Source organism: Anopheles funestus, chromosome 2RL (assembly GCF_943734845.2).
Source record: "Anopheles funestus chromosome 2RL, idAnoFuneDA-416_04, whole genome shotgun sequence".
Classification (NCBI taxonomy): domain Eukaryota; kingdom Metazoa; phylum Arthropoda; class Insecta; order Diptera; family Culicidae; genus Anopheles; species Anopheles funestus.
The window spans coordinates 55,726,318-56,284,614 of NC_064598.1; the positions used below are offsets into that span (position 1 = coordinate 55,726,318).

At 39.7% G+C, this 558,297-nt stretch overlaps 46 protein-coding genes and 1 long non-coding RNA gene across 87 annotated transcripts; 25 read left to right on the forward strand and 22 right to left on the reverse strand.

The window, feature by feature from the left end:
• Positions 1-697: 697 nt before the first annotated feature.
• On the reverse strand, positions 698-67,126 carry LOC125774643 (dopamine receptor 1). 8 transcript variants are annotated; one of them, XM_049444770.1, is made up of 7 exons: positions 66,770-67,126; positions 64,037-64,460; positions 16,272-16,449; positions 15,984-16,163; positions 15,778-15,907; positions 3,786-4,040; positions 698-2,249 (listed from the first exon to the last, which is right to left on the reverse strand). In XM_049444770.1, exons 2-7 carry the CDS (start codon positions 64,091-64,093, stop codon positions 1,712-1,714), a joined length of 1,338 nt encoding a protein of 445 aa, XP_049300727.1. In that variant the 5' UTR covers positions 64,094-64,460; positions 66,770-67,126; the 3' UTR covers positions 698-1,711. The 8 variants fall into 8 exon arrangements, with proteins under 8 accessions (XP_049300727.1, XP_049300724.1, XP_049300726.1 ...); XM_049444767.1 differs by having other exon boundaries at positions 64,037-64,500; XM_049444769.1 differs by having other exon boundaries at positions 66,521-67,126.
• Positions 39,657-41,987, forward strand: LOC125774662 (uncharacterized). The gene is made up of 2 exons (XR_007421090.1): positions 39,657-41,203; positions 41,347-41,987. It is a non-coding gene; the product is annotated as an uncharacterized LOC125774662 (long non-coding RNA).
• Positions 67,127-69,020: 1,894 nt separating the features above from the next.
• On the forward strand, positions 69,021-73,873 carry LOC125774624 (mucin-2-like). The gene has a single exon (XM_049444726.1). It carries the CDS (start codon positions 69,297-69,299, stop codon positions 71,673-71,675), a length of 2,379 nt encoding a protein of 792 aa, XP_049300683.1. The 5' UTR covers positions 69,021-69,296; the 3' UTR covers positions 71,676-73,873.
• Positions 73,874-83,239: 9,366 nt separating this feature from the next.
• Positions 83,240-85,433, reverse strand: LOC125774632 (DNA polymerase epsilon subunit 2). Its single transcript, XM_049444741.1, has 3 exons — positions 84,971-85,433; positions 83,661-84,888; positions 83,240-83,574 (listed from the first exon to the last, which is right to left on the reverse strand). Exons 1-3 carry the CDS (start codon positions 85,174-85,176, stop codon positions 83,308-83,310), a joined length of 1,701 nt encoding a protein of 566 aa, XP_049300698.1. The 5' UTR covers positions 85,177-85,433; the 3' UTR covers positions 83,240-83,307.
• On the forward strand, positions 85,393-92,407 carry LOC125774619 (DNA polymerase epsilon catalytic subunit 1). The gene is made up of 3 exons (XM_049444707.1): positions 85,393-85,503; positions 85,574-85,697; positions 85,765-92,407. The coding sequence occupies exons 1-3, from the start codon at positions 85,457-85,459 to the stop codon at positions 92,269-92,271; spliced, it is 6,678 nt and encodes a 2,225-aa protein (XP_049300664.1). The 5' UTR covers positions 85,393-85,456; the 3' UTR covers positions 92,272-92,407.
• Positions 92,399-93,208, reverse strand: LOC125774660 (ATP synthase-coupling factor 6, mitochondrial). The gene is made up of 3 exons (XM_049444798.1): positions 93,074-93,208; positions 92,738-92,895; positions 92,399-92,633 (listed from the first exon to the last, which is right to left on the reverse strand). The coding sequence occupies exons 2-3, from the start codon at positions 92,893-92,895 to the stop codon at positions 92,468-92,470; spliced, it is 324 nt and encodes a 107-aa protein (XP_049300755.1). The 5' UTR covers positions 93,074-93,208; the 3' UTR covers positions 92,399-92,467.
• Positions 93,209-96,784: 3,576 nt separating this feature from the next.
• LOC125774622 (ETS-like protein pointed) lies at positions 96,785-183,436 on the forward strand. 6 transcript variants are annotated; one of them, XM_049444719.1, is made up of 11 exons: positions 96,785-97,129; positions 99,003-99,592; positions 106,084-106,594; positions 110,209-110,329; positions 151,906-152,022; positions 152,895-153,098; positions 155,363-155,644; positions 179,101-179,378; positions 179,468-180,397; positions 180,482-180,639; positions 180,717-183,436. In XM_049444719.1, the coding sequence occupies exons 3-11, from the start codon at positions 106,097-106,099 to the stop codon at positions 180,778-180,780; spliced, it is 2,652 nt and encodes an 883-aa protein (XP_049300676.1). In that variant the 5' UTR covers positions 96,785-97,129; positions 99,003-99,592; positions 106,084-106,096; the 3' UTR covers positions 180,781-183,436. The 6 variants fall into 6 exon arrangements, with proteins under 6 accessions (XP_049300676.1, XP_049300675.1, XP_049300678.1 ...); XM_049444718.1 differs by having other exon boundaries at positions 96,785-97,051; XM_049444721.1 differs by lacking the exon at positions 96,785-97,129 and adding an exon at positions 97,256-97,516.
• Positions 183,437-183,899: 463 nt separating this feature from the next.
• On the forward strand, positions 183,900-188,426 carry LOC125774647 (hatching enzyme 1.2). 2 transcript variants are annotated; one of them, XM_049444776.1, is made up of 3 exons: positions 183,900-186,412; positions 186,485-186,921; positions 187,408-187,947. In XM_049444776.1, the coding sequence occupies exons 1-3, from the start codon at positions 186,061-186,063 to the stop codon at positions 187,699-187,701; spliced, it is 1,083 nt and encodes a 360-aa protein (XP_049300733.1). In that variant the 5' UTR covers positions 183,900-186,060; the 3' UTR covers positions 187,702-187,947. The 2 variants fall into 2 exon arrangements, with proteins under 2 accessions (XP_049300733.1, XP_049300732.1); XM_049444775.1 differs by lacking the exon at positions 187,408-187,947 and adding an exon at positions 187,965-188,426 and having other exon boundaries at positions 183,901-186,412.
• Positions 188,409-190,239, reverse strand: LOC125774634 (golgin subfamily A member 1). The gene has a single exon (XM_049444743.1). The coding sequence runs from the start codon at positions 190,079-190,081 to the stop codon at positions 188,435-188,437; it is 1,647 nt and encodes a 548-aa protein (XP_049300700.1). The 5' UTR covers positions 190,082-190,239; the 3' UTR covers positions 188,409-188,434.
• A 20-nt stretch (positions 190,240-190,259) lies between these two features.
• On the forward strand, positions 190,260-192,153 carry LOC125774636 (glutamate dehydrogenase, mitochondrial). Its single transcript, XM_049444748.1, has one exon. It carries the CDS (start codon positions 190,364-190,366, stop codon positions 191,936-191,938), a length of 1,575 nt encoding a protein of 524 aa, XP_049300705.1. The 5' UTR covers positions 190,260-190,363; the 3' UTR covers positions 191,939-192,153.
• Positions 192,154-192,887: 734 nt separating this feature from the next.
• Positions 192,888-195,686, reverse strand: LOC125774623 (cell division cycle protein 16 homolog). The gene is made up of 3 exons (XM_049444725.1): positions 195,395-195,686; positions 194,658-195,299; positions 192,888-194,578 (listed from the first exon to the last, which is right to left on the reverse strand). The coding sequence occupies exons 1-3, from the start codon at positions 195,575-195,577 to the stop codon at positions 193,010-193,012; spliced, it is 2,394 nt and encodes a 797-aa protein (XP_049300682.1). The 5' UTR covers positions 195,578-195,686; the 3' UTR covers positions 192,888-193,009.
• Positions 195,687-195,826: 140 nt separating this feature from the next.
• On the forward strand, positions 195,827-198,030 carry LOC125774631 (protein lin-9 homolog). The gene has a single exon (XM_049444740.1). The coding sequence runs from the start codon at positions 195,974-195,976 to the stop codon at positions 197,711-197,713; it is 1,740 nt and encodes a 579-aa protein (XP_049300697.1). The 5' UTR covers positions 195,827-195,973; the 3' UTR covers positions 197,714-198,030.
• Positions 198,031-198,475: 445 nt separating this feature from the next.
• Positions 198,476-201,467, forward strand: LOC125774637 (src substrate cortactin). Of its 2 annotated transcripts, XM_049444749.1 has the most exons (7): positions 198,476-198,675; positions 198,752-199,392; positions 199,472-199,582; positions 199,858-200,115; positions 200,184-200,324; positions 200,380-200,778; positions 200,868-201,467. In XM_049444749.1, the coding sequence occupies exons 2-7, from the start codon at positions 198,814-198,816 to the stop codon at positions 200,946-200,948; spliced, it is 1,569 nt and encodes a 522-aa protein (XP_049300706.1). In that variant the 5' UTR covers positions 198,476-198,675; positions 198,752-198,813; the 3' UTR covers positions 200,949-201,467. The 2 variants fall into 2 exon arrangements, with proteins under 2 accessions (XP_049300706.1, XP_049300707.1); XM_049444750.1 differs by lacking the exon at positions 199,472-199,582.
• A 44-nt stretch (positions 201,468-201,511) lies between these two features.
• LOC125774655 (ER membrane protein complex subunit 7 homolog) lies at positions 201,512-202,689 on the reverse strand. Of its 2 annotated transcripts, XR_007421089.1 has the most exons (3): positions 202,041-202,689; positions 201,762-201,968; positions 201,512-201,673 (listed from the first exon to the last, which is right to left on the reverse strand). XR_007421089.1 is itself a non-coding variant. In XM_049444792.1 (2 exons), the coding sequence occupies exons 1-2, from the start codon at positions 202,611-202,613 to the stop codon at positions 201,828-201,830; spliced, it is 714 nt and encodes a 237-aa protein (XP_049300749.1). In that variant the 5' UTR covers positions 202,614-202,689; the 3' UTR covers positions 201,704-201,827. The 2 variants fall into 2 exon arrangements, 1 of the variants encoding a protein (XP_049300749.1); XM_049444792.1 differs by lacking the exon at positions 201,512-201,673 and having other exon boundaries at positions 201,704-201,968.
• Positions 202,690-202,714: 25 nt separating this feature from the next.
• Positions 202,715-203,234, forward strand: LOC125774658 (uncharacterized). Its single transcript, XM_049444796.1, has one exon. The coding sequence runs from the start codon at positions 202,715-202,717 to the stop codon at positions 203,159-203,161; it is 447 nt and encodes a 148-aa protein (XP_049300753.1). The 3' UTR covers positions 203,162-203,234.
• LOC125774626 (scaffold protein salvador) lies at positions 203,171-206,137 on the reverse strand. The gene is made up of 5 exons (XM_049444728.1): positions 205,897-206,137; positions 204,200-205,742; positions 203,809-203,987; positions 203,603-203,735; positions 203,171-203,538 (listed from the first exon to the last, which is right to left on the reverse strand). The coding sequence occupies exons 1-5, from the start codon at positions 205,982-205,984 to the stop codon at positions 203,496-203,498; spliced, it is 1,986 nt and encodes a 661-aa protein (XP_049300685.1). The 5' UTR covers positions 205,985-206,137; the 3' UTR covers positions 203,171-203,495.
• A 231-nt stretch (positions 206,138-206,368) lies between these two features.
• LOC125774657 (calmodulin) lies at positions 206,369-207,362 on the forward strand. The gene is made up of 4 exons (XM_049444795.1): positions 206,369-206,502; positions 206,580-206,610; positions 206,722-207,035; positions 207,145-207,362. The coding sequence occupies exons 1-4, from the start codon at positions 206,500-206,502 to the stop codon at positions 207,244-207,246; spliced, it is 450 nt and encodes a 149-aa protein (XP_049300752.1). The 5' UTR covers positions 206,369-206,499; the 3' UTR covers positions 207,247-207,362.
• Positions 207,363-207,581: 219 nt separating this feature from the next.
• Positions 207,582-215,575, reverse strand: LOC125774656 (uncharacterized). 2 transcript variants are annotated; one of them, XM_049444794.1, is made up of 5 exons: positions 214,586-215,575; positions 210,838-211,197; positions 210,670-210,760; positions 210,413-210,531; positions 207,582-210,166 (listed from the first exon to the last, which is right to left on the reverse strand). In XM_049444794.1, the coding sequence occupies exons 2-5, from the start codon at positions 210,971-210,973 to the stop codon at positions 210,015-210,017; spliced, it is 498 nt and encodes a 165-aa protein (XP_049300751.1). In that variant the 5' UTR covers positions 210,974-211,197; positions 214,586-215,575; the 3' UTR covers positions 207,582-210,014. The 2 variants fall into 2 exon arrangements, with proteins under 2 accessions (XP_049300751.1, XP_049300750.1); XM_049444793.1 differs by having other exon boundaries at positions 214,534-215,575.
• Positions 215,576-217,509: 1,934 nt separating this feature from the next.
• Positions 217,510-221,193, reverse strand: LOC125774654 (nuclear transcription factor Y subunit beta). 4 transcript variants are annotated; one of them, XM_049444788.1, is made up of 4 exons: positions 220,794-221,191; positions 220,467-220,720; positions 220,244-220,392; positions 217,510-217,807 (listed from the first exon to the last, which is right to left on the reverse strand). In XM_049444788.1, exons 1-4 carry the CDS (start codon positions 220,890-220,892, stop codon positions 217,605-217,607), a joined length of 705 nt encoding a protein of 234 aa, XP_049300745.1. In that variant the 5' UTR covers positions 220,893-221,191; the 3' UTR covers positions 217,510-217,604. The 4 variants fall into 4 exon arrangements, with proteins under 4 accessions (XP_049300745.1, XP_049300747.1, XP_049300746.1 ...); XM_049444790.1 differs by lacking the exon at positions 217,510-217,807 and adding an exon at positions 217,898-218,196 and having other exon boundaries at positions 220,794-221,192; XM_049444789.1 differs by lacking the exon at positions 217,510-217,807 and adding an exon at positions 218,203-218,584 and having other exon boundaries at positions 220,794-221,193.
• A 1,029-nt stretch (positions 221,194-222,222) lies between these two features.
• LOC125774627 (sodium-independent sulfate anion transporter-like) lies at positions 222,223-224,663 on the forward strand. The gene is made up of 3 exons (XM_049444730.1): positions 222,223-222,555; positions 222,644-223,305; positions 223,384-224,663. The coding sequence occupies exons 1-3, from the start codon at positions 222,480-222,482 to the stop codon at positions 224,515-224,517; spliced, it is 1,872 nt and encodes a 623-aa protein (XP_049300687.1). The 5' UTR covers positions 222,223-222,479; the 3' UTR covers positions 224,518-224,663.
• Positions 224,638-226,588, reverse strand: LOC125774645 (zinc finger protein 132-like). 2 transcript variants are annotated; one of them, XM_049444774.1, is made up of 2 exons: positions 226,122-226,588; positions 224,638-225,908 (listed from the first exon to the last, which is right to left on the reverse strand). In XM_049444774.1, the coding sequence occupies exon 2, from the start codon at positions 225,885-225,887 to the stop codon at positions 224,808-224,810; it is 1,080 nt and encodes a 359-aa protein (XP_049300731.1). In that variant the 5' UTR covers positions 225,888-225,908; positions 226,122-226,588; the 3' UTR covers positions 224,638-224,807. The 2 variants fall into 2 exon arrangements, with proteins under 2 accessions (XP_049300731.1, XP_049300730.1); XM_049444773.1 differs by having other exon boundaries at positions 224,638-225,981.
• Positions 226,589-226,705: 117 nt separating this feature from the next.
• Positions 226,706-311,111, reverse strand: LOC125774629 (sodium-independent sulfate anion transporter-like). 5 transcript variants are annotated; one of them, XM_049444736.1, is made up of 6 exons: positions 310,990-311,111; positions 310,843-310,905; positions 228,800-229,032; positions 228,077-228,729; positions 227,244-227,999; positions 226,706-227,173 (listed from the first exon to the last, which is right to left on the reverse strand). In XM_049444736.1, exons 3-6 carry the CDS (start codon positions 228,858-228,860, stop codon positions 226,805-226,807), a joined length of 1,839 nt encoding a protein of 612 aa, XP_049300693.1. In that variant the 5' UTR covers positions 228,861-229,032; positions 310,843-310,905; positions 310,990-311,111; the 3' UTR covers positions 226,706-226,804. The 5 variants fall into 5 exon arrangements, with proteins under 5 accessions (XP_049300693.1, XP_049300694.1, XP_049300692.1 ...); XM_049444737.1 differs by lacking the exons at positions 310,843-310,905; positions 310,990-311,111 and adding exons at positions 232,265-232,351; positions 232,420-232,659; XM_049444735.1 differs by lacking the exons at positions 310,843-310,905; positions 310,990-311,111 and adding exons at positions 232,140-232,351; positions 232,420-232,659.
• Positions 230,617-235,953, forward strand: LOC125774628 (sodium-independent sulfate anion transporter-like). 2 transcript variants are annotated; one of them, XM_049444732.1, is made up of 4 exons: positions 230,617-230,834; positions 233,945-234,382; positions 234,449-234,799; positions 234,879-235,953. In XM_049444732.1, exons 1-4 carry the CDS (start codon positions 230,783-230,785, stop codon positions 235,838-235,840), a joined length of 1,803 nt encoding a protein of 600 aa, XP_049300689.1. In that variant the 5' UTR covers positions 230,617-230,782; the 3' UTR covers positions 235,841-235,953. The 2 variants fall into 2 exon arrangements, with proteins under 2 accessions (XP_049300689.1, XP_049300688.1); XM_049444731.1 differs by lacking the exon at positions 230,617-230,834 and adding an exon at positions 232,879-233,750.
• Positions 236,726-240,173, forward strand: LOC125774630 (sodium-independent sulfate anion transporter-like). Its single transcript, XM_049444739.1, has 2 exons — positions 236,726-236,825; positions 236,896-240,173. Exons 1-2 carry the CDS (start codon positions 236,801-236,803, stop codon positions 238,665-238,667), a joined length of 1,797 nt encoding a protein of 598 aa, XP_049300696.1. The 5' UTR covers positions 236,726-236,800; the 3' UTR covers positions 238,668-240,173.
• Positions 267,510-307,522, forward strand: LOC125774620 (transcriptional activator cubitus interruptus). Of its 3 annotated transcripts, none has more exons than XM_049444709.1 (10): positions 267,510-268,864; positions 297,530-297,966; positions 300,632-301,104; positions 301,181-301,867; positions 301,953-302,117; positions 302,210-306,163; positions 306,342-306,474; positions 306,537-306,768; positions 306,834-307,024; positions 307,107-307,522. In XM_049444709.1, exons 1-6 carry the CDS (start codon positions 268,500-268,502, stop codon positions 305,237-305,239), a joined length of 5,157 nt encoding a protein of 1,718 aa, XP_049300666.1. In that variant the 5' UTR covers positions 267,510-268,499; the 3' UTR covers positions 305,240-306,163; positions 306,342-306,474; positions 306,537-306,768; positions 306,834-307,024; positions 307,107-307,522. The 3 variants fall into 3 exon arrangements, with proteins under 3 accessions (XP_049300666.1, XP_049300668.1, XP_049300665.1); XM_049444711.1 differs by having other exon boundaries at positions 302,210-306,022; XM_049444708.1 differs by having other exon boundaries at positions 302,210-306,474.
• On the reverse strand, positions 307,474-308,673 carry LOC125774649 (CLIP domain-containing serine protease HP8-like). The gene is made up of 2 exons (XM_049444780.1): positions 308,327-308,673; positions 307,474-308,257 (listed from the first exon to the last, which is right to left on the reverse strand). Exons 1-2 carry the CDS (start codon positions 308,638-308,640, stop codon positions 307,603-307,605), a joined length of 969 nt encoding a protein of 322 aa, XP_049300737.1. The 5' UTR covers positions 308,641-308,673; the 3' UTR covers positions 307,474-307,602.
• LOC125774651 (serine protease grass-like) lies at positions 308,982-310,772 on the forward strand. Of its 2 annotated transcripts, none has more exons than XM_049444785.1 (4): positions 308,982-309,385; positions 309,467-309,584; positions 309,763-309,974; positions 310,042-310,772. In XM_049444785.1, the coding sequence occupies exons 1-4, from the start codon at positions 309,304-309,306 to the stop codon at positions 310,431-310,433; spliced, it is 804 nt and encodes a 267-aa protein (XP_049300742.1). In that variant the 5' UTR covers positions 308,982-309,303; the 3' UTR covers positions 310,434-310,772. The 2 variants fall into 2 exon arrangements, with proteins under 2 accessions (XP_049300742.1, XP_049300741.1); XM_049444784.1 differs by having other exon boundaries at positions 308,993-309,385; positions 309,467-309,698.
• A 146-nt stretch (positions 311,112-311,257) lies between the features above and the next one.
• Positions 311,258-315,467, forward strand: LOC125774625 (E3 ubiquitin-protein ligase RNFT1). The gene is made up of 4 exons (XM_049444727.1): positions 311,258-311,617; positions 311,687-313,526; positions 313,608-313,823; positions 314,673-315,467. Exons 2-4 carry the CDS (start codon positions 311,892-311,894, stop codon positions 314,904-314,906), a joined length of 2,085 nt encoding a protein of 694 aa, XP_049300684.1. The 5' UTR covers positions 311,258-311,617; positions 311,687-311,891; the 3' UTR covers positions 314,907-315,467.
• A 178-nt stretch (positions 315,468-315,645) lies between these two features.
• LOC125774652 (ATP synthase mitochondrial F1 complex assembly factor 1) lies at positions 315,646-316,819 on the forward strand. The gene is made up of 3 exons (XM_049444786.1): positions 315,646-315,745; positions 315,822-316,354; positions 316,415-316,819. The coding sequence occupies exons 1-3, from the start codon at positions 315,661-315,663 to the stop codon at positions 316,673-316,675; spliced, it is 879 nt and encodes a 292-aa protein (XP_049300743.1). The 5' UTR covers positions 315,646-315,660; the 3' UTR covers positions 316,676-316,819.
• Positions 316,717-318,587, reverse strand: LOC125774642 (uncharacterized). Its single transcript, XM_049444763.1, has 2 exons — positions 317,134-318,587; positions 316,717-317,076 (listed from the first exon to the last, which is right to left on the reverse strand). The coding sequence occupies exons 1-2, from the start codon at positions 318,214-318,216 to the stop codon at positions 316,717-316,719; spliced, it is 1,443 nt and encodes a 480-aa protein (XP_049300720.1). The 5' UTR covers positions 318,217-318,587.
• Positions 318,588-322,572: 3,985 nt separating this feature from the next.
• On the reverse strand, positions 322,573-332,939 carry LOC125765635 (neuropeptide F-like). Of its 3 annotated transcripts, none has more exons than XM_049430978.1 (5): positions 332,639-332,939; positions 330,223-330,447; positions 323,756-323,875; positions 323,422-323,482; positions 322,573-323,356 (listed from the first exon to the last, which is right to left on the reverse strand). In XM_049430978.1, the coding sequence occupies exons 2-5, from the start codon at positions 330,399-330,401 to the stop codon at positions 323,348-323,350; spliced, it is 369 nt and encodes a 122-aa protein (XP_049286935.1). In that variant the 5' UTR covers positions 330,402-330,447; positions 332,639-332,939; the 3' UTR covers positions 322,573-323,347. The 3 variants fall into 3 exon arrangements, with proteins under 3 accessions (XP_049286935.1, XP_049286934.1, XP_049286933.1); XM_049430977.1 differs by having other exon boundaries at positions 322,573-323,323; positions 332,639-332,932; XM_049430976.1 differs by having other exon boundaries at positions 322,573-323,334; positions 332,639-332,931.
• Positions 324,694-328,686, forward strand: LOC125765634 (synaptic vesicle glycoprotein 2A). The gene is made up of 6 exons (XM_049430975.1): positions 324,694-325,035; positions 325,150-325,311; positions 326,319-326,481; positions 326,556-326,677; positions 326,844-327,267; positions 327,370-328,686. Exons 1-6 carry the CDS (start codon positions 324,912-324,914, stop codon positions 327,965-327,967), a joined length of 1,593 nt encoding a protein of 530 aa, XP_049286932.1. The 5' UTR covers positions 324,694-324,911; the 3' UTR covers positions 327,968-328,686.
• Positions 332,940-339,811: 6,872 nt separating the features above from the next.
• Positions 339,812-347,819, forward strand: LOC125765633 (scavenger receptor class B member 1). 5 transcript variants are annotated; one of them, XM_049430971.1, is made up of 9 exons: positions 339,812-340,249; positions 340,740-340,958; positions 344,986-345,077; positions 345,204-345,710; positions 345,883-346,157; positions 346,245-346,525; positions 346,605-346,723; positions 346,804-346,926; positions 347,008-347,819. In XM_049430971.1, the coding sequence occupies exons 2-9, from the start codon at positions 340,916-340,918 to the stop codon at positions 347,305-347,307; spliced, it is 1,740 nt and encodes a 579-aa protein (XP_049286928.1). In that variant the 5' UTR covers positions 339,812-340,249; positions 340,740-340,915; the 3' UTR covers positions 347,308-347,819. The 5 variants fall into 5 exon arrangements, with proteins under 5 accessions (XP_049286928.1, XP_049286926.1, XP_049286930.1 ...); XM_049430969.1 differs by having other exon boundaries at positions 340,756-340,958; XM_049430973.1 differs by having other exon boundaries at positions 339,812-340,235.
• Positions 347,820-349,558: 1,739 nt separating this feature from the next.
• Positions 349,559-366,239, reverse strand: LOC125762553 (uncharacterized). 3 transcript variants are annotated; one of them, XM_049424755.1, is made up of 7 exons: positions 364,010-366,239; positions 359,403-360,758; positions 353,201-353,462; positions 352,919-353,064; positions 351,891-352,839; positions 351,724-351,811; positions 349,559-351,451 (listed from the first exon to the last, which is right to left on the reverse strand). In XM_049424755.1, the coding sequence occupies exons 2-7, from the start codon at positions 359,482-359,484 to the stop codon at positions 351,284-351,286; spliced, it is 1,695 nt and encodes a 564-aa protein (XP_049280712.1). In that variant the 5' UTR covers positions 359,485-360,758; positions 364,010-366,239; the 3' UTR covers positions 349,559-351,283. The 3 variants fall into 3 exon arrangements, with proteins under 3 accessions (XP_049280712.1, XP_049280711.1, XP_049280710.1); XM_049424754.1 differs by having other exon boundaries at positions 363,913-366,239; XM_049424753.1 differs by having other exon boundaries at positions 363,636-366,239.
• Positions 366,240-367,651: 1,412 nt separating this feature from the next.
• Positions 367,652-383,736, reverse strand: LOC125762563 (calexcitin-1). 3 transcript variants are annotated; one of them, XM_049424773.1, is made up of 7 exons: positions 383,603-383,736; positions 377,711-377,812; positions 376,608-376,660; positions 376,373-376,492; positions 372,102-372,178; positions 370,679-370,814; positions 367,652-370,098 (listed from the first exon to the last, which is right to left on the reverse strand). In XM_049424773.1, the coding sequence occupies exons 2-7, from the start codon at positions 377,769-377,771 to the stop codon at positions 369,988-369,990; spliced, it is 558 nt and encodes a 185-aa protein (XP_049280730.1). In that variant the 5' UTR covers positions 377,772-377,812; positions 383,603-383,736; the 3' UTR covers positions 367,652-369,987. The 3 variants fall into 3 exon arrangements, with proteins under 3 accessions (XP_049280730.1, XP_049280731.1, XP_049280733.1); XM_049424774.1 differs by having other exon boundaries at positions 383,657-383,729; XM_049424776.1 differs by having other exon boundaries at positions 383,532-383,722.
• Positions 383,737-390,720: 6,984 nt separating this feature from the next.
• On the forward strand, positions 390,721-396,992 carry LOC125762555 (major royal jelly protein 1-like). The gene is made up of 4 exons (XM_049424758.1): positions 390,721-392,798; positions 393,901-394,801; positions 394,899-395,093; positions 395,431-396,992. Exons 2-4 carry the CDS (start codon positions 393,966-393,968, stop codon positions 396,044-396,046), a joined length of 1,647 nt encoding a protein of 548 aa, XP_049280715.1. The 5' UTR covers positions 390,721-392,798; positions 393,901-393,965; the 3' UTR covers positions 396,047-396,992.
• Positions 396,993-401,221: 4,229 nt separating this feature from the next.
• Positions 401,222-412,514, forward strand: LOC125762561 (uncharacterized). Its single transcript, XM_049424771.1, has 5 exons — positions 401,222-402,498; positions 410,427-410,462; positions 410,534-410,685; positions 410,776-410,939; positions 411,369-412,514. The coding sequence occupies exons 1-5, from the start codon at positions 402,411-402,413 to the stop codon at positions 411,718-411,720; spliced, it is 792 nt and encodes a 263-aa protein (XP_049280728.1). The 5' UTR covers positions 401,222-402,410; the 3' UTR covers positions 411,721-412,514.
• A 2,833-nt stretch (positions 412,515-415,347) lies between these two features.
• LOC125762564 (mitochondrial import inner membrane translocase subunit Tim17-A) lies at positions 415,348-417,392 on the reverse strand. The gene is made up of 3 exons (XM_049424777.1): positions 416,998-417,392; positions 416,544-416,713; positions 415,348-416,473 (listed from the first exon to the last, which is right to left on the reverse strand). The coding sequence occupies exons 2-3, from the start codon at positions 416,685-416,687 to the stop codon at positions 416,075-416,077; spliced, it is 543 nt and encodes a 180-aa protein (XP_049280734.1). The 5' UTR covers positions 416,688-416,713; positions 416,998-417,392; the 3' UTR covers positions 415,348-416,074.
• A 219-nt stretch (positions 417,393-417,611) lies between these two features.
• Positions 417,612-418,787, forward strand: LOC125762560 (uncharacterized). Its single transcript, XM_049424770.1, has 3 exons — positions 417,612-417,852; positions 417,923-418,040; positions 418,119-418,787. Exons 1-3 carry the CDS (start codon positions 417,757-417,759, stop codon positions 418,763-418,765), a joined length of 861 nt encoding a protein of 286 aa, XP_049280727.1. The 5' UTR covers positions 417,612-417,756; the 3' UTR covers positions 418,766-418,787.
• A 121-nt stretch (positions 418,788-418,908) lies between these two features.
• LOC125762550 (probable histone-lysine N-methyltransferase Mes-4) lies at positions 418,909-424,121 on the forward strand. The gene is made up of 4 exons (XM_049424747.1): positions 418,909-419,454; positions 419,761-419,867; positions 419,945-423,186; positions 423,265-424,121. Exons 1-4 carry the CDS (start codon positions 419,426-419,428, stop codon positions 423,655-423,657), a joined length of 3,771 nt encoding a protein of 1,256 aa, XP_049280704.1. The 5' UTR covers positions 418,909-419,425; the 3' UTR covers positions 423,658-424,121.
• An 880-nt stretch (positions 424,122-425,001) lies between these two features.
• LOC125762554 (uncharacterized) lies at positions 425,002-427,544 on the forward strand. The gene is made up of 3 exons (XM_049424756.1): positions 425,002-425,331; positions 425,403-425,613; positions 425,890-427,544. The coding sequence occupies exons 1-3, from the start codon at positions 425,197-425,199 to the stop codon at positions 427,188-427,190; spliced, it is 1,647 nt and encodes a 548-aa protein (XP_049280713.1). The 5' UTR covers positions 425,002-425,196; the 3' UTR covers positions 427,191-427,544.
• A 414-nt stretch (positions 427,545-427,958) lies between these two features.
• LOC125762559 (3'(2'),5'-bisphosphate nucleotidase 1) lies at positions 427,959-429,194 on the reverse strand. The gene is made up of 2 exons (XM_049424769.1): positions 428,722-429,194; positions 427,959-428,655 (listed from the first exon to the last, which is right to left on the reverse strand). The coding sequence occupies exons 1-2, from the start codon at positions 428,959-428,961 to the stop codon at positions 427,969-427,971; spliced, it is 927 nt and encodes a 308-aa protein (XP_049280726.1). The 5' UTR covers positions 428,962-429,194; the 3' UTR covers positions 427,959-427,968.
• A 987-nt stretch (positions 429,195-430,181) lies between these two features.
• LOC125762562 (electron transfer flavoprotein subunit beta) lies at positions 430,182-431,450 on the forward strand. The gene is made up of 2 exons (XM_049424772.1): positions 430,182-430,340; positions 430,587-431,450. Exons 1-2 carry the CDS (start codon positions 430,290-430,292, stop codon positions 431,298-431,300), a joined length of 765 nt encoding a protein of 254 aa, XP_049280729.1. The 5' UTR covers positions 430,182-430,289; the 3' UTR covers positions 431,301-431,450.
• A 68-nt stretch (positions 431,451-431,518) lies between these two features.
• Positions 431,519-449,839, reverse strand: LOC125774908 (uncharacterized). The gene is made up of 6 exons (XM_049445277.1): positions 448,018-449,839; positions 440,239-440,331; positions 439,909-440,087; positions 439,569-439,808; positions 434,776-434,901; positions 431,519-434,708 (listed from the first exon to the last, which is right to left on the reverse strand). The coding sequence occupies exons 1-6, from the start codon at positions 449,207-449,209 to the stop codon at positions 432,003-432,005; spliced, it is 4,536 nt and encodes a 1,511-aa protein (XP_049301234.1). The 5' UTR covers positions 449,210-449,839; the 3' UTR covers positions 431,519-432,002.
• A 15,197-nt stretch (positions 449,840-465,036) lies between these two features.
• Positions 465,037-485,699, reverse strand: LOC125762551 (homeotic protein proboscipedia). 2 transcript variants are annotated; one of them, XM_049424750.1, is made up of 6 exons: positions 483,299-485,699; positions 467,972-468,129; positions 467,617-467,710; positions 467,434-467,538; positions 467,186-467,346; positions 465,037-467,100 (listed from the first exon to the last, which is right to left on the reverse strand). In XM_049424750.1, the coding sequence occupies exons 1-6, from the start codon at positions 483,813-483,815 to the stop codon at positions 465,736-465,738; spliced, it is 2,400 nt and encodes a 799-aa protein (XP_049280707.1). In that variant the 5' UTR covers positions 483,816-485,699; the 3' UTR covers positions 465,037-465,735. The 2 variants fall into 2 exon arrangements, with proteins under 2 accessions (XP_049280707.1, XP_049280706.1); XM_049424749.1 differs by having other exon boundaries at positions 467,186-467,538.
• Positions 485,700-498,364: 12,665 nt separating this feature from the next.
• LOC125762556 (homeotic protein proboscipedia-like) lies at positions 498,365-501,476 on the reverse strand. The gene has a single exon (XM_049424759.1). The coding sequence runs from the start codon at positions 500,527-500,529 to the stop codon at positions 499,189-499,191; it is 1,341 nt and encodes a 446-aa protein (XP_049280716.1). The 5' UTR covers positions 500,530-501,476; the 3' UTR covers positions 498,365-499,188.
• A 24,692-nt stretch (positions 501,477-526,168) lies between these two features.
• LOC125762552 (homeotic protein deformed) lies at positions 526,169-543,915 on the reverse strand. 2 transcript variants are annotated; one of them, XM_049424752.1, is made up of 5 exons: positions 540,541-543,915; positions 537,090-537,190; positions 536,804-536,987; positions 528,677-529,059; positions 526,169-528,442 (listed from the first exon to the last, which is right to left on the reverse strand). In XM_049424752.1, exons 1-5 carry the CDS (start codon positions 541,193-541,195, stop codon positions 528,086-528,088), a joined length of 1,680 nt encoding a protein of 559 aa, XP_049280709.1. In that variant the 5' UTR covers positions 541,196-543,915; the 3' UTR covers positions 526,169-528,085. The 2 variants fall into 2 exon arrangements, with proteins under 2 accessions (XP_049280709.1, XP_049280708.1); XM_049424751.1 differs by having other exon boundaries at positions 536,804-537,190.
• Positions 543,916-558,297: the final 14,382 nt, after the last annotated feature.

The following is a 558,297-nucleotide window of genomic DNA, read 5'->3' on the forward strand; positions in this document are numbered from 1 at the left end:
ATTTCTTGAAACATTCACGTAGATAAATACTATCTGCCATCATACCCCACCAACTTACAGTGCCATTTTTAGAGTAGAAATAGAAAACTATGGTTTACGGCTATGAAGATGATGATAATGATGGGATTCAGTGTAGTATGCATAAAATTTATAGAGAGCAACAGTTTGTACGACAAAGAAACATGATTGTACGGGGTGTCAGTTTCGTACCGCAGGTTAGTTCACTTGATTGAGAATTGGTTGTTGGTTGTTTGCAGTGCTATAAAAGTTTTCTGTTTTGTTGTTACTAAATGGTAGCAGCAGCAACATTACTGCCTCAACCCTGCAGCCCTTGTGTTATGATCATAATCGCGTTTTGTACACTACAGCGTACCATGGTTAATGTTCTCTTTGTTTGCCTATTATTCTTCATCGTCTTATGTTTCAATAAATAATCAGTAATCAGTCTTATCATCAAGTAACTTTAATTTTTTTTTGTTTAGACGTATGGTATGTTTGTGTGAGTGTTTGTTGAGTGCGGATCTGTGTATAGAAGATATCCGTTCGGAAGAATGCAGGGGAAGCCTTGGGTGCGATGAGAAATGGAACAGTTTGTGAGCCAATAGCTCGATCCAATAACATAGTAATGCATTTTAAATCATATCATTTGTCTCGAATGTTCAACATAAAATATCAAGTAACTCAAGTTCTTTGTCACCGTTTGGTTCATTGCATTCCTGCAGTGGATGAATGAGTCCTGTACATACACACACACATACACCTGGCTTCACATTTGCGGATCCCTTCTAACACCAACATCAAAAGGGTACATCTAGGACGCTGTACGAGAATTTGCTACAAGTGGAACATGGTACATGCGCTGTACTGTAGTCACTACAGAGAGATTGATCCGATCGGAAAATAAAAACATCTTACATGCAATGCATAAAATATACAAAACAGTAACAGTATGGGAACATGGTTTCTATCACGGGGGTACTAATATTAGTTTATCTTTACAGTTATCTCTAAGTTACCTACACATTTGGTTTCGATCGCTTTCTTCCTTCTTCTCTGCTTATCGCACTAACTAATGTATCTAGCATCGAAAAGATTGGCAGATATGTGAGTTTATTATTAACGTTTTGGTTTTTCTTCTGTGGACTTCGGTGGACCGTTTGCAATTGGCTCGAAAAGGATTCCCCAGAAAACGGCACCACCACCACCAGCATACATGCATGCTTTTCGATTCATGCTTGTTCGGTTTGTTTGGTTTTTACGGTTTGGTAGGTTCATCTACAATTTCAACATCAACAACAGCGAGAACATAAATCCCTAAACCCTAGCTGACAAGGGGTGCAATCTGTGTATTTGTGCATTAGTTGGTGTCCGATGGATCTAAACCGATCGTGTTTTTTGTTTGTTTGTGTGTGCGTTGCAAAGTACAACCCGTGAGCGCCGCCTACTGGCAATCATCTGTATTGCGATCAGTACGATCGATCATAGGATCTTTCGTGTGCCGTTGGTTGCTGGCAGGTGTGCCGATATGCTTCAAAACATATTACTGCAGGCGTTACGAGTTTTGTTACAAATATTCTACACCACTGACACTACCGCAAAATGCGTTGAAATGGTACTGTTAAGCTCTTGAGAATGCAGCTGACTTTGATGCAGGTATGGGATTGGGAGGCTCTAGTGTTTTTACTAAGGTTGTTGATGTTGCTTAGTAAGGTCAAATTGCTGACACCTGCTCTAGATCCGCGGACGACCGTCCCGAGTTCATGACGACATTCTTCGCCGCATAGTCCGTTACATACCGATCGCTGCTTCGCGGATAGATGTTACCCATCTCTTGACCGCAGCACCACGAACTCCGGCTCGTCAGGATACGCTTGAAGGCCTCCCTGAACTCGGTGTTGAAGATTGAGTAGATGATGGGATTGAAGGCCGAGTTGGAATACCCGAGCCAGGACAGCACCTTGAACGTTTGCTGGCCGATGCACGTCTTGCAGAACGCAGCGATGATATTTACACAGAAGAACGGCACCCAGCAGATCAGGAACACACCCATTATCACACCGACGGTGATCGCCGCCTTGTGATCGGACACGTGGTACGGCGATGACGCGTGGTGGGCGAGCTGGCGAAGTTTGAGTTTGTTCTTGCTGCTCTTGGGCCTTCGTATACTGCGATAGCGTTTTTCGCTAATCTCGCCGGGACGTGTAACGGCACGTATAGATTTGACGTGCTTCTGAGCGTAGCAGTACAGCCTGCGGGGAAGAGAGAAAAAAAGACCGGAAACAAAAAAACCGTGAACCAACGACAGTCTGGGAAATTTATATCACAAACGATGACCGTCCGCCACGGTCCGCCACGGGATACGCATTGTTTTGGGATCGTTACAGGCGAATGACTTTCCCGAACCTTCTGGGAAGCAAATGTTTTGTTTGGCCGTCATTGCACAAGTTTTGTTGAATATTTTGAAAGGAAATAATAATGCTTCTTTATCAACTTCTTCACCATCGCGGAGGTTAATATTTATCCCGATCTTATTTCTTTATGCCATTTATCTACGTAGACACACGCACACATGTGTGTATTTATGTACATATATGAGAAATGTGATTATTTCTATTCGTCTATCCATTGCGGATAAAGCAATGATGGTTGAGTGTTGATAGATAGATCTTCCGGTCGGAAAATATTGTCGTCATCCTGTGCCATTCATGGTCGAGGAAGCATGCGGTTGATAATGGTGGTAGATTTTATCTTATTTTTTATTATTTTTTGTTGGTGTCGGTTATAAGCGGTTGATTTGGACTGATACTACACTGTTATATTTTTTTCCTTCCGGCCAGACTTATCAATCCAAACGCATTCATGTGCTAGTGCCCTTTTTGTTGTCTGAAATTTGTAATGCTTCCATTGAAAGTTTTAAACAATTTACGCATTTAATACTGAAATGATAAAAATGGCTAACGAAAGGAATATTTAACCTTATTTAAAATTGAGAAATTTATTTGAAATAAGCGAAAAAGCACAAAATTGGTTTAATGTTAAATTACAACCTTTCGCAACGAATTGTTTAAGACATTATTTTCCAGATAATAAAAGTAAGACAATTCGACAAAGTTAAAAAAACAGATTGAGATGGTGGATAAAATTTATTTTTAACTTTCTAAACTAAAATACTTGAGCTGTGTAAAAGCAGACCATTGGCAACACATAGAGACGTGTGGTGAATCCTTTCAATGGACGACACGAGCATATTGCTATGTAGCAGTAATCTACTGGGGTAAAATTGCACGGGCCATTCACAAAGCAACGACGAATTGTATAGGATTGGAATTAAACTGTTCTGCGAAACTGTATGCAGTACCACACACCTGGCCCAAAGCATTCGGTTACAGCGATATGACGTGAAGCAATGACCGGAAGCTTAAGCGAACGTTTAATTCAAGGGCAGGATTAATTCAACGCGTCGACTATCATACATAATACCATCATTCGGCTAAAGCTTAAAACTTGTGCTAGAACGTATGGTTTGGATTAAGGTATTGCATTTTGGAAAAGTATTTTTTTCATCCAACAGCTTTCCTTTCCAAGCACGAATTAAAAGATGCAGTAAAAAATAAATGGTTTTACAAGGAAAATTCTGAACAATGTGGCAAGAACTTAATAATTATTATAAATAAAAAAACAAGCAAATCGATTTTTCGTTAAACCAATGCGTTTGTTTAGCATATATTGTAACATTTCTAATGGTTTCTATCAAGAGAAAATATTTGATATTTGCTGCACCTTACCTGCAATAGATACCGATCATTACTATACAAGGTACGTAGAAACTTATACAACTAGATACAACAGCGTAGGTTGGTGTTAGATCAAGAGCGCAGGTCTCGTACTTGATGCCATTGATTTTGAGCGATGTGTCTGTTTTGTCCCTTTTGTCTCGATGCAGGTCGAGTGATATGGGTACAAAAGAAACAAGTGCCGCAAGTAGCCAAATGACGGCAATTGTTCCGATAGCTACTCGTCTCGTTACCCACCGGCCGTATCTGGAAGAAAAATGGAATAAAAGTAATGATTGACTAGTTCATACAATTTAGTACACCGTTTAAAATGTTGTAGATGCGTTCGTATAAACCAGCGTTAAAGACAAATACAATTTTTCCCATTGAAATTCGCCACAAAGTGTTCTTTTTATTTTTGCAATCAGGTAAAAGCATACATTTGGGATAATGGTTTTTCGTTACATTGCCTCCTGCTGTGTACGTGAATGATATCGCAAAAAAACACCGAATGATAAGGGTTAATTAAAATAAATTCCACGACAAAAAGGAATATTGGCAGCTAATGAGCTAGCCAATGACAATATCAATAATTAAACCATTTTGATTACGCACCATTTGAATGTTAATGGAAATGTGTATTAACTTGAAAGTGTTATGAGTAAGAGGGTAGGAAGTTCTGCATTGCATGATTCCATGGTGAAGTAAATCGTTTTTACAAAAAGTATATTACTGCTTGTTGGGCTTAAATATTCACATCTTTTGTTTTCATAACTTTCTTATTTTAGAACACTAAAATTTCAACAGGTCTGTTCTTGACTTTATTTACCCGTACCAAGATAGATAAAATAGTTTCCTTTTCTACGCTTGGTTTTAAAATTATTTATTTATTTTTTTTTTGGATTTTGGATTGGATTCCATTTTGCGTGTAATTTCAAAATTGCAAACCCTTTCCATGCATTGTAAATTCGTATGTAAAATGTTCTTTAAATTTTGCATAATGATGGTAGTATGCAATTTCCGTACGCACCGCCGTGTGAAAAAATATACCTGCACAATGGTAGAACATGTGTTGTAAAAACACCTGTCGTAAATACGACGATAAGCACCGATGCTGGTGAAGTCAGCAAATGCTTTCAAATGATTATATATTAACAGCGCAAACCAGGCTAGGTGTGTGAACACGCTTCTATATTTAATAATTTAACCGAGCTCCATCCTGACGAAAAAGATGGTTCGAAATGCAAATGGGGGCTTGCTTTAATCTGGCGTGAAATTGTTATTATCAAGTAAGAATAATGCATAAATTCCAACTTTACTCGTTCGTTAACATGCTCAACGTGACCAAATTACAAAACTGTTACTCAGGCTAAGTGTTATAAATTATTGCCTGCATAAGCAAGTAAATGAAGGATTCCCTGCTTGTAGGTAGGACGCATATTCTGCAACTATTCATATAAAAAGAGTAGGGTAAAATTTTGCTGCATATGCAAAGCTGTGGCAATCGACTGACAGTAAATTTATCAAGCTTATTGTTTAACGGGGCGGCCCGGTGGTGCATGTGATAAACGGCGCCAGTCCGCACGGCCGGACCGGGTTCAAATCCCATTCGGACCGTCCCCCCGTAGCAAGGACTGACTATCCGACTACGTGGTAAAAATAAGTCTAGTATGCCAGAAATGGCCGGCGTGACCTGTTAGGTCATTAAGCCAAGAAGAAGAAGAAGAAGAAGAAGATTAACGGATGCTGATATTTAAGTTTAAGTATAAAGGTTAAAAAATGTTATCAGTGTGCTGGCGTGAAGCTATAGCACCTGGGCGTTATTAAAAAAAATTATTATTTTATTTTTATTAAATTATAAAAATATTCCATATTGTTTAAATGCGGCAGATTGGGTGCAGTAGCTTAGCGGTACAAATATTTCCAACGACAGAACCGGTACAAGATTCGAACCGGACCATTCTACTGTACGATGGACGGATAAGTCAAGGAGAGCCAGAAATTACAATAGCAAACAAACTCCTCATATTGCTTTGCCAAAAAGAAAAATAAGATCAAATTCATTAAACCTTTGCAACAAGTAAGTAATTTGCTTCTTAGTGAAATAATTTATTTAGCTTGAAGTTTTGAATATAAAAGGACTATAAACAAATTTTTCCATTTGAATGGCAACAGTTAATGAACAGATAAATATTCTTTGTTTTAAAAACTAAAAAACCAATTGAAACATCGTGGTCGATTTATGTGAATTTTGTGGGGGCAACTTTTGTGGCTTTCGATTACGGGGTACAATGAAAAATTCATAAAAAATGTCTTGAAGACCCGAGTACAATATTTGCAAAAATCTATAATTTTGTATCAATGACTCTATTCAGTCCATCCAGAAAACCAATTCCGAAAACAAAGGAATGAATATTTTAAAAATTCAATTAAAGAAACAGAAAACTTTTTTGCATAGTGAAAAACTCGCCTCTAACTGATATCAAGCTATCAGCAGACAGCAAACTCAAAATTCAATAACGGAGCCATTTTCCGCGAGCAGGTGGCACGCTGAATGCTAAAACAGCGCGCATTAGAATTCATTTGTATCCAACACTTGAACATACGCTTTGCTTGAACTGTAAGCGTGGTTCAACGTTCAGCGTTGGGCCCCAGCATCGGAAGAGGGTTTGAAACAAATTGTCTGAAAAAAGGGTCACGGAATCGTATTCCGTTACGGTAACATTCGCTATGAATCCAATAAAAGCTGTTGTATGGCTGTTGTATTCCAATGTGGGAAAACATTCTACCTAAAACAACAACCAAAATGGGTGAAAATACGTATTACAGTACCAGTGAAGCGAGAGCAAGGCGTTTGCTCGTTGCTAATAAAAAGGAAAGAAAGAGGTAAAGAAAATTTAACTCATTCTTTGAGAATGCATTTTTTTTCGTTGCAAAATCGGCATACGGCGTTTGTATCGTAATAAATAAAAACTCTGTCCGGTGGCCATAGGTAGAAAATTTTCCCAACGCTCGAATAATGGTCGTAAGTTTCGTTAAAAATGTATCAAACAAGGCATGTTTGGGTGCAGCTTTAATATCATAAATGAATAGCCATCCATCCGTGGGAAGCAAAAGGCGAATTGGATTTTAAAAGGTTGCGGTTGTAGTGTGCACAATTTATAGGCTACGTGCGCGACCCCTACTTGCAGTTGTCTGATCATTTAGATGTGAAATTTGCTACGATGTAAGTGCTCCCACAACGGCCACCAAACGGGAGTAGCTGGAAAGAGTTTGCATCGTGGCGCCTGTAAACTTGCAGAAACTCTAGCCTTAAGCAACGTCTGCAGAGCTTAACCTGCGATGCTTTGGATCCACCGACTAGTCAGCTGGTACGCGAGTAGGTTTGTTGTTGAAGATTATTGTGGATAAAACGTATGTATGCACGGCAGTCGGATGAAGGATAACGGTAGGCGGTTAAGGATTTGCAGATGATAAACAAATGGAAGTTTTGAACATTGCGGCGAATGCTAAGCAGCTTCTAACGGGTAAAATGTGTGAGTTGAGTTGTGGTTTTTTGGTATGCAAATTGTACATAAATAACCATTTTCAAGCATAAAGAATGCAATTAATGCTCAACGAATTGCCATACTTAAAGAAATATGTTTTAAATTAAGTCAGACAATTTCTGCTGTATAATAAATCAACTTTAAATAAGTAATAACAGCCTAACTTTATTCGTACCATCGTAATAACATTAAAGGCTTTAAAATGACATTCAAATAAAATTGTTTCATTTTTCAAATTTTGTCTAAACTATGAAGTTTATAGTTGAAAAAATAAATTAAAGTACTAAAAATTATGAGCCAATTCCGCTGAAAACATGCATTGCAATAAATCCAACGGTACTTAGCTAACTTTGTGCTTCAATTTGAAGCACAAACTATGATATACTTCCCCCAAAAAATCGCATATAAATCGTACATGGTGAAAGCTAAGGGAGAAAAATAGAATATATGGCATATTTGCAGCACTTTGTTAAAGATTCATCTTCTTGCACACTGTATCCATAAAAGGATTCTCACTTAACTTGACAACAGACCGGTGGCGTGGCGGTGTTTGATGCAAAAAAGGATAATAAATTGAGATTTTGTAAATTATCATTGTTCATTGTGCCCCAGACGTTGGTTCGGTATATTCTTAAGCTTGACAAAGCGAGCATAATTCATTTTGTTCGCGAAGTTCGAATAAAGCAGATGAAGCCTTAACAGTAGCTCCCTGCAGCTATAGGGCAGAGCCTGGGTAGGAGATTTTTTCCTTTGCACGTCTTTCTTTACAATACCACGATAACAGTATTGTAACATACACAGGGTCGAAAGGCATGTTGAAAATTAATTTATATTTGATTTACATCCGTCGAGAATGACAGCATTCGCACCGGGAGTTTGTGGAATAGAAACCGTCCTCATTCCATCTCCAACTCCAACACCCTTCCCACTGTCTTTTTCTCACTCGGATGCTATCTATGATGTACCCCGGGGAGTTCCTGATACATATAAAAACACAATCGAGCGAAACCGCCAAGGGAGTAAGAAGGTAGATTTAACAAAACGAAAATTGCGAAAACGTGTCTTTTTATGGGGAGCAATGGCAGGTAGTTCTGTTTGAAGTTTGCAGTTTTGTTAGTTTCACTCAAATAAAAGACATTTGTATCTTGCTTCCTATTCTTCACGTTGAAACGTGTAGTGTGCAGTAACTTGATTGTGTGCCCTTGGTTGCGAAAAGAGGAAAATGCTTTTAGGTTCGCCGAAGCACCCAGGTAGCTAACATACGAATTCCCCAGAAAGGTAAAAAAAATACATCGCAACGAATAAAACTTTCTACAGGTAACGGTTTGCCATGGAGTTAAGCTTCTGTGATCCGGTAGTCGATATACAAAATCCCGTGACACGGGTCAACAGAATGAACCAGACCGTTACGATCGCTTCTGCCGGGAAGGAAGTCAATCAATTAGTCGAACAACTTAGCTGTATATTGCTAAAATTGTGACATTTGATCTGGTTTCTGCGCTATTATATTCCAAACATGATTATGAAACGATGCATTTCAGTTAGAACTTATGTGTAAATCATTCAAAAATTATTGTAAAGATACGAGTTTGAGGTATTCCGTTTTCCGTTAAAAAAATTAAAAAGCTTCTGTGTTATATGAAATGAGAATAACAAGGTAAAAAAAGATGCATAAAAACACCTAAAAAAGTCAAACATAAACATAAACAAACTTAGTTTGTAGTAAAATTTTTTTTTGTTTTTGTTTGTTTTTAACCAACTTTATCTACTGCAGTAGTACAGTTTTGTTTTTCACAATCACGTATTGTTTTGAATTTTATTCATTCCGCTTCGAATCACAGCGTATTTCTTATTAATGTACCCAGCAACGGCCAATACAACGGAGTGGCACGGTCTCAGATTAAGTTAATTTCGTCGAAGTTACTACTGTTTTGTAAAAGTTTTGCTCGCAGCAACTTTGCAATTTACGAGGTGACGAAACTTCTACCGCCCTAATTTGTACCGTCAACATTGGCTACCGCACACAGGTGACTCAAACTTGGCCTCAACTAATTTGGCAAGGAAAAATATATTGCTTTGCAGAAATTAACGGTACGAATCGACAAGTACACGTGACGAATACTGTCCCAGGTGCGGAAATTAAATAAAAATCTACAATTCAATAAAACTGCCGGCATAACTCAGCCCGTAAAGGTAAAGGCGTTGCTATTCGGTTTGTGTTCGGACGTTTCAAATGATTTGTTTAAAACATTCACGTTCGAGTGGTGTCCTTCGTTTGCAAAACACAACACAGTCCGTTCGCGGCTTTTGCATCGATCGATATTAATCATAATTACTACAAACGACTACAACAAAACTGTTGCAAACGTCGGCTAAACAATAACGTTTTCCTTGGTCACCGGCCCGGTATCGGTATGGTCCGATCATACGGCGGTGCACCATTGCGGTGGTGGTGCACAGTTGCATCCTTACGAGCACGATTGCGAGCGTTCGCTGAATGCGCTTAACTTGACACAAAACCTCAAAACCCCAGACGTACACCACGAAACGGAACGCGCAATGGGCTGCAACAAGGTGGTGATAACGATACAGTTGTTACCATAGAGTTGTTGGCTATGAACACCAGCACCTGCACGCGAGTGCATGATTGAATGAAGCGCTGGTCATCGGGTTGATGAATGCAATTTTATGCTTAAAAATTAACCATAGCTATAATTACACACACACACCCCTGCGACGCCACAAGTACGGTAGAGTTGCGGAAGTTGTTGTTCAAGGGTTTGCAATTTTTTTTTTCGAACAACACAAACATTGTAACCATTTGCACTGTGAGTGAGAACTGGTATGATGAATGTGGCATCATAAAATCAAATGAAAAACAAAAACTATTGCCATGCACGACACTACTTTAGCGTACCTCTCGAGCTCTGGCGCGAGAAAAGAGATTCAACGAAGCGAGTACAGTTCAATAGCGCATTTATAAATCAATTAAGAACTGTTTATCGATTGATGGTGCTCCTTATGTACCGCGTATACCATATGTGGCTCATAAATATGGTGGAAATTTCGTACTAGTGCTACCCTTTTTGCTCGCCATTAAATCAACTACAACGGTCTACACTGAGCGCTTCTGGCCTGTGGTATACATATACGTTAGTGTACGTGCTATACGAGGATGATTATTAAAAATAGAAAGTTTGAAAATATCTCTTGCTTCAGGGCAGCCGCAGTTTCCATCACCGAGCCGCCAGGACTGGTTGATACATAATGGTTGGTGCAAAAGGGCTACCCCACCGGTTCCGGTGTAGCACCTTTTCGCTGTCGTGATAGCAGGTTATTTGAGGGATATGTGGTGTTTATGTTTATGATCGCCCGCGCCCCATTCCGTCGTAGGTATGTAGCATCCCGGGAACGGTGTTCCCTTGTTCGCGCCGAGATGAAGTCTTGCCGCTGCCGAAGAAGAAGAAGGATTATCGTATCCTAGAACCACACGTCCGCTACTGTGCGGTGTACATGAAGCGAACTGGAGCATATCGGTCCATGGGACCGTTGGCCACATCAATACACATAGCACAGGATGGCTTGTGGAAACTTTACGAACAGCTCAATTGAAAATACATGCAGTATGTAGCGAGCAGCAGCTTCAATCGATCGACCTTAGGTTCGACTCTTTGTTACAACCCGCCCATGGCAGTAGGCAAGGCTCGGCTCGAAAAACTGGACCAAAGCAAGTATTGGTTGTGTTACGTACGATCGTAACCCACATCCCACAGCGAACTCAATGGTGGGCAGTTGTTTGGTTAAATTTTGACGAACGTGAACGCTAACCATAAGTAATGGGGAAAAATGAGGTACTTTAAATTGGTAATTTTATCGCACGGCATGCTCGCACATGCACGTACCATCATCATTGACGCTGGCAGTTCGTGTGAGGCAATGCTCTAAAATTGTGCTATAAATTGTTTCGCTCGTCAAACCTTACGAAGCGTACTAACGCAGTAGTACATTCAAGCAAAGAATGTTCAAAACCCATAGTGAAAAGAAACGTTCTCTGGGCGCATAATGAAAATGTATGACCTTTAGAAACTTTTGGTAAGATAGTGTTATATTCCTTTCATTATTGGATAGGGAAATTTCATTTGGTAGAATAAAATGACGAACCCCTGCCATTGACTGCAGGCAAAGGGAAGAATTGAGGTTGAAGTTGAGATTTAATCTACCTAATGGTACACGGAAATGCATCCCGTTAAAAAAGTGACATGATACATAAGAGGGGCGAACTTGAGCGCCTTGAACTTCTGCTTCAGATTCGGTGGATAAAGCCTACACCAGTGAAACACTATTTTCATGTATTGAACGTTCGTTGGAGTACGACTAGCTTACTGAGGATTTGAAAGCTGGAAAAGAATATAGTTATGGGATGTACTTCACGACCAGTTTGAGAAGTGCACCATTTTCAATCACATTTAGGCACTAGTTTAGTACAAGTTTAGCATGCACCTTTATGAGACATTTCATACGTAAAGCAAAACAAGCTTGAAGCAAAGTGTCAGCTAGGTATTCCTACCCCGGTAGATGCTCTGGGTAACAATGCCCACTGCCAAGAAGGGGATAATGCTCGATCATTCAGCGTAAAGTTGATAGAGGAAGTTATTTTCTAAAAGTCATCCTTCTGCAAAACATGGAATCCAACCAGTTGCCAGTGCTGTGATACGATGGCAGCAATCTTGACTGCGCACTAAAAGGAAAGTTCATCACCGAAGTTGGTTTCCGATATATTGAGGCATAATGCAGCTGAAGGAAAAATTTTCGCACACACTTTCCGTGTTGTTTGCCTGACGTTCGGACTTGGCCACGGTGCCACGGTGAAGGTGTAGGCAAAGTGATTTCTCCAAGAATACTTGAGCCTTACTTATGCCGTGGTCGCTTTGTCGTTCTCGTTCTCGACCTCTACCTGCTGGGGTTTCATTTTTTCTCCCCTCACCTACCATCGCATCCATCGAATGTAAAGGAAAAGTATTCAGTTTTGACAAGCTTGGGCAAAGAAGTTTGTCTGCTTTTGCTTGCGCTTTTTAGGAAAATAATGCTATCTTTTCATATTTTTCCATCCATCCACTCGAACAACGAGGCGGATTCCTAAATAGAAAGGGTGATAACGAAGCAGCAACAGACAGCGGCCGAAATGTTGTTTGCTGAAAAGGGTGCCCCGGATGGATGCACGTGAACGTGTCCGTCTCGTGGTGATAATCTTTTGAACAGCATGCTCAGTTTCAAAAGCGAGCCCAGGAAGTATCAGGCTGTCAACTGTCAGTGAAAGTAACGTGCACGATGAACGTTTTGCCGTTTGCCTAAAATCATACCGCCGTACTACGGGCTGGGCTTGACGTACGTGGTACGTGGAGCAAGATAAGCTTACCGACAACATTGCCCTGTGATTAATTGTGTTCGACATTCCGGAGCAGATGAGCTGTGCGTACGATGAAACGGACGAGATGTATGATGCATACATGAACAAAGTTTACGATCAATCTGTGGCAGTTCAAGCGTGTAGAGTCGTAAGCATTAGGCCAAACGATGTGGTGGGCAGTAACCGAGCTGCAAAACATGTTTTCTTTACGTCCTTTAAAGCTTGTTTGGCACTGGGCAGGAATGCTTAGTACGAGAAAATACTACAACTTATAAGTGGCACCAGACAATGAATGTAATGAATGATAGGAACTTTTAATTAATTTTATTCCTTTGCTACCGTACTTTACTGTACCGCTACCAGCTTGTGGTGGTTTCAAGAAGCAATTTTTTTTACTATTATAACTATACACAGTCTTAAGTTCCTGGTGAATCAACTCTGAAATCTTAAGCATTCTTGAGCTTATAAAAGAATAAAATGTAAATCATGCTTCAATAGAATGCAGCCAGAAGCTGTGAGGTTTCCGGTTAATCTAAGTTTGTTTGTTTGTTTTCGGTTTTTGATCGGACATAAAGTTGATGCGACTTAGCAGCACATTTTGTGTGGATACTAAAACGCTACCCTACTGGTACACTCGCAAGTCGATTGTTTTTGATTGGCCTGTCGGTTGGTTTCAACTGTGAAGTTGGAGGAGAAAGTTTTAATTAATTCAATTGTTTTACTCACACTTTTCCGAGTGCTCCTGAACATGTCATGGCCGTGAATAGTGCAGGACCGGCCATACTAAAGCTATCCTCTATTGTCCATTTTAAACTGGGTGTGTATTACCTTTCTCTTGACCTCCTGTAAACTCCCCGCACCCCCACTTTTCCCCTTTTGCGTCGAAGGCTTGTGTCAGGTCGTGTTGTCTTTTGTTAAAACGATCCGGGTGCGCTACCTTGGCTTTCCGACTGCCAACATTTGTGGGCATCAGTAGAATCTGAAAACCAGCACTATGTATTCGGCAAAGGAACGATCCTCCCGCAGGAATAGCAGTAGGACTTTGTTTGTGTAAAAATATTTCACGTAGAAAAGCTCTTCTTACTGCTTATCACAGCGCTTTTGGGAAAGATAGGGTCAAAAGTTGTCGTTGCTTTTGTTATGGTGTCACTTCAACGTTTAATAGTTGGCTAATGAAATAGAAATTCCGGGCAAATAACCAGCGATGTTTGGTGTGAGAGATAATGTAGATGGGGAATGGGAAACCATGTTTATGGCGTAGAGTCTGTGGCTTCCTTTGCAGTAATATTTGAAGAAGTGGCAAATAAAAAACAGGTGCGAATGTTTCGTACATGATATTGCTCAAGATGTGGATTGAATTTCTGACGGCAATCATACACTTTTTCTTTTAGAAATAATAATACCATTACATTCCAATTGTTGGATAGCGTGAGAAGAAAGAAATTTCAACCCATAACAAAGTGATTCATAAAAGCTTCAAAAATGTTGTAATGCAATTTAAATTAAAAACTCCCTTAAACATTCACAAAAGGGTATAAATAATAATAAAACATAAAAATAGTAAATTTTCAAAAACAACATTAAATTACAGGCAATAACTAGTTCCATGCAGATTCAAATTGACGCCTTTAAGTTTTTGTTGTTGTTTTTTTTTAATTTTCCATACTTTTAATTTAAAACTTTTCCCAGCCATGAAATATTCATTCGCAATATTTTCCAGCTACTGCCATTCTCTTGTATTTTGTGGAATTTTCATTTTGCGCCCCATCTGTGCCGTGATAGAACAATAGAAGTGATACGTTCTGGATGCACGGCGCATAAAGAGGGTCGTCCATCTTTGTGCTGTATCATTATTTATGCAAATTAAAATAATTTCACGAGAATGCAGACAGGTTATGAAAGGGTTGACGTGCAGACGATAAGGTTTGCAGGTACATGTAAATTACATCTTCCGGAAGCTACTGAGTACTGGCGTTTCATCGACCGAGAAGATACATTGCAAGCCGGCCACGGTCACGAATTGTGGCCCGATGCAAGAGATACTACTACCGTACGTGTCCTTTTGTTTTGTTATTGTTTTGGGGGGAGCATATGTAACGATTCTTTCATGTTTCATTCTTTGTGCATGGCATACATTTATTTTCCATCCCAACATGTTTTGGTGATGTCAAATGTGTATGAAGGGTGAAAAAAACAAGTGAAAAATAAAGTTAACTGTTAGGAAAAATGGCTGACAATCCCAATATTTGTTCCCACCGTAATCTACAGCATCAAACAAGAACTTGATCGTTAACATCGATGGGTGGGAAGCTCGGGAAGGCTTTGGGGGCATAAACACCCGACGACGACCTCTTGCCACAATCAAAACGACCTTGTGGTCAAGCAGGATAAACACTTTCGGGTGTAATCCAATCAATCCGGAAATGATTCCGGATTAACAAACCATCCGAAGGTTACAGGTGAAGCCTTCCGAGATGCTTTCGTACAAGAGACGATATGCAAATGAGAGTTTAACCCGGGACGGATGGCATAGGCGGCTATGGTGGCAAACCTATCGGAACGATGTTACATAAAATAGGAGGAAAAAATAACGACCAAAGAGAAAAGAGAATTGTTGTTATTGAAAGCTTTTACAAACACTCCACGTACCCGTTCATCAGCACTATTGCCCGACAAATGGTTAGTTGTGATGATACCATTCCCATGGGTCGCACAGAGCAGGTAATGGACATAATGGAAGCTGAAGCACTCTTGCAATGCGATTTGTTTGCATTAGATTGCTATTTTTCTGGCTGACCCAAGCGAGACATTCAGCAAATTGCTCAATCAACTCGCATGGATCAGTCTATTTTGCGGTTGACAGACGATTGTTTCGAATGAGCTAGGTTAATTAACCAACAGAGGCAAACGGTTTGCCATCTGCTGGCATCCCGAATTCTGTGCACTGCTGTGTCCGTCGGGAATATGTTGGGGAAATTACTTTAGCATTGGGCAAGTGTTGGTTCTTCGGTTTAGATCAACGTCGCAGCTGGTGGGAAAGTTTACATACCGTAACGGATCCTTGATGTGGATGTATCGATCGAGCGAGATTGCGCACAGGTTTAGTATGGAAGCGGTTGAACACATCACATCAAATGCTACCCAAGTGTCGCAAAACTGTGCCCCAAATATCCAGTAACCTGTTGGGTTGCAAAACAAAAGGATCTAATTGAGTATGTTATGTCCCCATTTGCTACAGTGGGGCATGCAGCGTACCTAGAAGGTCGTTGACACCGGCAAACGTCATCACAAGCGAGGCAACGAATAGATCCGCGATGGCTAGTGATGCTAGGAAGAGATTTCCGATGCGTCGCAAACTTCGCTCAGTGTAGATAGCAATACACACTAGAATATTGCCAGCTACTGACAGAAATATCACAATCGAAAGGAAAACACCTGCAATTGCATACGAAACGAATGGGTTTTGTTGGGTTTCTTCACGCCACAAAACTGGCATCCCTCCCGGGACTGAATGTCCGGAAGTTAACGTCTTGTCTTACTTACCGAGAAATGACATTGACAGAGGCGATAGCACATCAACATCGTCATCATCGCTGTCCTCTCCAGGTCCGCCCGGAATTCCTGTACCACTGCTAGCACCCGTACCTCTCCCACTACCATCCCCCGAACCATCGGTTTGATTCACCGACGTCAGATTGCCGATCGTCGTTGCGGACACAACCTGCGAATAAAAGCGAAAGCGAACGTCATAGCATAGTGTGAGTGGCACAGTAGTCGATAAGTAGAGCACCAAAGTACTTAAGGTACTCGAGCAAAACGTAAAACACTAACAACAGTAGCATCCAAACAAGGGAAAATCATCATTCGAGAAAGGGAAAAAGCTCAGGTGTAGAAGCTGGAACTTCATCAATATTTATAAGCGGTATGTGAGGAACGCTCTCGCCCCGGTCAGGGGAGTTATGATTATGTTTTTGTTGTTTTGTTGTTTTGGGGGTATAGTGAGACGGATAAACAATGCTGTACGGTGAGGTGCCAGCTTCTTTGCATTCTTGCTTCGGTCTGGAATGGAGCCTTTATCCCTGCGAACCATCTTTATGCGAAATTAATATCCTCGTTTTATATTCAAGATACGAATTTCAATTTAACGCTCGTATGTTTAATGTTAGGCTGTGATTTAAGAAAACGGGAATGCGTTACGCTAATCTGGAAGAACGAAAACAATGTGCTAATCTGCGCTGAAGGATCAAGAAGGCAAAGCACGGGCTGTGTGATGGCTACGTGTCGGCAGTATGTATAGTGCACCACGTTCAGATAATCCCTCTCCACATAAGTCAAATATTTACTTTGACAAGGGAGGAATTGAAGAAAGTTGAGCTGCTCATTTTTATTTAAAATTTTAACATTACTACACCACGATGCTTTAGACTGCTTCTCGTGACGAAGGCCCCCGGGCTAATGTGTTTCAATGTGACACGAAACGTAAATGCTTTTTCTTGGTGCAAAAATATGTTCACTGTCAAAATGTCACATTGATTTGAGCGGATTTTTGTTTAGATTGTTTGGTAGCATAAGGTGAAATGGTGTAAAATATTTTCCCTCAAACGTATGTATTGAAACATTGATAAGCTTTGCGCTAGACCATTAGGAAAGAACGTCAGTGCCAAACAATATAAACGCTACACGACATTCACTCGCGATGTAAGTGAACATTATTGAGGCATCGTTCATACGTATAGGCATCGTAAAAACAGTTACCATTTACACACAATCTGTGCACAGACTCTCCCACAGGGTTTGCAAACAACGCAAAGTGATGCATGGGTAACCGTTTGTGAAATGTTCGCGTTTACTTACGCTTTCGCTGTCAGCACTCAGTAAAACTGGTTCGTATTTCACGGCGAAGGGAATTTGTTGCTAAAATGGCTTTTGCTTTTGTCATGCAGGTTTTGTTTGTCACTTTTTTGTCAACCACAAAACGGTTTCGATGTTTTCGGTAAGCAAGACACTGAAACATATCGTAAACAAGTCTATGTTGTTGTGCATGGAATGGCATCGGGCTGATATGTGCCTTTACCATTTTAAACCACCTTTTCCAAACATGCTTTAAAGCAATTTTCATGGAATCCATATGCTTTCAACTGTGAAGGATTTAAATGTAGAAGAAAATTAACGTAACAGAAACAAGGGCGGGGAAAACAGACGACCCAACATCAAATATTTAGTTGCGGTGGTTGATAGAATGGTACAGGCAGGGTTGTTTGACCGAGCCTTTCATTGCCTCGAGGCATTACGGTGATGGTAAGATTTTTGTAGACATCCATTTTTAAATAGACTTTTGAAAATGGTACAGCACTGGTATGGAAAACATGGGAAATCTGTGCCTTGATATGTGTTCGTATATGTACAAACGAAATTCTATGCCTAAATTTTCAGTGTTGTTGAGGGTTCAGAGGGTTGAAGCAATTGGTTGATTTACCTATCAAATACTTTTATGTGTAGGACTGATTTATGATATTTCAAATGATAAATTTAGTTTCTTGTTGCCTCATTAAATCGAATTGTTGACAAAAGTATATACCTATCAGCTAGGTATTTATAGACAATCAGGAAAATAGACAGGTTTAAATGATCATATAAAACATATTTTTTCACATCTCGAGCATGATGGGCGTTCAGCGATGATCAGCGAACGATGATGTTGATGTATTAGCGAGGTTTAAATGATCATATAAAACATATTTTTTCACATCTCGAGCATGATGGGCGTTCAGCGATGATCAGCGAACGATGATGATGATGTATTAGCTTTAATGCACGGAAGATCGTACAGCAAACCTCCATTGGATTGATATGTGATGCCGATAAGTTTAGTAAACCTTTATACTGCATGACATAATCTGTTACCAAAAAGAGAACCTCTTTTTTAAGAAAAATGCCGAGAAAAAGAAAAAAATGTAAAATTAAGAGTACACGGATACAAAAAAAGATAAAAAAATATATTTTCCTAAAAGTATAAAATTCTGTATAGTGTTCAAATAAAGGAAGACGTAACACCATAAAAAGATATTATCATGTAAATGCTAAACTTGGTTAATTATTTTCATTTTTCACTTGTGTATGTGCTATAAATAGAATAAACTGTTCTGAAGTAAGAAAAAAATGGTTCCTTTTGTTATTCCAAAAAAACTGTTCTGTAAATCTTTGATCCTTCCCTGATGCTGACAGCAGAAACACAGCAAGCGGTTATAAGTTCCTCGCCTAATATAGATCTGATGGATACGCATTACCATCAAATGAAAATACAAAAAAAACATTCATTCTCAAACTGGTTAAAGAGGAAGTGTTTTTTAACCTGGCCTAAGGCAACAGCCTGAGCAACGGATTCTGTGAACTATGGAAATGAGGAAATGAGCTGTCTTTTACGCCCAACTGCGAAAGCAAGCTTCTGTAGTCCCTTTTAAGTAAGCGGGTGGTAGTGTCCAAACGGGTGATGTAATTTATAAAAGAATAGAAAAAAAACAGGAAGCGACTGTCGAAATGTGCTACTAAGTTGTGTCAACATCGCCCATTTTATTGGATTTGGATTGGATGCGATGTTGTTGGCCTTTTTGTCAGAGCGTTCGCAAATTCGGACGGATGCTGTTGTTTATTAAACAAATGTAACAACTGCAAGTATTAAAGATTTATTTGAAAATAATAGCTGCTGGGTTGTGCAACATTTATTTATTTTTTACGTAGTTATTTAACTTTACGAAACCAAATTCGAAGATATGTAAATAGTACGTCATTCGAGAATTTTTTAGCAATTGGTATGTATGTAAACACACTCAGTGATGCACGGAAACTCGTATTCCTTGCAACTATTATGTGAAAACATTTTTCCCATTGTTAGTTACACCGAGCTCGTATATCAAGGTTTTGCGTTATGCAGTTTGGAATTATAAAGCAACGAAATGTAGCTTTAACATTTTACGTGACATATTGTAAATGCCTTATCATAAACGGCAAAAAACACACACAATTTAACAATGCAACTTTAAGTTCATTAAAATCCGGAAGCCCTAAAACTGCAATACAAGTTTAATCAATCGCAAAAGCAGCATGTAGGTCCGGAACAGTTTGTTCATGATTATTTCATGCTATCTTGATTTTACATGGCATTGCGAACACCGGGCTCATTGTTCATTTTTATAACAGTGGCTTCGGGCTTTGACAAGCGCCCGGTACGATACATTCATTGTATATAATTGAATCAACTCTCACTGACCACCAAAGACTTGTGCAAAGCGGTGTGCACTGCACTGATAGTAGGTACAGTACAACACATTGTAGCATGCTGCAAGTAGCTAACAATGAGCATCAGTTCGTTGCATCACCAGCGTTCGGTCGATAGACAGCATCGATCCTTCAATAGATGATCGACATTGTTCTTTTGTGTGGATGTTTCCGTGCTACGAAAGCAAGTTCTCATGCCATCAATTACAGGACCTTCCATTTCCTGTTCGATGAGCTAAAGGTAATAGTTCTTCCAGTACGGTCACAGCATACTGACTTTTGATGGCAGTGGGCAACTAAACAATTTGCCACTAACGACACCATCGTTGCCATGTTTAGTGTCGAGTGTTGATGGTTTTAGTGAATGTTTAATGGTATTTTAACAAGCGTTAGTGATATTTTAATCATATTTTAATTATGCAAAGTGTTGGAAAATTGCTGCTGGAATTGAGCTGCTCATTATGCTACAAAATGCGTTCCTTACAGCACAACACCGTAAAAGCGGGCCTACCGTGTGCCAATACAAATCCATAAAACAGCTAAACGTTGCATCTGATTTGTATCACGTATATCACTTTATCGGACGCAAACGGCACTTATCTATCACCATCATTATCGCATGAAATAAACACCATCAATAGAACGCATTCTTTAGGTCATATTTTTAACATCACTCAGAATCGAAATCTTGCATATTTTTCACATTACTATTCGCACCAATCCTTGATAAAAGACGACACAATTCCGAACAAAAATTCACAGCCGAGCCGAAGGTACGAATGGAAAGAGTTAGCACGGATCAATCGCAAACGTGATACCGGTTGAAACTGATCTCGCTCTGAAGCCTGGTTTATGGATATTCGCACCATTATTGGGTTCGGAAGTGTACTGAAGATGACCATCAACTTGTTGGTCTTTTTCATCACGGAATCTGTTCGCCGGTGTGCATAGATTTGGGTAAACGAGCCAGAGTGGAACGGAGAACACGGATAAGCTGATTCTGATCTCCTTGCAGCACTGCAATAATGGTGGGGGTTTTAGGGATCGGGACCCGGTCACGAAAGATTCGTTTGTACGAATTCTCTTCAATTGGAAAAGTAGATTGCGTTTGAGCCTCTTGAGCTCAATTGAATAAGCGATGGGATATCATTTCGTTCCGGTACCGCGCCAACCCGAAATGCCTCTGCTGAAATGGCGGTGAAGGTGTTCCTTGAAGCTAAGTCTTCGCTACTTCTCGCATTTTGTTGGTTATTGCAACCGACATGGAATGGATCAGAACAACAACTGAAAGACAGCTTGGTTTCAAGGGAGGAGGGTTGAACATGCAGAACTAGTATTTTTTTCTCTCTCTTTCTCTCTCATTCTGACATGAAGTTGAACATTTGCCTCGATACGGAACCAATATCAACAAAGCACTAATGTGCCATCTGAGGTGTTGTAAATGGTGCCCATAACAGTGTGCAGTGTTGTTTTAGGAAAGACAACAATAATCCGATCTGGTGATGTTCTAGTCAATTAGCAGTTATCCGTGATGCCTTCAACGTTGTTCCATAACATTACCATAGTAAATGCATCAGACAGATGTAGGTAGTGTACATTAGGATTCTAGTGCTAGTGACATTAGTCATTTAAAATTCAAGTAACTTGAAGTGTATACAATTGCAATGTGTAATGGAATGGTACATTTGTATTCAAAAATATATTTTTTTTCTGCTAGAAATAATTTTGATACGGTTGAAACAGTGTTTCAAAATTTGCTTTGGTTTTGGCTTGTAAAATATTGATTGATGTACATTTTGTTTTTCCTTTTAAAATATTGATTGATACACATTTAATGACCTTGCCGAATAACAAAATGGAAATAGATCGTTTTCGAAGAACGCTGTGACAGTATTGATTTTGTCACTGTTCATCTTGCAAGTTCTGTAGCTCTGCTCCTAACACCAGAACCATTTGTTGACGTACGGGTTGACTTTCGATTTCCTATTCCGGTCTCGTAAATAATGACTTCTTTTCTTAGCAAATATTGCCATCAACTCCGTTCTCGTCGTCTCACGTGCTGCTAGAAGATAATGATTTCCGGTAAGTGATACCAGTGCTTCTGACGATGGTGGAATATTATTCCGTTGGTTGTCTTCTAATTCCGAAGCTTAACACGGCATGTGCGTTGCAACGATAGATACTACCAGCATGGATACACGAGAGAGAAAGAGCGAGGGATGTATATAGACGTGGCTAGAAAGAGACGAAACGCGGCTGCATGCGCCATGGTAGAAGATATGAATGCATTATCAATTGCAGCAAATTGAAATTGAATGTTGCAGCGGCTTCCCAGTGCAGGCACGTTCATTTAGTTGACGCTACCACGCAGGCCAGCCTGGCGTTGCGTTGTGAGACGTCCCATTTCAATTAAAATTGAATTATACTTGGCCCATGCCAGGAACATGGGCGGCCGTCGAACGTCGGTATGCAGCAGCAGAATTTGGGAATGCTGCACCATCTCACCTCATTTCAATAAGATATTGTTCTGAAATAATAATTACACATCAACAAAGCCGATTATGGTGCACAAAGCGAAATGTTAATGACGATTAAATGTGGAAAATAGATGGTACTGTGAATTTTGATTTATTCCTAATGTAATATCCAAATTTGTGTACATGGCATATTTGATAAAAGCTTGATTCGAACTACATTTCAATGGTTACATTTCATTGCAGAAATGAACCATTCTTGATATATTCAAGCTAGAGATGTAAGAAGAGATGTAAATGTACAAGCATGAGTTAAGGTTCGGCTCTCAATAATATTGTAGTTTCTAGCAACTGATAAGCTTTTACCTAACATTTTCTCAGTGTACCAAACCTGGTTGTGAGATTAGATTTTTGTGTTTTAGTTTAGGAAATCTCTTGGGATAGATATTCAGTATTCCAATACCAATATAAAAAATCAGTTCACAAACATCGGAGGACATTTTTACGATTTACATTATTTTGGTAAATCGGTTCAGCATGATGTCAAACTTAATGTCGCAATGTTGAATGATGGTGTAACATTAGGTAAATTTGCTTCAGATGGTTTAAATAGAATTATTTGACTTCGTTGTATTGTCACAGTCTATTAACAATGGATTATGTCTGCATTCCTCACTAAAATGATTATAAATTTGTTCAAATTAGCACAAGTTTTGGACCTTAGTACAAGTTATATGATAATACGTCAAAAACTGTGTCTCCCAACAAAAGTGAATTGTATCCTAGCTAAAGTCTTCGAATGAAAACGAAAAAAATAAAGAAAAAATGATTAACAAAATAAAAACAGACAGCAAACTACGTGTGTAGAGATCCAATAATTGTCACCAATTAAAGGGGAAAACAGAATACGAGACCTTTGAGTAATATAGCACACCACTGCAAGAAGACGTTATTGGATATAATATCAAAGAACTTTGATGATTATCTATGTATACAACTATTTCGTATACATAGATAATTTTTGTACCAACGGATGTACATAATATAGGCAATTAAGTGCGTACTTTGGGAAGAACGCAATAACTTAATCATTGTTTTCCCGGATATTTCACAACTGATTCAAACGATTCGAATTTTACAAATATCAAGCCGTATTAAAAGCATGTTTTTCACAGTAGACAATAGGTAAATTGTAAATTATCTCTCAAATCTTGCCGAGTTAAGTCGATTTTATTTTATTTTTTTTTAAATAATATTTGATATTTGTAAATATTTTTATTTATTTATTTTTTTATTTATTTATTTATTCGTCAAATTGTCTGCCGCATGGGTTTAACAATGGTTCTTAAAATCTAGGGGATTTGTATGGGTACAATGAAAAACGATTAGTTTTTGATTATTAGGTATTCACACATATAGTTGGTATTACAAGGATTACAAGAGAGAAAATATTATTATTATTAATTCTCATCAATGAAACATATGTCAGTTGGTTGTACCTGAGATAAATCCGCGCTTTATGGTGTCTCTAAGCACAAAACCAATACTTACAAACATCATGCTTTACTATTACCAGCAGGAACAAAGTTATCATTTGTTAGCCTACGGCCGTGAATTAAATAGGATATTTGCAAGAAAATTAATTGCTCGGATTATTAAGAATTATAATCTTTGCATTTCTTCAAGCACTTTTCCTACAAGAAAGGTTAAGATACCGGTTAGGTGATGGCAACCCAAGCAGCGAACCAGCCGATAAAATGAGTTGTTTAAATTCAACTGGAACGGTTAATTGAGAAAGTTTATGCGCCGAGCTATGCCCAGCAAAAATCAACGTCCATTGGATTGGCCTATCACTATTGGCCCTTAGCCACAGGACAGTCGAACGATAAGGTACTCCAAGCGTCAAGATGCTGTGTAAAACTCTCGAACGTGAATTTGTGATGAGTGTTGTTGTTTACATTTGTACATTAGCATTGCTGTCCCGGCAAAGGTTTTTGTAATTAAAAATCTGGCGGAAAGCAAACAATGTCGTTGAGGTCTTTGTGTAGCGTATACTTTTGAACAGTGAATTTTAATAACGAGCGGCTTACACAACAGAACTGGTACCAATTCTCGTTCAGTGCATTTTGCCGTATACATACTAAATTATAAACAAAAAAGGAAAGACTGGCCAACACCTGGAAGATTGTTTTGCCTCAAAAATCAAGCATTTTAGTTAAGAGATAACCATGTTTACAATCGTATCATCAGTTCAAACACTAAAAGTAATAATAATTTTAGCTAGGTTATATCTCTTTACAGACGAAAAAAATTGTTTTAAATAACTGCTTTTACAGTAAACATCTATCCATTATTTTAATATATTTGTACAGCACAATTACATGTTACATAAAACGCTTGTGGACTATTCAATTTTTTGTTATAATCCTAGAAACAGTACACCAGTCATTGTGATCCTGTGCACAATTAGTATAGGTTAACGTTTTAAAAGCATTGGGTTTTGATGTAACCACGCTCTAAACGTGTATTGGCTATTGAAGATAACAAAGAGGCTCTTGAATCACGTAATACCAACAATAGGTATCATTTATTGTACCATTTGCCGAGGTTGCTGGTACGGACGTCTAGCTTGTATCCAAGGAATAAAGCATCAAAAACATCCTTCCTATGTTGCCCTTCGCACAATGGCAAACAGATCACCAGATTGACCACTTCTCAAATTTTTGAGGACTACAAACAAAATCTGTTGCCATTTCATATGTTTTCCAAGGACCTGACATGCTTTTGGGACAGTATTTATATAAAAAACATGTACATTATTGTTTGGCTCTCTATACCATTCACAAAAAAAAGAAAAACAATAATTGGATAAATATGTTTCAACCTCAAATGGAATTCGGTCAACCGCATGAACACAGTTTTTTCTTCTAATAGCTCTTTTTAAATCGGGTCCTTCGCTATCAAGTGCTACCCGTTATATGTTTGCCGTCCCAGAGACAAGCTGTTCTCTTCATTTGTGAAGTAAAAATTTCGAATTGAATTGATTGATGTATTATGTTGTCATGTTAACCCGCACTTCTTGTATTGGTGTGAGTTAAAATTACCCTAACGCATCATCTTTAATTGGATTATTGTGAAAGCGTTCCCTTCAATGGCCAATTTAATCTTTTAGGAACCTTTTAAGGGGTATGATCAAGTGTATCCTTAGTATGACATTACTTTTTTTTATTTTAAACAACATGTTCGGCCTTCAATAAGTACCGTCTATGGGTCAGACCTTTTCACAAGAATTTGCTAAATTAATAGCTCCATCGATAATGTGCTAATATTTGTGCACAAAAATTGTTTTGCGTATATTAACCCATTTCGAAAAATCAATGATTCAAATGAATAAGCGCCCACTGAGCCTTAAGACACCCGAACCTACATAAACATATGTAAATAAACACAGAACTCGTTGGCAGACCCGAACCAATGATCTCAATCGATAATGTTTATTTTCGAGTTTAGTACAAATATTCGCTTAAAGTTAAATTGTGTTTGAGTTGTCGTTCACAGTGATTTACTATCATCATACTTGAAGTTTATTAAGTTGATAAGTAACAATTTCATCAAGTAATGCAAGAGTTCATGAAAATGACATCTAGTGATTTAATTTTATCTTGCGTTTCATATATTATCCATCGAATATGGGGATCGAACCTGATTCACAAGAAAAGGTTCTGCATTTAAAGATAAAATAAAGATAAAAGATACAATAAGAGTGAGATTAACTTCTAATAAACAAAAGTTGCTAGGTCGATGTCTGTAATATGAATATGAGCTTTATATTTAATCAGCATTAAGATACGTTCTGTAAGAAATCGATTGTGTGTGAGATAATACGGGTTTCTTCACTTCTGGGTCAACTTGTAATTCACGGTACATCTTTTGTGTTCGTGCTCGTAACACTGCGTTATCGACTTTTCGTTGAATTCCTGGGATAAGATAGAATCAATAAATCATCATAAAGGTTTCATCTGACAGACAATCACGACTCTGATACAGTGAATAGTGATAGCAAAAGAAGAGATGGCAGTTTCTATTTATAGTGAGCAGAATAGATGTTTATCTAGCGTTGTGATAACAAATTTCACAACAGACCGATGATTATAATGAGGAAAAATAAAACTGGGATTGGGAAAATAAAACAGGAAAATGGTAACTAGTCGTCATACTACAGATGTTGTAGAAATCATTAGATATTATTCCATTTTCTATTAACATACTTCTGTTAATACATCAAAATTTTTCAAAAACTAACCGGTGATTTATTCTTGTTTTCTTTGTGTGTTCCTCTTTTTAACAGGATGCTAAAAAACGCAAAATCCTATCCTAGAGAAACAACCAACAATGAACTCTTATTATTAACAGGACTCTCCTGCTGCAATAAATGATTTTCTAATCTTGTAACATTCTCAATTACATATCTCTGATACATTCATTCATTTAATTAGGAATCAGTAAAAACCATCTTTTGAATAAATAAGGTTTATTTATTTGATTGATAACGATTTTTTTGACAACTCTAGAACACAATTCGTTCAATTCGCCTTTCCGAAAAAGAATACAAAAGTGCTCGTCGGATAGTTTTCGGTGTACATGAGAAAAAAGAAAGAAACTCGTAAAAGTCTTTATTGACACTATTGCGAAAATTTGGTAAAGTTCGATAGATGCCTGCAGTACGATAATACGTCAACTTTGACATGTATGAGGAAAAACTATTTTGCTACACTTGCTAGGCGGATGTGTATCGGGTGTAAACGGGTGGCGTTGTGTGTGTGTGTGTGTGTGTGTGAAGCGGTAACCACATTAATTCTACTCAAGCTTAATTCGAACATCAAACGGTTCAAAATCGATGCTAATGAAATTTTCATCCTCATCCGGAAGTGGTTTCGAGTTGAAAGCTTACGTCAAGCAACGTTTTACGTCAGCTTTGTGTTACAACGTTATCGCTGATCATCTGATTGCACATGATGGGTCTCGTGAGAGCTAAAACTGTAGCAACTATTTCCATTGCACTTGATTGGGAAACATTCCTGCATTCCTTTTCACACAGTTTTTCGCTGAATGAATGGTGGAGGTGGTTTGTAATAAATTAAATTGCAACATGTTTGTGTGTTTTTGGTTTTTCCGAAATTTGTCAGTAACGTAAACAATCATTTAAAATCAATATCATAAATCAAAATGAATAGCAAATGGTTTGTGTGGTTTAAAGTACCTCTATACACCTGTACAAAGCCACACTGTAGTCAGAAATTCTACTTATAAAGCAAAACTATTTAATGCACGAAAGGTGGTTATATCGTGTGCAGCAAAAACCTTACATGCTTCACGTTGTCCTTATTCTTGTGTTGTAATTGAATTCTGTAGCGTAGAACACGTTTACCGACTCGATAGAGGAGGTTTCCTATTTCGTGTTGTAGTTGCAATTTTCTTTGTGCATCCTGTGTTGTGGAAAAAAATGGTACAATGAGAAGAATTTTCTTCTCTTTCATTTTTTCTTCCTTGTGTAGTATATTAAATAAAATATATGTATAACGTATAAAATTGTGCATTTTTAAAGAAAATGAAACATAAGCAACTTGTGTTGAATCCATTTATACATATATTGTTATGCTATGTCAGCCATGTCACGTTTAGCCATGGATATTTATTACAATTCGACACGGTTTGTACCATCCCACACATTACTTGTAGTATTGTGCGGGTAACGAAGAAACATCTTTCATGTTCTTCTAGGGCACCTAGTTTGCTACACCGGTTTTACAGGTACCAGAAAAATCAATGATCAATCTTAACCAGCAAAACGTAATACCGTAACAAATGGTACAAAGTGTATATAGGAACTGCATTCTACTTCTGGTTGCACCGGAGCAGAATCGTTAGACGCCATCTAACAAATTTCTTACGAGACCACCGCTCTTTATTCACACACACCGAATGGTTGGTGGAAAAAGAGAAAAAGCGTGGTAAAATATGGGACTTTGAGTGCTTTTCGTATTAGTAGAATCGAGCACATGCAAGCGGCAAAAGAAAACCGTTAAGCTGCACCGGATCGTAAACCGGCTCCAATGTCGTTAGTGTCAGCGTGGGTGAAAAGTTTCGACAACAAAGCAAATCATAATTAATTGATCGTTTGATGGGCCCCGCGGACTCACCTAATTTCCCAACGAGTCTTTCATACTGACAAACTCGCGCAATTTGCTGACAGATGAAACGGTTTGTCGCTTCACTCTGGAGTGATCGAAAAATGAAAATGTGTCCACCATTTTTCGGAACAACTTTTTATGTGCCACAATCTGGACATGATGTAATAATTAATGTAATCGATTGCCTTTCGATACCTTTGCAACCAGCAAACAGCTATTGCCGAGAGGACATTGCATGAAAAATGTTAAGTTATTCTTCTTTCCAGCTTAGCCAAAAATAATGATAAGTGATTCGATTCAGTAGTCAACGTTCAGGATTTCGATTTCGACCCACATTCGATACCATCGATATCAATTATCACTAATGACGAAATCAATAGCGCATAGCACCCGACGCGTTTGTGTACATTAGCAGAAAGTCAGAACCCACCTTGGCCGTTTGGCAATGCCGGGTTAAATTTACGACAGCCGTTTGCACAGCAGAGGCACCAGCCAGAAAGCTGGCATGCGAAAGAAAAGGCGCTTGGTTGAGTTATGGTGGAACGACGCATGAATTTATAAAGACAAATAGTCGGACATCTTTGATGCTGGGAACGATTAGTACCACACGTACGGGTTCACATGGCACCAATTACCTTCCTGTTTGATTTCCTACCGGCTGCAGGATATTACCGTGCTGTCGGCATATTTAATTTATGTTTGCTAATGGGCCACTAACGATACAGTAACGAAAACAAATATTTTCATCCCAAACTTTGTTTTCCACAGAACTGAACCATGGCTGTTCCTTTTTGGGCGAAATTGCTTATCACGATTCCAGGCTGAAGGAGTGTGCTTAAGTCACGTAATACATTTGAAAGAACACATGCATACTCACATGATTTTCAGATATATAATGAATTTGAAGTTTAAAAGAGGTATAATTACTATACAGGCGTCCCCCGAGTTACGACCCCCTCAAGATACGACGTTTCGCAGAGGCGACGATTTTGATCTTGACAGTTGACAGTTCTTATTTTGCACAAATTGTCAGTTTTTTTAAATTTTCACCGGCAACCGTTTAAAAATCATGGTCTTCACTGAATATAAAAATTAAATTGTTGGAATAAACTGATACATTCTCGATAAATATTTTAAGCGAATATTGAATAGATATTAGAAAGATTAATTAATATACAATTCAAAACGATTTCTAGATTATTTTTTCCTCTAGAATATTTGAATAAAGCTTTCGACTCTCTACGTATGGTTATAAACGATGTATTCTCGACTTACGACGATTTCGACCTACGCCTTGCTTCGGGCTCTTTTTTTGGTCCCAAATACAGTCGTATCTCGAGGGACGCCTGTATTTCCAAACTATATATCCCAATGAGTATTTTAGTAAAATTTTACTAGTTCATATCTAAGGAATGGATTCTGCTCAATATGACGATTGTCAATATTGCACCAACAAGCAAGAATCAGCGATGAATGCCAGCGATATCTGTCCAGTGTGAAAATTCCTACACTCCGTAGGTTGTGTTTAGTTTTTGCGCGTGGCAATAATGGTTCATCTTTTCACAGCAGCTCACCTCCGTTCTTCCGGTCGTGTGTGAGTGCTGTTGTGTGATAACACACAAGAAAAGCACATAAATGGGCTCGTTCACATTCGCAATCTGCCAACCTCGTTGACTGGGCCGTTCAGTGATCCATCACAACGTAAAGTGGAAGGCTGAGCTAAGGATTGGAACGATGAGAGTAACTTTTTTTGTGTGTTTGTGAAACTCTTTTTTCCTTTTCTTCGGTCGTTTCGTCTCTGTAGAATTATTGAGTTGTTGTGTTCTGTCAGTCAGCTTTTCCAGTCAACTGTCGGCCGCTTTTATGTGGGATGGATAGTAGCCTAAACGTGCCATACCCCTGTAGAGTTTCTTTGAATCGGACGTATTTATTTTTTGCTTCGTTTTTGTGCTTCGTCCAACCTGCGGTACAAATTTGCTTTCCTCTTTCCACTCGAAGCTTGGTTGACGAGCATATGTCGTAGCAGTTAAGTTTTCTGTCAGCAGCAAATAGGGGTCATCTTGTTTGAACCATGTGTTTCCTTACTAGCGCCATACTTGCACCACAGTCAATCCGTTTGCAGTGATGCTTTGTGTTTTACTGCTGAATGTGGTTTTCATCGTCCGGAGTCACGCAACAACCGGTGGCTAGGCTGGTGGTGAAGACGCATGAACATGAGTTTTATGACACAAACATAACGGCAGTCTCTGCCGGAATGGCATCCTAAACCTAATCTGTAACGGTGGCAGAGATGACTACACCGTTGTTTGCTGACTGCACGAAATAAGGAAATCAAAAGCAAAAGTTAATGTTTAAAGTATCAATGTTCCAAGGACAACTTTAATTATGGGTCTCCACTGTAATGGAGGCGCCTGGTGCTTTATGAACGGCACGTTGTTTTCACGAAAGGATTACGGTTAGAAAGCATTAAAAATGGTTTAAAGCATTTGCGTACAGGCAAAACTGGATGTGGCAGTGTAGCGAAGTGTGACACGAACTCAACCCACCCTCAGGCTGATGAATAGGTTTACCATATTGGACGTATGTTTCTGGCGTGTATGTGCCTGTGTTTATCCGTGGTCAACTAATGTATACGCCGCGGTTAAAGGGAGAAGAAAAAGCTAACAGTCAGCACAGCCTGTCTGCAAGCCGGTCCTGTGCTACTTTTAGCCACCTTGGTTGACGGTGAATTGTTTTGGAATCATAAATTATTGAGGATTTTATTCACTTTCGCATCCCGAGGGACAGAACCGATTCGGATGGCGCATTCAACAATGACAACGAGAAAGGAAGAAAAAAAAGCACAGTGTTAGGGAAATGAAACACGCCGTGATAAGTGGATTGTTTTCTAGCGTAAAACTGTTTCCGCCAAGGGCGGCCGACAAAAAAAAAGGTGCAAAGACGGTCAAAGGCATTTGCAAAGGTGTCCGTGCAAAGAATCATTGACGGCAGAGGTGGCCAAAAGGCCAATAAATCAGCTGGCAGCGGCAGTGGTGTGCCGGAAGGTGCACGCGTAGGATGAAGCCATCGGGCACGAAGTCTCCTTGGACTTGTTAGACGAAATTGATGGTTAGGGGCTCAGCCTGAACCACTCGGGGGACGTTACGCAGTGCTCAGTTGTCGGTTTTTCCCTCGAAATGGATGTGCAATGGATTTTGAGCTTAAAGGATTTTTCGTGCTTTCTTAAAAATCCTTTCTGGTGGTAAGTCGGCTTAGTAGAGGTTTTTAGCAGAGGGTTTGCACGTTTGCATTTTTTGTTTTCTGGTCGCGATGTAATTGAAAAAATACGACAATGGAACATTGGAAGAAACGGGGAAACAAACCGAAAAAGACAGGCAAAAGTGAAGGGCCACACAACAAAGCTGCTTTCATTTGTTCGTTTCTATTGGGGAACATCGTCTTGTGTGGGGAAAGAAAAAATATCTACAACAAATAACTTCTTGGTGTTGGGGTGAAAATGGCTTCTTCATACCTCAAAGTTCAACCGACTAGAAAAAAAAATTCGGAACATAATGAAAAGGGTGAGAAAGGATATTAAAAAGTTTTCCAATATTATTTAAGTGGTTAGAGTGTCGCCCTCGTTCAACCTTTCGATGATGCCTTTGGGGTGATAAATTAATACCAGTGAACAGGTTTCCCAAATACCAACGAACCGGTTGGCAGGAATCCGTTTAAAATGAAGGAAGCACCTCTTACCACCTATTTACCTCATTCCTTCCTTCGAGCCTTCCTGCATGCACAAGGCAACTGGTGGTCGGTAAGGGACAATCAATATCCGCTGAACATTTTTGGGGTCACCATAGCGTGACACAAACGAACTGTGAAGCTCGTGGCAACAACGTTGTCGGTTCATAATAATAAATAGGACAACATTAAACAGCCTGCTCGGAGACAAATCGCAACACAGTTGTTGCTTCTACCGTTATTCATGGGACGCGTCCGACAGCGTAAAATTTTATGCTTAGATTTGTTGGGAACGGAACTGGATGAGGGGCTTGCAGGGTGAGCGATAGAAAAGGGATGGAAAATAAGCTTATACTGAGACTATTTGTGGAATTAAAAATGTCTCATTCAGTCGAAAGCCCCAATAACTTTGTTCTATTAGTAGATCCTTCGGGTAGTACAGGGTGGCATTTAAACACTCCTGCCAGCAGTATTTGTCAATAACCGTAAATCACGGCGAATTCCTGCCATGGTTGGCTAACGGCAGTATTGTTCACGTGGGAAATGTTTATAATATTTTAACAACGTTGGACAGAGGTTTACGTTGCATTGTCAAGCGGTCATGTTTGTATATTGCATAATTTGTCAGGAGCTGCTATAAATTTATTGGATTTTTTTTGTACCTCGTTCCATAAATTTCCGTATAATGTATTTTTGCGCGGGAAACATAACATTGGCTAAAGAAAAAAACACAGATTTTGATTATTATTTCATTGAAAATTAATGAGCTATCCGTTTTCAGATTTTCTAGAAAGAAATTTACACCTCGAATTGATTGTTGTTTTGTGAATCTATTATAACGACGCAGATGATATTCAGTGAAACAGGCATCGATTTTAAATGTAATAATAAAAAAAGTTGCGTACAAGCAAGTACATACAAACATAAAGGAAAGCTTGTCTTTTCTCACGAAGCATATACATTGTTGCGAGCCTTCGCCCCATTCGCTCACTCTAAAGATAGAATAGCTTCCGTTCTAGATTCGCTTCCCACTGTTCGCTGCCCTGAATCTGGGCAGGTTCATTAAAAATACACCCGTTGTAACGGTGGGAAGTTTTGCGCGAGAGTGTGAAATGAATGGCTGACAATGAACTTCAGAATTCTGATTGTGGGTGCCTTTTGATTGTCTTATCCCCGGGTGAGGAAATGGATAAAATTTTTAGTCAATGCACCAACTAAAAGCGGAGAACGCTGTAAGCGCACGAGAGAGAGATAGAGAGAGAGGGAGAGATACCGGGAATGAAAGACGAGGACAGCAGAGTGTTTTGCAGGAAAGCTTGAATGGTTTGTGCACGGATGAGACCAAAAAAAGGAAAAAAGGCTAACACACCAGAGGATGGAGGTTTTCATTCTGCTCAGCACAGGAAGTTGAGCCAAACCGTTCAACCATTTGGCGTTAATTAATGTTGCAGTCATACCAGCTCGAGGATAATTATTTATCGTAACACCGACAGACTGGCAGACGACCTTTTTTGTTTTTGGTACAGCCCGCAGTCTTGGTGATGGATGGAACTGCATCCCTCAAGAAGGCAGAGACAAATTTTGAGGCGTTTGTAGGAGAACATAAAGCATCAACAGAATAGAATGCAATCATTGCCCAACTATCATGAAACCCACAGTGACAGCACCTCACTAATGGGTAACCGTGGTTGTGTTAGAAACGATTTGTCACTTGCAGAGAAGTTGTGTGATTGTGGCAATTAACCATGATATTAATGATTCATACTTCTTGGAGAGTCGTGACATGATAATGATAAAAGCATATGGAAAGACACTTGCAAACCATTTACTATTTAGGTTTTCTATTTACATTTACTGATTGTTTTTTTTTACTTTAGTGTATAGATGTGTGCTTAATGGCTATGACTCATCGATTGTGTGCTTATCATGTAAAGCCCACAAATCAAAACATCATTTTTTTATTTTTTTATTTATATTACATAATCACGGATTTAGCCGTATTGTCAACCACAGAGGGCTGAAGTAATTACAATTTTCATAAGGCATTTCCGCCTTGTCGTTGGCCTAAATCAAAACATCATAAGGAAGTTATTTCAAATATCAATAACTGTTTTTTTGACAAACGGGTATTTAGACAACCTTTTGTCTGTATACGTATGTATGAAACGCGATATGATAAAATTAAAAACATCTTTGTCACTAAACTGTAGTAACGTTATCGACTTCCTATCGTAATTCAAACAATTCAAATGACATGAAAAGATATGTGATGCCTTTCGAAACGCGCATATCGTAAAGCTAATCCGAAAATTGCTATGATATATGATAGCCATTATTATACATAAAAAATCCAATTGCATCCGAAAAAATCCGTCATCATTTGCGGTGGCCACATTTTTTTTCTCTATTTACTTTTCCACATTTTCATTCTCATACACCTTCCATGCGTATGTCATGTTCAATATGCGGCAAGGGAGCAATTTGATGGGCGATAAGAAATTCATCTTTTGTCTGTAATACTCCGGTTGTTCAGCCCATCGTCCCGCCTAAGTCATAAACGTATCTTATGTACTATTCAATATAGGCCAGTTGAGCGTTTGGTGGGGTATTGTTCGGTTGTCCTTTGTGAGTTTGTGCTCCTTTGTGGATAAACGTAGTACATGGTTTATTAGGCGATGTTACCTTGCAAATTTTCTATCGCAATTTTTATCGTATTATTTTGCTTTCATGCATCCATGAACTCAAACAAGAGGGCCTACCTCTAATTCGTTACGTGCAATAAGTGAGGAGTTCACGAAATATCGTAAACGAATCGAAGCGTTTTAGCTACGAAGTATATCAGTAATGTAGAAGTGGTGATAGTTCAGTTTTATTTATACTACACATTTTATTGATTCGTCACAGAATCGATCAGTAGTGTCTAGCCAATAGTGGTTTCTAAATAAAAGCGTTTATTTGTCATTGAAAATAAATATTGTGCATTGAAAGCGGCTTCACAAGCAGTCACTTAAAAAGAGGTTTATTTAAAAGAATTCAATTATCTTCTTACAATGAATGGAAGGATCCATAAAAATTGCATTTGATCAAAGGAAATATTAATCGAATATTTTGATTTCATCTCGCTCCGTTTATCTCCCAAAAAATCCTGGTCTATACACACGATTGCAAAAAGGTTGCTGATAAACGGACAGTGAAAACTGATCCTTTTTTTTAATAACCATAATTCGATGTGTCAGTCAATTTAGTTCAACGGTTACGGATGAAATGACGGTAGCACGGATATTTCGGTCTGTGAAAGAGAGATCTATTGCCGAATAGATGAACTCCTAGAAAGTTACGTAGTGGAAAGCTGATAGCAAAGAAAAACATCTTCCATTTGCAAAAAAAAATTTGTTTCACAACCCTTTCTACGACGCAACCGTCGACTTCCGGAAGGGAAGCGCAAAATATATTCCTATTTTCATTTGCCAAACTTTAGCCATCCCTTTCAGCACCAACAAAATGAGATAAAGGAAGACCTTTTCAACACTCCCTGTCAGCAACATTCGTAAGAGGGGTAATCAACGACGCCATCATCATTGGCATCATCAACTAATTTATGGGGATCAGTTTGGGGTTTTTCTCATTTTCATGTTAGTACACTATAGTGCAAACTTTCAGCCTGATTTAAAGGATCTTTACCCTGGATTATATCATCATGTATCCAACTGTTGTTAGATACCGCCTACAATTCATTCTTGAAATTTAAATTCCTTTTGGACGTTACGCTGCTTACGTAAACGAAGTTGACTGATGTTTGTTTGTTCGGTCTTTGTCCGACCGCCCGACGTTACAAATTTTTACAAAACATCATCGTATTTATTTACAACTCCAAATCAAACAGATCAGAAGTAACATTAACATTGTCAGCGCAGAGCACATTTTTGTTTAGAAGTTGGCTTGTAAAACTCTTTTCTTCTTTAAAGAAAAATCCTTTGTCTGGTTTTACGGTAGGTATACTCTTTTTCTTTAAAGTACCAAAATTTTTGCATTCAAATAAGGCACATCACAGCTTGGAACAGATTTTTGCTTTGATCGTGCCAGACAAGCCAATGTATGTATGTAAGGTGGTAACTTGAGATTTTTCCGTTCCGCATCAACAATGTCATCTGAGCGAGCATCGTTCCTTTTTTTTTCTTTAGCTCTCGACTCTTCTCGACCAACGGTCACGGTCGGTTTGCGGCAGTTAGAGAATATGGTTAGGGAATGGATGAGTATCACTTATCTCCGAGCTGCGTCTGAGGGTGTTGGTTCCACATTAACACTGTTGATGGTTCTTTCTTTCTTTAGTACACTTGGGCTTGCGTGTATCCGTTCGTGCCCAAAGGTATACATCCGTTTGGCCCTATTCCTATCTCCTAGCTACTGTTTCGCCGTTATATCAAACACGCTGAAGTATACCACGACAGCTTAAAGCACACAGGGAGCAACAACTACGCTCCGGCAGAACCCACGTGGAGGACTTAATTATTTCGAGATAATTATCTGTGTAAATTTCAGTCGGAATCGTTACACAGGTGCAAAAGTTAAAGTCACGAGCGTCGTTAAATACGCGGAGACTAACTCAGAGTGAGGTGTAGAAAAAGGAACCTTGTTAAAGAAAGCTGCAGCTTATCGTTACTTGCAATGTGTATCTAAGAACGGGTAGTAATACCTGTTGTGCTTGTTGATTGTTGATAAATTTAACTGTTACTGTATTGTGAGTTTTTACAGTACTTGTAGATAAAATGTGAGTGTAAAATGTGTTACAAGAAATGTTTAAAACTAAATGTTTGATTAAAAATTGGTTCTTTCTAAGAAATTCATGTCCATGTCCAGCTCAACGTTAATAAAATGTTACGGAATTTTCCGTTTGTACAACCTTAGCTAAACTTCTGTCGGGTTTTTTTTGTGAACGTTCGGTTTACCGCCCATTTCCGAGTCATGGCAATAAAGCGCCCATTACGATCCCATAGCTAGGGCAAGGAAAATGTCTTGAATAAAACATAACCCAAAGCTTCAGACGCCTGTCCAACGTATGCTGGCGATTAACACGTTCGTTGCACATTGCACAACCCAGCGGTCTTGCGGTAATGTTTAGATAGTTTTTCACATGTTTTCTCATGTTTTCTTGATTGTGTGGTAATTTATGCTAAATTTAAGGTTTTTTCTTCACTTTAATAAAAAATGTCACGACAAGACAATAAATTATAGATTTGCTACGAATAGGTACAAATAAACACTAAAGTGGATAGGGGAACGAAAAGGAGAAAAGGAAAAGGAGTAAAATCATAAAAGAGTCAGTAGGTAATGGTCCTAAGAAACGGAGAAAACCCCAAGAGAGAACATTTCCATATCATAAGAAACACATGGGGGTGGCGCCAGTCCACACGGCCGGACCGGGTTCAAATCCCATCCGGATCGTCCCCCCGTAGCAAGGACTGACTATCCGGCTACGTGGTAAAATAAGTCTAGTAAGCCAGAAATGGCCGGCGTGACCTTGTAAGGTCGTTAAGCCAAGAAGAAGAAGAAGAAGAAACACATGAAAAGCTTTAATGGAAAATCTCAAATGTGGTAACTATGTGGAACGAATGGCCAATAGAGATTGAATGCACCTGAGTGCGGTGTGCTTTTTTTGTTCTTTTTCCGGAAATGTCAAAGTTTTACAAGGACGAAGAAAAGTGAAAAAATAAACCACCAACAACAACATTGTCAGTAGAAGAACACACGAAACACAATAGCAAAAGGAACGACTTAGCCGAAATGCATTTGCATTGAATGGTTTTTACACATCCTTTGCTTCATATTTTCTGCTCTTCGGTCGTAAAAATAACACGTACCTTTCAACTCGTAACTCAAAAACGTACTGTGCAGATAGGACTTTGCCAAAAACATTTGCAAACATGAAAATGTAAATTGCTGACAAAAAAAAAGAAAACTAAAACCACAAAACAAAAGTATACTCGTGACAAAAGACTGCGAAACGGTCCGAGAAGCAGTGTAAAGAAATGTTTTGGTTTTGGTTGTGAGGATGGCACCACAAAGGAATAAAAAGTGGAGACGAATTTACAAGCAGTACAGAATGACTACTAAATTTTTAACATGAAACAGACAAATATGTTAGTTCAATTCCGCACAACGGGGTGCGAACCAGAACCATGAACACGCTGAAGGATGTTTCATGACTCCAAATGGTGGTCTCACAAGGGTGCTGAGCATGGATGGAGCGTACTTTTGCTTCCATTACCATATCCATGCGACTTGTTAAGACCTGTAAGTTTGTTTTATTATTTTCTCCGATTTACCTAGCTTTGATTGTCTGGTGCACAAGGCGTGAGTAGCAGAATAGCAAATGGGTTCTGACATTTCAGCGTACGGTGTGGCTTCGGAAGTGAATTAAAAAGTATGTCAAATGCGGTTAGCACTGAAAGCTTTTCCAGCGTTTCCCGTGCAAAGCTATTGCATTTGGTGCCAATCATCATGAACCGTCAACCTCAATACCCGTGCTGACAAAGACGACGATGAGTTTACAAAAAAATAAACCTCTCCCTTCTAAGTCGTAGTCGTACCGTAATTAGCTGGTACGGGCACGGTGATGATCTCATCCTGACCGTGGAATCTTACCAACTGTCGTATCTTTGGTAGCGAAATTCTTTTCCGGAACTATGTGTGTATGTGTAAGTGTGAAAGTGCCAAAGTGTTTTATTTATTTTAGCAGTACAATTTACATTTCAATCGTCACCTCAAATCCATTTTGTAGCAATGCAAACTACTTTTTTCTTCACAGCATCAACTCCACCGATCCCACGGATTTCTTGTCAGCGCGACTGGAACGAAATTCAAATTTGCATTCCCACTTAAGCAAGTGGATACGGGTACGGGAACGTACAAGAAGTGCATTTTGTGGTCTCGTGCGGCCGCACAAAATGACATGCAGCTCTCCGTGCGAATTTAAAAGCTGTTACAATATTTGCGATAGATTTTATTATTTTCCACCGTTGCGAGCATTCGCGTACATCAATGGAAAATCAATTTTACTCCATGCACTTCAAGGACACTCAATTCGCAACTTAGTCAATTTATATTGATGTTCTGCAATACCATGTCTATAAAAGCGGTTTTTTATTGGATTTTATTTTCGAATTCTTTAAAGTAGCATTTAAATTGCTTACCATGAATGAAATGATGAATTTTTAAAACGATTGAGCTACTTTTTATTTTCATCTATTCTTTATTTAAATTTAAAGGATATTTTTTGTATTTTTGGCTTGCATTACATGTTACTTTAAGTAAGGAATATTTCATTTTAACATAAAAACTGCATATTTTCAACTTATTACTTTGATCTTGATAATTTTCTAATCTCCCACATTAATGTGAATTTATTATCTAGAAACTACGGTGGAGAACTTGAACTGAAGTTGGTCATATTTCTATCAATTACCTGCTTTCGTTCCCAACCATCGAAAGTAAGCAATTTTAAGAATTTTCATGCACTGTATTATAGTATACGGAACACACAAGGTAACTCACTAACTAGTGCCAACAGTGTTAGGAAAGTTAGAAAAAAGAGTTGGTTCTACTTAAACCAAGCGATAGCAAGAAGGTGAAAACATAAAAGGGTGCCACATTCCATTACTCTATTGAGTTATAAATTGATCCCATTACGGAAACGTTTTAAATTCCTTTGCCGAGTACCCCGAAATTCCAGGGCAAATCTATCACTTCCCAATCGACCTTAAGATCGAAGCCCCGATTGAAAGCGGTCCTTGCGTACGCACCAAGGCTATGGCGCTTGTTCCAAGGTGTCCGGAGCGCTGTTCTTCCCGTTCTTGACATTGATTTTTACTATTTTTCAACGTCTTGAAACATCCATCCACTTCATCCAGGCGACCAACGACTTGGCTCTTGAGCAGGAAGCCAATGCAGCAAACTTGACGATCGAACAGCACCGCATGGTTGATCAAAGGAATTTATGTCTTCCGAACATTGGTGCGAATGTCGAATGGCAGGGTAATAATAATGGTACAATGTGAAGGTGAAGGTGAGAATGTAGGTAGAGAAAATAAAAAATGAAATGAAAAAACTCGCATATTTTTCCTCATCATGGCACGTTTCTTGGCTCGTTTCTTCACGAATACCAACCGTACGGACGGCTCCAACATGGCATGGCTCTATCCTCTATCAAGCCGAACTGAAACATTTCCCCCATTGGCATTCTCATTCGAAGGCTCACTGTCTCGTCCCATCTTTAATTCAATCGCTAGTCAGGTGTGAAAATTGGTCGGAAACCTTGTAAATTTTACTTCAGAACCAAACCCTGCATCATTTCCGCCACCAATGCGACCCGAGTGTCTATTTTATAGCCGCTTCTGGTTGGCCTATCGAACGAAAACGGGAAGGGAGTAATGTCTGTGGGCGGGAAGCGGAGGGTGAGGAGGAAGAGATGGCAATGTAGAGAGAGGAAGCACGGGTCTCAACCACTGAAGACTCACTTTTCACTGTGCGAAATACATTTCATCCAGGGAGGCTGTGGGTTTAGTCTGAGATTGAATTTATTTCACGCTTTCCTCATTTCCAATTTTCCTACAAACCTTGTCATTCGGCAGTGCGTTGACAGTCGTCTGCCTTGTTGAAAAGAAGAATGGTCGGTGACGAAAAAGTAGACTATACGGGAAATGAAATGAAAAAACCGAACGCTGCCAACTGATAAACGAACAAATGGCGTACAAGCGCTGTGCGACGAACCGCAATAAAGGAACGAAAAACGAACTGTCATAAATTCAGCACGCAGGTATGAAAATGAACACGACGCACGTTGTTTTCGCTGGCACCGCAGCCAAAAGATTTCCATGTAATTGTTGCTGATTTTTCCACGAAACCATTCTTTTTCGCATCCCCCTTTTCCTATTGTTTGCCACAATGCTCTGTGTGCAGTTGTGATTATTCCAACAGGTTCCCACTCTGACAAGTACTGCTTTGATATTGATCATTTGTGGTGCTAAAACCCCGTAATGTTCTTCCCCGCACGAGACGAACCGGTTCATGGAAATAGTACGAACAGGGTGATGATACCGGGACAAAAAAGAACATCGTCCTACAGTAACACTATACAGCATCATGTTAGCTTCGTTTGTTGGTTCCGGAAAAAGATTCAACATTTTCCGGTCGAAGGAGTTTTTCCGTGCTTGCTGGGCGGTAGTGATTCGATCAGAATCATCGTTCTCGTGTCTTTCGCTTACGCATGGGAACACTTCAGTGCGTTGAAGCACATTACAGCGCTGATAGACGAAAGATGTGTGGCAGCAAAATACGGGTGCGGTCTGGGGTGCAGAGAAGCGGCGGCACCAAAGAGACGGAAAGCCAAGAGTGCGTGAGAAGACTAGAGTAACGAGCGGACGCAAATGATTCGATGAACGAAGAACCCATTTTGAGCCAGGGAGGAGGGTCTTACCACCGCTGCAAAAAAAAACCCGTCCTACTCCGGAGCAACCCACAGTCCTACATAGTCCTTGGGATCGAACTTGTCGTCGTACTGCTCGTCAAAAGGAAGGGATAAATTTAGCTCATTAACTCAATGCCATCGTTTCGCCGTTATTTTGCGTCAGCCATTTAAGGGGGTTGGGTCCGTGGGGAACAAGAAATGAGGGTTAACTGCTGGGGGTTAAGATGTTTCGCCACAGTGAAGCTGCTTGATTGAAATCTCGTCCCGATAATCATGTTGTGGAGATTTAAAGAATTTATTTCCCCCCCCCCCCCCCCCCCCTTCTGCTCCACTTCCTGTTAAGGCACACGCGTAATCTAGGAAGAACACTGCTTTTTGGGGAGACCAGATACGAAACGTAATTAGATCCCGCCGTGACTAACAGATAAGCAGGTTGATGAAGAAGGTAAACCCGGCGAATTTTAAGTAAAAGCTAGTGAAAATAGAACGTGGGCCGATATGGCACCGGGTAAACATCAAAACCCTCAAGCACTCTCTACCATTAATGGGTCGATGGGGCTTGAATGTTGTAAGCAACAACTTCTTTGCTATTTCTTGCTATCCAGTTGAAGTACCGCAACTTATGGACATGTTGTTTATCTGTGTTTTTTTCCAGCGCATAGACAGTAGAGATAAAATGATAAATTTCGATATTCTTTCATTCATCGATCAAAGATAGTGCAAACTTATAAAATTGCGAGATATTGAAAAAAAGGAAACTGATCTTTATTTTAATTATCTATTTTTAAAGCCCTTCCTTGTGCAATTACGAATAATAAGAAATATCATTCATTTCGATTCGGTGCATAAAAAAATGACAATTTAATTTTGTTCTGAAACGCTCGTGGCGGAAAACAAAGGTGTTAGAATTGGGATTGTTGGTTCGTCACGATGACCTGCAATCATGCTTCAGCATCCAAAAAGCTCCTGCCAGGTATGAGATTAATTATGCATACCGTTTGCTTGTCACCTGGTCGTAAGCACTGAACAGTACACAAGGATACTCAACCAATCAGTTGCCAAACGAGGCGAGACGTATACTTCATGCAAAGGGTGTAAAGGAACTTAAACACACGAACCATACAGCAAAGCTTCCTGATATATCCCGCATGATGCTTCCTCTTTTGTAGTGCCGACGAGTACGGTTCATTGTATTCATGAGACAGTAATGTTAGCTGCTGTAGTTGCCGTGTTTGTGAGCGATCCAACTTCAAATAATTAGTAAAATGAATAAAATAGTTCTACACGACTTGGCAGTACCAGCAGCTTGATGCTTTTTTTTGGTGGCAGTTGGGATTACCGGGGCCACAACCGTTGTTCACCTAAATTTAATGAAATTTACTTTGCTCCGTCTGTGACATGCCGATTACTCTGAACTTTCCAGGACGACTTCACCTGGGGGCAATGTGATGCATCCTACTGTGCATCGAGTTCCCACACTGCCTCATACTACGGCTGCAATGCACTATGAAATTCTTATTTCAATATATTCCATCACCATGAACGAACGACGACAGGTATGATGGTGCAGTAAACTTTCGGCACCTAAATCCCGAAGCTCTCAAAAGCATTGGGAAATTTGCATCCTGCATCTAAAACCGGCCTTTTCACGGGGCCTTTTCAATCAACAGAAGAAGAGGGAAAGTTCACAGAAAACTTTACCACACTCTGTACCTGGGCTATGGTAACGAACGGGTTTTCGTTTTTGTACGCCTGTTGGAAACACTCGCAAAAAGGAATCAATAGTTTATTGTACAATCTCTGGGGCAATTTGTAGAACACTTGCATTACGTTCTAATTTCGATAAATCAACTTTGCATTTCAGAACTTCAGAAAACTACTTTTCCTTATTTATTAGTTTTTGCTACCATAAGAATAAAGAATATTTTATACGAAAGGATATATTTTCGATCATATTCGGGATTCCGATAGAACGTATGAGTAGTTCACCTTTAGCTAGAATATTGACGGGTAGCAAATGAAAACTTTAGGTTTACTGTTGTAATTATTTTTGAAAGCAATATAAAACATCACCATCGATTAGTGCTCGTTTTCATTATAATCATGAATGTTGAGTGTTTGATTATTACACCACTTCTTGGTAGCTCAGTTGGCATTTCAATATCATATCATTAATGTTTGTTGATTGTTTCTCCAGTCAAATTTTAAATTCAAATCGTGAGGGATTATATCCTCACCACCAGCATTTATTTCTTGTTCATGGCATCTAAATAATTGTTTAATTGGTGGCATGTTTTACGAAATCTCAATATGTATTCACGAGCAATTACTACACTGACTTTTTGCCCTGAAGCTTCACGGGACATCGAAAAAATTCTTATAAATTATTCATGCACCTGCACTCTAAACTGGTGACATGGTTTATCTGCCTATCATGTGTTGTAAGTTCGGGTCAGTTTACCTTAGGGCTTCAGCAGTTTGCCTTCTAATGCCAACCTGCACGCATTCTCGCATATTTTCAACCATTCTTTTTTCCAAGGTTAGGCTCCCATCACGTAACGGAACTTTCAGGGGAACCGATTCGTATCGAACTTCGCATACAACACTGCATTCCGGCATAAAACGTGGGCGTCTATTATACCACAGCGGCTATGTTGCTGCAGATTCATCAGGGTAACGTTTGCTGTTAGTGCTCTCTCGGTAGTAAACGCTAAAAACGTAGTATAAAGCACTCTAAGGACTTTAACACGCACCGTTCGATGAAAGGGGACGAGCGATGGGACGAAAGAATAGTTGGAATTCAGCGAAAGGTTTACGTAACGTGAAAAGAATTGCCCAAACCTTTCCGTGCATGGTATTACGGAATTCTAACCTATTCTGCTGGACTGCACAGCACATTCCCCATACCTGTTCGTGTTTCCCCGGTGCGTCCTGTTGCTGCTACCTCGCTTACACCTGCCCTAATGGGATCTATCAAAAATGAATTATGTATGAGCGAACGGATCGACGGCAGTGTGCAGAAACAGAAACTTCATTTATTTCAAACGGTTGGGTCCATTTTCCCCAAACAACACCGCGCTTCTATTGAAGTTAACCGACGCTTGCCAAGTAAAGTTTTGTGATGCCATAGGTGCAATCATAGGTACAGGAAAGCAGTAGCTGCACAATTCATGGTATCGTAAATTCTATTACGAGCTAAACGTGCTTGTGTTTTGGCAAAAAATTGATCCATTGAAAAAAGGTGTAAAAGCTAACAACATATAAATAAACTTGTAATAACAGAACATTTTGCATGCATTCATACATGCCGTGCAGTGCTTTAAATATTAAATACATCCAGAAAAAAAATTACTGTCATGAAGATGAATGCACGTGATTTATTCATTTAGAACATACTCGATACAATTATTTAATCAATTAGTAGGTACATAATTTATATCATACAGATTTTTAACTCTTATAGAATGTGCTTTCAATTTTAAGTGTGTTTGAATGATCCACAAATGTGAAGGTCATTTTAAATTATATGTGGAGCTGAAACATTATGTCTCTAATTGAAGTTGTATAGGACAAGAGCATTTAGGGGAAGTGTGTTTTCTAGTAACTCTCAATACGATTATAATTGATAAAATGATAAACGTAAAGAGTGTCTTTATTGTTTTCAGAAGTGTTATCACTTATGTGAAGCATCACGGTATTGGTGGGTGATAGTGTTAGTGGTATTTTTTATACTTTTCATTACAGCAGCAATTGCTGCTGCATAATTCTTGACCCAAGCAGAACTTAGCGTTAGAGTTTTAAAAGTTTCGAGAGTATAGAGAGAGAGAGAGAGCAATTAAAAAGTTTTTCCGTCCCATTTTGTGAAAACTTATACGTACACACAAAGCCAAATGCAAACTGTTGAAAGTACTTTTTGCTATATTTCATTTCGTTTAACGTACTAAAGAAATTGTAAAACTGGACTGGGGGGTTTTCACAAGTTTGCCATAAGATCGTAAAAGATCGACTGGAATGGGTTTGAAACGTGAGGATACCTTTAATGGAATTTGATCACAAGTTGCTTGTATGATTATTCTTTTTATTCTTATAGTTGCTTCAACAAAAAAAAAACAATTTTAGACCCTCTCCCTTCCCGTAATGAAACATATCGCTAGAAGTGTCCCACACTATTTTTATAAAATATTTATTTACATTCCCAAAATATTTGAAACATGGCCCTTCCGCGGTCAGACCTCCTAAAAAAGTGCTTTGCTTTGTTAATTTTTTCATCATTCGAAATTAGTGGATGGCATCTCACAAAGAGTTAACTGTCCTTCGCAACCTCAGTGCTTCATAGAGTGTTTTCTTTTCAGCCTGTTACCATTGATAGTAATTCGAGATCCTTTACTAATGGACGAAAGGATTGAAGAGATGAAGGATTCTTTTCTCTTCATGCAATAGTCATACTATCGATAAGTACAAGATCTCGAATCATGATCATTGATTCGAGTATGCAAGAAAAGAACAACTATACGATATAGTAGAATGGTGACTAGAGGATTAACCTGAGCGTTACTTTTTGAGTAAATTTTTGAGTTTTGAGTGTCAAACAAACGTTTGACCGGAGAGTCGGTCTACGATGGGATAATTTGCGAAAGAAAAGAGTCGAACTATCCTTTCCTTTTCATCCTACTTACGCAAATTATCGATTATCGATGTGTTCCATATGTTTCTTCCTAATGTGTTAACAACTGTATGAAGCTCTAAAATGAAGGAGTAAAGATGAGGGAAGTAGATGAATGTCACCCCTTCTTTGGATGATCTCTTAGAATCCGAAATGATGAAATGGACCGTGTCACTAGGTCGATTTGTTTAAACCGATAGGAGTTTCAACGCATGGAGAAGTGACGAAAACGATACGTTAAATTTCCTTCCATCGTTAAAAAATTTGATCAGTGTTTTTGCTATATACTAATTTTTAATTTTTATTGTAATCGCATCTTCTTGCATTGATTGTATATTGAAATATTTCAGAAATAATATCTCAGTATTACGTTGAATTAACATCTTTACCAATGACTAACATGTCTACACTATATACATGAGGCGTGTAATGACCTACAGTGTAGACATTTATCTACAATCATCTTCATCAATGCCTGATATTACGCTTATCTGTAATGTTAACGCGCTCTTCTGCGCTGTTCTAATCATGAAACTGAGCACAGACTATGACGGACCAGTTACATACATTGTTACGGAAATGGTAAGGGATGATTCAACAACTAATCAATTACAACAAAATTAACAAGCATTTTTTTAGTTTGCGTACCGCTGAATCCGTCCCTGACCAGATCCAATTCTGTTAGTGCTTGAGCTCGGGGTCCCATCCAGCCGGGGGCCTCACCTCGCCGTTTAGTCCGCTTATTGTAAAACTCTGCCTCTGGTTTTAGCCTTATAATTATTGATTTTTTTTCCAGAAATGGTTTTGAGAAGAGTGGGGACTAAACGATTATTTTTAACCAATTCCTCAAGGTAATTGGAATAATGAAACTAGGCTACGTTTATGATGACAAATCTTCAAGAATACTCTAACTTCCTGATGAAACGCTAAGGTTATCCTTCTGTCGTAAAGAATATGTTGTCACTTTTCGTTTAATGATAAAAGCTGCATTAAAACTAATTACTGAACCGTAAGCGACACCATTCTCATTTCTGTGTTTTTCTTTTGTACTTTAATGTAATTTGTGTTGTCTTTGCTGTATCATTTACGGTCATTCAACGTCTTATGATGGGTTAGGATGCTTGAAATATTCTTGATTGCTTTTACTAATTGCTCCTGCTCGCTTGCTTACCAGATGCATTTCAGAATTATCGATAGATTCATTTATCCCTTCCCTTAGAACCTTACGCGTAGAAATGTAAGAACTAGCATTACTAATCGTATTAAATGTGCCATTCTTGTGCTACAGTACGTCACTTAGCGCTTTCTGTGATAACCGTTAGCGACAAACGTTAGAAATGGTGCCTTCGTGTCACTACCCAACGTTTAGGGTTCTTCAAAGCTACTGTAAAGAATTTTAAATAAATTATTCATTGAAATAATGTAACTGCTTAACAAAGTCATCTTCTTTTTAATTATTTCTAATGATTGTGAAGTCGTGTAAAAAAAATCGTAAAAGCTTATTTTAAAAGTTTTGTTGGCTGGATGATTTCGAAAAACATAATGCGAAAAATAATAAGCTATATTGAAAAATTTGGTTGTTTTACTTGGAAATGGAGGAAATGAAGTTTGTGTTTTCTTGTCAATACTTAAATAATGATCGAGTTGTCGGTAAATAAAATTTCATCTTTTCCATCTCTCGTAGCTACCGTAACGCCTTAATGATGGTGACATACGGACGATTCCGTGAGATCAGCAGCGAAAGTTCGAGTTATTAAAATTTTATGGCACAACGCTTGAGTGCAATTTGCCTCGCGTACTTTCATGTTACGCATGATGGAGAAAATCTGTTACTGAACAAAATGAAGCGGTTGTCTATCATTTCACTTTCAGGTAATACTGTCGCTGGAAAAAAAAATCAAAAACGAAGCTGAAAACCGACAGTTATCCCTAAGGTAACGATAATAGCATTTCAAAATACAAGTGTAATGTATTATCTATTACAACAATTTAACAATCATTAAATAGTTAATGGTATTTATTCGTTATATTGCGTGAAATCAAATTGCAAACTAATCAGCAATTTATCTTTATTTTCTATAAAATTCCATAGCATAATGATAAAAATCGTGAAATAAGTATGATAAAATTTACAAATATTTAGCTTTTTGTGTAATGTTTTTTATGAAAGGTACACGCATTTGATAAGCAACTTATTTGAGGAAATTCTGGAAAACTGAATTGAAATGAGAATGCACTTTTCCAAACCACAACTGGAAATGCTTTCCATTCAGTTGGTTTGCTGCATTTAATATTGGTTGTCCTTGAAAGGCTAGACATTCCGTTGCAGATAGTTGCTGATGGACCATATGGAAATTGAAAGAGAAATAGAGCAGGTGGAAGGGAGTAAAAAGGGGGAAAGAAGTAAAGGTTTCGACACAGAACGAAGATAGATGTTGGCTACCAACAAAAACATTTCCAAACATTCAAATCCTAGGCCACCATGAAGTTATTCCTACAGGAAGTGTGGATTTCTGGAAGCATGGTATCGGAGGGAGATGGAATTAAAACCAGAGTCTAGTCACTTAAAGAGATACTTCAGGCCCGGTCAAGGACAGTACGAGAGGGTAGAAAGGAAAATTCTTTGAATTATGAATACCGTGCGGTTTCATTTTTAAGGCATCTCTGTTGGGCAATGTTCCAGATTATGCAAACTAAAAGGGATGTATCAGTAAAATAAATGTAGCAAACGATTTTCGTAGCCATCTCGTGTCGACCATGACCGCAAACAGCCTTGTGCATTCTACAAGGACAGTTTTGAAAAATATATCCTATGGCGTCAGCAACTTTCATATTTGACGGCACCGTTAACATTACGGTACTGTGGTTTTTAAAAGAAGAGTGCATCAAAGCATCAACAGCCATATGTAGCTAACAAAACTTGTTATTTCAAATCTAAACGTGGTTAACCTTAACTTCAGTCCATACAAAAATGATGGACTTTAGTAGTGTTCACAGATTAACACAGATTTAAACTTGAAAATCCGTTTGTTGCGAAGCATTATTTTTACTGCCGTTATGAATCTTAAAATCTTTTGTGCTCATGTCAGCAATCATATGAGAATGAAATTATAAAATCTACAGGCAAATTTTATATCCCATACAACAAAGCAACGCTATACATTTGGTGGGCCGGTCTAGGGATTGTTCATTATGAGTTACTAGAAATCGATCAGATGTTGAATGTAAGTCTTTATGAATCAGATCTGATACAATAATAAAAATATAATAATTTTATTCATCAACGGACCCAGTAAGCCCTATCGACAGCGTTTACAACATATACTAAAAGGAGTTTTTTGGCGATTGAGCGATTAAAAACTCGACAGGACATGCGAGCACTCTGGGAACACGTAGAATATATTTACTTTTGACCTACCACTAAGATGCAAACCCTTACTAGATAAGCAGCAACAACCTAATTTAGCGACCCAAGCCGAAAAATTTAACACAGACGTCTGTGAAAAGTTCGGAAAATGGCTAAAAAAACTCTCTAGAATTTGTTTATATACCTCATAATTGATCATTCGTCTTAAGGCCTGAGACGATCAATAATCAGTTTAATAAGTACAGTGCAATTCCGAACGGATCGGGACAAATCCCTATTTATTATATATGTCCTGCTTATACTGAACATCCGCCGCTCCGGGCATTATTTACCTTTTGTTAAAAGCAACGTCAAACACAACTAAACGACACAGAGGATTTCCGACTATAGCCAATTTAGTCTCCAATTCGTTCGCTTGCCGAGCGCTTCGAAGCACAATGAAACATCAGCAATCACTACAAACTTGGCACAACGGAGCCCTGCGGTTCGTGGTTTGAAAGAGCTCGTTAAAAGCTTTCGTGGTGTGTTGTGTTCGTTGATGGCTTCTTTAGTGCCTTGCAGCATATGACAACCTGTCAACAGATAAGGTGGATTGCTGGATTGCAAGAGTACAAACACACTCACGCCGCTATTTATGTCCGTTTCAATTGGCGATTCATATTTGATGCCACTTAAAGGACATTTTCTTAACGAGCTCCAGAACCAGAATGTTCCGATCGTCTTCTGATATTGAATGAGATATCGATTGTTTGAACCCCGGACCAGTCTGAGGCTGGGCGTTTCCCAACAGAGCAGCTGCTATAGATGGTAATGATGGATGACCACACGAAGAATGATGGTTAACAGAAGTGATGATGGTAAGCCGTACAACTTCAACTAACACTACAGCTTTCATGAAATCGAGGTTCCTTCTAAACGTAGTTTTGGTTCAGTTAGGGTGCTACTGGACAACACTGGTCAGCCTTTAGCAAACTGGCATCAAAATTCATTAAGACCGGTATGTTCACTTAAGTGCATGCTAGGTCTCCCATGACTCTGTTGGTTGCACTTAGGATGAAAGGGTTCTTCTTATCGACGCTTTCGTACACCGTTGCACGACTCGCACGTGGACGGAACGTTATTCCATTACTTTGCCACACCCTGGCTGTCAAATACCTTAATGTGGTTATGATTGAATGACGAGCAAAACTGGAAATGATTTCCGACACCAGAAAAACTGTGCTGCTACGTTCTGGGTCCTTGCCACCTACTATGACCACGTTAGGCTGACATGTGCATGTGAAGCGCTGCTGTCGTATCGCAGCGAGTGCATCTCCACGTCGCCTAGGTAATATTCTTCTGCTATGATCTCGACCAGACGTTCTACAGGCGTTATCTATCAACTGCTTGCCTGATGCTTGCTGCACCGTACGCTAGAATTCCAATTTGATTCGAGCCCACAGGCAACTAGATGTACCTCGTTCGTTAGATGAATGGATCTAAAAACGAAATAACGTCCAGATTGTCCTGACGGAACCAAGCTGGTTTCGCAATAAATTTTACACTCGCCATAGGTTAAAAAAGTTCCAATGAACAACAGTAGGTATATCTCGCGGATCTTGAATGTAAGCTGAGGTAGTTTGAGTTCAAATTTGTACTTGACATCCAACAAACGCCAGTACCTTGACAATATATCATGATGCATTTTTACCGTGCAAAAACTGTTATGAGTAAAAACAAGAGCCTCCAATGAATTTAATTTCGTAATGGTATTACACTTTCTTTTTGGTTTATTTTCCGGTTACCCACTATACCATACAATAAATTTAACAATGTGATAAGTTTCGATAACAAGCTATTCCAACAAAATTGCAGAACAAGTTTCGTTTGTATATGATGTAAATAATTCAGCTAACCATGTTTAAAAAGCTCATTAACCACACGTAAACCAATTAAATCTCGTTGCTCCCTTTAATACGAAACACTATATGATAAATTCATGCGAACGAAACAGTTTTATTATAATTCTTCCTAGAAAACATTACTCTAAAGCTCTTAGTAAGGTTTAATACTGGAAAATACTGGAAAGCGAAAAACAGCACACCGTACCGCACGGTTTGACGACCATCACGGTATTTTATTAATGTTGCAGCATATTGATTCAATGTTTTTTTAATTGAAACAGTGCTGCAAAGATTAATATGTAATTACTGTTTGAGTGACTTACCTACCGCATCATCGTTCGGTACGCTGCAAGCAGCATTATACCGTTTAATTGACCTGCTAATGGACCTGTTACGACTACAAACAACAAGCAGTGTAAACGCCCGAGACGCGAATGGTCGAGATTTGAAGCAAGATGAAGGATATACATAGAAGTGTAATATGTTTTCATGCATCGATCGAAAGAAGCTCGTAGAAGCGTAAGAAAAGTTCGTGTTCTGTTGATAGCAAATGCACAAAGCAAAAATTAACTAAACAACCTCAATGAACGCATGGAGTCGTCTATGTGCTACCGTAAAGGAGCTTACTACGTATAACAAAAGGCTTTTTTGTTTGTGTAGGGTTCTCATTTTTTTTTGTTTAGCCCGGTATCCTGTCCTGTCATGTTGGCTTTGGCTGTGTGGGAATGATTGATGAACGTTTTCATCTACCTAAAATCCAAAGCAAACTTCAAAAAACCAAATGCACATACACTCTGGCTCACACAGGAAAGAGCAAGAACAAAACCCATAGCGCACAGAAGTTTTTGCGTACGGTAGAAGCGAGAATACGAGTAAAAATCGTTTATTTTTCAGCACACGGCTTTTTACACCCTCTCACTGCCCTTGATGATAGTGATTTTTTCTTCTGAGTAAGCAGATTTCGACACGAAAGAATTTCCACGGTCATCTCGATCCAATACAGGACGTCTCCTTTCTGCAACGAAATATAGAGTGTGAACCAAATGCCGACTCAAAGAAGCGGCGGCCGCAGTGAGGCGTAGCTGATTGATGCTAATCGCCTGCGGATTTGTCTGAGGGGTTTGGTTTTTTTTGCTCTTTGAGGGCTTTTGTTTTTTGTGCTGGAACTCACTGTGCCCTTTTGTAAATATTACAGAAGCTTTCGGCCATATGGTAAATCCAACGGCAGTATCATAAGCCTATTTCACACGGTAGCGTATTGGAGTAGCAAAAGTCTCTGTTTTATGAAAATAAAAAAAAAAACCACTATGCACACGTTGCACATCTGGCTAGCTCTTTCTGCTATGGATTATTCATGGCACCAATTCCCATCAATAGTCATTGATAGTCGACTGAAGAACGCTGAAACTCGTTACCCAGGTTCAACGTTACAGCAAAATGGAATTCTTCTCGCGTATCATAAGATCCCCAAAGTACGGATATTTATTATTTGCTTTTTCTTAGCTATCAAGACGAGACTGGCACGTCGGACAGCGAATGGTTTCCTATTCGGTCATGTGTATCTGAAGCCCTCTCAACCACGGAATGTCGTAACCCCGGTCATCAGGGGATTTAACACTCGACCACAGTGTTACCATTGCCGGCTTTTAGCAGGTCACGCGGAATTATGGTTCGGGCGTTGAGATCGCGGTTAATAAATTATGATGATGAGCCGTAATTAATTTCATTAGACCGCAATAACAGCAACAGACGGGAGGAGCAGGACTAACGTAAGCCACGATCGTCATATCAGTGAAATTTCGCCACTGGGTCCAGCATTCGCGCGAAGCGTTTGCTGCGTGATTCTAGCTACTGAGATTTGCAACCATACTGGCCGTAGGGATGTGCGAAAAGCATTTCAGCAACACTGGCCACAAACATATTCGTACCTGTACGTGTTTGAATAAATTTATCATTGGCTAAAACACCGCAACAAGCTGCACCGCTGGTGTTGTGTTGCTGTTTTCGATTAAACATGCTTACATAGGTGTTGTAATATGCTGTGTGATAGGCGGCCACAAAGCGTCATGTGTGTGGAATTCCACCACCTAACGTTGACAACCTACATTAATGAAGATGGATTCCACGCAAACACACACATGCACAGCGGTCTGCACCTGAGCGACATTTGGGGTTGTGGACAAACATTACCGCTAACCTTTGCAGACCGTCAGTGAGTGATTTCCGGTGTGTACGTAATGTCAAAAGTGATGCAAAGAACCGAGATTCACCGCCAAGAACAGATTACCAGTGCAGTGAGGCAGCCTACGGAAAGCCTTACCAGAAAACGCATGTGTGTGAGTAGAATTAGTAGATTGTCATCTAATTGATTGCTAATTATGACAGGTACGAGCTCATAATGCTTGCCACGCACATAATGACGTTGTTGCGGTATGGTAGGAAATTGTTTCAGAATTGATCGATATTAGAAGTAGTACGCAAAACATGCAACAACCATATTATATTTTACGTGTTTAAGTTTGATCAGAAACGTGTTTAAGTTCCAGAAATGATCAGCATTTCGTACACTAATTGTTCATGCAAAAATCACGTTTGCGCATTCATAATTCACAATCAGTTTAACAAGTACACAAATAATGTAATTACCCATGGTACGGATTAGGAATGATTCTACTGCACTGTTTCTATTGTTCGCACAACATTACAAAGCATTATTTTATAACCAATATCCGATTTAGCACCGCATACCGCTTATGGGTGTAATAAAATTTTATTATGAACCTTTCCAAGTGTGAGCATCGGAAGAATGGTTTCTGATTTTACTTTTAGCTTTCAACAGCTATTTTTATTTATACCCTCAAGGGAATCACCGGAACTGTGCCGTATTGAATGTAAAGAGCAACTCGTAAAGCTCGTAGCCTGCGGGTTAGCCCCTAGTTGGTAGTATCGTTGCGATAAGATCTTCTTACGATATGTGTTACAACCAAATGCAAAGAAAGCAAAGAACTGGTCCAACAATCGACAATGGCGTAACGCCTTCACTTAATGGTTACGCAGAGTTTTATCATTTTGTTTCTCGCTTGGAAGGGGAACAAAAACGTCAAAACGGGAATATGGATCGGCTCTCGAGAGTCATTGCTGTAGGGCTCACGTGACAACGTTCCATATGACGCGGAAGAAGCATAAGAAACAAACGGAACGTCTTCTGAGACACTGATTGAACAATGAATCCGGACAGTAACGAGTTGTCGGGGACAGTCATCGACATTTACGTCCGCTCGGTGATTGATACGAGTCGGACCGGAAGCAGCGAACGGAACACGTTACGATTTTTCCCTGATTGATCCTCATCCTCAACCGCACAATGTTATTATGTTGAAGCATTATCGCTTCGTTCGACTAGACACCGTATGGAGTAAGCAAACAAAAATATCCTTGCAAGGGTTTACTTTTGCTGCAATGCTGCCCACTTGCACTGACACATAAAGGACATCGAACGGCGAATCATGAAATCATGCTCTTAAATGGTACCATTCGCACACGATTGAACATCAGAACTCATGCGGAAGAAATTATTTTCTGTCATGCTGTCAATGTCATCGTTGAAACAAGTCCTTCTCGACTTGCGATACAGTCGTTTCGAGCTGTACTAATCCATCGGTATTTTGAAAATCTCTTCGGCTAAACAGTATGCGAAATAATCGATTTCTTAATCCTTCCTTTTCTGACAGCAATTTGTCCTTTTGCATTGCAATATCTTGTTTGGATCCCTAGGCATCTTCTGGTTGTTATGAATGTCATGCTTTTCAAGTTGTTTACAAGCAGACACGTAAACACGTCAACTACTATGTTTATTAAGCGCCATGAATAGTTGGAGTGGGCCATGGAGTAGTTAGGCTTGTGCATGGGAGTTGTCAACGGAATTTTTGTTTACCACAGTTCCCAATAAAATAAAATTTTAAATAAGTTTAATGATAAAATCGGTTACACATTTTCTAACTAACACACACATTCTTGTATGGCTTTTAATGCATTTTAAAAGATGATCAATTAAGAAGGAAAGTAAAAATAAACTATTTAAACGACGGAATGGAAACTCGTGGAAGTACTAAGCAAAACTTTGCCTTTTTGAAAAAAAAAATTCCATACCAACAACGCCGATTATCCTTGCTCATCGGGACACTGCCCTTACCGGATAAGCGAATACCACGGATGATAGACACAAATCTTTTTATTAATAAATATTAGTGTTAAGTGTGTAATGGGTGACCTTTTTTTTATAAATCTAGATGCTAACTTTCTTATTTGCACTTTGCAAAGTGAATCTGTACTTTTTTTGGAATTTGAACAATTTTTATCATTCTCTATTGAAGCTTTTATTTCTTGCCATAATCGGTTTTGCATTTAAAATGTCAATTCACCTTCGGAACTGTCATTTCCGAGTTGCACGAGTGATGCGACAACCGGATAAAAGGTACCCGTATAATCGGCGCTCCACTGTACTTATTTTCATCACTATCAGTTCAAACTGATAGCCACAAAGAAGCTGCCCTTGATATGAGAATCATTTTTACATCATGCTGCAATAGATGCAAAACAGCTCAATAGACACTCATTGCTCTCTCCATTCAGCATAGATAAGTCTCCATCATGGTCATTGTTTATATCTGTACATACATTTTATTTTACTTATTTTTGTGCAACAATGACTATATAAACACATTGGATAAAAATAAACAAGTGTTAATCAAACTACAGCTAATATTTACAAGGGTCAATGTAGATGGTCATTCGAAATTGGTGTTATTTATTCTCCTTATATGTAACGAATACTATGTAAAGTTACAAACACTTATTACCTTCTTTCATATTGCGACTTACATTATATTGCTTTCTAGAGTCGATCGATGTGCGTAATATATGGTACAACGTACTTTTTCAAAAGCTTCGAAAGCTCGATCGAAATACTCTTGATTGGACTGGCAGAGTATACCGGGCATACCATCGCATAGAAACAATGGCATACCTTCGCATAGCTCATCAATGTGTGTATGTGTTTTAGATTGACATAGTTGCATGTGCCATATCTATTGGCGCATTCTCGCTTATTGACATCGCAAACTATCCGTAAAAGCGTATGGTAGCATGTTTCTGGCAAGCTTTCTTTGCACGTCACTTGTCAAGCCGTACTCGTATCCTTCTTTCAGTACGTGCACGTGCAGCATCACTTGCAACTGGTGCTGTGCTGTGTACCCGAGAGTGCCGATGGAAATGGGGAAATTCTTCACACAATCCCAACGTCCACCCGCGGTCAATCTTCCAAACTCTTTGTTTCCTAGAAAACATCCACTCTTTTGAACCGACTGTCTCATCCTACCGTCTGTCTGTAGCCAGGAAGGATTTTCGACAAATTTCCAATAAACCAAACCAAGAGTGGCTGCACAGCCAGAGTATCGGTACGGTGGTACATGCGAAGTGTTCGTTCCATTTCGGCACAATGAAGTGCAATCGTGGGAGAAACCAGAATTCGCCATCAGGGACCTCATTGAGAAGAGAGCTCAGGCAACACCAGCAACACACGTTCAGTGCGTGTACGGAATGTCCATCGTTCGAATCAATTCCTAAACCCCCGTCCGATGGGTGGATTTCGGACTGGATGGATTGTTTTGTGCATTCGTTATTTTAAGCATCGCTGACTTGGTTGGGCGTGAGGAAAAACATTCAGCCCAGGCATCGGACGTACTTGGCAAGCGCAATTCGCAAACGCTATTCTCTGCCCAACTACGGAATCATGACGTGTGGTATAACTTTTAGGTGACGTTTCGTGGCAGGTTACATCCACAACTCTTCCTCCGTGTGCAATACATAATTTGAAGGCTCCCCGTGCGGAAAACTATCTCCGCCCGGTCTCCACTCGTTCAGCTAACCAACACTTAAGTGCTAACCGTCGTCAACGGGCTAGTGCTGTTCACAACTGGCACTAGCACGGGCAAAGGTAGTTTCAGTTCAGTCTGGCTGACCGGTTAGTGATTTTAAATCTCACTCAATGGCGGAAACCATTCCCAGAAGGTAATCCGCTTTCGGAAATGGGGAAACATTTACCTAGATTTGTGCTCTACAGCCCCACTCCGAAATTTCGGTGTCTCCGTTCGATGGCTATCGGCATGTTTGGCGCGTGTGCGCGGGGTTGTGTGTTTTTCAGCTCGTTCAGCGCTAAAGTGAATTCGTTAACGAGCCAATCTTATGCTAAATTGCTTTCCCGAGTACTAATGCCAACCGTTTTCCGTGTGGCTCTTGACGTTGGATTTTTAATTAAAATCCTTTTTTAACCCGAATCCAATGAAAGGCTTTTGTGCATGTGTAGTGCGCTGTACGGTGTAGTGTGTTCAATGTGTTTGGAAATAAAAACTTAACAACTTTTTTTATCATGGGGAGAAAGTACAATGGCACATACAAAAATGCACGAGCATACTAATCAAACTGATCTTATAACACACTGAAGTTAATATGGTATAAACGCACAGACTTTTGTTGATTTAAGAGAACAAAAAACAAATATACAAAAAAAAACCCACCAGCTTTATATAATAAGTGTTGTGAAACAAACATATGTCGATAATTGTTAGTACACGGTAATCGATAAATTTATACATTTTAGCTTGAATGAGTCGAACCTTAACTAAACCAAACATAGCTTCTCGCCTTCGTACATTTTCGATTAGCGACGCAATAATTTTACTTCATCTAAATGGTAGGGCAAAAAACCTACAGCGAAACAGCATGATGAGAAAATTCTTATCGACACGCTTCTCGTTGGCATTATACTAATTACACAGACAACCGCCGCTGCTAAAGCCCCTGGCGAGTAGTGTTTGTTCACGCGGTTGCATTGTTTCCACCCTCCAAGCATCGTGGGAAGTGTGTGAACCAGAAGAGAAAAAAACACCAAAACTGGATGCTCTATATAGCCCCAGCGTATTCCCACCCATTCACAACGAAAGTCGATCGATCGATAGTTCAATCGAAATGAATTTTCATCTAATCTGATTGAAAAGTTCGCCACCCTTTAGTTTGGCAGCCCCACACTCATGGGGCTCTCGAATGTAACGTTACAGGAGAAAGAAAGTTAAACATGTACCATGGCACCAAGAAGAGAGAAAAAAAAACACTCAACTGGGCGCCCTAAAGCTCTCTTGTGCATAAAATCGTTACCTTCACCTGCTCCGGTTGCTGTGTCAGTTTCTAGTGCATTCATACTTACTACTAGCATCTGACAAGTGTGGTGTGGCAAACTTTCCCACCGTGTGCTTTGGAACCGTGTGTGAGAGTGGGAACCATTTTTTCGTCCTTTTGCGTGTACCGTGTTCAGTGCCTCACATCCTAACTTTAAAACGTTTGCTCACTTCTAGTGAGATTTGGATTGTACCGATAAGCGTGACGAACTTTACCACATGCTAAATATGGAACGCGCCCGCAAAGGATGCACAGTTTTGGGTTGTAAAAGATTACGCGATTAACATATGGAGCCGAAACGATGGGATTACTGTGCTTGCGGGTACTACTATACTATACTACCACTATCAATGCCACCAGCACTATAGGTACAGCAAAGTTTTCCAAAGAAGGTGGTATATCAGCAGTGTCAAAGCTGTAGCTAAAATCCGACGAAATGTGTCATCCCGATCGTATGATCGTAGGTAGAAAAAGTGCAATCCTTTTGTAACTCTGCATTGCTTCCTTTACATCCCAGTGCAGTGGTATCACGAACGTGCAACGTAGCGCATGCACGGTGCACGCTAATCTTATTGCAAAGGCATTCAATCATCTTCTCGCCCGACGTGCGCCATCATGTATGACACATACGGGGGTGCGGTATTCAAAAATCAGTTTAGAAACCAATTCGATTACGAATGAACGTGGTTCTAGCGAGCGAAATGTAATCACTACCGCTGAATAATGCTTTGGTTTGGTGATGTATTCGTGATAAGATTTATGTACTCGGTGAACACCCGGTCGGTGATCAACTGATTTGCTGCAAATTAGATAAATATTTTATTAATGTCAAACTTGAATATTGTACCAGGCTCTTGCTTACGGCAAACGAGTGGGAAACGACGAATGGCAACGTGCTGAAATGTGTAATTTATGTTTGATAGTATTCCCCCAACTCCTCGGTTTTATGTTGTGAAACGAATATTTTCTTTATGTTCTCGTCCGTTGCGCATGTTAATCAATCGTCAATCTATGCCAAAGCATCCATAACTGTAGGCCTCTCGTTTGTAGCGCTATCACTATTCACATACATTGTTTCTTCCGGTTTGGAGCGAAACATAAAAAAGAAAAAAAAAAGAAAAATACACACACACACACACACACTGATTGATGGTTCATTTATTCGCTACAGTGCGCAGCACATCGAGCCTGAAGAATATGATCGCGGATAGTGACGTGAAGCGGATACCTCGTAGCATGGCTCGTGTGGGTTCAAAGCCTTCCCCTTCGTAAAGTTCTTCGCCCTCCGTGAACACATATACCATTAGGCGAACCGGAAGCGAAAAGTCATTACTGTCCTTTTTTATTATTTATCAATAGATACTTTTTCCCAGATTCCAATGGACCTCCCGGCGGGGGGTTCTGACGGCCATTCTCGGCTGTCTTTCTTTTCGGTTGCGCGTACACTTTTTGGACGTTTGAACGTTTCAAATTTCTTTTTCCCATTTCGTGCGTGCTTCGAAGCCGACCTTCACAAATGGTGGACTGATTTTCAAACCACCAACGAACGACCCGTCGATGTCATGACACTGGCAGCAATTAGGAGGAAATTAAACGTCAATTCGTCTCCACCATTCGGTGGAGCTGCTGTCAGGATCATTTTAGATTGCTTCCATCCGTGTGTACTATATGTGAAGGTAACCGTTTACAACCAACCACCCAAAAAACGGATGCATGTTTGTTTGACCTACTTTTTGTTGACTGTTCTTCGAAACATTACATTCCGAGCCGTTTTCGCTTTAAAATAATATTAAAAGGTTTTCAACCAAAGAACGTGGAAGCGGTAGGAGAGACGGCAAATTACAGTCAGTTTTTGTTTCTACTGCGACTGCTTTCGGTTTTCGTCGTTCCTTTCCTTTTTTTATCGTGGTGGATGGAAGGGTGGAATGGCGTTTGATTGATTAAAATGCGGCAATGCGCTGCACGATCGCGACTCACTACACTTGCTGCTTATCCAAATGGCTCTTTAGAACGAATTGAACGAAACTCGTTACTTCAAGTATATCCTTCATCGTCTGTGAGTAGGAATGGCGCGAGAAAAACAATAACAGGCGAAGGTTGCAAATTTATTGCGTGACACATTCGGTTTTTGGGCTGTTTTGTAAAGAAAATCTCATTCAACATCATGGTAATGTTTACCGAAACCTTGTTAGGTGGGACCGGAGCGAATTTCGTTGTTTCATGCGATGAAAAGTGAAAATTTTACAGATCAAATAGATGAGTTTTTGATTGTGCCGTACATATCGTACAATCGTAACAGGTACTGTAGAGAATGTCATCTGTCCTTAAATCAAGACGTTTTGAACAAGGACCAATGCTTCGCTTAGTAATTTGATACTTTTCTACCTTACTTTAAATATAGAAGAAAAGAAATGTTTACCCGTTCGGTCCAAATGTGAACCTTTTGACCTTTTCATTTGTTATTCACTTTATCAACCAGCTTGCAACCATCTTTTACCGCACAAAGCCATCTTTTAGCGATAGAAACGACGAGAGTTCGACGTCTAAGCAAATGTGATCGGAATCAAATGACAAATGGATTCAAATTTCTCCCTTCCCCAACCAAATTGGCAGTATATCATTTTTGTACCGAGGGAAAATTTATATCCCTGCTGACGGCGTTATCGCCAATCGATGCCAATTGGACATATTCTCAAACCGATTACAAAATAAACATCAATAGACTGAAGGAAGATGGATGATGGCGGAACGTGGATGGAACCACGCGTAAAGCATGAGACAAAAAAGTTGTGAACTGAAAGTTTTGAGACCAATTTTTAATGGCCATAAAAAAAATCCAGCAACAGATCGACACTTTAGACACAGACAGACAGACAGACAGAAAGCAATTAAAAGTTCAATAAAACTAAGCTGCAGTCGGTAACAGTTTAACACCTGGCCACATCCGCCTGTTGTGTTTGTTTGGACAGTCAATTTGCCTTGGAATACAAAATGATAAAAATCTTCCTCCGACATGCCCGGTTTTGTTGGGCGGCTTTTTGAATGTTGCTCTTGGTTCGCGTATTTTTACACACCACGAGATGTTACGATGCCGAAAAATGAGGAGGTTGCCATAGATTACCATCTTCACCAGGATGTTTAGCATGAAGCATAGGAGGGCGCACCAGCACCATTAAAACTAGGACGTGCTTTTGCTTCAACTAATGGACCTCGGGGATGCAACGGAACCAATGGTTGTTGTGTCCAGACGAACGAAAGTCACAAAGCCGAAGGGAATCAAAATTATGACCCTCATTGATGTCAGAGATGATGATGATAAATATGCTACCAATAACACTCGGCACTTTTAATCTTACAAAACAGTGCTGTTTCTCTCTTTTGCATACGAAAAGATTCTTCGCCTTCCTTTTCGAATGTAGATAGTACGGAGGTACAATTTTCACGACACAAATTTTGGATGTTTGCTGTTCACCGAGCTATCATGCCGATGGCGCGTGTTTCATCACGTGCCGCAATGGTGAAGCAGCCGAGAAATTTGCGCGAAGAAAAATCTGACCACGATTTATGCGCTACCAGATAAACAAATTATCTTGTTCACCTTCCCTTTTTCGAGCCTCATCCATCTGTTGCTGTTATTTCGGTATCGCTCCATTCGCAAGTTAATTGATGATAATTCCTTTCATTCATTCTACTTTTCTACTACATTAGCGAGAGAATTTTCAGAAGACGCAGATCGAGAAGAACCCTCAAACATGGCGGGTTCGGTATTTGTTTAGCGTTCAGTACGCTAGTGGAATAGAGGGGCTTCTTTTTTTTTTTTTTGTTACTCAGTCAAGTTATCCCAAAGTCCAAAAGCAATGGCGGTATCGAATAAATAATGGTAATGAAGCACTGATTGCACCGAGCCACCGTGGAGGCGCCTGGTATAATTATTATGATTTCTACACGTTGTGTCGGTCTGTTGAGTAAAGTTCACGAAATAACTTTTCGCCCATCCGCTGAACAGTGGCGGAAGGAGCTATTTTTCCATACAAAACAATCATCAAATTGGACAAATAAGTGCCTGACAAAACTGTATCCTGACCATTACAAACTTTCCACACTAGCAAGCAGCTGGAAAATAAGATTAACGTTTATTTTTTGTTACTGTTGAGTTTCAAAGGTTTTGTATTTATGTATTTATGGAACTAAGTTTAAATTTATTTTAAAGGTATAAAAATCACAACATTTTGCATTCGATTGTACAAACACATCCCTTAAAGTTGGATCAACGAACATAAATGCAGATCGTACCCCAATTACATTACTTTTACGAGTGTATTAATTTGACTTCCATTTTATTTAATGTCGTTCTTATTCCCATTGATCGGTGAAGAATGGCTTTTCCACATTTATCCGTATCCTTCGCAGCAATTTCAATTCAATGAGATAGGTAGAATAAATTTAATTTCAGCAAATCATTTGATATTTTCAATATCTCTTCTCCTTGTCCAGGGTTCAGGATTTGCTAGGAAGCCGGAAAGAAAATCCGATATAAATAGGTACAATATTGTGCACTACGGTACAGTAATCGTGGTACATTTTTCTTCCTCGCTTTTTTTGTTTGTTTTGTTACAACATATTTTATCACAGCCGATAGGAATCCGAATCGCATCCCAATCGTGTCCATCAAGCATAAGCAGAGCGCAAGGATTATATGGAATTATAAAATCAAATTCATTCGGTTTTATGTCGGATTTTGGGTAGCTGCGGAATCGAACCAGTGCTTCATGATTCCACTGTACATACAAGCGAATGTGTGATTGATTGAATTGGTTCAGGTAGGTATACCCAACATGTCGAAAGTTTGCGGATTGTAGGAGAAAAGGTAAATATTATCCTTTCTGCCGTCGGTACAATTCGTTTTTTTTTCTTCTCTGTTGTAACCATCCTTTAACACTTTACGGGGAAATATGAATGCCAAAAATTGAAGCAAAAAGAAGAAAAAAATATGTACATAGACGCTGTCAAATCGAAAACCAAAAATCCAACTTTACCGTGCTTGTACTGGAAAGGTAGCCTAGTGTCCGGATGTCGATGATATCGATGTCCATCCTGGCGGGAATTGGCTTCGTATCGAATGATGATGGTTTTGTTTCTTGCTTTATGCGCTACTGCTGCTTCTGCTGCTTTTGCCGGCTATAGCTGGCTTCGCCTCCAGATATGCCTGAGGCTTCGATTACTTACACATATGCAACTACCACACGCGCGTTAATCGAAATAGTACACGATCACACTTAGTTTTGTTGGTGTACTAGCGCGACTTTCCACACCACATCAAATGGTGTGAAATGCAACGTAATTGAATGCATTTTTTTTCAATAATACATCACATTCTTTTAACCGTTGGTTTTTATTATTTAATGATTTAACAAAACACTTGCGTTGATTTCACTCACTATCATCAGCATCACGATACTGCTGCAAAATTTACCACAACAACAATTAAATACCAAACATCCTGCAATGTAGGATTTTCGCAAGACTTTTATTAATCTCAAATTCTTTGAACCAGTTTCATGTACTGACAAGAGTTTAAGCTTTCGCACAAAAAGTGAACAAAATGGAATTTTCGCTGTGTTCTATTCTTAATGACGTCATAACAAGTGCTTTGCAACAAAGCAAAAAAAAATAATAAGTATGGAACAAAGCTTAAGTTCTACTAAAGATTGTACTAAAAATAATGACTATGGAAATTAAAACTTCAAGCGTCCTGCTGGCTGCTTGCTTCCTCCCCCCTTGCATTCCACGTCGAACGATCGCTGAAAGTTTGTGTTTTTTTTTGTTCGTAATTTCGTTTTTCACACTTGTACAACACAACTTCGAACTTTGCCTTCCGGTGAAGCAATCTTTCCACCCGAATGGGTAAGCATTTTCCTTTCTTGTTAGTGCTGATGTTTCCATAAGTTTACACCAATGCCAAACCCTTTCTCGGGCATGGCAGAACACAACGCAACGTGATTGAAACGATTGTGATGACTACGCAAGCAGCAGTTGTTCCCTGTATGGCCGTGTCGATAATCGATGCGAGAAGCACGAAAAGTTTCATTCCTTTTTTCACACATACACACACACACATACACATTTGCAAAACTTTGCTTCACGAGTCTTTTTGTCGAATGGAAATCATTCAAACTTGCTTCCATGCACATCCATCGAGACCCTAAGGGTTCTACCGACGCCTGGAAACTGGATTGTGCGATTGAGGAAATCGCATTTTTGTCACATCGTCGTCAGAACCATATGCTGTTGATGAAAAAGTTGTGCCTTCTTTTGTCGATTTTCGATGGCCAAGAAATGATAGTTGTTTCAGATAGCTTGTGTTTTTTTTGTTTGGTTACCAGTGACGTTTTTTTTGCATCCACTGGTTCCATAGCTTACTTCCGGAACAGCATCACAACTCTTGCGAGTTGAGTGTAGCGTTTAGATGTGAAAGAAGTACTATATAGCAATAGTTGCCAAGTTTATTGAAAATCCTTTCGCAGCGTACTAGCGTGATATTGAGTTTTTTTTTGTGTCTCTCGTCACTTTACTTCTATCAAGAAGAGCAGAAAAAAGGAAATATATCGATGCTGGACATTCCTTTTCCGGAGCACTAACAAAGATAGATTAACAACACAAAAAAAGAAACCTATCGATTTCACTCGACATTCACTGTGGATAATAAATTGATATGAAACTTTTGTGTTTTTCTCTCCCGAATGCACTTTGCGTGTTGCTCTTCGAAAAACATCCGTTATACTATTTGTTCCATTTTCCAGGGCGGCGATTGTTGTTACTAGTTTCACCACCCGGTATTAGCCCGGGAGTTGCTCTCAGGGCAAAATTGGAAAAGTGCAAAATAGATGTAATTTTGCGATTCGTGTGAAGTAGTAGCTCCACTCCATTCCGCCTGCACCGGGTTCCGTCAAACAGACGAAACGCACATAATTTAGACGCACTGTTCAAATATGCACGTGAACACACGCATAGTTATGGAGTGTTAATACTGGCGGCTAGATAGAGCCATAATCTCACTGCATGCGATCAGTCCCTGCGCCCGGCCGCCGCCAATCTAACCGACACGTGGGCACGCAACAGCGTCTCATCTTTTATTCAAAAGCTGTCAAGATTACAATCGCAGCCCTTCCCGCCAAAGTTCGCACTGGTTCACTAGCAACATTCGACTAGCCCCATTCGACACTAGCCGCACCACTGACCCATCACCGTTACACATTTGCCAGTTCCGGGCTTATGACACCCGACGTCCGTTGAGACATTGCTACGTACATTGTTGGTATTGGTGTTTGCAGGACAACGGTACTGTTGGTTTGTTTTAATGCCACATTTGCTACATCACGCCGAAGGATTCTCTTGCGAATCGTGACATTTGTGTTTTATAGCTTAATCCAAGTTCTCATTCACCACGTGGCTTTCGCATCATCACTGAACCAAGAATGCTTACGACTAGCTGCAATGGGGAAGTAATACACGAAACTCACACAGCCAGTGTGCACACAGTTCGTGCAACAATGTGCAGAAAATGATCTTTAGCAGGATTCACAAACGACACTTTCCACTCCTCTATTTCCCTAACTTGTTCCGCGCGTTCGGACCATCCTGCTCTTCCGGTTGGCAAGGTTTTCGCGCGAAACGAAACTTGCTGCATGTCAGGATTAGTTAAGAGTCAGTTCTAAAACAGTCAGCTCTAACACCATACTCGACGCAGGATAATCGATCCTTGACGTTACCGTTACTGCCAGGAACATCGTCTACCGAAAGCTCGTTACTAACTGGCTCATTGTGCACGAAGGACATCCGATTGCTGGATGTGACATGTGCGACGGGGAATTTCCTTCACTAGCTTACTATATCTTCGGCATCCTGCATTCGGGTTGCCCACATCCCTTTACAGTCTCGTTGGGGAAAGTGAACCTACTACATAGATTGAATGAATCACGTAAAAAAGAAAAAGACCGGGGAAAAGTTGGGAAAAATCGGACGGCGAAACCATCAGCTGTGGATGGAATGTATAAAATCCCCAATCAACCCAATGATGTTCTTAACAAAGAACAGGCAATGAACACGCTGATGAACACACGGAAGGACTTAAAGGGGAAAATGAACTGACACTCGTGTGTAGTGTACCATTTTGGCGGCAAAAACTTTATATACCACTTTATATAGCGAGTCCATTGATGGTTGTCTTGTTCTCTAGGTTTATTTAAAGATTTAATTACTATTTTGATAATTTTCCATCATGCAAGCTTCCGACTACTTGGAGCGTAATAAACGGATGTTGATTATTACATTCTGTAGTGTTTGTTATAATAGATAAACATTTGCTTCCCTAACTTAATGTTTGAACTTTAACTGTCACGTTCCACCTTCATTAAATAACGTCTTCCTTACAGTTGTATTTCTAAATTTCGAGCACCTTCAATCAATGCTATCGCATCTTGCATATTAATTACATGTGTGTGTTGGTAGTGTACCATCAGGAATAATTTATCGTGCACCGTTTTGCTCTTCTGTGTTGTTACACGCTCAACCATCGAATTAATTCTTCGCTCTGGTTTGGGGCACGTTGCATACAATGCTCCACCTTGGTCGTACATATTCAACATTTCACTAGACATGTGCTGCGTTAACGCTCATGTGTGTTTCAGATATCATTTGTTAGGATCCTTCGAGCCGCTCGTACAGATGTTAATCGTTTCGTCGCACACGATGGTGTGATTATTTATTACACATCTCAGGACAAAGCCTTGTACGTAGTTTGTCAAGAGTTTCCTTCACATACGGAGGAAAATGTTTGACATGACGAAGGGGGAACATCTGGTGGGAAAGAAGCGCAAGAGAACCATGGTGATGTGCTTCATTTTCGAAGGAATTGTGTATGAACTAGTATGAATTTCTTCTCATTAAGCTGCACATCTACAATTTTGTGTACCACAGCAACTCAAAAAACATAAATCTTAAGTTGTACAGTGGGAAGTAATTCGAGCTGTACCATTCGAGCAGGAAAATTGAAAATCGCAGTAATTCTACAACTTTCAAAGCAAGCTTTTTTATTTATCTTCTTTTGTTATGACAGGTAACAGATTTTTACAAGCCTTTATATATCTGCTATCGTTTTTTGTTTTTAAGAGAAAATTAATCAGCTACCCACTTCGCAGTGAACATAGACATAGGAACGAAATAAAAATCATAATTTATCATGCTCGTAATGAGTTCCAAAATTTAAACATTTGTTTTTGAATGAATAATGCAACCAGTAAAAAGAGCAGTTTCTCAGCTACATATAAATCATTTTTGTTGATTGCGATGAATGAAAAAACCAATCAACGATACGATGAGAAACATTGTTAACATATTATTGGTTGATATTCTTGCTTGGTGTATTTAAGTTATAGACTACAAGTTACCACCATTATTAAAATTAAATGACGTAATTAAAATAATTTTTTATGTCGCTATAACTCCATCAATGTGTAAAATAATTACATCTCAAAAATTTTCAAACTGTGGACCACATTTCCGGATGCATCTACCATGTTGGCAAAAGACTTACATTTTGACATAACAATGAAATGCTTTGATTGGTAGAAAAATATGTTCAACATTTCGCAGATAGCGAAACAGAGATGTCAAACGTATTACGCTACGATCAGCTATTAATTGGAAAACGAACAGAAGTTATAATATAAAATATAATATATGCACATTATACAAACATTAACCCATACACTTTTTTTCTGGAACCAATGCGCTGGTTATTACTTAACCACTAACGATATACATTGTGCTGTACAACTAACGTTTTTCGGTTAATACTTGTAAACTAATATACAAAAATCACATACTATTGAAAACATTCAAATGATGTACTATGCCGTGATACATTAAAATATCGTTATGTTGTCCCAACTTACATTTTATAAAACACAATTTTTCATCTTCAAATATATTGAATTATTCGCACATCTTTCTCGTTTTTTTCATCTATTACTAGGTCACGCATTTGTTTGACACCGCTGCTAGTGTATTTCATGATGTTTATATTGTCAATTCTTCAATGAATGTGTTAGAAGGTACCATTTCTCTTGTCTGGTAACCTTTCAAGAATTTTATCACACCTTCAGCGGGAAACATAGTTCGAATTCGTTTTGACCGATTTTATCTGACATTGTCCATCTTCGATCGCACCTATCGCAACGTCCATGTTTTGGTGAGCAATGAGTAAATGAAGATAATTTTCTTTGCTGGCCGAGATCTATGAACCCCGACAGCAATTTAGTTCATGCGCGAACCGTCGAAACGACCCAACGTGAAAGAAAGATACGTTTGTTGCGCAAGCGCATCCAGTGCGACATGGGCGCCTATCCGACACAAACTCGTTGGGGTGGAACTATACTGATCGCGATAGTGCTTATTTTCATTATCATAGTACGTTCATCTAGTGCGGCCGACTCGATTTGTGAGCGAATTGACTTCAACGATATAAATACGTGGAAAGTGCAACAGTGTTCCGGGTCGAATCGCGAGATTTTTCGCCTGAGGGCGTACGGTTCGACAACATTGTTTCAACCATTTCGAGAGAGCGTTACCTACTTCCTCTCGAACGATGTGCGTGGCATCAGCTGTACGGAATCGATAAACAGCTTTTACATGAACGATTTCACGGAAATTCGTATGATTTATCAGCTAATGTTTAGAAGTCCTTCCTTACTAACGCTCATGGTGTACGATTTGGATATGATGGATCAGTACGGAGGGCCGCTATTAGCGCAAAATTGGACCACCCGGGCACAAACATCCACGTGGAGTTTATTTGTGGGAAAGGTGGAACGAGAAATACGACGTGCCAGAATACAGCTCCAGGCCGACATGAGTGCAGATGGAGAGCTGGCGATAGAGTATATAACAGTATACAATCCACTGGTGTTAGAAGAGTTCTGCATGGTATTAGATGAGTTTTATACAACTCCCGAACTAAGCACCACATCTACCACCAGACCTACCACAAGGACAACTTCGATTCCATACACAACTACAAGGCGAACCAGAAGCACTACTACAACATCTTCTACTACCACTACCTCAACGACACCGTCCACTACTACCACTACGACACCTACTACCACCACTACTACTACTACTACGACACCTATTACTACCACTACCACGACTCCCACTACTACTACTACAACTCCTACTACTACAACCACGACTCCTACTACTACTACTACTACTACTACCACTACTACTACAACTCCTTCTACTACTACCACTACTACGACGCCAACAACTACTACCACTACCACGACCCCTTCTACTACTACCACGACACCAACAACTACTTCCACCACTACAACCCCTTCTACTACTACTACGAGGCCTACTACCACAACATCTACTACTACTACCTTTACTCTCTCAACAACTACTGCCTCTACAACGGCTCCTTCAACTACAACCACCTCTACGACTCCTTCAACTACTACCACTACTACAACTCCCACCACTACCACTATACCTATCACCACAACTTCGTCTAACGTTATTACTAAACCGATTACAACTGAAACAATTACTACTTCAAGTACGTCCCCATCTAGCTTCCAAACTACGAATTCAACTTTGACAAGCACGACCGCTATCGTTACGTCAACAACACCAATTACATTTTTGACAACAACCCCCGCGGTTCCAAGCACTCCTAGCACGTACATTACCCCAACGATAATAAATACCACCCCATCGAGTACCAGCACCACTGTGATGGACACCACAACGAGAAGACGGCGAACTACAACGACTACAAGAAGGACTACAACTTCCACCTCTACTACTACTACTAATACTACTACTACTACAGACTATTCTGATGTAACGGAAATGCCTAGTTCTCCTGAGGTAACAACAACAATAACGACTACGAAAGCACCGGCAACAACAACAATACCATCAACACCAATAATACAAACAACGAACCCAACCACTAGCAGCACCACGATGGCATCCACCGTTCTTTCTACCGTTCTATCTACGACGTCCGCACTATTCACGACCCGGATAGCTACACCGCCTACGCCCTGGAATATGTCCACCACGACAGAAATACATTCGCCCGGCATTACGGATAATCCTACGCCAGACGCAACGACATTGCCGATAGTGAACCTGCCGAATGCAACGGTTGCACTATGGATAGCACTAAGTGGTGCGTTTATTGTTCTATTTATCCTCGCGTCTGCCGTGGCTTTGTACATCTACGTATCAGGGGTTGAAGTTCACCAAGCGCTCGGTAGCGTTGGACAGTTCTTCACCTGCAGTAAACGCGACCGACCAGAAACGAATGAGGAACCTTATGCCAACCAGCAACCGAACAATTTGGATCCGTTCGATCTAGTGTATGGGCAACAATTACAGCAACAGCTCAAGAACAGACTGCGCCCAAAGCACAGCATCAGCAGCATTAGCAACAACAGCAGCAAAGCAATCCGCCAAAAGTACCCCCAATTTAACATGGACCCGTACAAGCAAACCTCGATGGCGGGAACAGTAAATGCAGCATCGCTAGGCCAACCACGCTTCGATCTGATGGACGATATCGATGTCATCAAGTACAAAAACAGACTAAATAAACTGTAACAACCAATGGACACGTCTGTTCCACGATCTGACGAATCGAATTGCTGTATCGCACGCGCAAAAGAAAACGGAAGCATATGACGAGACTGTTTAAATGTGGCGGCCAGGCAGATACAGCTGATAAAATATCATTGGCGCATTGGGAATACAATTGGTAAACCATATCGCGTGTATGATGAGCCTTTATCTGTTACCATGAATCTTTACAGTGAGTTGCATTTCCTCATTTCAGGCTTGTTTTTTTTTTTGGTTTCTTCCACAAACGACAGGATGCGTTTAGTATCATCGATCCTTGCGAACTGTGTGCTTCTGATGCTGCTATCCAACGAAACACGAAACTCAAATACGAAGCGATTTTCCCAACGAATGATTTTACCATGTTGTACGCATGTCCGTCCGAACCATGGCCTACAACAAGCAAGCCTAGGGGAATGATATTCATTTCTGCTCCGATGTTAAGATTCATGCAGTAAAAGTAAAACAACCACAATTTCCGTTCAACCAGTTACTTCGCTGGGAAGACCATTTGGCGCAATTTCAGTGATGTGTACTAAAAGCCACCTACATCGCAAAATTAGCGTCGGCAAACTGTTTTGATTGTTTCTACTCTAGACGACACTATGCGAAAATGCGAATTTACACAAACACTGAATTAACCTCGTGCCGCCAACAACGTCGCATTCGTACAGTGAATGATGCCACACATGAGAGAAGTTTGTTTTGTCGACGAAAGTTTGTAAGTGGCACCGTTAAATAAACATAATCTTTTATACAATTTAAGCGCAATTTAATCAATTGTTGCATAATGTTACTTTTTTCGATAATATAATAATATATATATACCAAGTGCCGCTTTGATGATTGCTTATCATACAACATGAAAACATCCCTGTAAGCGTTCTTCGTTAAGCGTTAGACCATTGTCTATTCTGTACTTGAGAACTGTGATACAGTAACTTTGGTATATGTACTATTTAGCAATCGGATCCTCAACACAGACTCATTAATTAGTGGTCGCTAAAAGACAGTGGTTGGAAAAATGAAGTACCTTAAGCCACACAGTGTTCGACGTATTTCTTCCTCTCACAGATAGAACTGTGTAGCGATACGATTTTGTAAGATGGTTCCAATAGACGATATGAAGAGGTTTCCTGAAGCACACTCAAACCATCATCCGTTCAGTAGCCAAACTTTACAACGTCTCGCTTCATCATCCTCCTTGATACTTGACGTTGCCAGCAAATCAAACAAGCGAAACAAGTTTGTCACGTGCTTCGTTCCAAATGTTGAAACTATCGGTTTTGGGGCAAAACCACATCTTCAAAATTTGAAACCATAATTAAATAATACTCATTGTAGAAAGTTGTAATCATGGTAAAGAGTAAAGAACAAAATCACAATATTTATCCGTTGTTTTTTTTCGCGTTCAGCTGCGTGAATTTTGTGACATACGCATTGGGTATATCTTAAAAAAAAACAACAAATTATTCCTGAACGGGAGGACATTATTTTACCAATATGTATAATGTTTGTATAATGTCGAAATTGTTTCTCATATCTAGATAGTTCATATAAAAACTTATTTCCACGCTTCAAAGACAAACTCTGCAAACATTCCCGCCGAGATACCGTCAAACTAACACCCGTAAGCGAACCGTGTAAACTTTTAAAAGGTAAAAGTATTAAAGAAACTTTTCCGGTGCACAGGCACGCAACGGGGAGGCTGGATGGAAAGTGCTTAAATTATAAGCGATGAACATTTTTACCCCGGAGATACTCTAATTACGGTTGGTTATAGTTCGAATGACATTTCAGATAGACGGTAAAGATAACGGCTTCGCTCCCCTGGTGGAACGGTGTGCATACTTGCCGAAACTTTTCGCAAAGATTTTCGTCTACGCCATCATTATTATTGGCAGGATGCTAAATACGGACCGTAGAATTAATACACATCCTGCCGGCGTACTTGTGTGAAGAGGTTTTTCAAACGTTGGCAGAAGAAATAAGTTGATGAGTTATTTTTCACTTCCAGCCAACTAACTCGCTTGATTGAATTCCCGTAGCCGAAGACGTAGCAAACGCAAGCGAAACCCTTGAAATCTTTGTCCGCAGGCTTGATGAGGCTTTGGAATTAATGTTTTACTTGTTGCCGTTTACAACCGAAAGCTCGGTGTGGCTTGGAAAGGGATTCAAGGTGCGCAAAGGTGTAAAGTTGAGTATTTTTTTTAAACAAATACTTAATTTAATGCGACGCGATGAAACGATGCTGAGTATTTTTCTGCCATACCGTGTAATGGTTTAATTTATGTACTAAATGACATTTCAGCCCAGACTGTGCTACATTCCAGCTATAATTGCAATACCTTTGTTCAATTGTTCGCTAAGCTATATGGCCTGGCCATTCTTTATAAAGAAGAAAAAAAAACATAAATTCTAGGGCACACTTTGAAGCAATTCGAATGCGTTCGAAGACTGTGTTTTATTACTCATTACATTTCATTTTTTTTATATTTGTTCGTTCAGATACGCCTTTGCCATATTTCTATTTTCTCTAATTTCCGTAGACTTGATACGACCGGTATTTGAGCGATAAACTTTTGATATCATGAATAACATTTTAATAGTCTTTTTTTCGCTTTGGATTACTGCCCATTTACCCATTAATGTCAAGCAGTTATAAATATTATACAGCCTGGCGTTGTTTTACACGACTCGGCACGCCTTCTTAATAACCAAACACCTGTGACTTCCTGTGCTTGTTTGATTCATTGGTAAGTGTAACGATTGGAAATCTGAAAAGCTTGACCGGAATTTTAAAAAAAAGTCCTTTACATCGTTATATACCTACTCCTTCGAAGAAGAGCGAAAGAAACCATAGTAGAATGAAAAACACATATGATTTTGTTTTGTTTTGGAATACTCTCTGATATTTTCCAACTGGGGAGAAATTAGAGGATCTTATTAGATTTTGTAAATGGTGATCAACATTGCAATATCATTTAAAGGTAGCCAAGATGTCCATGTCTTAGAAAGGTTACCGCAACGCTCGAGCACTTCGACGGATTTTAGTTAAGACGCTTCCTGACTCCAAAATAGAGCAGGAATTCGCAAAAAAATAAGCTGGCGACTAGTTTGGGCCAACATCAGCTCTCGGCGGCATTCATCCGTACAGACATACGTTCTGTACCTGTTGGTCCACAACAAGATAGCACATGAAGAGCTAATGGCAAAAATGAACCGAGGATCATCAGCTTGCACAGAGTGCTCCCAGGTGGATAAACTGGAACACAAACTTCAGTTGCGTTCCAGAGTGTTATCGGCCTGGAGTACGCTACTGCAAGCATTCCACAACATCGATCCCTTACCCTTACTCCTTCATTCGTGTCCCTCCGTCTCCCTGTACTAACGAATATTAGTAAAAGTAAGCGGATCTAAATCCTACGTTTGTTTGCAAACTACATCATCCACATTGTTGGAAACAATAATGCTGTGATAGATGAAGAAATCCTTAAATGTTCATTGTAATCTGTGTTTTTGTTTTTTCCTTTTCTTTTTTGTTTGTTTGTTCTTTTTTGTTATTGCAAGCTAGTACATAAGTTTATTTCTCTTTATTTTATTTTAATAAAATATTTTATAAGAAAAATAGTAATAATTGCACCTCCAATTTCCATCAATTCGGCTACTATTACGTTGAAATCAAGTGGCTTATTATTTTTGTACCTAAAACACCTTATGTTGTACTATTCCAATTATTTAACAGCTTTACTCCTAACGTTATTCTTTCTATTATTTTCAACAAATTCATAACATTTTATTTTATGTAGCGTGTTTTGTTTACCTTTTCTCTCTTTTTTTTATGATGCGTTCTGAACGTTTTTTTTTTGTGAAAAACAACACATCAAAATATAATTCGTTAATCGATTGCTTCAGATCAATTACTTTCCGATGAAAGAGATTTCACATTCCAGCTGCTTGTTCGTTTTACTTTCAACCGAACGTGCATTCGAAAAATTATTATTTACTTTACAAATCCCGAAACTCTTCCATTCGGTTGGTTGTGTTACTTCAAGATCAGAAGGTCTATGTTCAACAGAACCATCACAAATTCAATCGATGTGTACCAATACCACTCGAAACTCGGAAACCTTTCAACCTCTCAATTTATCTCCATTTGTTTAAAACAACTCCCAGCCGCAAGGCGGCAGCAGCAACGCACGTTTAACACCCTTTGCGCGTAGTGCCGTGGAATGCAAAAATGATACGAAAAGCAATATCCTTGAGAGATAAGTAAACTCTTTTCTTCACTTGCCGCGATACGGTTGCGTCTGTTGCGAAATGGCGAGGTTGTGAACCGCTCAATTGCTATGCGTGTTTATGCTTCCTGTTCCATCCTTTGGCCAACAGAACCGTTACGGAAATGCCTTCGGAAGCAGTAATAACTTAAAAAGGAAGAGCATTCGACTTGCGGCGAATGTGAAAAGCACCCACCATGCTCATTTCCCCCCTGGTGATGGTGTCTACAAACAGTTTGCAATGAAATTTACATGTATTCGATTTCAGGCCCAAGAAAATGTTCCTCTACCAAGGGTTGTTCTGCTACACTTGCCACGCTCTGTCGCCAAAGCCAATGTTTTCCCATCCCCAACTCGTAGGTAACGTAACTGATGCAAAATGGGAAGAAAATCGAAAATATGATCAAATCATCAAATCATATTAGTTAAACCACAACTCAAATCTGCTGCCGCATTGCTGATTTTGTTCTGCGAGGGAAGTGTTACGTTTCTTCCCTCATGATAAGGAAAAAGATTTCAATGAACGTCAGGGATATTTTTATTTTTCAGGCAACAAATTTAAGTTTACGCTTTAATAAAAAAACACCCCGTCTTGTTTGAACCATTTGGAACGTGGCCTAATGTTGCACTGCATTAATAGAAGAAAGAATTTAATTAAATGTGCTTTCGCGTGCTTCCAACGTTTTGTGCTGCTGACCATCGGCTACACTTTTCCTGGTAGATGAAACAATGTCCGCTGATGTCATTCGTCCATGAGGTTTAAAATATAATTTATATCTGAGAGCAACTGATTGGAACTCGTGAAACCTTCACGGTGCCATTAAAGGACCGGTTGTTACTCGTTCAGTGATTAATAATTGCATTTTGAAGGGTTATAACGCTTAAGCATTTTAAAGCAAAATTTAGGTCAACTTTTCCGATTATTTGTATTACACCTCCGAAGGGAGCGTATAATTCAATGATTAAACTGCTTTATTATCATCAATTTCCAGGCCTAGGTATTCAAATAAAATTATGCGTCCCAACTTGACCTAATTACGTGGCTAGTGTTAAGTTTATCACAGGAACAGGTCTATGAGAGCCCTTAAATTTTTTACATCTAGTAATATTGTGATCTGTCAGCGCTCTCAATGTCAAATTATGAAATTGTCAATCTAAAAAGATGAGCTGCAAAAAGCGCATCATCTAAATACATCCTTGTAAATATACTTGCTTCCGGCTTCAGCATCGTCTAGATCAGCCTAGTTTCATAGTTTCAAGCCAATAGCGCCATTATGTCAAATGTTATTAAGAATTAAAAGTGCAAAATACCCGGATAGTACAACACTCAAAAATAAGAAAAAAGGGTTTTAAATCCTAATTCATTTTTCAAGTCAAGAATCCAGCATTGCGTCAAATCCGAAACAGAATGGATAAAAGCAGCTTTACTACATTTATTATTATATCAGTGCATCCTGCAATGTGGCCCGCCAAGCAGTTTTTGATTTTGAATATGACCCGAAGCTCTAATAGGTTGCTCATCCCTGGTCTAGATTAAAGCCGTTAGAATACCCGTTGGTGTGGAATCTGTATTCATTACACAGATGTTAAAACACACATTAATGACGAAACAAACAAACTATTTTTCGTTAAGGGTTTGTTCTCAACATAGCAACCTTTCAAACCGATCACCAATCAACCCTCTGTGTAGATCGAACGATCGAACATTTTAGTACAAAAGAGTGTATAAAAGAGTATGACACGTTGATCAACGGTGATTCAGATGAAAAACATTTCTAATGTCTTGGTGACGTGATCTCTTTGAAATTTTTCGCTCGGGCTTCAAATTTTCAGTTTCATGACTCATTGTTTACACTGTGGAGATGAGTTCGACCGGCTATAACGGGATTATTCAGCTAGGCATGTCCCAGATTGCCTTACAAGAAGCTTATTAATTTTGTGTTATTACAGATCGGTTTTGAGTTTTTTTTACAATCTCGGATTTCTTCTTTTTTTGACAATCCTATTCGAGCTGTAGCTGATGAAAGTGTTAGTAGCAATACGATCCATCATAATTTGCTTGGGGGGGTGGCGGCTAAACGACCGTCCTAAACTTAAAAAGTTCTTAAACAGTTCCAACTTACTCCCTATGCTGACACGATACTAATGAAAAACCAAAATGTTGTATTATATTTGCCGACTCAAAAGTAATGCATCTTCAGATTGTCGGTTTACTATATTCTCAAATTTATCGTACAAAATACAATGGAATGTAATTAACACAAATGTTTTTTATTTGTTGCCAGAGAAAATTGTTTATTGCTTTAGTGCATCGAGCCGACTGGTTCTATTGTTGTATATCCTTTTGTATGTTTACTTGCTTCCACCGGATTTGATGCATTCGCATTTGTTATTGACGCACTTTCCTTCATCGAAGTTCTTCGCACGGCACCGCATTGAGCAAGCCTGAGCAGCGGCCTTTGGATTTTTGCTCTCACATACATCAGCACTGATCGCACCGAACAGCGAGCACAAGACCGCAAGAACAAACAAGAAACCGAACGAGAATTTCATCTTGAAGCACTTTTGCTGGCTTTACTTCACTTGCAAATGGTGCAAGACTGCCAAGTGCTGCCGTTTATATGGCGTGTAGCAAGTGCCACGCATTCGCGTGCCTCAATTCGCGCCATTGGTACATGTGTCAACTTATTCGCCTAGACCCTGATATCCAATTGTGTAAACAAGTTAGCCGAAATGTAGACACCCAAAAAAGTGTGTCGTGCACGGAAAATCCCCATACTTTGTATCACTTTAAGCGACAGGTATTAGTCGTTCGGTAGTATAATTGTTACAATGCGTTAAAACAAAATGCAACATAAACATAACAGTTAACCTATACGCTATAGATGAACTTAAGCAAAGATTCAAGGTGTTTCACTACGAGTGTATGAATTGTGCCTAATAGGTACAGTGCGCTTATAGGAATTTCTTGGTTCCATTGTTATAACGTATGCCTTAAAAAAATCCTCCCACCTTCTAGTTGTTCAACCTAAAAGTGATCAATGTATACTGGTTGTCTATATGCTGTGAAAGTTTGATATCTATAACACTTTATTTGCAGCAGCTATGGCCAGAAGGAAGGAATGTTGATTTGAAGATTGTTAAAATCAATTGCCCGATTCGGGTCAACAACAAAATGGTCATGGTGGCACACTTTCGATCGCGATCGCGGAAACTTCAAAAAAAAATTTTGGCTCGTCCGGAGATTGGGGATTCCATCGTTTGCAGGTCTAGTTCCGGCCATCCAATCGTGTTAAGCGACCGGAAGAATCAACATAGGTTCAGACGGGGAGCTGATGTTAATATGGGCACCTATCTGGTCCAAAAAAGCCGGCCCAAAACGGTTGGAAAATCAAGTGGTGGTTCCCAAGTATATTTACCTTGACTATATACTTCTATATACTATATATATATACTATATATACTATATACTATCTAGTGACTGGAACTACAAAATATGGTTATAATTTTTTTTTCCCCTATGGATAAAGTTCCGTTTAACAGGCGCAAGGTGGGGTGGAAGGTTAGGTATTTTTAAAAAGTTTTACAAAAAGCTGCCTTTTAAGCAATATACAGTAGCGGTCCGCCCATAGATGGCCCATGTGGGCTTCGATAAAAATAAGTCGAACAAAATATGGTCCGCGGTACGAAAAAGGTTGACGAGCACTGATATATAGAATACGGCTAGGTCGTACTTTACGAAAAACACTCAGCTTATATGAAGAAGCTATACGAACAAGTTCTAAGTTAACAAATTGCACATTTTGGTAGTCTAACAACTTGCTGCTGGGAACGAATTGAACGAAACAAATTCTTTGTGTTTGTTACTACTCTTAGCTCCTAACAAGGGGACACATGCTCCCGTGCCTTAGCGTTCGATCGAATACGCCTAAGGTCGTGTATCAAATATCACCTAGAGACAAGCATTACATAGCAAAAACTTAAATTCCGAAGAACGAACTAGATAGTAGCCTCGCTCTGCCCAGGTATAAGGTAAATGAAAGTAAATATATAATGTATTGATTGTGCCACTTCCTTTGGGAGAAAATAATGTATTTTCTATCGTGTCCCGCATGTAGCTGGACAATCTATTATAATACATCCTGCCAGGTAGGAAAGGAGTAGCACTTTTCTAGAAAAGAAAAAAGAAGTAACACGATCCGCTATTAATTTTTTAATTATTAATTTTTATTGCTGTTTCCAGTGTAGTTTCTTAGCTTTTATCTTATGAGCAAACACATTCCCCATTCACACATTTGCCGCCTTTTAATTTTAAATCAGAACATCGCAAAGGACAGATGATTGCCCCAGCGGAAGGTAGAATTTCACCGCAAATCATATCCGCACGGGTTTCGGCTGCAAAAAGTACCATCGACACCAGGTACATTGCAGCAACGAAAATAGATAGAAATTTCATTTTCTGTTTCTGGTATTCGTTTCGTTACTACAATCTTCTCAAATGATGTTGCGTATCTACTATACTAGCGACACGTGCTATTGAACGGTTTGAAGGTGTTTTATACTTCGAACAGAATCTTGCCTTCACGGACAGCATACTATTGCTGACAAAAGAAGTTTTTCGACGAATTTCCTGTTATGTCAGCAACGTTACATCTGATTAAACGTTGCTATCTACAAACAAGCTGAATATACATTTTACACTAATTTTAAAAAAGAGTGACGAATGAAAACGTTCGTCTGAAGTTCCCCGAATCCGCTCAAACAAACAAACTGATTTCAAGTGTGGAAATCTTGATACATTATTCTTACTTTATTCCAAATTCCTCATGGGATGTTACGTTTTGCAGCCTAATTTATATGTAGATACTGGCGGCGTTTAAAAATGTTATAAAATCTATTTGCTACATTACATTTTCATTACATGAAAACGGATGACGCATATGGTTACTTTATACAACCACTGGCTAACACTTTACCTGGAAACGAAAATGTACTTAGTGCGATTGTTTGAACAGCTGCTAAACACCTGCAAAATGGCACAATATTGCATGATGCTGTTTGATGAAGACTTAACGAAACGCATTTTGTTTCTTATGTATTGTTCATAATTGAAAATAGCTTTGAATCAATCATTTGAATCATAAAATTTTATAATATCAAGAAAAAACGCTCTAACATTGTTAACTAAACCATCGGATTTAAAACAGAACTGGTAATACAATATACATAATAACATTGGAGAGTTGCAAAAAAATGTCCGGGCAAAGTTTAATGCGATTCTGAAATAAATCTCTACATGGCTTTTTCAGCTAGGACGGCAAGGCCATATATCTTTTTAAATTTCCACCAGTCATAATTTTAATCTTGAATCTCTTGCTCATTGAATGAAAAGCATAGATCAACGACCACGAAAACTAACTCAAAACACTGTGATGTTAAGATATTATCGTGTGCAAAATTGCTTAGGCGTTGTATATGATGTTGAGGACGGTCCGGTGTTGTATGTGATAAACGCCACCAATTCCACACGACAGAACCAGGTATCTAATGGCATCCGGATCATTCTATACGTTTGTATTTTTCTTTCAATAAATGGCTCCGCGACCAAAAGTGGCTCCGTTGAAGCGTTTGTTTCAACATTTTACGTTTACAATTAACATTTACAGTTATTTATTGAACAAGCTATGAGCCGCAATACACATATACAGTCATGGTTAAGGAATACAGTTGAAAACGATAACAAACGGCGTTGAATTCACGGTACATGACGAGGAACGGATCAGAGGCGCCAAAAGGAATCCCATGCGTCAAGTAGTGATCTACCACGTAGCGATCATGTCGTGACGTCAATGTCAATTGCAGAAATCAGCGCCGGCGAGCCGATACGGTTGTTAAGTAGCCCTGCGACGAAAAGTATTTGCGCGTTACAATTCCGCTGTTTCAGCGACTCCAGCCCAAATAACACAGTCCATTATAGTCAGCCTGCAAGCTTCAGCAACGCAGCGCAAACCTATGAACTCTAGGCGCGCCAGCGAACGTGCAGATGTGGGCGTATTCCACGCACTAAAGAACAGTACAGCATCTTAACGACCATCGGCTCAGTTACATCGCGCGCATGCCTTTTCAGGATGCCAACTAGCTGATTGCCTTTTGTGACGACGTGCTCAAGCTGCTAGTGGAAACTCAGATCCTTCTAGATCCCTGACAATGGCAGTGATGTTTACTAGCAAATGAGGAGAACGAACTACACACTTCTCGACGCATATCTACAAACCATTCGTACAGCACAAGGACTGGAACACGCTCAGGGCATTCTGAAGATGCAGCTGATCTTCCTGGCTGCGTATCGGAAGGTACAATTTCGCTTCATACGCGTATAGCACTTGTCTATCAGGTGGAAGCACATGTCTGACGTCGTTCAGGAAGATCACGAAGAGAAGCGGACAAAAGTTGCTCTCTAGCGGTACTCCTAAAGAGGCGTTCATGCGTGTGGAAGTGTGTTCACCTATCTTCACACGATACGAGCGGTTAGGTAGGAACGTATCTAGTTCAGTGTTTGACCCAGAAGACCAAGAACTCGAAGCTTGGCCCCCGTAGCAAGGACTAACTATCCGGCTACGTGGAAAAATAAGCCTAGTAATCCATAAATGGCCGGCATGACCTTAGAGATCGTTAAGCCAAAAGATTCAACAGAGCTTATTGTCGATCTTACAAGTCCGATAATCTTGATCAGAATTACAAAATGGTTTAGTGGAACACTTAACGTATGAGGCCTTAGAATATACAAAGCGGTACGTATGGTTCCTAAGGTCTTCCGTTTACTTTACGCGACATCGATTATGTTCGCGCCATGCAGAGAGCATTGTGCGTATATTCGGAACACGATAACCTAGCAATCGATCCGTCGATCCATGGTAGATCGATCCAATAGGAAAAGGAATAAAGCAGGCGCGTATTAACCACAAACAAGGGAACACGTGAACTATATCCGAAATCCATGAACTACGCACTATCGTTTCCAAGATTTGATTATTGGTTAATTTTTTGTTTGGGAAATCTGCAAGTTCCACTGAACTGTTCCTGGACATTGAATAAATGTTCACTTTTCTTTCGTCAGTGTTACACAACGGCTCGCTATATGGTTATTACGCATTTAAAATGTTCTACTTCTAATTATTGTTCTGCTTTATCAATTATCTGTCTGTTTGAAAAGAGTTTCAAAGTGTAATTTTAAATGCGTATGGTGTCTATTTCAAACACGAAACACAAATATCGAAGGTTCTAAAATGGTTTAAATATATTTTCATTAGACAACATTATTTAAGAAAACTACCCTACGCTTACTCTTCATCCGGTATTTGTGAGTCTTCAACCGTTTTACTGGAAGGATAGTACACTTTAAATGCAAACTTCGATTTTGGAAAGGAACCTACGTTCATCACCGTACAGTCTTGCTCGGTGGTGTGAAACCCTTGACATGGATCGCCGATAACGATTAGATCCGGCAACGGATAAAGAGACAGTGCTGCGTCGTAGTTCCAGTGAGTTGGGAATGCAATGGGAGTAAGCGGCGCTATGGTACTTTGATGTATAATCGTCCGAGCAAACTGCAACAAACAACAAAATGTTTATGCAAAACATGATCAAAAAGTTTTAGTGAAATATTTGTAACATTCATTTTCCATTTACTCACATGCTCCTCCAACAGCCCTTCTTTGGGAAAATGTATAGTATTGCGACACAGCTTGGTAACTAAATCGGCGCGACACACTACGATTTGTTGCGTACAGTATTGCAAGCGACAGGGATTTGTTGTTAAAATGGTTCTAGGGAATCGTTTTTTTAATTCCTCTGTTAATGCATATGGTATTGGCGGCCGGGGTAAAATATTCGCCGCAGCAGGATCATCGATGGATGGCACTATAACTAAATCCGTTTGTGAAATGAGCTTCTCACACTCCGACAACATTTCACCGAGCTTTAGGAAAAGGTTTTTCAACGAGTACACATTCTCGTTCGCTTTTGCGAACGGTCCCATTAAAACTATAGCGACGGGAGGAAATTCGTCGTACCCTCTGAACAAGTGATTCAGTTTGTCCATTACCACCGGATTGTCCAACCAACAATCCGATAAAAATACTATACTGTGCTCAACATTAGCCTTCTCCAGCTCAGCCAAATTTCGAGAGTGCTTCAAAAGCGTTTTCGAAGGTCCTCCCCAACTGTTAACGGATCCAAAAAAGGCTCTACTATTCACGCCAAGCTCAGGAAACGGGAATCCAACCTCATCCACCTTCAAAATACCGTCGCAATATTTGCCATGTGCAAGCAGAAAACTTCCCTCACAAAACAAACCGGACGAGAAGTTAGCCGTGTTGATATCAATCGGCACGGACCCTGTAGGATCTTCCAGATAATAGCGACCTTCCGTGAGCTGCGTCAACAGTCCCAAAAGCACGACGTCCTTCATCATAGACGTTGAAAGAATATTTTCCACTTTACGCAGTGTCAATCTATTCTTCTTCCCCATCTCATCCGTACCTGGTGCCATCCATCGGGAAAACGTTTCGTGGCGACATGTCTTTTGCCACAGCAGCCAATAGCGTTCGCGAATGTAGTGTGACTTTGCATCCGGAACCGCCAGTAAACTTTTCTTACACGTGTCTGGAAGAAATTTCTTTTTCTCCTCACAGTACACGAACGAAGGCACATCGAATGCACTGATGACCCTAAATATCGTCTCCGTATCTTCTAAGCCCGTATTGTTTGCTTCCTTAATAGCCAGTTCTATATGTTGCTTTTCAACTACAGGAAGGCCCAAACACTGGCCTTGCACATGATTTGCCACATTCGTAATCCATTTCTTACGTTCCGTCTCATCAAGCGGCTGTAGTTGTTGGGCTAGGAATGTGCTTGCTTCACTGAAAAACAAAACAATATGATCTATATTTTCAGCCGATTCTCAATGTGAAACGACACAAAATTAACTAACACGAAGCTTACCTTCTGATCTGGAACCCTCCGAGAGAGAAACGAGTAGTTATTTGCGATTTTAATCGAGATACTTCGCTCATGTTGTGTGTTGTTATTTTTAAGAAAATGTATTCCACTCCGCTGTCAAGCGAGAATTTGCGCGCCTTGATGTTCTGCTGGTTATACACAAGGTTTGACAACAATTTCTGATTTGCTGTCATAATGCTATCGAACATTGTCAAACAAGTATAATTTGTTCAATGTACGGGTTTTGTTTGAGATATCATACAGAAAAAATAAACTTATGGAATTGCTCATTTCAATTTCTTATACACAGTCAGTCGTAGATAACTCATAAAATTATCCGAATCTATTTTGGCAGTTCGTTGTGGATATTCTACAGAAAAGTCACATTGACACAACCATCTGCCGTTTGGCGCGCAAATGTGACTGTCATTTACGGCTTGGAACGGTGTTGTTTTGGAAATTGCACACAGCGATTTAACGTTTGTGAAAATGTTCTCTACAAACACCGGAAAATACAATGCCGAAAAGGCGGACGGGTAAGAAAATTAAAGTAAGAAACGTTCGAAATAACCGTGTTTGTGATATATTCCCGATGATATCCCTCAGCGATGATACCAACGAGATCGGTTATCGACAATCACGAGAGAACGATCAAATCGATCTCAAGTATGGGTTCGAACGGGTCAAAGACACACAAGAACGCACAGGCTACCTCATCAACATACACTCGGTAATCATGCAAAAGGTGTTTTATAAAGCCCCATTCTCATAAACCCTTTCACACATGTCCTTTGCAGACGGAAATTTTGAACGAGGACCGCCGACTGGTAGCCGCATTAGATATGTACTTCTTACAAATGGACGGAACTCGGTATAAAACGACCGTGATTTACGCTCCCTATCTTCTGCTGATTACGAACGATGGAACCTCGTTGGAAGTGGCCAAGTTTCTAGGTAAAAAGTATTCCGGTCAGTTGCTAGGCATTGAACACATTCAAAAGGAAGATCTTGATTTACCGAATCATCTCAGCGGTTTGAAGCAGAATTTGTTAAAATTGAGCTTTCCCAACACGACACAAATGAATAAGGTTAAGCGTGACCTGAACAGCGCGGTGCGCAAGAATCGTGAGCGTGCAAAGGCCAATACTTATTACATGCAAATGTTAAGCACGTCTTTATCGACGGCAATTCGCTTCGATGGTACTGATGAAGGCGAAGGGAGCACACCGAATCAGAATGTGGATTTCTACGACCATATTGTTGATATGCGTGAACATGACGTACCGTACCACGTTCGCGTATCCATTGATTTGAATATATTTTGTGGCACTTGGTATACAGTCCGGTGCCGTGGTGGAGATGAGCCACCGGTTATCACGCCTCGACCGGACATTCTTGATCGTCCGGAACCGGTCATATTAGCGTTCGATATCGAAACAACCAAGCTGCCGCTTAAGTTCCCCGATGCGCAAACAGATCAAGTCATGATGATTTCCTACATGATAGATGGACAAGGATACTTGATAACCAACCGCGAAATCATCAGTGGTGATGTAAACGATTTCGAATATACACCAAAGCCAGAGTTCGAAGGCAACTTTATTGTTTTCAACGAACCTAACGAGCTTGGACTGCTGCAGAAATTCTTCGATCATATTCTGGAGGTTAAACCGCACATTTTCGTAACGTATAATGGTGACTTTTTCGATTGGCCGTTCGTCGAAACGCGGGCAGCTGTGTACGACTTGGACATGCGACGAGAGATAGGATTTTCAAAGGTAAACGGCCGTGACGGTAATTATTTGTGTCGGCCTGCGATGCATCTGGATTGTTTATGCTGGGTGAAACGTGATTCATATCTACCCGTCGGATCGCAAGGACTGAAAGCGGTCGCTAAGAGTAAACTTCGCTACGATCCCGTCGAGTTGGATCCTGAAGAAATGTGTCGTATGGCGGTGGAACAACCGCAGGTATTGGCAAACTATTCTGTTTCAGATGCGGTGGCAACATACTATCTGTACATGAAATACGTTCATCCGTTCATCTTTGCGTTGGCAACGATTATTCCGATGGAACCTGATGAAATCCTGCGTAAAGGCTCCGGAACGCTGTGCGAATCGTTACTTATGAAAGAAGCATTCAAGGTGAACATCGTGTTCCCCAACAAGCAAATCTCTGAGTTGAACAAACTTTCAGATGATGGGCATGTACTGGACTCAGAAACGTATGTCGGAGGACACGTGGAAGCACTCGAATCGGGTGTGTTTCGAGCTGACATTAGCACTCGTTTTCGACTCGATCCTGATATGATCAAACAATTGCAAGGGAACGTTGAAAAGGTACTGGAGCACGCAATTGTCGTTGAAGAAGGCGTTCCAATAACGGACGTGATAAACTTTGAAGAAATTAAGTCAGAAATATTATCGGCGCTCCAACAGTTACACGATATCCCAACGCGCCTAGAGCAGCCAGTTATTTACCATCTCGATGTCGGAGCTATGTACCCGAACATTATCCTTACAAATCGTCTTCAACCGTCGTCCATGGTGAGCGACGCGGATTGTGCAGCATGCGATTATAATAAACCGGGTGCCCGATGCAAACGAGACATGGAATGGTTGTGGCGTGGTGAAATGCTACCAGCGAGCCGCAACGAATTCCAGCGCATTCAACAGCAGCTAGAGACGGAAAAATTTCCACCACTTTTCCCCGGCGGTCCACAGCGTGCATTTCACGAACTATCACGAGAGGATCAGGCAAATTACGAGAAAAAAAGGCTGTCAGATTACTGTCGAAAGGCGTACAAGAAAACAAAAGTGACGCGTTTGGAAACGCGAACCTCTACCATCTGCCAGAAGGAGAACAGTTTTTACGTCGATACAGTACGAGCGTTCCGCGATCGGCGTTATGAGTATAAAGCGTTAACGAAGGTTGCTAAAGCAGCCGTAACGGCAGCGGTGAAGAGTGGCGATGCAGGTGAAATAAAGGCCGCTAAAGGACGTGAAGTGCTGTACGACTCACTGCAACTTGCACACAAATGCATCCTTAATTCGTTCTATGGATATGTAATGCGCAAGGGCGCTCGATGGCATAGTATGCCAATGGCGGGAATTGTCTGTCTGACAGGCTCGAACATTATCACAAAAGCGAGAGAAATTATCGAACGCGTTGGAAGACCACTTGAGCTGGACACCGACGGTATATGGTGCATTTTGCCGGCATCATTTCCTCAAGAGTTTACGTTCCGAACAAACCACCAGAAAAAGAAAACTCTCAACGTTTCCTACCCAAACGCCGTTTTAAATACTATGGTAAAGGATCACTTTACCAATGAGCAGTATCATGTGCTGGACCGCCCAAATTCCGCCGATGGCAAAGGGGCCGAATATTCCGTTCGTTCAGAAAACTCGATCTTCTTCGAGGTTGATGGACCATACTTAGCAATGGTGCTACCAGCGGCCAAAGAGGAAGGTAAAAAGCTGAAGAAACGCTATGCAGTATTCAACTTCGATGGGTCGTTGGCGGAGTTGAAGGGCTTTGAGGTGAAGCGACGAGGAGAGCTACAGCTGATTAAAATATTTCAATCATCAGTTTTCGAAGCGTTTCTGCAAGGATCTACCCTGGAGCAATGTTACGCTTCTGTGGCGAAAATCGCTGACTACTGGCTGGATGTATTATACAGCAAAGGGCATAACATGCCGGACAGTGAACTCTTCGAACTGATTGCAGAGAATCGGTCAATGTCACGGAAGCTAGAAGACTATGGGGAACAGAAATCAACTTCCATCTCAACGGCGAAACGGTTGGCCGAGTTTTTGGGAGATCAGATGGTAAAGGATGCTGGTCTGGCGTGTAAGTTTATCATTTCTCGCAAACCAGAAGGAGCCCCCGTCACAGAGAGAGCCATACCGCTGGCAATATTTCAATCGGAAATAAGTGTACGGCGACACTATTTGCGACGCTGGTTAAAGGACAATACAATGGGCGATGCAGACATTCGGGATGTACTTGATTGGAACTATTACATCGAACGTTTGGGAGGAACGATTCAAAAAATCATTACCATTCCGGCTGCATTACAGGGTTTGAACAATCCAGTTCCACGTGTACAGCATCCAGAATGGTTGCATAAGAAAATGTTGGAAAAAAATGATACCTTAAAGCAACGGCGCATAAGTGAAATGTTTAGCGTAGCACCACCAAAACCAGCAGCGACCGGCAACAACGAGCTTACCGACGTGGAAGATTTAGTTAACAAACAAACCAAAGGAACCTTGCCGGGTGTTCCCGTAGCTCACAAACGTCGTCGCGAAGGTTCTGAAGATTCTGGAGAGCGTCCAGATAATGAAGCGGTACAAACGGTTCCGAAAACCTGGCGTGAAGCTTTGGGAGATCCTCCATCACCTGGTACGGACAGGGCAGCGTTGGTTGAATGGTTACAATTTCACAAGCGCAAATGGCGCTGGCAAATATCACAACGCGATTGTCACCATCGGGATGTTCGTAACAGTAAACGTATTCGCACTGCTGCTGATTCAGGTAGTGTCAGTATAGCGGCACCAACTCGAGCTGTAACTTTAGGCGGCTTCCTGCGCAAAACGCAACGCTCATTGATTGAACAAAGCTGGCAGATTATACAGATTTTACCGGTAGACGACCTGGGCAGCTTTACCGTTTGGGCTATGGTAGGCGAGGAGTTACACAAAATACGCCTCTCGGTTCCTCGAATCTTTTACGTCAACCAACGTACCCCGGCTCCTCCTGAGAACGATGGAACAGCGACCGGTTCCAAATCGATGTGGAAAAAGGTGCACCGTGTGTTGCCTCGTGCACGACCGGTTTATCATCTTTACCAGTATGTGGTTCCGGAGCAGATATTTCGCGATAATCGTCTCGGTTTGCTCGCTGATCTTGCCACACCTGATATTGAGGGTATTTACGAAACACAAATGACATTGGAGTTTCGTGCTCTCATGGAATTAGGCTGCGTATGCGCGGTTCAACGATCAGAAGCAAGAACATTGGCAGCATTGGCAACGAAAGATCTCGATTCGTTCAATATACAACAACTCGAAATGCGTCCCATTTCCTCTACTGCGTACTTAAAAAGTTCGACGAATAGTGGCGTGAATTTGCGAAAGATATTCATTTACCAGCATGTATCTCCGACAGGAAAACGGGAAATGTGGGGTCTATTCTCGCCAGCCAACAAGAAAGCGCTTGTAATTGTTCTGGATACGGTACGCACAAATCAATTGCCAACTGTAAAGAATCTTTACACCTCTGAACGGATTGCCCTGCTTACTGCCGGTGGTAAAAATAGAGAAGAAATGCTTCCACCGCCGGACATGACATACGAAGTATTTATGGAAATTGATGCTAAACAAGTATACCAGCGTATTACGCGCGCGCTGACCGCATATCGTGACGAAAAACGTGGCCCAACGTTATTATGTCTCCAGACAGCTCTTGGACTGCACAAGTTAAATCAACATTTGCCCATATGCTTAGAGTTTCCTGAGGTTTCTATTCACATTGCAGACGATGCGGCTCTTCTTTCGGGACTCGATTGGCAACGCCACGGTGCTCGTTCCATGATAAGACATTTCCTTAATCTAAACCGGGTGCTTCAAATGATGCTTGAGCAGTGCCTCTATTTCCAGCTGCCATTGGGTAACATGCCTCCAGACACGGTTCTCTTCGGGGCAGATTTGTTTTACGCGAGGCTTCTACAACGTCATAATTTTGTGCTTTGGTGCTCTTCTGGAGCACGTCCAGATCTTGGTGGACGCGAAGCGGATGACAGTCGCTTGCTGGCCGAGTTTGAAGATAGCATTTCGGTCGTACAAAATCGCATGGGTCTTTATCGTTCCGTTTGTGTTGAACTAACCGTTGAAAGCTTGGCCGTGTCCGCACTACTCCAGGCAAGCAAAGTGCAGGAGCTAGAGGGCACTTCGTCTGCAATCACCTTCGATGTTATGCCTCAGGCATCGTTAGAAGACATGATCACCAGTGGACCGAATGGCCAACAACTTTCTAACTACGACGAGACAGCCCTCTGCAGCCAAGCATTTCGCGTAATGCGAATGATGGTAAATGCATGGTTGCGTGAAGTATCCATCAATCGTAATGTGTTTTCCGACTTCCAAATCATTCATTTCTATCGCTGGGTACGTTCGAGCCGTGCCCTTCTGTACGATCCCGCATTAAGACGCGCACTCAACACACTTATGCGGAAGCTTTTTCTACAAATTGTGGCCGAATTTCGACGCATGAAAGCAGAGATAATATACGCGGATTTCAATCGCATCGTAATTGATACCGGCAAGCGCACCGTTGCCGATGCCGTTAGCTATACGGATTTTGTGGTGCAAAACATTCGCAATCGCGAGATGTTTCACAGCGTTTCGTTATCCTTCCATCAAGCGTGGGAATTTTTGCTGTGGATTGATCCCACGAACTACGGTGGAGTGAGAGGAAATCTACCGAAAGATGTGATTGCTTCGGAAGAAATGGGTACATTAACATCGCAAGAAGAATCAGAAGAGGAGGAGCTATCACTCGAAATGAATTGGAGCATCTCCGAGCAGCTTCCGGAGGAGAGACGATGCCGTGCCAATTTTGAAAGTTTTGTTGTGTCCTTCCTACAAACTATGGCCGAAGGAGTCTCCCCTGAAATGGCATTAAAAAAGTTGGCCTGCACTGCTTATGGAATGGTGCAGAAAATGCATGACGGGTATGCACGTGGCGCGAACGGACCAGCATTGGAGTTTATCAAGGCTATTACTAAAGCTTTAGCTGCTTGCAAGGATACGGAGGAGCAGCTGACGACGATGCGTCGGAATATGTTACTGCTTGTCGGAGTGGGAGACTTTAGTGACATGGCTTCATGGAAAGAGTCGATAAAATCATTCGTTCTCACCGAGGTCATCTGCCAAGCGTGCAACCATTGCCGGGATTTGGATCTCTGCAAAGACACTCATCGAGCATTGAAAGACGGGGACTTACCAGTATGGCTGTGTGCTCAGTGCAACGTGGACTACGATAACGTCGAAATTGAAATGCGGCTCCTCGACGTGGTTCAACGGAAGCTCATGTCCTACACCTTGCAAGATCTGCGGTGCATCAAGTGCAAACAAATCAAGCGCGAAAACCTCTCGCAGTACTGTACCTGTACTGGAAACTTTGAAAACCTGATTTCTACGGCTGAGATACGACGCTTGCTTCAGACGTTCCACACGCTTGCTAAGGACTATCGCATGCGTATACTTGAGGAAACCGTTCAGCATATACTGCAAACGTAAGCCGGTACTGTACTGAAGTGCACAAAACGTTCTTCGTGTTACGATGGATTTTTGCTTTCGATGTGCGAGGTTCGAGTTTTAGATACCATTTCTTTTCTTAGCCAAATAAATAGCTACACAATTTCAATACTTTTTACATCTGTTTCGGTAGTAGCAGCAGTTTTAGTTCCTATACTCTTAGATGACCCGACATAATTTAAGCACTAGCGTTAATTGGATCGATCTTAGGTTCCTCGAACTTGAACGCAGGGAACGTAGTCATATCTTCGCCTTGCGCACCGCCGTACTGCTTGGCCAGCTTCTCCATCTCTTGCTTCAATTCACGTTCGATTTCCGGCGTAGCATCAACAAGCTTGCCACCGCTGAAAGAGTGTTAAAAGTCGATAACATGAATACGTGCACTAATCGAAATTTGCGCGTTTAAAACAAAGTTATGACTAGCATATTTCGGAATTGTTCAACTTACGCGCTCTGGCTCTTCTGTGCATATTCACGCAACTTATTTACGAAGAGCTGCTGAATTGGATCGCTAGCCTTCGCCATCAGTACAGCAGAGATACCATAGTTACGGCGAGCCTGCAGTCCCATGACCCGGGCAGCGGACAGGATCTGGTTGGTCAGCATCTGTTGGTAGCAAAAAAAAACAAGTTCAGAACAACAGTAACCTCTAATCTCACGTTATGTAACTTGGAATCGGCCGGAACTGTTCATCCAGCGAATATTCGTACGTATGTTGCAGATCTAACGGCGCTTCGTGTATTATCTTACTGGAATGTGCATATAAATGCATACCAATACTTACTTTCGGGTAGTTTTTTCACGAAAACGTCGAAATCGTTCCGGCTACAGATGCGAGAAGATTTTGCGATGTCCAGAAATCCTTTAGCAAAATCCTGTTGACAGTCGGCCGATATTTGACAGTTGTTGTCATATTGAGTCTTCAAGTTTATACAGTACACTTTGACACTTTGCGAAATCACACAGGGTGTCTCGCAATGTTTTTTGTTTTTGATCGTCGAAATTTTACTCTTTTTCTATGGAAATGCATATGTTTTATTGTTTCTTCATTTGCTATTTCAATGAATGGCACAATAATTAATGATAGCAATTATACATGATTATGTGTTTCTTATATACAGCAGAGAGATTGACAAAAAAAAGTACAAAATATCCGTATCGTTGCGTGTATAACATCACCTTTTGTATTCGCGTTTTTGATAAAAAAAAATCGGTTGGTGTTATACATGGACATTTCGTTCTATTTCATTTTGTTTGCTTTCCAGATTTGAGCCAGAAAATCTGGGGTTGTCTTATGCAAGGGTTGTAATATACGTGAGAAAATATGGTAACCATGATTATATCATGAGATGAGCCACAAATGCATTTGTCTTTGTGTTTTGGGCTGTAATAAACAAAAGTTTCTAGGGTTTTCATAGTAATAATTCATAGTAAGGTTTTTTTTGTAACTAAACAACTGCTAGAACAAGCTTGGGACGTTCATTGAATAAGCGCCAATCTTCATCCGAAAGATTCAGTATCACTTCCCATCTCGACCGTTCCACAATGCGCAGGATGAACTATCCAGGACAAAACCAGATGATTAATACGGTTCCCTAATCTTGTGCCTCGGCGTACGGTCCAATACACCGAAGGTTGTGCATTGCTTCACATCTCAGCAGACAGAACAGCAAGGACTAGACACTCCGATAATGTAGCAAACATTAATCTAAAAAACTATTATTTGCCATGCATGATCTTATATAGCTTGGAGCGGTAGCACGGCGCCGCTTTCACACGACAGGATCAGGTATCGTATCCCTTCTGAACCCATCTGGTATCCCCGCAGCAAGGACTGACTATCCAGCTACGTGGTAAAATAAATCAGAAATGACCCGGCATGGCTTTAAGGGTCGTTAAGCCAACAAGGGATAGAGAGATCTAAAATGCCTATTATCCAATAGATTGATTGCACTGCTGTTTTGGACAGTGATGTAGATAAGCATTTTCCATACCCTTTGCCATGCGGACTATTTTTGGCGGTGTGTATAAACACAAATAAAACTTGAGCTATGTGAAGCATTTGTCGTCAAGAAATATGGATATATGATGGCCAATTGGCTGGGCACTTGCTGTTGGAATCACATCCTTTGAGCAAAGTGATCACAAGCGACAAGCACAACCCGTTGAATGATACCAGACATACGGTGTGAGAATTACCCTGCGCGAGCTAGTCTGATATTCGTCTTATTTTAATGGTTATCTTCAAACCATATACACCTGTTTGCAAACAATATCAAATGTATTGTACTCGTGTGTATTTCTCCCCTTAAAAAAACGAGTACTGTCTGCTACCATTCAACGGATGAGTTGGTATTGCAATAGCATAAATGTAAAGTACAGTAAACGAAAGTAGATGGCTTTTGGTTGCACTTGTCCCACTCAATCCCCATATCTATTTTTATTATGCTTCTGTTCATGCTTCAGCAGCAGCAGCAGAACAGCAAGAATATGGAAAGAAACACAGTGCCTGTTACCCATACTAACGAAACGAGAGTGTACAAAAGGCTTCAACGATTCGGTGGAAAGGCAAAGGAAAGAACAAAGCGAGGAAGAAAATAAATACAGACCAACCATTCTACAAGGAGACCAGATGGACGATGATGGGAGAAAACAGATAGGCAAAAGCCAGAAGACAAGAACGGGATACCAAAGTGAAGGGAAAGCAAAGTAAACGTAAACCCCAAAGAACAGATGACAACAAACATCGGCATCAAAATCTCCAGGCAAGTGAAAACAACCGATGGGAACCAGGACAGCATCCACAGCAAGCCAGAACTCGATCACCGAAGGCGTACATGTGTGTAGGTGTACATATATGCATGATCGTATACAGCGTTCTGTGTTTCATGTACCTATCCGTTGTGGAGAAGAGCGAAGCTGATAGGACGTTTAAAATGTGTGCAACGATCGCGAAGGGCCCCTGTCCGTTGTGTGTTATCGAAGGATTTCGAGAAAAACGCTACCAGCGGATATTTTTTCCCAGGAGTTCGTCCAAATGAGTGCAGTAATTGTTACTTCGGTAGGTGTAATTACGCTGATTACACTGTCAACTGACCTCGAATGTAGTATTGAAACATGATCGAAAGCGAGGTTCGGTCTAATAAATGGATAAATTAATACTAATAATGCAAATTTTTGAGGCAGGCTCTGGTGGTGTATGTGATAAATGGCACCGGTTGCACACGACCGGACCGGGTATAAAATCTCATCTGAACCCGTCCCTCCTGTAGTGAGGATGGACTACCCGTCTATGTGGAAAATATAAGTCTAGTAAACCAGAAATGGTCGGCTTTGACCTTACAGGTCGTTAAGCCAAGAGGAGAATGGCTACTGTTCAAGATGATATACACATATCGAATTGATCATATATTTTTTCTTAATATTCATAAACATGATCCTCCAAATAAAAAAACATTTCGATACAAAGTACGAATAAACCGTATGGTAAATTCGCTATACTTCTGCTATACAATACAAAATTAGTGCATCGTTTAGCAGCTCTATACCTGCATTCTACCCCAACGGTACTCGACCATTGCTCAAACCCCGATCCTCAATTCTACTTGCTTGATCATTGTTTACACTAATTTCGATGCAACGACTAGCTATATCGTCTTGAGTAAACTTCACGCGTTTTTATGTCATCTAGAGTGGGACGATACACCATCCCCCCCACTCCTAAACCTTCTTGCTGACGCGCGATCAGAGCGTTTACGCACCACAACCCTTGACTCTCCCAGACACTCCCAGGCCATCCCTCCCCCCTTGATCTAGCACAAACGAAACAGAATGAATATTGCTTATGCGGTTCGGAGAGGTGTGTGGGTTTTCATTCATAACTTTCCAACAACCGGTCCAGTGTGTTCGCTCTTCTATCCTTACCTGCTTATGCCCAGACAGGTTCCACACCCACAAAGGCACGATCGTTCGGCTGTTTGTTGGGGTGTGTGTGTGTGTAGGATGGTTCGATTGCATGTGGTTCCTTTTTTTCGCTCATTCATCTGTTCCTGTCTTTCCAACCCATACACTGGGCCGAAGAGCGAGGATCAGACAACAGTATATGTGAGATACGTTGGCACTGTCATATGCAATTACTGTCTTTGGAAACGTTTTTTTCTATCAGTGGGGGCTTGTTGCGTGTATGTAATCTGTCCTCTTCACATGCCTACACGCAGGACCAGCAGTGTGAGCAAAACGCCGAACACGGCATAAATGTGTAGTGTAATGCACACGTTCAACATCAATTTTGATGCTATGAAACCTTTTAAATTATGTACGATATTAGTAGCAAAATATCAATCCAACAACATACATTGTACGAAGCATCTGTTACAAAAGATAAACACCTGTACAATTTTGTCTATTTTAATTATATACAGTTACGGTCCAATGTTGGGTTCCATATCTACAAAACTCACAACTGCTCACAACGGTTCACAATTGAAGTGTATTTGGTTCGTCTGCGTGACGCCAATGCGCTACAAATAAGATCGTTTGCCGGTTTGCTGGTGTGCGTGTGGCCGACACGCTGCTGATGTTTATTGCGGCTGATCACAAGCTGAGCAACAAATTTTCCTTTCAAGTCTGTTTCAAGAGAACGTTCTCGCGCGTGGTGCTGAAGTGTGGTACAGTTTGAATATGCGCGGATGCGGAATATCGAAACGACCGTAAATCGGACGACCGTTTGACAAAACGATCAATGTGATTTGAATGCTGAGAAGTAAGTGGTTACGGAAAACTAATATTTTAATGCGGTACAGGCGATCTGTCGCTCGATCGTGACGCGGTGGGTGAAACAGTGAGTCGTATTTCGGCCAGAGCCCGTTTCGTGCCAAATAATTACGGTATCTTGGTGATTTTATGTACCATTGGTAACAAAGGAACGAATGTAAGCAAGAAATACATCCATCGCTCTTATCGCTCGTATGGACCCGATTTAGGTCCAGCCCAGGCGGGGCCCAGCGATAACAGCTCGGTCCGCCCCAACCGCTGGTTGGTTTCGAAGTTGAGCGTGTAGAGTCAAAAAGACATTCCCTATCCCTATCGACACCGCTAGTCGCCGATGTGAACGAGTTGATAAACTAGTGATAGTGCAGTGTTGTTGAAAGTAGCGTGTGTGACTCCAGCCAAGCAGTGATGAATGGCCAACCAGCGAGTGTTGCTAGGATAGAGTCCGGCTAGGCTAGTATGTGCTAGTCGAAAGACAGCGAAGGAGTTTGTTTGCGTGTGTGTGTTTGTGTTATTTTTTTGTTGTTATGGCTTTAGTAAATTCTTGGTTGAGTTTTTCAATGAAAATCGTAAATACATGAGTTTGCTTCTTGGAGCGTACGATCGCCAGTGTACGATTGTGTGATACGTACGAATGTGTTTGTGCGCTTACGTACGTATTCTCAGAGACAATCAAATTCATTCAAGCCAAACGTGTGAGTAGTGTAGTCGCAAGTTAACGATAATCTCTGATCGCGCTGACGACTGGGCTCTCTACGCAGCCCCACACTGCTCAATGGTGGCTCGCGAAGGCAAAGAAAATGACCAAACGATCGGGGAAGAACGTAGAAAGGCAATCGAAGATCCACGAATTAATATGCTAGTCAGTCGCCGGCGTAAGCAAGCAATGCTAAACCATTGCCGGTATTACGGCAGCAGTGTTACCAGGAATGATGTGGTAGACGCTCAACGGAGAACAAACCGTCGAGCCACCCGGTTGCTAGGTGGTGTGTTTATGTGCGCGGCAGGAGCAGAGGTTTCCCTTCATTCCTGCGTAGTGCTACTGTGGAGAAGAGATGTGAAACGAATTGAAACAAAGTTTGAAAAAAAGAGTAATGAAGAAAGGGAGGAAAAAAAACGATAGTGAACGGCATCGCGCATGCTAAACCGAACTGGAAGCGAAAGAAACGCGGAACGCGCGATGATGGAAAAAGTGATGAAGAGTAACAACAAAACCTACCACAGCTCGTAGGCAAACGCAAACACGTACGATCGCGAAAGAAGTGTCGAAAGGACAGTGTCGGGCAAGGGTATAGTTAGTGTAAGTTGGATAGAGAAGAAAACAGTACGGGGTAATCGAGCGACGCGCGACGATTCTCTTGATAGAAGCAACGCTCGGTTGATGGGTGAAGCCGCTTTACCCGCGACCGATCCGTTCATTCATAAAATCTTCACTCTCGAACGCAACGTCAAAGAAGGCGCGACGCGGCAATGAGAGCGACCATCACTCCGTTACGTGCCTCTCGTCCCTTACCGTGTGTGTGTTTACTCACTCATCAAATCGTAGGTGATTTTGCATCGTTATGTGCGACGTTGTTTTGGTACGAGTTGAAAAAAAGCAGCAAACACGAGACCAGCTAGCAGGCCAGCGTTCTGGCCACAGCACTCCCGACACGCTTCCGTAGGCGGAGAGAGTTGGCCAAAAAAGATCAAGTGAAGTGTGTTGCTAGGAGCGCAATGCTTGTGCTTAGATCTTTTCAAATAACATCTTTAGCAGCGTTTTTTTTGTTGTCGTGTCGTGAAATTATTCCAAGCAGGCGGTGACAACTGTCTGGCACATGTTGTGTAACTGAGCGTCACAGATTGTTTAGTTGAATCTCTAGTAAGGTTCTGTAGTATCGTCTTTTATGCATCCAGCATGGAAAAGTTGTTAAATTGTTTTTCAATAAATTTTCTTTCTCTAGGAAGTTCATTGTTTGTGGGTTCGTGTTGTGTAAAATTGCGTTCAGTGCATCGTTGATTGTATCCGATTGATTATTTGTTTGTAGTGTGCGCTTATTACAAATCTTAATCGATCGCATAGATTGTGCCTTTTACCATTCAAAAGTGTTTCGAACCATTAAACAATAACCTTGACGAGTGAGTGCGTTGTGAAATACAAATATTCGTTCGCACGTCAAAAGTGCAATACTGTGTGCTGTGCATTGTGCAATCGCGATTGTGTATTGTAGGTATTAAATGATTTATACTTTCGCCAGAGTGTGTGTTGTGTGGTTTTGTGTAAGTGTTCTCTTCCAAAAGAGTACAGTGTGCGACACAAGTCAAAGTGTACTTTTACACCAGTGGGAGTGTGTATGGTGCTTTTTACTGATAACTGATTTTATGCAGCTGCAGCACTTATCAACGGTTGCTTCTCGTGACAAAATTAAAAGTCAGCCCAGTTGAAACTTCCGTACGGGCGACTCTTCGAAAAGAAAAGCGAGAAAGAGCGAGAGAGAGAATTGCTATATTTGAGCGCTTCAACCAGCGAAGAAACAATCTTCTACTGGCGGGGGTAAGGTTTTGTTAAAAAGTTTATGTACCATGAATGCTGATAGTACAGTAGTAAAACATCCGATTCATACTACTAACAATTGAATATTTCACATTAAGCGGTAGACCCAAATTATCCGAAAAAATTGTCCAAAATTTGCGAATGGGTTCAACTTGATCGTAACGCCATTAAAGGGATATAGCTATGGAATCAAGAAATATTGTTTCTTATTTCTCTTTTCACACTCACTACACTGTGTTGGGAGCATCATACGTGTCCATCCATGCTTGCGCGTTGTGATAAGTACGAAGCATAATTTTTGTGAATGAATTCTTCGCTTAGCAGCAAGAAACGAAAGCGTGTGGTACGGTGTACAGGGGAGTAGTAGAGCACTGTCAGCTCCCTATCTGTACCCCGGTAAGCTTAAGGTTCTTCCGATGTTTCAACCATTTTTTTTGCATGTTTCTTCAGACGGGTAATTATTTTTGCTTTACCAGCACGATGGCATTACTCCGTTTGCGTTTTTATGGGTGGTTTCTGGTGGAGTTTCAAGGAGACATGGGGCAGTTTTTTTTCGCACCGTATTTACTGTTTTCACCCTGATAATCTAGCATGTCTATGTCGGCGAACTGTGTGTAGATCGCGCACTTGGACGAGACGCGGCGTTTTTTTTTTTGTTCCAATCTTGAAATGTGGTACAAAACAGCGTACAAAGTTTCTGCAAAAATCGTTGTAATCTGTTGCGCAACCCGGCACAATTCCAGTAGCCATTGCGCGAAACAATGGCTTCGTGTGCATGCGTCTTTAAGGGATAGCGCCGCATGATGGTTTAGTTTGTAATGTTGCTGGACTTTGTAGAAGTTAGATTTTCTAGTCAATTGCAAACAAATACACAATTACATCAAGCGTCTTTTGGCCAGAACGAATAACACATCCAAGTAAGCAGTACAGTACAGTACCGACCTACTGAAAACGTAATGAAAATTCCCCTCGACTGCTGTGATAAGATAAAACAATAATCGTAAACTTCTTCATGAGTTGGTGGGTTGTTTTGTTTCAACCATGTCACCCTGCGTCTCAGCACAGTTTTTGTTGTTGTTTTAGCATGGGAGGTGTACGCCTACAAGCAAGCCTACCACGCATTGAGCTTATCATTTTTACCGATAAATGTTGGAAATTTGGCCATGGCGAATTATTCATATTTTCAAAAGAAGCCAAAAGTCTAATCAAAAATGGCTCCACTGATAGTGTGGTAAAATTTGCGTCTTTTGAGCTGTGAAGTAAAAAAAAAGGGAAAAAGGAAAAATAAGGGAACACCGAACACAGTTTACCATCAATTGTATATTTTATCTTGCCTGACTTGCGCGTGATCGCCAAGCAAACGAATAACGGCGATAACATAATTATGCTTGTATTAGTAAGAGGGTCCAATGGTTGTACAAGTTTTTGGTAAATTCGTTATTGCAATAATGGCGTGACTCATGTTACACAGCACTGGAATGCAGCAGATAAACAAACGTGCTTTTTGTACTCGTAGGTTTTATCGAAAATTTCCAGCGAAAAAAAAGAAAAAAGTCAAATTCACACAAAATAGCAACGATATAATGCAGTGCTACTTATACGAGTTCATTATTCTATGTATAATAACTATGTTCTATGTTAGGGACTCGCGAATGGTAGTCGCAGTTCGATTATTAGTAATACTTAAGCATTCTCACGCATTAAAGTACTTCCCCGACACTGTATAATCGTTGTGATAGCAAATATTTGCTTTCGTAATTGTTGACTTCTCAGAGGTGGGTCTTTGACGGCATTTGGTCGGGTCTTTCGTCGGTGAAACTGACGGTCAAGATGAGTGAGTTAATTTTAGGAATCGGCTTAAAATTATCATGTCAATACAAAAAATGACGAAGACGTTCGGTAAATCTTGTCACACCACGCGCCGTCAAGCCGTGGTGTGGCGTTCGTTATCCCCCCCCCCCTTTGGAGGTAAATAAACAAACAAACAGCATCCTTCAACGCTTCGGTGACGTTGTGCCTCGTGTCTGAAATGGAACGTGCGAGCTATTGGTTGCGGTACAAAGAACAGAGTACTGTCGTCACCAACAAGGTCTCACGTAACGGAACGGATTCCTAATGATGATAAATTCTTTGGTAAAGAAGAAGTAAATCATGGTTCAAATGTTTCATCCATTTTACGATAGTGTTTGGGATCATTTTCTTCAGTGTTTCGGAACGTTCGGAACTTGTTGAATCAAGATTATTGAATAATGGCTCAACTCTTGCGATTGCATCGATCATGCTGACAGTTCATGGTGGCATGTAAAACGTATGGTCCATCGGACCAGATCGCACGACAGGGACTGTTAAATTCTTGACATAGTTGAAATAGCACCGGCATAATGCAACGTTCAGTTTAGTAGCTCCATTAGAATCACAATAAAATGCAAAACAACGAAAACAGCACAACGCACTTTGCCACAAACTGCGCGTGTTGAATGGGTTTAAATGATGCTGTTGACATATCCCTCTTTTTAAATCGAGGATTTATTTCTGGAACAGAGCTTCATTTTATGCACATGCATAAACTGGACGATTTAGGTGTGCCACCCTTTTGCGATGTTGCTCACTTATACATTCGTTGACGATTGGAAGCAATGAACGAGCGGGAAATTATTGTAGGACAGGAGCAAAATGCTGCGGATGCTCGGATGTGAACGATGAAATACGGTACGGTTGAATGGTTGATGTTTCTACTCTCCTTTCGATACTTTGTAGTGTTTGATGTAGAGGAAGAACTGTGGTTATCACTTGTAAGGCGTCTTTCCTGTACTCGATTTCGATTGAGCTTGTGGGTACACCCATAGGAAAAAAAGGAATTTTGTGAACTTGTTATTTCGTGATTTGTGATTTATCGTCGATCGAAATGTTGTGCTTCTTTCGTGTCTCGTGATTCCATTGTAATAATCTGGTTTGATGTATCCTTCCGTCATGGAAGAAAAACGAAAAGAGATAAATCTTTATACATTTTATGAAATATGAAACTGCAGGTTACATGGAATATAAGAGGAACAGAAACAAGCATAGATCGATCGTTGATGAGAGATGGTGGTTATAAGCTTCAGCATGATATTGGTTGAAAATCCTGCTGCACACAAACTTCAAACCTTATAACTCCAACCCGTATAACTACCGCATTAAAAGGGTTTGTGGAGAACTGGCTGGTACCGAAAATGGAGGTTCCGTACAATGCTTGGTAAGCTTTATAAGGAAAGATCCCTTCAGCACTACAGACAGGTTGTACGATGATGGCATAAAAGGATTGAGTTACAGTTTCGGCAAGGATGTAGCATCACATAACCCAAATTGCCAGACAGCTGCTATCTTGTTACCATTGGTTCTTGAACGTCGTACAAGTTGATCGTCGGCGGACGTTGAACTAACGCATTTTGCATCGCTTGATCCGCATTGAGTTAGTTTAGTTCAGCATAAGGATGATAGAAACGAAAAGGTGTTAGAAGCGTAAGAGCTGATGATTTGTAGGTGGATGTAGCTACAGGATTGTAAGCAAACAAACCTGTAATAATGCTCTAAGGTTTCACTTGTTTCCTCTGCTTTGAGTACTCAACAGATGCAACGTTTGCGAGGATGCATTTAGAAAATAATTTGGCTAATGTAAGGAGCTTTGTCTGCTCACTGCCTCGAAGTAAAGGCGAAGGTGTTGAGAACATTTTACAGTTTTTATGTTTTGTGAAAACTACGGCACTGCAGGGGCAAATCTAATGAAATGTGTTTTTTTTCTCTTCCTCTGCACTTTACGGATCGTTTTGTTGATCCGCCATATGGTTGATTTCGTTCTGGCTACATATCTATCATTCCGATAATGTTTGTCGAAGACGTTGGGTTGGATTTTTCTTAGGTTTTCCTTCATCGTATAAGTGTTCATTGCATTCCTTTTCGCATGCAATTAAATGCAACAAAAAAGTGTGTTCGAGATTCTGAATAATTGTAATTTTTTTTTTGCTCGGTTAGAACGGCCTGGCCGTATCAAGACTTATTTTACCACGTAGCAGGATAGTCAGTTCATGCTACGGGGGGACGGTCCGGATGGGATTTGAACCCGATCCCTGCCGTGTGGACGAGCGCCGTTTTTCACATGCACCACCGGGCCGCCCCAAATAATTGTAATTGTGAATAATTGAAACTTGTTTTGAGTAACATAAATCGATCCTAGAAGATCGTAGAGCAACATAATTCGACCGATCGTAGAGGGTAGAATATCGCGCATACAGTGTTATCGCATGTCTTACAACGCTTGTTTCGGGACAAAATGACTATTCTTACAAATATACAAATTTTGTAGCATAATACTTCGACCTAACCTAAACAAACTATGTCATATGGTGGTAACATTTCAAAATGCTTCCAACCGAAGATGGTAGCAGTATTAGAAAAGAATGCTGTAATGTGAATACTTCAACGTGTTTCGTTTCGCTAGACCTTTGCGCCATTCTACAACATGAAAGCTTTAAACGTACCCAAAATAGTTACCCAAACCCATAACGGTGGGAAACGAATGACGATGGAATGAGAAAGTGTCGAATAGCATCCTAAATCCCCGAACTGATTTTGGTTTAGGCTACCTGCTTTTGGGCGAAAGTCGAACAACATATGCTTGTAACTTTTGAAGGACCGCGGTCTCTACATCACACCACATAGCCAACATAGCCACTTGGCACTAATGTTTTGCACTGTATTGACAGGATCGAAAATGGTGCAATGGAACCAGAAAACCGAACGAAAATAATGTTGTTAGTATTTCGTTTTTTGAATGTAAAATAACAGTTTGAAAAAAGAAAGATTTTACTTGATCTTTACTTTTACTTTATTTTACTTTTTAGTTGACTAATAAATACTCGCAATAGCATCGATCGCGATAGTATGTGGGATATATTACACAAACAACCGACAAGAAAACTGCATCATTTACGGTTTAAAAACCCAATACAAATTACATTCGATTGGTGAGAAGCAACAGAGCGATGCACCTTATCTTAAAGCTGGCTCACTGCAATTTGGACGCGCATCTGACAAGCGTCTAGTAGAAATTTATTATTTTATTAGGTCTCAGCTGGATTCGTGCTGAAATGTCCCATCGTATTCTCGTTTTTAGGAAATTTTTACATTGAGAAATATTATCATTTGTAGCTGAATAGCAAAACAATGTAAAACGTTAATATTTTGACATTTTTCTTTTGAACAATTACTATAATAGTACTGTATAGAATCAATGTACAATTCAGACCGATTCATAATAGCGTAGCTTGGTTTTCGATCTATTTTTATATTTAATATTGATATTAATAGCAAATAAATATTTATTCTTTATATCTTTATTTTAAGGTATATGAAGCAAATTTGTAATAAAAACAAAAGTTCAAATCATAACGGCTTTAGCTCATAAATCAGAACACGTAAAACCAAAAACGGTTTTTTGTTTTTCATCATTTTTCTCCAAATGTAATTTTTTTTCTTGCGCCAATGGTTTAATTATTATTCAGAAAGATAATCTATTGCTGTTGCATTTTTTGTCCTGCTTTACGAAACAGGACGGCATTTACTGGCCCAAGATTCTTTACTTAATGACGGCGCCAGGCACTCGGAAGTGCTGTGAAAATTTCTGTTGGTACGAGGAGGTCGAGGAGGTGTCCCGTCAACCAACTATTGCCGATGGCGACAATGATGGCGACATCATTATTGACTTCCATACATTTGCGAACAAAATGTATGGAGATAATAGTAAACATAATCCGTATGGTGTACGTATTAGCATGCTGGCTATACCAATGTAGAAATAAATATTTTCATCGTTAGTTCCAGCGATTGGTTTACTTGAGTTTGTTTTTCTATTCTATGGTAGATTTTTGTTTTAACGATCATGAACTGCTCATGATCGCCATATAGTTCTTAAGGTTATTGGGGTCGCTCGGAAGCGTTGAATTGAGGAAAAAAATGTTTTTTTCGTTTTCGTTATTTTTCGTTATTTTAATGTTAACTTAATATGCAGACACATTATCCTAACTCACAAATATAACATTTTAAACGAAACACAAACACAACGAAACATTACCTCGTAATTTTCTTCTGCTATACATACATATCAGCCAAACAGGTAGCTCATTAAATACATTTCTGTGTTGTTGCTGGGCCGTACTTTTCTTAGGCTTGTAATAAAACAGTGTAGCTGGCTTTGTAAATTTGGATTGCAGTGAAACGACCAACATGAGCGTAATGTGGTATTTCCTGTTATGTGATATTTGAAAAGTAGAAGGCTAAAATTATTTGTTGTATTGTATTATTTTTAGTGTTATTTTGTCTTTTATTAATTCTTGTTGTTTGCGCTTGATGAATATTTTAAATTTTATTTCTTAGCCTCAAGCATTATGTAACTCCATACTAAAAGATTAAATATATTGTCTTTTTTTTTGCAAACTACCCCTACCATTTGACAGGCACATCCAAGCAATGGAAACGGACTTGGCGTATGAGGTATTGGCGGACTATTCGCTGCAAGAGATCCCTTTCTACGAGGCTCCGACACCAACGGCAGCTGTTAGTGTCAACCTCTACCCGCCGCCCAACAATACGCATTCGCAGACCAGCCAGCAACAAACACGCAATATCGGCAACATTAATCGCCGTTACGATTCGGCGTATGATCTTTCACTGACAACCTCCATGCTAACTGGCAAGATGCAACTCATGAATACCAGTAGTTCAGCGGGAACGTGTACTAATGTCGGTGCAACAACACCTCACGGCGGGATGCATCACACGGGCAGTCACCAAACAATCCAGCAAAATCAACACCAGGCCGGAATAGCGTTGGTTCCGATCGGTATGTCTAACCTCAGCTCAGGATCATCGCTAGCTTCGTCCATCAGCAGTGGAAGTAGCGGTGGGAGCCTGATCAGACCGAAGAAAATGAAAAAATCCGTCAGTTTTCTACCGACATTTGTACAGGTAAGTAACCGGAATACGTGTGTAGGGGAGAGGAGGTATCACCCAACAATGTGAGGTACTCGAATATTTATATTATGCCGCTTGAATATTCTCCACACAAAACGATTCTATAATAACGTGGAGTGCATAGTAATTCGAAGAACACTAACTATGCGATGGTTAAGTATGAAGGTGTGATCGATTCCAATAGCAGAAAAGCATTTTAATTTTACAACGAACGCTTTCGGATGAATGCAACGATCGACAGCGGAAACAAAACGCACATTGGCTTTCGATGGACACTTTATGAAATATTCATCATCCTTGAAGAAGGAGCATTCATAAGGCATCTTCTGGATGTACAATAGAATAGAGATGTTAAAAATACAGGCTTTTGGGACTCAGTTTTCCATCGAAGTTTTGTTGTTTTGGGTACCACGCCAAACGCTTCTATCATGTTATCGACACACACATCGTCCAAACAGCTGAGATAGCATTGGTATCGCCATAGACGAAGCGATAACTACGTTAGATAGTGTCGATGGCATGGAGCATTCGATGAATGTGCGTCCCGAGGGGGCTGTAAACACATAAATTCTGTTTGCCTAACAATGCACTACTTACCCATTTCATGCGATTGATTCATGCCGATTGCCAACACCTTTCGAGTGGTAGATATAACGATGACCAAATGGAATGAAATAAATACATTGCCAACGATGATGATGAAGATGATGTCAACGCGCTCGTTCTTGCCGTCTTCGTTACGATCGTTGTCGTTGAAACGAAGATTCAAATCGCCATGTTCGGTGTTTACGCAAACTGTCATGATTTTCTGATGCTTCTGCAAAACGAATGGGTTGTATATTTGGAATTATAATCGCATATTTAAAATTTCATTATGACATGCAGCATCATATTTTTGCTGTGCGTGTATAGTAGCTGTGGCACACTCGGTTAGAGAATTTCGGCAGAGTTACGAATTTGCCTGCCTACCATCGCCTTGTCGATGACTTCCAACGTGACTGGCGATGCACGATGCAAGAAAGAGTTAATCTGTTGTGCTATTTGAGCTAATTATTTACAACGGACCGTGAACAACTTGAGCGTCATCGGTCTCGTTTACCATTCGACTTGATCAATGGATGTGTCGGCAATGTTTGTAAGTTTTTGTGAACCCGCTGCCACAGCACGCTGCCCGGCTGCATGTTACGAGTACCAGGTGACGGTAGATCGAAGACGTTCCCGAGGTAAAGGCATGAAGAACCTGCTTATGGATCTGGAAAACAAATGAGATGCCGCGATTAAGCACCCGCCAGGTTTTGTCTTTATCTAGCCGAATGCTGTCAAAATATTGCAGTTAATTTATGGCCGCCGCCGCTGTGGCCGGATGTAACTCTTTTACAGTATTTCTTTCGCTCAAGCATTTTTTTCTGGGTGTCTTCCCTGTTTTGGTGGCAACTGTATTGGATTGGAAAAAGATTGTCTTCCAGAATCGAAATAAATAGAAGAGTTTGTCAGCTGCGTACGACAGCTTGTCCCAAGCTGTTATACTTTTCATCCTCGTAGTTAATTACATACAGCTTGCTTCGACGCGATCGGCATGTACAATTTCTGTAGTGTCGTAGCTGATCGCGAACTAGACGGGTGCAGTTTTAAGCAAACTCTTCCCAAGCGTTCGATGCATTCGATGTGCACCGAAGATAATTGTTGTTTTTGTGCGTTTGCCAACAAGGTCGTCACTACCATCGAACAGTATATCGTGAGATATGGTAATGTGCCTAAGTACGATGTTGGATCATCTAAGCAACAACTTGCTGATGGCATCCGATGCCGAAGTGAAGCAGAGGTGTTTCCTCCATACGAATGTGGTGGGTGCTTTTTGGTATTATCCAGCTGTCGATCCTACTGATGCTTTCGATCAATTCATGGAGGCGAACGGCTTTGCGCAGAGCGTGTGGGATGCTTACTTGTCGGCCGGCTTGGCGCGTGTGTGTTTACAAGTTTTGTTTATGGTTTGGCAGACCAGACTCCCGAGGCCAAGACCTGGCTGAGGCACTGGGAGTGCACGAGCGGATATCTAAACGTGACTTCAACTGCTCAGTCGACCACGCGTGTATCCCTTCCCCTTTACGTTTGCTGGACGTGCAGTTAGTTTTATGAATGAAATCGACTGTTATTCCATCGAAATTAGAGTGTTCTGGGTCGTTTTGTTCCGCATGTTGTGGTTTTGGAGTACATTTTACGAAGCCGCGTTTTGTGTGCGCGTGCGTTGGACGAAGTTGTAGATGTAGCGAGGTGTGGCAAGTGGCAAGGTTCAATGCTATTTAAAATCCCAAAAGGTATCAATTTCCATGTTTCCTATTGTTCCGGTCCGTTAAAGGGATCGAGTGTGTTACATATTTCGATCACGAACAGTATCGAAGGTTTTGTTACTGGTTGAAATTTCGTACAAATTGCTTGTGTCGCATTTGAAAACAATTCCAAACAAAATAATCATTCCAATATAATAAAATGCATATAACAAATATTAAAAAAAATCCAAATACTACACTTTTCCTGATACCTGATACAGTTTCCCTACAATAGTGTCTATTTTAATGATCATTTAGTGACCCTTTTCGCTCATCAACCACACAACAACGTCTCTCTCAACGAATATGCTTAGCATCTAAAGTCCCTACACTAATCTTTCGCCACTTCTTGATTTGAGCTTCCTGTATGAAAACGCGACACATGAGTAATTGAGTGCATACGATCCCGTTGACAAGTTAATTCAGTTGACCCATCGTTTGACTGAACGGTGTTTCCCCTCAAGTATGAAGCTGGAAATTTACCAGCATTTTCATATAATCTCGCTTATAGCATAAAAATGACAGCCATAAAGATAATATTTCTATCCCCCGTGTCTATTCAGTCGCCGCTTTTTAATCGTTTCCAAACTGCACCCAATATTTCGATTTGCTTCCGCTGCACGGAGTTGAAAGTAAGCGCGTTAGGACATGGGATCTTTCAATCATTATCGTGTTAACATATTTATGGTGGTTCGTATCGCATAATGTGTTCTCCCTCTCTATGCTACAGTAAAAATTTCACGACACCCGATTAGATGCCCTAACGCTCCCTTTAGAACGATCGTTTCCGGTTGCTTGAGTGTAGATTGCGGGTGGCATGTCACGACCGTGAACGATGTACGGAGAAAAATAATATGTCTCTATTTAGTGCCCGCTAACAAGCGAGAAAAACGGGTGCCTAAAAACGTTACCATTCAGCTGTGAACATATTTTATAAAGGGCGATTGATTATGTGTTTCACAAGTACGGTCATCTTGGGGTAGGTGTTGGCTGGGCCAAATTATGTTGGATCATAGCAAATGGGAAAGAATGCTTTTGGATACAGATAGAGAAGAATTGATGTTCGGTGCGACTCGAACGACAGGTAATTTAAGCTTGCGGTTAAAATAGTAGCACTCCATCACCGGAAGCTGATGAAATCGGAGTATTGGTTACGAAAATATTATGCCAATAAGAACAGAAAAAGTGTGTAAAAACAAAAACCACAACCGCATGCAACAAAGCCGGATTGAATAAGGATTGTATTTTATTTTCTTTATGCTTAAAAACTTTCCTTCACAGGGCTGCGATGGGGATTCGGGTCCAATACAACTCAAGCAGGAACCGTTGGATGATGGACCTATACGAAACATACAGAAAGTGCCGAGTCTATCCGATCTGTCCGACCCTGAAGCATCACTTGGTAAGTGTATATGTGCATTTCGAATACCATATCCCTATCCTGTCCCGGCTACTGTTACAATGCAAATGATTAGCTTCAATTGAATAGGTGTGTATGTGTGAAAGCGAAATACTAAAGTATGCCGGCTATGGTTCCTATTGTTTTGCTGCTGTTACGGGTATAGCTGTGATCCCTTGTTTAAAACATAGTGGCCAATTGAGCTTAAACTGTGGGTAATTTTCGAATCCACCGAGTGCATGCGACATGATTACGAAACGCGTGTATCAAATCGAGCCGGAGGAGGTTTTGATCAAAAACTATGGCTGGTTTTATTCTACGCAGTTATTGTCCAAGTAGCTTAGAATGTACTCCTGGTCCTGCAATTGCAGATCCAGAGCCGTTTCACTGCACTCAACCAGATCAAGATACACACGATCTGCTACATCAGCATGAGCAAGGATCTCATCGAACAGGAAATCCCCAAATGAAACTGCCAGCGTCTGGTAGTACTCCCATTCGCCATCCAACTCTACCACGAGCGTATCCAGATCGGAGACTGCGTTGTTGCGTCCGAACGATTCCACCACTTGCGAAATGGAGCGTGTGTTTTCGGACAGGAACGTGATGGCGTATGGCAGGAACCGGTTAACACTGTCATCTGCTAATTCCTCATGGGCGTAGTATGCACAATCCTGAATATCCCAGTTCTGGAACAACAGGAACAGCTCACGTAGCTCTTCAACGTACTCGCGGCACTCAGCGTCTATTCCATCGGCGGCCTCGATCTCTGCTTGGAAGGAGGTATCTGCTTCACGCATAGCCGGAACCATGCGGGCCAATTCCAACAGCAGCTCCCTGTTGAACTCACGCACAATTTCACCGTTGAATTGGTACAGCTCGGCAATTTCGTTCTGCGTTTCGATTGCAAGCGTGCTGAAGTTGGTTCCGAACTCTACCAGCACATCAAACTGTTGCTGGGCACAGGTAAACTGCACCAGCGCGATCAGCAGGAAAAACTTGGCAAACATTTTCACTTCAGCTTTCAACGTAAAACTGACTGTACGCATTGATCGAACGTAGGCTTGTAAACTTTTTGCTGGCCAATGTTAAGAATGGTCTGCTAGTGGAAATGTATTGATTAGATTGAAACACGATATCCTCAATGTCACAGAGCAACGCCTTCGGATTGAGCCAATCCAATGAACCTTAACACGGGTACCATAAAGCTGTAAAATGTGTGACCATTACGCTCCACAATAACCAACATCATGTACAGCAGCTTAACGCGGTTGGGTAAAAGGGATTAACTAACGGAAATCATTCTTCAGCACAGCTACCTTGTAGATATGGCTGGATGTGATATGGACACAAACGATCAGAGATTGGGAAGTATATGGGAGATTTATTCGTTGAAATTAGGAAGACAAATTTGATTGAGCTGCTATAAAGATATCGTTTACGCAGGTGATGACTTGGTAAGAATGGTTTTACCGTGGTAATCTAGCATCCTGGCCCTTGAATATTTATTTCGACTGATGATGCAACTTTTTGTAGGTGGTAGCAAATACGCGTGCATGGTGGCTACGTTCCACTATTTTTTGCTATTTTTTTCGCAGAGACACATATGCATAGCGGATTCAATTTCGAGCGTCTTCGTCGTTACAGTTGTTTTTGAAACGCACAACCCGAACTCCCTCAAACAAAAATTCCACGACAATGTCGATAGCAAAATGCGTACGTAACGGCCATCATCGCGTGACGATTTCAAAAATTTAAATCTTTTGTTATGGTTGCATCCACGAAAAGTTTCAATTTTTACCGGCCTCACAACTTGCGGGCTCAACTTGTGCCCTTGCTTTGTGCGAGCGCCATCTAGGGGAATATGGCGAAAGCACTTTCTGGCGTTGCAACCGTCGTTTTTCCAACAACAACGACAAAATTTGAAATTTTTGCTAAAATTTGAATTTTTTGCGTCGTGGCCGTTATTTTTTTTCTCGGCTTGCGAATCGGGTCCCACTGTGGGGCGCTTTTCACAGTTTCTGTGAGTTTCGATTGAATAAAATTATTGATCTGCGGCGTAGTGGGACTGGAAAAGGAGTTTTGTAAATGTAATTACAATTTGTTGCATCGCTTGTATGACTGCCATGGGCCGCCCTGTTCCACACGACAGGACGGGATATCAAATCCCATCCAGATCGTCCCCCAGTAGCAACGACTGACTATCGGCTACGTGAGCCTAGGCCAAGAAGCAGAAGAACAAAATGATCTGTTCAACGACCACAGCACCGACATCATGTACCGAACCTTGCCACTCGCACAAACTGCTCAATATTTAACAAATATTCTTTGCTCAGGCTTTGCTCACAAGCAGACTTATCCCGGTTTCTTTAAATAGTGTAATAGACTAATATTAATCCGTAAATACGCTATTGCTTACCGACCATTAACTTTTTGAACAATTAGACAATTGCATGAAGCGTTACACTTGCACTAGATTAACATAAGCTAACAGCAGGAACGTCACGTTGAAACGTCATTTCCTCTCCACACTTAATCCAATCCTGATTCGTTATCTCCACCGTCAACCGTCCGCCGCGCTGTTATTCTTATCTCGTAGCACCATGCCATTACCAGTGTATCCTCCAAATGAGTATTCCCCAAGCAAGCCAGTAGCAGCTACGGTTGATTGATGTTTATGAATGGAAACATCAGCCACAGCATCAACGCCGCTGCAACAGTGCACACAACCACAGTACGTGCTTCATTCATGCGTTTCTATTCTGCGCTCCGACCAAGTGTTTGGTACTCGAGCGGCTAAGTGAGTTGAAAAGCTTCACGCCGCTGCCCAGGGAAAAATCGCTAGATCCATCAGCATCTTCTACATCTTTCCGTCAGTGCAAGATAACTTACTCGAGGTTTATTATCGTTGGCCTCCACGAGCCAGTCATTCAGTTTCTTCCCTTACTCAATGGGCCTTAACCTTCGTTGAATCATTTCAGGCCGCGATTCGCTAACGTATCTGATGATGTCGTCTCTTGCGTATTTTTTGTTGCCCCTTTTTTGGTTTCATTTTATGTTTTTATCTTGCCCTATCGTCAGACGCTTCCTTTCCAACCACTTTTCCGATGCTCGGCTTGTTGGATCATTCATTCAAGCTTTGCAGTCGTGCACACCAAAGCAGTTGGAGGTACTTGCCACGGCAACCGACCACGCATAGCGTGCTCAATGCTTTGTGACGTTGGGTAGCATAATGGTATTTAATCGTTCTACTCATTTCATGTTTTGCATGGTATTTTTTGTTTTCAATATCAGTATTGAAATTATATCATCAATCATTGTATGTGTAATCTTATATATATTTGAAATCATTATTAGGCTCTTCTTGTACTTCTAGCGATCCTTAAAGTCCTTTTTCATATGATGATCATATTCTTAACTTCGTTACTCTCGATACTGATGTCCATCTTACTGATGAACTCATTTGCAGGGGAATGCTACTTTAGTTCCCAATTGGGAATAATTTACGGTTCAAATGAGTACCCGGACTTCAAGAGACAAGTGAAGGAATATAGACAACATAATTAAAATATTCCATTTCTCTATACGCGATAGTTGATCCCGGAATGTGATATGAAGCTGTCAGCAGCAATAATCATTAGAGACCATCAAAATGATTTGAAACTAAGAAGTTATCTTCATAAATACAGCAAGATTTCCATCTCTCTTGTATGGCATCGTTTTAAGATCGAATTCGATCATTCTCAAAAGGCAAAGGAAATATCAATTATAGTTTGAATTCGCAACGCTGAAAGCACATGAGTATTCGTAGACAGCTCGATGAACGATCGACATCATTTACGTTATCTAACATGCTTGATCTTGGCTTCCCAGGTCCAATGGTAGTAGTACGACCATGATCACCGCTAATTGTTCATTCGCTTCATTTCACTGTTCACGAAATGGTTTCGCTGCTGTATGCATATTAGGTTTGGGTCTGGATAGCACGAAGCTATAAATGACATACGCACCTCCCGTTACAGTCGTACACATAAACAAAGAACACTTTTATGAAAATCAATCCATATCCACCATGGTGATTGGTTTGTACTGCAAACTGACTTGGATATTTGGTTTATGATGAACGAGGTGTGCTTGTATGGTCGTGTTTGAGTGAAGTTTGCCGTGAAAAAAAACCCCTTGTCGGGTGGTCCAGTGAAGGCCAATCTCAGTGGTAGCTGTCGATCGTAGGTTATGTCCCGCCGTTTTCAACGGCCGAATCGGTCCATGCCGTTCGTTCCTGAATCTCGTGGAAAACCTAGACTTGTGGCGCCTGCAAGCCTGGTGGCCTTTCGTGGTTGTAGCTAATTAGCTCGGAATCAACGGATTTGAAATCAAGCTTTTGGTTGGTCTTGGGGAACCTTATCGCAAACGAACTAAGATGCTAATGAGCTGGCGATCATAGCGAGTGACTAATATTCGGTAGCTCCTTTCGTAATGGGTGGTTATTGTTTGTCAGATTGTTGTTTTCGCAGAATATCGAATGTTACACGTCGAAAGTTAAAAATGTCCATTTTTATATTCATGTTTGCATAGTCCGATTAATAACTTGTTGGCTTGTCAGGTGCATTAGAGATGTGCCGCCGTCTAGCTGATATGCATCACACAAGTTATCGGTCTACTGAATCTCGTATGATGATGGTTCTAGCTAATTTAACATATCTATAAACATGACAAACATGAGGCGGTCTGGTAAACCAAACACGAGAGGATCGGGATCACATTCGATCCGAACCGTTCCCACGTACGCATAATGCCCGTCATGCATAAAAGTTAGTCAGAATAAAGGGAATTAAGAAACGACAAAAACCGGGTTGCAGTGCCACAAGAAAGAATGAGCACGTTTGATAAAAGTAACACTGTATTTTTTACTTTTCTTTTTTTTTATTTGAAAGTTTGATGCCACACGACCGGACCTGACTAAATTAAAAGAAAAGCAATATACATTTTAAATTGATATGTACGTACTTTTACACAGATTTGCATCCGTCGCAGCTTTCGTTTCGAATAATCAGCATGGGTTATGATATAAACGTATATGAAAGATTCGTTGAATCTTCGAATGACGATTGATTTATGAGCCTTGTGTCGAAAAACCTCGAAAAACCTGTAGTAATAAGAGATTTTTATGTAGGAAGTACAGCCTTTCTCAAAACACTAGACTATTATATTGAAAGGGAACTGAAACATCATTTGTTTAAGAATTCCACATACTTAGCTCACATTGATGTTCGTGTTAAAAAAGGCGCCACTATGCTTACCATCACATTATTGAAAACGAAAAAAACCATTCTGGAAAAGAACACACACCGTAATTGTTATGCTCCACACATTACACTCGAAAACATTGACGGATCATGTCCGGTTCCTTCTGATAGATCCGTTTTGCGGGTGTGTCTCGCTTTTATGGCCCCTGGCGACAAGTAACACTGAATTATTACACACTTTCGTCGCTTCCGGAAACGAGGATACGATCGCTGATGATTCTTTTTTTGTCTCACTTGTTAAGAACAAAGAGAAACCCGATTTGCACGTGTCTTCAGCTACCACCAACTGGTAATAAAAGTTGTTCAAATCATTACGTAAAAACGTCGCGACAATTTTTACAATGTAACAAACTGGCGTCTATCTTATTTTTGCTGAAATACCTTCTACAAGTTTGCTGGAAAGTTACGAAATGGTGCTCAAGTGACTTCGTAATCAATGAACGTTATCAGAATAACAGTTGAAGAAAAGCTAAACTATTTCATTCTTGTTTGGTCGCTTCACAGTTAGTATGATTACCTTTTGCATTTTCTTTCTAGCTTCTCACACTCACAGATTCTTTTCACAATCAAAGCAAAAGGAACGAGATTAAATATTCATGATGTTTGAATGAGTCTCAATTAGATTTTCCACCTTTTCTGCTGTTGCCGCCTAAGATGAGCAAACATAGCTTTCCTCAATATGCTAATTTGATATTTAAGAAAATATACGTAAAAAACTACACATTAAAAGAAATCGAACCGGTTAGCTGATAGATATAGGAATTAAATTTGGGTTGCACGATCAGCAATAAACTTTGGATACCACATCTATAAAATTTCGAGCGAAGTCGTCTTACAGCAGTGCCGGTCCTCCCCAATGTATGTTGTTCATCTCATTTTATCTTAATTTTTTTAACCACGAGGTGGAATATGAGGAAGCACGAGCCAAACACGCAACATCAATTTAGGTTGCTGTTTTTGTGTATGTGTGATCTATTTCTTATGAACAATGAAATAGTTTTATTTGTAAACAATTTTCAAATTTCGTTTCGCGAAAATGATATTTTTCCAGATATGGCCTAAATGATGAAGCTCGTAGTAGAAGAAGTTTTGGAAGCGGAATAATATAAGCGGAAGCCCTCATATCTCTTTGCCTAACTTTGCAACTAGTTGTAAAGTGTTAGACGAAGCAAACACGATGAGAAAACGGATGAATGAATGTGTGTTAACGTATGAATGAATGGAGCCAGCTTTTTCAATGAGCCACCTTTACGCCAAATGTGCTTTTAGCCCCACACCTTGCAATCCTCCACCACCCGGTTTCGATGAAGGCTTTAGTAGCTTTATGGTCACAAACGTCGATACAGGCGATCGTACCAAATGTATGCATATACATGGATGGAGCTTTCATGTCGTTTTGTAGTGTTGGCTGCTGTTTTAGCTACCGAACGTATGCTAGTACCGAGATCAGTAGCGGCCCGGGAGGGTCAAACCGTCGACCCAGAATGATATGCTTTTGGTGGCTGGCGGAGGCAAGTAATGAGGGGTGTTGTCGTCCGGTCGTAAACCCTTCACAAACCGTAGAACCCACCAATACACAGCTTGGTGGCCGTCAGCATGGCGCGATGGTCGGAAGAGATATGTAAATAGAGTCACAAAATTTATGATACATCTTCCAGCTTTTCCTTTCTTTCTCTTCTTCATTATTTCATTCATATTACCATATTATGTTAGCCGGTGTCGGTGGTGCTGAGCGGATTTCATTTGTATTAGTTATGAAGAGTACAAATACTGCGAAAGACAAAAAAATTGAAACGAGTTCACGATTACTTGTTAGAAATGAAGCATACACTTCACTGTCAAACTATTCGCAATTAGTTTTAGGTTGTATTCTCAAAAAAATAAAACTAACTTTGAGTCACACTATACCAAGCTATTTATGAAAAATGTCATGATGGCGTAAATAAGTTGAAAAAAATATAACAGGTTTATTCTCACTTGCTACAATGGCTCTTGGGTGGATCAATGTACTGTTCTTTGTATTGGTTTGCACGGGTAAAGTGAATTTTTAATTACGTGCATCTTTTATGCCTTAGTTGTCCCAACTCGTTTTCAGACTATAATAGTTTCAACCATGTGTGTTTCCAGTTACCCCTGCCCCGATCTCTTTCTCGTCCACAATTTACTTTCGTTGTTTTACCAGCCTCCCATTGATTAGAATAAATTATAAGCTTATTATTGACTCGACGTACAATCGTGCAAGAGCTATCATGAATGAAGGGTGGCTCTAACCCATACGTTGCATACGTCTTGTTTACCCGCGCAATCCAGTTATTCAATCGTCGAGTAAAGGAGAAATCCAACCATACCTATAGCCTCCATCTCTCCAGCACAACGATTCAACTTTATGAATGAAATCTACAATACGTAACGAAGAGAAAAAGTTGAACCGTTTTCGATCTATCGACGTCTTTTGGAGCCACAATATTTAGGCCCTCGGTGGCGTCACCACCTGTGGCGAAAACCTGTCGTTTCAGTTTAAATAGTTCATTTGTGAAGATCTCGTTCTCTTCAATACGGCCTCCCGGTCGGTTGGGAACCGTTTTTTTTTAAGTTAAGTTTAGGGCTGCGTGAAAGCTAAGAACAGGACCGTAAAGCACGCTACATAAATAAAAAAAAGCTTCGGAATAGCCTCATGTTGGGATTGTGGGGAAGCAGCCTGCAGGGAGGTAACCTTCAATATTAGCATAAAATTTAATGAGTCGCTGGCCGTGTTTGTCGTGATAGTTGGGTTTCTGGATTCCGCTTTTCTTCCTTTGTCTGCTGATTGCAGTGCAAGTTGACAGCGAAGCTTTGATTACGGATTGAACACGAAAGTGGAAAGAAGGCTGTAAACGAAACAGGCACGAACTCCGTGGAGATGAGAGACGCATTTTGCGTTCTTTAAAACCTTCGATCGATCCTTACTATTCGCACCAATCTAGAGAAACGCGATCGTCGTGAAAGGAAAGAGCGATCGACTCGCTGTATCAGGTTCAAAACAGGTTAGCATAAGCGAGGGTTTCTCCCTTGGTGTGGCGTTGTTATTCTTTACCCGCACGCACGATCTGAACTCCGAATCGATGGCAGATCTTTTAATGAATGGGACCGATGAAGACTTTATCTTCATTAGAAGGGGTTGGGTAAAAGGAAGAAATTTGTTTGTATCGGCTAAAATCAACGAAATAAAAAAAATAATAATAAGCGCATGAAACGGAGACGTGTATCGCGACGCACAAAGTCAATAAACTTTCTGCATCGTAATATCGTTTTACAAAGTGATAACTATCGACTGAATATTCCAATGATACCCAATGTTTTGTGATGTACAGCAAATAAACAAACGGGTCCAATTTTACTACTGAAGTAATTTTGTGCAGATATATTTGACCATATATTCAATAATACGCTACATTTACTGATTGAATTGAACGTTCGCGACACTTCTTAAAATAATCTTTTTCATTATCCAACATTGTGATAAGAAACGCACGAACTATCGTTCACCCTTTGCACGATCGGAAAGATCAAGCACTGTGGGATCGGAACGGGGAGAAACCAGTTTCCGTTTTATCATTTTCTGAGCCTGGTACTCTGTCCGATCCGAGGACATTATCATACGACCAGCTGTGTCCTGCACTTTAACTCTCAGGCTTGCTCAAGGGTCGTTGCTCGATATAAATCAACCAAACCGGAGAACTGGAGGACGCCGAACGGAATAGATGAATCACCTTGACCATCAATCAGTCCGACTGTCGGTTGGTGCACGAATGTATCGCGGGTCAGCTTCACACCTTTCAATCATTGTACGAATGCATGACACGAGAGGTCTATGACAGCAATGGAGAGTTTGTGACGATGACAGCACTGCTGACTACTAACGATTGTAGCCTACAGTGCTAGATAGAGCCTGGTAGAAACATTAATGCTCGGTCTGCAGCACTTTTCTCGAACACCAGCCTGGGGTGGTGTTTTCGCTTCTAGTATTTGTACCAGTGAGGAGCCACACATTCGAATGCGTTCAATGATGCCCTGTAAAGTTTTGTTGATTTTTAAATACGACCAAGACGCAACCATTGGCAAGGGAAGCAGATTGTGACGAGATTTACGATGCCTTGAAGATGGCAATAAATTTTAAAATTTTAGATAACATTCGTCGTCGTGCCTGTGGACGTTTTGGTGTTGTAATTTATGACTTTCGGTCGGGCAGCGTAGAACTGTAAGAAATCCGTCGAGCACGGATCCCGCGAGACGGAAGGAGCAGTGACATAGGCCAGAAAGTGAGCCATCCTTCGTGTAAGGTGGCTCATTTGCAAACGATGATTGCTCAGCATAACTAATCCGATTAGTCCAGGAAGTAGCATCGAAGCAGAAAAGTAGTCTGTGTGAACTGCTCTTGAATGACTAGACCTGTTGGATGGCAAATCGACCAAACGCGGGGAACAGCGGGAATGGACGAAAGATCGATACCAACCTGTCTTCGATTGCTAAACCGGTTTGGGCTTAAGCTCCAGCGAATATTGTTCTCTTGCTTTTGCGTTATAATTTCGCCGTGCTCGCTATCCTGCTCATGTTTATCCTGTTGAATTCGCCTTCCTTTCATGCAATTACTGGATGCTGTTGTTAGCCATCGGAAGTCTATCTTTCTTTCTTCAGCAATGGAACAGGATGCGTATGCTGAAGCTGGCCCCTCGCTGCCGATCGATGATAAATGGTACGGATGAAAAAAAAGACCAGAGGTCTACATCGAGTAGCTCTACTCTATCGTTAACTGGACAAACTGGATCTCTGCAACAAAAAAAAGCAACATACATAAGCGAAGATCGTTCTCCCAAGGCACAAGAGAGCCACGCGACCGTTTTCTCATGCTGATAAAAATAAAACGTAAAAAGTCAAGCTCCAGCATATGGGCATAATCGCCATGCAGCATGCAAACTGCCGGACATCAGGTGTGCAGAAGCAAGCTTATCCAACACAGATACACTCGTACTCGATCAGGGTGTGTATTGGTCGTTTTTTCTCCCAGTTCTTTACCAAGGGTGGGCAGCATGCCAGCATACGTACGTGCGTACACTCGTGTAACTTGATCAACCGTGAGACAGATCACCGCAGAAACGGTTTAGTTTAAAATAATAAAACAAGCCGGAGAAGCCACGGTAGGAGGAGACGCTCGTTTTAACTTGATCCCAGAACAAGTGCAACAAATGTGCCGAAAGGAATGTGGCGGAAGGGAACGGATGGTTACACTTGCACTTACTCTGCACGTGTAATCCCCCGAAACCCTTTACGTCCGTTCTGCATCCATATGCCTACATGGAACTCGATCGCTTGAACGTTCGCGTGGCTCCTCATCCGGTGCATTCAACGTGGAGCAGGCAGAAAAGGCCAGAAGCGACAAAGAAACATCGTCAGCCTCGCGGTCCTTTTGCTCTCCGACACCAACCAAGCCACGCTTGATTGCAATAGCCCTAGGGGAGGTGGAGTTCATATTCCGGTTGGTGCTTAATTTATTGTTATTGTTATGACTTTTACTTCCATCTCTGACCGACGCCAGTGGCTTGCATTCGCATTTACGATGGGAATTTATTTTGTTCTTTTTACTCCTTCTTATTTTCAACGTGGATAATCCTTCGAAGGATGTAGCGATTGCTTACCGCTAAACTTGCAGCACACAAGACTTTCTCGTGAATGAACAGAAACATCGTGTGTAAAGCGTAAAGACAATGAAGAGCCCAAATGTGGTGATCGCGATACATCGTACTATTGCCGACGGACACATTCTGTGGATGGAAGGTGTTTCGTTGAGTAGAGTTGGTCGGATTGCGTAGTACAGCAAATACATTGATGGTGCACATCTCTTGATCTCGTTGATCACACTTGTCATTGATGTAGTTGATGATGATATCAAATATAGAATATTCTATTTTTAATCAACTCGTCTACCGTTTGTCAGAAAACAAAACTTGTCTGGGTTTTTTGTGCAGCCGACAAGCGTATTGGTTACGCTATTTTAAATCGATAGTGCAAGCATTATGCACGATATAGCAGCTATTTGTATCGACCCTGCTGTGATATCAATATATTTTGTAGGAATTAAGTAAAAGTAGCTTTTTCTTCTTCTTGGTGCAACGACCTAAGAGGTAATGATAGAAATTTCTCGCTTATTAAATTTATATTTGCCACACAGCCAGTCCGTGCTTTGAGGAAACGATCGGGATGGGATTTTGTACCGATATTGTCGTGTGAAATAATGGTCCTACTATTAAATTTACCATCTGGTCACCTTCAGATGTAGGGGATCCTAGTTATCAGTAATTTCATATCCTCAATTTTTTATCCTCCAATAACCAATTCTTACTCCACACCTGAAAAACCGAAGATACAGTTAGTTTTTTAAACCTAGTTAAAATAAATTTCTCAAGCGCTGGTGTTCGATTATTTCCTGTATATCGTGTAACAAATGTTATTTTGCGGTAATCTCTATTTCGTTGGAGTATGTTCCTTTTTAAGGCGCTGAGTTGAACCGGAAGGTATTCAGCAAATATATTTAAAAGTCATTCATATTAAACCGATCCATCCCATGATGGGTAATTTAATTAAATATTACGATTAATTAAATGATGATAATCTTGCTTACACTATAGAGAATTTACAACATTTCCATATGGATGCTCGCATTGTTTACAGTCCCACACGCCGGTACAAGTGGCACACTTGTGCGTGCTTTGCGTGGTGGCTTACGCATCGGAGGACGCTTTTTTAGGCGATGATTTTCGGACCCTAACGATTGGTGTCATATTCCGACTTGCTATGAAGAAACGTCCGTTACTACGTGTCTATATGACATCGCATGGAGACACATAATCATGGGTGGCACAAGCATCCAAGTGTCTGTGCATTGTTGCGATGGGATGCGTCTGCGGTGGTTCGGTGCTGTGGTTGCGATATGCGGCGAAGCACACATCCGGTCATTTGAAATTTTCAACGCCACCAAACGTACCGAGAGTCCGTTCGGCTGTTTCATGTATACACAATTTGTCATGCAAAACGAAATGAAACTGTGGAATTGGCCGGTCTTGCAAGAGGGTGACCCTTACAATTTAAGCATCAGCTTTTTCGTGGTTCTTTTCGATTACCACCATCAACCGCTATTAAACAATGTTGATAGTTTTTTTACCGATGTACAGATACAGATTGGTCTGATATCGCATGGTGAATGAGAGGTGTCCGTCTTTAATCAATACACCATTTCATTCTCCTTCGGCCAGGATAGCTTAGTGCTTAGCAAACAATCGTACAGGGTCGCGTTTTAGTGGTTACGATATTGCTTGTTGAATTTATGAAATACGCTAAGAGCGCTACAAGAGCGATTACAACATCAAAGAAAAAGATTTTCACCGGTGTTTTGTTGATATCTTTCTTGAAGAATACTTCCCCACCTTTCTAAAGGCCCGGGGTGCGTTTGTGTGTGTATGTGTGTGCGGTTTGGAAGAGAATTGTAATGAGCCAGCCAATTAAATATTGACATTTTACTCTTGGCGGTTGTGGCACAGTGCCGACGGTCGTCGTAATTTTCGCTGGGATGGATCCTCTATCTCCCAGAACCAACCAGGTATTGAAGTCGACATTACGATGGTGTCGATTAGGATACGGTCGCAAATCTTTTAATTACACTTGCCCCGAAGCAATCGTAATTCAATTTTGAATTTTATTATTTTCTTCACTGTAGCAGCTTTGGCGCCATTACAATGGCAAACAGAATGAAACTAACTGTACCGCAATTTGTGCCATGTTTACTTTCATTTCCATATTTATGTGGTATTTTTCTGTGTATCTTCATACTATCTCCTTGAAGAGAGCATTGATTTTTCATCGAAATAATGATTAACCGTTGGTTAGCTTGTTTCACCGGTTTTACTCATCTTTTTGAAACATCGTCAGCGCAAAGACGGTTTTTCTACGGCCCAAGACATGACTCGCCCTTTAATTATCCGGAAGGTCTGCTAATGTTAATTGAATTTTCCGTAAAAACCAAGAACACATTCGCTTGTCCACAGAACTGTTTACAAATAACTAAACAATGAACGGTCTATTTTCCAACATGCGCTGTAATTAAATTTTGCGCACCCATATCGTACGCGAGAGATGGTTGAAAAAGAAATTATTTCTCATTTGACCACGGGACAGTGCGATGCAGTCACGTTGAGAATGTGGTTGGTGATCGGTTTCAAGTATGGGATGCTGGAAAATGGAAGGGAACGAATCCTAGCATCACTTGCCGTGCTCGGGTGAAGTTGTTACATTCTTTTTCTCGTGCACCTTTTAGTGTTGCCTTCACCTAACTTGATTAGCGATCGCCTGATGGCCGCACTAATTAGTTTAAATAGATACTCAAATGTGCCTGCACCAGAAACACCAGAAGTGTAGAGATTTTTTGTTCTCCTTGTCAAGCACAAAACCGACCCAGAACGGTCACACTTGCTGGTGCTGCGATACGTCCCGAAGCCTCTTTGCCAGTTAAAACTCAATTAATTATCAATATTGTTTTCTTTCTATCACTTTTAACGTGATGTGTGCTGGTGGTTCAGCAATAGGACCAACACACGAAGCACAGCCGGGCTGCTGTACTGCATCTTTTGATGCAATGCTCTCTAATGCACAGACAGTACGAGGCAGACCGATAGAACATAACAGGCACGCTTCCCGTGCATCTCGTATGACAACATGAGGCTGTGCAGCAACGAATGCACTTGCAGACAGCTAGCCGCCTCTCTCGTCTCTGGTGGTAAATGGCCGGAAGAAGCCCAGCGGTGGCATGTACACAACGGTAGCACCAGAAGATAGATGGCGCTACCATGGGCACCCCCGTGCACACACCGATCGCACTGCTTGGCCGATGCGCTAGCTAGCTACCGAGACTGCTGTCGATATTTTGACAGTTGTGAATGTTTACGAACCAACCGGTCCAGGACCATCATCCTGCATTATGGCCGTAACACGGTTGCGCACACCGGATGAGTGCATTATTGGTGGGGCGAGGAGACTTCTACGCACCATGCAGAGCAAGTCAGTACTGCAACGACGGCATGCAGGCAAGCGGTTTAAATAATGCACTTGTTTGAAATAAAACATTGGCGCCTGTGCGCACAGTGTAAAGGGAACCCCACCTGGTTAACTGGCTGGTTGTGGCCACGGGTTGTCATATCTCACACATTCCCTCTTTTCCGGCTCACCTTGCCGCGCGCGAAGCACCTTGACCATAGCTTTAGTTCGCTACACTTCCAACAAACGCGGGGTGTGATAAAATAATTAATGTTTTATTTGATTTCCGAGCACTGATTTGTTTGTTTTGAAGTTTCACGTTCCAGCGTACCACCGGCACTACCCCTCTGTTTTCTGCTTGAGTAGGACGGAGCATTATTTTTCACTCACCCGTTTCAAATCCAACGGACCTAGGGACGCACTGCACGTTTCGATGCATCCCGCGTGGTAACGATAGGGTATCGCACGTGTCTTGTGCGTTTAATTTCATCTTTTTTTTTACTGAAAGTGTAGTTTCGTATGTATGTGTGTTGTAAAATATGTTTACACTCAATCATAAACCAGAGCATTTAATTTGATGTTGTCTTTAGATGGTATTTTGGTATGGAAATTATTGACGCTAGATAGTTTAAAAGTAGCTTAATGCTCTTCTATTGCACACACGCAGACAAAATGCTCTTAGACGATTCGACGAAAACATCAACTAATCGTTCGTTCCTTTAAATTATTTTTTCCCACTCAAACAAGTTATTACGTGGGGGAGATTGCATTGTACAAAAAACGAGACGAGAATACGTTATCAGGCAGATTTGTTTTTTATAGTTATTCATTATGACAGCTTTCAATTACCACCAACGATCGGGGTAAATAATGTATTTCAGTTTCCAGCTAGTTTAACGATTGAGAGCTGTCAGCAAAATTCCTTTGCAAATGTGTAAATGGATTAGATATTTATTATTTCTTGCCGCTTAGGACGGATGAGCATACTCTGACGGATTGGGCCGGAAATGTTTCACCAGGCTACCGGTGTTACATCGAACCTTTGATTGCCGCTCTCAGAGTCAGAGGAGTAGTGTCGCGGGATAAGTCTGGCGAAATGAACGAAAGAGCATTAACGCAGGGATACGTAGAACAACGGCAAACAGGGAGACGGAAGGAGACTGAGCAATGATGCTTAAAGAACATCCAACACCAGGGAAAGAAGAGTCCCATTAAAAAGCCCTTCAGAAATGACGGCATCGTATAACCGCTGACGATGATCGGACCCACGGAGACGGTAGAAGGCAAATCTTAAATTATATTACAAAAATAATTACCTCCGAACGGGGCGGCATCGTCATCCCTGTATTTATGATGCTTTTTAGAGTGAACGCCAAGAGGCTTTGGTTTGGTTTCGGCACAAGATTCGGAGAACCGAAGCAAGGAAAGGGAGTGGAGGTACTTTATAATATTCGATCGGAAAAAGCTCTACACCTGGAGTAGTTTTCGAACACATTTCCTTAGTTTGTCTGTGGCCATGGATGGATGACTGATAGTCATTCATTCTCAACTAACGTAGCCGGCTAACGTCAAGCTACGTTGTTTACGGCCACGCGACCCAGAGGATCCAACATTTCTGGGGCAGCTGTGGATCACACAGTAGCACTTCAGTGGCACGCCATAAAAACACACACACACACTATAGAAAAGATAGCTTTCATATCCTTCCCGTCTTCTGGCGGTGCTTTGCTTGGTCACGTATCAAAACTCCCGGATGATGCGATGATGAATGGATCGCTGGAGTGATCAGTAAATGGATGGATGGATGGATGGATGGTTCTCATTTTCAACAGTTAAGCAGCACCATCGTGCGAAAATCGTTTGGCTAGACGTTACTAGTTGATTTTGTGGTCGCTGTTTCCTTTCGTAATGGTACTCTTGTGAAGTGTATGAGGCCGTGGAAATGGTACACAGATTCTAAACTGCTGTATAAAAGTTCAAAATATAGTTCGATCATGTTGAGCTATACTCAATTGTAGAAGATGTTATTAAACTTAACTATCGATCCTGTTACAATAAAATAAATTATTTTGTCGACTACGCGAAACATTTACTTCCTAAACTCAACTTCTTCTTAATGGCTAGCTTTCAAAAGTAATTAATGCTTTTGATGAGAATTGTATGGCTTCGTAATTCGGTAGCAAGTTTCTACCGCTAACCGATTCCTTACGTTGATCGTGCGGAAGATTAAAACATGGTAATCCACACTAGTTCAGCTTTAGGAGATATAAATCAAGTTGAAGGATTGCAAGGCTGTAAATAAAAAAAGCTGATCCGGCATGACCGATAGTGCCCGCTACTATTAATAGGCCAATCGATTGAAACGTATGAGAAAAGGGGTGGGTTAGCTTTTATTGCGGCGTCGAAACATAGACGATCTTCAGTGACCATGAACGGATCAAATAAAAGGTCGGGAAGTTGAATCGTCTCTCCAGCATCGTTGTGTCCGGCTATCAGAGGAATAGGAGTGGAATGATTCGACAGAATTATGCTACCGGATTTTATTAGCTCTACAAAATACGATAACCACTGTGCTTGATGCATACATTATGCAGGAGAGTATTTTAAGGCATAAGGTTTTTTCTTTTCTGTTATAGAAAATTTTTAATTCATTTTGTTCAACCATTTGACTTGACACATCCGTGAGGCATTATAACTGAATGTGATTTGCTGTAATCAATATTGATATAATTTTAGCGTATGAAGCTTAATTTTTTTACGTTCCCACTAACATCAGTATCTATCGATTATTTAAAGTTTCAATCACGTGGCGAGACATGTTTTGTTTTTGCATTGCGAAATTTCTTGTTAATACTCCCAATTTCTGTCGTATCTTTGTTCGAACTTCGGTCAGATTTATTGCACATGCATTAAACGCACCACAACCGTGTAGTTGACATTGAAAGCACATTCTGGCGTGATTTAAATTGTTGTTACTGTCGATTTCAATTGCACCCAAGCGCACAACCATATTCAAAAAAGAATCCGCGTATTATAAGGATAACTGGACGACTTGGCATAGATATTCAGTTCGGCTTCTCAGACAGAATTCCATTAGCCATTTCAAGGGGCACGCGACGCGTCGTGTAATGCATACAGAAGCAATGTTATGTTGCCAATTGATATTCGCAATACCGAGTGATCATTGTAAGTAGTCGGATGGTCCAGAGACCACACGTCAATCGATGTGTTTATTGAAACGGAAAAAAACTCGCTCAAGTTGAACACACGATGGGTACATTTAATGATAATGTCCTGAACAAGGACGTGCCCAACGTGATGGTTCGACAATGTTGACGAACGAGTAAATGGACATGTAAATGCACGCACGAATATACGTTTCTTGCAACGTAGGTACTTGATTATCAATGCATCACACAAAATTGGAGGAATCGATCTTAAGCGCTTCATCTACCATGTTTGGAAAGCATCAGCAAAAAACTGATTCGCGATGAGTGCTCAACGGTACTACGGATCAACTGAAGATCACGTACGTTTTTCTCAACTTTGCAGAAACCTGAGGGACTGCTCGTTTTAGAGAGTTTGCAATGTCTAGCTATTTACTAAACTATGTTTCATTAAATGAAAATAAAATCCTTGAAAAAAATGAGTCTTATTTTGCCTGTTTTATTGATAAACAAACTAGTGGACACTAATGTTACGGATTTAGTATAACTTTTTATTGCAGAAGTTAAACATCACTGGTAAAGTGTGGCCCCTCACTATTTGATTCATCCAAATTATATAACCCAAGGAACAGTGGGATATGCAGTTTTTCAAACTCATCATGAATCTCCACGGACCTCCACTTAGATATTCTTAACAATCCTTGCCCAGTCTTTTGTTGATGTTCAATTTTGGCTTTCCAAACCATCGAAAAACAGAAGCGATTAAAGGTACTTTTCTTCTTCAAGCAAAATGAACGCACGCGCACTTAACCGCTTACTGATCGCGGCTGCGCGCGCTAAGCAGTCAAACTAAGATGCGAAGCAGAAGCCACAGAGAATTGTGTAAAAGGGCATTTGCGCGTGTGAGAACGCAATGGAGCGCTTGGTCAATTGAAGTGAGAGAAACGTAAAACGGAAGTCGAAGGCCTTTAGGGCAGGGGCAAGCGAGGCACACACACACGCACACGCAGAAAAAGAAAAGTACAAAAAAGTACAAAACGGCAAAAGCCCCCGTCAACAGCGCCCCTGGAGAAAAATGTACGCAAACATGCCCCAAACCAGACCAAACCGCAGGGCTTGAACCGGAGATAAGTCATTATGTTTTTATTATTTTCAATTTTCATTAATTTGACCAAAGATGAGAGCTCCAGAACGAGCACTCTACCATGCGAAAGAAGCTGCAAGTAAGCTTTCAAGTCGGATGGTAAACGGAGTGCGCCAGAATCCAAGGAGTAATCATCCCTGGGAGTGCCCACGAGCACGAGAAGGATAGGACGACAAACAAACTGAATGGATGGCTCATATTCCAACGAAACAAAGCCAAATATGAAGCTCAACTTCTTGTACCTTCGTCTTTACGTTTCTCGCTCTTGCGTACACTTCAGCAGATCTTTGCGTAACTGTCGAAACGCGGAGGCGGCCGCATAATCGCTAATGAACGAGAAGATCGTTCTGCCAATTAGCCTCCAAGTGCCGGATCGAACATAAATTCGAAATGGTTCCTCTTGGCCTTCCTCGTACATTTTGTTCAACGTTTCACATCGTCTTCGCGATGTTGAAGTTCGGTCAGGTTAGAAGGATTTTTTTTATTTCCATTGCAAAAGTCATTTCTTAAACTCTAGTGTCCTTTTGGAAAGCAGAAGTTACGTGCGTGGGTCTGGTCAATCGATTAAAATAAAAAAAATGGATATTGTCTATAAAACACGCTCGTTTGATTTGATAGCAAGGAAGTGCATTTTAAACATCACACCAAGCTGTCTAGCACATTCGGCAGAACTAACACTAGCACGTCTGCTGCTAGTGCGTAAACAAAATATAAATTTTCCTAAACTCCCTGCTTTCGACTTCTGCTCGAGGACTCACCCCGTTTTGATTACTTTCTAACACGCAGCATGGCTCTTTTCAAACTTCTCACTTCCCAGAAACGTTCCTAAAGACATGTTTGGCGCGTTAGTATTTTTTGGAGTTGCGACTCAATCCGCCGGTAGTATCCGATCAGCACATCATACGACCACAATAGACATGATGGCGCGAATAGAGATGAAATGTGCCGGTACGGTCGGCTGGGAAAATTAAGAAGCTTAAAAAAAGATGCTTTAAATGTGTGTTTTCCTCTCGTGGCTAAGCAGCTAGTACTGATGCAACAACTCGTGCGCATTCCAGAAAAAAAGAGTAAAAATAAAACAGATAGCAGATGTGCCTGCATTTGGATGATAATTATTTCCATTTGTTTATTTACCTTTTCTCGATAGGAACAGTCAGTCTTCCTTCAGTTTGTTGAGATAAAAAAATATTTATATATACATATATAGGTACCGTACCAGATGCGCAATGCCTAACTTACAAAGACAATAGTTGAGACTTTTAAATAGGAATGCAATTGCATAACACAGTCAAATAGTTATGTATTTAAAACATACTTCCAATCTGCAGGTTTATTGAAACACAGTGGTTAAAAAGAAGGGAAGTATGCAAAATCCATTGATTGCTTGCATTTTGCCTGTGGGCCTATTGCGCATAGGATACTAACAAAAGCACAATTTGTGGTTCGAAACAAATTACGTATTGGTGTCTTGCACTAATTGTTTTATTTAATTGAAGACGATCTATACAAAAACACATATTAATAAACAAAAGTTAATCAGACATCGATTGCACATCGTTCAGATTCAGCTGTTTGTATATTTTTTTAATCCTAAAATTTTCATACAAATTTACAAGTGTAGCTTAATATGCAACTACGCTGTTTGCTAGTTTTATGCGAAATAATCTACGAACTAGAACAATCGCAATGCCACAAAAGTGACAACGTAACGTGCGAGTGAAGTAGAAAGTAGACCAAGTAGCGACGTTCTTGTGCGAGTGGTGTTCTTCCGATACGAGCATGATGACAACGATGAGGTTTATGATGATGTTTATGATGACGCTTACGATGTTGCGCATGATGCACCGACGTAGTGGCACCGGAAATTAGTAATCAGAATATGACCAGCCTTCCACTACTGATCCCGACGAAGTTACGCAGCGCAATCGCGTCACATGCTACTTTTCCCTCGTAGCAATTGTAACGGCGGCGCATAACTTGTCAACTTCTCATGGTGCATTATACGTCGTTCCGCTTCCATACATACCATCCTTGCTGCCGTCCACTAGCCTATTACCGTGACTGATGCTAAACCCCCTTGCTGACCGTCCACGCGCTAGCAGTGTCTATCTGGGTACGCCAGCACAGCTGATACGATGTTCCAGAGTAGCGTATAGCATTAGCTATCAAGTGGATCAATCCTAGCAGTGTTGGGGGGAAAATAAATCCCTTCGACCTCGACCATCATGTGCGGTAAAAATAGATCCTGCATGTGTGTTTCAGTTTCGTCTGATAATTTGAAGATAATGGCCAAGTAATGCATTCAATATTTGAGAAACAACATATCGACTGTTTGTTTTGTATAATATTGCCTTGTTCATCAATATTGTGGTTTTATAATAAGCAATCATTCGTCTTTTATTTCCATTATTTGATTGGGCTTTAGGAGTTTTACCTTTAAGTCAAGTATTATTAGTGGTGTTCGAAATATTCTTTGAATTGAGATGGCTATGGTTAACCAATTACGTATCATATTTACGTAAATTTTCCTTCCAATTTTTAATTTAATCTTGAACACAAAATCTGCAACTTTATTTACATTAATAGAATAACACGAGATACAATCGTTTTACAAAGACTTACTCGATCATTGGGGTTATTTGGTAATATAGGGTAAATTGAAATTTAATGCTTCTACCTTACAAACATAACACATGTTATTTTATGACACTCTATCAAAAATCTTTCTACCGTACAGTGTTAAATCAATGTTTTAAAGAATTTGGAAAGCACAAAAAAACAAAAAAACGTTTTTAATGTTTTGAGTGATCAATTATTACATTAAATATTACCTTTTCTCATTTCTCACATTGTCTTCCAGTTAGTTTGGTTTATCAATTACATATTCTCATTTTCTTCTCGTTTCTTTAACATGCAAACTGTTGAAGAGAACTAAACCAAAATTCCCGGCACTGAATCGTCAATCCAGTCTTGGTTAAATTGTTTAAGCAATTTTTATCGGAAATTGATTCGATTATCGTAATATTTATGGCTTACTTCCGAATGTTTCGAGGTTGGTATCGTTAATTCGTCCGTTTTCTCAGCTCCCTTTTTTCCCATGCGTTCATGGTTTTTGCCTTATTATTGGATTTGCCTTTACTATCTCTCATCACAGCTACTGTTTCAATCTCTTCAATGAATCGAAAGTTTAAACCGATCGAATGTTAACTTCAGCCGGACAAAGCGAAACGATGTCAGTTTTTAACAGTGTGTCTGTTTCTCGCATTAAATTTTCGATTGGGACGAAGCAAAGCGAATTAGCTTGTTGCACCAAAGCGAAGGAAGGTGCAAAGAGCAAAATGCTGTTTCTCTATACCGCAATCTTCTAGAATGTTTATTCTTTTTTATAGGATTGTATAACAATCGACGAATACAGACATTAAGAAATAAACATAACAGTTTGTATGCAATTGAACGAATGGCAGCTTCAACGTATGGGAGCTGTCTTTACATTGCGATTTTTTTAAATAAACTGATGATTTAAACCACAAGAAGATTAGAAATCAATATGACAGAATGGCCTTTCCGTATTCCAGACTTACTTTTATCGCGATGCCTGATAGTCAGTCTTTGCAAGGGTCGGAATGGGATTTTGTACCGATTCTATGCGACCAAAAGTTGTAGCTTTGATTCATGTAAGCAAAACCAATTGGATGAAGAAAACTTGTTGCTGCGAGAAATTAATTAAATTCTTGTAGCTAAGCATGTTATCTTAGGCAATATGATTTACTCTAAAAAAATTATCATGTACAACGTTTTCCCGAAAAAGGATTTAAACCAATCGGTAGCTACAGATAACTGTCGGATGCCACCAGAATTTCATGGCAATATGCAACTTAGAGAGACTGATGCTAATAGCTATAATGATCAAACTCGTGTTGATGATGATGACCACGATCACTGTATACCATCAACACAGCGGCCTCGCAGATCATGATTGCCTGAGCAGACAACGCCAGAGGTATTAGTGAAGGCAAACGTGACAGCTTCGTTCCCACGGCCGAGATTTCTTTAGGTTCTCTAGTTCATGATTGCCCGCTTCTGCGACGCACGTATACGTCCTCGTAGTATCTTTTATTCGCTTCCGCCCTGCAATTCTCACATAACATCTTCCTTTTCATATGGCTCTGTTTAAGTTTTCTTTTGCACATATTTATAAGTTTGAATCGGCGACTCCCGTATTACAAATATTGTTTCTGCTACAACAGTAATAACCGAACAAGTAATTTAGTGATAGCAAACTACAAAAAAAATATCCAGAAAATTAGAAAATTACAGTTCACGTATGTCATGGGCGATATTCCTTATCATATATTATTCAATCCAAATAGCAATTGCACCAATATCTCTGATTGTTACTCTGAGACTATGCGTATCCAATCGTCTATTTAATTAACCTGATAACACGTTTTCCTCTTTGTAAATAATAAAACCAACAGTCAAAAGCGAGAGAATTTAGAAAATACTTTCGAAATCTCCTCCATTCTTCCATTATCTCATTAAACGGCTTGTTGAAGGAAGTCGGCCTATATGTCTAGTTGCATTAGTTTTCTTACACAAACGCTGTTCACAACGCTTCCGGTTGAGGCAAACATCGAAATCAAACGCTTCATATGCCCTAAGACAAGCCTTTGTAAAATAAAAAGGTAATTAGAAGAATAAATCCGGAAACAGTACCGTCAGCTTCCGCTTGTTCGCGCAGCCCTGTCTCTGCTGTCTTATCCATCCTCAAGGCTAGCGCCAGTGATTGAAATTAGAAAAATAACGATACGCGTCAAAACCGAGCAGAACATGCGGCAAAACATGCTCATTACCTGGTTTCAATTTTTAATTAGCCAACGTGCTCAATTCCTGGGACGACGACAACCTGACGAATAAAGAGATGAGTTCGGCTATTCCGTTTGCCAAGCGAATATCGATACACGGAAAGATGAAAGCATACGAGGGGTAGCAAATAAATAGAATGATTGAAGAGATCTTCTAGTTTACTTATCAATCAAACAATACCGACATCTTCGATCAATACGCCCAAGCAACCGGCATGTTCGTTTCAATTCATTGAAATCGTTCCTGGTTCTATCTTAGCAAATTGGTCAACACTCATGAATTTAGAAATATTTTCCTCATTTTAGTTCCGTGTTTTACTTTCTATATATAGCTAACACACTATACCAGTGATTAGCTTTTAGTAAAAATTTTAATCAACTGTCATACTCTCATACAGCAACTACTAATTCATGCGTATAGTAAGAATTTTTACATGAATAGCACGAATTACTTTAGAAAATGGAAACCATGTTATCGAATTAGTATAAACCTTCGCTTACCATCACATATTGATTCAGCATACCTTTCTCAGTCTCCAAAAATATGCTGCATTTCATGCTGGGATCACATAAAATGCCGTGTAGTTACATGGTCGTTTTGCGTGTACTTGCGCGATCGTACACATGTGATGGTGATGAAAATTTTTAATTAAATTTAACCAGTCTTTCCCGCTATTACGGTCACTGGATCAGATGTACCGGCGTACGAGACGGCAGACGGCAGCCATGGTGGCTGCAGCGGAGATACGTTTAATTAAAACGCGGAAGAGGAATGTCCGGTTTCCTTCTCCGGTGTGTGGCCTGTGGTGTGCGTGAGATTGGCATGAGTAAGGAATTACAAAGCAAGCAAGGGAAGCTACGTGCACGTTTCTTTCGGCGTATCAGAGTTTAACGGTGTACTACGAGGGGGCCTAAATTTAGCGACACTTTCCATTAACCTCGTGTGCCAAGCCACCGACCATAGAGAGATGCAGTACCGAGGATCGGCTGTACCAGAATCAGAAAGAATATGTGTATTCGCCTCCTTACAGCCACGTTGCTCTACGCACTCGCCATGACAACCTGTCTGAATGTGTTCCGCGAAGAACTTTCTCATCCGTTTCAACCTCGGGCGATATCTCTTCAGGCTTCCTTTTTCCTTCCCATTTTGCGGTTTGTTGCGAATGTAAGTTATTAGTGCAATTTAGAATGGATGACCGAATCGCAGTTCGAGCAACCTCCTCCCGTTGCGACATTGAGGGGGAGACACTACCATGGGCCTCGAAAATCTAGAACACAGCTCATAATTAATCGTGTCCGGTTTGGATTTTCGCATCCCCCGAGGATGAAAGGTGTTTCCTATTTGCGACAGTACGTAATGTTACTCGGAAATGATGAGAAGAACTTAGTATAAATAGGTCACCTTTTCTTCCCCTACAGCAATATGCACTGAATCGATGGCTATCAATTTTTAATTTTATCGTGTTCAATACATTTTGTAAAGAAATTGTTAAATATATTATATTTCACTTGTACTACCTAACAGTAGCAAATTATTTTTCCCCAAATCTCTTTTTTACCAGGTGCTTGCCAATTGCTGTATAACTAATTTATTTCTCTTTGCTTCGTTTCTTTCCAGGTAAGATTGAGCTAAATCTGAACTGTTGTTGAATCGCATATTCAGTTGTGTTCATCACCGTATGTCATGTTTGTCGCTCTATTTGTTCAATCCACGCACGGCATTCCCGCTGTGAAGCCAATAACCAAACACTTAACCTGATCCAAACGCTTACGATAATGGGCGCGCTTTGGTTTTCCACACTCTGACACGGACCGGTGTTGATGAAGTGAATTTATCGCTTACTGTTACTGTTATTATCGTCTCCATTTACCACTCAATTAAGCGCCGTAAAATTCGGCACCTTGTCGTCTTCATCGTCATCGTCGTTAGAGACTTACCGGGTGAAGACTCCCTGCTGGGTTGTGGAGCGAAACACCCAACCGGTCATACTGTTTCCGCTTGCACACGTGCAAAGGCCTGCGCCGACACGAATGTTCTATGTCCCAGAATTTAAGGCGCGCCAACGAAGATCAAAGAAAATGTGCTCCGACTTTTGCCGCACACAGCACACAGTGGGGCAGACGCCTCCATTCTCTATGTAATGAGGTGATAAAATAAATAACAATCGAATCGCGAACGCACCGCTAAAACGTAACCGAGCGATGGTTTCACGCCTGTGTGGAATATTTGACGAACGAACTAAGAAACGATCATGTTTCTTAAACACAGATGCCGACCTTTTAGGTTATCTTCTCTTCGCCGTTGTCGAACTTTCGGGCGATATGGGTGGTTCACCATATTTTCATTTCAACACGTGAATTTGCTTTCCAGATTACTGCCATTGCAAAGGGTAGTCTGCCTACATGATGTACACTTTCTTGATCTATAAATCCGGTCAATATTTTGTTGTTTGGTCAATTGTATTTTTCCACCCGTTGGACAATGTGTTGTTCATCGATATCCTGTCTCGCTTGTGTGACTGATCATGTGTGTGTGATCATATTCCGAAAAGCCCTTTGATGTAGAACGCTTCTTGTGCAGTCGTTTTCTTAGTCATTTCCTGTTGATGCACGGAAGTCTATACTACCTACGATTGATCAGCATCGATATAACATGTTCGCACAGATCTGCACTGCAGTGCACAGACTAAACAATAATAATAGAAAATACGACAAACTCATACGTTCAATGCGTAAATGTGGATATGCTACATTTGCAGGAAAATGGACTTAAAAGAGATGAATAGTAAAGTTACTGAAGAAACGCGTTTTCCGAAGGGAGGAACGTGATATTTTTCGTCGCTTATTGGCATATGGGGGATATGGGAGTTGTTTCAGCGTATAGCTCCACCTTCCCGATGCATCTATCACGAATTCGTTCCTGTTATACCACCTACGCGCAGGGTTTCTCTTCTTCTCCGATTATTACTTGAATACAGACACAAATAAACCCTACCGAAACCGCTTTGAACAGAGAGCAAATGACCTGGTCAAAGCAAACGAATCAACTGCTTCAAAGGGTACGATACCGTGGTCCTTTTCCTTCGATTGAATCTTTTGTGGATAGTGTCACAATGCATGCATTGCATCCCCTTGATGGCGGATATTAAAGTAAAGAATTAATGTGACACTAACTGATAAATGTTTTGTTGCTTCTTACATTTACACTTGCAAATCGTGCCTGGTTTTGGAGATTATTAATTGGCAATATTAATATGGTAAACATCAAAATATTACGTCAAAGAGTTATTAAAATTGTTTCGTAAACTTGTTTGTGTTACGCCAATTTGCAGTCAGATAATACTTCCTTTGTTAACAGTATCTATTCTTCTATTCAATTACCAACAATAGCCAAGAACAGCAATACGGCCAGGCCGTTCTTTATGAATAAAAAAAAAATAGCCAAGAACATACCACTTTTTAAATGCGTTAGTTATAAACTTCTGTGAAAGCAGTTAAATCTGATCCGGTATCTTTTCGGAGAACGAAATTCTTCTCAGACATTAACCTTTGCCACAATCTCCGGAAATCGGTTTCCACTGTCACCTGACTCCAGTGTATAAGTGTGTGTACGTCTATGTTTGTAAAGAACAGGCAAAGCATTAAGATTACTCATAAAAAACATAAAATCCGAAGGTCACACTTCCGCATGATAAAAATGGAGCGAGAACTAGAAAGAGGAACGTGGTCGTGTTCGGTGTTGCTACGTTGAGCAATTCATTCATACCCAGCTTCCGAATGTACATATGCTCTGTATAAGGGACCATTTAGTGCTCACCAAAATCGCCGTATTAGTGGAGTGCGTTACGAATTTCGTGCGTACTTGCGCGTGGATGCAGAATGTTGCTTCTGTATATAATGCCATGTGTTCTTCGAGCTGCCTACGGGAAATGCTAAAAATATGCTTTAAAAATAGTTCTTCAGGTTCTTGCTGTACATTGCCTCCCCGTACAACATACGGGTTGCACCCTGAAATGCATGATGCACGCGTAACATAACCTCTGATTTCCTAGTGCCCATCACATCATCATTCCTTCTTGGTCCTTTCTGTTCCGCTCGATACTCTCCCAGCAATGCTACATTTCTGCGAAAATATTGTACACGATGTAAAATGTGATAAAACTTGAAAATTGCGTAATTCCTCCGAAAATAACTTCCAGCATGGGTTTCAACGGCAAAGGGCTGCACTTGTGAACCGGATTCACACGTTTCACCGGATTGACTGAACCACGCCAGACACACTGTTGCCACAGGGTTTTCGGTCTCTGGTGGATCTTGCAATTCGGGTTAAAGTATTAAAATGAATATCCAACAAAATATTAATTAATTAGTTTCATTGAGTGTATAATCACAACTATCGGAGTTCTACACGGAATAGAAAAATGAGGTACTTTGATGAATTTTATAAAATTGAAGGGTTTTACGTTGACAAGTGTTTACAACAGTTGTACCATCGGCTATGCAAGAAATAGGTTCGTTGCTCCACAATCTTCACAAGCGTGTGTATTGTCTTTCATCCATACGATTCCACATGCATCTCGCTTAGTTGTACAAGTTCCTGGCAAGACTCATTGCTGCTGCTCTTTTTCGTGACTCTTTGGTGTACCTGTATTCTTCTTCTACTCAATTCAGTACGGCTTTGCTGCTCTTGTGTTGAGTTTGCGCGTGTGTAAGATGCGAAGACACGACAAAAAGCGAGAGGGAATGAATTCATTCATAAATGAATTCCGAGTACATGAATGGTACGGGAAAGACAACTTTCAAGCACAACCACATATGTGCGGTCGGTCCGGTGGTAATTTTCATTGACGAATGCCACAGACTCCTCCGTTACTTTTTTACTTGTTGTTGGTTAACAAGAGAACTTTCACGTAGGTAAAATATAGCTGATTTACACAAATTGTTTTATCAAAAGTCATGATTGAATTATTAATTGTATTAATACACTCGCTGCCACTTAAGACCTAGTTGCGGCTTATGTTCAACATCCCAAATTATCTTTTAAAATTAACATCAGAAATAGAAAATAAATGGCTATAGAATCTTAACTATTACGAACTTAACGATTACGAACGATGAATGAATAAGTATTTACGTAAAAAAAAAACTTTAAATTCGATGCAAGGTCTCATTTTACGATCGATTCCAAATTATGGGTATCGACAAACATCTGCTCAGTTACATAAGGTTTTGTTTTTTTAAATTTAAACACTTTATAACGTGTTTGCCGTTAAGCGTAATATTGAAAAGTAGTCATCACAGTGTTAATAGCCGGGATATAATTTTTAGATCCATATAAAATATTGTTATCCAGCTCAATGGTTCAATTTTGTCTCTAATGATTGGATTGATCTATTGAAATGATTGGTTTATTGGAAATCAAATTAAAACAACTGAAGATACAATTGTCAACCATCGTATATTTAACATCAAGAACGTGTTTTACTTTCAAAACAGGCATAGTTCCCTTTCTTTAGATTGTTTTTTTTTACTTTTTTCCCAATGTAATTTTATACTTCCGTTTGGTTGAGCAGAAGAACCAAACAAAAAAGAAATCGAAGACGAAAGGAAACGTAACCCAAAAGCATGTAGTTCCAACATACGCAACGAATGCTGGGTTTTGGCCATGGGAGAGTAAACACACTTTCTTAGTTCCGATACTCTTGGTGATGCGTATCCTTCATTCATCCATTCTCAGTCCTTTCAGCTGTGTATCTTTTACCTCATTTCTACACATGCACCCGTGAACTAGCCCATTATCCTTCAGCTCTCGCTCTTGTCTTGTACGAATCGTCCAGTTCCAACCAACAGGTACGGGCTTTCACGTTGCTCGGTTACAGAAAGGAGAAGAACAACTGCATGGGCTCAAGTTCAAGGATCAAGTCCTACAGAATGAATGGTGATCAATGTATTGAACGATGTGTTTCTTAGATGGTATTTTCGAACAGATGCATATTTGTTGTTGTGCAGTGCCGATTTTCATTCTTCTTTTCTGTAGTTAGTATGCTCTCTTGTATTTCTACACATGACCATATGTAATGGACAGTGTATGATGCTCACACAACCATTCAAACCATGCAAGGTGCCTTGATGATGGTGAAGCCAAGGGTTTCCTTGTGATTACCTTAATTTTTGAAGACTCGTAGCAAACCAATCTTGGGATTCATAATCAATGAAACTCTAACATAAAATATTATTCAAAAAATTCATATAAACACATAAACCATTCAAAATTTCACCAGTTAAAGTAGAAATAGAAACCCTTTACTAGCTGTTTTTTGTCAAAAGATTTTTCTAGTTTCCTTTTCCTTGCAACCATACGAATTATTTGGCTTATTTTTGCCACCCCTAAGTTTGTTCCGTTTTTTTCTTTTCAACTGAAATATTTCCGGAAATGCACCATTCACTCTAAAGCACAGCTGGGTGCCAAGCGGTTCTTTGCAGCCTTCAGGTGAATTTTCGATCCAGTGCTATATGACATCCCAGGAACGTTTTCCAAAATAGTTTTCATTTTGGCATCCCTAAGGTGCGATGCTATTTCAAAAGAATGGAAAACCGTTCACGGCATTGAACGTTACCATCAATTACTGTTGGCCAATCTATGGGTCAATGAAAAGAGGGAATATTTTTTTTCTGAAAGAGCATAGAAAAAATGTAAATTAGGATTAAAACTGTTGACTTTGTTGTCTAACACAAGAGCAAATGCGGCTTTGCTAGGTTGAAAAGCATATACCTAGGTGCTGGAAACTCCATAATCTCTTACAACGGGTGTATGTAGAGAAGGAAATAAAGAAGTAGATTAGATGTGCATTAACCTCTTGACTTGTGAAAAGGGCGAAAACGCCAAGACTTTCTTTTTGAGCCCAAGTGTAGAAAAGGAAATGACAAAACCCGCAAGACAAACGTGGAAGTTTAGTGGCAATATTTTTGTAACAAAATTTAAAAAATGAGGTAATTTTGGTGCATGCTCCAATCCTGTAATGAATCATACGTGTTTTGTTTACTGTTTATCGTTTCACGTGTGCGGAAATTTGTTTTGAAGAATATATTTGGCAGATAGAGCCAGATATCTATTTGTAGCCTTTAAACAGGATTCTTTTCTGTAACTCATTCTTTATCTAAATGATCGAAAAAAGAATAGTTTACCTGTTTTGAAACCTTTTCGGAAAAACCAGGAACCATACATAAACAAACCATAACGTCGAATATGGTCCTCTAAGGTAATGATACATTTATTGGGCTGTATAATATTGTTTTGCTCTATTTTTTACCTAAGTCACACATTCAATAGCATCCGTAAGCAAGATGAACGATTTTCTTTGGAGAATAAACATGTCTATATATGTCATATCTATCTATATATGTCACAGGTATCTTCATTCATTACTTTCTTTTGGATATTTTAAAATACATGAACGTTACCTAAAAACCCTTGAATTTGGTACCTCAAGCACATTATTCCTGCATATAATTGTATGATAATAGTAAGAACCATAGCTACCAGAATGAATTACAGGTAGATTTAGGATCCACTATGATTTATCCTTCAAACGCCACCAATGGATCAAGCGAGAGAAAAATGATGTTTCTGAAGACCAAAACGTACCAGCATCGGAACATCGGGCACTGGCAACTACGACAGCAATCGTAGCGTAGTTCTTTTCGTTTTATGAATGAAAGTTTGCGATGTTGTCCTGCTCTTTCTCGACTGCTTTTGATCAGGTGTTCTCGCTCCGATGAATGAATTTCTTCTTCTTACGCGTGATCATTCTTTTGGATCTCTCTTTGGTTACTTCTCTCCAGTGCAAGTTGTTTTCTTTGACCCACGATTGTTATTATTATTGTTGTGCTGTTGTAAGCATCCTGTACGCTACATCTTCTGTTCCATTTGTGCTGCCGTTCGACGGCAAGCGTCTTGATCAAGATCTGGCGGCTTGTATTCCAGCTGGTACAAGAAGATCGTTTTTCGATTTTTCTTTCAATTTTGGTCCCTGCTCTCACGCCGAGAGCTTTGCTCGACGACCGTACAGATAACGTTTACTGTCTCTTTGATCCATCGCGTTTGCAGTTCAGATAAGTTGTGCGTGTTTTATTTTAGTTTGCTTATTATAACTTTTCCAAATCGTCATTGTTTTATGTTTTGTATTAAACTTAGCTCTAATGCTCTGTCTGTGAGATTGGAAATGAAATAAATATCATTATAAGACGTAAGAACTACCGGTTGAGGCGTGAAGCTTACAAAATACATGCGTTGGTTAAATGTTCATGCAATGCTGTAACATTGTTGAAATTTTGCTGTCTGTTTCCATGTAGTGATTGGAAATAATGTGCGCGAGTTGGAATTAAGATAAATGACTATCAACGATCTCTCTACTCTCCTAGCTAGTTAGTGGTGTTTGGTTGGTTTGTAGAATTTCGTGTCACGCTATGTGACTACACTATAAACAGGTTTTTTTTAATATCTTGGCTATTCATTATTCACATGTTTGGTTCAACAATTGAACAAGATTTGGCTATAAATTTAACTCTCTTTTTTGCTTTAGCAAAAATTCTAGACATTTATCTAGATATTTAAGCAATTTCCAAATGAGTGAAAGATGATTGCTTAAACATTGAACTTGAATATTACTTTCAACAATAAATCTAAAAACCATTACCAACCAACATACTGTGTAGTCCTTGTTCGTGCGATACAAACAAATACATTTGGCTCACGATACTGGTCGCATTCATCGCAAGATCGCATCGGAACTACCTGTGCCGGAACTCGCACCCACACACATTGCTTTTGTTGTTTACTTCCTTGCAGGCACTAACACTAGTCAGAATTCCCTATTCGAACGACCCTCCCTTCATGTGTGTTGCGTGTGTTGGTTGAGAACGAAAGAAGTGAAGAAGAGAAAGATCAGTACTTCCGCCGCGAATACGTACCCGCACACAACAAAAATCCCAACAGCGTTTTCAGTTCCAAAGCGTCTACGGCGGAGTGTGTGTCGATGAGCTCGTCTAGTTTTTGTGCTGCTAACCGTGATCTCTTGCTCTCTCAAACCGTGCACGCACCCATGATTTGTGAGCGCGCATTCTACTAAGCCGTTACGCGCCGCTGTTCACCGGTTGTTGTTGCGTTCTCGTAAAAGTTTGGTGTTTTCAGTGCTCAAGAAAACATTGCACCGCGTTGAGCGGTCGCTGTCGGGCTGTGCGTTGTTTCGATCGGTAACCAGTGTGAGTTCCTGTCGCTAGTGATGTGATGGTTTCCGGGCTGGACTCTAGTCCCTGCCTTGTTTTCCTACGTGATACGATCTGGTTTTAGTGGATTTAAATCTGGCGTGTGAATCCCCCAAGTCAAGATCAAGTGCAAAAATTACCTGTTTGATTTATATTATCCTCGGCAAACGTTGTTCGGAAGTTTTTTTTTTTGTTTTGGTGAAACCACTATAATGCAACGGAAGGCTTTCGTTTTCTTTGGCGTTGTGTGTGCTCGTACTCGTTATGGATCATTGAATCATGAAATATTTAAGACCTATGTTAAAAATGATTCTATTATGGTTAATAAAACATGAGCTTCAACTGCATGCGACAAGAGTGCCAAACTGTTCTGAACGTGCACCCATACATCAACATCAACATCACCCCGGATGTTGTGATTTGTGCCTACTAGTATTGTGTGATATTTGCGTAGTGTTTTTGTAATTGCAACATTCGTATGTCATATACTGCGATTCGATGTACTCGCTTGTGTAGTGATTTTATCGTTCTTCTTCGCGGTGTTCTGTTCCGATTACTGGTTGAAGCAATAGCAACCGCGCATTATGCTAATGGCGCAATGCCGGTGCTTGGTGTGGCAAGCAATTCATTTTTTTACCACACTGACCAACGATCTACAAATGGCAACGAGGGACATCGCTGCAAAATCATACGCCCGACGGCAAAACGTTAAATTGCAAAACTGCGAAAAACGCAAAGCTTCGTAATGAAGATATCTCAGTATTCTGACATCGTTTGAATATTGATTATCTTTTTTTCTGTTTTTAATTATTAAGTTCATTCGCTCTCGACAAAAAGCATCACAGGTTATAGTTCTTTAACAATTTAGTTATCATTTCATTGGCACAATAAATGAAACGAAAACGTGAAGCGAATTTATATATTCTATTCTGCAATATGGAGTCACAACACATTGACGTTCAATCGTCGATTCGTGATCGAGTTGAAGTCACAAAGAAGTGAAGTCAAAGGTAGTAAATACCCGCGTATGAAAGGCAAAACCCGATCAGACTTTTATATGGGTTTAAATCAATATATGCTTTAAATGCAACATGGCAATACTACATATTATTAATGTATTGTTTTAATTGAAAATTATTTAAGTAATAATATACGTTTTTTAAACCCAAAAATTTGTCTCAACGCAATTGATCAAAATAGTAATTTTTTCCCCTAAAAAATTTTTGTCACTTTTTATTTTACACACTCACGTTAGACTGGGCGTTTATTTTGTTTAATCTTGTAAATCGAATAGCAAATGCTTACATGTAAAGCCGCGAGAATGCAATCACATTTGTATGCTCATTACACAACTGCTAACACTCATAACTATTGTCAGAAATTTGATCCTCTTCTCATCCCTTCATTTCGGCTCGGTAAAATAATATGCTTGGCTTTCCTCCGACCAAAGCGGGATTACCGATTACCATTCCCGGTTCGGGTGTGGAAGAGGACGAAGTATTTTCCTTTGTGTTTATCCGTAAAGCTTTCCACTAATCGATAGCATTGAAGTTAAGACACTGGCTCAGTGTTTCTCAAGAATTGAATTATTATATGTCGCTACAGGCGCCATACGAACCAAAGCCAAGAACAAGTACTGACACAGGTGTTTGTGCTGTGAGGATTTGGCTTTGTTTTACCTCGTTTGCCGCGGTACGAAACGTCTTCACCTTTATTGTGGGTGTTGTGCGATCGGTATACACATGCTTGCAGTTTTACGCAACTTTCTTTGTGGAAACAAACCCGTAACGCTCGAGCAAACACCAACTACAACTAGCCGAGCCAGTCGGTGCTCGCGAGTTTAGATACAAGTCTTAAGCTGATGATTTCGACCTTGGCCACGAAGGTGCCCATGCAATATTTTATAATGTGAATTGCTTTTGATGGCAATAATAACGCGAAATATCTAGGTAAAACCCCATCGGTTACCAGCTAAATGTGCTAAGTAGTATTATGAAACACTGAATAGTTCAATGGGTTGTGCTGATTTTGTAGATTTTGCCGACTTTATAAAATTGGAGACAAGTTTGTGCATCAAAATATTTCAATACAATCAGCTTATATTGATGTACAAAACTTGAAGAAACTGAGAAAACTGAGCATAAAATAGTTTCAATAGAATCTGTTCACATGTAATTATATATCGTCATCTCCATCGAAAAAGTAGTTAAAATATCCGACTGTAGGAACAAAACACACGGAAAGCGTGAGTTGAAAAAGCACCTCAAATGATGATGACAACGCGACTTCATAATAGTGTCATTCGTTCGCAGCAGAAGTTGATCGTTTCTCAAGCCGTTTTCGTTGTCATTTCATAGTGATTGAGGTAGTGGATGCGATGAAGAAGATAGTTTCTGAGTTTAGAAGCTAAGATTTTCTTCTATCAACATTGTCTTTTCACACTTTACTGGCTCACATGCTTACCTTCGTTTCAATTTAGTGATCTCTAAAGGGGATTTATATTTTTCACCAGCTATCAGCGTTAAGATGGCCATTTGTTCAGTTGCTGTTCCTAATTGCGATAGATGCAAGAGAGTTGCTTTATCGCCTCCAGTCAACGCCATCGGTGGTTTTTACTCACAATCTACAAATTTACGAAACCGCCTCTTCACGCACGTGATGATTTTTGCTCCCTATAATGAGGAAGTAGTCATTTCCGGGGTTTCCGGATATTAATCTCACACATGCTAATGACTATATTGGCTGACCATTTTTCTCTGATAATGTCAATCGAATGAACTGTCGTGAACATAACAAAAAAGATGATTGCTACCTAGTCGCACCTTATGGAATGCGGAATACTTAGCTTGTATATTGTTGTTTTTTTTTCTTCCTAAAATAACGTTTTGAAGCTTTTTCATAATCACGACTGGATCGCACATCTTATGGTATATTGATGTTCCAGGACATTACATTTTACGTAATGTTTAGTGAAAGATAATCCAAACGTAAAAAATCACATTTACCCCAATAGTAATAATTGATTAATTGACTTCAATATGTAATGGAAACGGTACAGGGAGATTATCCTTGTAATCGTCAGTATCGGTAACATAGAGTCCAAAGGTCACAAGGGAAATGCATTTAGTCGGATAATCAATAACATAAGACAGGTACTTCCGATCGAGGGTCGCTCGACAGCCACTTAGTTCCCATTCAACCGCAGCACACTTATAATCCTCAATTTTGTATGTGATTTAAGCGTAACTACTCTAAGGGGACATCTAGTCCTGAGGGGTGAAACATATCAAATTACGCTCGATTAAGTTTCACACTATACCAAAGAAGTTGCTTGAACTGATCGCTAAGGAAAACCTGTCGACAACTTCATTCTTGTAACGACAATTATTGTCACCTTTGTCTATTACACGATGCTGTTATCGATTTCATGTTCATTTTGACCTACTCATGATATTTTTACACGTGTGTGTGTGTTTTTTTTACTTAAGTATGAAACTATAATATTTCCTTTAAAATCAGATCAGATTACGTTTCGTTAATGATTTCGTTGAAATTTTACTTTAATGTAACCAGTGGCTAAAAAGATTGATAGCTTTGCATCGAATTTAGCTTTGATGAATTATGATCCTCAGAATGTAATATATAACGGAGAAAACTATGAAGGTTCTAACTACCCACAGCATTTTATAACAGAATAAAAATCATTGATTTTACACCCCAACGTTAAACAAACGACTTAAAAGGAATTATCGCCAATGTTCATCGTGGAAGCGTAGTTAAGTTAATATCCATGATACACAATGTTCATGCTCTCTAGCCGGTTATTTGTTTATGCATTTTCCCTCGATTTCGATCATTTTCCCCCGAGTGACCGTTTCCGTTGTATTCGAGATGGTTGGTTATGCAGTTTTTGCTAGTTTCTCTAATGGCCAACGTTCTAATGGCTGTTAGAAAGCATCAACAGTTTGTGGAATGGCATTTGCTGCTACGGCCTCCGCTTCGACACATCAATTGGAAAGAATTGGATGACAATTGGAGTAAATGAAATGTTAATTTAATAATTTATGTTAATTAAGTGGACATTTTCAAACAGTCATACCCAACACAGTGCCAGTAGATGTAACAATGTTTGGCATGTGGGTAGTCAAAAAACTCCAAACGGATTTCTATATATGTTTTTCTGTTATTGTTGAACGATTCCGTTACGTTTCGTCCGATGCCAATCTTGTGGCAACAAAACTTAACTAAGTAACAAAAAAATGTAAATAACAAAAAGTTAAAAAAATAACGTGTAGAAATAAGTAATGACTATCCAAAAATGGTATATCTTACTCCATTAAAAGTGAACAAAACATTACATTTTGTTATAAATTATTGAATGTAATAGTTTTTTTGTGGAAGCTCTACAGCTCTTATTTAGGCAATATTGATTCGTACTGTTACATTAAACTGTATCAACATTACTTACGATGTGATTGTTGGTTATATGATATGCAAATTATGTACTTGATAAAATCAACAGCAATAATTTTCTGACTATCTCTATTTACTTCTTTTAGAACTTTACAAGCAAAACAAATATTTAATGCGTAAAGTGTGTCAAAAAGGATGAGAAATCCTAGTTGCGATGCATAAAACATAATTTTGAAACTACGTTTGCACAAGAATATAATAAAAGTGGTTCGAACCTGACCATCGACTACAGTGAAGCTGAGTGAAGTGTAAAACCTAATAACATTAACTAGTGTGGTGAGTGTCTGTGCAATATATTTGGTGAAGCATTGTGCGTGTTATGCAGCTTGGGCTTGTTGAAATTGTCTCTTAAGCCATAATAAATTTACTAATTACCTATCGCTAAAGTGAATAACGTGCATAGTAAAGGTGCAAGCTTGAAAGTGTACACTGAAATAGCACCTTTGAAAAAAATCCAGTTATATCGATTTCAAACGCAGAAAAAGTGGCTACAAAAGTAAACATTAATGAGTTACGAGGATACGAAGGTTTCGATCCTCGTGCCAAAATGACTAACGAATGGATGGAGTGGAACGATCCCGGAATCGGACGGGGTGGCCCACTCGGCAGGATCCCCTTACGAGGAGCAAATCATCATAACTTGGGCACGGGCCTATCTAGTGTTGCTGGCGGAATGATAGGCAGTGTTGGCAGCATCGGGGGGATTCACAATAACAATAATGTGAACTTCCTTAATAACAATCAGCAAAGTTTTCTGAATAGTTACAGTTTGAACAAATTAGCATCGGTCGGTATGGGACTCAAATCTCATCCGCTTATGAAAGGCTTACAGAAACCAAGAGGTAAATACACACACTGAGCTTTTCGTTAGAGACGATTATTCTATTGAACTAAACTTAATCGATGTCAACATTTTTTACACTTTTCGGACCTACATATACAATTTTTACTGCTGTACATACGTGTAGCTTATACGTATAAATACGATTCGATCGGTTTGACCACTATGACTAAATAATACATTTCCATTCTTATGCCGTGTAGATCAAGAAAGCGAAAGCACTGCCTGCCCATAAAAATGGCGCACTTTGTCAGAAACAATTCGACGCACCGAAGCGCATCGCTGCTGTACGCTGCGCAACCGTAACGGCGTCTGATGCACCTTGAACCCATTATTGGGTGCTTTGACCATGGCGATGTTTCTTGGTCACCCTTTCTTTAAGCCACCTCGGTGAAGTACTGTACAGTTCAGTCAAGAAATACACCCCAGCTGTAACGGCTAACGTGTAGCAAAGCAATATTAAATTCCATTGTTTGTTAGACGAATAGCAACTATTTGGAATTTGGCGTTCTTCGGATCTTCAACAGCTTTGTGTTCCTTTTGGAATGCTAGAAAACGTGGTTGTTTTCAGATGAACTATTAAAAAAATATAAACTATCGAAAATATAGTTTACTTAGAAACAATATTGATAATAATTACATAATGTGTAACTTTTTCCATGGTGACAAGATTACAACATTGACCAAATTTCGAATCGGTCGAATGTAAGATAATTGTTTAATAGTTTAAAAGCCTGACAATCCACTGTAGACGAAGCGGCATTGAAAAAAGCACAAAAATACTGATAAAGCACGATATGTCACTCGGGGTGGGTAAGTCACGTCCAATAAAGTACGCAAAGTCGAAACTCATCGTTCCGGTTGAAGAATTGTATTTTTGAAAGCTTTTAGCTAAGCCATTGTATGTGACTTACAAGCAATTTTCGTGCTTGTGTCTTCTTAAATGTTTCAATTGAAAACGCGCAAACACTTGCAATATAAGGAAGTTTGTTACAGAATTATTTTACAATATAAACTTTCAATTAACAAACTATTTTCAAGCATTATATAACTGATTGTCACACGTCAACACGGAATCCAAATTGTTGGCACAGCTTATTACAATCTTTTAACTACGCATTGATCACCAACTCAGAATGAACCAGTAGTATGTAGCTGATATTTTGAAAGGATTGAAATAACTTTTGAATTAAGCATGCGCCGCTTATCTGGATGAGTGAAACGTTGCGATATGACACAATCCAAATAGAAACAAATAGACACAGAAAACGTAACGAGCAGAGGAAATAATCGACCTCAAAAAAGAATTATGCCGAAAATTTAATTACAACCAAAACAGCTGGCGTTGTCGGCATGTGCGCGGGTACACCCGTTTCTCGTTACCAGTTTTTTTTAGTTTATCTCCGTTTTACCATTTTCCCTCCCAGTGCCACCCACTCAATTTCTTTACTATGGTCGGCAAACAGTCGGCAAAACAGGCGGTGACTACGCGATGTACCATCGTTGACGATGGATGATGAAATTAGAAGCGACCAAACGTCCGACCATTCCACCGGATGATAGTCGTTCCGTTGAAGCCGAAAATTGATTATCGACAACAGAGTAACCACCAGCTCGAGAGGAATGGGTCGCTACATGCTTTGATCACGATCAACCGTGTTGATTGTTGGGTTTGGCAATCGTTCGTCTTATGTGGCGATCGCTGGTATAAATCGAAACCGTGATAGGTGGTCTTTGAAGCGATAGGACCATCTTTTCCAAACTTCGGGGCGGACTCATATTCGAATTGGTAAAAATAGCCAAGTACTGCATGACACCCATATCTTGGACTCGCTCTGTACAAGGTTTTGTAATAAGTTTGCTGTTCGTCCACGATCACCAAAAATGAAGGAGATTATTGCTTTTTTCCATGATCCAATAACATTGATCGGCATCTTATATCGCTCGTGTAACGAAGGTCACCGAATCATCAAAACATGGAAACTAACACAAAAATGAAAATGAGAGAAATTGGGTGAAAGGAAAATCTTGATCGTCTGAACCACCCACCGAGGAAACCTCCCACTTCCTGAAGTTCGTTCTGATGCAAAGAAAACAATTCGAAATAGAAACCTCTTTTTTAGGCCTGCAACAAACCAAGAAAATCGATGAATTTACAGATGTGTATTAAGAGCTCTTATCCATTGACACGTCGAATCGTTGCAGATCGGATTGATCATCAACTGACGATTAGGATTCAAATGAAGTTTACTTCCACCGAAACGAATGACCGGACTGCCGGTTCGGAAGTCCGGATTTTAAACCCTACAAGCAACCAACATGTTGCGATTGAACGGGATTTTGTTATTCTTTTCTTTTTTGTATTGCCTTTAGGAAGGAACAAAATCCAATTGTCTGCGACACACGATCGTATTAACTCAGACGTACTTACAGACGTACTTCAGCATCCGAGACTGTTAGATGAAGGTGAAATGATTGGATCGGTTTTCTTCTTTACACGACCGGCCTTTGACGATGATCGGACGTTTTGTCTTTTACGGAAGTTCGTGTTCCGTCTTCCATCCCGTCATCAAGACGCAAAGATTTGAAAAACAGCAGCAGAACGATAATCCGTTAAAATTTCAATTTTCCATCCCCAATCGGGAAGTAGAACCAACCGAGCGATTACGATCCAATCGGCAGAATTTAATCCTCGACCGATTGTTAGCTGTCGGCCGCCTCATATAGCGTCCCTTTCCGGACCACGGATCCGATTATTTAACCATCATCCTCATCTTCAACGATGTTGGTCTTCATTGACGCGAACAATCGGTAGAACGCAGAGTGGAACATTCACGTACGAAAGAAAGAACAGAAGTAAATACATGAAAGAGAATCTTTAAGACTCATTGATCAAATTCACGCTGCCACGAGACCAACAGTGGAGGAATTGAGTGATATTTTTACGTAAGTCTTACATTTTCAGCCCTCAAGAATACTCTGCGGACTAGCGATCTTGTTGGAGATCACTCTTGGTTGATCTTCTAGCACTGGGTCCAAAAGACATTGTGTGTGTTCTGTGAAATTAAATACTTCCGTTTCGTTTGGTTCCGTTCCTTTCCTGTGAGAGCGATTCATGTAATAGCTGCAAATTGTGTCACTAGCCAGCAGCGACTAAAGACGCTGACGAGTTTTCCCCATTTGCAATGGGGATCTTCGTATGTGCAGGAAGTGATGGATAGCATTTGATGAAGAAACTATTTCAACTTGCCTGAGATGATTAAATGAAACTCGAAGGTGGTCTAACCAATGTTTGCTATCGACGCAGAATTAAGATTCGTTTACTTACTGCATGCGATAGGAGTTAAGGGGTAAACTATTTCCCACTTGAGGATTTGCAGCTCGCTAATCTGCCGTCACTACCGGATGTGCGCTACATTTTGACTGATTTTGTTTCTCTCTATGCTTTCTATGTTACAGATGTGCCGACCCAGATGCCACCGCTGACGCCTGGTACAAATAAGAAACTAACCGAAGTGTTGTACGCATCGTTCGCATCCTGGGAAAAGGAAGTGCAGACATTCAAAATCACCAAAGGTAAGATTTTTCATATTTCAATTTCTCTTGGTTAACAAAACATTGCTACTCATGATTTGATATATTTAATTATTTATTCGTCAAACCACTAACTGGTTTGCTGCTTACGATGTTTTCACCAATTTTTAACTTTAAACAAATGTTTTAGCAACAACCATTGGATATGAACTTAACTTAAATAGATTGAGTTTGGCTTTAAAGATCAGCTAAATATGATGTTAAATGTAAGGAACTCTTATAGGAACTATCCTTTTTATTCGATTCTACATCCTTCTAGCTGTTGGTTTCAATTGTCGAGTTGAATTACCAACATTCAAATAGTTAGTCTTGTCGAGTCTTGTCTACAGTCGAGTGCTTAACAATTATACTATTTAACCGGTACAACTACAGCTATCCATTTTTACAACTAACCGGCGGTTGCAAGATTATGTCAAAGTTACTAAGGTCAATGTCAACAATCATTTCTGTCCAAGGTAAAAAATCATCTGCGTATGTTTTCTTTAGCTGGCCGCATTCCAACTTGCTACACTTTCGTGTATCTTGATGCAGTTGCCACTGTAAACGGGAAATACAAAAATCAGCAAACAATTAATATTTTATGAGTCTTTGTGTGGGCCTCTCTGTCCTTCATAACTGTCCATCCACCTGAAGGGTGAGAACAGATAGGTATTTTGGTCTTATAGACTTCACTGGCCTTACTGAGCTCATTTGCAGTACAGCAAAGCGGGTTGGTTTGGTTTTCCTATTTAGTGATTTATCTATTGTTTACTTGTGGGTTAGCTTCACTTTCTTGTCGCTATTGTTTTTAATTATTCTTTGTTTCCACAAACCGTCAGTTAACCTTTTATTCTATTCGTTTGCATTCTTCACAGATCCTCGGCAATGGACAGCGGAACATGTGCTAATTTGGTTGAATTGGTCGATCAAAGAATTCTCCCTGGAGGGTGTCAACAAGGAACCGTTCCAAAAGATGAGTGGCCGCGACATTGTTGGTCTCGGTCGCGAAGGATTTCTTGCGATTGCTCCACCATTCACTGGAGATATTCTGTGGGAACATTTGGAAATACTACAAAAAGGTAAGCTTCAGTTGAGACGAAATTGACCATTTATTAACAACTCTAATGGTATACTTACGACGGTTGTAACTTATATATGTTGTTTAATGTTATGATATGCCTTTTTTCAATGTAATATAGCTGGTTCCTCTCTAACTTTTCTGAAATTGAGCAATTAGCTTCAAACAGTTGCAGCATAAAAGTTTGTATACCCAACATATACCTGACGCTTCATTTTTTACACCATTATTATGCAATAGTTGCATTTACCTCACGTACGAATAGACTTATACTATCCGTCACTGCATCACCAGTGAAACATACGACGTGAAAAATAAGCCTCTAATGCTGCTATCGTCACCGATGGATGAATTTAGGAAAAAATGCAGGAAATGCGATTTTAATCAATGCACCAAGGTAATGGTGGCAAACTGCAGTTCTATCTTCTCATCATCGCACTGTAGTTTTTGTAAACTTCAAGGGTGCTTACATCGTTGCACACAACTAAGTCAATGGCTGTGCATCGATGGCATCGGCGATGATCATCTAAATAAGATATATGTATGTATATGCACTGCTAGCAACGATGAACTTCAACGCCTTCCGTTTTTTCCCAAAAGACCGTTGGTACTATTGTTTGGTGCTTCGTTCAATTCCTCGCTTACGCATTATGCTTTACATTTACTTTTAAATTTTGACCGACGAAGGAACGTGCTATACACGTTTGGGGCACGTTCATTAAATAACACTTGCACAGTAGGGTGTATAGTGAGTAAATTAATAGTGCTAGCGACATAACGCAATGAAAATTAATCTTCTTCTCATGCTCGATCCAGAACATATCCACTGCACTAGCAGAGGGTGTTCGTAAGAGGTCAACAAAGGTTCCCAACGATCATAATGTCAACAGACAAGCATCCATAACAAGACAATTTCATCTTCATCAGTGGTACTCCCTCTGTATCAACGAACAAACAAACTGATTTCTTACTCGTGCCGCACACTAGCAATGCCTACGGTCGACCGTGATTGAGATTGGATAATTGACTCTATTGCCATAAATCGGTTATGCTTGGGGTTAATTGGATTAACGTCTACGATCTTTAGTCTTGGGCGGTAAGCCCATTTAATTGAAATTGGTTAATACTAACGAGGGCACATCTCGATCAATTGTTGCGTTTGATTGAATAAAGCGCTAGCAAAGGGTATGTACAATTTTTTGCCTTTTCAATTATTTTGATTTGCTGTGTTGTAATGAGTTTGTTTTGGTTTTCAATGCAATTCAATTGTGAGTTGAACGTGCAACTTGACATGTTCTAACTCCACTTCCACATTGGTTTGGATGGCAGTTCTCTTTTGGAAAATGATTTGTCTTTGATAGATTGGTCTAAATTTATTTTTGACAATTTTATACCGTTCTGCAGTGGTTAAATAAGGAACACGGAAAAAATGGAAAGAAATTTAATTTCTTTTCCCGATGTTCTATCACTGCAGGAAAGGTAGCTAGGCTAGGACAAAATGTTAGAAAATATTGAGGAAATTACTATCGTTTCCTAAATTTCCCAATTCTTAGATTCCGGTTTAGCCTGCATGAGTTTGAAAGGGTCTGATCTGGTCAAATCTACATCTTCAACCCCAAATAAAGATCCAATTTGATTGCAATAGCAAATCATCGCATCCCACACAGCAGCTTAATGCTATTTTCCCACGCATATGGCCAGCGTTCTCGATGAATGTACTCGAGAGCTCTATCTGTACGACTCGTACTCGCCGTCACAGTAATAAATTGAATTTTACAGCAAGCAGTGTAACTGTGACCGGTTCAGCATATGCTGAAGGTGATGTCCTTCCTTGAGCCAATTTAGAACTTTATCGCTCATTCATGAAACACGTTCATCAATGTACGTAGTTCAGCAATTTCACACAAGCAAAATCTGGAAAAGGAAATCAAATCAAAAAAGTCCTGTGGTATCCTGTCGATTTTGTTGTGCTATGTTTATCACGGGTGATTTGCTTGCCAAAAATAACCCCACGTCATAACCATGCTAAATTTATTTATCGAATAAAAAATCCTTCGTAAAAAGGGTGTGCTCGGTGTTACTGGTTAATGTAAGTTCTACAGGTTGACCTATACACGTGTTAGCTATACCCATTCCCTAAATTTAAACCGACAGAAAGGCTTGACGGCCGTCATAGTGCTGGTGGGAGTACGCCCGTGCATAATAAACTGTATTGTAGGTTTGCTCATATTCATGCTTGATTCTTCTTCTTTCGTTGGGTTTTAGATTGCGAAAAGGCGCTACTAGACCATTCTGTTGGCGGTGGTGGCGTATATGATGCGTCCTGCGGGCAGGCGGCTGGCGGTGTTGGCGTTAACGAACTCAATGAGTACAACAGTACCCTTCAGCGGTTAAGTGGCCAGCAGCAAGAATTCGGACGAGGCAATGGCTCGAGTAGCAATAGCAACAACAGCAGTAATACTCCCGCATCTACCTCCAGTACAACCCCTGGTACGACAACTCCAAACAGCAGCAGTACCACCAACACGAACAGCGGCGGCAATGGAGGTAAGTGTTTTGTCTCTCCCTCTCTCTCTCTCGCTCTCTCTCTCTCTCTCTTCATCTTAAACACTTAACAATTGTTGTGGCGAAATGCATCAATGGTTTTGAAATTCTTGCAAAGGGATACATGTGCGTATCCTAGTCCGAGGGTGTACAACGGACTTCTTTGCCTTCGCTGTTCGAAACCTGCATTAGTAAAATATAGACACAGTGAAGTAGACGAAACCGACCCCACAAAAAAAGGAAGAAAACGGCACCGTATAATTAGTTACATCAAAACCTTCTAAAAAGCCGCCTCATGCCTACAACCCTCGTGCGGAAGCTGCTGCGCAAGGGAACACTGCATGGCCTGGTGAAGGAACTGAAGAATAATGAGTAATCATGCGTAGCAGGGTGTGGTGGTGAAGGTGGAAGGACGCAAAATACGAAAAAAACGAAAAAAGGTTTATTCCCCTGATTTTATTTCCACCCATTTGGTCACCGAGGGAAGGTAAACAAGCGGGGGCAGCGCAGAAGTTGGAAATCCCGAGTCTATAATTTCGATAGACTGTGTATTGAAGGAAATAAAATATATATAAATGTATCCCTAGCGACAATCCCTTTCAAAAGCACACCGCCAAACGTTGTGGAGGATCGCAGCACATTGGAGGCATGAGTGTTTTCCATTTCGTTTGATTACGGGGGAAAATATTATGATCATGCTGCCGAACTCGAACATGTACGCGCGCCCTCTAATAAGCTATCTAAACCAATATCGGCTTGGATCGACTGATCGATTGATCATGCATCATGGTCCCGTCCTATGGGCAGAAGCAGCGCTAAAGCCGAATAGGTGCTGGTAAATCTTGAACGTGGCCATTTGTAGTCTGCGATACCGAAATCAAGTAAAAGTTCAAGCATAAAGTACAATTATGTGAACAGTATTGCGATGTTTATACTTATGGATCTAGCAGTATCATCAGGCAAATGATAAACACAAACCTCACCAGCTTTGGTGTTTGCACATAACATTTCAGAGTTTTTATGTAGAAAATGTGTCTTCAAAGTCATACAAGCACACCATGTCACGAGTTGGTTACAGTATTTAAAAGTTCATTCAACTAATCGTCAAATTTGGCTGTCGATGAAACCATTTGCTATGCCACTAGCAGAGTTCCCTGGTTGAAATCACTCAATACGGTCGTTTGCACTTATTACGCATTCTTCGTTGTGTCTGCAGTGCTTTTAATGTTTTCGCTAAAGCGAGGGCTAAAGCGTGGTAGGGCTTGGAATATTATATTTTGATGCGGGCATCCATTTGGATAGCGGTCGGTTATATTCTTTTAGATTGTGTCCACGCTTATTTGTTTTTTTTTCGCTACCCCTACCTCGCAGCGAACAGTCACGCTCGAGCTGGCAGCTAAACAAAGACCACATGCGTTGCGTTTGTTGGTGCCTCAGTGCCATTACAAGTGCATATATTTCGGTGTTGGTGGACACTACGGCAAAGCAGTACACAATAAGAGAGATAGAATAAATTGTCGTTGGGTTGTGGCTGATGGGAAGGCCTACCAATACGAACAGCGCAGTGAGATACACATACACCGTGTTTTGATTTAGTGTGCTGTTGGGATTTTAACGCGATCATCATAGCACGGCACACTGTGTTGGCGAATATCGAATCATCATCCTTACCAGCACGATGATGGGAATCCATCAAAACAGAGGAAAATACCATCGAATGTATGGCTACGTAGGGATAGTACATGTTCGTTACACCTTTGCTACTCACTGACCCGGTCGAAAGATCATCGAAATAGTTGAACGTGTCTAGTACAACTTGAAATTATTCTTTTTGTAAGATGTCAAACGTATAGACCATTTCGGCCTCTCCACGGTGCCTCACAGCACCTTCCAATAAATGTTCAGTCTCTAGCAATGTTTTGCTTGTATAGGTATGGTGCTGTGGGAGGGTCTTTCTCTCGCCGCACGAGATGATGAGTGCCAATGGTAATGGAGGCTGTTGGTGATCGCTGATTACATAGTTCGTTTCACATGTACACTTCCTCCATTCCTCCGTTTTTCCTCCTGGCTGATGGCCTCACAAGTTGCTCCATTCAAACTTCAGCAACAGCTTCATACGGCATATGAAACCGTCGGCCCTGATCCGCGTCACTCGAAAGATCCAACGAATGGAGCGAATGAATGAACGGGAATAAATGAATGAGTGGAAACGCGTGGCCGTTTTGCCGTTGATTGAATTGAATGCATGAATGAAAAGACAAAAACATAACAGCTACAATCGTTGCATGTAGATGTTGATACAGAAGCAGAAAACACAAAATGATGATTCACTTACACGTTTCTTACATGATTTTTTTTTTCTTCGATCAAGCTCAAGCTAACAAAACTTACTGAAGTGTTGACTAGTTCGTATCAAAGCTTCAAACATAATTTTCACAAATCCTGCTTTGTGTATAGTTGTTTGTTTTCCGGTCTAGTCGACTTCCCTTTTTCGAAATTATTTTCATAGTGCTTTATGAATGAATTAAGATCAGTGACAGTTTTCAAATGCAATGTAATTATTTATTTCCAATTCGCCACATTTCTCATTTGAATCATCGTAAAATGAATATTATTTATTTTTGCCCTAAACAAGAACAGTAGAACCGCTCGTTAAAGATGAGTAAACTAGAATCCCATGCGGCATTTTCCACTGTACTTCAATCGATCACACATAAATGGTTTAGTTCCGACAATCTTCCTTTGATCTCCATGTGATTCTATTCCGGGTTCTAGTGCACTTACAATAACAAAAGCTATGTTTACGATGTAAAACGATTAAATGAAAAGCGACATCAAAAGGTACAATCATAATTCAATTATGCTCCGCCTTTTTCGCAGACGAAAAGGTTTGCTCATAATAAAAATATGATCTCTTCCCATTTTACCTCCGATTCATGCTGACCAAAAAAAAAAAAAAATAGGTATAATGCTTCATCAAATAAGAGAGGGATCCTATCTGTTTTTCCTTCGCCGTGCAAAGAAGAGATTCCCCTTGCTGCAAAATCATCGCGTCTCCCATTGTCCTTCAGCTGGATCTTGTAGCATACGAAGATGGAAGTACGGATCCTATTATTACTTGTTGATCACTCTAAAAGTAAAGTAAAAAGGGTTTGCATCGGTTCCAGTTTTTCTAGAATATAACCGGAGTTTCTTCATTTTAGTCATTGTCACCGCCCTTTGGACAGAGTGGACCCTAACATAGGTATCACCAAGCGCCTGCATTTCATTCAGTGAACGCGTCCTGTGTGCATCAGTATGTTTGAACCTCGCCAGCGACACACATACATGTATGCACGGGTTTGCTGCCAAAGGGCGAAGGCGGACGGCATCAACGGTCAGAAAATGTAGCGAGCCCAAAACGCGATCGTGGACAAAATAACGACCAGCGTCATCGTCGTTACCCTTCGGTGCATTTTGGTTCACCGTACAACTCTTTTGTTTCTGGCATCCATCGTACATGCGAACGAACAAATGTACGACTCACACTTTCTTGCCGGTCCGTGGCACATGTAGGCTAATGCTGTTCCAAAGCAGAAACAGACCCAACGACCTACAGACAATTCGGACCCACTATCAAACACACATACATACCAGTATTTCTTTGCCCTGCTGGTGCCATTTTCCCGTGGATCAATCCGTTTCTCGTTGATGTGAGTTTAAATTCAGATAAAAACAAAAACAATACATTCGTCCTACGCCGGCTTACCCGTACGGACGCACTCAAGTGCAACAGTGTTGAAATTGAAAGAGAACCGAAATAGCGTCACACACACTAGCAGCCAAGTGAAAGGAAATCCATGGTGCACACACGTGCAATCCGTTGCCAAAGAACAAAGTCCGTTAATGGGCTTTCGCATGAAACGACTAACAAAGACCGCACACCACCCACTTCGTGAGAATGTGTGTCTGTGTATGTATTAAGCCACAATGACGCGTTTTGGTAGCAAACAACAATACCCAAAACTATTTATCTAGTACGAAAACTGTATAGTATCATCGATACACGTGCCCCAAAAACGAATCACTAGATGTCCAATCGACAGGTCGCTAGTGACTGATGAATAATGCAATTGATCTGAAGGATGGGTAAAAGGTTACAATCTACCATCGGGCACACATCGCAATCGGAACGCGTGAGTGACATCTTTTACAATTAAACTTTCGATCTCAACCTTGACAGGTGCGCTTCTTCATCTCTCAACCCACTAACCCTGAAGAATTAGTAACATAAATTATGATAATACATTTCGTAGGTTGTGAAGTGCGTCAGTGTACGAGAATGATGCTTGACCGCTTGGCTGAGTTACTGAGGTAACGATCTTTTCAGAATGGGCTCACTTTTCTTTTGCTCGCCACAATTATGAGCTGCGTGAAAAAGTGAAGGATGGAACTTTTCCTTTCGTGCTCACCAGATGTCAAGATGGTTTAAAAGTTTCGCTCTCGAGAGCCTTCTTGCGTGGCTTTAAAACGTTAGTCGGACTACCACACTGCGATCGCGACGCATCGTTTAAAGCAGAGACAGACCATCGTAGACCGAAAAGGTCTAATCTAGTGCAAACTCTCCGGGGCGTGGAATGCGGGTTAAGGTTGTGCCGGTGTAGCTTCATAAATTTTGCGCTCCAAAGACAGGAGACGCAGTCTCTGACATAATCGACTCGACGGAGGCAAAGACAGCTCATGAGCGTCTGCTGAATATCGCATCATATATGTCGAATAAAATTTGTGGATTTTAATTTTTAAAAATAGCCAAATATGTTGCTCAACCCCTTGCCGCCCAACTTGTTGGCTATTCTCTATTCGGCAAAGAACGATCCCTTAGTGTGTTGTGTGATTATGATGTATGGCCGTTATTATTTGGTCTGTTTTTCGCACATCCACGATCGAAGTCACTGCAATCAAGGTATCTTGCTGTTCATTTACGCCAAACAGATAAGCAACAGCTTCGTTGGAACAACTTTTACGCCTGCGTTTGCCTGCGCATGCTGCGCATCGTAAAAGAGAATGTACATATCCCGCCTTTGCCAAATAGACAATCCCGTGGCCCCAAAGTTGGTTGAAGCTTTCTCCCACTCTAAAAAGCATGCGCAAAGCGCTAGCTCTGATTGGTTCAGATGGTGGAAAATGTGTGCTTGGATTAAGATTGAAATTCGAACTATCGACCAACATACCGCGCTGATTGGTCAATCGCTCTTTTCTAGCGTGATTTGGGCTGTAAAAAAGAGATACATTTTTTGTTGTTGTTAGTAACATTAGTAATTTTACTTTGCGGCGTTAAGCTCCGCTCTGCTAATCGCATCGATGCCCTGCTGAGTTGGAACTCAGCAAACAAATGCTGTCAAGCAATAAATGACTCGCAATATTTCGGTACGGGTTTGCGGTATACATCGGAAAATATTATTTGCATGCAAAATCGAACTTAATCAATATGGTAATGTTTAATTTAGGCCTGCAGTGAAGCTTTGCGCTCGCATCGATGGTTTTAACAATACTTCCGGTGCTACATTTCCTTAGCGCCTAGCAGCTGCACTGTTATCCGGCCAGTTCTGATGCAGGTGGTATGAATAGAAACAACACAAAATATTTGCATTTTTATAGCAAATATGTAGCAGCATTCTCAGAAAAGAATAAACTATCGATCGGTCAAATGTCTGTATAAAATTCCAGATATTTTTAAATTGTGCTTCATTGGAGCATCAATACGAGGACATGAAGGCAAAACTTACAGTTCAGCGGAGTATGAGATGTAAGGCTCACAAGTGAACTTGGGGCTCATGTTCACTGAGTAGGAAGAGTTAGCGAGTGTCATTGCTGCTTCTATCTCTGCGCATTAACATAATTGCAGTGCAGGGACCAGTTATCGTTTCTGCGCAGCAGCGCAAATCTTTATACCAGTTTACATAAACGGTTTCAATTAGTGTTAGGATCGTCGTGTTCAGGTTATCTATCACATTCAACCAACATCATCTAGATTTAATAGAGGTCCGGAAGAGATTCGAACGTTTTCATAACCTATCAATCAAAAATCATGATAAATTACCATTAATGCTGCTCGGTACACAAATTTTCTTTCATGGTAGATAAGTAAGTCAAGTTGAAAAACTGAAACTTGGTTTTTCTTTTAATTTAAGGAGTGTTTGTATATTGTCGAATGGTTGGAATATAATTGTAATATACAGCATACAAATGGTTCTAAATGTAATATTATGTGAATAAGATCCATATACACATTTCACATAAATAAAAATTTTATTTCTTCTTTTCGCATAACTTGAACAAAGCTTTGATCGGGTTTTCGCAAGGGTTCTTAAACATAAAAATAAACACGTTAGTGCTAGCTTGCTGTGCTACTGCAATATCAATTTGAATATAAATGTGTCTGTGCATGCTTAAGCAGTTCCCAAGCGCCATCCAACCACCGTCTTGGTAGCTGATCGCACGGGAAGTAAGCAGGCGACTCGACCGATGCATCAAAGATGCGCGACTCAATCAATTGACTGACTGTCTTTTCCTTTTTCTTCTTCGGCATTCGTGTATGCCGGCGAGAGGTTCAGCCGGCGTGCGTGCATAACGGTTCGTACTTCCGGAGAGTGGAAGTCAAACGGCTTAGGCTCGGAGCTGGCACATTGACCGTACGAATGGTCCAGGAAGAGAGAAAGCATGGAATCGATCCGAGTCCCCTGTCTAACGCGATGAAGTCGAGCTTGCGTACAGCATCCTTCTTCCCAGTAGGGCACGTTAATTAAAGTGTGCCAACGTACAGGAGAACCATGAATTATGTGAATCCAAAACACATTGAATTGGACGCTTGCTGAATGGCATATGATTTGATGCCCTTTTTAACCATCAACCATACAACCATATTTGTCACTTCAACATTTTGGAATGTATTTTCTATAATTAACGCTTGTGTAGAGTGGAACTTAAAATGTATTTCACAACCAAGTTCATGTTGATATGGTTTTAGTCAAAAAATAAAATACTTTATTTCAAACATTGGATCCATGATAAAAACGACCTTTGCATCAATATCATACCATGCCTTAAGTTTGAAAGGAAATAAAAGTCCATTGTTAACACAGCCTACAAACCGTATTTCTTACAAAAAATAGTTCTCAGTCTTAAACCAAATGCTCATGTAGTCATAAGATTAATGCGTCCACATACTAGATTGCTTTGAAGCCATACTAACAATCATGATAAATTTGTTCGCACGTATAGTTTTTGTTAGATAGCCTCGATTCGACAAGTCGTACAAAAACACCCTTTGAATTTGTGTTTTCATAAGTCTGATATGACGCCACAAAATTATCAAGACGTTCTCATTGATTCCTACCAGCAAATCTGGATTTGTCATCTTTCGACACATTACAGCACACGTCTCGGTCTCCTTCAAAATGCGTAACGTGAAGCTAGGCGAACAATTGCACTAAACTATTAGCTCGCGCGCCTTCACCATCGGAAAGCTTTATCTGTAATGAATATTCAATTAAATTGTTTGCTCTTCTTCGCATCTACGCGCTATCTTTCGTAAAGTTCGGTTTCTGTCCTTCCACTCTTTGGTGCCCCTTGGTGGTTGCGGCCCCCAACCCCCGTACGAAAGAAGGGCCAAAGAAAAGAAAACAAAAAGCCTCGCAACTGAGCGGATGTTAGAAATTAAACGCCGCATAAAGTTAGTGGCCAACGATCGTGCCTGCGATGGAGAACGGAATTGAAGTATGAGACGCAAGGCGATAGAAGTAAAATATCGAAGAAGCTAAAGAATAACAAGACGATCATAGGTCGTATGTTCACTCTGGCCGTGACTGTAATCGATGGAAGACAAAAGAAAGACGAAAGAAAGCAAACACAACCGCTTGTAACATATAACAGCGTACAAAAAAATATAATCATTTAGGGAAACTACAATAATCGCTACAACAACAACAAAAATCACCTAGAAACCTTTCTAAATATAGATTTGAATTTTGCTGTTAAAATCATTCAGGTGACATCGTTTTGTAGAGAAACGTTTTATATTTTTGAAATTAATTTCACACTGTTCGGCACTAGGCGTTAAGAACGCGATTTTTTATGATCAAGCGCTTTCTCAGCAAAGCCAAACCCCTTCAAACTTCGTTTACGGTTTTGCGTTCTTTTGAACCATTTTCCGGATGTTTAACCACACATCATGTCGAACATCGTGGTTACATCCGGTGTAAACCGGTCTAAGACGAGTCTTAAAAGTAAACCTCGTACAATGGTACCATCGCTTATGGTGCATGGATTTGATGGTGTATGAATTTAGGATTTATTTGTAGGTAAAATACCTTGTAGAAGTTTATTCGATTTGCACAACTTGGTAGGAATATTTAAAAGAGTAGAACCCTCACCATTTTCTATCCTAAGCTGTTCAACAATGGCTTAAACAGCATACATCGTTCTTGCCTTCACTCACATTGAAGACTAATATTCGAGGTTGCGATTTGAGCACCTGATATCGCAAAGGCTTTAATTAGTCGTTTATTAAGTGATTAAATGATTCGATAACAACGGCCAAGAGTTGTAAGATTTATGTCGTTTTCTGAAGGAGATTGCCATGGTGCATGAAGCTGTACGTACGGAGAAGTGCATCAGTTCTTTCCTTCACACTGACGATTAACAAATGATCGAAGGAAGTGGCTCAATAGCATCCAGCCGAGGTTTTATCCGCCCCGGTTTTGCGTGTGCTGTTTATATTCCTGATCGTGTGGCCAGCCCATCGCGATATCGTTTTTGTTTTTGTTTTCTGATCCCTGCCTTACGATGGCAAAAAGGAAGCTGATGCAATTACACCACACTACTACAACAACTACTGCTACTAGGTAGTGCACCAGTCGCACGCAGCAGCAGTGACACCCTGCCACATTAATCTGCTGTGACTTTCGTGCGAAAAGGAAATGCGCTACCTGTTATGGCCTGGCGCAATCATATGCACACTTTCAATTCCCGTACGCTTTCTCAATAAGCTGAACAAGCGCCAACCATGGGACGTTTATAAAAAGTCACCGACTCCGAAATCAGATCGTACGATATTCCATTTTATTTTAGTTTTGCAAATCGTCGTATCCCTTGGCAAACTCCGATCACACTACGATGCTGATTTTTTTTTTGTTTTAATCCGGATCAACTTGATCATCTGCATCTGAAACTAGTTTTTTGTTGTTTTTTTTTCTTGTATTCCTATTACCTCTTCCTGTCGACTGTGGAAAGAAGTAGAAATTAAAAAAAAAACTTGCTGATAGTGTGTCACGGTGGTCGGTTGGTTAGGGAAAAAGTGGCACCCCTTCGGCAATCCATGGGAAAGGAAATGAAACTAAATCACTATCACCAGATTCTTGCGCGCTTGGGGCATAAGAGGTGCTCCATGAATGAAATGGATAAATGAATCGAGTGCGGTGTGTTGTGGTCGGCGGAGGTAGGAGGATACCGTTTCGGTGGCGTTGTTTCCTTTCGGACCAAGCGCGCTCGTATGGTACCGTTTGCGAGAGTGGGTACCGTTTCAGCCAGGGCGGACGTCGTGGCCTCTTAGACCGTCACCGGATGCGATCGGATAGTGTGTGCGAGAGTGTGCAAAAATGATCACATTTATTAAAAATACTGCTTTTTAAGCATCGTGCTTGCTGCTTTTTGTTCCCACCACACCGAAAATGGCAAGACCCGCATGCATAACTAAATCGATTGGCATTGGGAACATGGCTATAGGAAAGCGGCTATTGGATTTAGCGTAAAGTTCAACATTTCGTTAAACATTGATCGGTGGAAACACGATACCCCGAATCAGCTAGTGCGTTTTGCGTAACGTAATTTTTAAATCATTTGATGTTTCTATCGGATCGGCTATCATTATCCTTCTGAAGCACATATCCCATTCATTGGAGCTCATAGAAATCATCGTTCGGCCCAAGTGGCATACATGCTCGCAAGTGGTTGTAGACGCTGATGCTGAGGATGCATAAACGCAGATGAACACGTGCGCCACCAAGCTTTAACTTGCCCTTTTAGCGCACGTGTCTTCATGTGAGAGTATCGAACTAACCAGCTGGCGGAAGTGCCGATCATTTTAATTTTTTTTTTTTCGTGTAATACAAACGAACAATAGCTGGTAGGTTCAGCGTTTTAGAACTGAATCGACGAATCCATCCAAACCACTGCGAGTATGACGTCGAGAGTGACAAAGTTCTACGGATGGTACCGTCAACCACTTTAGCGCAAGTGTTCAAATGAGCGCAATGATACGGTTCTATGCCATCGAACATTAACAAGCGAGACACAACAGGACAACTGCTGCTCGCATGTGCCTGTTGGCAGTGGAAAGGAAACACTAGAACGAGCGGGAACAAGACAAAGCGAGATCGAAAATCTATGATGCACCATCCGGTCTTAGGTATCTGGTTTCATTTCCGCTCGTACGAAAAGGTAAAGACGACCCGAACCCGCTACGAAAAGGAACACCTTCAGGTCAGAGTGTGTGATCCAAGCTGAGAAAGCGAGAGGACCGGAAGTGCGTACGGTTTTATGGTGAAATGTTTATAAAAAAGGGCAACGAAAAAAAAGGTCTTTTTCAACAGGGCATGCATGTACGGGAACCGAAATTGTGTACGAGAACACACGCATCAATAACACGCGATAAGTGACGATTATTACGGATTTGTAGGATATATTTTAAATTTTTTAAACATGATGATATTTTTTTGTCTCAATAAAACTAACTGAAAAGGGTTTGAATGCTTCGATCGGCACCTTAACAAATGAATAATAGTTTACAAAAACTGTTTTCAAATTTATTATTAATTTCCATTAGTATTATCTTGCAAACACTATAAAAATTACCTCACCTAGATGCGAAAAAATCGTTAATATAGTCTCAAGTTCATAGTGATGATAACATAATCGTATCAAAGCTTGTTGTTATTGGCACGATGAGATTTATCTAGACGAATACAGAACATGGCACTACAAATGAGGCGTACATCCTTGGCAATGGAACAACATGGATGTAACGCACGATCCTTTTGGATCGCGTAACACACAGCTTGCAAAATCGACAATTCGAAACGGTTGCGTTTTCTGTGCTGTCTTGCATACAATCGGACACCACCTTTTAGCCATTCCGAAAGGGGTGCGTATATGCTTGATCTTGTTTGTGTCTCTGTTCCTTCTGTGTTTATGCAACCCTTCCCTACTATCACTTCCGTTCGGTTACGATTATGATGACCTGCTTTGTCACACTCCTCTGTTCGGCGTGCGAGCTCTAAATGGGGAACGATTTTTGCACCGGAAGCACTGATTTAATTGGTCACATCTCAATCCGGTTGCTTGGGCTCTGCTTGGGTTGGTAGAGGGAAAAACACGCAGCCAAAAGGAGGAAGTATCGGAGGATCAGAAAAAAGCAAATAAAAAGTTGCGCGAGTGAGATGGCAGAGATCGTCGCTTCCTAAGATAGGAAAAGTGAAAAGTGATTGGATTTTTGTCTGCGCCAATCGAACACAGACGGGCTCAGATTTTCATTGCCCTTCACCCGAGAAGGAGAAGAAGCTAAAGTTATAAGCAGGGGACATCAGCGGCACGAATAACGCCACTATGTGCTTGTGGCAGCACAGATTTTTGGACAGGAAAAGACGGTGGCAGTGGTGTTGGATTACCATCTCCTGTCTTTATTGTTTCCTGTCTCAAATGGTCGCATGGGCGTCAACAGCACCGGAAATTGACCCTCAATGGTGGTGGTAGCCTAGGAAGGAAATAGGGATAGAATCAACAAGCTAGACAAAGAGAGAATCTGGAATCCAACAAAACAAAACCAAAAACTGCCCGTGTCACGCCTTTGCGAAGGGTTAAGGCAAATGAGTTGCCCGTGAAATGCGATCACATTAAAACTCACTCCTTTTAAGAAGAGATTATTTTTCACTTTGCAAAAATTCTTATCTCACTTCCACTTTACTGGGAACAATGTTTATGTATGTTTTGTTTTTTTTTCGATTCTATTAAAAAGCAACAAATAGCCTCATGTGATGAAACCAAATTGCTTACGCGTTATATACTTTTAGAACAATTATGTCCGCTTGCTTTGCTTGGTAGAGCAAAGTTGAAGCTCTTGTCCCCAAATGTTCATCACACTCTATTGCCTCTCATCATCTCAAATCCATCCAATGGCGCACGGGGATAGTGCGGTAGTCCACACAAAAAAAGACATGAATTCATCAAACAGACGACAGAGCGATATAACTATTAGTGTGACACTTGGCTACGAAATGAAGGGTCCACCGAATAAAAACTGTTGACGCTACATAAATAGGGGTATCGCAGGACATTACTGCTTTGCCCATCCAGGTGGCAAAGTAGAAGGAGTCGACAACGTAAACACATAGGATTGAAGGGGAAACAGAGAACAAGATAAATGCAACACATTTTAGCATTCAAATTAAAAATAAACCGTGGGAAAAGTCTAGTCGTGGCCGTTTCGCTGCATCAATGTCATACGAAACGAAGATCGCCGAAAATGAGAAACGAAAAACCCAGCACACACAAACACGCGCGTATACTAAATCACCAACACTGGTTTCGGTGTGCGTTGGAAACAATTTTCGTTGTGCTTAACGTGTCCGTGCCGAAACATGCTTGAGATTGTGAAATGTTTTACGTCAAATTAAATGCCTTCGGTCTGTTGGATGTTCGTCGCAGGTCGAGAATCATCAAGAAATGAACTAACATACGCGCTAGGTTCGGGAGAGGAAATTAAGTTTTTACAACTTCGAGCAGCAACCAAAAAAAGACATCCCTGTAAGCACCAATGTCAAGTTTATTCTCACAATCGGCACAATTGAAGGGAGAGGGTGAAAATGCAATGCAGTTAAACAATAATAAACGCCCGCAGCTCGCACGACGTTCGATTCGGTGGCATTCGCTAACAAACACGGCGAAAATAAAAGGTTCCCCGGTGCCTCGACTACGAAGGTATGTTACTGTGGTCACCACCCATATATATATTCATTTAACGCTTGAGTGACCATCCTGTGCTGCTGCTGGATCCTTGCCACCACTACGTTTCCTATCCACACCCTTAACGATCATAGATTAGACTGCGTGTTTTGAGGGAGTGAGGCAAAGTGATCCTGCCTGCCGTTAGCGTCGGAAAACAGGTGTGCCGAGGTGTGTGCGACCGAGCGATCTCGCTTCATTGCTCGTAAGTCATTCAGGGCTAATATTGGCCGCTCCTGACGGCCTGACTGGGGTCCGATGATGACTTATAATTCTATCCAGGTACTGGGGCGCTGATGATCGTGTACCCTTTTTGTAAAACTGCTCACACACACGCACACAACCCCAAACGTATCTGCAACACAAAGAGTGCTTGATGTCATAAAATTAATGGGAAATGTTCGTTTGTTAATTCGGTGAAAAATTATGCACCTTTACATTGTGGTCCCTTGTACAGCAAAAAAAATGTTGGTTTCAAGCGGGTGCTCGTTTCAACGTCAGCATAGGGAACCGATTAAGATCGTGGGAGAATTTGATAGAAGGGAAAATCGTTCATATGTAGGAGACATTTGTGTTGGTGTATGGAACGTATAAAAAGTCTCGTATAAAACATTAAAGGACAGTCAATCCTTGGGATGCTTAATTTGCGAAATTCGCTTGCAGCGTACTGAAAGAATGTAACAAAAAAAATCCTATCCGATGTTTGCTTAGAAGTCTACTGCACCTGAAACCTGAAAGGATAACCTGCTGGTTAGGCAAACAAACTTGTTATTTTGATTGAAATAGATATTGATTGGACCTTCGGGTTATCGGGAACAAGCAACATCGTAAAAACTACGTTAACACTGATGCGCTTCGTTACCGAACCGTATTGTCGTACAATTTCCGGCTGAATCGTCACGATGTATTTACGAAGATTTCCATCCTTTTTGCACACAATCATATGGTCGCAAAAGATAGAGAAAGAGACAAACAAACACACTTTTAAAAGATCAATATCCAATAACAGAAGAAACGGAATAAGGGTCGGTAGGGCATTTTGCTATCTTAAGTAGAAGATTGTGCAATGAACGGCAAAAGCTTTCAAAATTACGCACCAAGGTGCCGTAAGACCCACTAGAAGAACACCAGCGGATTAGGCGGAATAAGTGCCGAGAAGCGAATCTTTTAACATGACCTCAAGAATGTAGTCCTACCTATCTACCTGGCCTGGTTATTGGCATTATCGAAAAGGCTTTCCAATGACGTCACCAAATATTCTTTCATGTGGTTTTTCGTGCATTTCCTTCCGATCATGATGCTCTTCACCCATTTGTCCGTCATCGTATTCGTCATAGACCGGCGTGGGATCGTTAAACAAGATACTATCCCAAGTCAATGGGACAACTTTGTGTCCTTTTGCGTGCATTTCTTCGCTTATTTGTTCGGCTTTTCCAGTGTTCTTCCCAAGCACACTTCCTAATAGAGCACATGCGCATAGAGGGGTAGCAAAAGGAGAAGAAGCATTAAAATCGCACCCTCACACAAATGTTGTCATTTTCTTGAGTTTCATGTTTTTGACCACTGTTCTCAAGTATCATGTATAGCGATGTGAGAAAATTGAAAACCATAAACAGTAGTGCATCGGTGGGGGAAATATGTACATATCCTTCATGATCCTTATGCTCTGCCGCAATGCTGCGTAAAACCATCGCGCGCCCTCAGAGATGAGAGAATCTAATAAATCCGTTGTTCTCCAAGAGAACGAAAGGGAAGGGAAGGATCTTTCAAGCAAGCATTGCTGTTTTAACATGTAGAAGGCAGTAAAGAAACCTAATCAAACAGGGACATCAAATTTCACTACTAACCACCGAGACCTTTTCGGCTGTATGTAAAACAACCAACGTTGCACGGAGTAGCCGCAAAGAACGGAAGCATAAAGTGGGGAAAAAAACATAACAGAAAACGGAAATCACGTTGGAAAAGATCACCGAACACACATACCCATAAGTGGCGTCCGATCGTTCGACGGTTTGAATGAACTGAACGCATGCGAAACATAGCAAAAGCAAACATACGAGCATTAAAGCACAAGAAAAGATCATTTCCATCGTTTTACACATGTCGAGTCCTTACGCATTTGCATTACGTATGTCTGCGTACGATCGCGTTTGAGGTCGGCGACAGGTGGCTGTCGTGTAACGCATACATAAATTTGTGTGAATGTTTGAAATGACGAACCCTGAGAAAAAGGATGAGTGCGGGTGTCTAGTTCGAAGGGATAATGCACCCCTCTCTGCAATGTACCAAAGTGTGGAACCCAACCGCCCCTACGCGTCGTACCGTTTGCCGGCGCATATGTCCTGGGAATAAAACCGAACGAGACTGGAAGCGAAAATTGCTTCACATGGTCACGTAATGCGCTGTTTTACTCTCAACGTATTCTGTTTGCTAGCTGACTGTGCACAGTGAGCAAACGTCGATATATCAACAGATGAAGAAACATTGGAATACAATTCACAATATTTTCTTTAGATAAAGTTATATTTTTATTCGAAAGTTTTTAGAATTTTTTTAATAGTTTCGAGGATTTGTTTTTCTATTTGGCGATACGTTGAACTTATAAAAACCTGGCTCTAATAAATTAGATATTTCTATTACCTAAGACATACGATCTAGCTCTTCTGTCACACAGAAAACGAAGTATATGTACATGGCAATTTAAAATATGTTTAATATGTAAAACGTAATTTATACAAGCAAAGTGATAGTAAACATTTTGTCAGCAAAAGCGCAAAATTATGGATGGTGGTTCCAAAAATAAAACCGCTCCATCATGCAGCACTCAGTTATTCATGCGTCACATTTTGACCCACTACCTGTACGGTCGTTGCCCATTGTGTAGCGATGAACTCGTCTGTACGGTTGTAGAGGTGGAATTTTCATTCATTCATTCGTCGGCATTGCGAGAGATGAGATGTGCGTCAGTGAGATGCGTGAGTAAGCTTCTTCGGCATGGTTTGGATCAACACAGTCCCGAACAAATTGTGTGAACGTGCTGTTCAAAGTGTTGTGCGTTCCGCGGTAATGTGCTTCTTTCTGTGCTGGCTTACAAATTCGTAAATGTTCTGCTAAACCCTGTGAAATCAGTTTAAAAAGTGTCTCCAAAAGTGTACATGTGTTATTGTTCTGAAGTGATCTATGCGTGAGTTGTGATGTATCGTGCTGGGGAAGCTTTTGGATGTGAAAATTAATGTTCGTCATCTGGCGAATTTCGGTGCACAAATTTGTGAGCTAGTTTACGCGAAAAAAAAAAGAAATGTTGGAAGTCTAATGTGCTGTGTTATCGTTTTTAAAGTTATTTTTTCGATCGACTAGCAAAGTGTACAAAATATTTGTGAATCTGTTTAATCTGCTTCAAAGTGTGTACGCAACTACAAAAGCAGCTTCGAGCTGCCGGATCCGTCCATCCACTGGTAGATCCTTTGGAGAACGGGATTGTTTTGGAAGCTGGATCAATACCCGCAACAGTGCTTCCAACGATCTCATCGAATTCTCCGCCGCCAAGTTTGGCCAGTGGTTTCACCAACCCTACCAGCAACATCATTACGTCTTTCCGTTCCTACCGCCAACACGATCACAATGATCCGCATCAGCTGCAATACCTCGTGCAAAGCCAAACGAACCTCCTAGGGCAGGATCTAGAGTTTAGTTTACTTAGCAGTATTACGCATCCGACCAGCGGCAGTTACTTTAACGGTGACAATCATTCACCCACTAGCGCCAGTACTGTGACTATTAGCGATAGCAACAATAATAATTCACTTTCGAATCGAAACCGAAACCGTTCCACCGCGACAACATATTCGGCTGTTGACCCTACCTCGAGTGCACCGGTAGTTCCAGGACGCGAGCGGTCCTCCACCGATCTTAGTGATAACGCCAACATGGTGCTGCAAAGCTACGATGTAGCACTGAACGGAAGTGATAACGTCTCACCGTATGCGGCCGACTATGCACCGACATCATCGCTGCTAGCGGCTGCCGCGGCAGCAGCAGCAGGAACTACGACGACAACGACAACATCGCCAACAAGCTCGACTGCGCTACCTGCCAATTACTACATCGATCTGGACCCAGCTTCCACTGGGCCGCATCTTTACCAATTGCATCATTTGCATCACCAACAACACCATACGCAACAGAACCACGCGAGTAACAACAACGGTGGCACCAGCACAAACCATCAGTCAGGTTAGAATGAGTGTTTCGCTTGTTAAGAACATGCGCAAGGTTACGTGATATCGACCACAACTGCTATCAGGAAGCACAATCACTGACTGTCGAAAAGTACGGCAGCAGGATCATCGTGCAGAAGATGAGTTTATCAGCTTAATTTCGTTGCAACCTTGCGATCAACGTTTGCCAACGAACCCTTTCATTTCAAACACACACACATATGTTCCTTTTATGTTACGCGTGCAAGTGGAGATGATCCTCACTTAAAACGAATTAGTCAAGGGTCAGCTAGCGGTAGTGATTTCATACATTGGCTTGCAAAAAATTAAAATGACGAAAACAACACAAACAAACACCCTACTGCGATCGGCCCCACTCGGCCAAAACTGCTCAATATATGCGATAAAGTCATGAGTTGCGTAATATTTTTAAGTATGTGTATGAGTGCTTGTTTCTTCTTCTTTTTCGTACTATAAATGAGAGTTGACCTCACACAACGCCGATCGTTTTATAACTGCAGTCAAGTGCAACAACTCACGGGCCCCCGAAACGCCGCACCAGCAGAAGCGCGTTGATGTAGCGAAATAAAACATTCCACATTGACCAATTTACGAAAAAATCCATAACTTTTCTGCCTTTCTGATCACGGTGTCATTGGCGATCATCGCATCATGGTTTTCAAACCTACCTTTTGAAGATAAGAAGGTAATTCGTTCAATGTCAGCATATTTGAGTGATGTGAGTTTGTTTTTTTGAAAATTGGATCATTGAAAAGCGTTGGTTTTGCAACTAATTTTTAGCACAACGACATAAAAGTCAGCTTCATGGTAGCATTACTTCACGCCAGCTGTAACGATGATGTAACGTAGTTTGAACATTTTCACTATCCGTTTTAGTGCGAATATGTCAAACAATGTGCAACAGTAAATGTTTGTCTTCAACAACACTTCAGTGTGTCGTCCTTTAAGAGTTTGCATGAACAAAATCGCTGGGCAATGTAAGAATATAAGGGAAGCGCAAGATTGTTAACCTTAGCATCAGGACTTTGTGCAAGGGTTAGTAGCATTTAACCAAGGCTCTGCAGTAGGGAGACCAGTGGAAAATGCACGCATAGCGTAGCGTTGCGTGTCACTGCCCTCATTCCGCTGAATTCCGGTTTCCGGTGTAATTTCCGACGCGACATCTCGTCACTACCCGGTGGTTTCCTACCTCCCTCGGCTGGAACTCGAGGCGAGAACGGGAAAGCATCGTCGAATCCCCCCGGGCTATGAGGCACAAACGAATGAAAATAACACGTCCAAAAGGTGACGACCGTTAAAGAATGGGTAAAAGACACTATTGAGCGATTCTTTTTAGGCATCCTCATTGGAAGGTAAATTTGTATTTCATCTCCGGTGCTTGGCTACGTTCTGGTGATCTTTCTGATTTGCTGGTGCAGGTCTTCTAAGGTCTGCTTGAGTTTTGTTTTTGCTCGAGAAGGTCGATTATCATTATCTCACCATAGAGTCACCATAGAGACAATTGTTTCATTTCGGTACATGCAATCGCCTCAATTCCTCGCAATGGGGCCCCGCAATTGTGTACGGAAGTAAATGAATTACATTTCGCTAGCACAGGGCGTAACTGCTGAGATGCAATTCTATCGATTTCGTTCGGCAGGAGATTGATTTTCGGTAGGAGTATTTTTAAAGTTGAATCCTTCCACTTCCCTACATGTACAGGCGTCTGTGTGCCCTTTAAGCCGTCGTCCAACACGAAACGAGTAAAACAGTATAACGGGTTTGGGTTGTATAGTTTCTTCGGCATCGATCAAGTTTGGCCCGTTCCTTGCGTATCACAAACAACAGCAACAAAAAAGTGTCCCCACGGAATCAGCGTTCCTTCATTACTCCAACTGGCTACTTCCCCACAACTTCTGCTGCTGTCCCCGCGGTCAATACGACCACAAACAGGAGACTTCGGTTCTGGCAGTTTTGCCTTTCCATCCCCATGTGTCTACCACTACGATTCTCGGCCATTTCACTGCGCACCCTCTTCGCTGCCCGGATGTTATGGATCCGGTGAATGGAACGGAAGTGCAACAGGTGTGCATCGATCGCAGATCGACCTCGTACGAAGCTAAGGGACAAGGCAACTGCAAAAGGCAACTGCCTCTTCGATGCAGAAAATTCCCACACACAAACGGTACCGACTAATGATCCTGCTCTCTGTTACCTTTTCTTTTTTTGCATTTTGCAACTTTTTTCTCATTGTTTTCAAGTTACGTTTGGTCGTTTTTCGTCCTCTCGTACAACTCTTTTCATTTTTTGTTTCTGGCTCTCCTTCGCTACCTGCTCATTCATCCTTTTTCGCTTTCTATTGCCGATGCAGTTACAGTTTTTTTTCGCTATCTGCGTGTGCTGTTGTTTTTTTCTCTCCTTTTTTGTTTTTAAACCAGCAGTGCGCAGTTTGTGCAGTTCCGATGCAGGCTTGTAATTTTACTCGATCCACCTTGAGGTAGCCAGGAAGTTGGCTGCTAACCATTGCTTTTGATCCGGAATATAGGCGTCCCGGATGGTGGCTCAGCTAACGATTGACGCGAAGATGCGATTTGAAATGTCACTCGCCGCATTAATGTGCACGCGTGACGCGCACAGTTGTGTGTGAGCGCGTTGTGTATGCAGATGGTGGGAAATAGGGAACTGGAATTGATCGTTCAGAAAAGGGCGATAAAAATGTATAATTACACGCTTTGCATACTATCTTCGAGGCCGTAAATGCTTCTCGATAAACTTGTCCGTGGAGGCTGTGCAAAACCTCGTCGAACGTGGTATCAAAGGGAGGATTTGATAGCATTTAAAATATAATGAAAAGTATGAAAAGCTATTAATGATGCATGAAGATATTCTCTCGAAGATCAAAGATTTTTACTCATTGAAAACTGCGAATAAACATTTTGTGCAAATATATTCACGCGTAACAGGTCGTTACAGTCGGTTTGGAAAAAGTAAAACGATTGACATGGTTAAAACTGGCTCACAGCCTGTTTCCGATCGAGTACAAAAGATCTCAATGCACCTTCTTTAACTACAGACGATGAAGGGTATCCAAAAAAATCATTTATAAGTTGGATCTTTCAACAACAATGGAAATGGATTTATTCTCATATGCATTTGCAAGGACGTTTGCGTGAACTAGAATTCATAAAACCACGGCAAGCTTCATTTTCAATGTCAATTTTTGTATTTCAAGCAACTCGACTTCAGTCCTGAGAAAATAAGCTACGACATTGTTCGGCTTAAGCTTAGTGTGATAAATTCGGTTCCTACAAGGTTAGTTTTTGTTGTTTTACTTTAGTGCGATAAATTCCCCCGGTGTGTTCTTCGCAAGAGAATGTGAAAAGCCCATAGTGTGTCGTTTCCATGTTCGAACAAAGGTGTACGCAGTAGGCGTGGCTTCAGTTCGCAAATCGGGAGAGCGTTCACTGAGTGCCATGTTCGAAAATGTATCTCGCCCAAATGCCACTCATTCGATTGACGGTTGACGCTCTATTGCATGGTGTGGGATGAATCTTTTTTTTTCTATGCAAATTATGCTTTTAAAGGTTGGTGATCCGTGACAACAAAACTTAAACTCAGAACCTCATTATTTTTAACTTCGCTCTGAACTAATGGGAGCTAAGTAGAAGTTATAATTTTCTGTGTGTGTGTGTGTTTTTTCAGCAATGTTGTTATCGGTCGATGTACAGAAAGTTTCTGACCAACAAAGGCAGTACCGGCAAACCACTTTGTTTTCCGATCCGTACACTTGTCAATATTTGCACAAAGTGTTTCGGTACTTTTCAAACACGATCCACCACGCACATGCTCTCTTCGAGTAGCGTGCATATTGTACGGGCGGAAGAGCAATTTTATGAATGAACGAACACGAACACGGGTTCGGGTTGTTCGAAGATCCCAGCCCATTCATAAAGGCAAAACAAGTGCAAACAAGCATGCTCGGTAAACACTTCAGGCTTGTGGTCCGTCATTACCGCCGTTTCGAGGAGGGCTTTAGGCTGGTTGACTGTGCCCTAGAACGAACATTTCAGGATGGAAGACATCAAGCCTTCCCAGTCGATGCGTGGAAGCTGAGATTGTTGCTGCGTTTGGTAAGAGAAAAGAAAAAGGAAAGGTAGTTTCTGGACATTGGAGTATTGTCTGGAGACACGGTATATTTATTCAGGACACCCTTTTCATGCATTCTGCTACATTTGATGATTTCATTTAGTTTTTTATGTTAAAACCAAACATCAACACCTGTCATGCGGACATCGTCGGTGGCGCACTGACTCTTATGATTGAAACTCCCAGTATGTCCATTATGTGAAGCTGTGGAACGCGCTGGGACTTGAAAGTTGATTGATGAGCAAAGAAACACGACGACGGCAAATAAACATAATTTCCATTCACTTTTTCTCCGACCGATCGAACCCAATTTCCCGAGAATGTGCAACGATGTCAATAAACATCCGATTCGATCGATGTTTCCGGTTATTGGTATTGGTGGCAATCGCGGGTCTCGGGTACAACGCTTTAGTTCAATTTTAGATGTAGTTTTCCTTGTGTGTTTTCCCGTTGATTTCCGGTTAGTTTACCTTTCACCGGATGTGCTGCATGGAGAAGATTAACGAAAACGGCCAATCGGTTCGGTTAGATTATTTGTGTTGTGTATTTTCGTCATGTTTTGAGAAGATAAACGTAACGTGACGAAGAATAGCATACGATTTTTTTAACACATTTTCCAACACCGGGCTGTTTGTTGCCTGTTCTTGCATCTTGCTTGACCCTTGGCCCACAACACGTAAACCCTGCAATGTGTGACGTACGAAAGAAAGTGAAGCATCTTCCCCGAATCAGGCACGTGCCGCCGTGATGTTTGCTTCTTTGCGATACTTCTTTGGCGCAACTCAAGCACCTTAAACGCCCATTAACATAAACACACAGGCGCGGTGTGTGCATGTGCGCTTCGAAGAAGGTAAAGTTCGAAGCGAACATATTAATAAAAAAACAAAGAATGGAACGAATCGACGAACGTACGAAGTAGCCGATGAACAAGAGGACAACGAGGATGAGGATCGTTTTTTTTTTACTTAGATTTGCATAGATCCCCTCGCATTCAGCGCTTTTTGTCGTTTCATGCTCTCCACCAACGTGCTGCTTCAGCTAAGCTGCCCGCTTAGTTGATCTATCAAAACGACATCAATAAACAAATGCCAAGAATATCAAATTAGTGTCAGTGGTAAGGCAAAGAATAGACAACTCGATGGATGTACTACGGTACTGCCCATACGCTCGAGGCGACGGGGTGTGCCGTCCGAAGAGATTGGTCCGGAAACGGAAACAAAACTTCCCGTAAAAGCATTCACTTCTTTTGTGGGTGTGTGTGTGGGTATAAATAACTATAAGACTACATAGTTTTGTCTACATGTCATGTCATCTTCTTCTAAAGCCTGATGTACGCGGTAGAAATTTAAGATTATTTCATTATAACTACCTCACTTGCTTATGATGGTGGTTTTTAATGCGTGTGTGTGTGTGCATCCGAAAGGGAACTCCTTGTGCATCCACATGCACATAATGCATAACATAATGGAACATTAAGCGTGTGGTTCTCGCCTCTTCTCGCCAAATCAATCTTCGCTTTGAACCCCAATGTGCAGGAAGTGCAGGATCATCAAAAGGACCTATGCTCTTCAACTATTGTTGTGCATCGTACACTATTGATCAAACGAATCAGAAGAGATCCCGTAGAAAGACGTAAACCATAAAAAAACATACGCACACGGTTTGTTTGGTTCTTCATATCTTCCAAACGTGTGTGTGTGTCTTCAATGATCCACGTTCTTTCCTCCAATCGTTTACCGTAGCTGTGAAATGTATGGAATAAATATATTTATGTGCACGTGCTTCGATGCAGCGGAAACGGAAGTGTTATTAAAAAAAACTATACCCCTTCCTATATTCACACGTGTTTGCATCTTTTGCTGATGGTTTTAATAAACAAAAATGATTAACGAACGAACGACTGAGATTGCTACTGGCTTCATGATCTTCACTGATGGGTGGGTTCGTTCTACTAAATGTCACACCAAAACTGATGATGCATTGTATTGTAACGGATAATGTGTTGTTTGGTCGGGCTTCTAATCGAATGGTTTTTTTCTCATTCTTTTTCTCTCTCTACAGCCTACGGATCGGTGCATGATCGTAGTACCAGCGATCGTTCACCACCACCGCCCCTAATATCGTCTAGTGGTGGTAACGTACCGAACGGTAGCACCAACGGCAGCAGTAGTACATCCTCCATGACATCCTACCTGTCATCGCTCGGGTCAAGGGGGCCGCTCAGTGGGGGCAATGGGTCTGCGGCAGCGAGTTCCGTTTATCACCAACAGTCTGGCAGCGGCGGTGCTATGAAGGAAGAGCAAGAGCCAAACAGTTTCATTAACATAGACGATCTACCGGTAAGTATCGTTCAGCGCCAGTACTCGCCAGTGCTTCTTACATTTCGATACGCAACAGCTAATCATCGCTTTTTTTTCTTGCTGCACAGAATTATGGGGTCGTACCGGCACATTACGACGAGCAGGATCAATACCATTCGCTGCCGGCACCGGAAACACAAACGTCCTCGCACGGATACCTCGAAAATAGCCCCGAGTTTTACTCAGCCATTCAGATGGAGCAGAAGTACATGCCGCCGCATTACAAATCGGGTCCCTACACCAGTCGAGGAGGACGCTACCATCAGCCGCACCATCACAGCAGTAGTGCTGGTGGTACCGGTGGTGGAGGAGGAGGCGGAGGTGGTGGGGGAGGATCGGGGAATCAACATGCACAGCAACAGCACCATCAACAACACCCACAACAGCAGCAGCAACAGCAGCAACAGCAGCAGCAGCAGCAGCAGCAGCAACAACAGCAACATCAGCATCATCACCCCCATCATCACCCGCATCACCATGCACATCATCATCCTGCCAGCCATCATCAGACAGCTCATCACACGGACAGTGGTTATCCGGAGTATGGTTCACCGTACGACACTCCTCCGTTCCAGACTGTTCCCAGTAATACGACCTCGCCTCAGAGTTCGGCCGCGTCCGGTAATGGAGCTCCAGGTGGTGGTGGTCCCGGAGGTGGCAATGGAAGCGGCAACAACAACAATAACAACAACGGAGACCTGCTTGGTGGTCACGTGGTAGATCCGTGGAGCTTACACCATCCCGGACAACATCCGCACGCCGGTGCACCACACCCATTGTTGGACTTTCAGCATCCGGCGTACATGGGAACGACGATGGGCTTCGACAAGACGATGTTAGGCACATATGGGGCGCAAGGTGGTGCACCGTGTTTTACCGGTTCCGGACCAATCCAGCTGTGGCAATTTCTTTTGGAACTACTCACGGACAAAACCTGCCAGAGCTTTATCTCCTGGACCGGTGATGAATGGGAATTCAAACTTACCGATCCGGATGAAGTAAGTGATCAGTGATGGTGATGATCGTGATCGCCCAGGACCAGGACTAACTTCATTTTTATTTTTCTTATTCTATTTATATAGGTCGCTCGACGATGGGGTGTCCGAAAGAACAAACCAAAAATGAACTATGAAAAACTAAGCCGTGGCCTGCGGTACTATTACGATAAGAACATAATACACAAAACGGCCGGCAAACGATACGTGTATCGATTTGTATGTGATCTTCAAACACTGCTGGGGTAAGAAGAAGCATCATCTGCGTTTCTGTGCAAGCTCGTATACTAATGTTGTATCCTTTTTCTTTTGTTCTTTACAGCTACTCAGCGAAACAGGTGCACGAAATGGTTGATCTCAAGCCTGACAAAAAGGACGATGAATAGACTTAGGTCAAGGCGGGTCTAATACAACCTTGCTGTGAGAGGAGGGGAGATTTGTGATTATGCGGTCCTACTCATCCCTCACTTCGTACTACTTCGAGCATGCATTTGCTGCTCATTCACTCGATCTCCCTCTTCTGGAGCCACCGTCGGAAAATGGGATAAACACTTCTCCAAAACCACACCATGGCGAAGAGAAATTAAACTAACTACTATCGGAGCTAGATGCGGACAAGCGTGTGCAGCAAAGCACGCGAATCGGTCTGATTCAAATTGGAAGAGACAAGTGGACAGCAGATTTCCCACCAAAATACGAAAATGGTTCCATATTTCCATTAACGATCGAAATGCACTTTTGCACAGAACACTGGTGCGCATGCATCTAGTCTCGCACGCATTCGTAAATTCGAGACTAAGGACGGTTCGTGTCGTTTAGATGTTACGGACCCAAAAGCAGGGCCCAGTAGGTAGTGGATGGCTTTAACAATGTTGAAGCTTATTTAGTTCGTTCCAAGCTGGACTTTGATTCTCGTGCTTTATTTTCACACTCCACATTCAGCTCCAACCATAGCGTGGGTTAGGTCGATCCCTCTTGCGGACGAAGCGTTTTGTGCGCGTGAACGCATAGTGGACAGAGTATTAAAAATGTTGTTTTTACCATTAAACAAACAATTGTGTAAACAGATAGTTTTTTTTTCGAACAAAAAACAAAATCAATTGTAACAATTAGAAAGAGAAACAGTTACAAACAAACACAAAAAGCTTCCAAATCCTAAGAACATAACTGTTCGATGGTGTGCTGAGTGCAAATAAATAAGGAAAAAAAGTTAAATAGGCTAAGGCTAATAGAACAAGCGCAGAAACTAATGGACAGTGGTGACGTGGAGTATAAGACAACTTACAAAACATCTACTTAAATCTTTCTACGAAGCACAAGCGATAGATAAAACGAGAAAGGATGTACACCACATGAACATGTGCAAATCATTGTATTCCAATAGATGCGATGGACGTTCCATGTTCGTAACATTTCATTCGTACAATAATACGACCTGTGCAGAAGCTTCAATCTATGTTACATTAGACATCCTTGCCCCGTGCTCCATCATCGGTGCTGCTTTCCAAAAGAGCATTCGGATCGGACGAAAAGAAAAGGCAACGTATAAGAGAGAGCACTTACAGGATCATTATTAAATGGCGATTTAGGTGAAGCAATCGTGAAGCTTTGTGATAAGTTCGTATAGATAAGGTTATTTTTATTACGTGTATGTATTTTTCTTGTTCTTTCGGTAATGTTTACTACTACAAACATGGAACGCGCCCGCTCGGTCGTGAATATGTGTGGAACCTTGCCGTCGCACACGGTTCCAGGCACCCTGCGTCTTGCTGCTACTGCAATGAAAATGTGCTTGCATTACCGTTCCAATGGAACAATACATTGCTTACGATTAAGTTTTTTTTTGTTTTCCTATTTTTTGTTTGTTTTGTTCTTTCTTACTTTTTCTGCTATTGACTATTTAACATATCTTTACTCCTTCCACTCGCACGAACGCAATGTGAAATTACGTTAAAAATTATTTATGGCACACAACACAACGGAAACAGCAAAAATTTTAAAGTGTAATACAGCAATACAAATGGGCGTCTATGAGCGAGCGAGATTCTGTTTTTTTTTAATTCCTCTACTAAAATTCCTTTTGTAGTGTGAAACACATTACACGTCGCCTGAATCGTTACCATTAATGAGGTGTTACTGGTTACGATCTATGTATTTACTTTACTTCAACTATGAGTGCCTCTTTCAATTTTATAAAAAAAAATAGATTTCGACAATTTAGTTACGGTTGAGTTTTAAATGTTTTTTGTGTTTTTCTTTTAGTATTTGTTTTATTTTTTTCGTTCTAAAACTCATTACTCCCTATCCCATGTTTCTTCTCTTCAGAGAGATCATCAAGAAAAAACAAAAACCCTTTACACGGTGAGCGATCAATGTTCAACTGTTAACTATGCGTCCATGTTTGTGAGATGTAGATTGGAAATAAATCATAACCACACGACAAACACAGATTGTAAAGAAAACTGAAAAGGGAAATACTATAACGTAGTTTGCTGTTTAGTGTGTAAGCGTTCTCCCTAATTGTGCAAACAATAAAATGAGTAAAACTTAGCAACATTTACTATGTGGAATCATCGAGAATCCCTGCTTAGGCTCGCGAAATCGATTTCGTTACACCGTTAGGGAACAGCATCAGGGTAACGTGTTATTATGCGTTTTAGCGTGCTATCAGTGATGATAGCAGCCAACAGCAATAGCCGCAGCACTGGGAAAAAGCCGATTGGAGCCAAATTTTTGAACCTCTTTGTGTGTGTTCGTCGTGTGCAGTTAATCTAATTACATGTGCTTCGTAACATATATAACACCGCCTCTTTCATCCGTACGATGGGTGAGGTAGGTGGAAAGGTAATAAGAAAGCAACGTTAAACGCAAATGAAGATTATTATTAATTGATGTAAAAAAAAACAAACAAAAACACAACAATACGGTAGTAAAGTAAAACTCTGTGTAGAGATACAAAACAAAAGCAAACCCTTATTTCGTGGTAAGGAAAGTTAAGTAATTATTGAAAATAATAATAAAAAAAAACATTATTCAAAACAATTTGTAAGTGATTTGGTTTGTGCATTGTATTTCATCGTGACCGTAAGCCGTAATCGAATCGAAAATGGAATCCGTCTTCTTGACTTGCACAGGGTTAAACAGCCGGACCTTGAATATCATTACGATGACAAGTCCTCCATCAACGGCTGCATCCGATTTCGGGTAGGTTCGACTCCAAATGTTCCAGCCAACGAGGTCGCTGTACTACTCTTCGTTTCGTGCCGAAAGGCTACCGTCAAACAGCTCAGCTAGCTAGTGGTTCATTCTCCTTCTTCACACGCCATGTTTGCACACATCGCCAAAGATAGTCCTTAGACCCGCCGTTCGAAAACGGCGATTCGTGTGTTGCAGGAGTCTTCTGGAGCGCGGGGGTTAGTGGGGGTGAAAATCGTGTGCTGGATCGTGCACCCCATTGGCGATATATGCTCGATGGGAATATAACAATTGTCCATCTTACTATAATCGTCGTTACTGTGGAATCTGAGCGTTTCTGAGCCGATTCCTCGATCCTTTGGTAAACGTCCGGAAATATATCCGCGATCCTTTGGTTCAACATCCTGAATGGATGAAGTTTGAAAAGTAAGGAAGTTAGGCCATGTCCTCAGCTCACACGGCTCAGTAACTAAGAGACCAGATAGTTTTTCATCCAGCATCACCTGGATTGCGATGTTGGGGTCTCATCTCCCGTAATGTATCGGTACAGATGCACTAAACGTTATAAAGAAGCGTTTAAAACGACATATGAAAAACGTTACGAAATTAGTTAGCGATTTAAGGACATATGCAATAATTTTAAAACATTTGAAACGATAAATCAGATGTCATTTGGAATTAATTGACTCGTGTTTAAAAAAAAGCCTAACCGTTCTAACCGTTTCCTCGTAGATGTACATACAGCACGTGCAATTGTGAAGTGAAACATACGCACTACCACCGATTTATCTGCATTCTAGGTAAAAGAAAGGATGTCAAGAGAAAGAAAGCAAACTAGTTCAATGTTCAGGGAGAGCTCCACCTCAGTTCTCCCTTTCTATCGGTGTTAATGAAGTGCGTTAATTAATTCAATTTGCATCATTTATGGTATTATTCTTTACCGATAATAGTGCAATGGGGACGGGGTGCAACGTTTTGGTAATAGCTTTTTTTTGCACACCACTAACAATGATCAAAGTACAAAACAATTTGTTACTACTTTCGTAATCAGACTGTGAATGTTTTATCCAACAACTTTAGCTATTTTACGCTATTACTAATCCTTTTGGCAAGAAAGCAGGTTCTGCTGGAGATAAGCACGCACGGCTACACAACCTACCATCTCGGGTCGTGTAATTTTGGCCAACGAAAAATTCCACTCCACCAAGGATGATTTTACCCGATATCTCCGAAAACTGGTTCCGTTTCGGTTCGGTACCGTTTGCTTCCTGTCCTGTGTATTCTTTCTACGATGGGAAATGGGAATGGACATATTTTGCACAAACGTGACGCATTTTACTTCCGGACCACATTACGAGGACGCAATTAAATCGAATCGTAAAACAATGGGGTCAATGGAAAACAAAAAATCCTTAACCCATGGGGGTGAGATCCACCTTGCTTGCAGTTCGTCTGACTTTGTAACGCGGACGGATGGCAACAACAGTCAAATCAAACATCATCATTGACAATTTAAAAAAAAAGAATCCATGCCATGGAAGAAAAGGTAAAAAAAACAGCCTCAACACAGCCTGGGTCACCATCGGTACAAATCGAGGTCATCGAAATCGGATCTAGCTCAATGTACCTGTTGAACCGATACGAATGCGAAGGTCAAGAATGAAGGGACCGGGGGCAGATAATAATGCAACATAATGGGTGGGAAGTGATTGGTCATTTTCAATGTACACACAACAAACTCACACACGCGGACACAACACTCAATTCACCGATAATGCATTCATACATATTCCACGAGGAATCGGTATTCGATAGAACCTTTATTAGCACCTTCACGCACGACACCGACGCACAGCCTATTGTCAAAGAGCGCCACAAGCTACATAGTCTTATCGGTCATGGTGCAGCCATCGGGACCGACATGTGCGATTTGTTTGGGGCGGGAGGAAATAAACACAACACAAGAACCGACTTTTGCTACGCGGTGTGGCCGTTAGAACCTTTTTTTTTGGCAGGGAGGAAAATTGCGACGAGTGTAAATTTGATTCACTGCACCCATGGCACTCGATGCCGCCATTCGACAGGAAACAAAAAGAAATTCCTCGACAAGCGCACACAGGCAGGTGTGTGATGGTGTTGGCAATAATAAAAAATACCAACCACGCCAAGAATAACGCATAAACCAGCAGAATTACCCCAACGCCACGAACGCCACAAAACCTAACCTCCGAACCACCATCGTGGCCTTCGATGGTGCTGAAGCAGGAAAGTTGAAGGAGAGTTGGGAACCAATATAAATAGGGAACAACTGGCTAAAGGGGTTTAATCAGTGTACGACTTTACGGTTCTACGGTTGTACGGTTCTAACTCTGTCTCTGTGGATCGTCACAGCTCACACAAATAAGAACGCTTGTTGGAAACGATCCTGTGGTACGGCTGTGGATTTTTTCAGTTCGGATAGAATAAACACCATGTTGGGGTCAGATTTGCTGTGTGTGTTAGCGATAGGTTGGCTCGCTGTTGGACATTCGCATGCGAATGTTATTCTGTACGACGAGACCGTGGACAACAGTATTGCTGGATCGAGCGATTTCATAGACTTATCCCATCTCGGACCCGACCTGTACGGTGAACCAGATGAAGAGGTGGGCAAATTGGTGGCCAACTACGATCCGGCCACCGATAGCAGAAATGTGGAGGAGCTCGGTTCGTACGTCCAGGGAGATATACTGATCAATCGTCCAGGTGGACGGAACGGTATTTCGAATAACGCTGCCCGTTGGCCGAAGGGTGTGGTACCGTTTGTGATTTCGGGAAACTTTGGTAAGTCAAACCGTACTCCTGATGTGCCCCGATCCCCCTTGTGACTTGTGATCCTCATCTGGCTCTTTGCAGACGCTAAGGGTATGCAGCTGATCGAGCAGGCCATCAATGAGTATCATCAGAAAACGTGCATCCGCTTCGTCCCTCGAATGGGTGAAACCAACTACGTGTCATTCGAAAGCTCGGACAGTGGCTGCTGGTCAAGTGTGGGCATGATCGGAGGCAAGCAGCCAGTCAATCTGCAGATTCCCGGCTGCACCACACTCGTCGGTACCGTCATGCACGAGATGATGCATGCGCTCGGATTTCTGCATGAACAGAACCGGGAAGATCGCGACAGTTGGGTCGCGATACGGTACGAGAACATCAAGCCAGGAACGAAAAATAATTTCGAAAAGGCAAAGAAGGGTTCCACTAACAGTTTCGGCGTGTCGTACGATTACGGCAGCATTATGCATTACTCCTCGAATGCTTTCTCCACCAACGGCAGGGCCACCATCGAGGCGAAGGTAAGTGAGAGTAACCTGTACCCACCCATTCGAGCACGTACGCCATCCAATACACAACCATACCCGTGTGTCATGCTTAAACATTTTCCCATTTTCACACGCAGAAACCTTTTACTGGTGACATGGGCCAACGGATCGATTTCAGTAAGAGTGATCTCGAAAAGATTAATCTCATGTACAACTGCAAGTAGCGCACACATTCGGCACGGAACATCGAACACACACTCCATCTCACCGCGAACTAACAACACCACCTTCATCCGATCTCCCGGCTTGGAAATACCCCGTCCGTTTAGTGTCCGTTTTATTATGCAAAAATAAAATCATTTGACGAACTTTTTCCTCTCGAATGCGTACGAATGCTTCTCTGAATGTACGTCCTCTTCTTATCTGTGTACCCAAATTGGTTGACCTCATGCATCAACATTCGCAACTCGCACAACACACCGATACCGATCATTCGATCATGTGAGAAACTCATTCTAGCTCGCCGGTGGTAGCCAAATGGGCCAACGAAGTAAGTTCTCCAGCAGCGATCTTGCCAAACTGAACGCTATGTATGGATGCAGGGGAGGTTCTTCAACGGCTGGCAGCAGCACGGGTGCGTCTAATGGGTCACAGACGCAAAGACCCAGCCGACCAACGCGTCCTTCCAAACCGGCAAGCAACCATCGTCCCGGAGCACAGATTGCCGGTGCAATTGTGAACCTGATTGGGGGTATCTTTGGCGAGGAAGATTCTAACGCTACTGCCAACGCAATGGATGCAATCCGGCGATGAAAACGATAAGGAAACTCCGATAGAATCGTGAACGTCGCTTAGCGGAAATCATGCCAAACTGTCTACCTCATTTCATGAGCGATCGCGAACAAAAACGGTGTTTGTCGTACTACATATGTTTTCCTTTCATTAATAAAGCTACTCGATATCTCTCATACACGCTCTCGCTAACCGCCTTGTATGCTTTAGAATGGGGTTAATTTGAAGTTTTCTGTACATCTGTCGCTATTCTTTTTGTTTCCACACCAACCTTTTCATTCTAGAAACCTGTGAATGGTGCTAAAATGGGACAGCGGGATGGATTTTCATGGAACGATATGGAAAAACTCAACCGAATGTACGAATGTGAAGGAAGCAAAGGAAATGGACAAACGGCGTTTAAGCCTCCTCCATTGGGAATGTTACCTTCTACAGGAGGAGTGTTCGGTCCGGTAGGATCTTCGAGTCCAGGTGGTCCAGGTGGTCCAGGCCCATATTTTCCACCATCGAGCCCCGGCCCCTACAGTCCTTACTATCCAACGAATGGGGGACCGATGTTCCCCTACGCACCATATCCAGGTACAGGATACCCTGGTCCGGGGTTTGGATATTATCCTTACGATGTTAAAGTGTCGGAAAACGGCGAAGCAGCGAAGGAAAAAGATGCGCAAGATATGCACAACTAAATCTATACAGTTTTTTTGCTAGCCAGGGAATGATTTTAATAAACTGTTACTAACACAACACTCAATCGTTACATGTATCGCTTATTAACCAACATCCGTGATCTGGGAAGTTTGCACTGACTCAGTGTATGTAGCCTGTACTGCATTTCCGGAGCTGTCACACGTGTTTGTACGTTCTTCATCAGTTTCTGATAATCCGTCGGTAACACTATACGCTCGTCGTGCTGATTCACGTCCTGACCCTCGGCACACTCGGCACACTGCTGGCTTCCGTACAGGGTGCTGATGGGCGCATCTTCCTCCACCACAGTGCTATCCGAACTCATTCGAACCAACTTCAACACCTTCCGCTCGATGGCAGATAGGGCACTCATCAAGTTCTGCTCCGTCAAACGATCACGGTCGGAACTGGTCGTTGCTGCCATGAGCTGTTTTATTTTTGTTCGATCAAATCCTACCACCGATAAAGCCTGTTCGACAATGGCGAGCTTTATTTCTAGTGCCTCCTTTTGTAGGTTAACTTCCTCTTTCAGTTTCATCGAGTGCTCCTGGGCGGCAAGTAGCTGTTGCATATCCTGCTTCAGGTTCCTTTCATCCGCAAACCTTTTCCGTTTTTCGCCTTCATGCAGACGCTCGCTGTCCTTCTCGAGATCACGTGCAATACCATTAGCTTCCTCAATTTTAGCATTCGTTATGTTCATATACCGAAACAGTGCCGTGTACTTGTCCTGTTGTTTTTCTATTTCCAACAGAATATCCTGAACCGCGGCAAGCTTTAAGTACTCCTTAGTATCATCAATGATAGTACCGAAACGATTGATTTTATCCCGGTGCACTGTCTTGAACAGGTTGCGCTTTCGGACCAACCTTGGATCGAGATCCGCAACAGCCCGTTGGAAACCCTTCGTGTGCAGGAACTCGTTGATATACCGTGTGCCTACAATCTGCCTTTCCACCTCTATCATCTCCTGTACACGGGCCCGCTTATCTCGTGTTTCCTGAGCTTTCAGCGAATCGATCCGATAGCACAGATCTTCACCCTGATTGAAAGCCAATGTTGCCCGTTCAATCATGTCGAGTAAAAATTTTCGGTTCCTGTTTAGCTCACCAACATACTGCTGCCACTGTTGATTGTAGAGCTTTCGTTCGCCGAGCATGTTCTCTATCTCGCTACGCTGTTTCCGATTTTCTGTATGCAGCTTACCTTCCAACCGCCGAGCATTATGGAGTCGGCTTTCGATAGCTGCTAGCTCTGTGCGAGATCTTTCCAACGCTTCTTCGTACACAAAGTCTGATGGTAGTGCCTTGATGGCACATTCTAGCTCATTGTTGGCACGCTTTATTTGGGACATTAGCTCGTTCATATCCGTTTTAGCTGCTTCGATCTGTTTATCGTAACGTACGGCATCGTCCAACATCCGTAAAATGTAGCCACGAACAATTTCTGCCTCACGACGATGGACGGGAGCATTAAAGATTTTCAATTTAATCTCTTTTTGAGCTTTCTCGCGCTCGAGATGTACCAGCCGTTTGTTTAAGCATCGTATCTGGTAAGCTTCAACAGTTTCTCCAGGTTTGATTGCATCTATCTTCTGATAGCGATACTTCCAACGAATAATTTCGGCCTGTTGATTACGCCGCTGCTCAGCACGCTCTTCGGGTCCGAGATTTTCCTCCGGTCCAAAAAAGGTAGGGGTAGCCTTTACGTTTGCCATAATGAATCAAATCGGTACCTATAAAATATATCGGAAGTGAAGCTTTTTTTTACCTACTAGGTAATGCTATGATTGCTTCGTTGTACGGTAGCAGGTATGTTGCACACTTTGAGGATTGCTTTAATCGATTGTTGCAAATAGACTGTTAGGTTCGCGTTACTAGTCCGGATCCAAGAATGCTATGCTGCTTCATTCACAGTGAAGCTCTCTGCTCAACGAGTACAATCCCGCGAATTTTCGTTCATTTCATTAGTTTCAGACAGCGACTATTGGTGTAAACGCATGAAAATGCAACGTTTTGCTGCGGCATTCAAGCTGTTCCGGCGGGAAGCACACACCATCCCAAAGCATCTCGAAGCTATACCCAACGAGCGCGATCCACCGTTTTCGAAGATGGTCGAATATTGCTTTCACAAGGCATGTATCGTTCTCGAGCCACAGCTGATTGAATCGATGAACAAGTATCCCTCGATGAGTGCGGACAAGCGCATCAACAGAGTGCAGGCAATTTTGAAAATCATCTCTAACAATTCCAGCACACTCGAGTTTCAGTTTCCTTTCGTGCGCGACGACGGTAGCTATGAGATGGTGACAGCATTCCGAGCCCATCACTGTCTCCATCGTCTTCCGGTAAAAGGGGGCATTCGATACTCGCTGGATGTGTGCAAAGATGAAGTCGAAGCACTTTCCGCCCTAATGACCTTCAAGTGCGCCTGCGTAAATGTACCGTTTGGGGGAGCTAAGGGTGGAATCATAATTGACCCCGCTAAGTACAGTGAAAAAGAGTTACAAAGCATCACCAGGCGCTACACGGTGGAGTTGGCGAAAAAGAACTTTATCGGTCCAGGTATTGATGTGCCAGCTCCGGATATGGGTACTACGTCACGCGAAATGTCCTGGATAGCCGATCAGTATGGGAAAACGTTTGGACACCGAGACATCAACACGATGGCCGTTGTGACCGGCAAACCGTTGAATCAAGGTGGTGTTCGAGGCCGCACAGAAGCAACCGGTAAAGGGGTGTACATTGCGACCAATTGTTTCACGCGTGAAGCCAGTTGGATGCGTGAGATCGGTCTCGAGCCCGGACTGGAAGGGAAGTCGGTCATTGTACAAGGTTTCGGAAACGTCGGCCAGTACGCTGCCGAACATTTCCATAAGGCGGGCTGCAAAGTGATTGGTATTATCGAAAAGGATGTTTCGTTGCACTGCAAATCCGGTATCGACATAAAAGCGCTCAGTCGGTACAAGACCCAACAGAAGACGATCAAAGGATACCCGAAGGCAAACGAATTTAATGGCGATTTGCTGCTGGAAGAGTGCGATATCCTCATACCGGCTGCGATGGAAAAATCTATCACCACCGAAAATGCCAAAAACATTAAGGCAAAAATCATAGCCGAGGGAGCCAACGGTCCCACGACTCCTGCTGCTGATAAGATTCTACAGGATCGCCGCATTCTCGTCATTCCTGATCTCTACTGCAATGCCGGAGGTGTAACGGCGTCTTATTTTGAATATCTGAAAAACATTAATCACATCTCATTCGGGAAGCTATCGTTTCGCCACGAGGCTCAAAATTTGCGAGAAGTGCTCGCTTCTGTGCAGGAGTCTTTGCGCAGTGCCGGAGTCTGCGTTACTGTAACACCAACCAAGCCCCTCAAACATTATTTTGAACATGCCAGTGAGGCAGATGTGGTAACTTCCGGTCTGCAATTTGTATTAGAAACGGCTGGCAAAGGCATTATGAATGTAGCCTCGCAGCACCAACTATGTTTAGACATTCGAACAGCGGCCTATATCTGGTCGGTGGAGAAAATTTTCAAATCCTACGAAGAAGCGGGACTTTCCATGTGAACATCTATGCATTTTGTCTAATTTCACGCAATAATTCAAAATTTAATCGTTAATGGTTGTTTTCTAATTTGTTTCTAATAACGTGATCAAGTACAAGATTAAGTTCACCTACCTCCAAAAGAGTCAATCGGTTATAAAGAACAGATTCTGGCAAGTTAATTTTTTCGTCCAAAAATACATTTCTACGACACGATCTCGTTAGCACATATAAGGAACTTTGGAATATTTCAAATTATTTTTTGGCAATTAGGATTGCAAACTTTGCTCCAGTCAAACGTTAAACCTGGTTTGTTTGTATACAATTCTATTGTTGTAATAAACTTACTTGTTTACTTAACTGTTACAATAATTACTACTAGACGGAGTAACGACAACTGCCAGTATTTTTTTTTGTATTCATAAAGAACGGCTTGGTCGTATTGGTCGTCATGGTCATGTTTGTAGCGAGGATCTTGATCGTTTTCCACTTCGAGTGTTCCGGATTGTGTTCGATCTTGGAGTTTCTAATGTCGTGCAACTTCTTGTGTGTAGTGCCAAACCCTTCACACATCCTACTCATTCATGCTTTCTATCATTCATCCATTCATACATCATCATTCATTCAAGCGCGGTACAACAGATATAAGACAACCAAACAGTAAGAGTAGGAGGTGGCGAGGAGAAGGGATCGCGCCAATAATCCGTTCGCTCTCACTATGCAGTTCTATCTGGCTAGGTGGTGAAAATAAGTCTAGAAAGCACGAAACGGCCGGCACGACGATCCGGTACGATCGTTAAGCCAAGAAGAAGAATTACAAGCGGAAGACAGTAGAAGCTCCCAAATTACTTGGTATTTACCAAAAAAGGGCAATATATTTGCTAGCGACTGATATCACGACTTCCTGCTGTCATATTCTCACTACACTTCCGTTTGGAAACTCGCAATCAAAAAGGCATTCTTTTAAGGGAATTGTTGATTACCATTTCATAAATGTATTGAGAGTTTACCTAACTAGGTTCGGCACATGGTACGATATTTCAAGGAATAGGTTTCGCAGAGATTGTTGAATGGTAAGCCATTTTTTATCTATTTTATATATCAATACTCATATCATCAGCACTGGTATCGCTCATTGGAGATGTTTTTGTGTACCAATCGTCAAAATTTAGCTGCATGCGCATCGTAGACCGAGGAACGCTACCGCTAACCTCTTCACTATCACCTTCCGGTTCATTGCGTGTGTCTACTTTGACCGATACTTTACTTTCGTCCTTGGACAATTCCGTTTTATCGCTCTCTTTCTCATCATCCTCCTCCTCGTCCACGCCTTCCGCAGAGTAGAATGGAAGCGTTTGCTCTTCCGTCAGATCTTCAATCACGTATTTCAGTATAGTGGTGGTAAATACGTCGTCTCGCTTCAGAGACAAACTTTTGTGGAAAGAATCTACCGCATCATACAGCTGACCCATTAAAGCTTGTACAAATCCGATCGCGGTGTATGTTGCCGCATTCAGTGGTTTCAACGAGAGCGCCCATCGATGAAATTCTAACGCTTCGTCGTACTTTTTGTTTTTCCTGCAGCAGTGACCAAGATTGTTAAGCAAGGGCTCCCAGCGTGCGGTCAGCTGTTCATTATTCTGTTTCACCATAGTTCGCACCATTTCTAGCGTGCTGCGGAAAACTTCTTCAGCGCACTCGTAATGTTCACATTCGTACTTTATAACGCCCAGTTCGTGCAAAACAAAAACATCCAGCGGAGCAATCGACATCGCTTGATAGAAAAACTTTTCCGCCATAGCATGATTTTTCGTCAGTCCACACTCGACTCCGATGTACAGAAGGGGCAGATGGCATCCGCGCATTAGTTGTGTCGCCTTAAAATATGCTGCCATTGCTTGATCATGTTCGTTTTCCTTTGCGAATGAATGACCGTAAGCCAACCATGCCGGACCGTACAGACGGTCGAGTGCCGTTGCTTTTGAAAGATATCGCCTTGCTGGATCGCTTTTACCGATCAAATCATAGTAGCACCCTACGGCATACCATGAGATGGCGTCATCTGGGTAAAAGTCAACTAATTTGTGGGCGACGTAGAATAGTCGATTACAGTCCTTCATCTCCATCAGGCATCCTATCTGTACGGTAAGCGATCGCTTGTGGTATGGATCGTTTTTTAGTATTTCCTCTAACATTTTTATACACCGCCGATAGTCGCAGCTGTAGAAATATTTTTCTGCCCGCGCTATCATTAAATCTATGCTTGACTCCAGTTTATCCATACACTGCTCATAATGAACAGTTGTGGTTCCCGAATTGATCTTTGGGCGATTGATACGGAAAGGTGTTTCCTGTCGCGAATTATTCGTCCCTCCAACACTGAGCAATGTAGTACCACCGGTTATGCTGGTTCCAAGCAACGATGCCCTGGTCAAGGAGGTATGAATCAAATACGAAGGGTTGTTTTTAAGATCTTCCAAAATTTTGTTCGCTGGAGACATGATTTCGCTTTGTTTTTGTTTTGGTCGTGGTGCTGGTGTGAAACTTTTTGAAATCGATGATTTACTCGTTTCATTGTTTTTACAATTTTTCATTTTTTCCTTCAACTCATGCCACAGGCTCGTGTTCATTGAAGATACGGGTGGATCATCCAGATTGGCTTGCTGTACAAACGGAAAAAAAAACATTATGCAATAGCAACGGGTGAAACACATTTGTACTATCTACCCAAGCACTACTTACCATTGCAATTGATTCGTAATATTTCTTCAGCTTACTCTCATAGAGACGCTTTAGAACCTTTCTTTCCGGCTCTGTACATTGCTGTACCATTGGAATGTGCTGAATCAGTTCCTTCTCCTCCCAAGCCATTAGCATGTCATGCTGCACTAGTGCGTCCAGTGCTTCGGTACAGTAAACTGATTTATGCAGTGCCTGGACGTAACAATCCATTGCTAGGCTGCGATTATCCATCGATTCCAGTATCTTACCCTTGAGAAAGTACACCGACGCTATGATGTCGGTTCTATACGGTTCCTCATACACGCTACCATCACTTTCGTCCGTGACAGAATCATCTTTCATGCTGGACATAGTGCTTGCTCCGATTCGGCCACTCAAAGCACATGACAGTGTTTCGCAGTCGACCGCATTTAGAATCTCCAGGGCAGATTGATATTCCTTGGCTTCGTTCAAACACTCCGCGGCCAAGTAATGGCAAAGCAGATTAGTTTTCTCCAGCCCACGGCTACGAATTGTATGAGCTGCTCGCTGGAACTCCCGCAACAGAAACATGCACTGTGCCTCCCAGTACACATCGCGGGGTTCGCCATTGCTGAGTACTGTTACCTTCTCGGCCCAAAACAGAGCAGTCTGGTACCGGCGCTAAAACAAAAACGCACAAGCAGATCGTTTGTCAAGCGCAATCGTTAACCACCTGCTCCGGCTTCGTGATGGCTAAATAAAAGAAAGGGGCCTACCAAATCAATGTAGTTTTTCACTATTTTACGATAGCACTCGATATCAATCAGCTCTTGTTCCATCGTAAGCGGTTGTAAACATGAATGCAAATAAGGGCGCCTAAAACCGTGATAGCGGCGACTTGTCAAACTTTCCAATGTCGGCAATCGATTAATCGACGAACGCGTGTTTCGATGAGACATTTTTATGAATTTTAAATATTTCTCTACATCTACTGGTGAGCGCTTTGAAGTAGGAAACAATCCAATACATATTAGCGGGATGTTCTAACAATATAATATTCGTATTTCATTTGCCTCAATTATGGGGAAAATGCGAAAATATGTTGCGCATTATTTGCGCTTGATGATTGCTCGAATTATGCTCACAGCTCGAATTATTTTTACTGCTCGAGACTAATGACAGATGGTTGACATTTCACCTAGCAATAATAACGCCGTAACGAAAACTCACGCCAGCTAGCAAAACAGTGTGGGGAGTTTTTTCAGTTATTCAGTTATTAAACCCTTTTTTCGTATATTGTAACAAAGTTGTGCAAAGTTGCTGAACAAAATTAATCACGATTGAGTGCGATATCGATGGAGAGTGAAGGATCTTCACCGCCCGCCTTTGGGCCTGCTGCCTTGGGCTTGCACCCAGTTGGAACGAAATTTCCTGTCAAAATAGCGAACACCCAGCCCATGCAAGTATTGAACGCTAGAGGAATGCCTGCACGAATTCGAAAAAAGAATCGTCTCTTTTTCGACGACGACATCATTAACGACAAAATTCCATCTGCAAAAGCCACCCCGAAAAAAACACCCGGTTCTACAAAGAAACAATTGATCAGCGCCAAAACTCCACGCAGGGAGTTATCTACTTCGCCCCGTAAAGTGCTGCCCAGACTGTCGTTGAAAAAGAAATATTCGTCGCGCTATGCACATTTGAAACAGAGCGGCAGGAAAAGGAAAATTGATCATGATGATAAGGTGCACGATATAATGAAGTTGATTAATACGAGCTCATCGGCTGAATCGGACAGAAACCAACGGCTCGGGCATAAGTTCCGCAACTTCATCGTACTATCCAAGGCACATCGGTTTTGCTACTACGAGTTTTTCTACAGTGACATTGACCGCAACCTGTTCGGTTCACCGAGCGAGTTCGAACAGCTAGTGCGATCAAATTATCCGCAGCTCAAAACGAACAATCTCACCCGGGCGGAATGGCGCAAAGTACGAGCATCTTTCGGTAAACCAAGGCTGTTTTCTCCCGCATTCCTAATGGAAGAACGGCTGGAGCTAGCTCGCAAACGGGAAAAAATACGAATACTACAATCGAACAGCCTGGGTGACATCTCTTTCATCGAAGGTTTACCTAACAGCATTTCGAAGCAAATCTCACCAGGCACAAAGGTAACGGCTAAACTGAGGGCACCGTACGACGGAATGTACAACGGCACGGTAGAAGGGTACGCATACGAAGCGAGAAGTTACAGGATCACATTCGACCGACCTGGGCTAGGAACGCGCTTGGTACCGGACTATGAAGTGTTCTCAATGGAAAAATCAGACACAATTAAGCTGAACAGCATCACGAAGGACTATCGGGTAGCTTATCAAAACGCTTCCTTCTATCTCGCTTCCCCTAAATCAAAACCAACCAGCGCCGGCGGGGATCCGCTACTGGGCAGCGACATTGGACAAAAGCTTAACACCAGCGGCAGGAAGGTGTTCTTTCCCAAAGAAAACATTGGAGGATATCCGGTGAAGTATCTCGAGCTGATCGTTCGCACGAAGAAAACACTTTCGGCCAAACAGATGAAACTGCTACGCTTGCAGAATATAACTTCCGAAGCACAGATCTACAAATCGTACGATAACCCCCTGCCAGAGGAGTTCAGAAAACGTTACGCTATGTTGATAGTTGCTATCGATAAGCTGAACCGTGATCTAGCGGATCAATTGAATCAATTGCGTGAATATGTAGGCAGCTTGACGCACGATCCGGAAATGTTGGCGATGATCACACCAAGCCACTATCGTGAACAGTCCCGCGAGAAAGCGGCCCAGATCTTTGAGAAAAACAACAAGGGTCACGTTAAGAACGATCATATTGTCAATCTGATTAAACATCTTACTACCATTATGTACCTTGCATCGAATGTGAGTAAGAACGAAAAGGATGAGCTCAGCATCATGGCACTGAAGGGCGCGATCGTAGAAACTAGAGAATTGCTGGAACCGGGAAATGTGACCGCGTTTAACCGTAATGTTGCCCATCCCATGAGCTACATAGATTGTCAGCCAAGTTCGTCTAAATCATTAAAAACGGAGTAAGATCGATTGCGCCGTATAGGCTGCAGGGCGGAGTAGAAAAATGTGCGATTCATATGCATAAGAATGTAGTGTAAGAGGGTTGCTAAAATAGTATAGACGGAAACTCATGGGTCAACAAGAAGTTTGATCTGGTCTGAGTGCATCAATTAGCAGCTAGCTTGGCATCGAACAAGACTGGCAACGATTGTAATCCGTAACAAGAAAAGTGTACAGAATGCGATTATAGCAAGAATATAATGAAAATTTGTGTGAAATTTTTAAAGCATGTACAAAATTCTACAGCTTGGTCCAATAAAATATAGTTGTACAATAGGTAATTTCAGTGTTTTCTTTAGTAATAGAATACAATATTTAATAAACGAGTCGATTGAGAAGTCGAAACTCAGTCCATATTACATGTTTAATATCTAATCAGATTGGCCTATACAGATGCATAGATTTCGCATTCACAAGAAAAAGGTTAAAAATCTTAACCAACGCAATACTACTGGGCTGTTTTCAGTTAAAATTCATTTGAGTAGTAGGTATACTGAACATTTTGAGCATGTCCTAAAATCTTTAATTTATTTATGCAAAAGTTCTAAAACTAGGTCGAAGCAAATGTTTAACACCGAGTGTTGTTTCAAAATTTCATGTTTTTTGATAGAAACGACTCCAACTTCGAACCATTTTTAAATAGCCCCCTTAAATATCCCAGTGCAACGGGCTGCGAAGATGCGAAAAAGTTTATGTTGTTTTTTTCAGTCGTGCTGTCAAAAGTGACTTTCTTTTTTTTTATTAGAACAATTGTCAAGCATTCCGGGTCGAACATTTTGCTGTGCTGTAAAATATCGTATTTTTCTCTGTTTGTTTGTACAAATATGCAAAGTTTGTTGGTATAATAGTGCATTCCTTCTCAAGCTTTTCGCGTACGGGTCAATCACTTATTTGTGCAGTTGTTTAATTCCGCTGGGAAATCATTGGTGAGTCAGCGATAGTTCACAGATAACACCGTTACACAGAAGTGTAATACCCCGCCCTGCTTCAATGCATTTGCAGTGTCAACTATTGCAGAGCATTAGAATATCCGGCAACAGTTTTTCAGGCTCACTCTACTTACCATGTGGAAATCAACGGCGGGCCGCGATATTGATACTACCGCTGTAAACCAAGGAGCCGAGGATGACGACTGGGAAACGGATCCAGATTTTGTGAACGATGTTAGTGAACAGGAGCAACGATGGGGCTCCAAAACTATCGAAGGCAGTGGCCGCAATGCTGCCGCCATCGACATGCAACAGCTGCGCGAGGAAACGGAACGCGCCGATGCGGATAAGAAGCGTAAAGAAGGTCCAAAAGCATCACATGGGTACGGTGGCAAGTTTGGCGTGGAAAAGGACCGGATGGACAAATCTGCGGTCGGCCACGAACACATCGAGAAGGTGGAGAAACACGCTTCTCAAAAGGATTACGTATCCGGATTCGGGGGTAAGTTCGGGGTACAGAAGGATCGCGTCGATAAATCAGCCCTCGGTTGGGACCATGTTGAGAAAGTGGATAAACATGAGTCACAGAAAGATTACAAGACTGGATTTGGTGGGAAGTTTGGCGTTCAGCAAGATCGTCAAGATAAATCAGCCGTCGGATGGGATCATATGGAAGCGCCACAGAAACACGAAAGCCAGCTCGACCACAAAGTGGTAAGTGCAAGAATGTCGGGAGAAACGTACGTTAATTTCTCTAGGGTGCTCCCTAATCTCACCGTTTTGTGGCCAATAGGGCTTCGGAGGAAAGTTTGGTGTGCAGACCGATCGAAAGGATAAATCAGCCTTTGGCTGGGATCATGTGGAGAAACCACAGATGCACGAAAGTCAGCTCGATCACAAAATTGTGAGTAGTTTCATTACTAGTACGGATTGCGCACGTACTAATATGGGTTGCTTCGATCATTGTTCTATGGCACACAAGGTGGTAGACTGTTGTTTTTGGCATTAAGCAATTGGCGGAACTTAACATCACATATACACAACTTTAATAGCTTTCGTTGTTTCCATAACATTAATTTAGGACGAACTTGATTGTCGCATGTATTTAATTTTTTTTTTCAACCCTCTACTCCCTCCCCCTTTTCCACCGACCGCATCTATCTCCTTTTCATCCATTAGGGATTCGGTGGAAAGTTTGGAGTACAAAACGATCGGATGGATAAATCAGCACTTGGGTTCCAGGAGCAGGATAAAATCGGTACTAATTATACGAAGGTGAAGCCAGACATTGGATCCGCTAAGCCGTCCAATTTGCGTGCAAAGTTTGAAAACTTTGCCGCCACAGCTGAAGAAGACGCACGAAAGCGTGCCGAAGAGCAAAAACGGTTGCGCGAGGAAAAGGATCGACGCGATCGAGAAGAAGCGGCAAAACGTGTTGTAAGTTACGATTGCATATGGCAGTTGTTATGCCTGAGTAATGCAAGGATTTTTCTTCTGTTCGCTAGAATTATTCGGCAGAATCAACGGCAGAACCGAAAAAACCGGAACGGAAAGGTCCTATAAATACGGGAAGAGAAGCCGGAGTCAGTAGTGCTATCAACAACTTCAACAAACCCCAAGAAAATGCCTCATTGGAAAAATCAAGAGTAAGTTAAACGGTAGTTTCTTTTTGTATAGAAACTAAACTATGTACTACTTCAGAAGGATCCAATTCTGCTACCGAAGGAAGAAGAACCGCGTAAGCTGGTACAGCCGGACGTGATTCCAACATCTGACTCCACTTCAGTATTGACTGCAGCAGTTGAGCAACCCGAGACAGCACCCGAACAGAACAGCCAAGAGCCGGCACCAGTTACTCGTACATCTTACAGCGCCACACCAGTAGCAGTGGCCGATACAGAACAACCGGCCAGCACAGTGGTTTCCACCGGCCAAGAGCAGGAGGCGGATGTCGAACCGCCTGTGCAAGAAGACGTGGAGGAATTCATTCTCTCTCCGGACAATCCTGGCATTCAAGCCATTGCTTTGTACGATTATCAAGCTGCAGCGGATGATGAAATATCGTTTGATCCGGACGATAAGATAACACATATCGAGATGGTGAGTAATAAAAGCAACATAGCAATATGTATGAACGAAGGCAAGTCCGATGCAAAGAAGTTAAAATGTGTAACTAACAAATGTTTCAGATCGATGAAGGCTGGTGGCGTGGATGGTGCAACAATAAGTATGGACTGTTTCCGGCAAATTACGTGCAGTTGCTGCAATGAATCGTGCTCAAAGTCATTGTTCAACGGCACAATTTTCTATCTGCAATAGCATAGATTGCAAGCATTTATAGCATTTATATTTTCCAATATTCATTTAAAAGCTTTTTTTTATTATCAAACCTTGTAAAACGCTTTTTCATCAAAATGGATGAAACTTAATTCCCTTTTATTTTTCATACGTGTTTCGATATGTAGGTATCAAGTTCTTCCGTATCATAGTATTTTCTTTATTAGGTATCCAAAAAGTGAAGGTATTAATGACAGTGTGCTTGCATAGTAAAAAATTATATTCTTTCAGATCGGTATGCAAATCTTCACATCTTTTACGATGTGCGCAATCAAGAACATGCAAGCGAATACGGGAGAACCTGCCAAAAAACAGATCGTTGATACTCCTGCTAGAAAACTATTGTAAGCAAGTTGTGCTCTAACCGTTAAAAATGTCCACATTTGGAAAAATGGGATTCGTTTTAATCGAAATAGTTACAAAATAAAGTAGATTAACTCTGACGGGTATAACCGACTTGTTAAATGAATTTCCAAAACAGTTAATGGACACAAACTTGATGCGACCATGCAGCAAATGGAAGTGGCCCAGAAGTTTATTGATAGTAGACTGCTTTCTCAAATGTTAGACTGACAATCTAGCTGCAGGTAAAATAATCTGAGAAAGCTAGGAATGGGTTAACACTTCCGCGGCTTTAGTAACAAACAATTGCCATGCGCTGTAAGTACATGTAAATACGCCAAGAAAGTTTTAAGAGTGAACGAAAGATCCATCAAGCCAACTTTGTTTATTAATTGGTTACTTGCCTTATTGATTAAAAACTCGTTTTTCGATATTCTTTCTTGTCCTCCTTTACAATGTGCTAAGATGGATTAGTTTTTCTTTTTGCTTTGCTTTGGTTTGGCTTTATCCTTCTCCTTTCCAGCTTTGGCAGCGGCTGCAGCAGCTCCAGCAGAACCACTAGTGAAGTAAGAAGTAAGCATTTCACTGAATTCGGGCAAATCGTTCGTCATCTGAAAAGGCATTTCTATTAGCACCTGCGTAAGAAAGAAACCCTAGTAAGGGCTGAGAAGGTACCGCTTTACCTTGGATAAGTTTAAATTTTCCATTTCCTTCTTCGTTTCTGGATCACTCATGATTTTCGGTAGAATAAGCATTATACCCAATGGCAATATCATCATCAGCACCATCGGATTAAACAGAAAGTCTGTAATTTTCCACTGTTCGCGCTGCTGGAAATACCGGAATCGGGTAAGAGCTTTCAGCTTCAGGGGATAGGGCAGCTGCAGCACTTGGGATGGCTGAACATAATTCAGCTTACGAGCACGGAACTTTCCTTTGGGATTGATTTCTACCCTCACGGGTTCGTAATAATAGTCCGGATTTACAATTTCAACCACATAACTGCCGGATGGCACCGAGCTGATCAGAAAAGTGCCGTCTTCCCGAAGAAATCCCTTGTATTCACCACCGTTGATGGATATTTGTGTGTCGAGTTGCCAGCCGAGTTCTGAGTCTCCCCCGTACAACTCTGGTGGATACACTTTGCCCTCGATTGCATATCGAGCAGCATCATCGAACTCCTCCATCCCATTGTCGGCGGCCGTAGAAATTAGGCACAGCAAAGCGGTAACCAAACAATACTCCAATATTTTCATTTTCAATGCTTGTACGTGACTCTGCGATTGATTTTCTTTTCCGCTGTCAGCTCTATTTTGCGAACTTCATTTGTAAATGTCAGTGGATTGTCATTGTACTTATGCAACGGAGGAAAGTGACAACGAGTTGTTATGGTTTTGTGGTAAAATTATTGTTCAAAATAAAAATCGCCGGAAGGACGATGACTCTGTTCCAACAACCACGCTGGCTGCGAAAATGGATTCGACGCCGAACAAATCCAATACCGATGGACCGGGCGCATCTTTGGAAACGTCGCTTGAGCTTATTCTACGCAATAGTGGCTTGGAATGCTTTCGGAGGCGTTTGTTACATGATCTACACCGGGCGCAATGATTGGGCTAAGTTTTATGGGTACAAAAGTGAGGAAGAAGCACAGCTGCCACAGGCCGTTCGTTTTGCAAAGCAGCTCAATCTTCCGAACGCAAAAGTCGTCAAGCTAACCGGGCTCACCAAAACAGACGAGTACGAACTGAAAGATCATCAAGTTTTGCGCCAAGCTGATGGCAGTGCTAGTGTAGAAAAGTAGAACCATGCGTAGCGCTTTGTATGAAATATTTACTTTATTCGTGTAAAAATAATAATGATATATGAAAGATGTATCCGTGTCGCTTTTTTTTAAATACGCTATAGCATGCTACACAATCTAGTCGTGTAGTGGAGTGATTTTTGAAAATCTGGACCGCCAATAAATATGCACCAGCATATTATCGAGCGAAGGGTAGTTTAGTGTGATGTGATGATAGTGCATCTGCATTGCTCTAGATATGCCTCATGGGTAATGCAAATCTTCGACGAAGGAACTGTTTGATATCACATTTTTCTTTTTCAAAGCACTGATACAGAGGTTCCATCCAGTTCGATTACATCCGCCGAAGCTCTTGCATTCGCGAGTGTATCTGTATCCTGAAACACAAAATGAAAACGCTCATTAAAGATTTACATTTGCCAACCTTATGCTTTTTCGTACCTGATCACTTCGTATTTTGCAACGATAATGTTGCACTCTTGGCGATACAACTTTTTCATGATGCCAAGGAAATCTTCTAGTTGCTGTAGCTGGAACATATCCCATTTTATGATATGATCTTTCTCCGATGAAGCTAAAACAAAACGAAGGAATAATTAATCTAGTGTGATCTGTGTGAGTGTGCCATTACTACCAAGTGTACTCACATTTTGCATAGAGAAACAACCATTCTGGGACCTTTTCCGTGTTGTATGGATTCGCCGGTACTAAGGCACTATGACGAGGAAAATGCGGTACAATCGGTCGAGGAATTTCCACAGCCGGTGCATGCGTTAGATAGCATGAGGCCAAGTATGGCAGAGTTTGTTCTTGGTTACCAAAATAGCTTTTGGAGAAAATAAAAATAGAGTAATATTTCCCTTGTTACAACATTTCGTTCATGTTGTCAAGCTTTAGAAGCATGACATGTTAATTGTTTAAAAAGTGTTTTGCACCATTGTGAGTCATAAGGAATCATCATTTCGTTCAGACTGACTATCGTAAAAAATTTAAACGTTAGGCTTAATTTAAATACCTATGCATAAAATTAAAACTTACTTGAAAATCGTTCCATAACGTGCCGCTTCTATTCTTTGCCATCCCGTTGGTAGAGCCTTTCTATCGAGCGGATGAGCCCAGTGTGTTGTTTTAGTGTTATGATCAATGTAATACTTTCTACCTCTTAGCGTGTAATCCACGGACCAACCAGGTGGTAACATCAGTTCCTCTTCACCACTGTCTCCATCGGGTTGTTGCGGACCACCCGAACTCTGAGTAATACTTCGTTGTCCTGGCACTGCACCACCGGTCGCACTTGCCGTACCAAGCCGTGCAGTACGTAAAACCACCTCCCCGTATGTAACACTATTAGGCTTGTTTGTGCCTATTATCATATTTGAATACAGTGGCTGGGCTTGGGCTTGGAGCGATGTTGCCTGCAATGCTTGCGACTGTGTAAGTCCCGGACTGTTGCTGCTCCCAGTTTCACCTCCCGACTGTCCACTAACGCACACGTTCGAATAGAGCGATTGGTGTGACGAGTTGTTACTGTTGTAATTCTGGTATATCGTACCGGAGTTCGTGTTACTATAAATTGGCGATTCGGGTCGACCGATCAGTTGGGATTGGTTTTCATAAATTGGATACAGATGATCCTGCTGCATCGTCTCTGGTTGGTTCTGCGGTTGCTGATTGTTCGGCTGTTGTGCCGAAGGCTGCAGCTGCGGAGTTTGACGGGTTGAATAATGGCGTATAAAAAGGGTCTGTTCATTTGTTAAACTGTTTCCGGAGGAGCCAGATGATGCGACGGGACTTCCGTTACGCAATATATTTCCATAGTTGTCAAAACCATTCCTGTGGTTGTTTGTGTGATGTTGGTTGTAGGATAGTTTTCGTTCAAAGTTGGAACCATATCGCTGGCTATTCAAAGCCTGATGGTCCTGTTGTTCTTGCTGTTGTTGCTCCAGATGTTGCAATTGTTCTTGCTGCTCGTGATGCTCATGCATTTCTAGCTGCTCCTGACGCTGTTGTTCCTGCAGCTCCAGTTGCTGTTGCTGCTGTGCTTGGTGGTGAAGTTGTTGCTGCTGCAACTGCTTTTGTTCATGTTCTTGTTGTTGGAACATTTGCTGCTGCTGTTGTTGCAATCGATACAGGTTCGCTTCGCTTTGCTGCATTAGGATCTGATCAATCGTATCGATGTCCACGTAATTTCCGTGGCTATTGTTGTTTCTTACGTCGTTCATCGGAACCGGAAGGCCCATGGAAGTAGTCGGGGTTTTTATCAGCATCATGGGAAGATGTTTTGTATTGCCGTTCATCAAATTAAGTCCATTGGATGGATCGTTGTTCAGATTTATGCTGCCAAACTTATGAGCCAAATTCGGAATATTATTGCTAGGTGTATACTTTCCTTCGTGGCCAAGCCCTCCTACTTTCGTCAACACCTTGGAGTTACCGAACTTTTGCAGATTTTGAATATTGCTGCTGTTAGCAGTCAGAGGAAGACCCGGTGGCTGACCGGCATTGGAAACAATCTGCTGCGAGCTCCTTCTGGCTTTAGCGAGTTTGCTTTTATTCTGCTCCGCGGTCCACACGTTTACAGCTGACATAACACGAAAGAAACCTTATTAATTTACGCTCTATATTCACTGTTTATCTGCAGTTGCTGTAGATTAAACCCAGCGCTTTCTAGTGGTTGCAAACCACATTGAGAACTTAGGACACTGACTAATTAGGACATTGCAAACCATACTCACTTGGTATTTCCGGTGGCGTGTCTTTTTTCACGTATTTACCTACCACACCTTCTTTAATAGACTTATCTTTACTTTTCCTGGACAACATGTTGTCGCCCTGCACCGTTTGCTGGTCAGTGTTTGGATGCAAATGATTTGTTTTGAATTGCTATGGAACTATTTTTCTGAAACCATTTTACCCAACGAGAACGCGTCGATAGCGTAATAACAAGGCTGGTACACACAACGCGAAGTTTTGACAGCGGAAGGCAATGAAGCAATCGGCTCGTATTTTTTTTTATTTCAATTAACGCTGACTTGTTTGGAAAGAAATGTTTGTCAAATGTTTGCATAAAATTTATACAAAAATATGAGAAAGTTATTGAGGTTTGAGTTCATATTTGCCGGCCGTACATTTTTAATAAATGCGCTGGTTACTGCACAGCGTTCTTTTGGAATGGAATCGGACACGATGTTTTGACAGCACTTGTGGAGATCGTCGTGTGTGAACTACGCTTATTCGTTCGGAGCCAGGTAAAAGCGAAACGAAGTGAAGCAACAAGTGATTTTCAAACATTCCAGACGATTTTTTTCGCATTTCTCAAACATCCTTCTTCTTTGGCAATGGTTCGTATTGTATTAGCATTATTAATACGAAAGATAGTACCTATATGATTAATTGGATGTAATTTGCTTTTTTCCAGGCCCGTTACTTCAAGGAACAAGATATCGATGGTACGTGGACAAGTTTTTACACACACACACACTTCCAATGGGTGGAAAGTGTTTATTGCAATAAATGGACCGTAGGTTACTAAATTTAATAGTTGTGCCAAATAATTTTAGAGTTTCGTGAGTGCTTCTACTTATTCGCCCGTTCCGGTCACATAACGACGCTGGACGAGCTTACCGTGATAATGCGCTCGCTTGGGCTTTCTCCCACCATACAAGAGTTGACCCAGTATCTGAAGAAGAAAAATGGGCGCATGAGTTTTGCGGATTTTCTAGAAGTTATGCACCAGCATTCCCGGGTAGAAAACCTACCCGATGAAGTTGTGCAGGCATTTAAAGCCGGAGACAAAGCTGGGCGTGGAACTATTCCTGCCAGACAGCTGCGCCATTTACTACAGAATTGGGGCGAAGGGCTATCGTATCGTGAGGTAAGTGTCCCGTTCTCAATATCAATGATGGTAGCCCACTGTGTGAGCTTATCTTATCTGGACCATGTTAAAAAACATTTCCTTTCTGGAACCGTTTGAATCACCGTAGGTGGATAACATTTTTCGTGAGGCAAATGTTTCGAGCAGCGGTCATGTCCGGTATAGTGATTTTGTACGTGTAGCTTGTGCTCCAGTTCCGGATTATTATTAGCTAATTGGCCGATTGCTACTTTCAGCATTTCCATTCGTATTTTATATAGCTACCGCTTTGTTCATTATTTAATTTGCGAAGAGAAAAAAATATATGTATTTATTTAGTTGTGCTAAGTTGTTCCAAAATATACTTAATCGCGAAGGTGCATTTTGCACATTTGTTGAAAAAATTGGGATTATTCGTGGTTCAAGAGTATTAATAACACTAATAAGTCTTTGTTTCTATCAAATGGATATATCACCTAGTTAACATTATTTAGCAAATGAAGAAAATATGTATTGTATAGATTCTCATAAAAATTATCTGACTTAGGAAATAACACACGGTTTGGATTTCAAATTACTCAATTTGGGGTTTTTTTTATTTTCGTTTATCAACCTATCGCCTATGGTCTTGCATTTATTCATTTGGTGTTAACATTAAATGATAAAAGATGTAGGTTTCTGTGTTCATGACACGTGTTTTATTGCTTGCGAATCTTTCGGTCTTAGAAAGAATGAATTGTGTTATTGCAACCTTTGTTTCGATAATGTAAACCATAAACTGTTCGACAGAAATAATTGATGCTGGAGAAAAGGTGAAATAAATAGCAATGCCACGAGCACGATTGCTGTAAGCATTTGACTAGAGAGGAAATAAGCAGTGTCGATTGCTGCTGCTGGTCGGATTGTCAACTAGTATTGACTATAATTGAGTTGATTGAAATGTATAAATGCGGCAAAATGCTACGTAACTGTAAAATTGTTCAAAGATGTTGCTACTATACTGTCGTATTCATATCAAGTATAATTTAGGCAACGAATACCGATGCGATGATGCTTGGTTTGTCGTCGATTTGTAAATTCTCGATTTGCAGACTTCAATGGACAGTATTGGAATACTATCTGTAAGTTTTATTTTTGGCGACGTAGAAATAGTTTCTAGCAATGTTCAATTCACAAAAAGTTCTTCAGCGTACGACAAACTGTTGAGGATAACTGCATCGGCGATCGTAGTTTGAAATCTTAGTGTAACTGGTCGTTTCGTAATATTTAGTTCAGCTTAAAGAGCCTTCGTTAACGTAATAACACGTGTTATTCTTGCAATCCTATGTTTAATATTCGCTATGTCTCACTATCACAAACTAAATTTCATGTCTTAGTTGTTTGCTCACGCTATTAAAAACGATCACGCTGGGTGCACAAACTACTTAAATTTAAAAACAACACATCTGTTGTGCCTGAGCGTGCCGCAGTGCGAAGAACTTACTTCGTGTACCACATGTAAGATGACAAAATGCATTCAACCCTGGTGAAATATATTTTGTGAGAATTTTTTTTTGTGGGTATTGTAGGATTGCATATCTTCCGTTTGTGATGTTGTTACAACGAAACACAATATTCCTGTCACCGGTTGTTAGTGGTGCGAGTAAAGAGTTGTATGCTTAGCGTTCTGATGTTGCAGGCTATGGGGTAGATGGTACAACACTCAGTGATCGCTCGCTATCAATAAATTCAGAAAGAATAAAATGAGCATGAATAAAAATAAAATAGGATTCTTAACTCGACACACATCGCACGTCGAGATCGATGCTACTGGTAATAACATAACAAGTTTTGTCCAGGATTATGCATTACATATCGATATTTGATTCATGTCCGCTTAATGTGGCACTCATCTTTCAAACGGTCTGGGTGTCATGGATTATTTCGTGTTATAAATGTTTTTAAAGCTTTGTTGCATTCACATTGTGTTGTTTTAAAGTACATCTGCTACTACTAATTTTATTCCCCTGAATCATTAAGTGTTCGTTATTCGAACATATGGCTATCAAGCCCACGTTTGTTTCCGCTTAAGTGTGGCTTTAATTCAATAATAGTATATGAAATACTTTATTCCTCGTTTCTTGCGTATTGATGGAAGGCGTAGAAAAATATTTAGAAATTGTTTGCATTTTGCTATTCTGACTATCGGCTAGCTAGGTTTTTGTTTTCTTTAGGTTTTATGTAATTTAAATTTGAATTGCATTCCGGCGTAGGTAGCGTATGAAAGTTGATGTGTTTGTGGCAAAGGGAATTCGCTCATTATGTGCTAGATTCACACGTGTTCTTTAACCGTTTTAAGTAAATGATACTTAAAACGGTATATTTGTAATGGGGTACTTTTTGATTTGTCAGAGGAATAAGTCACACTGAAGCGTATGAGTTTGGTAGTCTATAGTCCGCTATAGAATCCAGTGCTTGATCTCCATTGGTAGAATACTAACTCTAGTTTGCAGTAAAACCGTGCTGTGATGAACTTGCTGTGGCTGTGGACTTCTAAACAAAGTGCTGAATGTGAAGAGATGAAAGTGATCATAAACATGATTCTTGCAGCGTGCAGTTATAAAACTGTTTATGCGTTAGATCGATCAGTCGTTCAGCAGTTACACAGGCCATGGTCCAATACCAATTATGTCTTAATGCAATGCGGTAAGGAAATATTGTATGAACGAATCGTAAAGACACCACGTGCGTTTACTTCTAGTATATCCTAGACTACATTTGTCTAGCACAAAACAACAGAAGAAAAGGAGTAGAATAGTAAATACTACGACTCGATATGATTAATCATTTGAGGAACGTTGGGATCGCTGTTTCGGTGATTTTTTTTAAATTTGTAGTTGATTCTACTTAAAAGGAATATCGCACCTGGATGCTGAAATATAAACGGGAATAGGTGGGACAGGGTGGTGTACTAAGAAGGTGGTTATAAGGTGATATCTAATATTATGCGATCCAAAGTATTCATGGAGTTTTATTCTTGTGCGCTCGTCTCTTCTTGAAGCCACCCATTTGTTTCAGGAGTTGAGAATTCTCGTCATCATTTTCTGATGCAATTCGATGCTCCCAGAGTCGCAATTTACGAGGAATATATAAAAGACCTACAAGTGTTATTGCTAGAGATCAATAGTGAACAGATAGAAAAGAGAGAATAGAAAGGAAAAGATTAAAATATTGAAAACACATGTTTAACCAAAGTTAGAATCATTTTTAAGGTGCAAAGGTAGAAATACTTCTTAAATATCTTAAATATCTATGAACCCCTTCAAGAGTTTGTTTTGATTAAAAAAAATAAAAATAATTGAAGAAGCATTTACGTTTGCTAGAATACAGGCAAACAAGGGAAACATCTTTTTACTTACAGTTGAGTACACATGGAAATATGACGTAAAAGTTTAACGTAGTTGAGCGGAAATACAAGGCCTCAGTTATGTAGAGCATCATCGTTATAGCTAATGAGCATCCTCCCATACTAACAACTCTTTAACAAAAGACGATGAGAGAATAAACGACGAAAAATTTGAAAATTAGCACGTTTATAATTAATGTATGCTTAGTACAATTATGTTTTGTTCTTATTGTAATACCTAATGGATGATACAATAAGCCACATACTTACGGTTTGTAGTGTATGTACAAGGTGCAGTGAACCAATGCGACTGCTTTCAATATACAATATATACCCAGTATCCTTGAAATCGTGTAGTCTCCTAAGGGTGATTATGGAGAAGAAAACAAAATCAAATTAATCAAACTTAGGAAAATTTAGAAAAGACGTGCTCTTTACCTTCAATAAACTGTGTATCTGAGTGATCACCCAAAAAACTCCGTCGCTCGATGTAACATCGGAAGGCCGTCCCCAAATCCATGAAGGCCACAAATGCAATCCACCCTCGAAATGCGTACAACAATTTCCTCTCCATTGTTTACGAACTTCAATTCCAGCAGTTTGATTATCCCACTAGTTTATAATCATCGGCAAATGCTGATTTTACTTCTGATTTACTTTCGATTCTCTTGCCGATACTGTCTGTTATTTAGATTCATTTATACTTAGTAAACTACAGCAAGAATTCTCAGCAAAACTAGTATTTGATCACGAATGTTTTTTGTGTTAGTTCACAATATAATGTTCTGTTTATTTATGCTGTAAATAAAGTGTGAAAAAGCACCCTCATTAATATCGCAGTATCATGAAATTAACGAATGAAATAGGTTTAGATAAGATTCTTTCCTTCAAACTATTGTTAGACTTTTGGCCAACAAATTCATCTGAGTTCTAAAGGGATCTCCTCATGGTAATAACGATGAAATCACACAAGGAAGTTTTGGTAAATGTATTGAACTACCATTGAATATAGCTAATTGATGGGATGTTTTTTATGTATCGCTGATGAAACAATACTAACTTCTTTTAATTCGCAAATCAGCCAGCTTTTGAATCATTTAAAAACCCGTAAAGGAAACCAACTTCCAAGTGACATTTATTTATTTTTTTTTTGTTCGATTAGAACGGCCTGGCCGTATCAAAACTTATTTTACCACGTAGCAGAATAGTCAGTCCATGCTACGGGGTCAGTCACATGCACCACCGGACCGCCCCAATGACATTTATTTGCTTATATTTTTTTTAAATCGTTAATCGTAGCCTACAATGATTCATAATTGTTTTATATGTATACGCTACCAATATGTAATAGTATTTAGAAAGTTCTGTGGTTTCATAAGATCAGTTTCCAATTTTTTTCATTTTGTTTGCGATGGATGGAAACGTAAAAAAACTGTTTACGGTAAAGTTTTAACGGTTGCGCAATTGTAAGATACACGATGAAAATAACCGTTTAGCGGAACGGGTAACTTCTATCGAAATTATAAATTAGCTGAAATCCTGTAACGGTAACCCATAGTTAAAATGTTTAAGGGATTATGGTTCCGCCATTACAGTCTTATGATAGTAAATAAAAAATGTTTAACAAACGATATTTATACCTAACTTGAAGGAGGCGCCTGGTGCTTCGTAATAACCGACTGTGTTGTGTATTGTTTTTAAATTTGGAAAAATCTTACAATCTACAGTCCTAATGGAACCATTATTTATTCCAGTTGTTTAATTATTAAATAATCCCAAAAAACCCCAAGTGGACATCTGTTTGCTTGTTGGCGATTTATCAATCGTGTCCCATCGTGACGATCCTGGATCATTATCTTAAAAACTGTATTATATAGCTTTAGATGGACAACGATTAATAACATGCGTTCAAATAAATGAATTAAATCTTAATTAACCGCAGCATTAACTTATAGCAAATAATCCTTCAAATGTTGCATTAATCAATAAGTCATACAATATGTACCTCAACGTGCCATTCCCACGGACGGTTATAAAGTCAAATAAGAGTAATATGCGACGAGATACACTTGATTCCTGAACTCGATAGTAAAATCGAAAGTGTTTACCTTTGCTACTGCATATGCTTAACTACAACGTCCTTCTCAACGGCATAGACCAATTCTGAAACAAGTTTCTCACGCTTTTGGCGTCGATAAATCAGGCCGGAAATTTGCCTTGCATGTTAAGGAAGTGATTCATTAGCCGGTAGTAATGGTACTTGCATTGCTGCAGTATATGTTTTTCTACACTTTGTACACAGTACTACCTTGTTATGAACAACACAGAGTAGATAGAGTGGGATAGGGTTAGAGTGTGCTACCACAAGCATGAAACACAAAAATGCAGGAGTAGTATGTACAGCGTTGTAAAAGGCTTAGAATTTCGTGCATGATGTTAGTACCTGTACCGTGAATTATTTCTTTTTTGTTGGACGTTTCCCAACATTTTACCTGCACTTGGCTCAGTGCTTTCTGTGGAGTAATTGTATGGAGTTGGTTTTCAATTATGGGTGTACTTTGTTTCCTGTATAAGTGAGCAAGATGGTATTTGATAATCACAACTTGGTGAGGCAGTTGACATCAATGCGACGGAAATCCGAATATTCAAATGAAAACGGAACCAATTTATCACCATACGTGTAAGTAGTACTTGCCAGCGGAGACAATGAGAGAGCCCTTTTGAACATTTTCTATTCAGAAGTATGATGTGCCATTGGTATTGAACAGGTTACATATTACTTGCCAGAAACACACGTTCATATACTTGTTCTTATGAATGATGATGATGGATAGTAACATGATGTGTATGGTAAGGTATACAACAAAATCCTTTTTTTATCCAAATAATATTTTGTCATCACACAAAATGGATTGAATAGATCGATTCGATTCTACAACATTGATCATGCGAAAATATCTATTTGCATATGCGTGCAAAACACAACATTTCGACATTGGATTACACGCTAATTAACGGAAATCATTAGTATCTGCTAATGCATGTTTGTCGTGAACGTTGGCAGCCAAATGATCGAAACTTACTCTTTTCGATGTGGAAAATGATCATTTCGAGTTTATTAATAACGTAACTTATGTAAGATCTCTATTATCTTAATGTGACTAATGTTGGTGGCAGGGAAAAACGAAGTAAATGGATCAGACATAAATTTAAAATTGATAACTACATTGAAATCATATACCTTTCATCATTTTGCTATGTCTTGTAGCTTTGAGTAGATCTTTTATCTTTCGTCTTGCACTGAAAATAGCCGGGAGATCAGTATTATGTACAGCACTGTGAATAATGATCACGGAAGCTATTTCCTATTCGTTTTGATGCCAAACGAATTTAACACTGTAATTACTCGTTATAATAACTGAACATGAAACACTATAATAAATATGGAGTTACTCAATACAAATAAAATTAAGGACGCTACTTTGCTGGGTTTACAAAATAAATTGTTAACTACTTAAAATATTTCTGCAAAAAACCTTGAATAAATGTTGTTCTTATTCTACATAAAACAAACTTAAATGGGATGATCATCATCAATGTATTTTTTTTTTGTTATTGTTGCTTAATTACCTTTCCTGTTCGCCCTCACGTATTTTTAGTAACGATTGCTCTTGACCAGAATGCCAGAACAATGTCATAAACATGGTTGTCTGTTTTGCGCGTTTCTTGCTATTTTCCTTTATTGCTTTTCCCGGCTAAACAACACGACAAACCAGTTTCATTTTGTACCAAGCGCGTATCGCGAAAGAATGATCATGTTAGGACAGCAATGACTAAAAATAACAAAATATAACATTGCTCGGTACGAGTGCGTAACCTTCTTTGCATAAAGTAGCTGAGCATGAACTGCCGGAAATGTATGTAGTTGAAATTTGCCGGCAATGTCATTTGCAAATCGTATATATGGCTTGTTAACGTAATTGGCGCGTGCAAACAAAACTGTGTTGTGATTAAATGTTTGGTGAAGTGCTCGTCTCAATTTTACATCGAGGAAAAAGGATCCCAATTTATGTATAATGTATGTTATGTTTTCTGACTTTGAGGTTCCCACTTAATACAATATAAAACATTTACCTATATATTTAGTTGAACGTTGAATAATGATGACTTAGGGACTTCACTTTACCTATCCACATTTGCCTGTTTGTAAGTACCAGATCCGGTCCTGAGAGTCGCGCGTACTTGAGACACGATATCCTTCACTGAAGTGATGTTCATGTACGGCTTTTCTCGACACTGACCGTTATCGAGGAAACGGACAAAAAAATCACTAATTGTAAACGCAGCTTGATGTTACAACGACTAGGATTGCGGGAACCAGTAGTAGCAGGCCATGAAGAAAAACACTAGAATATACACATACGCACATGATACCCGTGACTTGATGTACAGCACACATCTGCCAGCTACCATGCACGGCTCAATAATATCGACTGAATGTGTGTGAGAGAATGGAGGAAAAGCTGAGAGAACGGTGGAAAACTTCACTAGCAGCTCTCAGCGTTTGACGGTTGTACCGCGGCTCATCTCACTAGACCGAATGATTTTTCACCACTAACAATTGCTTAGCCAGCCGGTTGCTTTTCACCTTTGCCACCGTCAATGGTAGGCACGCGTACAAAAGAGTGTAAATGAATCTTCGATCCACAAAAAATACACTCTCCACTCGTAAATTACTCGATGTTAGCACATATTACATTGTAAATGTTGTGAGGAAACATAATGTAATTCGCATTTGCTTTTATAACCATCTTGTTTACTCGCATTAAATATTGCACTTGTTCATTGACCAAGAGTTTAATACACTACCACCGCACTAGGCCAGTTTCGAAAACCAATTGTGTTCGAATTGTTGGCGAAATGAAAAAAGAAACTCACGACACTGAACAAAAAACAACTACGGCAATGAATCCTACGCAGAATGAAAACGGCTGGATGAATTTTTCACTATTGTCCTCTCGGTTTGTGGCCGACCACCAGGCAAAAAAAAAGATGTTAAACGTACAGGTCGAACGCAAACGCAAACGCTAGGTTCCAGGCCAGAACGTTGCAGACTGCGGATTTCGACTGTCTCATTCCCGGAAGCACGAGGCGTTGAAATGCTGACAGTGTTCGGGCATCCTTAACCACCCACGAAGTAGTAGTGTTCAGGCATCGCACATTACGGCAACCGAATGGACGGAAACAAGAGCGGGAGAGAGAGAGAGAGAGATCGAGAGATTCATTTATGTCGCAACATACTTTAGGCATGTCTTCGATATCGAGGGTATGGTAACGATATTTAATGGTTTTCGTACCAACGACCCGAGCATAGAGAGCCCCATACCGGCAAGCGTGGCCGAAAGAAGAGAAAAGTGTTGAATTATTCAGCATTTAAAAAGGGCAGTGGGCAGGCGTGCGAGAGGTTTAGTGGAATGTCAAGAAGGCAACGAAATATAAACGAAACATTCTAACAAATTAACCGATAGCAGCAATACAACAAATTTCTTCAACAATAGACTCAACAACTCGTGTTAGGTATATTGTTAGGTATTTTAGTAATGCAATATTTGTGAATACTTAACAAAAGAACATATCGCACTAAATAAATGCTATGCGACAGTCGGAAACGAGTGTACCACTAAGCTTGTACAGTTTAGCATGTTTGTTTGCGTGGCAACATAATTAATGCTGAACAGTATCCCATACCATCATAGCATAGTTTGATCAAAACATTTTAAACGTACCTATTTGAAAACGCACACTGCAAGACAAAACAGCTGACTGGCGGCTTTGGCGGAAACTTCGTAGGATGCTCGGTGGTATCCGAGCAATAGGAATACCGAATGGAGAACGCGTGCGCATATCTGTATGTTCTTTCTCATCACAGCAAACTGTCTCTCGCTGCACAGTGTACCATAATAACAGTGCTTCTTAACCGTTTATTGAAATAGATGTTATAAAAATTGTGTTGGTTTCTTTTTTCTGTTAAAGTATTCTTGGTATATTATACAAAGTACAAGTGATGTAAAGCACAGTGAGTAAAAGTGGATATCGGAGTAATGGAGTGGGTAAAACATTTATTTCAAGCAAAGGCATGTTGATCTTTGTCGTGCGATGCTAATCTCCTGGAGTTCCTGCTTGTCGGTAGGATCGAGTCAGATCGCATCAAAACTTCGTTCTAAAACAGTTCTAAGTCTGGTATGCTAATAACGTACCGATATTGTTGATCGTTAGAAGAATATATGACCAAATTAAAAAAAAGGATAGCATCACATTATATTGAACTCAGTGATTTGAGCGAAATAAGTTTTGTTCTGGCGATTGGAGAAGAGAACACAAATATGTTGAAGAACAGGTTCCAAATGATCAAGATCTACCTTTTATAGCTTGTTACCACTAATGCAGTATAGACTGTGATAACAAACGGCATGTAATGAAGGGTAGGAATCTTGAATTTATTCTGAAAGAATTTTGCTATACGGTTGATACACTTAACTTAGTAAAAAAATATATATCGAGTTCTTATTGTGGATAGTATAGTCTTTTATGACATGAATACTTACTTACGATTGAGAGATTTTATGCTTCCTTACCCCTGAGCATGGAACACAATAATATACAAAGCTTTAATCCTTAACTGACCTCTAATCGTATAATAACTTCATCTCAATTCCTGAAGATGTATTCCCACCATGACATAAGTACTTGCCGTCCCATCAGATTGCAACGAACCACTCTGAATTACAACCTCAACAGATCTTAGCCTGCCATTATGGCTTACCTTTAATATACCCATAGTAAGATCCTACGTATGGGAGTACCGTCCGGATGGGATTTGGTATCAGTCAGGTCATGTAAGACCAATGTAGCATCTACCTACACCACCGAGCCACTTCAACTGACTATCCAGCAACGAATAAATAAAAGCGAAGGCAGCCATAACCATGCTCGCGCCAAGCTGTAGCCAAGCTGTAGAAGAAAGCTGTAGCGCCACAAAGAAAAAATGTGAATGATTTTGAGATCTGAGATCTATTCGGTGTGATCAAATGATATAACATTTGGAAGTACAAAATTATTTTTTTTATTGTACTTTGCTGAGCCTATTCTCTCGTACCATTGTTTTTCACAATATCTACCAAATATAATTTCTTCACCTAAGCATTTTATTGCGGTGTTTGTCCACTTTCTTCGTGCTGTCGATATTCGGTATATGTTATGAATCCGTCATGGTCTTTGTCCATCATTTCCATTATCGGATCAACCAAGGATTGCAACGTGGCGTCGTCATATGGTTGACCATCATTGTGGCTTTCGTCAGGCCCATCGGAAGGCTTTTCCTCATCTTGATGATGTTCATCTTTATTGTCTGCAATTGACAAATGAGTAGTTTAAGAAAATCAACCCCACTTCTGCATGTCCATGCCCAATGCGTGTGTACCCAATATTTGCACTAAAATTTCCAGTTTATCGTGATGCAAATGTTTTATTAGTATAATCAGAAAACAATTAAAGAAGTTATACAACAAAAAACCAAGGAAATTAATTTGACTGCCTGTAATGTATGTTACACCAATGAAAAGAAACAATTCATGCAGAATTATCGTCGGCTTGAAGAAAGCACATACTCCGGCCAATCAACAACACCATCATTGTTGCGATCCATGTTTTTCATGACAGCATCTACAATGCCCGATAGTTGTTCGTCGGTATACGCAATTGGTTCGTGATGATGTTCCCCATCGCCGTTGTCTTTCTCTGAACGAGGAAACAGTTTTGTTAAAATTTGGTAGACTTTCACCACAGACGATGTTATTATGGATCCATAGAACGGCCACATAGGCATAAGCACGCAATGCACATAGTATATGTCCACAACCACTCACAGCCAAGAATAATATAGTAGTTGTATCAGTTTGTTGTTTGTAATGTTGTTAATACTACTATTGTTTTCACGATCGCCCTTCGGGAAAATCATCACGCCGATTCTCCTCTACGCCGGACATTCGATACTCTGTGTAATCAACGAAACCATCATTATTCATATCCATCATCCGCATTACCGAATCAACGATATCTTCCAACTGTTCATCTGTATATTCGGGTCTGTGCGTTTCTTCTTCATGATGCTCTGTATTATCCTCAGCTGTAAAAGCGGATAGTTGAATTGCCCGGCGAATGGCAGATAATAAAATGATAGCATCCATTAGAATACAAACATTACACTACACAACAATCATGATGAGCGATTTCGGACACCCCGATGAATGATTACCGATGATGAATAGCATAATTCTTTTGTTTTTTGAGTTGGACGCAACAGAATGTAATTCTTTCCAATTCATGACTTCTTTTCTTCACTTGCAACAAAGAAACTTAAACGAAACGAAACAAACATACATTAAAACACACGTTCAAGCGCACAGTCACTTACATTCATTAAAAAGTAATAAAAGTCAACATTATTTTGTGCGTGTGATCTGCTATTGTATTGGATGGCTGCCATAAATCATCTGTTCCTGACACAAAGTTTCGTACAATAATCATTGCAATATTCAATTGAAATTATATATAAACGATCTTTTGCCCTTGCAACGAATGCAACGTAAAATAAATGAGTAAACTTGGAACTGTTGTGTTAATTATGCTATGGTATGTTATGAAAATGCCTAAAACCAGTAATTGGAAATATTACAGCAAATATGTAATTTTTGTTTTTTTTACGGAAAACGATGACGAGAATAATACTGATTTTGCGCTATTCGATAAATCAAAGATTTACGTATCATTATTCTGCTCGGGAATGTGTCAATTTGAGTTAACCTTTTCGTTTTAGAAGTAGAAATTCTTTCCCGTTACATCCAAAAGTCACTCAGTACTTTCAGGTGAGGACTTAGGCTTTACAAGCTCAGTTATTATTTTATCAGTCTATCTCGGATATAACGAAACCAGTTCTGTAAACTGTTACGAACAGATACACATACTAAGGGTGTGGTTGCTGTTGCTGCTGTTCTTGCTGCTGCTGCTGGGCCGCTTTGTGCTGAGCGCGCACAAATTCCGGATAGTCGATGAAACCATCCTGATTGTGATCGTCTGAGTTAAGAATTGGATCTATCAGCGCAGATAGTTCGTCGTTAGAGAATATTTTTTCCTCGTGCTGCGGATGGCCACTGTTTTCTTGTGCCTTGCCTTGTTCTGCATCATTAACCGCGAATCGTCGCGCGGTACGATGGCGAGGAATGATAGGAAAATAGATGGTGTCGATTTAAAATACAACCAATAGCACCAGCGTGCAAACAAAACGTGCGGTAGTTACAATTTTTGAACTGCTTTGTGTTTGGTTTCTTTTGTGCGATGTTGTTTATGTTGCATTAGTGTACGGGTTTTTGTTTTGTTTTTTGTTTTTTTGAGGAAAGGGTCCAGTGCCATTTCAAATAGGAAGGATAGCGCGCACTACTTGTTTATTGTTTATATCACATTTACGATACTTTGAGCTTTACCGAAACTAATACTGTTAACTCAACTGTTATAGGATAAGCCAACACCACAAACAAAGAGTACTAACACCGCGCATGCAAGTAAAAGCACACTTTGTACATTTTATCCATGATATAGTGAAAACAGGAAATGCCCATGGCCGATTATCATTTTTTCGTCCCAATGAAATGTCACTGTACACACGTTTACATGTCGTTTTTTTTGTTGTAAATAGCAATGATAGGTGAAATGTACGAAGCAGCCCAATTGCGAACAAACACACACGATGTAAAGGAACATAAAAAGTTGTATTACGAGTACGACTTACCGTGCCAATGAATGAGTGATTTGATAAGCTCACAGCCATCCAACTTGTTGTTGTTGTCCGAATCGTGCATTTTAAAATAATGGAACTGCAATTCTTGTTCACTCATTTTGCTTGTATCGATCGGCACTTCCATATGTTCAGCAATGTGCCTAGAAGGGTTAGGAAGCAAGCGTAATATTACTATTTGCATGATATTAATATAATGTGCGATTCAAAATCATACTGCTTCTCTTGTTGTAAATTTCCGGTATGAAGCACTTGCTGCTGACCATGATCACCATGTTGCTGCTGTTGTTGCTGATGCTGCTGTTGCTGATGTTGCTGTTGCTGATGTTGCTGAAATTGTTGTTGCTGATACTGAGGCTGTTGCTGTTGTTGTTGCTGTTGCTGTGGAGGTTGTTGATGATATTGTGGCTGCTGTTGTTGAGGAACTTGTTGTTGATACTGTGGAGGGGGCGGCTGATATTGTTGCTGTTGCTGGAATATAGTCACAATCGGTTGAGTCAGGAATTTAGAGCTATACATCTGATAAATTGTTGATTTAACTTACATAATGGTTAGGATTTACTCCAGGTGCTACACGTTGACAAATAGTCAACGATGCAAGCTGCATCAATATGCCCAAGGTTATCAGCACGTTCTGCTTCATTGTAATTTTCCCTTGAACACGTCGCGGCGTTGCGGCCCTTTCTATCGGTCCGGCACTTCAACAAACTTTCACTTTTATCAACTGCGCGGGTGGGGAATGTACAATGGAAACAATAGATCTATTCTAGGCCAGCAATCGTTCGAAGAGTGTTACGTGGTTAATACTGGCAACACGCTCTATCGGGCTCTGTGCGTGGAAGGTTAAAGGTCTGCCACAAAAACCTCACGCATATACATTTCACCCAACTGGTATGGGAGAACCACGTATTAACCGAAATTTGACAACAAGCAGATTGTTTACGGCTCTTTTTGACAGCCAGCATGACATTTTAATTCGTCCTATGCCTATATTGTCTGTTGCAAAACTTTATCGAAATGAAAATGAGAAATTTGGAACGAAATCGTGATTTCCCTCTCGAAGCTTTGTAAAAGGGGACGTTCTTATTTTTCACATGTTTCCCATGAACGCACATCAAATGCAATTAAAGCTATGCTTTATGAACCATATTCAATAAAGCTGCAATTGTCCAAAATTAAAAATTATTGTTCCAGCTAAAAGTATGTTCTGATTTGTCGCGTACAGCTTTGTAAGCTTTGCAGCTTTTGAGCTTTTTACTTGCTTTACCCTAAGTCCCTTTTGTTAAAGGGATAATAGAAAATGAAGGCCTTTACATTTAAAATAGAGTTAACATTATGTATGGTACAATGCGAACGGTTTAGGTAAATACATCGCAAATAGATACCTAAACTAGATCAAGGTTTAATACTGAGCCATTACAGCTCTGCTGAATCATTTTTCCTATACGTGGGCAATTTTTTTAAGGAACAATATGTTTACACAGTTTGTATTTCGTCTCGAACAACAGAACTGAAGATCTGTTTTTACATAAATCGGGACAAGTTAGACTATACCAGGCTCAGTCTTCAATAATCAAGCGAAATGAGAATTTCGATCGTATTTGCTCTGCTGTGCATAATCACCGTCAAGGCGGCGACAGATGATGTGCAAAGCTCGTGCAAATTATTTACCGGCGATGTCGTATCATCGATCGCTTGCAAAATGTATTGCGTGATTAAAGGCAAATCTGGAGGATACTGTAACGAGGAAGCATTGTGTACGTGCCGAGCAGAAGATCTCCATTTTTTGCTGAAACCACTAATAAATAAAGACGTATAATTAATAGCGGCTCACACAGATTCTGGAGTTTTATTATTGTCCATTCAAATATCACGCTCGGCCGATGCTGTCGGAAATCTCGTGCAGCTTATCGATCAATAATAGTCTTTCAAACTGATAATGATTTCTGCCACATTTGCTCTGGCCATGAGACAGTATCTGACTATCGCAAAAGAAGCACCACACCTTATCACTCACTGTTCAGCATTTTCCGCCTTGTTTGCTGTTTTTTATGGATGTTAAAGCATGATTCAGTACGACAGCCACTGTAATCCGGTCCTGCTCGGAGCAATTAAATTGTAACTCAAATGACAAACTGCAGCGACAATTTTGTCTGATAATCAGACAGACTGTTCGTTGTCAAGGAAACGTTTTCAACTTTGTTGCGCGGTGCTGAAGTCGTTGCAGAAGATGTCAAAAGATGCAGGTAACCCGATGCAAGCAGAAATGCCTCGAGTTTCCCGACTGGTTGAGAATCAAAATGACGGTAATTATAGTAGATCGAGTTCAACCGTACATCAATCCTTTGCTAACGTCTATTTTGTATCTATTGCATGCATCGTTTCTACAATCAGAGCGTTTCATCAACTATGACTATCGAGAAACACCGCCAAGGGAAATTTTGTTATGGTTTAAGCGGCGGACAAGAGTATTGTGGAGCTACTCGATGGTCAAAAAATGTCTCCCGGTGCTGTCTTGGCTTCCAAAGTATCAGTGCTCGTATGTCATGTACGATATAATAGCAGGAGTCACCGTTGCCCTTACTGCTATTCCTCAAAGCATCGCATACGGCATACTTTCCAACCTGGGCCCAGAATATGGACTGTACTCGAACATATTGGGTTGCCTTGCATATGCTGTGTTCGGCAGTGTAAAAGATGTCACAATTGCTCCAACATCGCTTACTGCTATAATGGTGCAAGATGTGGTGAAGGAACTGGAATATGGTACGGCTTTACTAACGTTCCTGGCCGCTGTGGTAACTATCGCTTTCGGTGCCTTAAACCTAGGAGTTCTCGTAAGATTCATATCGATACCTGTTGTGATGGGCTTTACTTCCGCGGCATGTTTGACGATTGGAAGCGCACAGATACGCTCCCTATTAGGCATCAAAACGCAAGGAAAGCGAGCCGATTTCGTTACATCCTGGACAAATGTGCTTACCCATCTTGACGAGGTACGAATGGCCGATTGTGTTCTTGGATGCTGCTCGATTTTGATCCTTTGTTCGTTGCGGGTGAGTGTAGAAAATGACATGAACGATATGCCCACATCGCACGAATTTACCCGGTTCTATATTTCTTATTTCTTGCAGCTAACGAAAGACTTGGGCGAAGGCAGATGGCGAACTTTTTTTAAATATTTGGGTTTGTTGCGAAATGCATTGATCGTGGTTCTAGGAGCCACACTGGCATATTGCCTTACCACCGACATGAACAATCCTACCTTCAATTTAACTGGACACGTTCCGCCCGGATTGCCCTCCTTCCAAGTGCCGCCGTTCTCTTACACGAACGAAAATGGCACCGTGTACAGTTTTGTAGATATGCTGGGCGTAATGCGCACATCCATCATTACGATCCCATTGGTTACCACCCTTGAAATTGTGTCGGTCGGCAAAGCATTTTCGAAGGGAAAAATTATAGATGCCACACAGGAAATGATCGCGCTTGGAGTATCAAATCTGCTTGTCTCATTTTGTTCGCCATTACCCGTGGCTGGATCGTTCACTCGTTCGGCACTAAACAATAGCAGTGGCGTTCGAACAACGATGAGCTGTGCGGTAACGGCAGTGATGCTGACTCTATCACTGGCACTGCTCACCAATGCAATATATTACATTCCCAAGACAACGCTTGCATCGGTTGTAATAGCGGCTATGCTGTTTATGGTGGATTACGAAGAGATCGGAAACATCTGGCGTACGAAGAAACTGGACCTGATTCCATTTCTGGCTACCGCATTGGCGTGCTTGTTCTACGAGCTAGACTATGGCATTCTCGTGGGTATCGGCATAAATTGTTGTATATTGCTTTATCTGATGTCAACTCCCGGATTGTCAGGCGAAGAGATCCAGCTGGTTGGACTGCGGATACTGTTAGTCAAAATCGATCAATCGCTCGCGTTTTCTTCTGCGGAATGTTTACGCGACTGGATAATGAAGCGCATTGCGCAGCATGATAATAATATCGATCTGGTAGTGATTGATGGGCATAATGTTCACTTTGCCGACACGACTGTAGCGAAGAACTTTGTCAATATAGAGGACGATTTGAGAACGCGAAACATGCAGCTCTTGTTATGGCGGTTCCAGTCCAATGTAGCACTTACTCTCCTGCGAATGCGAAAGGAACTGTTCATCACAATGCTGCGTGCTGATTTGCAGCTACAAGATGCTGTTGCACGATGGAAATATCTGCACCCACTCCCATTGGATTCCGTTAATTGATGCGCCCGTTATGCTGCTTACGATTAGAGATATTTGCATGAAATTACGGCGTTTAAAATTTCCTATCCAAAGTAAACTATCCGCAGCACGAGAGGCTACGCTAAAGAAGAACAAATTAGATACAATATACTAAACTGTTGGTTTTATTCGAATGATGGTACTTATTTGCTTTTGTCCAGTGGAAAAATCGGTGTTACTATTTATCTAGAGTTAGGAAACTACCGCATAGCTGCCATTTTGGTCGTCCGAGTGACATTCTAGTGGTACAAATGTATGACTCTGTCGTGGTGCTACTCTCGTTGAGACAATTGCATACCTAGATGTGCGAGGTTGTCCTGTTGTATTTGTGGCGCTAGTTGTGGGTGCTGAAGTAAAATATTATTTTGTTGTAAACTTGGTTGCTGTTGCTGAAGGTGGTGTAATTGTGCATGGTGTTGCAGGGAGCTTAAATTAAGGTTGTGTGCATTATGACTCGGTTGATGTCGCCGGTAGTCCTGTAGACGGGAGAATACCCGGGGACAAAATTCACATTTGATTGTTTTTGGTTCTTCGGCGGGAGTGGTTCGCGGTGCGACGGCAATAGGTGGTGGGGGTGGCGGTGGTTTCCGAACCTGTTGATGTTTTGCCATATGTCGTTTCCATTGTATGTGTTGTGAAAAGCAATCGTTACATATTTCACAAACGTACGGTTTTTCTCCCGTATGGGTTCGTATATGGTATCGCAGGTGATGGCTGTATTTGAATGACTTTGGGCAGTATGGACACTGTCGATCGCGCACTTCTTCGTGTACGGCTTTCATGTGTCGGGCAAGTGATCGTTTCTCACGAAACTGAGCCAAACACTCCATGCACTGGTACGGTCGCTCATCGGCATGATCACCTAAATGAATCATCCAAGCTTCGCGATCCGGAAATAACTTACTACACACCATGCACCGGTGATCCTTACTACCAGCGCTAGTTTCGACTTCTGTTTTCAGCAGTAGCGGAGCAGACGACGTTTCGGTACTACTATGAAATGCTCCCATAAGCTCTCCGATCCCATTCAAACTAGTAATAGCTTCCGCAATAATACTGCTCTCGGTAAGACAATCATCATTAGTGTAGTCTTCACTAGCTCCAAGACCTGTACAACTTCCACCACCAGGGGGAACAAAGTGTACACCGTCTTCCTCCGTCATTTCCACCTTCACAGTTATCTGCTCCAAAAGACCACGCTTCGTGCGGATGATTTCGTCGCAATGTTTACTTCGTTGTTGAAACTGATGGATTTCGTCTAATATCGATAGGCACGCAAAACATAACCCTGCTGGATAGTCGTCCCGAACGCTGATATGTATACCGGCGCAATTTCTTATCTTTTCCGTCATTTCACGTATGAGCCCCCCATTCTGTGGGAAGAGAGGATGAACATTGGTTTCGGAGAAACATAATCGACAGTATGTCTCGGGGTTATCGTTGGGGCTGTGAAATTCGAGAGAAAGAGTAGATCACAAACATCAACAAATGCAAACATCTTCTCCACTTTACGAGCAACATCTTTTGGATGAGACTTGTAGTGTGGATGAGTGGTCAAAACAGCACCATTCGTGAATTTTCCTTACACGTCTTCCCGTAGCTCGGATTCAGAACTGCTTTTGGTTTGAGCCGTCGGTTCCATATTGCACTTGCCAACGCGCCTGCCTCTATTGGTCAAGATTAGAAACGGTTGTCTCTAATCAACCAAAAACCCAAGCGCCGGACAATATATTTTCTTTTACACCTGCACTAGTTAGAAAGCCTTTTTTATACGATGCTATCTATTTACAAATTGCATTTGAAGTATGGACAATTTGTTTACATGTCATCGACAGAAAGTACAGCGAAATACAATTGAGGTGAGTACAGTTGGTCAAGGTATCTCTAGTGAGGGATTATTGTTTTTTCCAAAACAATCAACGTACATTTTTACGCCAATGATTGTTGCTATTTTCTATATTCTTTGTGTATTTTTTACTGAACAATAATCTCTGTTAAGCTCTTAAAACAATGATTCAATCAACCAAACAACCAAACATGGACCGAAAAAGCTATATAAACAAGTCGATTTCTTTCTATCGAGCTGTTTCTATGATGGCCTTTTATTAAATTCTTATATGAGCTATACTAGCATTTCCTATTTCGGGTATTTTTGAAAAGAAAAAACGACTTGTTCGAGAGCGAAACAAAAAAATTGCGATTTATGATCTATTCGTACATAATTGCATTAAAGTTTATGTTTCGGCTGCCTGCAGAGCCAGTACCACGGTTAAACGATATTTTCGTACGACTCGTTCAGATATCCTGGTTTCCAATTTTCAATAACTTGTTCCGCACTCTCTTCGTTCTTGAATAAGGGCAAAAATTTATGCTTTTTAAAGCGATATAGAGCATTGCGAACATTTTTATCCCATCGCCATAGCAGCACGTGGCGTTCTTGTTGTCTTATGTCGCTAACGGTGCTTGATAAATTTCGAACCACTGTACTATCGACAAATTTCACCCATTCACCATCAATCAGCACTATCTGCGGTAAAGTACGGTGCACTAATTTAAGTATCTTCTCGCGAAAGTATTCAGCAGACGAGAAAGCAAGATCACTATCGGGTCGAACAATCAGCACCGTTGTTTCGTTAATCTGTGGAAAGACAAGAGCGTGTCTTGTAATAATGCACTGTTGGTTGACATCCTTTGAAATTATTACTTACATCCATAACGCGATGAGTGATTCGTGGTCGTGATGCTAAATAGAGTGGAAAGCATAGATTTACCGCTATCCCCACCACGATACCGATTTCCAGACCCAAAAACAGGCATGCGACGACGGTGACCAGAAATGGTACAATATCGATTCGTTTTATACGCCACATTTCCGCAACGGCTCGATATTCAATGATAAATATCATCGCAGCAATAATGACCGCCGCCAGTGTAGTTTTGGGAATGAAGTAAAAATAGTCCGTCAATAGTCCGAGCGCCATCAGCACCAATGCGCCTGTAAACACTCCACCAAAGGGCGTAACTACTCCACTGCTGCTGTTGATTGCCGATCTTGCGAACGAAGCCGTAGTCGGTATAGAAGAAACAAATGAGCTGGCCACATTGCAACATCCAAGCGAAAGCATTTCTTGCGTCGCATCCACTAATCTTCCGCGTGAGAAAGCTTTTCCAATTGATACAATCTCCAGTATCGATATAAGCGGAACCGAAACTACAGACGTGCCGAGTGTTCGTATCATGTCAATAAAATCGTAGTGCTTTCCATTATGATCCGTTTCAAATGGAGGCAATTCCAGCGAAGGTAATCCTGAAACGACTTTGCCGGTCAGTTTGAACGGATACATTTCCTGCGTGCTGCAAATGTAAGCTATCAAGCCACCGCTGAGCACAATCATGGCATTCCGTAACAAGCAAAGATATTTGGTAAATATTTTCCACCTTCCACTACCGCGTCCTTTGACGAGCTGAGTAAATTGAAAAGATAGACATTAGTTTAAAAGTACGGTACGGTTATTAACACGTGGGTAAATTATTGGCTTACTGTTAGAAGAATGAGAAGAAAAAGCGAACTAAATCCTAGTACAGAATCCCAGAGCCGTGTTTCGCCAACGTTTTCGTACAGATTGATCCAAGTGTCGACGAAACCAGACGATTTTCCCGATGAAGCTATTCCCATCAATGACTTCAGCTGGCTGCTGATGATGGTAATTGCAGCCGCAGTAATAAATCCCGTGATCACCGGCATTGATATGAACTGTACCACAAACCCAAAGTTAAAACATCCCAACAGCAGCATGATGCAGCCCGATAAGAAAGACAACAAAACGGCCCCAGCTGGACCAAGATCTAGCACTGGTTGTTGTACCATCAGGGCCATAACGGCTGTGGGAGCGACGGTGATCTCTTTGACCGACCCCAGGAAGGCATACACAAACGAACCCATGAAGTTGGAATACAATCCATACTGTGGTTCTAGATTGGCCACCGTGGCATAGGCGATGCTTTGCGGAATAGAAGTGAGTCCAACTGTGATACCGGCAATAGCATCCGCGATCAAACTGTTAAGCCTATATTGTGGCGCCCATTGCAGAACCGGCAATCGACGTATAGCATTTTGTTTTGTCCACAGGTTATCGAACTGGCGTACGATGATATGTCGGAAATTGGGAAAATCTTCCCGATGATCTAAGCTTTCTGGAACGATAAAAGAGACAATTAGCATATAACTTATGTTTTCGTTTCATACTGAACATAGCATACTTACCACGCCGTTTAGAATCTACTGCTGCGTCGTTCTCCACAGTGGTCATCACTTCTTCGTTCATTGCTCTTCAAATTTGGAATGATGTGTCTTCTCTTTAGCGTCAACGAACGGGTATCCGTATGTGTTCGCTTCACAATCGCAGATGCCGCTGGTCATAAACCATCGTATCATCAATTGTTTGCCATTCAGATTGAAGGGAGCAAGTGTGCCAAACCGGGTAAGAAAGTCCGTACCTGGGCGCATCATAAAGATACTCTGTTAATAACTATGAATACGTCGACAATGATGCGACGATGGCGTTGATTGCATATGGTTGTAAAAAGTTTCCAGTTTTGTGACGCTATCTTTGTACCAATGATAAGTACTGCCTATAGTAGCAAAACCATATGTGCTTATCACGAAATAGGTCATAACAGATTATGTATCAAACTGCTGCTAAACGCGTGTCATTAATTGCGGCATACATTCGATTTTGATTTAACTGAAATTGCATGGTGTTTAACTTACTTTATGTAGGCTCAAAACTATTTACATCAATATATAGCCACATCGTAATCCTGTAATATGGTGCAGAACCGATTGACGCGTGCGAAAGCGATAATGTTTGGAAACAAAACAAACCATTTGTTTGATGTTGTGATTCCATGCTGTCAAAATCAGCTGTCGCATCGCTTTGAAAAAAAAAATTCGTGTTGGTGTTGGTGTAAAATCAAGCTAAGCACAGTGGTCGAGGTAAATGAAACTTCCGACAACTACCTACCAATAGAAACTTTTCATGATTTCGCTCTTCATTTTCAAACAGAGCCAACATCAATTACGACAGCACATAGGAAAATTATCACCAGCTTTGGCTAACGTCGATCTTTGTCGTTATTGGAAGGTTTGTATGCTTTTGCAAGGCATTTTTAAGGATCTCCAGGATGTTAGTTAACACAGGATGGTTAGGCACACAGGTGTTAAAATATTCATACTCGATATAATAGCTCATAATTTGGACACATTTGGTTCTTCACCAGCTAGTGTCGTGCTTGGTATGCCTGAAAATCTGTTATCTGTGACTGGTTCGCTGTTAAACCGTGTGTACGGAAGGCTAATAAAGCTAGTCAGGATTTGAAACCAGATTTGGCGTGTTGTTAAGTTGTGACTTAACTTAACTTAAGTTGTGACAGCTTGATGTAGAGGTTTGTTTAATTATTATTTTTACTATAATGACCATTTCAAAAAGATTTTTTTTATTCAATTTATTTCAGTGTACTTTTGTTTCATTTTTTGAATAAATGAAAGCTAAAGATAAAGCCAACACACCATATGATCGGGTTTGTGGATCAGCATTGTTGTGATAAGGGGCTATTGGATATCTATTGTATAGGAAGATCAAATTAAAAGAATTGTAGGCACATTGGCATTCTGAACGAGTAATCCTTTTTGGTGCAAAACTAAATTATCGCAATTTAAAGAATAAATACTAATGAACACTAGTCTATCGAAATATTTTATACGATAGAAATAATATCGTGTATATCCAAGCTCCAAGTCCAGCTAGCAAGGATCGTCATTAATGTAAATGTTATTCAACTCTTAGTGCCTTATGAGTGCTGGCCTAAGCGAGACTTCCACTAAACAATACAAGGTTCCATTCGCGTTTCTAGCATCAGGTGGGATGTTTAGAATACGGATTTAATCTTCATTTTTCGCTCTTAACCTTCCGTACTGTTTGTTCTACATCGTGTCTAGTGCTGTCGCGAAGCAAATTTAATGTGATATCACTAGTGATAAGGAGCCGAAGTCGCTTTAGATTATAAGTATCGCCGGTATGTAGCACGGTGAAACATTTTATCTCCAATAATCAGACTAGCAACGGTTCGTCGCTTCGGACACAAGTTTTATACAGTCGGGCAAAATCGTGCCTAGCTCAAGTGACTGCTGATTGAAAGTGTTTTTATGTGCAGGCGGTTTCAATTGCAGAGAGTGTAAAATACAACAATGGCAGCAGAAAAGGAAAAACCGTTATTAAAATCAATACTCAACGAACGAGGTTGGTATTCTTGAGATAAGTTACTAATTTTTGTACAGGTAAACACAATACTAATCGATAGTAGTGCTACAAATTAAGTCGATGGGTCAGCAATTGCTAGCAAAGGACGCAGTGAATTCTTTGTGAGCTTTTATTTTTGTGAGTGAAGTGAGCGTGAGCCTCAAACTGAAGGAGTGTAATGTTGATGGTAAAGCATACTGTTAGAGCGATCTAGCGCGGGAAACCCCATAGTAAATAATCATCTGATCACAGTTTGATCAAAGTTGATCGATTCTCGATAGCATGAATATTCGCAGAACGAATTGTTTAAGAAGTGTTAGTAACAACTGCGGCAGGCCAGTGATGTTGTGAAGCTGGCGCCAGTTTTTACACGACGCAACCAAATCTCATGTGGAATGTGTGCCTTACGTAGGAGTGAGTAACAGACAAAGACACAGGAACTTGTAGGCCACAACCTTGTAAGCTGTAGTGTTACAAAGAAAACAGAAGAAAGTAATTCTCACACGATAGAATTCTAAATTGATATATGCTGGTAGACTCTTATTGTTTAATAATAGATCCAAATGGTATCTAATATAAAAAAAAATCTCAAAAAAAAAACAAACACAAGGATTACAGGTCTGTGTTTAACAAAAACTTAGTCTTTATATGGCAAGTATGATGTAGTAGATGACTTAACCAACACGATCGCAAAAAGGAAGATCGTAAGCTTAAAAAAGTATTTTTATCATCGTTAACGATTATGTGATTTAACTATTTTAGAATCGATAGTGCTACAAGTATCTAGTTTTATCACTTGTGTAATTTAATTATCTAATTGTTTAAAAAAAACAAAGTAAATACGCATTATAAAAAAATACCTATAAAATGAATTGTATGAGGAAAAATAAGGTTTTTTTTACATATTGGTAAAATATTTAAAAAAAGAGGTAAAATTAGTAACTTTCAACATTCCAAAAATGTGAAATAATACTACGTCAACTCATGCCCATTCCTTGGAAATACATAGAACTATGCATAATTAAAACATGTATGTAGGGCAATAAATTTATAAGCATTGTTAGTCGTGAATAGATAAAAGAATCACAGAACTTGTTTCTATAAATAAATGCGCGTGAGTTATTTTTGCACATAACCTACACCTTTGTTATCAGCGTTGATATTGCGATAAACGAGCAGCAAACTCTCTTTCAAGTGCTTTAAGTCTGGTTAATCGTGTGTTTTTTTTAATACATGTATATGACGACGTCACACTTAGTAACACATATGGCTTACACAAACAGACATCATTCCATCTTTAATTACATTTCGTACACTCCATATCTTGCTCTTTGGCTGCAGGATGGCCATTCTATCTGGAACCTATCTTTTACGCTTAATACTCAAAGGTTTTAATTTCTCACAACACTTATAGTTTAATGCTAGCGTACCGTGTAATGGCGTGGCGTTCGTTGAACAGCTATTGCGAGACGTTAGTTGAATCAATGAAGGATAGTAATTTGATCTGTTGTTAAAAACTTTAGAAACACGTTAGTGTAAACTTTTTTTTGGAATTTAACAAAAAATATTTTTGTTAACAACACACATTCAACAATTGCTGAACACACGTAGCAGGAACAAAACACTGTTTGCTTAACCTGTCGATTGCACTGGATGGACTAAATGATGGCGTAGTAATACGGCACGACGTGACGAAGAATTTCAGCTGACGGGAATCTTGTAATGGAATTCCCGTTACTACGTTACCGGTATTTTACTGGTTGTAAGATAACAAACCCGTACCCATCACTTCGTAAAGACATGTTAGTGGAAGCACAGTTAGAAACTCAAACTTACGTCAGCGCGAACAAGTCACTCAAACGATCAATAGATCATGTCGTTCGTAAAAATTGTATTAATAGCGATGGGTTTATTATGGTTTTTTTTTCAAAACCAACTGAACGCAACGCTTCATGTAGGCGTTTACTAAACAAATGGTTTACACAAACAGAACACTATTGATTCATTAGCATTCATACCACCAAGCTAGCATTAACAATAATCATTGGATGAATGGGGCGAAGGCAAACCGAAAAGTATGTTGCCCTGTTGCTAAAAAGCTTGATCAGTTCTGAGATGCACACATATGTAAGTTGATGGCTGTTGTAACAGCCAACGGTTTAATGATTATTTTGCAATCTAGACATGTTTGTAGCGGTTTAAATTCTGGAGTAAAATCGTTTACATGCAAACAGTAGTGTGCACGTAATTTTGCCATGCCTACAGCCGCAAGTTACTTTTGTTGTTTCCCCCGCGATGTGCTTAGTGTGCGGAAGTGTGTCTGGCGCTTAAGCTCCCATCGATTCCGGGGATGACCGGCAGCTAATATAACGAAGCTCGATCAGTACAACCGGCGTTCAGTAAAGTGCGGCAACGTTTATCAGACGGCTTTGGAGCAACAACAGCAACAGGCTGTCGAGAACAACAGATCCGGGGGGGATTTTTATTTTGCAAATGAGCAGTGGCTTATTATAGGTTGAAGCTCTATTGTCCAAGCGTTGTTGCTGCTTTGGCGTGTGAAAGTGGTTTAGCAGCACGTGATATATCGAAGTGTAACGTGACACTGTTGCTGTGCGTCTGTCGTTCTGTCTGTTAAAAATTATAATAACATCATGGTAAACTATTGAATGGTGCTAGAGAAAATTTAATCATTGCTATATAGGTGAAAAAGAAACATTTGCACCAACTATAAACAGCTTGTGGAATCGTAAAAGAACTTCAAGAAACGTGAAAGGCCAGTTTGGAAGCGCGTGTGAGTAGAAAAAACAGTAAGTCAAACAGTGGCAGTAATGTTCGACAGTGAGCTGAAACCTCAAACGGAAGTGTGTTGCATGACGATATCGGAACTGATAGAACATAAACAAAGGCAACGGAATGGTACGTTTTGCAGTATGGCGCTCACGAACGTGATAGGCATCGGAACTCGATGCACACGGCCATCAACGTGCGGGTTGATGTTTGAAGTAACAGAATTCACACGGTTCAATGTGCGACATTGGCATTGATAAGGGCATGTTGGATTATTGCTTTGTTTTACTACTTTTTGCTGCTGTTTGTACTTTTTTCACCAGACAATGCTGATGCGGAAGATGACTGTAGGGAAAAGTTCCCTTCGGTGGGGCCAATACTTTCATCGAAATTGGGAGGCTTTTGCAATCGAAAATTTCTACTGAAACGACTACCGATTCTCCAGTGGTTACCGGAATATGAACTCAACTATCTAGTGGAAGACATCGTGGCAGGACTTTCGGTTGGACTGACCGTCATACCGCAAGGAATTGCTTTTGCCGTGATGGCCAACCTGGAACCACAGTACGGGCTGTATTCTGCGTTCATGGGATGCTTTGTGTATTGCGTGTTTGGAAGTTGTAAGGATCTTACCATTGGACCAACGGCTATTATGGCACTAATGGTGCAAGTGTATGTTGGCAGTCTTGGAGCCGATTTTGCCATCTTGCTAACCTTTCTAACTGGCTGTATTATCCTAATGTTTGGATTGCTCAATTTAGGTAAGCAAAAGTCAAACCATGTGGACAAAATGATGGATATATTAGTTGATCTTTTTTCTCGTGCAGGATTTTTGGTACAATTTATATCGATGCCTGTGACCGCTGGTTTCACGTCTGCTGCCGCCATAACGATTGCAAGTGGACAGGTGAAATCTCTGCTCGGACTGCCCGGACGTTCAAATGAGTTTGTGCATTCGTGGATCAACGTGTATCAACATATCGGTGAAACAAAGCTGTGGGATGCGGTACTGGGGATAGTAACAATTGTTGTCCTTTTAGTGTTACGAAGCTTCAGAGGCAAATGGTCCGCGGTAGGCAAATATCTTGCCCTAGCACGTAATGCAGTCGTCGTTATTGGGGGCGCCGCGTTGGCATATTACTTTTCCACCGCGGGATGCAATCCTTTCTCCTTGACAGGTGCGTTTTCCCCTCTCCGTTCAACTACAAACTCATTGTTGTGCTGACGATAAATAAATTGCACATTTGTTCGTTTCAGGAACGGTAACACCGGGTCTACCACCAGTCGGACTTCCTCCCTTTACAACCGTGCTTAACAATCAAACGATCGGATTTAGTGAAATGACATCAAAGCTTGGTTCGTCGATCATTGCGCTTCCATTGATTGCAATCCTGGAGACGATCGCCATCGTGAAAGCTTTCTCAAAGGGTAAATCTATCGATGCTACGCAAGAACTAGTCGCACTGGGAATGTGCAACATCTTCGGCTCAATCGTGTCGTCCATGCCGGTTACCGGATCGTTCACTAGATCGGCAGTGAACAATAACAGTGGCGTACGGACACCGTTGGGTGGTATCGCGACCGGTATACTGGTGCTGTTGTCACTGGGACTGTTAACAGATACGTTCTACTTCATTCCAAAATCCGTTCTAGCCGGTGTAATGATAGCGGCAATGTTTTTCATGGTTGAGTTTCATGCCGCCGTTGAAATATGGCGAACGAAAAAGGTAGACATCATACCGTTCATTGTGACATTGGTGTCATGTCTGCTGCTTGGTTTGGAGTATGGCATGTTGATAGGTATCGCTTTGAACATCTGTTTCGTTCTGTACATGACGTCACGACCAAAGATTGATCAGGCACTTCTTCGCACGCGGTCCGGCATCGAGGCCATGGTCGTGAGACCGGACCAGAGCCTTATCTATTCCTCCATCGAGTACCTGAAACATGAAATTGTGAAAATGACGGATAAGACACAAGTGGCAACCGTGATAATCGACGGTAGCAATGTCAGCTATGTCGATAGTACTGCCGCCAAAATATTTTCAAGTATCGTCGAAGAATTGGCCATGCGGGGTCGCACAGTATTGCTGTGGAATTGGAATCGCTCGGTAAGGTGTACCATGATACGGCTGAACAAGGAACAATTTTATCCACTATTTAAACAGGGTAGTCTAGAGCAGCTAGACAAAGAGGTTTGCAACGAAAGCGTACCCTAGTCGAACAAATTAATCTATCTTATAAGGCAAAACCCAAAGATGTAAATAGAAAAGTAGAACAATAAACGACCTGTCTTAGGGGTATTACTAATAAAACATTTAACTGTTGACAATTGTTGTTGATGATTTCGAAAAGTGAATGACAAAAATGTTCGTAAATGATTACATATAAGATACTGTTGATCGTATACTAAACGTGATAGTAAGCATTCGCTAGGTAATGCATTATTTAAACCAATTGTGACGGTTGAGCAGTGATCATGTACATTTGATATTCGATTAAAGCTTATCTACAGGCAAGCCGATGCACCAAGAAGATATCTTAGTATACATACATATAGACATTTTACATGCTTCAAACGTCGCACACAACTAGGTTAATCAGCATGGTCGTTGAACAGATGTCCTTCTCAAGTGTGTAATTGGTACTACTTATAATTGATAAGCTTCTGTGCGGTGGCTTTAAGCTTGTGTACTCGAATATAAAACAATCGTATGAAGGCAATCGTTGTTATTTCAGTGTAAATAATACAGGTTGATTAATGTCTTAAGAAACAAATGGACCTTTACTATAAATGTTCTTCGCAGAGCTGTTCAATAAGTACGTTGCATGAGGTCGACCATTGTGTGCTATTCACACTTTCTCGAGTGTATCGCATAGTAGGCGGCTACCAGTGATTGATATGCTCAAGTTTATAATAGTGCTCAAGCTATTGAACACTGCAGTGGTGCACAGTGGGAAGAATAGTTTAACAAATCGTGATAGGTAGTTAAAATCTTGTGCAAGTAATCACTTTGTTTATTTTGTACATAAATCAGTGCAGCGCGATAGTTACGAATTTGGTGTATTTAGTGATTGTGGATGATTAAACGAAGTTTTAAATGTAAACATTAGTAAATCTGCAGCGTTTAAAAATAAAATCCTTTTGTCAATAGTAATCTTCAGCTTGCAAGCCCATCATGCATCAAGAACGCAAAATAAACGGTACGGACCATTCTTTCTCAATTTCAATGTGGCTTGCGCTTAACGTGTATGCATTTTGATGATTTTACAGATGAAGATATTAGTGAAAGTTTTCCGCAGTTCGGCCAGTTGGTGTCAACATGTTGTCATGGATTGTGCACACGTAAACAATTGTTCAAACGCATCCCGGTCCTGCAATGGTTACCATCGTACAAGGTAGAATATCTTGTAGATGACATCGTGGCTGGCCTTTCCGTCGCGCTTACGGTTATACCTCAAGGCATTGCTTACGCTGTTATTGCAAATCTGGATCCTCAGTACGGACTGTACTCGGCATTTATGGGTTGTTTCATCTATTTCCTTTTTGGAAGTTGCAAAGATGTGACCATCGGTCCGACCGCAATTATGTCTCTGATGGTTCAAGCACACGTAGGAAACAAGGGAGTGGAGTTCGCGATACTGTCCGCATTCGTCACTGGTTGCATGATTCTTTTGCTTGGTATACTTAACCTTGGATTTTTGGTACAGTTCATATCCTTTCCTGTGACGGCTGGATTTACATCGGCAGCAGCGATAACGATTGCGAGTGGACAGATGAAATCACTGCTCGGAATTCCAGGACAATCGAACGAATTTTTAGACTCCTGGATAAATGTGTTCGAACACATACAAGATATTCGATTGTGGGACAGCGTGCTTGGTGTGTCGACCATCGTTATTCTGCTCGTATTAATGCAAATGAAGAACATCAAGGGAAACAACTGTTGCCGAATTGTTGGAAAGTACATTACCCTATCAAGGAATGCGATAGCTGTGATAAGTGGATCTTTGCTCGCTTATGTTTTGAGCGATGTTGGAAACGTGCAACCCTTCCTGCTGACTGGAAACGTGACTTCCGGACTACCACCGTTTCAACTGCCCCCATTCACCACCAGCGTGGATGGCCAAACTTACAGCTTTACGGAAATGATATCTGAACTAGGTACATCGCTCATAACGTTGCCGCTGATCGCCATTCTGGAATCGATTGCCATTGCAAAGGCATTTTCTAAGGGTAAAGCCATCGATGCAACGCAGGAAATGATTGCCCTCGGCATAAGTAACATTGCCGGTTCATTTGTGTCGTCGATGCCCGTCACAGGATCGTTCACAAGATCGGCAGTGAACAATAATAGCGGCGTCCGGACACAGCTGGGCGGTATAACTACGGGTGCGGTGGTTCTGCTGGCCCTTGGGTTGCTTACCGAAACGTTCTACTACATCCCAAAAGCTACACTAGCAGGCGTCATCATAGCGGCGATGTTTTTCATGGTAGAATTTCATGCTGTTGCCGAAATTTGGCGTACGAAACGTATCGATATTATACCAATGATAAGTACACTGGTGGCCTGCTTACTACTTGGGCTAGAGTATGGCATGCTTGTCGGTATTGGAATTAATCTATGCTTCGTGCTACATCAAGTATCACGTCCGGTAGTTGTGCCTGTACGATTGACATTTGATGGGAAGGATGTTCTAATACTTCAAGCCGATCAAAGTTTAGTTTATTCATCGGCCGAATATTTAAAGTACCTTGTTTTAAAACAGGCAGCCAAACACCCGGATGCAATAATTGTTCTGGACGGATCGCACATCAATTCGGTGGATACAACGGTAGCGAAGGTGCTTGTCAGTATGACTCAGGATATGGAACATTCGAATCGAAGGATAGTGTACTGGAAATGGAACCGTCCAGCACAATGTACACTTCTCAGAATGGAGCGAGAATTGTTTGAAAATGTGTTTAGAAATGACGAAAAATTAGACACAATAGTGAAGGAAGTATATTCACAACCTCAAACGCCCTTTAGACTTGATGTGTAGGAAAGATGAGATTCATGTAAAGTTGAATTCGAATTCGTTGAAGGCTTGCAATAAGGATGGACGGATAATGTAATTTGAAGAAAATGTTATTAAAATTTACGTCGTTTTTAAACTATTTTGAAAACATATTAGCAACCATTTTTAGCTTGAGGATATGTTGAGGATACGTCATCAATGAAAAATTGTGTATACAAATTGAAGTTACTTAAATTACCCATCAATATAAATTAGTTTTTTGCCCATCCGAAACATTGTATCATTCTACTGTGAATCTTGTACAAACCTGAAACTAGCCTTCTCTTTTTAGCGTTAAAATTCGTAAAAGTAATAAGCTAGAAGGAGCAAACTGATCTCACCATACGAAAGAGAGAACACGAGCGAACGGAAAGCAAAAGTTCGTTTCGACAAGGGCGTCGAACATGCTGAGGCTACGATCGAAATTTGCAAAAAAAAAATTGATTTATTAATCAGCTGTATTAAAAAATTGCTCACTTTCGATTAAACATTTTATATCATCTCTCTTAAAATGTTGCTAATGCTTCTAATATTCGAACCCCGCCATCTGATCGTAATATGAATGAAGATCGTCACACAAAAGAAATCAACAAAGTTTGAAACGTTTGTGTTCAGATAGGAGTATCTTTATTTTTTGGTGCAGTATAATTACAGGAATGATTTGATTTACACTTTGATTTCATTCGCTAAAGGTCTGCTGTGTTTCGAATGTTGTTCAATTTTGTGCCCGAACTAGTGGAACTGGAGCGCCACGTAGTCACATTGCCGGAAGGCCTTCACGACGCAGCGTGATGTGCGCGCGCGAGGTCGTAAAAATTGTGATATTTCAATAATATTGTTCGCCCGGGTAATAAACTATGTGAAACAACAATAAACCCCGCCACTCGTCGCAGCATTCCTTAGCACGCACAGCAAAAGATCAGCTCGGAAACTCGTACGGCAGTGGAAACAAGGAAGCATGGGACGCATCCTACGACAGTGTGGGCGAGGTGAAGCAACGATCATCGGGCAACGATAGCTGCCATTATCATGATGGAGGTGTGGGGATCTTGCTCTGCGGTGTGTGAAAGCATCAATGTGCTGGGTTGCAGGGAAGTGTATAGTAAGTAAGTGAAGAATTTGGCTAGAAAAAGTGAACGAGAAACCGGCGAGAAGATCGAGGCGTCCAGTGGCGTAGACTTTTCGATTAACATGTTTATAGAGTATGTCATAAAATGGATCATAGGTTTATGTGTTTCTAAACTCACACAATGGCGTAGCTAGAGGTGCCAGCGTTATACACACGAAGGATGTGTATATGGAACTAACAGACGAAGAAAAACGAACAAAACGAAAAGACATAGAGGAAACGGACACTCGAAGCCGCAACCTAGCTCGATTGTTCGCAGGTCTGTTCGCATACGGGTGTAGCGTAGCGTACGCGTTCGCTAAACGTCTGTTAGTAGAGGGAGTGCGAAAAATAAATAAAACAGAAGCACAAGTAAAGACAAACACAGGGTGTACAATTTCACATTCGACTAAAAAGTAGCCAAAACTCGATTGCAATCACTAGCATCACGATTTTTTATCACCGATTAGATCAAATCTTCCATCGTGCGCGCTCCGAAGGTGTTCGAAGGCATTTGGTAATATAGTGCAAATTTCTTCAGCGAATCTAACAACTCTTTCCATCGAACTGGACAACCATGAAGCACTGCTACTGCTTTATGAGCCTCACAGCAGTAAAAATACCAAAAAAATACTGAGATAAGCCAATGTGATACGAAAGAAAGTGTGGGTCTGCGTTTATTGGCCTGATTTTTTCTGAACCCGAAATAAAACCATTTTTGTGCTACATCCACTTGTAACACACAGTACTCATTAACCAGTAGTTCAATGTGAACGAAAGAGCACTTGCGTTATACCGATGGTTAACACATTTATATATTTATACTCATTTTTATTTAAGCTTTGGTAAAAAAAGCAATTTATCTTAATTTTTATATTGAATGCCTGCTCTGTCAGAAGATCAACAAGAACGAACAATGTTCACACAGGACAATCACCATCAGATGGTCAAATATTGTATTTTGGATTGGTAATATGATTGATTCAGTTCCCTTTAATCGATCCTCGGGATCGAAAGATTTACAATTATGAACGGTACAGCTGAGGCCGGTAAAGTCGGTGCGACTAATTTCTCAATTTTAATTTAATAACTTAATAATCCACAAGTTGGCCGTGACGCTCCACACGATCCGGCCGCTTCAATGTGTGGTATGGTGTACATCAATATTTGGAGCCCGGTGTAAGGGAACGAACCTAGGGTGAAAAGAAAATCGAAACGATTATGATTCTCGAAGGGCTCGCAAACTGAATTGGCTGTAGCTAGTAGCTGAATGGACGCGTACGCCAGTACAGGGAATCGAAGGATTTGGCTAACACCGAGTGAACGAAACCTAGCCGAAACCTAAACCAGAGATGGTGAGGAACAGACTTGCGACTGTCTTTTCGCTCTCTATCTCGGGCGGATTTTTCAGCCATCTGCAAAAGCATCCAACTCAGCTGCCCGCTCGGGGGCAACAGTATTGAAAATTAGATTCTGTTTTTATCTTCATCATCGAAGCTTGGAAGTTCGCTCCAAAACATAAAGGATGTTCGTTTCGTACACGGTTCGACCAACCTTTCTTTTTAGCGCTGATGAATACAACCTGTCTGGGAAGGCGCGCGCATCGTTCGGGCGTGTTTGGGTCTGAATCGAATTGAATTGATTATTTCCCGATGAGTCGATGATCGAGAGAGGGAATGAGAACTGTTATTAACTGGCGTTTTTTTTGTTTTGTTTGCCGCTAGTGTTGTTGATGCCTTTTGTTGTTGGTATTGTTTTTTTTCCAAACTCTTCCCTGCTAGAGGAAAATGTCTCGCATTGCTTCGGGGCATATTCGATCATCGAACGAGACGATCATCTGTTGCCATCGTTGTGTTTTAACATTGTAGTTGCATACAAGCATTACCATGCCACCACCTTAACTAATGGAATAGAAGGTTTAATAAAACATATGACTTGGTGGTGAACATTTTCATCCTAAATACTCGATAATTGTTTAAGAAGAAATTGAACAATCGACAATAGATCTGTTTCTATGTAAATCAGAAAAGCCGAAAGAAAGCATGTAGCATATTTGCGATCATTTTGTTGTTCAAATTTTGTTTTGCTTTCAATATCGAGGAAATGCTGTACCATCCGTCATCGTACCCATGCCCACCTAAATGGTACGTAGACGGCGGTCTTTCACTCTCGCTGACTAGTTTCAATCGGTTCGTTTCCTTTTTCCTTCACTATCGCGTAGCCTCCTCGGTAACTTCTCCGCATCGCATCGAGTGGAACCATCGTATTGAAATTTAACAAATCGTTTAATTTATGCTGAGACATGCTTCAAAATATTTCCCCACCATTTATGCGCACGATCGAAAGGTGTGGAGGTTGCGTTGGGAAATGCTAGCTCAATCAACAGTGTTACGTTCCAGAGAACGATATGTCAGGGCAGAGTAGTCGAGCTGATTTGTAAGACAGACATAGTAAGAGAGAATGTGAGCGAGAGAGAGAGAGAGAGAGAGAGAGAGAGAGAGAGAGAGAGAGAGAGAGCAAGCAAAAGGTAGGGAGATTTGTGAAAAATGACTTAATTTGTACCGCTAACTCGAGAGCCACTAGAAGTAGTAAAGATTGCGCGTGTATGTATCTGCATTTTCAATTATCCATTCGGTTGAATGGTACGACCGGGCATGAATCAATCCAAACCCCGTATGCGTGCTGTTTACGTTCCTTTTGGTGGTGAAGTTTTGTCTATCGATTAGTTGGAAGATAGCCACAAATGTTTCAATCAATCCCGTCCCGAGATGTAAGCAACGGCCCACAGATCTCACTGTCATGGAGGGTTTTGCCTTTTCTTACTGATTCAACGATCCGACCATGGTCATTGTTCACAATGAATCATATCGTTTGATCATTCTGCTATTCGCGTTTGTATCCTTTATCATTCTTTAGCATTTGTCATAAATTAACAGCTTTAGTGACAAAAAAAACGTCGGAAATTTCTTGCAAGATTCGACAATATGATTTGGTCGCGCGGTTTAGATTGTTCAACAGCAACGCAAGAGGACAGTTTTATTTGTTTGTTGCTTTTCATCCTTTTGTTTTTATGTCTACTGTTAATTTTACCCACAACACATAAGCAGGTAAGCTTCTCTTCATGGGACAGAGGGAGGAGTTCTTTGCTTTTCCACTTACGACATTGAAGTAGCTGTTCAAGAGGAGAAAAGTAATCGTTTCACTAATTATCGCGAGTCTCGGTCTCGGAAGAAATTCTTCCTTGGGCGTCCCATTGCTCTGTACCGCGATCCAAACGTATTGGACGAGCATCATTCACATCATCATCATCATCGTCAGCATCAAAGTCAGAACGGATGTATTCAGGCACACTATCCTGGGTACTTGTTACGTACTTATGAGATGTAGTTGATGATCAGAACCGCTGTTTTAGATTCGCTTCTCTCACGATCTTTGGTTTTTGTGAAGCAGCAATCTTTAAGATTTATGACAATCTTTCTGAGCCGTGGTGCTGCGTCTGGTTTGCTGCCCGGTGCACAGGTATTTTGGTGCGGAGATGCGCGATCGTCCAACGCTTTGTAACCCCCCGGTAATGCTACGTTCTTGTGCACACTGTGTTTGGGCTGTGCTTGCAGTATAAGATTTACTCTTCTCTTTCTCTTACGTGAGGTTTCTTTTGCTGACTACCTTACATTCATAGACCTATACTGAAGCTCACAGTATACGGACGCTTTTTTCTCATTCGTGCGCTGCCGATTTCAACTCGAGTCTGTTGCTGTTGAAGTTTGTCAGCACTTGCCTACGTTCGAATATGTGCTGCGTATTTTTTCCGCCCATCCTGAAGAGGGTAATTTTGGGACGCCTTGTTTTGATTTCATGATACTTGCGTACAACTACAAACACATACAAAACCACACGTTCTGGTGTGGTGGTGGTGGTGGTCGTGGTGGTGCACTACGTTAACGTCAAGTCAAATTATATCGTTGTCATACATATGGCGCAAATAGTAAGGATAACGTGTACCTCGGATAGATTTGTCTGAAAACATTCCGAGCCATCTATCTGCTTCATTGCTGCAATGTGTTCGGGGTCGGGCTCGAATGACCAGCGGAAATCGGCCTGCTGGTGAAGATGCTTTACAGGTCAATTCTTCGGTTTTCGGAGTGGTTCCGTAAGGGGTCACTCAAGTGCTATCCTCACTTATGACCTCTTGAAAAAGTCTTCGAAGGCGAGAACTTTGTATTTAAAAAAAAATATGATAATTACGGCCAGTGATTAAGAAGCGACCCGCTTCAAATATTTCCATTCACTGTTGTTATATATTTTTTGTTTTTGTTTCCTTTCTTTTGTCAGTCCCTATTTTTGTAACTATTGTTAAGTTATTTGACCGTTAGGTGAATCTGTTACTGAAACTTGAACATAGTTTGCTGTTTAAAACTCTAATAAATTACCAAGTTATGGTTGAAATTCAGTGGAAAATCCTTCGACTTTGAATAATATAACTTTTATAATCGTTCATCCACATATTTTTCAATATCTGAGAACGGAAATAGTAAATTAAGATTGTTCATATTCGAGCAGCTCACTCACTATTATTTAAAAAGAACTAAAACTATATGAAAGAAATTCAGTTAAATGAGTTGACTTGTACAACGTTTTTTTGTCACCTTTCACTTCAATTTTTTACGGGACCATCGGTTTGATCAAGACTATGAATGATACGTTTTCGGATCAACGACGTTTCCGATCATTGTCTATTTATGCTGCCCTTTTTGAGATCATAAAATATCTTCTTTATACTTCATGTTTCCAGTTTGTTCTATAACTGTGGCTGGAAGCTTTGATCATAAAAAATGTACGTCCCCATGAATATTTATACTTTTACTCACACTCACCACAACAATCGTTTCCGACAGCGGCATTAAAAAAATATATCTAAAGGTTTAGACCGTCCTGTTTCTGTTACACAGATACAGGTTGAAGGTGATGATTAACCAGATTAATTTTTCAAAATGACAGTCCCAAACTCAGTGTCGATAATCGATGGGAACCGAAGGAAGAAAGCTTAACTAGACAAGCTGAAGTCATCCAATTGGTTGGCGGCCACAGTCACGTCGAATGGGTTGAGTTAGAGTTACCAATTCGATCATAACGAAGCAACTTAATGTGGTCGCTGCTTTTCAACAGTATCCGCCGCTATATCATAGAGATCTTCCTCTCCAGTGCCACAGTTTTAACACCTTTACTACCTGAGAAAGGCAAGAGATCAATAAAAAAATACATTTCAAGCATTAGTGGCATATTACTATTTTCTGGTTGATTTTTGGTTTCGTATTTTATAATTGCGTCTTGCATAATTTGCCGGAGTTAATGGATACCACTCCTTTGATGATAGGAGATAATTTGTAACTCTCCAAATATTATTCAAATAATTTAAAAATACGTTTATTTATATTATGGTATTAATATATTACATTATATTTATTGATATCATGAGTACGAATTTAGCCGTATTGTCAATTTAAAAATACGTATACTATATATTTTTACGACACTGGAAACCGAACTTAGTACACTATACGACGAGGGTGCTTGACTGTGAGCGGTTTAAAGGACTCCTGTACCAGGCCAATATTTAGGATTAGGAGGTAAGTTGTACAACGATGTGATTAAGTTTTAATTAATTTATATACTTTTACCATATTTCTTCTTGTCCCGTCTTATAAAACATGACGATGTTTTATGCTTAATACAAAATAAGCACCAACACCAAAATCAAAGCACAAAATTAAAAAAAATATATATTCAAAATGTTATACTACGACCTTTCATGTTTGTTCGAAAGCAAAGTTATGTAAAACACCTAACAGTCAGTTTGGATGTGTCAACTGGTTTGTTATTTATTTTTTATGAAATTGTTGGCAGAAAGCAATAATTGCCTTCTATAAAATAATCCGACATTATTGCAAATAAACCATATCAAGAAAGCAAAAATCAACCATACCTCAAGCAGCTGAATCGTAAATACTACAACGCGTTACCACTGTTGCAACTGTTCATATGGAACTGGGTGATGACAGTTTTATCTAGAGACAGTCATCGCGTATAGTGTCCGCGCAGTGATTGCGTTTTCATTGGGTGGTCGCGCTTGAGTAGCAGCAAACTTCTTCAATACACTCTGGCGATGTTTCGTGGCATCACGTTCAACGAAAAAAATCGATAATCTGTACGGTCAGGGTCTATCAAAGCCGGCAGAATGACGGAAGATGTTTCGTCCAACCCCAAAAAGGCAACCTACACATCTTTGCGCTTGTGTGAGCGCGTGTATTCACATAACTCTTTTCCTCCCCGTTTCACCCTGTGCATCGTTCAGTGACGCGCGAGGAGGCTTTTGCTATTTCACTAATTAAGACATTATATTCGAGAATATTATTCCTCGAAACACAATTCCGCCACACACTGCTCTCCCACTGCCGCGCTATTCAAGCATTCTTCGCTACAGCAGCAGATCAGCTGCCAGTTCGTGTGTGCCGATGGTCGAGTCACTCCGCTGCAAAATGATCTGCGGTGAGGAAATCTGCAAAAAATGGTGGAAGGGGTTATCAGGTGGAGGAAATGGCTCGAGGGAAACAAATACCCTGGCCGTTCTTGACTCCGCATGGACAGTGGAAAGATAATCGCTTTTGCTTCGATGCTCCTTCTTCAACTCACTTTCGGGGAAATATGTTTAATTTCGTGAACGAAGGTTCTCATCCACTCCAACAGCCTCTGCCCGAGTAGCAGCTTCTCCAGGACCGGCCTGGCTTGGGAAGGCGATCGGGCGGGAGGTCGGGGAATCGAGCTGCTTGGCAAAGCAACTGTAAAGAAGATCGGAATCGTGTCGCTCATATCCAGCCTCACGAAAACTTCTGGCTCGTTGTTGTGTTATGCTACGTTCTTTTGCCCAGTTGGCAGATTTGAGACTTGAGAACAATGTTTATGTATCTTAAGCGAAGAAAACCATGCATTTACAGGGTGCCTTAGATATATTGTAATAATTAGCATTTTATAGGTCTTATCACAATCGCCCAAGTGTATATTTACTAAATTGGCATGAAATTTGATATCGTTTTTAAAGAACATGTTTAAGTATGTTTCTTCTAGTAGGAAGAACGAAATCAAGCGAATTGTTGTTTTGCAATAATATACTTTTTGCGTAATACATACAACTTCTTTGGCACCCTGTTCAATCGAGCATAAAAATGAACATGTCTCACAAGGTGAACGGTAGGTTTGCCTTTTTGTCTGTCGGATGTAAACCGGACTACAAGGAGGGCAAAACGTGAAAACAGCAAGAAAATAAAATCGCAACCATCGTGTGTCCAATATTATGAACACAAAAATGATCAAGAGCTCGCGCACTCTGACAAACGTTTACGCCGCAAAAGGACCCGCGGCCAGCTACGAACGAGAATGTGAGTGAGTGGGCGACCATTTCATGGTCCTGGTAAAAACGCACCAAATCAGAATGATCGCATACATGTTTGGTGGCGTAAGTTTTTGTTCTGCACCATTCTAGGGTGCCTCGTGCCTAGCGCCTTTGAAGTGAGGAACGAAACAAACGAAAAAAAAAAAATGCATTTTGCGTGTGGCGAATTATAATGTGTCATAAATTTATTTGTATAAATGAGACGCAGTTATGTCTCACGTGTTTTGTAGCCAACGTGTTGTTCGTTGGCGTGACGATTCGAAATCAGATTTGCAACGGTGCGTGTGTGAGTAAGTCATCACACCAAAGCAAGCAAGATAGTATCGAGTTTGAATTTTTTGGTGAAATAAATATTATGCTGCTTATCTTGTTGCTAGTTGCTGTTGGGTGTAGAAGATTCAAATATCAACCATGATGAGTATATGAATAGCAGTCGCACTCCGGCGTCGCACTCGTAAGAGTTTTTCTTCGAAAAGTGTGAGCTGCAAAAGGAAGAGCCGTAAACGCCGAGTAAAGTACGATGAAATGAAATGCAAAAAGATCCGGCCGCCATGATATTATAATGACTTTATTTTTGTACCATACACCAGTGTCCTCGGCTAGTGTGACCTTGATGCATTGCACTGAAACACTCATAAAAGGGTCGGGATGAACTCGAACCTTTAGCACAAAACCATCAGCGAATATTGTTCACATATGGATATGGAAGATGAAGATGCTGGTACGTAAACGGTTTCAACTTGCACAGCCCATTGGCCTTACCCGAGGTCCAGACCGGATCGGATGTTTTATGAATGTGCGTCCTCTGGTTCCCAGTTTTGAGCCGCAAGCTTTAAAGTGAGAAGTGAGACGAGCATGCCATTTGCGCTGCTTTGAAGAGAGCATAAATTTTGGGACTCATGTTATGCGACATATTGTTTGTGTTGACGGTATATAAAAGTATTTTTTGGTAGAGTTGTTCCACTGTTGATAGGTAGTTTTTTTGTTTCAAAAGCACAATTACTACAAAGTGCAGCCAAAGATGCACTTATTGTGGAAACCGCAACACACGCTGCTGAGGTTTTGAGGTTGGCTCTGGATACGGTTCCCGACACAATGTAAACCGATAACCTGCAAAGATGACAAGAAAAGGTGAGACTTTATGGTTTTTAAAGAGTTGACCATTAACGCAAGGAATAAAGATGGGCTGTGGACATCTTTCACACCGGTGTTTTCAACTTTCTTGTTTGTTATTAAAAATATAACGTGCATGAAGCCTCGCGATAGTTTACACGTATGTACTGAAATTCAATTTCATCGATCACCGTCGAAAACTGTAGCATGGGCTGAGTCACCCTGAAAAGGTCGTGGTGAAAGATTAAATTCCATTTTGAGATTTGCTTTCTATTTCTCATGCAAAGTAGTGAACCATTCTCGGGAACGGTGACAAACCCATCACCTTAGAATAAAGGGTAGGCATAAACGTCAGAAGTCAAATCGTGGCCAAAAAGCGAATGGTTGTTATATGGGCCTACATCTCGGGGCCGTTGTCTCCCACGGTTGCATCGCGCGAGTCCACCAACGCGAAAAATGTAAAATTGTGTGTTTTTTTCATTCCTACGACCATTTGAGTGACACAACCACGAAACGAACGAGTTTCTTACGAAAGTTTGCCTGAAAAATGTATTGGAAAGAACCATATTGTGCACTTTGTACGGTTTTTTTCGCAAAATGAATGCACCAAACTGCAGCAAGTTCAGCTAATCAACCCATTAACGAAGCATTGAACTCAAACTCATGATACATTCTTGGATGTAATTTAATCTATGCAAAAGGCATGGATAACTGTGTGCTGTGGCAATAATATTTTAAAATTGCTAAATTCACGTTAAAGGCTCGAAAAAAATCGAAACACAATAGTATTTTAATTTTCCGATCAAATGAAATGCAACCAATAACGGCAAAGTAAACAAAGGAAGTAAAACACGTACATGGAAAGATGCAGGGTAGTATCAGAGACCACTGATGGCACCATGGCACGGATAAGTATGATACAGATGATACGCACGTTTGGCAAACGAAGGAAGATCAGAATACAGCGTTTCCTGCGTGTAAAGTAACGAAACAAATGAAAATGATCATATAAATCGCAATAATAATAAATCAGATAATTCTCCCGGGGGCCATGAGCCGGTCCGGTGCGGCCAACACCCTGCAGATAGATCCAAGGTTCGGGTATTTGGAGCAGCTACAATGTGAAACCGAAGTGCTGCATTGTAAAGATTACCGCCGACCGCATATCAATCCTACCGGTTGATGATTCACTCGGTTTTGGGGCAAGATGGCAGTGCGGATGCGAGTAGGTAATCTCATTCTCCGAACGGATTGGGAAGCTGCAAGGCATCCAAGCATAATCTACCATGCACGACACAGAATGGCAACAGGGCGGCAACGTGCGAGTGACTTGCGTGGATTTGTTTGCAAAGCGATCGGAACCGGTGTTCGCGGGAAAAGGATCGGTTGAGGTCATGCTTAATGGAGTGCGATCGTGCCGCCGAGCCACGCTGCACACACGCACACGGTCAAATGCGCTGGCGCGCGCGCACTCGATCGCACAAATGGTTGGTCATTGATCGGATTGAAATTTGCCTTTATTTGCTCTTATTTTCCGTCGATTTCATCGGAACATTATTTATTCGTCAACGTTTGAAAAATGCCGCTTTCGGAAGACAGCCGGCGCTGTGTGTAATGGTAATGCCTAGAGGTGATGCCATAGCAGGAACTGGCCGAATACAACCCTCTACTCGACCCACCGAGCCTGCAGGGGGTCCGATGGGCAAATCTGTGTAGAGTAAGTGCCACCTCATTTTCAAATACCTGTAGTACAGTCAGGATTTGTAGTGCTTAAAGTATTTATTAGACTTTTGAAATGTTTACATTTATTTGTTTTTTAATTAACTGAAATTGATCTCCTGATGTCTGTTGATAATATTGTTTTTGTTTAACTTATCGAAACTTTGAGTTCAAACTGTTTAGATCATATTGGACGTAATTGAATCCATTTTAAATCCATGTAAACAGTCCGATGTTTTAATTATTGAAAGAAAAAAAATACACACATATCTATGTTGGCTTGAGTTAGCTTAAAAAATATTGAAGAAAAAAAAACAATTAACACAAAATTGTTATGAAATGAATATATTTTGATAGTGAATGAATGGCTCCATACAACGAAATACATTGTTCAATGTCTCATCTAACAAACATATTCTTATGAAGCTTTTTTATAGCTGGAGTATATCGCAAGACGCAAAGTCCAAAGAGGAATACACTGAAAGTTCAGTGATAAGCGGTGTGGAATTTTCACATGACAATAATTAACTGCATTCGGATACACGAACATCCCAACCAGAGTGCAGGACGCCCTGAGATGTATATCTCAATCCTCTTTTTGTGGCAAGTTTTACCCAATTGATTAACTCGTACCAGGTAAGCTCAATTTATTTCGGAACGCATTTATCATTCGATTTTATTCGACGGTAAGCAGTCGCGTAAGGGAGTTTCATTCTCATTAGATTTGGCCCGTTGTGATTCGATTTTTTTCCGCCTTTGCTACATCCTTTCAAGCGGCGATCTGAAAAGCAGCGATTTTGGATGTGGCTATGTTAATTCTCTTTCAATGTCTTTGGCCGTCAATAGCCTTTCGACGACGATGGGGAATATTTTGGCCCCTTTTGCACTTGCACTTAGTAATCGGTGTTCCTTTCCTTCACGCAGACACACGTAATGGAATTGTACCACCTTAAAAGCTTTGGATTTTGTTCATGTTATGCTTTCAGGCGCATGCAGTTTAGCCGCAGTTTGCTTTCTCTCCATTCACTTTGGCCGTTCTGCAATTGGTTCGGCTGTCGCAGTTATCTTTAGAACACCGTAAAGGAACTGCCATCCCGGCAGAATCACTTTGCATTAATTTGGGTATGGAATTGTCATGGATCTACTCCCACACGTAGCGGGTCGTAAAACAACGTAACGAAATGATACTTGGGTAATCTGACGTAACTGTCCTCGAAGCATTGTGTGAGGGGAAGTGAGTGAGGAAGTGCATGCAAACACACACACGTGCTTCGCAGATGAACCAGAAATCGCACACGATCGGAATCATTATTATATGCAGTGCCACACTGTTGTGTAAAATTACAGCAATATTCAGCAGTACCAAAAAAAATTTAATCGATGCGTGTCAATTCTCAATATACATTCTGAGATGTTCTACCGTATTAAAATTAACTTTTATAACAGTTTCACTTACCACTGCAAATTGCACGTTGAAGAATAACTGTTTTACTTATGTTGTTTTACCGGGGCAAAATGCTACGAATGTGTGTTGCAGTGTATTGATCTATATTGACCGAATCCAGTTCCAAATGACATAGCATCCTGGTACCAGAACATCGTACAGTGACAAACAGACTGCGGTTGGGGCTGGAACGACGTTCATGCCGGGGTTTTCCGTTTGGCAAATAAGACCAACAGCAGAATTCGCTAACGAATCCGGTAGTGCAGATCGGTGGTAATTGATATGTTAGCCTCGATTTTAAATGAGGTACCGTTCAAGGTAATCGATTTTATCGTCCCAGGCATGAGATGATGCTGCAAAGGAAGGAGTTACGGTGACCACGGTTAAGGATTGCAGAAGACGGATCAACTTAGCTGACATCGCAGACAGACCGTGGAAAGAAATTAAAGCAAAGCAATGTGACTGGCAAAGTACCCGTGGGGAAGAAATCAAAAACAAACTAAGGCGACCATTACGATAGTGAAACTAGGGTCTCTATTTTCCAAGCGCGTCCCGGCTGGCCGAGCATACTCCAGTGGGTCCAACATACAGTAAGCTGTTTGCACTGTAGATTGCTTAACTAATATTGACAGTGTGCTGGTCGCATGGAAATGAAGGAATTAATGTTGATCTCGTCCCGCCCAAACAAACCCGTGCGACGACGGTAAAGACGCAATCCACCGTCGGGGCATCATGATGGTTTTGTTGGTCAGATTTTGTTCTTCAACGTAAATACGTTTATTTATCCAGCTAATAACGCTCGCAACTCTCGTTTCCAAACTGTCGACCGGTCTTATAACTAGTGCTGTTGTTTTAACATTGAAAGTCTAACGGATTGAGCCAGTCTCTCGGTACACATCTAAACAATGCAGAAGCTTCGCTCACGATGGCTTCGAGGCTACTCGTTTTATTTTATTTTTTATTTTAGCCCAAGCCAAATTTTATTTAATAAAAAATAAAAGCAACAATCCAAAAACAAAAACGGATTATTTATTGGCTAAAATATCGGGTTACTCGTCTTGTCCAAAATCGCTTCTTGCATGGTTCATTTCATTCGATTGGCAAACGCCGTCGCAAACTTTTTTGTGTCTCGTATGACTGCGACGAAAGCATCTTGTGTAGAGCTTGCCTCAGTAACGTTTTATGCAGCAACGCAAATTAACGGACGAAAAAAAAAAACGCAGAATAAAAGATCAACATCTTCACCGACAACAGTGGCTATTTCAAGGCAATTCGATAGCAACATAGAAGGTAGCGACGGCCGAAAGGTACATTAGCATAAACTTCTACATTTTTTTTCTGTAACCAAACTGTGCGATGTGTGCATCGAATTGGAATGAAACGTTCCACAGGCTTTCTTTTGTCGATCGATTGGCGAAGGATAAAGGCGAAGGCCTTGGACTAAAAACTCATTCATCTTGAGGATATGGCACGAATTTATTGATAGACACACGAGTACATGTAACGTTTGACAATAATGAAATCAGATTGTTTAGAGAATAATAAAATCAGATGGGAGGCAATGCCTATTGCAACGTCGAGTAAATGTACTTGATCTAGAATACCGCCGATTGAATTCGTATCGTCGATTTGAATCGTATTTGCATCGATTCCCCTTTCAATTGCTAACACTGGAAATTTCTCTAAATGTGTTATTCTGAACGTATCCTTTCCCATTATATCATCCCATTTGATCATCATCCCGTTCTTATAAAACTTCTTTTAATACACCTTTTAAACTGTGAGCTGCTAGAACATAGATAAAAAAGATTAAACTAGAAGAATGAAAATATACAAACAAAAATGCGTGTCCTTCAAGCGATCTAAAATGATCCTACCTTTGCGTACCATTTTGTTGATTATTTCTATTAACAGCGAAGTGATAATTGCATATGAGCGTATGAGCGATGCCAGCGTTGAATGTAGATTGCAGCATGTATCGGGTTTTTTTGTGCATTTAATTTGACCATCGACAAAGTTTCTAACATTCGAAACGTAACGATTCTGAGATCAATGTTTTTGCTGGCAATCTAATAAATATACGCGATTTTTAATCGTTTAAACGAGGTTCAGATTAAAATCTTAAAAAAACTATTTTGTGACATGTAATTTACTGAATAACAGAGCTATTCGGACTGGTTGGCGAGACTAATAGACTAAGTTGCTTCCAATCTTTCTTAAAATGAATGAGATTTGCAATTAGAAAGGATTTTTACATCGGGAAGGGCGAGTTCTGAATCGAATTTTATGTTTTATAGCCTTTCAAAAGGCTGAAGGTTGGAAGATGCGCAAACGTTCCGTCAGATGGAAAATGTGCACACCATCCTCATCAACCATGCAAAAGTACAGCAATAATCAGCCCTAGTGTTACTAGCGCTGCAAACGAATTGCGGTGAATGCTTGCAAATGGATTCTTCACAGAGATGGTTTATTAAGAGGGATTTAACAGGGAAGTTTCGTACCAATCCGTCGCATTGTGGATTGCCATTGATTAGCGATAACTATCACAATTTACGATGCACAAACTGAATCCTTGGTGTTGTCAGGCTCATTATGCTCGGTAATAAGAATTTTTATCACCAAACAAAAGTACCAACGTGTCCGCAGGGTCAATCGATTGAAGAGTTAATTATGAGGTATTGCCTGTCCAATTCTTCGCCTTAATGTACTATCGGCGCACTGAGAGCTCATGAGTGTCGCAAATTGCGTTCGTCTCGCAATCTGCATTTTAAAGCTACACAGAGGTATATTTCCTCGGTAATAAATGTTTTATTTTCTTAACCTCTCACGAATGCCCACTCGTGCCTTTCGATCTTCTGCTCGATGCTTTTGCATTTCCTTTTGCTTTAACAGTTGCATTGCATCGAGCGTATTTCTGAGACCCTCCTTTGCGTTTCTTCTTTGGTGACGGTCAATCATTTGGAACGTTTTAGTGACGGTGCATTCGTCAGAAAATTGCAATCACCCGACAACGAAGAAAAACAAAACAGCAAGAAAGAAATGCAACCGTGAGCCGATTGGGGCAACTTTCGCTAAAAAGCGGTGCCGTTCAAACGCAAAATATGATGTATGATTTTGAAGGTAAATTAGCAGCATGGGTTTAAGTTTAGTTGACAATAATTTTATAATAGTTTATAATAAAACGCAAAACTTTAAGCACAGCTCAACTGCGAAGGTTTCCGGGTAAGTTTACTCAAGATGCTGATCTTATTGCAGTGGTTACAATTAACAACTGAATGTGAATTTTGATAAAGTATATCCATTGTACAATCCTTTAACTAAGGAAACATTCATAGTTCAACCGTAAATGCAATAAGGTGTTGTATATACAAAGATTTCAAGAGTGTAGTAATAATGATTGTTTCAACTCTCAATTAACCTTTCTATAAGATGTGTATATATTGGTTGTAGTTTGACAGCATGTTCACCTGAGTAAGACATTTCAGTGATCACTATTGATGGATTGCATACGGGTATGCAAGTTTCGCGAATTATTTATGCGCAACAGAATTAAACAACGAGCAAAAGGGCACAACAATAAGCGAGCAAAAGGCAGACGACGCTAAATTTACATACTTTCCAGGATGTATGGTTAAAATGATCCATAATAACTTTATTGCATGCCGGTTGCCGCCAATTTGCGCGACCAACAGTTGCAGTGCGATTTCCGAAGCAAGAGATTGTAAGTGAGCAGGTTCCTTCTTCTGCTTCTGGGTGATTGGAATGATGTCTGCGGTAGGCCCAAATATCTGCATCAAAAAATCGTATAACAACGGGCGCAAGGATTGTTGCGGGATACACAATTGTGTGAGTGTAAGAAGCGAGAGATGCCTTTGCGGGTCCAAATTACATGCACGAACAGCACACCAGCATTGCGTTGATCTTCGTTTCTCATCATCATTGGTTTGTTGGCACTCATTAAAAAGTGGCCAGCACGCGGGAACAAGATGCAAAAGTGCTAACCAGTTACCACTAATGCAGGAATGTTTAACGTGGCCGTTGGGTCTCCCGTACGACTCGGGGACCTTCCTGGGGACACTAAGGACCGCCAACCTACTCAGTGTGCTCCGCAAATCGTGGGGAAAGCAAAACAAGCACGCACAAAACAAGCAAACGACTGTAAAGCTAAATTTAATGACTTAATTACGAGCCAGGTTATCATGCGTACCGGTCAACCGATCATGTTTTTGGTGTGTGTGTGTGTGCGTGTCAAAAGTTTCTTTTGCGCTCAAAAGTTGAGATTATATACGATAAAATCAATACAATGGTCATATGAAAGACAACGTACAACTTTTAATTATGCATTCCTTTTTATATTGTTTGTTTTTTTAAATGCATTTTGCTATGTATATTTTAAGAAAATGTATCAAATATTTCTTAGAAAGGAATGAATATTTCGTGTAAATTATTGATGTAATTTTTCTAACCACGTTTCATAAAGGCATACGATAACGGCACAAAATATCACAATAGCAGGCCACAATCATTCGAATGTTGTCGATCGACCTGCCGAACCCAAACAGTGGATGTGGAAATCTTTCGAGCTAGTTTGTTACATGGAATGGATAGAATTCGGCATGGGATCAAACAAACTCCATCCAACGGCCCAGCTAGGTCCGAGTTTCTGGAGCTCGATTTCGTCCCATTTACGGGATCTAACTCTTTTCTCTTATTTTTACCTTTTTATGATAGGCCTTTCTCCATGCACATCCACACGAAAGGTGGAAAGCATCGGGCACAGGCGAGAAAGAAGCCGAGAGACATTTTTACGACTTGATTAATACCATGGTCACCTTCGCCCGGTGTTCGCTTAATTGATGTCGTTGTAAACGATGGGATTGTTGCTTTTCTTTGCTATCTCCTTAGTATTCTGTTCATGGCGAAGGGACTGGATGCTTTCGGTCACTTTTTAGGTTTTTTTCTAACGTTTTAACATTTTTATACACATTTTTTTTATACATTTTTATCTTGAAAATTATTAACATTTTCGAAGAAAGCGGTTTTGAGCGTAGTTGTGCTCAACTGCAACCATGATCAGAATGTTTCACGACACAAGTCAATTGAAGACCTATGATTTACAGGTAACATATAAAGATAGAAATATTTTAAATTTAGGTTTTGGGTTTGCTGTTTTCATACAAAATGTTTGCTTATTCATACAAGTAAGTCTTTAATCTTTTGTGTCTTCTACAAACAGCCACCGCTTTGTATCATTTTAAATATAATACATTTTCGGCACACTGTTGCTGCAAAGCTCGATACTTTGTAGCCATAACAAGGGTTGTATTGTCTTAATTACTATGCTCGGCAAACACACCAACGAAGATTGTTCTATATGTTTCAGAGTGAGCTTTTTGACAGATCGTAAATAATACACATGATCAATTGTATTGTCGTGCAAGTGGAGATCATGTTGTTTCTGTGAGAAAAATGTGCCAACAATATTATTGCTTCAAAACGGACTAGATGGCGTATGCGCAAAGTAGTAAACCGAAAGTAATTATGCACGAGTTAGGAGAGAGCGTGAGCACGCTCGCGCCTCCTATCTCTGACACACTCGATCAACTTTGATGAAGATACGGAGATGAGTAAACGACACCGTTGACGATGAAAAGACGAACGAAAGGATTAATGATCACGTTTCGAGAGGTGAAAGATTTATTGCCAGTAATCACAGCTGGAGGATGCCGCTGCGTGAGATTGATTGGAATTTCGACACCGAATGCGAGTGAGAGAGCGCGGAAGGAAAGATTGGTTGCCTCGAGCCATCTAAGGGGACGGCTTGGATAACCATCTCACTATGGACACGGTGAGGTGCCTTGACCGACCAGTCTGTCATTTTTGCTCAAAAAGTCATCCGGAGAACTGGATGGAATACTTTACAGAGATTTTACTCAAACAATTCAGCAAATGAAACACACGAGAACGAGAAACGGGAATTAGAATTCTTGTTGAACATTTTCTCGTTTAGCGATTTGAAACTGTGCAATTCGGCTCTTACCTGCTGTTCTTCCATTGATGATTAATGAACAACACGGATGCTTGCACTACGTACGGTACGATAAATGCTTGAGGACTAAAAACCAAGCGACAGGTCTAATGTACAAATTGTTGGCTGCGGATTCAATTCGATAAGGAGATGCATCGCTGAGAGTCTATACCACTGGTTCGCGTTCAGAACATACCAGAGAGCAATCAGTTGTTGGACATTAAATGTGAGCTTAACATCCCTGCACCTGACTGACCTAATGCTGCCCGTTATCGTAGGCGCCAGCGACAAGACTGGTGCCGGTAGAGTTCAAAGAAATCTTACGACTCCAAGATTCGGCATCTTCTTTTTGGCAGCCAGCGGTTCAACTATGCTTCTCTTACTTGAATCAACATTCTCGTTTGTTTTTGGGCCATTTTTCAGCGCTGGCCTGATCTGCCGCATTGTTATTACGTACCGCTGATGTCTAGGTTAGGTCGGTTCCTAACGCCTGATCGTTGATGACTCAATCAAATCGAGGATAATTAGGCGTTATTAGTGATGATAGTTCATTTCTTCTCCATTCTCATTCCGGGCAACTGCGCCATGGGAATAACTGACACACACACACATCGAAAGCGATTCGATGCGTTGAACACAACCGTGGTTCGTCGTTTATGTTCATTATGGGTTGTCAAATAACTAAGGATTCTGTTTTGTTTTGTTCGGTTTGCAATGTTGAATGTCATTTTGCCTTGCGTTGTGGAATAGCTTTCATACTATTCAAGTATAGTGTAATAAATTTTATCGAAGCGTGTTATAAAACAATTTTGGATGAAAATTTTCGTGCAGCAGTTGTTTGTTGCAACAACTAACATTTTTGGTTCATGAACTCCGCAATATTTAAAAATCGGAACAGATTCCCTGAGCACAGAAGGGAAAACGTACTACACGAACGGTATGGTTCATGTTCTATGTCGAAACTAACATTTTTGGTTCATGAACTCATCAATATTTAAAAATCGGAACAGATTCTCTGAGAAGGGAAAATGTACTACACGAACTATGGTTCTTGTTCGATAAGACTGTAGCCTTAGTGCAGTGTACAACTGGTGATGATTTTGAGCCGCCACAAGTAACAGTGGCGCGGTTCAAAGGGTTATCATCTGCAATGAGGTGCAGTGCTTCATGCCGATCACAACAGAACAAATGGCGATGAGTGGGCATCATCGGTGCGCGTCATCAATTCACAGCATGTCTGATGCGTCCATCCTCTATCGAACCTGGTACGGTCGGACCGGGTGTTCAATTTTCTCAATTAACTTGTTGCCATTTAAAACTACATTGGAAACACTCACATACACATACACGGATTGGTTACAAGCTCCAGGGAAAGATTATCTGTTTAATTGCAGATCAAAAGGCTTTGGCATACTTGCAATTATCACATTAGCACGTAAACTTACATTGTATTTAGTGGATTTACTATCTTTCAGAATTTCTCTCTTTTCTGCAGCAATACACAGCCCCAAGGTATGCGTGTACAGGTTTGTGTGAAATATGATATTGTAAAATAAACTTACAAACCTGCATCTCTCCGAAACCAAAGCAACTATAATCGGACGCGTGTGCCATCTATCTATAGTGGCTTGTATGGAGACGCTGTATTGCAGTTTTATGTTGATTCAGTGAAAATATTCACTACATTTGGCGATGCTTAAATGTCTGTTTCTAGAAATTGTGCAACCATTAACTCGCTCAGCATGTGCCCTCAGTACGGAAAATAGTTTTCTACTAGCAAGTACCTAAGTACAGCGAAAAAAAAGTGTCCTATAATCATGTAGATGATGGCTTAATTAGCTCGTAACTGGAAATGGTACCAAGGCGTCCAAAGATGCCGTCCCCTTCCCTGATTGTCTGACTGTTTTTGATGCATCTCCGCCGATCCCAGATCACATACAGACGACGGCGATCGTCTTCGATTACACTCGTTACACTACACGTAAAGGAAACGAGCGAGCGCAGTGCCTTTTGCTCAGCAGGCTTGGTTGTCGTACGGTCTGTGCTACCACAATCTGGAATACTCAACGAAAGACAACAAGTTCATGTTCATGCATTTCAGGATCTGCATCGCAGTTCGCTCGTCCGTTGGAAAACCAGTTTTACAAAGAATGTTAATAAAAATGTTTGCGGCAATGCCACTACTCCAACGATCTGTTTAAGTGTCGCACAAGGTATTTGAAAAAAAAGAAACACACACATGCATGTATTTGGGATGCATTTTGGCAATGAGTAAAAGAAAGATGTATACCACGTCCAGCGATAAGGAAGTATAGGATGTTTGAAATTGTAGCTTTTGTGTATGGGGCTTTTCATTAATACCTCTACAAGTTATGCAGTTTGTTGATAACACAGATGGATCAGCCAATAAAAGCAAAACTCCATCAATATATACATATTGATATATTGATATATATATACAATGCAGCATATATACAATGTACCTCCTCAGAACGCGTATTTCTTTTTATTATTTATATTCTTTTTAACAGTATTTTCGCATAAAGAACAAACCAAAATGCTAAGCAATTTACAGTTTAAATAGCTAAGTCAGACATAACGATTCTATTCGGAGCCGAGATAAAAAAAATTGAAGAAATTTTGACTTCATAAGATCATATAAATTCCAATACGGTTAAGATCTTAGCACGTAGGCCTATATATGTAGAAAACAATAATATAGAAGAGCTATATAGCTCTTCATAACTAATATACAGAGCACATTGAAGACCTATCTTCCAATAAACTAATGAAGTTCCACAATAAAAAATAAAACCAGTCGTCAATTGACTGAAGGAATTTGGAAGGAGTATAGGATGATGCTTCTTCATGTAACATCATACATGATTCTGACGATGCTGTGGCGATGCTAAGAGTAAACGACCCGTATGAGACAAAAGTTTATACTTATTTTCAGTATTTGTACTGCAAACCATCCGGTTTGAGAATATACACTTAAACATTTTTCAATGTTTTCGATCATGTTAATCTTGCTTTAGAGCAATCCGTACAAACTTTCGAAATATTTCATTTCTTGAATAGAACAATACAGTGGTAACTCGAGAAACGTGTGCCCTGACATACGAGTGTTTCGATGTCGATATTTTGCTTAGAAATGCGAGATATGAGTCACACACTACATCGCCCCAACATGTTCTTGTGCAGGGGCACCCGTTGAGGTCGTGAGCAGCGTCAACCAATTATCCAAGATATTGGAAAAAAATCATTGTTAACAATAGAAATACACAAAAAAGGTTTGAATATAATGATTTCAGTGTCTGTCTGTCTCTCAGTGTTTTAAACATAGTTTAGATTTATTTGGTTTTGTTTAGATGTAATCAAGCGAGTGAAGCCAATGTTTGACGGATGTAATTACAAATTTGACTTAGAATATACGGTGACGAACAACAAATTTGAATATATTTCAAGATTTGTCATGCATAACAAAAGTTTATTTAGAGTCGATTTGCGAGCTGAAATGGTTTAACGACATGGGAAAATTTGCTTTGAGATACGTTACATATAATAAGATAAGTTACAATACGAATTAAACACGTGTCTTAGAGTACCACAGCAAATGTAAAACTATAATTTATGGTAAAATGTAAAAAGTCCAACATCCACACAACATTTTGCTTATGATTTGACCACGACAAAGAGCCAATAGTTGTTGTAAACTGTAAATAAACATGTATGTGCACAAATAATTCCTTGGCAGAGAATTCCTTGATCCTTACAGTAACGACAGAAACAAGAGCACAAAGGTTAAGGTTTTTAGCGAACAATATTCCGTTCCTTCATAATAGTCGCTGCCTCGCGGCAGTATTTCGTGCCCAAATAATTTCTCACTCGTGTTACTTTCCGTAGCCTCCGTGGACAGGATAAGAACCATGGAAAGTTCAGCATCTTCTACATCACCTGTGTATTACCTACCCTTCCCCACTTGTCGTTGCGCACGGGTCTCTCGGGAACGCGCAATCATGAGTGCGGCTTCTTTATCCAATCAAAAAAGCTCAAAAATGTATGTGTAAGGATCGGACCGTTGCCACACGAGCGCAATCGTACCAGAGGGAACCGACTATCCCGCCACGGCTGGCAGTGGGCAAATAAATGAGAACCCTAAAATAAACAAGCGAAAACGCTGATAAAAGTCACGCAGGCAGGCGAAATCTGAGGCACCGCGATATTATTATGACTGCGGTGTATAAAACACGCTCTGCACGCTCAGGTAGACCACACTACCTCATTATGAGGCCAACCCTCCAGGCCCTTAGCCAATGTTGTTGGGAATCGATCGGTTTGCCAGTTCACGAACTGATCCTCGTCGGTGCGCTTGCCATGCACACGGTAAGTCATGCACTGACAAAAGCTGCTATACCATGATTTTCCCCGCAGGGATCGAAACTCGCCCATAAAACCATTCGCATCGCATGTGCAGGTACCCTTTTGTCTTCTGATGTAGCGTCTTCGCTTTAACCTGTATTTTCCGGCGGCGTATCCAAAACGCACGTATTATACAAGACCCCACCGACTGACCGACGAAAGGATGCCACAATCGTCAATTTTCTGATGAGGAGTAAAACGAAGATAATGGCTTAATTTAGTTATTTATACTTCCGCACGGCTCCGGCCTGCGTTCATGGCAAGGAGAAGATCGTGTATAGCGAGGATTTCCAGCGCGAGCTTTGTATGCCTGCCACGGTATGGTCCAGCTTGGATAAAAGGATGAAACATCATCGAACGAATGCGATCCGCAATCTTCAATCACACAATCTGATCATAAACTGCGAACCAATCGTGAGGAAATCACAGCCTTTGCTCCACGGTGTTTGGTTTACAAGCAATCCAGTGAAGGTTATCCACGAATGCAGCTAAGGTAAACAGTAAAATGAAATGTGTAATTTGATATTGTTTTAAATAAACATTTCTTACATTGAATTCGTTCTTCGTGCTGGGCTGAAAAGCTGCGTGTGAAACCCAACATTGTTTTACAATTTTAAAAATTCAGTCCAAAACAACCTGTTAGTATTACTACTTTGCCACAATAGTAATTGATTTTCAATGATTCAATATTCAATTATTGTAATTTCGTGTTTGGTTATTTCACATCGACATACTACTAGGTAGCACTAATGCATTCCAATAAAATCATACACAAAAGCGTAATGAAGCATTATATTTCGATATTGTTTATAAGTTTGTGGGTATCGTTACAATTTTAAACTTTCTGTGACTTTGTTGTGTACACGTTACACTGCATCAGAAAACACATTACGGGTAGATGTTACCAAAGCAGCGTACATTGTTATGTATAGGCAGAGGTATTGTTTTTTCCTCTTTGTATAAAGGAAATGGTTCAAATTTCCAATGATTTCATACATTTGGTAGCACGCGTTAAACCTCGATATACAATATCAGTCAATATTTACAAAAACATCGTCCACCATCAGTTCAATCGATTCTACCGGCCGCAGTCCCACTTCCGGTTGATGAGATTTGTTTTTACCATTCTTTGTATTATTTAGCTGAAACCAAATAGATCAAATGGAAGAGGAAATTATAACATCTGTGCACCCGATCGCTAGTCAGACTGGTCGTTCTATTTACGGTACTCGCTCATTCGACAATTACGGACAACAGAGAAGCATGATATGAAGAAAGTTGATTAATTTCTTTTTGATCTCTCCTAAAGAGTTATTGTACGTCTGCGTTGCTGAAGCACTCGCCTTCATGCAATCGGGATTTCGCCGTCCTGAGACTGGCAAAGCTGACAAATCAATTTTTGAACGACGTACTAGACTTCCTGTTTGGTAAAGACAATACAATCAAAATAATATCTTCCTGTTTGGCTGGCTGCTACCGACACTGTTGTGGTTTCTGCAAACCTTTGATAGTAATGTGAAAGAATGGGCTGCAGATGACTGTATTTTCTTTGATCCACATAAAAGAAGACTTCAGGCGTGTCTACTAGTTATCTATTTTCTTTCGTTTTGTTATTCAAGCTCAGTGAAAATGTTCGTTACACCATGTTGCAATTCAGCCTATCCATTTGATTACAAAATGGATTCGATAAATGGAAAATTCGATAAAGATTGTAGAACATCATTAATTAATTGTTTCTCTATTTGAAATTTCACTTTTATATTAAACATGCATAACTGTTACATATTATGTCGATACTTTAACGAAAAACGTGTGTTAAAATAAAACGAAAAAATATTGTTATTTTTTTCACAACAAAACTTCATAGAATGGGCAACCATGAAATACGATTTGCTCAGTAGCACGAACTGATGGGAAAGCAACTGAAACCTTCAATTTTCTCCTTAGCAATGACGCTTGCATGGTGCTCATGATATTTTATGGCCAGCGTTACTATTTTCAAAGCACAAAGTGAAACAAAAGGTAGCTAACTACCAAAGCAAACCAACGTTCTACCGACTGGCTTAAATTAGAAACAGGAACGCGAAATGCGAAAACGCCAAAGCCACAATCGAGAGACTCAAAACGAGAAATTAAATAAGTGATTAAAATGAACACGAAACACACGGTAAAGGATAATTTTCTCGTTGTGTGTAGCATAGACAACGCTAACGTTGTATTCTCGTGTGCTTCCGATGCTGTTGTCCGATCAGTTCCGCACCTTCAAAGGTCGCTTCACATGAGGGAAGATAGCGAGCGATGGAAAACCCGGAATGAGTAGTAGTAACAGAGAAAGAGCTGGCACATAAATGGAGCAGAGACGCGTGTATGCTCGTCGATGTTTTTTTTTTCGGGAGCCTACACGAGAGCCTTAAAACCCACGGCAAGTAAATATTGCTGCCACGAGAAGCTGGGCAAACGGCAAACAAAGCAAACAGAGCATTCAAAGCGAGACGGAGGAATCATTAAAGAGATACCTCTTAATTTTCTCACCCCCTCGGCGGGCTAATGAAACGCGTTTATTGGCGTTGAGCCGAACTCCGCAGCTCCAAACACCGTCCTGAACATGATGATACTCAATGATTTCTCAGTTTTGTTTCTTTTTTAGGCTCTCCTTTCTGCCGAGATCTCTTTTTTTCCGCAGTGTGCCTCGCGTGCCCCTTACTCCAGCTAGTCGTCCAGTCTCGAGACTGGTGGAACTAAAAATTCTTTGATTATCTTGTTTATATTCCTCCGCAACGGGCATCACCCTGGGATTTTATTCTTTCCATTCGGCCTCGGGGAGCCACGACGAAAGAATAAACGAACTAACGAACTAACGACGAAATCAACCATCGCCCATCTCCAAGCGGCCATCCGCTTGAGTTAAAACAAAACCAAACGAAAAAGACTACATAGAAAAGATCTTTTGACAGTTTTGCTAGACTGATTGTTTTTGTTCAATCTTCACGAATCTATGTGTATGCCTTCTCGATCCTGCTGCTACCAGATTGAACCATCATAAAAACGAGCCACATGAACGCCACGCAAGCACGGGATCATCAAGCTTCGGAATAATGATAGCAAAACACAACTAAGGTAATCCTTGTCGCTCTCATGCTTCGTCTGAATTAAGTTGTAAACGGAAAAGTTGTTCAACCGTCCCTGATAGTTCGCATTCCATCCACACGGCTCCAGCCGATAGCAGTTCGTTGGAAAACGGTTTGCGAAATACGATCGCAAACCAACCCTCGGTGGATCTTGTCGACAAGATTTCCTGAACCTCGGCACACAGCATGACTGTGCGGCCATGCAGTCGGATGGACTTTTATTTCCCCTGTGACCATCTAGAAACGTTTTTTGGGTATTATTAGTTGAGGCCTTTCTGCCTTGACCTCGACTTTTACCAAATTCTGACAAACACCGCCTACGGCGAGGGTTTCAAGCTCGGCAAATTTATAACCCATCCCGTCAAAGACGACCAGCGGGGCCGTGTGGTGCATCCATACGCACACTGTTTGGAAGACAGCATTTTATCGTTTTCTTATTTGTTCTCTCACATCCGATGCCTGCGAGGACCCAAAAACTCTAACAATCCAATCTCTGCGACTGGCCCCACGATAAGTAAACAGGTGTACGTACCAGACGAAGAAAAGTCCTGGCGTGACGCTGCACGAGACTACGCACCTCACAAATTTATGTGAGACTTGATCCAGCTAGTTTTTGTTTTTTGTGTTGTACTATGTATATGCATCTTGAGCATTGAAGTTTGATGAAGTTTATTTAATTGAAATCACTTACACATAGTAGCTTTTGTTTTATTTATTTCTCGATGTCTCGAAAACTTTTGTCAACACCATAAACACTTTCTTGTACAATGTTAGAGAGAGTTGCTTAAAATTGTTGTTCAAAACATTGTTACTCAAATTGCACAATGGAGACGCATGGCTTCTTATCTACGAATACAAATATGCTTGGAAACCAATATAGGTTTAGTAGGTTGATTCGATCGTACACGAACATCTCTTTGAAACTGAGCATAACCAATTGTGGGATCAAGTAGATAATTAGAGAACGATCAACAAATAGAAATCAACATTTATCCTAATTGGAACATTTCTTTCCATGCGTCAAACCAGTACAGCGATCATCATTATCGAATCCCTAAAAATAGTCCTTTCAAAATCGTTCGGCATGTCAAATGACGTACCGTACCACAAGGAGTAAGCTGCAATATATACGAAAGCTATTGTCTGAACCTGTCGCAACCCACATTACCTGAAACCTGGATCCAGGTAAGAAATGGGTGCCGGTGAACTGTCGTTATGCATGTGTTTACGCATTTGGTAGTCTCTTACAGCAAAGATTGCAATGTGATACGAGAATAGAAATCAGAAAAAATGGTAAAATACTGAACAAAACCGAAGAGTTGAATGGCAAAAAAGGCAAGCAAGGCTGTGTGTGTTGGTATGAGTGGGCATGACATTTTGTGTACGCAAAACGAGGTGAAAATACGCTACATACGCGAGTTCACGAAATAGCGTTGTCGCTGTGGCTCGCGAACAAACAGCTTGATCACGATCGTCATCATCATCATCATCATGATCATGATCATTGTCATCATCGCTGCCGTCGTCGTTTTCAGCAATGCTACCAATAATATCAACAGCAGCAACAGTAGAAGCAGTCAACGTTTGAGGACTTCATTTCTTCACGGAGAACCATTTCTTCCGCCAGACGATTATCGGTGGTTCCGTTTTGGTAGCGTCTTTCGTATTCCATGTTGTTTTCGTTGTCTCCTGTCGCCCACTTCAGTCACTACCGCTGTCTCTTCGTTTTCTCGCTTGATCTCGATCAGTGTGTTCTGCGATGAGAGAGTATTCGCTCTTTCTCTGCCCCTCTCTCTCTCTTTCTTTCACTGCTGTTATGTTCTTTCTGCGTTACACTTTTCTCCCTTTTCTTTCTTTTCCGCGTGTTGTGCGTATTCATCTCATTCTCGCAGAGGACGAACAAGTTAATAGACACGTACACAACGGCAAAGATAGGATGCTGCTTCCACTAACACCCACAGAGGAATGCTTGAGAGGCAATCCGAACCGGTCAGATCAGGGTTTAGCAACCTCTCATTTTAAGTTTTCAAAATTTAATCAAAATATTATGAGACATATTTAACGCACTGTTTCCTAACATAGCGGACAATTTGAATGCGGTTCGACATCGCAATGATTGATAAACAAATAAGTGCTATCAAATGTTACCCATTAAACTCCAGTTTATTTGTGTTAATATATGACTAGCTGATGCTCAGTCTAGCCATGTACGAAACCTACAGATCGAACGTGCGTCAATTAGTTGCTCATCCCTGCGCTACATGATCACTTCATTACCGAAAAGCAACCAGCGGCACCCGCAGCGACAACGCTCTCCTGCAGTGTTTTGAACTCTCGTTCCTACATTTCGCACCCACACGCACACACATCGCTCGGTTTGTGAGCGCGACTCCCAGATTGTATCGGAATGTGCTGGTGATCGCCTGCCGCCTCCATGCCGACTTAGCACATTGCCAGTTTGAGCGAACCGAACGCAGTGCGAGCACGAGATTCCGGGAGTGAGCGAACGAATCTCAACTCATCATCAACTGATCGATCGCGTCAATCTTGTATTGTTCAACACAATTAATCGTCATCTGGCAGTGCCATAGTTAGATAGTGCGTCGGTGCGTTGAATTTCGTGTCGTGTCTTTAATAACTGACGCGACACCAACTTCACGATAGCTTTAAACCTGCCCGTGGTGCTGTTAGTTAATCCGTTCGCTTAGCCATATCCTAGTGCTGTTCCTCGATGCACTGCGGTGGCTGCAGCAAGTGTTGTATCAAACATAGATTTGTTTTCACGCATGGTGTAGTCGTACTTTGAGCAAAAACCGCGAGCGAGAGTTTATGTGTTCGGTGGGTTGCGCATTGCTCTAGGTTACCGTTTGTGATGCCATTTAACCGACGGCTTTCGGCTGTGTGTCAAGTCAAGTGTTGCACATATGTGACAACGACGTTATTTTGTGAAGCTTCGTAAAACTACGATCGTGCATGAAACAAGTGAGCACCTCGCTGAATTATAAAGTGTAGAGCATCGTCCAAAAGTTGTTGGCAAAATATGCCCGAAAAATGTGCCATACTACGTGGTGCATCCGAATGAGTTGCCATGGTGCTTAGTTGATCAGGTTTTGGACAAAACATCTGGAATGTGATTGAGTGCAAAGGTGAAACTAGTTTGCTTCTCAAGCGATTACAATTGTTTTGTTTGACAAACGCCTTCGAGATCGGTGTGTATTATCATTTATCGATTCTACATGGGGGCAATAGTATCACAGTGGAAAAGGAAGAAAAAATCGAACCCCAAGTGATTGAGTGCCGATTACATCAGCGCGTTAGAAAAGGGTTCAAAAAGGCCAGAAAAGAAGGCGCGAATCTGTTTGTTGAAACAAGCTGCTGGTACTGTGTACAAAGCAGTACTGATTCACAATGCCGGAAAAAGAAACTTTCCACGAGCATATGCAAGTGCACCCGTTCCACCATCCAGGCCATTCCTTGGCAGCACATCATGCGCACCATCATCCACAGGCAGGACTGGCAGCACACGGGTTAAGCGCAGCAGCTGCAGCTGCAGCGGCAGCAGCGGCGGCCGCAGCTAATGGGGCTGGGCCCGCCGGAAGTGGTGCGTATGGCCCGCTGCAAATCCCGTCGGCATTTGTGGCATTCCACACGCAACTGCCTGCTGCAGCTGGGCTCGACCAACGAGCTCCCCATGACGGCCGATACCTGTGGGATCCTACAGGATCTCCTTCTGCATCATCTTTCCATCATCCCCATCACACATCTCCGCACGGGTAAGTGAAGTGTTGTATAACTACAGCAGGTTATAAAACTATCTGTACTGGAATGGCGTTGCATTGAGCAAAAATGAACTTGTTGTATTTAGTCTCAAGCGAAACCTTTATTTGTACAGACGTTTGAAGAAAATTCTTTTTGCACTGTGATTTAGTATGTAGCCCAAGATTAAATAAGAACAAGCGTTTTACATGTTTGACGTGTTTCCCCCAATCAATCATTACGCTTGCATTCATCTTTTATTATTGTACGCTGACCCGCTGAAACCGCGTTTTGATGCGCATGTTGCGGCACAGTAAAGATAGTAAAGCGTAGTGATTAGAATGAATTGATCACGATCACAGATGGAAAGGGCAAAACAACACATGTAAACAAATTTCCTAAACAAGGCGATCGATGAAAATCATCGACTGGCAATGGGAAGCAAGGGTCGTATATTTATAAATAAAATAGACAGTTTTTATGATGCCCCGCTACGTAGCATTGTAACTCCATCTATTTACCATTGACTCTGATGCATCATGCCCATTTGTTTTATTAAAGTCGAGGAAAACGTTCCGAGACACGCCATTTTTCAAACAGACAAAATTGTATGAACCATCCCATTTTACTGAACGAGCACGGGGCGATGAATGGGTGAGGTTAGGAAATGTGCATATGCACATTGCGCTCTCATTAGCGAGGATGCACCGTTTATTAACGAGGTAGTATTAAAACTCATTTGTAAGGTTCCATGTTACCATTATACAGAAACTTTAGGTCGTGCAGATACAGTTGAAATAAACGCAGGTTCCAGTACCCATTCAGTGTAGATAATTCCAATGAACGAGTGCGATGAGAGAGAACGCAAAAAATTATTTAGATCGTAAAATGCATTTTATCTTTCATAAATATACATTCGTAAAACAAATAAAAAGTACATTTGCAAGAGGTTTTCCAGTGAGGATACAATATGTATTGTCTTACCCCGGCTCTAAACGCTTAGCAATTGTCGCGTTTGCGAACGCGAATCAGAAAAATTTTGCGAAACTCCATATAAAAAAAATTGTGAAAAGTCGCTATACGTGTATTTTCAGCGAAAAATCGCGATTCGAAGCGCGACTTGACGCCATGCCAGTTTTCTGTAATAACAAGGTAAACATGGCAATACCAAGGTAAACTAATACAAATTAAAAAATTAAATATTTTGAGTGTTTTTAAATATTGTAAATTAAATTAACAAATCGAGTGCTATTTATTTTTTAAAAGTACGCAGGATTTGTATATAATTATTGTGAATGTCAATATTATTTTTAAAACAGAAGAATCGCTGTTAATTCAAAACAAAAATCCCATATCGTGGACAAATGCATGGCTGCATTGTTTATGAATTTATTACTAGTATGTTGAACTTGCTTGAACAAGATAAATTAATTAATAAATTAATTAAATTAATTAATTAATTAGAAAAAATATTAGAGTTTAAAAAAATTAGAGTTAAAAAAATATTAGATAGTCCACAGCACAGTGTTCGATCCATTTTGGAAGCTGTGTTGGAATCGTGGTTATGAATACCTGTATTTTGATGGTAGTTTGGAAGCTGTACATATTGGAATCGTGGTTATGAATACCTGTATATGCAGGGTACGGTGACGGTCATGAAATGAGAAAAAAGCCATACACGTTTGATTACCCGTATTCGAAGATTTTTACCTTTATGCTACTCGAAGCTGCCGATCCCAATTCTATTTTGCCCGGTGTATGACGCGGTGGGCAAACACATCTTCGTTCACCTATTTATCTTGTTACAATTCTTTCTGGCTACCGGGAAAAATTATAACAAGATTTTCCAGCGTTAAACACACAAGAAAACAAAACGGACCTATCTGCGGTACTGTTAGCAACAGCCGTTATTTGTATCACAGGAGTTAGCAGCATCCTGCCACGAGCTTTCTTGTTGGTCCTTTGGTTTGAAACATCGTCACTGGGGTTAAAAAACTTGCCTTTCTCATCAACTTCATCAAAACAATAAATTTACTATTTATTATAATTTTCTTTGTTTAAATTAATTTAATTTAATTCGAAATTAATTTCCCGCTACCGGCCAGATTGAAAACATAAACAAACCTTGCACGAGAAAACTTAAACAACCTTGAAGTCGCGCCGAAAGTCGCAAAATTTTTGGGAAAACTGTGCTACGATTGTCGCGTTCGCAAACGCGACAATTGCTAAGCATGTAGGCACGGGGTTACGTGACATGGTCACTATGAGATCGAAAATAACACATTCTCGGAACAGAAAAATATATATTTTACTAAATATCATTCTATTCAAACATGTTTTGGTGATAAAAAAAACAAACCCATTACATCCAATACGTTTCCATTTTGTAAAATTAAAAAGTAATGGAAAATGTTCCGATATTCGATCAATAAATATACCTCGAAGAGAAGTTACACTAAACAAAAGTATTGCGTTCGGTTTAACTCCATCGCAATGCATACTGCATGCGATGCAAAATGGTGATTGCACCATAACAATTTGTGTGAAATAGAATCTTGATTCACCATCACACCCCGAACTGTCAGTGAGGTGATTATGTTCCAAAAACACTGTGAAATTGGAGATGTTCCAACGCTACGGACCCGTGAAGCAAGAGTGTGGGTGCTTTTAGCGTTTGACATATCTATGAAAGCAGGTAGCTCGCGTACATAGATGTAAGGGATCAAGAATCATTTCTTTACGCGTGAGCACAAAAAGGCATCTATCAGAGGAGAAAAAGGTGCTAAGATACTTCCGACAACCCCTATATATTTCGGGTTCGATGCTTTGTCGTTTCATACCGACAAAAACCGGACCCTATTTTAGGGTCGGTGCATTTAAACGCTACAATCGTAACGCTTGCGTACTGAAGTGATGGAAAAAACTTGGTTCAACTTATTCTATCTCCTGCTGATTTTGAAGGAAAAGGATCGAAACTTAAAACAGGAAAAAAAACATGTTCCGACTCCCTGCAGCGCCGAAAGACCTGCCACACTTTCTTTAGCTTCTATTTTTCACCATGCCGAACCGCTTTCAAACTGCAAGATTATTGTCCATCCACAACCTTGTCATTCACTGCGTGATCGCAAAAGTAGAATCGTAGACACAGAAATGAACACGTACGCAGCGTTACGAAGGATTATAGAACAAAATTGATCTTCTCCGTTTGGTCCTATTTGCATCGACCCTCTAACAAGGGTACTGCTGTAAGTCTGTATGTTTTTCGAGTCGAAGAACCTGGCGCACTATTTTGCTACGTTCTATAATCATTTCCGCTCGGCCAAAATCCTGTTGCACAATCCTCATGCGCATGCTTAACTCCAGCGACGGCCATTGGATTTCTGCAGGTTTTCTGAGAAGGATGCCTTTGCCAAGGGGACTGGTTGTTCTTGTTTGTTTCATGATTTTTCCCAACTAACACGTCTGCAGGAACCGTCCCCGAAGCTGGTCAAATGTTAAGCTTTATGCATCGCCATAGACATTTCGGTGGAAGTCCTTTGACATTTGACACCCCATGTCGCGCCTTCGACAATGCCGCGGCAAATGTCCAGAGCGAAGTAAGAAAATGACATGACATTAAGAAGATACATCCAGAAAAGAACCATTTTCCCAGCATCACGATAGTACGGATCTTACCCATGGCATGGAAAGTACAAAAAACCATTCTTAATAATGATGAAAATGGAAGATAATGTTTGATGACACATTCGGGAGTCGAAAGCTAACCGTTACCTAACCGTAATACAAGTCTGCGCTTAGAGCATCAAATTACAATCAGTTTTTGGTTCAGTTGGGTGCAACCGAAGTATGATAAATACTGTCGCATGAATGTTTTGTTTTTTGTTGTTTTTTTTTTTGCAAACACCATACAACCGCCATTAGCATCGATTTGTGTTAGTAAGCACGCACATTGTCGTTTTTTGACAATTTTTCTTCATATCCATTTAGCCGTAGTTTCGGGTTGACCGTCCGTCCGGTAGGCCATAGCCGAGAACGACGAAATATAACACTTCCCTCCTTCGCTTGTTCGAACATTTTACTCTTCTTTTGGCGCTGTTAAAGACATGTCATCTTGGTTCGTGCCGGAACTGACACATCACTCTCACTCACTTTACACTCTGATCGCCATTGTAGAAAGCATGCGTATGTAAAATAATGTAACATTTTCCTTTTCCGGTAGCAACATGGTGACCAAGACACGCATCAATTCAATTCTTCCGGTATTTCTTTGAATGAATACAAAATTTTTTGAACTTTTAATGACGTGGTGCACCAATATATTTTTGGGGTTTATAAATAGAAAACATATGAAAGTGTGAGATGTCGAATCCTATTTTACCATCTAATAAAAGCTGCACAAAAAGCCTAAATTGCAATTGAGATCAATTATCGTTTGTCCAAAATATGATCAGATCTAGTTTGGTAAAGAATCAGAGAAACCAAGGATGCGTGAATAGAAAGATGTGTGTGTGTGTTGTTTGCTGAATACGATCGAAACCTGTTGCTTCATTGATTTGAAAAAGGTCCATTACAAATTAACACATATCTGTCAGAGTCAAATAGCGCTTGCATTCGAATAATGGTTTCTTTTCGTGACGATTCTGCACAAAGTTGTTTGAAGAAACTGTATGCGTTGCAGGGTACAATTTTTCCAGCATCTTTCTAAGAAAAGAACAAAGAAATATCGATACTTTTATTGTTTGCACAATTCTAATCTCTTCGTGCATCGGATCCTTTCTCGACTGTGTCGTCGGGATCCTTGCCTTGGACTTGATATAAAGGGCAAATTTAAAAGTCATGTTTCTAACGCTGCTGCTGGCTGCTGTCGGTTTGCCTTTACGGTCTACATAAGGATCTGAAACTGCTTGCTGAAAAAAGGTTCAGAAGTAAAAACACGAATAAAAAAAACTGTTCTTCTTGTGTTTTTCTTTTTTCATATCCTTGCTTTACGGTCCTTTTCTATGTGCTGGTCCGGTTTAAAGATATACATTATCATGGAAATATGTCTTGTTCGCTTACCATTTCGTTCGAACATGAACCGATCCTTCCTGGAGGTGGTATGAGAGGCTAACTGTTTTGTAACGCAAACTTACGGAAAAGTAATGACAAAGAAAATGACAACGCAAAGACATATTTACAAAAAAGACGTGCTGTACTAGTTTGACGAAGAATCGAAACTACAGGTACCATATGTTGCTGGTGCTTGTGCCGATCAGGCGAAAAGCATAGCTTTTTTGGTAGAAGTGCAAATGCGAAAAAGAATTCTCGAACAAGAATAGATTAGGAAGAAAAATACATCTGGAAAAACAACTCGATATTTTTAGAAACGCAGCGCAACATAGAATGAAGATAGAAAGAAAGTTATGTTGAATGTTCTATGTTTAATTTTTAAAATATGTATTTTTTGGTATTTGTTTTAACTACAGCCACCCTCTCATAATGAGTACAGTTAAACGAGTTTTTTTTCGCATAACGTGTAAATCCCAATGCCACGAAAATACTACTCATAACGAAAAAATTTTTGCAAAACGAGCGTTTTAGCTCTGAGAACTCTTCATGTTTTTCGTGCTTGTTGATGCAATCGAAACATTGATGAAATTAAAACAACGTTGAGAAGCTGCTCAGATCAATGCCACCAGTGAATTACCTCTCAATTAATATGTGATAATTCACACAATTTACGATTACGAAAGGAAACAAACAAAGAGCTTCTAATAGAGCACATAGAAAAACTTATGTAGTTACTACTGCTAAGGAAAAGATAAAATAAATCCTCAAATCGCTTAAATACTGGAACGGCTTAAACTCGACATAAGAACGTTGGCTGAATTAAGAAAAAAGGTATATATTTTGGAAATCTGCACAGTTCTTGTTAAGTATCCTTCAACACAATAGAAACAAAGTGTACTAGTAAACACTTCTTAAGCGATTATGTGCACCGATGATCATTAAATCAAAATCAACTTGGTCGGAAAGCGGGAGTAAGAAGAAATGACCAATAACAACTTGATTATCATCAGTACCAGGCGGTTTGATAGTTCGTTCCCAACAAACCATCCTCTTTTTTACCGCCCAAACATAACTAATCTTTCACACCATCGTGAGTAAACTTCTTTTTATGGCAAACAGTGGCACTCCATAGTGTACTGTTCTGCTGTAGCCAGGCATAGCGCCCAAGAAGTGCGTTCGATTTGTTTTTTTTTTACACAAGAAATAAGAACACCCAGTTGACAAGTTTCAAATATGGCGATCAGTGCCGGTCACTGTACCGTATGATGGAACAGATAGAAAAACCATGTGAAAGATAAAAAAGCAGAAAAGTGATGATCGTTACGACGATCGGTTAATTATCCATACTTGTACAAGATGCAACATTTCAATTACTGCACTTAAAACACCTAAACTACTTCTTTTTGTCCAAGAGTTCGTACGATCAGCTCAAGTGTATTGAGGCAGCGCGATGTATGCTGCATCCTTGCTGTTCCTTGCAGTTGTCGGAATCAGAGTGCAATCGCTATGGTTGCATTCTGTGAAAATCTCTACAACCTGATACCAAGCCCAGCCCCAGTTGCGCGTACCAAGGCGGTGTTACAAAAACAAAAAAACCTGCGTGTCCACCAGCCGAGTTGATCAACTAATTCAGGTTGCTTGTTTGGGTGCACTGAAAAAGCGCGGCCATCCTGCCATCATCGTATCTTGCCGATATGGACGGAATAAGGGTAAAGTTGGGAGCCGTGGTGCACAAAACGTCTTGTTCGCCATCTAAGAAGAGGCTACGTGATCTTGAAGCGCGTGGAAATCGAAATGCCTAAAAAGAAACGATTGAGCCAACAAAAGAATGGACGAACGAACGTGCGAAAGCGAGGATCGAAGAAAACAATCATGGCCGCCAATCCCTTCGACTGAAAGCGGCAGCACGACGAAGATGATGGTTTGTAGTGCCTTTCGAATCGAAACGCCGTACCCGTTGCAGTGCTCCATCGCAGCAAGAAATGGGAGCTTCGAAGGCTTTTGGAGGACCATGTGACGACGACTACGACGAAAACAGCCACGAAGCGAGATGGAATGCTGGCCGCCTCAAGGCTCCAATGCGCCTATCATGCGCAGGCTTGGAAGATATCCGCTTTGTGAAAGGCAGGCCAGAGAAATATAACGAGATGAAAATACGCCATGGACGATGACGACGTCTAAGACCCAAATGACAGTGCAAGGAAGTAAGGAGGAAGTACGGTCAGAGCAGATAGAAGAAAATGATGACCGAACGAACAGTGTGCAAGACACAGCCCAAAAAAGGACCGGTACTGAATGGAGAACAGAACGAGAAAGAACTGAAAAAAGTGCTAACCAGTTGCCGAGATCTCACGAGATACGCGATCGTGAAGCTTTTCTGTTTTTCTTGGAACGGACAATTGCAGCCCTTTTTTGTACTTGTCCACGAGGACGGGTGGTGCGTTTTGTGTCCATTGAGTGTGTTTGATGCTGAAGTAGAGAACAGCAAACCCTATAAATAAGCCCCTAGTGGAGCCTGCCAGCAAACAATAAACAGAACTTGTAGCAAGAAGGGAAAGAGTAATACTGCTACATGATCATCGAAAAAAGGATCAAATAAACCTACAGAACGCAACAAAAAAAACACATACAGAGTGTGTTCTGATCAACACATTATACGAAGAAAAAGATATTTTACTACACATCAACCGCGTAGCGTTGGTGTCGAGTCAGCAAGAATATGCATTAATGTGTAAACACTGGACAACACCCAATCTTTACACTTTCTTTGTATGGCTCAGCTATGATTCGAAAGCTGCCAAACTCAATTAATGTTAAGTCTCGTGGTTGAACGATTACCTTCAACTTGTGTTACATGATGTTAAACAAATCATCAAAATTGCTCCATATTAGATGTAATGACAAATAAAAGTAAGCTTTAACAGTGTTGTGAACCCTAAATAAGGGGGCATCGCAAGGTATGAGGCATAAGTGAGGTAGTACACTACGTGAACCCGAACGGTTTGAACGCAAATATGCCTAAGGACAAAATGTGCCTACGGTTCAACCATTAACAAAGAAAGGCAAAATAGACTGACGAAGGACGTGTTACTTTCTAAATATTGTTTGTGCAAATACGCGACACCATCCTTTGAGGGCAGACCACAGCCTGCCGCATTTGTTACGACGAAACCGGTGAAGCAAAACCGAAAGAATCCAATGCATGCGGAGTATGTGTGTATGCTAGAATGTGTACAAAACTACGCAGGCAGCAAATGACGAAGAGCTGCGCAGTGGATGCGCCTGTGCGTTCACATTTCACACATCATACTGTTTGTTTATTGTTATATTTTTGTGTGAGTTAATATTTGATTTCCAGCTGCCTTTCGATTGCCGATCTGGCTTCTGGTAGTGGCTGGTGTTTTTACTACTGGAACTGTTGTATTTGTCACACCCATTCAACAGCATTTAGCTCCGAGGGGATCCGACCGTTCGGAAATGTGTAGGGGTTTGTTGAGATTTATTCAGACGTTCGGGCCCGCAATCGCGCGTTTTCCAAACGCTTTTGTTTTGTTTGGACTTGCTCGTAAGGGTGTTAAATTTGACAACGCATATCGTCGCTGCTTACACCATCCAGCAGTTTGATTGCTTGATGGCTTTACTTCACATTTTGACAGCTTTCCCGTGTGTCTTTGGGAACAATTAGCATGATAAAGAATATCGCATCCTTCCACGCGTTAATATGCTTCGTGCCCAACATGCTCACTGCGGTCAAAGATGGACAGTGCTGCGTTGGCTGGTTGGCTATTCCTCTAGTTTGAAAGCTTTTTTTGGTGCCAATTCCGTCACTTGTTCACACTTCAACACCCTCAACGCGTTACTGCTTCCAACGATATTTGACTCTCTTTTTTGTGGATGTATCAAATATCACTGCGCTAGTGGATAAGCAAGTGGCCCGCGTATGCTTGGGCGAGCGCACGCCCGTGTGTGTGTATGTGTCCGTATTTGTTTCTCCCATGCAATAATGTAACCACAATCGGTGGCAAACCACCATGGTTGGTGGTATGACGCCGATGCCAAACGAGATGAATGGGGAATAATTCGATTGAAATTGTATCTCCCAGCGACTTGCACCGAAAGTTCTCCCCGTTCCTATGGACTTTTGGCACGCGAAGATTGCGATCGAAGCAAAATGAATGATAACAAGTCAATCACAGTCTGTCAGCTAGCGGGTGCGGGTTGATGCGTCAGGCACGATCTGTCGCTGCCGAAATAATGCAGTCATTCAAGGTGATTAACGCCGCTGTCGTAGCGAACAGCCTTTGCTACACAGTCTGGTGCTGGTGCGAGGGAACAAATGAATCCACCAAAAAGGAAAATGTGGCGTGAACACTTATTACGCTACTCGAAGACGAATCAATGCAGACAAATTCGGAGGACTGGGAACCGATAGTCGTTAAATTGAGCCTGGAATTCGCGACGGAATGTTGAACGACCATTAATTTGCACCGGTACGATGTGAATGTTTTTTTTGTCTTGTTTTTGATAAAATATTATACAGAAGTACAAAACGATTGCTTTAGATTTTACATCGTTATAATGTTTTTTAATCGCGTGTATGTCCCTATATTCGTTTGCTTACTTACATATTTCTGTCAAAGGAATCTCAATTTTATGATAAAAATTTAAAAAAAATAACAAGGCGAACCTATATGAAAAAACCAAGTTAGAATTATGAAATAAAATCCAACAACAAAAAATATAATATACATATTATTCATTATTATAAGTAGTTAATTATCGAGCTGTTTAGATTCATTTATCAGCCATATCTACTACGGACAATAACACATACTGATTCAGTTCACTATAGCTAAGATACAGACATTTCCTTTAAACTATCGTCTAGCGATATTTTTCCTATTCCCTTTGCTCGCTCTTTTACGTTCGTTCCAGCCTTCTGTCATGCTCAACAGGTCTATTCTATTTTTTTTCTTGAATTAAGATGAAATGCATTTTATCCCATGCTATGGCAGAGACGACTCGACATACCTGGAATCCCTTTTCCCGTGCGTCAGTGCTTCGTTTTTCGTCTGACGGTGCATTCACTTGTGTGTTGTTTGTGAGACGAACGGAAGAAATGTTAGATTTGGTGCTCAAGTTCAGAAAAACCGGAGTATGCAACGGGAGATAAATTTAAAATTGTAATGTCTTTGTCAGGACCAAAATAGGAAGATTGTTTTCAAAGCTATTCACGCAGAAAAGAGCAGGTAGACCATTCCTTTCTACCGCTTACGCTTTACGCCTGAATTTGTGTGTTGTTTTCGCCAGGTTTATGTTCTGAAGAACTGCTTCGAGGGGACCGTATTTATAAAAAAAACGCTTCTTTAACACTGATTCGTCCTTCTTTCATTGTGCAACACATACATGTAATTAAGGACTTAGGCTGGACTTGTTCCAATTGTGCTTAATACAAATCGGTTCAGCACGTCAAATCAATCAATCCATAATTAAGACTTTCTACAGCACATCTGGATAATGCTGAATGTGAGTACAACAATGACGATTTGTTGAAGTTTTTTCCGCTACATAACATGATAAAATTTGTTTCTTTGCGCTGTACATCGGTTATACCTTTAGATTGAAATAGTTGTACTTAAAACTATTCAATCCATACACTTGACATAGTACTACATATTTATTTAAATGCTTCTTAGGATGTAAAAGATTGTACCCAGATGAAACATTCATTAATCTAGTGGGAAAACTGATGTAGATTCATATTCATATAGAACAATTGCTTACAAATTTCATCTGTTTTTGTGAATCTGCATCAACGATATATGACAGAATGACAGAATGAACATTTATGTAGTAATTTCAAATGCAAATGTTTGTTGGTTTGTTATTTTGAGAGATAGCGTTACTGACAATTTTGCTGACAGCTTATAAACGCAAACTTATAAATGCAATTTTTTCTTTTTTTATTCAATCATCATGTATAATTTTTAATGAAATAAAAAATTGTACACAATTATACAGATAAGTAAATGAAATAAACTTTGTTCAAATGATTGTGGCACTGAAACCTCAAAAATCTTCACCTCGCATTGATGGTTTTTCTTGCCTTGAATGCCCATGGCTGAATAACCATGGCTGAACGGTCAGTCCTACCGAGCTTTTCTTGGTTGTTTAAAATATGTTTATGAACTATAAATCAGCTAAATTTATGCGCAGAACACATTGCGTGACATAAAGTATGTAATGCTAAACGATTGCACATATTCCTATAAGTTAGAAATAGTGTCAATTATGAAAATTGGGATGTTTTGAAAGTAACCAGAACTCAAACATATTCTCGTATTCACCCCAAAATGCATTGGCCTCGCTTTTTCCCGCTAATCGATTGGTAAAACATAAACAACATGCAATTCATGTGGTTAGCCTGCGATTATCAGGTTCGTCGCTGAACAATGTAATCTTTTGTTATTTCCGTCTTTGGTGTCTAAATTGGCTTTAAAGCTCAGCTTACGCTATACGGGACGGACACGAAACTGGTAACGAGTGATGAGCTGAGTGGTACGAGAATCAGTTCGACGAAAGAAGCTATCCGCATAACAATCAACAATCAACAATCGACTACATTCGTCAAGCTGGAAAAGCGCTAACGAAAAGCGACAGCAAGCAAGCAATATTTCACGATCCATCGAAAACACTAACCACCGAAGTAAACAATAAATGTGTGCATCTGCTGCCGGTGAAGCAAACGTTGATGGTGGGGTATTTCTACTGCTTGTTCGGAGTTCGAAGACGAGTATCGACGAGTGTCCACAACAACGGGCAGACGCCCGTTACGACCGTTGGGCGTATCGTGTTTATGTTTGCCGTTTTTGTTATCATCGGCGGAGAATTGAGGTTCATGCGTACAACCACGGAAAGAGATTTAATCTGTTAGCTCTATGCTTTCCACCATGCTGAACACAGCGGACGAGCCGGAATGGAGAACAATTTGTTTAATTTATGCTGAAAAACACATTTTTCTCTTGGGCCAATCAGCAAAGCGTGGACGGTTACAGGGCGGAAGATAGAATGAAAAATGACTCAATTTCTAATCATAACTGCAGGTTCTGTCGGTTTCAAATAGCGTGGTCATTTAGCGACCAGCGTCTTACCTGGCCCTGAGTGAGTGTTGGTGAAAGTTTTCGACTGAGTATGTATATTGAAATATCGTGTCCACTTCCTCAACGGCATCGGGCACCGACAATCCGATAGAGAACGATCATATAGAATCTTTTTCTCGGATGACGTTTATTCGATTAGGTAAATCGATTGAATATTTTTTCTCGAGTTCGTTTTGCCGTTTGCTTCGCCAAGGAAAATGTAATTTATATGTAAATGTCGATGAGAGGTTTGTGTTTTTATATGTTCGGCGATCTTTTGCTCTTTGTTTGCTCGGGGATGATCGGTGACTGTTCGGTGAGTGTCAATCGGGTTTGGTCCAATGACCCGTATGGATGAAGTTTGAAGATCGAAATATTAGGTTAGTTTACGTGTTCTCTTTTACCGCTTCACACTTGTTTCGAAAAAAAAAACTATACAACCTTTATGTGGAACGAGTCTTTATGTTTCTCCCAAGGCGTTGTGTGATTTGTTCTTTGATTTGTGAGAGGAATATCTTGTTCATTCCACTTGGCTGTTTTTAGTGATGCGTATATTTTATGTTCATCTTTTGCTGTGTTAATGCTACGGGAAATTGTATCTTTCAAATTTTACAGCTTTATAAATTTATGTTATCCGTAAGGATGTCTGAACGGAAAGGTGAATAGACAAGTGTAAATTATCAAAAATTGGTGTAGCGAAGCTGTTCACGATGAAACAGAAACGATAATTGCTTGCCACCCTTTGCCAAACTTTTTTAAAGGAATCACAAGATTTGCAAAAAAGCACTTTAAATTTTGTGACTTAATAAACCGGCTTGAAAATAGTATATCATGTAACATTTGGGCTGTGTGATAGATGCGTACAGTATAAAGTTTTTTTTTTATATTTTCAGTGGAAATTTATTGTAGCCCAGCTATAAATCCAACGTACCAATTTCAAATTCCATAATGAAAGCAATAGGTGCGATAACACTGGCGCCAGCAACCCTCGAAGAGCTTACACCACATTCCTATCTTCTTTCACTAGACATTATTTTATTCTACGAGCTTTCAACATTCTAGACTCAATTAGACCCTTCCGATAACGTGTATGATATCCAAGGTAAAAAGTTTTAGGATCAGTACAACTTCAAACGAACGGGACATAAAACAGTTTTATACTTGTTTTTTTTTAAGTAAGAAATGCCCTAAACCAAAATATAAGATAAGATGAACCAGTAGTTGAAGTTGTTTGATAGGGTACGCTGCTCTGCTCCGACAGAACGTCCCGTAGATGTACCAAAGATCATCTTCAGGTTGGTGCGCCGATAGATTTTGTATTGAAAGTTGATACATGTTTTTCTTTGCCCTAATTGGAACGTGTCAATTGCCTGCCTGAGATGCCAAAGTCTTTGTCTAACGACTTTATTTTAAATCCCAGTGATGAGAGTTACAGAAGAAACCGCCTCGTTCGCCATTCGCCGTGCTTCCGATGTTGAGTAACTTCACAGTGAATCACTTTTTTGGGACCCTATTCTGAGCAACAGCAGGTAAAAAGTAAGGGGAATAATAAAAAAAATCCAATCGTTTGCTTCTTTCCGGTCACATTCCGGATAAAGCGATAGGCAGTGGTAGAAGTTGTTTTGTTGGCGTTTTTCTCGGGTCGCTCTGAACCTTCCGTTTTGGGGTTGCTAATCATATAAAATAAATTTAACGAATTGGTAGCTTAGGTGCGTGTTAGCTTCTCCTCGCCTATTCCGCGATGTGACAGGAAAGTGGGAAGATCTTTCCCTGGTTTCTAGACGGAACCGGTCAGCAGCGGCAAAGCTAAATCAAATATTAACTGCTCGTAGATAAAACCGTCTTCTACTCAGCTCAAAGCCCAAACCTTTAGCGGAAAGATGATTGTTTCTGCCGGTCCCAAAGCACCGCGTGTTAGTTAACCTATTCTCAGGACGTAAGTATGGGATGCTACGCTGTGTGTGTGCACGTTATCTGCTTAGCATTGGTTATAATAAAGCTTTTGGTGTCGTGCTATGGATTGGTATGCTTTGCCTCGAAACCAGACTATACAAATCCATAGCAATACTTTAGAAGAAAAAAAAAGATAAAACAGTATGTTAATCAGCATTTTTTTTGACACCACACGCGGGAACACATACAAATTGCTTAATTAAAATGTTGAACGCGAGCCCACGTTTCCCACTTCTTGCGATTCTCCTCAAGCAAGTTGTTTTTTTATGATTTGAAAACTTGTTTGAAGAATAGACACAGTGATACTTGCCTGAGTGAGTAAGCATAGACAGAGTGGTACTAAAAATTTAAGCTATGTTGAATGCAAAAATTTCTTTGAAAACACTGTTCAATAAATAGCGCTTGACGATGATTGTCCTATTTTATTAGTATCTAACACCATACAAAAATATTGTGACATTAATCTATAGAAACTTTAAAAACTACAATTATTTATAAAAACAGTCGTACTACTAAAACTGCTATAGATCTTTAAAAGCCAGAAGCAATAAAAAACTCAATGCAAACAGCTCTTCGGAAATTCTTAGTACCAATTTGCAGAAAGATTTTTGGAGAAAAATGTCAAACCGCAACCGACAAAACTGAGCAACCCCAATGACCTGCAATCTTCCATCTTCCTGCAATCAAAGGAAAAATCACCTGTGACCGCGGTGCAGTAGTTCTAGAGAGTTCAAGGGTCAACTGTTCGTGGAGAGTTTAAAATCGTCAAGCAGAACTTAAAATCAAAAGCCAAAAGTTGAGATTCCACTAATTAAGACATTTTACGTTTGCCACTCCAAATAGACCCATAAAGACATCATCCAGACGTTCGCTTCTCGGTAATTGCTAAACAAAATGTCCAAGTCAATCTTATGATTTGACCAAGTTCAGCTCGATGCACAAAAACCGACAGCTACAATCGCGAACTTAATTTCTTGCTTGTTGGGGTCCTTTTCTTTTTATCTGCACACCAGTGTTTTGGTACGATCGATCGTGATGGAAGATTGCTATCTTAAAGTTCCACCAATTTCTCGTTACTTCCTTTTGAACCGATTTAACGGTGGATGGGCAAAGTGTGTGCACATGAGCTCTCGCGAAGAGCTATCTCATACCAAACCTGTTTTGATTAAAATGTCCCGGACAAGTTGGGAGTATTTTTATGATAATGTGTAAAAGCATGGGTAATAATATGCTGTTGGTGGACAGGGATCGGAGTACGCGAGGTCCTGTTAAGCGCCCCGGTGCAACCGAACGCATGTCAAACTGATGACATTTGTTCCGGTAGAGTGTTCAGTGTGCAGTGTTCGTTGTCCCCGAAACTCATTCGTGGCAGAGCAAGCATCAGTACTCAAGTCTTGGATCTCCTTCTCGTTCCTGATTCTCCGGTTGAGGATCGTTCGACCGTTCTTCACTTTCGTCTTTGCTTCGATCTAGCGGCAATGATTAATGTTTCGGCTTGCGACGGATGGACGGAATCGTCCAAACTACTATTCGACCGGTACAGAAAGCGGGCTTACATCTTTGCCGCTGGCCGAGAATATGCCGCGATCGAAGCAAGGAGAACGGTACGTCTTTTTCCGCCAGCAGGTCGACACGGCCCGGTGCCTGTTATTTCTGCGTGTTAGCACAGCACAAATGGAGCGGCAAAAGTAAAAAAGATCAGCACAAGTTAACGCTTCCCGTGTACCTGGCTGATGAGCGTGTGTTTTCTTAGATGATTCTTGCCGAATACTTCCGAAATGAGCCTCCAGCGTTGGTCGTATGCACACGTTAGAGGCGGCAAGCTTAAATTGGCAGGCAAATCATCTACCAATTTCGTTTGACCTTCCACACTCAGGGAGTTCATAACAGAGGAACATGTGGAGAAATCAAGGGGTAACGGATCATGCGGGAAAACGATGATAGGTCAATTTCTCTGTATCTGCGCTATCTTCTAGTTTGAATCGAGACTTCCCGTGTGACGGGTGTTGTTGTACGTTCTTCGTTGTTTTTTTTATTGTTTTGCTGTATCATGGAAGCTGGCCTGGGTTTGGTATATCATTATTAGACCATGTTCTGATCCGTAGCTGATGACTCAATCAAATCGAAACATAATTAGACGTTTTCGAGGTGGCAAAGTATCCTGCGTGACGATTCTATGGCGTGTATAGGAAGGTGCGATTAAACAACCATTCGAAATACGCTTCAGGGAAGCAGTGGTGGTGTGACCAGCGGTTTACCAGTGTGCTCGATTATCTATCTGATTATATCATATTAAGAAATTTCAGTGGCGTTTCGAAGGAAAAGTAAATCACATACATCGCGCAAAAGCATGCTCGATCTTATAGTTTAAACAGATGATTTAGCACATAAATGGTTGTACAAGTAAGTCAACTTTTTTAACTTATAAATTAATTCATGTTTGGTTCTGCGACTGTTACCATACTTTCCATCAAGCTGTATGGATTAATTGCAACTTAGATTTGGAGACAAGATCATTCAATCGCTGGTTGGAAGAGCGAATTACGGCATCATGGTACCTTGTCTGCTATGCCATGTCGCGGCATGTCCCTCAATTGTAGGGAAGGAGTGAACGATCAATAAATTATTAATTTGACATCTGTTATTCCAGCAATTCGAAGTGATCGATCAAGTTTATCGGCCTCGGCCGTCAAAGCCACCAACGATCCCCCATACCAAGCCATTTGCTTCACTGGCAATCTCTATTTCTCCACCCTTATGTGGAGTGTTGCCCGGGATTAAGAGCTTTTCCATCCAATCAATCTTCCCTCGGTTTAACCCAGCAAAACACATCAACCATCGACGATTGCGCTGTAATATTGCGCGCTGCGGCTGCAGGGACGACGATCTACAAGATTGTTAAAAACGTTGTTTTCCGTCGTACTCTTTCCGACGGCATCCTGTCCTTCGGCATGGATAGTTGATTGGTATGTGAGTACGCGCGCACACGCCTTTTTCAACATTCGCTTAGCATCTTGTGCGATTCCTTCAGGTTACATTTGATTAGGTTGCTACAGTCTCTCCCGCCCGATTAGCCACGGTCGTAGATCATTGTGGGTGCCACGGAAAGCGAGCAGAACCTGCATCTCAGCGATCCCGTCATCATACGGCGAAGATAGAAATCGGTGCGCCGATATCTTCGTGCTGGATGAACTATTCAAATGAAGCTAAAGAAAATTCTCAAAGCGCGGAAGTTGTCGTGATCGTAGGGGAAGAAACAGATAATCCACTTAACACACACGCCTCGTCAAACGTAGACTGTGCCAGGTACGAAGGATGGTTGGATAACCGATCCAGAGGTTAGTTGGAAAAAAATTCTCACTGTTCCATCGTTTCAAAAATAAGATTGCTTGATTAAGCACCAATGGAAAACTTAATAAATAATGATGCATAATCACCAAACTTGGCATTGGAAATAGTGTTTAAAAACGTTTAACAAATTAGTTGTATAAAGATATTTACGTTGAACAAAACATAATTTTTGCTTTTTTGCATAAAGGTTTGCTTTGAACGATTATTCATTTTACATGTGATTTGCTCGTTTCGAAATTTTGACATTTATTGAGTAAAATCAGACAACAATTCAATCAACGGATTGATATATTTTAATGTGCATTAACCGACCTAAACTGTGACTACATAATTATATGTTGTTATCATTATATTATTATAAGGTGTAACGGAAGAATTACACCTCAAACAGCATTTTTTGTTTATTTGGATCTTTTGTAAAGGTTTAAATGTATTCAGTCGTTATTAAGCAAATTATATCAAGTTATGCTAATCGTTAAGACACAGTGCTACATTAATTTGCACAACAGTGGTAATCAAACAGTGCGTGATCGTTATACAGGAGCAGTTTATATTCATTATACTAAAATTCGGAACAAGCAGATGAAGAAGACAAAATGCGTAAATGTGAGAGTGTTGCTGCCATAAAAAATCTGTTATAAAAGTACACAGAAAAATGAAATGCAAGAAACAAACTCGAAAAGTGGCGCAACAGAACTAAACGAAATGAATATATAGTAAAGTCAAGAATCGAAGAGCCCCTGAGGCAGAAAAACGGTAAACAAGGTTCGGTATTACAGTACCATTTCAACAGCGTCGTGAAAGTTCGTATTCAAGAGTAAAGGAAAACAGCAATTAATGACCGAAAAGATGCGAAAGAGGAAGTGGAAGAGAACGATATCTCAATTCTCGATTCTCAACAACTTATTTAAATTGATTAACTCGTATATGTAAATTAAATCTATTCGAGAGTGCATTTATTATTTGGGTTTATTTCTTTGATTTTTAGTACTTATTTTTTCTACACGCTTGGTTTTGGTATTTCTCTTTACATTGTTTCGTACTTTAAATCTCATTTTTAAATCTTTTTATCCAAATCTCTACTTCTTTTGACTTTTCACGATATTGAAACTTGGCTTTTGTTTAGGATTGAATCTATTTTATTTTTATGATTTGAAAATATTCCAGTACATGAGTATGAAGAAACTGAGATCAATGAACGCAGCATACCAACAACCAATCCCATGACAAACGCCAAAGAGCAGTAAATATGACCTTTACAATAGGTGTTTGAGAAATTGTATCAATATAAATATGTCTGTAAAATAGTAAAGAAAATAGCATAAATATTTGTCTAAAACTTCTCTCTTTCCTTCGATCCTATAGTGAGAGTTATCGTTTCTGATACACTAACGGGCTGATATATAACTTGTCCCAAAACAATATACAACTTGTCCCAAACTAACAAAAGTAGCTGTATATGAACATAATGATTTAATGATTTGTCCGCTTAATCTAAATCATCAACATCATGAAACATCATCATCATTTTCAGCGTTGTTCATTGTAGTTCTACAATTCAATGATTTATAGATTATAGAATCAGAGTAACGATATGCCTTCGTGATAATACCGATACTGTTTAGTTTCACATTCCGTTTCAACGATTGTTTCATCGTTTATTGATTTTCACAACAACCTTATGCATACAACACTTTTCGAGTCTCTGTAGAGATGTATTTTTGGCTCGCGTATTTAAAACTTTTCTTTCCAAACTGGTTCCTATGCTAAATATTTTGCTCATTTCATGATCTTAAGATACTACCATGCAAGCTGGGTAATAAGTTTTGATGAGAGTATTAATTTCACGATACAGGCCGGCTTCTGCTACATTTAACAGTAACTGCCGTTCGATTGCTGATTGCCATGCTTATAGTGAGTTGTTACCACTAATCATCCATTCTCTTTCGTATGAATTCCGGCGAAATGCTCTGTGTAATGCATTGTAATTAACATTCATTAAAATAAAAGAGAAATTATATAATAATAAACTATTTAAATACGAAAGTGGTTCACAAAGCAAACTGTTTAAATTATAAATGATCTGAAATCCCTTCTGAAGCATTTTTCATTATCTTTATTTTATCTGTTATTTTTGTGATAATTTGATAATTGATAAGGTTATGATTTGATAAGGTTGTAAACGAATTGATAGCTGCATATTTTTGGAATTTATTCCAAGGGATCCACCAGATATTTGAGAGGTGACAATTTATTGATGAAAAGACTTTCCAAATTTACAAAATGTCGTTGACACCTTAGGTTACCCTTGTTACACGCAACAACTGCTCGGGGATCTAGCTTGAAATCCCTCATTTGGTCGTGATTGTTATTGTTTGATGTTTTCAAAACGAAAACAATCCATCAGTGAACGATATACAATGACAGTAGTAAGGCAAAGGGCACACGGACCCCTTCCGGAAGGATGGAAGCGTTCCAGCCGTCCGTCCGGGTGCGCGTCCGGAAACCGAATACAGAACAAAACAGAACTTCTAATTGGGCGGAAAAAGTAATAGGACGGCGCCGTAAAATGTGGTTGGGAGTCTTTTGGGTTGGTTGGTGGAAAGAGTTATTTTTGATTTCCGATCCATTTGACAGTGTATCTCCGAAAGAGATCCGAACCCTAATGTAAGAGGAGTTGTCTGTGACACGCCATGGGAACTGCGAGACGTTATCCATCGAAACGACAGGAGCAGTTCCGTTGATCGCGACTGTTCGATTAGCTCGTTCTTGATGCCAGGTCGGCCAACAAAAAGGTCGATAACACCGGAAACGTGTTTTTATCAAGCTGTACATTAAAGTTCGACGCATTGGGATGTATATGTGATGTAACTTTCGGATGGTGTATTTAAAAGAGAAAGGTATTCTAAAATCTCAATTATTTTGTTATTTGTTTGTATGAAAATGATGTACATTTTTTCCATTTAAATATTTTATTACAATATTTTTATGAGCTTTTCTTGTTATACAAATGTTTGTTTTTTTATTATATAACTCAAGTTTACTTTATATTATACGTTTTTTAAGTGAGCAGTTACTTGAAAAAATAGGAAAACAATGTAAAAAAACCGAAATCATGATTTTTGGGTCTAATGTCAGATCATTGACGACGGTGAGGATCATCCTCAAGCTTTGCAGAAGCTCATCATCAATCTGCGTAATTTCGTAATGCACTATAGCGTGTAATAGCTTTCTATCAGCACTGCAATGCGGTGTGAAGATGTGTTGAAGTCTTTATGCATTTGCGTCCTTTCAATGCCCTTGTTTTGCCGCTGGTAGTGCCCGAACCAGTATCGTGAGAAGTGCAGCACTGGCTGGGTCGAGGCACGACTAAATGAAACTGATCATATAAATCGCAATAATCATAAATCAGATAATTTCTGTTTTGGCCACATTACCACGACACTCCAGTCAACTTGCCGAGGTTCGCTTCGGGATCGATGGAGTTGAACCGAGTCTGATGCAGATCTTGTCGCGAATGGGAGCGATCGTTTGGCTTTTTCCCTTGTCCTTCTTTTCGCCAGGCAGGGAAGAGGTTGAGGGCACGTTTGCAATAAATTGAACTTCTCGTGGTGTTTAGGCAGGGTATGACGGGGAGGCCGTACAACGACGGTTGGTGGAACGAGAGTGCATACGCGATTGTACGTTGGTGCAGATTGGAAAGACCGGTCTGCCGAAAGCATCGTATGATCTGGCGCGGAAGTGAGTCGTAGAACTCACTAACCGGCTTTTACTGTTGTCTCCCGTCTTGTTGTCATACATCCTAGATGGACGAGGGCGCGCATGAAAGAAAGGCAAAATGAATTGATGTGCTCTTTATTTGCTTTCATTATTTGCATCAATTCGTGCAGCGCTCGTTGCACGGCAATTCGCGTTGTAACATCAACATTACAATCAGTACCGGGTGCGGTGCAAAGTTTTTATTCCACTTTCAGGCCATATCAAATCGAAGCTCATATCGCGATTTACGAATACTTGGCGGAACTCTAGACGGAATATCCAAGTTGAATGCGTTGCTGGATTATAAGCCTTGCCGCTAGAGATAATACTATACTATACGGTAGGTCATCGTCGCCTGCGAATCTGGCCACAGGCCATCAATCTAACTATCTATCTGAATGTTGTAGCTGTTCGCAACACGATTTAAAGAAAAGAAATAAAACGCCATCGACGTTACAAATTCCGTGACACACTGGGTAGGCTAGGAAATGTAGCTTTGCTTAAAACGCTCATGTTCATCGAGCCCGAGCGGATGAGACGGTGTGCCGCGAATTAAGAGCGCACCTAATGCGATTGTAATTAATCGATTATTGGACGCTGACCGCCAGTAGGTAACATGAACGTGGCCGATAGTGGATCATGTTCTCTAGCGTGTAGCGTGGTCAAAGCGGCAACCGACGGTGAATAATGTGTTCAATCCCGTTCAGGAGGTCTAACTTTCACAGCCGTATGTTAGTCGCTCGGTTAGAAAAACGTTACCAGAGAGGAGAGATTGATTAAAATGTTACACACTTTCCGGGACACCAGGCGTGCTCGATGCGTTCCTTTAGGTTTGGTTTGGAACCATTGAATGCTTACAAAATTAGTGGCTTTGTATTGCACTTATTGAGGCGATTTTTTATTTATCGCTTTCAGTAAAGTGATCCAGCCATACGCTTTATCGTCATAGGCATTGAGAAAACAAACGAGCGAATTGCTACACGACAAGTGAAATTCAATCCTTCCCTCATGATGGATCTTTGAAACCCTATCGGCATTCAGGCAAGGAGCATAAATAATGAGCACTGCGGGTCGGACCGTGTTTCACACCTTTGGCAGCTTCGGCGGTCAGCAAATCGTCTGCGACGGTGGTTAACCGCGAAAAAGACTCCCCAACCCCGTAAAGAGAAATAGGGAGAGCGAGAGAGTTCCAACCAAGCGCCAAATAAAGACACTCGTTTCAACACCTCGTTTGAACCACTTCATCGTAAATGGGGTGTGTCGATGGTGGTAACGATAGCTTACCACCCTGCATCCTCTAGAGACACGACATGGTAAAAGACCAATGACGGTGTCGAACCGTAACCACTATTGTTTCTGTACGCTCCACTCGGACGGGATGCCAAACGGAATAATCGCCGATGCGAAAGGTCGGGTCCTTGTGGTGTAAATAGACGACGATAATCGTGTTTCTAGGCAACACCGTCCACACTTTGCAACGGTTTGTGGATGGCAGGAACAGAGCACAATCAAGCAAAACAAACACACATCCCCACCATACTTTGTTCATCTTGATAGATCGATTGAAAAAGGAACAGATGATTGTTTCTTTACTTTTTTCCTGATCATGCTCTGTGCATACAAGAATAGCTAATAAATAATTAATTAACTGTACTGAAGTCGTGCACGCCTTAGTCGCACTTCACTTAATATCCGTGTATAAATGTATGTCCAGTTGTTGCACTGTTGCAGAAGACATTTAAGCAAGAAGCGGCAGTATTAAACGATTTCAACGTAAACATGTTCAGCAGCATAAGATATCATTCGCTACTTGGTGTGGAAAATCGGCATCAAATGTATTCTGGATTTTAATAATCCATTCATTGAATCATTTCTGGGGTAGTTTTGTTGTGAAAAAATAGCGAAGGTTTTTTTTAGGAAAACAGGAAGGGAAGAAATGAAAAAGTGAAGTGCTTTGCATATGGAAAGGGCGAACTGAATGGATGCAACATGAGGATGGTGCATGGAAGTATGTTTTACAAATTGACTCTTTTTCCACACGATGTGGTTACGTTTGTGGCTTTTGAGGCTCTTAGGTAGGCTAAGGTGCCGTAAAGAGAGACGAGGCGGTAAGTGAATGATCATGAATGAAGAATCAAATTACCCACCACTTTGCATCTCATCGTCAAAACTCAGCTCAAATAACAACGATCGCCAGTAATTTATGGTAGATACGATCGTTAATCGGTGTGCAGAAGTTTTGGATCGAATAAGCACACGCGAGACAATGCACGCTTATTAGTTAATTTGTTTCATTTGCTTGTACTAACAATTTACTTATCATCATTGTTCGTTTGATGATGGTTTTGCACTATTATACAGCATCGTTCGAGTGTCACTTGCTTTTTGTATGCAAGAACAGTCAATAGTACCGAGGCCTCAAGAAGGCTCGGGCTTCTTTTCGTTGCTGCCTCTTGGAACATACGGTTAGTTACGGACTTGCTGACCGAGGAAAGTAAACAGCAAACTCTACCAGCACCGTGCAGCATTGGAACGATCATACTACCATGGCATTAGGTCATTTGCATTCCGGGAAACGTCAGAACACTTTTCACCTAGCGCAAACTTCAGCAATCAGCGGTGAAAAGGCAAACACAATGCCAACAATTTCTCGCATCTTAGAAAGACACTCGATCGCTGTCGACGATGTTGTCGCCGGGCGCGGATGTTGCTGCGTCGCAAATGCTCTTTTATTTCCCTTACCACACATCATCACTCTGTTCGATTGCGGTGGCCAGCAGAATGTGCGAGCTTGTTCAAATTCACACACACACACACACGCGCCACATGACCAGTGCAGCCGAGCAAGACAGCAGCGACAAGCAAACGCACTCTCCAGACAATTTATTATGCGCGTCGTACGGAATGCGCGCTCGGGCATGGTTTCGATACTGAGCTGGTTGGCTGAAATTGTCGCCGAAGGTTTTCCTGCGCCCTTTTCGCGCACGAATCCTGCAGATTGTGGATGCCGCTGATCGACCACCGTTGCATCCCCCACACACAAATGCCGGGTCCGATGCCGTTTGGAGGTGTAATTTATGTTCGGTTGGTAGTTTAGCGCAGTCTTGGAAAGAGTGACATATTCAACAGGAACAACCACAAGCGTGTTTAAGCGGCTGCACAAATGGCCTTGTGTGCCCTTCGATTAGAGCAAGCGGCCAAGCTGTGGAAATAAGAGCACGTAGTGTGAGCATCATATACAAGGCTTGCCAAATAAAGTATCCAACCGAATCCAGTCTGGTCAGATCGTTTGTTTCACTAATTATTGTTCTTGTGTTTGCGTATGTTCCATATTTCGTCGTGTGTACACTGTGCTCTGTTATTTGGACATCATCCTGAATAAATCATCTCTGTGTTCCGTCGCAGCAAGGTCGATTACACTCGTAACGGTTAACTGGTTGTAACTTTGCTGCGTCAGTCGCTTTCAATCTTATGAAAGCTAAGAAGCTTCCGTTCAGCAGAATGCTTACTTTCTTTTTGACTGTTTCACTAGTTACTTGCTTGCTTGTCATGACTAATGCATGGCTCGCAGTTCGCCGGGGATGCTAATTAACATTTTAGGAGGCTCATCATTTTTAGTGACCAATTATGCTGCACGTACATTAGCAATAAATTCAAATCAGCAACAAAAAAACCTACTCACTAATCGGTTGCTTCAATTAATTGTTCAAATTTAAAACAAATATATCGTAAAGCTTACGATAGCTTAGGCTTATCGTGTAATTATTCTGTATGCTCATGCCTAAGTGATGTTTGCATTACGTTAGATAATAATTTTTTGTTGCCGGAGATTGCTCCAGATGAGCTTCACACACAATCTTCACAATGTATTAGACAAATCGTCGAAATAACATTGGTTTATACATGTCCCATTGAAACCATTTTTTGTACAAGTTTAGAAACATATCTGCAGAAGAGAGATTTGGTCTTGGCGCTTGAAATTTACTCAAACGTTGCGACAATGAGTGTAGAAAATCATAGTGTAATACCATTTGTGCGCTACAAAATGTGTTATATCCTTGAAGCGGTCAATCGAATCTATCAATTCAATAGGACTATTTCAATAACTGAACACTTTTGAACAAATTGGTGAAATAACCCTTTACCGATTTTGTAATATATGAAAAACACTACTAACAGTTAAAAATATAACCCTAGATAACGCTAGCTAACCAAAATGTAGCATTTGTGCATATATGAAGGAAAAGATGTACAGACAGCTATGTGTGTTTTCAAGATACGACTACCGTAACTAAAAGAATGTTCACTTGCATCTCTTCCACAAGATTGATACAATTCCAGAACAATGTATGCGCTTGTGAAGCTAGTGGGACTGTCAGTCGCTTCCCTTGCAACGTAGTGTATGTAGGTTGGCTACCGGACACAGGAGAATTTCTCTGCATCATCCCAGCCGCTCCAGCACACGATCGCGTGCATTATTTCGTTTGATGATCGAACACGATCATGCTCAGCCACGGCTCAGATCACATGTGCAGGACTGTTATTGAGATGAAAAATACCGGGAACAGTGGGAACATGTAATCGCGCAGCACGAAGGTAGAGAGAATTAACTGATCGTGTCACTGAATCATGATCGATTCGCTCAGGTGAGATTCGTACAGCCTGTTTGAATTGATCTCGTTCGATTCCCTCCACTTCAGTTGCTCTCGCCGGTTTGTGTTCGATTTGAGAGAGGTGCGACTGCGAAATGTAGTTTTATGTAGTGAGTTTTCTAAGTTATACATAATTCGTCCCGGTAGTGGGAGGCGTCTTTCGTAGCCGTCGATGTTGTGATTGTATCTTTATATGGCAATGCGTATCTATGAACCCAAACACGGAGACCCGTCGTTTGGGGATGGGCGTGACCAAAGGATCCTCCGCGACCTTGTATTCAAAATGATGTTTTTTACACCATCTAACCGCAGCAGCTTCAGAATGGATTATTTAACTGTCTTGTTACCGAAGAGGGGTTGACTACTTACAGGGCTAGCTCAATATTTGGTTGCTTGTGAAAAAGATCATTTTACTCAGTGCGTTAAATTGTAACAAAACTTACAACAACAATTAACGACTTGCTCTTATTAATTATTTTCTTTGATCACAGTGAGCATTTGTCCTTATGATCGAACGTTGTTATTCAGCGTTATGATAGGTATATACCTACACACATACCTACACAGTTCTTTTGCACCTTTTATTCATTTATGGTACAAAAGGTAAAACTACTTACCAGTAAAACAATATTTTACAGAATTTCAATACACCACTATATCTAATACATCCGGACCTCACTGCAATGTTTCGTTTGCTTTTTAAACCAGTGGCTTAGAATTATGAGGTCCAATTTGTATAATGGCAAGTGAATCGTTGGTGCCCGATGGTGCTGGTAGATGAAGTTTGCCGCTGTGAACAAAAGAAAGATCATATTGCAATCCAAAGTATGCTTTCCGTAGTTCCATACCCTGATCGTACTTTCGCTGTTAGTTATTGCAGACCACCATTCTGATAGTTTGGATTAACACGAAGAAACGTTGCTCGCTGGGCGTTTTTTAGTCTTTTGTCGAGGATGGTGAATGATGGCAAGACTGTGCGAAATTTGAGAGCTTCCTCTATAGCGTCCTCACTGTACGATGCAGCGTCATCGGTATGCCAATGGTCGTGAGGTTTCCTTTTACACAATTTCCAAGGCATGTTTGTGTTTCCGTTCTTCCCTCAGACATTAAACAATGCCAGTATGCTCTAAAGTGTTGCACGCGTTTGGCTGCGTGCTATAAAGAGTGAGGGTTGTTTTTTTTCGTTCTAAAACTGTAAAACTTTTAACACGATAGTTCGCGCTTAAGACGTATACAACGAAACCACCAAACATGCGTCCATATAAATTATTATACATAATTATACAAAAGCAGGATATTCAACACTAGACAACTTCCGAATTCCGAATCACTATTTTGGTGACCCCCCGTAATTTGAACAACGTTGGCGACATTTTGTGTCATTTTCTTCCCTACCGCTGCACTCCTTCTCTGAGATTTTGAAGTATTTGCTCGCAAGCTGGCCGGTTTCATTAATAAAGAGTGCCATTTAGAAACCATGAATATATCCCGTAATCTTAGAAAATGGTATTTGTTTTATCGCCTATTTAACACGATGTTGTGAAACTCACTCATTCTGGTGGTCTGGAAATGGTTTATTTCCGAGAGATGACATCCTGCAAAGCCATCGCCCATGTTGACAAACAGGGGAAAAAATTATAGGACTCCTTTGGGGTATCATTTGTAAGCTTCATTCACAGTTCGGCAGTTTAGCGGTACGGTATCGGAAAGAATAGTATTGTTCTTTTTGTCGCAGTGCAAGTGTTACGTGTATTCATAAAATATAGAACATTTCAGTGAGTATTTATAAGCTGGTATTAATTCTCATACTTCTTCATGTTCGCTGTCCTTTAGTAAATTTAAGAAAATGATCACTAGATACAAGTTGTGCGTAAGCGATATTAAATTCATCCACTACCTACTGATGTTAAAACTATATATTAAATTATCATTCTAATACCATAAATGAAAATTGATTCGTTTTATGATAAATCACTATGTGTCTAGTCACTGTATCGTGGTAGTTTCTCCACTACATCTTAACTCTCGCTTTCGGTATAGCAGTATCGATGAAAATATGTCAACGTTCATATCGTTACTATCCACTTTTGATGTCTCCATCCATCTTCGTTAATGCTCGCAATATGTCACAGGTCGTGGTTCACTTTCTCGTGTTTGATCGATATCTTTTCAATTGATTTAAAATGAATCCAACGGTTGAATGTCTCGAATGGTTGTTACTTTAATTTAAATGTGCTGAACTTCTACTCTAGGCTCCGTTGTGCGTTAGTAATCATGGCGGAGAAACAATGCTTCACAATATCGGTCATGATCTTTCTGAATAAGTACAACATCAACGACTGTGTCGCAATGCGAGCAATGACACGGTTGTGTGTAGGGAAGGGGAAGATGAAATATTAATATGTTCGAAAATACACCAGCGATCATTATCGTCACATCTTTCTCAGTAACATTTCTAGCCATTAATGTTCCTGTAGAAAACCAAGCCTACACGATCGATCAAGGAATGCCGCTTTGTTGTTTGCTCTGCGCTCACCACTCCACCGCAATCTGCCCATTGCATGTCCAGCCGCTACACATATCGTAGCATGTTAGAGATTGTGCTAAGATTATACTGCAAAGGATTATACGCAAGCGTATGCAAATGTGAAACATAAAAAATACGTTTGTTATACCGCTACATAGTACAGATCAGTACAACGCCGTCATCGTAATATATTTTTATCATACAAGATTTTCCGTCATAGTACAGCTCTCCTTTATACTTGTCTCTTTGCAGCTTGCCAAGTAATGCAAATTTTGCCGAACTACAGTTTTTGAGTGCTCGACGAGCGGCCGTTGCAGCAGCCGTAGCTAGCGCTGAAGTTGCACAAGTCAGCGGGACAGTATTACCTCCACATCCACCCGCTCCGGCAACCGTGGTTCCGCTGACAATTTCTCCGCCAACCACCTCTGGTGCTTCATTAAAGGGAGACGCCGAGAGATCTTGCAGTACCGGCACAACGCCCATCGGTAACGGAACCTCACCGACAGCTGGAGGTACCGGCGCATCCAGCCCAGGACTGCCTACGCCAAACGGTACCACCGGGACGACTGCTGGACAGACTAACATCCCCGTACCGGTACCACATCCGAGTGACTTTCATCCTGCCTACAGAATACCGGGATACATGGAGCACCTGTACTCATTACAACACGCTTCGGCGTCTCTCCACGGTAAGGATTTTTATTCTTAAAATTATACTTGCACTAACAAAACCAGGGTTTGAACACGCCAGGTGTCAATGCTCGTTCAATGAGCTAGAACCCGATCATCAATGGTGAATGATTGACCAACGACAGAACTGTAACCGATCATCTATGGTCGATGTGTTGGCCGGAAGTGTTCGTTGAAACAACATTTCAAACAGTCAACAATCACATCAGAATGTCCGTATGTGATTGAAAACGTTCGGTGCACATAAATGGGTCCATTAGCTGTTAAAAATATACCTGTGTCGAAGCGCGCGATGGCTTCCCGATCGCTGTGTTTTTGTTCCTACTACTCCCAAGGCCTGTCCGACCGCTGTAGCGGCGCTTGAATACAACATCCGGGCTGCATGTGAGCTACGCCTTTCGAAGCGTCACACGTACAGTGGGTTGTGAAGGAAGTTGGTATTTTAACCACCAAATGACTAATGTCTCCGCGTCGTCGTTACGCTCCTTCCTTACCTTTCGACCAATGACTATTGTAGAGTTTTGCCAGAATTATTTTACTCTCGGAAGTAGCACATTCAACGACAGTGGCTGGTCCAGAACCCGAGGAATGAGTAAAAATATTGTTTCAAAAAACTCATAAAACTCACTACTTCTTTACAGCGCTCTGTACCGAGTGACGTACAGAGCGTACATTCTTTACTGCCCAACCAACAAGACCAGTGTCGTAGACTACATTTTTCATATCCCAAGATCGTCGACAGGCAAACATTTGAATGAAATAAAAACAACAATAAAATGCAGACAAATTACTCCCCCGATGCCCCTACTCCTACGCAAGAAAGCAGCTCAGCAGGCCTCTGAGAAAGGAAATAGACCTGCGGCTACTGTTGACGACACCACCCGAGTACTACTATACAGAGAAACTAGAAACGTCTCCTATCCGTACCGTGGGTAAATGCGCAAGTAAGGGAAAGACATGAAGGCACTAGAAGGGTTACCTATTTATAAGTTCGATCACGTCCATGTGCAGAGATGGAGAACGGATTCCGTCACACCCTGTGTGCAATGCTGAATCCATCGCTAGCTAATGCTTTCTTCTTAACTATTGTACCATTATGTAGTAAGTTCACAACAACGGTGATAATTATATGATGATGTTTTGAGCACGCGTTTGGAACAAAAAAACGGAGCGTTCATAAAGTGTTGTAGGTTGCAAAGTAATTAACGTTTATTCAATTTCTTGAATTTGAATAGGCATATTTTTTTACACTTCTATCAATTGGAAACAACAAATGTTAAAAGCTTATTTATTTATTTACTTACAATTCATGATTACGTCTTTTAACCGTATTGTCAGACCCAAAGGCCGAAGTGTGCACAACTTTCACAAGACATTTTCTCCTTGTCTTTGCCTTACCCCGAGCAAGCATATTCGGTTCAAATGTTAAAAGCTGTTAAAAGTATTATGATATAAAACTAAACATCAAACAGAAAGGTTATTAGGAAAAAGGTGCAGTCATGTCACTTTTTTGATATTTGTCGTCAATTTAGTAATTTTTTGCTGTATTTCAACAATACGAAAAACAGAATATATTAAGCATACAAGTGTTATCCTTTCCTTCTTCATGATAATTAAACCTGCAGTTATTTATTGGTGATAGTAATTGATTCATGACATTTCCTGGCAGGCGCAAAGTGCAGCAGGCCCATAACGACCTGCGATCAGGAAATGTTGAATACTTTTAGTACAGCAATGCACCACTGCAAGATCTGGTAATGTGTACATTATGCTTTGATCCCTCCTATGCTTTGATCATTTTAAGCCCGCTTTTTCGTGCCATAAATAGGAAATTTTAAGAGGCATAGCGTGGAATCTTTGCCAGACATTTTGGCCAAGATAGATTAAGAAGCTCTTGCCCTGTTGAAGAATACACGGTTGAGCTGCAAAGGATCGTTATCTATCACGTAAGTAGAATATCAAGTATGAAACACGTACTACACCAAAGTAACCTCTATACCGGCACTGCATACGTATGTTCGGTTCAGTTCCCCGAAGATACATGATGCTATTAACATGCCCGTCAATGTTCTTCCCCTCAGGCCATAGCAATGTTACCGGTGTTTAGTGAAGTTGTAGGTGGACCATGAAACTTGTCGCGAAACAAACCTTACCGCACCTGCTGCGCTTTGGACATGACGTCTTGCTCTGCCTTATGCATCCGATGGTATAATTATGCATTTTTGTTTGTTTGTTACTATGTTCGTTGCTTTGATTTTCCATTAGATATGTACAAGTTGTCACCATGGACGTATTTTGCCACGGAGGTATGTCTCCTCGATACAACTCGATATCAAAGTTTTTGAATGCACGGTGGCACAGATCAGATTCGTTAGTGCACATATTCGGATGTATGTGCAGGCATTTAACGATCGGTTATAAAATCGTAACAATAGCAACCATAAAGGGTGGAATTGCGCGATGATGCAGCCACTAATTTCAAGTGGCCTTGTAAAGCATTGATGATCGTTAACGCCTGCTGGCTGGCAAGGTGTTGAATCGGAAATGAGATATCAAACGACTTCGTTTCCTAATATGTTGCGAAATGAATGTCCCACCCCGTTTGGCATATGCTTTTTTTTCTAACATTTGTTTTATTCCTTCATCAAACCGTTTCTATTGCAGGTCTGGGATTGACATCGGAGTACATCAATGCCAGGAACGCCATTGCCGATCTGCATCCAGCCAGTTCCCTAGCCAGTGCGGATTTTCATTTCAGCATTGACGCAGCCAGTCGACTCAACAGTCCTCGTCCGGGTAGCATTCGAGCAAGTGTTAGCCGAAAACGTGCCCTTTCGTCATCGCCATATTCCGACTCGTTCGACATTAGTTCTATGATACGATACTCCCCAAACTCTCTAGCATCTCTAGTGAACGCGTCGCGTAGTAGTAGTACCAGCGGTTCCTATGGCCACTTGTCGGCCAGTGCACTTAGTCCTGCTCTGGGTATGCACAACGCAATGCCACCACACCTTCAACATCTACTGCGTAGCAGCGGTTTTCTTCATACCCTGCCCGGTCATCATACACCAACGGCTAGTATGTTTTCGCTGTCTCATCATCCACTGCATACAGGACACTCGTTGAACAAACCACAGGTAAGCACTAGATGGCTAGATTTGCTCTTGCTGTGCCATTTCCTCAGACTAATTTCCTGCTCGTTTTCCTTTACAGCAAATCACTGATCTATCCAATAAAAGACAAGAACAACCAACATCCAGCTCGCAAGTGACTCGCGTCGAGGCGGACAGTGCCAGTAATGCGCAACAAAAAAAGTTACGCGTCAAACGAGAAACCACTTCGCATTTATATTCGCATAAACCGAGCGCACAAGAAGACTGCACGCCAATGATTACTTCCAATCACCTACCAAGTCCTACATCGACACAAGGACCTACAAATGGAACGATTTCAACAACATCGACTACTAAAAATGGTGGGCTTAATTTAAGTCCCATACAACGAGAACTGAGTAACGGAGGGCAGGGATTAGAACGCAACGCAGCCCTCGCTGCCGGTGCAATGGACATTAATTGTAACGGCAACGGTATGGGAGATGGTGGTATATATGGAGAGGAAGGTGGTGGTCGAGACGGGGGTACCAGAGCGGATACTACTGACCCGAAGGATGAACCAGGCGATTTCATCGAAACCAACTGCCATTGGCGTGAATGTTCATTGGAGTTTAACACACAGGACGAACTGGTGAAGCACATCAATAACGATCATATCCATGCAAACAAAAAATCCTTCGTGTGCCGTTGGGAAGATTGTTCGCGAGATGAAAAACCTTTCAAAGCGCAATACATGCTGGTAGTGCACATGCGCCGCCATACAGGCGAAAAACCTCACAAGTGTACGGTAAGTAAGAAAGCCATCTTGAGCAATGTACAACATGCTAACCTATCTATTCTATTCTCTTGCCTTTTGCCTTTTTCCATTAAAGTTTGAAGGGTGCTGCAAAGCGTATTCAAGACTGGAAAATCTTAAGACTCACCTACGCTCACATACCGGTGAAAAGCCATACACCTGCGAATATCCCGGATGCAGCAAGGCATTCAGTAATGCGTCTGATCGTGCTAAGCATCAAAATCGAACGCACAGCAACGAGGTACGTAAAGTAGTAGTATGGTATTATTGAGAACGTTCCACTCCTGGTACAAAGTTGTTATTTTCAATCATCTTTTTCACGAACATTTCCAGAAACCGTACGTTTGCAAAGCACCAGGATGTACGAAACGATATACGGATCCCAGTTCTTTGCGGAAACATGTGAAAACTGTCCATGGCGCTGAGTTTTATGCGAACAAGAAACACAAGGGCAACAATTATGGTGGCGGCGGCAGCAATGGTGGTGATGGCCCGGGAGAGGATGGCGAAGGATCAAATCATATGTTTGATAGTAGTCCGCACAGTGAGGACAAAACGACGAGCATGAGCAGTCCTAGCATTAAGTCAGAATCAGATGCTAACTCACCCAGCCATCCACCAATCAGCAGTCCTATGTCATTGTCGGCACTTACTGCCGGACTTGGCGAAGACTACCACGAAGGTAATAACATGCAGCTCGGGAACATCGTTGGGCTAGATGATCCGGTTTGGCCGTATGTGGATGAAGATCTGGAAGTCGCGGATTTACCGTATGTACTTCGCGAAATGGTAGATCTAGGTGGACCTACGGGAACAGCCGCAGTAACGGCTCGTAATAATCCAAGGAATCGATTCAAGAATCGCATCAACAACAAGGGTTCGCTGCTGGGCAGTAGCCCTTTGTCTAACATTCCGGAAATGAACAGCCAAAACATGCACAACTATGGACTAGGCGACCTGAACAAAAAAATTACTGATCTCAAGATGGAACCAGGAGTTACACCACCTCCCCAACCAATATCTCATCCTTCGCCCACAACCGGTAAGACCGGACAGACTGATCCAATGCGTCCGTTGCTACCACCTGCATCCACGTCTACGACCATGATGATGATGAATGCATATCTCAATCCAGCCGCAGCACAGAATCGACGAGATAGCAACAACAGTACAACGAGTAGCTCTTATTACAGCATGCGCTCAGTCGATATTAGCCGGCGCAGTAGCCAGGCATCACAACAAAGCACTATATCAACCATGCGCCCCAACTACTATAATTCCTCTTCACTGTATGACCCTATCTCGCCTGGTAGTTCGCGCCGTTCAAGTTCCATGTCAACGGCAACCACTGGTGGCCAAAGTTTACCTCCTCCGCCTTCATCTCATCTGATAGCAACGCATCTTCAACGTTTTAGTGGCAACAGCCAGATGGTTGGTTCGATGGGTACTACTGGAGGACACTCGAGCGGAAATGGAACCGGGGCTCGACATTCTATACCGAACAATCTCACGAATAATGGCTTTTACAGTCAACAGCAAAACATGCTATCATCTCAAATAGATCGCCGAATGTCGGAACCCGTTGCTAGTGGCTCAAATGCAGGATCTGGTACGGGATCTATGATGGGAACACGTTTGAACGCTCAGTATATGAATCGCCGACTGGGCACGGCGAACAATGCAACAGCAACGCGCGTCCCGCCAACTTCAACCATCACTACCGTACCGACTTGCACAGCAACTTCCGGGGTAGAACCGGGAACATCAGCAGCCAATAGCAAACTTACAACTCCTGCTGCCACAAACAAATTGCATCCTAACCAGGAAGTAGTACTGGATGAAGTAGAAGAGGGAGAAATGGTAGAAAACAAGCTTGTTATACCAGATGATATGCTGCAGTATCTCAATCAAGTTGCAGATATGGCTGGAGAGACAGGACCATGTAGCAATAAGCCAGCCAACCCACCAGTTCTGACAGATAGCACGCTTACAAGCCCCAGACATAATGCTTGGAATACTCCCCAGCATGAGAGTGGATCTAACAGCAACTTTCAAATGGGACCCTCAGAATCAACCCCAAATCTGCCGGCCAGCTTTTCTCAGCCACGATCGACGACAGCCAACATCCTAATGAGTCCACAGTCCCAGTATAGTAATGACGAACCAACTCTTATGAACAATATGATGTCACCGCAGACACCACAACATCAAATGATGTCACCGTTGATGCCAGAAAGTGTGGCGGCTCCAGTGACACCTACCACTAACAACTATTCGGCATCGTCTTCGAACATACCATCTCAGCAACTTCAAACACAGCCTGCCCTATCGCCAGCTACGCACACTCCAGTCCAATGTCAAATGTTGCATAACGGGTTACAAAATTTCAGCAACGAAAACAACAACTATTCTTTGGTTAACGGAGCTAGTTGCTATTCCCAACAACAGCAGCAGCAACAACAACAACAACAACAACAACAACAACAACAACAACAACAACAACAACAACAACAACAACAACAGCAGCAGCAGCAGCAGCAGCAGCAGCAGCTACAACATCAGCAGCAGCAACAACAACAACAGCAGCAACAGCAATCATGCACCGGGCGTAGTCGACCAATTGCTTGCTCTAATTTGATCGGATACTACCACCGAACCGATCAAAGTGCTCATCATTGTTGCCTAGCTATGATGATGCAGGGCTCACTTCACATTAACCAACCAACTAATAGCGCACTTAGTCAGCAAAATGTGAATGGTACGCTCCAATCTCAATCACAAATGAATCAGTATAAGAATCCGTTCAGTCTTAACCTCGCCAGTTTTAATACGGGTAGTAACACAAATCAAAATACGGTGGTTCTGGGTAGCAATCCAGCTTCAAACATCGAGATACAATGTGGCGATATCAGCCAGTCGCAGATGTCACCCGCAATTGCAGCTATGGCTCCGTCTGGCAATAATCCTTCGCTTGCCATAGAAACCCGGCAGCAAGCAGAAAACATTGAAGTACCACCCCAAGCATGTCAGCAGCCGATGGAAAGTAGTCTACAGACGCCCCCATTACCTTCCACACCGACTGGTTTTGGAGAACCCGTTCCTGACCCTCAACCACCACCATTACCAATGTCCATTACCGCTGATACCGATATGTCGATGGGCCAAAACGAGCACGGTAATGCTATGGGTTCGGATACGTATCAACGAACACTCGAGTATGTGCAAAACTGTCAGAACTGGAACGAATCGGCGGATACGGTCAGCAGTAGTACCCATCCTTCGTCAAATCTTGTTATTAACGATATGAGTACATCGTTAAGTTCGTACTTTGAAGAAGATCGCTATCTGCAGATGATACAATAGATATTTGATTGCCATTAACGACTGAATGCAGATTTCGCATTACATCAAAAGCACGCATAGTTTCTAAGAATTGTTACTCGCCGTTTAAGATCTTTTTCAGACAAAGATTGCACATTTCAAACATTCGGGGAAACGTGTATAGTAAGTATTCGATAGATCATTTGGCGATACGTGTGAAACAGTTTCCCGTTTACTTTTTTGTGCTTATAAATGATTGTAGTTATTTTCATTTATTCTGAAAATAAGCTCCTGTTTTCGTTTTATTACTTTTTGTGTTTTTGTTTTATTGCAAACTTTTTAATGTACATACACGAATAAGCTATGTACCGATCGTCCTAATCGCACGCTATTGTTGTAAATGTAGATGTGGGAAAACGATATAATATTATCGAAAATAGAACAACTACTGCCAACGTTTTGCATATTGTGCTAGTAATATGTATATGTAATAAGAAGTTTGCAGAATAATTATTGTAATTCTTGAAATAAGCAGAAATGAGCCACAAGAATAGAGCATGGAAATAAATGATTCGTTAAACTATGAAGAATGTACAATGGTTCCGAGTTTTTTTGATTATGTTATATACACCAAACGTAAAATATCACCAATGTGAAAACATTTATTCGCGAACAGCGTTTATAATGAAACAAACAAACATATGCTACCAAGAAGGCACTCGTCGGCGAAAAGCACAGTAAGGATGTTAGCTGGATGGAGTGTAGCTTTTAAGCCAGTTGTAGATTGGATGCAGTCGGAGACGGTGGATAGAGCTATTGGAGGAGGTTGAATATTGCCAGGAATTAAGGATAGCGCCCCTGGATCGTATTTATTGAAAACAAATTGGTGACCTGGCCATGTCAGCACGACGTGCTCGTAGTTGATTATTTACATGATATAACATTAAAACTGTTCTATTTCAAAACGTATGCGCATTCTAAATTTGAAGCTAACAGATTGAGTGAATGTAAAGATATGTACAATTAGTCATACAATTACTTGTAAGCTAACGACGAAGTGTATTCATGGAAGCGATAACGATTACGGAAACTACGAATTGTGTTAAAACACTCGTGCTATTTAATGGTGTGTTTGTATTGTCAGTTTCATTCAGAGATAAAGGCGGATCGTTTACTGCTTGAAGGCAACTTGTGCTGCATTGGAAGTAGAATGAAAATGAGTGTTAACTTAGGTAGTTTAGTTGTAATATGTTTTATGGTGATTGTGCGTGGTGACTGTAAGTACAACACTATGATTATCATTATGATCGTGTGGACACATTCATTTATTTTGTATTAGGGTTATTCCCGGATGAGGTGCAGTTTAATATTAGTGAAAAGTTGAACAAAAACTGTGGCCATACGCCGTATGCCGATCGTATCAAACCGGAAGATGGGCGGATTTTCGAAAACCCCTGGATGGTATTGTTTCGACATCCCGAAGAACAGGAATGGTTTTGTCAAGGAACTCTGATAACCGATCGTCGTGTTCTCACTACAGCGATCTGCGCGGAAGCAATCATTGTCAATGAGTAAGAATATTAATTATCGAACCATCTTCAGCTTTTGAGTTACACGTAAGTTTCCTTCTTTACAGAACGATCATAATTCTTGGCGAGTATGAGCGAACAGTCGGCCCCGATTGTGAGACGGATAATGATTGCAAAGTGGAGCCGATAATCGAACGGCTACCCCATAGCGTAATTATTCACCCAGGATTCCAGAACGACACGTATGAGAATGATATCGCACTGGTAACGCTGAACAGAAAGATTAACTACAGCAACAGTTGAGTATCGTTAGAACCACGATATGTTCCGAAAGTGTGCTCTCTGTTCTACATTTTGTTTGTTTCTTGTTTCGCCTCTAGATGTGATGCCCGTCTGTTTGCCTTTGACACCAATCATCGCTTCGATGATCCACGACCCGATCGTATACAACACGTTATGGACAGATGAAAACCGAGTCCCAAAGCAGATTCGGATGGAGTATATACCTCAGGACAAGTGCCAAAGCCGCATGCGAGATCTCCTTGTGTTGCAAGAAGGACAAATTTGCGCCCAATATGCGAAACGCATGGATGTTCAGATTAGCAGCGGTTCCGGGTCACCGCTTATGATTGAAAATCATGATCGCATGTTTCAAATTGGAATTCTTTCAATCGGTCTGCCAGACCCTACCAACTTACCGTATGTCTATGTTAACATTTCTACACACATCAAATGGATCCATGATACTTTGGATGATGGATTCAAATAATAAACAACTTCATTTATTGATAGTGAATCCCATGTTTTGAATACATGTACTCCGGGATTTCCCGAGTTCAGCTTATATTGCTTCTGTGTTGTTATCGCTAACCGACGTTAATTCAACGTCGTGTACACGCGTTTTTCTTGATCTGCTTCAATTATTTCCGAAATCCAATTGTAGAACGGAGCTACGGGTGTTATGATGTACGGTTCGTGCAATTTTGCTGGGTAACGTGGTCCAAAGGAAAGTAAACCAATCAGTAAAATTCTATTTCCATCATGCACCGTGTAAACAGGGGCACCACTTCCTCCCCGTAGATTAGGTTCTTGTGCTACGTCGGTTGGTTTCGTGTGTCTTTCATCAAACACAATGCAAAACATTTCATTCGCTAGCGATATGGTGTAATGGGGCATTATACGTTGACACTCGTAAGGAGTAATGGCTTGCATAAAGTATTGTTTCGGTACCAGCGATAATCCGGTTTCTCTGCGTCCGCACCATGCCGCTACTAGTAGGAAAGAACTTTGCATGTTTGCTTCACGGTTTAGACAGATCGGAGCTACGGAGACACCATCGATAGAAGCGGGAATCCTTAGCTTTACAAGAGCAACGTCATTTGTTTGCTGAAACATGTTATAGTCGGGATGAACAATTACTTCATCGATATGAATTGTTTGCACTAGGGGGGCACATATTTCTTCCGTTGAGGTCTGCTTCTCACAATCGGTTACGGTGGAGGTATTATGTTCACCGACACGTGCATATGTGCTGAGAAATAATTTCAAACAGTTAGACTTTATTGTGCAGAACATTAAAACTATGGTGAGCTACACATACAGTTTACCCAAATCGCTAAACTGAGCCACAAACACCGTGGTCAGCACATATTGTGGGTGTATCAAGAGACCTTGAAAAACATAACTCACAACATCGCCTTGTTTATAGCCGAATTGTACAAGCCAGGGATGCTCATACAAACGAGCATTAATAGGAAAATCACTTTCATAGTAACGGTGTCCACACGATTCATTGTTCGTTGCCAATGCGTCCGAATTTGAATTCTCGCTTCCTTTCTGAATGGAGAGCGCACAGCATCCCGCTACGAACGTAGCCGCTATCAAGAGCAACACACTATCAAAAGTACGAACCATCGTCTCAACTTGACTTACAAGTATTAAACTCGATTCGCTTGATAATAATTCATTTAATAAAAGCGACAGCCTACAACGGGAATGTTGCATCGTTATTACAGTCAAAGCATCAGATTTACGTTTTAAACGGTTTATTTCATTTGGACGTCTTTTACCGACGGTGTTTGGTATGTTTTGTAGTCGTTATTACTGATGTTTAAAATAGTTCCTTTAGAATTGAATTGTTTTTTTCTGCTTCCTAAGAACGGCCAGGCCGTATCAAAACTTTTTTTTTAGAACCTTGATCCTTGCAACGGAGGGACGGTTCGTATGGGATTTGATACCCAGTTCTGTCGTGTGGACCAGTGCCGTTTATCACATACACCACCGACCGCCTGATTGAATTGTTTTTATCAATACTATTTTTATTATTTGCCGTTAATAAGCTAAATAAACCAACAATTTTATTCTGCACTATAGAAATTCATTCTATAACTGTGGACTAAACACACTGTTTCAAGCCCATTATCATCCGTTCGAGGTGATTCTTAATTATGCGAATATTTTACTATCTACTGTACGCGCTGCAGGACACATTGCTTTCATTAGCGCCTGCTGAATGTTTGAAATGATCTTCTTCGTCTTAACGTCGTACCATTTGGAACGTAACGTCAGTCAAAGTGGATGTGTGTTTCATATGGGTTGGAAATGCGCACAATATTTGTTTACAAACTAATAGTGACCCTTTGGGGTGTTAGTGGACAATGTGCGTAGATCTTGTTCCGTAGATTAATTTCTCTGTTGCGTTTACGGTTACGTGTTTTGTCTTTGTTCATGTTGTTTTCAGGGATATTCCCGGACAAATTGCACATGGAATCCAGCGCCACGATCAACAAACATTGCGGGGAAATGCCATACAATGTGCGGGAACGTCCAGCATTCGGTCGAATGTATGAAAATCCTTGGTTAGTGCTATTACGCCACCCTGAAGATACGTTGCATTTTTGCCATGGTACATTAGTTAGCAATAAATATGTGCTAACTACGGCCATTTGTGCTATGGCGGTGGTGACTAATGCGTAAGTTGACAGAGCCTTATCTTTTGACGTGTTTCTGTAAAAGTAAAATTTTTAATCTCCGCAGCAACACCACCACACAACAACATGCAACGGAAGTAATACTGGGTGAACATGATCTTAGCAGTGAGACAGACTGCATAACTGCCTGGAACTGTTCCTTACCCACTACCAGACGATCGATAGAAAGAGTGATCGTGCATGACAATTTTACTAGCAATTTTTATGAGAATGATATTGCTCTGCTTCAAATGAATGCCTCTATCCAGTTCGACAACAGTTGAGTATACAGCGGGTATGGTAAGCGTTATGTAGCCCAATGTTTTATCTTATTCTTTGATTGTAGGCATTCGTCCTATATGCTTACCGTTGGTATCGATAGTAGATAATACTGATGATCAGCAGCAGACTATATATAATACAATCTGGTCCAAAGACAGCGTTCCAAGGCAAATATGGATGCGTAACGTTCCTACAGAAGTTTGTCGAAAACAAATAAGCCGCATTTTTGTCCTTAGCGACGGCCAAATATGTGCTCGATTCTTTCAGGATAATTTTTTGGTGGATATGAATGGAAGTGCGGGTTCTGCATTGCAGGTAGATTATCACGGACGTATATTTCAGTATGGTTTGCTATCCGTAGGATTCCGTGACGTTGTTGAGAAGGCGCCATATGTTTATATAGACATAGCAAAGTATATTAATTGGATACATGATTCCCTTACAAATAATCCATAATGTTTCGAACATTAACATTTTACCAATAAATTAGACAACCAGAATTTGATAATCTATAATCTGTGGGTTAGTTTAAGATTAAACTTAAATTCTGTCGAGTCTCACAGTTTCCAAGACTAGCACAGACTACAAAGTTTAATAGCGCAAGAACACAAAAGATAGTTCTATACTGAAGCCGAACGAGTCATCACGTTACAGTAACATATAAGAAATTGTTGGAAGAGTACGAAAAACGCTGATTCTCTAGTCTAAATACATTTTATGGGGAATCCTCATAGATATCTGGCTAAGAGTAAACGGTTTTGTGAACTATTGTAATTATATATCAATAACTGACCGAACGTATCACTTATTAATTGAACTAACGTAGAACGATTGAACTAACGTAGAAGATTACTAGCGTACCTACCTTTTCTTCGCTGGGGCAATGATAAAATGGAGTTCCCCTCGTATGCAGTACTGTCTCTCGCAGCTATATGAGTAAATCAAAAGCCAAAAAAACTATAAAGCTTAGCTTTTACGGCACAAAAACAATAACAAGGGACAATTTTCTTACCATGTAAATAACGTAACTTCCTCGTAGCTAACATTACTTTTTATGCCAGCAGATTTTGATTGCATGTTACGTGTAAACAGGCATGAAATATTCTTAGGTTTCCGCGTTTTATAAAATAGAGTAAAAGTTATCACTTAATTATGTGTTCTACGAGTGTATATGCAGAATTATGATCGCGGGGGTCACTAATTACGAAGAATTCAATCGAAATAATGCGCTCTTTTTCGCTTTTTTGGCGAAATGTAAATGCACGACCGATGACCGAAACGACTGCGAGGCAAACCAACGGAGTATCGGAACATTGCATATAAACCGATCAAAGTGACAAGCAGACAAAGAGTAAAACGTCTACGAAAGTGCAAGAAGAAGGAAAGGCAGTGTAAAAATTGAAACTTTCTTTTCTGGACCAAAATAATATCGCTTCGTTGTTTCGATGCGAAATGTGATGTGAGATTAAGTTAATTTCTTGTTTTTGGGAAGATGAACCGTGGAGTTCGGTGCAGGCTAGCTAACCTCAGTAATGAAATCGATCAGAAAAGCATGAGTCATCGACGGTGCTAGAAACATCGCAAATCGTAGTGCAATCCTGTGTATTAGTGCTGTCGTCTGATGCTCTGCATTAAAACCAGTTCGTATTCATTGTCCAACTGGGTTGAAAAGTTTTTGTTTATTGCGTCAACATTAATGCCGTTTACAGATTGCAGGAAGCGACACCAACAGGAAACACCTAACAACTAAGCACATTCCAGTTACAAGGAGAAAAGAGAAACCATTGCGTCGCGGCGAGCAACAGAAAGGCTAAGTGCCGTTCCTGCACGTCTTATCAAAGGCCTAAGCCTAGATACGTAAGCAACATTAAGGTGGAGGTGGTGTGTGAACCCACGTCCTAGCTTTAGTGTAAAATGTCCGATACGAAAGCACCAGCTGAAAGCAACGTACAACATACGGAAACTCAGCGGGAAGATATAAACCGAGAAGTAGAAGTAACTGCACCACCAGCGGTAGAAGAAACTCATGTCGTAGAGCCTACCTCAACAACAACAACAACAACAACAGCAACAGTAGAAGCATCGCCAGCTGCAACCATCGTTCCAACCGATATTTCGAGTGTTGGTGAAAATTTGACTATTGCTGTAGGCAACCACGAACAAACCGCATCTGGTGGTACAGTACCTCCGACTACGTCCGGTTCCTCCGTAGCATCAGCACAGGTCCGCGGACCGTGGAACGTAGAGCGTCAGACATCTGTTGGTTCAATAGACAGTACGTCCATGTCGATCGGAGCAGGTTCAAGTAGCGGCAGTGGACCTGGTGGATTCCGCAACTCTTTAAGCAATGGACGAATGTTCAGTCGGCTTATGTCCGTAGAGCGGGGACGAGTCGCTAATAATCATGGAGCGCCTTCAAGAAGAGGATCAAACTTTAGTAACGTTATGTTTAACGACTTTATGACCCTGCTCCAACAAGCGAGACACCCTGGCAGCTTGTTCTCCTCGGAACGAACAGGACTATTTCTAACTTCGGAACGGTCACACGGACCTGGTACGAGTACTCCTCCCATGATGGGTAACGTTGGAACTGGCAATGCAATCGTTAATACCAGTGATGTTGTGATTGATGTTGATGAAGGAAGCGGAACGACCGGCGGTGGTTCTTTGCGTTCATCCCATAATGAGCTATATCCAATGTCTAATTCATCTTCCTCGGCCAATACTAGCGTACGCCCTTTCCTGTGGATACAATCGGGCGATGAAAATGCTCCACCGGCGAGCTCCTCCATTGGTGGTCGTTCACCGCTAATGCCAAATTTTAACTACGGCCATCACCACCACCACTTTCACAATCATCAACCATTGTCACTGCATCAACAGCAGTCCTCCACAGTCCTTCTATCTGCGGCCCCTGGTTCGATGGCTTCACAGTCTCCTATGTCGATAGGTGTTGGTGAAGGAGTCCCCTCAATGAATGGCGAATCAGCAACGAATGGTGTTGTACTCACACCGACAACAGGAAATGCGCCTACAATTGGAGCTGGTGGAACCACGCGGAGCAATAGTATTAGTTCCAACCATCAGAATGAAGACGCAACTGTGCATGAAGCACTCAACCAGTTGCCGGAAACTCGCGCCTTGATTGAAACATTAGCACGGTATATGCCGTTACTGGTGATTTTGGTGGCTAAACTATGCTATGATCATTTGGATGGTATAATGACCTTTCTGATGTTGACAATAATGTTCTACCATGCAAACTGGGCCGTACGGCAAGAAATCTCGAAGCAAAAGCAGCGGCGCGTTATCGTACTGCTGCGTGAGCTGATCATAATCATTGTCTCTTTATTAATCTTTTGGCTCGCAATTGAATGGAAGAGCATCTGCCTAGTGATACTGTTAATGCCTGATCATCTGCAACAGGAGTCGCTTAAGGGATTGCTGTATGCCGTCTGTATAACGGACTTGATACTGAAGCTGATCACAATTGTAATCAAAATCATCGTCACTCTTATGCCACCGAGTGTGGTAGATTACAAAAGTAGGGTAAGTATTGAAATTAACAAAAGATCAAATGAAATCAAAAGGCATCATTTATTTAAAATGATTTTTTTTCTTTGTAATTAGGGAAAGGTCTACTTGATGATAGAATCGCTCTCGCAACTGTATCGCGCCGCAGCTCCAATCCAACCATGGTTAATATTCCTTTTTGAATCGTACTCTGGCTCGGAAAAGATGGTTGGTGTTATTTTATCAGCGGTTTACATCGTAGCAAAATCTACTGACTTACTTGATAGGATCAAGTTCTGTCGTCGATCATTTGTTAAGCTGCTTCAGAAAACGGTAAGTCCTAAGAACGGGAGATATTTTTTATCGAAGCAAATCCAAAAGCCATATTTTTTCCTACTACTGTTGCTTGTCAGTTTGTTTTTATCGAAACAATATCGACTTTGTTTAATTGCTATAAAACAAATCGGTGATTTTTATCCCGATATGTAATGCTAAGATTTCTTCCTGTCTCAACGACCAGTTAGGCCAATATCTGCCATACAATGATTTAATAGACTTATTTTAGTACTTCGTTAATGACTACTGGCAGATAATAAACCTTTGACACCGGGGAACGATCCTGATATAAGGACCGGTGCTAGTATCTGATAACTGTAGGAAATTGACAAATAATTACGAAATTGTCTAGCTCTGTTGAAGATGTTCTTACTGCAATGCAAAAAAAGTTTGATTGCAGCGACAATCAAACACATGACTTAAGTGTTACTCGAACGAAGGCCTCTCCAACCAGCTAAGCTGCCTGGCTGAAGAAGAATAGGTATGCAGTAATCTGAAGCTGTTGGTTATATTGACATACATACATCCATAATGTCCACATGCAATACTTTGATTGTTTCGAGTTTCGAACGGAACGGCGAATGGTGATGAAGCTTACATTGATGTAATAACAGCAGCAGTATCGTAACAGCAACAATCACCGAACGGTAGTTGAACGCTATTGGCCGGTGAGAGCGGACGTGTATAATGATCGTAAACATTAAAGACATTTTGTACGAACGTTTCGCTAATTTAAATTGTTGTATTAATCGGATTGGTCGATATTTTCATGTCAGTCAGGTTGGCGCTACTTACGTGTTGTTATGAGTTGGTCAACAACAAATAAATGTAAATATCTTTTTGCAGAGCTATGGAAACGTACCAACAAAGGAACAGTTGCAGGCCTGTGGTGGACAGTGCTCGATTTGTCATGACAACTTCAATTCACCGGTATTGCTGGAATGTAATCACATCTTTTGCGAACTGTGTGTCGGAACATGGTTTGATCGAGAACAGACATGCCCCTTATGCCGCGCAAAAATCGTTGACGATCCTTCCTATAGAGATGGAGCAACCACATTCTTTCTGCAACTATACTAAAGGATCAATGAAGGGACAAATGATATTCGCAGCTCCATTCCTAATTTTGTAATTAATGTATTTCGAAGGTTTTTTGTTCGTTCTGTAGGGTGAACTTGCGTGTTAAATCAGTAATGATGTTCTTCACGATGGGTAAATTTCCAAATGCTGGCGATTACTGATGAACCCGCACTAGACTGTTCACCGTATTGTGCATTTTAAAGTTGATAATCAATTCAATCATAGTGGTTTGTGATTGGCGTGATTAAGCTAATTGAAAAACAATATCTATAACTGGTTACGGGAGTGAGGAAGGAGCAGAGAACGAATTAATACTTTTTATTAATCATAAAGGTAAGCTATAACTAAACGTATTTCAATTTGAAAAAGGTATTAAGAGATACGTACGCACCTATCGAGCAGGTATATGTTGGGAACACCTGAGATAGCGTTTGAATATTGTAAAACTTTAGTCATACTTTCGTTACGAGATGCACTGTAAACCATGAAAAACTGTACAATAGCATTATCTGCAATCAATAAAGTGGTCCATATCTTGTTTATGGATTTGTTAAACATTAAGCTATATAACAAATTAATTCGTACAATGGAAGAGAAACACCTGCTAACTTAGGTCAACAAACTGGTTTCGCCATGAGAAAAACGACAGATTTAAGAGGGTTCTTGTACCAGCTAGAACCAGAAGTATAAAAAATATCGATGAAGATGTTGCGAGTATTCGTCGATACTCGTACCCTTCGTCGATGAAAGACGTATGTACCTTGACATCTGTCTGATTGACAGTGGGGCAACATGTTTTTTTTTGATTATCGACATTTGTTTTGATTCGGTAACAATACGTAAAGTTAAGATTTCCATTAATGGCTGCAATAGCGTTGGTTCGTCGTTCAATTTTACATTTTCACAAATTTACAGCTACACGAAGCATCCACATGTCATCGGTTCGTGAACGATCGGAAAAGGTGTTGGAGGATTTGAAGGAGAAAAATCCTTATTTTGAAAAATATGCCAGCAAAATAGCGGCCGTGCAGCAAAGCTCGCCGGAGGAATTTCTTTCACGGCTCGATAGTGTAGAGAAGGAACAGAAAAAGCCCAAATTTGGCCCCTCCGAGTTGGAACGCGATTACTCGGAACTTCTAAAACCAAAAGCACCACTAGCTTCCGAAGCAACGAGAGACATTTCGCATCGCAAGCTTAGCGATATAATGCGTCTGGAACTGGTCGAAGATAAATCTGCCGATGATATCAAGCATTTGTGGTTGGAGTATCATAAGGACAAGGCTGTCATAACGGCTGCAATTCCAGTAGATCAGTTCAATCTAATGATGGCACGCGCTAAACAATTTTCTGTGTTTATCCTTCCAATACCACGAAGCCAAGGGTACGAGTTTATAATGCTGCAATTTTCGGCAAATACAGTACACTTTACGCCGCTGTTGAATTACCAGGTACGTGCGAGCGATCAGTGGAAAATTACAATTAGAAAACTAACTCTGGATTGTTTGTAGGTTCACAAAGAAAACGCGCCGGAATGTTTAAACATTGTTATGTTCACCGAATGTTCTGACAAAGGAATCATACTAATGCGGGGAGAGTATGACACGAACGTACTCAATGCACAGGAAGCGCAATGTTTGGCCAATCAAGTACAACTATACTATAGCCAGAACAATGAATCGAAAGTACACCTGCTTGAGACGTTCACCAAAAACCCGGACAAATTCAAGCACATGGATATCATTGAGGAACTAAACAATTTGAAAATTTGAACCGCCTAGCAATAAATGCTCTTTAGTGCGCAACGTGGCATTCAAAATAAAGCTTCCCGAAAATCCTGTATAATTGACGCCATCATCAAATCTTGCGATAAATACAGAGGAGTATTTGCAAAATCTGTGTTTGCAATAATCGAATCATCTGCAGGGTTATTCATCACTCGCAACTGGCTTGGAAAGGTAATATTCATCGTTGGCTGGTTCGCTGGAGTGCATAAATCAAACTCGTGGTCCATGTTTTCAGCGTGTATGTTGAATTCTTCCTCCTCCAGTAATGCATCCAATTTCTCCATCAGCGTGTCATCTGATGGCATTCGGTCTAGAAGGAAAGTGCTTTCTTCGTACAAACAACGTCTACGGCTCGAAGACATGGTTGGAGAAGGTGGCGACGCAGTCTGTGATCGAAAGATAACCATGTAAATCATTATATGAGAAATTATATAAGTACTTACTAGTAAAATATCATCCGCCTTGCCCGATAGCACCTGTGTTGGCCTGGAACATGGTTTGAATTTGCTTTGAGAGTTTGGTTCAATCAAAAAAGTGACGTTGTTCCTTTTTTTGTGCTTGGCTAGAATCGGTTCTTGGTTAACATCGTCCAGAATGGCAGGGAATGGGTTCGGGAGTTCCATAGCTGTTTCTAACGACATATGATCACATTCTCGACTGTTTCGAGATTGATTGTGATTGATCATCAACGAGATATCGCTATTGTTACTACTAGTCGGTTCATCAAAAATATGACTGCGTTTTGAAGCCATCACGGGAATTGTTTCTATTCTTGTTTCGGGTCGATCCCCAATCTGATGACCGGGTATATTGATTTCACCCGTTTTTAGACAGGTCTCCATTTCCTTTCGTTGCTGAACCAATTCATTGGCGCATTCGTGTTCTTTGGTTACGCCGGAAAAATATTCTTCACAATTTTTCAAAAACATTTCCCAAGCACTAGATTTTGTGTCAGAAGTCGGTTGGAAAATAGGAGAATTCGACTGAAGCTCTTCCGGATCCGAGAGGACTCCAGATACACCAAACGCAGCCATGCGATCAAAAGGCGTCGATGTTGCCGGTGGAACAAAGTTATTCGTTACATTCGTTACATTACCTATAGTTTTGTCTGCCACTTCGAATGGTAATTTCATATGTTCCGTACAAGAAAAAAAATTACCGGGCAAATTCAGATAGTCATCCATTCGCGAAACCTTCTGTCTTACATTTCGTTGCGGACGATTGTTGCGTTGTTGATCAATCCATCTCATGAGACCTGTTTTCGATCTGTTCGATGGCTCTTGTCGAATAAAGCTTCCACTATTTGTATTACGTTCGAAACGAGCATACACAGCCCGGTCAAATATGCCCGGTTGTTTGCGTTGCTCGGTAACGACAGGTTCGGGTCGACAGAAATTGGTCCGTGCATCGGTTGGTGCGGCAGCAGTGGGTATTTCGTTGTTCCGCGTTAGAAAATCTCTAAACAACTGCTGCACATACACGCTGTGATCTTGTTTCGGCTGTCTCCATCCTCGACGCTGGGGCATTTTCGATAATTACATCCGTTTGCTCAATTGATTGGATCAATTTAATTCGCACCCTAAACACTTGTTTGATTTACTGCAACAGTTTTCGTAGGTACGTGTGACATTTCGTTAACAGTCGTCAAACGATTAAACTGCACAATCCAAGCAACATTTGAATAACGGTGCCCCATGTAAAAACCGATAACGTAGCTACACAGTTACATAACCAGAGTAAAACCAAACTTTCGATCAGAATATGTATCTGTATGCGGTTCTTAACAGTACCATAATCATTTCTGCATACATACGATCCGTGCGAGTGGTAGTATTGAAGGTTCTAGGTTAAAGAAACGGTAGAAAGGAAATTTGCGATAGTGTGCATGGAATATTTAATATCGCTATTCGGTTTTAATTTAATCTCGTAATATGACTTGGTAATTATTCTTTGCTCTTCCATAACAAATTATTGTATTGAATAATATTATGCACTAACTAGATAACAGGCAAAATTTTTGCCATATGAATTTAATGTAATAAATTTATAGCATCCAAATAATTGGCAAATTCAGTACTTATCGTTTAGTCAAAAGATACCAAAACTGCTCTTGATTGCAACCCAACGGTCATCCTCAGGCACAGCGCAACAGTCTCAAAATCCGGTACACACATGGCCATGCGAGCTCTGATCAGGCGACAAACAATCTCTGTGCAACGAACTATAATATAACTATGTATAACGGCACCAGATTAGTTTTGCGACAAATTAAAATTTAATTTCTTTAAGGTACTCACCGCCGCCACACATACATAGTTCAAATAGTAGACTGGGGAAAAAGAAATCCATTTTTTCCTGTTGTTCTCAACTTTACAATGCTCTCTCACGGAAATTTTTGTCCACCAAATCTAAAACAAAATCTCTAGCAATTGATTATCACAGTTTGCCCTTCAGATGTCCTATTTCGTTGTATGTTTGGGCTATGGTACCACGCTACTATATTCTCTCCAGTTTAAGTATCTGCGTACTAGATGCCCAATGGAAACATATGCTTCCGTATTCCGAAACGGATAATACCGTAGTCTTCTACAGTCGCAGGACATCTGTTGCGTGTGCGCCCCACCAGAATCCTAGGACTATCCTTAGAAACTTTTTAATAAGGTATGCTATATGGGCTTAAACCAGCTTGAGTTGAACCAAACACCAAGCCATCGAAAGTTGTCGGCGATTGATATATTTTCTCCATATAAAAAGACATCAATGTGAAGGTCATATAATCCCTTCTCCCTATTTTTATCAGTGTCGCTAAAGGGTGAAAAGACTAGCATTTCGGGTTTCGTTGCAGATAACTTGATACCAAGGATTTCAGACCGTTCGGCAAGGTTATCCAATGTGGTTTGTAAAGCCTGTTGTATTTCGCCGGCATCCCTGCTAGCGACTGATATGACGCTGTCGTCTCCCAATAACTTGCGCCAATTCTCTCTGAGTAAATTGTGACCTTGACGTCCTGTTAGACATCATTCTTAGCAATCTCTTAAGAAAAACTAACTGTGTAAAATTTGGACCAGTGCTTTTTCTTAACCATTAGCTGTCCTATCAGTTGCCCCTTCGTTTTAGCGTTGAAATTATTGGAGTAGCTCCTCCTTTTCCAGAAGTGTTATGCCAATCGTATTTTAGCAATCTTGAGAAGGATTGCGATCTACGAAAAAGTGTGAAACCGAAAAAATGTGAAAAAATGTGTGAAATGTGAATGAAGCTAGGCTATCCTCTTGTTGACGGATTTTCAACAAGACACTTATCTAATGGTAGGTAAATTTTCATGCTTTAACCTTTGGCTAAATGAAATGAAAACTTTAAAATACTAGATAAGCGATATGTGACGGACACAAAGTGCATTATGAGGTCCTCGGATCGATGTGATATTGATTATACGAACAAATCATAGAAGTTGTCAGCAGTTGTCTGTTTTCGTAAAAATTCTTAAAATTTATCTGCTAAACTGTGCGTGGTTAGGAAGCTACGCACATTCGTCGTACATGTATTGTATGTAGATCAAGAATTTTAGAAGCATTTTTTTATATTATATAACACAAAGTTAAGCCTACTCACCAAACCGTATCACGCGGTACCACCGAGGTTTGTGCTAGAAAGTCATATCTCATTTCAATACATCTACTTTAATTTCGTTTTTACTTATTGTGTCCATAACTCAACAAAGTACAAAACTGAGAACAAACTGAACTTAACTAAAACTAAATCCTTTTTTTCTCTTTTGTGGCAGTACAGCCTCAGAAGAAGTGTCGCGGCCTGCCATTTCTGGCTTTGCTTGACTTGGTTTACCCGTAGCTGGATAGTTAGTTCTGCGTGCCGGAATACGATCCTGATGGGATTTGACACCCAGTCCTGTCGTGTAGGGACCGACGCCATTACCACATACTCCGGCCCGGTGGTACAATGAACCATGAACAAAAATCGCTAAACAATAAGAAACACTGGAATCTTGTTTGACGAAGAGCCATGGTTTGCAGAGCTGGCCTGTAGCTGGCACTGGGTATAATATGAGGGAATAAGAGAATCGGAATGGCCAAAAATGTTGTAGCGACTTATAATAAATAATAATAAATCGTCGATTTCAACCGATGTGCAAAACATCAGACCTTGATCAGTAGATTAGATGGAAAAAATCTCCGTTCAAGCAGCCGATGTTGGAATAATCGTGAATATATCGATCAGGGAAACGATAATGAGAAATAGCATAACACTTATAGGTACAATGAAATTCAGAGAAATCGTACCTACTTCGGGCTCCACAAATTTCTGCGATCCAGAAGACTCCAGTAACACACGAAATGCACGACATATCGCACACTGATCCGTCCGGTACTCCTCTACGGGTACGAGTCCTTGACTATGGATCGTATCTTTGGCGATGTGTGCAAACGTGTGGAGAAGGAGAATGAACCACGAGCTAGCTGAGCTGTTTAGCGGATATCCTGACGGTTGTCAAAGCCGGAAGGGAACGATGAGCCGTGAAGTCGAACCTGTCGGAGATCGGATACAGCCGTGGATGGAAGACTGCAGCCCTGGACCGAGTTTCCTAGACACGGATTGGCGACCTGGCCATGTCTTCGCGTCGTGCTCGACCATGAGCAGGTCAAGAAAGAAGAAGAAGTTACTGGTACAAAGATTAAGTAGATTAGATGAACACCAAGAATAAAATGAATCAAAGAAAGACCGGCGAGAAAGAAAATGAGAATGAACAAAAATAGGGAGAACAATTTTAATAGCGTCAGCACAGAGAAGGTGTAAATGAGCGAGGAATATATTCCCACCATCGTTGACAAACAGCTGAAACCATAAAGGGCCATGCACTCTCCCTTGAGGTATGACTTTAACGAGATAAGAAAATTCTGGTTTGTTAAGTTTGGCAATTAGTAAACTGTGTGAGAGACGGTCAAAGGTTCCGCTTTGAAGTCAAAATAAACAACATCAACTTGTTGTTGACGACTCGAAACATTAAAGAACAAACGACACGAACTCGAGAAGATTCGTACAGGTAGAACGTCCAGAAATAAATATGAAGCAACAGCAGGAAGAATCGACATTTCAAACGTTTTAGCACACGTACATCAATGGACAGTACCACGATAGTAAGAAATTAAGACACGATCGCCTTTCTTATCAATGGGATGCACATGTTTCTTAGGTGCAACAAGAGCTTCTAGATATAGAGACATCTGGAAAATTCTAGCGAAATAAAGGACTAGGATGATATTATTATTTATAAGGGCAGGAGGTATTATACTAGCGCGGAATTAAATGAAAATTTTTGCTCACCCAAAACATCTACGATAAGCTTGCTAATAACGATAAGGACGTTGCTCACACAGACCATATTCTCAAAAACCATATTCATAAAAAACTGCATACAGACTCTGAAACTACAGCCGAATATTCAAGTACTAACTGTTTTACAGGTTGATTATAGGAGGGTATTACACTTTGATTCTTTTAAAGCTTAAGGGCATTGTCGTCGTGAGTTTCTTTTTTTCTTTTACAATGGACATCCACGTCTAAGTTATGAGCAATTAAATTTACGTTTCAGCTTCAACTGAAATTAGAATGATCATGCTAGAAAGATACTTTTTACAACGATTTGTCTGTTTATGTAATCTTTCGCAAATTTAAAATAAATTCTTTTTTTTTTTGGTATTGTTGTATTCGTGACTGCAAAACTGTGCTTTGCTAGTATTGCCGGAAAAAGAAAAAAAAAAAACAATACTTTTAGTGGTTCGGATATGTTAATCTTTAATGAATTGTTTTTTTTTCTGCCATTTTTAAATTGCTAAACTAAGGAAGACATTATGGAACAAAAACTACAATTTCAAGCAATGCAACGATGTGCTTTTTAAATGCAGCTCAACTATATTGTATCTTTTATAATTTCCACAGACAACAACAAAATCATATACGATGACATTTGGTTTTACATATACACTAAGCAGGAAAGATTTATTAAGAATAGTGTCTTCTGTCTGAACGTAACGTGAAACATGCAGTGGTGTGTAATCACAAATTGTCTTACGAGCTAAACAAGGTGTACTTCAACGAAGGAGAGTTGTTTTAAGTCTACGTAAGTAAGCGGTATTTGTATTTGTTAGTTGTATAGTTAATTTTATTTCTTCTCTTTTTGCCCATCATTGGATTGATGTGTACTAGCCATGTAAGTTACTGGACGTGTAAAAGTGTTAGTTTCTGGCGTGTTTGCTTAAGAGTGCGTTTGTTCCAAATTCTATATAAATAACCTTTATTAGTACACGCTGTGAATTAGAGTATGTTTCTTTCAGCATATACAAGCAATAAGAGGAAAATGGTTGTGTAGAATCAGAAGCAGGTTACATGATGGAGCGTATGTTTGTATTGGTGGCACGATTTAATTGCTATTCACAATGAAACGAACTTTGGCCGGAACTTTGGCGATAGGATCAAGATCATATCATTAGTCGTATTGCCGCCAGCGGGTGGGATGGGAGAGACATGATGCTATGGAATGCCATTGTCCGATTTCGGGACATAATCTAGAAGTTAGTCGGAAGTTGTTCATCTCGAAAATGTTGGATCCTGCCAATCAACCTGTAAAGATTCTGTTGTGTTTATTCAAACAGACTAGGTAACAGCGTCAGCGGGTTTGTAATGCACATCTTTGCTGTTTGATTTTAGCTCACAATTACCTCTTGTTCGTCCTGCCCAAAAACTGCCGGGTTAAGGTATCCACCACCACGTTTGCCGAATCTGTAACATAACACAGAAGACATAATCGTTCGACGTTACTGATGAAGAATGAAAAACGTTTCATGGGTGGAGTGCGCACCGGCAGATTATAGTTAAATGTAGTTCAGTTTACAAATTATAGTGTTTGTTACAATGGTCGTCTGTTGTCGTTGGTATCTCTAGCTGGCCGCATAAAATCATTTGGGAAAATGGAATAAAACGGAAAGGAATTGTTTCTAGGGCGGGACGGAGTGATGGGACATTTTTGGTACGGATTCGGTGACAGCGGCTCACCTGGGTCTAGCGTCAGTCGAGTGTGCTCTATCGATAGCTTCTAGGATGAAATATCCAATAATTTTGTCTAGTCCCGAGTGAACACCATTTATATTGGGTGGAAGTTCACTTCGTATTAACCTACAAGAAAACACAAAACATACACAGATAGATGAGAGGGAAACTGGCACCGTTGTTTAAAAAAAAGTGCATTATGTGTTTTTGTTGATTCTCAATTGAAAAACAAAATATATGTAGTAACTGTACGGTTGCTTTTCAATTCCTGATTTAAGGAGTATTTTAATTTTTAAATAACATATGCAATGCAAAAGTGCATGCACAGGTACCAGTGTTGGGCAAATCTTTGGAACAGCTAATGCGTTCTAATGATTAGAATCTTATGTTGTGTTGAACATGTATTATAGAAGGAACTTATAAAAAAATAGATAAGAAGGTGTATTAAAATCGAACGTAGATTAAGTTAAAAGTAGAGAAAGTTAAAATGCAAAATATAGCAGAAACGTCTGCAGCGTATGCAAACTTTTATAGTCATCAAGTGTAATTTCCCCAACGATCCATCATACGGGACTATCAACACTATACAATTACAGTTTTAATTTGAAATTGTTTATTGAACTGTGTTGTTTTTCATTTTAATTTAATTTTAATAAGTTTTATTACTTTTGTATTTTGTAAAAAAGCTGAAGATGCACCATTTATGCTCATTTTTGTGGTGTGTATTGTACTATGAGTGAGTTTATGTTTTCTTCCTATCATACAGTGCATTGTGGTATAGTTACTATACCAAATATTTACACTAGTATCGTACAGTACAGGAAGTTGACGAGATGCTCTGTCGCTTACACTAATGACACATGCTTCCGTGTCGCTTGATCGTTTTGAGCTTTCTAGAGATTTAGACTACGTTTCTTATCGCGTCAGTCAGCAACAAACGATGCGAACATGTGTTTAGTGTTTGATCTAGAGAAATGTAATTTAAGCTACTGCACAAGATCGGACAGGTTTAGTTTCCAGACAGCTCGTTGAACCTTCGCCGGATAGATAGTGGCAGAGTGTCTGTGTACAATCCACGAAGTAGTGAATGGTAAAGTTTTCTACTATTAGTTTTAGTTTTTGAACTAATTTATCATAGTGCCAAACCGAAAAAAAACTAAACATGCGGACTGAGGTGAATCGTTCTCCAGTGTTTACTATCGAAGGAAATAATGTGACAGCAAACAAATCGGTTGCAGATCCAGAATCCAAAAGTTATACGTTTGATGAAGTGATTGATATTATAGGTAAGGTTGTTTCAAATTGTGCAAAAATTGCCACTGACACAAGGTACAATTGCCATTGTTATAGTCACTGATGTGTTTTTTTTTATCTTTGGAATGCATAATATGGTTCGAAAGGATTCGGTCGAACCACATGGCACATATTTATAGCCTCGTCTATAACTATGATGGCAGTGCTGAATGAAACGATGGGCATTTCAATCGTAATCCCAGCCGCACAGTGTGATCTTCATCTGTCTGCCACAGATAAAGGCTTATTGACTGGAGTAAGCTTTGCAGGTGAGTATTGTTCGACAATATCGAAATGGTTTTGTTATTATAGTGCACTCGTACTTTGGAAAAATTCAGAAAGAAATGGAAGGAAGATCTCAAACCATAATTTCGTTTGCCTTGTTTTGTATTATTTTTTTTAGACATTATATTTTAATTAAATATTATATCTTCCATGATACCACCATTATCATACTGCTTTTTTATTTGATGCTTTATCTTTTGTTGTTTGCTAGCAACACAACAAGACAAACAATTACAGTCACCACAGTTTGATTTGTTACTGCTATCAGCGGTGTGGAAATTTGTGGTGGCAAATATCGCGACATTTATTTACAAGTTTATTTGCTTTACCAACCAGTAGGCCTAAGCATCCATGGAACCCTTACGAGTGATTGTTGTTACGCAGAACAACTATAAATAAAAATGTTTAGCTAGTGCTTTGAGCTGATTCTAATCCATCGGAATACTATTATCGTTATACGTCATTACTGTATTGAAATTGTATTGATATTTCAATGCTCATCTCTGTCTCTTCAGAGGTTTTAATGCAAAATCAGATTCATCTTTACTTTATATAAACAAGGTGATCAAATCGTAAATAAATAGAAATGCTTTAGTAACAAATGATCTACTAATGCTTGTGAAAATGACAACAGTAGGTGTACAACAGCAAAGCGAGATAATACTGTAACTTTAATGTGAAATACTCCTGTCCCAAGGTAGGAAATCAAACGCATAGCTGTCCACTTTTGTTTAGAACTTGTTCCTGTATTTTGAGTCCAGTTCAATGAAATGGACCGTTTTTTTTAAATAAAAGCAAACCCAATTTCATGGTGCGTTAAGTTTAACAACTTAATCAAGTAAAAATGAGTAAAGTCCCCGTCTGCACCTATTTAAACCCATAAACTGTACACTGACACGAGCGGAAATAATGCAACCTGTTGTTTTTTGTTTTGTTTTTGCTTTCTCCCCATTTTTCCTTTACATACGCATGGTGTCGAACTGCAATCCAGGCATTATCGTTTCGTCACACTTCTGGGGTTATATTGCAGACACGAAAGGTCGCCGAAGGACGCTCATCGTGTCACTGATGTTGACCGCCATCTGTGCACTGGTTTCCGGTTTATCCATCAACTATACGATGATGGTGGTTATGCGTTTCCTGGTGGGAGTTTTGTAAGTGCAGATCGAGTGACTCGCTGTCCACGTGGCATTCGTTATTTGGTTTTGTTACCTTTATATTCTTATAGCATTTCTGCACCATCGGCTACCATCTTTGCTTATCTGGGAGAATTTTTCAAAACTGCCAACCGCACCGTGGTGATAACGTATGCCAGTACAGCAGTAGGACTATCAGCCGTTTTTACTGCAAGTAAGTTTTCCGGTAGCGTAAGAATGGTTTCATCTTTCACTGTAACGCGTTGGTTTTCGTGATTTATTTAAAAGTTGTTTAATCTTGTTGTAAGACAATTATTTTCATCCTAATTTTCCTTTCCTTTTTCATGGCATCGGCTAACGTATTGCTCTATTCGCGACAGGCACTGGTTGGTATGTGCTCTCGTTCACCTGGTCTCTCGATATTCCTGGGACGGGACTCGTTCTAAAGCCTTGGCGTCTTCTATTTTTTGTATACACCTTGCCCACGCTGATAGGAGCAGTTTGGCTTATGGTACTTCCGGAGAGTCCCAAATTTTACCTTTCCCGCGGGCGTGAATCGGAAGCATTCGCTGTTCTTCTTCGACTGTACCTTGAAAATCACCCGCACGCAACCGTGGATGATTTTCCCGTAAAACATATAACGCCTGAAGCTGGACAAAAGGATCGTAGTGCAACACCGAATGGGCATGGAGGTTTCTGCCATGTGGCTAGCAGCGTTTGGAACCAAACGGTTCCACTTTTTCAACGACCCAATGTGGTTAATTTTACCATATGCTGTGTGGTGCAGTTTGGGCTGTTTGTAGTGTAAGGACAGGCGAGAACTGAACAGAACTGGACTGAAAATTGTTGTGAACTGTTGTGAAAATAATGTTGGAATGCAATATTTATTAATTTTTTTTCTGGCAGTTCTGCAGGAATGGGGCTGTGGTTTCCAGACATCATTAACCGGCTTACTACATCGAATGCGTTGGATGCTACTGTTTGTGATGCACTGGACGTATCTATGACCGCAGACTTCGAGCAAGAGCTGGAACATGCAGTCATAATCGGCGATGGAGCATGCAATGACAACATAAATGAACGAGTTTTCATCTACGCTATCACCTTGGGCGGGTTGTACACGGTGCTGTATCTAGCCATGTCCGTGCTGATGCGCATGTTGGGTCGCAAGTGTTTGGTTGCATTTAACTTATTCTTATCCGGATTCTCCGGGATCGCGCTACAGTTCGTAGACCATCCATACATCACGATGGCACTGTTCTGCTCGTTTTTAGTATTTGCCGGTACATCGATTTCTATTCTCAATGGAGCCACCGTATCATTCTTTCCGACAAATGTTCGAGCGATGGCCGTTTGCTTGAGTCTAATGATGGGGCGCCTGGGAAGTGTATTTGGCAGTAATCTTGTAGGGCTCATCATGGAGGAACACTGTACGCTCACATTTAATTTGTTTGCCACTGGATCAATTATCTGTGCCGCTCTTACATTGATTTTACCCAGTTAGTGTGATCTGTGGTATAATTCTACACACAGTAAGTTCGTATAATCTGTTGCTGCAATAGAATTAAGGTAGCTCAACATTACATTACACCACAATTCAACGATCCAATTTGACTGATGGGTAATGTACAACAATAAAAAGAGGAGAATATTTCTTGGAATATTGACTGCAGTCTGTGGAAGTAAAGTGTCATCCTTTCCAATCATTTTGGATGCCACCATATGACATTGAAGTAGTTTCAGCGTACCGCCAAATTCCATTGACATCATCAAAACGAGTTGGAACAGATCAAACAACAAGCACAACGTGTGGAATTGTTTTGATTTTTTTTTCTAAATGCAGTAACGTACTTTTCTTTTCTAACTCTCAAACTCTGGATTATCTGGGTTCTTACGCTTCTTTTTTTCCTGAAGTAGTATCGTATGACCGTGCGTGATAGGACGGCACATAACAACCGGATGGTGTCGCAACTTGAGCAAATCATAAGGTTATTTTTTTTACATGTCGTAGTCTTGAGCAGGTTGTGTATATTTGGTTTTTTCTTTACCATCGGAATGTCTACTCACTTGTACGCAAAAGAAGCGTTAGCAAAAGTTGTGCTGCTGAATGTTGTTTGAAATGTGCTATATTGGTTAAGTTCACACGCCAGAATTGTACGGACATGCTGCTAGAGGTACATTGAAGACATTGTTTGCTAATAAAATTTAAGTAAATACCTTAAAGCTACATTGAATATTTTGATATCGATTAAATTTTACGCTCTATTCCTATCCGAATACCAAAATACCCTTCTCTTACATTATAAGTATTATTGAGGCAAACAGTTTTACAGGTTGTTAAAAGTTCGATTCAAACCCAGAACATTAATTCCAATTGTTTGAATTATTCATTTTTGAGCGGTGATATGAGACCCCAACATGAGGCGGGATGATACTTCGAACTCTTACAAAGGCGATATAATATGTCTTTGGTTGTATCTCATGTAAGTTTTTTTTTATTACTTCAACCAATTTGATAATTTAATTTCGTTTACCTTTTATACTAATGTAGGTAAATTATATAAAACCATTACAAAACGATCGATTGTATAACCTTATGCCGCTAGGTCATGGTTGAAAATAGAACCGCAAACGATTAAATAATGTGCATAAGTTAGTGATGATTACGCTTGACGAGTAAACAGTACAGAAGAAATGGTTGCACATCGATGCAGATCTTGTGAAAGTGCAAGCAATTTGTATGTACTTAAAATAACAATAATATCAGTAAAAACTACTATTCCTTGATTGACGTACCATCAACACAACTAGCCGGTGCATCATAGCGGCGTGTTTGGAGTCGGAGGCGATTTAATAAAGAAATTATAATCTTATAGGTCAGACATCGCCAGTCTTACCAAGCGATACGCGAGGCTTGAGCTGACAGCCGTGTGGTAAATAATTTTTACTTGGCCGATGACCGGTTTGTGGGTTATTTTAGCCAACCGCAATCGGTCGTGTCAGGCTTGAAATGAGTGAATGTGAAAGAAGTATTATCGATTCACTGTTTTTTGGACCTTCCATAAGAACTTTCAAACAAGGTAGGTCAGAGTAGATGCAAGCAATGCGCAAAAGGTATACTAAAGGCAGTGAAATGAAGCTCTCATTCGCAATCCCACGCCGATCGTTGGGAGTGGAAAACAAATACAAAAAGTATATAGGCATCATTCCCGCAACGCTATCGGTAAATAGTGGGAGAAAAGGTCAATGAAATGGAAAGAATTTATTAAAAAAAAACAAACCAGAATAACTAGTAATCGAAAGCTACCTCTGGCTGAATACGAAGACGTAGTACACTAGTGTACCAAGTGTATGTTTATTGCGTGCATCTGAGAAGGACATAAACTCTCAACATGGAGGAAGAAGGCCAGTTTGAATACTGTACTCTCGAAGCGCTGAAGCAAAAGCGAAACATGGCAGAGGGACAGAAAGATCACACGTTAACGTAATTTCCTTCATCTAGCATAGGGAATTCCCGCACGAAACGTAAGCACCCTGACCTGTCATCGTTATTAATGTGAGCAAGATTATTTACGGCTTGCCAGCCTTGACCAGAGTCAAGGACAATTGCATTCGATCGAATGCTTTTGAGGCAACGCCCTGCCAAGCAATGAACGGCACCGTCGGCTGCCGGATTATTAAGTGCCCTAAAGTTACCACTCTGTCAAGAAGAAAGCAGTAGGTGGTGGTGCATCGTTTAAGCCACTCGTGGTCTCTTACCTGGGTCTAGCGTGCTGAGCATGCTTAGTCTCCAGTTCCTGCAGGTAACGAATTGCGGCTGCTACCGATGCGGCGTCACTATCCTGCGGCCGGGCTACAGTCAAAGTGGTGAGGTCGGCGATCAGGGTGCAGATCATTAGAGCCACAAGCAGACGCTGAGTAAAAGTGCTGGACGCCATCGTGTGCAGTTCTAGCGTGGAATGATTACCCTGGTGTCTAGGATATCTGTAAGTAATAAAAACGTAAGTCCTGGTAAGAAACGTAAGTTCTAGTCCGTGGGATATAATCGCAAAAGAAAAAAAGAAAACACCACACGCAACACCCATGCAGAAGCAATCAAAGAAGAAAGCTCGACTTTCATCATCGCAAGTTATGATAATGCCTCCATAACTCATACCACGGCCCGAAGCAAAGTAACAAGTGGTAATAGGCATTCTTGATTGTGAATGCAGGCTCAAAAAGGTTTTTTTTAAATTTTATTTTGCAGTTGCACAACACACAGTGGGTAGATAATCTTCGATGATTGAAAATGTTCTACGAGATTCGATTACTATTTGCATAGCATTTGTAGAACGTGTTTTAGTGATTGTAGAAATACAGCACATCGTAAAATGTGACCATGTAACCAATGTAATGTGGATCGAATTTTAATTCTTTTAAAATAGAGGAAAAAAATCATATTAATTTAGGAAAACTATTTATACTGCAAATATTGCTCTTACAGGCAGGAAAAGATAACGGTGTAGTCATTCTTGGTTAATGTGTTTGTTTAAGTGCAACGAATGGAATTAATTAATTTAACTTTAGCTAGGGTAAACATCCTACAATAGGCGCTTTGTCCCGTTTTACAAAAGCATCTAATCAGACGTAGACAATTTAAACGGTTGGTCAATGAAAAAGAAGAAAAGACATGGACGTGTCTTATCTTTGATTGGGACACTTCAACAAAGGATTCATCGTGGAGCGTTTCAACGAAGGATTTCATTTTGTAAGGATCCACAGAAGGCAACCCCAGTACCATACCCAACGTAGGCTTAATGACGTAAAATTTGTAAGTACTAAATTGCTTCACAAACGGCCGAGATCATGCAGGATGCTAGGCACTAGTCTGTTTATCGTAGCCCGTACTTTGTTTGTCGGAAGCAAACTTTACGCGCCGGAACTGGCCAAATAATAAAATATTTTGTAAAGTTTAACAAACAAAGATAATATTCGCCAAACAAACCATTTAGCCTTCAATACTTTTGCCGTATTATGGTCCTTAAAAGTGCGATCTTATAAGATTCTCGTTAAATTTTTGAATGATTTTGTTAGACTCACTGAGTGCAATTTCTGAGTACAATCACTGATTACAATACACGGTACAATTTCGAAAGTTCATTATTTTGTGTAATTAGAATATGTAGAAAACCAAACTTTGCGATTTAAAGTCACAATAAAAATGAAAAGTAGATAAAAAGAATTTTCCAAAAAAAAAAAGAAATCTTTATGAAAATGTAACATCTTGATCAAGTCAAGTATAATCCAACAACATTTCTTCGCTTATTAGTCATCACACGCTGTAACGACCTTCCTTTCGGTACTGATTCGGTTGGAGGGAATTTCTTTTACACTTTTGCGGGATTGGCCCAAAGTGTGCAAATAAATATGCGCTGTTTGTGTACAGCATTAAACTATCATTAGCACTTCATGCACTGTAAATAATTAAACATGCCCGTAATGCGTAAGAAACGAACGATGGAGTGGATTATTTGACATTTGGTTAAAAAGGGTATAAAAAAAATAGTTCCAAACAGGGGGAACACCGAATTATAATATGAGAATATGCTGGTGATTCCGCCGCGAAATTAACGTCATCGATCGTCATCGAAAAATGAAACGATGGTAAGCTGAAGTGATCGGAGCTACGAACGGAAGGAATTTGCTTTGAGTGCTCATATGTATATGGATGAGTCGTATCTATAAACATATATCTGTTTAGGTTGTTTAAAAAAACAACCTTTTTTATCATCGAATTTATCTTGGCAATCGTTGTGTTCTTTATCAATATTTGCATAATATCGAATCATGATATTGTACGCTAGGTGGAGCAGATGGTTGGGACTGAGTATCAGGCGATTATTACGTATCGATAACAAATGTGGGAAATCTAATTAGAGGAGTAGCAGCGGTTTACGCGTGTGTTTTACACTGTCGAGCGGGTTGCAATGTTTTTTTGTATATTTGCTAAACTTTATTTTTATATTCCATCATAACTAAAAATATTATTTCTATAAAAAACCAAAATAGAAATTTTTAATTTGAATAAGAAGACCGATTGTTATTATGCACGTGGTTTACCACTTTAAATTATTCTATGCGTTAAGTACACTGTACATTTGGGCGTATGTAAAGCAATTTCGACTAATTAAATCACCTTTTCGATGGCACAGAATCTGTAAACTGGGAACAGTTCCGCACAATACGTATTACACTGAGTTTTCACAAATTAACCAACCACTGTTCGCAACCACACAATGTTCCACTCAAAACGTATATTTCGATCTAACGCCGGAAGCGCATTCGGACTGCCTTTTTATACGCGATTTTATCCTTACCGGAAGTGGTAGCAGGCGTGTTTGTGATGCTGCTGGGAGTAAAACAAGTGGTTGGTACTCTCTGCAAAACGGTTTTGGAAAGGTTTGATTTTTTTTTTGGACTGTGCAACGGTGACTTGACGAGAAAAGGTTCTCTCACCGTATCCTGATTTTGAGCTAAACTGAAGCGAATATGTTTTTTTTTGCATCTCATACACCAGCATGGTGAGAGGGAAAGAGTTTTCGCGCAGGGTTCCACGCGCTGATAAATAACTTTTGCCCTGTTGCGCTTACCAGGACGACCCAACCCAACGCCCTTCTGACGAAGGCAGGAGATTACGGAGTCCAGAAATTTGAAGCCTAGGCGTGAAGATTAACAGAAAACGGCGAGCTACCGAAAAGAGATGGAACATTGGTCGGCATGAAGTGCCCTTGTGAGTGGTTGAAATGGTGAGCAGCACTTTGAGCGCAACTTGTTGATCGGTCGCGTGCTATCGGATTTCTTGGCGCGGACTTGCATCGATTGAGAAAATTAATTAATTCGTGAAAAGACGAACGCTGCCCTATCAGCGATCTCGAGGAACTAATGGGTCAGGCTGTTCGGTCGTTGACGTAAGTTGTGCACAACCGTTTAAAGCGGTAAAAGTAAAACATATTGTAGTTTTGTAAAATGAGCAAAAGCGATGAAAGAATTTTGTAATTGCGCCTTTTAAAGGAAAGCTTCGTGGAATAAGAGAAGAGAATTAAATATAATGTAATGTTTCTTAAAAAAAAACCCTTGCCTGGTTTGGTACTACACATTGACGGATCTAGGATAAAACCAATTGAGAGGAATTACAACAGTGGCTTATCAGCTCTTGTTGTCGGTTGTTATCTTATGTACGATTCTGCTGACTATGAAAGGTGTTGAGAGTACTAGTAATTAGTCATTCATGCTAGTCCAAGTGGTAAACTGGAATTATATCTCGGTTCCGGAATGGGTGATATAATTGTGGAATATTTATCATATCATATTATCATATATCATATAATTTACAACCCTCCTGCTCGTATCACAACAGCAGGAGGGTTGTAAATTAATTTGCGTAATCGACGATCAATAATCGGTACGCATTTCCGTTCATATTCCCAGAGGTTGGCGTTGCTAAGAGAAGTACGAATAAACAAACATTTCGTTTCGGTTGCATGACATACAAAGCGTTCGACATCATATTATATTATATTAAATCTACCGAAAATCATTAATCAAGGAATAAATTTTAGATCTCATTAAGGGAATAAAATTTACGAAGATCTTATAAAGCTTGAAGCATTCACAGGGTGTAACAGAATCAAATGTGTATGTGATAAGGCGTGATTTCATCTGTACCTCGTTTAAGCATTGTAAAGCAGTCAAACAATAATTAACAATTCATGACAAATCATATTCACTAGAAACTGGAGCATTTGTTATTATCTTCTGTAACATGCAATTAGATTTTTCTTAGGAGGGGAAACCCACCAAAAACATTTATTTCGCTCATAGTTCCTAAAACAACGCGTCAGGCAGAATGCGCCATAATTCAACTTTGACTGCAAAGCATTTGAAACCAGTCTGTGCATATGTGTATGTTGTTGAGAGATCTTATAACTGAAACAAAGAAGAAAAACCATACAGTTGCACACATAAAGAATGTTTGTCGATCACTGACGACCGGAAAAGCAGTGCCGATAACACGACACTGCACAAGGTCAGGTCACAGGTATGGTGAAACTAAATCAAACATATTAACGATCATGCGCCTAGCTTTCGTTTCATGATGATTGTTGGTTTGGAGCATGTGCGCCATTAAGGTAGAGTGTGTCACTGCGTCACAAGTAAACTTTTTCTCCGTTTCAGTGCACAGTGTACCAGTGCCTTGGTTTTAGCACGGACAATGCGCCATTTCGCGGCAGGACTGAAGAACATCTCTGTCTATTCTCCGTTTTGTAATTTCGCACTGGCTTTGTGACCTTTTCGGTGGAGGAGAGTGGAGACGGCGACACTAGCTTAGTCGGTACTTCCGCATACGTTAAACAATGCACTACTACCCACGGGGGATTTCCCACGTATCTGACCCCACAGTCTCCTTGCATATGTGACTAGGATCAGGGCAGTAACCATTATCGTAATTACCGCAGTGGCGTGTAGTTCATGATATTGCAAATCTTGTCTAAATTTACCACGATATTCGCAATATAAACATGTGACATCTGTTTAGGATGAGCCAGAGGTACGCTTTGTTATTTTACAAATAGGATAGAATAAGTTTATTGTCCTAACTATTTTGGGATCAAACCGCGCTGTAAAATGAATTCGTTTTATATTATCCGTTCCGCCATTCCAAATGACTATACAGTTTGTACAATATCGCTTTTCATGATTGAAGTTAAGTTTTTTTTTAAATTTCATGTTTCTTGAGAAAAAAATATTCGAAAATCAGATTTCTTTCTTCTAATTTTCTAATCTAATTTTCTAATTAGATAAAATGAATCAAATTTTGGAAAGCATCGAACAAACATGTTGCTATGTGATTCTTTTCACTTAGTCTGACCCAAGTTGCGAAACACACACAGAAAGTACATAAAAGCAAAAACAAAAGTAGTTTAATTATACCCACATTAACATATGGTTATCGCGTCAATCTCACCGATGACGCTCTCTGACCTTCTGACGTGTTGTCGCGGTCAGTGACGTCAGTGTAGTTAAGAAGTGGATTGAAGTTGGAGATTACTATTTTTTTTTGGCACTCAACACACTTAGCCTCTTTTTTTTAATTTCTATGGAATGTTTGAAGATCTCGTTGAAAATAATAGCATTTTTGTCAAGCTGCTTTTCAATGTGTACAACAATTTATCTGCAAATCTTTCTCTAACTGTTATTTCTTGCTCTTAAAAGGTACAAGAGCATCATGTAACGCAGTATTAACCTGGTTCAAAGTTGGAAAAGAATGCGTAACGGATTTGAATCTATCATTGTCAAGACCACGAGCTAGGTCGATGAGTGCAGTCATCCGCATTCCAACACTATTGCTAGGATACCGGTGATGATATTGCCGGTGTGAGAGACAAGATCTCAGCAGTGTCAAGTGCTGCGTCGTCGATTCATGTATTCTGTGGCTCCAATGGGCAGACCACAGAATTGTACATGTGCGTATAACCTAGTAACCGCAGTAGCAAGCGATACAAACATGATCCCACGTACAGGTAGAAAAGTGGACGACTTTGATCTTCATTCGCTATTTTCACGGTCTCAGGTGCTCGTAAATCGAGAGTAAGGAGACCAGCGAACAATTATGCAATGGTGCATAGGTGTCCGTGTGCTACCGAATCAAAAGCTTCAAGCAACGCATCGAGCTCTTGTGTGTGTTTGTAGCTGAGGCGGGCCTCTGTGCAATGGCAGGTAGCAAATCATTTCGTCACCATCATCCGGTGGCCCTTTCGTTCCGACACGGGGTGGACAACGTTCATGATCGACGTACTGGCAGGATGGCAGCGATAGATGGCTTCCAACATGTGCGCAGAGGGCACGTACACGCGCAGATGCACGCGACTCATGAGAGCAGGGTCACTGCAGGTGAACAGAGGGCAAGCGTAATGTTGAACTTGTTCAATGTTGATGAATTATTTATCCCCTTGAGTTATCAAGTGTGGTTTTTTATACATTCAACTTTGTTCGTTTGTGGTGCGTTCTAGTAGAGCATAAGATGAGATTAGTTTTGCAACTTCCAATTTTTATCAACCATTCTACTAAGACGCTACACGAACGAATCAAGGTATAGTGAATCGAAAGCGTCATAGATAATTTTTTTTAATGAAAGCGTATTGCTGGTTGTGCAGAGAACATGTGAGCACTCGTTGCTCTGGTACAAAAATGTTTGCCATTTCCGCTGTTAAAGTATGTGTTTTCCATGAAATGTTTCCGCCGCGCTTTGCTCCTACTGTCTGTTTGTAATTGTAAGGACGTCAGGCTTGCAAGTTTCCTTTCTAATACGTTTGTGCAAAAATCGCCGACTTATTAGTGCTAACTAGCTGTAATAGTTATGCGTGGTGAGAGTAAAATTCAAGCGCAAAATATAGTTTTATGTGCGGCAGCATAGTTGTATCGAATTTCGTCGATATTATTGTATAGTGAAATAATTTGAGTACAATTTGATGAACCACAACTGAAACATTAAAAGGTTTGTTCGTTGTTTTAATAATGTGATGTGACAGCAAGAAAAGAAAACGTTAACTATAAAAAATTTTATGTTAACGAAAATTGTAAAATGTTTAGTGTATAACAGTTACAATCACTAGTTTCCTGTCTACATACTTACTTACTTACTGGCACTCGGTTACTTACTTACTTATTTAATCGTTCTTGTTTCAGCGCCAATCTAATATTCTGGTCTTTTTAGCAGATGCATCAACGCCATCTCACCATCATGTCCATGTGGACGACATTGAAGGACTTAACAGGTTAAGTCGTCCGGTGTAATAAGGGACTGAGGAGTATAATTCGCTTCTTGAAAATGCATTATTTCAACGTGCAATTATTATTTTTATTACTACCTATTATCATTATTATTATCGAAAAATTAAGACGATTGGTGCCAAAAAGAAAACTCTTCGGCTCTAACGGTAGAGGCCGGTTCTCCTGATGTGATTCTCCTGATGAGGCTCACGGCAAGGTCTTCATTCTTTCCCTCTTGCACCGATCACCACTTCAGGATGAGCCGAATATTGAACGTCTGGATTGATCTTGAAAGCTTGGTGAACGACCTAATAGGATGTAATTTCCAGTTATGCTTGGTCCCGGTGCCAAACTTTGTTCCAGCAATCTTGATTTCGTCCCATTTCTCGCCGCTAGTTTCTTGCAGCTCACAATCACAGGATGGAACATTGAAATTCTGTTTTCTCCTTTTGTGGCACTACAGCTTCAAGAGGCCTGGTGTTTCTGGTTTTCCTTGACTTAATTTAGTCGTAGCAGGATAGTCAGTCCTGCGTACGGTCCGAATGCGATTTCATACCCGTTTCTGAATCACAACACATCACTTTTCCATTCTACACATAATGTACTTGCTTTTTATTTACCACTCTCTTTAGGCTTTACTCCGTTACTTGGACCAGTTGAGATCACCCTCAGTTGATCAACGGATTTGTGATTTCGTGCAGCTGATTTGCAACATTTCTCCGATCGGAATTATTTCTGATTCTACGATCGTTGTACCTTTTCAATAGGTATGGAAGGACTTATGATACTAAAGTTTTGAGCTAGTTTCACGGAAGACGTGTGGTTAATTCCGCCGCTGAAATATCAGGTTCGTACGCATCTCTTAGACGAATTATGCTCAGAAATCGACACATCGACAAACCAGCGGGTCATGAAAGCCGAACCCGATCCATGGTTTCTTCATGGCGAACATTGCCCGAGATCGGAATATCCTGGTTTGGTACGTACAAATATTCCGACGAAAGCACCGCTGGACAGTCGATGGTTTCGTTCAGAACTTTTGTATAACTTGTTGAACTCGTAATTTTTTACGTTCTTTGCTTTCGTTTTTGGGGGAAAATGAGGTACAATTTACGCAACGCACTTTTTGAATGATTTATCTAACATGCACACTGCTCATACTGTATTATTGAACAAAAATGTGAAAACAGTAAGATATGGTTGATTTTTTTTTTTTTTTTTTGCTCGGTTAGAACGGCCTGGCCGTATCAAGACTTATTTTACCACGTAGCAGGATAGTCAGTCCATGCTACGGGGAGACGGTCCGCATGGGATTTGAACCCGGTCCCTGCCGTGTGGACGGGCGCCGTTTTTCACATGCACCACCGGGCCGCCCCATATGGTTGATTTCTTTTAAGGATTTTTTAAAAATATTATTTTAATAAAATTAGTTAAACTGCTGCATTTGTATCGTAATTTATTACACCAACAATTATTGCAGCTACTTCCAGCAGTTGTTTTGATAGAAAGTAATAATCTTTTTTTTACTGGATGAGGTTTCAGGAACGGAGAGTTATTTCTGACAAGAGGTTTGATGATTGATTATAACGCTTTGAGAACGCACTTCGTGTTCAATTGACCGTATTATAGTACTAACTGCTATGCAACATGGAATATAAAATGCATATAGTTTGCGTTGTTAAAAGTAACAGCTACTGAATATGAGTTACTTTCATTAGCTATGCATTTCAAATTGCAAATATCGTATCGTTATCGAAATTTGTCTCATATTTTGCGTGTTTAATATTTATCCTAATCATAAATTCTGCACATAAGGAAGTGATGAAGTAGGCGTAAAGATCACCCTCCATTCGTGATTTGTGTTAACATAACTCGTTTCCAAAGCATGATAACATTTTTTATGTAGCTTGTATCTGCACCGCACGACCAAGCTTCATCGTTGACCTTGAAAGTTTTATATTTTAACAAATTTCTATCTTTTATTTTAATTATTGACCTGCGCAATATGGGATAGAAATCGTTTAAGATGTGTAAAAATACGCGATCGATGTATGTGCTATACAAAATTTACACTATTGTACAGTATATTTACAATATCTACAATATTTTTCTTAATCACAAAATCTGCACATAAGAAAGTGATTCCATCAATGGTTTGTGTTAGCATAACTCGTTTTCAAAGCTTGACAAAATATTTTGCGAAGCATGCATCTGCACGGTGCGACCAACGCTTATCGCCGACCTTGAAAGTTTTGTTTTTAAAAAGATTTCTATTTTTTTAATTATTAACCTGTTGAGTATGGCATTTAAATTGTCTAAGATGTGTAAAAATACTTTATTGATTTCCCACAATATATACATATATAAGCGTATCACTGCCGGCAACTAAAGAAACGGATGCTGGCAGCGCGTTTGGCGGCAGAGCCTCGGCTCTTGTCGTGATCTCGTGAGAAGACGAGCGATCATCCGAACGGGTAGACGAACGAATAACGAGTACAAGATCGATGGAAGGTAACAATCGACACATGTGCGGCGATGGTGTGCGAAACATTGGAGCTTATATAAAGAACAGAACATACGCCGCTCTACTCTTATTTGCACTATTGCTGTCCAGCGTTTAAGGCCGACTGTTGTTGGTTTTAAAATAAAGTCTCTACCAGCAAAGATCCCTGGCTGGTGCAGCATGGTGTAAGAATACTATTTTCTTAAAGTGATTACGGTAGCTTTGTTCGCTGTTTATAGTGCAATTCTAGTTTAGGCAGCGAATTTCTTTGTTGAAAAGTTTCTATTTATAATTCCCAAAAAAGAGATATAAGTAAAACAGTAAAATTGATATAAGGTGATACTATTAAAAGGCTCAGTGGAACGTGTACAATAAATTTGTAAAACATACAAACTGAAGGAACGAGAAAAATTATAAGTGTGTATTTCAATGTTTCGTGGTGAACAAATCTAGTGCCAAAGTGAGTGATGAAAAGTGAGTTTATATGTAGTTTTATGTTATGGATGAAATGATACTCGATAAAAGTTTCACTACACCAACGTTTTATAAAAATATAATTTCATACTCACAATTAGTAAAAATTAGTACCAAATAATTAGTATGGAACATTTGGTTCAGTTACTCAAATTCTTATAGAATTTTTAATACTCCTTCCAACCGTACCTAAATCAGTTTCAATGAGTAGTTCTGCACTTTTCGATTTTCATACGAATTGAAATATATGAGTTTTTATAAAACTATCTATTTCTTAATTAGCATTGGTTTATGTTAAATAGCTAGATAATAGATAATAGATAAAAAAAATCAAGCAACTCTTTACTATTAATCTAAAACACATGACAAAAAAAATTTGTGATTCATTCATCAACAATCTTGTCTAAGAAATTACTTTTCAAACCACAATCAAACTAACCAAATTGAATGAAAATATGCCAGAATAGTACAAGAATATTTTTTATACTAGTAATATAAATTTACAGACCAGATTTCCAGTACAAATATATCGATGCTGTAGACGGACAACTAAGTTGTTAACTGTGACAAGTAGGAAGTACGGCTATTGATTATTGGGAGAACCAACGAAATTGGTAATATTACGTGTCAGTGTATCTAATAATCTTCGCAGTGAAACGTATCAAAATGACAACCACGCCAGCATTTACGATGGTCTCAAAGAGGAAACGTAAGTATATTTGTTTCTTCATTTAGGATTTGTGTGTACGCCATATGCCCTGTTTAAATTTAATGTTTCGAGCGATACGTTAATGATTTAATGTCTCTTAACAGATGTGTTATGTTCGTTTTTAAAAGCATTGAAACAAATTGCAGGACACTTTTTTTGTTCTTCTAAAACAGTATCAAATTTAATGTTCCAGCTTTTTTGGCGAGTAGTAGTAGTTAGTTGTGTCAATAAATGTGACACCATGACACCTATAATGAGTACTAGTGTAACGTGCGACGTTACGGATGTTAATCATGGGTGTTTGTTACCGTCTTCTGGGTATCTGACCCCTGAGTGCGCCTTCACGTGTATAATACGCGGAAACATCACATACGTGGGATATGAGTTTGTGGGAACAGTTAAGGTGGGAATCAATCCGCAAAAACCTTTTCATTAGTACACGATCGTGAACGGTTGCCCTTGCCTTTATCCACGTGGCATATGTTCATGGCGACAGTAATGGTGGTCAAAGGTTAACGAAATGCAAAGCTGTGCCTCTCCGAGAGCAATGCATATTGTCACATAATAACAAGACAAAAAGCTAGCCTTAATTACACATCCTGCAACGTTCGTCACACAAGTTCATCTTTTGCGAAGTACCTTTTACTAGGAAGCAGTTTTTATTACTTACTTCATTCAACAGCAGGGAGAAAAGATGTAAAGAATAACATGGCGCTTAGCGTTTTACACCTTGTTCAGGCTCATTAGAAGTTTATATAATTGTCATTATACAATTGAACATTTGTATACTTCGTAAGAATTGCTGTTAGAATTTGATCACAAACTAAACTTAACGAACTTGGAATCGAACAGATATTCGTAGCTAAAAGCTTTTCTCAAGTCTAAACATTAAAAGATAGTGCATTTCTAAGAAACGTTCCTTCTTATCGTCAAATGGCGAACCGCGGTGCGTGTTTGTCGTTTGCTTTGCATGTTGATACACACACCGCTTTTTAGTCTGAAAGGACCTTGAAACTCGTGGCGTCTTGTCCTTACAACTGTTGTGCAATGCAACACTTTATCCAAACGACCTGTTGCACTCGTTCACTGCTAGCAGGTCTGAGAGTTTATTAGATTTCTTTCGCATGCATTATATCTTCGGCAGTTTTTGACGACTGTACACTGTGCAACTGATACGAGTAGGATGATAGTAATAGCAGAAAGAAAACCAAATACTTCAAGCACAATATGTAGATATGGTGAAATTCAATGGTTTCTTATAAAATGCAATAATGTAATAGTGTGATAACTGATGGAATTAATAACTCATCTAACATCTACATGTACATATGTACATCTTAAAAAGAACGCGAATGATTTTATTCACCTCTCAACATGCGTCATGCAATGTATGTTTGAAACACATTACATTATCATGCAGTTCATGTGTTTAACGGATGCAATTCGTGAGAGATCAGAACCGCTATAAATTCAAAATCTATGATCGGATAATTTAGATAATATCGGCAAGCCAGTATAAATGAAATTTTTACGATATCGTTCTTTTCTCACATTGTGTTTCCATCCGAACGGGTTCATGCTACGAAAATGTTAAGCTAAACTTGTTTCGACATGTAATTTGAGAAAGTACACGTGACGGTTGATTCTGAGTATGTAAAATCACTATGTGTTCTTTGTTGTAATAAAAATGACAGATTCAAAAACTAGATTCGAAATTTCAGTAAATGTGTCGGTATTTAGTTTCAATACATATTACAGGTACTCCTGTACTTTAAATGTAATCCATTTTTGTAAAGTTAAACTGACTTACGCATTCAAAGCATTAAAACTTTACGACTGCAATTTGCTATCTTTTGCTAACACTTAAAACACAATGAACACGTATGTCAAAGCTTTGTCATAGATGTTTTGTATGACTTTCAGGATTTGCTAACTGATCGAGTGATCGTGCTTTACTGGAGTGAATAGAACAGTGGTGCATTGTTACTGTGCCGTCTGGTATCTTACTTCATATATAATATTACGCTACTTTCTTCCTTCTGTATGCTAATCTCTCATTTCCTTTTTCAATGCGTAACCTAGCTTCCGCGTCAAGTTTGCTATCGGGTGGGGTAGAGTAAACGGCAAAATGTATACTACCGCATTGATTGACCATTGATTGTAATTTTATTCACAAGCACAGCTCTTCTACTCCCCTCTTTTCGTCTAACTCTTTTCAAGACGGGAGTACAATATTCACTCTTGGAGTTGATCGTGATGTAGCACTAAGATACGTTTAAGCTTTTATCAGTCAGCGGTCGAAACTACCAATTAAAAATGTGCTGTAGTCTAATGAGTTCTGATAATCCAATGCGCAAGAAATTGGTTGTGGTGCTGAGGGTGCAGGACGCGAATCGTTTTGTGTACGATATTAAGGGAAGGCATTTTGCCATCGATCTTGACCGTTGTGAAAGTAACCGGTTTAATAGTTCATATTGTTAAACGGCGTGTGCGACGTTCGAAGAGCTTATGCGCTACGAGCTAGAGGACAGAAGCGAGCGATAAATGACCCGCTAACTTAATTCTGCTTCGATTACGGGGTTGATCACAGAAGTACGATTCACGTGCAATAACTAGTCATGTCAACGTGTTCGTCACCATCAACAACAAGGTTTGTCTCGATTTGAGCGCCTAGCTTCGGCACAACGTTGATCACAATTCATTGAGAAAAAGCTCAAATAGGTCATAGAGTGAAACCGATCATAAGGTCGGGTTCGTTGTCTATGATTAGCCCACGAGTGTCAGATCGGTTGCGGAAGTTGAATGATTACTTGGTGTGCCTTGCATCTTGATCGGGCGGTGCAATGTGTATGCAGCATGTGGCATATTTGAATCCAGGCGATTTTTCCCCACTGCCGTAGAACGGAAGCTGTGTGCCGCGTAATCATGCGTTAGGGAATTCCGGTAGTATTACAATAATGGTTATTTTCTGGCATATGTCCCGGTCCGTAGAGTTTGTTCAACACGGTATCAATTTCATCCATTCTTGGTATTCGTCCATTTGCGAGTAATATGCAATTTCTGATTTAATTTTACCAACTTTTAAGCTTAGTTCATAGGAAAGTGAACGAAATTTCTTTCACAACACAGCCACGCGTCCTTCGGTGACATGTTGTTGAACTTAATCGTTTGCTATTGTTTTCTGCGAGTTCATGGAAACTTTAAATATGAATGCAGATAACTGATGCGCCTCCCCGTGCTAATGTGGTGTTTCAGCTTGCGGTGACATGCGGTAGTAACAACTGCTGAAGACTCTAAGAACAGGTTTACGGCAAACTGCTCACTGTTTACCGTGATCGCTCGAGCAGTAAGAAGGAAAACAAAACAGAAAAGCAAAACAGATTGATCTCTCAGAGCTTCACGTACGTACGAGCTTCATGCGATCTATTGGCGTCGCACGAATGAAAGTGCAAGTGGGAAGGATTTATCTTGAGGATTGGAAAAAGCTAGTTGTAAACCTACCGCAACGTGACGACGTTGACGTAATGTAACGGAGGTGAAATAGGTTTATGCTTTGCAACAACAATCGTGTCTTGTTTATATGGTTCACACATAGTCTCAAGGTAAGGTGAGCGTGAACTTGAGCTTTATGGTGCGGAGGGTTTGACCAGTCTTGCTACGACATGAGGATCGTTGGGCTCATCACAGCTAAAGCACATTGGCACCGGTTTGCAACGTGACCAAGATCATCTTGGCCCACTTCAGCATACCTGTGTTGACATGCATTCGGTTGACTTCCCAGTTCTGCCGGGTTTAGTAGGGCATTAAACCTAAGAAACCAATCTTGACGAACGTTTCCTTGTACGAGGCGACATTGAACCTGCACGGTTACACCCGACATCCGGTGTATGAGTAATGAAGGTGTTTTGGGTGCGTTGGCATAAGTGTACACATGGCTTACTTCACACAACAATCGACAAATCTAATGCAATGTTTCAAACTTTTTTCTCTCTTTCTCGGATCTACAACATTCAATTGTATTTCACAGGTGTCGTTAAGCTATGTTGCCTCGGAGTACTGTTCCTAACGTTAGCGTATGCAATCATTGTGATCGATCCCACCGAAGTGATTGTAGAAGATGTATGTGTGTTTTTTAAATTTGTATTGCTGCATAAAGCCGTCAATAGGCTAAGCACACAAAACCTTCACGATAGACGTACGAATTGTTCGCTAATATTTCATCCTTCTGATTTGATTTTTGTTTAGAAACTGTCCATGTATGAAGGATCCTACCTAAACCGCTTATGGAAGAAACCACCATTAGAGGTTTTCATCAGCATATACGTGTTCAACATTACCAACCCGGAGGCATTTATGCGTGGTGAGGAGCGCCTACGCGTACAGGAAATAGGACCGTACGTTTACCAGGAGTTTTTGGAACATCGCAACTCAACCTTCAACCCGAACGGTACGCTTAGCTTTATACCTGTTCGGCGCCAGGTGTTTGTACCGGAACGATCCGTCGGAGATCCGATGGAAGATCGGATTATGATACCGAACATAGCGTTGCTCGGTGTGTCCAGTGCAGCCTATCGCATGTCCACCTTTGCCGCATTTGCAGTAGCTGCTGCTCTAAAACCGCTCGGCATGGCACCAATTCTTAACATCACTACACATGATCTTCTCTGGGGCTACGATGATCCTCTGGTGAGGATTGCCTCAACTCTATTGCCAGAATTAATACATTTCCAAAAGCTGGGCATATTAGATCGAGTAAGTTAAACACAAACTGCTCTATGCACCATTAACGAATCGTATGACACATGTTTTAATTGAACCAACTTTTTAATTGCACAAAGTCTTCGTTTCGGGGTTAATCGGAATGGTCAGCGCATTGCATTGGTGTTTTCACACTTTACTTAGGAGTTTCGTTTTCTGGTCGTAGATGTTTGACGATGGATTCGACACGGTAACCATCAATTTGCCGGAATCGGTACGCAATCAGCAGCGGGAAGTGGAGGATAGCATCGTAGATGATGATGATGATGGTGTACCGGATGAGCTAGCAGAGACTCTACAGGAAGAATATTACCATGATATAGTTTTGCAATCGAAAACTGAAGAACCAATCCGCGACTATTCTATTGATGTTTGGAATGGATCGCCTGGTCTAGCTCATTGGGGTTATGTTGCAAAAGATCATTGGGATGCTGATAGAAGGTAACGTAAGCGGAACATTCTATCTTCTATCTATTCTATTCTATTCTATCTACAATGAAACGCTAAATTTTTCGTTTTTCTTTTCAGGAACACACCTTGTAATACATTGCAAGGGTCGTACGATGGGTCCGTTTTTCCTCGAAACATCTCCAAAACGGAAGTATTTAAAGTGTATCGTAAAGCATTCTGTCGCACCTTACCAATTGCCTTCGAACGCGAAGGAGAAGTGGATGGCATCAAGGCATATTGGTTTTCGATACAGGAAAACGCTTTCGAAAGCTCAATCGATGATCCATATACATCGTGCTACTGTAAAAACAATCAGTGCCTTCCCAAAGGGCTGGGAGATTTGAGTCCCTGCTGGTATAGTGAGTATACGTTCAGAAATGCATACACAGATAGAGAAGAATGCTTTAGTCTAACCTGTTTGATTGGTAAATCTTGTAGACATACCTGTAGCCGTCTCTCTGCCACATTTCTACAAAGGTGATCCAACTCTCTCGCAGGCGATTGATGGGTTGAGCCCAAACAAGGAAAAACATGACGCTGTTATCATTATGCAACCGGTTAGTGATAACCATCGTAACTCAACTGCAATGCAAATGCATCAATCACTAACTATTTCATCATCTTTTGCTTCTGGCAGCAACTCGGCATCCCGATGAAGGCAAACATCCGTGTCCAAATCAGTCTTTTAACAAATGTGAGCTTTAACTCGGAGCTGAGACCGTTTCACAACACTGTCATACCATTGATATGGGCGGAAATGGTAATGTTATAGACCTATCGTTTAATGATTAAGGTGAGAGCGTTTAATTAACACAAAATGTTTGTACCTATCTCCATACAGTCACTGGAAAAGCTAACACCGGAGCTAATACTGCTGCTTAATGTCCTGTTTGGTATTGCACCATACCTACAGACAGGATTTATTTGCATTCTTGCATTGCTGGGAGCCTCTTTACTAGCAACGGCAGTGCTAGTTTTGTTATGCTCATCGGAAGCTGCAACGTTTGAGTACGATCCACGGAAATCTATACGATACTCGACCGTTAATATGATCCCATATCCACTAAGAAAAGAATTGGAAAAATATGGGGAAGCTGAAATAACACGCCGCGAGCCGTTGCTGATTGAAAACAGCGCTTGACGCATTTCTAGTGGCATATTCTAATTCTTATTCTCGAAGCTATATTTCTATTAAGTCCGCATAGGTAGTAGGTGTTATGAAAAAGAGCAAAAGGACTGAAATTTTATTCTTATAGAATAACTGCACTTACAGTTCTTTCAAGTGACAAAACCACGATTCCTCCTTCTGTTTCCACACGCTGGAGCAGCTACAATACACTCATTATGTTAGAATCATTGTGATATACTATTAGCGTAGTAAGCTACTTTGTAAGCACTGCAGTACCCATAAGATAGGAAATTGACAACTCTTGCTTAGTATTTTCCTATCGTCGCAATGTAGTTGTTAAGGATGAACATCTAATGCAGGTTTAGTCAAACAAAGTATATGTATATTCATAAAAATAGAGTTTTGTTACACAGATGTACAAAATAGTGAATATGGTGTTGTATAAATGGTATACTGGAAAAAATGTAAATAACACTGTTGTGAACTGGAATGGATGGAAATATTAAACTCTTAAAGATCTTCAATGTGTTTGTTCATTTGTGCGATTACTGCGGAATTTTTATTCGTTTTTTATGATGGTCGTTTTCTTTGTATGCATTAAAAAACTTGAAAAATATATTTCTCTCTTTCATGCTTTTGAAGGTAAACAAATTCCTCATCACGTTATTTGATCGTAATATGATTTCGATAATCGAACGGCCATTCGGCCACTATGTCAAATCCTGGTACAATTTCATTTCAAATTAATCAACTTTCAAATTGCATAACTAACTTCCTTCTGTGCTCGTTATGAGTTCCACTTTTTAGGTAAGTTTTTGAGGGAAACCTTCATGTGTATGTGATAAACGGCGCCGATTTCACACGATAGGACCGGGTATCAAACCCCATCCAGACTGTCGCCGCGTAGCAAACACTAACTATCCAGCTACATGGTAAAAATATATCTAGCAAGTCAGAAATGGCCAGCGTGACCTTAGAGGTTGTTAAGCCAAGAAGAGATAGAGAAAGAGAAAGAGAAAGAGAGAAAGAGAGACAGAGAAAGAGAGAAAAACAAATGTCTTCTAAGTAGGTAATAACAAATATGTACTATTTATTATTAAAAATGTAATAACAAATAGTACTAAATTTTTAACAAAAAAAAAAGATAAAATTTTATCTGCTTAATGAACAAAAACACAACAACAGCAACCGTATGAATCTGACGATCCATATCAATGGCACGCGATCATATATCAATTTGTAATGATTCGCTGACGCATTCTGTGTTTCGTTATCAACTGCCGCGCATTTCATATTCGTTTAAGCGATTCTATAAAATGAGATTGCCGCACCCTATCATTTGCGGTTCTCTGTAAAAGTTGTATTTTTATTTTTGAACTAATAGAATATCGGAAGAAAATATTTACTTACTTACTTAGCTCAATACTGTATTTTTACCGAAAATATTCCAAGGTTTAATATTCCAAGGTTCAAGATGATTATTTTTTTAATTTCATCCTGGTCCGTACCTTCTGTGCAATCATGCGAAACTAGTTGCCAAAACACGCATGACAAGAGAGTGGCATTGACTTTTTTCAGTGAAAGAATGTCCTACGTTTTTAGTCATCGTAGATTACTACAGTCGATTCTTCAAGGTGATAGAGATGAAGAATACTAACGTGGTTAAACCAATTCTACCACTGAAATTTTTGTTCCTCTAGACCATTCGCAGTGATAATGGCTAGTGGTACCGTTCACAAGCGAGAAGTTTACAAAATAATGCAGTAGTAAGAGCATCCGGCTGGTTCGTAATACACCTTACTGGTAGAAAGTGTATGGAAGTAAGTTGAAAGGAGTTCTTCGAGTACTAGGTATTGCAAAGTTACCCAGCAGCTACTAGCGGAATCCGATTGTAGTTCATTTATATATGCCAAACACAACATCACGCTCAGCAACAGAAAAAGCATCGTTGGAACTAATGAATGGCCGGCCGGCAAGGATCTTATACATTCACTATGAACGGAACTGCATATCAGCGGCGAAGGGATGATGGTCGAAGAGAGAGAGAGAGAGGTGCCTTCAAGAAGATGCAAAGTAAACTCTACGCGGATACTCGCAGGTAAACCAGGCTGATATCAAGGTCAGTGATACCGTGTGGCTTTGAAACGGGAAAACTGGAACCACAGTTTTAACCCCTTCCAATCCTCGCCTCCAGATTACGCTTCATCAGCTCACTCGAAACATGTTAAAAAATAACCAAAACTGCAGCGAACCGGCAGGTTTAATGCAATCTGGTCCAAACAAACCGACCAATCATAGAGAACAGGATTCTAGTCAGGTGTTTGTAGTAAGTGTAACGTCTTCTTACACTGCACATTACGAGTTTATTAGTAACTAGCACTGTACATTACAGTTTTATAACAATTATAAAATAATTTAAATAAAAACTTTTCCTTGTTTAAATTAATCTGGTCATAGCATGGCATGGTAATCATAGCGTGAATCTTGAGAACTGCTTGTATTCGCAGGGCATGCTTTCCCCAGCGTATCCTATAATATCGTTATTTAACCGCTTATTCAGCTCACAATTTGTGTTGTTCGAGCAGTTCTCTCAAGCTTTCTGAGTTTCGAGCAACTGCGTTGTTCGAAAAAAAGCTTTTTCGGAGCACTTTTTCGAAGAAAATGTTGCGCTTACGATTCATTACACAACGCGTATAACAAATAACATTTTTTTATATCAATTTCAAAATAACTGATTTAAAGGATCTGTAATTTTTAATAGTAGAAGAAATGTTTTAAAATAAATCTAGAGCAATTGAACTTCCTTTCTGTTTAATGTTACATTTCAGTCGAGATAACGTGCGTACACAGGCGTGCAAATGTTACATAAATCACTGCTTTACCTCGTTTATGAGTTTTATCGTATTTGCAGAAAAATAGATGTAGTGTAACTGCTTGTAAGTAATATAAATCTAAGTGTATTAATAAAATTGTGTTAAGCTTAATATTTAAGAACAGAGTGAAAGTGAAGAACAGATTAAAAATCTGAACAATGAACCATATTAATAGCAGTAATAGATAATTGTATAACATTAACAATATTGTTCTCCTCAATATTGGATGTTTTTGTTAAGTGAAAAATGCTGCACGTTTTCTACCAGATTACAAATTGACCAATAGGCGGAAGTTGAATCAACAAGTACAGGTACATAGGAATATATTTCAGTTTAATCTCAACAAAACCGCATGATTATAATACACTTTCATGGAACAACTCGGTGGTGCATGGGTTAAACGGCGCCAGTTCCACACATCCGGGTATAAAATCCCATCCCTACCGAGTCCTCCCGTAGCAAGAACTCACTAAAGTGCTACGTGGTGAAACAAATCTAGTAAGCCAAAAATAGCCGTATAAAGGGATAGTTGGTCTTTACTACCAAGTGGGAAATATCAAAATGAGATTTGGTATCAGTTCTGTACTGTGAAAGATCGATACTATTACTACTGGCTCGGTAGGTTTGGACCAGTTCATGGTGTACCGAAAAGGCGCGCAACAACATGGTTTTCCGCCGTCTATTCAATTCAGAATCGATCTTTAATTGCTTTGCTTACACTATATTCATTTTCTCATAGTTCTATAAATTTCGGCTCTTCGGTATCCTTTTTATTGGAAACATGCATTTATTTTTAACATCAATACATTGGAAGTAAAACTTTGTTTTGCTTGGTGTTTCAAAAATATTTTACGTCATACTAATTAAGATAGATGAGTGAATTCTTTACGCGTCTTTTAAAACTTAAAATCGAATATAAAATCCGGATCAACGATCCAATACTCTTTAACACTATTTTATACACGAAATATGTTCTAAAGGGCACAATAAAAATAACAACTTATGACTAATAACCTTGCTAAATTAATATCACAATTTAATTCGATGTTCGTTGTTTGAAAATTTAAAACATGTAGAAATAGCTTTTCAGTACACCAACACCTTCCGCTCGGCTTTCAGTTGTTTTGTATGGTTTCCACTATCCATTGGCGATAGAATGAAATTTTTGTATACACATCGGGATAGTTTTTAAACGCACAACCCGATCCAAACGATGTAATTCCTACTAATATCCATGGTCCCCGTTTGCTTATACGACACTGCAATGGACCACCAGAGTCTCCCTAAGGTTGAGAGAGATAAAGAAAAAAGGGTTTTAGTTGCATGATAAATAACAAATGTCGCTGATTCAAACTGATCACACAATATGGTCATAAACTGTTAAACAAAATTTTTTATTTGTACAAAGAAAAATAATATTACAATTAACATAATAAAATAAAGAAAACATATTTTCTAAAAATAAATCAAACCAACCTTCGTGAACATTCAAACTAATGTATAACATTGTAAAACTACCAAATATCACCATCGTCCATGCAAATTCCATACATACCACACATGTTCCCCCGGCTCCGTCCAGATTCCCAGCACAAAGATGACCACGGTGTAGTTTGATGAAATCCCCATACGCTTCCTCGCACCTGACAAAAGCAATGATTAGTAAATGAATACAACAAAATATCACCACGGCTACAAAAGCCATCAGTTCTGGGTAATTACTTCTTACTGCTCTGTATCGGTGCGCGCGTTTGCAGCAAAACATCGGTCAGTTCATCATCGATAGTAGATTTTCCCCAACCTGTTGCTAAGCAATCCACGTACTGCGATGTATCTGGCATGGCGCTTGTAGAAGGGCCATGGTCCGTCTCGACATCCGATGCGGAATTAGCTGTCGGACCATTGGGTTCAGGTGAGATGGGATCGATGGCGTCCTCGGTACGGTAGTTAGGTTCTTTGCGATAGTAAACTGGAGCATGGGAAAATTTATCGTTCCGTCGCCTATTGTTGCCGAATTTGCTGTTCAGATTCGCCCGGTGATGCTGATGGGGGGACACCACATTGCGAGTCAAGACGATATTTCCTGCAAGTGGGTGGTATATCCACCGTTTCCCATTGATGCTCTGACTTGGATGGGGTTTGTCTGGTTTGAACATACCCATGGTGAACAGTCGCCTTGATGACCGACTGGAGTGATCCAGTCTACCGTCACCACCATCGTCGGTACTTTTGAATTCTGGTTGTTCGCTCGATAAATTTAGATGGGTGCGATTGGAACGAAGAGCCAGGAGCCGTTCCGCCACCAAATGGTTAATCATATACCGTGCTGTGCGTGATCTTAAAGGTCGACCATTGGTAGATGGCGTTTGTAAGGATTTCTTAAAGTGTCTTAAAAAATTTTCATCCCTAAATGGGACCGATTCTGGAAAAGCATCAGTGTCTTGTTCATACACGGTTTCGACTTGTTGTTGTGCTGATTGATTCTCCCGATCGTCACTCTGGGTTTTATCGAAGAAATAGGTTGGTTTGTTTGCTGTGTTCACTTTCGTCTGTTGCCCGGGCCTTGGATCGAATGTCATGCTGTTGACTTTGAAGTCTGCAAACGGAAGACAGATTTTCCTGACACGCGAATTCGGTGACGTATTGGCTGGCTTTCCCAGCTTCAGTAACACTGTGAAAAATTAGGATGCCGGTTAGCAATACACTAACAAAGGAGTTATTTGATTTGTGAAAAAAAAGATAAAAATTACCAAGATCATGCTTGAAGTTATGATATTTCTCGTGCAAAATTATTTTATCTACTGGTATGCGCTGCTCAAATCCAGATTCAGTGCGACGGTCATATTCTCCAAGAACCACTGTCCAAAGGGCGGGAAGTGGTAGATTGAACAAATCACTAGTAGAGAACGTAAACGCTTGGGTTAGTAAGCTTGTACAGCCAAATCGAGCATGCGATTTGTTTGACGCTCGCTTTGAAGTTTCGTTGTAAATATTATGCTGAAATACTAGAATAGTGGAAATACTATACGTACTTGTGGATACAATGGGCCGCAGATAGTACCCAGTTTCGATCAATCAGCACTCCACCACACCAATGCCCTATAAAACCGTATGACGGATGCAACAGCTCCAGTGATACCTGCCATGGGTATTGACCTTCGACTGTGGGCGTACCGTGCATTATTTTCGGATTCCGAACGAAGGGTGTCAGGCTGGAGTGAGTGAAGTTGGTGGTAGTGGATGTTTTGGTAAGACTACTCCGTGGTTGACGACGCGATGTACGAACGCCACAGTCTAATAAAATGTCAAATAAAAGATAGTTTTAGTTACTACAAAAAATCATGTACTTTATTCAAAATGCTATTCGGTAGGATTGTACAATGAATCACAAAAATTTATAACGTTTTTCTTATTAACACACACTGGGACCCAATATAGTCGCTCGATGGAATTTGTACACATTTTTGCTGTATATCGCAGGAAGTTTAAATTAAGATAAATCAACAAACAAAGTTCTTAGTTGCTGTTGGTGAATAGGATGGCTTCAGCGCAAAAAGGATACTTGTTTTCCATCGGGAAGACTTTCCGGTGTAATAATACACAACCTCTGCTTTAAACGGTAATCATATTACCTTTCTATGTAACCTAATTACCGTAATTACAAACATCGTGTAATATGGTGTATGCGTCCAGTTTTCCATCGAACTAAAAAAGTGTTATATTATTGGCATTCAACCTATGCCCGCAGACTGCTTGTGTACTTGTGGCGCACACTTTCCCTTTGTTTTATCGAATAAAAACTACCGTCGCAACAATCGCCAATTGAATCACTGGTTTGCAAAGACTCTAAGGAGGAATACGTCTCCGGAGGCGTAATAAGGGACGACTTCCGGAGAAAGTCCTTATCTACAAGGGTGCACAGTTTTCCATAAATTAACATTACACGTGCAACCGATCGCAACTACCCACTACAGCATCCCCTTCCCAGTTTGCTAATCATTAGACAATGATTGTGCTGGAGGAGAAAACAGTTCCGTTTACTTCGCATTGTGATTTTTCGATCCATGCTTTGTCCACTGCTTCTTCAATTTTCAAGGCTAGTACTCATGATCGACAAATGAAGTGATTCACTTCATTTAGGTGTTTGGACGATTCGTAGTTAATTGAAATTTGCATCTGAAAGGCGCATCTGAAGACAAAGTGAATGCGTGAGGATCTACCTGAGATTCAGGAAATGAATGCCGTTTCAATATTTGATCATTGCAGAACTTCATATGAGGTACGGTGTTAAAAAACAGGTATAAACACTGCGGATGCTTAAAGAAGTGCAATCAAGACGGTGGATTCTTTCTGCTGGACGTATCGGGTGCCCACCGTGTCGGCACTAAACCAACGATATTTCATGTGCTCGTTAAGACCAGCTAGCACCACATGCATACCCTGACCTACCTGTCGGAAAGAGATGGTAAAAGGAAATAACAAACAGGCAAAAGCAACAAAAAAACCGGGTCTGAGTGTTGTAATCGAAGTAGCTGCAGAGTTTGTTCCAGGTTTGAAATCTTCCTGCATAAGCCGTTGAATGGATGAAAGGAAAAGTAAAGTTGTCTACAAGCGAGTGATACGTTCCGCTTGTCCCTTCATGGTTCGAGCTCGACGCGAATCATCGTACAAGCGCATTGCTCTATTTGAGATGCAATTGTGTATTATGTGGTGCAATTTATATATTTTTTTTGCTACTTTCTTCAAATAAATGTCCGCTAACTGTTCGACAGCGTTTCAGCTCCGCATACTTGACGTTCATTTGGAAATTTTTTATTACTTATCGTTACGTAGCAATTTATACTCGATTTCCACCTTTCTTCCGACTGGTACAAAAAATAGCTCACGAATCTTGGGCATTGTTTTTTGCTTCTGTACCGCCGAATGTGTGTGTGTGTGATACTGCTCATATATTATGATGCAATCAAGTGCCAGCAAATGTTAATGATAGGTTAGAAGTGGACCATGCAAAATGGTACACTAAAAAGCGCTCACATTGTCTGAAGTTTTATGGTTAGCATAATGATCACGGATGGAAGTACATAACTAATAAACGAACGAAATTTTCTTTTCTTCATAAAATCGTAGTTTTCAATCAATTTCAACAGTAAAATAAGAAATACAATTGAGGAATACTGTTATATAGTAACAATTACTTTCATTGCGTTGCGAGTATGTCGTTTCGGAGCTGATTTAGGGTTGAAATAGAGATAGCAAATATCTAAATCTATTTCCTGACATGATTCAATAAAGCATAACTAAATAATATCTAAGCAATACACACTGAGCTGGTGTACATGAAGTAATGAAATTATAAGTCATGTATAATGAACTAAATTATCAAGAACAGTGGTCAAAACTGTTCTAAATGCAAGCAGCGGAGTTATCGCCTTTCTCAATCGTGATTAATTTAAAACCAATGTATTTCATTGAACTTGACAGATTTTGCGATAATCGCTTAAAACAAGCTGCATAACCTTTTATTGAAGGAAAATGATTGAAATGGCAACTGCACTGTAAAGGTGATGATAAAGGTAACTTTTGTCACAATATGGCTATTTCAACAATTTAAAAAGTTACGCTTAAATATTCTCTTCGTCTGTGTTAAGGGAGTTGCAGACGCATGACATGCTGCAAGATCCATTTGGCGTATGATTAACTTGTTCAATAGTTTAGTTCTTAAACAAAAAATGACTGCTTATATGCTGCTTTGCTTGGATTTAAGATAACTTTTGATAATCAATATTTTTAATAGTCAATACTTTTTAGTATTATGGTTGTTGATTAAAAACATATATAAACTTTAACAAGACCAAAAAAAGACATACTATAGCACTGTAAAAATATGAATATTTTGTGGCACGACAACAAAAAAACACACCATACCTCTAAACACTTTCCTTTCGACAGCTTCTTTTTAGCGGAAGCAGCTTTTGGCAGCTTTTTTTATATAAAAAAAGAACAAATAAAAACAAAACCATCCGCCCACGTGCAATGGATTTAAATTTGTTGAAACATTGAACCACATTTTCGATACATCTCATCGTTTGTTGGCGATTGGTCTGAGAAGAACCACGAAATTTGTTAAGTACAGCGAAGAACGGCGGTCTTTCACTCAATTAGTAACAGGAAATAAATTTGTGCTTTCTTCACAGTGTAATCGATTTATTAACACTCCCGTTTCGGTTGTCAGCAGCGTGTCCAGCGTCACGCTAAGTTGGATATAAATGTTAATCTCCACTTTCTGGAGCTTAAGAGAAAACAACAGTTCCCCTTTTGTATACCTATTCTCTTATTGTCTATTTAAATCTGTTTTTTTACAGATGGACTACACATCTGTGCTGTTTGTGAATTATGCTATTATTTAGTTGAAAAACAATTGAAAATATCATCGATTTTACTATCGAAAGAAGGCTCGTTTTTTTGTTAAATTGACACTTAATTTTTCTTTTTTTGCATGTAATTAAGAGATGTTCAAATACTAAATGAATGCAAAATAACTGATTTGTCTAACCGACCAGGAACATATCACAAAAAACTGTTGTTTATATTTGTTAACAATTTACAATAGTTGTAAATTTGCCCAAAATTATCGCAAATCACAATACATCTTCAATTCAATCATACTACACAATTGGGCTGATATTGTATTGTTCACAGTAAATAATCAAAGATAATATTTAAAGATCACACAATTTAGGAGCATTTTTAGATTGTTTTTATCACCATCACGTATTGCATCTTACATGTTAGCGAAAGAAATGAGATATACCTAGTCGATAGAAAAAGAAGATCTCCTCTTGGTTTGTGTTCGAGATGCTTTTCAATATCCGGCACTTATGCCGTTACGTTCCTTTGTAAGGTTTACTCGTTTGTTACATGTTACTTATTCCCTTCCTCCATCAGCTCCATCCAGCTACTGAGTGTTCGTTTTCATATTACAGCATCGGTCCGCATTTCAACCGTATTTTAATTGCGGATGGGACTGTATCTATCGGTTCCAGTCGATCTTCCAATACGTTGGAAACGTTGGAAATTTCACTTTCAATGGGAGCTATATCATTCCCGTGATTTTCCAATTGGTATCGGTCAATACAATAGGTGCGAAAGATTATGTTACCATTCCTCGGGGCAAACTATGGGTCGAAGCCGCAGGGAACAAACCGATCATCAGCTTGTTGAAAGGATAGTTCGTGCTGTTTTTATTTTACGTTAAACTCTAAACAAACTGTTGTCACGCAGATCGTACTTCTGCCGGTTGATGGCCAGATGGACAATGAAGGGGGCCACCTTATTGGTACAAGATTTACCTGCCAGATCCATGTTGATAATGGTACGGGACAGACTCTCACTTCCTTAAGCTAAATGTTACGACTGTACGAGATTTGAACAGGGAACCTAAAGGGGCTAAGGGGGGAACATTTTATTAGCATAATACGTCGATCCGGTTTCCATTTTTCGGGCGTACTGTGCTTATTAGCCATTTTTTATTGCCCAATGCAAAAATCCGCATGGTACTTCCGCTCATACATCGAGGAGTAGTACCACGTGAAGACGAGCGGAAGCATCGACCGATACTTAAAGAATGGCCCATAAGGAAGAGAGGATGAATCAGTGAAAGTTTCTTGTATAGGCACCTTTTATGGAGTAACACAGTTTACATAATCGTCTGTCCGCGAATGCAAGAGGCTGGCTGGGCTGAGGCAATCATGTTTGGAAGGTTGTCCATCGGTTTGGTTTTACATACTCTCTCCCTTGAGCGTCCGACACGATCCATTCTATCCGTTCGGAGTTGTTATAAGCAAAGAAAGCCAGCGGAGAGAAACCTTGGGCATGGTACAGGGAGGCGTACCCGAAAGATCTTGAAAATGTTTTAATTAATATGCAGATTGTACACTCTCGCCACCGCGCAGGCCAGTTTCTCCGATAGCGAAAGAGCGAAAAATCGTTAGTTTAGGTGTAAAGGGAGTACAGAGTCCATACACCCATGTTTAAGCCTTGTTAACTTCCGCGAAATCCACGAGTGTACGATCGAGCTCAAGCATCATTTTTCTCCTTATTACGTGTTTGCTGTAAATCATTGATTTGTATCTACACTCAATGGGTTGAAGTCATTCAAATGCTTTCGAATGCATAATAGCCTAATTAATTGCATATCTTTAGACGAGTCGGAGACCCCCTTCGAAAAAGCGTAAACCTGATATATTCAACTGGGCCGTTCCATTCCTTTCGTTGGAATAAAATTATTTCAAATTATATACCGTCGTTTGGATAAGCCAATAAATCGAAGGCCTTTTGCATGCACAAGCCAAATTGTGTGAAAAATTCGTTAATGTGTGACAATAGCAACATATGTCAAATGCATGTTTTCGCCAGGCCACTGAATGGTTGAATTTTGAAGGAATGGAGAAAGACATCAGAGAGTAAAACGAAAGGCGCACGCTAGCGGAATACAAAGTGCGAGGAAGATTGAACGGCAATATCACGGTTTCTAGTTTTTTTTTTTCTTTTTGCACTAGATGCGAACGTGAATTGCAATGGTCCTCAGGTGCCGTTTGCCACATGTAATCGAAAAGCTCATTTTTATAAGTTTCCTCAATGTCTGACTAACCTTTCTTGGCGCTATATTTCAAACATGAAAACTGTCAAAACTGCACAGACACGGTTGTGGATGGTGACGGTAAAGTAGCAACTTTTGAAAGTTTTTTGAAAGTGCAATATTTGTTTATGTCCCGAAATTACATATTTTATGCATATGCATCTTGGATAATGTTGCAGCAGCCTGTAACTCTCTAAAATAAAATGAAAATCTTCAGACAGACGTAAAGACAGAAAGACAAAAAAACAATTTAAATCACGTGACGGTTAGAATTCAGAAAATCAAGATAAAATTAAGTCTTATACATATGAGCCTCTACGAAAGCACACATTCACTCGCCTAGTTCTACATTACCCGAAATCATGGTTTGCAATGCAAATTATGCTCAAATTATTTCATAATTCACAACACAAACAATGGCATGGCATGGCTACGATGCATCGTACAACTCATTCCACATGTACCAGCACTGGTACCATACTAGCATCTGGAGAAACTCGACATAGAATTATTCTGTTTTGTTTGTTTTTAAAGAGGACCAAATCCCAGCAGAAGAACAAAAATTAAACACAGAACGAAACTAATCAAGATCTTACCTGAAAAGAGCAAGTTTTCAGCACCGACGAAACCAACGATTAACAGCAAAATGGCCATACACATTGTTTGTACATTTTGCATGATTCTTTCCTCCGGGGGGTATTTACTCGTCGGCGACTAGCGTTTTCCGTTGCCGCGTGTTGTCACTGTACAAGAATGATGCACTTCCAAATGATGCGCACCTTATAAGCTCCCACCGTAAGATTTTGATTGATACGGGGTAAAGTCGGTGGGATGGATATTAATTATATTACAAGTTGCATGCAACGATAAGCGGAACATAATTTTCTTTGTAATTAAAATGACCGTTAAAGCTTGCAAAGGATGATGGAGATGTACGGAAGTTTCTCGTTGTTGTTGTTGTGCGCTTTCCTCGCCAACCAATGTCCGGAACTGAAATCAGCACAATAAGCGTTACGACTGGTGTTGAGGTGATATGAGACTGATTCCAATTCTGTAACCCTTAGCAGCAAAAGCTCACCACTCGTATGAGTTTTACTTTCTCCACATTTTTCTTTTGTTTGTTTTGTATTTTGTTTCACTTTTGGAACGTCTTCTCATCGCGTTTGAACCGTTGGACGAAAACACATGTTGAGTGTGGCAATGATGTTTCGTTCTCGTTGTTCTTCAGTTCATGGCTTGGCCGTAACAACAACCATTAGCTCCTCGCGGGTTGGTTTCCGGCTTTGTCGGCTCGCATGACACTTCCACTTTTCGCGTTCACGTCGTCGCGTTCGTGTCTTAAATTGTTATTGTTTTCATTTCACCTCATATTTAGTGTCGCGAATTTCACTTTACGTACGAACTTTAAGTTTTGCTATGTCTCCCTCACAGGACCGAGCAGCCAAAGGGTCGTCAGTGTTTTGCATGAATTTACATAATTTAAAAGCGATCTTTCGATAGTAGTGCAGCTAGATGTCGTGAGTTGCAGTTTTCGCAACCTTCAGGTGAGCCTGGACTGAAAATGGTAGCACAATGAAATTTGCGTGACGACACCGTTGGCTTCCAGCAGGCAATGCCAATGTGAATCTTGATGGTTCCGTGTTTTTGCTTGACTCTCGCATGTCACCTATACCGGTACGTGGGTCAGAAACATAGGTATTCGAGACACAAACGACAACCGCGATAGACGTGTTAGAAGTTTACGCTGGCCACCTCGTTGAACAATATAACGTGTGTCAAAGATGTTGAATGTACCAAATGGCGTGCGGAAGTAATGGTAAAGTTCACTTAGATTCACTTACATTCAGCACTTTATTAGCGTTATTACCATTTCGCTTCGACTATTCATTAAGATACTGGTTAACGGTAGCACGTAGAGATAATTTATTATTCCGGTAAAACGAAGCACTGGTCTGTAATTGAAAATGAATACGGTATATTAGTTGTTATTGTTCACACTTGATTTAGTCCTGTCTAGGGTTGAGCGTGTCAAATTTATCTCTGTGTTCTAATCATACCCTAAAGCTTATAATTACTAACAGACGAACAAAGCCTAGGTAATTGGCATATGTGTTGAAGGTAGCTGTTTGAGCTTTTTGTTGGAAATGACAAAGCAAATTACATAAAATTTTATTTTGTAATGAGAAAATTTGTTTTAACCGATAAACAAATAATAGTCACACAATGATTGCACCGTCATCCTCTCTTGACTGTACTATATTAATCATCCCCACGAAATTGTGGACGTGATTTGCCTTCAAAGTGTAGATAAACTCCTAAACCCAAAGAATAATTAAAAATAGAGATTATCTTAGGAAGCTTAACCCTCCGTGGCAGAGATAACGTGATGGATAACTTGTTCGTTCCGCAAAGCATTTTAATGTTCCGAACGATACTTTCATGCTCACGCAGCATAGCGTTCTGGACGTCATAATACCGTGCAGTTAACGTAGACGGTGTAGCAAGTGTTATGTTACGTCCATCCGACAGCCGTTAGCCGAAAATATGCACTCTGATATTTTTACCAACTAAAAGTCAAACCCCCATCACACAACGACGGAAATGGGACGTTTTTGTTCATCCACAGTGCAGCATCATCTCAATCGAAATTTCGTATTAGATACATGATCACGGTACGGAATAAGTTTCCCACACACCAGCAGAATTAAACTGATAGTGAAAGCGAAAGTACCGAGTTGTGGTAGCTTCAGCGAACAAAGTCGATTTATTTGAAGTACTGAGCGACCCTTCATTTCCAAGGTTACCTTAAGTAAGCGCGAAACCGTGCCGAATCATTAGACCATCTTCCAGTGGCACCGGTTAGTTACGGTTCTTTCTTTTTTTTTGTTTTTTTTTTTTTGTTTAAACTACTCACATTATACACCTGTGAGTATGTGAGGCTATCGTACATTTTTCCGCTAGTCGCTACTGCAGTCACGACCAAGCGACCAAGCAAAACATGGTGCTTTTGGACAATGTCTCTCGTATTAATTCAAATTTCCAATCACCGAACGGATTCATGTGAATTGCATGATAGCTTTTTGCCGACAGTAAGAAAAGTGTCCTAGATATCGGCAGCATCTTATTTCGGTGTACAACCGTTTCCACCACAATAGTACATAGTAAAGGTGATAACATATGACCTAACAGCTAGTTTTGTGCCCAAATTCGGCAACTTTTGTGTTAAGTCAAATTAAATCAAAACGTAGTTCATTATGCGTCTGGAATCAGAAAATGGTTAGGAATGAATCAACAATAAGCTTGTAGCTCGGTATAAGACCATAACTAACGAAACTAATTCACACATTTTTCTGATCATAAAAACAATTTACAACTTCAAGGTTAGCTTTACGCATTTGCTTGCTGTCCTTATCATGCTTGATTAGTTTCTACCATTTAGCTGTATCTTCTATATATTCTTCCTGCACCGATCGTAACGGTGCAGCAACTTCCCATGATCCCCAATGAAAGCTAATTATTTCGCGCGAACCAGAAAAACCTGATTATAAAGATAGTCACTTTCCATTTCTATCAAGCTGGACTGATGGACGATAATGAAAGAGAGATATTATTTAAAAAAAAAATAAACATGCATAACAATAATTGTCAAAATAGCAAAGCGTGTATGTACAATCCATATTAATATAATGTATTGTTAAATAGCTTTTATGAACAAGTATACCCCTAATAGGATTTTAAGAAATCCATCGACATAAAACGGCACAAATCGCACCATTACATGACTCCCAACTGCCGACAGATGATTCCCAACACATGGCGACAAGATACAAAAGCTCACAATTACGAACTAGTGGGATGGGCAAAACAGGCACGGAATGTATAAGGTGTGGGGCTGTCACATGTTATTCAATTATCGGCGAATTTTAATGATCCACTACAAAAAAAACCACAAGTTAACTCTTAAGCGGAAGTCACTCTATCAATAGTGCCAATCGCATACTCGTCCGTTGATGATGAGCTTTGTTTTCTAAATTTGCTACTTCATTCCGCACAAAATGGATGTGAAAAAACCAATTGATTAAAAATGAGCAGCAACAAAAAGGCAAAAAAAACACACTTCAGGGCTAAATGTGTAGCTGCTACCAGCCGTGTCTGGAAAAACACAGTAGGGCAGAGGGCAAACGAGAAGTTTAACAAAATTGAAAGTGAAATGATCGTTTGGAAGTCAGGCACAACCAGCCATATACATTCAATAATCGATACTGGGAGGTAGATATGTGGAAGCAGTAGCACCTAACGGTCAAATGATCATCATGTGCAGGAAAGTAACGATGCTGAATACTAATAACAATAATAGTGGTGATAGTAATGATGGGCTGCACTGTTACACAATAGCCTATTGTTCGGGATTGATCCTGTCAGCAGCAAGCGTATGCAATTAACCGATGAGCTTTAATAACACCAGCTATACCTCATATTCTACACCACAGGGAGTCTTATAAGTTTTTTTATGTTTCAATAAGTATATCACTTTATTGGAAATCGAAATATTAAATAGAAAATGTTCATTAATTCGTTCACTTCTGAGACTATTTTGTTTGATTCTTTGTATAACGGCCTTTGCTTTGACCAATGGTGTAATGTCTTGTAGTGATGGTACAGAACGATTCATATGTTATAAACATAAAAACAAGGTTTTACAAAATGCACAAAGAGCAAGCAAATTTTGTTGAAAAAATATAAAAAATAATTTCCACATCTGACCATACTGCAATACGCCGTAATACTGGAGTAAAAAAAATAAAATTCCCACTTCTGTCTATACATACGTTTCATTGATAATTTATTTTCATTGATCACTCTGTGCACATCATAGGGAACCCAGGATGTAAGTGAAAACATTTACTGCATCAATCATGAGTACAACAGGAAAGCATGTGTAAGACGACTGATATGTTTATCAGTCCGTTCGCGTGGTTATTGTTTACGTTAATTGAGTTTAAACCACACAGCTTCCGTCACAAACTTAATACGTTAATTATAGACGTTGTTCACGCGATCTTCGATTCACTACACAAATGTATAAAATTCACCAAAACAGCTGACCATTTCATGTGAACTCAAAGCTCAGTATTTTAGAACATGTACATAAAACAAACACATACACACACACACTCTACACTCAAATTAGGTCCAGACGTACGACACGAACGAGCAGACTATTTAAACGCGATTGCACGAGATAAGTGGTCTACATCAGCCAACACGTGAGCGGTAACTGCTTCGCGACTGTGCATAGCTCGGTAACATATCAGAGCATATGTTTTCTGTTTGTTTTGCTGCTGACGGACGCGATCTGACTGACAGAGCGTTGGTTCGTCTTTCGATCTGCGTCGATCTCGCTGGAGTTTAGCGTACCAACAGCAAAGGTGGCGATGCGGCGTACGACACCAACACTCGTTTGCTTTTACTCTTTTACTCATACACTTTATACGTGAATACGTCGCTCGCTTTACTCTTTGCGAACTTCCAAGCGCACCGGGTAATCGTAGCGAGAGTAAGGAAGTTGCATGCAAAAGACCGGGCTTACCTTTCTACCCAGTCATTCGGTCGTTTACTGGAAGGGATTGAAGTTTAGCCGGACTTTCGATTGCGATTCGATGTGGCTAGGCACGGATCTTCGATCTATCCACAGTAGGTTCAATAATTATAAAACAGCGAAACTTTCGTGAATTCCCACTTTTGATAGTTTTCAATCCAGAGAATATCGAATTTGCTACTTAGCTGTAACATTTTATCAAATATTAATAAGCTATTCTAAGTATGTGCTGTAATTAGATTTTTTTGGAAATAGCTAACTGCTTGAAAATGTGTTTCCATTATTTTACCGATCAATGCATTTTCCAACCAATTAGAATGGGGTTTAAAAATATTTCGGTTATGGTTTTTGAACGTATTTCGTCAGTCCATCTAAGAAGATTAAATGCGAACAGTTTGATTGATACTCATTCACCGTCGAAACACTTTGGCGGGAGAAAGGTAAACGGCTTATGAAAGATATCAGTCTTCCTCCCCGACGGTCAGCCGTAATCTAGGGTATACATGCCTATTTTTTTAAGCAAAAGCTTGAATTCATACAAAAACAGAGGGGGAACACTAGATTCTTATTGTGTATTGCAAAGTGTATTACAGCATAAAATGTGTTGTATTTATGTTCTAATCAAATATTATTATTTCCGTACCGTAAACATAAATATGTTTGGTATGTAATCTCAGACTGCAAACAAAACAATAATGCTTTAAACTGTCTACAAAAAATGCTGGTTGTCTAATATCACAAATTAATGGACTAATATGCATGAATCAAAGACACGCATTTGGGTATAAAGATAAAAAAATTAATAAAAAAAACACTAATAGATGGTAAATACATTTTAAATGCCTCTGCTAACTTTGTGAAGATCTCAGTTTCGCTTTAAACACAAATAAAATAATTTCATCTTATGCTAACCAATCATCTTCATGTGGTTTTTTGCATTATGCTAAATCCGAGAAATAAAAAAAGGTAAACCGTACCATCATAATGCTAGACACTCTTACAAAAGAAAGCAACAAATTAATTGCCACAGATTTATTTCGTCACACGACAATGGTAACGGTAAAAAAAATCAGCGAAGGAAGGTTAGAAGAGTAATGAGTGACAAAAACTAATATCGTGCATTTTAATGCTCGTACTACCAAAAGCTGAAAGTTAATATATGCTCATAAGTATATGTGTACCGAATCGCAAGTAATGTAGAACCATTTGCTGGGTGATATAAGGAGAAGCGACGACGGAAGTCGGTACGAAACGTGATGTATTCAACAGAGTCTGATCCGTTTACAGGAAGATGGCAGATGGCAGAAAAGGGTATTGATGCGATGTAAATTTGTTTCCGTGCATGTTTGCCCTTGGTGGCGAGCGGTTAGTAACTGAAATTACGGAATAGGAACTGAAACGAACAAGTACTTTCTCGCTTGCGCACTTGTTTTCTCAGTCGAGAAAGTATGAGAAAAGGGTGATTGTGTGAAACTAGATCGCATTACACAAGATCTAGTTTGACCTGTCTTGATTGATATAATCAAACCATGGGCAACGAAAGTAACCGTGAAGATAGACAAGCAACTGTTTTTTCATTGTAGGATAATTAAACAAGCATCTGCGAGACGATGCCTGATAAACACAGTCACAGATAAATACAGTCGGACGTGTGGTTAAAGATAAAAGTTTCATCGTGCATATTAAGTACATCGAAGTTATGTGCGCTCACACTTGAACGATGCCGATTTAATCCAAAGCAAGTTTTAATTGAGATCATAATTTTAAAATGATAAATAAACTTATTTCATTTCACGGAACGACATAACTTCATTACATATAAGTCTTCATAATAGTGTTTCAGTGTTTCTTTTTATATATTTTATATATATTCTTTTTATTTCACAAGCCTACTATTATACTTTGGATTGTTGTAGAACGGTTTTCGTCTATTTACTGGGCTTAAACTTTAAGTTTATAAAACATTAGATCCCCTTTTTGAGTTCATTAGAGAACATTGAGAATATTAGAGCCTTTTAGAAACATTTCTAGAATCCCTCTAGAATGTCGAGAGCTCGTTGCGGCAATAAATGTCAATTTACGATTTACCGGGAATAGATATTGAAAGCCACGACCAAACCGTTGTCTCGTCGAATCTGTAAATGTTTGTCTTATTCAAAACTTTAATCTTATCAGAGCCCATATTTTACGTACTAAGCTAGTTTTCTACAAACGACAATATATAAGACTATTGGCAACGTCGACAAACAAAAGGGCTTGAAACAACCAAATGGTGAAATTTATATTCTTTGAGTCTTGGCGCGAATTGGATATGTGTAACATTAGGTTAAATCCGCTACATCACACAAAAACTGGAACAATCCATTGGAGTCCATTGGAGTACCAAGTGGATTCATAAGCGATATACATCATGTGTAAACAACGTGAAAATCTTGAACAACATACACGCGAGGGGAATTAATTTTACCAACACAAAATAATGATTCGTTTTAAGGCTTACATTAATGTAAATAAATCTTTTATTAATGTTTCATATAAAATATGTTCGCCAAATAAAATCTGTGTCAAGGTTACGACTTACCATTATCTGTCTCTTATCTCCTCGTTCCATAATCACTACTCATCACATTGTTTTTTGCAATCCTCATACATGTGCTTGATGTTAAATTAATGAGTAAAAACAACAAACGAAATCATGCCTGAGGACCGTTGAGCAAATCTTACAGACATCCAATTATTTCATTGCATTCCCCTAAGTGTGTCTCAGTAGATCTATTCATACACTGATTTTGTATGCAAATTAATAACTCTGGGGCACTTTCGACAATGATGTGTAAGTACATGTTAGATTCTGTTTTCCCGAAGGCGTTGTTCCAAATAAATAATAAGTGCAATACTGCAATCTTACTTTTCACTTTTATTGCGGTATATTAACTCAATCTTCTGTAGTTTAGGATAGTTAAAACAATTGTCTAACTTTTCAAAATTTCCCTATCTTTGCAGATCAATAGAATTCTCAAAGCTACTAATCTTTTATCCTATTCATCACAGATTCTTTTGCAGTTGAAATGGAGAATATAGTGGTAAATATCATCAGTTGAAATTGACAAATAGTCAAAATTATTAAATTGCAAAATAATGTTAATAAATTCCAGTGTATGCTATACCTACTGGATTGAAGAAATAATGTAAATAACAATGAATTTTCGGAACGTTCGTCGTAAAACACAGTATTGTACAGTGAAATCTGTCTTACCCACATCAAACACTTTTATTATTATTCACCAATTATGTTTGACAGATTTTTTGTTTTCGGCAAATCTCATAACATTCAACATTAATATATCTATAGTTGTCTTAATGTGTTTAGGTAGTGTTATTAAATTCACATCTTACTAATTCACACCGTACCTCGAGAAATAGACATACAATAGACACATTCGTTCATTTTTTCCCGAAATCTACTATCGTTAAAGGTAAATCGGTTTGGATCAAGGTTTGATATTCCAATAAATGAATTGACATTTGAATGGTGTTTTAATGGGTCATCTTTACATTTAGAAGATGTGTTCCATTAGGCAACATTTCAAACACGAACGAGATACATTTAATTGACGACCATGTTGTCTGTTTCGTACCGTAGACACTGCTGGTTTCATGGTTTTTGCTTGCCAGAATGTAGTATTTGATTCTTGCTCTTTATTTTGTCTCAACATTTGAATTTGTTGTTTGTTTCGAATTAATGATCTCAGCTAAGGCCGATTTCCCTGTTGAATCGTGTTCATTCACACATTTTGCACAAACGTATTGACGCTAGAGTGTCGTTTGTTTAAAGATTTGTAAGCTAATGTAACAGGAACAAGAAGTGCGGAACACAAATAGGAATGTTGGGTTTTGACCAAAAGTTTTAAAGCAGCAACAGTAACGCTAGAGTCTCTTCTGTCACCGAATGCACATGAAATAGAATACGAGCTGTTCTCCCCAAAAACATACACCTTGCTTCTACATTGGTTGTAGTGGTATTGTCGATTTACGGAATTATGAAGTTGAATGTTTTTTTTTTTTCGATTTCAAAGAGAAGATTAAAGAAATAGTTTAGAGAGTACAGATTTTTGTGCTTATGTTCCAAGAGAATGAAAGTTTCGACATAGTTACTTCATGTTTTTGTTTTCTTTTAGCAACAAGAAATTTTTCCTTAAAAACAGTTATAAATTTAGATTGTATCTTCTTCTTCATCTTCCCCTTTTTCAGTAGGTAGATTCTACTACACATGCACATGTAATATTTAATATCATGAAAATTCCCAGAACAATCAGATCTGAAGACATTTCGATCATTTGATTCGATTTCAGTGTTCGCTTAATCGTAATCCGTTTCACTGTGCTACACAATTTTGCTCCATAGTGTCTGTTTAACTGAGTTTTTTTCTCACAAGATCTACTAGTTTGGTTGTACATAATGACAAAATCGTTGATATTTGTCATTGTTGTGTAAATGATCGGTTTTCTTTAACATTAGTTGAGTACTTTTTCTGACTTCTGTCTATCTATCAAAAACATTTTGTGCAGTTTCCCTTTGTGGCTATCATTTTGCATAAACAAAACAAAAATAGAATTTTTTTAATGCATCAAATTATTGGTGCATCAAATCCGATGAAAGTAATGAAATGGAAATCAAAATCAAAGGCAATAAAACAAATAACAAGTCTAATAACTATGGTAACATTACACTTTGTAGACGGTTTTTTTTCAAACCGTGTTTCATGATATGAGGTTTTTTCTGTAAAGTTAAGTATTTAATTAATATTAAAATTCTCAAAGTAAACAAATGTATCGCTTTACATTGTCGTTAAAACATATTACGAACTGTATAAAAACAGATAACAAAGGGAAAGGTAAACTTCTCGCTAACACTACAGTGGAAGCAGATTTCCTTCTTCGTATAATTTCGGATATTCTGTTACCAGCATTTGACATAAACAAAGCGGTAGTTGTTGCAGTGTTCGGATTTCCTTACAACTTTTGTTTTCTTGTGTTATCTTCCGCTTTCAAGATGGGTTTGGAATATAATCCACTTATCATTTATAGTTCCTTAACCTTGCCCCAATTGTGACACCGCACCCAAGTGGAATGTGTATTGTATTATTTTTTTCTAATTTTTGCTTAACAAATAAACTCAAATTAATCTATGCTGCTTTAATCATAAAATAAAAAAAAACAATCATAACAAATTTCTTTATTTTAAACGAATGTAATATAACAAGATGAAAAGAAACAAAATAAACCAAAGGCAACAGCATTAACTAAGACAGAGTTATCTGATTTATTTCAACTAGCAATATTAGCCGATTACCATAGAGCAGGAAACCGATATTATAGCCGTGGACAGTTACTCAAACTTTTTTCGTCGAAACATATTTGAATCATTTGCCACACGCATCCAAGATGCTATGCCACTGGTGTCGTTTATTTTTATCATCATTATCAGCGTCATACTTCCTTCATTATTGGCAATTAGCGGGTCGTTTATTCCTTTCTGGACTAAGCATTAAGCCATTGGTACATTCAAGGGCTATAACTCCGTTAAAACGATGTTTTGCCAAAAATGAAGTTACCGGGTGAGGCTGGATCATCTGATGAAAAGTATTCACGCCATAGATCAGCAAACTGTTCTCGGTTCACTTCCACTTCGCCCTTAATGTTATAAATTGGAAAATAAAAATAAATGAAATAAAGAATTAGCATGAAACGTTTTAATTATATTTTTTTAACAAAAGCAGCTTAGCGTTGCATTATAACGTTTTCTTTTAGGTAGCATACATATAAACAAGCATTATTTATTGTTGAATGTAATGATAAACATTAAATGGAAACAGGAACTCGTAAGCCATATCCTCAAATCTTTTTGTGTTAAAGGATTTTTAGTTTCCAGGGTTTAAATTAAATCCACCAAATTTTGCACTACTATTAATGATTATTTTTTTCTATTCAAACGTGCCACCAGTGGGCCATAAACCTTAATGCTTGGCACGTCACAAACGGTCAAAAACACAATCGTCTTTCCGCTCTGAAATTGAAATCAATACCAAAAAATGTGGCGAGTCGATTCGTTAAAAGTTCGTGTATTGCAAGATAAACAGTAAAAAAAGAAGTCGATTATCCGTTTCAATAGAGCCGTTTGTTAAGAATTCAATGTGGAAGCGATTAAATTATCTACTTCCTCTTTTGAACGCCGCGCTAGCTACTGAACTCATACCGTAACGATGTAACAAACCTTTGACATCTTTTTGAACGCCTCCTGGCACTCGTTTTTATCAACACCGTAGCTGGAGCACACAATCGAAAATTCGTCTCCGTCGATTGTTCCGTCGTGTGAGGCATCTTCGAGGTCAAACATGAAATTCATGTACCTGGAAAAGTTTCATAACATGTTAGTAGAATATAAATTAAAAATGTTGCAAAACATTCCTGAAATGTTTGATAAGATAAGAGAATAATGGTAACAAGAAAATTGATTGAAAAAAATAGATCGGTTGTGGCTATCTGTAAAAACTTATTTATTTTTTAAATCACTGTAAACATTTTTATGGTGCAAATAAAAATCAACTCATTCCAGAAGTACAAAGCGCAAAGCTGGACTTAGAATTAACGAAACTTCTTCACTCACCACAAGTTCAAGAATAATGTAATGCAAAATTATCTTGCCTAGGCGGACCAACAACAGTGCAGGGTCAAAGTTAGTCCGTTTGTGCAACACTTCATCTTACAAATGTCATAAATTACTTTCAAGCCTGCTAGTTCTTGAGAAATCTGAAGATGCAACGAGAATTAATTTATACCCGTTTTCCGACAGCTATTATTCCACATCCGTTTCGCATGAACTAAAGTAATGTCTAACTCACAAAGTAAAGTTAGCAAACTGAAGCATTTTGATGCAAATTCTAACTATTAAAGATACTTACGAATGCAATCACAAATGCAGAACACATTTTATTTTTTAAATTATTATACCAATTGTAAAATAGTACAGTCAGAAGATCTGGAAAATATTTTGCAGAAGACGATTCTATATGGTTTATAATTGTTGTAAAATAAGATTTTAAGTATTTGTGGAACATCATCAAAATTTAAAAAACCGATGACTTAAAAACACTCTAATGCTAGTTCATGTACTGGAGTCTGAGGATGATGTCGGCCAAATTAAAATTATTAAAGCTTTAAAGATGTAAAACATATCCAAAATAGTCTTACTGTTAGAAAAGCGTTCTATGAGAAGTGCGTCCTTTCCGTTCTTGCCCAGAATAAATATAACCGATTTGACAAATTTATTATTATAGCGGGTTTTTGGCCGAGTGAGCTTGTCATTTGAAAGCAATAAAGCCTCGGCGGCCCGGTGGCGTATATGATAAACGGCACCAGGTCCATACGGCAGTACTGAGGGCAAATCCCATCCGGACCGTCCGCCGTAGCAAGGACTGACTATCCAGCTACGTGGTAAAATAAGTCTCGTAAGCCAAAAATGGCCGTTATGACCTTAGAAGTCGTAACGCCAAGAAGAAGAAGAAGAAGAAGAAGAGGAAGAAGAAAGCCTTTTATCTAAAATATCGCTTTTAATAAAATATAACTCTTAGCAGCGTATTGTATTCTTGTCATTATAGCGTAGAATATTTTTATAAATATAACTAACTAAATCTTACCTTAATTGCCAGTCCATGACAGTGCTTGGATCTTTTGCATAGGCATCCCACATGTTGCACCACTCATCAACAGACACCTGGGAAAAATATTTGTGAGATGTGCAAAATTAACTTTGTTATTCCAGATAATACTTTTATAATGCTTTTTTTAAGATTAATTTGTCTTCTTTAAGTCATACGGCATGGCCGTCCTAATATGATTAAAAACAAAATTGTTTTCTTTATTTAAAATATTTTGTAGACTCTCTTTAATATGTTCTCCTTCTTCTTTCTATGCTAGATATTATGCCATTTTCACTGTTAACTTAGTTTAGCATAGATTTAGATTAGTTATAGAAACCTTAATATTTAAGTATATCTTGCCAAGTCCAAACTCAATAAATATCTGCTGGAAGATAGATTACGTTTACGACTACGATTAGTGTATTACGTTGTGTATGTACGAGTAATGTGTTAAGAAAGCATTCAGGAACCAATCAGACTACGTGCTAATCATTAGTATTAGCATCATCATCTAACTTGGCCGACGTATTTACCAGCAGTAACTTAGTGTGTGCTTGTACGCGTTGTAGAAGCAGACTAAGAAAAAGATATTTTAGAACAGTTGACGCATCAAACAGTATCCTATCACATGAGTTTTTGATATTCGAATAATAGGCGTATGTGTAAAGTATTTGAATTCTGCGTGACTCCGTGATTATGGTAACGAAAACTGCATACACGCACACGCAATGCGCAAAATGTTTCTTCCTTTTATACGGCACATATTTGTCGCACCGCCACATTTGCACATTTTTCCAAATTGTCTCACTCTAGTTATGGTCATTTGAGTTCTAGGATTTAATTTTCTAGCAGTAAAAGCGATGCCCTGATTTATAAACAGAACACGTTCGACCGCTACGCATGGTTCTACCTTGTTTCGAAATGTGTGCTATTGGGATATCTTTGGCACGATTAATTTAATATATCTGCTGGCAATGGTCCAGTTTTGATTGTTCCGTGGTTCTTTGCGTTTATAGTATGGTTTGCACACATTTTGCCACCATGTTTTGCGCGATGCACCTAAAAAAACAATGTGGCACCAGTAGAAGCGACCACTTTAATCGCCATCAATTGACAAATAACATGCACAAACATAACTATCCTCAATATGTGTGGATATCGGTTTCAAAGATAGTCACTTTAGTTTGTACATAGTTTAGCAAAGTTCTTAAATTTCTAAAAGTGTTCTATTTTTTATCCATTGTAATTAGCAAAACAAGATAGACCTTTCGATACATTGTTTTCTAAATTGCTTACTGGTTTGAATAATTAACTGTTAATTAGAGAAACTAATTTCGGCCACATAATAAATCTTAAACTCCTAAATAAACTGTTTTTCCGAACTACTCAAATACAAAACAAACCAATGCAAATTCAAACATATTCAAGCAATCATCCGAAATATTACTTTTTTAACAACTTTCACACAACGAATGATCTTGGCATTCATGTTTCCTTAAGCTGGCATGAGTTAAATTGTGTTACGTAGCCCAATAGTCTCTATGTCGGGAGGCTTGGATTCCCAATGGGATCTGATCTCACAACGACCACGCTGCTATTCTCCCGAGTGTCGTATATGGCGACGGGGAATGAGATCAGCTCAGTTCGTTCTTACATAGGAATATTAAAAATGTACAAAAAAGATAGTGTTACCACGTAGTGTCTCGGGGGAAAATCTGTACAAAAAAGCTAAAGCTATTATTTCACGTTACATGAATATTGCGTTTAGCTCAAAACGTGTTCTGTTTCAAGAGGTTTTTGCATGGTAGGAAAGAAATTGAAAGCTTAGCGTTTGTGTACGTGTAAATAAACCACCTTGGCTATAGTAGAATCTTGGAGGCAATTTAAAACATCGAACAAAAATCGTATAGTATGAAATTTGCATTGTACCTGTTGAACACAAACTACCAGAATTTTGTTTCTAATCCATTATTCTGATGCACTTTCAAAGGTAAATATAAAATAATGTAAACTGTTAAGTTTCAGTAAAGTATAAGGAAGTAGATTGTCGAATTGATTTCAAATAAGAGAAGGTTTATTGAGCTTTTAGATTTTAGTTTTTTACAATCATATGCTAATTTTCTAATTGTATACAAATTATGTGATTCTTTTAATAGTGTATGCTTCCTTTTAAATTTCTGTAAAACCTAAAAAAATCATAAATGAACGACCAAAAATGCAAATTCTATTAGTTCATACGAAATATTTCCATTACATTACCCTTCCGGGCTTGATGTGAAATAATTTGTACCTGTGCCTAGATCTCTAATCCATTTGTTGTAAATAAAATCACTGCAGTTGCTATGAAAACAGCGCTGCAATTGCCAGCGATGCAATATAATATTTTACCCTACCTGTTTCTACGATACAGCTAGATATAAGCTAGTCGATTATACGGAGGGAAGGTAAAATTGCTGACTTTCGTTTCGCATTTTGCGAATACGCTCAACTTAAACCTGATGCAAAATTGCAAATCCTGCAAATGGAATACACAACGTTTTTCCGCATCGTGGTTTTCCTTTCAATAGGCAGCTTTGGTGCTTTTGAGAAGGTAGTATTGCACCTTTATTGCTGGGAACAGCGTCAAGAAAATAACAGTAAATAAATAGTGCCGATGATCATTGCACATATTTCACCTTCAACGGTACTACCAGGTACATTTATAAGAATTCTGCAGCATTGGAAAACAGTAAACAGTTGAAAATTTAAGTCAATGAATGAAAGTTTTGTATTTAAGTTAGGTGGCCTCTATGTACATCAAGTTGCACATATGGACGTGTGTCTGTCGACTCGTCCTTATCAATCGAATTAAGAGAAGAAGCAGTGAAGAAGAACACCTACAGCATCCTTACGGTAAATCTGCCTATCCTTCCATAGTTGTCAGTATCGAGACAGCTACGAACTCGTGGTGATGTAGCATTGGACGTGGCCTGTCGATGCTAGCTAAAAGGAATATCAGGACCATCCTGATAACATTGAAATTTCTTTACGAAATCTCATCAGAGCTTAACTTTCCTCGGAAGGTATGATGATTTAATTTTTTTTAACTATTATATCAGCAATCTACGTATGTTTATGTTTGGTAACAGATAGGGAATACAAACAAATTTGAATTATCCTAATGTTTACACAATCCTTTGGCCACAAAGTGTCCGAATTGTACTAATTTACACTGATTGTAAAATCAACTCTTCTGTTTTAGCTTCATATCATTGTTTTTTTTACCCAGATATATACAAACAAGTACATAACAGTAAGCATAAAAAACGAGCACTTCTACCAAAAGACCAAATAAACGTGGTCATGATAAGCATGTAGCGAACCATTACGCTTTGTGCAGACAGTCCACAACCTGAACCCCAAAACAAGTGTCCGAAAGAAGTAGTCATCGCATTGCACGCATTAAGTGTTATACTCCATACATTGCATTGTATAGTTGCTTTCAGCAATGCTCAAACTAATCCTCAGATCATTAATCTTCACTTGGTTCGTGATGTCGCGTTCTACAAATCAGAATGCAAAGCCGTATACATGGTAGAGCTTTACCGTCGCATACATACGGTATGATTCACAAGCGTAAAATTGTACCCATTTTGCTTTCACTACATATTTAGGGGTGAACCCCACCAATACCCTTTCTGTCGTTTACGAACAGAACGGTGGTGTTAAACCACAAAAGTGCAGAGGATCAACTAAGACTAAGTCCATGACAGATTTTTAGGCAGTCATCATTCGGTTCAATTCTCAATTGTGAGTTTCAGAAATTTGTGAAATTGTTCTGAAACTGCTCTTATGCGAAAAGAGCTATTCTTTCGGAAAAGAACTGTTAGGTAATGTGCTTGTATTTCAAATATTTTCAACCAAGCCCAAGTTTGTTCGTTTTTACTGTTTATTTCAATTGGGTATCAATGCTTTTTATAATCAAGATAATACATTTTACGATTTATGATAATATCTGCAATGACAGCAAGAGCGTAAAATTCTGTTAAGTGGTTAATACCATTTTTGAAACCATAATGAAACACACTTGAGAAAAACGCTTCTTCTGTTGGCTATTTTTGATCGGTCGTGTAAATTCTTCTACCTTTTTTCTTTAACTCACTGGGCTTTCGCAGGGCTTTCGGTTCTAGCCATACTTATGCAACACTTGTACGCGAAAGGGATGGATTAACAAAAAATGTACCCTGTTTTAAATTCAAATCAAGGCGATGAAGAAAAGTTTCGCTTACCTGACCATCGTTATCTTTATCCGCCTTGGAGCGCAAGCCTTCCCAGATCTTGAACATGCTATCGTGCGTTTCTACATTCTTCGGATTACCTGCTGGCCACCCGCGAAGTTCACAGATTTTCTAAACGCGCAAATGTGTTTATACCATCAAAGAAGAAACACATTTAGCATGGTAAAAGTTACGCTTGTGTTTAGAAAAGTACGTTACTCGTATTGCATTCAGTCATATTACTTACCTCAATTGCTAATTCGAAATCCTTACGGTCGATTTCACCGCTCTGGTTGACATCTGTTAAAAAATAGAGATATTTAATTGTTATTTGTTATTTGTTCGGTTGATGATGCTGTGATCATAAAAATGTGAATTGCTATGCTCTTGGGAAAATGTTTAATACTTTTCATATCTTTTAAAGTTGGTTTAAATTTTTTTATTATAATTACTCCGATCTGGCATGAAATGTTTACTTAAATGATAAGATGTTATATTATACTACAAGTCTATGTAGTCATTTGGCGATTAGAATAAATCCGGCTTGTGTTCTACTAATCGTATATTTTAATTTTAAGTTAGCTTAGGACACAAATAACAGACATTCATTTGGCGCTGGAAATCGTCCATTGCATTTGTTTCATATCAAATGTCAACTCACATAACTGAAGTCTGTGGTAAAGTTACTATTGCTTGACCAACAACCATAAACACTACTTGGCTCATGCTGTCTTAATCTGTCAAGAGCTATTGTTGCTAAAGAAGGAACAAACACTTAGGTTTTTCATTAAATTTTGCTGGACAGTTCGCATAAAAAACAATTTAAATGTCGCGAAACCAGTAAATGTCATCGCAGTGGTGTGCTCGCGAAAAGACTATTCCATCATTCTGCCAGAAAAAATGCTATTACCGAAAGTAGAAAGGACTTCAAAAAAATCAGATGATGCGTTTGCTGTGGTAGAGAAAAGAATTATTTCCCCTGCTTATGTTAACCTAAATATTAGATTCGGAATGATTTTTGGTTTTAAGCAACGATAATATTGTTATTTATTCATTCAAAGTTCAAATTAAAACTGATCAGCTTATAAATTGCCTTGATATTGTACTACTTCAATTTTTTTCACAAAAAGAGTGTTGCACTACACGACTGTGAGCGTCAAGGAAGATTGAATAATTATAATAAACGATTCAGCAATACAAACTCATTTTACACTTCTTATACAATAACGATGGATTCAAATTACCCCAGAACATAGTTTAGTACAACAAAAATGTGGAATCATTTAATTTTTATCGACATAATTTCAATGAATTAAATTATATCGAAATATTGTGCTGAAGAACACTTACCGAAGAATACGTTGAATACGTACAGTAGCTTCTTCTTACGGAATTCCGAGATTGGTGACATTTTTATTTTATCTCACTTGGTTTATATTTTACTAGAACGAACTATAATGAAACGTAAAAAAATTTAAAAAAAAGTTTGAACATGTTGAAATTTAAGCACAGCAAAACTGTAAAGAAAATATTACAAAGGTTTTTCCGCACCAAAGCGAGTTTTTGTCTTTTGGATTAGTATTTTTTTACACTTTAATAAACATGAAAAATTCTACCATTAAGGATCGCTGTGACTTGTATGGTTCTTTACTGCCATTTCCCAATTATGATATTACCAAAAGCTTCAAGCAGGACTTCGGCACAAAGTAGTGAATGATCACCTTGGTTACTTTACAAGGAAATGTTTTTTCAAGGTATAATCAATATTTGTACCTCGCAGAAACATTCCTACCTGTAAAACTGGAACGCTACATTTCCTCATATTGAAAACATAAACCTTCTTAGCGTACCTACTTCAAATATTTTTACCTATACCGTTTAACGCGTTTGATGGACCCAACTTAAGAAATGGCTTATTTTCCATGGTGATCACAATGAGTACAATTTAAAGAACCAACTGCACAAAAGAGTCTGTTGAAATTTGTACCTAGGTTACACTGTGAAATGGTGAGCCCTTGTCGCATGTTATTTTCTCTTCTTTACTTATTCACAACAGTCTAGAAGTATGTCTTTTAATTTCAACTCGTTTAAACCTTTTCAGTTGCAATGTTTTTTTTTACATTTTACCGTATGTCTCTACGTTTTTTCGCTTGCAGTTTCGAATTTCTTTCAGAGGAAGACATTAGGTTATAATTAATGCACACTTGAGAAGAAATAGAAACGGAAAGTTGGAAATTTTAAAGGCTTTTATTAGCCTTTGAAGTGTTAAACGGGTGTGTTTAGTCGAATTACATCGGATTGAAAAAATACGTTGAAATAAAATATTTAAATCTAGTACTTGTTCAAGCGGATTTTAAAAATTTCAATTAAAGGCAAATAATTTAATATAATTATTTAACTGTCCTGCTTGTAAAATAAAGAAAAACCAAAACATTAACTAAACGCGGCAGACAAGTACCATTTAGTTGTGTAAATTCCGTGCATCCGTGAAATTATGGCTATCGATTTGCAAAATATTGTTTTGAGATAAACGCGTTCGTACTTTGATTATTTTCAACAGATATTTGTGAATCATTCGATCGCTTCGAATATTTTGACTATATACCATTTAATCGTTAGTGTATTCATTCAAAAGTTTACGTACCACCTACAATTTTAACCTGTTTTTAGTTTCATTGTGTTCAACAAATAAGTCTTTCGCTAAATTAACGTTGAACCGTCTGTTTGCTCAATGCGGTCATTTTATTTACCTACCCAATGCAATTTGTCCGTACTTAATTGATGGCAATTCAATTTACAGTATACTTTAAACAATATACTCTGATAACAAGGTCCGTTGAGATCTCCATCATGGGATATGAATAATCATCCTTAATATAATTGATCACTCTTTGAGGGACTAGACCGGGGGAATACAGTGTGATTGCTATGAGCATTCAATATTTCAATGATTAATTGATTCATGCGTACAATTCACTCATATTCTGCATTGTTTTACACATGTTCCAGTTGGGTCCATTGTCTAAAAGGTGCATAACAAATTTGCAATAAAAATGCAGTAACAAATACAGCAAAAACATTATGCTAAATAAACGTGTACGCTATAAATCATTGGGATTCGAAATGGCATTGGCAAGGCACATACAGTAATCAAATAATATTTTTTTGTCTATCATAAAGTATAGTAAAATTTTAAAAACATATTTTTTTAAGTGGCACATTAGATTAAACTCTTTTGAAACTTAGTTATTTGATATTTATGTAAACGATTTATGTTTATGTGTTAAATAGGATAAATTAAATTAAGCAAAATAGAATATTTGTTGGTTTTTTACGTACTGCAACATATTTAATCATTTTTCTACTCTTAGATTAAAATTTGAATTCTATTACATTTCGTGAAACAGCTGCTGTTGCTAATTCAGTTAATATTTTTCATATTTATTGATTTTAGTTGAAAATTCATTATTAGAAAAATTCCCAACTGTCCACTTATTTCATACAGCCGATAAGCAAGCGGCATGCACGCAAACACTTGTAGCAAGCTTCATCATAAAAAACCAAAACTCATCTAAATTTGGGAAATCGGCATGATGATATTTTACGCTAATTTTAGCGTAGCATTTAATGATGGGTTGGTCAGTTTCAAGATAACATTTATAATTTTTTTTCTGCTTAGACAACATTTGAACGTGTGGAACATTGCTGTATTCATGGGGTAATTCTGAGTCTCGTTAATTGTTCTCTCTTTAAGCCGTCGTTAAAATGCCCAAAAATACTGGAAGAGGCTACGGAAAGTTTTAATTGCTTTCTTAATCAAAGCAATCAATTGCAAATGAACACTGGCGTTTGGCCTTCTTTTATTTATTTTTTTATATTTCGATATTTACACAATTTCTTCACTTTTTTGTGGCTTCTGTTAGTTTTGTAACTGCAAAATATGACACATTAAAAGTGCATTGTTATGTAAAGATTAAAAAAATCATTTTCTGGTTGCCAAAAACATTTTCTAATTTAAATCCCCAACATTTAAATGCAATCTTTCTATAGTCTCTCCCTTTACGAATTAAAAAAACTCACCAATACAAACTCCCAACTCGCTTGGTAGTTCTAGTGTTAAAATAAACAACACATTCATCTGTAATTTTCGCAATAATTTGATATAGCTCTAACTGCCTTAAGCGGCTTTAAAAGCTGTTGGGCAATCAGCCAAAATTCTCCAATATCGATCGAAGTGCTTCTTGCTATAAGTCTATGAGCTTTCATTCCTTATTATCCGTATTATCGTATGTAAAAACTGTGGGTAATTTTAGAAGTTTATATTGACTACCAAGGTACAAAATACCTCCCTGTGGGAACATTATAATTGTGTTTCAGTTATATTCACTATTGTTCAACTCTTCGTACCTTTCCGCAATTCATGTCCGAAAGGCAGTATGGAATCATGGCGTTGTTTTCTTAATCTTTTTTTACAAATCTCAGTAGAGACCGTGTCCTGCATTTCGATACAGTCGTGTCTTGGTGTACATTTAGCCAGACCTATTAGATGAGTTTTATTCCCGAAGGAATTAACTCTCCAGAAGGAATGGCATAGCCTTATCGGTTTTGTAGATAGAAATGCATAGATAATCAAAATAGTCCTTATGTTTAATTTATTTCCATTTTTGGGTAAGAATAGATTCAAATTATTATTTTCTTACTCTATTTGAGCAGATGCAAAAATTCTAGCAAATAAAATGTGTAGCTAACACAAATATTTTAAAAAGCCAATGGTTTTGCAATTCTTGTACTGCATTCTTACTAACACAATGTATTAAAAATTGTGTTTAATTTAAATTTCCAAAATATAAATATAACAACACACATTGCTTTCTTTAGAAGCATATTCAAACAATGGCTGTCTGGATAAAATGTGAACTCATCATTACCACCGCAATGGTAGGTCATGTTAGAGCATGTTGTTGTTCATTTAAAATTTTAAAGTTATTTTTATTTTACATGAACCGGTACATTTCAGACGTATTAAGTCTTTCAAAACGAGTGGATATTAATGTACAACTAAATGACCGCATATGCAAAGGACACCTAGATGTTTTGTACATATCTCCAACATTAGACTATAGCTTTAAAAAGGCTGTTTCATAGTGTGAAAAAGGAATCAAATATAGCTTTTCCTTTCCCTATACTGCCCTTTCCAGCCCCTGTTCTATTATTGGCCCTGATGCGAAAGGAAAGCAACTGCTAGTGATGACACCTGGCATGTAGATGAATACATTTCACGTCACCGTGAAGTGTGATCCATGAAAGCATACATAGCTCAATCCATCAGCATCGATTGACGAGTTCAAACTTGGCGCCTAAAATGTGTTAAACCATAAAGCCAGATTGACCTGATGGATAACAGTGACAGTACAAAGGAGAGATTGATGATAGTGTTTGCGTTTACCTCGATCACCTTGACCACATTCTGTATAAAAAATCTGGCTACGTACATAATCTTTTCCTCAGGTACTTTTAACGTACGAAATATGTTGTATGTGACCGCATGGTTAGCAAAATAAGTTCACTACATATTGTATTGGAACTTATTGTGGGAACTACGAAATCAGCAAACAGTAGCGTATCATTTTAATCAAGCTGTTACATTTGCATTAGCACTCTACGTGCATCATTGTACTTCGCTGTGATTTGTAAAGCAAAACCACCTGAAAAATATCGCGTTTATGAACAACGTTTTTCTATGATTTCGTGGTGCTATGTGAAATTCCTGATACATGCATTACATCTTTGACCAGACATACCTATTTTTATCGCTACACATTCTTATCATGCAGATTCTATCACAGCTACAAGCACATTGTGCTTCTCCACGCCTACTTTCGATGCGATAATTACCATCCCTTGACTGTGCTTGAAAGGATTTACAATTATCGGGTTGATAAGCTAGGACGCTTAACTCTAACTCGGAGGCGCTCCCGTGTTCTATCTTTAGTCCTTTGCATCATCATTTTCTGCCTTTCTCAAAGCGCTGCTAGTTTCGACCTGTTTATTATCTATCTAATCGACAACTGATCCGCAACGTTTCTTGAGGTGTGAGACATTCTGCGCCAGCCATGTAGAACGTCAGATTGCGGCTTTGCGTTCTTTAAACACGTTCTGTTCGCTATCGTTAGCAGAGAATGGTTGGGTGTAGTCGTTGTTTTTCGCTGAATTTTCACATCTTACACATTTTTAATCTTACTTGACTGTTTTTGGGAATTTTGTTTGCTTGTTTGGGGTGAATATAGAAAGCATGAAAACTGTGTGAAGTTACTGTGTGAATATTGCATGATATCAGCAAACCAATTTAGCAATTAATACATCGCGAAACATGCACAAATTACAGCACATTAAAACGCTTGTTTTGTGTTTTATAAGGTACTGTCTATTAGATTTCTTTATTTAATCTAGCTCATATTTTATAAGTCTATATGTTTCACCTTTCCAATTATATTCGTAATATAAATTTCAAAATAATGCAAAATAATGATAAAATACACTATAGTCAATTAATTACACCATTAAAACAAACGGCACACATGTTAATAGATCTGATTTTAATGTGTAAATCGTAATCCACTACTTTGAACAAAGTTACTCAGATCTCTATTGCTCTGTGATTTTCATGGACTAAATTGAGGTTGTTTTTTGTTGCAGAATTTTTTTTTGTTACATTAATGCAACCGTTTTCGACTTAACGAAAATTTAAATAAGGTCACATTTTCATTTATAAGACAAATCAAATTTTAATTTCTACTTAAATCTGTCCGACACACATGGTCACTGATGTTGTCCATCGAAATCTCACATAAACTCTGTTCCGTGCAATTTCATCTTTAAACACCTCATGCACGTTAATCCACTTTTATGTTTATACGCATTGACATGATCAATTCAGCCGATGCAACAAAATATTATTCTCCAGGAGACCGCAATGTGCACTTCTATTCCGAACACACCTGTTCAGTGCTACATGTACAACAATTGTTACAAGACAGAAAATAAAACAACAAGTCATTTATGCACCGATCGTTGGTGACCGTTAATATGCTTAATAATCATTAGCATAACAATGGAACATGCTTATCACAATGAATACGATAGAAGAACGCACAACCCCAAACTCACACACACACACACACACCAACACACACGCAAACACAAGCTATTCAAGGATACGATTTGAAACGCACTGCAACGTACCAGTGTGTACCCGTTGACCAACGCAGATGCACTAAGCAATGAATTCACTGTTACCTGTCCTTAGTAGAAAAGGCGAAGGTGGTATGAACCGTTAACCAGGCACACGACGAATACGGACCGTTGTCGCACTGAAGGGTCGCTTTTATAGGTGCGACTAACGCCAAAACCCGAGCGATAAGGAACAATGGATGCAACACTAGCGTATGCAAAAATGTATGATGTTGAAAGGGGTTAAATAACACTAATTTAATTATTTTTTCCATACATTGGTTAGATCTTTTAAGTGTTTCAAACTGTGAGTCTATTAAGCTTGTAAAATGTAGTTTAACAGATTTTAGATTTTATAAGCCCTTTTTAAGACTTTTGTATACTATGAAAATTGAGTAAATTGTGGATTAAATGAGTTCAAAATTAATCTGCACTTGCTTGTTCAATATTTGAAATAGCTTAGATTCAAATGTTGATAAATTTATTTTCCCACATTTATTAATTATTGCGTTTCGAACAAAGTTTTGACAACATTTTGACTCAATGGTGGACTCATTTTAAAAAATGGTTCAAAATGTATGTCAAAGTTCATAGCTTTCTATTTAAAGTTGTATTATGTACAAAAATGCTTGATTCATAGTTTTGAAATTTGGTTCTATTTTGTAAACATAAAAACTTTGTTAAAAGTCATTCGACCCCGAAACGTAGGCTTTATACCGTAGTTGTCGCTGTTAGTGTCGACAGGGCTAGCATTCCAGAAACGTGTAATACCATAGACGCATGCAAGAGAGAATCTCGTGGCGTTGATTCGGAAGAACATTTGAGAGCAAATTGGGAGCATGATTCAAACGAGTTCCAAACACCCCGGGAGTTGGCGCATAGGACAATTGTAAGGGTAAGAGTATCTGCTATCCGCATACTGGCCAAACGGTTCCGAACCAAGTTCATGCTCTCCCACAAACATACAGGGCGAGTTTCCGTAGTCACTCAGACTTATCTAGGACGAAGGTTCTCTGCAGTTGTTGGTGTTTTTTACTCATTTTTATCCTGTACTTCGTGTTTCGCATTGCCCCGACCTGGCCTTATTGGGCCGCACTTCGGGTTTTTGGATACGGTTAGAATGTTTGCAGTTCGGATCCCAACATAAGAGTGTTTCAAACTATCCGCATCGTAAAAAATCCAACCTCTGCTAAGGTGTCTCAAACAATGCATTTATGAAAAACGACCAGCGATTTAACGTCAAACTAAACGAAATTGTACGATTCCACAGTCCCGCGAAGAAACGTAAACGTTTCCATTGGACCAGTTGTCGTGTGGATGACAGGATGCATATCCTGTGAAGCATTCGTTCACCTCACAAACTCAATTTCTCGTGCATTCCACGCAGCCTTGCTCACCTATATCCGGTCTGATGGAGCTAAGTGCTTGTGCGAAAATGTCGATGGCATATTCATGTTTGCTCCGCGGGAGCTCACATCATTCAACGGTTTTATACATCCAAACCACCGGATGGGTAGATGATTTTTTGTTCAATAGATTAAAACTGAAGGCTTGGAAATGTGTTTAGCGCGCTTTTTTAAACATCATCAAACACATACACACATGCGGATAGAAACATTTTTAAACACGTGGTTAACGCAGCATCTGCTGACAAATACAGTATATGAATGCAGTCATAAACCTTATCATATTAGAGAGCACCGAATATTTTTTTCGTTACTAGTATTTACTACACTATTCATAAGTTCACAGATCGGATTAGTTAAATTTTTTAACTTAAAATTTCAATTTTGACAGTATTCTAAACTATGATTATTAAATCAATACTGGATTCCTTGTTCATTCTTATTGTTATAATCGGAGTATCCGAGTATCTATAAACTATATTTATCACCATTCAATCACATGTACATACATCAAACCTTCTAAATTATTGCAGCCTCTGTATTCAATCATTATCATGCCATAAAAATTGCTTCAATTGACATTCAATTACCTACAAAAAAAAACAATTTGCACAATGCCATATAGGAATGAACAATGCAAACACTATGGAAATGCAATTTTTAGAATCAAGGCTGCACATATTTAATGGTTTCATGGATCTGCACGTGGTACACGGCAAATTGATGAAACGTATGTGTGATTTTCAGCATTAACAAATATCTAGTTATGAAACTGTGATACGTTTAAAAATATCCACTAATATACGTTGTACCTTGAAACTAATGCCAATCTACCCGAGAGAATGTTTGCCAGGGAAAAACAATTACAACCATATATACACTGCTGTAGTCTGTAATACTAGCGCTCTGCACTCTGCATAGAACGGCATAGAAAAAAGAGTGCTTTAATTTGCACATTGAAAAAACTAAAACGTAAAGATAGAAATGGGATTTGAATAACCCATGTTCAAGCACATTGGTGTACCCAATATGGCAATTATCAAGAAACTTCAGCCTCTTTCCACGTGGAAGGCTTTCCCACATCTTATGCAGTACCCCTGGCTCAAGCTTATTTTGGCAGCATTCTGTACCACATGTGAGCAAATTTTGCTGCAAATAATCGGATTTGAATCAAGGTTGGGTTATAGTGTTAATGTGCTTTTTGCATTGATTTTTTTCCCATTATCAATCACGTGTGTATGTTTGTCAATATGAAGCTTTTTGGCGGGATAAATTTATCTGTCCATGGTCACCATTTTTGTGTCTTTATGTGATCATTAAAATAGTCTATAAGAGACACACAATTTTGAACACGTTTGCTGAAACTAGAAAAAAATATTTCAAAAGTAAAAGTGTATATGTGTAATGTCACATGTGTAATTAATAAGAATTAATCAAAATCAAAAGCGCTACGGATAGGTGGACTATCCATCAAAATTAAGTCAACTAAGAAGAGAGACAGTACCATACTATTTTACTTTTTTTTATTAAAATTAAAAGATCAAGTAATACGGCAAGACTGTTTTGAACGACAAAAAAACCTAAATAAGTACGGCCTGGCCATTTCTATCGAATGTTGCTTGCACTATTTCTGCTCTCTATAGTAGTGGTAGTGTTTTCAAAGTGAACTTGACTCATATCCAACGCATTCTGACGCATCAAATAGTACATATGTCTAGGCTACAATCGTACTCTTCTTTTCAGTCTCGTAAATCTTATCACGTGCATTTATCTTTACAACCGTCATGAGGCACAGTTGTACGCATCTCGCATCTCATTCCCTCTTACACATTACGCAATTTATCTGCAGCAAATTGTTGCAATGCAATGTCGCCTTTTCGTGCACTTTATTAAGTAATGAGAAAACAATGGGGCTTATGTTTTGCTTTTCGCTAAAGAAAACATTTTCGTGCTGATGCCTTGGCGGTGATGGCAATGACCCTGCAACAATGTATTTTATATTTGGTATTGAGATTAATATTTCGTTAAAAGAATTCATTGTTACATTTTGAGTGCAGTGAACCCACGTATTTTACATAGGAGATATTCTTACTCTTACTTGCTGATTCAGTTGTTTGGAACAGATGAAGAACGATAAAAATGTGCTGCATTGTTATCGTATATGTTCAGCGAGATAAGCTCAAATAAAAAAATATTGCACACACTATAGGGAAAGCTTAGTAACACGGTACAAAAATATGCATGTTACTTATTTACTTATTTATATACAGTGATTTTGTACAGTGACATTTCCCTACGTTAAGTAGTGATCTGGTATGGTAAAGCGATCTTGCCGGGACGTATATGTTCATTCTAGAGAGTAGTGCGAATCGGCGATCCGATCCGATAGTCAAGCAGTCCTGAGACGAATGGTTTTTGCGCGTTACAATTTCGCTGTTTCAAAGACTCCAGACTAAGTAAAGCGCAGCGTCCATCATAGTCCACCTGTACACATCAGCAATGCAGTGCAAGCCATGTGAATTTATGCTGGATGAACTACCGAATCGTCAACGGGCGTGGCAATGCAGACTACGGTTAGATCGGATACAAGCTTTTTGAGGATGGAAACATACTGATGATAATACTTTTTTACGAGGAAAATTCCGATTTACAAATTTTAATTTATATGCAACAGTTCATTTTTACCATTTTTCTAGTTTGGATGATCAGTTGGATCAAGATCAATCACTTTATCAACTGAAATAAATAGGTGTGTACTTACTCACAATGTAAGCTATGGTTAAATTTGCCAATATCAATGATGCCTTGATTATAGTAGGTATGATCTGTGATTGTCTTAAACGAACTCTAAGGTCACGCCTGCCATTTCTGGGATTTGATGCCCTGTGCTGTCGTGTGGAAATGGGGCCGTTTATCACATACACCATCGTTCAGTTGCTCGGTCTTTAGGATCCATTTTCTACGATTAGAAACCATTTCTAATGAATTAAAAAAAACAATTGTAGTAAACTCACCAATATGGCTTAGAAAAGGATATAAGAATTCGAAACCTGTTTCAAATATTATTTTTCTGCAAAGTTATAATATTTTAACAAAAGAAAAACAAATGTATTATGTATAAAGTTTGAAAAAAAGTTATAACTTGATCTAGAATGTGATTTGCTAAACACTGAAATATTTGTTTGTCATTCTTTTGTCGTTATTTAAATTAGTTAGAGGGAACTCAGAAGCTCCAAAAAAATGTTTTTTTTGAATTACATAAAACTTCCTCGTATATTGCTATGTGCTATGTGCTAATTGCATTCCAACGTAAATAAAATTTAAAGTTTAAAGAATACAAATGTGATTATTGTTACAGAGCTATGGAATGTACTTGAGCTTAAAGAGAATGCAAAACATTATAAATCGATTTCTTTAAACATGCTGAATATGTATATCTCCCTTGACTAAATATTTATACGTGAACATCAACACATGTGCGACAATAGTACATTAAATACAAAATTATATAAAATACATAATTAAATATAATGCATCAAGGACCAAAACGAGACCAAAGAACAAAGTAGCCCGCCAAAATGTGACCTAGTGCAGTGCGGTAACATGATATCAAAGCGGAGAACAACTGACAGCATATTAAAAAAACTGACAGCAAACCAGTCTGAAGAGATCCTTTTTGTGCACTGATCAAATCTTTTGTCTGTTTGAAATTAACCTACCTGTAAGACCATTTGTAAATGTTTCTTTTTTAGATGTTGAATCGTTTTAAGACGGTTGATCAATGTATTCTTTTACGTGTCTTATTGTAAAATTAAGCACCTGGGTACAGCGATGCTGTTAGAAAAGCTGTCATTTCAGTTTGTGCTTTCAAAAAGCTTTTAGAGCTTTCAATCACAATCTCAATCTTGATGTGGAAGATGCTTTTCATTTGCACTGCGGTCGAATGGTCAAAACTCTAACGGCAAATTTTCTATTTTAGTTTTTAATGTTTAATGCTTTTGTTTTTTCTTTCTTAAATCTTTTTTCAACTCAATAACACTTACTTTAGGGACGGCCGGCGGGGTTCGCGATAAACTTTATCCAGCATGAGAGCCAAATGAGAGCATTTTATCCGCAATACAGATTTTAAATTTGTGTTTCAAAATACCGCACTAATAAATGTATGCATTTTGCTTCTTAATCGTTATAATCGCCATCGCTACGTGTTTTATTGTATCAAAAAATTGTCTACAGCACACTGGAAGAACCACAAAATTGGTATAACAAATCTTCATAAATAATGCACACCATTCAAACATCTCTCAGAAAAGAAGCATTGCTCAAAAAAGGTTTTTAATTATAAGTCCATTACAGCACGCACGTAAAATTATCGTTCTGACGACAGTGGTGAAATTATTTTTCACACACCATTCTTCTCCAAATCAAGTTTCAAATGCAACCATTGGCCAATTGCCGCTTACATCAATGATACCATTTTTCTTTTTTTGCTAAATTTCCTGTGTTTTTCATTTGCCAAGATGTTTTCATTTGGTTAGCCTTGAACTTTTTCACTTAAAGAAATGAAAATAATGACGGCAACCAATCCGTCTTTACACGTCCTTCTACATATGGACTTGACCTGCACGTTTCATCGACGATATGATGCAGATACTCACCCGCATATATGGATTGATTGATCCCCTTGCCACGGCAAACGCTGCCTCTGCCTTTATCCACAGCTTGGTAAGGTGCACCAAGCGCCAAGCTGGTGAGATCGCGCTGTGCAGCCAATTAATTTTCAGTCATTAAGAGCAATATTCTCACCCTATCGTGACGCCAGATTTGAAGATCATTAGGTTTCCTAACAATAAACAAACTTTTTACAACAAGCGTGAAACATAAGACACACATGCGGTACACCAAAAAATGATATATTTATGGTAAGTAAAAACAGATTAATGATATCAAAGGTATTTTCCATGATACGTTCGAATTGTAATCTAAGCGGTTAAATATTGAAATGTACCCAAAACTATTATGAGTACATTATGAGAAAAATAATAAGGTAATACATTTTTTTCTGCTTCACCCTTATTTTGTCGTTAATATTTTACAATTTGTTTTGCATACTAATGTTACCTACGCATACTGCAGTATAAACCTTCGAATGCACTTAATTACTTATCACAAAGCATTACGTTTGCAATTGAAACATTCGATGCTTTCACGCTTTTTCATGCTGCATCATCATTTCGCTTAACTGAAATCAACACATCTATTACGCATATGTTGGATATGAATCGGCAACCTGTCCTGTGGTGCCACACAGCTTATTTTCCCGTTTAGTTTTGTGCTATTATTTTTTTTGCTATGCTGCGCTTGCATGTTCCACGAAAATTGGGGCACCGATGCGGTCGAGCAGAGATATCGCGCGACGCCTACTGTTGGTGATGCTGAACAACTGTGGCGATGAAGTAACAAAGAGGCAACAATCGAACTCATCTCGGTGATCGTCATAAGCAGAAAACAAAAATGAAATGTATTGAGAAAGACGAGGAACGGGAACAACACAAATTATGAGAACTGCCCCCCTTTGACTAATAACCCATAGAATTAAATAAGCTGGCAATATTTTCTTGTTTATTTGTTTCATTTATTCCTGGCTTTAGATAGCGCCTTTTTTAACAAATAATTAACCGATAGAACCAATCAATTGGAAACTTTTATAAGTTTATTCTATTTATTTAATTCTATACATCTGTTTAAAATGTGTTCCACATTAAAGTTAATTAAGCATTATTAATATTGCACAAAGTGATGCACAGCATTCTTTTCTTAACAGAAGCTATAATTTGCTTTGTCAGTGGCTTTAGTATTTATTGTATGTTCTATATAGACGTCTATAAAAAATACGGTAACAATGTTTTTTCATCTTAGCTATACATATGCAGATAGAAACAACTGATAAAATCTGCAAACTGCACACGAGTTGAAGAACCACAAAACTTGACTGTAATTAAACGTAAACCAAACTAGTTGATTATGTACACTATGTGTTTTTAGTATTTTAATACTTCTTGAATTAATTTAACATTCGTTTTCAAATCCGGTTACAAATAAAAATATTACAAATCAGGTTTATGCTTACTCCATAGAATGCAAATTACACCACCATTTGTTCAAGCAAGTAAAAGACGTTGCGATTCTGTGGTAATAATACGGTGTTGCGACCTGTCTAGAGCGTACATAGACGCCTAGATAGTTAACATGTCATTGGTATTTTACCGATACGTAACTGATATCACATTATCGGTCAACCGCACAGCCAGTGCTTTGTCCTATACATGCAGATAGTGAAAGGTAATTCCTAAAGGCCAGGAGCATTAAGAGGATGTTTGAATGAAATCAAATTTATTTCTTTTGCACGATTGAAGGCAAATTATCAGTCGCTTAGATAATTTCATGTTCAACTAAACTTTAGTTACGAAGTTTTCTCTTAGCCGATTAATAGCCTGTATACCCTGTGCCTCCCAGTTGCGCACTCTTTTGGAAGCGAAACAAAAACACTCCTCCGCAAACAGAATCACCTTGACATTAGTAAGCAAATCCACTTCAACTACAGCAAATGCCACCACCAAAGCTTTTGGACGTAAACATTGAAAGCATACCCATTCTGGAAGTCGCACTATATATCTGCCATTAAGTAATTCAATTTCTACGTCGTGCAAGTCTGCAATTTAACCTAAATACGTGCATTTAAACGTAACAGCACAAAAGTGCTTTACCAGTAAGACATGTTTTAACAATATGATCTGGAGCAATGTTATGTAATGTGTAAAGGATGCTTTGCACAAAACAAAAAGTATTTTTTTCAAAAGCCCTAAAAAGGATTTTTTATAAAGAAAAATTATTTTAATCTTTGGAATTTAAAACAAACCAAACCACAATTGTTTCGTTGCATATATTCCGAAGATAACGTGCAGGTCTGGAAACATGCAATACATACCAATTTTATGTATTAAGCATTCCGTTAGCCACATTTTGTAATACCCAATAGCGGGAAGTAAGGTTCCCTTTCGCTTTCACCGGTTATTTATTAATGCAGGTTGTCTCCAAAAGTGTCAAAATCTTGAAACTCGTTTTGTACAGACTCTACTACTACAAGCTAATATTGTTTTTGATTCAGTTTTTGTGAAAGGCAAACGTTTACAAAGCGATTGATTTTCCTTCTATGTTTAGTATGCGCATCTAAGGAAGGTCAGATCGGCTCTGTTAACCGATGTACAGCTTTCAATTGTATTGGAAGACGATTAAGCTCCATGAAAGTACTGATGAATCGTGACCCTCTCAGGTCTTCGCTGGGGACTTTATTGAATGGAAACTGTAAACCTATATGTATTTTTTCACATAAGTCTCATACATAAGTCTTAAAATATATAGTAATTTTAAAAAATGATCAAATATTTTTGTTTTTGAAAAATGTTGTTTGAACAGTACAATAAATACGTATTTTTCTATAACTACATGCAATGTATAATTACATTACATTACAATATTGCTAAACGATCACGAAAAAAAAGAATCACAGCCACCAATTATGTTACCATCCCATCGCAGAGTTAAGTTCGCTAAAACTGAGACCAAAACGTTGGTAGGGGCACATGAGCATCTCGACCATGCGGAATGCGCCAGCTGCGAATAAGCGGCTGATACTTCGTGCACGACATTCCAGTTTCACTCGGGCACACGACCTGACGCGACGTGAAGCGCTGCAATCGCAGACAAACCGTACGATCAACATCGTAGTCTTTGTTTGAGCTTTCGTAAGTGATCCATAGCAAACGGAGGGTTAAAAACAAAATAAATATACGAAAGATTTCAATACCAGTACCAGGCGGCCGCTGGTCACTGTACAGATTTCCTCTGAAGTGACTGTGTTGTGATAGGTAGATGATAGTGGCGAACTTCCAGTATAGAAAAAGTTTTGAATAGCATTTTATTGTTGTGTTTTTTGATTTCATCAGTATAATCGTGAAGTGCAAATTGTTGGAAACAATAGTTTTGGGGTATTTCTATTATTGTTGGTTAGACAACATAAGTCTTCTTTTACAAGTGCAGCAGCAATCAATTGTGGTAGATTAGTAGTGCCGTGAATATTAAAAATAATTCTACAACGGACCATATTTAAAAAAAGAAAAGAAAAGAAAGTTTGTGTGATTAATGGATGTAACGAACTTGTCAACAGACAGTGCAGTGCGGTGCAATGCAGTGGCCACATAAACATTCATCAGTTCAGCAGTTTATTCCACCGGCTTCTCTTATTCGTTATTACGAATTTCTTGTTATTCGCAGAAAGTTTATTTTCTGTGACAAATATTTCACACAATCAAATCTCAAATTGAAGCGTCTATGCTGATTAACTGGTTGTTTTACGACACTTCAATTATAAATTCTGTCTCTTCTTATTCTGTCTACGCAACTCGCGTTGCGTTCAAAGGTGATTATGCTAATTGCAAATCATTTCGTAAGCCTTCTACCATAAACCATTATGCGAGTCGCAGTACGCAGATCTTATTATATTCAGTCAGTTTACATTCACTTGTGCCGATCAAAGAGCAAGAAAGACACTTTTCTAACCCTGAACATCGATGAGCATTAGTCAAGCATGGCAACATGTACAGCCGATATGCAATGACTGAAGTTTTACATTATTATAGTAATGACATGACACAGTGCTCACAAGCATCTTCCACTTGATGGAAGAAAGCACGCCTAATAAACGATTCATTATCTATACGTGTTTTAAATAATAAATTTGCACACAACCTTCGTGACGTAATTCATGCCTCGTACAATAATTTAATAATTGTGTCTTTGTTAATAGAATAAATAAACAAAAACAATATTTGTTTTTTTCCTTTCTAGCGTGCATCCTGATTACTTTTTCCATATTACATTTACTTCTGTAGTTGCTAGCTACAACAGCAATAATGTATGAACAAAGTAATAGATCACGAATATGGTGTTTACTGATGCTGCTACTCATGAATGAGTCACTTGCGCTACATTCATCCTATATGGAAACAGTAAAGCAATGGAACCTACTGAACTATAATTTCCCATGGGACTATCCTGTATCGAATAAAGATTTTTACAATGCTGAAAACGTTGTTGCGACTGGAATCGAGGTTGGATATGATCGAATCTTTCTTGCCACACCACGACTGTTCGCGGGAGTTCCAGCGACATTATCTTCCATTTCCCGGGACAGTTACGGTGATTCGCCGACTCTTGAAGCATACCCATCCTGGAGTCACCATCGAGCCGGCACAAATGAATACAACTGCTCGGACATTGGGCTTGTGTCCGTTTACCGCATCCGGATTGATTCGTGCAATCGTCTCTGGGCGTTAGATGCCGGTGTTTCACGATCACTAGAGGATTTCGAAATTACTTGCCCTCCAAAAATACTCGTATACGATCTGTACACCAACCAAGTGGTACGGAGAATCGATTTCCCTACGGAAGTTATCCGGGGTGAATCGCTGTTTACCAATATCATCGTGGATGAGACTACGTCCAGTAAAGAGAACCATTGTGATGATGTTTTTGTCTACATAACTGATACGGTAGCACCGGGCATTGTTGTGTTTGACAGTGGAAAAGATCTCACGTGGCGACTTTCTCATCCTGCAATGTATCCGGATCCCGATTTCGCCGAGTCAAGGATTCACGAACATCGTTTCACGCTGATGGATGGTGTGGTTGGGTTGGCGTTTGATCCGGAAGCAGCTATTCTATACTTCCAACCTCTGGCGACAGATCGGTAAGCCACAATAATAAATGTTCACAATAATAAATGATTAGTTTGACTTTCTTCATCATCATATCTTCTGCATAAAATAATGCAATGCTATATTTAGTCTCTTCTCGGTCAGCACAGCCGCACTGCGTCTCGGGCCTCTAGAATTTGGCAAAGATCTCCCCGTAAAGCTGGTTGGACGCAAATCGTCCCAAGGAATCGGTCTGGCGGCTGCACCGCGAGGTGGAACAATTTTCTACTCCCCTCTATCAGAAACAGCCGTAGCTTCGTGGAATCCACGCACCAATGAACACAGGTATTTGTTATTTTCTACTAGCATTCAATCAATTTCTAACGGCTATATTGACTACTTTGAACTTGCTACTGAGTCCAAGATAAACAATACTTGGTTTTATTTATCATAGTGTAAGTTTATGCAAACGTAACTATTTAAAAAAACTGCATCATAAAATAAGATTTTTTTAATCGAGACGAACGGTCAATCGAATTGGTTTTTAAAAATATATTTTAGACAGTTAAATATGCTATTGCATATTGTATTATAAAAAAAAAACCAGCACTTTTTGTCTAGAAGCAAACCAGAGATGATTATAGTTTTTAAATTGATCTCATTATTTATTTGCCTGTTTCAGCCTACTCGCCCAAGACAAGGAAAGAATTCAGTTTGCCGCTGATCTACGTACACCTGATCGTGATGGTACAGCTCTCTACATACTGACGTCCAAATTTCATCGTTTTTATCTAAAAAACCTCAATGCCAATGAAATTAATACTCGCATTTTGCGCATCGATGGCGTTGTTAAGCGCAGCACTACTCAACAACAGACTACACATTTTTCCAACCAGCATAGATTTGCACCAACGAGATCAAGCTATGAAACTGTTTCCAGCAACAGTTTTTACAGTTTGCCTACATCTTCTTTAAGTCCAAAACCACTGCCAGTTAGTTCCTCCCTATCGTCTAATGATGTCAAATCTTATGCAACATTTGTACAGAATTTTTATCGGAAACAGCCACAACCGTATAATTACGAACCTGTCGCAGTTATCGACAAAACAAAGCCAATCAATCCCTTTTTCATATTGAACAGTGGTGAGAAAACGTTTCCACCACCACATGTACCAAGGCCACGATTTGGACTAAATGGTGAAGTATTTATTCAGAAAGTAAATCCTCACTTCAATGACTTCAATGGGTTACGATTTCAGAAAAGCATACATTTCAACGATTCTACTGTTCTACACTAGTTCAAGTATATTAAGATAGATTGTTGTGAAAATATTCTATTTGTTTTTCAATTTCCATGCTCTTATCTGAATCCGAATTAGCTTGAAATCCCATTACCATTGTTTCCAATCGATTTTTGTGACCTGTGGGTTACTTTTCTTGTCCATAATATTGCTTTAAAAGAAACGCGAACGCGTACTACGTTAGCAAGCTTAAATTTGCGAATATTTTAACATTTACATTGTCTTGAACATCTTTTTGATTTGCCATAATTAAATGTAATTGAATGATTTGTGTAGCCATTACTTCTCGTTTACACTGCATTTCTGCTAATTCGAAACCAATTACGAAGTTGCCTTCAAATAATATATTACAAAAACTAAAGCACCGATCATCATGTTCATTAGATTTGTCCCAATCTTTATATTTATTATATTGAATAACCTTTTTTCCATATTTATCTTTAACCGGGAACAAATGCGTGATTGAAGTAAAGCTATCCATCAATTGTTAGTACTAGAGTCAGTGGCGGATTTACACTTGTGGAACGTGTGGGGTGCTAAGCGTGAAAGCAAACGGGCCTCTGCGAAATTCATGGATTGAGAAAATAGTTCTGATGTTATACACTGGTGAGCACTGAGACCTCCGCGCCTACTTAGTCCGCTTACCGTTGAACCCGTCACAAACTGGGGTCAATGTTGTTTATAATTACGATTTAGACCAAATATATCAATGAATATATCGATGGGTGCGAATGCCAATAATTTTTTTAATGGAATAAAGAACAATCATAGTTAAGCAATATAAAAAGATATACAGAAAGAGTTATCTACGCTACATATACTCATTTAGCGAGGAAGAGAAAAATGAAAAGAAATAAAGAAAAATGTGTTGGTTAAGAAAACATTGTAAATAAAAACGTATCTTAATAAACCGATTTGTTACTGTTGCTATTCGAAAAACAAATGATCGTTTTGTTTACAATACCATGAGTTATAAATAACATTGATGTACTATATTGATATGCCACGGATTGGCATATCGTATATAGTAGTAAGTAAACATTACCATAAACCATGGGTTGTAAGTTGTTTGTCTCGTGAAAATAATACATCTATGTTTACATAGCATTACCTCCTTTTAATCTCCGTTGACCTAAGCAAATTTTCGATCAAGAATAATCTCTATTACGTCTTTGGCAATGTTCTTGGTATAACACGAATGCATCTGGCCGAATACATCCGGGTTTTTTTTCCTAGGCTGAGTCTCCAATAGTTGTAAGCTATAGTCCTGGTCGTTCTTTAAGAATTAAAAGGATCATGAATGCACCCTTAAAGTAGACAGTATGTGTCAGCGTATTACTCAAATCCGATGCTTCCAAGTTATCTACTTCAGTTTAGCTTGGTTTATGTTTTCTCAAGTTTTCTTATGTACTGTTCTGGTAGAAAAGGTTTTATGAAAATATAAATTAGCTAAGATGTTTTTAAAATTAAAAACAAATTTTAAAATTATTTTAAATTAACAATTATTTTATCTTAAAATATAACAATTTTATTTTGCTTCTTAAGAACGATCAGGCCGCATTAAGACTTATTTTTACCCCGCAGCCGGATAGTCAGTCCTTCGTGTGGATGATAATTTTATTTAACAAAAAAAAAACAACTCTAAACATCGTATCTACGGTTAAGTTCGATACAGGGTAAATTGCTTACTTACTTACTTGATCCATTAATCATCTACATCCTTTAATCATCACACATGAGTATGCCATGTTCTTCATACATCGCAGTCTGCTATCGACCATAAATGCCATCAGAATAGATGACCACTACTATGCTAATCAATTCTACGATAATTAACTACAATCGTTTCACGACTGCTCATGCATGATCTGCAATCATTATATTAATGTCGATGACATGATAGTATAGCGCATGGTTTAGCATCAACATAACTGTAAATTTATCAGTGAATCAATGAATGACTAATACAAACTATTAAAGTTTCGGTAGGTGGATTCCAATAGCATTTGTATAAAACAAACAAAAAGAAATAACAAGAGGAAGAAGAAGTAGTTATCTCGCTGGCATAATTATTCATAGTGATATTTTTCTCTGCATACAATTTAAAATGAAATATAGAATTTTTTTATTTCATACCTTTTAGTATTAAACGACACGCACTACCAAACGACTGACACGGGTCAGTAATTACATATTTCTATATATTTAATTACATTACATATAGTCGTTCTTCTAACCACTACCACGTTGTTCTTCCTCATATGTGGTACCAAAAATCCTTCTGGATATTCATATACGTTTAGGAGTTTTTTTTAAGTGTTTTACTGGAACTGTATAAATATGTTATGTATTGGCAGTATTGTATAACCACAGTTCGACTGTCGTGACAGGTGTTTCCAGTGAAGAAGTTTACTCTGTTGACTGTTGACTGTTTATATCAACATCTGTTTTATTGACAGTGCTTGATGTTGATCTGCCCCATTAGCTTTCCGATAAATCATTTAACTAAATCATTAGTTAAACTTCCATAAATCCGAAAAAGATTTTCGTGGAAGAAAAAAGGCAAACGAAATGTATAATTTTAACAGTTTTATGTCTGCAGAGGCTTTTTTCGTTTTTATTTTGCATACCTTCCTTCTTTTCCGCAATTTAAACTAGACAATAAGCTAGTTGTAATGCTAGCGCTGGTAGATTTGTAATACACCATAGGTAAGTATTAAATTGATACCACCTCTAATTGGAAGTTCTACATGCTCCTGGTTGTATGGAATTCTACATAAATGGACATGATCTTCCATATCTCTGACTACTAACATAGAAGACACGATGCTTTATTCAATGTTTATAGTAAATCCCTGCTATTAAGAACTTCACCTGAATAACATGTCAAACTTTCAGGACTGCAGTTTTTGACTAAACTTTCAACCTCTCTACCATATTATCTGTTCCTAGCTTTTAGAACTACAAACAAACAAAAACTTGTAAATGCCATTCGGAACAATTCTCCATTAGCTTCCATGTTTAAAACATTACTTAATGTTAGTAGTTTGTGATGATTATAGTTATCATAATAAATTTTTATGTTCTTTTTGTTCTTTATTTTATTTTTAAAATGTTTTATTTTATTTATAATTCATGATTACGCCTTTTGCCGTGTTGTCAGTCACAGAGGGCTGAAGTAATTACAATTTTCACAAGGCATTTCCTCCTTGTACTTTGCCTTATCCCGGGCATACTCGGTTGCTTTTAAAATGTTCTATTACGTATTTAATGTAAGAGTTATAATTCTACTAGTTTGTTTATATTTTAAATTGATGCCTGTTTTTAGATAAATTACCACACTCTATCCACAAAGCGTTGCTCATAAAATAAATAAAATACTAATTTCAATTTGTTTTGTTACCATGTAAGCAATCTTTGTAATTGAAACATCACCACACTGAAATAACCGTGTTAGAAATCGTTAAATAAGCTACAAAACGACCATAAAATAAAATGAGAAAAAAAACACACTTCGAACTAAAATCTCCATCAAGCGCGGCACTCGCCTAAGCTAGCCAAATATTTACACAGAACAACAAGCGTAAAGTGAATTCGAATAGCGCTTAAATCAGACCTATCAACACTGTTTCCCAATAAAATTACCCCTACGCAGCATCATCATCCTTCGGGGTTTTTTTTAGCTTACGCCCGTATCGGAAAATGTATGTTGATTGCCATGGTTGATGGCACCTACACTTTACTAACAGTTACTCTTCCATTGAGTAACGTTCGATGCTGTTCAATTGTTGGCTTGGTTTACCCATCTACTTCCTTCCTTCCTGCAAACTGACCCTTCTTAAAATGGCATTAACGAGCCTAAATGAGCACGAAAATGGTCATTTACAATCATTTCTGATCTTGCCATCAACATCACAGGAAACAATTTGGTAAGCGAACATTTACCTCTAGGTGCACAAACCATCGTTCGAAATAAGATCCAATCGTGGCAAATACAAATTAATGAAAAACCTCATGTCAACATTTTAAAGGCAACTTTCACACCGATATCGTTGTACACAACGGTAAGGCATACTATTTTTAAGGACATTTTTCAAGTTTCATGTAGGGTATATTGAATTCAAGTTCCTATAGGTATGAATCCTTCCATAGTCGGTAGCGATGAAGAAATTGAATAGCAGTTTTTGCTGAGTCCCAGGTGTTTGCTTTACATTCAACTTTTATATCAGAGTTCATCACTGGATAAACATATTTGAATCATATTCGTTCCAAGCACTAGGAGGTAACATTATGTGTGGGGATGGAGCAATTACCTTTCGTTAGCAACAATCACGTGGTTCATATCGTATCTTTGTTGAAAAAAAAACTATTTCATTGTTATTGATCAATTTGAATAAAACCCCAAATCAATGCTTATCATGTAATACAATATAAACGTGGCAATCAATGCCTTAAACATTTTGTCAAAAAGCATTCTTCAGTCCTATATCCATTTACACAATGAAAGGAAGGTTCGTTTAAAACTAGATGCAAAACTCTTGCCATCATTTCCATACACTCACCAGGTTGCAAACAGTTTATCACAATCATAGTCAACTTCAGCTCCTCCGCTTAGAACTTCTAGCCACAGTTCTTCTCACACCGTACCCTGCAATCTCCTTAACGCTTCAACACATATCTCAATGAACCCCTTATCGGGCCTTCAACGTTAGTTATTGCACCTTCAACGCTCCCGGTGTTGTATTATTTCCCTAACGGCTCCACAGTACGGGAAAATTTATGATCTAAACTGATCATGTAATATTTTATCCGCTGTAACATAGCAGCTGTTAACCGGTAGATCATTGAAACAACAAACGCTATGAAAACCACATTCATAAAAATAATGCTATCTAATTGTTGTTATTACAAAGAAATGTGATGCAAAAAGTTCAACAGCAAGTTGCGAGTTCCAAATTTGAATGTCGGAAATAATTATTTCAATTCTCAAAAGCAACTAAATTTTTAATCAGAATTTATGATTTTGAACTAGAATTTAGATTTACCCTAATGTTAACATTGCTATTGATTTTGTAAAACTAAAACTGTCCATTTCGCACATTGTTGGAAATCAATATCGAATACTATCGAATATTTCTTGCATCATGATTAATATTGAGGGTACTTCCATAGATTGTTGCTTCCAATCTTATCGAAGCCTGTCTCGGCTACCTAAACACACACAAACGCCTATGAGACAAATTCTTGTAACCATTTTGCAAAGCCTAATGAAACTGTAATCCAGTGCCCTGTCATCATTCAGTAAGCAACAAATATGTACTTCAATTTATGTAGTAAGGAATGACCTATAGAAAAAAATGTTAAGGCAGATAGGACGATTATTATTTCAAATGTAAAATTCCTATTTTTGGCGAAAAATTATATGAAATATTGCAATGTCGTATGTATTATTGGAACAAACCGTGACGACTAAAAATTACGATAATATCATCAAAATATCCCACCAAAAAAATAATGGCTGGTAGCCATACTTCGTCATATGATAAGCCCGATACATAATAAAAATAGAAAATATACACGTAAACGAATTACTTCGTTTATTGTACAATACATTTACCATGGATTTCGGGATGGCTTATTTGTTGCTTTTTAATTTTGTTGTGTTTTTATATAAAACGAACTTGTCATAAAATCTGTAACATATATTATTCAAAAACATATTATTATGTAAGATATTGTTTTTGTAAAAAATCCAACACATTTTTATGATCTTTTGAAGAGCAATTTTTGTTTGCTTTATATAAATGTTGAAAATGTTGAGTCCATAACTTAGTAAAAAAAAACGTTTCACAGCTTGGCTCTTTGATGCAACATCTGCGCATGTTGTAGATTTTCAAACCGCGTGCACCTTGTTATCAATGAGGAGAACGAGATGGATCATACTACGGGTCGATAGGGTTGTAAATTTTCGGTTTTTCCTATATATACCAAGGCTGATGTCGCGAGAAGCTCGCAGTAGCTCCCGGTACATTACCACGATTACTCGCTTTTGCCAGGGATATTTCACCCTTTGTCTGGTGATATGTGCAGTGCTTTAAACGGTCAAAATTGGTTTGTTTTGTGTTCAAGTGTTAAAACATTCAGGTATAGCTCAAGTGAACAGTGATTTATTTAGTCCATTTTATACCAGTGAATCAAAATACGTAGTGGGAATTTAAAAATAACTGCCCATGATTATGTTGCTTAATTTTCTTAAATTGAGTTATTGTTGTCTAAAAATTGTTCCACGATCGGATTAAGATTAACTGTACGAAAGTTTATTGTGGTTTTATTTCTGTACGCGAACTCGGTAAAAAGTATCATGGCTCACAATTGCCGCCTTGGGTCAAGACTTCGTGCATCAGTAGCAATAATTGTACTCATATCTATATGTTTAAAACAAGTGCAAGGTAATAATCATTTTAAGTGATCAGTTAATATTTACATATAATCATACCATTTTATCGTTGACCAAAAGTTAAAAGAAGGTTTAAAACTAATTTTGTACGTCAGCTATCTACAGTTTTGACATATTTTAGGTATATGGTGTACGGTTTACAAGAGAAACTTTTAAGCTAAAGTTTAGCTTAACACCAAATGTGTGCACAAACTTCTTTAAGTTATACCAATAACTTGAAAGCATTAAACATATGGAAAAAAATTGTGGGTTATTTAGTAGTTTATGATGCTGTTCAAATTACGCAAAATCATACTAAATTAGAAAAACATAAACTAAAGAATTATTACGAATTAAAAAATATATAAAAATCATGTTACAAATATTGCAAACAACGTTCTACGACTAGAAGAAGAAAGATTGCAAGAAAGATCATATGAGATAATAAAACTAATATCGATTTCGAGTACAAACCAACATTGTGTTGGTTGTTTGTAAATGTTTGCCATAGGAATAAACTTTTCCGTCATTATTAAGTATTTAATTTCTCATAATTATACTGTAATTTAGGTGATGCATGAATGTTAGACGAATAATAGCAATTTTATAAATAGATTATTGTAAATGTGTTCTCATTAGGTAATGTATCCAATTTCTTTAAGAAATAGTCCATAAATTATTATTATGATATTAATTATTTTTTTGACAATAACTATTTGAGTCCTGTAGCACAAAAAAACAAACATTTTGTAACATAAAAACACACATTTCTAATTGAAATGTGCGGCTTAACATCCAACATATTGTAGGTTCAAATCATTACATGAATATGCAGTTTTATCTGCTGGACATGCTGCACGCAGATTAATTACACAGTAGTAGTAGTAGTAGTAGTATTTTATTATTTCAGCTTATTGTATATTTATAAATTTCATTGATTCTGGTTTTCTATACTTAAAACCTTAACACAATATTGATAAACCTAACTATACGCGGACATTTTTGAGATTTTTTTCATTAATAAATTTGTAAACTATGCCGTTGGGAAAAATTTGCAAAAAAACCCAGGAGTTGCTTTTCTTAATTTTGTTCCTTATATCTAGCTTATGATTATTAAGTAATAAACCTATCATAATTGCTATTCTAACCACTATCTTATCCTAATTTCAAGTTCTAAGATATGTACATTTTTCATTATATCTATGTAAGGCATTTGATAGAAATAGTTCAATTTTAGGTAGTTTAGTTCGATCATGTATATCCTTGGTACTGTGCCAAGGAGGCAAGTTCAAAATTCTTTTTATGTATTTATTTTGGTAAACTTGCAGTTTTTTGATATGCATTTCCGCGCAATTTGACCAGATTGGTGATGCATAAAGAATAATTGGTCTTATAATAGTTTTAAACAGTAGTATCTTGTTATTTGTGTTTAATTTCGATTTCCTATTTACGAAGCAGTATAGCGAATTTAAGACTTTTTGACCAGAGCACAATTTCTCTTCAATGTGTTTTTTAAAAGTTAACCGTTTATCTAACGTGACACCTAAGTATTTGACATCATTCCCCCAAGCAATATCCGTGTTATTTATTTTTAAGGGTCGATTTGGAATTTTCTTATTACTAGTACATCTAGTGAAATAAATAGCCTCAGATTTTATATCGTTAATTTTTAATTTCCACTCATTGCAATATGAAACATATTTCTCTATACCCTTGTTCAGATGTCGTATGATGGTAGCGGGGCTCCTAGCCGAGGAACTGATAGCAAAATCATCCGCAAAGGCATACCGTTTGGAAGATTTCATTTTGGGGATATCAGCTATGAAAATGTTAAACAATGTTGGGGACAGTACACTTCCTTGTGGCACTCCAGCTAATGGAGTGAAGGTATTCGAACAGGAAGAATTTAAGTGTACTGAGCATTGACGGTTAGTTAGGAATGAATGGATAATCAAAATATCTTTAGGTGGAAAATTGAAACAGATTAGTTTGTAAATTAGACCATAATGCCAAACTGTGTCGAATGCCTTTTCTAGATCAAGAAGTATTAACCCTGTAGATTTTTTCTTGCAGCGATTAGATTTGATTGTGTTAGTGAGTCTTTGCAGTTGATTCACAGTTGAAAGTCCTTGCCGGAAACCAAATTGGTAATGCGGGATAATGCTATTGGTTTTTAGATGTTGTGTAATTTGTTTTCCAATTAATTTTTCTAATATCTTACCAAGACAACTTAATAAGCTGATAGGCCTGTAATTTTCTGGATTTTTGTTGTCTTTTTTTGGTTTTGAAACAGGGATTATTTTGGCTTTTTTCCAAGCAATCGGAAAGTAATTTAATTTGATACAGCAGTTGAATATGAACGTTAGATAAATAATTGCTTTTTTAGGTAGTTTCTTCAGCGAACGATTGTTTACTAGATCTAGTCCCGTTGATTTTTTTGCTTTAAGTTTTGATACAATAGATTTAATTTGCTTTGGTTTGTAAGTGAGTAAGGAATTCACATTGGTGTTAGATTCGTGATATTCTAGAAATTTGTTCACTATTTCTTGTACTTTAATAGCGGACGGGCTAGCGTTATTTAGAGTAGCATTGTTGGCTTTTTCAAAATGAAATTTAAGTGCTTCGCATTTTTCATTTTCAGTAGTTAAGAGGTTATTGTTATGTTTAAGAGGGGGTATGGAATGAACATTTCCTTTCATTATTTTAACAAACTTCCAGATTCTGTCATTGTTAGGTCCTGTATTCATTACCATGAGGTTTTGGGTCCACGCTTCGTTACGAGCCTGTTTGATTTCAGATTTTATTTCGTTAGTCAATCTATTGTAGTATGTCCTAAGTGCTAGGTTCCGCCTGTCTCTTTGCCAACGACGCCTGAATATATTTCGTTTTTTAATTTTGGATAGTATTTCATTTGGGAGAATTAATTGATATTTATCCGGAATAGTATAAGGAACGCTTTTTGAGTGAGCAGTGTTGATTAGATTTGTTAAATGATTGATCATTTGATCTATTTGCGATGTATTGTTAATGTTATTTAAATTAAGATCGATTAAGTTAAGTGCATTGTTTATGTAAGTTTGATATGCGGACCAATTTGCCTTGGAATAATTAGGTATGCCTTTCGATGATCTGCTATTTACGTTACATGTTTTTAGTTTAAACTGAACTGGTAGGTGGTCGGAATCGAAGTTAGTGCTAGTCTTGGGTTCAGATATTACATGCAGACCATTGGTCATCACTAAATCTAAAGTAGAGTGAGAACGATTTGGATCTTTTGGATAATAGGTTGGGTCGTTCGGGTGCATGATTGAAAAACTACCTCTTTGAATTTCATCATAGAGGATCTTTCCCATCCGATTTGACCGAACACAATTCCATAACTGGTGTCTAGCATTAAAATCGCCACAAATTAAATAACTTCCACGGATACTACTTAGGGATCGGATGTCACGACGGAAACTTTTAGAGTCAGTATTACTACCTGGGTTATATATCGATATGATATTGATGCTTCCTAGTTTTGTGGATATGGAAATCCCTATTGCTTCGATAACTTTTAGCCTAGGGAGCTTCAGGTCAAGATACTTTATATTCCTTGCAATAACGATTGCTACTCCTCCTTTGTCTCCAGGTGTTCTGTCTAGCCTAAGTATTTTAAAGTCTGGGTGCGAAAATCGCATGTTTGGCTTTAAAAAAGTTTCGTTTAATGCTGCTATGTCAATTTTTGTTGAAACTAGAAAATTGAAAAATTCTTCTTTCTTATTAAGAACGCCATTTGCATTCCAATATAATATTTTAAGATGTTTCTTATTTTCCATTTGAAAAACAGTACTTAGCGGTGATTTGTACAATCACAGTTATAAGGTCTTTTTTGGAGTTACATTGGCTTAAATGGACGAACACATCTTCGACGATCTGACCTATCTCGCTGAGGTCAATCTCATTGTTGATTTGCGTATTTGATTTGAACGCATCGGCATAGCTTCTAGTCTTGGTTGTGTTAGTATTATTTCCAATGATATGACTAACCTTTGGAAGCGGAGGGAAGCTGCGATGGTCTACTTCGAATTTTGTAGGCGTAGTTTTTTTCTCCTGCACTTTGACTGTCTTTATAGCTGGGCAACCGAAGTAGTTGGCAGTGTGGTGGTCACCACAGTTTGCGCATCGCAGCTTAGCTGGAGCAATTTTACCATCTGGGCTCGTTGTCGATTTACTCAGCGGACACATGTTGGATTTGTGTGATTCTGCACACTTTACGCACACAGGGGCGCGATAGCAGTTTGCTTCACCATGACCATATTTCTGGCAATTGTGACACTGGATGGGTCCTCGTTTGTGAGAGTAATATTCGAAGTATACTCTGTGGTGGTTTACCACCGGTACTTGTTTTAGTTCCGCAAGCGTTATTGAAGCTTTGGCGAAATGTAATAGGTACATTGCCTGGTCATCGTACTTCTTTTTCCGAATATTTAACGTTTTAACTGCACATGGTTTGATGTTACATTCCGCTAATGCGGCTGTTACTTCTTCTATCGGCATTTCGGGGAGACCGAATAAGACAACTTTCGTTGTGCGATCTTCAGGCAGTTGATGTGTATAAAATTGAATCTTTTGTGCCTTAAATAAATCGACGACTGTTTTAAAGTCGTCCGCATTTGTGACCTTCACAGTTATGCCATTTGCAGTAGTATTGGTGGTGTACTTAACGACGCCCGAGGAAACGATTTTTTGGTGAACTACACCGACGGATGTACCTGTTACCATTATGGGAGGTATGTGAAGATCCTTCTTCCTCATAGGAGTATTATTTGATAAGGAAGGACCTTCCTCATCGTCACTTAGAAGCTCAAACGAATTGCTCACCGTCACAGCATTCGTTGGTGTAGGCTTTTTTGGCTGGCCCGTTCGGTGGTATTGAGCCAGCGACAATGTAGTGGTGCCACGTTTCGACATGCTTCTTTTGCTTCGGCCCATCTCTGTGGGCCGATCACAGCTTCTCTTACGAACACGAACGGTACTTATTTTTTTTTTTTTTATCCTTCACTTGTATTTCTCTCGTAGATGAGTTGATCTCGATAGAGTGCGTCCGATCAGCTCGGAGGTTGACAGTGAACGAGATTAATTACACAAGTTTGCTGCGTATTGTACCTTTTGTAATGCATAATTTTATTTTCATGCATTCCAAGATTTTCGATTCCGACAACCGTAGAATGCATACTTGCCAGAATTTCGCGATTTCATATCAACATTACACACTTGTATATTTTGCATTTGCTTTTCTGCATGAAGGGTATACCGTTAGGATACTATACACCAGCAACAAATTTCTACAATGTTTTGTGTATTACCTAGGGATAGTGCAGGTCTACTCTCATTTTTCAATTCGAACACTACGTACTCCCAGCAAAAAAACAAAATCCTTTGATTAACCAACCAGTCTTTCTAAAGTGAAAGAATTCCATTTTCCGTAACCCTTTTGTTGTGAGCCGCCTCATACTTGTTGGTTCTCATATGTAGCGCCAACCTGCGGGGTTGTGATGATAAGTCGCGCATCGTTGACATTGCATCAAGTAGACAAAGTGCCAAAGCCTCCGTAAAACAATCGCTCAAAGGCATATTCTTTTCCATTTTTCCCTTGCAGCCAGAAACACAACCCACAAAACCATACTCGTTGGCACACAGTTGCGTCATTTCTGATGTTCTAGGTTGCAATTCTTTCTACTGTTCGGTGAAATCGACTGATGACGTCACGTTGCGTGCTGTATATGTAAGAATTTGAAACATTCCTCGACTGCCAAAATAGACAATAAAAAGCTTAAGGGATACAGAAAGGACACAATCAATGCAAACAATTTATTGAAGGGAAAGGCAAACAAGTACGGGCGTGTAAGGTCCGTCAAAACGCATTTATTCGGTACTTCATTTGATATAGCAAAATAAACGACAAAATGACAAAAGTATTTGAATTTTTCCTCCCTTCCTCCATACAAGATCTTCGTGCCACAGCTTTTTATTCAACTTCCAGTGTTTGTTTGACTAAAACTGTAAGCAACCTTTTCTTTCTCTATCGGAATCCATCAGGAGCTGTTGTGATATCCGTGGGGAGAAGATAAAACGGGTACCATCTATCGCCTTAAGGATTGTTTGTTTTCAAACGGGCACCCAAAAACCCACAACCCATGAGCCACGGGGTGAAAGTACATAGCATTTGTACTACACATGTGCTATGCGTTTTGTTTTATACTTTCAGAAAGTGCACGAAACAAAAGTGCTGTAAAATATTAGACAGTAAACAGATAATGGTGTGTTTTTACTATTAGATAGTTTGGTTCTCTGTATGAAGTAAGGTTTCTCCACAACTTGCTTAATTTGACCTAGTTCCTCCATGAGAACCAAAATATCAACGAAACCATTGAAGAGAATTGAAAATTGCCAAAACAATCAATATTTCCATAACAGAATACGAAACCAAAAGAAGAATGATAAATGGAACGGAAAATGTTCTCAACTTTAAACAATTCAAGTTTTTATGTTCTTTTTTCATAATGAATTTCTACATTTTGTACCATATTTCACACAAAAATAAAGACAACCTTTTCGTGTGAAAATTGATACCAGCTCAAACAGCCCAACACTCCGTCACACAATACTGAAAAGATTGCGACGACGTTGTTTGTCAATTGGTGACGAGTTTACCATCCGACAGTCCATTATACCATTATACAACATGGACAACACGTGCGTCATCTTTGCAAAGAAACTATAGACCTGATAAAGTTCAAAAGTTTCCATATCGCATAGTTCGGCCAATCTATTCCTATTGTGATTAAGAACAGTATGCAGCGAAGCCTTAATTGTTCGATCAAAAGAAATATGTATCTTAATTGTTCGATCAAAAGATATATTTGACCGGGACACAACGAATTATTCGATCGCATACGATAAAGGAGTAGTCCGTATCCTCCGTACCATGATGTGGTATTGCTAACCTTTTCAATATTTTGGATTGATAGGGCAATTTTGATCTATCAGATTGCTTTTATTTGTGCATAAGCATCAAAAGAAATAGGTTTTGTGCAGTTAGATTGATGTGCAACTCACCGAGTTCACCCGGGATAAGGTGCAACTATAGAATAAGGGAAGGAAATGTCCCTTATTCACATAACTATAAGTCTTGTCTAAGTTACGGACATTTATGTTGTTAGATAATAAGGATAGTCCGTAAGATATACGGCCTGGCCGTCCCTACGCTAATAAATAATTGATTTGCAATTGATCTGACCTTCTTCTTCTTCTTCTTGGCTGAACGACCTCTAAAGTCACGCCGGCTATTTCTGGCTTACTAAACTTATATATAGCATGTAGTCGGATGGTCAGTCCTTGCTACGGGGGGACGGTCCGGATGGGATTTGATAGAAGGTCCTGCCGTGTGGACCGAGGCCGTTTATCACATACACCACCAGGTTGCCCTTCATTTGAACTATCTAATGTTATTTCCACAGTTATATTTTAAATAAATCTTTCTAGAAATACTACAATCGTTTGTCAGTTCAGTATTTTCCTTAATAGAATGACGATTTGTTTTTAATATTCTTATTAATTTTTGTTTTTTGTTTGTATTTGTTTATATTTTTTGTTTAAATGAACAATATTAATTTGATAAGATGCATATACATTTCCAGAGCAATTTTTAATGTCTTGCTGGTTTAGAAAACAATCAAAAGCCGTTCCCAGGTGGTCAGACAACGTGTAACAATTTGATTTAATGTTTCTTGTGTGCGTGACTACGGGCACAGTTGGAAACCGTATACACGTGGGAAATATTGCTGTGCACCCACACATTCATCGATATGTTTGCACAATCTAACGGTCAAAAACGAAACCAATTAACCAGTGTTGCTCTTTTTCTACCTCTTTTCCGACATTCTTCGTGTCCTGAAGGATCTTGTCTAAGTTACGGACATTCATGTTGGGGAGGTAAGTGTTTGACGCAACGTGAAGGCGCTGGCGTATGCTGACGAACACGCTAATATGAACGTTTCTTGCAGCACACGGTAAACGGGCGGGTCCACCGGGACGTACGGCTTCTGGTGATGCTGTACAGTTTCAACCACAGCCGCTGCTGGACCAATCCAACTCACTCCCTGCTGCTTTAACTGGCGCGGAACGGTGGGCTTTGGTCAAAGTTCTCCCAGAAAAGGTACGCGCGTAACCAACCACATACAGACATGCCATGCTCAGGAATTCATTTCGTAATGTGACGTTGTAACGTTATTTTTCTCTCGCAAAGAACGCGTATTATCCATTTAGCAAACTGATATATTCACCACCGGTTGCGGCAGCGGGTTCGTTTTTATTCAACGACGGTTTAGGCTCATCTGGACCAGATTCTTTGAGAGTTGGAATGGAGTCAAGCAACAGTGCCGAAGGAAGATTGCCTGAAATCAGCAATGAGTATGTATACTACCGTACTACAGGGCTTTCGAATTTAAATGGCAAACTTGGAGTCATTTTTAGATTCTTGTTAAATTGAACTAGAATAAGTAGAGATGGATCTGAAACGCTTTCGACTCTTTTGCGAAAGGGACTATTGAAAGATACCAAATCTACTTCGGAACACGTTAACTAAACTTCAACAGAATCCGAAAATGGTTTCAAATTCTTATACTCGAAGCTCCTGTAAAAATCACTATAACAATGGAATTCGCAGTATTCTGCGCATCGTAGTTTCTTTAAACAACACATTTTCTATTAATACTCACACCCTGTTATCAACAATTTTTAGTTTGGTTGAACTTTTCAATACGTTTGAGCTTTGTTGTAAATAAAAATCCTTAAGAATCCAGCGTAAACCTAATACTTGGCACATTTCTTTTACTTTAGCTCCAAAACGCTATCATCAACAGAACAGGATGTAGTACTTGGAGATGATCGATTAATATCGGCAGTTACCTCTCCGAACATGCGTCGCAGGGATCATCGGCATAAGAAAAAACCGCAACCAATGGCTATACATCCTCGATATGGTGGACACGACGATGCATTTGACGAGAACATGAGTGTTGCCCGAATCCTTGCGCCAAACGATGACGATGTAAGTCAAATGTTGCTGCTTAATGCAGCCGTGGCCGCTGCAGAGACTATGTCCGACAATGACGTTTCCGCTGCAAATGCACGGTTCAATCGAAAGCTGTTCAACGGAAACACGAAAAACCCGATCCTACTAAACGCATAATTTATCGAAATGTTATCGAATTAATTACATTCAAACAGACGCAACACCATGCAGTGTCTGGGATTCAAGAGCAATGAGCTAAAGTTCAGTTTCGGTTACGACATTTGAACAGTACATTCTGCTAATTATTAATAGTTTCAACAACATAATTATTTGGCATTACTTCCCGGTTAATCGTCATACCAGGCTGTTTGTGCGATGCAAACTCTTAAACTACGAAGTACTGTACTGTGTCACACGCAATTCAAAGCGTATACTTTTATGCCCTTGGATTAGACGTAAGCCCTTAATCGGGTGCTATCGTTGAACTTTATCGCCTGTTTTACCATCCCTCGCATCGCTTCACGTGCTCATATTTTACGCACATGAGTCACTGGGAAGACGCCAGTATTACAGTGGAAATGACGATCTCATCACCAGTGGATAGATATTGCCAAACTTTACTTCTGTTTGCGCTGGGGCTGGGAATTTGGCAATGTTCATCAATGGCTGGATTGGTGATAGATATTCATTTTACTTGCATAATGTATTACAGAGACAATTATGAAATAATTCGAAAATGTGAAGCACCAGAGCCCGATAACAGAGGCCACCTATAACCTCTATGTTTGTGTCGTTCATGGGGATGGTTTACGAAGGAACCGTGTTTTCCCGTGCATAATTCGGGAGCTGTTAATCCAACATAAATCCTCACAAACATACACTCAATTTGTATATACACATCTTAGTCAATAAGCAGGGATTATAGAGAGTCAGATATAAATGTAAAAAAATATACTTCAAGTTTAAAATTACCTTGGTTAGTTATTCATTTGAGAAAGAAATTGAGTTTTCGTGAAATGTATAAACTATTCATTTTAAAATACGTTAGCGACTACCACGATATCTGGACAGTTTGGTCTCTCCTGTTTGCTTTTTTGAAACAAAATCCCCCATAAATTGTCCATTCTTCATAGGAGTTGAATTAGGAAGAAATCCGATTCTTTACGCTTGTGTCCGAACCACGTGGATAAGATTAGTTTCCTTGTCTTTACACTCTTCACGGTTCATATTGGTAATTGATGTCAGTTAGACTATCCGCAAACCAGGTTTAGTTGATCTAAGTTGAGTCTATTTGAATAAAATATTTATCTCATAAACAGGTATTTTTAACGCATTGAGAAAATTCTATGATGTATCCTCCAGTAATGGTATAGTAAATGATGCTGATATCTGCTAGATTTATTTTTATCGCGTAGCCGGAAAGTCAGTCCTTGCTACGGGGGTACGGTCCGGTTGGGATTTGAGCCACGGTCTTGTCGTGTGGACCGGCGCCGTTTATCACATACACCATCGGGCCGCTCTTAACCAATTAAGTACACATATTTTCTCTTTGTTACAAAGATAGTGGGTAACCAAAGCTTGGGACTGGTTTTGAGGGTGTGTTCAGCGAGTGGGACAAATAAAAGTAGGAAATGGAATACCACCTTAGGAATACAATATCTAAATACTTATTTTTGTGTGAAGGTAAAATAAATTAAATAAATTAAAATAAAAAATAAATTAGACTTCACTAAGAAAGTACTCTGAACAATTAAGCTTAGTTAATGCTAAGGATACATTTTTCTTCTTTAGACTTCATAGCCTCTAATGAATTGGACGTTTCGTACTGCACTGAGTACAAACGATTTTAACCCTATGATTTATAAAATAATACATACATACTTACTTTCTTTTGCTTCGCCATGATTCCAAAACAATTCACTGCGTGATATAATTTTACAATGGAGCAATACGGCCAGGCCGTTCTTTATGAATAAAAAAAAATAATAATTTTACAATGGCTTTGTTATCGTTACTAGGTGGCAGCAGTTTGAGTTTTCTGCTAGTGAACTTAGTCTAATGATAATAAGCAAAAAACGAGTAAGTGGTGGCGTCAATATGCATTTTGAAGATTCCCCTGTGTGATTCACAATTCCAAGACGCTTCCAACCTAATTCCACCGAGGAAAAAACGGGCCTCACTTCACCACAATGGTATTCCTAGGCATCCTTTACATGGCGCTCCAGAACCAATGAATGGAACTGTTTCACCATATTTCAGGACACGGCTCCAACTTGCATATGGCCAGTTCCGCTAATACCAACTGGTGGTTTTAGCGCACTACCTTCCGAAGCAGGGAAATCCAATGCTTTTGAAATCACCCACGTTTAATGATCAATGTATGAATCTTGTCGTGACTTCTTAGATTGTGCACACCGTGAACTCTTCACTATGAAATCAACTGGCCACTTTTCGCGCGGGTGTCTCAAATTTGCGTTGCCTCATTCTATTTTTTTAGTCATTCTTTTAAAATGCAAAAATCTTATCATCATCACTAGATCATGACGACAACTGCAGTTATACCAAACATAGTGACATGGGACATCTACACATATATCACATTACACAGTTTGTCCAACATACACGGTAAACCCACGCTTGAATTCTTGCAAGCTTCTCGCGTTCTTAATTTCTCTTGGCAATTTGTTGTATTCTGGAATCCTCGAACTATTCTCTCTCCCAGATACTCCGGTAATAAGCCATTCAATAATCGAAATATAAAAGTCATGGTCTGATACACAATCCCCTGTTCTATGTGGTTTCTAGCGTGGAACTTCAACTAGTCGTCTAAAATAACCCCCAAGTATTTAACCTGGCGGGTTCTCTCGATTCGGCGGGTTCGTATTGATAACGATAGACGGTGGGTTTTACAATCCACCGACAGACATGACCATGTAGCATTTTGATGTTCAATGCCAGTATTTGGACTTTAACCACCCATCGAGAGCGTTTAAATCGAGATTAAGGAAATACTCTGCTTGTTTGATGTCTTTATGCGCGATATATGCACATAACAGTATCGTCAGCAAAAAGATTGATCTCGCGAGTATTCAAAACCTGTTTCATGTCATTGATATACATGATAAACAACATTGGTCCAAGAACACTTCCCTGCGGAACTCCAAGGGTGTTTTCTATAACCTCTGATTTTGGGTTTCCAACAATCGTTCTCTGAGTTCTGTCTTTTAAATAACTTTCGAACCAATTGAGCTCCCTCCCCACAATACCAAAACGCTTTAGTGTTGCTAACAATATCGGCCTTGATATTGTCTCAAATGCTCGTTTTTGATCCAAAAAAACAGCAATTATTGTTTCCTTCTGTTCCATCAACCCTTTCCACCTCGTTAGAACAAGATTCAAAGCAGTTTCACAAGAGTTACCCTGCCGATATCCGGACTGCTCGCGAATTAATAACTAGTGTCCATTCAGAAATTGTACCAATTGCTCTTTGACTACAATTTCAAGAATTTTTTCGAGTATATGTAGCACGTTGATGGAACGAAAGTCCTCCGCATTGACAGCTTCGTTCACTTTAGGAATAGGTATTACCAATGACTCTTTCCATGCTTTAGGAAAATTTCCTTAGGTAGATACTTAGGTAGATTGTAACTTTATGTGTCTACCGGCTTTATCGGCACGCTAACTCTTGTAGATGTCGTGACTGCTGCTGATATTCTTGTGCTGCAATCCTCTCTAAGGTCAATATGTTTCTTGCATTTCTAGATCCGTGTGGATGCTGGACGAAATCCATTGCGATCAGTAAGATTCAAATAGTATCGATTGAGGCATTTTATTCGATGCTATTTTTTTCTGTCGGCAGAGACATCACTTTGGTGCATTTAGTTAAAACATTATGTTTTCGTTCTGTTGTCATACTAAAATTTGATTCCTTATTGTAGCTCAATTATCCATAAAGTACGCCGTTTTTAGTGTTAAACTTGCATTGTCGGTACAAATTCTATTTACATGAATCATTTCATTACTGTTACAGCTTGTCTATAATTGTACGCGGTAACGAACAGTGAATTGATACCACATGCTTCTTGTGCTGGCACAAGTCCTATCCATAACCATTCCTATCCCGGTATGTTATCTATGGAGTTCGAGTAATATTTCACTTCGTTTTAGTACTTTCACATAAATCAATCACCAGAAAGCAAATCAATCAACGAACATGAATTACTACCAGATCTATGGCGCATTACACAAACATACGGATCCAATTTGGATTTTATCACAAGCACTACTCTTTCATGCAACATTCCTATCCCTCAAAAGTATCAATCGATCTAACCAACAACCTAATATCGAACGTGGGAATCCGATTGACGAACTTGTACCAGAGACATTTGGAATCTCACTCACGCTTTCACTCAAAAATATACATTAATGTTTTTAAATATACACTTCGTCAGTAGACCCAAATTAAACTACCCAAATTATTGAGCATCATACGTATTGATTCGATATCCGTAACAATCCTTGACGCATATTATTGGTAGTTCTGCCCAGACTGACCGAACGCAAATGGTGACGGTGGAGTTGAAGACATTTGCTGTTGGTTAGGATCACCAAGCACTGAAGGATCATCGGTCGGTGGAGTAGGGTTACGGAACTGTTCAGCAGATATACGTGTAAACATGATGCCCACGCCTTCAATCAAAGCGAGTAACACACCACCTATCACCGCACTGCCGATCATAGCAGGCACACCGTTTCGCGCTGCCAAAATTCCACCCGTAGCCGCACCACTTATAATAGAGTTCCAAGGATCTTCTTTCTTCCGAAAATGTACCAATGTGCAATCAATAGTGCTAAACATTCCACCCCATACGGCAAAGTTTCCAGCGATAATAGGCGACCGGCTTTTGATCGCTGTTAAGCTTCCCAGCTGAAAATGCATACTAAGCATTAGTAAAAAAGAATCTTATTTGTCTGTTACTCAAATGAACGCTGCTTACCAAACGACGGTTAAACCCGGATGGAGCATTGCGGAATCCTTTTATAGCTTGAAACACGCCACCCCCGATGCAACCCATCGCAAATGCTCCTCCGCAATCATCCACGATGCGATACGGACACGGTTCACGAGCATACTCTTCCATTGTGGGATTACGTTTTGTTTATGGATCTAAAACACGAGAATTGATCAGAATTAGCATTTTACAAATGATTTTTTTCTTTCAAATGAACTATTGATCGCACGTAAATACATTCTACACTTTGTTGTTTTTTCTTTGAGCACCTATTACGCAAATTGGCACCTCATGGGCTCATCTTACTAGGAAACATTTGTAGGCTCAGATTCGTTGCCAAAAAACATTTTCTCGACCATCCGAGAAACTATTTGAAACCGCACCGTTTTACCGAAAAGCTTTTCGAACAATAGTTCAGTAAACTTCCAGAATAACTCACGTTTTATTGGAAAATCTTTCCGATATTTTCCTGCCTTTTTGTTCGATCTTGTCGTTCGTTCGTTTGATGACATGTGTCACATTGACAACATTCCCAACGCAAATTGATTCACAGATTCTATAAGCACGGGTTCATTACTCTAATTTTAAAATCGCTCGCAGGCACAGCGTTGTTTTTCGATGAAAATTCAAAATAATAAGCCGCCACTCAAACTGTATCCTGCATCAGAATATGTATTTAGCATGGTCAGAATTTTGTACAAAACTTTATAAACCCATTTGCCATTTGTTTTCAAAGTATTATGTCTCAAATAAGCACGAGTAGTACTATAAATATCATAATTTAATTTAGCTTGAGAATAGCGGGCGAAGTTAAGCTTATGCAAACAAAGAATCACGCACAGTAGCTAAACAGCACACGTTTACGCGGTTGAAACAAGAACTGGAGAAAAGATATGAACAAACACAGAAATATTATTGGCTAGTGTGAAGATGGGCAACCATGCAGCTGTTTCGTCACCACACCATTGGCCGTTATCAGTCCTCAATAGGCAATTAAAGCGTTATCTGATTTACACTCGTGTGCGCACATCCTACGAGTGGCATCAATATTTGACTGGAACAAATGACTCAGTTTTAACGATACCACGGATGAGACAACATCTTTGTAAGGCACACATTAACGTTACAGTATTAAAAATGCAAACAGGATACAACGGCTGATTTGAACTGGATAATTTAAGAACTTCGACCCCCAGAAATGGCTAAAACGAAATGGAATTTGCTTTTTGCCACGTTCATTTTATCGTGTGTTTCATTAACCGCTCTGATAGTCTCACTATGTACACCGTATTGGGTAATTTATATCAGCTTTCACAGTTTCAACCAAAGACGTTCTGATTCACTCTGCTACCTTTTCGTTTCAGGTTACTTCGGAAGCGTACGAAGCAAGTGCATTTAAAAACAGTGAAATAAACTATGGACTTTTTTCTGGTTCGTTGACGCAAAACTTTCTACCTAATCCCCGGTATTACGACCTAACACGTAAGATCGATTCCCATTTCCGGTGCAAAGCAATATTATTTCAATTATAGCTGATGCACTACTTTCTTTTGCCTACAGTTACCTGCCTATATCAGGAGTACGTTTGTGCGTTCAGTTGCCAACAAGATGAGGAAAGCCGAACTGACGAAATATTCAATCTTTTAAAAGGATTACGTCCAGCTGATTGCCCCGTTCGCTCATCAAAGATGCTACGAATGGTGCATCAAGCGGATTCTCAAACAGTTTTTCAGGATCGACAGACATCAGTTAATTTCGACCGAAGCAACTTTATCAACACTGGGCTTTGGGTTTCGACAGTAGTGTTTATCGGTATAGCTATAAGTTTTGCAGCAGTTTCCACCAGCTTCTCTATAATTAACGTGCTGTTCAATCCCATCGAACCAGTATTCAATGTTTTTGGGTTGTTCATTTGGAACGGAGTTGCGATTGGAGCCACTGCTCTTTGCATGATAATGTGGGGCGCACTGTTTGCTGGGACGCTTATCGACAATATCGCCATTACAGATACGCTGACGATACAGATTCCCTATCGGTCTTCCGGTTTAGCCGCACTGGGAGTATCCTATTGGATTTTATTTTTACCTATTGTACTGCACGGGCTTAACGTGGGGCTCCTGTTATGGCGTAGGTACATCATCAATAAGGAGCCTCCTCCTACAACGATAGATGTTGATCGGTCGGATTTAACCATTATTATGTTTTGAATAAATTATACCTAGTAACTCATCTGAAGAGTGGAAGAAAGTAGTCGTGATCAAATGAAAGTAATGGTACATTTATATATAACTGCGAAACGGGGTTTGCCGGAACGAAAACAAAACAATCAAAACCAAACACTAGATTACACCATAACGAGTTAGCTCGTGGATTTCATTGGATGAGTTGTAACCAAACAAAACGGAGGTTTAATTTGTGAATTTCAACGATATGATTAGCACGATATTTTAGAAGTGCATTGGAATATTTGCCTGTGTTTTCCAATATTTTTGCCATAAAAATAGCCGGTTATGCAATCCAACTGTCAACAATGGCAGTTAAAGCAAATGTCAAAAGAACCAAAATGACATGGACTTGTGTTTGATGCCGCGGCTGTCAAAAAGCGTCTAAAAGTGAAGCAAAATAGAAGGTAACACGAAGCGTCACGCGCGCTAAAACAGAGCATTTTATTTTCTGTATTTAAGTTGCGTTTAGTTTGTGTTTTTTTTTTTCCATTTTTTGGACCAGCGGTGGTATTTCTGTGTTTTCGATGTACTTCCGTGTTAACAATTTCAATGTGTAACTAAATATCGGCACAAGGTTTTTGTGATCCGTACGTCGCTTGTGCAAATTCCGCTACATTCACGCAACAGAAAGAACGCCAGAAGATGCCAAGTAAAACGCGTCCTCGCGAAAGGTTAGTAGCTGGAATAGGGTGTAGATTGAGATTTCTGCGAATCTGAAGCTTTGAACAAAGCAACAGGTAGATGCGCAAAAGTTTCATATTTCCTTGAATGTAAATCTGTCAAACTAAGGGCATCGATTGCTCGAATGTTAGTTTTGGCGGGCCTTTTGCACCTTGCAAGAGCATTCTCTGCTAACCATTTCAATAGGAATCAGGCAGAGTCTATGTATGATGATAATCGAATGTTGTTAAGTATAGGAAGAAAATTGATTATATATGTCACTGATATTGTTGTACACTATAATACTATACTTTTAGATCCTCTCAGGTGCAAAAGGCTAAACCAAAAAGAATAATGAGAAAACTAAAACGGAACACTGACGAAGCACCACCACCGAGTGATCTGGAGACAATACAGTTAAAAGGTTAGTTGTACGATATGAATAGTCCAGCTTTCGATTTTTCAAAACACTAATTTCATCCGTTTTTTATTTTGCTGTAGAGGGTACTTCCAACTTTCCAGAAAATTTTCCAGAAAAGGAAAACGTACTGTCTGGAGATATGCGACAAGAATCTACCGATGAAAACAGTAATAACGTTCCACGATCTCGAGGTCGATATTTGCTGAAACAGCTGTCTAGTTCATTGAGTCCAAAAATGACTGAAATCAACACGGATACCGAACGTCGCGTTAGCCGGTACGGACGGCATCAGAAACAGAAAGACAATTCAGATTACGTACCTGTAGATCTGATGAGATATGTTGGCAATTCGCCACTTAAACTTAAACAGAAGACGGAGATCGCTGAACAAGATATCCCACTGTTCGTAAACGTAGAACAAAGACCGGCGACTGAAGATGCCCCAGTCTTAGAGCTGCCCAAGGAACAAGCTGAAGATAAAAAATTGCTCACCATTGAAGAAATTAAGATTGTTAGCACGGATGAGAGCAATGTGGATATAAGCACTGGCAATAACACATTTACACATGATTTGATTATTCGTAAGCATTCGTCGGATGCCGACAGTGCCAAGGGATCTTCAATAGATTTAGGTAATGGTTATTGTGCGGGAACCATTTATTGGGGCGCTCAGTCAAAGAAGACTATTCACTGGCCCTGCATTGTACGGATTGATCCAGAGTCCGGCCGGATAACTCGTATGCAGGGTGAAAAAATGATGGAAGTTCATGTGTCTTTTTTTGGCGATAAAGGACGCCGTGGCTGGATTAAGGAAATTTGTATGGTGCCATTCGAAGGTGTGGATAGTTACTGCACCGAGGCAAAAAATCTACGTTACGGAAAACACGTGAAGCAAGCGTTAAGGACAAACATGCTGAGAAGATGGAAAATAGCCTGTGATTTAGCGGAACAATACTTTGCACTACCCGTTGAAGAGCGAATTACTAAGCATGATGCTGAAGTGAAGTTGGAATTAATAAGCTTAAAAATATCGCGATATCGTATGGCGACGCATTCAGATAGAATCACTCAGCAGGCTATTTCACAGCTGCCAGCAACAGTGCAATCAGATAATCAGACAGCGTTGGATAGTCGCATAACATCTTTCAAGCGAGAGCGTTCTATGTCACCTGAAAGTCCTGCATACGAAGCGTTACCAGGCCTTTCCTCACCGGAAAATCAAAATCCTATGAAGAAAATGAAATGCTCTACACCTTCGAAGTCCTCCACACACTACGGTAGCAGGATCGATCGTTTCCTGCAATCATTAGACAACGAGCAATCAACTTCAGTCGATGCCGAAATCTCAGACAATAGGCTGGCGGAAACGACATCTGCATTGAGTGAATCGAACGTCGAATATGAAGATGTCCTGAAATTCATCCGGTACTACATGTTCGATGGTCGCACGAATCCCGAAATAGAAGAAAGTCTCCAGTTTCATGTTAGACGAATATGTTACCTTAAAAAAGCTTCCAACCGTGGTACAGAGCGTACGGCAAGCCGGCATCGGATACAAGCGCTACGTAAAACGTATGAAAAGTTAGGCCTCGAATCGATGGTACCTGCTAGCAGCAACGGTGAGATTGCCATAATGAAAAAGCAAAGGCTTGCATCACAAAGCACTAAAAAGGATCCGCAAACTTTAGAGGAAAAGTTCATTTTCCAACTCGATAAAAATTTCCTCATGAAAGGCATTCCGAAAGGGTTTGTGTGCTATGTATGCAACCGCCCTAATAACGTTACCAAATGTAGCAAGTGTTCCCAGCATGTTCATTTGTACTGCGTGACCGATGATCCAATGCAGGTGGCAGAGCTGCAAGAGCAAATAGACGAGAAACGGTTCATGTGTGCCATATGTTCTTCGACGCCTAAAGATGATCAGACAAAATGTTTCATATGCAACGATGGGAATGAAGAAACGCAAACGGAACAAAAATTCCGCTGCACGGATAGCAAATGTGCGCGCAAGTATCATCTTTCCTGCTTGCGGTTGTTTCCACATTATCGCACAATCAGTGCGAATACAATTATATGTCCTTACCATGTTTGTCACACATGCGTGTCGAATGATCCACGCGGTAAAGCGTCATCGGTGAAAACAGCCCTGACAAGCTGTATGAAGTGTCCCGCTTCGTATCATCCGGATGGTAGATGCATACCTGCCGGGTCTGAAATATTTACTACCAAACAGCTGGTCTGTCCTAAGCATAGTCTGGAACAGATACCCCTGAACGTGAACTGGTGCTTCATGTGCTGCAAGGGAGGCGATTTAATTTGCTGTGAAACGTGTCCGTTTGCTTGTCATCCGAACTGCCTTCCGTTCACACCGCCGGACGGTAAATACTTCTGCGAGGAATGTGAATCGGGTCGACTGCCACTGTACAACGAGATCGTTATTGCAAAGCTGGGGACTTTTCGTTGGTGGCCAGCATTAACGGTACCACCGTCAGAAATACCACCGAATGTACTGCAATTACGACAGAAGCCGTCGGATATTTGTGTGAAATTTTTCAACAGCCATGATATGGCTTGGCTCAATCGAAAGAGAATGTACCTGTACCAGGATGAGGACTCGGAAAACTTGGGCGTAGGAAAAAGTGGCTCGTCAATGGATAGAAAGTACCGTTCGGCCATGATCGAAGCGAGCATCATTTTCAAAGTATTACAATCAACTAAACTGCCCAGCCCCTCAGCCGGCTTAGGCAGCTCCAAAGCTACCCCAATGTACACGAAGATAAAAATGAACAGATATATTGCACCTTTAAAACCACCATCAGTCAATCGCCAGCTGGACGGTGTCGAAGATTCGGTGTGTCGTTGCCAACCTGACGATGACGATCCTTGCGGGCCAACGTCGGCGTGTCTAAATCGTGCGATCTTTATGGAGTGCAGCTCAAAAACATGTCCGGCCAAAGAACGTTGCTCGAATCAACGATTCACTAAGCGGATATATCCAATACTAGAGGTGCGCCATTTTGCAAACAAAGGTTTCGGTCTAGTTGCGTTACAGGATTTGCAAAGTGGACAGTTCGTAATCGAGTATGTTGGTGAAGTCATCAACAATGAGGAGTTTGAACGAAGAGTGAAAACAATGCAGACAGCGAAGGAAGAGAACTATTACTTTCTTACCGTCGATCCTGATTTAACAATTGATGCCGGAGCGAAAGGAAATGTTTCGCGATTCATAAATCATTCGTGCGAACCAAATTGCGAAACCCAAAAGTGGACGATCGGCGAAACGCGTGTCATAGGATTGTTCGCTATTAAAGATATCAAAGCGGTAAGTTAGTCTTTGACTGATGTGGTTTTTATCATCGTATCGATAGATAATACATTGCTTATGTTTAACATTTTTCAGGGTGAAGAGCTGACGTTTAATTACAATTTGGAAAGCTTGGGCAACAGCAAACGCGTATGCTTGTGCGGTGCAGAAAAATGTTCCGGATATATTGGTGAGAAATATCGCCCAACGAAGGACCAAGACCAAGAAAAAGAAAAGAGAAAAATTAGAAAAGGCAAAGTCACTAAGAAAATGGCAAAGGCTCGTAAAACGAAAAAAGGAATAGTTTCTAAACTTGACGCTGGGGAAACTGTGGGGAATACTGAAGTGCATCCCTTAGATAACGATGTAGTTCTAGTACCTGGGCCAGCATCTACAATAGTAGATTTACTGGATGTGAGCGTTCCTAACCCTGTCGCCCTCGATCCTACGGTGGTTGTTAAGTCGGAAAGATTGGAAGAAAGTTTTTAGTTCTGTTTTATTTTAACATTTTATTTAGTGACTGATGTACCACACACAAAGAAGACTGCATTTTTAAGTCGACACGCAGAAGTGAGCTTCAAATGTTTGTTCTATTTATATTGAAGAGCGTTTATGAACTGCCGGTCATTAAGTCATGTTTCATTGTTTTTGTGGATGTTGATTGTGCGAATAACGCCATCATATACGAATGAATGCTGGCTATTATGTAGATAGGACTATTTGACAACAGTCGTAATAACAGCAGAATATCAGGAAAAAATTCTCTAGCACTAAATCGAACGAGCGAAGTGTTGAATGCAATCGCACAGACGAAAGAACCATTACCTTTTCTACCCTTTAACTGTTTGCAAGTGTTAAAATTATTTTTAACTATATTTATATTTGTTTCCTATCGTTTCATCACATGGTTTGACTGTTGAATAAAGAATAAAAAATCATTCTCGTTAAATGAACTTTTATTGGTTGTAGCAATGTTGTTTTTTTTTGTAGTTAATCTAAATAGTATAGATTTCCTTCAGAATTGTTTATACGCGATTCTAGAGAGTTCGTATAGTTTGTATTGTAGATCCTAATACCACGTTTAGTTCAAGCTGCAGAAGAATCTCATCCTGAGTGAAGTATTTAAAAGCAACACAAACAACAACCCCCAAGAGACTTATTTTAAAAATTATTAAAATTCTGAAATCTTATCACATGGTGAAGTGAATTTTTAGCAGTGAAATTTAGGACATACTCAGGAATGAACGACTGACACGTGGTCAGTCAATATCTGTTGTTTAATACGAAAGGCGATATAAGTATGCAGTCCCAAATATAAAAAAATATTACAATCCTTTAAGCAGATTATTAGCAAATCAACCGATCGTATGCATCGCATTTATTCTGTTGCAGTATTGCAACCGTTTCTGGTTGAAGCATCCCCGTTCTAGAGTGTTCGTTGGCGCCCACAAGAAGGTTATTCCAAATATGGTGTGTTCAAGCTATTGGCATAGTAGGGTTTAAATGTGAAACGTGCAGTTCTTATGATTTTGTTAGTAACTGAAGATTCGATGGCATACAAAAGGCGTTTTTTGAATTCGCTTTGCGCAATTTGCAGTTTAGAAGGTAATTTATCGTCAGCACAAAAATATAGTTTACTCAAATGTTTATAAAACAACATTCACCAACACAAAGTAAATTATATAAAAAGTAGGTATTTACCAGATTTTTTTTCCATATGGACGAATTGCCATTGAATACAGTTTTGGGTAGCATCAACAGACCGAGCGCACAATATCCGCTCTGGGACATTTTTGACAGGTGTTGAATTTGACAAAACAATAGCGACTTTGAAACAAATAAATCCCTTGGGAAATTTTGAAGCATATGACCGTAGGTAAATTGATTGTTTCACTTGTACGCTACGTTATTTTACGCGAACAGCTCTCCTGGACCGCTAAACGACCTGCTCAAAGTGTGTAGCAGCAAAACAATCCATCGCGAAAAGAAAAAAAATACCAGAGATAGCTACACATTTCTAATTGTGAGATGAATCAAGCGGAGTGTGATAATAAATTGATCCTTTCGGGAGATCCGGAGCCGGTTAACATTGCCGAAGGATGTGGCTCATTAGGAATGTTCTTGATGAAACGTTTGTTACGCCACGGTGATAACGTAGCGGTGGTAAGTTAGTAACCTTTAACCTTGCAACGGTACTCCTTTGCATGATTGACACCGTATGTTGACCCTTTCAGATCGATGGTGTGTACTCCAGTGAGCTGCGGTACATGGAATTACTGGAAACCGGTGTGCGGTTAGCCGACGGCCTTCGAAATCAGGCGAATTTGCGAACGGGTGATGTGGTGGGAATCATAAGCGAAAATCGGCTCGAATTTCCTGTTGCCTTGTACGCATCGTTTTTCGCTAATGCCGCAGTTGCGCCGATTAATTTGACGTACACCGAGCGTAAGTTGTCTTGAGAAGATGGGTAGATAAGTCCCTTATCACCGCTAACTCTGTAATTGGTTGTCCAGTGTCTGTTTAGATAGCGCCAATCCCGTCCGAATGGTTGCTATCATAACGGATTTGTTATGTGGTCATCATACAATAGATAAACGATTGCAAGGCAATTAGAGATATCAGACAACAGGCCGGCTTGTGCGTTGTGCTGTTATCTCTATTACACCGTTGTATGACTGTACCGAACGTTGATGGGTTTCATTTGTGTTATTTTGATTTCAGGCGAATTCGACCACGCGCTTAATTTGTCGAAACCAAAAATACTGTTCGTTTCGCCATATTCTGCGGAACGGGTGATTGCGGTAGCACGCAAAAATCGGCATTATATTGAGCATATTTTCCTGTTCGGCGACGAGAATCCGTTCGGACCGGACGTGACTCTTTACGATGATTTCCTCTCACGGACAAGTGCCATCAATCCGTACTGCTTCCACAGCGAACCAACGAACCTCGAAGAGCAAGTAGCACTGATTATGTGTTCTTCTGGAACCACCGGCTTGCCGAAAGGTGTGCAGCTAACGCATCGAAACATCATGGCCAGCGTTTCGTTGCTAACCATGATGGAAGCTTCGATCGAAGGGCCGGTCGTTGTGCTGAGTGTCATACCATGGTTCCATGCGTTCGGCTGTCTCACGCTAATCAATGTTATTTGCAACAAGCTAAAGTTAGTATTTTTACCAAAGTTTGAGGAAGGATTGTTCCTAAGCTGCATTGAAAATTATCGCTGTTCCTTTGTGTTTGTCGTGCCCCCGTTGATGGTATTTTTGGCTAAACATCCACTAGTGGATAATTACGACCTCAGCAGCGTCGACACGCTGCTATGTGGGGCTGCCCCACTCAGCAAGGAAACTGAGGTTTTGGTGAAGAAACGTATCGGTGTGAAGCATATTCTGCAAGGGTACGGGATGAGTGAAACTACGTTAGCAATGTTGGTACAGTCGAACGATTGCAGAAAACCTGGTAGCGTCGGGAAACTGCAGGTTGGTACAATGGCGAAAGTAGTGGACATAACATCCGGGAAATTGCTCGGCCCCAACGAACCAGGCGAACTGTACTTCAAAGGCACACAGATTATGAAAGGATACATTGGAAATGAAAAGGAAACAAAACAAACAATCGATCAGAACGGTTGGCTTCGTACCGGCGACATTGGTTACTACGATGAGGACGGAGAATTTTTCATTATCGATCGATTGAAAGAGCTTATCAAGTACAAAGGGTTTCAGGTACCACCGGCCGAAATCGAAGCTATTTTGCTGACAAATCCAAAAATTAAAGACGCCGGTGTTGTTGGACTACCGGACGAACAAACCGGAGAGCTACCGTTGGCGTTTGTGGTCAAACAGCCCGGAGCAAGTCTTACGGAAGAGGAGGTGCAAGGATATGTGGCTGCACGTGCATCACCGGCAAAGCGTTTGCATGGTGGGGTACGTTTTGTTTCGGAAATACCAAAGAATGCTAGTGGAAAAATTTTAAGGCGTGAACTTCGGGCTATGTTACAGCGACCACTTTCGAAGCTGTAAATTACAGCGATTTGGTGCTTAAGGGGAGATACATACAGTCAGCATGTTCGTATATCTTTTAAAGCATTTTCCGATTACTTCAGGGTTCCGATATCCTCCTGTCGTATGGACTGGCGCCGTTTATCACATACACCCCCGGACCGTCCCAAAAACCGTTTTCATGTGGTTTGAAAATAATTTGTCCAAATCTAAATTATATACTAGCTTTATATATCTTCCTACAAGATATTTTTAAATTTCTGAGTTATAATGCTTTGTGACGAAATGCCAATGGACATCAGCCAACGGATAACGGTCCGAAGGTATGTAAAAACTTCGTTTTTGTGTTAAATAAAAATATACTCCTAATTTAATCCTAAAAAAACATCTATGCAATGACCTTATGTCGAAGATCTGAGTGTATATCTCCCCTTAGCACATTTAACAGCGCGGGATCGTCCGAATTTGGGTGATCTATATGAAACTGCACGGAAGTATCATCGGGTGACGGGGTTTTTCAAGTCGCATTATCAGAGTCTCGAAGATAATTTTCTATACTTTTAACACGGCATAAAGCAACAATTCCAGTCCGGTTTATGATGCTCGATGTGTGTGTGTGTCTCACATGGTAAAGGATCTACAATAAGCCTAGGTTTAATTACATTTTAATACTACTGCAAGGGGAGGGATAATCTTTCACAGTAAAAAGGACGAACAAATTGTTTTAATAGGTTTGAAGTTTTGTATGTTTTGCTAACAAATAAAACTATGTGCATATCAACATAATCAGTGAACAAGTCTAAGCTTGATCCATAGCCTGCTTTACGGTAGCGGGAATTTTAGAAAGAATGTCGTCATGCGACACTCCGGAAACGGTTCCCAAAACACCACTGCTGTTAGGAAAACTTACATCCTTACCATACCGGTAGTGACGCCCCAGCATATCTGTAAGTGTGCCACCGTTCGCTTCCAGCACAGCTTCTGGCGCACAGGTGTCCCATTTCTTACAGCCCGCACTCGCGAATACGTATGCATGAGCCTTGCCTTCGAGCAGCTGCAGTACCTTATAACCGGCTCCGCCAACGCGCAATACTTCATCAGGTGCTAGTGCATCCAATGCGGATTGGACGATACCAGTGGAATGTGAACGAGTGGTTGTCACCAAAAAGCGATCCGATGGAGGTTTCACCGGTAGAATGCCGCCCGTGCCGCATCCTTTCAAACCCCAAATGGTGCGACCAACATCACCTGATTCGGCCTTGTAATAAGGTTGATGTATCACACCACCGACCGCTCTATCGTTGATCGCGATGCCAATCAGCACGGTAACACGTTCTAGAAATCCCTGTGTGTACTCGCTGGTTCCATCTAATGGATCGACCCAAATCACCACGTCCGATTCCTTCAGATCAGCGAAAGTTTCTGGACATTTATGTTTTTCCAAAAATTCAGTATTGCTTTCAGTGATCAACCAATCATCGGGCACCTAGAAGAAACGAACAAGCAGTTATGAGTATGGGGATAAAGTTAAGAGGGAAGCAAGTACTTTTACATTTAGATCACTCGCTCCTTCTTCGCCTATGATGGTAACATTCGGGAAGAGTTTGGACAGCGATGCTACAATACAGCGCTGCGCCGAACGGTCAGCTTCGGTCTGAAGATCATCTTTTCCTTTCTCGACAATCCCCAGATCACCACGACACATCACATCACGAATAATGTTACCGGCTCGATGTGCAATCTTAATCGAGCTACCGACCAAACGCATTACCAGTGGTGCAGTGTTGGCCATCGCAACACTTTCCCTTTGCGACGCGACGTAGAACCGATGTGTTTGTGTGTCGATCGACGGTCGGATTGTGGACGATTGATGTTTGTATGAAGTGCTAATCGCAACAACTATTGCACATGATGTACTTGTGTGTACTCAAAACTTTGCTTTCTGATTTTCGTACGTCCTGATGATTTGCGTCCGAATATTATTGTGCTTATGGTGAAGGTGTATAGATGATCCACTGTCACTGAGCTGTCTTGTCAGTTGACAGTTGAATGTGTAGCAGAAGTTACACGTGTGTAATTTGAAAGCGAGACAATACCCTCCGGAGAAGTTTTTAGTTCTTATCGATTTCGCTGTACGAAAAATGTTATCAACATTCTGTGTCCTTTTTATGATTTTTTACTCGTCTACATAACCCAAGATCGCAGCTTAGAAATGGATTTACGAGCAATGACAATCAGTTTAACGAAAGTACAATAATAATTTGGGGATGACAAATTTTTTTGTTTCTCACTGCTCACTAGTCATAAGCAGGAGAAGCCATCACGTAGGACAAAAAAACGGCTAAAGTCTGAAACACGACCCCCCCCACTCACGGTCACTCATCTGCGTGTAAATTTTTCGTACAGGGTGGTTCGGAGACTATGCAATGTGGCCTGAATTTCATTTTTTTACAATTACTATTAAATTCCATACGCTGTTTGTGAAACCGTAAAATTTTCCTCATTTTTGGCCCAACTTTGCCCCATAGCTCCACCGGTATCCAAGATATCGCCAAACTTTCTTCTGGCCATGGCTAGATGGCACTTGTGGCTACATTTCGTCCATGCACCACTAATCGCTACCATGTCTGTGGCCGGAGCTATTCGCGAAAGCTCCAACGGATCGCCAATCTTTGACCTGTGGTCGATAGATGGCACCAATTGCTACATTTTCTTCTTCGACGGCCATGCCCTCAGGTGTCTGTGTCTCGAAACATAATTAAAAAAACACGCAACCGATTTCGAACCACCCTGCACGAAAAAAGTCACTCAAATGAGTGCCCGTGAGTGGGGGGGGGGGGGGGTCGTGTTTCAGACTTTAGCCCAAAAAACTCGACAAGAATATATTCCTCAACTCACTTAACATTTAACACCAAAAAGTGCAGCAGTGTCTCACGTTGAGCCTACACTTCAGCACGTGTAGTCACTACTTGAGCAGCGTATATCACAACATCTCTTCACCTTGGCGAAATAGACTTTGATCCTTCAATTTGCCAACATTGAACATACTTTGGATCGCATTTAAAATTGACGCCAATTAGTCCGTGCGGAAATTTACAGCAAGCGGAGCAGAATTCCACCATGTCTCGAGTTTTGGTTGGAGTTAAGCGTGTAATCGACTATGCTGTAAAGGTAGGCCAAGTTCTAAAACCTCCCGTTCGATAGGTGCTAAGCGCACCGGTCATGAGGAGATAACACGAATCGGCATCCAAGACAACCAGTTGCTCCAGGAAGATGGTCACTGATAAGCCTGATTCACTAGCCTTAGGCTGTTTTGCATTGCCCGTTACACAACATGATCTAGAAGCAATCAGCTGCATGGCAATAATTCGAAATGTTACGTATGTTTTTAATGCGTACCGATTGTTTCATTCCCAGATTCGCGTGAAACCGGACAAGTCCGGGGTGGTCACTGAGGGTGTGAAACACTCGATGAACCCTTTCGATGAAATTGCCGTAGAAGAAGCGGTAAAATTGAAGGAGAAAAAGATCGCATCCGAGGTGGTGGCCGTCTCCGTTGGTCCTGCTCAATCGCAGGAAGTACTCCGCACCGCGCTGGCCATGGGTGCAGATCGTGGAATTCACGTCGAAGTGGCAGGCAAGGAGTTCGATCTATTGCAACCGATTCATGTGTCGAAAATATTAGCCAAGCTGGCGCAGGACGAGAAGGCGGATTTGGTAATACTCGGTAAGCAGGCCATCGATGATGATTGCAATCAGACCGCGCAGATGACTGCCGCCGTTTTGGACTGGCCGCAAGCTACCTTCGCCTCGAAGGTCGACAAGGACGGTGATATGTTGACGGTTGTGCGCGAGGTTGATGGTGGATTGGAAACGATTAAGGCCAAAATGCCGGCAGTGGTTAGCGCGGATCTGCGCCTTAACACGCCGCGCTATGCGACCCTTCCCAACATCATGAAAGCGAAGAAAAAGCCGATCAAAAAAGTGGCACCCAAAGATTTGGGTGTCGACACCACGCCTCGTATCGAAGTTGTTTCCGTTGAAGATCCACCCGTTAGACAGGCGGGATCCGTATTGCCCGATGTGGATACCTTGCTCGGTAAGCTACGTGACGGAGGTCATATCAAGTAAGGTTCGTCCACATGCATGCACAAGGAAATGCGAATATTTAAATATTTACACCGGAGTAGAAAATATGATTGAAGATTGTTAGATTGTCGATAAGATCGAAAGTAATAAAGCTGATACTAATGCAACATTTGTCTCATGTTGCCCAACACACATTCGCAATTGTAAGATGGAATATATGCCGACATTTCTTTCACTCGTCAATCACTTCCACACGTGCATCGTTGTTTAGTTGGGGTATATGTTTCTAGAATATCATCTCATATAAAATAAAACTGTTCATAATAAATACAAACGCACGAGCGTCGTTCCCGGGATTGTGCTGTTTCGAAACGTAGCACACGCCCCGTAACACATATATACGCCACTTTTTCGAAGCTTGGCCAAGGAAATCAGGGAACGGAAGATAAAAGAAATTGCACATCACGATCTAACAATGATGATCAGACCATATTGCATCGGCTTCCTTTTGTTGCTGCCAGCCACGGAAGTTAAGCTAAGGTTACACTTTACGAGTATTTGATCTTGTGTTACGTTACTTGAATGATTGAACAGCTTGTTTTTTTTTGGATTACTAAGGAGATCAGGGTCCCTGTTCGGCTAACATAAAGCACACTAACTATTCGACAAGCCGATCAGTGCATATCATCAGCTGGACGAACTGATCGCCACACTAGCGATACTGGGAATAGGCAATTGGCCGTACTAGTTTTGCTCGGAAAGTATTTGCCCATAATGGAACTGCTGTTCCTGCAACGGAACGCCGGCATTGTTCAAATGCTCCTGCTCGTCATCCTCTTCTTCCTGCTCCTCCTCCTCCTCCTCCTCGTCCTCTTCCATGTCGTCCTCATTATCATTTTCTTCGTCTTCATCGTCATTATCACGATGCTCATCATCCATCTCTTCGTCATCATCGTAATCTTCATCATCTTCGTGAGTTCCATCCTCGTCCTCTTCCTCCTCTTCCTCATCCTCATCGCCAGACCGTTGCTGGCCCGGATCCCTGCCTGAACGATTATTGCAAATACTGGTGTTGGCTGATGTTAAATTATGTTGCTTACGTCCAGTTGCTGCTACACTATGCTCCTCAAACGTAACGGCTTTACCGCCTCGGTCACTATCGTCGGACGCATCCACACTCATAAACTTACCATCGATGTCCTCCTCATCGTGCACATCTCTTTGGTGTACCTGTTTCATGTGATTGTGATAGCGGCCGCGTATCGTGAAACCTTTCCCGCACTGACTGCATTCGAACTTTTTCTTGCGCCTTTTTCGCCCACGTCCCACGTCGACTGCTACCGGTGGATCCGGTCGCAATTCCGGTGGCAGATGCAGTATTTCATGTGTTCGCAACGATGACCGTTGCGAGAAACATTTACCACATGTTGGACATGGGTATGGCTTTTCACCAGAATGGACACGCTGGTGTATGCGCAGATTGGTAGCAGTGGTGAACGTTTTGCTGCATTCCTGACACGGATGAGGCTTCACGTCTGCGTGGCTTAACATGTGCTGCCGGAGTCTCGTTTCCTGTGCGTACGATTTATTGCACTTGGTGCATGCGTACGGTCGCTCGGTGCAGTGCATATTTCTCCGGTGCGTATTCAACATGGCCTGCGTGTTGAACGACTTCGTGCACTCCTCGCAAGGGAAGGGCCGTTCGGTGTTGTGCGAAAGGGCGTGAGTTTTAAGCGAAGACTTCTGCGTAAATCGCTTCCCGCACTCCTCGCAACCGAACGGTTTCTCCTCCAGGTGCGTATGTTTGTGATTGTTTAAATTCGACAGCGTTGCGTACGACTTCGGGCAACGATCACACTGAAATGGCCGTACGTCCGTGTGGGCTGAGATGTAGTGCGTCTTGAGCGTTTGCGACTGGGCGAAACTTTTATCGCATTTGTCGCACTTGTACGGCTTCAAACCCTGATGGATGCGCATATGCACCGTGAGGTTACTCACGTTACTGAACGCTTTCAAACACACCTGGCAAGGGTACGGCTTTTCCTGACTGTGTACACGTTCGTGCATCTTCTTGCTCGAATGTTGGCTAAACCGTTTGTCACAGTAACTGCAAGCGTACGGTTTTTCCTGCGTGTGCGTGCGCAGATGTACTTTATAGTTTCCGGCACTTGTATATTGCTGGTTGCAAATTTCACACACAAACGGTTTTACGTTGAAATGCAGCCGTTTATGCGTGTTCAAGCTAGACGCCTGCGTGAAGCTCTTGAAGCAAATGTCGCACGCGTACGGTTTTTCTCCCGTATGCGTACGTGTGTGCACCTTCAGATAGATTGCCTTCGAGAATCGTTTTTGGCATACGAGGCACACGTAGTTTTTCGTTTGCACCGTCGAGCCATTGTTTCGTTTCTTGCGCTTTCGTGACTTTTTCGGAGCTTCTTCACTTTCGCCTGATCCATCGTGTGTTTGTTGCTGCTGTTGTTCGTCTTGCTGTAGTGCTTGGTCTTGCTGCTGCTGTTGCTGCTGCTGCTGCTGTTGCTGCTGCTGCTGCTGCTGCTGCTGCTGCTGCTGCTGCTGCTGATCTTGTGCCTGTGGATCGTGCTCTTGCAGCTGTTGCTTGTGATGTTCCTCACACTGTAACTGTTTTGTTAATTCGGCACTCTCTTCGATTTTCGCCAACGGTTCGTCCAGCTGCAGCGGTTCCAACACATCGTTCATCAGTGATTTGTCTGGAAAGATTCGAACCCCTTCGGCAACAACGTCATCATCCCCAACCCCCTGCAACAGACTGCCTTCGGGAAGATTTTGCATCATGGGTGCGTCCATGTATGCGCTGTACAAAACGGCAGACTCCTCCGAACCTCGGTCGATGTGATCTTCCAGCCGCAGACTGGCCCCCGTTTCGGACGAACTTTCGCCGGTACTGCTCGTACTGCTGCAGCTAGAGCTAGAATCATCCGTGTCATCGCTGCAACAGTCATCGTCATCGTCTTCGTCGTCCTCGCTAGAATCTTCGGAGCTCTCGTCCTCATCGGCTATGCTGCTTTTCCCATCGGAACTGTCCTCATCAGAGGATTCCTGTGTATCGCCCATTGTTATACGATAGACCGTTGCTGCCTCGCCGCTAAGGTTCAGTGTCATGCCATTTTGGCTTCCGTTCGTTTTATCCGACACCTGTCCCGTAAACATAAGTTCCTTACTTTCATCATCCATCAGGTATGGATGTTGTTCTAACGATCGACTTTGTGAGCTCGAGAGCGATGCCGGCTGATCGGTATTGGAGAACTGAAACAGTGACTCCGCATCTCCATTGTGAAGTTTGTTATGTTCGATGAACGTTTGACGCGAAACCGGGAAACCTCCGTTGGATTTTTTGAGATCCTTCATAACTTTGTTGTACTTGCGAATGCATTTCCGGCAGATTGGTTCGACTCGTCCATCGAGCGGCGTTATCTAAAAATACACAATAAAGCATGTGAACCGCACACCCACACCTTTCGCTCAATGTTTTCGCTCATACCTTAACCGAAAACACTGTTTCTAGCAGCCAAACATTGGAATCATCACACTGGATAAAGTCCATGTTTTTGTGCAGCAGCTGGCACAGTTTGCAGAAATGCACCATTTTCGAGCCGTAGTACGACGCCTATGTCTCGCGAGAGATGATCAATTATCAGTGCACAATTTGTACGGTTTAAAAATCGATAAGCTTGCACCGATATACAGATGTGTCTGATAAACACTCACTGTTTACCCCATTTGGAGAACGAATTATTGTATTATGTGGAACGACAAACAAGGATATATAATTTAGGAAACAAATTACAAGTGCACAGGAAACACACGCACAATTTTTTGTTTCATCTTTTTGTGTATTTTTTTTTTTTTGTTTATTTCGGCTGTCAATTCATTTCAACGACCAAGGTGCATGGATAACATGGTGTGCTTTTTTGACAGTGTGAATTACATATTCGTGTGCTGGTACAGGTGTATGCAATAAAATCCCACTGTGCGTTGTACTTGCATACAGCGTCGGAGCGAAATTGGAAAGGTGATTTTTTGAACTCGCGAAATTTCGTGGAACTTCTGTGTTCACGCTTGATTTGATAAACCTGAGAGATGTGTATTGTAATAATGTACTGTATGTTGCAATTTTCTGGCAACATCTCGTTGGGATAAGATTATTGCGCTTACAGTGCATTGTTTGGTGCCCCTACCAAAATCTAGAGTTAGTGTAGTAAATGTATAGTTTCGGTATACAAGGCTATGCGGTTTGCTAACGGGGTCTCATTACAGTCACTGGCAATAAGTCGTTCGACTCCTCAAAACCTATTCATGGCTGGATTAATTAGCAATGAAATCGATGTTTTGATTATCCGTTTGTTCATCGCTCAGGAATCTTAGGCCTCTCAAAATATACTGACCAGTTGATCATCGTACTAGTTTTAGGCAGTATGAACTGTGAAATGTTCGCCGTCAGCTGAACATATCTAGTTCATGTCCTCATAAAGAGTTTTCGTTGGTTATTCGTCGAAGTTTGAAACATTGAATACACTTTAGTCTATTACGGAATGTTCGGAAGTGTCTCAGATTAATGCCACCAGAAAATCAACTACTAATGAGCGTTCTGCTGAGCTTTACACTATCCTTCAAGAATCAGCTCGAACACGTTGTCGTCAGAGGAAATCTTGTGGACAAGAACAAAACAATAAACCATGGAATGAAATTAGTTACAGCGACCAAGAATTATTTAAGAGAATATATTTTTTAATATTTTTAATTTCATCAGATTGATAAACAAGCTATATGCACTGTGTACGTACATTATTTTGGTGTGGAACGTTTATTTCAATTTCCAAATAAATGATAGTATAAATGAATGATGTTGAGCCTAATAAGTACGTGTAATTATCGATTAGTAGTGACTTCTAACACCGATATCACAGCTTGTTTCGTAATGAAATCCCTTTGGAAAGGTAGTGATAAATATGAACGGTATAAATGTACAGTGGAATGCCGATTAGCCGTGTTGATCGGGGCACAGCCCCGGTAAAAGACACTAATCTTTCTAAGCATTTGACGGAGCTGTATAATCGGCTCAAATGAGGGAATTAGGAGCTGAACGAGCTCGTCTAATTGAACGAATATTTTTTTGTATTTTTTCAATGGTATAGACGTCGCCTACAAGAATGGAAAGAATTCAATTGCAATGTTTGATGAAAGACGTGCAATTGTCTGAAAAGAACTTGAATTTGATCTACAAGTGAAGAAGCAAGATGAAGAAGAGCTGGCTATTGATACGGAAAGAGGGCTTGAGCAAGTCGTATGCAATTCGATACATGATCTACTCTCACCTCGGGGATCCCATGGAAGTGGCTACGCCGGAGATAGGAAGACGATGTTGTACGATTTTAGTGAATACACAGAGTACAGAGAGAGTTACAGGTCGACTCCAACAAATGGGTGTTTTTTTCGATATGGCAGATTGAAATGTTGTGCAGATGGCAAAGAAAGCTATTCCGGATCGAGTATCGGAGATTTGACGAGGTGAAATTGGAGTGATCCAGAAAATGATAGTTATGTATCCACCTCTGAAGAACGGGAAAGTTCACTGGAAGAACAGGTATGTCGTGAAGATGGTGAAGTAAATGCTCTCTGAATTTGGTTTTGGTCAGGAGTAATGGGACGAGGCGAAAAAATATGCAAACTATTTACAAGATCGTCAACAATTAATGTAACAAGAGCCTATCATAGCCAACAAGAGCCTCATGAGCCTACCATGAGATATGTGAAAGAGAAGCGCCTGGAACTCGCCTAGACAAGTAAGCGAAGTAAATGGCCTTCGTGAGTTACGCTGAGCGGCGGAAGGACTACAGTTCTAGTACATTTAACCAATACAAAATAGCAGATGTGTCAAATTCATTGAATTGAAACGTATCAAGCAGTTACCTCCTCCGGTCTACAAGCGAAAGCGAAACGCAGGAGCTGTAGAGATGGTGAACTACAAAGCACGAGTACGATGAGGGGTCTCGGAGACCTACAATAATTTCAACCAAGTTTAGTGTCTCACTGAAGGGATATTTTGGCACGTATCGTAAGTGTCACAAAGAAAGATTCAAATAAGTGCAGGAATTTCATCGTAATATTTTTGTATTTCGTGTTGTAGGCAAGATCGGATGTGGCGGTGAGTAACCCCATCAACCGAGGCCAACCGATTCACCAAGTGCCTGGTGGGCTGGTGTCGTCTTCAGCATGATACCGAACGAGCCAATCCTTAAAGGTATTTTAAGGCCATTCACATGGATAGAGGAGATGAGATTTAAAATTATAATAGAATGCTGCCGTGATGTGTCTATCAGAAAGACCAGGAAAATCCATTTAACGAGGAGTGCGATTGATCGGGAGTTTGATGTAAGAAAGTATGTTGGAAAATACGACCATTATAGATATAATTACGATAGGCAAGGACATTCGCTTCGAAGATTATGATAAATTTGAAATGCATATAAACAGTTACGAAGCTGTTGAAATTCTTTTAGCTTATACATACATCACGCTTGCAGAATGGTTTAGGGATATCTGCGCTAAAATTCAAGTGACAGGACAGGAAAGACGCTGCAGCTGTCATCGCGAGAAGCTGGTCATCTCGAGAAGCAGAAACTAATCCAAGAAGTACACTGTCCTGACTGTACATACAATCAGGTAAATACTAGAACACATTTCGTTTGCTTGCCCATGCCTTACCGATTTCCGCAGTCGGTACTGAAGTGACCGTGGACAGTATCGTGGCCTAGATGTGTTCAAATCGCCGAAGCTGTGATAGCTTTGCAGGGATTGTACGAAACATTCTGTCTGGTTTCAGCAACGATCCCTTTGCAGCAATCCGTATCGAAAGAAAACCGACGTTTCGGTGAAGATTTGAACTTGTCTGTGCTTGATGCCTTTGATGCCGTCTCAAAAGCGGTAACTCTACGAGTGATTTAACCAGTAAAAAAGTTATAGGACCTAGAGGATGGTCCACGCCGAAAGTCTCGTTAGTCTCTATATGGAAATTTACTCCATGAAATAAAAATAAAAGATAGTTCTCCTTATCCTTACGATAAGCTAGGATGTCTATAAATCTGTTTCTAACAACAAATTACATATTAATTCGATTGAAATTGCATTAATAGTGTGAGTTGTTACCTTACTTATTTACCCGGAACACCCGACCCCCTGGAGGCTGACGAATGATGTGTGATATAACAGGAAAACAAAAACTAGCTGTTGGTTTGAATTTTACTAAAATATATTTTATATTCAAAGGGGTTTGATTATCTTAAAATGTATCTTTGTATTCGATAGGAATTTTCTTAAACTAGGCGTCGTCTAGTGATTTCACATAAGTTGTGTTTCCGTATGTTTAACATTATCCATGTAACCAGTGCAAAAAAACTGAATATGAACAATTTTATAAATTTATAATTTTCAGTTTATACATTAACAAATGCATTGCTAGACTGCTGCAAAAAATGAAACATTGTGAAAGTGTTTCCGCTCTTATCGAAATGCATCTGCGCGCCAACTTTGGAAATAGCATTCATAGGACAAAAACGTACTTGGTAAATTACGCTAGTTTACTACCTTTTCGATGGTTACAGATGCATGTGCATGGGGTTCGCTTTAATAAGTCTATTATCAAATAGGAAACATTTGGTTCGTTTTAATATCTAGCAAAGAGGAACATTGGAATCGTTTGAGCTATCCTTTTTTCGTTTGTTTTGCCTGCCTTCCGCTATATATCTCCCACCTTCCCTTTCATTCTCAGGTGAAAGGAATATGTAGATAAATCGAGTAAACGTTTTTTAGTTACTTAAGAATCTTATGTTTCAAAAGACTAGCATACGGTATACGGAACAAAACAATGCAATTATATTGTACTCTATTAATGTTCACAATACCTCGTAGTTGATATACTTGCCAGAATGCGAATCGAACAGTGGTAAAATAATGTGATCCTTAAAGAAAAAAACAAATACAACGCACCTCTTCGAGCTCGGTGCTGAAGAAAGAATCGCTTTTCGATAGTGATAAGAATGTAAACGGATCGAACACAGATAGGGCAAGTTTAGTGTGAAAGTGATTGATCGTGGTTGATCATTTCAAATTGACAGACTTTGCTCATCTCGTATGTGAATAACGTTCTAATCAACGAAAAGTGTTAAAACCGATGAAATGGATTTCTCCCGTAGCCTGTATAGTGTTAAGATTATCTATATGCAATAGAAAGGAAAAAGAGAGGCTGTTTATGTTTTGGAATTGGTTGTTGTTCTAAATAGTAGTGGATTCACGACTGTTTTCATTGCTTTCATTTAAGGTTGAAGTGTTGGAGGTACCGGAAGCAGTTGCCACCGCCGTAGTCGATGCTGTCGTCGAGCTGGCCGATGAGGAATCGTTGGTGTTAATCATGGAAGAGGAGTGTTTAGGAGATTGGCTCTGTACTTCCGGCGGCACCAGACCTTCCTTTACGCGCTTCTTTTGCTTCATCCGTCGGTTCTGGAACCAGATTTTCACCTAAACGACACGATAAAAGCGATAGTGGTAAGGTATGTCGATTAGAATGATAGTGGAATAAAAAAAAGGCCATGCCACAGTATACAACCAATGATCTTACTTGTGTTTCGTTCAGATGTAAAGCATTTGCAATTTCTATTCGTCTTGCCCGCGTCAGATATTTGTTGAAGTGAAATTCCTTTTCCAGCTCCGTTAACTGCTTGTTGGTGAAATTCGTGCGGCCTGTACTGTTATTGTTCATCAAAAAACTAGTCTGATGCGGTGAAACAGTACTGGGAGCTACCGGAAAGGATAAAGGTTAACGTAAAATATAGCCATACCGTGGGTTTTTGAAGAAACGGAAAGGGTTGGGAATGAGAATGAGTGCTATTTGATCGAAGTTTGAACATGCATTTCGGATTAACGTTTCAGCATGCCTTCAAATACATACCAACAGTCGTATGGTTAGGAACTCGTAGTGGATCGAGCACATGGGCAGGAATATGATATTCCGGTGAAGTTGCTAATTGTACAGGCTTGGTCACTGTTGAAGAAAGGAAAGAGCAACAATACATTCATTTTAAAACAATTTTTCATATATTCAGCATAGTTCGTCCGGCTGACGTATATAGCAGGATTGTTTTACTATTTTTAAGTCATGAGGTAAGATTAGGAACTGGAAATAAAAAAAATGAAACAGACGCTTTGAGAAACATACATACAACATTTGCCACATAGGGTAGTTCCCCACCTAATTTCTAAAGAATCAGTTCATCTAATTAGTGTTGAAAATTATCTACAAACGCATCGATATCCCATGAGTGATTATTTTCCAGTTTATCTAAAAGCGTTTGCGCGAGTACTTGAATGTAGCTGCGGACTAAGCATGGCTTTGCGATACAATTTTATCGTGCTTGCCCGCGCTTGAGTTGGAGATTGAGGAGCGTTTTGCTGAATGCTAGGCACCATACACGATCGATTATACCAAACAACGCGCACAGGAAGCTTCACGTGCGTTATCTTGACACGATGTCAATCCGATACACGAAACATCGATACTCTACTTACAGTCGCGTTTGGAGTTCACTATCAGAACAAATACCAGGGGCTAGAAGAACGCAAACCTGAACATTTGTAGGATTTTTGTTGTCAGTGCTCTAGAGTCTAGCCTCTAGCGCATTGTGTTTATCTATCGGAAGCAAATCAAATATTTGGTACACTTTATTATGTCCTACTGCATGGGGTGACGCGGTGCTGTAACTCTCGTGCTGTACCCGCAGCACCCGTAGGTACCAGGTTTGCGATTACGAGAATCTGATGTGTGTTTTTATTTTTTTTTATTTTTTTAATAGCAAGCCTTAACCCTTCTTCCCCAAAACCCTACTACAAACTGCTGCTGGCCATGTGTGTGGTGCTGCTGCAGTTGTTGCGATAAACATTTACTCATTGATAAGCTACGCAGCTACTGTTTCCTTCAGGATGGACTGTTTCTCAACGCTCGTGTCAGTTGAGTTGGCTTTTTTTTGTTCTCCTTCCATAGCACGATAGCCCCATATCGGGCGTCCGAAAAGTGATCGTACAAAATGTATTAGATACGTGTGGAATTAAAAAGAAGCAACAATCCTGAAAAACACGACTGGGGTGGGTTGTGGGTTTGTGGTTGGGTAGGAACGCATTGAGTGGGCTTTTGAAAGTGCTGCAGTGAAGAATGGACGCATAGAGCAAACGGTACAGGCGTTGAGTTAATCGTTTCGATTTCATTGGGGCTTATCACTGATTTTTCACTGAAGATGCTAAGCCATTTCATAATAGGTAACGATAACGGTAACGAAACTTCGTAATCATAGACTGACTGGTTGAAATGATCGAGCATGTATGTGTCTAGAGCAACGTTCACGACTTGCGAATATCTGCATTATGGGGTTCGCGTAACATTTACACATCCTGACAAAATCTAATCTGAATGATCTTGCGAAGAAAACTAGAACCCTAATGATGTTTTACACGTACAAGTGAGCAAACAACTCGGTGGAAGAGTGTGAGCAAATACAATCTGATGTGTATGGTGTAACATATCAGATAGGAAAATGGCTTTCCCCGCTAGTAACTTTGGCCGGCATCGTGCCCGTATGCAAACACTTTCCGCTTGTTGAAAAAAAAAAAAAGCCCGACGCGACTCGACCGAAGGACAACTTTTGGCCAATCCAGTAGGTAAACAAAAGCTAAACGCCTAAAAAGGGTCAGTGGATGGAGGTGTGAACTTGTTGAAGTTTGAAAACAAGCGCTAATTTATCAGCCGACAGTCAGACAGTAGTGCCGCGATCCAACCAACCATCCCGCGGCGACCCAAGTGCGGTAACTGACAGGCTTAATTAATAGATTATGCTACACAATAAGGATGTCTGGCGAAAGTCAGGATTATGTCGAAGTCGAACTGTTTACGGTGGATTACTCCCACGGAAACGGGGCGTTATGGTTTTGGGCGAGAAAGCGGGAAGGAAGTTTTGCATGGATGGGCTAGGGGCTAGGGAGTGGCAGTTAAGGGGAGGAGGGAAGAATTTTACAGCTTACTCAGTTCAAACATAGAGGTTTAACTTTTGCCCATTTCGATATCCATCACTTGAGCAGGCCTCACAATGTACGTGGATTGGTTGCGCTGAAACGCGTTTGTGGCCCTGCTTTTTCAGTGTATCATCGAGGCGTTTTCGGTTGCGCAAAAGTACGGACGAAGGATGGGGACGAAAAATGGTTCATCTCGTATCAAGGGGAAAAAGAAAAGTTTAGCTACAGTATATGTACAGCATGCGCAAACAATACGCGCGTCGGTTCGTTGAGTAACGGACTGTAAAAGCGTTTCTTTATTTGAACAGTAATCAATAGCCTTCTCGACCATGCAACCGGCTAAATCTATGTACACGGGACCACAAAAGCAGTAGCTGGTAAAGAGTGTCAAGGATGGGAACAACAGCCAGTTCTATTGATGGGGGCATACTAGAAGAAAATGTGTGCACGGCATCCATCGGAAAGGATTGCGGCAATCGATTTTAGGATACGCGCGTCCTGAGATCGTCTGTGGTCCACCGAAGCATTCGCAAAATTGCCTAGCCACAGAGGCCGAGGGTTTCGCGTAACCGCGTCACTTGACTTGCTTGATGTCGGAGGGGGCAGTGATATTGAATGACGATCTATGATAAACAATAAACTCGTTCGTGTCGCGTGTCCCCTGTACTTGTACACGACAGCGGTGTGAGGGGAATGAACTTTGCTCAAGCCATTCTATAGCGTTTCTGGTTACGTGATGCGCGATCGTAAGATTTTCTTCGGCATCATCGAGAAAACGCGCTGGTGACGGCATTTTAACGCCGTGCACTAGTGCCCGGAGCTCATAAAACTATGTCATATGACCATCAAGCTATCGGGGAAAAAAATATAACACCGTGCGCGGTGTAGAGTTACCGTGCCTCTGTGGCCGCAGTGAAATTTTTCGTCTTCTTGCCAATGAAACGTTTACCCGCAAATGATACGTCTGTGAGGGTTTGCAGCGATGGGCGGAAAAAGGTTGTGAAATAAACAAAAGTTTGTCATGTAAATATTGAATCCATTCTGTCTCTGTTATGTAGGAAGGCTATTGTAATTATTGGAACATGGGATCCCATTCTTTTAAGAACATTATTTAAGAAATACTTGCATTATGCAATACGGGTAAAAGCAGTAATAATTAAATATAAATAAATAAAATAAAAAATACTTGCATTAGTGGAACATAGCAGAACAACATATTAAAATAGTTATCTAACTTCACTTTACACAAACTAAAAGTGTTTGGTAAAATTGAACTTTTAAATAGTACCCAACAGTTTAATTCAAATTTTAGAAAACCATTTTGTAACCCGATAACAACAACAGAATGTTGCTCTACTGTGGCTACGAGCTGCACTGTAGTGTCAGTGTGTCCATGGTCCATTTGATCAAATACATTAATTCGCCATATGACAGGCAACACGGACCAGCACTTTTCATACAGATCTTAAGTAACACCAAATTATGATGATACGGCTAGACACCATTCAACAGAATGGTTTGGTATTTGGGTTTTTGGAAAATATTTTATATGTTCGCTTCCCGTTGTGTTGCCATACTCCTTGTGGTTGTTGTAGCGGAGAAGAGTGGTTCGGGCTTTGGGTTCGTTCTGTATTTCAAATTCCACAGAGAACGCCAGATGAACTTTGGTACAACACGTTTCCATGTTTGAATATTAGCGGTTTATCAACGAGAAATATTGATGGTCCTTCATACTATCCGGATGGTCTATTCTTCGTGAACTTCATATAAAAAAAGATCTTCCTCATTATTAAGCAATGAGGAAGAATTTTGTTGAAGTTTACTTACACTTACAGCTAGTTAGTTAGTTATATGAAAAATAAGCAGCAAACATAGGTGAACTAAATAATATATTTTTTGCATGTTTTATGTCTTGACATTATTCATTTGCGTTTATTTTCAAGAAACATTTAAGATTTACTCAAAATTGTAAACATGGTTTTTTATTAATTTGTTTTAGTGAACACTCATAGTAAAACTTTCGACTTATGGTTATTGTTTTTAAAGGATTACTGAAGCTTTACTCACAGTTGTTGAATTATTTACCATTGCTTTGGTTGATTGTGAAAGTGACTTCTGCAACAGCATACATTCATCCATTTATTCTTGCTAATCAAGTTTTTTGCTTTTAGCATTCATGGTAAGGCGAAAATTGCAAAAAGCAAACCACATGACGCCTAGTTTCGGTGGAATTCTTGCGTCCGATGAAATGACTCAAACCAAAGGAAGCAAACTTGTTTGGTCAGCCGATTAGATAAATAGATTTCCTGTGTCAGTGACGCGTTGTAGTTTAGTGATAGATCATTAATTATAGGTATAATGAAAGTGAAACTAAGCTACACCCAAAAGCAACCGTTGTTTGTTTGTATTGGTATTTGAAAATGTTGATTGCGATATCAACATTAGTTACAAACTTGATACCTACATGGGATAAATACATTTCGACGATCAGAATGTGATCGGCATGCCATGGTTGTAGTACGCAAGCGAAAGAGCTACGATCGGGAGTAATTTTGTTATAAAAAATGTTATATTTTCGATTTGAATGCCCTAACAATATTAGCAATATTCGTAGTGGCTTCGGCACAAACCACTAAACTTGTTCCACCATGCTAGTAGGCAAGGGTCAAGAACATTATAAAGATGAAAAACAGCATAACACGCATTCCTTGCATTATTTTCTTGGTAAGCTAGCTCATTTCGGCCATAGGTTGGCACGGTTCGCCGCAGTTGTTGGTCAAAAATTTAGGGAAAACACGAAACTCCCTAAAAATGAAGAAAAGGTTTTTATGTACGACAAAACCTCAAACGGTTCTTCAGACGCGACGTCATGTGATGGGAATATCCATCGCCACGGGTTCACCTTTCATGCATTCGCTTTTTCACTTAGTTCTTAGCACTTTACACCGTTCTTCGATAGTGACGAACCAGACGCACAGAAACGAAAACGGAATGTAATTCAGATTTGGTTGATAACTGCATTGAAGGAGTAGTGGTACGGCTGGTATGGAAAATGAAACAAAAGCCAAAAATTCACCACCATTGCTCCTAATTATTTTATGGATCAACTCACCTGGCCGAATATTGAGGAACCCGCAATCGCTACCGCACCGTCAGCACGGTCAACTACTTTACAACACGTCTTTTGCGGAGGGTGAAACAATTGTGAAACTATAAAAAAACCCCAACAAAAAAAATCGCTTCGCGTTTGTTGCCCAGCCGGTGGGGGCGAGGTGTCACCGATTCGTTGCGTGTCACTTGATGTGAAAATATTATAATTATGTTGCCGTGATAAAATCTTCTATTTATACGTTGGTCCCCGACTGTTTGGTAAAGTGTTGGCGACTAGACGAACGAAAGGACATGCCACAGATTGGTGGCAAAGTAATGCCTGCCGATGTGTTTGCCGATCCTTACCGTAGTTAGGTCAATGCATTTGGAAAAATTCAATTGAAAACTCAAACAAGTCGTCAATACATCGAAACCTGCTTTCCTGCTTTTGAATAGACGGTTTCCAGTTTGGCACCTACAATCATTTCGGTATTACAATATCATGTTACTCTCAATCGTAGAACTAACCGAGGGTTGAGGGGAGGTATGCCGAAAGAAGATCGAATTCGAAATCAACCCAAAATCGTTGGTGTGGTTTTTCATTCTGTTCGAATTGTGAACGCTGCTTTCACGCAAGTGTTGGTGTCCTTACGACCATTGATTGGTATTGATGAGTTACGAATGCTTGCAGGCTGGATACCTTGGATATCTATAGTGAAACAACGTTTCTCGCACTTCCAGACATGTGTATTTTTCTGGAGTATCGTAAAACAAAACCCGTGCAAACTCTATCGCGGGATAAAAGCGAACAACAAGAAGAAGCTAGTGTGGGGACAAAATATGAAATTAATATTTGTTTTTATTTTCAATGACATTCAAATTGCTGCCTCACGTTTTTGCTGTCCGCTACCAATTGGGTGAGCGCTTGTTGGCAAGTGCGCCGCGCGGTTGGTGACATTTTTGACAGTGGACAGTGTGTGCCCAATTGAAAGTAAATTGAGACCCGCGCTGGAACCCGCGAGCCTGTGCTTATGGTCAGCACAGCCAGCTTGACCGTCGTTATAATATCGATCGTGGGCGATTTTGTACATGTGGCTTGTTCTGGAAGGATTTATTTCATTTATACCCCAAGAATGTTACCGAAAATGAGAACGGACTCTGATGGTTGTTGTTGTTGTTGTTGTATGCCAGTTAAATTCACTTTCGGTTTTCAGCCAACAACCAACCAACCAGACCCTAGAAAACATTTTTCGTCAGTGACCTTGACGGGCATCGAAGTAAAAGACTTCTGTCCTCGACACGTTTCCACATTGGGGTCCACTTACTGTGCTGGACGATAATGGCAATTTCATTCAAATGGGAACGACCCAAGTCACGCACCGTGTGTACGGGGGGAAAAAAGGCTGTTAAATTCAGGATCACGTTTGTACCAAGAACAGAAACCAAGTGCTTTAGGAGTGTTGGCGCTGGCGCTGAAAGTTAGTGGAGTTTGTTCACCTTTCCAGCTATAGGGAGTTTTTAATTAACACAGCCGTACTCATTATGCGTCTTTCTTTAAGACAGTATGCGGTCCAGGTGTTGGTTTTAATGTTTGTGTGTGCATTATGAAGAAATGATTGGAATGATTTTTTTTCTTTTCTTCAAACAAGTTATGATTCGTGTCCTGTCGAAGTGTTTCGGTTTTCGGTTAGAACGGTTAGAAACAATGTAGCACAGTTTTTTCGGTCTGGCCCCCCCTGATAGCCCCACATTCCTATATGTAAGCTTTAACACTTCTGGATAGTTTAATCTTTCGCAGCGTACCAGGAGCAAACCTTATCAGGAAAACGTCATCAGCGGTCCCAAAAAGGAAAATGACACTTTAGTGCAGATCAATGGTAATGTGTGACGTCAGCTGAAAATCACATTTTATGTTTGTTGTGCGTTTGCTCACTTTACAACTGGGTTCCTGTGCATTATCAACATGCAAACGATAACAATCGCGCGCCCCGCGCGAAGGTAAGATGTTTATGGAAAGTTTTGAATTATGGCTCTCTTTTATCATATGGCTGCCGTTCTACCGCGGCATTGATGTTTTTTCACGGGGCTGTAATTTATGGCTTTGGCTTCGGTTCGGTTTGTTATATTTTTATAGTTCGTCACGCGGTCCCATATATACGGGGACGTGAAGGATTTCTGGGCAGCGCCTGATAAAGACACTGAACCCAGAGAGACACAGGAAAGCAAAACAAAAAACAAGAAAAAAGGTGTGTTTTGATATTTGTACCGGTGGGCATCGGAGAGCTTTCTGGTTGATGTACGTGATTGTTCGATTGGAAATATAAAAACCAAAACAAAACCAGCCCAAAACACAAAAAAGCACACCCCTAAAATGAAGGAGGCTAATCCACTGGGATTCAAAGTCCCTGGGGGAAGTTGTATCGCTTTACGGTGCTTCACGCCAGAGGCGGTTGTTGGGGGGGCAAGTGCTCAGTGGGACGTAAACTACCAAACCGGGGTTTTCCGGTAATCCGGATATATGCTGTCGACTCTATCTAACACTAACAATGTAAAGGGTCTTGACGGGAATGGTACTTACTTGGAGGCTTTGGCACGTTTCGTTTAACTTGCATCCACTTGTAAGTGGGTGCGTTCTGTTGGTTTTGTTGCTGGTGAGCGTGTTGTTGCTGTTGCAGCTGCTGATGCTGTTGCGATTGCTGATTCGCCGGATGCTGTTGCTGCTGTTGAGTATGCATATTCTGCTGCATTGCTGCAGCATGATGATGGTGATGATGATGAGGATGAGGGTGATGATGATGATGGTGCTGCTGCTGCTGCTGGTGGTGGTGATGGTGGGAAAAATTGTTACCTACAGCACCATTACTGTCACCATCGTCGGATGTACTCGCGTTTAGCAGTACCTGCGGCGAGTCAATCATTGTTGCGGATGTAGCAACATTCGGGCTGCACTGTGCTACCGAGTGCTGGCTGTGGGACTGTTGGAGATGTTGATGCGGCTGGGCAATCGTGTCGGCGTATAATTGCCCCCAACCGGTACCACCACCACCACCACCACCACCGTTCACACCACTAGGCGAGGTGGGGTTGTGCGGATGCGACATATGCGGATGTTGGTGAAGATGGTTATGGTGATTGTGATCACCGGCAACCGTAGCAGCATCGTCCGCTATAGCTCCAGCAAAGGCTCCATAGCGATGGAGATGCAATTTGGAATCGTGATGATGCGCCAAATAATTAGGATCGGCGCAATCCTGCGTTTGGTGATACATCGCATAATCTAGGTTAGTGTAGCTTAAACCATTATCCGCGCTAATGATACGATTTTCCGGAAACGGTGCCGTCGGGGTCGGTTGTCCCGGGCCGTAATAAATAGCGCCCTGACTATCGCCTTCAAAGTATAAATCGGTCGTCGGAGAGCTAGAGGTAGTGATGCCGTATTCGATCGCGGACGGACTGTATAGGTGAGATGTGTGAGCATAGGTGGAAGTCTGATGGACATTGGCCGTGGGCGGATTAGAACTGTTGCTGGTGCTGCTGTTGGAGGTCACTGCGGTGTTACTGGTGGCATTGTTCACAGGTGTCGTATTGCCCACATTAGCAGCGTTGGTGTGCTGATGCGGTTGGACATTGGGTTGCCTTTGGTGTTGATGATAATGGTGATGATGATGGTGACCCGCTGTAAAGTAAGGGTACCCTCCAGCCCCAAGATCACTGTTCTGAAAACCACTGGTGTGCGATGAATGATTTCCGTACATACTTATGTCTATCATATTGGCGGTTAACTTTTCGAAACTTTAAACTGCTTATTTTTTTTTTGTTTTGCTTGCACGCCTTACAATTCAAACCATATTTCACACCACAACACAACTTGCGCTCTCTTAGCACGACACAAACCACACAAACAATTTGCCCTGTAAGGAACTTTATTTCAACTCATCATCACGCTCACTGCACCGCGGTTAGAAGAAGCACAAACGAACGCACACCGTGTACACAACACCGATTTAATCCGTTTGAAAGTTAGCAGAAATCGTTGTTGGTGGCAAAAGACCAGTCGTTTTAATCCATACTTTGCTCGAAAACTGAGATTATGCGGCTTATCGCTTAATTATTCACCGTAAACTGTATGCCCCGTGGAAAGGTAATCTATTGCCATCAAGTTCTAATTTCAAATTGACCACGAAATTCAAGCTACGGTGCCAATTTTGTTCAGTGTGTAGTGAATTGTGTTCACGAATGAACGCGGGTCATCGGATGGTCCCTTTCTTCTGCCGCTCTGCCCCTTTTTTATCCATAAACCGGCCTACACTACGCTTCGCTCCTCCCACTTTTTCCCATACGCTGGGGATGAATGCACTATGCGCACAATGTGGACAGAGCGCGTATACGGTCGTTTTAGAATCAGCAGGAACGAAATGCGCAAGCGCTTAGTGCAAGTCCACCAGCATTGTGGTGGATGCTTTGGATGCAATTGGCAAACTGCCGTTCAAACCGTTTGCTTCTATCGTTTGCTATTTTAATATTTATGCTATACTTTTTCCAAAAGGACCCCTTAAACCTTCTTATAGTTATAAAGGAAAAGACACCATTGACCTTGATAATTACGTCTACTAAAGGTGTATTAATAACATCGCTTGAGAATCCTTCACGAATCCAAACTGGTATGAATGAATGAGAAAAGTTAGCAATATAGCAGTAAAACATGTAAAATATATAATCTATTAGAATCTTTTTGTTAGACAGCTTAAAAAGCATTAAAAAGTAAGCGGTTTGTGTGTTCAGAATTTACCATGAAAGGTCAGTTCTGCCTAAGAAATGCTCAGTTCAAAAGCGCTTTAAACTCAAATCATGCATTTCATTGAGATGCTTCTTACCGATTTAACTATCTGACCAGAAGGATGCATTTGTGTTTAGTAGCTGCCAAATTTTGGGTTAGAAACAGATGAACCATGTTTGCTAATTATCTACAACAGGATTGTTTTCTAGTGCTATTCAAATTTACAAACGTACTGCATATGTCGTACTAAGATCATTATGTGATCATTAAATATGTTTAAAAAATTAAACTTAATGATGTTTTAAATCCTTAAGAAAATGTCAAATTATTTTCACTTGCTTTGAAAGTTGTAATTCCATTAAGATTGTACCGTCTAGTTCAAGAGAAAAAATGCACTGAAAGATACAGATACAGGTTGAATGACACACAGGCCGTTTTTACGAGTGGTGCACTAACCATCACAGTATTTACTTTGTTGTTTTGCAGAAAATTAACTGAAAAGAAATACCGTTGAACCACCACCACCGTTGCATTCATCAGCATAGTTAAGTTCTGTGTCTGTTGCATATACCTTCCGTTAGTTATCTCATTGCATCATGACCATACGCCCAGCATGATAGATTGAGCTACTAACATTTCGATGCACATGGAAATGGGCTTTTGTGTGAAAATATTTTGCGAATGTACCTTGACGGATAAGGCCGATAAGACGGATGCAATCGTGAAAATGCGAACATTTTCCGTTATTCTTCCAGGCAACTGCATCAACGATTGTGATCAGAAGTAGCAATTAAAATGAAGAAAGATAATTGGTGTTATCGGAAGCAGCGCGTTTCACAAGTATAGTTCACTTGATTCTACCACAACAATCCAACCGGTGTAGTGATGATCAGGATCGAGAATGGAAATAAATAGAAAAGATCTCGTAATTGATCTCGAAAACAGATGTGTGAGTAATTTTATGTGTGCATTTATTTAATATGCTTATTGCTGTAGAACATTGATCCTGTGTGTTTGTTGCAATTTGGTCTTGGTGAAACGAATAGTAAACAGAACACACGGTACGATTCACGTGACGAGCGGAAACGGTTTTTATGTAATAACAGAAGAAACAAAAAAAAAACATCATTATTCGTCGGATTTCATTTGGGGAGGTTTAGCAGGGAGATGAATCCAACAACCAGTCCCACGTTGTTGTTATCTGCTGCAAGAAAACGGTCCATGTTGGAATAGTACCGGAATAAAGTTGGCAGCATAAGGCAGCGATGAGCTGAATTGGAAGTGTTCGTGAGCAGTGAACATGTGAACGTGCGAAATATTGCAACTAGCCGAACACTCACACACGGTTAGGCAGTGGATCGAGTGGATACGGGATACGAGTGACAGATTGGGATAGAGCCAAAGCCGATCTGCTGCCGTTGGTTCCGTAGAAAGGAAGCCCAGAGAAGAAGGGACGGACAGAAAATAGGAACCAACCTTAACAGCAACATGAATATGTACGCATTTTGAATATGAAGGTGACATGACAGCGAAAGATGGATTGGTGTTTTTCCTCCATCGTTGTTGTTTTTTTTTGTTTGGTTTCGTCCAACGCTCGCTGAAAATGTCCGTTTCGGTCCTGCTAGTTGCCGGTAGAAAGAAGTCGTTGTGTACAGCAGCATCAGAAGCAGAAGCACTAACAGAAACACACCAACCAGTATGTGAGTAAAGCTAATACAGACGGCCGAGAGGCAATGAGAGTGGGGCGCACGGTTGGTAAAAGCAAAGGAATGGGACCCCGAGGAGCAAATAGAATATGGTATTTACGGTGGACGAATGTGCCGTATCCAATCTTATAATCTGGCCTCTCTACGAACTCTCACTGTGACAATCAACATAAGGATTCTAGTAGCCGAGGCTGGCAAAAGTGGGAAAATAGCAATGGATGCGTGGCGTGTACTGTAGCTCTCCGACTCTGTACCGCTTATGATTGTCAGCAGCAGCAGCAGCAGCAGCATTATGGCACTAGCCATACCTTGTAGAGGAAAGAGAGAACCACACACATGAGAACACGTTCTTTTCAGGGAAACCCGGGACTGGAACCATTGCACTGCTCATGGCTCGTGGAGAATCGGGAATTCAGAAGAAGAATATAGTTGTTACTTAGACGACAGCATATTTTGCTACTATTATTATTGTTAGTTCTGTCAATGGTTACGCAGCAGCACGTTTCCTGATGGTGTTCCTTTCGCTGACAGCTCTGACATTCGGTCGAATAAATTTGCACATCGATGTGCTTACTACAGCTTTGGAAGGTAGCCGATGAGTGGTAGAAGAAATGATTTGTAGGTAAGGTGTAATGAACGAAACTGAAAATAGATTACAATTCTAGGTGGTTTACTGAACTTATAGGATATGGATCATAGAAAGAAATATAAAATATGAACAAATGAAGGATTAGTGATAAAAAGTATTGAGTAATACCGAGATGAATAGTTAATCATGTTAAAAATAAGGTTCATTTTTTCAAAACTTATTGCAAACATATAGCAAACAAATATCGAAAACAGTAACTGTAAAATGAAAAATACAGAGATGCTGTAGAGTTTGCAATGTATGGTAAAACATATTTCGTTTGTTTAGTTTAGAACTATTCGTTTCTTAAATATTTGATGAAACACATTAGTTTTATCGTGCTTGTATTGTTAGTGCTGTACTGTAAAGGATGCTATCGTCGTTCTTATCAACGACTAAATTAATATTGTGAAATATACAGCTTACAACTACTAAGTTATAGTAGCTGAAATACATGAAAATTTAATAGATCTAACATATAATTGGTAAACAGCAATATGAATTTCTCGCAGAGAGAAAGAAGGAGATAAAAAGAGAGAAATGGAAGATAGATAGAGAGAGCGAACTTGCTTCAAATAAACATTTGGTGGAAAAGTATCGTTACAACCACAGAAGCGTGCTCGGTTAAAAACGTGTTAAAAAATTCCGTTTCTTTTTAGTGCTGTGTTAGTACGGCCTGGCCGTATCAAGACAAATTCATTTTCTTTGACATATTAATTTTTAATATGAATTTATTGTAGTTTATATTGGGAAAATTTAAATCAGCCGTTCAGAAGCTTCACATCTTTCACATCAAGAAGATTCACATCTTTTGCATAAAATATGATGGTCTCGTTATTCAACACCAATATATTTCGGTTCGTCTGTAAATTATGTACACTAATTGCCCAGCTCATAATGCTTTAATACCAGATTAAAGAATAAAACGAATGCATCTTAGGCAACTTTATATTTACACAGCGAAGCAACGTGAATCAAAAGAAAGACATAAAATTGACTGGAAAATAATTTTTAAATTTTATAACACATAGAATTGGCCTGTTAACATTGTGATTTACAATTGACAATTGTGATTTACGTTGATCGTTGGGATATTTATGCGCATTTTTTACTGTTAGTAGATCAGCGTCACGACAATGCTTAAACGGGAAATGCTACAATTAAGCAAAATCAAATCTAAATATGTGAAATTCATTCCAGTTTGCTTGTTAGTATTTGTTTAGTTATGATGTTGTTTTTCTTCTATGTGGCACTACACAACCTTGAAGTTCAGGGCGAGTCATTTCTTGCTTTCCTTGACTTTTAATCAATTCATAGAATAGTCATTCTTATGTAAGAAGAATTGGTATGAACGAGACTTAGTACCGATACTGTCTCGTGAAATACCACTGGCATGTTCGTGTAGATATGTTATGCTACATTCAATTTTGTTAGTGTCAGAAGGTATCAGATTCATGGTTCAAATAATTCATTGAACGGGGAGATCCGCAGTCGCGTGCGAACCAAATCAATTCCGAACCGATGATGGAGTTGGTACGAGTCAATCAGGAAGTTCAAGTAGATCCAGTAGGTTTAATGATTCTGATTGTTTTAATAAAGCTTAAATTTGTTTTAAAATACACTCTATTTTTTCTTAAGAAAAAATAAATCTCAAGCAACTCCAACTCGTAGGTGAAATAATTTCGAGTTGAACTTACTGAAACTATTTGGGTTTCTTTCCACCCGCAACTTCTGGTCGGAGTTAATTATGATCCTTAGTACCAAACGAGGGCGGGCTGGTGGGGTCTGTGATAAACAGCGCCGGATCTACACGACAAGACTGGGCATCAAATCCCATCCTGGCTGTCCCCCGTTGCCGGACTGGCAATCCGGCTGCGTGGTAAAAATAGGTCTAGTAAGCCAGACATAGCCGGCGTCAGCTTAGAGGCCGCTAAGCCAATAGAGAGAGAGAGTGAGAGAGAGAGAGAGAGAGAGAGAAAGAGAGACAGAGAGTACCAAATGATTTCAAATGATTTGAGTGCGTTCCAGTCCTGGTGATGTACGAATAGTTCGACGACATGCGCCAAGAAGTGCGTTGTCGTTTCATTCACAAGGAAGCGCAATCATCAATTTTGCAAAAACAAAATATAAACAAAAAAAAAGAAAACGCTTCAAGGGGACATAAATGTGGTCCGTTTAATTAAAAAAAAATACAACATAAACATGGAATTGTTCTACCTATTGAAAAGCTTCTGGTCGCTTTCGGATGGCTGCGATCCGGATGATACGGGTACTAATCCATCCATTGGTCAACCAATGAGGTTTACGGTTTATCGCTATTCTAAACGTAAGCCGGACGTTTTGCTTAATCATTCATTACCAGCCATACTGATTGGTTGACGTGACCATACATATTTACCTATTACACTGTGTCTATTTATAGTTGCACATAACGAAACTTTTGATATCATACCATGTACATTTTAACAAACTAGATATCTTTATTTTCTTATAAAGACATTGAATAGTCCGGATATTGGTATCAATATTTGATGACAGTTACGAAGATCCTTGATTGACGGTTCAGTGTCTGTCTGCTGTACCTCTATCGGAATTGTGGGTGACATGTTTGCTTGAAACCATGATCCCAAATTCCCAAAGGAAAACACAGCTTCGTTTTTCTTTGAAGGTGATCGTTTTTTTTTTCTTACCTGAGATGTGATTGACTTTTCCGTGAACGACTGACAATGTGAAGAAAATGATGATTTTATACATGTTACCATGCTATCCTGTAACAGCAAATGCAATATAATGGGATGAGCTGTTCCTTTGTGCCAAGTGTACATTAATGTTTGTCCATGTTTTCGCTATACAAGACCAACTCATCGGCTAATCCGTGTTTAGGGTATCCACAGGAGGGCAGAACAAACAACCCACAGCTTGGACATTGCAATCGATATGGCACAGAAAAGAGAAAAAAATGGTCAGGTGTCTATGTGTGTGAAAGTTGGTGTCAATCCTTTCGTCTTTCATTTACTCTTTAAAGGGGCAATAGCAACGCGTGCGTTTTGCGAATCGGCAGCAATTAGAGTCGTGTTCAGCTGGTACAGCAACCACAGGCAAGTCTAGAACGAAGCGCAATAATGCAGATCATGTAGCAGCCGCAATTCTCAAGAAAACCGGAGAACACACAGGGGAACAAAAACCAAAGATGTAGTAGGAGGACAAAACAGGAAAGAGTGGAGTAAAAAGTAGTAAAAGATTGACGAAGATAATCTCTTAAACATATAAACACGTCAAGCTGTCGTACAACTGTCGAGACGATTGGCTTAACATTAACAGCAGTAAGCAGTAAAAGGCAAAAGGCAAGAGAAACCAGAAAGATGGTTCGGTGCATTCAACGTATGACAGCACGCCAGATAACTCACTGCCGGTGATATTCTGAAACTGAAAGGATGAATGAAGGAAGGTGAAAACGGCCAGATAGTATGAGAGCGGACGATGGTTACAATTGATGTCCACCAAAAAGGTCTTTTTTTGAAAGTCATGTTGAAGTAATGAAAAAGTTTCTGTTTGCACAGTGAAGCAGCAAACCAAATCAACTACAAGAATGAATGGTATCTAATTTAATTAAAATAAAATCCTTTCGAACGCTTCAGTTTTAGTTTTGATGATATTTTGGCCGGTATCTTTAGACCTTTGTGTGTGCGGTTGTACAGTAGCAAAAGTCACACACTGTTCCTGTTGAAATCGTTTTAACCTAATCGGATTATACATGCAATGAGCCCAGTAATTTATACGTTCGGCGTGTTTCTATTCTCTTGTACTAATGTGTTAGGTGGACACTGTGACAAACGGTGCTACAGTCGATTTTTTCTTGCCCATAAAACTGAGAACAAGCGTATCAATGTACATAGATGGAGGCGGAAGACGGAAAACGGTTTCGCTCCTCATTGGTGGTGAACGCCACTAAACTGTATAACTAATTAACAGTGTAAGTGGTACGTCATCTGTTCGGTGTGAGATGAAAACAGACAAAATTCAATTAAGAAGATATGAAGGATAGAAATGATAAACTGTTCATCGGTCATTTGACGACAGCAAAAGACTTGAAGCATTGAAGAAGAACAGAAACAAGGAGCGGCTGGGACTGGTCCTGTCGGTTACCAGCAGAGGATAAAATAAGTCCAAAACAAATAAGCGCTCTCTCAAACGTGGCCACAAATACATTTCTTCTCAGACACAGCTAGCTCATCGTACTCATCTTGCTCTCAGGATAACTGGATTTTTGTTGTTGTTGTCGCTGGAAACGGTCAATTAGCGAAACTACAGGGACCATCATATCCATTTGTGCTGCGGGGAAGAAACCAGGCGTCAACTCCGAAGAAACCGGTATCCACGTAACACCATTGAGAAGCAAAGTTTCCTTGATTCTTGGACACGATATTGGAAGCAGTAGTAAAAAAAAGAGGAACAAACTGGTTACCCGCTGAGTTTTGATTGCGTGTGATTAGCCGATTCTCACTCGTTTGTATACCGTAACAGGTCGATGCAATAGCAATTGGGTACATCACGTCATTCTCACTAAAGTCCCGCCAGCGGACAAGATATCCAAAGTGACAAGTTGGAATATATGCGCGCATCCATCCTCAGCTTACACATTCGACACATTTAATTTGGATGCGTTGGCCTCCACATTCTTGGTACGTCGAATGTTACGAACAGAACGCTGAAAAAAGAATATGTAACTTCCTTCCTCAATCATAAGCCATTGGACGATGTTCGGTTCCTCTGACATGTTTGTTCGATTCTGATGTGTGTTATGTTTCTTGTGGTTGATTTGAGCACTATGCGAGATCGGTCGTGAGCTGGCTAAAATTAGAATAGTGTATTCATTTTCATTTGGCAACTACATAGCATAATACAGCGTTACGTTAGTGCATTTGTCTATCTACGTTTGCCAACAGACGAATACAGCAAATAGACTTTAAATGCTAGCTGCTTGTTAGGCAAGATGGTTGCAATAATATCACCTCCAGAATTAGTTTTGTCCATTCCTTTTCCCATAATGTTAACGTTGCTTGTAGTATAGTGGCGTTAGATGGTATCGGATCACTTTAAGAGCAAAAGCGAAAAGAAGATTAAAAAATGATATTCATTTATCTTTATTCGAGAATTAACTCGATACCCAGTAAGCTGAAAGTGATGTCGAGACTATCGTCGACTGTCGATCTTTTTCCTGATTTAAGAGTGCGTAGAAGTCTCTCAGAATCAATGACAAGAGCAATGACATGACCATGGCATCCAGGGCAGGTGTCAACGGTGTAGAATATTTGAGAGACAATGGGAATACGTTCACATGGTCAATATGATGAATTTATCTTTATTGAATATTTTCTTTTTTTTCGGAAAGAGCCACACATGTGCCATGTTTTTGATAAGTTTTCTTTGTACATCGCTTCAGTTAGAGGAATATTGATGAAGTAGTTTTTAAAATGTAGATTTATTTCCTGTTGTTTTCAAAGCTAAAAAGTAAGAATGTTTTTATTTTAAGCTATTGCGTGAGCTTACATACAATTAATAGAATATTCCAAATAATGTTTAAATAAACTTTAACTAAAACATTGAAACGAAATGATGAGCTTATGGATGTCTTCATTGCTAATTAGTAAAGAATAGTTTAAGCTTAACAATCACCTTTTGTTCGGGTGTAAAAATAATAGTCAGATCGGGTGTGAAACCTAAACCAGAGTACATGTAATCTGTTGCGTTGAGCAATATTTGTTAGCGGGAAAGAATTAGACTTCGATCGACCGACAATCAAAAGCAAAACATCTTCGAACGCACCGAAAACATTGTCCTTATCCATTACAAATCAGGCCATTCCGAACAGTCCAACAGGGATAAGATATAGCAGGTTACTAGGAAAAGGAAAAAAGGTAAAATTTCTATACAGGGTTTTCTATGTCGCGTCTTCTTCTTTTTTTAGATTTCAATCGATTGTGCTGACTGCACTGGTTTGTGGAAAAAGTTGAAAAAATGTAATGTAAACCCCGACGTGATGGCAAACACACGTCCATCGGCCGGCGAAGGCCTGGGTTGACACAGGGGGGAGGAAGGTAAGTGAAACAAATGAAGATGCATTTGACAAACTGATTGATTAGTCCACGCAAATCGACACGTCCTGTCAAGGTGAAAAAGTAGAAAAAAACGAATAAGTCATTGCGGAAACCTGTAGCATACAACACCCGACGATGGTCAAAGTATGGATAATGATAAGAAATTGAGGGAGCGTACTTTAGGCACACTAGCATGCGGTGCGGTTTGAAAAGCAAAAATGATCGGTTCCAGTTGCCAGCAAAAAAAAAGTCGAAGCTAAATCGCGTAAGCCACATGCCGATGGAAGGGCGTGTAGCAAGTGTGGAAATCTAAGTGTGTGTCTAAAAGAGGATAGTAGCTTGATCAAATATGCTTGATCATCTATTTGGTAGTTTGTACTGATAAGCAAACGTGCTGTATGTAAAGACAGCAAGTCAGTATACTTCCATGGTCTAGCAGAAGGTGAGTACTACGAGAGTGCAGAGCCGTAAACGAGGGCATACACAGGACGGAAGAAGATAAGAAGGAAAATCGATCCTTCGATTTGTCAATCGATCGAATCTTTCACCTAAATCCGACAGCTCCGTATGTGGCGTATCTCCAAGTAGGCACAGAATTAGGCTTTTACAAAGGCTCTTAGCGTGATTGGTTTCGTGGGGTTTGGCTAGAAAAACTTTGCTCACGTCATCGTGCTACAAACGCGCTGTGTTTGTATTTCCATCCTTTTTCGAGACTCGAAAACGCGAGTCGGCAGAAGCTGAAGCACACACTAAAATGTCGAACGGACCTAGACAGTGAGGGTTCGACATGGAGTCTGCCAGATCTGTTTGTCGTCTTTGCATGATTTCTATCTTGCTGCCTACTTTATCTCACCTGAAAATGAATGACGATGTCGCGCCGTAACGGTTCATGAGGTTGACGGTGGCAATAGTAGTAAAAGGAAAGCAAAAATACAGATTGTTTTTATCATCGACACAATCGAACGAAACTAACCGTTATCGATCCTCTCACGTGTTTATTTGCGTTCACGCAGGTCTCTCTTGACTTTAGCCCCGCTATCGCGGTTAAGATCCATCCTTAAGCTCCATTGTTCTTGCATGAATGATGGTAAGGAAGCTCTTGTTGTGGGCTGGGTACATAGACGACCGTTTCGTTACTGTTGCCTTACTGTCTCGTGCGCCTTTACCATGGTCTATCGTCGATCCCATGTGGATGCTGCTACTGCTGCATGCCTATATGTAGCTGTGTTATCTCCGCTGGCTGTTTGCTTGTATAAGCGCAAAGTGCGAGAGCTTCGTGCTGCTGCTGTTTCGGTTACTTGATGAATCTTTTCCTTCTCTGTTGTTCGAGGGGTATTGCGAGGCCGTACTTGCCATTTTTCCTAACGTCTACATTTATGGAAGCAGACTCGCACAATGGTGGTGAAGAATAATCAATCTTCGATTTTCATCGCTGTTGTCAAAATCAATAATTTTGGGTTATATGTGTAATGTTCGTAAACTCTTGTGTGCGGCACATGTGGCTTTTCGTGTTGTATTCTTTAGCTGTTTTTGTGTTAGATTTTTTCGAAAGCTTTCATTCGCTTTCTCGTATTCTGATGTATTCTGTAGTTAATTTTTTTTTCAGATGGTGACCTCAAACAAGTCTTGAATACTTTGAATTTGCTTATTTTCACTAAAGGTTTTTGAAAGAAATGAAAGTGAGGTAATTATGTTTTTTTGATCGAAATGTCTCAATTTGGAATATAAATGTATTTAAATTATGTTTGTACTGTAGGAGAATAATGTATTTAAAAATTAATGTAGTGTATGAAACAAACTGTGTGATGCATTTTTTTCCAAAAAAAGTAGTCTGAACAAGCACAATACTAAAACAGAACTAAAACATGCACAATATCGCTATCGATATAGTTTTACATTGTTATCACATTCGTTGATTCGAATTTGCTGAAGTTCACTCGAATCAGTATTACGATTTTTTGTATCGTTCCTTGATCCACAATTTGTGTAATACGATGTTTTGTGAACCTAGTCCTTATACCGTCTCTTTATGACAGAATGATTTAATGAGCCTATGATGGACATTTAGACAAGTTGTACTTTCATATGTTATCAACCTAGGGTAGAACATGTTATGTTATAGCTAACGTAAGAGCAGGTCGTAAATTTAAAAGGTAGATTTGCTTTGAAATTAATTAAACTCTGAATTAATCAAACTCAGTGTTTGTTTTCCTTGTGAATAATGATCAAAGTTCTATTATTTCTAATTGATGTTACAAATTATGACAATACTACAGTGTAGTATAACATTGCTGATAATGTAAGGGAGATAATAAAATAGCAAATTATAAAAAGTTTGGTTAGTAGCATTGTTTTGTATAATGTTGTCTTAATCGTTATGTTGACCTATTTGCAGAAGGCAGATACGTTTTTGGTATAACTTCGTATGTATTATGCTAATACACATGTTGGGAAGCATGTGAAAACGTTGGGTTTCCCTCTTTTTCGCCATTATCTGTAACCAGGGTCAGCGTTTGGCAAGCTACCATAGTACCAATTTGTAAGCGTACGTCATTTTGCTATTACAAAAAAAGTTAAATTATTTCAAATTGTTGCGTTTAAGCTCTTATCAACGATAAGAGGTAAGTCACAAGCAATGCAGTACAGTAAATACCATTAGAAGTATGGGTTGAAGTCAATATTCATAATCAGTGCATTCGGACTTTCTGGTCTCCATAGAAGACATGTTACTACAGATTAGGCTCGCTTAAGGGAAGATATAGATAAACATAATTGAGTGATATGATGTTCCCACCTTCCAGTGTTCAATGGCCGTGAAATTTAGTTTGTTTACCGTTAGCGTTTTATCAGTCAAGTAATTTTTGTTGCTCGTTTTTGTAAGAATTAGTAGCCGGAATAGCTTCGTACGTCAGGATTAAGCAGGTTTAGTGAATTTTAAACGATTACTCGATTTACTTGGAATCTATCGCGGCTATTTATTTCCACAAACCACTCTTTGTATATATGTTTTGCACAAAGAAGGTGCCTAAACAAAAGTAAAGCTACATTTTAAAAAATATATGTGGATGTATTTTGAATAATTGGATATAAGATTTCACACTTTGGGGTTCATGCATAACCTAGAGAACAATATTTACTTCCTCTTCTTAGCTTAACGACCTCTAAGGTCATGCCTATTTCTAGCTTACAAAACTTATTTTTTAGCACATAGCCGAACAGTCCTTGTTACAGGGGGACGGCCTGGATGGGTTTTGATGGGCATAATACTTTCAAGAAATATATTGTTACAAAATTCGTAATCCGTAAGATACATGAAATATAAATCTATTCCTTTGGATATGAAAGAATTAATTTACGGCGCGACATCGTCATTCATTATGTACATGAATCCAGAAGTATGTATATGTGTAAGATATTTTATATAAGTTTGGAAAGAAAAAAAAATATAAGTATCATGCTTATATTCTTGCGTGTTATAAATGAGCGAAAGTTTAGCATTTCCAAAATCGCATGGATCACCGTCATATGTGTATCGATCCTCTGTAGTAGATCCTCTGTAAAATTGACTCGATCACTATGCTGTAGGCAATATCTTGTAGCAGATTTGAAATAATATAAAAATGCTATAGTTTATGATGCTTTATGTGTTCCATGAATTGGTTTGTAATTTAAAGTTTTATGCGGAACTAATATTGAACTATTGAATAAGAATCATGGTTCCTCCCATGACGAAAACCCACTATTCTGCTAGGTGGTAAAAATATGTAAACATAGTATTCCAGTAATGAGTGAAGTAGAAAAATGTGATCTAGATGGGTACGGTTTCATACAATTTTGTCCGGAACAGTCTTCCATAGCCATATGCGGCTATGCGACTGACTATGCGACTACGTGGAAAATGTATGTTGTTACGCAAAGAGGAAGATGTTCTTCATGGGCAACTAGAGGAAAAATCTTAAAATTTTATCAAAAACTATAACAACAAATCGTAATGACTACTTATGACTTTAAACGGTTTAGTGTTGAATGAATTAAACACATGTAATGATGCATAAAACATTAATAGATTTGCATGTTAGTGTTTTTGAATTTTCGTTGCGTTTCTATTGCGGGTGGCTTGCAAGGTCTCTCGCTCAACTCCCTGGCCATGACCCTTTCGCATCTTCGCCATATCTTCACGAGGTGCTCAACCATGGGCAAGCCAAGAAAGAAGTTAGTGCTTTTAGCTGCAGAAATATATGGAATAGAAGTCATTATATTATGCATCTTACGTCAAGTGCAGAAATAAATTTGTTCACGAAATTTCTCACAAGGATATCGCAAAGCATTTCCAAAAGCATTCCTTAACGCGTAAAGCTATGACGAAGCTTAAAGTGTTTTTCTTGCACAATATCGTTGAATGCAAGAGCAAGCTCTATGTTTGTGATGCTTTTCTGTAAAAGCGACGTATGACAAATAAATAACTGAAGGGCTTGGTTTTTATTTAATTCTAAGCCTAATTTTCCCGTGGTTATCTGTTACCCTTTCTCTCGCGAATGATTATTGTGTTTCAATGAATTTAATACTTATCAATTTTCAATCCTCTGCTTATGACGAACAAGGTCGTAATAGGATTCATTAATAAGAGTATTAATAAGAGTAATAAGATTCATACATTCATGTTATCAATTATTTACTTATGATAGTCATCTAATTAGCTTAGTTGTTAATTTTCCTAAGAGAAATAATTTTTAAAAATTGCTCAGAAAAATGAGTTGGAATTGTCCAAACTAAAAATGGCGGCAGAATCAGTTCGAATAGAATTGCTTGTGCTGCCAGCTGGTGGACAATATGTGATGAATGGAACATTGTTCGCCTGTGGTATATGCATGATAATTTATACTGTGGGTTGTTGTCTTGGCTACAACCGTTTGCACCGACACTTACTGCAGGGATCAGCAGAGTTGCGTTGTTGATATTTTAATGACGGTGTTACAATTTGTTTTTCCTTTGTCAATAGGAAATGATCCATATATACAATATAGACGCACTTTTCCTTGTGCGCAGCGAGCGAAATCTTGTAGATGCAATCCTTCACATTCTGCGATATAATGAATCAATATTACCGACCCCGCTATAACAAATATAATTACATTATGATTAAACAAACCTGATTAAAACAAACCTGTAAGCCAACAGTAAGTTTTTAAAGACTCAAGGTTTATATCACTGTACGATTAGGGCGGCTAAGTTATGGGTGGGTTAGTGGTAACGGCCCTAGTTTTTTAGACGACATAACCGGTACCAAAACCACCGTCGCGATCGTTCCTTCCTAGCAAGAACTGTCTATAGTTCTACATTTGATAATGAGCATAGTAAGGCAGCTACTCAAGGAGTCAAGGAGTCAAGCAGGCGGATGGTGGATATTATTGCTATCAATGTTAATATTTAATATTTTTCACCGCCTTCCTCTGTAACGGAGCTTACAACACTTTTAACCGAAGATGTCCGAGTCTTCTTTTCGTTACTTCGTTTTCGTTTCGTTCGTTTCTTTAGTTAACAACATAAGACCTCTAAAATAAGCAAAACTAGGATTAAATATTAATTTTCAAAACAAGGATTAAAAAGGGTCTAGGTATAAGTAGCACCAGATTTGTGAGTTGTGCGTCGGTTAATATTTATGGAAGATACTCATATAAATAAATCTTCTTCTTCTTGGCCTGCTCGGGTTGACCGCGTCACGAAGACATGGTCGGGCCTCCAATCCGTTTTCAGCAAACTCGGTCTAGGGTCTTCTGGATCGCAGCAGTTTGTGGAACTCGTAGTAGGTAGGCTTTCGGATTTCGATGCTAACACCTCGAGATCGTCGCCATCAACTGATACTCTGCTTCCGAGTCGGGTTCTATCACGGGCAAGGCCTCCGGCAAGCCGGTACTTTGTCTTCGTTGCATTGATCCTCAATCCAGTTCTATCGGTCTCGCTTTTCAGTCGGGTGTACACGTCGCACACCGCCGCAGATGTCCGTCCGATAATATCGATGTCATCCGCGAAGTCGAGCAATCGGAGAAAACGGGTGAAAATCGTGCCCCGTATATAATTAAATAAACGATGTACATAAATGAAGAGAACAAAACCCAAATGCTTTGGTGATGCATTACAATGTTGAAAAACAATTTTCATTTGTACTGTCGCTTGATTTTCTTTAAATATTTGAATAATTATTCAAGAAACGTTTTGAACCAGACTTGACGCGCTCTGTGCACTTTAATTGTATATGTGTAGTGCGGTCTATTGCTTGGTGAACACCATATTTAGTCCGTTGAATATAACCAATAAAACAGTGAGATAAATAATAGAATGGAAAAAAGTAAGCTAACTAGAAAAAATGAGTTATGACATGATTCACGTATAGTTTAATTATCATTGATCCTTTATTTTACATGTTGAAATGCATGATCATCATGAATTTTTCGCTATAACTGTTGGTTATAATTTGTACATAAAGAAGTATCATTAATATACCGACGACGATTTGTGAACATACCTGTACTCTAACGATTATTATGTTTTGTATGCCTTGACCATCCCTTTTTGATACACCGATCATAATTGCACAGCGATTTGCTGGGCCTGCCATTGTATTGTGCGTCCTGTACCAGGAATAATCTACGATTGTTATGTGATATAAAAGTTCGCTTGAGCTGGGTTTGGATTCCCAGACGCTTGGTTCCCACCTTATTTACAGTGATTAAAATCCTGACGCTAATCTAGTTGGATGAAAACAAACATACATACACCGAACAAAAACGTCTGTTAAGTACAGCAAGGCAATAGGTAACAATTTAATAACAACAGGATTGCTTTTTGTGAAACAAAATGCACGAAAACAAAATCGGGTGGAATAGAATACGCCTTAGTTAATGTGCGCCTTAGTTTCATAAATAGTTTCCACGTAGTCATACGATTTTCAATAGCATTCTCGATTAATGGGATGCAATTATGAAGCGTAAAGCGTTTTCTTCTTTGCGTAATTTCCTCAAGTACAAGAATGCTCTTCGTTTGCGCTTACATAAAATCAAGACATTGACGGAAGCAACTAAATGTAGAATTAGCTAAGCTGATAATATTCTGGAGCGAAATCGTTCGCCAAATTGCTAAGAAAATTGAAGTCGGACGAATTGGAATTGTCCAGACTAACCATGGCGGCTGGTTTGGTTTGGCCTGCGCTGCTGCTGCCGCTACCAACTGGTGGACAACCGTTAAACGAGCAGAGTTCGCCTGTGGTAATGTCGTGATGGTTTCCGACCTGGGTTGTTGTCCTGACTACAGTACTGCTGTTTATGCCGACACCAACCGCTGCAGGGTTCGGCAGCGTTTGTTGTTGATGATGGAACGAATGCAGTTGCTGGCTGTTTTGCTGTTGGAAAGGATGCTGATGGTGATGTTGCTGTGGATGGTGCTGCTGTTGATGTTGTTGTTGATGAAGATGTTGTTGTTCGTAATATGCACTAGCTACGGGGGATGCTTGATGGAAGGCAAACGTTTCACAAGATTCAGTTCCCATTGCCGCTGGTACTGCGGTACCGAGACCAGTGTATGGGCCATTGCCTTGGTAGTCCATATTGTTGTTAGCCGCTAATGCACCGTGATGAAACGTTCCCATACTATCGTAGTAGTGGCTCTGTCCTACAGCACCCGGTTTCGTTGACTCGTAGTAACCGGTTCCACCACCAAACTCGTGCTGTGGATCGTAATCATTTGGATAGTATTGTTGTCCGCTAGGACCATACTGTCCGACGTTGTTAAGGCCTGTGTCACAACTGTTGTAATAGGGTTGGGACTGCGGGTGGAACGTTGAATCGCCGAGCTGATGCTGGGCTTGCTGTAGCTTCGCTTGCGGAGAATCTTGTACTAAAGTCTTATTACCGAAACTCTTCAATCCCAACGAGGCATTAAAATCCGTTTTCTGTGCATTGGGATAGCCTTCGTTTAGTGTATGCTGGGGACCACCGTAACCTGCCCCAGGGGGTATGATGGTTTTCTGATAATGTTGATACGGTGGTTGATAATGTACGCCAGCATCTGCTTTGCCAAAGTACTCTTGGGGCTTACTATTAAAATACATTCCACTACCTGAGGATCCTGTGGTGGTCGGAGATCCTTCACTTTCGTGACTTATAATTGGTCCATGTGGTAGCTTATGCTTCACTACTCCGTAAGGACTGGGATGATTGTAGTACGATTGAAGATTGTTGTTGTTGTTGCTGTTGCTGTTATTGTTGTTACTATTGCTGTTGCTGCTGGGTGAGATGGCCGAAGTAGAAACTGGACTGTGAGGGATGGTAATCGGTGCAGACGACGGTCCCAAAACAGGGCCACTATCCTTGGGATAGCCAGTCGCATCGTAGTTTTTGAATGAGTTGCTGTTGATAATTTTTGTAGAACTGACCGACTCTTTCTTTATCGCTTGCCCCTAAAGTGTGGCGTTGAAAGTGGATGAACGGAATATTAATTCACCGTGTGTCTATTGGTGTCACAATTATAATGATAGTACTTACGTCCGATTTCTTCTTCACTTTGGCATGGATTTCGTCCTCCTCGTCGAGGCTTCCCGTGGAGGCAACACTGGAGTCGGCACTGACCGCGTTGGTTACGCCACCAGAGCCTCCGCCACCACCAGTCGGAGTGCTTATATCGACGGTGGAATTCGGTGTCATGGCTAGTGGCAGAGTGTCAGACGAATGTTCAGGGAAGATTCTCATCAACTTCATTGACTTGTGGTACGCTTTGCGCAGGGGCGACTTACCGGCGTTCGGCGTACTGTTGTTCATCCCTCGAGAGCTGGACGTCGAGTCTGGTATGTCATCTGAGGGTAGCTCACATCCTTGGCAAGATTTTTTGGAATTGGAATCTGAAAAACACCAACAAAAATTTCCCGATGATGTTGGTTTCATCCGTGGTGTGTATGTATGTAGTTATGTATACTCACCTTTGAGATCGTCCTTTCCCGATTCGTCATCATCCGTTTTAGAGAGTGTTTGTCGTTTATGCTTCATGCGCCGATTTTGAAACCACACTTTCACCTTTGAGAGTGGTGGTGTTTATTGAAAGCATAAAACGAGCGACATCGATATTCCACATCAATGAGGAAAGCATGAAAAGCATAGAAAGCAGAATGAATCATTCAAACCACTGCACAATTTGCTTTGCAGACTGTTGGTGATCGTAACTAATTACACTTGGAAATTGTTCGTAAAATGAAAAGGCGCTAAGGTATCGAGGAGGAGGTGCGTTGCTGTATGGAAAAAATAATGAACCGCAGTAAGACTGAATATGACAGTTACCTGTCTTTCTGTTAGATCGAGACTAGCTGCTATTTCGATTCTTCTTGGCCGGCAAAGGTATTTGTTGAAGTGAAACTCCTTCTCAAGCTCTAGGAGCTGCGTATTGGTGTAGGCCGTACGCAATCGGCGTGGTAAACCATTTTCTGCAACAAACTCAGCTGTTGTAAGAGGCGTATGGCAGAACATGAAAAGAAAAGAAGAAAATGAGAAAATATATTGCATGGGCACTGTTTAAAAACTAAGCTAAATTATATATTTGGTTGCTGTTTATATGACCATTTGAGTCTGTTTATAGATCCGTCAATAAATGGTAGGTTTTGATTGAACGATCGGAAGACTGGCAGAATCATCAAAATGGCTTTTAAAGAGATTATTAAAGAGAAAGTGCGTTAATCGATTTTAGCCGTTTTCACACAAACACAACACATTGCACAACGCCGACGCTGTAAAGGGTACGGGTAGCACGGATTTGGGGAAGGCTTCGTTGGGGTCAAAGAAGCTGCTATTGTCAAACGGTGGCGGGCGATAATTTATGGTTCAATGGTAATTGATATTTTATTGTAATTTGATTACTGTACGGTTTTGTCCGCGAGTAAGGGAAACGAAAAAAATATGTTGTTTGCAGCTATCGATATTTATTGGTGGTCAGTAAAATTGAATGGTCAATATCCGATTTCACATTAAAGTGAGTGTTATACGTGGCGCGCGCTGGAATGACGGAAATCTGCGCGTGTACGCAGTTTAGCACAGTCATGTTGTTCGTGTTTATATATGATGAATGTTATGCGAGTTGTTGTATAAAAAAGATTTCAGTTTCCCACTGGATTTGTTGTTCCATAATGTTTTATTTGTTGATCTACTTTGATATAATTTTATTTTATTACGTAGTTTATTGATTGATCCGAGTACGGTATTTGGATTAAAGCAAGAAACAAACCAAGAAGCAAATGGAAAGAAGAACAGATCATAGGATGAAGAGAAGTTGTGTTTAAATTCTTGTTTCAGCACAAAGTATTTAAACAAATTTGATAGAAATTATATGAAGCTCAGTCTCATTTTACGACGATGTGAAATAAATTCAAAGTAACTCACGGAGCGATTTCTTACATTCTCGGTCAAGAAGAATTGCATTCAAATATGGTCATTTTTAATTATAATACCATATCAAACGAAAAAAAAACAACAATACGGTGAGTAGCCAGCATCTTGAAACAAAAAAAAATTTAAATTTGTTTGATTTGACTGCGTAAGAACCGAAATCGCGAAGGATTGGCTCTGTGCGACTGTTATTGTAGTAGTAAAGCTTTGTTCCTAAATTTTGTAGTTAAATATAATTAACAAAAAATGACCTCCATTACAATCTTTTAATCGAAGTTCCATACTAACTGGTAAACAACACGCATTTTGTACAATATTCTGCAGCGTACTATTTTAAGATAAACATTTTGAGGGAAGAGGGGTCCCCCTGATCTAAGTTATAAAACAAGCGACAGAAATGATTGTATTTGGAATCGCTAAAAAGAAAAAAAATTCTATTCACAAGCATAATTAAAAAATTGAAATGAAGGCTGAAGACTGGTTGGTTGAATAAGTATTATGTGAAAGTAAATGAGATAGATTTAAGAAGCAGTAGCTAATATTCATTTTAGAATAATATTTTTCGTTTCAAAATAATATTTCGGTAAAAGCAATAACCTCAATGAAATCAAATAAATAGGATTCTCAAAATGATTCTTTCGTTCTCTTACATGGCAAGTACATATCCGATTCATTGGAATTTTACAAATAAATCTTCTATTAGTTTATTTTTGATTTAAATATTTAGTTCGAAAATGGGATTTCGAATTATGATGGGAACAGTACGGGGAACACCATGTCTCCATGTCAAATATGATTTGTATCTGGTATTTTTATCCGATATGATTTGTGAAGCAATAGTTATCGTAATGATTAATAAATGGGCGTATGGTGTGCGCAAGCAGAAGACATTTGAAATCAGTTTGAGATTGTTTCAGTATTATTTCGTTATGTTAAGTTAATTTTTAACGCATTGAACAAAAACAATTTACAATGTTACAGCAGTGTTTTACTGGGTATACTATGTTTTGTTATGCTTCAATCAGTTCTTTTGTTTGAAATTTCTTTGTAATCATGAAATGCTGTTTTTTTAAGTAAATCGCATTTGTTTGAAAATAGATGTGATAATATAAACAATAGCTCAGAAAAAATACTTTTTTTCCTGTCAAACTTTTAATCATGTTGACTTATTCATTTATTGATTTATGCATATGCATTATGGTTTTGTGTAAACTAAAACAAATGAAAAACTAAAACAAATGAAAAGAATAATTACACTATGTATGGTATAATAGTTTTGGTTTATTCTTTGCTTCAAATGGATTTTCGGTTTTTTTAACTCTTTTAAATGATGATGTTAAAACATTTCTGGATAAAGGTAAGATTGATATGAATGATTCGTTACACTAGGTCGATTGTTATCAATATAAACATTTGTTTCGTGTGGTTTGACAGTAACAATAGTATCAACATAGGATATAAGTATATGAATTCGGGACGATTTTTCAATGTCTTGGGTATTGTGGGTGATATACAGACGTGTCAGCATTGGGACTAGGAAGCGTCAGTAACTCACACTTCAAACAGCACCTTGCAAAACGTTCTACAACATCATGTGTTTGTGGGTTGAAAAAAAAGGTCGCACAGCGATGATGAGGTGGAATGTTTCGTTTAGTCCGTCAATACTCACGAGAATAGCCAGTATTTATCGTTCTGCTATAGACGATGCAAGTACCAGTGTGCGCGTAGTTCATGTCCCTCCCCACTGCCCTATCTGCGCTTTATTTCCAGGATGATAAGGAAGAGTTTTTGGTAACTAGCAGTTTTTGCCTTATCATCGTATCTATCGTCATCAACATCATCCAAAATAAAAACGATTCAGCGATAACGCTAGCTAAAGTTCCGGCAGGACGGCCAGACGGAAGCGACCACAAATCGTAGTCGATGATTCATGCTGGACGACCAGTAAAAAAAGCGTACAGAAAATGGCCACGCGAGAAATTCGGCGCATTCCATGGCAAGGACTCAGCGTGAGTGAGTCTTTTCCGTAGTTTTATTTTCGGAGAAGATACATGTATATTTTCTGAAAGCAGCGAACCGTTTGATGGATTAGAAATGCGGTGTGTTGGTGAGGGGAGGCTTCCATTGCAAAGTATATTTACAAAAAAGAAATCTTGTGAAATTGTTAAATTTTACATACATACATACACACAGAACGTACACAAAAAAATGTAACAGTGTATGCAATGAACTGGCAAATGTGTGATGAGAGTGATTTAAATGTTTTACTTTGCAGTTTAAATTACTGATACGAAATATGCAAACAAGATGTTCCGCAATTTTGAATAGGAATAAAACAATAGATATCTCACGAACATTATTTTTAGATTGTTAAGAACAAACTGTTTTTTTTATGATTTATTTTTCAGTTCTTGCTGATGTGTACACGGTGGAAAAAATCAGGGTTAGGAACCTTCGTGGTTAGCAGGATTTACAGCAACCCAAAATCAATCATGATTTGAACAGCGTCGTGCAAGATTTTAGTAGGTCTGAGAATTGTAGCCCTCGCTAAAAATGAGAATCAAGATGCATTGGCACATGGTAGCGGTACTGTAGAAATGTACATATTCTACCATACTACTTTCCCTACAAACATGTTGTCAATACTTATTCGCATCGATGAAGATGTATGCATGTGTTCGCTTAGTGACGACGTTCCTTCGGCCTAGATGATCTGCCAAGAGTTTGGAGGACTGGGAGAGTGCTTTCGCTCAACAGCTTTACTGTCGCTACGAGAGCTGCTGTCAGTCTGCGTCGGCTAGTTACATACACGCTGGATACGCATAAGACGTTGACGATGGCAATGACACAGCCTAAGGTGGCGCATCGGTACTGTACGTTACGAAACGGTAGTTGGAAATCGTTTTTTGAAAATGATTGATTGATCACCACATGTCAATTGTAAACAATTGATCCCTCTTTCTGTATCCGTACATTTCCGACGGTGTGATGTGCGAAAACGCTTACGGTCTGCTATACCGTTTGTAGCACTCTGTCCTACACGTAGAGTGTGTATGTTTTTGTTTATAGATAGGATGGGATAAGGGCGCCTCAGTCAGAAGAACAGAAGCCCGTAGCACCTGTGCATGCCAGGGACATTGTCAGGGAAGTTTAGCCATAGCGTTCCATAGCCGGCTTGGGCTTGACCATTGGCTTTGGGATTGTTCCGTTTGAAGAGTGGGGTGAGATTCAAGAATGTATGTACTCTGAAAAAACATTTGGTCACCGAGATTTGTCACCCAGCGATCAAACATCGTGAAAGCATTGAACTTTCGTGTTCGGCAATTTTGTTGCCGCTTCTTCACGATGGTAAGGCTGACACATTGATTTCTGGAGGTCACAGACAAGCAATTTATCAAATCTATATCCCCTGTGTTTGGATGTACAGGTTGAAAAAAGAAACGATTGGTTGTGACTAGCGTTAGTACGGGAGACTAACTGCGGAACAATTGAATGTATGTATATACATAATCCCTCAGCAGGAGAAAACTTTCTGCATTGGCAAATGACGGTACACATTTTCGAAATAGCACAACAACACCAACTTCATTTAGGAACAACTTGAAACAGAAAACCACAACATGAAATAAAAAAGAAATCAATGCACTAGCGTTACGTTGAAGTTAGTTGCAAATGGGTTTTAATTTTTAATTCGCGATCTGTGCAAGATGTCTGTTTGTTAACGAAAAAAAAACAAAACAAAACAAAACATTAACTCACACAAATACCGGGGTAAAAAAGTCGATGTTTAAAGGGCAGGAAATGTGTATAAATCTAAACCAAAAAAGTATGCTTTCCTTCGGATATCATCCGGGAAGAAGCTCCCATCCTTTGTCCGGTCATGGCCTAAGGGCGAAGAAGGAAAATTGAAGAAAGTTGAAAAAAGTGATTCGGAAAAGATTTTCCTCTATTTTTAAAAGTCATTTAATTTCTGTTGCTGTTGTTTCTGGTGGCATTTTCACTGTAGGATGGGTATCATTGTAAGCCGAGCTATTTTTTGTGAGGCTGTGTGTGTGTGTGTGTGTGTGAGTATAACATTATACTTTTATTCTACTGCGTTTCTTGAAACGAGGACGGACGATAGTGTCATTCGTTGCTCTGCCCCCAGTGCGCTAGGGAAATGTTTGTGAGCTATCGTAAATATGCGGTTTTCTGGTAGTTACACCACCAAGAGCGAGAAGAATAAATTTAAACGATTGCGAAAACAATTACGGGACTGCGTTTAATATCTTTAATATGCAAAATAAGTGCGGCTAGGATGCATAGAAGAAAGTATGCGCTAGAAAAATAAAAACGTACTGCGACAAGAATTTGTACGCGATGTTTGGATGATATTAATCCAATAGAAAATAAAACTTTTACACAGAGTTAACAAAAATACTGCTAAAATTCTGCAGAATGAGTGTGAAATAACGAAACAATATTAAATTATTAACCGTGCAGCGAATATTGGTGTAGCAAGGAGTACTTCTAATGTTTGGGAGTGTTCCATGCCACCCTTCTGATGGGTTGAACATTATGTTAAGGTGCGACCAGAAATGCAAAAAAAGAATATAGAAGAATCCATACCGGAAGAATGACGGTAAAGATTCGTGGATAGGGGTACGTATCGACGGTCGGTCTAGTTGAGTAGATAATGGTATTTTGTTCGTTTTATCGCTTTATTTTCAGATTCGTCAGGCTGTAGGTCGTTTTAGCTTGAAATTATGGCATTAAAATCGATCACCAATAACTGAACCAACGTATAAGAAGCGAACATAAATTTTGCTATGAATTTTCCTTCTTTTTCCCGAAGAAGAAAGATAAATAACTACTTCAATTTAAATACTTCAAACCGAGTTTGCCCGGGATAAGGCAAAGGATAAGGGGGAAATGCCTTGTGATAATTGTACTACTTTAGCCTCAGAGGCTGACAATACGGCCGAAGTTGTAATCATTAATTAAAATAAAAATAAATTTAAATAGTTCAATTTTTCTTAAATATTTTTTACAATGAAGCCCGTTTATAAAGCTCCTTAATTAATGTATTGCAAGGAAAAATGTTATCGTTTTATTAAGTGCTTAATGGTTTCAAAACCATTCAAATACAACTGAAAATAGTTTAATAAATCAGTTATTGCATTTCAAAATCATGTTCCTTATTTTGTTTCTTGATAACAGTAGCACTGTGCGAGAATGAAGCATTTTGTTGAGGACAGTGAATGTAGGGCGAAAAACAAACACAAATCTTAAACGAACAAGATAACAGTCTATTTGTCTTAAAAGTGCTTGCGGTTGGTTGCCAGGTTTCTTCTTGTGAAGCCACAGGCAATATGTTTTTTTGGTTTTTATTTTGTGTCATATTTTTGGGGTTCCTTACGGTTTTTTTGGAACCAATTAATGTCGGTAAGTAGGGGACCCTCATCAAAATCGCGTCGCGCCGATTTGGAAGAAGCGATTACTTATGACAGTTGCAGGTGGGTGTGCAATTTTTCAAGATGGTTCTGATCGGTTGGTTACATTTCTTTTATGGTAAAATAAACGCAAAATGTAACCATATTCAAGTTGCTTATGAATACAATGTATAGATTAATATACACGTTATCAACCATGACCTAGCGTTTTGAAGAAATAGTTAGAAAAACAACAGAAGAGCGTTTAATTGAAATCGGAATCTACTGCTAACTGAAAAAAGAGGCTGGCTAATGAAATGTGAATATTTTGAAGGGTGTTTCGTGTGTTGGAAATGCAGCAAAACCATCTGCTCATCAACATATGGCGACGGAATTTGGGATCTTAAGTGAATCCCTAGTGGATAATTTTTTTTTTTTATCAGTGATGTTTGCTACTTTGCCGCTACCGAAGCGTTGGAGATGCGAGTGTTTCTTGTGTATAATTGATTACGCTCTGTTCCCTTTATTTGGTGCCTAATTTTTGTTATGCCAATCATGCGCGGTTTTATGACTTAAGCTAGCACTAATAGAGGCTATAATCAACCGAGGTAAATTTTAATTTTCACGCCTATGCTGTGCTGCCGCACTTGGACTCGATTTTGTTTGCGAGGCTCGCTGTCCGCCTGCGAGCGTACAGTTGTTGGGCTGCGGTTAGCGGAACGTTGGTCGGCAGGGCAGAGGACGTCGTTTTTTCCCTCTTTGAACGTGCACCGGTCCCAGGCGGATACCAATCAAAGCAACCCACAACGAATGCCTTTAACCAAGGCCGTTTTTCTTACCAACGCTTGCGTACCCGTACTGCAATGGGATGAAGTTCTCGGACAAGTGCCAGAGCCCATGGATTGCTAGTAATTTTGAGGTGTCTACAGTCTTTTGGAAGAAAAATTGTTCCGCAATTCATCAGTACCATCAAATTCAACGGCCGGCAGCCATGTACGGTGCCGAAAGGGCAGAGTGGTGATACAGTTTTGCTTTCTTTCTCATCTTCTTCTAAACGCACTATTGCGAACAAGTTGGGTGCAAGAACACAAGCAGAGCAAGAATCATGTTAGATCGTTAATCAAACTCATTCAAAACATTTCGTTTTCTGTTTCGTTTCGGGTACACCATAGATAGAGAGCCGGTTCATGGTGTCCTGGTTCGAAGGTACACCGACGAGGGCCAAGATTCCATGGTGATGACGGCGCCTCCTGTGAGTGTCTAAGAGGCGTTGGCGCCCTTTTGTGATGCTGGGTGGGTAAGGCATGTTTGTAAGTGTTTTGTTACAATCCCCGTTCCCCCGGTGTAAAAAAAGATCGTTTGTCGTGATGGTGGGTACAAGGGGGACGATTATCCCTTAATAAAACTGAACCTTATCAAATTTCAAACCGTTTAGCAGCGGTGATTTTATTGATCCCCAGAGAAAACGGTCCACTCTCGGAGACAAATGATTGCTTGACCTGTCGACTTCACACGGTGGACCTCTGAACCATCCCCTATTTCGTGCGACCAAGGCCAAACGTCGCTTCTTCAGCAATCGTCGCGATGCGGTCGACCGAGGGAAGATTGTATGCGGAATGATAACATAATATTTTTAAGCAGATTAGCACATCATGGTCCATTTTTCTTCTCCGCTCCCTACGAAGCGATGCGATACAACTTCCTGCTGTTTTTCGCGTTCATTCAATCCTCTAATCCAGCTGCCAGGATATGATTGGGCCGAGCCGAAAAGGGAGTGGTAGTTCTTGAAGGAATTTCCTGCTCCGAGGTGTGTGCGTGTACTGAGACTCTTGTTATTCATGTGTATTTATTTGATAAACACTCACATTTTTTTCTCAGCATTGGTAGACGGACTCTTTTTGCTAGCGCATAGAGCAATGTTTTGTAGGGGTGTGTGCTTGCCCTTTGCACTTTGTGTACTTTGTGACTGTATCGTGTGGTGAAATAAATCGAGAGAGAGAGAAAAAAAGAAAGAAACGTGAACGTGCTGAACGAAGGGTGGTTTAGCCAAGACCAAACAGGAACGAAAAACCGCACCGACTAACGTTGGCCTAAGTGAGACTTTTTAAAAAATGCTAAACCGAGCGAGTAAAGCGATGATGACGACAATATAATTTATAGTAGTCATAAAATTACAATGTCAACCGCAAGAAGTGCCACTTCTGTAGCTTCACAAGCATTGGTTAGAGTGTGGTGCCTTACCGCACCTAGGACAGCAGTTGATTTCGTTGATCTGCGGTTACGATAAAGAATCCGCCTGGTGGTTCTTTGGAAAAGTTTGGGTGGTGGTTTGAGCTCAAAACATAAATGCGTCCTTAATGTTCTCCAAACAATCACACAACACGAGTTGAGAGTGATATTTTAGATGTTGTTAATGGTCTTCATTTTGCATGTATTACACAATTGCGAGAGTTATTGTTTGAAATATCTATCATTAAAAAATGTACTTCCAAAATCTTCTACCGCAAATTCTGACATTGGGGTTGGGGTGGGAAATATGGGAGGTTTGTGATGACTCTAGAATATGCGAAAGAAAAATCTTTTGAAATTCTCGATAGTTATCAAAGTATTATTAATCCACGTAGATTGCGTAAGAAAATACTATTTCTAATCGAACTTTAAGAGAAGATCGGAGACCATCGGTTTCTTAACTAAAACTAGACTTTTATCATAATCACCAATAGTAAATCTCACACTGGACCACCGAAAAACTATTAATACATTCCATCTGTTTTGTCGATGGAAACTTTACGTAAAGTAAAATCAAAAAGAATAGGGTAATTAGTTGTTGTGACGTCTAACTATTGTTTTGCGTACGATCTGTGAGAATAGTATAGGCTTGTTCTAAATTCTTGTTCTACTTGGTTTAGCGACCAACTTGGTCACGATACCACGTAGACGTAGACTACGGGGTTACGTTCCAGATGAAATTGGATAGCGTTCCGTCATGTGAAAGACCAACGCCGCTACTATATATACCACCGACTTGTTGTACTAAATTACCCTACTTAAATGTGCCACGTGACTCGATTGTGCTAAATGTAACGAAATTTTAAACCTAAAACTAAATGTAAAAAAAAAGCTTCAAAGAAACCACATATGGTTCGTTGAATTTAACTAATAAGTAACAAATACCAAATTGGTAGTGCTTGTTACAAGAATTGGTTACGAATTATGTACATTCCAAACCAACAAGCTGTGGTGAATACAAACGATTGAAGATTACAAACAAGGAAAGGATAGATAAAACAGAAGGAATTGTATGTGAATACTAAAGAGTAAGTATATAGTAGCGTCAAATAACGTGAATCTTGAATTCGTGAAAAGTGATTCGGAATTGGTACTAGCGGAATGGAATTCCCTAGCAACGGATCGCAAGCATTGATGTTTGAATGCTAGTTTATTTTAATTTTTAAAAAATTACGAAAACTCCTCGATCAATGTAAAATGCTTTCCAATGCCATCAGCGTGTATATCAAAGCAATTACAGATACTGAAACAACATACGCTTAGCCATATGTTTAGTAATGTTATGGTTTTTTGTTGTATAAGTTTATAACAGTTTTAAGAGACCGGGAAACGATTACTGCTACGTCTGCGGGTCTCGAGCGGGTAAATGGAGTGAATTAAAAAGCGTAGCAATGAAAAATCACCGGTCGGAAGCGATGGTTTTTTTTGCGGTTAGCGTTATACGATGGCAGATGCAATTGAACGAATGTTGAGGTTGACTTTGATCTGTCAGTGGAAGTGGACAGCGAATGGCAAAAGGGCAATGAAACGCCCGACAAGCCCTAGGGAAAGCATTTGCGAGAGCGGGCAAACTGAAGGAAAAATAATTCAACGGCATATGAATTGAAGTCGACTTATGAGCAAGTTTCGTGTAGCCCGTATGTGGCTTAGAAATCATCATTCTTTGTGTAACCTGTTATTTTACTTCATTTGTCATGCGAGCGTATTTCTGTCTTCGGTGTCTACAGTTTTACCATTCACTCTTCCCGCCATACTGTTGTAGTTGGTGTTTTGTTTTTGTAAGTTGCCTTTCCGTCCGTTTTGCCATATCTGAACTGTTTGTGTTTTCAGACGGGGTAGCCCGTCGTCTTACAGGGTTGGGCCGGACACTACTTCGTGATCGTGCGCAAGAATTTAATAGTTTCTTTTCCAGAGTCTGAACGGCTCTGCATATGTACAGGCGAATACGAAGCTCCGCTTAGCGGCAGGTTCTGGCTGAATCGCATTTTATCATTGCACGTTCGGATGAAAAACTTCGCATGTAAGAAAGCAATAGTTAAAAATGTCGGGCTAACGGGGCTGTTTGGAAAACATAATTGAAAGCAACTTCGAGGAACCCCTACAGCCATCACTCTGCTGTCAAGCAAAAAAAACCTTATGCTTTACACAGTGCAATAACTTAGAATATGAGCATGTAGAAGCATGTCTTGTTCGTTTGGTTACAGTTTGTGGCAGCGATGTATGTAGACATTTTTTTTATACAGTGAAAGCTTTCCAAGCTGCAGGAGTTACTGTTGTGAACTTAATAAAATATACATTTTCAAAGCAGTCACAATTTCAAAACAATTTAATAAAACATTTAATTACTTTACGTTGAATAAGTAAAAATTCTTTATTCGTAAGGAACGTAAGGATTCGTAAGACACGCACAAGCCGGCGTATTGCGGAATAAATCAAAAGAAGGTTAAGAAAAAAGTATCATCAGTAATGTAATGACACAAAACATGCGACAAAATAGTAATACAATTTCATTTATAAAATAAATTGGAAATAAACCATGTCAGTTAAGTTTAGAATGAAACACTAAAGAAATAAAAGAACAGTGTTTGACGGAGATAAGTACATCGCGTGCAGTGTTATGAATATTTTTTCCCACTATTTTCGTTACACAAAAATGTAATGAAACAACCACTTTGCATTGTACAATTAAAAAATTGATTCAGATGAGTTTTTTTTCACACCGACAGTACAAAAAATATATAAACAAAACGCGATATTTCACAGTGAGCACCTACACAAAACTTCCCTACAAGAAAATTGTAGATCGCTTACATTGACGTCGTAAGAATGGTTGAAATACGTTGTAGAACCTTACGCATCGTTGTGTAGGTAACGCAGGTAGGTTAAGGCAATGCGAACGTGTAAGGTATCGGTTGGGAAGACGGTGTATTTTTAAAAGAACACGATCATTAATCATACTAATGCCAAATGCGAAGCACCGAGCGCGAGTCTAGCTATTCTATTTTTTTTTTTTGCTTTTGTCGAGATGTGCTCTCGCGTCCATATAAAGTGATTGAAAGAACTCGTAGAATGCGTCGCGTGGTATGATGCGTGGTGTTAGACGTTGACGTTGATGCACAGGAAGAGGTACGCAATGATCATACCGAAGCGGTTTGGCGTGCTGTGAGTAACATGTGTCACTAGCGTTACATGAATTCCGCGTTATCTGCGCGGTGGCTTTGGCGGATGAAGATTCTGTTGAGCGTTTCTCGTTGGTTACCCTCGCTTACCTCGCTCAGGTGCTGAATGGAAACGCGTGGTTGCAGGCGGATACAATTGTTAGATAGATAGTTATTTTTCCGATGAGTGATGGGATCGGAACCGTCGGGGCAATTGCGAGGAAGGCAACAATTAGAAACAAACATCGACTGCATTGGAACGATATGGCGGAAGGTCGTACGGATATGATGTGTTGTTTTTATTTTTGGTCACACAATACAATGAAAACCCAGTGCGATGACAAGCCGAACGACGCCGTTTCTGTACCAGAAAAAGGGGAAATAGAAAACTGCAGTTGTTGTTTTTTTTCTAGGTCACGTACTGTATTCCACCATGGACATTCAACCATGGTCGGTGTTCCGGGGTTGGTTGGTGTTTTATGAAAGTGATAGAAATTTATGGCAAAATCCATTGAATTTGTTACTTTGAATAAAAAAATCCATCACAAACGCGTGACTAGAATTTATGAGTTGCTAGCCCAGTTGCTAGCAGCTTGGTTATGAATATCAGGACAATCTCAATCCTTTTATTATTATAAAGCTTTTTAACGCAATGCGATAGACCATTTGAAAAATCATATCACATCAAAGGATAAACCTGACCATTACCAATATTTTATGCGGAAATACATTACTATATCAATTTATTAAACCGTTTGTTTGCTAACAATTGTCTTTTATATCAGACGACTCTGGTAATTAATTGAGGTTAAAATTCTATAAAATTTAAAAAATTATACATTAAAATATTAGAAACTTAAGCCGTCTTAGAACTTATAATGTATAGTTTTCAATATAATTCATGGTTCGATGTGTGGTTGTCTTTCCGATTAAGGCTTCGTTCGAAGCCATAAAAAGAAATTTTTCTTCTTACTGTTTTCACTTACTTAAACATTACAGACATATTGCATTGTGAAAAAACTGGCATAGTTAAATCGCTTAGTACTGTGGAAAAAAGATAAATTGAATTATAACACATTTGTATTTAAATGTTATGTGTCTCCTTGTCGAACAGGTACAATTTGGTACCTATCCATGGTATAATGAATTAACAAACGTATCGAGAAATCATTAGAATATGTTTCATGGGGTTTACGGCGTTTATGGCCCAACTCACACGTGACGCCCACGCCCTGCCCACGTCCACAAGTAACTTCGTAGAAAGCCGAAACAAACCCTCTATGCTTACTGCACGCTTAAGCAAAACAACGCTTTACCGAGTGCTACCCCGAATGCAGTGTATGTGGTATTCTAATGCGGATCGCAGGTATAATTTCCAAATCCTTTTTCACTTCGCGAAGATCCCAGGTATAATTCCCGAATCCTCTTTCTCCTCGTGATTTGTGGACGCGTCCAGGACAGGACCCAATTTTTTTGAAATTTTGTATGACTTCGGCTTTTGTGGACGTCTCATGAGCCGTCATGTGTACGCAACCTATACGTTTAATCTCTTTGAAATGGTTGTGCCTCCTGGGGTGCTCTCAAACGACGGGTGGTTGTCGTGCGTGCTGAGCCGTTCACAGCTACCTAGAGTAGCTCCAACAGTTTCGGAAGTCTTCGATGATATGGATTACAAGTTGAGAGGGTGGTCAGTAGTAAATCATCGACAGTGTAACCACTTCATACACGAGGTCTCCCTTACGATGCCACTATCCTGTGGTGGAACAGGAATAGACAGATCGAAAACACACGGTGTGCCTAAGCGTAACGCGTGAAGGTGGGTAATGTCATGTAAACAGCATTCATTTAAACTGCTACATGTCGAATAAAATATTATCTTCCTATTGGACACGGTTAGTGTAAACCGTGCCTTTCGCAAACTGGATGATAGCTACAGCGGCGCCATCAGTGCCACTTACAGTAGCATCTTAATGAATTTGTAGCAAATATCAGAGCTAGCAATAATTTCGTACCCCAATAATTTCGTAATAATTCTGTCGGAAACATTGAGCGAGTTACGGGTGGGTTAGTGGAGATTGTTTTAATGGAGTGAAGAATACATGCGTGACCGCAAAGCAATATGAAATAAGTCAGACGAATAGCTAAAAGGGAGGATGTAACGAAAAGGAGCTTGTGGAACGTAAATTGACAGATACCATCGTCGATTTATACTGGTACCAGCATAAATCATACGTAGAAATTCTATGCACTTTACGGTACTATTGTGATATTTCCTAGTAACATGAAAAATATGCTCAAAGCCGTTGATTTCTATTGCCAAATGTAAGGTAAGCTATGATCTTCTATAATGTTATCAAGTAAGCTTCGAACATCATGTCATTCCATTACCGTTTGGTTGTATAAATGGGTTATAAATATAAAATATTGTACGTGTGTGTCTGTTCCGTATTAAAATTTAAAGTTACATTTGTTTCTAATCCATCGTGCAAACAGTAAGAAATTATGTTCTTCAACTGTTCCGAATCAACGAAGTCACGCGATCTACTGTTCGTCGTAATGGGGACGCAATCAAGAATCGGTTCAATCACAATGATAATATTCGCTATTGTTGTATATGAGAATTTGACATTTTACTGTGAAACTATTAGTGAAACACCTGTTCTGAGGCCAAGTTATTATCTTATAATCCCATAGAGTCTTTATAGTCGATGAGCGTTGGTTAATGATCACAATATTTTGATATAATAATGGTTCATTGGCACGATTGGCATAATTGCATAGTAAAAATTATAGTAATGTTTGTGTTTGAAGAGCGTTTCAGTTTGTTAAGATATAATATATTTTACATGTGACGCTTGTCAGTAATGTAAAAAAGACGCTTGTCAGCAATGTAAATAGGAAAAATGTTGCAATGTAAAGATAAGAGTTACACCACGAAAAGTGTTACAAAACTGTTAAGTAGTGTCTAGATACTATTTCGATCGTAACGAATCATACTTATTTGAAGCGTTGAAGAAATATTCTTTTACTGAAATGTTTGAGGGCAATTTAACGTATGATGTCTGGCTTGCCCAACATACATATGAAACATAATGGAATAAATACATGGATAGTTACACATCCATGGATAAATGCACGAACTGACGTTTTGTTTGGTACATAAAGGGATCCAATAGCATGCTACCGTACACTACAACTATAGATAGAGGTCTGTTGCCATAGTTTGTAGTCATAGCAATGTGCAGGTCACAACGAAAGCACCGAATGAAAAAAAAACTGTAAGTTTCGTTGTGTAGAGTGTATGTAACTGCCATAAAACATACAATTTAGATAAAAAAAAGAAAGTACAAAAGTATGACAGATGCACGTACCTTGGGCTGTAGCTTTGCGGGCCGTTTTTTTCTCCTTCATCCAGGGATATTCCGGTACGGACTCCATACTATCACTGGGCCCCATCGGGTAGCCCTGAGAAATGAGCTTCGGGCTCTCACTGTCGATATGTGTCAGAAATTCAGCCATTGAAGGTTGTGAGTTGATAAAGCCACTTTCGTTCTGCATCCAATAAGATGTATCCGGATGAGGTTGCTGTTGCTGCTGCTGGTTAGAAGCTTGCGTACTGAGACCCTCTACAGACGCTGCAATAGGCAATTGGGTCGCAGCTCGCGGCGGTTTATCACAGATCACTTGTTTTCGACCAACCAGCTGCGGTCCACCAGCAATGATCGTTTGTTGCTGTTGGGTAGCGTTGAGCGAAACTTGTTGGGGATTGATAATATCGGTTTCACTCCCAACCACTACCGCAGCACCAGCCTGAAGCGAACCGATCGCCGGAGATTCTGATTTTATTTGTGCTCCCATGTGTTCGATGGAACTGCAAACTTCTTGCATTGCCAGGTCGGGGTGAAACGGATTCAAGTAGTAACTGGGTGCAAAAGCGCAATGAGAACTGCTAGCTCCGGTGTGGAAGATTATATTTTAACAGCAGAATGGCTGTTTTCTTCGAATTGAACAAATTATAATCCTATCAAGCTGGCTGTAGCCATGATGAGTGATATTCATGAAAAGCAAATCAAATCGTCGAGCGCTCATCAATTACGTTTGTTAAGTGATTCGACATGATGTTATTAAACCCCAAATCAGAAAGATCAACTAGCTGTTGTTGAAATGTTGCAACAAAAACAAAAATATCCCGATCATTACTCTATTCTTCTCCACGAAACTACTCTAAATCTATTATCACGCCATTGTCACCACGCACAAATCAATGGTACAAATTGCCACAATTTTCCTATTGTAGTACACCAGTATCACTTTTGTAAAGAATAGAGCTCACGGTTTCAGGGCTGTAACCGATATCGGTGATGTTTAGAGCGTTTGCAGCGATGCCACCATAAAATTTACGGCTCAACACCGTACGACGGTCGTACTTGATGAATACCGCAGGAATGGGCTGGAATCGTATCGTGCTGGTTTCCTTATCACATCCCGAAAGGTACCTTGTGTGGTGGTTGTAGAACAAAGTGGGATGTGAAAGCAACAGTCTTCCAACGACCGATACACGTGGCAGCGTCAAAGATCCTATTACGAGCACTCGTCGTTTGAAAATATTTGGGGTAGCTTCGCTCACCGGAATACCCGGCTGCTGGAGAATTTCCTGTGCGTTCCGCGCATTGATGTCACCGGGCGATAGCGAGGCACCATTTAGATAAGCACGAAAAGGATGCAGCGAAATATCAGAGCAGTAACGCGGCAACACTGATATCTTGGAAGTCTCCGGAACTGACGACACTTTGTACTTGCATAAATCATGTACTAGCTTTTAATCGCAAATAATTTAAACTTCACCACATGCACTGCGGATGTAAGAAGCATGTTGCAAGGGACGTAACAGCCCGATTTTATTTTTCTATGTCACGAGAGGTTTCTTCACGCACACACAAGCACGATCACTTAATTATTTTCACAAATAAATACTGAATTTTGCTGAATGTGAAACACATTTTGATGTACACTGGACACTGGCCGGTATAGGGCACGTTTTCAAAATTGAAGAAATAGCAATTCCGTTTCATTGCAACCAAGCCACTTATTTTATGAAGATCATGTTACGCAAACAACACGAATCGTATGTTTTGTTTAGTTTTAGATCCGCTAACGATTGTTCTTAAGGAATGAGAGCGTTGAAAAATTGGCCCTAGCTTTTGCAAACACCTTCACACTGGACCTTACAATGCCGTAATCTCCTCAATCGCAGAATCTCCGTATTCGATGAGTCGTAAACGAACGAGCTGCAACAGCTAACTGACCATTTTGAAACTAAGGCGTTAGCGATGGTAAAATCTGGTTGGTTGGTAAAGTTGAATGTTGTTTTGTTGTAGGAACAGGAAATAGAAAGAGCGCGCATGCTGTTGCAGCTCGTTCACTCTTGCGTAAATGGCACAGATCCAATCCCACGCCTTCTTTTTCGTTGAATACACATCCCGGTTTGGTAGTGTGTGTGAACACTTATTTTCGATTTCGTCAGTGGTTGGCAATCGCAAAACGAATACTAAATGCGCGGATACCAACGTGATCGTAATTCCACAACCCAGCCTATAAACCCAGTTATAAAATAGGTAAGACAAGTGATAGATAATTCTTTGATAATAAATAACTGAACATAAACAAGTTCACGTAAATATAGAAGTGCATGATAGTAAAAACATCGTTTAAAATAAATCGACAAATAACAACAGAAAAGTTTAAATCAGAAAACAGGAATCAAAAAATACGCGCAAGAGTTTACATTCCCTGCTATGCGCGTTCGTATGCAATTTCCGTTGCGTTACGATTTTTGGAACAGTATTGTAATTTGGGAAAATACAAATTCCTGTAACGAATAGATGTTTTAAGCCAGTCATCCAGTTGAAGCTGTGCGATTAAGAATTAATTTATTGCTAAATCATATTTAACATCCTAAGTAGGTGATGAAAATAACAACAAACCATGTAATAGTGGCATACAACATACTATTTTACATGTATTTATTTGGCCATATACTTAAATTAGTTTTGATACTAACGTGCATGTTTGAGCATGGGCTAGTAACGTCTTTACATCGAATCATATCATTACGGATTTCTTCGTATAAAAGTCTAAGTAAACTGTTATGGAAGGCAACGATGTGCATTTTGAGCGGTCAAAAGTGAAAAAAATACAACGAACGTATCAACTTTTACTGCAAAAATGTCACTTATTTTCCAATAAAAAAAACCCACACAATTAAACACAATTATCCATTACAAGACCAGCAAACAAAAAGTTTTTCTTTGGTTAGTGCACACTAAAGAACCTAATACAACTCTTTTCTTTAAAAGCTGTGAACATCCAGATAGTAAAGCCGATAGTAGCATCCCTAGTATAACGAAAAGGTGGGTAGGTACTGAGCTGTTCAAGCATTTACTGCGATTGCGCGGTTGAAGAGCATTTGTAACAAGTGTGCCACATAACCGCATTTCCTCGGATTCTTTTATATCTTTTACACCTTTGCAGTGAAAATACTTGGAAGACAAGCAGCGTATAGCATGAGTGAAAAATACATGAAATGTAAACAGAAGCAAAAGATATAAAAGCTTCATCATCTAGGGAACATTTTATCGTTGATTGGCATAGAAGTCTTCAGCCTTTAGATGTTCCGTTTCAATGTTTTGAATCTCGGAAATACACGTTCAGTTGATAGGCTGAGGAGCATTTCGTTTGGAAAATTGGAATAGTAATGTGTCTAGTATAATTATCCACCTACAATAGTGAATGGCTACTGTGAGTTGTTTTACTGATCCATTTCCCACAGTAGTAATTGAACATAAATGATTGGTTGTATGTAATTTCTCAAAACAGTTACAGAATCTTTCTAAAAAAAACAGTTTTTACATGTTAAGTTTAATGTGAAATGAAATTGTCTTATGTTAGCAAGTGCATTTGTAAGTGGAAATATTTTCACTGATTTAACATAACTGAGATGTTCAATATTTTGTTCATTGTAATCTTTGATTAAGATTCGAATTATTTAATACAATAAAACTAATACGATGCAAAAAGAGCCCTTTTTTACTGTACTGCTATATTTGGTTCGGTCTATTCGGTTACGTGGTAATACTAAGTGTAGTATTCTGATTGTAGTAGAAGTAACCTAGTAATAACTTGAAATACAGTTTATTTTTTTATTTTTTTTACTTCGCAAGAACGGCCAGGCCGTATCAAGACTTATTTGCTACGGGGAGACGGTCCTGATGGGATTTGATCCCTAGGCCTGCCGTGTTTCACCGGCGTCGTTTATCAGATACACCATCGGGCTGCCCAGTTTATTTATACATTGCATACATTTATACATTTATACATACAATACAGTTTATTGTATACATTTTGATTTCATTTCCAAATTGGTATTTTTGTACTTCCTTTAGAAAAGTTAATCAAGCACTAAGTTTTGTAATTTCGAATTCATTAGAATATATTATGAATTTTAAATGTTTTAATTTAAAAGGGTAAAGGGTTACAAGAAATTCTTCCTAGAAACAAAAAAAAGGAAAATGAGGCTATGGAAACATGTAGAAATATCCTTGAAATAGGATCACAATAAAACCCGTTTTCCAGATTAAAATTCAAACAAGTGGTCAGTGTTTTGCTACACAAAAGCGCCTGGATGTTTGATATGTGTATATTTGTTTAGCTTGTTAGCTATGTTTCTCGTGGCCGGACATAGCATAAAGATTGGATGATGACGACGAATCTTTGTAAATATTGATTTTACTGTAAAACCGGTTGATGATAAAAGCATTTTTGGTGGGTGGTTGAGTTTTTGAGAGCAGAAACTAAAAAGTATTTAATTACGTAATAGGATACCATGCGGATCCTGTCCCTTGGCCTTTGTGCAGTCCTTTAACGTAAACGGACGGATTGACGATTTGCTGCAGTATCGATGACTCATGTTTAAAACTAAGTTCTTTTTTATAATTAAAATGGTTCTTTTAAATTTGAATCATCATTGTTACATGCAATAGTTATTGTGATATGCTGATGATTTTCAATTTATTATTTTTGTTTTGTTTTTAGTAATCTAATAGTCGAACAATCCATATTAGTGTTATAACAGGTAATCAGAATGAACCAAAAAGGAAAAGAAATAAATAGTACTGCTGATGAAATTTTTTACTCAATATATACATACATAAATAGTAGTGTAAAATCAGTTAGGTCTAAGCTAACTAGAGTATAGTCGACAATTTAGAAGCATCTCGTCCAGCTCGGTAATATCAAGTCGTCTAACATTTTACTGAAATTTAAAGTACATTTTCTTCTTCTTTTGTCACTACAACCTCGGTATTGGCCTACCATTTCTGGCTTACTAGATTTTATTCACCGCGTAGCTGGATACTCAGTTCTTGCAACGGGGGCACGGTCTGGATTTGATTTGATATCCGGTCCTGTCGTGTAAAAACTGGCGCCGCTATCATATACACTACCGGGGTTCCCCGAAAAAATATGTGTTACATTTAATTTAAAAAACCATCATTCATTTTGCTCGACTGGTAAATACTGATAAAGTGTTCGACAAAATTAGCATATGAAAAATAAACCTAAGAACTAAAAGAACTTTTTAATAAAGTTGGTTAATGTTTGCCACATTTCGAAAGCTTCTCATGATTTCAAATTAGCACTTTAATATTGTCAATAAACTAATACGTACGTTAATCTTTGCAGAAAAGTGAAACAAAAAAAGGCATTTTTGGAGAACATTGGAGAACCATTGGAATTCTTAATCCTGACTGTTAAAGTTCTGAAGAAGACGACATTAATTGAATTCATGTTTGCATTGTGTCGCATTGTTGTTGGTATCAAATAATGAAAAAGTGTTTTTCATCAGAATTTTCATATCCTATTGATTCCTAAATGATGTGCATATATTTTGTACATGATCAAGGAATAAAAACTCTTATTTAATTTTGATACACATAGCATTAAATGAGATTATTCTCTCTCGTTCGGATGAAAGGGCGAAAGTGTCTTGTTGGTAGCCCAAAAAGCTTTTTGGGATAAAACAATGGGCCTAATCGGTTGCCAATTTCCGGTAAAATGAGTACTAGCATATAATGCAAATCAGTTTGGGACAAATTGAGATTCTTTTTAAATTAAGTGGAGTGACGCATCTCGCTCGTTAGCTGCTCAGAATCAATTTCCGCGAGATAAGCCAACGCTCTCCTTCTTTCGTTTACGTCTTTATTGGTCCCGTTGCCATCGAACGAGCTAGGATTAAATGGAATGTAAACGTGGAGAGGAAATGGATCAAGTGCGATTGAAAAACCCCTAGCTTAAAATAAAAACTGTTTCGACACTTTCAAATTTTATCCTCGAAGGTATATGTCTGAAATCACAAATTGATATTTAATTGAAAACGTTGTTTTCGGTTCTGTGAGATTCTTTTTGTACTGAGCGGTGTACGGTAGATGTGAATATGTTTGTTACTCCGGAATTGGAGCCAGTTGGTTTTTTCAACTCACCTAATTTGGCATAAGCAATGGATTATCATGCATGCATTATTTATTTATGAGGAAACGCAGGGAACGTTGCTTTGCAGAGGAGATTAGATTTGGTTTTCACGTTTCCCCATCTTCTCTGTCCAATGGTGACGACATGTTCCATGGGTCCATTTTTAATCAACTAAGCTCTTCAAATGTATTTGACCACACAAGATGGTTGGTGCGTACAAGTCTTTATGAAAGGTAAAAATAGTGTCCGTAAAGTTGAAAAGCGACCGGAAGTTGCGTACGAGTTGTGTGCGTGTGTGTTTTCTGTGAAAGGTATTCACATCATACTGAAAGCGAAGATATTTTAACCCATTCATTCACATTCATCCCTGAGGTTGGCTCAATGGAAGATCATTATTATAGGATCATAGCATTGAGAAAAAAATGTCCGGTTTAAGTTAGAAGTCTTGGACACCAAAGAGTCGATGAATGCGTCTCAGAAGGGAGGGATCAAGTATACAGAATGCTCACTATTGTTGTCCTGGCAGTTAGGTTTGAGAAGTGATTGTTGTCAGTGTTTACTCAATGAATTACCTATTAATTTTCGGCTTGAGTAAGGGCATGTATAGGCTCGATGACAACAACATGACGAATGGTTTCTCGTTTTCTACGATGACTATCGACAAGTTTACTGTTGTTAGTTTAGAGGTAGGAAATTGCACAGATTTCTTCGCTGTACGATGCGCAGTGGAATGTTGAGAGTTTGATGGTTATGAATGGTGAATGAACTTTGTAGTGCAGTGGTACTGTAAACGGGTGTAATGCCATTATCTTAAAATTACACTTTTACGAATTAAAGTTCGTTCAGCTTTAAATGGAGACGTAATTTTAAAACGCGGCCCAATGACCAGGTCTTGCTACGGCGAAAAAACTGATATGGTAAAAATAAAATATTGTTATTACCTTCTGCAGTCAAGATTTCAACTAAATCCTACGGTAGTGTGGAAATTTGACAAGTCTTATGACAAATCTTAGAAATTTAAAATCTTAAAAATATTATGTATTACCAGCCATGAGGAGTTCGAACACAACGGTCCATATGCATGCAGGCACAGGCTGTGTATAGGCCTCAATGGGTCTTTGATGTGTTTAAACAGTTTATATTTATGATTATGTTTAAACAGTTTATAAACCCAGGACTGCTCGGTAGTGTAACTGCATTGATCTTCCACATCTGATCCTATTTAGATCGTTTCTTGGTATGCGGCAACAACTACCCACCATAGATACATAAAAGACTAAAACAAAGCCTGAAACGGCATTACAAGATCACAAAGAAAATGATGTTCATATGCTGTAAATTATTGTCATTTGATAACAAACAGCAGAAACTTAAAAGATCAGATTACCATGCAATAACTTTTCCGAGAAAGTTGGAGACGACAAAGATAATACTAATCAAATGTATCAGTCCTTATCACAACCAAGAATTGCGGAACATTTATTAAGCAGCCAAAAATATCCTGAGAGCGAATAGATTTGTATTGTTTAAGCAGTACTTGTACATGAACATTCTATGTGTAAATAATCGTGTGGAAATTAGTGGTTAATGATCTTACAATGAGTTTATTGTAGCGATAATTGGCAATTTGAAATTGATCAACATGTATATTATACAAAGCCAAATGGAGAAGAATGCTAGAATGCTTTATGGATAATAACTGATAATATGCCTTTTTTGCATAACAGGCAGCGTAACAGGTTAAAGAAAATAATGCTACCGTAGTTCACAGAAAGAAGCTGCGGGAAAGAGCACATTATCTGTTTGAAAAGAGCAGTAACGAGTTGCTAAACAGTGCAAATGAATTTATACCTTATTTTTCACTTTACGGGCCAATTTTTGTTTTCAAAGTGTATGTGTGGGTTTCGTGCAGTAGGCAACAATGCCCGAGCAACCACATGTTTTGAATTACGGTGGACTGTGTCCATAAAAATGTTTGCTCTTTTTGGCTCATTCGTAGTAAAATTTCAACGCCTCCCATGGTTCATGGTTATCGTTGCCACCTTTGCCAAAAGCGTGTCGAACGGTAAGTTCAAAATCATGCATAGTCGTGGGTCGTTTACTAATCCCAAAAATAAAGGCAGTCTTTTTTGCACGAAAAACACCCTTGGCTTACACGTTGAAGAAAAGTATGCAAGTAATAGAAGTGCGGAGGTGTGAGTTTTCCGGCAAAGTGGCTGTTTGTACGTCTCATCCAGCATATCATTGTGGGAACGGTGAGTTTTGAGCTGCTAGGTCATAGGAATGAGAAGGGATTTTATCCCAATTTTTGAACGGAACGCATAAGAACACATGTTGCCTATGACGTAAAGATGTTTAAAAGTGTTTCCACTACTGCCATGAATTATGGTTATGTTTGTGGAGCAGGGTTCCGCCGAGGACCGGGTCGGGAGCGGTCGGAAGGGGTACGGGTTTTACAATTTATGGTGTACCGTAAATACGCAGGCTAAAGCGGCTAGAAAAGTTAGAAGAAACTGACCGCTCCGATCAGTGGAATATTTGTGGTCTCTACCGGACGTAGTAGATAATGTGACTGGAATTAAATTTGCTGAAAATTATGTAGTTTGAAATTTATCGGTGTTTAGTGGCCACAGTAGTATTTCATTCTCAAGAATGTTTCTCGGGGTAACATTCGTTTTAGGGTCGGGTTTTTTTCTTCTTCTTCTTCACACAACGATTCACCTAACGTAGCAATGTTGACGATGAATGGTGAATCGAAACGTGAAAAAGATAAGTTTGTTGGGTAAAAGTGATGATACTGCGAACATGAGAATCTCTGCTTCCGGAGACAGATAGGAAAAGGTATCATGGTGAAAAAAGTGTGTATAGCAAAGAAAATGAATGCTGACATTTGTGCGTGTGGTAGTAGTATACAAAGCGCTGTGGTTCTTTTCAAGGCATCTTAAAGTTGTTGTAACACGCAACGTATAACACGCCTGTTTGGAGAATGTTTCACTTAGATACTCGATTTTGTTTTCTTCTATGTGTAATCTTCGCTGTAGTATTTTTTGGTACACATCCTATCGTTTCCTCTTTTGGTAGCGTATCGTAATGAAACCCCCCAAAAAAAACATCCACCATGATATCATTGATGGAAAAAGTGATGGAACAGTTCTCGGTTTCGTCTACTAAACGCTGATAGTCAATGAAGAAGTTTTGAGGAAGAATATGCAGCAGACCTAGTGTGCAAGAGTAGCATGAATAACAGTCGTTTTGTTGCAAAGTGTTCTGTTCAATGTGTTTAGAATCTAATGGTGGTGGTAGCAAAGATTAGATGAATATACCTTTTTTGCTTTGCATTTGAAAGTTTGATAAGTACTTGTTTATGTTTACAAAACCTAAAATACTGAACATTTTCATTGAAAGAGGGGTTTCACCTAGCTGTATGTAAAACTGTTTGAACAGAGATGTGTTATTTTGTTTAGTTCATATATTAGCTGAAAACGGATTGAAACGTAATGGTTCGTTTGAACTGAGAAAGAGCTGACGAGTACGATGCAGTATTTGTATATGTTGCAAGATAATCTGATTAAGATTCACGAAGCAATAAAAAACTACATTTATAGTATTGCCAAAATTCAAAAGCTCTTTAGAAACTTGTATTTGTTTAGTTTTGCTTAAATGTTGTACCTAACATTCACTTCTGGCTGTCAAGGATCAAAAAGCGGTGCAGCATTCCAACAGGCAAATGGAGTACGTACAAAGGTCACTGATAGCTGGCAGGAAAATGACCTCCTTGGTCAAACCCTCCGAGAAGCAGATTTGCTAGCGAAATTACTATCTGGTTGTGTCAGATTGGTCAGTGCGGTACGAAGAACAAAAAAACGATGAAAATGACGAACGCCGAGTATCGCAGTTCTTCGTGTGATTCCGACATTTCCCAGCGTTTTTATAACACTTGGTGTAGCAATGTCAGTTCGCATGGTGTAGAACCTGCGTTTCGTTTGAGTTTTTGTGTGCCGCTGTGTGCAGTTGGGTGCATGTTGAGAAAGGAGAAAATGAACGGGAAAATTTTCGTGCACACGAGTGTAGTGAAGCCAGAGTGTAGTCCACGGCATTTCGTCGGACAGGGTTGTATCTGGTTGTATCACTTTTGAAAAAACGGCCGCACTAATAAATAAAGAACCTTCGCACAACAGATGAAAATAGGATCACTAAACGCGATTCATACCGTACCCGGGTGGCTACAACCCAGAGCTGTCAGTCAAAGATAGAAGAAGATTGATGACCGCCATGAATTCCCTTTTTCCTTTTTTTCCTGGTTTTTCTACCTACCATTCCTACGTAATCGCCGTTGTCGACGTAGCCGTAGTTTGTTGATGCTGTTTTTGTTGGTGCAATTGGTACTTCGCCGCTGACGACGGCTGTCGCTCGGGCGGTCGATTTCCCTTCCGGTTTCCGATGCCATGCAGAAGCAGAAGAGAACGGCGGTGTATCACTGAGCAGAGTGAAAAAAGTACACACAGAAAAACAAAGGGACAAACCCGGAGAAGACTCGACGTACATTGAGTGAGCGTAAACATGGCCCAGCATATGCCAGCCCGGCAGACAGGAAGGTAGTCAATCCGGCCAAAGCACAGAGCGTACCGCAGCACACGAAATAATTGAAGGGTGGGTTACGATATCATTCACCGCAACCCCTCGGTCGGGAGGGATAGGATGGACCTGTACCGGGGCGGGTATTCGTAGGGGATTAGGGTGAAATTTTAAAAGAACAGTCAAGAAGGAGCAGTTTTCCGCATTAGAGAAATTTAAATCCTCTGCCCTGTGCTGTGCGTATTCGCATGTAATAGTTGAATTTTTAGTACCATTGAAGGACGTGCTGAGTGTGGTACATATCACCGTTTGTGATGTACGATGCGTGAACACTCGTCGTTCAGTTTGAGAACGTTTTGATTTGTTGATGTGCAAATCAAATTATGTGTAAACGGTTCCAAGTGGTTGATCCGAATGCATGTTTTCACACGCCCGTAGGTACGTGGAAGGATTGATTTCAGTAAATTGACCAACTCTGCATATCATGATGTGTGTATTCGTTGGGATTGCGCAGTATGGTTACAGGACGAATAATAGCCACACATTGTATTGCTGTCTTTAGTTGTGCACAGAATAAACTGGATAAATAATCACTCTGATAATTAGTTATGTTTATTTAGTTTTCAAAAACATGAGCCAATAAAAACTTAGATAAGATAAGATATAGTTTATATAATCATGTTTCAATTAAAAATAACATAGATAACTTAACGTTAAGACGGAGCGGCCCGGTGCTGTACGTGATAAACGGCGTCGGCTCACGCGGCAGGACTGGGGTACAAATCCCATCCGGACCGCCTCCCCGTAGCATGGACTGACTATCCTGCTACGTGGTAAAATAAGTCTTGATACGGCCAGGCCATTCTAACCGAGCAAAAAAAAAAAAACTTAACGTTAGGCAATTCTAATAAAATTGCTTAAATGATAACGAAAATAAAGAAAAAATACACAAACTCCATTGTACCGCGCAGGTAAAATGATATGAAAAAAGAAATCCTTTGCTTCTGTTGGGGCAATTGTGTGATCATATCAGAAACTTGGTGTTAAAATGAACGGATTATAAAATTCGAAATGCCTGGAAAATTTAAATGTGAATATTTTACAATAGTATTTTACACCTTTGCTGCACATTACGCCTCTTCGGATAACCGATAATATCTCCTCGAACATTGAGTCAACGCATGAAACATATCAACATATTACATTTATCATATCAGCATATGATATTTGGCTACGAGCGATGAAAATAAAATCTGTCTTATTATTTTCTCGATTGGTATAATCAGTCATGTGATGAAGACGGTAGAGGGCGAGAATAGTGGCGCCGGTATTTCACACGCCCGGACCGGCACCAAATCGCATTCGAACGGTTCACTTGTAACAAGGACTGCAACGTCGAGTGCTAGGTATGATCAAGAATGGCGTTACGCCAAGAAGAAGAAGAAGAAGGATTTAGAATATTCACACTGTAGTGCCTGTGGTAAAAATTAGATGGAATGTAAAAAATGACAAATATAAAAAAATAATAGTTGTAGTGAATAGAACATAAATTAACATTTACGAATGATTATCAACCTGATGGTAAAGCAAATACATGTAGTGTACAAAATCATAATTTATCTCCATTTTGTTATTTCAATGTACAGTAAACAAGTATTAAAGTCATAGTAACATCAGAATCATTAAGAGAGCTTAAATTGCCAATTTGTAATGATTCGTTTGTTAACTGATATCTGGTTAAGTAATTAATATTTGTAGTTTAATAGTAGTAATAGTAGTAGTAGAAGAAATAGTAAACATAACTTTATTAACATTATTTATCTGATTTTTACATAAAATATAAATATACTTTAGCATTTTAATGTTTCAATACGAGTAGATTTTTTAAGACATGTACATGAGAATCAGTACCCAAAAATATGTTGTGAATAAGTTTTGCACGTTTTGGGTCAGCATGCTCGCACATACTACATAACTCTTGCGTACACAGAATGTGTCCAATGAGTTGAACACCATAGCAGTACTTCTTGAAACCACAAAAACCTCCGGTGCATTGCGGAGTTTTGGTAATTAGAGAATATATTGTTAATAGCAGTAAGCAAGAGCTTGAAAATAGCTGATTATTTGGTACAGGGCTACGTAGCATTACTGCTCGAAAAGTGGGGAAACTGACATTATGCTGTGCTTGCATGAAAATAATAGCTCAAGGGCCATTTCGTTTGGTAGCCAAAGAAATGAAACAACGGAAGGGGTTTTGTCGGAAACGAGTACCATTCGACTGCAACGAAACATTCGTTTTTAAAAAATGTTTGGTTTTCGTGTAAGCTGTTATTATTTTGTTCCTTCCTTTGAGGGTTTTTCGTGCTTGTGTACAATTTTTCCGAGCCTCCCGATTGGCCTACGGTTTATCCAGCATGACCGTCACTCGTTGGGTTGAGGCTTAGAAGGTATGTTACGATTGTGGGGAAGAATGAAAACGACAGCACGAAGTACAAAACTGGAATCTATATTTTACACAGGAATAATAACACCATTACGTGTCAATCCATCTCAGTTCGGTTCGTTATTTAATTCGTCCTTCAAGCAACGATCATGGCGGAAAACAACTAGTAAGGCCATGATAGCCGCACAAACTCCAAACTAAGCATACCCACCAGTCCTGGGTGTATGATTAGTCAGTCATACAGCAGGCACACCTAGAAGGCATTCTGTTTCTTTCATTTTTGGCTGGAAGGAAGAGCGCGAAAGGGGATGTAGGAGAATCGATAGAAGGATTGCGGCTTTTCTATGTCTTGACCGATTATGGGTGAATGGAGAATGGAAGAGCGCAGTATCAAGAGGAACGGATAAGGTAATAGGAACACGAACGACTCGGCTAGCAAATATGGAAACCGAATGCCAATTATAGGCTATAAAATGTAATGATGCTTAATGACAGAGCACATGCAATTTTATATTTTGTTTTCTGTCTCGTTGGCGCGCTCTTCCTCAACCACTCATTCGCGTTTTGCTCGATCGAGCCCGTCTTACCTGTTTTTGTTGTTGTTTGATGTGTGTTCGTAGATGTTTGAGGTAGCACAGGATGGTAAAGTTAATCCACTGCCATTTCGATGTTTTGATGGCTTTCATTGAAGTGCACGCAATGAATCGTGCATCGATGGATGTTGTGGGCTTTTTGCTGGTTTTCATCTTTATCTTTTTTTTAAGAAGTTGGACATAGCGATCAGACTGGCGACAAATGGGGCAATGTGAACAAAATTTGTGAAAGTTTCCAGAAAACTTTGAAGGGAAATCATACCCTTTCGAGGGAAAGTGTACAGTGTACTTTTAAGTATGGCCATCTTGAATCTTGCTTTCTTTTTACCTATGGAATGAAGCTCATCAACAAACCGAACAGGGGTATGATCAATCTAAAGGGTAGAAGTCGATGGTGATGACATTCCATGAAGCTGTATAAAATTGTACAAAATCACAAATCCAAAACAAGTAGAAAATTCTGATCATTGAAATATGGAATAAAAAATATTAGTATGAACCAAACCATAGGTGTAAAGCTGCAAATAATATCTGTAAAAACCATTTTAATATGTGCTTTGTTAAGTTACTTATTAGTTACTCATATACAAAGCATTATTATTAAAATGAATACTACGATATGGAAGGTGTAGAATAGAAATTTTAAAAAATCATAAGAAAAATAGAAGGTAGCTAAATAGAAGGTAGAAAAATAGAAGGTACTGCTACACTATTAAAAAATAGACTTGTTTTAATCTACCCGCTTAACATTACAAAAAAAAACAAACAATCCTACTCAATGGAGGATATTATTTGATGAATAGGATAGCTCCATTTAGGTGAGGTTAAAAATGTTACATGATTTCTAATTGATGTCAACCTTTGGCCACATTTCGTACATATCAGTCGAGTTATTGCTATTTGTCTACTAAGGGGAAATACCTAGGCACCTAAAGGATATATGAAATAGATTGAATAGACAGGAAGGACGTTGTAACGTTGTTCTCCACGAGTGTGGTTGATCATGCAGCATTTGAGCTTGATTATCAACCGTTATGACTTTTCAGAATAACACATTGGAAATGTGGTAAAACCAAAAGAGCAATAGAATCGTGAAACAGGAAACGTAATTTTTTTACGTAATCTGATCAAAGCCTGATGGTCATAATAGCATCAAAATTTGTAGTAGGAACTAAGCGTGGAATCGAGAAAAATGCTGAACATAATCAAATGTAACGTGTGAGGAAATATAGGGTTGAGAATCAACTTCACATGATTGTTCAATGTGAAATATGTTCAATGTATGGCTTCAACGTATGGCCAACGTAAAACACGCCTCAATATGAGTCATTGCAATAAAAAAGTAGAAAATGAAATGGTCTTCATTAGCGCGGTTGCAGGAATTTCAAAATTGATGCTGCTCCAATGATATTAAAAACTTAATCTGGAGTTGAAAAGGAAACAGATAACCACAGTTTTGCTGAAATTTATTATTACTTACCTGCCGGGGAATTAATGAAAAACCTTTGTGAAGTTTTTGGCTATAACAATAAGCATCAAACAAAGTTAATCTACTCTTTATATTGTACAGATTGAAGTGAAATTTTGACCAAGTGAGCGATAACAAAGTATCGTTGTTTGAAGATTGCAACCAAACCGAGAACAAATGGGTAAAAGTCAACATTAATACAGGAGTAGTACAAATGGTTATGGTTTATTAAATTAAATTATCTCCGATGGGAACTCAAGCAGTTGCCGATAGTCTTACAAAACAAGTTTTTACTACGTCTCGGAAAGGGATAATAAGTTGTCGTCTTTGTGTTAACTTGCTTAAGCCTATGTTTTCTATTACACTAATCCTAATCAAACCAGTCCAGTTTGAGTTTTTGTTCCTTGCCAGAGCTATAAAATCTAGAACTCCCTGAGAATTTGTTGATTTCTAGTTGAGAAGTAGAGAGGTACGTCTTGGTAGCATCTTGCCAAGGGGCTGCATCGCATGGTGTGGTGGTGGTGATTTTGGTGTATCTTAAATTCTAATTACTTTCATTTCCATTCCTACACCGCCTTGTTTTTGTAGTTCCCATTTCACAGCATTTGTTGGTTGATGAGCGTCGCGTGAGATATTGGAACTGCGGTTTTATAATCTCTAAAGATCTAGAAATACGTTGCCGCCATCGCTAGGTGAAGAAAGCATGGAATTTGTCGTGCCGGTCGTTGTTACGGTGGCTGCGTGCAGGGAAACGTTAACTCCTACCCCAACGCCATGTTGTTGCTCTTGTTTAATTGATGATGGAATGTGTTGTAACTGAATGTTGTGGTGTTGATGGCCCAAAGGCAAACCGTTGCATGGAGAGTCGAAATTGTTGCTTTTGTTGTTGTTGTTGTTGTTGTTGTTGTTGGTATCTTCGATTGCGGGAGCCGGACGGAGAAGATGATTATGGTGCTGTTTTTGGTGGTTCTTATTGCCCCACTGAATAGTGACAGATGGCGAACTGACACCAATGATGTCGCCGTCCGTAGACGTGGTAGAAGCAGGCACGGTAGGCTGATTAAAACTAGCAAGAGAACGGTACGAACTGTCAACCAAAGGATTGGCATTACTGGGGTCTTCAGTCGAGGCGGAGGACACCGATGGCATTAAGATCATAGTCATCTGTGAAGGTTCCTTGAGTGATTCATCAATCGATGTCGCCGCTTTTTGTGTCAGTGGATGAGAAAGAAAGCTGGGATCGAATATCTGGGAGGGGAATATCTCGCAATTCTCAAACTCTTTCATTTCTGCGTTAATCTCGCTGTTTGTCGATAGGATTAGATTAGAATGACCAGGCTGGTCGGCACACAAAATTGGTTGCCCGAATATTTCATTCGCATTAGCACTTGCTGTGAAGGAAGTGTACGTTGGTTCAGGGCCATTTCTTGTGGTGGATGCGTTACGTGGCGGTGCAGTATTGGTGAAGGAATTCCCGTTCTTATCATTGTTGTAGAGATTAACCGAATGGTTGATGTAGTTGGGAGTTCGAGGTGCGTAAGTGGAATGTGCCATTAACCGGTTGACGATGCTTTGGTGACCATTGCGTTCTTCATCCAATGCGATGTTTGTATGGAAGCCATGAGGTGAGGATGGAGTGGACAATTTGGGCGACTGTGAGGATTCCCCGTCTGTGCAATGACACGAGGTCTTCAGCTTGTTGATATCCTTAACGTTGGAGCTTTCTTTCTTATGCTTCATACGCCGGTTTTGGAACCAAATTTTAATTTGCCGCTCCGTCAAAGCCAACTTCCGTGTCAGTTCAATACGTCGGGGTCTGCATAGATAACGGTTGGAGTGAAATTCCTTCTCCAGCTCCACTAACTGAGAGCTAGTAAAGGCCGTTCGGGATCGTTTAGCTGTTGCACTATATCCGGTGATAACATTGACGCTTCCGGAGCTAAAACCATCTCCACTGTTGGATAAGGCTTGGTTGCAATGTGACGACGTGACATCCATCCTAGTAGCATTGGGCCACGCTGTTTCGATTGGGAGGCAATCTATTAGAAAAAGAAGAAGATTCAAATAATGATCGTAATGAAATTATGATCGTGTGAAGAAATAGAACGAAAGTTTGGATGTCTCATGAAAGTTTATGATTTGTGTATCAAATCGTTTGGAATGAAAAACGATTTCCTATAAACAGAAATGTTTCATACAATACTTGAATCGAAGGCGCTTATCAAACTAATGAAGGAGAAAATCGAAGGAAACCCCTGAGAGTATTTTCTTTTGTGAACTCGATTGTATTGCGCTGTTCTGGAGGGAAGAGAATAAAGAAGGAGTTCGAAAGTTTGCTCCATTCGTAAAGTAACCCTATATTCATTTGATTTTCTCTGTTTAGCGTTTTCTGTATGATTTATACCACATGGCACAGGCACATGACCAACGCGGGAGCAGTGTAGGATGCACGCCCGAATAACAAATCCCGACTCCCACGGAATGTCAGATATCTCGGTGTGTCCCTAGAAGAACCTATCAAACTATGGCACTCGATACGGTACCATAAGGTGCCGTAACGGCAGATTTTCCGCTCCGGAAATCAGTAAACACACGAAAGGTTGCAGTTCGGAAGTCGAGGTCAAATGGGAGGGATGTAGGAAAAATATATATTATATATATGAATAGGAAATTTCATACACCAACACACCATTTGCCACATCTGGATGGCAAGAAGTTGAATAAGCGACAGTCTAACGGAACGTGCTGTTGCGTGGAAGTTCGCGGCACGCGGCATTATGGGGAGCCAAACGTTTTGCCAAAAGAGTTTTCCGAGGACGAAATAAGTATGTAGGTAGATTTCAGGGAGCTTGGCAAGATGTGTTTAGGGGAGCGTTAAATTGTAAGCGGTGGTTGTTAAATGAATAATAGACGAACCTGGAGTGCTAATATTTAACATGAAAAATATAGGCAAATACACTAAAATCATCGACGTGTTTTTCATTGAGCATGCTAAATTTAATGTCAAAATTGATTTAATTTAAATAAAAAGCAGCTAATGTGGGTTGATTTAATATTTCAATTTAAATGTAATATCATATTTTAAAAGTAACTTATTAGCATATGAACGTATTGTCTAAAGCCCGATTATAACTGATAATAAAAATCAAGATACAAAAAGAACTCTTTGATAAAATACTTGGCCAGCACCCACAATTTACAGTACTTCGTAATGAAGGGTGTATAAATGTGAGGATAACAACGGTACTTAAAAAAAGGAGAACAGGAGCGCTCCTACGTGTAAGCATCTGACGGAAGAGTGATGAGAAATGATGATGATAAATTTGACCATCACCGGAAAACGGCTCTTTGCACAAGTATGTCGGGTGTATCCCTTCGAGGTCGGACTGTTCGGTTCGGATGGATAATTTTAGGCAACGATGAACTTGATTTTTTCACCGCTCCCTTGTATGCTTTCTGAAGAATAAAAGGACAGAATCTTAATACCAATCCATTCTTCACCGGAAGGGCCGAGAATCCCTTTTCTGCAGATCGGTGCCGTAAATGGTCTCATATCCTGAATGTTCAACAGGCTCATTGAGAGGGGAGGTGGCATTCTTATGGCGCTAGCATTAGTTTCGCCATCACACCCGTTACATCGCTTGCTTGTGCGGTGATAAATAGTCGGAAGATATTTATATCAATTACTCTAATAATTGACCACAGGGAATTCCGTTACTTTTTTTCTCATCTCATCTCACACAGTTTGCCGTACTGTGCCGGGTTAGCCAACCGTAAACGAGAAACTCACCTTGGTTTATGGTTGTCGATGGAATGCTGGAAAAGTCGATCAGTTCTGTAGGCTGCATTGTCGATGGTATGGTAAACTTGGATGTGTAGAATTCATCATACGTTGGCGGCGAATCGTCCAGATCAAGCAATGAACCCACCGTACCACGATCAAGGAATGGTACGTGATCCAATTCCGTGGACCAAAACTTGCCATCACTGACTTGTGTTTTATATTGAATAAAATCGTTCACTTCATGATCACCGAAGAGTTCGCCAATGGTTGATAACATGTTGGCTCGTATTGCACGTTAAGAGTTTCAATTCCAACTTCACTTCGTACCACTTACGCGTTGGATTGTAAAGAAACACTGATCAGCACAATATTTTAAAGAATCACTGCGTTGCAAACTTCTGGTGTAAAGTTTCACAAATATCTTTAGACGCGTGTTGTCGAGCAAAAGTTTTTCACTAAAATGACGAGAAGCCTGTGCGGGTGTTGTTGTTTTATACGTTAAAAGCATAACAGTCTGCTATCCCGTTCCTTTGCCTTGGCACCTGTTCGCTGGCGTCTATTTTGAATATCTATAGTGTTCCACAGTAAAGTTTCAGAGAAAAGGGTAAGAATATGAAAAGTGAATCCTTAATGGCATTAGTGTGAGGAAATAGGAGGGAGGGTATGAATGCAGGGCTGTTACCTAAACAAAGAAAGAAGAAAGCGCAAAAGAGTCTAAAGGAAAGTGAAGTTCAAAAAAGGATAAAGTCAAGTGTCACCAGGGGTAAAAGGTAAGTGTGTAGATAACCGGGTTGTACCTGTGTCTGGAAAGTGTGCCCGACGGCTTGCCAGCTACCAGAAACTGGGGATTTTTTTTGTGTGCCTGTCGCCAAACATTGACAGGCAACGCAATACACCGAGCCGCAGAACGCAGAACAGGCTTAGAAAATGAGATTTGTTCATCATCATAGGTCACGGTGGCAACAGCAGCTAGGCAGGCGGGCGGCATTTGTGAGATGGCTCGACGAGTTATGACCGTTGCTCTTTTACAATCTGTCTTGGAGTGGTCGTTGATGCTATTCAGATCGATGACCCAATAGATGATATCCTTAACGCCCATAGCTTTAGCTGAAGGGCCAACCGAAGGACACCAGCAGAAGTCTAGCCACGGTGCCGGGCGTCAAATGGTTTATTTACATTTAATAAAGAAAGTCAGTCAGCTCTGTTGTTAGGATCAACTGGTATAGATTCTCAAGTATAAGTAAGCATCGAGCACCTCTGTAAGGAACACTGCAAAGGCAGATGGGGGACGCAAAATTTAGCCGTATCCGAATCGAATTATGTCGGCATTGTATTGTCTGACCGACGTCCCATGAGCTTGACCATTGGTCATAAGTCTAGTCATTGAGCTGGAAAAGCTTCTGCAGGTGATGAATGCAAGTTTTTTTTTCTCCCAACCCGGCACACTCGATAATAAGATTAAGAAAGTAAATATTTGGTTTAAGGCGAACGACAATATATAGACGATTCTTATAATAAACTACCAATGGATGGTTTCCGCAAAATCGTATAATAAAACATTATAAATAACAACATACCCTACAGCTGGCTCTCGCTTGGCAAGGAGAGTTTAAGGTTTGTTTTCTGATGGGCTAAATATAAGAAACAGGTACTACTGTAGACAGACATGCCTGTATGAAGTGCCGTTCAGGGTAGGCAATTGTAAAAAAAGAACAACAAACTTCTATCAAACTACCCGTAACTCCTTCGTTGGACGAACGCTCCGCCTTGTATCCTTGGTCATAAGGGTTATTTCTGTTTTTCAATCCTAAGGCGTGTGTGGTGTTATGTGCTAAAGGTAAACGCGTTTAGAAAGAAGAATGATATACCAATCCGAATAAGAAACAAACTTATTCCAAAACTTTAAGCGTCCTGTTGATTATTTTTGAAAATTTTAAACATGTTCTCAAAAACTGCTGCTGTGCGAGAAGTTTCGCAAAGTATGGTTTGAGAAATTCGTCTCCAACATATCTGCTAGATAATCAAAAAGAGATTTAGATGAAAGTTACTTATAGTCTCTAGTTAGATTAAAGTTTGTTCACATTAGGTTATAGGAAGACACAGTTCTAAGCATAATAAAGCTAACAAGAATGGACTTCACTACAGAAATCACATACCTACAGTTAAGCAAAAAACAAACGGGGAAATCTTGTTATGCTTTTCGTTCAGACTATGAAAGGACCAAAGCCATAGGTATGCATATAAGCAGTACTACTTCTGCAGTGACGTGACATTGTCTCATTACGATCAACAGTATGGAAAGCAGTGCAATGCTGCTTTAATTAGTTTACCCAATCGGCTAGTGTAAGATGACGCTGTCTGGCGGTTCGTCGTTTGGGTTGACGGGAAACGAAAAAAAAATTGCAAGGAAACGGTAAGGATGATCGTATTGTGATCCTCATTATGGACACCGTCCTGCACCGTCCCACGTGATTAGAACGTGGCCAGCTGGACATTACGAGACTTGCCGATGTTACCGTTCGGACAAAAGGTGTGCGACGAAGAAATGCGTCGCCTGTGCGGTTCAAGCACGGAGTAACCTAAAAGGCTTGGATATTCATGCTGGAATTAGGTACTGCATGTATTCAAATCAACGGTATGTGCGTAAGTTGTTTTTAATTATTGGCGAGTTGGAGGGCAAGTTCTGTGTGTTGCATTTTAAATGGTCACGTGACGTGTTTCGACAGCGGTGCAAACGGAACCAGCTTGCCAATCAGTAGGCTGGGTGGGATCGTGGGAAGAGCATGGTTTGCCATCACACTTGTTGTTCAGCACGGGTGCGGGATTTAATTAGCCTTTCGTAAACGGAAAGGATCGGCATGCTTTGCTTCCGATTTGGAGCGTCGGGCTTCATTGGTCTAGTAGGAATAATACTAACATGATAATCACGGTAATTAAGGTAATGGAGTAAAATTTGTAGGAATCATTGAACGGAACTCAATTAACCAATTGTGTATTTAGCAAAGACTTGCGCAGACATGCAAGGTATGAAGCCAGTCTGTAAAGAGAATATGGTTGTTCGATAGTTTCGACCCATAAAATTGTTAGAATTTGCATGTATATTGTATGTACGAGCAAAAATTGAAGTCGACGTTATAAGGAACTCATTATTTTTGCTGTTGTTGAAATATGAGAAAACATTATATATTTGCTCCATAATATAAATGCAAATTAAGAAAAAGCATAATATTAAAACAAACAACATTAAAAGAATAAAACTTTTTCTATTTTGATGATCTATCTACGTAGAGGTAGTAGCTTCTGATACCACCGAAGATCGTTGATGAAAGAGAGTGCAAATTAATAAAAACAATTTATATTCATTACCATAATTAAAGCAGCGACGCAATCACGGTGTTGGCGATTCACCACCAATTATAGCAAGGCGAATGTACTTTTACACGGCACGGGTTGAAGATAAGCTCCACGGAAGAGTGGACCATTGAAGATTGGTGCTGAATGTTGGATGGATAAAATATAAACAGCAGGAAAAATGTTGGTGGTTAGGTAAACGCGGTTGTTTGGTAGATAAAGAACCTACGATGAAGAACGACCTTGCTGAACTCTTTCGTTGATGACTCGCTTCGCGCGCGACTGGTATTGGCCGTATTGGTCAAATCAAACCGCAATGCATGCATAAAGAAGAGGCGAACCAAAAGGTTCTTTTGCGTTTGCCGCCAGTTTCGGAGTTGTGAGTGCGTGTGAAGAATTGTTTTTTTTATGAATGTTGTTTGCGGTGAGCCTCTTAGCGTTTAATTTTTCCTCACCGTCCTGTACCATCCGTAATGTGTCGTCGTTTTTAGTTCCCTTTTCTCCACCGGTCAATGGATCGAACTGATCCGAATTGCCCGTCAAAACGGGACGCTTTGATTTCGTTGATGCGCGCGGTCTGATGATAATTAATGATCTTCATGACGCCGCCACTGGTATGAACGAAGATCGTACTATTGTGGCTCCGGTTGTGTATAGGTATGTGTGAGTCGTTTGGAAAAGGCAGCATCCAAAACTGACCGTCCGGTTAAGAAGGGTCGAGGTGGTGGAATACACAATAGAAAAAAAAACCGCCAATACGTACAAGCTGAAGCTGGCCTACGTGCAAGTGAATGAAGTCATAGTAGCAGTTATGATTACGTTAGGTGACCGTGGTGGAGTAAGTCCTTGTGCTAGCAGAACAGAATGGTGCTGAATCATGTCGGTAGCGCCTCGGAAGTTTGTATCCAGGTGGTCCATGCGTTCGTCCATGAGTTTGACTAATGAACCAAGAAAATAGTAGAAAAAGAGCCCTAAACATGGATTAAGCGAGCCGGCAAACAGTTAAGGCTGCTAGGGGAAGGTAGATTATTGCTTGGTAGTATAGCGAACATTATTTGCGGCTGGTAGTAGCATCACAAAAACAATCAAAGCTGGTGACTGGCGCTGCGTTGCCGATTGTAGGATCATTTGTTCGAGAGAGTTTAACGCAACTTGAACGTATCAGATGGCGAACAAGAGATCAGTTTTCGCGCAAGTGATGAGAATTTAATGATAATTTTTTAACGTTTATAAAAAAGCGTGTGATCTTATATCTTTCTTGGCACAAAATCGAATTTGCGTTGCTGCGTACACAGCAATGAGAGAAATGTGAGTATTATGGAGTACAAAAGCAATATATTTTCCATCGAATATGTTTAAAGAATTTGCAAAACAAAAATAAGTATTGATAAAGATAGAAAAAAAATTTAAGGCGAAGAAAAATCCTATAAACCGTTGCAATATTGACGAACCTGGAAACATTATTGGTGAAAAAAGCATTTTCCATCACCCACAGAGATTATCCATCCTTGACGGTGGAATAATTCTTCCGATAATCGATAACTCTCCCTTCTATCGAAAATTCTTTGGCGTGGCCTTGTTAGCGACTTGCGGTTTTAAATATCCGCGTAACTGGGAGTGCCGACTTTACGGGCCATTCCTAGCGAATTGGTATAAAAATACCGGAAATATCAAGCGAAAGCGATGACTACCGCGAGGGGAGGTGCTGAATTATGTCTGATCGGATAAATATCTTTAATTTAAAAGCGAATCTTGCGGTTCATTACGAAGGCTGTTTTACATTTTTTTGTTTGGTTTTTATCGCTGTGTGTGAGGGTGTGTTTCTATAGTTTTTCTTTCTATTAAAGCTCCAAGCACCAGATTTCATTGCGAAATGCAAGAGCATACTTAAAGCAACCCGCTTATACGATGCAAGAATCTGAAGAGGCTGGAAACCACAACTAACCGGCAAGATGGAAATGGCTCTCGAGTCGCGCAAGGAGATCGAACGTGTTTGAGATTTGCAGTAAAATGTTTGAATCGGTTGTGGGAGGGCCGGTATTTTAGAGTCGTTTATTTTATTTTCATTTTGGTCTCCCATTCATCTGATAAAGAAGCCTACAGGCAATAGCAGTCAGCGCTTACAACTTGAGAATGTGAACTGGAACATCAATAGGGAGCGTAACCAGCGAACCAAAATGAGATATGGTTGCCGTTTTCTTAGTAAGTAAAGGACAGACAAAAGGCAAATGATACGTAAATACACTACTCCCTTTCTCCGACAAAATATAACAAATTGGTTCAGAAACCTATTGAAAATTTGGGTGTTTACGTTGTATTTATTTCAGCACGTCCAAGATAATCTAGACTGAAAAGATACTCTAAACACAGAACGGTAAGACAGTTGTGCGAAGATATAGCAAAACTGTGACATTGTGATTTGCTGAGCTTGCTTTTCGAATTTTTCGTTCAATACGAGATAAAAAAAAACAGTTGCGATATCGCATTTTGTGATCATAATTCCAATTCGTCATTCTAAAACCATCGAATCACACGACTAAAATACAAACTTTCAGTTTAAGTACAAGCGTATGTTTTTTTTGCATAGATACATCCATCTTAACTTAAATTTCCACACTATTACCCTGCTTCACATGTTTCGAGTTGATAACAATATCCGACGCATAATTCTAACAGTTTGTTAATTCCACCTGGGAAAAAGGAGATGTGGATTCCAAGCTAAGAGAATAATAATAAATCTTCTGTTTAGAGGAGGTTCAAACTACTTTTAAGAGACCAATTTTTCTGGTTGATATTTACTACAAACGGAAGGTACGATTTAACAGCTGAGTAGGTTTTCTTTTGACACAAATTTGCCCTTTCAGTACTGCCCAAATTCTATAGGAAATCACCAGCGTCTTAAACGCAAGCACGTAAGCTTGTCTTGAGAAAGAGAGTCCATGGATGGTATGCCAAAAGGGAGTTGTGGTTGTTATTCAACAATGGTCACCCACAATAGAAAAAAGGGTTGACAAATAGATTTTTTGTCGTGTCTAGGTGAGTTGAAAGCGAGTTCCGGGTTTTCATTGTTCCCTTCGGAGGGGAAGGTATTTATGGTCAATGGACATAGGCAAGGGTGACTTTTTGATGCATTCCAGTCTTCTTCCAGCAGGTTAACGGTAGTTGAAGTAAAGGCTAACAGGCGGACTAGTAGTGCTACTTGACATTTAAAATGGGTTGTGGCTTTGTGTGACGGCAAAGTAGACACATTCATGCAAAAAGATAACCTTATCAGGAATGCTACGTGTGAATGTCTGAGTTTGACAAATATTGTGTCTTTGAAGCTGTCTTTGTTTCCCAATAGCAGTGTTTCTAGGGGCCGATTCTAGTCCGTAATGGATTTTTATACTTCTCCGCTAATCAATCAATTACACAGTGTTGTGGTATGGAAGAACATTAATTAGAGACAAGTAGAACATCTTGAGTATTTTCCGGCAACTTCTTAATACTGTCGTTAAAAGGATTTACTTTCCATCAAAGTAAAGTATGTATATAAAAAATGGTGGAATGTTATAAGTTGATTACTAACCCAGCTAGCTGCCGCTGTCGGTCTTCTGTGAGTTGTATAAAGGGGTGTTTTAGGTGGCAACAGTTGCAGGAGATGTCCTTTAATTGGAGCATTATTTTCTTTCGACAGTCAACCGAACAACCACAAAGTGAGTCAAACTTCTTTCCGTGTAACTTCGAGACGATTATCGAGAGGAAAAATCGTTGGTTTATCTTAATTGGAGAGGTTCTTAAAACAGCACGAGTTGCAGTTTTTAGCAAGAACAATTTTCTAAGCCTGGATTTCCACGAAGTATCGTAAAAATCTAAGAAAAGTCTTCTTTGAGGAAGACTATATTTTATATTAATATTTAAACAATTTTTTTTAAATATATTACACGATTCTTACCCTCACGCATTGCTATTTGTAAAATAGGTTTGAACTATTATGTTTCATGGGTAAATGCAAACGAAGGTATGGTAACGTTTCATGCAACCAAACACCTGCTGGGAAAAAGACGACAAGGACTGGTTTTTACGGCCAAAATCTTCCAACATTATTATCATTGAGGTTACTGGGTTGCTTTCCCACAATTTGCGGGGAGGGAGATGAAACAAATCACCCAGGGAAGTTATTTAACTGCAATAATTCAGAAGAGATTAAAGGTATTCCTAACGGTGCTGTAGCGATAAAATAATTAAATCGTTACAAATTTATGGGAAACTTCGTCGACGACGAATCTTACCGCCCAGCTCAAAGCATCGCTTTGTCTACGGTCTGTCCCTAAAAATGTGCAAGTATGTTTGAGGATTCGCGAAAAATGTAATGCGTTTTATGAACTTATAACTCGCGCTTTCCTTTGTCATCACCTACACGAGCATAACACTTGAATGCAGTCAAAGTACACGAACGTACGTAGAAAAATGATGGAAAAAAGCCAAGTCATTGCCAAAATCTGTGCCCGTGATTCACGAACCAGATGGTTCCGATTGAAAGTAAGAGAAAAGTATGAAAATACCCTACACAAAGCCTCCCGGTTGGAAGAAAATCTGCAAAAATAGGGAAAATAGATTGCACACGCTTAGTGGCATATGAGAAATTGAATATTTAGCAACGTGTATAGTGAAGAGTGCAAAAAAGAGAAATCACGATCGCGACTTAAAATAACATTGTGGAAAAAAACCCTCATCCCGCTACTCCAGCAAACGCCCCGAACCAGGACACTCTGAGGAAGATCCGAAAGGAAATATTCTAATTTCAAATCATACCGATGATTAATGACAACTTTATGCAAATTTACGCATTTGAATTACAAGTATATTTTTATGCTCTGAAACCCCAGGCCGCCACAGTAAAGTTCGCGCAGCCCGTGTCAGCCATCTAGCCCTACCATCCTGGATATTCATTGTCGCTTTGTTGCGGAGCTAACGGGACAAACCGGGCACCATTGGTCGATGATGTTTTGCAGATTTTTTCTACCATCGTTATTCCTTACCTACTTGCCTTTATGGTCAACAGCGTCTGGGATGGTTCAAAGACAGTGGTGCTGCTGTGCCATTTTTTCACCACCTACGACGATACGCGCCGTCTGAAATGTCCTTAGGGGAACCGATAGGCTTGGGATTTAAAACAGGATACCGATGGTAGCTTCCTGCGATGGTTAAAGGAGCGCTGCGCTGTCCATGAAAAGCGGTTGTCTAACTTCTACGATTGAAGGCTGTCGTTTGAATGTAAGATGTCAACAGCTGTAACAAAGCGTTCCATAATAGTCCGTGAAAGAATGATTCTTTAAACAGTAAGTAGTCACACGATGCTGGTAATGGAATGAAATGAGATTCCATTGTATCTGAAGCCTATGGGCTATGGGAGTGTGGGCTGTTTTCCGGAAGCAGTAGCGTCGTTCTTTTGGCTAGAAAGAATGTTGAGGTTGTGGGTAATTTTCGTGTGTAAATCCGATGGCAAACAGATTTCAATATATCACACAGCCATTATGAGCTTAGCCACCGACGACACACTCTGGTTACACATCAAATACATTCACACAAGCCACACATGTTAACAGGACTCCATGAGGCTGTTGCGGCATCATAACGGGCAACAGGACGATTTTTGGTGTCTCGTATGGGTTGTAACGGTGGTTTGACGAATGCCGCAGACCTTAATCTTGTGTCATCAAGAACAGAAGGGGTACGCATGTAGTTGAGTGAGGATGACTGAAGGATTCCGTTGTGTATGATTTATGAATTTCTGGACCTTTGCCTTCGGACGAAGAATAGTTTTTCAACACTTGTACGCGGGGGTTTTGATGGAATGTGAATATCCGTTACTGAGATTCCTTGCTGTTCTAAACCAAATCTATCCTGTGGCGTACCTACAAGTTTGTGTATGCTGTGCTGAAAGATTTAAGGACAATGCTGATATTTTCATTTCGACGTAATAATTTGTTATCTGATAAGCTTTAAAAAAGTTTTTCTTATTCTTGCTAACAGCTACATTTGATTAAAATATAGAACTACAGCGCGTAAAAAACATAGTTTTAGCATTTAATTTAAAATTTTACTCACACCCACGTCTTATAAAGTCTTGTATTGTTTTTCAGTAATAGTGATTCTTGGTGTAACGACCTCGTAGGTTAAGTCGGCCATTTCTGGCTTACGAGACTTATTTTTACCACGTAGCTGAATAGTCAGTCCTTGCTACGGGGGGATGGTTTGGATGGGATTTGACCCCCGGTCCTGCCGTATGGACCGGCGCCGTTTATCACATACACCACCGGCCTGCCCCATAGTAATAGTAATAGTGGTTATTTATGATATAATTTAGGTTGGGATTTGTAGTATAATTTGAAATATTTATGTCTATAATTTATATTATAGATAGTATTAACGCCTGTCACACACAACAGAATTCAAGATCTGATCTAAATTTCTTAAGTAATGCCAATGTTGCAACAATTATTTGCAACTTGATTCAAATTTTGTTACTTTAGGAATAGCACTTTAGGAATAGATACTTTAGGAATAGCAGAGTTGAAGCTAGAGTTATTCTTCATGTTTGTTGGTGCTCACCAGTGTTTTGATTGGTTTGTACAATTTGTAAATACAATAGTTTAAATCATAGCAGAAACCTTGCAGAAACCCTCTGCTAGGATTTCACTTTTTTATCTATTCGTATTTGAACGATTTTTTTATGTGTCTTTGTAGCAACTCCTTAAATATTATGTATTTATTTTTGACTAATTATTTTACCAAACATTCTCGGGATAAAGTTACAAATATGATCAAATAAATTAAATTAAATTTAATTATTTTAATTAAAATTTAATTTTAATTTAAACAATTCCTCTTTTTTACTTGTAGTATTGCTCACATAGGTTTGAGCTTATTTTTTTCCTGTTATTGTTATTTCTAAAAGTGTTGACGGTGTTGATGATTTTGTTATTTATGCTTAATATTATAATAAACTGTTTAAATCCTTTTTAAAGAATTTTAATTGCAATAAAATACGGTTTCACGTATGAAGTTGTGATGTGTTTAAGTTCGTGAACAAATTTTACCACAGGATGGCGCTGTAACAGTTTGAAGTTCTAGCAGGGGCTGTGAACCAACGACACAAGGAGTTCGTTCAACTGTTAAAAGTATTGTAAAGCTAAAAAACGATTGGGTGACATTTTAAAATTTTCGGAATAATATAAATATGTTCATAAGTTAATGAAACCTGCAAAAAAAGGAAAAATTTGTAAAAATATGTACGTACTATACGCAATTTATTGTCAAGACACGACTAGCGTTTTGGTCGATGTCGCACTGTCCCATAATTTACCAGTCTGTTATACATGAGGATGAAATTGAGCTATACTGATGTTAGTTTAAAACCTTTCAGATTTTCTGTTCATTACGGTTGACCTGCAAATTTGCTATGTGTTTTGTTACTGACTGTACGTGTTGTATAAAGAAAGTTTTTCAATGCAATACATAGGACTTTTACTTGATCCGAGAGATGTCGCCCTTGTGCTTGAAAGCTCTCGAACTGAACTTTCAAACTGTAAAACCAGGGATTGTAAATTTTATATGATTTATGTATCAGTAAAGTTTGTGAAAATTTTTGTTCAAGAAATTGAGAAGAAAATTTTACACTTCTCTTTAGAACGAATCGAACGCTCAAACGATTGAAATTCATTATGTCTTAACAAATGCAACTTTAATGGATAACGAAACGGGATACCAGCAAAACGCATACACTGTCGAGGAATTGTAGTAATGTTATTGTCCAACATTGATCTACCAAAAAACTTATTCTAATTGATCTTTTCGGGAATATAAAATACTAATTCATTAAAAAAAATATTTCTACTTAAGTGTTGTTGGGATACTTTAGGTCCAACACAGAAGCGACATTCGAAATGTTCATGCAAAGATGCTACATGGTATTCTTCATAGGTGGCATGAACCAAAAGGAGCGCTGGGTAAAGTAATGCATCGTGTTTATTACTCTGGAATGAAGAGAATGTAAGAGGTAACTGTACCCAGCCATGGAAAAGCCGATGTTTTCTATGATTAGGATGATGATAATAAAATCATAAAAAGGTTGCTGTTCCTTGTATGTTCATAATACGAAGAGCGACAGTATCTAGAATTTAAAATAATTTTTCAGCTCTGTTCAATATCGGGCCAATGTTGTAGATTTCTGGTTTATACATTTTCAGATACGTAATTTTTTGTTAGCCTACATCACATCACTATTGAATGCTCAAATTGTTAGAATAAATAGCTTCAATGAATACATTTCTAGCGTCGTTACTGCTTTCTGCATTAGTTCATGTTTTTTGTAAAGGAATTATATTTTATTTCGAAGATTGCATTGTTAACATCGATTATAATGGCATTGCATGAATTATAGAGATTATTGAAAAAATTTGATTCAATATCAAATTTTAAAAGTACGCTGACAGTTTAATGTGTGCTGTAGTTTGGTAGAATCAACAGTAACGTATCAAAAATATATTGTAATGATGTTTCCTAAAAGTATACAACTTCTGTCAACCAGTTTAAAATCAAACTTTCCCTTTCGCTTGTGTACTGGTGTTATAAAATCCAACGGATATTTCTACACTTCATTCATGTTGTGTTACAAACATCGACAAAAATCATATGTTTCAGGTCACATACCCATATATAGACGATGAGAGAAGCAGCATCATCAGAACTCGATGCATCCTTAGAACGGTTGGACTGATGGGTCGAGGTCGTTAAAGAGGATACGGCGCAAGGGAGTTTTTGCGAGTGTTTGTTACGGTGTATGCAATCAATCATTTTGTTTTCTTTTTCATGCTATCCCTGCACTACACTGACCCTAAGGTAAGTCAGATAGAGTTAGTATTGTATGTATGCCGAGCGGAACAAGATGCATCATCACGTGTGCTTTTGCGTGGCAGAGAATTTAGAAGCATTAATTTGTGTCCTTGGATGTTAATGTGCTTGTTGTATATTATTCAGCCGACAAAAAAGCAAAATAAGTGTTTAAGTTTTATAAAAAGTATACAAATAGTGTGTAACATTAAAAGTTTATGTGATGTTTGGAGTACTCGTTGTGTAGCACGGAAAATTATGGATTTAACGTAATTTATTGTGTAGAATAATGCAAAGCTTGTTGTGCCAAAATCAATGAAAATTAGTGAAACTTGATTTGTGTGAAAAGATGCAGCATATTAAATCAAGACCGAAGCGTTTATTTCCTCATCATAATGATGTAAAATACTTCTATAGCTGCAAATGTGTAACTTACAAGCGTGGAATTGTGCTACAAATTAAACAAAACTTGTGCTTATGTTTAAGATACGTTTCGGGTCAATTACAAAAAAGGTTTGATTTAGAACGAATAGAATATTTTGAATGAAAACTCGGCCACTCTTCATAAAAATTGATCAACTTAGTGAATGTAGTCAATGAATTGAACCGAATGCGAAAATCCTTTGTCTGGCCAAGTTATTGGAAGGAGAAAACGAATCAGTGAAGAAGCATGCGCTTTCGTGGCCGGATTTCCTTCCGCTCTAAAGTATGCAGTCAAGGCAGTTGGGCTAGAGAAAAATGTAACCGAGAGAGTTGTACAGATACCATGGAAACCATGGGAATATAGATCGTTTGGGGAGTTTTAAGGATGCCAGGTAACTTTTTTGTTGCTATAGCTTTCCGTTGGTGACAATCGTCGCCCACCGTAAGGGGTGGAGGAAAGAAGCCATTAGCTATCGGTAAAAATCGGAGGCTGTGAAAGTTTCAACGCGTGCGCACGGTTGTCACAGACTCCGGCATCACAAAATCCTTACGGACGAACGGAAGATGGCTTGTTAGCAGGGTTGTGTTTATGGCAGGATAGCACAGAAAAGACATTTGTAGATAAGAATGAGAAGGCAAGTATTTGCAGGGAAAGATAACTAGGGGAATAACGTTTACAACATGAGAGTGACGATTGTATCATTCATTTTGAGTGTGATGTCCTTTCATCGCTTTCGCCAGTACGCCTTCCGCCAGTCTTTGGTTTCCCTCAGTAAAGACCGATGTTGTGCTGTGCTGATGATTCGATTAACAAATTTTTCAGCGCAATAGAATGGCTACAGGCATGTGAGATGGCTCTATTCATACTTTGTCCAACAATGTGTACGTGTTAGTTTTGTGTTCGATTTGCTAGAAAATGCTTTTAAATTTGCCGCATCAAATAAGCTGTAAAAAAACTGTTTAAATATAATCGATAAGTGCAATATAAACTAGTGAAGCTCTTGGATATGCACAATTGCTTAATGAATAAAACAATTTTGTTTAGATTACTTTACTTTACACAATCACTTCTTTGATTCCCAGGCAAATAGCAATGCTTTTTCTTTTGCCAAAGTTCTTATCCTAAGGTACCGAAGGCAGTTAAGATTTTCCCTGTGTGAAAGGCAAAACAGCGAAAAATATCGTCTGGCTGCTGTGTGAAGAATTTTATCGCTTCTGAATAGAGGATATGCATCCACATAGAATGGTTTATATATATATTAAAAGTTCGTATGCGCGTGTGTGCGTACGCACACTTATGGTACCGTTTTTGCCAGTGTGTGCGGTGTTCGTTGTGGATGAGATGAAAATTTTACACACCGGAGCGGAATTATAATGAAAAGCGAACCGCACCCCAAATTATTGGGAGGGAAATACATTCGTCCTGTCGGGCGCAAGCGACGCATGAAGTGAATGGGTAGCACCGAAAACGGCGTCGGGGTGAAATAACCTTTGTATGTGTTCGTTCGCCAATCTCTGTAAATGTGTGCGAGGGTTCGAGGATATGAATTGCGTACTTCTCTTTAAGAAGAGATTGCTGCTGGTCGATTTTGTGCAGAGCTTCTTTTTACACAGCATCAAATTCAACATCATGGCGGCGTCCTCGTGCGAAAGCGTACCAGTATTCTGTGCAGCTGAAGAACATTTACAAAACTGTTTTGTTAGGTCTTTGTTTGCCAGTGCAAGACGAAAATAATCAGCTAGTGGTGAACATCAATTTAACGTTCTGTGTTTGTGTTATAAAAATCGACAGCGACTAAAGTGGGTATAACTTAAGTAAGGGGGCTTTCCACGAAACACCCGCCGTGTTTATCTCGATGTCGGGAAAAAGATTCTTTCATTATTTATTAACGTACTACAGTGTGAATCGAATCGTAAAGTTGAATGGAGAGTATACGAATGGCATTTGCTGACCTTCTTAGACTCAGTGGCTTCGCAAGCAGACGCTCCGAAACAATCCAATGTTACAAATTGTTGGTGTGAGGTTTACGGAAAAGCAAAAAACAAAAAAAAAATAGCAGCCACAAAGGGAGTGTAACGCGCTGACGCGGTCTGTTGGTCGAGTAACAGGGATGCGTTGAAAGTAAGGAGTTAATTCAAATCAGAAATGATAGGACTATGATATGTGATTTTTCAGTTAGATCAAAGCCCAATCATAGCGCACAAATCGTTTTTGTTGCAAAAATGGGTATTTTAAAGAGTAAGCACATCAGCGAAATAGAAGTGAAAAGCATTATCGTGATTTTTTCTTTTAAAAAACATTTCTAAAGACAATAACTGTTGAATAAGCGCTCCTCCGTGACCTACCCTGTAGTTCCGGGCTTTTGTGGGTTGAAATACTATACAAATATAGATTCATATACACTTATCAGAAGCTCGTTTCTATAGAGGTATCTCACGGAGTGAACAATCTTCAAATATGCAAACAAAAGTGTGGGTTTACGTGTATGGTAACGATAATCTGTGTAATTGAATATCTTCTACTGCATACGGTGTCTACATTGATAAGAAACCTAAATGCGACGTATTGTATTCTAAACATCCAAAAATGGTTTTCAAACATCGACATCCATGAAAATATTAATTTAAAACAATATTTTTATTTTTAGGTCTGGAGGTAAACAATTGTTTACGTTACGCTAAGATCGATCTAGTTATACTTGCTACAAGGGGGATCGTCCGAATTCGATTTGATCTTGACCGACCATTGAAGGTGGTATGCGTATGTGGTAAAGCGTTCTTCAGGTAACCATTTTAGGTCATTTGCGAGCGATACTAAATAAATGAAGAAAACTGAAATTGTTTTGTTTCGTGCATTTGGTTATTTATATGTGTAGTAATAAAGACTTTGCGGCATTACTATCAAAATATTCTTTGTTTTAAATGTTACTTTCGAAAAAAGAATTTAATAGATTTTAACTCCGATTGTGAATCCAACAGAGCTATAAAACAAAATCATCGGGAAAAAATTGGCAAATGCCGTTCTCCATCACGAAACAAAATACGATGAATGCCATACATGTTTAGCAGTGCTTACCTGCGTTTGTTGTTCCTACTTTCCTTCTTTTGGTTTCATCCGTCGATTGTGTGGTGAAGAAGTAATCGTTTGAACACTACCATATTGTTGTTTTACAACGTATGTTTTCTTTTGATGTGCACGTAGCCAAAATCCTAGGAGTAGTTATACGTGAGTTACGTTGTTTCTATGTTTGTAATGTAGAAGAAGGAAGATAAAAGAACTGAAAGGCTAAAACTTATAACACTTTACCATTTCAACATTGAAGTTTCTTCTGAGCGTTTCTTTCGTTGATGACAATCTACGCAACAAATACTGTACGTTCGTCCTTCGTAATCAAGTTAGCGATATTTTTTACGATTACGTATTTTTACGATGACAAAAACAAATGAAAATCGAAAAGCAGTGAGTATACCATAAAGAAATCTGTAGATCCTTCATATAATACTTGATAGTGCATTGATGACAATCTCGCTATGGTCCGTTGAATTCAAGATATAAAAATATAGTCATACAAATATCTACAAGCGCTCATTACATTCAGAAAAGAATCATTTATTTAGAGAAATATTCCCACTATAAAGGCCATGCCATGAGTTCTCGAAAAGGACTGTTCCAGACTATTTTATTTAGCGAATAGCACATAATTGTACATAATTCATCAAATTATCTGTTCACAAATGTTTTTAAAAATCGTATAAAATGCTAGGAAGCGAAATCAAACAGCTAGCAGCTATTTCTTAGCTGTTCCCAGTATGGCTTCGTTTTTCGGCCGGGAACAATTAAAAAGACAGCATACCGAAGTATGTTAAAGAGTTTTACACAAAGTCGCAAATGAATCTGCGCAGTCAAATGATCAATGCGTTCATATAGGTGATTACCATTGAGCATGTCGATCACGAGCTAGTTACTACAAAGTCTTCATTATTGGGACACGATCACCTTCAGCCCCTCTTCACCACGAATGTTATCGTTTCTTGTACCATCCTTTACTCGAAACGAATCTGAGGAAAGTCAGGAAAAGTAAGTTAGTAAGTTATTAAATAAATATAATATTATCTTTTCTTTTAGGACATACCTAGGGCAGTGACAGATGTACAATGCTTGGGATCCTAAGTGAACTTGTGGGGCCCTAAACGGGAAAGCAAACGGGGCCCTTGAGAAATGTTTGGAAAGAGAAAATAGTTCTGATTTTTGTGATTTCTGCAAGCACGCGGCCCTTTGTGCCCGCTTACCGTTAAACCCGCCACTGACCTATGGAGCGCCGGCCAGGGTATGCTACGATACCTAAAGAATGTTTTTAAATTATTTTTGTTACAATGTTTTGTCACCCAAAAATGGTATGCAATACGCTTCACAGCCTACATGGTATGCAATTCGCAATACGGCCCAGTTTGATTCTTCTCTTTTTTTTCCCAAGCAAAACGTTTCGACTTGTCAAGAGCAAATGACAGAACGTCTCCCTCTAAAAAATATTCCGTGCCTGCTCGCACTGACACTGAGCGAAAGACGGTCAGAAAGCTCGAGTCGAGTGTGATGAGTTTTCTCATGCTGTTCGCTTCTCTTGGGTTATGCCCTCTTGCTCGTACTCACGCTCGTTCTACCGTCGATGCAAAAGTGTACAATCCGTGCGGTTGTCAGACTGCTCCAAACACCAACAACACCAACAAATGCATTGGTTTACAACAACAAATCGAAGTTATCCGAGTTGTTCGCGGGATCGTATACAGAATCGCTGATGAATCGCTGTACATTTGCTTTCTTATTATTAATAATAATTATTAACATAATTATTAGTTCATATTATGAGAGGCGAATGCACCAAGACATCATACAAAAATTAAACAACAGCTCATGCTCATGTGTCGAAGCTGTTGCTGTTTTCTATCACGATTTCGTTATGAGCTAATAGACGTTTTGGGCGTTGGAATCCGATTTGATTATACGACCGTGAAATAAAGAACCACCAAAGTACTAGTTCGTCATATGCTCACACTGCAGAATTATCCCAACATTTGTATCATGTGTATACGTCGTATCATATGAATGGAAGCATATGCATGGTGATCCCAATGATTCAAACGATATTTTTATCTTAAGGAATGTATGCATGGCTTGTCGTTCAGACCCATCGTCAAATGATCAAACGATGAAATAATGCGCAAACTATGTGTGACAAGACGTTCTGACGAACGTACCACAGCTTCACACGGTTGTGGAATAATAGTCATAACAGATTGAACAAAACAATTAAAACAACATTGGAATTGATTGTGAATTGGAATATATACACACAGCTATGTTATATTAATGTAGCTCTGTTTATGTTTTATAACATATTTTTGAACACGTTACAGCTTTCTTTGTGTTGTGAAAGATAAACAGCTGTATCAGTTTAATATGTCTAATAATTCTATTTGCATTTCTCTTAATCCAAATCGATTGCGTGGCCGGTGTTCCGCGAAGCATTCTTCTAATGCTTGCCTTTGCCGGCCAGAGTTGCTGATCACAACATTTCATTTGCCATCGATCCTTTCATTCAATTGCTCATTGCATTGCATTGCACCAGCTAAGCCCGTGAGCCAAACTGTTTCTGTAGGATGCGACCGTAGCGACACTTCCTGGAAAAATAATATTAAGTACAAAACATATCACAACACAGCTGAACGTAACACATGGAACATTCTCTAGCGTTCCCTTATTACCAGCAATCGATGCCGTGCGAAAGATGCTCAGACACTTTAAATAAAAGGCGCATGTAGAAATTCAAACGCAATGAAACATTTAACAGTGCACTGTACATGAACGTACTTCGCGACATCTGTAATGATCCTATTCGGTATCAAGCAAGAGCCAAGAATATGTACGATTGATAATGTTCTGGTATGGCTTTGCATATTAGATGTCACGAATGCCTACGAAAAAAGGTATGTTTATTTTAACAACAAACCCATACATAATTCAACAAATATCATTGTAAAATCGCCAAACTAAAGCTACGTAAAAACGGTCCGTGTGCGAGGATCGCCATTCTATGTTGAAAAATAAAAACACTCGTACAAAAAACACCAACCTAAAAATCATTATTGCTCAGATCAGTCCACAACATGTTGATGCAACGCGCACGAACCATCACCAACAATAGAACCATAACAGAACAGCTGATGGTACTTCGTTCGAGGCACTGCACGTAGAACAAAACCTGGTCCGTATCAATCCATTTGGCGCCAAATTGTTGGTACCATCGGTTCGCGAACGCTTGAAACACCACGGTAAATTGCCTCCAAATGTAAGTCTGGGATCGATTCCCGATATTTCCTACCATTACTATCTTTGCAGAAAAACACACATGGGCGAGCTGGCAATATCACTCCAGTATATGACTAATCATACTTACCCTTGCGCACATGACGCGAGGATACCCTAACCTTGAAATAATAGTACGGTCTAAATCCTATACCACTAGTCAAAACGAAACAAACCGACCAGCCATAGGCAGAACGAACGAACGAACGCGATGCAAGACACACCAGCGCAGAACAGAACTCGCGAATCGAACAAATACTAGAATTAGCAGGAGCAAGCAAGAGAAAAAAAAGACGGTCGATCGCCACACATAAAAAAATAATGTGGCAACGGCTGTGACAAGCTTTTTTGCTTTAATTTTGAAATTGAGCTTTTTGCTAGACATCCGCACGATGACAGCAAAAATCCTGCAGTCCTCCTGCTGTTTGTACGAGACTGACTGATTGTCGGAACAAATAGCGGAAAACGTTTCGGTATACGAAATATAGGTCGAAATTTATGCCGAAGTTCATTCAAAACGTCCGATTGGGTTTGTTACTCACTTTCGTTCAATATTCGTCCAAATTTCGTTGAATTCTGGTTTTTGTTTCGTTAAACTCGTTCGTTAAATCCGGATGATCGAAATTTCATTTCGTTTTCGTTCAATGAAACATTTGTTTCGTTCCTGAAGGGGAGCGTTTGAAATTGCCGTTGCAAAGAAATGGCAACACGCTGTGGTTTATTTTAATTTCCTTTCGCCGAAACTTAGAATAATTATTTTTAATAAATTCGAATAATTAGAATTCGTATGATAAGTCATTAAAAATGTTTAGGGTTGTAAATTTCTCTAAAATTGAATGAAATTGTTACAATTGATCAAAGATGTAATATGAAAATCTACAATTAGATTTCAACTGTGTAATCGTGCGGATTTGATCTCTGTGGTAGTAAAGGTTGTAAATGGCAATAAAGAACGATATGTATAGACACATCCCATCCGGACCGTCCCCCCGTAGCAAGGAGTGTCTATCCGGCTACGTGGTAAAATAAGTCTAGTAAGCCAGAAATGGACGGCGTGACCTGTAAGGTCGTTAAGCCAAGAAGAAGAAGTATAGACACAGAAAAATTACAAAGTTATATACAAGTCAATTTTATTTCATAAATCATTTTTTTCCCGTTTTTAAACAAAATCCAGATAATATAAAAATACTCTTTGAAGTTGGTAAGTGAATTCTTTTTGCATTACAGAACATTATGGAGCAATACTTTTGAAAGCATCCTAAATCAGATGTTCTTCCAGGATCAACGGAAGGAAAAGTCTCTACCATTTGGATGTCGGACTATGAAACTGTTTTTTTTTTATAAACCGGTTAGACGCTGCTTAAAAGCAACAAAATGTAAAAATGTTACACAGTTTTTCGAATTTATTACAATTGTGTTTTGAAAAAGATTCCCCATCAGACGTACGAACTGGCGTGAGGAACTACCAAAATGCAATCAAAATGTTAAGGGGGTGACAAGGGTTATAAAATACACAACAGAGCAAAGAAACAAACATGAAACATTCGGAATATACATTCGTTAGCTCACATAGTTAGCTCACAAACTATACTATCTATGTATTGCGTTATATCAACGAGAACGCTGTCTGTGACAGACGTGCCTAGTTTTATTTTATTTTTTTTGGGAAAACGTTCTTACTTGTGTCCACTTCCTGTTTCATTTCTTTTATCCGTCGGCTACTCCATTTTGTTGTTGGCTACGTTGGCTGAGCTGAAAGGATACGTTTCTTTTTTCATGGGTCTATATTTTGTTGTTATTATATCGAGTTTTCTCCGCTTCAGCAAGCATTCTGGATCGTGGAAAAGGCACCTTTCCCGAGAGGACCTTTCTTGAAACGCAAAAAAAAGAAAGCGCTGCATGAGAGGGAGGCATATGTCTGCAGCGAGGACGACGAGCGCGCAAGCTGAAGAATGTGATGTGAAGTGTGATCATTAATCAAATTGCAAGAAAGCAAGTAAACACAAATAGATTTCTGTTCTTGCGCCCTATTCGAAACTGTGCACCGTGTGTACCCTTGGTTGACGTGGGGAAGAGCATACGATGCTGAGTTTAGCGAATAGACTAGAAAGAAGCAACCGACGGTGAGAACTAGCCAGATTGGTCCGAACGGTTCCGCATAATTTCGACCGCTCAAAGTATTCGTTTGCTGCTGATTGGTTTTGGATGCCCTACCATGGCCGGATGAGCGGACCCTGTGTGTCGCTACAAAGTAGAAGCATTGTTGTATTGATTTTTAGCTTCCCGATACGACGAATCCTTACAGTATCAGTGCAGTGCGATATTTGCGAATAGATTGATAGAGTGAGCTGAACGCATTTAAAACACCAGGACAACCGTGATGACTACTTTCAACCCAAGTGTGTACTGCAGAACTCGTGCAATCCATTTGTTTCGATGAAGGTGAGAAAATCTTCATTGACACCGGTCTCTCGCATACGTGTGATATGAAATTGAGGCAAAAACATTAATCTTATCTATCCCACGGTCACAATACTCGGAGCCTTTTTCTATCACATTCTGGCCATCGGTTGGACAGCATTGTCTTCTCCCAAGAGGATACTTCCAGCTTTCCGAATCCTTGCCCAGTAGCACGGTAAATGACCGTTCGTTTGAAGGTGGTGTTGATAAGTTTCTTCTCCATGAGAGATTATGGTATGGTTTGCGCTCTTCGCAAAGAAATTATCCATCTGATGGGTGCTCCGATCTGCTGAGCCGAAAAACTGACGATTGCATGATATACAGTGATAATACATTTATAATGTTTTAATTCGTTAATGACACGTCTTTGATCCACTGCATGCACTGCTTTTGTAGCTTGTCAGACTGTTTGTTTAGAGAGCAGTTTCGTACGTTGCGATTAATAGGATATACAAACAGACAGACAGACAAACGAACGGACAGACGGACCGACCGACCGACACGCATATATTCAGGTAGTGAATGATTAGGGAAAATGCACTCGAAGGTATAATTTCATCATAAAACATCTTCTCCTTGTGATCACTTGTGTCTCATGGGTAAAGTTTGGCAGCAAGCCAGTGGGACTGAATTAAACGCACACATAATTTAGTGTGTTACACTGCGAGTATAAAATAAACATGTTATTGGTGTAGTTAAAATGATCTTTTGTAGGGCAGAAACACGCAAGGATTTAGTAAGTGGTGCATACACTCAAACGATTTGTTTAACAACACACCCGACCAAGTTCAAATCTCGACTGTTGAAAAGACGCACCAAACACGCAACTGAGAGAATTTCGATTGTTCAGTACCTTATTCGTAGTACGTTTACGAGAACAATTTTGTGGATATTCTTTTAAATGAATAAATGCTTAAATAACATCGGAGCAGATCGAAATAACCATTTTCCAGCAATCGATCAGTCGACAGGGGTGTGGTTTTCGAGAGTTTTCTCGTAACATTACAAAATGGCGTCCAATCCACTGGCGAAAGTATAGGGAAATAAAAGCAACAAAAGCAATGGTAGATGGAAGGGAAACGTTTTACACATTCAGCCAATTTAATATGTAGTTTGAGAAATGTGAAACATGGACAAATGTTTGCTTTTGGTAACCCCTATAAAATGAAAACCGTGCGCAGCAAAGTATGCAAGATTAGAGGGGTTTTCCTCGGAACGTGGCGGTTGAACGTTGAGTTGCTTCTCTTGAGGGGTTCGAAATCATCCAAATTTTCATTTTCCCTCGCATCTAAAGGACTACTACAGAATGCAGCACACAGGGCTCTCGCTTCCATAGTGTTGGGATTACGTCGAAAGTTATGCGACCTTAGATGGTTGTGTGTGTATTTCCATGCGTGTCTTCGCATGATGTTTTGATGGATGTTCATATTTCCTACACCAACAAGGTAATGGAACCAGTGCCGCACCACAGAGCACCTCCTTGTGATGTATGTAGAATGTTAATATTGTGCGGGATTCGAATGAATTACATCTGGATGGAATGTGACGTACATTTGACAAGTTTCTGGTCTCTTATTCGACGTAGCCATGTGTCTGTACAGTTTCCGTTTCTGTGCAAGTTGGATCGATGGCAAACGTTAGCAGATTTAACGGATAATTTTCAATACAGTTTTGTAGAGAGATGCCATGTTCGTTAGCTGCGTTACTATCACAAAAGACATACCGACCGACGGCGGCGTCAAAGCGACACAGTAGGGAAACTGTATTTAACTTCCTTGACTCGCGTTTCATTTTCCTTGAAAAACAGAAACCAAACCTTTGCTGGAAAGGGTTGTCTGTACAAAATGTCAAATGTCTCCCGCCGCGCGTTGTGCTGACCGGCAACGTCGAATTTGTTCGGTTGTAATTAAGCGAAGAGACAAAATTTGCAACTTTTCGCATGCACTACCTGTAAAACGATACATTCAATACTGACCTGGAAACGGAACAAAAAGGAATTTTAATCGCATTGAAGTGTGCCGTGAGACAAGTCTCTGTTCCTTGCCTAGGTTCTAACAACTCGCAACAGGAATTCAGCCAGCAATCAGTTCCGCCAACGGTATTATCCCCTATTTATTTATGATAGTCTATTGGCACGAAAAGTCAAAGGCTTAAAGAATTCTTAGAATGTGCAAATCCTTTTAAAAAGGGTTGAAGGAGCAACAGGACACTGGTCAGTTAAGGTTGAGAACTACTGTTTGTTTTCGGATGGGCTTTTATTGCTACCGTTCCCAATTACTCATTCCCCCCCAGGACCTGAAAGCGAATCCGAAGAAGAAAAGCATCACCGAAATTGTTGGAAGTGAATGAACAAACTTTCAGATATTGCACTGATCCACTAGTGGATCAGTGGTATTTGAAGAAGTTTAAAAAACCGATGACCATAACATGAACAGCGTTCAATTTGTATGAATTAGAACGAAAATGAAGGAAACTTGTTGGTAAATTATGATGGTTTACTTTATTTGTTTTTCGCTAGCACTTACTTAATTCTAAATTTGTACTTCCCGCTCGGAAGTACTCAATGGCTGATCTTAGAGCTATGGCTGTTGTCACATTGTCACAATAAAATAATCGCGAGCAGCTGCTTAAATACATTGAACAAAACTGTCATAAAGAAAAGCCCAGTTTGACTCCGTGCGTAATCTTATTTCTACGTTAAAGTCCTTCTTTCAGTCCAACATTACAAGATGGCTGCAGTTTTTTTTTTTTCAAATCATACAGCTACATATTCCTAATCCAATGTAATGCCATTTATTGTACGGTATAATGTAGAGTAAGAAATAATTTTACTAACGCAGGGAATGTGTAAACAGCACATAAAAAATTCAAATTAATGTTGGATTTGTAACCAAATCTAACCCATCGATGGCAAAAGAATTTCCTCTAGCTCACGAAAGCCAAATTGAACAATGTTGTACTGAGCCCCGCAAGGGATCAGGTAGTTCGGAGACTTGAAATGGAACAAATAAACAATTATTTAAAGCTTTTACGCCTTCTGAAAGATAGTTGATAAGAAGCATCGAGCCGCATTTGCTCATTTGGCTTACAGCTAGAATTCATTCTTTTATGCCGTTGTGTATAATCAAAGAAGGACATCTACATACCCTCAAGTAATATGATAGCCAAAAAAACAATTGTGAAAAGATAAACAAATCTATTAAATGGCACGTAGTGCAAATCAGTATGATGTTTGTCGATATAACCCATGGTACAAAATGTTTATAGATAGAATTGTTCTTCAATTGATTTTTGGTGATTTTGTTGAGATTTTTTTTTGCAAAACAAAAACATCTGTTTCATTAATTCAAGAGGGCTTACTGCTTACTTACATGCTTTTTTCCTCCAACTTTACGAACGACTATGTACATAAAGGTTTTAGCTTAGCAGTTCACTTACACAACTAAATCACTGTTTCATCCGAATTTGTATGGTTGTTGGTGTCGGTTGGATTTGACAGAAATGATTGACTCTCATGTCGCCTGGATGGTTTTCATGATGTTCAATAAGCAACGAACTAATTGCGTTTACAGCTTCACCTGTTCATTCCAACCAACACCAATGAGTCTCAAAACTTGTAAAAAAATTAATTCTTTATTCAATATCTTGCGATATTTTATCCTCCGTCATGTTATTAACTACCCATGTAAACTACTTACATCTACATCCGAATTTGCTTTCTTGCTTTATCAATACTCCCATTCTCCTATACATCCATTGCGTATACAGCTTGCAAAAAAGCTTGCATGTGCCTCACAGCACCGCGGACAGCACAAGAATAGAAGGGAAACATAAATACCAATGTCACACCAGTCGCAGAATAATGTGCTTTTGTTCGTGAGCAAATATTCGATATCTTTTCTACAACCTACAATTACTTTCTAAACACATCATGGCTATACAAATTGCGGTGCAGGTGTAACATTGCAGTTTCCAGTTCCTGTTACTAGCTTCAATATTAGCCACTTGTATGGGAAAGCTGTACATTCCAAATTGAGTTATGAATCTTTCTTGAGCACTAAACTATTAAATCGGTGAAAATAAGTTAATGTTTGGCTCTCTAGTTTCGGTATCAGTTTGTATTAATTGTTAAAACTATTGGCGCAATTGATGTCGGTAAGCTCTTTGAAACCGTAGAAGCCAAAAACGGAAAAATATGTATCATAATGGTCATCATATGAAACAAAAGTTTAACAAGCCGTAAGAAATGGTCGCCCGGATGGTGGTGGCAAGGATTATGAAGCTGGTGGCAAATGTCGGTTCTACAGTGCAGTAAGATCGTAGTCATTTTTTATGGCGACGGAATGTTGTTGGACGCTGTTCATGTTGCTGGCGGCGTTGCTGTTGTTGTTATTATTGTTAGATGATTGGGTGCTCAATTGAGATTGATGCTGTTGATGCTGTTGAAGCTGCTGATGCTGCTGAAGCTGTTGCTGATGCTGTGAAAGATGGTCATTATGAATGGTGTTACCAGATCCGTTGGTCCCGCTATTTCCATTTGCCATTGGTAGTATACCGTTGACATCGGAAGATGAGATGTACTGCGATGATCCGGTGTTGCCACCCGCCATTGTACCGTGGATATCCGTCATGCTTTCTAGACTGTCTGTCCGTAGGCACTATTTGGAAAATGAAAGAATGTTTTGTAAAAAAAAGAATTGTTAGTATAAAAACCCATTCCGATCGGATTGACTAGCCATATAGGTGGAAAAATAATTCTAGTAAGCAAGAGTTGTCAGGCATGGCTTAGTTGGTCGTTACGCAAAACAGTAGAAGATGATGTGTGTTTTAAAATTATTAACTAAGGAAGTACTTAAAGTCGATATGCCAAATGTTTAGCACAAGGTACTTACTTCGCTTTGGTGATTTTGCTGTTGATGTTTTGATTTTGTGCTTAACGCGGAACCATTGGATTTTCGACCCTTTTTTTGGTTGTTTGCACTTCCAGCCTGACCGGAAGCGTTGGCCGCGTTCGATTTGCTTTGGTCACCGGTTTTCTTCCTCACATTCTTAGTATTAGGTAGCTTATTGTCTTTCTTCCATTTCATTCGTCGGTTTTGGAACCAGATTTTAATCTGTCGCTCCGAAAGGACCAACGTGTGCGCTATCTCTATCCGGCGACGTCGTGTAAGGTAACGATTGTAGTGAAACTCTTTCTCCAGCTCTAGAATTTGATGACGGGTATAAGCGGTACGTTGTCGCTTTGGCTCCATGCCTGGTTGAAACGATCCATTAGCTATCGAAAAATGAAACATAAATAGGTGCGAACATTATTAGTATGTAATTAAACTGCTGGGGTAGTAATGTAAAACATAAACTGTATGCCCTACCAACAGTTTGTGTAAAATGGCCCGTGCTAAGGTGTTCCAACTACTATCTTCATTTTAATTGAAATCATACCACACAGACTGTGTTCGTTATCACACAATCATGATGGCGCGTGCTAAACACAGATGATGATAATCAAACTTGTTTCTTTTGAATCTACGGTTGCGCTATTGGTGGTGATTTGGTTGATAGGTTTTACTATATTTCTCCTTGTATTGATTGGAATACATAGAGAGGAAACTGAGAAAGAATCAAACCAGAAAAAAGGAAATATTTGGTGGATAAATTCTGGGTGATGGCAACGAAACATGCAGGGATAAAGCGCTTTGAACAATGGATTATCAACCTCCGAAGCCTCTGAAACCCATCACTCTGCCTGTCTATTCAAGTTGCCATTGAAAGACACACAAAGCTCCCCTTGATTGACATGAAAAGTATCTGACATTCCCCATCGTCGTGCTTGCCTGCTTCGCCGTCCATGATGTCTGCAGTCCTGCTGTTCTCTGAGAAAATGTTTTACTGACATCACCGTACACATGGCATTGCAAATACCAAATGAACCACTGTGTTTCTTTGAATATCTCATTCAAAGGAGGGGGGGGGGGCAACTTATTAGTTGATGGGAGAAAATACTAGAAGCCGCCGTTGGGTCGTCGGGTATGGTAGAAATATAAAGTAAAAGCAAAAACCCTTTAAATCGGCCCATGGAGGTGTTTTGGTCGATCAGAAATTCATCATAAATGGAATGGTTGACCATATGATCACGATCACGATACCAATAGCGTTGGGAGCGAGAGTTTGTATAGAGGTTTCTTTAGCACATATTTAATCTGCTTTACGATTTATATTTGTTAAATTATTTGTTGAAGCTAATATTCCCCGTTGATGGCTCAGGCCAATATTCTTTTTGATCACACGCAGTAAGTTTTGCAAGATATCGTTGAAAGTACTAGCTCTCACTATAAAGGCTTCAGATACTTATATATTTACTGGATATTTACTGGTTTCAAGCTATATTAGGATAAATACTCGGGGATAGGTTAAAAATTAGTTTCACTTGCTCTAGCCTAACAACATGAGCTCGGTTGGACTGATAAATTATAAATTACAGCTTCTACTGTCTACCTTCCATCAAACCATATCTTGGCCAGAGCTACATCGCAACAGCACAACTTTACGTATTTGAAGAAATAATAATTAATCATTAACACACTAGGGCGTCCCTGTCTGCTTTGTGACGATTTTGCTTTGAGTTTTCTGAACGGCCGAAGCTTCGGCGGGAGTGCAACGAAGTTAAACTGTTTTCAAAAGAACGGGAATAAAAAAACTGTATAAAAAATGGTATTTTTTGTTTTGGATGTTGTTTCCTTTTTTTATGGAAAGGCAATTCCCAAGCTTCAGTATGGATTTGGACGCTGGTTCGGTGAATCTATTCCGTTGATTTTGTCGATCCTTATCAATGCGATCTGTTTTGCTTTGTTCGGCAAGTTTCGAGCGTCCGGTGTTGTAATTAATGTGCTTGAGATCACGAAATTGTGCTACTAGCAATTATTTCCTGCTACTACAAATATCAGGACCCCCAATTTGGGAGCTAAGGGACACACGGATAAGGTTTGCATGACACTTAAGCGTCAACGAAGTAGCCCACGATCGGTAACGGAAACATTAACATAACCACCGTAAACTCACACCGTTCAGAAGTAAAGGGCTTTGACTGGACAGGTCGATGTTTCGATAGAGCGAGGGTTTTTTTAGCACCGTAGGTCCCAGCGTGTGTAGATTACGCCCCCGTTGCACACCGAGCCAATGTTTCTCCTGGGTGGTCATTGCTGGTTGATGAAGGAACCGATACTACCGCTGTCCGCCGGTGCTGATGAACGTTTCGTTTTCGACTGCTGAAGTGTCCAAAGGCCGCGTCAGACGGATCATTAATCTTTTGCACTGCTATAGTCGCCTGAAAGTAACTCCCTGGTCGAGCTGTGCCCAGGAAGCGGTGACATAGAGTGGTTCGTTGGCAGACGCAAAACGAATAATTCTTTGACGATTCTTGATATGAAGCAAGTTGGATGATGTATCGCCCGAAATTTTAGCGGTACACAATTACCGAAATAAAACAGAAGCTCCTTCCAAAAATCCCGTAGAATGCGGTTTCCACAAGAAGATGTACTATGTGGGATATAGATTCATCGACAGAGAAAGTGATCAAAACTTTTTCACGCTTCAAACTACGAACGTGCGTGATGACGATGAAGGCGATAATAGAAAGCAGCTTACATCAGTTAGCAGAGGGTTTGGATCGAAACGAAAGTACCTTGGCACAGTTATCTATATTACATCAAGGTTCAGGTCACACCGACCTGCATGATTGTAAATGTTTGCAAAACCGCGGTACTCGCGTTGCTGAGGCAATTATTATTGATGCTATTATGTTTAGGAATAGCACAGACACGCTGCTCACAGTGCGGTGAGCGAACGCGGCCAGGTTTGCAGCTATATATTCAGGCGAATGACTTGCTATTTTACAGTGGTGCGCTTTTTGCATCAGGGTCGATGCAGTAATGTCAAGATTCTGACTGCATTTGTGAAGCGGTATCGTGATTGAAAAGCTGTTACGGACACGTTCGTTATAAAATACGAGCTTCAAGAAAATCTCGATTCAACCAGCAAATGACGGGGGACCAAGCGTACATGTTCTTTGGAGCTGAATAAAGAAAAATCGCAACAACAGTACCTTCATATCATCAATCAGCGATCAGTGTGGAAAAGACTGTGGTAATAATTTTATTGTACTTTCATTGATTTTTCTTCGTTAACTTTACATGTACCACCCGCGAAGAATTTCATTGAATAAAACAAAGAAAATCGAGAACATCGACAAAGACGGAGGGTGGCTGTGGAATGAGCTTTGGGTTTTGTGCACTGCCGTACCAGGATTGTAAACCATTTACACTGGCAAAACAAGTATAGGCACGAGACAAAAAGCAATCTAAGCCAAATAGCACCGGACAGAGCAGCATGATTTGCAAAATATTTTCAAATGCAACCCTTTAGTGGCTTCGTGTGCACGCGGCTGGTCAGTCAAGTCTAAGAATGTCACGTGTAATTCCTACATGATCATACTACACCTTTACCCTTTATAGCAGGCAAAATTTCCTGTCTGTGTGCAGGATTGCTATTTGAATCAATGCAACTCGATAGCTGGACGCGGGCACAAACAAGTAATACTGACCGGCTGGTGGTCATACATGCATCAAGGTTAATTGTCGGCAAATGAAATCCCCGAGACGTGCAGTGCACTCTTGGCACTTATTGAAATTGTCGAACCTTCATGTAGGCTTGCGCTTTGAATGCATATGATGTAACTACCGATTGAAAGGAAGCTTAATGAACAGCGGATCGCTAAAAACAAACTAGTAAGAAGGGAAGTAGGTAACAAGCGTTTATCGTTAGTATCGTTACAGAATGTAAGAGCAATATATGAATTCTAACGATAGAAATTTATTAATCGTGCAACATACAAAGTGAGGTCTCACATCAAGTTTTGGGGTAGAACAATACAGAAGTGCAGTTTTATAATTGCACCAGAAACGACTTCAAAGTAGTCAATACTAGACAATTCTTATGAAAATCGCATTTCGGACCATTTGAACGATTGTTGATAGATCGTCAAACAGAAAGAAGCATTACACCCTCTGTGTACGAGGTTTTAGTTGACAGCTAGTTATGCAAAAGTGTGCCTTGTATAAATAAATAATTTTTTTAATTAAAAAGCTTTAGGGTTTATTTCGAATGTGAACCAGGCACATGAAAAGAGGTTGTTTCTTGTGACATCCAACGTTTCGAATGCGGTAATAGAAGAGCAATGAACGAATATTTTTTATGCAATTTCATTTCAACAACATTCAATATAAGAGCTGTAAAGAATTTCAGAAACTGGAAAATATTTAATCAAAATCATTGTTTTTTATACTTCAGATGCTATATAAATCTGATAAAGTTTCACACGATTCAAAAACCTGTTACTAAAGCTCAACAAATAGATAATGCAATTTTGTTTTCAGGTGCGAACAACAGGCAAGTAATCGATTCTAAAAATGTTATATCTTTGCGTTGAGCGCAAAAATTAATAATGAAACTATTTATTTATGTGTAGGTGTTATCTTGTTTATGTGCCTGGTTTTACTTAGACTACTGCTTATGAATTATCAATAAAGAAGATTCGGTATTCGTTTGTTCTTTTCTACCAGCTGGGTACCGTGAGCGTTTTTTGGTGCGCGATGAAAAACCATACCCAAATGCCACGATCCTACTATTCATAAATACGCAACATCACACTTTTGTTTAGCAGATACAAACAACGATACCGGTTATGGTAGTAGGTGCGATTCAGTGACATTGAGAGGACGGTACTGGGACGGGTAATGTGAAAAGCATGACTAGTCCCCGGTACCGCTTGAATGAGTGTGCCGACGGAGCAGCAAACAACGCATCGTCACCAGGTGGAATGATGAGCCCAACCAACAACCCCCAGAACCGGGTTAGGTTCGAAGCCTCTTATAATCAACCTTGTCGTCATTCAACATTTGGGTGGGTGATGACAGACCGACAAGCAGTCCGGTTTTGACGTATTGGTATCTTGTTCCGCAGCAACTTGAATGTTTTTTATCCGTTTATGGATGGTTTTCGTTTAAGCTTCATGCTCGTAACCTGGGCGAATAAGAGTGAGAGGTAAAGAGGAAAAAATGAATGGTTGAAATAACACAACCATGTAATAGATCCCCAACGATCGATAACTACACAGCTGATAGCTACTTGTTTTGGTGGGTTCTATTTTTGTTTGTCATTCGCTACCCCCATGAAGGAACTGCTGTCCCTTTTAAGCGCTATTTCAATCGTTGATTTCGTTTTGCTGTGATGTTTTATATAGTTTATTAAAATATACACAGTTGCAAGGGTAGATTAGTCATATTTTATAAGATGAAAAGCATGGAAGTATACCACGAAGGTAAACATTTGTTTGATCTCAAAGTTTGATTTAGATTTAAGTCATTCAACGAAAAATCGTTCACGATTGTTTAAAATATTAGTGACTAACAGTCTTGGTGTTGTACACTTTCATTTAAATCATTCTTTGAATAGAATATAACAAATGGATAAGAATTATTAGAATAATAGAAACTAAATATACGTGAAACTAACAATTTCATTTATGGCATTTTTGTGTCGATATTTCATCTTCTCCTTTATTGTGCATACGGGCCATAACGAGCACAACTGCAACATGAATATGATTTTTAAAAACAAGTTTTTGGAACTCAAACATATTTTGCAGGTGTATAAGATTATGGTTGGCGCCAAATAATGACTTAGAATTATTGAATTTTAAATTGCAATCATTTAATGCCTCTCATTATTTACGCATGCCATTGTGTATAACAAAGATTAATAATTTTAAATACATGCGAAGAAAGAAAATTTGAAACCATTTCTACTGGTTTGCAAATTAGTTTTGTTATACTTATCTATCAACTGCGAACTATAAACCATCTATTGAACAAAACACCATAACAGTGGATTCGAAGTTTTTCTCTTATTAACAGCTGCACCATCTATAGGGTATATAATTTTTATCTGGCTAAAACGATTTTTCGAAACGTAGCTTGTCAGGAAAACAATGTAAAAACTTCAATTTATATTCTTCAGCTCGTCAAAAGTAGCCCGAAGAAAAGAACTTTCTGACAGCCGGTACCTTGTTATTCTAACTTTTCGTTCGCAGTGCTCCCCTCCGTAGATGCGAAAGAAATTGATCCGAGACATCCCCACATCCGAATTTCAAGAAGCGCTAAATGGACTTTGGGAAACAATGAGCTCATTAAAAGTGGCTAGAGTATGAAAAGTTTGGCGACCAGATAGAAAAATTATATACCACCTACCCGTGGGTAACACTAACTTTGTTCGTTATTAGTATCAAAGTCTAGTGAAAAATTTCAGTTCAGAAAATAAACATGTGAGTTTGATTTTGATAGCAAAACAGTATACAAACATAAATTGCGTTCAAAGCCACGAGAGTAAAATACTGAAAGTTTTGTATAAAATTCCAACATTCCCCATAATTTACTGTAATCTACTGCAAAACATTGTTTGAGTGCAATTGTACAATGCCGGAAATGAAAGAGACGAACAGTTTCTATTAACATGCCATTTTCGAAACAAGGTAACAACTTTGAATGAAAAGCCAAATCACTCCTTACACCCACAGGGATTGAAACAATCGTGTCATTGTCGAAGGTTGTATCGAAGTCTAACGTTCGTCTCACAACATGGTACAGCGACAGAGAAGATAAATTAGTTGTTATCAATTATTCGGGAGCTGTCGGGCGACGTTTACTACCATGCGGATGCTTCTGCTACCCACCAGAGGTGTTGACGCTCGATAAAAGGTAGGGGTTACGAAGCACATAGAGCATGGGCCGAATGGTGTAGAAGTTTTACTTTCACTTAATCTTTAGCTTGTTTGGCATGAGAACGTTTTTGTGAAAGAGAGGCTGGCTGTGTGGATGAAACGGTTTATCGAATTATCGCCTCATCAGCTTCATCAAGTAAATACATCATTCTTAGGTCTAGAGACATGCTGATCGCACCAATCACCGATGATAATTAATAAGTAAGTAGTATGCACTTTAAGTAGTTTAGTAGACTGAAATGTCGTTTCTTGCAGCAGAATGTGATTATGGAATATGAAATTATTTTGGTAAAATTTCAATTGAAGTACAATAAAAATTTTAAACGATTTAATTAACATTAAAAATTTTGTTGAACAATTTATGAGGAATTTTTACACATTATACATGTTATTACCATAAATCAATTTAATTTGTGGTGCTGTTAACTCACGTGTTGTCATTGCAAGTGACCATAACAAATCTCTGTATGAACGATTCCTTTTATGCACCCATATGCCTATTTTCATACCGTATGCCTAATGATCCTTAAATGATCGAACCAGATCCATTATGTTTATCGTACCATCTCTGCAGGACATTCAGTGGCCCATTCGTCTTAAGGGAACAAACAGTAAGTAGAGAAGTATCCTTCAAAGTAGTAAATAAATTACAATAAAATGAGCTAGCCGCTTGAAGCCATTCGTCACTACTGTTTGGGCAACCTGTCAGTCAAATGTTGTCATTGTAAGTTTTTAAGGGTTTTCAAGATGTACTCGCTCTCTCATCTCTTTTTTTGTTTTGGGTTGAAGTGTTTAAATTTATTTGACCTTGTCTCGGCTTCGGTGGGCTGCTCAAGGTGGAACAACGCTGGTAAAAGAATGATAAATTGGAAGCAATTTATATTCCTCAATGTTGAGTGTTTGAAGCTTGAGTTTCGGGAAAACTGTAAACGCCTCGGGTATTATTTGAAGGTGCGTATTGAGAAACGCTGCGGTAGTTTGATCGCTTGCAATGCCTATTGATCCACCGATATGATAAGGTGGTAGCCAATTTATCAAAACCCACAGCACAAGTAGAGCTTGACATCGTTGGGAAGAAACCGCGCCTGAAAGGCGTTTTCGAAAACCGGTACCTTATGATGTTGTCCGCATTTATGAGCAACTAATAGATTTTGAACGGATGTGCACAACAAGGACTTTTTGTACTCACCGACGCCAGCGACGTGGATTTTCTTCATCCATGGATAAATGATACGTTCACCATCACTAGTTGCGTGCATCAAATCGTCTCCAAGATCATTATCGGAGTCCAGGTCATCCATATCGCCATCGTTGGAGTCCAACTCGTCGGGCGATCGATCGAGCATTAAGCGTTCTTCGTCTAGGAACTCGTCCTGCAATTGTACACAAAGAAAAAAGGAAGTCAAAATTCGTAACATAATGTTCGGGTGGTCGTTGTTATACGACTGAAGTGAGCGGGCAGAACGGAAACTTACCTGATCGGAGCTGGCATCATCGCAACGTAACCTCATACCAAGCTCTTGCAGCTGCTGCCCTGTAGGAGCTGCTTCTTCTATTCGCCTATCCAACTTCATTCCTTTTACGAAAAGGATATCATATTGAGCGAAAAGAGGGAGGAAAAAACAGAAGAGCAATAACATGAATTAATAGGATTAGTGAATAAAGAATGAAATTTAATGCTTTACATTTCTTATCAATTTTGAACAATAAAATATATTTAATTATTTGATTTGATTTTTTTTTTATTTTTCGTTAGTGGCACTACTACCTTAAGAGGTCTTGGCCTGCCATTGCTTGACTTTATTTTAACCGCCAAAGGGTATGAAATCTTCCGTGCGGTTCGGTTGGAAGTTGATAGAAACCCGGTCCTGTCGTGCAGAAACCGGCGCCGCTTCTTTTTCCACCACCGGGCAACGTCATTTATTTGAATTATTTTTTATAATGTATAACGTCATAATTTTGTATAACTTGGGTAACAACAAAATATGTTACTATTCGATACTAATGAATCAGGATTCTGAATTACAAGCATACGATTTAAAAAGATCAATTAAATATAACGCTAAGCTTGAAATTGATATAATTCAAAGCCTACCGGCAAATTGAATGAAATTTTTCAGTAATAAAACCTAATATATGCATTATTTTCAAATTATTTAAATTGACCAGATTCTTACGTGACTTTTAAACAAAATAAGTGGCATTTAATACTCAGCAGCTGACAGAAGGAAGAACGTTTCATTCCTATTACAACCACATTTCAGTAAAGGTTATGAAGATCATGAAGGAAATCTTAAATAGAATCAGAATATAGAACATGCTGCGTATGGTTTTATTTATGTGCGTAGTCGGTACAATGCTTCCGGATTCTCCATCAAATATGATTCAGGGATGCATCGAGTTTACTATTCCACACCGAATTAAAAAATCTGTTGTGTTTCAGATAAAATATTTCAGCATTGCTTGCAGTGCTGTAGAAATTGATATTACGATCGATGACGGTCTTGGTCTGCCAGTTTTATTTTTCTGTAATTAGTTTCATTTGAACAGTCATTCCTGGACACGAATTAAAGAGCCGAATGAAATTTGAAATAGTCTTATCTTTTAAAGATCTTCGCCGCTCATAATTCATAATTATATAATCAGGGTACATATATGCCAGCTTTCTGCTATTCAAGTTTCCATTATATTTGTAAACATTGAACAAATGTTTGCACAATTTCCTTACGAAAAAATATTTTTATCAAACTCAAAATTCCAAATAAGAATATGATCTAACAGAAAAATGAAATATAATGGAAATTAATTACAGTCTGACAGGTACTACAGAAGTACAGACAGTTGCACGATATCCCTGATAAACGAATTCAAAATATAAGAATTAAATTTTTTTAACAATTTAACCAGTTTTTTTAAAACTCAAATTTAAAATTGTGAATTAAAAAAAAGATAAATACGTTGTATTTTAATACCATAAATATTAGTTTAGAAAAATTAATAAAAAGATAAATAAAAGTTTGAGTGTGCTTCGTAACATGCTTATAAGTATGCAATCTCTCAATACGAAGTGTAAACTACGAGTTGAACGATATTTCACGTGAAAATCCGAATTACGCTTATTTATCCCGAACGCATCATTCGCTTAACTCGGGAAATGGAATAAAGTAACGCTGAATAAAGTAACCAAGTAGCTTATTTATTTATTCGTTTAAGTTTGAGAATTACGGCATCCGTCGTACTATCAACCTCATTAGAGAAGAAGGAAGTAAGTAAACTGGTGACTAATTAATACATATTGACTGTCAACAAAGGAATTAGTTTTACTCTTGGTTTGCGGACTAGGATCAAAAATTTGTTTTATTTGGTTTCTAATGTTCATATACGAAAAAACATGTAGTAGAAAATAACAAACCGAACCAAGTCCACAAACCTGATATCAATTTAAATAATTTCATCAAAAAGTTATAAATGTTTGACATTTCGATTCTAATGTTGTCAAATAATCATTTGGTCAAATAGTTGACACTCTTTCAAAACACACTTCTGTTATTTAGTTTCTAGCTTTATTCATCAATGACGTGCAAGGAAACATAAACAACATAACTTTCTGATCCATTTATGTTTACACTCACAAGCTTGTATAAACAATCTTGTGTGGTTTTGTAAAAGGAAAACTACTTCAAGTATTGGAACGAGCAACGAGCGTTCTCTTATAAAGGAACATTCAAGTAATCCCCCAAAAAACAAAATAGACAAATTCAAAATGGAACAATGAGAACAACCTCCAAAATAAATTTATTAAAAAATGCAAAAGTTGACAAAACTTCCCAGAACGCAGGAAAAACTCCCGTTTGTGATACCCACTAGCAATTCTTTAATAATCATTGAATAATAAAAACTCTATGGTGTTGAAAAGTGATAATACTTGACGAGTCATATTTTGAATAGTTCAAATTGAAATGATGGAATGTAGGACGTTTAGAGTTAAAACCAGGGTCTAAAAATACTGCCAAAGGATTAATATTTATGTGAAGAAGAAAGTACATTACGATAAAAAAGTAAAGGTCATTTAATTTCTTTAAAAAAATATTTACTAAAACAATGAAAAACGAAACAAAACTAAACTAGAACATAAGGGTGCCAACCTTCATGCAAGCGTGTCTCAATTTAAACTCTCTTTCTAATACTCTTTATTGTAATTTTGTGTAGAATCAACTTTGATTACATCATCTGTTTGCAGTAGAATTGTTCAGCATAATTAAGAACTAAAAGTTCTAACAAACATCGAATATAGTTTTTAAATTTAGATTCACATCGGCATGTTTTTGGGTCATTCTGTTGCAACACTTAATACCTCTGTGGAACAACGAAATTATGGCCCCTGTTTTGTAATATAGTTGTGTATATTCGTTCGAAGCGAGCTTTCTCTTAAATATCTACGATAGATTTTTTCATCATACATATTCGGGCACCTAACTTACTGACATCCACTGTAAAATATTAAATATAGTAGCAGGGAAAATATATCAACGGCAATCTTAAAACACGAATAGGTAAATCGTTTGTTTTGAGAAAATCATTTTGATCATTGAACATATGCATGGGGTTTTTTACTTTTTATTTCCTTATTTGCTGCTATATTGATGTGAAAACCAGGGCTGCTTATTTCTATAAAGCGTCTTCAACGGGTATTGAAACGTTCTTGTCAAGTTCTCACTAACTTATTTCCTGTCTAGCTGTCTATTAACTTATTTCCTATCTTATTTGGGAAGATAATTATGAAAATTCTTTCGATGTTGTTACTGTTGTAATTAAATTTTACTGATATAACTGAACTGATATAAATCCATTTTAGCGATAGATTGTTTGAGACGGTGATAATTTTGATAATTTGCTAGCAATATAGGTAAGCAGATTTATACTTACCAAGTTCCTGAAGTCCCAAAGCTGTGTTGCTTACTTCGGAACCAACACATTGTAATGGCGTGTCCATCATCGATGGATGACCTTGATTTGTGGCTGCATAGTACCCGTTGTAGTATCCGGGAGTCACATTTGCCGAGAAAGAATTGTGACTGGAAACGGAGGTGTTTGATACCGTAGTCGGAACAGTAGGTGGTAGAGCAGGGATGGGTGGGGCAATGGGTGTGGTTGGCGTTGGCTGCATCTGCACCGGCGACACATACCCATTATGTGTATGATGGGCGTGTGGATGATGATGGTGATGGTGGTGATGATGATGCGGGTGGTGATAATAATGGCCCACCATCGAAGACGAGTAATCGTTGTATCCCGAAGTGGCTCCACCTCCTCCATTACTTCCGCTACCGGTAACGTGACCATTACCGCCGGCAGGCACGTTTCCGGTTGCAGCGCCAACACCCACCGCCCCAGAAAGATGTAGTGAATCGGACTGGACATGGTGTAGGTAATCCTGATTTCCAGATTGCGTTATACCATTGACTGCACCATATCCGTTATGGAAGCTTGGATAGTCCTCGCTGGGAGGAAACTTAGGCTCAATATTAATCCCCATGGATTGAATGTGATGGTGCGGATAACCCATGAGGAAAGAACTCATTTTCAAGCACAATAGATCGACGCTTTTGCACGCACTAACCTGTCAACTTTCAAAACACAATATAACACAATGTCGCAAAATATGGGGGCCTTGTCAAATGAATTGGTTTGAACTTATTTCTGGCCACTTCATCGCTGATTTGATTGCATGAAGACGATTGGGAAAGATTGGAACACACACTGTGAACTATGCTCGCGTCATTTTATATGATCGAATATTGCCTGTTTATAATGCCAAGCCACTTTGTAGGTATTTCGATAAAAGACACACAAAACAGTGAACATGCAATTCCATAGCTTGGGTTTTAACTACGGCAAGAATCGGAAGCACAAACTCATTATTCGCTGTTGTCAGGTTTGTAGATCACTTGGTACGGTGAAATGAAATGACACTTAATAGCATCATGGTACTGGGAATCGAAATTATACTGCTGCGTCGGTTTGCTGAGCAACAAACTGTTTCGATTTTTAGAGCACTACACGAGAAGATAAACTATTACTGTTATCACTGATAAATGATTACACTAATTACGAATTGTATTACACAGACTGTAGTTTGATTTCTTCGTTGATGTACAATACTGTTGTACATTAGCCAATAACACAATTGCTATCACAACAGACTCGAAAACACTTATTTAGTGTAACACTGTCACATATTGACATAGATCGAACATATAATATCGTCACTTTATAACCACTTGTGACTTAAACACGCCTTTTGAAAACTGTTTGTATCACTGATAATTGCTACACAATTGAAAATGAACGAAAACATTTCACAAACCTGTTATGCAGATTTAGAGATGGTAAACAGAACTAATCAAAACATTCACCACATCGATTAAGAATCGCGGCCTAATCAACCATCGATCGCATTGTACGATACACGATCACCGCGAAGAGTTTCGCATTGCGACCGAAAGTGTTGGAAACCCGGAATCAAGTGGTCGCTACGACACCATGCGCCGTTCGCGTATCTCCTTCGTTCGTTGTGTTCGCGGATGCTGCTGTTAAACAACGAGACAACTATTGCCATGGCATCGCATGTTGTCTCTTTTGCTCATGTTTGTTCTTCACTATGGACGCGCGCCATACAGCATTAGCAATGAGTGTGCTTCATCGATTCCACATGTTCCACAATCGAGCAACGTGCGTTTTCGTCGACAAAAGTGTACAGATTAGAACGAGAGAGAGACGAACCAGATCGTTTTCTTGCTACAACGCATGAGTGTGCTAGAGACAACATGTGCAGTACAAAAACCCACCCCGTTAGCTTCCACAAACAAAGAAATAAAAGAGAACGTCGAGATTGCCAGCATTGTGACCGCCCTGTTTTACGAACAAAACAAGTGTTTTCTCTTTCTTTACAACGAAAAGGATACATGCAGGAGCAGGATGTATAGTTACGCTCGCGCGCGCATAAGCCGGCCATGCATTGCAAATATCAGATCTTGCGTGGTTTTCACAAAGCACGAATATTAGATTTTATTATCTGGTGACAGAGCTGAAACGCGAATAAAAATGCGGAAGATCCTATTTTAATAAAGAGTTTTCTATTTTACGTTTGCTGTGATGCATGCACATTAGATCAACTGTACAGAATTGGTCATCGACTAGGGTACTGTGCTGCAATTGTTGCCTGGAACGCAGTTAAAACACTAAAACAATTAAGTTGTACTATACTAGTATTCGGGGCAATTTAGTGTCTGCCTGAAAATCATTCATACATAGCGCATTGTTCGATCATTAATTTTCCGTACCCATTCGGGCAGCCGTTGGTCAAGAGGAAGAAAAAAACTTCATGAAATGAAAAAGAATAACCAACAGGTGATATGATTATGGTGGTGATGATGGTCGCAATCCTGACCATCAGTTTGATGGTTGGTTGATGGTTAAAACGAGACACGCACTCTCCCAGACACAAAACGGAAGCATTTAAGGAGTATGATGTGACGAGACGGCTTATCGTGCCACAGACCAAAGTATTTATCATTCGAAACGAAAGCTATTATTTTTAACAGCATGTCATAATTATTACTTTCAATTTAGTGTCCAGTTGGTAGCATCGAAAACCGCCTCAAAACTCACTCCTTCTGAGAGATTGGCGTAATATATGGTGTTTTAATGATATTTAAAATTTGAAGGTGATACATATTAATGTAGCAGGAAACGATCGTGGTGGGTGCGCGCGTTTTGTGGCGGAAGGTGCAATTTTTCAACGCCTCATGGCGAAGAACATCGAAGCAATAGTGAGAAGGTGATGGGTAAATGAGTATGTTTGTTTGGCTTCACTCTTTTGGTGTCTTTTTCGGAACTTGATGGTTGGCTTGGCGTTGGATAGCGCGTTTGCACATTTGTTGTAGGTAAGATCTCAACACATTGCAGTGGTCTCGCATTTGGATTGTGTTGGTTTTGCTCCCCTATAACCGAGCAACGACCGCTCTTCAATTGATGTCTGAGTTTATTCTGAGGCTCTACAACAAAACCATTTTGATTGATGACTGGAATGTATGATGTGTTAAGTCAGAAGGAATCGCAGTTTATGCTTTCCCAAAAACGAAACCTTTAAATCCAAAAGAGGAGTTCAATTTACGATGCGATTATCATTTCAAATATGGAAGGTTTACTATTTAAGGGCTGAAGTATTCAAAATAATACTACCGAAATTGTTTGAAAACTCCATTACTGCAGTAACTTTTATTGTTTTTGATTTAAGTGTTATTATAATTACATTATAGTTACTAAAATATTGTAACATTACTAAGTAAAAGTATTACTTAAATATTTCAATTGAAATATGCTCACTACGACAGAAACAAACTACAAGAACAGAAGCAATATAATATTTTATAAGTGAAAAAGTGACATTCACACATTAGCTTCTTCATATTTCGTTATATTTCCTTTACTTTAAAAAGTCTGTCTAACTAAGCTGCTAAAGTTTAGTTAAAGCTAAATCCACTACTTGCCTCATTTGGCTTTTGCTATGAGGCTTGGCTTTTGCTAAACATATTTTGCTAAATTAACATATCATGTGTTATTTTACTATTATAAACATTTAATAACATGAACGAAGAAATACATGTTTGCGGTATCGAAAAAAAATAAAATTTTAATTTACGCATTTAAATGTTACGCAAAGTAAATGTTAATGGTAGGCGCAATCTTATCAAATTGAAGAAATTTTTATCTTGATCACATCAAATTTCTGGCTTTAGTAAGTTGATCAAGATTTTTGATTGAGGAAAAACAAAAAAACACATATAAAAACGAATTGTCCACAATTTGTTTTAGAAGTAAAAGTCCTTTAGATGAAAAGTTTTTAAGGGTAGATCGATAGCATGGAAATGTTGAACAGTTTAATTAGCTTTGCTTTTCTATTTTAGTTTCAAGTAAACCCTTTTTCTTTCTCCTATTAAATACTAGAACTTTGAAGATCTTGTTCTACAACTTCTGACTTTTGTGACTTGATTTTGTTTAGCAGTAGCAAGATAGTCACTTTATTGTATAATGAAATTTTACGGATTGCATTTAGTACCGGTCGCGTGTAAAAATCGTGCTAATCTGCTAAAACTACACCAGCAGACAAGAGGTATACAACTGTACAATCTTCACACATATCGAAATATCTATCTACATATATCAAACTCTCGAGTTGCGGTGTTTGTGTGCAAACTTCCCCAAAAAAGCTTGATCAATGTTTATAAAACTTTGCACACTCATGTTCGCTTGGTATGAGAATAGGTTTATAGCTAAATTTCATGGAGTGAAATTGTAAACTGTTTAATTTATTAGGATTTTCATTACTTCACACCTAGAGCACTCCATTGCTTAATTTGATCAAAACAGCTATTCCCAATTACAATGGATAACTGCTGTTTGTTTTATTAATCGCAAGAAATAAGAAATCGATCCCATCCCATCCGGACCGTCCCCCCGTAGCAAGGACTGACTTTCCGGCTACGTTGTAAAATAAGTCTAGTAACCCAGAAATGGCCGGCGTGACCTGTAAGGTCGTTAAGCCAAGAAGAAGAAGGAGAAGAAGAAATCTATTACTTCTTAAAATATTCAAAACAATAAGATCAATGAGAAATACAACAAAGAAACATTTAAAAACAAAGAATTAAATGTGCAACATGCAATTGCCCGTTGTGAAAAAACACAAAACACGAATCACGTGTTTGTTCTTGATGTTGATGGTGTTCTTAACCACGAAACAATAATACAAAAGTAGGTGGTTGTAATATTTTGTTAGTTATTATTGTAAATTCAATGCCATTACTATGTTTCTAGCTTGTACAACAATTTATCGTGATGTGGTACTATAAAACATGGAAAAAAGGTTCGTAATACTACTGCTTATTCCTTGCATGTAAGCAGGCCACACGAATCGTTTCGAAGACTGATTTATTAAAATTTCTCAACTCAAAGAGTAAATCATAAAGTGGTGTCAATTTCAAAAACAACATTTTAGATGGCTGATTAGAAAATTACGACTAGAATCTTGTGGCAAATCGAGATTGAAAACATAGCTTTCTTAACGCATTGTATCGCACATTTTGTTTTTTCGGTCGACGCAAACTTTGGTACGAGATCTATTCGGTCACATTTCTCACATAATGCAGCTAAGTGGGTGGGTTCACATCAGATTTGTTTCGTTAACGCCGACTTAAGTACTCAAGACTCACTCACTTAATGTTTTTTTTAAACGGACCGACGTACTTTTCCTTAGCCTTGGGGCAGTTCTTGCACGTGACGATAGTCCTCTGCATTTATTAAACCTGTTAGCAGCTCCTAGCTTGAGGGTAGATGCTACAATATTTGTTATAATTCTAGACGCTAACATAACATTACGAACCCAGAACCTCTAAATTGCTGATTGTGTACATCCAGTTTTATTTGATAATGTATTTGTATCATTTGTATTACAGTCCGCCTAGCTTCTTTGCAATTTCTATTAACCACCTTTAATTTTTAGTATTTAGAATAATTTAGTATTATTCAACTAAGACAACTAAACACTCATATTAGATGGTGTTCAATGTCTAACATAATGGAAAAAGCTGCATTTAAATTGTACATTTTTTTCATCGCACAATTTATTATCAAGAATAGTAAATATCAAAAACTTAGGATATAAGTCTTCGGAGCCATATTAATTTTTGAAAGTTTGTTTTGTTGAATTAATTATAATTATTTGGGTGTGTCCATTTACTAAAACCATTCGAAAACAACTTAAACGAACTTAGTAAATCGATACAAACTATTTAACTCCTCTTACATGTATCTGCGCTGTTGTATGTATGGTTACACAAGGATTTCAACTGAAAAGAGCTGTATGACAAGAGATTCAGTTTGTAAAATATTTTTTCATGTTGATTTGTTGTAAAGTGTAATGTTTTCATCTTGAATCGCTTCAGATCAGTAGCAAGAGACGGTCAGGAAGCGATAGATCTGCGATGTAGAAATTTCCAATTATGAGTTCAGAAGTACGATCGAGCAACGCGCAACATTTTGTGATGATGACTCAACTGTTTTTAACTCTGTTTCTTCATGTTGGACAAAGAATCCACATCTTTTTCAATCATATCTCAATCGGAATGTGAAGCGAATGGCTGTAAAATCTGGAGGCTAGCTCGTAATTCAAATAGTTTACCTTGTTAATCAGCAATGTTAATGGATTTAAACGGGCGTCCTATGAATGTACGTATTTGAATTGAACAATCAAGCTGTGTGCATCAATGGTTTGATAGATTCATTATGCTTCTGGATGATGAAGATATAGATAATATTTTAGTCTGATCGAAGGGTGATTAAAATTTTGCTACATAAGATGTATGGTAAAATGTGTAACTTCTCAAATCCAAAGGTTTGCAACCTTGTAACGCTTTTGCAAACTCTGTAAAAATTGTCATACAGCTTTACCGGGATGTTCCTATTTTAAGTGTTCTTTCATTAGTAATTTATGCTAAATCAAATAGCTTATTTTACAATTCTTCGCTGGCCAAATGATGTCTTACCATGGAACACAATACGCTTGTTTGAAATATTACAATTGCTACGCTTCAAAAACTGATTTATAAATTTAATAGCTTTGCAAAGATTATGCCAAAACAACTATTTAAATTTAATGTTTTAATTTGTACAAAAATATGTTAGTTATTATAAGAATTAACAACAAGCTGTACGAATGATGGTTCGTTGTACGACAATCAACGCAGAATATTACGCACACGTATAGACTTATTCAGAAACTATCGACCGCACCAGGCGGTATTTTAAAAAGATTTGTCCGGACGAATGATTGACAAGAGCTAGGATTATATAGAAGACAAGAAAAAAAAACAGTCTGAGATAGAAAATAGGGTATGATCGGTATGGCAGGAGAAATCCGTATGTTGAAATGTTCTGCGTGCTAGGAACGTTTTTAAAAACACATTACATTAGTAATACTGAAAGAGAATAAAAATGTATCAGCTTCACGTCAAATGATTAATGGTTGTGCTAGTTTTGCTGTGTCTTCGGTAGTGGCGAATGCGTTTGTTGGTTGGGAAGAATTGTCCGTTTCTGTGTTGCTTTCTTATTGTATCCCACTCTTATGTACGTCTGCCTGTGTATGTATGTATATGGGAACGAAACCCGTACGTGTGCATAAAATTCAACATTCTTCTATGCATTTAGGATTCATGTTTTGCGTTTAAATTTATAGAATGGAAAAGAACCCATTTCTCTGAATTTTACAAAATTGTTTGGTAGGTTAACAAATGGTGTCCATCGCAATATAAAAACAGCATGTTTGATCGCAGAAGGGTGGCATTGACAGCAAAGTCAGTAAATGAAGAGATCTTACAAAATCCTACTGGACCGAATCAAATCCCACATATTGACATAGGGATATGGTTTCCAAGATGATCTGATACAATAGGTACAAATATATGGTCAAGCTTGGATGCTTTGAAAAACGAAGCAAGAATGACCGAAGGGTGTTTACGTAACATTTTTATCAATTAAGGAGTGCAACATCGTAATGTGTATTGAATTGGCGCAGTTGATGGTAGATAGTGTCAAAGGCAATATTGGACATCTTTCTTAGATTTTCGATCTATTTTAATCCTGCATAGCCCTGCTATGATGCGGCGATGGACATTCGAGTAGCTGGCAAGTAGTTTCAGCCGAAAGTAAAACCAAAAAATATATTTATACAAAAAAGCAATGTACATCGCTATTTAAAAGTAATCTGAAGCAGAAGTGAGAATAAAAATTCAAAAGTATTATTACGTCGCAAAAGATCTTAAACGTATATTTGTGGCAACTTTTTATATACCGATATTCGTTTTCATTCTATGAAGTTTTACAATTAATTACCGGAACAAAAGGAGTACTGATCGGTGTTTGGTAGTTTGTTTGTTTGTATTAATAATTGATATCTAGATGTTTATGTTGTGCTCTAAAACGTATGATTGTTATTAAAACTAGCGTTGATACGATCGCTCGAAGAGCCGTGAAAAGTGAACGGCAAACGACATTACGGGCAGCTTCGGCAGGCTGAAGCGAGGAAGTGGGCACTAGGAAAATGCAAATCATTCGTAATTAAGATAAGCTATACACGATAGAAACTGTATTTCTTTTTGGGAGGATCGTCTCATTTATGGGATTCGTAAGTAAGGTGGATCGAGCTTCATTTGCTATGTTTGGAACAGTTTGAACGAAATGGAATCAACTGTCAAAGGTAAAATAAAACAAACTGAAGGAATGATTTGCTGTTAGTAAACAGCCAAGATACAAACGTAGGGCTGTTAAATGAAACTAACACACGAACGAATGTGTACGGCTTGATTGGTTGGTTTGTTATTTAAATATGAAGCTTCTCAACATGATTGCGATATGAAACTAACTGCCGCCGCATTTACTCTTGCTGCTGTCGTTGGTTCGGTTTCCAATATCTTCACGGCACTGCGTGAGGTGGCTAATTTGAAATGACTGGGCAGAAAACATGGTAGTAGAGAATAAACTGGGCATTCAACGAGCACTATCGTCGTCTAACAGCAGCAGAAGCAGCGACAATCAACGAGAAGTTCCTGCATGCTCATCGAATCGTTCCGCGTTTAAAGCATGTGTCTGCTGCGGTGGTTGTGCTGACGGCGGAGGCAACGGCGATGAAAAGCCTTCCATTCCGACCACTATGTTTGTAAGCACCGACTGTGACCAGCACTGACAAGAACTGAGACGAGGATGAACCGGACCGAAACAGCAGGGTCCTGCGATACAGTACGATTTCCTGCAGCGTCATTCCGATGCAGACTCCCTACATACTCTCACGGGATCCGTCCCGTTAAAGCAGCGAGTTTGGCACGACAGGACGCAGTGGCAGCCGCCGCCAAATGGCCACTGAAGGCCTCTGTTCAGATGACTGCTGTCAGCTGATACAAACGAACGAACGGACGAACGAACAACTCAAACAATTTCAGTGAAGAAAAAGAGGCACTGTCTGCAGATACAACTTAAAGCTGCGGCCGGTTTATGCTGCTGATGACGATGGTTGGAAAGGATGCATATTGAGATTTGTTTAGCCAGTAGCATTGCTGAAATTCCTTTAAGTGATTTTTTACGGGTGCTTTAATCGAACCTATAGAAGACGACCGCTCTAGGTCAAAATCTGGAATGGGCTATGCGTCCACTCGTACTGAAGATAGACTTTTCCGCGTAGGACAAACCGTGATATAAATTATACACCCAGACAGGCAAAGTTTGTATTATAACTTCAAAAAAAGCGGAAAGCTATAGTATAGTAAATATTTGTTACTATATACACAATTAATTTACCCGTTGGAGGCATCCGGTATATAAATGGAAGAATTGCATTTTCATTTGTATATTCCCTCGATTTACCAATCTAATGCACTAGATACATAGTAACTAAAGCTCTTCAAGTAAGGCAGCAACATCGCTCGCAGCCATGTGCTTCTGATCAATATTTGTGACAGTGAAAAGTTTTTTTTTAATAAATCCGTATCTCCGCAAAAAAAATTAACACCATATTTACAGCAGTTATTACTGATCACAAGCCGGATGGTTCGAAAACAACACCATTGTGCGGTGCGTTTACTGTAAGAACAGTAAAATCAAATTGAAAGCTCATTTAAAAGGAATCATTCACGGTGAAAACATGTACAGATTTTTTTTTATTTACCCATCAGACCTTGGACAGGGAACCGTTTGAAAAATTCTCGATGGTATGCTATAAAAGGTAGTAAGAGAAACAAAACGAAACACGAAAGATTGTATACTTCGTGTAAGAAGGCGTGTAAAAAAGAACTACAAATCTCCTAGTAAATCTTAATGAATAATAAAAGATAATTAGTTTTCAATCAATCATATTCTCTCCTGCCGTCGGATTGATAGAAAAAAACCTGTGAAGAAATCGATCATAACTTTCCTTATTCTTTCCATGTTCCTTTTCTGGCAGTTAGTCAATTCGATCGCAACGCTTGTCGAAGTTTATTTTCGTAGGAAAAAGAATCCGTAAACTGACTCTGTTGTTCAGTCTGGCCGAGGAAAACATTTTGACAGCGGCGCAAATCGGTTCCCTGCCATCTGAACAGAACCTTGTATCGGCGTGAAGAGCATCGTAGTTACGAGCCTCGTGGGATTAATTTGCATTGGGATGTTTAAACGGGTGGAACGCGCCCTGCTTTCAAATGTTCGGCTGAGGGACTTTGTTCGACGTTAAGCGGTTTGTAGAAAAGTGTGGTTCAATTAGTTGTTTGTCCAGGCATGACGAAAAAGTGTGTGGAATGTTTTCTCTGAGGGTTTTGTTTTGCCTTTTGTCGCATTTCTGTACAGTCTGTATTGAACGTCTCATCACATGATAAATGTGCTTATACTGTTTAAAGATTTATTAACATAGCACTAGATCTGAACGGCTACTACTATATGTAAAGTATAGTATGGAGTCATCATCTAACACAGTTCAAAACAATATTAAAATCACGAAATCTTTTAAGATAAGAATAATCGAAATTAGTTATAATGGCAGTTTTATTGTCTATAAGTTATTTCAACCAATTTAACAATCTATGTTTCATGCATGGTCAAATTAAGTTACTGAAGTTCGATTACCTTCAACTTCTATTCTTTTATCCTAGCCTTTCTGCTAGACGCAATATTAAATCAATTAAAGTACTTTACTTTAATACCAACTGCGACATTAGGATTATTTCCTGTTTAACATCATTCTAATGCCCTGTTATCTTTGAAGTATAGCCAAACCAAGGTTAAATAAATAATAAAAAGTAATTTGATTGCAAACAATTAGATTTTTTTTTTCATTTTATTAGACACAAAATAGTCATTGAATAGTTATGTTTTGGGTATTGGGAAGTCGTTACCATAAATTTTGTTTTATTTGACCTATTATTTACCTCATTATTTACTTTTCAGAAGAATAGAAGAAACTTTTTTCTCAAAAGTTATAATTTAAACTACCATCAAGTTCAAATTTGTAGTTGTCTTTTTCTATTGTGGCACAACATTGTGAAGAATTCTTTAGTGTATCAATAATCAGCTTAAATTCCTACGTCCAGCACTACGAGCTAAATGGGCTGAGCGGGGCTGACTGAATGTAGTTTTAGAGACTTAAAGCCTCTATAAATGAACAAAAACACCCGAACGGGATTTGGTGCTGGTCCTATAGTATGAAGACCAGCGCCGCTACCATCTATACCAACGGGCCATCTAAAATTATACTTTTAGCAGTTTTTTTTCTACAAAAGTTATGATTATTTCATTGAACTTGTGATAAACTAACTATACAAATGAGAGCAATGCATGAACTAAACTTTATCCCATTCCAACATGATGGTGTAATCTACTCAACAATCACTATGTACAGGCACACGTAGAATTTTCAAGAAACAGAAGGACCATGCAACCAAAACCAAAACCAAACCAATGCCACCGACCACCTCGACACTAATGCTTCCCCGTTCGAAATGAGTGGGACGGCGAATGAGTGATGATGTGACTACGTTTTTTAAACATTTAATATTTATTAGGTGGTCTCGTAAATTCCAGATATTCGACTACCCAAGAACACTGGTGGCATCCTCCATCCAGCCCATTCATCCAACGACAGTCGACCAAACGTCCTCCCCTAAGTGACACTACGGTGTGGTCTTGCGGCTCTTTCCGCGAGAGGACTGGCGCAGCTAGGCTGAGGACCGATCATTGGGGATTGATTCCAATGTCTTTCGATTTTTGTTTTGTTTTTCCTTCTCAGACGTTCATCCAAGTGGTCCAAGTGTATTCTGGGTGAGTTTACACTTTGAAGAACGCTTTATCTCAGTAAGCCAGACCCAGTTGCTGTCACTGATGGTCGGTCGGCTTGTTTTCTGTCCTATCACTCCTTCCGTCAGCGTCGGTGGCTCTATATTGGTAGCGGTTGTCGTGAACGGGGATATCCGTAGGGCGAAGAATTTAAATATGATTTCGATATTATCGCCAATTCCGCTCTCGCGAGACGTGTGTTTTCAAGACGCCGACACAAGACAAAGGCCAGGATGGTGAGTTGGAGCGTTACAGTAGGTTGTAGAGGGACACAAATAGGCCTTCTATTGCATCACAAGCCCACAAGGCAATGTCTGCTGTTCAAGCGACAATCTACCGCCGATGAGTTAAGAGTAGAATCGTGGGTGAGCCAGTATTCCATTCAGCTTATCTTCTCTGTGTTCGTTCGCTTTGATGGAAGTGTCAGTCTACAGAAATTGTGAAGGAAAAGGAGCTTATCAGGAATTAATTCAGATTTGATTAAACGCACAATAACAGCGAACCCAAATTGAAGCAAAGAACCAAGGAATGGCCCACTGTGTCAGCTCGTGGTTCTGTGTAGGTACACACTGATCGATTCATTCATCCATCAAACAAAAATCATCACCGTATTAGCTGATCCTACAACTGTCGAACGAAGCATGAAAGACGAATAATCCCCCAAACGGCGATTCAGGTGACATGTGCGAGGAGCTTCTGGTTCGACAGACACAAACAATTTGATGATGATGGAGCACGAGTGAGATGTGATAAGGAACTGGTATGGAAATGAAAACCGGTAGCATAAAATGTAAATGCAAGATACAACCGCGGAGGGATAGTTTTCAATCCTTTGTTTTTGTTCTTCGCCGGAAGTATTTTTTTTATCATTCGATCTTAGCATATGGAACTTGTTGAGAAGACGGATATCTGACACGAAAGGTGCTATGTTTTTTTGTGAACTGGTTTTATTGAAATAGGAAGTTTAGAGAACCTAATGATAAAATGTTGTTGGAAGTCAAAGGCGGCCGTACACCTGATGCTTATATTTGAACCGAGTTAAAGTTTCACTAATTCATTGTTGGTTTTCTTTATTTCTCTTTCATATGTTGAATCCATCCCGACCATTGAATTATTACTATTTATGCTATTCAAAATATTTAAGTAATAATTTTGAAAAATATGTTATAAATTTTATATTATTCACAACTGTTCGTAAGCAAATCACCGAGACCTTCCATTTTCAACACGAAATAAAAAAATTTTAAATCTAAATCGTTCTTATGTAGTATCCGAATAGCGATCGAGATGTTAATAGATAAAGCGTAAAACAGTAACCATCTCCAAACGCAGTTCGAATTCAAATGAGACAATTGTAAATCAATTAATTTTACTTAGAGGTGCTATTCCAAATCTGTCCGACGTTCGAAGCTCCCGTTCCCGCCTACAAAGTTGAAGATTGTACGAATGCGTGCTCAATTCAACATCTGGCAAAGGAATCATTAAATTGAACCGAACGTTCATTGGATGGTGGAGGATTGCGTTTAGCAGAGAAGCTGGTAGGCACGGTGTTTCTTTATTTTTTCTGGGCTATGTTTCTGGTGATGATTTTGAGTTTTAGCTGTTTAAGTGGGCTGTTTGGAGGTTTTTTGTTGCTGTCTACGGTTGGCCGACGGTGGCAACTAATAGCTTGAACCGTTATTATTGTAGCGTTTTTTAACAGAATTAGCTATAGAAAATCAGTAAACTGTTTTAATGCGCTCTTCAAAATGCTGCGGAAGCATCTTGTGGAACATCTTGTTGAAATAATTGGTGTTAGTTTATTACAGACATTTGGCGATAGTGTTACCTGATTATCTATAATGATTGAAAACCATTTCGGAATTATGCTGAAGTTAACAGCATCTAAAATTTGAATCAATATTGGTGAATGTCTGAGAGTTTGAAATGCTGTCAGAGCTGCTTCCTCCAGATAATTTACAGCTAGTAAACCGGTCGCATAATTAATGTAAAGAACATGCTGCACACGCAAACTTAACATACTTACAATCTTTTAACGGACGTTTTCATTCGTCTAAGGACTAATTCGTAAATCATTGATCAATTGATATCAGACCATAACCGTAAGATAAAGCGATAGATAGTAGCACTATTTTTAATTTATCATTATACAATCTTTTTTTGGGGATTGTTTGTTTTAATGTTTAGAAAGCAATTCAATCTGGTTGACCAAAAATATACTACACATAGAGTCGGTACAACAATATACATGAAGAAAAAAAATATTTTCGTCCTTAAGCTTATACGTTCCTTGTTGTTTTCGTTCTCGTCAATCTGTGTTCATATCATCCCGAAAATAATTTTTAAAACATAACAGAATACATGAATGAATAAGTGCAATAATCTGTACATCGCTCGATATACGATTTACACAACAGGTTATGCGGCTTATCAATTTTTTCAACAAATTGTGTGATTTTGCGTTTGTGCACCTTAAACCTAGTCCTATGTCTTTTTTTAATTAAAAAAAATATTAATTTAACGTTAATACTGGATCGCGAAGTATTTTTACCTACAATTCATAAATGATATTGTATTTGGAAAGAATTGACAAATTATGATCAATAAAGATCGTCATGCGCGTATCAGTACGTGATTGTTGAAAATATGATCAAATACGACTATGTTAAGTTGATAATTTGTGAATTTTAGACATAAATCAATCATTCAGTTGAATTGGAATATTGGTAAAATAATAAGATCGAGAAGGTAAATGGTTTGATTCGAAAATAAGTATTTAATGAAGTGAATGATCAAATTTAAACTCCTGATCAATGATCAACATTAAACTATCATTGACCGGACTGGTTGCGTTGAATTTATGGTGCTGGTTACATTTGCAATGTATTTTTTCAACTCATTTGTATGTTGATTCCATAGTCAATGAAATGCTTGCTTTAATATGTTTTACTTGCTTAAATTATGTCCAATGTCATACAAGGATGTGTGAAAAACATTCCTTTTGTTGATTGCGATTAAATGATTCAGAGGCTGTATTTGGTATTTAATGTACTATCGGGTTCATATAATGTATTTCATTGTACAGAAATCCGCCGACTCAACTTTTGCAGTTCATTCTACTTTGGTTCTATAATTAACATCCACACATAGCAATGTGAACTTCTAGAATCTGCTGTGTAACTTTTGTGCCTTATCGTTTTTAATTTTTCTTGTTTTCTCTTGACAGGTTTTGTTTGCATATTCAAGATAATCAATTCATTATTGGCTTGTTCTTGATTTTGTTTGTTCAGGTAAATAATTGGTGGTGCAATTTGATCAAGTCCAACTACTGATAAGCCACTTATTGTGCATAAATTCGCGACGATGCTTTTGCATTTAATTTTACGTTTGTCTGATAACTTACATCCACACATAGCAATGTGATCTCACATTCTTAAAGCTGCGTAAGTTTTGTGTCTTCTGGTTTTTTATTTTTACTCTAGGATTTTAGTTAAGTTGGACTTTTTCCTTTTTGTGAACAATATGTTCAAGGATCATTTAAAAAATGAGTGATTTTATCGTATCAATACGTTTGTATCTCGTAGCTATACGTTCCTATGTTAAGCAGAGAAAACGCGCTAATTCGTTTACAAAAAATCTTCTATTTCTTACGTTTGTAGAAAGAAATGTAAAGTTAAAACAGGAAAATACGAAGTTTTTATGAGGAAAACAATATGGTATTGTATCTGGATGTTCGCCTTTCAATATAACCAGCACTGTACATACATGTCCTTCGTTATGACTATTCACATTTCGATAAAGATTTCCACTTAAACTTCATCTCAAAAATTTTCACTTAAATTCATTCTTGATCCACTCAAGGCTGGATACGTTGTGCTGATATTAGTGCACAAATAAGTTGCCATGGCATGGCACTTAGACTGCATGTATGTTCATTAGAATAGAAATTATTAGATAATTTACATGATTTACAAGTATTTACATGATAAGTTTACATGATAAGTAAATATTGTATTTACAATGAAATTACCGTGTAAATTCTCGTTTCGAAATCGCTCTCGTTAAGTTTGTTTATCACGAAATATATTTAAGACTTGACAAAATTTACATCGCTTTCACTTACGCTTACCGATCTTAACTTAATCTTATTTCTCGTTACTTAACTATATTTCTAAGACTATTTAGGTTATCACGAAGGTCTTACACATCGAAGACAAAATTGCAAAAGAAATTATAAAGTCACATATACCATGATAAAGAATAAGTTTTTCGACAAACATGTGTAAAACACTTATTTGAGGCTGAAAATGAATGAAAACTAGTTTTAAATTAACGAATTTATAATAATGTGACATGGTACAGCCTCGTTCATTTATTTCAAATACCAAGAAGCGTTTTGCTAACATGTGCATATTGGCCAAGGTTCCAAGGGTCGCTCCGCCAGATCCACCATACCAAATATAAATATACCCCTATACTTAGCGAAATAAGTAAAAAACATGGAAGTATGATATTAAACTTGTTTGTGAATTACAACATTCACGATGCGATGCGACGCGATATGAACAATTACGTACTGTTAATTTTAGATATATCGAAAGTTTTATAATTTTATTATATCTAAAACGGATTTGCCAGTTCCAGAAAAAAAACTAAATACCGGATTGGGTCGTGAAATGCTTGTCATGTTAGCAGTTCACACTCATCAAAAAAGATTAATAGACAAAACCATTTGAAAGTGTTGCTTAAGTGTAACAGTTTCGCGTACTAAAACCTTACGCTCAACTGAATAAAACTGTCATGAATGAAACGATTAATGGAAAATGAAGTGTAAGATATTGAATGTCAATTTCGGAATTTGATTTTTCAAATTATAATTAGCTTTTGAAAGAACAAACCGTAGGTTTGTTAAAAGTGTTTGAGAATGAAATAAACTATTAAATGCTTCTTAACATGAACCATCTTCATACACGTATGTTTACTGTTTGTTTCAAATGGGCTTGAACGAAACAGCAAACGACGTCTAACACAAATCCGGATTAATCTAAAAGGTGGTAGAGAAAAGTCTAATTTAATTTACAGTCAACTTTTACGATATTTTCGAGTGTTACATCAAATGTATAACAATTAACATCAGCACTAAAGTAAAGTATAGTCACATGAACAAACATAAAGGTCCAGCTTTGCCATCATGGATGTCACCCACAAATATTTTGTTCAAAAGTTCTTTGAAATTTTCTCTTGGTATGCGCTGCATTTATGAATCATCAAGGGTTCTGTCACAATCAAACTCAGATGAATCGTAGGTTGGAACTCCTAAAATAAGAAAAGACGGCATTATTTTTTTTAAATTACTAGATATCGACGAAGGAAATTGATTTTGGCGTTGCAGATTTCGTCGATTTATACCACGAACTGTTGTAACAAAATGCCCCACACAAACCTCTCTAGAACCGAATTTGTCGCTTGTTAAATTTCAAACAAATTCGGATCTACAGGGTAGATGTAGAACATAAATCGACGAAGAACTCTGCAATGGTGTTAATTGATCATGCTTTATACGTAACGAACTACAGTCGAAGTTGTATTGCAATCCACCAGTTGAAACCCTTTTGTAAAAGTGGAAGAGCTGTTCGTAATGATGATTGAACGGTTAGATCGGAGTAGAGTTAATAACGTTCACAGAGGTGTAACTGTTCTCGGTCTATTCGATCTATACCTACCATGTACGCTTTCGAGAATAAGGTATGCATTTTGTTGCTCGTTCCAGATGTC

Excerpts from the sequence above, each read along its gene's own strand:
- LOC125774643 (XM_049444770.1), bottom strand. The coding sequence starts at position 64,093 with ATGGACATCGATATCATCGACATCCGGACACTAGGCTACCTTTCCAGT. Across the intron at positions 4,041-15,777 it reads CACATCAAGGATCCGTTACG|ATACGGCCGGTGGGTAACGA; the intron begins GTATGTAAACTT and ends TTTTTCTTCCAG. Across the intron at positions 2,250-3,785 it reads ATGATCGGTATCTATTGCAG|GCTGTACTGCTACGCTCAGA; the intron begins GTAAGGTGCAGC and ends TCTTCCCCGCAG.
- LOC125774624 (XM_049444726.1), top strand. The coding sequence starts at position 69,297 with ATGAACCCCGACAGCAATTTAGTTCATGCGCGAACCGTCGAAACGACC.
- LOC125774632 (XM_049444741.1), bottom strand. The coding sequence starts at position 85,176 with ATGTTCGATAGCATTATGACAGCAAATCAGAAATTGTTGTCAAACCTT. Across the intron at positions 84,889-84,970 it reads GGAGGGTTCCAGATCAGAAG|TGAAGCAAGCACATTCCTAG; the intron begins GTAAGCTTCGTG and ends TTTGTTTTTCAG. Across the intron at positions 83,575-83,660 it reads AAGGGCTGTTGGAGGAGCAT|TTTGCTCGGACGATTATACA; the intron begins GTGAGTAAATGG and ends TGTTTGTTGCAG.
- LOC125774619 (XM_049444707.1), top strand. The coding sequence starts at position 85,457 with ATGTTCTCTACAAACACCGGAAAATACAATGCCGAAAAGGCGGACGG. Across the intron at positions 85,504-85,573 it reads AATGCCGAAAAGGCGGACGG|CGATGATACCAACGAGATCG; the intron begins GTAAGAAAATTA and ends GATATCCCTCAG. Across the intron at positions 85,698-85,764 it reads ACCTCATCAACATACACTCG|ACGGAAATTTTGAACGAGGA; the intron begins GTAATCATGCAA and ends TGTCCTTTGCAG.
- LOC125774660 (XM_049444798.1), bottom strand. The coding sequence starts at position 92,895 with ATGCTGACCAACCAGATCCTGTCCGCTGCCCGGGTCATGGGACTGCAG. Across the intron at positions 92,634-92,737 it reads GCACAGAAGAGCCAGAGCGC|CGGTGGCAAGCTTGTTGATG; the intron begins GTAAGTTGAACA and ends ACACTCTTTCAG.
- LOC125774622 (XM_049444719.1), top strand. The coding sequence starts at position 106,097 with ATGGAAACGGACTTGGCGTATGAGGTATTGGCGGACTATTCGCTGCAA. Across the intron at positions 152,023-152,894 it reads GACATTCAAAATCACCAAAG|ATCCTCGGCAATGGACAGCG; the intron begins GTAAGATTTTTC and ends CATTCTTCACAG. Across the intron at positions 155,645-179,100 it reads GAACAGCGGCGGCAATGGAG|CCTACGGATCGGTGCATGAT; the intron begins GTAAGTGTTTTG and ends CTCTCTCTACAG.
- LOC125774647 (XM_049444775.1), top strand. The coding sequence starts at position 186,061 with ATGTTGGGGTCAGATTTGCTGTGTGTGTTAGCGATAGGTTGGCTCGCT. Across the intron at positions 186,413-186,484 it reads TGTGATTTCGGGAAACTTTG|ACGCTAAGGGTATGCAGCTG; the intron begins GTAAGTCAAACC and ends GGCTCTTTGCAG. Across the intron at positions 186,922-187,964 it reads GGGCCACCATCGAGGCGAAG|AAACCTGTGAATGGTGCTAA; the intron begins GTAAGTGAGAGT and ends TTTTCATTCTAG.
- LOC125774634 (XM_049444743.1), bottom strand. The coding sequence starts at position 190,081 with ATGGCAAACGTAAAGGCTACCCCTACCTTTTTTGGACCGGAGGAAAAT.
- LOC125774636 (XM_049444748.1), top strand. The coding sequence starts at position 190,364 with ATGAAAATGCAACGTTTTGCTGCGGCATTCAAGCTGTTCCGGCGGGAA.
- LOC125774623 (XM_049444725.1), bottom strand. The coding sequence starts at position 195,577 with ATGTCTCATCGAAACACGCGTTCGTCGATTAATCGATTGCCGACATTG. Across the intron at positions 195,300-195,394 it reads TGAAAAACTACATTGATTTG|CGCCGGTACCAGACTGCTCT; the intron begins GTAGGCCCCTTT and ends TTTTTGTTTTAG. Across the intron at positions 194,579-194,657 it reads ATTACGAATCAATTGCAATG|CAAGCCAATCTGGATGATCC; the intron begins GTAAGTAGTGCT and ends CCGTTTGTACAG.
- LOC125774631 (XM_049444740.1), top strand. The coding sequence starts at position 195,974 with ATGGAGAGTGAAGGATCTTCACCGCCCGCCTTTGGGCCTGCTGCCTTG.
- LOC125774637 (XM_049444749.1), top strand. The coding sequence starts at position 198,814 with ATGTGGAAATCAACGGCGGGCCGCGATATTGATACTACCGCTGTAAAC. Across the intron at positions 200,325-200,379 it reads CCTCATTGGAAAAATCAAGA|AAGGATCCAATTCTGCTACC; the intron begins GTAAGTTAAACG and ends GTACTACTTCAG. Across the intron at positions 200,779-200,867 it reads AGATAACACATATCGAGATG|ATCGATGAAGGCTGGTGGCG; the intron begins GTGAGTAATAAA and ends CAAATGTTTCAG.
- LOC125774655 (XM_049444792.1), bottom strand. The coding sequence starts at position 202,613 with ATGAAAATATTGGAGTATTGTTTGGTTACCGCTTTGCTGTGCCTAATT. Across the intron at positions 201,969-202,040 it reads AAAATTTAAACTTATCCAAG|ATGACGAACGATTTGCCCGA; the intron begins GTAAAGCGGTAC and ends ATGCCTTTTCAG.
- LOC125774658 (XM_049444796.1), top strand. The coding sequence starts at position 202,715 with ATGCAACGGAGGAAAGTGACAACGAGTTGTTATGGTTTTGTGGTAAAA.
- LOC125774626 (XM_049444728.1), bottom strand. The coding sequence starts at position 205,984 with ATGTTGTCCAGGAAAAGTAAAGATAAGTCTATTAAAGAAGGTGTGGTA. Across the intron at positions 205,743-205,896 it reads CACGCCACCGGAAATACCAA|CTGTAAACGTGTGGACCGCG; the intron begins GTGAGTATGGTT and ends GTGTTATGTCAG. Across the intron at positions 203,988-204,199 it reads CGTTATGGAACGATTTTCAA|CTATTTTGGTAACCAAGAAC; the intron begins GTAAGTTTTAAT and ends TTTCTCCAAAAG.
- LOC125774657 (XM_049444795.1), top strand. Across the intron at positions 206,611-206,721 it reads CAAGGAACAAGATATCGATG|AGTTTCGTGAGTGCTTCTAC; the intron begins GTACGTGGACAA and ends AAATAATTTTAG. Across the intron at positions 207,036-207,144 it reads AAGGGCTATCGTATCGTGAG|GTGGATAACATTTTTCGTGA; the intron begins GTAAGTGTCCCG and ends GAATCACCGTAG.
- LOC125774656 (XM_049444794.1), bottom strand. The coding sequence starts at position 210,973 with ATGGAGAGGAAATTGTTGTACGCATTTCGAGGGTGGATTGCATTTGTG. Across the intron at positions 210,532-210,669 it reads TTGTACATACACTACAAACC|AGTTGTTAGTATGGGAGGAT; the intron begins GTAAGTATGTGG and ends CTTTTGTTAAAG. Across the intron at positions 210,167-210,412 it reads ATTTCCATGTGTACTCAACT|CAATAACACTTGTAGGTCTT; the intron begins GTAAGTAAAAAG and ends ATTGATCTCTAG.
- LOC125774654 (XM_049444787.1), bottom strand. The coding sequence starts at position 220,892 with ATGAAGCAGAACGTGCTGATAACCTTGGGCATATTGATGCAGCTTGCA. Across the intron at positions 220,393-220,466 it reads AATTTACAACAAGAGAAGCA|GCACATTGCTGAACATATGG; the intron begins GTATGATTTTGA and ends TAACCCTTCTAG. Across the intron at positions 219,634-220,243 it reads ATCACTCATTCATTGGCACG|AACAAGGCAAGGCACAAGAA; the intron begins GTAAGTCGTACT and ends TTAATGATGCAG.
- LOC125774627 (XM_049444730.1), top strand. The coding sequence starts at position 222,480 with ATGTCAAAAGATGCAGGTAACCCGATGCAAGCAGAAATGCCTCGAGTT. Across the intron at positions 222,556-222,643 it reads GGTTGAGAATCAAAATGACG|AGCGTTTCATCAACTATGAC; the intron begins GTAATTATAGTA and ends TTCTACAATCAG. Across the intron at positions 223,306-223,383 it reads TGATCCTTTGTTCGTTGCGG|CTAACGAAAGACTTGGGCGA; the intron begins GTGAGTGTAGAA and ends TATTTCTTGCAG.
- LOC125774645 (XM_049444773.1), bottom strand. The coding sequence starts at position 226,177 with ATGGAACCGACGGCTCAAACCAAAAGCAGTTCTGAATCCGAGCTACGG. Across the intron at positions 225,982-226,121 it reads TCCGAGCTACGGGAAGACGT|CCCCAACGATAACCCCGAGA; the intron begins GTAAGGAAAATT and ends CGAATTTCACAG.
- LOC125774629 (XM_049444736.1), bottom strand. The coding sequence starts at position 228,860 with ATGAACGAAGAAGTGATGACCACTGTGGAGAACGACGCAGCAGTAGAT. Across the intron at positions 228,000-228,076 it reads TTCTTCTCATTCTTCTAACA|CTCGTCAAAGGACGCGGTAG; the intron begins GTAAGCCAATAA and ends CAATTTACTCAG. Across the intron at positions 227,174-227,243 it reads TCACTCATCGCGTTATGGAT|ATTAACGAAACAACGGTGCT; the intron begins GTAAGTAATAAT and ends GTCTTTCCACAG.
- LOC125774628 (XM_049444731.1), top strand. The coding sequence starts at position 233,663 with ATGTTCGACAGTGAGCTGAAACCTCAAACGGAAGTGTGTTGCATGACG. Across the intron at positions 233,751-233,944 it reads TAAACAAAGGCAACGGAATG|ACAATGCTGATGCGGAAGAT; the intron begins GTACGTTTTGCA and ends TTTTTTCACCAG. Across the intron at positions 234,383-234,448 it reads GTTTGGATTGCTCAATTTAG|GATTTTTGGTACAATTTATA; the intron begins GTAAGCAAAAGT and ends TTTCTCGTGCAG.
- LOC125774630 (XM_049444739.1), top strand. The coding sequence starts at position 236,801 with ATGCATCAAGAACGCAAAATAAACG. Across the intron at positions 236,826-236,895 it reads TCAAGAACGCAAAATAAACG|ATGAAGATATTAGTGAAAGT; the intron begins GTACGGACCATT and ends ATGATTTTACAG.
- LOC125774620 (XM_049444708.1), top strand. The coding sequence starts at position 268,500 with ATGCCGGAAAAAGAAACTTTCCACGAGCATATGCAAGTGCACCCGTTC. Across the intron at positions 301,105-301,180 it reads ACTCGTTGAACAAACCACAG|CAAATCACTGATCTATCCAA; the intron begins GTAAGCACTAGA and ends TTTCCTTTACAG. Across the intron at positions 302,118-302,209 it reads ATCGAACGCACAGCAACGAG|AAACCGTACGTTTGCAAAGC; the intron begins GTACGTAAAGTA and ends GAACATTTCCAG.
- LOC125774649 (XM_049444780.1), bottom strand. The coding sequence starts at position 308,640 with ATGGTTCGTACTTTTGATAGTGTGTTGCTCTTGATAGCGGCTACGTTC. Across the intron at positions 308,258-308,326 it reads TTTAGCGATTTGGGTAAACT|CACATATGCACGTGTCGGTG; the intron begins GTATGTGTAGCT and ends ATTATTTCTCAG.
- LOC125774651 (XM_049444784.1), top strand. The coding sequence starts at position 309,304 with ATGTGTGTTTCATATGGGTTGGAAATGCGCACAATATTTGTTTACAAA. Across the intron at positions 309,386-309,466 it reads TTGGGGTGTTAGTGGACAAT|GGATATTCCCGGACAAATTG; the intron begins GTGCGTAGATCT and ends TGTTGTTTTCAG. Across the intron at positions 309,975-310,041 it reads CTCTATCCAGTTCGACAACA|GCATTCGTCCTATATGCTTA; the intron begins GTTGAGTATACA and ends CTTTGATTGTAG.
- LOC125774625 (XM_049444727.1), top strand. The coding sequence starts at position 311,892 with ATGTCCGATACGAAAGCACCAGCTGAAAGCAACGTACAACATACGGAA. Across the intron at positions 313,527-313,607 it reads TGGTAGATTACAAAAGTAGG|GGAAAGGTCTACTTGATGAT; the intron begins GTAAGTATTGAA and ends CTTTGTAATTAG. Across the intron at positions 313,824-314,672 it reads TTAAGCTGCTTCAGAAAACG|AGCTATGGAAACGTACCAAC; the intron begins GTAAGTCCTAAG and ends ATCTTTTTGCAG.
- LOC125774652 (XM_049444786.1), top strand. The coding sequence starts at position 315,661 with ATGTACCTTGACATCTGTCTGATTGACAGTGGGGCAACATGTTTTTTT. Across the intron at positions 315,746-315,821 it reads TTTTGATTCGGTAACAATAC|CTACACGAAGCATCCACATG; the intron begins GTAAAGTTAAGA and ends ACAAATTTACAG. Across the intron at positions 316,355-316,414 it reads CGCCGCTGTTGAATTACCAG|GTTCACAAAGAAAACGCGCC; the intron begins GTACGTGCGAGC and ends GATTGTTTGTAG.
- LOC125774642 (XM_049444763.1), bottom strand. The coding sequence starts at position 318,216 with ATGCCCCAGCGTCGAGGATGGAGACAGCCGAAACAAGATCACAGCGTG. Across the intron at positions 317,077-317,133 it reads AGGCGGATGATATTTTACTA|ACTGCGTCGCCACCTTCTCC; the intron begins GTAAGTACTTAT and ends TTTCGATCACAG.
- LOC125765634 (XM_049430975.1), top strand. The coding sequence starts at position 324,912 with ATGCGGACTGAGGTGAATCGTTCTCCAGTGTTTACTATCGAAGGAAAT. Across the intron at positions 325,036-325,149 it reads TGAAGTGATTGATATTATAG|GATTCGGTCGAACCACATGG; the intron begins GTAAGGTTGTTT and ends ATGGTTCGAAAG. Across the intron at positions 326,678-326,843 it reads ATCAGCCGTTTTTACTGCAA|GCACTGGTTGGTATGTGCTC; the intron begins GTAAGTTTTCCG and ends TATTCGCGACAG.
- LOC125765635 (XM_049430976.1), bottom strand. The coding sequence starts at position 330,401 with ATGGCGTCCAGCACTTTTACTCAGCGTCTGCTTGTGGCTCTAATGATC. Across the intron at positions 323,876-330,222 it reads GCTCAGCACGCTAGACCCAG|GTTAATACGAAGTGAACTTC; the intron begins GTAAGAGACCAC and ends GTTTTCTTGTAG. Across the intron at positions 323,483-323,755 it reads TCGACTGACGCTAGACCCAG|ATTCGGCAAACGTGGTGGTG; the intron begins GTGAGCCGCTGT and ends GTTATGTTACAG.
- LOC125765633 (XM_049430971.1), top strand. The coding sequence starts at position 340,916 with ATGACAACCACGCCAGCATTTACGATGGTCTCAAAGAGGAAAC. Across the intron at positions 340,959-344,985 it reads GATGGTCTCAAAGAGGAAAC|GTGTCGTTAAGCTATGTTGC; the intron begins GTAAGTATATTT and ends TGTATTTCACAG. Across the intron at positions 346,927-347,007 it reads CATTGATATGGGCGGAAATG|TCACTGGAAAAGCTAACACC; the intron begins GTAATGTTATAG and ends ATCTCCATACAG.
- LOC125762553 (XM_049424755.1), bottom strand. The coding sequence starts at position 359,484 with ATGCAAAATGTACAAACAATGTGTATGGCCATTTTGCTGTTAATCGTT. Across the intron at positions 353,463-359,402 it reads TGAAAACTTGCTCTTTTCAG|ACTGTGGCGTTCGTACATCG; the intron begins GTAAGATCTTGA and ends ACATTTTATTAG. Across the intron at positions 351,812-351,890 it reads CCGATACAGAGCAGTAAGAA|GTGCGAGGAAGCGTATGGGG; the intron begins GTAATTACCCAG and ends TGCTTTTGTCAG.
- LOC125762563 (XM_049424773.1), bottom strand. The coding sequence starts at position 377,771 with ATGTCACCAATCTCGGAATTCCGTAAGAAGAAGCTACTGTACGTATTC. Across the intron at positions 370,815-372,101 it reads GTCATGGACTGGCAATTAAG|GTACATGAATTTCATGTTTG; the intron begins GTAAGATTTAGT and ends AAACTTTTCCAG. Across the intron at positions 370,099-370,678 it reads CGTTCAAAAAGATGTCAAAG|GGCGAAGTGGAAGTGAACCG; the intron begins GTTTGTTACATC and ends TATAACATTAAG.
- LOC125762555 (XM_049424758.1), top strand. The coding sequence starts at position 393,966 with ATGTATGAACAAAGTAATAGATCACGAATATGGTGTTTACTGATGCTG. Across the intron at positions 394,802-394,898 it reads CAACCTCTGGCGACAGATCG|TCTCTTCTCGGTCAGCACAG; the intron begins GTAAGCCACAAT and ends TGCTATATTTAG. Across the intron at positions 395,094-395,430 it reads CCACGCACCAATGAACACAG|CCTACTCGCCCAAGACAAGG; the intron begins GTATTTGTTATT and ends TGCCTGTTTCAG.
- LOC125762561 (XM_049424771.1), top strand. The coding sequence starts at position 402,411 with ATGGCTCACAATTGCCGCCTTGGGTCAAGACTTCGTGCATCAGTAGCA. Across the intron at positions 402,499-410,426 it reads ATGTTTAAAACAAGTGCAAG|GATCTTGTCTAAGTTACGGA; the intron begins GTAATAATCATT and ends CGTGTCCTGAAG. Across the intron at positions 410,940-411,368 it reads TTGCCTGAAATCAGCAATGA|CTCCAAAACGCTATCATCAA; the intron begins GTATGTATACTA and ends CTTTTACTTTAG.
- LOC125762564 (XM_049424777.1), bottom strand. The coding sequence starts at position 416,687 with ATGGAAGAGTATGCTCGTGAACCGTGTCCGTATCGCATCGTGGATGAT. Across the intron at positions 416,474-416,543 it reads CCGGGTTTAACCGTCGTTTG|CTGGGAAGCTTAACAGCGAT; the intron begins GTAAGCAGCGTT and ends ATGCATTTTCAG.
- LOC125762560 (XM_049424770.1), top strand. The coding sequence starts at position 417,757 with ATGGCTAAAACGAAATGGAATTTGCTTTTTGCCACGTTCATTTTATCG. Across the intron at positions 417,853-417,922 it reads CACTATGTACACCGTATTGG|GTTACTTCGGAAGCGTACGA; the intron begins GTAATTTATATC and ends TTTTCGTTTCAG. Across the intron at positions 418,041-418,118 it reads CCGGTATTACGACCTAACAC|TTACCTGCCTATATCAGGAG; the intron begins GTAAGATCGATT and ends TTTTGCCTACAG.
- LOC125762550 (XM_049424747.1), top strand. The coding sequence starts at position 419,426 with ATGCCAAGTAAAACGCGTCCTCGCGAAAG. Across the intron at positions 419,455-419,760 it reads AAAACGCGTCCTCGCGAAAG|ATCCTCTCAGGTGCAAAAGG; the intron begins GTTAGTAGCTGG and ends CTATACTTTTAG. Across the intron at positions 423,187-423,264 it reads CTATTAAAGATATCAAAGCG|GGTGAAGAGCTGACGTTTAA; the intron begins GTAAGTTAGTCT and ends AACATTTTTCAG.
- LOC125762554 (XM_049424756.1), top strand. The coding sequence starts at position 425,197 with ATGAATCAAGCGGAGTGTGATAATAAATTGATCCTTTCGGGAGATCCG. Across the intron at positions 425,332-425,402 it reads ACGGTGATAACGTAGCGGTG|ATCGATGGTGTGTACTCCAG; the intron begins GTAAGTTAGTAA and ends TGACCCTTTCAG. Across the intron at positions 425,614-425,889 it reads TAATTTGACGTACACCGAGC|GCGAATTCGACCACGCGCTT; the intron begins GTAAGTTGTCTT and ends TTTTGATTTCAG.
- LOC125762559 (XM_049424769.1), bottom strand. The coding sequence starts at position 428,961 with ATGGCCAACACTGCACCACTGGTAATGCGTTTGGTCGGTAGCTCGATT. Across the intron at positions 428,656-428,721 it reads AAGGAGCGAGTGATCTAAAT|GTGCCCGATGATTGGTTGAT; the intron begins GTAAAAGTACTT and ends CGTTTCTTCTAG.
- LOC125762562 (XM_049424772.1), top strand. The coding sequence starts at position 430,290 with ATGTCTCGAGTTTTGGTTGGAGTTAAGCGTGTAATCGACTATGCTGTA. Across the intron at positions 430,341-430,586 it reads TAATCGACTATGCTGTAAAG|ATTCGCGTGAAACCGGACAA; the intron begins GTAGGCCAAGTT and ends TTTCATTCCCAG.
- LOC125774908 (XM_049445277.1), bottom strand. The coding sequence starts at position 449,209 with ATGATAGACATAAGTATGTACGGAAATCATTCATCGCACACCAGTGGT. Across the intron at positions 440,088-440,238 it reads TCCTAACCATACGACTGTTG|CTCCCAGTACTGTTTCACCG; the intron begins GTATGTATTTGA and ends CCTTTCCGGTAG. Across the intron at positions 439,809-439,908 it reads TACATCTGAACGAAACACAA|GTGAAAATCTGGTTCCAGAA; the intron begins GTAAGATCATTG and ends CGTGTCGTTTAG.
- LOC125762551 (XM_049424749.1), bottom strand. The coding sequence starts at position 483,815 with ATGCAAGAAGTTTGCAGTTCCATCGAACACATGGGAGCACAAATAAAA. Across the intron at positions 467,539-467,616 it reads GGGAAAGGACGATCTCAAAG|ATTCCAATTCCAAAAAATCT; the intron begins GTGAGTATACAT and ends GGTGTTTTTCAG. Across the intron at positions 467,101-467,185 it reads AAGTGAAGAAGAAATCGGAC|GGGCAAGCGATAAAGAAAGA; the intron begins GTAAGTACTATC and ends GCCACACTTTAG.
- LOC125762556 (XM_049424759.1), bottom strand. The coding sequence starts at position 500,529 with ATGGATGTCACGTCGTCACATTGCAACCAAGCCTTATCCAACAGTGGA.
- LOC125762552 (XM_049424751.1), bottom strand. The coding sequence starts at position 541,195 with ATGAGTTCTTTCCTCATGGGTTATCCGCACCATCACATTCAATCCATG. Across the intron at positions 529,060-536,803 it reads AATCCACGTCGCTGGCGTCG|CTAATGGATCGTTTCAACCA; the intron begins GTGAGTACAAAA and ends ATTTTTCGATAG. Across the intron at positions 528,443-528,676 it reads AGCAAAATCACCAAAGCGAA|TGCCTACGGACAGACAGTCT; the intron begins GTAAGTACCTTG and ends TTTTCCAAATAG.